At 40.8% G+C, this 532,542-nt stretch overlaps 5 protein-coding genes across 8 annotated transcripts; 3 read left to right on the top strand and 2 right to left on the bottom strand.

Moving 5' to 3' along the window:
* Window positions 1-49,483: 49,483 nt before the first annotated feature.
* Window positions 49,484-106,376, bottom strand: rab11fip2 (RAB11 family interacting protein 2 (class I)). Its single transcript, XM_078413436.1, has 5 exons — window positions 105,463-106,376; window positions 79,637-80,076; window positions 75,573-76,023; window positions 66,564-66,699; window positions 49,484-53,939 (listed from the first exon to the last, which is right to left on the bottom strand). Exons 1-5 carry the CDS (start codon window positions 105,813-105,815, stop codon window positions 53,715-53,717), a joined length of 1,605 nt encoding a protein of 534 aa, XP_078269562.1. The 5' UTR covers window positions 105,816-106,376; the 3' UTR covers window positions 49,484-53,714.
* Window positions 105,566-124,923, top strand: LOC144601366 (uncharacterized). Its single transcript, XM_078413437.1, has 6 exons — window positions 105,566-105,704; window positions 112,484-112,704; window positions 115,603-115,722; window positions 116,730-116,891; window positions 119,049-119,160; window positions 122,417-124,923. Exons 3-6 carry the CDS (start codon window positions 115,650-115,652, stop codon window positions 122,553-122,555), a joined length of 486 nt encoding a protein of 161 aa, XP_078269563.1. The 5' UTR covers window positions 105,566-105,704; window positions 112,484-112,704; window positions 115,603-115,649; the 3' UTR covers window positions 122,556-124,923.
* Window positions 106,048-246,867, top strand: LOC144600831 (uncharacterized). Its single transcript, XM_078412720.1, has 10 exons — window positions 106,048-106,326; window positions 139,596-139,646; window positions 150,466-150,600; window positions 154,051-154,208; window positions 157,484-157,581; window positions 179,063-179,141; window positions 180,522-180,640; window positions 181,178-181,300; window positions 235,910-236,006; window positions 246,659-246,867. Exons 1-10 carry the CDS (start codon window positions 106,058-106,060, stop codon window positions 246,865-246,867), a joined length of 1,338 nt encoding a protein of 445 aa, XP_078268846.1. The 5' UTR covers window positions 106,048-106,057.
* Window positions 246,868-251,741: 4,874 nt separating this feature from the next.
* Window positions 251,742-316,234, top strand: LOC144600934 (uncharacterized). The gene is made up of 11 exons (XM_078412829.1): window positions 251,742-251,822; window positions 257,519-257,750; window positions 276,934-277,014; window positions 284,824-284,916; window positions 292,335-292,442; window positions 293,391-293,540; window positions 305,730-305,855; window positions 310,453-310,630; window positions 312,042-312,110; window positions 315,282-315,375; window positions 316,142-316,234. Exons 1-11 carry the CDS (start codon window positions 251,809-251,811, stop codon window positions 316,173-316,175), a joined length of 1,179 nt encoding a protein of 392 aa, XP_078268955.1. The 5' UTR covers window positions 251,742-251,808; the 3' UTR covers window positions 316,176-316,234.
* Window positions 316,235-357,948: 41,714 nt separating this feature from the next.
* Window positions 357,949-416,095, bottom strand: fam204a (family with sequence similarity 204 member A). Of its 4 annotated transcripts, none has more exons than XM_078412827.1 (10): window positions 416,000-416,017; window positions 411,267-411,310; window positions 405,645-405,740; window positions 404,746-404,872; window positions 403,530-403,620; window positions 401,871-401,958; window positions 401,377-401,479; window positions 391,792-391,881; window positions 367,979-368,085; window positions 357,949-358,786 (listed from the first exon to the last, which is right to left on the bottom strand). In XM_078412827.1, exons 3-10 carry the CDS (start codon window positions 405,695-405,697, stop codon window positions 358,735-358,737), a joined length of 711 nt encoding a protein of 236 aa, XP_078268953.1. In that variant the 5' UTR covers window positions 405,698-405,740; window positions 411,267-411,310; window positions 416,000-416,017; the 3' UTR covers window positions 357,949-358,734. The 4 variants fall into 4 exon arrangements, with proteins under 4 accessions (XP_078268953.1, XP_078268952.1, XP_078268951.1 ...); XM_078412826.1 differs by having other exon boundaries at window positions 411,267-411,313; window positions 416,000-416,014; XM_078412825.1 differs by lacking the exon at window positions 411,267-411,310 and having other exon boundaries at window positions 416,000-416,095.
* Between the last annotated feature and the right edge of the window lie 116,447 nt (window positions 416,096-532,542).

Raw genomic sequence — 532,542 nt, 5'->3', positions numbered from 1 at the left:
CTCCCCCTCTCTCTCCCCCCTCTCTCTCCCCCCCCTCTCTCCCCCTCTCTCTCTCTCCCTCCCTCTCTCTCTCCCCCTCTCTCCTCCCCCCTCCCCCTCTCCCCATCTCCAATTCCCCCCCATCTCTCCCCCCTCCACCCCCTACCCCTCTCTCTCACCCCCCTCCCACCTCTCTCTCTCTCTCTCTCTCTCTCTCTCTCTCTCTCTCTCTCTCTCTCTCTCTCTCTCTCTCTCTTCTCTCTCTCTCTCTCTCTCTCTCTCTCTCTCTCTCTCTCTCTCTCTCTCTCTCTCTCTCTCTCTCTCGCCCCCTCCCCTTCCCCTCCCCTCCCCCCTCTCTCTCCCCTCCACCCTCTCTCCCCTCTCTCTCCCCCTCTCTCTCTCCCTCCCCTCTCTCTCTCCCCTCTCTCTCTCACCCCTCCCTCTCCCCTCTCTCTCCCCTTCTCTCTCTCCCCCTCTCCCTCCAACCCCTCTCTCCCTCTCCCTCTTTACCCCTGTCTCTCCCCACGCCCCTCTCTCTCCTCCCTCTCTCTCTCCCCACGCCCCTCTCTACCCCTCTCTCTCCCCATTCCTCCACTCTCACTCCCCCTCACCCCTCTCTCCCCTTCCCCTCTCTCTCCCCCTCTCTCTCCACCCCCTCTCTCCCTTTCCCCCTCTATCTCCCCCTTCCCCCCCCCTCTCTCCCCTCCCTTCTAGCTCCCCCCCTCCCTCTCACTTTCCCCCCTTCCCACTCTCTCTGACTCTCTCTCCCTTCCCCCCATCTCCCCCCTCTTTCCCCCTCTCTCCACCCCCCTCTCTTCCCACCCCTCTCTCTCCCCCTCTTTCCCCCCTCCCCCTCTTTCCCTCTCCCCCTCTCTCCCCCTCTTTCCCCCTCTTTCCCCCTCTCTCTCCCATTCCTCCACTCTCACTCCCCCTCACCCCTCTCTCCCCTTCCTCCCTCTCTCTCCCCCTCCCCCTCTCTCCTCCCCCTCTCTCTCCACCCCCTCTCACCCTTTCCCCCCCTTTCTCCCCCTTCCCCTCTCTCTCCCCTCCCTTCTAGCTCCCCGCTCCCTCTCACTTTCCCCCTTCCCACTCTCTCAGACTCTCTCTCCCTTCCCCCCATCACCCCCCCCTCTTTCCTCCTCTCTCCACCCCTCCTCTCTTCCCCCCTCTCTCTCCCCCTTCGCTGTCTCCCCTCCCCCTCTTCCACCCACCTCACCCCTCCCCTCTCCGCCTCCTCTCCCCCCTCCCCTCTTCCCCTCCCCCTTCACCCCCTCCGCTCCCCTTCTCCCATCCCCTCTCCGTCCCCCTCCTCCTCTCCCCTCTCCACTCCCCCTTCCCCCCTCCCCCCTCCCCACCACCCTCCCCCCTCCCCCCCCCTCCCCTCCCCTCCCCACCCCCTCCCCTTCCCTCTCCATCCCCCTTCCCTCCCCTTCCCCCTCCCCTCACCGCCCTCCTCTCCCCCTCCCCTCCCCCTTCACCCCCTACTCTCCCCTTCCCCTCTCCATCCCCCTCCTCCACTCGCCCCTTCCCCTCCCCTCCCCTTCACCCTCCTCTCCCTCCCTTCTCTTCCCCCTCTTTTCCCATTTCCTCCCCCTCCTCTTCCCCCTCAAATGCCCTCCCCTCTCTCCCCTCTTCTCCCCCTTTCCCTCCCCCCTTCCTTCCCCACCCCTTCCCCCTTCCCCTCCCTTCCCTTCCCTCCCCTCCCCCTCCTCCTTCCCTCTACCCTCTCCGCCCTCCTCCTCCTCCTCCTCTCCCCTCCCCTCTTCCCCTCCTCCCTCCCCTCCCTCTTCCTCCCCTCCCCTCTTCCCTCTTCCCCCCCTCCCCTCTTCCCCCTCCCTCTTCCCCCTCCTCCCCTCCCCTCTTCCCCCTCCCCTCTTCCCCCTCCCCTCTTCCCCCTCCCCTCTTCCCCCTCCCCTCTTCCCCCTCCCCTCTTTCCTCCCTACGTCTTCCCCCTCCCCCCTCTTCCCCCCTCTTCCCCTCCCCCCTCTCCCCTCTTCCCTCTCCCCTCTTTCCTCCCTACGTTTCCCCCCCCCCTCTTCCCCCTCCCCCCTCTTCCCCCTCCCCCCCTCTTCCCCCCTCCCCCCTCTTCCCCCTCCCCCCTCTTCCCCTCCCCTCTTCCCCCTCCCCTCCTTCCGCCTCCCCCTCTTCCCCCTCTCCCCTCTTCCCCCTCTCCCCTCTTCCACCTCTCCCTCTTCTCCCTCCCCCTCTTCCCCCTCCCCCTCCTCCCCTCCCCCTCTTCCCCCTCCCCCCTCTTCCCCCTCCTCCCCTCCTCCCCCCCTCTTCCCCTCCCCCTCCTCCCCCCCTCCTCCCCCCCCTCCCCCTCTTCCCCCCTCCCCTCTTCCCCTCCCCTCTTCCCCCTCCCCTCTTCCCCTCTTCCCCCTCCCCCTCTTCCCCCTCCCCCTCTTCCCCCCTCCCCCTCTTCCCCCTCCCCCTCTTCCCCCTCCCCCTCTTCCCCCTCCCCCTCCTCCCCCTCCTCCCCCTCTTCCCCCTCCCCTCTCCCCTTCCCCCTCCCCTCTTCCTCCCCCCTCCCCTCTTCCCTCCCCCCTCCCCTCCCCTCTTCCCTCCCCTCTTCCCTCTCCCCCTTCCCATCCCCCCTTCCCATCCCCCCTTCCCATCCCCCCTTCCCCATCCCCTCTTCCCATCCCCTCTTCCCATCCCTCTTCCCATCCCTCTTCCCATCCCTCTTCCCATCCCCCCTTCCCATCCCCCCTTCACATCCCCTCTTCCCATCCCCCCTTCCCTCTTCCATCCCCCCTTCCCTCTTCCCATCCCCCCCTTCCCTCTTCCCATCCCCTCTTCCCATCCCCCCTTCCCTCTTCCATCCCCTCTTCCCATCCCCCCTTTCCTCTTCCCTTCCCCTCTTCCTCTTCCCATCCCCTCTTCCTCTCCCCTCTTCCCTCCCCTCTTCCCATCCCCCTTCCCATCCCCTCTTCCCATCCCCCCTTCCCTCTTCCCATCCCCTCTTCCTCTCCCCTCTTCCCCTTCCCCCGTTTTTCCGGAAAGCCGCGTCCTGGTGAATGCTGGTGCGCGACCATTTCAGGCTTAATCTCATCTGGTTAATAGAAGTATAATTATCGTGCTCCAGGAAGCCAGGTCAGATGGAGTCCTTACAGAGCGATAACACGCGGAGCTCAGCCCAGTTTCGAGACCATCTGCCCCGTGCAGATAAAATAACAGCTCCTCATTCCGCCAAAAAATCAGATTTTCTTTCCCCTCCGCACTGTGCAATAAACTTTAGACTCCCTGGAACGCAAAATCGCAATTCCAGTTGACAACAGCGCACACTTCAGCAGTCTTGATTACTCGGCCCAAACTAAGTACTCGCGTTTACCCAAGACCTTGGCTCGTCACTGCTTGCAAGCCCGGCTTTTATAAACGTCTTAAGGTTTGTTTTTTTAACTTGTCAAAAGATGATTCACATAGACACAATGAACTTCCAGGTGTTGATTTACCAAGAAAAAGAGACAGAGTGTTGGAATAATTCAGTGGGTCAGGCAGCATCTGAGGAAAACATGGATAGGCGACAGTGGAAAGGTGAAGGGTGGAACTGCAGACGCTGGTTGAAAACGAAGATAGATATGAAAAGGTGGAGTAACTCAGCAGCTCAGACTGACCCCTGGATGAAGATGGGTCTCGATGCGACCCGAAACGTCACCTACTCCCTTTCTCCAGAGATGCTGCCTGTCCTGCTGAGTTACTCCAGCACTTTGTGCCTTTCTTCAAAATGTGAATTATACTCCCCGAACACCAAGCGATTGACTGTTTTGCTCGTTGTTGTGCTACCCATGCATACTTTATTTCAAAAAGTAAACGCGAACGACACACAATAAACTTGCAGCAAATACACAGCACTCTGGAATACTGGAAGGCCAGGCAGCAAGCAACTGTGGAAAGGGGAAAATAAGTTAACATTTCAGTTGCAAGACACTTCCTCAGAACTAAGAGCGATAGAACTGAGAACTTCAGATTTCTAGCATCTTAAACCTTTAGTTCTTTACGTGGATGGCTACATTTTCCTCATAGAACATCATTCACTTTCAATAGGCAATAAACACAGGAGGAGGCCATTCGGCCCTTCGAGCCACCACCGCCAATGTGATCATGGCTGATCATTCACAATCAGTACCCCGTTCCTGCCTTCTCCCCATATATTCATAGAGCGACCATTGAGCTCTATCTAGCTCTCTCTTGAAAGCATCCAAAGAATTGGCCTTCACTGCCTTCTGAGGCAGAGAATTCCACAGATTTACAACTGAGTGAAAAAGTTTTTCTTCATCTCCATTCTAAATGGCCTACCCCTTATTCTTAAACTGTGGCCCCTGGTTATGGACAGGACAGGGAAGTTCCCTACTCGGAATGGGTCGTTAATAATAGATGTTACATTCGGCGGTAATTCGTTTATGTGTTACGGTTACTTTCAACGGTGGAGATGGAAATTGGACTGTAAATAGGTTATGGTTAAATTGACACGTAAATTAGTTCGTGTCTAAAAACCAACCATCGAGCGCATTCCCATGAGGGTCATCGTTTAAAATCTTTAACTTAACTTTAAAGATGTTAACCATCCCAACATCTTTCTTGAAAAGCCTTTCGCAAAAAAGCGTCACATGCTAATACCAATCCTTATTGTATTATTTAAATGTTAATCAGTTGGCAAACTCGTCACAGTGAAGGATGCTTGTTTTCACGGTCCGGTTCGCTTTTTCGCCACAATCTGCTGCCAAATCTGTTGGGGCGACAATGGCAGAGTTGCTGATTGACTTACGTCGATGGAGACCCGGGTTCGATCCTGACGACGGGTGGTATTTGTACGGAGTTTGTACATTCTCACTGTGATCGCGTGGGTTTTCTCCGGGTACTCCGGTTTCACCCCACACTCAAAATGACGTAAATTGCAAAGTGTCCCGAGTGTGCAGGATAGTACTAGTGGTCGCTGGTCGACGAGAACTCTGTGGGCCGAAAGGCCAGTTTCCATGTTGTCACGTTCTAACGTTTAAAGTAAAATCTAAAGTCGGCCGGAATAGTAGCAATTCTCTTAAAAAAACATACCAGAGATCGGTACCCCGGCTGATTTTTAATATGACGCTGCATTTAAAAAGTCAAATTTCATTCAAATAACCCTGCTCGTGTAATAGAATGGCATATGGATTTGATCCACATTTTTATGTTGGCCTGTGCACGTTTTATAAAAGTATTAGACACAAGATAAATGAATCCATGGGAAAAAAAATTACAAGCATCAGCTCTCACTGCAAGATGGTGGAAAGTAGCGATGTGTCGACCCTCCCACGTAATGAAACTTGTTTTAATTCTAAACTCACTGAATTTGAACACACATTTCTGCAGATATTAAAGGTCGCTTTATCAACTGCTGTGCGATGTTCTGTAACTGCCACAGTCTACTTTGCCTCTGACGCTTTGCATTTGAGATACGAATACGTCATTTTGAGAAAGGAGAGAAAAAAACGAGAGTGCCTCCAGAACAGAGAAGATATGCATGTTATAAAGCTCGCATTCAAAAGCCCTCACCCCCCACTCATGTCGATAAAAACCGATATTGGAAGAAAGTTTAAATGAAGCAACCTTTCTGCGGTAGAATTGTGCAGGACAGGGGTCGCAAGTAACCCGATCGCCGAGCTAGAACCATAGCCGTGTCCCAAACTGATGCTAATGAAATAAAGTACTTAAAGGGACACAAAAGTGTATTTGTTTGGCGATTAATGCAAGCTGAACGCTGACTTTCCAGCCTTCCTTTCCGAGTGAAGTAAAACCTGCACGTTTCTGTTGGAAAAGATTGGAGTGATGTTCTCTCACTCAGGCCCTGTTGTTGCACAGAAAACTTGCATCTCCAATAGGACTGGGTGGAGATAAAGACTTGTAACAGCAGTTCATCTTTACTCTGAGAAGTCGGCTCCAAATCGTTATAAACTTGTGAAGTGTCCAACTCTGGAATAGCACTCTCAGCATTGTACGTCGAAACCACTCTCCATCTCAGAACTGGCAAAATATTCAGCACACCCTATTAGACGAACTCGTTTCCCCCCCTTTAGTTCAGCATAAGACAATCAAAGCACAGTTAGAATGTGCAACCCAATTCTCACAATCTACTAGACAACACTTGCAAATGACACGTGCACGTAGCAATCCTGGTTTAATTTACTTTGGAAAATAATGAACATTTTAAACTTCGACTTCGCCTCTTCAACTTGTGCGGTTTGCAATGTCAAAGTGCCTGGCGTAGAATGCACTGAACGGTGTGGCATTGAAGGCTCACTGAACTTGCACGGATTTGCATTTTAAACTTTCTACAGACGCGAGCCTCCAGATCACCCTCAGAAACCTTTGATATTCAGAGAACGGAGGGGAGCAGAAATTTGTCAACTGCTCGCTACCTTTCGAGTGTAATTTTAAAGAGCTGATGTGATGATAGATAGTTGCTGCTGATTTCGTTGAGATGGGCGCACGCCCAAAGCACGTCAAGCTGTGAGAAAAATCAGAATTACAAAAGAAAACGTGTATCAAATAATAGGAACTTTATACAGTATTAAACGTCAGGGAAGCCCACACGCTGCCTTTTGAGGTAATGGATGGGTTGTCAAGACATCTTCAAAAGACCCAGGATCTACCACGACATAAGCTTAAATGATTTTAATCTCTTCATTTTCTTGCATTTGGTTCAGATGGCGGTCAAGTTAGTGTGATAATGTTATTTAGTGTAAAACAATTTAATGCTGAACAATACAATAATGCGGTGATATTTTTTTTTTTTGCTGTTTCATTGACAGATAAAGGGTTACAAGTTCAAAGTAATTTCTAGGAGCCCGTGAAACAAGTCCCATCACAGACTTGGGTTTTTGGATCAGGTGTACTGGGATTGCTGCTTCACGCTTCACGGCGGAGCAGTGTAGGATCACAATTACCGGATAATTAGAAGTATCACTGCGGTAATCATTCTTTTCATCTGTGCAAAGTTCCTCAATAAAGAGTCTCTTTCAGGCAGTTTCACCTGCCTCCTGATCAGTCTGGTCATTGGTGAGCATCGATGCTGTTAAGTACATAGGTAATGTCTGGAAAGTTTGAACTCATCAGATTAATGACAGAATACACAATTTCTTAAGCAATCGGAGGTAAATCATTTGAAAGCAGTGAAGGCCCACATTCATCTGGTAGAGGATTGAGCTGCCTCGCTGATTTTTATTAATACAGCGAACAATCGACCTCTTGTCTCGGCCGCAAACAATCACTTTGTTCCAGTTCAGTAGGTTGGGCGAGAGGATAGATGCTTTGAATTAAGTTTTCCTAGTACCTGCCATTTAGAATTGGACCCTTACTTTTGATCTTATCAGTGCAGTCATAATTTAAAGGCGTGATGGTGAAAAGAGAATTATCCAGATCCACTGCTTGATGCCACGTTCTTTGTATATTTGAACAAATTCAACGAATGACCACACAGTGCAACTTCATCAGTGGAGATGAATCGGTCACATAAGATTTTAGACGTGCCATTGGCGATGAGGAAGAGAGGGGGATTCCATTTATAATCCCGAATCGTAAATTAAGCATCCAATATTAATTCCAAACAACGCTTCTTATTGGCGATAAAGCTTTAGAGGTGTTCCCTTGTTTTTAGAAGTGATGAGATGGACATTTAATATGGGGTTGAGCGCGGAGCAGGGGGAAATTGGTTTTTAAAAAAAACACTTAATGGGAAGAGGAAAACTTCGGGGCAGCTAACACATTTCTCGGTGCCTGCGTCTCTGGAAACCATACGTTGTCGATAATCCTTCCCGCGCGTTACTGTTCTCTTGCGCCGAGATAAGCTGGGGCATTGGTTTTCTTAGAAGCTAATATTACCACAAAGCTGACAAACAAACCATCTGGCTAAATTTGATAATCAACAGAAGAATGCGGAGGACAGGAGTAATCCAGTTCAGGGCCAGTCACCTGGATCAAAACGAGGTTTAATTAAATGAGAAAACAACTGGTTTACCAAGGTTCAAGATTTGAATAGCCCATCAGTTTTAATTAAAGTGACCCTCAAAATCTGAAACTGTAGTTCATTCAGCGAAGTGGATGTACAGTTAGCATCACTTTAACAACAGTCCCAATGATTCTGTTGGAAAACCTTTGTCTGATGACAGCCCATGTTTATTAGGAGAACGATTTAAGATTTCTTTCAAGTGCCTGCTTTTGTTTAACGCCTACCAAAACCGTTTCGTCTAATCCCCCTGCGAAGAGCCTTGACTAACAGGGGAATATTCATATCATTATCTGGAGGGAAATAATTTGTCCTTGAATAGTGCTTCGATTAGTTTAAAAGGAGAGAATTTGTGGCTTGTAATTTTCAAAGGTGAGGTCATGATGAATTGGTGCGTGTACGTACCAATTTGGAACCCTACAATTACCCACTGAATAAGATATCAACGTCAAGTTTCTCGTAATGATATGTCCGTGGAATGGAGGCGGCGTTATTAATTGCCTGGTACAACTCGAAGACAGAGCTAGGACGTTGTCTGGCCATTTCTCCAATTATTTTGGATGACTAATGGTTCGGCCGGACCAGCTGCATAACTTTCTACCTAACAAACCGGCAATCATTCCCCTGGGCAGGACATTTACCTGATATTAAAATTTAAAGAGGATGTTAGAAAATAATAGTCAAGGACGTGCCAGAATGGTGGTGTTCGACCTACAAATTAATCCTGGCAGATTAACGACAATAGAGAGGCAACCCTGGTGCCGCTAGAGTGCTCAGTGAAGAGAGGTTCTGGAGGAGGATGGAGGTAGAGGGAAGGGCAATATGAAATAATCAAGTAACATACCACTGTCTTTCATTCTTCATTTGACCACAATATGTAAAGCTCGCAGCCTGAAGAAGGGTCTCGACCCGAAACGTCACCCCTTCCTTCTCTCCAGAGATGCTGCCTGCCCCCACTGAGTAGTTACTCCAACTTTTTGTGTCATCTTAAGTAAAGCTCGCAGGACTATTTCGAAGAATTTCTGTATTACTACTACTTGTCTGAAGGGTCTCGACCCGAAAACAGGGCCGGGCCGGATTAAGCTAGTGCTAATCTAAGCTAGTAGCATATGTTATAAAGGGGCCTCAATTTTTTAAAAAACCCACAAATATTAACACATTAATTATTTACTTTTTCAATTTCAAATGTCAAAATTAACAAAACTACAATTTAAAAGCCACATTTTTTAGATTTAACATGAACAAATTTGTTGATATTGGAAATGTCTATTTCACGCAGAAGTTCATGTTCTGAAGGATATATTTTCCGTAGGTCCATTCATACATGGAGGTACTGTTAACTGAAATGTATTTTTTAACTCTAGAGGATTACCATCGTCCAGTAGAGAATGCGGGCCACGGACGTAGCGACAATGAGAGGGTCTCACAGTAATGATCGGAGTCGTATTTACAGAAGAAGACATTCCTCTTGCCAGTCTGAAGAAGGGTTTCGGGCCGAAACGTCACCCATTCCTTCTCTCCAGAGATGCTGCCTGTCCCGTTGAGTTACTCCAGCAATTTATGTTTATCTTCGTTTTGAACCTTCCTTCCTTCCTGCCCATTTTATACTATATTTGCTTTCTGTTGTTTGCGTTCCACTCATTTATGGACATTATTATTGGAATGCACCGTTTTCTTAACCGCCCTTAGTGCAAGTGATTTCTCACAAACCAGAGGTTGGGTGGGGGTGGTATTAATTATCTTCACCTAATTAGATTTTAAACAGGAGAAAATCAACTCTTGCACGGGCCCACTGAGCCTGGTTTAAGCACATTTGCTGCTTTGTGTCAGTGAGAAATGATAATGATGCCGTGAATACCCTATTGACAGTAGATTACAGGATTGCAACTAATTGGTCAATTGTTCTTTGTTAATTAGCCGGTAGAGGGAAACAGATGGAGCCAATGAATGACCGCTCGGATTTCCTAGAACTCAATCCTCTTTTAATCTGTTAAAGCCAGTATGATCAAGCTAGTGGCGGTCCTTCTGTGCCTTGCAACGGTTAAGAGGAGACAAAATGTTTGTTTTCCTACTACATTGCAATCTTCTCAAATAGCGTTACTGTCGCTAGCTCTTTTGACTACTCTCGCATTGTCAATGTTCCCTTTAATCAGTCTGAGGAAGGGGCCCGACCCGAAACGTCACCCATCATTTTTCTCCAGATATGCTGCCTGACCCGCTGAGTTACTCCAGCTCTTTGTGTTTAATTTCCCTTTACTCATCAACCCACGGAATCATGTCGAGAGGAGGCCATTCACCCGATCGACGTTGTACCGGTTCTTTCCCCGCATCCCTGTGTTTCCCTCCTTGAAATCACCATCCGAAGAAGGGGCTCGACCCGAAACGTCGCCCATTCCTTCTCTCCTGAGATGCTGCCTGACCTGCTGAGTTACTCCAGTATTTTGTGAATAAATACCTTCGATCCGTATTTGATATCACTTTATTATTGATAGGTGTACCGAGATACAGTGAAAATCTTTGTCCCATGAAAGATGTCCCTGTATTTCTTTAGATAACCCCCATCGGATCATTCAATTCCAATTCCCAAACAGTGGATCTTCCGTTTAACGTCGCCTCCTTTAAGAAATAAAATTACAGTCCACCGGATTCAAACATGAGATTGGTTTGGAGGAAAAGGTTGTAATCACCAGCTTAGTCAGAACGTGATGCCCAACAATTTAATTTTATTTAGAAGAAGAAATGGAAAATTGGAAGAAGAGGCTCTTTGATTGGCAGTCAAGAATCATTCAAATGGTAAGAAATCTATTTGTTTTCCATTTGACCTTGTATGGTCCATCGTGGCCCGACTGGTATGGCCCTTGTATGGTCCATCGTGGCCTGACTGTTGCCACATTGGTGGTTGGGATGGAAGCATAGAGGGCAGAGAACATAAGGTCATGTGGTAAAATAAAATTTGTAAGTGAGATCTTCTGGGTGAATATATAGTATGATTGTTCGTTTACAAGGTAGGTCAGTGTCCTTGCAGCCGCTCAAAGAATACCATACTAATTCTGACGATAGACACAAAGTGCTGGAGTAACTCAGCAGGTCAGGCAGCATCTCTGAAGGAGGGTCCCAACTCAAAATGTCACCCATCCTCTCCAGGGATACTGCCTGACCAACTGAGTTACTCCGGCAGTTTGTGTTTATCTTCGGTATGTACCAGCATCTGTAGTTTCTTTCTACCTATACTAATTCCGACAGATTCATATAAAATGGCCCTGGATGCATCATGGATTCATGAAAATAAGTAAGCATATAAGTCCAGATCAGGCAAAGTTTTACCTGCTTACTGCAGCGCGCATCCTTTAACAGGCATCCATGCAAACTTCCTGTCTGCATTACAGCTGCGTTCATAGGGGACAGGAAAGTAAAGCAATCCCTCACTCGCGGTAATGTATGCGTTTCCTTACTCTTCCCACAGTATCCCATTCATCACTCTGTACATGTTATTTCATATTTACTCCCCTGCAGACTAAGCCAAATGGACAGTGAGCGAGGTTTCTGTTGAAAGCAATTTTAAATATGGACCCTGTCATTAATTCTGGCAGGAAGTTGTTGCCTGTGGATTTTCCATTCACAAATCTTCCCTCATTGCACTCTTCCTGCCCTTGAATGAATATCAGAATTCACTGTTGAGGGCGGTCTGATGCAAAGTCGTCAGCCTGAAACAATAGAACTGTCACTCAATGGACCATGGACTATGTTGTGGTAGAGCGAACCGAGATACTCCCAAGACTGTTTCTGTCGGAGCATTCTAGTTTTGGCTCATCCAATGCAAACAAAGCTGAGCTGAGATCTCAAAAGAGATTGGGTTAGTTCACTAACTTCCCCAACGCCAAACTATGGAAAAGATAATACTGGGATCCCATCTGCTGATAAAAGCAACAAAAGGCGAGAATCAGTATTTGTCTTGAAAAATTGCTGTCACTGAGCCCCACAAGATCAGATTGTTTTAATTCCCAATGCCGGAGGTAGGTAGGTCAGATACAAAATGTATAGGAGCACTTGCCCACGAGGTTGAAGAATTACGTGACTGAAACATAATTTTGGCTATGTCCTCTCTTGCCAGTCAACACACTTCCCCAAACACCACAAAATCAGAATGTTACCCTTTAGTTCTTGTAGTCGTGTAAAGTTGGAGTATTTTACAGAGAGACACATTTTTTTTAAAAAATCATAGCATGTGGACGAAGCAAATGTTTCTCCCCTTCCCTCCAGGCCCAGAAGTAAGTGGCTTGCGAAGATATTTCGGAAGACAGTTAAGTGAAGCCTATTACATGACACTAGATCCCCGGTATAGGCTAGCCTGGGTATAAGGATAGCAGATATCCCCAGAGGGATATTGGTGAGCTGTTTTGTCTTTACGTGGGATGACTGACACTAGATTGTTGTTGTGGATTTATTTAATTAATTAACTTTAAAATTTTCCAGCTGCCATGATGGAATTTGAAATACTTCCAGTTCATTAGTCCAGATCTCTGGATTCTTGTCCAATATAGAGTCATAGAGTTGTACTGGCAGAAATGAGCCCTTTGCACTGCCACATCCATGCTGACCTCCTTGTCAATCTGCACTAATCCCATTTGCCTGTATTAGGTTTGCATCATTTCCCATTTAAGTGCCTGTCTGAACACTTCTGAATGACCATGATTGTATCTGATTCCACCATCTCCTCTGGCAGTGAGTTCCAGATACCAACTACTTTTAGTGCAAAAAAAATCTCCTGAAATCCCTTAAAATTCCTTCCTTTCTGATGAAACCCAATGCATTCTTATTTTTGATATTCCTACCACCAGAAAATAATTCTAACCATCTATCTCTGCCCCTTATAATATTATGCACTTCCATTTGATCACCCCTCAGCTTCCTTTGCTCCAGAAACAACAAACACCATCTATCCAGTCTCTCCCCATACTAAAGTATTCCAATTCCGGCAACATCCTAGTGAATCACCTCTGCATTTTTTTCAGGGCAACCATATCTTTCTTGTGTAGTGACCAGAACTGCAAGTAATACTCCATGTGTGGTCTAACCAGTGTGATGTAAAGTTGTAACATAACGTTCTGACTTTTATGTTCTATGCCCTGTCCCATGAAGATAAGTGTTCTATTTGCCTTCTTCATCATTCTAACAAACTGTAGCCATTTTCAGGGAATGCTAGACTTGAACTTCTCTCTGATCATCGACATTGCCTCGTGCCCTACAATTTACTGTGTGTGTTCTACCCTGGACCTGCCTTGGGCCCAGCACATTGATGCAACAAAGAAGCCTCATCAACACCTCTACTTCTTCAGAGGTTTGAGGAGATCTGGCATGTTGCTGAATATTCTATCCAACCTCTTTGTGTACATGGCATAGAGCATATTGACTGATTGCATCACGACCTGGCTCGGTAACTCAAATGCTCAAGAATGGAGGAGGCTTCAGAAAACTGTGGGCATTGCATGGTCCATCATGGATATTGACCTCCTCACCATTGAAGGGATTTATGTGAAGTGCTGCCTCAAGAAAAGACTAATGTCATCAAAGACCCACAACACCCTGGCATGTTCTCATCTCGTTACTACTAACAGGAAGAAGGTACAAGAGCCTGAGAACCATTACTTCCAGATTCAAGTACAGTTTCTTCCCATCCACCATCAGGCACTTGAACCACCCCAAACAACCCTAACCACAACCCCTAACTCAGCACTGAACTACAATATACATTGTATAAGGTGGCACTATATATTTTGGCTTGCACTATAATGATCTGGTTACCAAGTGCAACTGATAATTTATTGTGTTATTACTTATTATATATTTATTTGTTGTGATATGTGTTAATCCATCTGCAAAGATGCAGCAAATAAGAATTTCATTGTTCTGCCCCAGTGCATGTGACAATCAGTCTTGACTTAATCACTGTTTGACTTCCCAAAATCGTCACCTCGCACTTGTCAGAATTAAAATTCCATTTGCCATTGTTCTCCCCAATTTTCCATCTGACCTGCATCTTGCTGCGGTCTTAGATGACCTTCCATGTTATCCGCAACACAGGCCTGATACAGGTTCTCAGCCCAAAATACCGATGACCCCTTTGCCCCTAGAGATGCTGCTTAACCTGCTGACTACCACCAGCAGTTTGCTTTTTTGCCACCAATTCTTGTGCCATCCACAAATTAAAGGGCCTGTCCCAGTTAGGCGACTGCCGGCGACTGTCAAAGTCGTAGCAGATCACCAAAATTTTCTTTTACCCTACGACAATGACCACGACAATGCCGAGTCAGGTCGAGACAAGTTACTTTTTTTGGCAAACTAGCACCTGGCTAAGGGATTACACCGTCTTCGGAAACATCGTAAAATTCCCACGCTTACCTGACTGTCAAACTGTCGCCTCCAATCTACCTGTCAAATGTCCTGACGGTAAATAAATTGGTTAAACAAAACTATCTTCTGGTATCTTCATTTCTTAATTTAATATTAGGTGCTTCTAAATGCATCTGCGACAACCTAGCAAACCTGGGGACAGCATGCGACAGCGCCCACAATAAGCTACGATACCTGGCGACAAGCCAGCTGTCGCTGAGAAATTTAAATTCGGAAAATGTTTCCGTAACGCGCCGAGATCCACTACAATTCATCGAAGACTCCTCACGATTATGCCCACGACACCCCGGCGAATGTTCGGCAACAGCCTAGTCGCCGGCAGTCGCCTTAAAATTGCCTAAGTGGGACAGGCTCTTTACTAATCGCACCTCTTGCATTCACATGATTGTCTTTAATATGCATCACAAACAATAAAAGTCCCAGCATAGATCCCTGTGATGTACCACTGGGCACAGACGTCCAATCAGAAAAGCATCTTTTCTTCACCACCACCTTCTGTGTTGTAAAAATCCCACTATATTTTACTGCAATTCAATTGTAATTGAAGTAATCTCATCTTTGATGCAACAGAACATTTACAATGCAGCATAAAATGGAGTTGTAGCACAATAAACTTCAGAGACTAGGGAAAGTAATTTGAATGAATGAATAAGTTTATTGGCCAAGTATGCATATACAAGGAATGTGCCTTGGTGCTCCGCTCACAAATGACAACACAAACATACAGTTAACAATTAAGAATAAAGCATAAACACATCAAAACAATAAACACAACAAAAAAATAAGGATTCACCATTACGGTCTAAACATAAAACGGTGAAAATAAACCAGAGCAAAAAAGAGACTGCAGACTTTGGTTATTGAGTAGAACTATCACTCGTGGAAAAAAGCTGTTTTTATGTCTGGCTGAGGCTGCTTTGACAGTCCGGAGTCGTCTTCCAGAAGGAAGTGCTTCAACGAGTTTGTGGCCAGGGTGAGAGGGGTCAGAGATGATCTTGCCCGCTCGCTTCCTGGCCCTTGCAGTGTACAGTTCGTCAATGGGGGAAGGTTGCAGCCAACAACCTTCTCAGCTGTGTGAACGATCCGTTTCAGCCTCCGGATGTCGTGCTTGGTGGCTGAGCCAAACCAGACCATGATGGAGAAGGTGAGGACGGACTCAATGATAGCAGTATAGAATTGGACCATCATTGCCTGTGGCAGATTGTGTTTCCTCAGTTGCCACAGGCAGTACATCCTCTGTTGGGCCTTTTTGACGCCAATTTCACGCCAATTGAGGTGGATATCACAATGCATAATTTCTCCCTGACAAACAACTTTGAAGGTCTAATTAATATGTGCTTTTACATGAAGTTCACTTAAATATACAGAGAGTGTGGATGACGCTACCTATGTTTGCGAAGCATTTCAAGTCAAATCTGTAGCGTTGACCTTCTGCAGATTATGAAGATGCATAAATTGCATTTGCAACCTTGATACACTGGAAATCACATGGATCGCACATCTGCTTCAGAATAAATTCTGAAAATGCCAACTCTCTTGCCATAACTCCAACATTAATCTTTTATTATAAAATAATATCCCCAGCCGATGCCTCGTCTGTGTCCGCTGACGACAACACAAGGAACTGCAGATGCTGTAATCTTGCATAAACCACAAAGTGCTGGAGTAACTCAGCTGGTCAGGGAGCATCTCTGGAGGACATGCATAGGGTCAGGACCCTTCTTCAGACTCTCAGTCTGAAGCAGGGTCCCAACGCAAAACGTCGCCGATCCATGTCCTCAGAGGTGCTGCCTACAGCGCTGAGTGACTCCAGCACTTTGTGTTGTGCCTTAGCCGATCTAAGACAATAAACCTACGGTAATTGGTCTCAGTTATCCGAGGAAATGAAAGTAAAAATCTGTGAATGATCTGTTCTCAATTCCTATTCAGCAGCATGTCCTGGAAGTACACGGCTCGGTTACTGGGTGATGGCAGGAGTGGATTCAGCTGCAGAGTCCCAAGACCGTGAATACTCTTGGACATATGGTTATGGTCCACAGAGAGAAATTGTGCAAAATAACAGAGGGAAACAGGCATTTGTTTGAACTGTACTCGGAAGAAGTACAATTATGTTCAGGAGAGGCCTAAGAAGAAAGAAAAGTCCTGAGTGACCATCTGGGCAAATGACATCGGGGAGATTCTGATAACACTTACTTTAATATGAAGTTGCTGCTTTTCAATGAAATCAATGAAAAGTGATTTCACATCTTCAACTCCCAAATTGACTAAAGCTGTGGAATGACACAATAACTCTGCATTTAATATAAACCCAGTCCTTTGCAAAGGCACATTTTGAAAGTGTCTTATTGAAACTTCTAAGCATATCATACGCTCATTATGCAACCCCCATTTGTCATCAGAAAACTCCTGCTGCTACCTGCATTCTCATAACACTGGAGCTGTAGATCTGTAGCTTGCACAATAATGCACGCATTACCAGCTTTATTCACGAGCTGAAAAGGAAGTGCAGTTCGCAGTGTAACCCAAGCCTGATGGGGAGATTTTGCTCTTTAATTTCTATACATATGTGCAGATTTACTATTATCCCAAGATGTTCAGGGTCTTTAGATAATGTCATTATAACTCACATTGCCTTTTGTAATTTGAAATGATCATTTAAGGTAGTGTATACATTTCCATCTTTATTTTTCTTTATGTCTGTGGCTTTAATGCACCTGCATAATTTTTTCAAGTTATTTTGAGGTTCAATGTGGTACTTATGTTTTGGTCATCTGTGAGAAGCCAACATATTGCCTGCTGTGTGGTGTGATGCTTTGAGGTTTCTGTATGCTGGCAATGATGACCAGTTGACTCTTTAACTTAATGTAATGAATGAATCAAAACGTTCTGGTGCTGTACATTAGCAACATCAAAGCTATTATGTTCAGCCTGTGTCAGAATCTCTGCACCTAGATCCTGTTCTAACCAACATCCCAGATGCCAAGTCCAATGACACACAACATGGTATCTGGTTAGTTCCTGTACTTAATTACATATCTCATTTCCAGTCAATTATCTTGCAATCCTCACCTGCTGCCCACTTTATCCTATTTGAAAGTTAGAGGTGATCTCTTGGTCACACATTCTTCTGTCATCCGAATTGCCATCAATTTGCAAACAATAAGGTACTGTATTTACAAAGGAATAATACTTGCATTTATCCAGGCTAGCTGCCAGGGTACATTGAGTGAAAAACATTTTCAGTGGCATAAATTTTAAATGCAGGAATGTGTAATGATATCCACTCAGAATGCGGCACTTGATGAGTTTAATGGTCCTAAAATTGCAGCCTTGAGTGCTGTGATTTTTTTTGTTTCTCTGCGAATGTCACCAACGTAGGACTCATTGATGATGTCTATTGTTTTAGACAGATGCGTCTAAGGCAAATGCTACTGCATGTTTCAGTAATTACAAGAAGATGGCTTGAAATACATACCAGCGTGTTCCCTTTTAATTTCAAAATAGCAACATTGACAAAGTTCATTATTTCACCTCAGCATTAGCTGTTTGCTTTATTTTTGTTACTTATTTAAAAAATGCAGCCAATTACGACTGGACACTGCATTCTGGATCATTTGACTTGTTAAAAGAAATGTTCATACAAGTACGAATTAGATGATGAGGAAGCAAAATTTTAATAAGACAATTTTCGCTTCTGCCATCTTTTAAGATCTTTATTGACTCCAAATACATTGTAAAACATTAAAATGATTAGTCAAACACTTAGAACCTATCATTAAGCAGCCTTTACATGAAATGGAGGCAGATGTACTTTTGATTCAATGTGTCCATGGAAGTCATAAATCTGTTTTCACATTTTATATTTAAACGGTGATGATTTACTATCCTTTGGATATGGAGTAAGAAAGGGGGCGTGGAAACATGATAAAACACAGCAGAAGATCACAGATATGCAATAATTCTACTACACCACCATAAAAGTACATTTCGTATATTTGTGGCAAGGCCAAACTCGTTTAGTGCTTACTGTTTAATTTAACATTTGATGTTTGTTCAACCCCGGTAGTGTAATTTGCTAAGGGTGAGGTCAGAATGAAAATATGGGTAATGCATGATTAAAATTTGGAATTACACAACAATTATATTCATCTAAAATCTGTATGAGTTTGATATATGTTAAATAGTTTGAATATGTATAAACCTTTGAACACTCTCTCAGACAGATATTCTCATAGTGTCATAAGTATAAAAATTGACAAGAGGCACAGATAGAGAGACAATCAGAATAATTTTTTCCAGGGTGCAAATATCAAATACCAGAAGGCATAGCTTTGAGGTAAGAGGGAGAAAGTTTAAAGGAGATCTGCGAGGACATTTTTCTTTTACACAAAGAGTGGTAGGTGGTAGAAGCAGATACAATAGTAATGTTTAAGAGGCGTTTAGACAGAAACATAAACAGGCAGGGAATAGAGGGATACAGTGTGTATAAAATCATGAGAGGAAACGATCGGGTAGATGCACAAAGTCTCATAGGTTTAAGGTGAAAGGGGAAAGATTAAATAGAAATCTGAGGGGTAAAGGGCCTGTCCAACTTAGGCGATTTTTCAGGCGACTGCCGGCGACTGTCATAGTCGTAGCAGGTCGCCGAAAAACCGGCGACTGGACCTCCGTACGACAATGTCTACGACAAGCTACAACAACCTACCACCTAGTTGATGTCAAGCTACGGCAAGCTACCGGCAACCGGCGACCCAATCATCGCGACTTAGGACATCCACATAGAAACGCGCCTACGGCAACCTACGACAACACCTACAACAACCAAAGTCAACCTATGTCCACCCACGACAGCTACGACAAGCTACGACCCTGTCGGCCACAACTGAAGACAATTCATGTCATTTTGGCCTCCAAAACAATGGAATAACCCAGTTTCTCTATAAAAGGGGGTGTAGGGTAGGGTTTCCAATCATTCTGCATCGTGACTACCATGGAGCAACATCAGAGGGCAATGCTCTCACAAGAAGAAGAAGCCCTGCTGCTTGCAGCGGCCCTCATGCTTAAAGATCAGCAAGACAGAAGGACAAGAAGAATGGGGAAGAAGGAGCCCAAGAAGAGGTCTGTGTGGTTGAAGCCCTTGTCCATGAAGAGACCCAGGTTGGGCCAGTGTGACAACCTGATGACTGAGCTCCAGCAAGAAGATGAGGCATCCTCTCCAGCAGATTCAGATGCTTGCAGGAGCCCAAGAATGTGGAGACCATTGTCTACGCAGCATATGTCCTCCACAACCTGATCTGTACCAGAGGTGCAGCAGTCATGGTGGAGGGTGACCGAGTGGACAACCAGACAGGCAACATCACACCAGGCTCATGGAGAACTGGAGGACAGGCTGCACCGATGGTGGGACTGGAGATATTGCCAGGAAACACCTCCAACAAGAGAGCCAAGGACCAGAGAGACCATCTCTGCACTTACTACAACTCTGAACTAGGCAGTGTTCAGAACGACATGATCTGAAGACCAGCAGCAAACAGCTCACACTACAAAGAGAAGTCCACCACTCCAGGAAGAGAGCCCACAACAGACCACAAGAAAAGCCCCTTTTCAGGGCCACCCACATCCTCCCAAAAGAGTTTAATTTTCAATGCCGTGCAATGCTTGTGTTTTGTGTTTGTTTTATTGATCAAAATATATGAACTTAATATATTTGAAAGTGATGCCATGAGCTACTACTCTGAAATACAATATCTTCATACATTAATGGAATCCACCAAAGTCAGCACCGGCGACGACCTACGACAACACCTACATCAGGAGACGTTAAGCTACGCTTATTGGCGTCAAACCCACTGTCACTGAGACATGGCTACAAGAGGACCAGGGCTGGGAACTGAATATTCAGGGGTACACAACATATAGAAAAGACAGACAGGTGGGCAGAGGGGGTGGTTGGTGAGGAATGATATTCACTCCCTTGCAAGGGGTGACATAGAATCAGGAGATGTAGAATCAGTATGGATAGAAATGAGGAATTGTAAGGGTAAAAAGACCCTAATGGGAGTTATCTACAGGCCCCAAACAGTAGCCTCGACATAGGGTGCAAGTTGAATCAGGAGCTAAAATTGGCATGTCGCAAATGTAATGCTACGGTGGATATGGGAGATTCCAACATGCAGGTAGACTGGGAAAATCAGGTTGGTAATGGACCCCAGGAAAGAGAGTTTGTGGAGTGTCTCTGAGATGGATTCTTAGAACAGCTTGTACTGGAGCCTACTAGGGAGAAGGCAATTCTGGATTTAGTGTTGTGTAATGAACCTGATCTGATAAGGGGACTCGAGGTAAAAGAGCCATTAGGATGCAGTGATCACAATATGATAAGTTTTACTCTACAAATTGAGAGGGAGAAGGGAAAATCGGAAGTGTCAGTATTACAGTATAGCAAAGGGGATTACAGAGACATGAGGCAGGAGCTGGCCAGAATTGACTGGAAGGAGGCCCTAGCAGGGAAGACGGTGGAACAGCAATGGCAGGTATTCCTGGGAATAATGCAGAAGTTGCAGGATCAATTTATCCCAAAGAGGAGGAAAGATTCCAAGGGGAGTAAGAGGCACCCGTGGCTGACAAGGGAAGTCAAGGACAGCATAAAAATAAAAGAGCAGAAGTACAACAAAGCAAAGAAGAGTGGGAAGCCAGAGGATTGGGGCTCTTTTAAAGAGCAACAGAAGATGACTAAGAAGGCAATATGGGGAGAAAAGATGAGGTACGAGGGTAAACTAGCCAATAATATAAAGGAGGATAGTAAAAGCTTTTTTAGGTATGTAAAGAGGAAAAAAATAGTCAAGGCAAATGTGGGTCCCTTGAAGACAGAAGCGGGGGAATTTATTATGGGGAACAAGGAAATGGCAGACGAGTTGAACCGGTACTTTGGATCTGTCTTCACTAAGGAAGATACAAGCAATCGTCCAGATGTTCTAGTGGCCAGAGATCCTAGGGTGATGGAGGAACTGAAGGAAATCCACATTAGGCAGGAAATGGTGTTGGGTAGACTGATGGGACTGAAGGCTGATAAATCCCCAGGGCCTGATGGTCTGCATCCCAGAGTACTTAAGGAGGTGGCGCTAGAAATTGTGGACGCATTGGTGATCATTTTCCAATGTTCTATAGATTCAGGATCAGTTCCTGTGGATTGGAGGGTAGCTAATGTTGTCCCACTTTTTAAGAAAGGAGGGAGAGAGAAAACGGGAAATTATAGACCAGTTAGTCTGACATCAGTGGTGGGGAAGATGCTGGAGTCCATTATAAAAGATGAAATTGCGGAGCATTTGGATCGCAGTAACAGGATCGTTCAGAGTCAGCATGGATTTCCGAAGGGGAAATCATGCTTGACTAATCGTCTGGAATTCTTTGAGGATGTAATTAGGAAAATTGACAGGGGAGAGCCGGTGGATGTGGTGTACCTTGACTTTCAGAAAGCCTTTGACAAGGTTCCACATAGGAGATTAGTGGGCAAAATTAGAGCACATGGTATTGGAGGTAGGGTACTGACATGGATAGAAAATTGGTTGACAGACAGAAAGCAAAGAGTGAGGATAAACGGGTCCCTTTCAGAATGGCAGGCAGTAACTAGTGGGGTACGGCAAGGCTCGGTGCTGGGACCGTAGCTATTTACAATATACATTAATGACTTGGATGAAGGGATTAAAAGTATCATTAGCAAATTTGCAGATGATACAAAGCTGGGTGGTAGTGTGAACTGTGAGGAAGATGCTATAAGGTTGCAGGGTGACTTGGACAGGTTGTGTGAGTGGGCGGATGCATGGCAGATGCAGTTTAATGTGGATAAGTGTGAGGTTATCCACTTTGGTGGTAAGAATAGGAAGGCAGAGTATTATCTGAATGGTGTCAAGTTAGGAACAGGGGACGTACAATGAGATCTAGGTGTCCTAGTGCATCAGTCACTGAAAGGAAGCATGCAGGTACAGCAGGCAGTGAAGAAAGCCAATTGAATGTTGGCCTTCATAACAAGAGGAGTTGAGTATAGGAGCAAAGAGGTCCTTCTGCAGTTGTACAGGGCCCTAGTGAGACCGCACCTGGAGTACTGTGTGCAGTTTTGGTCTCCAAATTTGAGGAATTTGCAGCGTAGGTTTACTAGGTTAATTCCCGGAATGGCGGGACTGTCATATGTTGAAAGACTGGAGTGACTAGGCTTGTATACATTGGAATTTAGAAGGATGAGAGGAGATCTTATCGAAATGTATAAGATTATTAAGGGGTTGGACACGTTAGAGGCAGGGAACATGTTCCCAATGTTGGGGGAGTCCAGAACAAGGGGCCACCATTTAAGAATAAGGGGTAGGCCATTTAGAACTGAGATGAGGAAAACCCTTTTCAGTCAGAGTTGTGAATCTGTGGAATTCTCTGCCTCAGAAGGCAGTGGAGGCCAATTCTCTGAATGCATTCAAGAGAGAGCTAGATAGAGCTCTTAAGGATAGCGGAGTCAGGGGGTATGGGGAGAAGGCAGAAACGGGGTACTGATTGAGAATGATCAGCCATGATCACATTGAATGGCGGTGCTGGCTCGAAGGGCCGAATGGCCTCCTCCTGCACCTATTGTCTATTGTCTATGGTCACAAATACTTTTCAACATTCTGAAAATCCAGCGGCGACCCGAAAGACGCTACGACTCTTTGGGTGACTGAGGAGACTACTCACGACCATACAGGCGGCACCCCGGCGATCATGTGGCGACAGCCTAGTCGCCTGTAGTTGCCTATAAAATCTCCTAAGTGGGACAGGGGTTTAATTTTTCCACACAAAGGGTGGTGGGTGTATGGAACGAGCTGCTAGTGGAGGTAGTTGAGGCAAAGACTATTGTAACGTTTTAGAAATAATTAGACAAGTACATGGATAAGACGGGTTTGGATGGACACTGGCCAAATGCAGTCAGGTGGGACTATAGGTGGGACATGTTGGTTGGTGTGAGCAAGTTGGGAAAAAGGGCCTATTTCCACATTGTATGACTATAAGATCATATGCAGGCTGTTAACATCATGGTTGGCACTGGCACGCCGTGCCAAAGACCAGAGAATTCTACTTTACAACTCTTGCTGAAGTGTTCCCTGCCTACAGTGAGGCGTAAGATTTAGAGGGAATCTGAGGAAGAAAGCTTTTACCAAGAGGCTACTTGGCTCTGAAACACACTGCCTTGGAGAGGCAAGTACACTTGTCACATTTAGAAACCATCTTTATGAGCACTTGATCCACCAAGGCTCTGCCTGTGTGAATTTTCTCCAGGTGCTCTGGTTTCCTCCCACACTCCAAAGACGTGCGGATTTGTAGGTTAATTGGCTTCGATAAGTTGTAAAATAACCTGTTTCCATGCTGCATTCCTGAGCTTAAACTAAGCTAAACTATAGAAGTGGCTAGTGGAATGCAGTGTAGCTAAGTGTACGGTCATGCACCCCGGTAGAAGGAATAAAGGCATAGACTACTTTCTAAATGGGGAGAGGATTCAGAAATTGGAGGTGCAAAGTGACTTGGTGCAGGATGCCTAAAAGGTTCATTTGTAGGTCAAGTTGTCGGTAAGGAATAGAAATGCAATGCTAACATTTATTTCAATGGGACTAGAATATAAAAGGAAGAATGTGATGCTGACGAGTTGAAAAGTTCACATGAACTTATGAGTATCCCATCCATGTTTTTATATTATAATTAGACTGGAATATAAAAGCAAGGATGTAGTGCTGAGGCTTTATCAGGTGCTGGTGAGGTCACATTTGGAATATTGTGAGTAGGTTTGGGCCTCTTATCTAAGGAAGGATGTGGTGGCTTTGGAGAGGGTCCAGAGGAGGTTTACGAGAATGATACCGTGATTGATTGGGTTAACGTACGAAGGGCGTTTAAAGACTCTGGGCCTGTTCTTGATAAAGTTTGGGGATCTCATTGAAGCCTACGGCATTATGAATGGCCTAGATAGAGTGGACGTGGGAAGAATGTTTCTAGTAATGGGAGTCCAGACCCAGAGGGCACAGTCTTCAGAATAAAATAGTGGTGCTGGCTCAAAGGGCCAAATGGCCTCCTACTGCACCTGTTTTCTATGATGTAGCTTTAGAATGGAGATGAGAAGGAATTTCTTAAGCCAGTGGGTGGTGAATCTGTGGAATTCATTGCCACAGTTCACTGTGGAGGCCAAGATGTTATGTATTTTGAAGTTGGACATTGATAGGTTCTTGTGTAGGAAAAAACTGCAGATGCTGGTTAAAATCGAACGTAGTCACAAAATGCTAGAGTAACTCAGTGGGTCAGGCAGCTTTCTCTGGAGAGAAGGAATAGGTGACGTTTTGGGTTGAGACCCTTCTTCAGATTCTACTGATAGGTTCTTGATTAGTAAGGGGCTTCAAAGGTTATGATGAGAAGGCAGGAGAATGGGGTTGAGAAGGAAAAATAGATTGAATGGTGGAGCAGACACCATTCACCATTAGGCTGAATGGCCTAATTCTGTTCCTATGTCTTATAGTCTAATGGACACTTTTTTCTATTGTGTTAAAGTGGATTCTGTTTATCAGTCGTCCTGGCCTTTGTGTCTGTCAACTATAGGAAACTGGGAAATGTTCATTCTATAGACATTGCACTGCACATTCCAGTCACTTTAACCACTAACAATGGAAGAAAGAAGGATGCATGGCGTTATCAGAGAACATGGATGAGTAAGATGGAACTGCACAAGCTGGTTTATACCCAAGATAGACACAAAGTGCCTGCGTAACTCAGCGGGTCAGACAGCATCTCTGGAGAAAAAGGATGGGTGACGTTTTTGGTCAGAACCCTTCTTTGTGAGTAAGTCACTGTTATGCTTTGGTGTACTTTGCTCAGTCTCATAAGTCTGTTTTAAAAATAAGTTCAGGGTTTAGTATTTTTAAAAGCAATACTTGTTACTCCTAATTCCCACACCTACTGGCAAATGTTGTACTTATCAAGATGACGAATGAGTTATTTTAATATGTTTGGCTGGGCATAAAAAGAAATCATACCCAAAATATGCAAACTAACATAGCTCAGATTTTCCACAGTAATTTTGCAGTTTTTTTTGGTGCTAATTCTATCATAGGGTCAGTATAATTGACTATTCACATTTACAGACACAAAATCCTCTATGCTTTGGAGGGTGCCTTAACCTAACCATATCGGTAAATAATAATGAGATCCAGAGAAGTAATCCTTACCATCGGATTCCAGTTTCCCAGAGTATACCATGTGCTGCCAAGTGAATCTTGTCATTTTGAGTTGGATAATTGAATACACACTCTGCCTGAAGCTCAGTCTACAAACCGATTTGGTCTAAACTTGGAGGAGGTGAATAAATTATATTTAATGCAACAAAATGCAATTGCAGTTATTTGCATTTATTTTTGGAATTGTCAGCACTATTTCAAACCCAATAAAGGTTCTTCTTCCCAAATTATCCTTCAACATCGATGAGCTTTGAAAACAGCTGTTCACAAGCTAGGTGGTTAAACACAGCCTAACAGCCATCACTTAATCCAGTCTCTTCTGGTTTCAAATGGACTGTTTGCTGATGTAAATTTAGCTGCAATTGTGTCATTCCAAATCTATTCAAGATGTACTGAAACAAAGCCAATGTAAAACAGAAATCCCCTTACCTGTACTCAATGGTCAGTTATTCTTCTGTTACATATACAGTATATACCAGCTGGAATCTGATACTTCAGCTATCAGGAAAAAATAGACTGGGATTTCCACTGTACCTTTGATAATCACAGGACATCCCAAAACACTTAACAACAGTTAAGTTTTTTAAAAAAATGTTTATTCACTAACGCAATGTTAAAAAGTGCAGCTATCAACTTCTTCAAAGCAATCATATGTCTTCAACACTAAATGATAATTCCATTTCTCTTCCCGCAGAGGCTGCCGAACCGGCTGAGTATTTCCAGCTTTTTCATGTTTTATGATTAATGATCAAATTATCTGTTTTTTGTAATATTGTTTGTAGAATAAATATAGGCAGGGCACATCTGACAGTAATGCAGTGAAATGTCACCCCATATTTTACATTCAGGTCCCTGCTTTGAGATTTGAACCCATTAACTACTGATTCAAAATAAAGTATGCTACTATATTTCAGATATACAATAAATCCGATAAAAACTAATGTATGTGTATTCAAATAATAATGTTTATATTGAAATCATCTTATTGGCAGATTTATTAACACATAACGTGTTCATTGATACCCTGTTTGAAATCTATTTTGAACCACAGCAAGTGATGCTTATTCAATTGTTAACATAAATTCCGAGATTGCTAAAATTATGTTAACCAGATACAAACCCGACAGGCAACTTTTGCCCTCAGAGGGTGATGGATATGCAGAACGAGCTGCCAGAGGAGGTAGTTGAGGCAGATATTATAATCACATTTAAAAGACACTTGGACAGGTACATGGATAGGAATGGTTTAGAGGGATTTGGACCAAACGTGAGCAAATGTGACTAGCTAAGATGGAAAACGCAAGAGCTGGTGGGTCACGGCCTATGGGCGGGTGGACTGATGAGCCTGCCCCTGCTCGTCCTCCCCTTCGAAGACCACAGACTGGGAAGATATAGCCGGAGATGACGACGGACATGATGGTCGAGGAGCAAGGCCGGTAGGAGAGGGACCGGGGCCTGGTCTATCGCGCCCTCAGTTGGCTGTGGGATGTTGGGGAGAAGAGGGATCACTGGTCGATCCACATATCCAAGGAAGACGATGGTTGGAGGCCCGCAGCAGCCTGGGGCTTGCCTACACTGCTCATAAGATCTGCCCTTGCATACATTGCTCATTGCCTACCGCAAAGCTGATAAGATCTAGAGCGTGGACTGGACCTTGAAAATGGCACCAAATCAGGACACTTTTTGCGTGCCGGCTCAGTGGACTATTTCAATACACTTTGTTAATCGGGGATTGCACTTAAGTATGGTAATATGTTACCGTACTCTATGTAAGAAAATGATTTCACTATGTGTTTGCAGAAGATATAGTTAAAGCATTATTGAACCATTGAACCATTTTGTTCAGCATGGACAATTTGGGCTGAAGGGCCTATTTCCATGCTTTATGACTGACTCAATGAATATGATGCTATATACAGTAAAGGATATGAGGCAAAGGCAGATATGAGAATTTAGATCACCGATCAACAATGATTTCACTGAAATGACAGAAACTGCTCATGGAGTGTAAATGATTTAGTTCGTCTATTTCTAATGTATTCATGGGTTGTCCTTTGCTGCAGGAACTTAACTGAGAAAACCCGCCTTGCTGCTACTGTTAATGCAAATCAAAATGAAACAGGAAAACAAATTTTATCGTATGTAGAACAAGCCAAAATAAACACATCTGAATTTGATCAAGACACATTTGCTGGAGGAACTCAGTGGGCCAGGCAGCATCTGTGAAGGGTTGGGACTCTTCTTCAGATCCATTGTGCTGCCTAACCCGCTAAGTTATTCCACTTTGTGTTTTGTTCAAGATTCCAGCAACTGTAATTCCTTGCAGTTTGGTTTTGGTTAACATAGATGCATCAAACCACAGTCATTTCAACGTGATTTTCTTGATGTCGTCCTGAAATAATAACACAATTCTCCTCTATTTTCACTCTTATTATTAATAAAGTAAAATCACATTTTGGATTGGAATATATATATGGACTTAAGGGGTAGCACAGTGGCAGCAGCTGACAGAGTTGCTGCCTCATTGCACCAGAGACCCAGTTTCGAAACCGACCTCGAGTGCTGTCTGTGTGGAGTTTGCACATTGTTCCTCTGACCGTGAGGGTTTTTTTCCAGGGTGCTCCTGTTTCCTCCCACATCCCAAGGATGTGCAGGATTGTGGGTTAATTGGCCTCTGTAAAACTGTCTTTAATGTGTAGGAGTGGATGAGAAAGTGGAAAAACATAGAAATAGTGTGTACGGGTGATGGATGGTCGGCATGGACTTGGTGGGCAGAAGGGCCTGTTTCCATGCTGTATAATTCAATCAATCATGATGTAAAGGGTAAGTCAATAATCAGATGCAGCAATGGAATTCATGTTTACATGAGCATTGGTCAGAGAGAGGGCTAGAGTGTAATCGCTTTTTCTCTAACCATGTTTCTGGCAAATGTGGCTTTGTACTGGCCATCATGGTATTATCCTTGTGGCAATGATCTAAATTGAAAGATACAATGTAGAAACAGGCCCTTTGGCCCACCAAGTCCATGCTGACCATCTATGACCTGTTCACACGAGTTTTATGTTATCCGACTTACTCACCCACTCCTTACTCACTCGGGGTAATTTACAGAGACCAATCAACCTACAAACTACACCTCTTTGGGATGTGAGAGGAAACTGAAGCAGCCGGAGGAAACCCACGTGGTCACAGGAGGATCGTGCAAACTCCACACAGACAGTACCCTTGGTTCGGATCGAACCCGGGTCTCTGGCGCTGTGATGCAGCAGCTGCAGTACCACTGTACTGTCCCTGTGCGTCATTGTGTCTCCCCAAAGTGGCACAGAGCTGTCGTTTGCATTTAGCAAAAATAAGTGAGAGCAGGTTGTTGTAAAAATTAAACATGGCAATTGGGAATCACCCAAGAAAAATAGTTATTTGGTATCAATTTTAGTGTGTTTCAACATCCTTTCCCTGCTATGAAAAGGTCTGTCATACATACTCAGAGCAGTAAGGACTCCCAGATTACATGTGGCTCGAGTTAGATGCAGTGTGAATGTCAAATCTTCATAAAGTCAGTGTATAATGAGAGGGATAGCTTCATTGGCAGCAAGCCATAAATTATCAGATGTTCATGTTTTTAATAGATTGTGTGCAAGAGTCCAGGAGAGTTTTTTAAAAAACCCGAGTATGCGGACCCTAGTATGCCGAATCAAGCCTTCAAGTGAAGATTTTAACTGCAGCTAAATGGGTTTTTTAAATGGTTTTGATTGATTGAAAGATACAGCATGGAAACAGGCCTTTCCACGTCCAAGTTCATGCCGACCATCGGTCACACTAGATCTGTGTTATCCTACTTTCCTACCTGCTCCCTACATGTTACGGGCAATTTACAGAGGCCAATTATCGTACTAACCCGCATGTTTTTGGGTTGTGGGAACATACAAAAAGTTTGTAATTTATGTAAAAAAAGCACCTATAAAAAACGTACTGTGGCCAAGGAAGTGCTTCCGTATTATCCAATGAACTGATGTTATGTTTGACATTTGTTTGCGATTTTTTAATAAATATCTGCTTTATCTAGAGATGGATTTAAATATGCTTAAAAACAAACTTATTTTCAAAGTGGTGCCGAACCTGCTGAGTTCTTTTGCAGTTTGTTTTTTGCTCAAGATATCTAGCATCTGCAGTCTCATGAGTGTCCATGGAATTTCACATTATTGCTTTGGTCAGCAGCAGTACCGACCTACAGCATAACATGTTAGACATTTAGTTTTAACTTCTAAAGTTTGTTACTGTACAAATGTTATATGTTTTGTTGTTAAAAGTTGACAATAAACATATTTCCTTTCAAATTTTAACTTCCCTTGCCAGAGAAGAAAATATTAATTAGTATTAAAAACAGAAAATATTGGAACTACTCAGCAAGTCAGGCAGTATCTGTGAGAAAGTCACAAAATGTTGGTGTAACGCAACGGGACAGGCAGCATCTCTGGAGAGAAGGAATGGATGATGTTTGAACGGGTATGAATATTGTTTTCTCTAACTTCAAGTAATCCCTGCTTTCAATAGACAATAGACAATAGGTGCAGGAGGAGGCCATTCGGCCCGTCGAGCCAGCACCGCCATTCAATGTGATCATGGCTGATCATTCTCAATCAGTAGTTCCCTCTCACTCCACCCATCCCCCACCCATGTATTTCGTTCTCACCTAGCTACAGCTAACAATAACACGTTTCCTTTATCATTGTTACTTTTTTGCACATCTTTCACTCATTTGTTCTTTATCTCTCTACATCATCATCTATATCTCTCGTTCCCCTTTCCCGCCACTTTCAGTCTGAAGGAGGGTCTTGACCCGAAACACCATCCATTCCTTCTCACCAGAGATGCCGCTTGTTCCGCTGTGTTACTCCAGCATTTTGTGTCTATCTTCGGTTTAAACCAGCATCTGCAGTTCCATCCTACACAGTATCTGTGGGAAACCGGTTTGGAAAGGAAGGTGAAGAATGGAAATCAATGAGGATGGTGGTGGATGGGAACAAGAAGGAGAGGAGACGGTTAAGCAGGAATCGGGAGCTTAAGGGGGTCCAATGGGAGGGAGGAAACAATTTGAGAGGTAAGGGGGTGGGGAGTAAGAGGGGAAGATGCAGGTGGGAGAGTTGACCAGACAGGTGGAGAATGAAAGGGATAAAGGGGGAGCAGATCACTTGAAAAGGGAGAATTCAATTTTCATGCCATTTGGTTGTAGAATTTTCAGGCAGAATACGAGATGCTGTTCCCTTAGTTCAAGGACCTCATAGTTATCTCTTCTACGCCCTACTGGTCACCCCTTCCTTCTGTCTGTGGGTCCCATCTGCCACCAGTTCTCATTTAGTTTCATTTCTCACTTTCATTTCATAACAGATTCCAGAATCTGCAACTATCTGTTCTCCATTTATCAACTACCAGCCTATGTTACTATCCCAACCCATATCTGCCAGTCAACTGCTCCTCATCTGGATTCCGTTATCATAGAACATAGAATAGAACAGCGCAGGAACAGGCCTTTTGACCCTCAATGTCTGTGCCGAACATGATGCCAAGATAAACTAATCTCATCTTCCTGCACATCTCTCTCCATTCCCTACATGTCTCTCTGAAAAGCTTCCTAAATGCCAGCTCTTGCTCCCTCCTCCCCCACCCCTCTTTATACTGGCTACTTCCATTCTTTGTGATCTAGATGAAGGGTCTGGACCTAAAATGTTGACTTGTCCATTTCCCTCTGGGGATGAATAAAGTTTTATCGTATCGTATCGTATCGTATCGTATCGTATCATATCGTATGTTCCTCCAGTTGCTCTTTTTTTCTTGCCTTAGACAGTGAAACAATTGCTTAAGATTTTAGGAACATCTGAAAGGTTATACGATTTAGGAACAAAACACTAAAGTATAGACCTATGCACCAGTGTGGAATGATTAAATTTAGTAATGTGCAAAAAGTTACAATCTACAAATGTCTTAGGTTTAGTATCTGTTAATTTTGAAAGTAATATTAAAAAGTTAGTAATTTTTAAACAATATTAGCTCAAGTGATCACTATTAATTGGACATTAAATCCCAGCCAAACAATTAGGGGGGGTCTTAAAAAATTGTGCAATTGTTTGGGAAAAGTAAGGAAGCCAGCCATTTGCAGCTGGCTCTTTCTAACCCTGATAATCTGGACTTTGACCTCAGGGGAAGAGGATTACACACAGCTGCCAATCTGAAGACAAACTTCTCAGCAACAACAATTAGCCTGCAATTGATCACAGGATGTACTGATTTTACAGTAATTAGATTGCGGTCCAGAAGGAACAATTTCACTTTAGCACCAGACATCTTTCCTGAAGGCAGAAGTTGTACAGCAATTGGGAAAAGGTTACCAGGCTATAATCTCTCCCACTATCACTAGAACATGTTGGCCAACTGGTGTGCAATGCTTAATGTAGCAATTTTGAAAGTTTTGTTTTCATCCATTCAGCCACCATCTGAAGCATCAGAATAATAGTCGTACAGAAACAGCTGATGCTATTCTCAAACATTAATGGCGATGGAAATCCCAAAACTTCGGCTTTCTGATGAATGAATGATACTTTATTGTCACACGTACCGAGGTACAGAGAAATGCTTTGTTTTACACACAACCATATGATCCATAATGGTGATTGTATGCTCAATGCATTAATTTCCTTTTATCATTCTCCCCGTATTCATCTTGGATCAAGCAGATATATATATGTATATATCTACAAAACAACCTGTGCTGGTGAATTTCATAGATTTAGCTGATTAAAGTAAAGTATTCTGAAACAATTCAAGGCAGACCGAGATCTTGGCTGTTAGCAACCTGTACTTAGTTCCCTGGAGGTGGGACAGAATATGCTTTGGGGACAGTGACAAAGAGGATTACCAGAATTCTGCCTGCATTAGAGGATATTAGCCATAAGGAGAGGTTGGACAAACTTGGATTGTTTTCTCTGGAGCATCAGAAGGTGAGGGGAGACTTGACAGAAGTGCATACATTTATGAGGAGCATCGATAGGGCAGACAGTCATATCCCTTTTCCCAAGTTGGAATGTCATTGACTAGAGGGCATACGATGGAGGTAAGAGCAGCAAAATTTAATGGAGATGTATGAGCAAAGTTTCTTTGCACAGAGGATGGTAGGTGCCTGGAATGTGCTGCCATGGGTGGTGGTGTAAGCAGATACGAGAGTGACATTTGTGCCTTTTAGATAGGCACATGGATATGCAGGGAATAGAGAGATAAGCATCATGTGCAGACGGAAGGGATTAGTTTCATTTGGCATTATGTTTGGTACAGACATTACAGGCCAAAGGGACTATTCCTGTTCTGTACTGTTCTATGATCTGTGTTCAATAACAGATTTGAACATTTTTCCAAATCAGTAATTGGACTAACTGGCCTATAGGTATCTCCTTTCCCAAATAATAGCATTACATTTGTGATTTTCCAATTCTCTAAGACCTGTTTAGAATCCACGGGATTTGTCACAACCAATGTGTCCCTTTAAAGGTAGACACAAAATGCTGGAGTAACTCAGCAGGTCAGGCAGCATCTCAGGAGAGAAGGAATGGGTGACTTTCCGGGTCGAGACCCTTCTTCAGACAATGAATCCCTTTAGCCACCTCTTTTAAGATCCATTCAGATGGAGGGAACCCATGGCCTTTGATGGTTAGGTTTGCCCAGTAATTTGCTTTTAAGTTCCTCCTTCTTCATAGTGCCTTCATTATTTATTATTAGTCAGATGTTTTTAACGTTTCTTCCAATTCAATCACCTCTCTGTTCATCATTATTAATCCTGCAAGCTTATCTGCATAGGGCAAAAATGTTTTCTTTAGCTACTCTCTTTTGGAATAGCTTTTGAATCTCTTGCTGCCTTTTTTTATTACTTGTTAATTTATTCTCATATTTTATCTGTGAATGAAGTCTTTCAGTACCAGACCAAAGGAGAACTAATTGCTGGGTTAAACAAGTGAAGAGGCTTAAGAACCCCAAGGGATCTAAAGAAAGGTTAAAATGGTTATATTTGTGTTAAACTGTTCACTCAGGTTCAATGCCTCTTATGATCGAAGAAGAGCAAATCAGCAAAAATACTTGGGTAAGGCACCCTTTGTGTTAATTGCTTAACATTGGTCGGGAGCACATATTCAGTGGTATGCTACTGTTGTTCAAGAAAATTCTAGACCATAATAGATTTAGTGAATGCAGTGATGGCAGGATGTAATGGTCAAATTTATAATCGTAAAATCCATCACTGCTATGGTGGAATTTAAATTCCGGTAATAATGTGGAATTTTATTTAACGAGTCCAATCATTAACAACAATGACCACAAATGGCCAGACTGTTTTAAATAAAGATCCAGTTCATTAACATCCCTTGGCAAGAAATCTGCAATCGAGGGCTAGAATGGTCTATATGTGACTTAAGACCCACCAATGTTTTTGACCTGGTAATGGCCAAGCAAGGCTTTGATTCAAGGACAACTAGGGATGGGCAGATTAGTGCCGGGGTGGGGGACATGGTGGCACAGCGGTAGAGTTACTGCCTTACGCTGGAAACCCGGGCTCAATCACGACTACGGGTGCTGTTTGTATGGAGATTTTACGTTCTCCCCGTGACCTGCATAGGGTTTCTCCGAAATCTTCAGTTTCCTCCCACACTCCAAAGTCATACAGGTTTGTAGGTTAATTGGCTTGGTAAATATAAAAATTGCCGCCTAGTGTGTGTAGGATGGTGTTAATGTGTGGGGATCGCTGGTCAGCGCGGACCCGGTTGGTTGAAGGGCCTATTTCCACACTGTATCTAAACTAAACTAAACAAATAAACTCTTAAATGTTCCAATAGTCAATGGACAGGAAGAAGACATCTATATCACAGGGTATGGATTGAAAAAAGACATGCTCTTGACAAAAGTGTAGATAGGTTATAGTTTTATTACCGAGGCACCTATTTCCATTGAGGCACAACAATGTTATATGAAAATCTGAAAAAATACAGGAAATGATAGAAATACTCATCAAGTCAGGCAGCATCAGTGGAGAGAGATAAAGCAGACTTAAGGTTACAGAAACAGATTGGTGACCTTTCATCAATTTTGCCCGTTCTGGTAAGGTTGAATTCAACAATTTCAGATAACCGATGTTATATTCACGTCCAGAGTGAATAATGAGCTCAAAGAAATTAGCATTAGCAAAAAAAGTGGGGAAAGTAACGGATTGAAAGCTGATAAAACCCTACAACCTCATGGATATGTTCGCACTATAATAATATTTTTTATGTCAATGAATTATCAACCAGTGCACATGCATTTTTGCTCCCAAATGTTTTTCTCACTTTAACTCACTGGACTAAGATGTGATGAATAAAACATTGATTGGGCACCTCACTTGAAATTCAGCTTTGATGCTTCATGCAGCATTTTCCATAATTTGTTTAGAAATTTGCACAATTAAGTATATAAATGAGTTGATCTACAGTACATATAAAATAATTATTGAATAAAGTAGTTATATTTTGTTTTTCAGAACGATGTAATGAGACAGTTGCTTAATGGTGTGGTGATCACAGATCCTCATTACTGTGGGATAAAAAGGAAGAAACCGGTAAAGGCTTCATCCAATTAATTTTTGTTGCCTTTTCTTCTGAGTAATGTTTCCAATGAATACTTATCAGATGAGAAATTGTAGTAATGCAGAATAGAATATTTTCATGTTCATTTTCATTGACAAAGTGTTTTCCTCAAGCAGTCAAGCCATTGGGAACAACTAAATAGCAAGCTAAGAAATTCAGCGTTACCAACATATTTCAACATTAATTCTATGAGAAGCAGTAGCTAATGTATTGTAAAATTTGTTTCTTGGGCAAAGAACATGAAAATATTACAGGGATCATTGCACAGCCCTGTGTGTGTGTCTGGCAAAATTCCACAATGACAATGTTGTCTGTCAAAATGGCTCACTATTTCACAAAGTACAACGCTTGCAAAGTTTATCTCCATTCTGCCCTTTGTTTGGCTTTCAATGGGTGTGCATACATATTGCTCCTGCATTTTGTATAGAAATTGGGTAACATTGACTTAAAGTTAGTGGTGTCAAGTTGGAGTTTTACAACACAATTAACACAGCATTCTGTATTTACTGTAATAAAGGAATCGGAAAAAAAAAAAATGCAGATGTTGGAAAGAACAGAAAATGCAAGAAAAAAATCATCATTGGAGAGAGAACCAGAGTTAATGTTTCAGTCCTGACCTTTTATCAGAGTAGGAAAAGTTAGAAATGGTGGGCTTATGAGAACTGGAAGTTCAGGATCATTCTTGAGGACAGATTGGAGTATTCTGCAAAGTGGTCAAACAATCTCAATTTGGTTTCTATAAGAGTAAACCAGACCACAAAATAGGCACAGAATGCAATAGACCGAGTTTTGATGGAAGGTTTTTGACATGAAATATTGATTTATTTCTCTTTCCACAGATGTCACTTGAATGGCTGAGATCTTCCAACATTTTTGTTTGTGTTTCAGATTCCAGAATCTGCAGTTTCATTTTTTGTGAGGTACACTAAGTCGTAACAAGTATGAACAATAGGGTCATCTTCCCTTAGATGGTGGGCAGGGAAGATGTGTAAAGACAGTTGTTACAGCTTCTGCATCGCACACAAAGATGCTGTGCGAAGGTAGGTGGATATATATAGTTTGTTGCCTCACCCTGTGCAGATTCAGGCTTGAAGTTGACCTCTGTGTAATGCAGTGTCTGCAATTGAGCTGGAGTCAAATCACATGAAGCTGCACTGAAGATCGACACAAAATGCTGGAATAATTCATGGGGTCACTCAGGCAGCATCTCTGGAGAAAAGGAACAGGTGGCGTTTTGGGACATTTCGGTTCTGACCCAAAACCTCACCTGTTCCTTTTCTCCAGAGATGCTGCCTGACCCGCTGAGTTACTCTTGCATTTTGTGTCTATCTTCGGTGTAAACCAGCATCTGCAGATTCTTCCCACACACGATGTTGCATTCTCTTCCTGCTCCCACCTGCTAATCATTTGGAAGGAGAAAGGGTTTACGTATGAAAAGTTAATTAGGTATAAAAGCAATTGTGAGCACTCTTGGGCACTATATCTGAGGAAGGTTGTGCTGGCTCTGGAGAGGATCCAGAGGAGGTTTACAAGAATGATCCCAGGAATGAGTAGGTTAACCTATGATGAACATTTGACAGCACTGGGCCTGTACTCGCTGGAGTTTAGAAGAATGAGGGGGGAGCCTCATTGAAACATACAGAATAGTGAAAGACTTGGATAGAGTGGATGTGGAGAGGATGTTTCCACTAATGGGAGAGTGTAGGACTAGAGGTCATAGCCTCAGAATTAAAGGACATTCTTTTAGGAAGGAGATGAGGAGAAATTTCTTTAGTCAGAGAGTGGTGAATCTGTGGAATTCTTTGCTATGGAAGGCTGTGGCAAAGTGGACATCAGTGGATATTTTTAAGGCAAAGATAGATAGATTCTTGATTAGTGCAGGTGTCAGTTATGGGGAGAAGGCAGGAGGATTGGGGTTAGGAGGGAGAGATAGATCAGCCATGATTGAATGGTGGAGTAGACCTGATGGGCTAATTGGCCTAGTTGTACTCCTTTCACATGGCCTTAAAAACATGAGATACAGGCTTACGCTATATGCAGTTTGTAAATCAGAACAATGGGTTTGAAAGGGAAGTGTGTTGCAAGGAGGAGAGTTGACAGCCCTTTGCTAGTTAGCTGTTGATGACACTGGTTGATGACAAGTGTTGCCTTTTCCAACGTGTGAGAAAAGTACTAGAGATAGTCAAACAAAGGTGCCTCTCGTGGTTAAGTAGCAACGTGTTCATGTGGATGTGAAGCCTGAAATAGAGTCCATGTGAGGTGGAGATTGAACAAACTATATACTAGTCTGGATTGGCGATGTTTCATGTCAGAACCCTTCTTCAGACTCAAGACGTCCTCTTCTGTGTGACACAATGTCTTCTAGAACACCAAGTTCTAGTCAACACCAATATGATTCTCACCACCTTCTGGGGGCATGACACTTTTTTTTTTTCGTTTAAGCCATTCAAACTGGCTTCAACTGACAATAAACACGTTCAGATTTCAGGATTTTTTATTCAGATTGTTGAAACTTGAAAAATTAGGAAATCCTACCCTCCATCTCAGATGTATACAATTAAAAGAGTGCCACAGCTGTGTTTGATCAGCTTTTCACTGGAAATGTAGGTGCTTCCTTATGGTTAGTGCATTCCCTTTGCCTCCCCAGTTGTGATTTATCACATTTTTTCATATGTATGAAATCCGAGCCAAATCAGTTGCACACTTCACTTATCAAATACAATACCAGAGGTGTGACAGACACGGAAACACACCCAACAAAGACTCTTATATGTTAAAACATTTCTTTCTGCTAATATTTAGTGCATCGATTCCTATCCTGTGTGAGATTAAAGCCTTGGCAATTTACTTTCCAAATACCATGGGAAAATTTTAACTAGTTCAAAGTATTACAGAAATTCCATTGGTTTGATACTTTGAATATCTTTTATAATGCAGTGTCTAGAGAAAATGATTGTCATATGATTTTCCATACTTAGCTTTCAGGACGTTACCAGATGTTAATTTAATTTTAGGCTTAATATCGCTTCAAAGTCAATTACAAAAATACTTGTGACCTTTTAATTTCTGAGATATGAAGATTACATTTTACAAAAGTGTGTTAAACATTTCTTCTGGGTATTGTGATTGCAGTCTCTTGGTTGAATAGTGGAACTGACCCAAGGGCGACAGACTGCAAAGTAGAGCCAACATCATCTGAAGTATGTTGCAGTCTAGCTTCAGATGCAGTCTTGTGACAGAGCAGAAATTGCTTTTGTGCCTTGGACCTTTACTTGTCTTACACCAAGACAGATCTTCTGGTCATTCCCGGAATGGCGGGACTGTCATATGTTGAAAGACTGGAGCGACTAAGCTTGTATACACTGGAATTTAGAAGGATGAGAGGAGATCTTATCGAAACGTATAAGATTATTAAGGGGTTGGACACGTTAGAGGCAGGAAACATGTTCCCAATGTTGGGGGAGTCCAGAACAAGGGGCCACAGTTTAAGAATAAGGGGTAGGCCATATGGAACTGAGATGAGGAAAAACTTTTTCAGTCAGAGTTGTGAATCTGTGGAATTCTCTGCCTCAGAAGGCAGTGGAGGCCAATTCTCTGAATGCATTCAAGAGAGAGCTAGATAGAGCTCTTAAGGATAGCGGAGTCAGGGGGTATGGGGAGAAGGCAGGAACGGGATACTGATTGAGAATGATCAGCCATGATCACATTGAATGGCGGTGCTGGCTCGAAGGGCCAAATGGCCTCCTCCTGCACCTATTGTTTATTGTCTATTGTCTATTGTCATTACCACATTGCATGATCATTGATTCATTAAATCTCTGGCTCATCACTGCTCAAAGTTCAGAGGGAGCATTTGGGGTGGAACTGAAAACATCAAGGCCATATCAGATGCACAACGACCATCTCACAAACTTCCCACACCTATGCTGCCCAACACAGCTGCTCATCTTTGGAAGTGTCTGGAGGTTCCCACATTAGACCCGTTAATAAATGTAGCACCTACAAGGTCATAGTAATGTCACCTTCAATCCAAAGGGGCAGTCTTAGTAGAAATGGAACATTGTTCTTTATATTTGAAGATATTGTGAAATGCTTCAGGACAATATTAAAAAACACTATACAAATGAAAATCTTTCATTCTCTATGGACATGCAGGCGTTTCATACCTTGCTTGGGACTAGACTGTCCCTGGCCACCCCAAATGCTCCCTCTAAACTTTGAGCAGTGATGAGCCAGAGATTTAATGAATCAATAATGCACAATACTGAAAGGGACACAATAAATTATTTGGGAACACATTTCACAAAATATACACCGATGAGCCAAAACATTATGACCACTGACAAGTGAAGTGAATAACATTGATTATCTTGTTACAATGGCACCTGTCAAGGGGTGGGATATATTAGGCAGCAAATGAACAGTCAGTTCTTGAAGTTGATGTGTTGGATGCAGGAGAAATGGGCAGGAGTAAAGACCTGAATGTCAACTACATAAACATTGTTGCAGACCAGGTACACCCCTTCATGGCAATAGTATTCCCTGATGGCAGTGGCCTCTTTCAGCAGGATAATGCATCCTGCCACACTGCACACATTGTTCTGGAATGGTTTGAGGAACATGATGAAGTGTTCATGGTGTTGCCCTGGCCTCCAAATTCTCCAAATTCTCCAATTGAGCATCTGTGGGATGTGCTGAATCAACAATTCCGATTCATGGTGGCTCCACCTCGCAACTTGCAGGACTTGCAGGATCTGCTGCTAATGTTTTGGCGCCAGATACCACACGACACCATCAGGGGTCTTGTGGAGTCCATGCCTCGGCTGGTCGCCGCTGTTTTGGCGGCACACGGAGGACCAACAGCATATTAGGCAGGTGGTCATAATGTTTTGGCTCATCAATGTATAATGCACAGGACTTATACTTCATGCACTGTCTCGGAGAGTTTGTCCGTTGTGTCCACCAAGGCCTGTAATGGGAAGACACTGAGACGGACCCTGCTCATCCCCTGAGGACTGGAGAACCGGTGAGGAGGATGGAGCGTGCTGGCAATGGCGGATGCAAAAGCAAGGGTCAGTAAGAGAGGGAACCCTGGTCTTACCTACTGCGTGGTCAAGGTTGGCTGCAGGAGGTGGCCCCAGGGCACAAAGGCTGAAGGTAGCCAGGCGAGGAGAGGGACAACAGTTCACTGGTCGATACGGACGGAGGCTGGAGGCCCGGGAGCAGCCTGGGGCTCGCCTGGATAGGGAGCTGCTTCAGAAGATCGAGTACGCTGGACTTTGAAAATGGTGCCAAAATCTGGCAACTCTTGCAGTCTCAGTGGTCTATTTTTATGCACTTTGTACTAATCAGGGATTGCACCTAGGTATGGCAATACTTAGCCGATCTGTGTGCAAAATAAGTATTTCACTGTACATATGATAATAATCGTTGAACCATTGAGTTTACCATCAAGAGTCATGTGTGTGTTAGACTATAATTTACTATCACTTCCTATGTGTTGAAATAATTACAGATGAGGAAGGCCTTTTGGCTCACCCTCCTTCTTTGACAGATATTCTAATATCACCATTCCCAGCTCTTGATATAACATTCAATTGTTTGTGAAATGGTTTCAGAGGTTTTTACCCTCATCACTCTATCCACACATTGATACTGTTCCTTTGAAGCACATCTGAAACCACTTCACATCAAAACAAAAATGACAGTATAAATACACTGAAACTATTTTAAAAGTCAGCTGCTGGAACCAAAGCAGTGCCAAAAATTACAAAGAACTGCCAACTGCTTAATAAAAGGGGAAAATGGGAGTTCAGGGAATGTTACGAACTGCATTGTGGGTGAATAATAAGTAGTGAAATATAATGTAACTTTTTTGCAATTTCCGTACATGTTTATGATTACAGGAACAAATAAAAAGCAGGCAGATTGGAGGATATAAAAGCAAGGCTCACTCTAACACCCATTCTAAATTGAGCGCAGTGGTGCAGCTGGTAGAGCTGCTACCTCCCAGGCCGGAGATACTGATTTGATATTGACTTTGCATATTATTGGTTTGGAGTTTGCATGTTCTCCCTGTTGCATGGGTTTCCTCCGGGCGCTCTGGTTTTCGTAGAAACATAGAAAATAGGTGCAGGAGTAGGCCATTCGGCCCTTCGAGCCTGCACCGCCATTCAATATGATCATGGCTGATCATCCAACTCAGTATCCCGTACCTGCCTTCTCTCCATACCCCCTGATCCCTTTAGCCACAAGGGCCACATCTAACTCCCTCTTAAATATAGCCAATGAACTGGCCTCAGCTACCTTCTGTGGCAGAGAATTCCACAGATTCACCACTCTCTGTGTGAAAAAAAACGTTCTCATCTCGGTCCTAAAAGACTTCCCCCTTATCCTTAAGCTGTGACCCCTTGTTCTGGACTTCCCCAACATCGGGAACAATCTTCCTGCATCTAGCCTGTCCAACCCCTTAAGAATTTTGTAAGTTTCTATAAGATCCCCCCTCAATCTTCTAAATTCCAGCGAGTACAAGCCGAGTCTATCCAGTCTTTCTTCATATGAAAGTCCTGCCATCCCAGGAATCAATCTGGTGAACCTTCTCTGTACTCCCTCTATGGCAAGAATGTCTTTCCTCAGATTAGGAGACCAAAACTGTACGCAATACTCCAAGTGTGGTCTCACCCATGCCCTGTACAACTGCAGCAGAACCTCCCTGCTCCTATACTCAAATCCCCTCGCTATGAATGCCAACATACCATTCGCTTTCTTCACTGCCTGCTGCATCTGCATGCCTACTTTCAATGACTGGTGTACCACGACACCCAGGTCTCGTTGCATTTCCCCTTCTCCTAATCGGCCACCATTCAGGTAATAGTCTGCTTTCCTGTTCTTGCCACCAAAGTGGATCACCTCACATTTATCCACATTTTACTGCATCTGCCATGCATTTGCCCACTCACCTAACCTATCCAAGTCATGTTGCAGCCTCCTAGCATCCTCCTCACAGCTAACACTGCCCCCCAGCTTCGTGTCATCCGCAAACTTGGAGATGTTGCATTCAATTCCCTCGTCCAAATTATTAATATATATTTTAAATAGCTGGGGTCCCAGCACTGAGCCTTGCGGTACCCCACTAGTCACTGCCTGGCATTCTGAAAAGGACCCGTTTATTCCTACTCTTTGCTTCCTGTCTGCCAGCCAGTTCTCTATCCATATCAATACTGAACCCACAATACCGTGTGCTTTAAGTTTGCATACTAATCTCTTATGTGGGCCTTGTCGAAAGCCTTCTGGAAGTCCACTGGTTCTCCCTTATCCACTCTACTAGTTACATCCTCGAAAAATTCGATAAGATTCGTCAATATGAAACATTCGCCCAAATCCCAAGGACGACGTGCGGATTTGTAGGTTAATTGGCTCTCTGTAAATTGTCCCAAGAAATGGACACGAAAGTAGTGTAACGTAGAACTAGTGTTCGATGGTCAGCATGGGCTGAAGAACCTATTTCCCTGTTGTATCTTTCAATCAATCAAAAAGCTATCGCATCACACTGAAGGTGGAATGTTTCAGGATGTGAGAGGGAAGAGAAGGGATTTACTGAAAATGCATTGGAAAAAAAGTGTTTTCTCCTTCGCGCTAAGGTTAAGGTAAAAGTTGATAGAGGTGCTCAGCGTCACGAACAGTTTTGATCGTGCAAGGAGAAAATACTTCCTGTGCAGAAGGGTCTTTAGTTGGAGGAGCCAGAAAATTATTAACAAAAGAGAGAGAAAGAACACGGGGACTTAAGACAATTATGATACCGGAGGCACATCATGACCATGCCAGAGAAACACAATTTTTCATAGCGAGTTGTGATCTGGAATTCATTTTTGTCGGGAATAAGGAGTGAGGCAGGAAAGTGGAACAATTGGATAGCCCCACTAAAAAATCACCAGAGGCACCAGTGGCCAACAGGCCTTTCTGAACAGTATCATCCAATGAGGAAACAATTGTCTCAGCTTCAACATTACAATATGAAACATTATTGTACTCAGATCAAATGACCAATTAAAACAATATGCAGAGCTGGAGAGAGACACAAAATGCTGGAGTGAGTCAGCGGGTTTGGCAGCATCTCTGGAGAAAAGGAATAGGTGACATTTTGGGACATTTCGATATTGACCCTAAACGTCACCTATGCCTTTTCTCCAGAGATGCTGCCTGATCCATTGAGTTACTCCAGTATTTTGTGTCTATCTTTGGTGTAAACCAGCATCTGCATTTCCTTCCTATACACAATATTCAGGGTTATTCAGATGATCTTATAGTTCTTAGAGTCCTAGAGTGGTACAGTGTGGAAACAGGCCCTACGGCCCAACCTGCCCACACCGGCCAACATGTCCCAGCTACACTCGTCCCACCTGCCTGAGCTTGGCCCATATCCCTCCAAACCTCTCCTATCCGTGTACTTGTCCAACTGCTTCTTAAACGTTGGGATAGTCCCAGCCTCAACTACCATCTTTGGCAGCTTGTTCCATTCACCCACCACCCTTGTGGCAATATTCTCCCCTGGCCTGATTATTATTGTTTGAACACGTTGCATCTCTGGTGGTGATTTTGCAGTTTGGGTCAGAGAAGCTCTTTCATTTCAGGACGGTGCCGACACCAGTCCTCGCCCGTGTCACCACCCGTCACTTTAAAATATATCGAGTTCAACCTGCTGTTGTATCCAGCAGACAAAAGACGAGCAAGAACAAGCACGCTTCCAGTGAAAAGAGATCACTTTTTTTTTGTTATGCCCCCAGAGTGGGTTTACATTAAAATGGGCGCATCTGTTGCAACCAGACACTAGCCGCTGTTTAAGAGGGATACAGAGAACCATTAGCCACTTCGGAGCCTCCGGCTAATCCCAACAACCGCCGCCAGTTCGCTGCACTGATTGTTCAGGCAAGCATCAGAGAAACCAATATCTGTTCTTTTTTTCTAAATCTTGCGGCAGGTGAATAACTCTTTCTAAAAGTGGTTCGTTCAGCTTCTGCTTAGGGGAGGGACGAAGAACGGGACCCTGATGTTATACGAATAAAGTAACCTAACACATGGGCGATTTAATGTATTTTAGTTCAGGTGGGAACATTCTATTGAGCAAGAGATTATTTCATAATAGTGGGTTGGGAAAACTGAAGATGTGGCATCCTATAAAAGTTAGAGGCTGTAACACGCTGGAGAGATTAAAGACAATACATTTGAAGGCAGCACACTCCTGAGCAAAGCTAGAAGACAAGCGGCGAGAGCGGTCGCTGAAGCAAACATTTGGTGAGCCAAGGTTTGCCGCCTCTGTTGTTGCCTTGTCACCTGCTCTTTGTCGGATCCTTTTCAGACGCGTGTCAGGTAAGAAGGGAGACAATGGGAGAGACACGAGCCTCACGCGTGCCACGCCTGACATCTGATTTCTTTGGGCATTTTCAATTTCCACGGCAATCAAGATTAGTTTACTTTTTTTTTAAACAAAGTGCTTTTTTGCAAAAGAGGGAAACCTGTGTCCAACGGGAGGACTCGAATAGAGGGAGCAGCTGGCTGCTGCTCGGGACTCCTGGGCATCTGCTTCTGCTCGCTTTCCTACATTAAACACCTTTATTCCATCTGCTAAACTTCCTCCCCTTCAGGAGTTACAAATGATCCCGCACCTGCAAGTGGCCGCGGATATCGATCCGCTTTTATTAGCTTCCAGATTAGCCTAATTTCATTTGATTACAGACTGCACGCTTCTGTTTAAACTGACACGCGTTTGCCACCCGACCATTAAACAAGTGCATGTTTATAGAAATTTCAGGTGTCGCTGTGCGAAGATCCTCTTTGTTGAGACTGGGATTAAGTTGCACTATTTTTCTTTCAATGACACCACTTTGATGATGATGTTACAAATTGCATGCAGTATTTTGTTTTTGTCTCCAAGGGGCCATATGTTCTAGCAGTAGGTAAATGGATAGATAAAGAAGAATGCAAGAATATCCCCCTAAAGGTGAGTGGATTATCATTAATTTATTAAACATTTTCCTATTCATAGAATTTTGTTTATAAAACTAATTCGACTCGGCGCAACCAGTAAGTCGGTGCAGGTGAACTGCTGCAGGTGAGAAATGCTGTGGAAATGTAGGGAGTGTTAACCGACTTAAAATGGGATTTGTGTGTGTGTATATATATATATTTTTTTTTAAACCACGTAAACTGGTTGGGAAGTTAGCAATTTGTTTATGAAGTAACACCCATGATTACTTTTAAATCGCCACAACACACCAGTATAATCAGTGTATTATTTAAAGTCTGGTGGATGCGTGTATGACAGAAAAATATATACATTTCCATCCACTTGCACTGGGTGAGATAGGGTTTTCCAGCGTTGAAGATTAATAGGCACTTTTGAATACCAATAGGAAAACGCCCGTTGTTGTCTGAAGAAGGGTATCGACCCGAAACATCACCTCTCCCTGTCTCTCCAGAGATGCTGCTCCGACCCGCTGACTACTCAAGCACTCTGTGTCCATTCGTATAAACTAGTGACTGCCATTCATTGTTTCTATGACAGGAAAAGGCCGTTATCCAAGCTTTGTCCGCTGTTTATGAGAAAGCCTACAAATAATGAGATCACACTCCGTAATTCCACGGAACACTTATCAGGAAATTAAGTTACGACTGAAAAAAACCCTGAAAATGTGGTTCCTTTGCCAAATTTGCGTTAAATTTTCTTTGGGAGAAGCTATGCATACCTGCTTCAAACTTTCCTTTCTGTAATGAAGCGACATAACTATTAACTAGATCACATACTCAAAGACCCGCGCACAGAACAAACTGCTCAGCATCAATTCGAGGTGATTTCCTGAAATTGTTTTGCAAAACAAGTGTTTCATTATCATTGCGTTTTTGAGCCTTCTGATTTAAATTGAACATTAAATAATGAATGCAAATTAAAATTAGACCCTAAAGTAGCAATGCAGTTTATTTCCTGCAGACATACCTTAGGGTTAGTGAAGCGTGACCAAATTCAGAGTTCGTCAATTTCCAGCTGAGAAGTGTAGGGCCATTGAAAAATTATTTATTCTTTCAAAACACCATTTGCAATAACTAATCTGCAGTAACAGATCCAGCAGCCAACCTTGGCAGAATGGGAATAATAAAGATCTCAGTACGGGAAGAGCAGAGTGTGCTAGTTAGAGCAGAGTGTGCTAGTTGGAGCAGAGTATCCCGGTTACCTGAATACTGGTTAGGGCAGGGGGAATAGGTGGCATCAGGGAGCAAAAGAGACCAAACAGTAGGCAACAAAATAAATTTTATTCACTTAATTGGCAAGAAAACACACAATGCCTCTCCATCCTCTGCAGGACAAAGGAAATTCAACAGGTCTCTAAATACTTATCAATTTCTACAGATGCACCACAGAAAGCATTTTATATGGCTGCATCAGTTTGCTCTGGAGACTGTTTGTGCCCAAGACCTCTCAAAACTGCAGAGATTTATGAATACAATAGTCTATCACACAAACCAGACCCCAACAACCCTCCCCCCCCAAAAAAAAATGACTGAGGATGCATTGTGAAAGCAACCAGCATAATCAAGGATGAGTTAGCTTGCTTAAAGCAGACAGATTTAATGGAAAACAGTTAAAAGTGAAAAAAGGACAAAGTGCTGGAGTAACTCAGCAGGTCAGTGAGCATCCCTACAGGACACAGAACACAGTGGTGTTTTGAGTCAAGACCCTCCTTCAGACTGTCAGATATATAAACTCTGCAAGTTCAGAGTTTGAGAAAGGCGAAACATAGTCTGAAGGTTTCAACCCAAAATGTCACCTATCCGTGTTCTCCAGGGATGCTGTCTGACCTGCTTATTTACTCCAGCATTTTGTGCATTAACCAGCATCTGCAGTTCTTTGTTTCTCTAATTAAAGGTATATATATATATATATATTTTGCTACAGGCACGTTATTGTTTTTGGATGTTCACAAAGCACGTTTTTATATCAAATACTACATGTAAAATAAAATCACTTCATACCCGAGCAAACCTGAGAGCTACAATAAAAATAGGGAACACTGTAAACACTCAGAACATTTCAATTGAGTGATCCCTTGTCTGATCTGTGAAGATAAAAATAATTTCCGATTTCAGAGAAAGGTCCTTTCCAACAACCAAGATTACATCACACCCCTTTATTCACAAAATGCTGGAGTAACTCAGCAGGTCAGGCAGCATCTCGGGAGAGAAGGAATGGGTGACATCACATCACACCCCACTCATATGGACAATGGACTGCCTTTGGTTGCATGAAGGACTCCTTTATTGCACTGGTATTGGGATTGTCAATTTATTGACTTTTTGTTTATATTATTGATGTATCTCTACAGGTCTGTTATGCTGATGCAAGAAAACATTTAATTGTTGGTACATATGACAATTAACTACTTGGGTAGAACAAAGGGGAATATCTGTAAATATCTGCAATAGGGCGAGAGCTAGTCAAAGTGGGGAATTGGGTAGTTGGAGAGCAATTATGTTTCAGATTTATAGCAATGTGCACTTTGTCATTCATTTATTGCCATGTAATATTGGTCTGGCCAATTTACAAACAATTTTCTCAAGCAGAATATTAAACCACAGATAATCGATGTACAGAGTTTCTTGCCCAGAGTATGTGAATCGAGGACATGAGGAAAAGGGGAAACGATTTAATAGGAATGAGGGTTAACTTTTCACACAAAGGGTGGTGGGTGTATGGAACAAGCTGCCAGAGGAGGTAGTTGAAGCAGGGACTGTCCCAACATTTAAGAAAGAGTTAGACAGGTACCTGGATAGGAGAGGTTTGGAGGGATATGGACCAAATGTGGGTCGGTGGGACTAGTGTAGCTGGGACATGTTGGCCGGTGTGGGCAAGTTGGGATGAAGTGCCCGTTCCACACAGTATCACTGACTCTTTCTGTGACTATAATATTGAAACAGGGCAATAGATTTAATAACATACACCTAAAGTGGTGAATCTTCAGTATGGAGGTGAATCTTCAGTTCAATCACAACCAATCCATTATATGGCCTTTAATTTTAAATTGGATGGACACTACCTTCACTCTAAATTAATCTTACTACTGTTGCAAAAGATGAATCGTAATCAACTAATATAAAAAGATGCTGGAAAATTACAAGTGGTGATGTATCCAATAATATAGAAATATTGTACATTACTTACTGAACTCTCTAGTAAACCGAAATAGACTAAGTTTTGTCAGTACTGGCACTGAATGGCATGTAAATAAATGGGCATTTTGCATATGGGTCAAATAATTGGACTTTGTGAATGAAGATAAATTGTTTATCAAAATTGAGTACTTTCATATTTACATGGTCAATTCTTGATTTCTTGTAGGCGATCTTAATTGATGGACTTAAATTTTACCTAAAATGGAAAATATCTGCTCTAGCAAGACTTTATGATTATCAAAATGATCTCCAGGGTGCTCACAACAGAACTGTGTGCTAAAGAGAAGTGATCCAGGTTTGTTAAACCTTTCTTAGGTGTACCTAGGAGATATCTATTTAAAAAAAACATCAATTAGTGATTCCTTAAATCATGAAAGTTAACACTAACATAACATATTCTAACACCATCAGTTAAATGTACAGGGTTATCAAAGAGCATGCTTGCAGATTTTTAAATTCTACATTTTTATTGCATTTATTATGAATTTACCAGAATCTTTGCAAAGTTTGGGGACTATAAATTTAGTCTTCTTGTGCTTTATTCTAAACTTTAAATCCAATAACAGTGCTTAATAACATTTCAAAACTATATTCAAATCCATTTCATAAGCTGAAGACAAACTCAAAGCTATCTGAAGTCATTGCACACAGTGCTACACAGATTTTAAAAGAAACAATCATACATATTTCTTGTATCTTTAATTGTTCTAGAATATAATAATGCTCCTAGAAATGCGTTAGAAATGGTTAAAGTTGCAATTAATGCAAATGTAGATCATTTTGATGCACTGTTAAAAATCTGCAATCCCTTTCTATGTTTGAAATGCATCAACCAAAAATAACACTCAATGTTGTGCATTACAGCATCTTATTGATATGCTACATTTCTTAGAAGGCCTCAAGGGATTCTTAATGCAAAGATCAAATAAATGTAATCAATACTTTCCAGATTTTACTCTCATGATAAAACAGGGAAAACAGTCCACGTTATATTTAATAAACTTTATTAAACATATGAAACATGCAGCATTTGGTTTCTAGCAATGATAATTTACAAGTAGGTACAGAAATTTGATGTTATGAAAGATATGCTTTGTCACAACTCGCAGTGCATTATACTTGATTTTTCATTAAACCCTTAATACATTAATACAATCAGTACTTTTTTCAACCCACTGATATTTCTAAACATACAATCAATTTGAAAACCATTTATAAACATCTTTTTAATAAAACACATGCTACACCAAGCTACATGCAGCCATTTATCTTATTTACAATACCAAATATGGAATATTTAATGGAAAATACAAACATGCTGATTGGCTTCTCCATTTTGTTGGCCATAGATACATGAGGTACATTGACTACCAACCTTTTTTCACTTAAAATGGATTCATACAATTTATAACTTGAAGTCCTGTATATTTTCACCAAAAAAAACTCTTGGATGTCATGCCTAAGAGCATGTGAAAGCATTAAAAAGAATACCTAGTATAATACATTGTGTCATGTGTATAAACCTTGCATCAATGTTCAAAATTTAATTGTCACTTCAGAAATTGTTCATATTATATTTTATATTACTGTGTAGCATTGCAATTTAAAGCTGCATAGATGCCCATATTTTACATGCAGTATATATTATAGTTGTGTCAAATGGATTAGAATGAATCTTTTAAAAAATTGGAATTGAAAAATTGGAAGCCACCTGGAAACATTTGTATGATGTTTTACCGTTTTTGCATCAACCAAGCATTAAAAACCCAGCCCAGATTCACGAATAAGCAAAAAATTACAAAAACATGCACATGATATATGCACTAATCTGTACCATGACTTGGAAATGAATATGCGGAGAAAAAAATCTGAATAATACGAGCTCATTGGGCAAAGTCAGTACCCAAATAGATATATTTTTTAAAAACAAACAAGAGAAAAGTTTTAGAATCTTACAGGTAAGTTGGTTTTGCTGGTTTTCCTCTGTAGTAGGCTGATACTTCAGCTGTACCAATTTACATCCTTTAAAAGAAACTGTCTCACCAAAGAAAGAAATTGTAATGAATGTTCATTGGAGAGTGTGTTTAAAAAAAAGAAATAACTAGAAAAAAATAGAAATGGAAACTTCGGAAGTTTACAATGAATGATCTCATCTCCAGTCACTAAGGCAGTTGCATCATTTTCAATTCACAGTACCAAGCACAATACTGGAGTATATGGTTAGATGCTAACGATTTAGAAGAATCAACAGAAAGACAGAAGGAAACCCAGTGATACCCAGCATAAGTATTGCTGCAGTTTGAGTACTAACTTAAAATGAAACTGAAAGATTTGGCAACATTTCGTAATCCTCTCACAGGAGAATTTTTAATCTGGTGATTTTTGTCAAATTGTATAATTTATTGCTAATGATAAGTTCTTGGATGAGTCTGTAATTTTAGTTATCGAGCCCTTAACCCTACAGTAGACAAAATGTAGGCTGTACTATTAAAAACTTGGTAACCTACAATGCTTAATTTCATCCAAATCCTCACCTGTATGTTTAAGTGCTAGGCTATTAAAAAAAGTTCAAATCTCCCACAACAGTTAATCAATGAGACAAATAAATTGCCTTGGGGTTTGATTACAATATTGAAGTGGTAAAGCTTATATTTATTCATTGCAAAGCATAAATATGCAAAACATTCTAGCACCAGTGCATAAACCTCTTCCAGTCACACAATACAATTATTTTGCTACTATTTCCCAAACTAATAAAAAAGAGAAATAGGCAGTGATAAGGGCAAGAATACTTTCCATCATAAAATGATTCGACTGGAATGCAAAATGGCATTTGAAGTAGTTAATAAATTGGTTGCGAGAGTAAAAATGTGCAAAGTGAAATATAATGGCACACCAGAAGATTACAAAACAATATAATATTGAGTATATTAGCTTTACAATTGTAAAAACTGCATGGTGACATGTCTACTAGTCAGAATGTAATATACATAATGTGGTCAAGATTCAGTAAGTGTATAATTGACATTTTTCATATAAATGTAGATAATTCAGTGCTTGTGAATGTTACACTATCCAAAAGATTCGGCATTATTAAAGACTAAGCAAACAATTGCACCACTGAGGGGCTCTTTTCTGTGCAAAGTTTCAAATATCATTGTGTAAAATGAAGTTATTTCAGGCTGGGATTGTACTACACTGGAAACTCCTACTGCAAATGGCATGCCGATTACTTCAACTCCCCAATTGGCAGGTATCCTAGAGTTCACGCAAGCATTCTCCTCAAATGTGCATCTTATGCAGTGCTTTCTGTACCTTTTGCGACTTTTGTTAATTTTCACTGTATTTTGTATTTATAAACAGTTAATAAAAAAGGTTTCTGTGCTAAATATTTGTACTGGTTTGCATCTAAATTATTACAGTTATCTTTTAAGAGTTAATGAACAAAGTAAAACATATAGGTGATATTTTTGTGAAATATTAAAAAATAGCAGGTGCACCATTTCGTCTTTTTTGCAAAATTTCCATTTACAAAAGTGCAAAAGCAATATTGGCACACAGCTTTTACAGATATATATATATATAAATAACGGTAGATGTAATTATCCAAAGCAAGCAGCTTTACCCAACTTTCTAAAGTAGCTGAACAAATAATCTGGCTATGTTAGATTGCACCATTACCAAAAAACCTTTAGATGTTGTTTCCAATGAATGATTATGGAGAAACACTCAAATTGGTCTTTTTCATATGTAACAGACCATGCATCTGAAGATGTTCATTGGGCCACATGACAGTAATTCCTATGCAAAACTCCAAAATACATAGCTTTCTATAGTCTTTTGAATAACTCGGGATTTCAACAGAGTATGTAGACAAATAATTACTTTTTGGATTATGGCTTATGGTTCTACTTAAAATGCACCTGAAAACCATGTATAATTTGGTATGAACTGCACAACTTTTGTTCCATACCATCAAGCCTAAAATTTGGCATTCTTTATTAAAGACAAAGTAATCAATTGCACCATTGAAGGACCTGCTTTCCGTGCAACATCTCAGGTACTGTCATATAAAAATGAAGCAATAAGTCAGAATAAAATTGACTGAACTATGAACTCAATTCAATGCAAGATGGCAGTAAAATGTTTGAGTATGGGGATGGAAGGGCAACTTGGTGGTTTATCGTTTTCTTTCTTCAACGTTGTACTGTTATTTTTATATTGATATATGCCGAAACCTTTCACCAATAAACAGATGGCATTTTAACTGGAATCTTGTCACAGAAACCAATATTTTAATTAAGTTCCATTTATATTAATGTGTTTTGGAAAATTAATGTCATTGTATTTCTACAATGCATTTTTCAGGGCAAAATAGAGTTCAAAATGAGAGTAAAAAATACTGGATTTGCAATGCAGTATTAAGCAAATATAGGTGGACATGCAAGTGAAAATGAGCTCGAAAAAAAGAGCCCAGTTTTTCTCTGGAAGAACTGGAAGATTTTAATACAATCAATAATCAACTATTAAAAAGTGATTGGTTTAGCTTAAATACATTCAAACTTAACTTCATTTTAAAGGCAATATAATGCACACCACTAAATGCATCAGACCCTTCTCCTAAACACGTACACACAACAGATAATCAATAGGGAGATATAAAGGGACAGCTTTTGGCATCAAATGATGTATTGACATTTTGCTTCAAAAGATTCAAGTAAGTGAATGGCTTTCATAATGCAATAGAATTTGTTGTGCAAATACTAACATTCCCCAAAATGAATGCAAGACCCTTCTCAGAGTTATGCAAACAGCACTGTAACTATTTAATTACCTGACAATTTACAATGAGACTAATTTCATTTTAGATTACTAGTTCATTCCATTGTCCCTACATTCTAGTTGGATAATAAAAAAATAAATCTGAGATCAGCATGAGAGATAGGCAAACAAGGACTCCCATGATCGATCTGAGCAAATTCATATAATGTCCTATTAGTATCTCCTCCCCAATACATGAAGTGAACTAATTTTAAAACAAAGAAAGTTAATATTTAGTTTAGCCTAATTCCTAAGTGATTCTATTCTGCTTGGCAGCAAACATTCAACACTCACGATAGAACATTTCACAGCATTGCCGCTCTACAAATTCTTCACCAGTTTACAGATTATACAAGTCTTCAGAGTTGATTTGGCAGACACCGAATATATTTTGTGAATTCCAAAATATTAATTGGTTCAATTGTTTTTTGAAAGCTTTCCAGCTTTTCTAGATGGTTCATATGGTACTCGAAGAATGCTGGGAGTTTCCTCCATTACTCGTACAAGGAGGTTATCGATGTAGTCCTCAAGTTCTCGGATCTGTCCGTCCTTCCTTTTGACAAGTTCTTTGTGTTTCATCAATTCATAGATCAGTTCATCGTAGGATAAGTTACGATATGTTGTGGTAAGGAGTCTGGGATCCTGAAACCAAAAACTGACATTAGGTTGCATACATTTTCACTTTCCTGATTAAGGCTTTTGGTTTAAACCTAAAAATTAAATTAATTTATGCATCATTTAAAACATTTGGTGGAGTCACCATCTTGAAACGCGTAAAAAGGTAGTTTAGTTTGTTGTAAGCATGTGCTACAACAGAAACGTGCTTTACTTCCTTTATATTTAAAGTGCCTTCAGGTGCCCAAATGTGACCTTGTTGTTGATGTGCCTTGTTTTGTTATGTTATGTTAAGTATTTTTGTATGCTATTCAGAAAAAGCAATAAAAATATATTTTTTAAAAAGGTAGTTTACCCAAATGTTGCTGCAACAGAAGAGAGGCCTGCTTTCTCAGCAGCCAAAAACCTGTTTCATTTCTTTCCTTTCCATTATCATGAAAAGATCATTAATCTGTAATGTTAATTATTTCTATCACTGCAGCTTCTGCCTGACCCAAGTGTTTACAGCATTGTTTTAATTTTAAAATTTCAGCATCTGTAGTAATGAATGCCAGTATCTTATTTGGATATGCAGATTGAACATAGGGTATAATTCAACATTTTAAAAACTGAAATGATCTTATACATTCTGTTTTGCAAAAGTACATTTAATGGGCAGGAACAATAAAGATTGATTTTTTTCCCTTAATTGAACTAGAAATATCAAAATGAAAATAGGCAAAGTATACTTGCAAAATGATTACATTTGGGCAGTTTTGGAATCCAAAAATATATTTGCTTCACCCTTATTAGCTATATTTTGCATGAATGACTTGTTCATGAATCCTTGATTAATACTTGCTTGTTTTCACTCTGAGGTGAGGGGAAGTAATGATAATGGAATTAAATGATTAATGAGTGAATTATTATTGAAAAATAACATTGTGATTTTGCATTTCAGCATCAAGGATTTCTGGATCAGGAATGTAATGGAGCTGATTCTGGCCAAAATTAAATCTTGCCAAACATCTTCAATATTTTCATTAAAGGACAAGCTCAAGTGCACTTGTGCGATCTGTTTATTTTTTCCATACATACCAAAATATCAGCAGCAGAGTATGAATCTTAAAAGGCACATGAAAACGCAAGTGTTCTTAGCACACTAGAATTTGTAGGGACAGGCCAGCATCAGGGCTAGTTCAGGATTTTCATGCATGAGTAAGGAGATTTTGAAGGTGCGGGCTATAGTCTGCAAACAATTTCTTGACTGTATAATGCTAGAATCTTGAGCTCAGCAGCAATTTTAGATCGAAATGTTTCAACACCGATAGTTTTAAAAAAAAGTGTTCTAGTTTAATTTAAAAATAAATGTTGGATTTTTTTGGTACAGTCTTTACCATCAAATCACTAACTCTGGACCATCATGTTTGAACAGTATTAAAACTGCAGAATGAGAAGATGTCGCTCCACCAGGTCCACTTGACCACTGCTTTCAATTATGCTATTCAATAAGCAAAAAATGAAATGCCACCCATTATATTTTTACTGAATAATCTCCAATAGGTTTAAATCTTTTCACAAAGAAATATAGCTAACTCAATTATCAAAGGGAAAACAATATTTAAAAAAAAATTAAATGTGAGAGTAGCAAGTTCAACTCAAGGTATATATTTAATTAAATTTATCAGCATCCTAAATAGATTATCCTTGCTCAAAGCATTTATTGTTCCTTTAACCTAATTTATATTGATCTTTGGCCACCAGCTGTCATAACTGGCCTCCCACAGTTAGTAGCCAGATCAATCCAAAATGTTACTGACTGCTGGTTAAGATAAATTAGTTAAATAAAAAGTTAAAAGGAAATGAACTTTATTTAAAAACATTGCACAATGCCTCCCAATGACTTAATGCCCACATTATTACCTGGGTTGTGTTCTGAAAGAGTTATCCTGCCTTATATTATGTTATGCCATATCCTAATACTTTAAAACCACCCTGGCCTCAACTCCTCCCATCTTTGTAACCTCCCACCCCCATCCTCCCAGCTCTATAAATCCCCTCAGTCTCATATTTCTCCTGTTTTAGCTGATTTTGCATCCCCAACTTTCTTTGACATGATTCTGATGCATTGATCTGTTCCAAATTTGGAATATAATTCGCTCATTATGAACATTATACGCCTCTACAAAGTATCAGGCTACAATCTTAATGTTTCGAATGGGACTCAGATTACAAAACAATAACATAATATATCTTAGATTAGGACCACAAAGGCAAAGAGTGTGTCAGGAAGTAAAATGGTCTGTGCTGATCTGAATCATGGCCTGATGAAATTATTCAACGGTTCATCCCTGGCACTCAAATGGGTTGGATGCAGATGTCCTATCTGGCTGGCCTTTTGCCCAGTGGAGTCTTGCAATATCATCTCGGTGGCAAAGTTGAGACTTGGCTTTGTCCTAAAGTTATGCAGCAAAGAAACAGGCCCTTTAACTCACCAGGTCCATGCTGATCTTTTTGACCATCTAACAAATTCCATTTGCTTGCATAAGGACCATATCCTTCTATGCCTTACCCATTCAACTGGCTGGATCTTTTTTGCCTCTTAACAGTAGTAATTTTATTCATTCCACCACCTCTTTTGGCAGCAAGATCCAGATATCAACAAATCTGTGCAAAAACAATCTAGCCTCAATATCTTCTACATACCTCCTTCCTGTCACTATACGCCAATGCCTTCTTGTTTCCCACGATGGGAACACAATTTTACTGTATGCACCATTATTTTATATACCTCTCTCAGATTACCCTGCAGCTTCCTGTGCTCCAGGAAAAATCAGCCCTGTCTCCCTAATCTTTTCCTATAATTCATATTCTCAACCCAGGGAATATCCATGAGCAGTTGAAATAGTTGCCATTTACATTAAATGTATCTGACACTGATATATTTAAGAACAAAACTTTAGATGCTTTAACCAAGTTTCCCAAAACCATAATTAAAACAAATTAAATCTATGTCAAAAGATTAGGAATCCAACAGGAAAGTTATAGAATTGCCTTTCAAGTTAATGGGGTTTTATACATATCACCAGGTCTGGCCAGATGTGGAATTCAAGTGACGCTCCCAGGTGTTACTGGGGATTTCCAGCACACCAGATTTATTACCAGATTCAATGCGGAATCCAGTGACGGAGTAAACTGTGTAATAAAATTAAAGAGCTGAAAGCATATCTGGGAAATAAGCAAATGTAGACAATTTCAAGAAGTATTTTAATTTCAATGGCCCGAATGCTAGTAATTTCAATTGCAACAGTCTGTAAAGTCAACCAGCTTCAGCCTAATGAAACTGTTCATTTAATATAAATTAAGTTGAAATTGATTGTGTAGTTTCATAAAGAACCAGGAATGGGTAAAATTGTTGTCCAATTGTTTAACTTCAGTATTTAGATTATTCTGTCAGCCACATATGAACAACCTATAGCACAGTGTTGCCCAAGAGAAGAGTTACAGTGAGGTGACCATGCTATGGTATAGGCAGGAAGTAAATGGGTGAGCACCAGGAAAGGGAGCAAGCAGAAAGTGCAGGAATCCCCTGGGTCCTTTCCTTTTGACAACGGGTATGCGCCTTTGAATGCTATTGCTGCAAAGGACCAGTCAGGGGGAGCAGCAGCAGTGGTCCAGCCTGAGATATCGGGACTGGCTCCAAGGCGCAGTGGAAAAGGGAAAAGTCAGACTATATAGTGATAAGAGACTCATTAGTTAGGGGCACATACAGAAGATTCTATGGCAGCAACAAGACTCCAGGATGGTGTTGCCTCCCTGGTACCAGGGTTCAGGATGTCTTGGAGCAGTTGCAGAACATTCTCAAGGAAGGCAATCTCATCTCATCTCTTATTGTCATGTACAAGAGGAACAGGTTGTATCTGAACTGGAGGAGGACCAGTATCCCGACAGGGAGGTTCACTACTGCTAATCAGGAGGGTTTTAACTAGAGAGGCAGAGGGGTGGGAACCAAAGTAGTAGGCCAGAAATTGGAAGGGATGATGGGAAAGCAGAGGTTAGGACCAGTAAATCTCAAAGGAAAGCCAGGCATGGAGAGATGAAGGAATATGGTGACACTGATGGGCTGAAGTGTGTTTCTTTCAATGCAAGGAGTATTGTGGAAAAAGCAGATAAACTTAAAATCTGTGTATCTGGACTTTCAGAAAGCCTTTGATAAGGTCCCACATAGGAGATTAGTGGGCAAAATTAGAGCACATGGTATTGGGGGTAGGGTATTGACATGGATAGAGAATTGGTTGGCAGACAGGAAACAAAGAGTAGGAATAAACAGGTCTCTGTCAGAATGCAGGCAGTGGCGAGTGGAGTGCCACAAGGCTCAGTGCTGGGACCACAACTATTTACAATATATATTAATGATATTAATGATTTAGATGATGGAATTAAAAGTAACACTAGCAAATTTGCAGAAGACACAAAGCTGGTTGGCAGAGTGAACTGCGAAGAGGATGTTAGGAGGTTGCAAGGTGACTTGGACAGGTTGAGTGAATGGGCAGATGCAGTATAATGTAGATAAATGTGAGGTTATCCACTTTGGTGGCAAGAACAAGGAGGCGGATTATTATCTCAATGGTGTCAGATTAGGAGAAAGGGAAGTGCAATGAGACCTGGGTGTCCTTGTACACCAGTCACTGAAAGTAAACATGCAGATGCAGCAGGCAGTGAAGAAAGCATGTTGGCCTTCATAATGAGAGGATTTGAGTATAGGAGTAAAGAAGTCCGTCTGCTGTTGTACAGGGCCATGGTGAGATCACATCTAGAGTATTGTGCAGTTTTGGTCTACTTTTGAAGGAAGGACATTCTTGCTATTGAGGCAGTGCAGGGTAAGTTCATGAGGTTAATCCCCGGGATGGCGGGACTGTCATATGAGGAAAGATTGGAAAGACTGGGCTGGAATTTAGAAGGATGAGAGGGGATCTTGTAGAAACATATAACATTATAAAAGGACTGGACAAGCTAGAAGCAGGAAAAATGTTCCTAATGTTGGGGGAGTCCAGAATCAGGGGCCACAGTCTAAGAATAAAGGGGAGGTCATTTAAAACCAAGATGAGAAAAAACTTTTTCACCCAGAGAGTTGTGAATTTGTGGAATTCTCTACCACAGAAGGCAGTAGAGGCCAATTCACAGGATGAATTTAAAAGAGAGTTAGATAGAGCTCTAGGGGCTAGTGGAATCAAGAGATATGGGGAGAAGGCAGGCACGTGTTACTGATTGTGGATGATCAGCCATGATCACAATGAATGGCAGTGCTGGCTCGAAGGGCCAAATGGCCTCCTCCTGCACCTATTTTCCATGTTCTACGTTCTAAGTCACAACACAAGTAGATAGTGTGGTAATAAAGGTATTCGGTATGCTTGCTTTCATGGGTTGGGGTAGCGAGTATACGAGTGAGGAAGTCATGATGCAGCTTTCTCGGACTTTGGTTGGGCAGCAATGGGAGTGTTATGTGCAATTCTGGTCACCCATTATAGGAAGGATGTGGAAGTTTTGAAAAGGGTAGGGTGGAGGTTTACCAGAATGATTCCTGGATTAGGGGGTATTAGCTACAGGGAGAGGCTGGACAGACTTGGATTGCTTTCTGTGGATCGCCAGAGGTTGCAGGGAGACGTGATAGAAATATAGAAAATTATGAGAGGTATATATAGGTTAGACAGTCAGAATCTTTTTCCCAGGATAGAAAATAAATCAAATACTAGAGGGCTCAGCATATGCAGCTGGAACTTTCTAGAAGGTTGAGATAAATTGATGCAAAAGAACCCTATTTACAACCAAAATGTTATTCTTTCAATACATCTCAACATGATAATGGATGTCATTTAATAATTACAAGTGTATTGTGATTATTAAAAATAAATAAAATTAGAAAATACGGCACTGCTTGCAAATGTTACAAGCTAATTTATATGGAAAAACCAAAAATAAAATTTATCAATTATGAGAAAACCTTTTCACAAAAATTTAAATTATTTCATTTTTAAGGTATGTCAAACAACAGAACATGGTATCTGAAGGAGTTTGAACCAGTCAGATAAGGAAGATATGGCATCCAGTGATCTTCTCATTATCGTTCTAATGAGCAACTTTGCTCTGGGAATATTCGTATAGTCACTTTCACATCTTTCTTTTTACTCCCTCGTCTGACTTTTCATATTTAATTAAGTATTAAGGAGTTCTCACTGCTCTCAACTGGCTGTCCCTCCTGTTTAAAGACTGTATTTTGGAGACAGATACTGAAGCTTGTGATACTGAAGCTACAGAGATGGCAGCTGATCCAATTATTATTCACACACCTAGCACAAAGCCTCTTCAGTACCTAATGATGGGGAACAGAAGACAAATCTATCCTGAAACCTGTATGGAGACCACATAAATTATGTACAGAGTGAATCAATGAAGATTCTTAAATGAAAGAATGGTGTGGAGCCAACTTGGCACACTTCCGTGCACACACAATTTTCTAGTATCCTCTTGCCTTTAAAATAACATCTTCATTAAAATTTAATTAAAGACACTATATTTGAACAACTAATCAAACAGTCAAATAATTTTATATTTAATAACAAAAATAGAACTTAAAAGTCATTCAATAAACTTGAAACAGTTCAAATCTGGAAAACCAAAGTCAGAACATTTGCAGTCATTACCTATGAGGAAATTGCATTTACTGTGACTAGATTATAGTTTAGAACTACATTTCTAATTAATTAATGCCTGTGTGTTTGGTGAGCAGCTTCTTTGAGATCCTCAAAATAGCTATGTGACAGATCCTTTGAAAGGCAGTTCATTCATTTGAATCTCTTATTACCAAATACAATTTAAAATTGACTTTCATTTCTACCAGCCCTTTCCCAGGCAATAACTTGATTCTTCCAAAAAAATTAATACCCATTGCCATTTCTTTATAGTTGGCAGCACTCATTCAAAATTACTCTTTAATTGTCAATGGTTTATTCCCCACATGTTCAAAAAATATATATTGCCCATGCCGAACAAGATGACTTATTACATTAGTCCCACCTATGGCCCGTATCCCTCTAAACCTTTCCTATCCATGTACCTAACCAAATATCTATTTTTCGCGGCAAATATCGCGACACGGTGGCACAGCGGTAGAGTTGCTGCCTTACAGCGAATGCAGCGCCAGAGACTCAGGTTCGATCCTGACTACGGGCGCCGTCTGTTCGGAGTTTGTACGTTCTCCCAGTGACCTGCGTGAGTTTTCTCCGAGATCTTCGGTTTCCTCCAGCACTCCAAAGACGGCATGGACAATATATATTCTTTGAACATGTGTGGAATAAACCATTGACAATTGGTAGGTATGTAGGTTAATTGGCTGGGCAAATGTAAAAAAAAATTGTCCCTAGTGTGTGTAGGATAGTGTTAATGTGCGTGGATCGCTGGGCGGCGCGGACCCGGTGGGCCGAAGGGCCTGTTTCCGCGCTGTATCTCTAAATCTAAAATATCTAAAACAATGTTGTTATAGTACCTGCCTCATCTATCTCCTCTGGAAGTTCGTTCTATACATCCACCACCCTCAGGTTCCTATTAAATTTCCCACCTCTCATCTTAAACCTATGCCCTCTGGTTCTTGATTTTCCTATTCTGGGTAAAATACTCTGGGCATTCACCTTATCTACTCTCATGATCTTAGACACTTCTGTGAGATCATCCTTCATCCTCCTGCACTCCAAGGTATGTAGTCCTCCCTATAGCTCATACCGTCAAGTGCTGGCAACATCCTTGTAAATCTTTTCTGCACTCTTCCAGCTTAATTTTTCTACTAACATGACTAAAATACAGTATTACAATAAATTCAAGATACAAAAATACAGTACAATCTAAATGAATTTACCAATGCTATTTTTTTTTAATTGATCACATTATAAAGAATTAAGATTTTTTTTGTGACCTTAAATGTCAATCAAGGAACTACTTTGTGAATGCTGCCTGTGGTATAAACATACTGGCAGCAGGGCAATCATTAATGCAAGATGTTTGATTTAGAATTTTGATTTAAGTGTAATTAGATTGCAAAGATTGCCAAAAAAAACATAGTGCTGGATTAACTCAAAAGGGCAGGTAGCATCCCTGGAGGACATGGAGAGGAGAGGTTTCAGGTTGGGATCTTTAAGATACAATCTGAAGAATGGTTTTGATCCAAAATGTCACCCTTCTACACCCTCCAGAGATGCTGCTTGACCCAGAGATGCTGCCGGGCCCGATGAGTTGTACCAACAGCTTTTTTTGTAAAGAAATTATGCTTGGATCATGGATTCCCAAATATCTTTTAAATCACAGAAAAATTGCGATCTTACAAGAACTCCAGTTTTCATCTTTTACCGAAAATTTAATCAGTTGCAAATTCAATGCATAAACAAAATTTCCAATGACTATAATATGATTGTGGACTACCATCTGTGCCCTCCATTGCTTGTTGACATATTCATACATACTTCACTGAGCACATCATGCTTGACCCAGCCCATGCCTCATGCCGTCTGTCACCCCATCAGCTGTACAATCCTCACCAACTATAGTCTTGCAAGCCTAATCAATCCAGAGGCCTCACAGCCATGGCCATCCTGCAAAGTGGACTGCACTATAAAGGATAACTAGATGATGAAGCCTGTTAGTGGTGGTACTGCTACTATTATTATTTACTAGGCGACCCCTGGACCCGTTGGATTCCCGTCGTTACTAATGGTCTTTAGTAACTTGTCAGTTTCTTTGTTGAACTAAATCAAGGTGCATCTAAAGCGCTTGACAAATTAGTTGATTAGAAAGCAGCCAAAACGGTACACGATAGTGCAACAAATTGAACGAAACACGACTCGTGGACCCGTTGGTTCCCGTTGTGATAGCCCCGGGGCCGGGGATGGGTGAGGGGGGAGAGGAAAGGGGAGAGGGAGCAATTCACCCAGGCCCCGGGTGCCCATCGCAGTGGCCAGCAGCAGGAGAGCGTCCGTAAGGCGCTGCTCCATGTTCGTCCTGCCGGTGGCCATCTTCTTTGACCTTCACTCTTTTGCAGCGCTGCACCACGGAAGGAAGGTCAGGCGTGGGGCATGTCGGCACAGGCGCTGGTTTTCCCGGCGCTGCTGCGCAGGCGCGCCGCCGCCGGGCACGGCAGCCCTCTCCCAACTGTGCACACGCGGATACCCGTTGGGTTCCCATTGTGACGCAAGATGAACACGGAAGCATTAGATGAAAATGGTGATGTTTATTTTGTGGGGGATGTGCCCGAAATGCAGTGAAATCGGTACACGAGAGCGCAACAATTTGAAGGAAAGTTGATACTGCACACCGCAGGCGAATGATGAGTTATGTGTCCCTAAAATTGGTGGACACACACAGGCACTCGCGCACGATGAGACTTTGAGTAATATATAGATTATAGATAACAAATTATTAAAGCCTGACAGCCTTTGTTTCTTATAACTGGATATTTAAAAGTAGCTGGAATAGATAAAAGTAGTAATTCTCAGAGTAATTAAATGTTTTTAAAAAATGACAAGCACACATTTAACTGTAGTCTAGAAAGTATCCTGACTGATTGCATCATGTCTGGTCTGGCAATTTGAATGCAGAGGTAAGCAAGAGGCTGCCGAGACTCAGCCCAGTCCATCATGGGCACCGCCATCACAGTGTCAACATGAAGCACTGGTTCAAGACGGCATCCATCAAGGATCCCGACCATTTGGGCCAATGCCCACTTGTCACGGTTACCATCAGGCAGGAGGTACACAAGTCCAAAGTCGCACAGTTAAACTCTTTTAACGATTTGGAAGGAGGCCATTCAGGTGACTACCCATCTATGGTAACAACTATATTGTGTTTTCAAACTGTGTGCGGGGAAATTCTCTCAATGCCAGAGAAAAGTATAAATCAAGAAAAATAAAATTAATGTACGTTTACTGGCTTTGTTGGTCAGAGATGCGATTCAAGAGTGTGGGGCTTCAAAAAGTACAGAAAGACAGAGGACAGCAGGGAATTCTAGATTGTGGACTCTTGGTTGTCTAAAGGATAAGTAAAAGTAGAATAAAATGAATACAATCCCAGCAAGCTGGATGATGGAAGCAGGGCTTTAGATGGGAATAACATGGTTCGTCGAGTCAAAGATAGTAACGAATGAAGACTAATAATGCAGAGGCGCGACATACTGATGTATGTAGTATGTAGTAGCACTGCTACTACACAGGTCTGGCCACCTGGGTTCACACCAGTCCTCACTTGCCATCTCTGGAGATTGTGCATTTCCCATGACCGTGTAAGCTTCATCCTCTTGACTGCATTCTTCTCTATCCCAAAGTAGTATTGGCAAGTTAAATGATTGCAATAGATTGGTCCCAATATAGATGTTTGGCAGGAGAATCATGGAGAGTAGCTGGAACAATAGTTTTATTTCCATATTTCCTTGTAATTTATATAAACAGTGAGATAAAGTGTTATCTGAATTTTAATTTTTTTTAAAGATGGGAATAGATGAATAATGCAACAATACATTAACAATGAACTTTTCATGATGAGATTAATGGGATATGGGGCTGTAGTTTGTAAATACAGTAGGCAAACAAAGGATGGGCTAGATTTTGTGGTGGCATTTGCAACATATGAAAAGTCTTGGACAAGATGAGGGAATAAGACAGGAGATGGAGAAAGACACGTCCTCTAGAGCAGGGAAAAGACAAGCTGTGGGACTATTTTGAACGGATCAGCAAAATAAGATTGGAGTAAGCCGCTAATACACTAGAATGGGTGCTCCAAATTCATGCGATATCCAATAACTCTATGCACTGCTTGATTGCAGGGGGCGAGGAGAATTTAAAGAAATGGAAGCAGAGAAGGAATGCCAGAGACATCTTTCCTCTCCAATCTGATACAAAATTTGCTTGCAATTTGTTTTTTTAATATATTGACGCAGAGAAGAACCTGTGCTCATTACATAATAAACGCATTTTACTCCCCCTTTCGTGGAAGAAATATGAAGTGGTGGATGACAGTTTTCCATCATTATTGTTTGAAATATGTGCAACTACAGGTTCGGCTTGATTATAGCCTTATCCAACTACTGCATAAATCTTATGCTTGTATAATCAATTGAGTGCCAATGACCCAAATTATCAAACGTCGGCAGATTTAAAAGGAGCCAGGCATTAATTTTAAACAAATTGACTACTTTAATGAAATACCAAAGGGAATCATTGTAATTCTGCTGAATAATTCAAAGTGAAAAACTTTCAATAATAAAAAAAACTGACATGCCCACTGCGTAAAAATTCAGTAAATTCACCCAAATACCTACATTTGAATGTATTCCAGATGATTAATGTATCGTATTAAATACTTATATAGACAGCTAACAAATAAAGTAATTTTGGCAAGTTTCAATTGTTGCTTTAGTGCATAATTACTTCAGTAGGACAGATGATGAACCAGAATGAGAAATATTAATTTGTGGCTAGGTGTATTCTTCAGAGCTTCACCTCGAGGCATCTTATTGAAAGAAAAACAGAAGGCGCATTCTTCAGAAATAATCCAAGTAACGAACAAGGGACTCCTGGGATTTAAATAGATCCTAATTGTAAATTAAGAATCAGTTTTCAGTATATTCTAGAACAATTTTTTTTTTAAAGCATCCTAGAAAATGAAAAATTAGTACAAATTATTGAAGAAAAAGGAATTTGAGAAATAAATAGCAATTTTTTGGGGGAAAAAAGAAAATAATGCATTAATTTTAGTTTCAGACTTGTTCTCGTGCTCTTATTTTGTTGGTTATGGATAGGAGTCACGATCAATTCGCAAGAGAAGTTTAATTCATTCTTGGGTCTCTTCTGGAGCATCGGTTAACCTTTGAAGGAACATTCAATTTGCAATAGCTGGTGTTTGTGATACACCATTTTATTACCTAGACATTTTCTATTTATTTGGGATGACATAATGCAAGCTTATTAAATATAATTCAACCACTAACTTAAAACAAAATTAAGCAAGGAACTAAGACGAGAGTCAGATATAATCTAATAGATTAAAAAAAGGCGAGTCAAATGGTGGTCCCAGCATAACATCTAAAATTTCTAACTGGAATGCATTTGGTATACCCCTAATAAGATAAAAAAATATTAAATGGATGATGATTTAAAATCATACAATTAAATTCAAACAATCATCGTATGATTGTGCAGTGTGGAAATGATTACTGCAGAACTATGTATTTACTTTTAGCCTTCAGAGGGGGAAAAAAGGTCTGGAATTCACCTCCTGAACTTCCATAATTTTCTTTCCCGAGGTGCTTCCTCAGACTTTTCTTTTTGAAAAGACTTTCATTATCTGTTCTTTAAATCTCCTTCTGTAGTTACATTTTTATATGATAGCTAGACAGTGAAGTGTAGTGGAGCTTTAAAAAAATATTATATATCATCATGCAGTGTGCAATTTAAATACAATTATGGCTGTTTAATAGGAATTGAAATACTGCTTACAACAGGGTAGTCAGTCTAAACATCATCTTAAAAAAATGTACTAAAAATAGTGAAGCTTCACTACAGCGAATTTTGTTGACATGGGATGCACTGCACATTTTGCTTTCTCAGGCATAAAGTCACATTTCCTTATACTCACTGTGATTTTGTCTTCATAGTATCCAGAATGATGCTGCTTGAAGGTTTTTCTAGCATGTTGACCGTTACTTAGACAATTGTTTTGGTCAGTGGATGCTTTGCTCTTCACATTTTCATAATTTGAAGGCTTTGTTACACTAGAAAAGTACAGACATTTTCAATGTCAATTCATTAGTAAGCACAACGTTGTTTATTGCAAAGTTCACTGGCACCTCATGTAGTCAAATCCATTCTTTGTATGACAATCTTGCTATATATTGCCATATTTGAAATTTTCAATATTCAGCCCCTTATATTACAAATCAAGCAGGAATCTATTCCAATTAAAGCAGATTTTTTTTCTCTCCACAGATGTTGACTGATCTGCTAAGTATTTTCTGAATTTTGTGTTTTTATATCAGATTTCTAGCACCTGTGGCATTTTTTTGTGTTCAAAGATTACAGTATTGTATACAAATCAAAGCCAATGGAAACAAATTTTGATAAGTGTCAAGTGATAGTCATTACAAAACTCCTCCCTGCCCCAACGATCACATCACAGTATAAGCGTCCTTTCCAAAAGGGTAGGCAAGCTATGTACTCCAACATGGAAACTGGTTTAAAATTTGTCAAGTGTAATTTTGTACAATGTACCAATCTAGTTTCTATGATTACATTTCCCTTGCATCCCATTAAGGGAAATAAGGCCAGCTCCAGTCTTCTTACAATGGAGATAATTTACTTTAGCCTGGTAACCTACCATTTCCCCTCATTTCTTTTCACCAGCTATCTCCCCTCCACCCCACATTCCCAAAATGTTGCCTGTTCACTTTCTTCCATAGATGTTGTCTGACCCGCTAAGTTCCTCCAGCATTTCTTTGCTCTTAATATCAATCAGCATGTCTTGGGAGATAATCTAAACACCAGAGAGCAACACAGGTTTTTGGAGCCAAAGCAGCAGCACTAACTGCTGCACAAGGTGGTGGAAACACAAGTCTTTGACTACTTTTAAGGCAGAGGTGGATTATATTCTCAATAAGCAAATTGGTGAAAGGCTACAAGTGGGTATGCAGAGCCAAGGATAGTCATATCAGCTTATTGATCTTATTGAATGATGGAGTAGGGTCAAGGACATATGAATCACAACAAAAAGAGGCACATATGTTCATATGAATTGGTTGCTGATGTGGCACATTGTTTCCATCAGCTCCCACACTGTTCCTGCAATAGATTATCTGCCCCGTCATGCAGATTTTGCTTTAAATCTAGCACTACACCATTGCTCTTGTTTTTCTGAAGTCCCTTAAAGTCTACAGTACATACACTGCACTCAGCTGGCACTGCACACTGTCTTAGTAGGGCTCAGATTTATATCCCCAAATGGAACAGATTCAAACTCAGCTGGCTTCAATCTCTCCTTTCAACATTGTCATACTTATTAATTGCAATGAAGCCATGTACTATATCAATAATGTATGCTTTCAAAAATTTCAGTTATTTCATACTAATCACCTCAGTGCATTCTATTAGTCCATTTAATTACAAAAATTCTTTTTGAACATCACTAATTAAATGGTTTGCAGAGTATGGCAAATTAACCTACAGCTCAACATTCGATCAACATTACCCCTAAAGAGGATTGCTAAGAATCTCAATACCATTTTCTTTGCCTGTCAACTATTTTGCTTTCCACATTCTTCGATCTTTCTTCTAATTCATTTCTAGGTATCGTATTTCTTAAATTCATTTTGCCTCCAAAAATATGATATGTATTATATGCTAATATTTTGCAGGTGAAAAGAAAGATTTGGGGATTTGCTTTACCAAAATATAATTCCAATCTCCTATTGCAAGTGTTAATACATAAAGTTTAAATCTGGATTCAATTATTACATGCTTTAATTGTTACAGTTCAGTTAAAAAACAAAACTGCTTTAGCTATAAATTAAATACAACAATTTGCTCTGACCTAAAATTGTGTTTTTATTAAAATAGCATCTTGCTGTGAACAAGATATTTCCTGGGAAGCAGAGTTTATCTCGGTATAAAATGTCAAACATTACTTGAAGTCCTGATATGTTGATACAGTTTTGAAAATGATAACCAGATTGCTTAGATCAATTTTAGGACACTACCTTGCCAACACTCTTGGAGTCCCTGACCAGAATTAAAACAGTCAGAACATAAAATAGCCTTTAGCTATAGTGAGGGTTTGGGTAAGGAAGAGCAAGAAAGGCCACGTTACAACAAAAGGTCACATCTGTAAGGAAAAAAAGTGACTGGTGAATAAGTCTCTGCTAATTCCTATTGTAGTGGTTTGTAATAGTGATCTGAGGCAATCTGCCCTGCTCACTATACGATTGATCTAAATGAGGCACTCCTTCATCAGGTATTGTTTGAGCTCGAAAGACATGAAGCTTCCTTCATAGCCTGCTTTTCATTCTCACATCAAGGACATGATGGACTTGTTCATTCATGGCTCTGTTTTTGATCTCACTCAGAAAAATGAATGAAGTGAACTGGATCGAATTAGTTGTGGTGAAAACTAGGAACAGCTCCATTTATAGAAGTGTAGCTGTAATTTGTAGTGCCCTTTATTCATGTAATGTCATTCTCACGTCAAACAAGCTGGAGGATATCGTGGTCAATTGTTCAGATGATCTGTGGCCAAAGGTTAAAGACGCAGGTCCTAATTACCACACATGACAAACTGAAGCCGGTTTATTTGTAGAGGAAACTGATTGTAAACCACTTAAAGGCAATACAACCAAAATATACATCTGCAAATTTCCAAGCAGATGAGCATTCTTTAAGAATGAAAGTTAAAGTTAGTGGTTAGAGATAAAAACAACAATTTAAAAAATAAGTTCTTCAGTAAAATAAACTCTGAGCATTAAACTGTGCTTCCTCTGTGTCTGTGTACTATGATTAAAATTAGAATGGTATTCAAAAGTCTAAATATCTTGCAAGAAGAATAAATAGCATGAACATTTTTAATCAATTCCGTCTCTGGTTTTGTTGATGTTCGTAAACTGCAAGAGATATCCAGCTGAAGCCAGCTGAGTTTGAGAGATCAAAACTAAATTCTTGTACACTGACGTAGAAGAAACAAATTCCCAATCACTCACCTCACTGTAAACAAAGTTGGAGGAGTTACATTGTGAACTGTGATGTAAATGTTCTCTCAGTGCATTGAGGAAAGAACATTTCTTGCTACAGTAGTCATTTCTATATATAAATGATACAGCTTGGAAACGGACCCTTTGGCCAACCGAGTCCACGTCGATCACCGATCACCCGTTCACACTAGTTTCCACTTTCACATCCACTCGCTGCATGCTCAAGGCAATTTTCAGAGATCAATTAACCTACACGCCGCATGTCTTTGGGATATGGGAGGAAACCAGAGCACTCGGCGAAAACCCATGGAGTCACAGGGAGAACATACAACTCTATATAGAGAGCACATGGGGGTCAGGATCGAACCACATGTCTCTGGCGCTACGAGGCAGCAGGTCTATCAGTTTCCCAGAGCTAAAGATTACCTTTGCTCCAATTTTCCTATATTATACGAGCTCTGTCCAACAATTTGAACAATCACGAGTTTATCTCACACAAGAAATTGTTTGGATAGCAAAAATGAAACACTGTATTTTGCAGAGTTTTTGTGCCCTGACAATAATACTCCAAACCTGTGACAAGGATGGGTACTATTCAATTTTATTCAGTAACTTAGTAACATGGGTATCGGCCAAATGACTGAAAATGACATTGCTGGCTTGTAGGACAGGAAGAGTTGCTCAATGAGTCAATGACTACTGAAGGTGGTGGTCTCATCTTTCGGGTGGACACTTTTTTATAACTCCAGGATATACACAATTCTACAATCAATTTGTTTTAATTTTTCTACCTGGAGTTACATACTGATAGGGAAGTCAATAATACAGGATATTACAGACTAATATCCCGAGCCACTGGTAGGTGATAGATCATGAGTGAAATCCTTTAATTTATTTTCACTTGCTTCGTTTGATACAGATGTTTTCTTCATCACCACTGCTGCCACAGTAGAGTTCAGTTAGCTCAAAACACACCCAATAACCCATTGTTCAGTAACCTTTATACATTTAGTTTTTCTAGATGATCACGTGTTTTCAACCAACATTCATAAAAGGTTTTTAAGTAGTTCAGAAATTATCTACAGGTTATCTCCAAGGATCTGCTGAAAAGAATTGGTAATAATCTGTCCAGTTAAACTGTTGGGCTTACCGTCAGACTGTCCAGTTACTCCCAAGAGCTTGTTAATTACCTGTTGTTTCTCTACAGAGCAAGTTAATTAACTGTCGTACCGCAATGATGCTTGTTAATAACATGTCCAGTATCTCGGAGTCTTTTATAACACATTATAAGCTTATATTAAGCTTATTTTTACCACGTCAAGAACTGCAAATTGAGATTCTTTCACAATTTGTATTATTTTTAGTTAATTCTATCTCAAAGTCTTTTCACATTAATAAAGGTTAATAGATTGTCAGAAGAACTTACACTACTATCATTATGCAGCCAATTGTACAGCCAAAACATTTTCTCCTGCAATATATCTCTTCACAATTTAGCAATTAGCAATCACAAAAAAAAATCATCAATTGCAAAAATAGCAGGAGTGGAATTGAATGGACAATTCTAGTTTGCAGTTTCAATGACACATAATTCTGGTCTTAGTCGTGAAGAAAGGTTAACAAAATTTATCAAAATTATTGAAAAAGTGTACAATAACTAAGTTACTGAAACTGAACAATTTAAAAGTAAAAAAAAAAAAAATAAAAAAAAAATAAAAAAATTGTCCCTAGTGGGTGTAGGATAGTGTTAATGTACGGGGATCACTGGGCGGCACGGACTTGGTGGGCCGAAAAGGCCTGTTTCCGGCTGTATATATATGATATGATATGAAAAGGTAGTTTAACTTGAATGCAACCATTTGATCCTTTATTTCACAATACAAGTTAAAGTATCCTTCCATAAATCTGATCAGCAATAAGTGTATTTTATGGTAACAATTTTATACTTAGTCCCAGCTGCCACTCACAACAGGAATTTGTATATTAAAAACGGATCTCAGATTTTGCTGTGTTTGTTTTCTTTGATTTGATGTGCAAAGAAAACCATTAAAGAACTCACAGCCTCAATATTGCAGTAAATTATTTATTTGTTACAAACTAAATATCGAAAAAGAAAATTTGACACTAACTGACAAGCAATGTGATGGAAAACAAATCTTTCAGAGATTTGCAAGGCAATACCCAAGGCTATCTAGCTTTTTGATCACAGCGATAGACCAGAGACTTAAGTAAGTAAACTCTGAGCTCCGAGATAGAACAATCCAAGGCAGGGTTAAAGCATTCCCAATTTTGGTGTTCTATCCAAGGTGAGCTCAGTCAGTCATCAAGATTACAATTGAGTATAAGAGTTGGGAAATTATGTTGCAGCTGTACGAAACACAGGTTAGACAGACTATTGTGCACAGTTCTGGCTTCCACACTACGGTATTTATGGTAGCGTTAGAAAGAGTGCAGAAGAGATTCAAGAGGATGTTGTGTGGAATTGAGGGCTGTGGTTGTAAGGAGAGAGTGGATGGGCTCGATTTATTCTCACTGGAAGGTAGAAAAGTGAAGGATGACTGTATCAAATTAGGAAGGATCATGGATAGAACAGATAAAGAATTATTTACAGTGCAGGAATGTCCTTCTTGAATAGTTAGGGCATCAAAGGTTACAGGAAGAATGGGCCTGAGAGGGAAAAATTAGCTTTAATAGGAATTACAGTCAGCTTGGATGATCTGGGCTAAAATAGCCTGTACCTATGATTTTAGTCGAGAGTCAAGAGTGTTTGTCTGACAATATATAAATAACAATAAAACACTCTTGACTAGAATTATAGGTACATTACATAAATGTGTATATATATATATATATATATATATATACAGACACACACACACACACACACAAAGACACAAATAATGCCCCCAAATCCATGTAGTTGGGAACTTATTTAGAGGTTGCAGTGTTTAATAGCCTGATGTAGGGAAGAAGCTGCTCCTGAACATGGACATTACAGTTTTCAGGCTTCTTCCCCATGGAGGGAGTGAAGAGTGTGGCAAGGGTGGTGTGGGTCTCTGATGACGCTAGCTGCCTTTTTGAGGCAGTGAATCTTGTAGATCCCTTCGATGGTGGGATGGTCAGTACCTGTGATGGACTGGGCAATGTTCACCACTCTTCTTCATACCTGGGTATTAGAGTTCTACATCCACAGCATTGTCCATGTGTCTTCTCATTTGTTGCCAAAACCTTTTGGATTTGGATACTTTGCTAGCCATCTTACACGCTCCATCTTCAATTAATTTGCATCATCTTTCGATTTTCTTTCAAACTATTCATTCGTTGGATGTGCAAATCACTGGAAAGTCTAGAATTTATAGCCAATCTCCAATTGCCCTAGAAAGTGGAGGTGAATCAATTCCTCAAAATGCTTTTGGCAAAGTTACCTGCTTTGTTAGGTCAGGAATTCTAGAATTTGACAAAAAGTATCAAACTGTAGCCTGCAGAAATTATTCTTCCCACAAAATGTACCTCTCCTGCAGAGTGACTGGTCAGTTCAGAGATGAATTGTACAAATGTTAAATGGAAATATAATATCTAAACAAAACATTAACGATAAAAAAGAAATTCCAATGGGACTAGCTTTGGTATGCGAAGAATTATTTCGTTAGGAAAATAAGGAAGACCCCCATGTGATAAGAGATCTTACTTCCTCTGCATTCAGCAATCTTCTCATACCAGAGTTCTAACCTAGCACAGATTAAGAGGAAAACTGTTTCATCTAAACTGGAAGGAACGCGCTTGTAGTCAAAACAAACTTGAAAATTACAAACTATCTTGGTTGAAAATTGAAAGGGTTACGCCAGAAAAAGAAAAATTATGTTTGTTACGATATTTCTTAAAATTAGGTCAAGATGTGATCTCCTTGCAATGGTTCTTGAACTTTGCTGGGGAGTCTGCTGTACGTCAAATATCAATGTCTAGCACCACTTAATCATATGTTATGGGGTAATAGTATGTGAGTTATCTAGACCTTTGAATGAACAACTCAATCACCACAACATCGCTTTCAATTTACCACCTAATGTTTTTGAAATCAGTCAAGTGATTTTCTATAAATAAAGTTCAATAATTTATAGATTTAAAATAAAAATATGCCTGCACATTCCATAACTTAGATCATTTGGAAAAAAATGAATTGATCAAAGACAACTGGGCCTTCTGCACAAATGAAAAGAAGAAAGGTAATGTTGAGAGTGCTAACATGACTCCTCTTGTTACCCAATCAAAATTCTGGCCAACACACCTCAGAGTTACTAAGTAGATAGTAAACTCTCAAGGATTCCTACATAAAAACAAATCTTTCTGGGTCACCAGAAGAATAAGATATTGAAAGCAGAAGCTGATTGCTCTTTGCTCAAGTCGATTAGAATCGATTGGCTGAATTCACACACTGTGTGATTCGACCATTAGGGATGCCGAGATTGAAAATACATACCACCTTTTGGCAAACAAAGGAAAAAAAATGCATGTACGAGTACAAATGGAGGAGTCCATCCTAATTTTAGTTCATCCTATTATTTAACTTCAACCAGATTGATTACATGCAATAGATGAAAACTTTATTTTTACAGGTTCTATATTTATCCCAATGTTACATCCCAACAAAGTTCATCCCAATGGTATGAACACTGAATTCTCAATTTTAAGTTGGTATATTTAGATAGTTAGATAAAACTTTGGCTTTGGGCTTTGCTTTCTTAGTTGTGCACTTATCCTGGCGTTATCGCACAAGTACTTTGTGTTTTAATTGTAATTTATAACTACATAACCCTCTCCCTCTTTCCCCCATATAACCTACTCTGCCCTACCTGGACTATCCCCCATTTCTCCCCACTGAATTTTAAAAAGTTTTTTACAGTTTGTAAATGGACTGAACTGGGATTTGAACTTAGTCACAGAGTGATACAGTGTGGAAACGGGCCCTTTGGCCCAACTTGCCCATACAGGCCAAAATTTCCCAGCTACACTAGTCACAACTACCCGTGTTTCGTCCATATCCCTCCAAACCTGTCCTATCCATTTACCTGTCTAACAGTTTCCTTAAATATTGGCATAGTCCCTGCCTCAATTACCCCCACTGGCAGCTTGATCCATACACCCACCACCCATTGTGTGAAAAAGGTATTCCTCAGATTCCTATTAAATCTTTTCCCCTTCACCTTAAACCTATGTCCTCTGGTCCTCAATTCACCTACTCTGGGCAAGAGACTGCGAGTCTACCCAATCTATTCCTCGCATGGATTTATACACCTCAATAAGATCACCTCTTTGTTCACAAGTAGCAACTGCAATTTGAATCAAATATTTAGCATTTATTCTACAGCCTACAGCACAAAGCTATCTGTAAAATGGTTGATTTGAGAGAAATTAACACTGTAAATTAGATTTTAAATGAGCAGTTTTGCAAATTATAAAATTAGCATTTTCTAGCCTAGTTAGCTAGTAGGCAATGTTGATGTCATCATTGGTAGAGAAGATAGCATATTATTCTTCTTCAAAAATAACAAATAATTATTAAGACAATTCTTTTCCAACCATGTTATCAGAGTGTCTATATTGATCAAAACCACAAAAAGCTTTAAAAGGACAGAACATCTTAAAACTTGTCCTATTCCATCCAGTTCAAAATTGAATACATACAACCACAGACCTCTGACATTACTGGCCAAAAAAATACAAATCTTTAAATTTAATTTGTTCTGTTACTTAACTCCAATCTAGCAGGAAGCTAAATGGGTCTTGATTACTGAATTTTATAGTATTAGAACTGCCACAAATTGAAGTATTGTAGCAACATAGTTATAATTATATATATAAATAAATGTATAACTCTGGAAAGATATATATTTTTTAAAAGATAGATTACTTACCCGGACATACCGTCTGTTTTCAAGTCTGTGAAAAATGGGTTTCTGGAATCAATTTCAAAACCGCTGTGAAAATTTCCAAAAAAGGGATTTAGCAGTTTTGCATCACTAAAACTTTCCGACTTCATGTTGCTAATCTTTTCAGACTTTTTGACATCTTTCTTGCCAGTCACCCGAGCAAAAAGACTAATTTTCTCTTTCTTGGGCTCTTTTTTAACATCCAATGGTTTGTCTTTTGCTGCATGTTTGATATCTAAACTTTTGTCTCTGATCTCCCACGAATCACTGGTATTATCAAAAGGATTTCTACTTCTTGGCAATGTTGCAGCCTTTTGTGAGGACTTTGTTGGATCATCCCCATCCTTTGAGGCTGAAATTAGGTCAAATTGATCAATCTTGGAGGTGTCCATGCTTTGTGATCGTCTGTGGGGTGATTTTGGAAGGCAGTCACACCCTGCAATGATTCAAATTTAAAGAAAAATAAATAATTTAATATATATTTGATTAAAAATGCATACCAAGTAAAACAAGAGTAATTTGAAGAGCAGCTTGAAAAATGAGGAAACCCAAAAAACAACACAAATAAATTTAACTGAGCAGGTTTTTTAATACAGTGACTGACTTTAAACATTAAAACAAAAATTTAAAATTTGATTTATTCTCATTCCATCAGATGAGAACAATGTTAATTTCAACAGTTTCAAGTAAAGAAGTTGTTTTTATTTCTGGTACGTATTTATAAACCAGCTCCTACGAGCAACAAAGAATACAAGGCAAACTCAAAGCAAATCCTTGTGCACAAATGTATTGGAGGTTTAATACCTGCATGACCCCGATCCGTGACCATATCACCCCCGTCCTTTACAAACTCCACTGGCTCCCCATCCCCCAGAGAATCCAGTACAAAATCCTCCTCATGACCTACAAAGCCCTCCATAACCTGGCCCCATCCTACCTGACCGACCTCCTCCACAGGCACACTCCCACCTGCACCCTCCGCTCTGCTGCTGCCAATCTCCTATCCCCACCCCATCCGGACCAAACTCAGATCCTGGGGGGACAGGGCTTTCTCCATCGCTGCTCCCACCCTATGGAACTCACTACCCCAAACCGTCAGAGACTCCTCCTCACTCACCACATTCAAAACATCACTGAAGTCTCACCTGTTCAGTACTGCCTTCAACCACTGAAGGTCACCTCACCTTCTGTCTCCTTTCTCTGTTCGTTTACTTATTTATCTATTTATTCACTTCCCTATGTTCTTTAAATCCCTGTAAAGCGTCTTTGAGTATATGAAAAGCGCTATATAAATGTAATGCATTATTATTATTATTATTATTATGACAAGGTGCAATGCTGCAGTTGCTCTGCTCACCGAGTTGATGCAGATATTGTTAAAAACATGCAGTTGACTGTGAAATAAAGATTACTGGTTCCTCTGCATAATGGAGGCAGCATGCATATATTTGAGCATAGATGGATGATCATCTCAGTACTCCCTCGTGGATGCTATGTAGACACAAGAAACTGCAGATGCTGGAATCTTGCACAAGAAACAAAGTGCTGGAGGAACTCAGCGGGTCAGGTAGCACCTGTGGAGGGAATGGACAGACAACATTTATGTTTGGAACCTTTTTTCAGACTGATGGAAAAGGGTGGAGAGAACTGGAAAAGAGACATGGGATGGGGCAAAGCCTCTATCCAGGTGCTCCAGAGATGCTGCCTGATCTGCTGAGTAACGACAGCACTTTGGGTCTCTTTTTTTTGTAAACCAGCATCTGCAGTTCCTCATTGCTACCTGGCAAGTGATAAGTGGATACAAGCAAGAGAGAGGGGGTTGGGACGATGATCAGATGGGCGAAGGAACAGACGAGAGATGAAAAGGAAACTACAGGGTATCAGATAAGTTAAGAGGTGGAGTGAAATGAAAGCCGGAGGGAGGAATATAGGTGGAAGACGACAGACCAGGAGCAATAAAAGGAAAATGGGGAACTCTGGGATGAGAGGAGTGGCAGATGAGTGTACGGTGGGAATAAGAGCAGAATGACTGAGATGGTGAGAGAAATTTGTGTGAACCAGTGCAGTGGATACTATGGAGGGTACTGCTTAAAATTGGAGAATTCAATGTTAATACAGTTGGGTTGTAGGTTACTCAGGCAGAATATATAGGTGCTGTTCTTTCAGTTTGCATGTGGCCTCACTCTGGCAAAGGTCACCTAGGACAGAAAAGTCAGTATGGGAATGGGAAGGGGAGTTAAAACAGTTAGCTGAAACGGTTAGCAACTGGGAGCTCCAACAGGACTTGGTGGACAGAGCACTATGCAGGTTTGGTAGCCAATCTCCACAAGGCTATCATGGCATTTGGAAAGCTCATAAGATTAAAAGTTAGGAAGAATGAACATTTATTTTTAAATATTTCAAGAAATTGTGCCTCAAAACATGAAAAATTGCCAATATAGTGCACCTACATGTTACTATTTACAGTATATATGTAAATCCTACAAGCAAATGGAATGACTAGCATGACATTTTTTTCTTTCACCAACAATTCATGAACTTCAAGTCTGAGAGGCATTTGTAAAGGTTTCAGGCCCTCTGTCCAATGGCAAGATGCTCTTAAAATTGTGGCCTTTCAATACTGAGGCTTTGCAGCAGCTGCTCACATCGTCAGTGTATTTCTCAAGTAAATTTGCACATTGGGTGCCAGTCTGAAACAGTCAATTATGGACAGCTCCTTGAAATGGAAGATCAGCAAGTTTCCATACATTCTCTTTTGAATTTCTTTGTAACAGTACCAGGTAGTTTTGGAATGCAAAACTACATCCTACCCTTCAAAAACAGCCAGTCCTATTTCTGCAAAATCCTCATTGAAACAATTTTGGCCATGTTTCAGTCCCTTCCTTATTGAAACTGCATCCAAGTCCACAATATCATTGTGTAAAAAAGGAAGCTTCCATTTTGACACTCAAGTCTGTGCTGGGGCTTTCAGAACAAAACATAATACAATTAGTCCAAGATAGCATTGAACAATCCTCTAATCTTGATTCTGTTTCATTACCAATTACCGCTATCTGCACCTATTTATTATCTACTTCAACCACTGGAAAGAGTAAGAAAGGAAAACAACCACTACCCAACATGAATTGTGAACACATAAAATCCTCTTAGCCTTCTCTGCTACATTCGCAAATATCAGTCAAACTGATGAGTGGGTGACCATCCAGAGATCTCCAACGTAATCGAAGCCAGTCTTCTATCAATTCAATTCACTTAATGTTAAATCAAGAAACTACAGAGCACCAGATCTATCAAAGGCCATGAGACCGGAAAACATCTCTGACGTAGCACTGAAGTTCCTTGCATCACAAATAGGCATACTTCCAGCCAAGCTGTTCCAATAGTGTAAAAACACTGGTAAATACTCAACAAGATGGAAAACTATCCAGGTCTGGCCTGTTCACAAAAAAACAATGCAATACAGATTAATTAGCACTTAATCAGATGTTGGAAGGGATATTGGTAGGGTATCAAATGGCAGTTACTTACCTATGTCTTATTTAGACCATTTACTTCCAGATCTCATTACAACTTGGTCCAAACATGCTTTAAAAACAACAAACCCAAAGATGAGATGAGAGAGACTGACTGCCCATAAAAATCAAAGAAACATTTGATCAGGTTTCTTGATCAAGAAGCCATGGTAAAACTGAAGGTTGTGGGCATCAAGGGGAATGCACTCCAATATATGGAGTTGTATCTCACATAAAGAAAGATGGTTGTGGTTGCTGAATTTCAACCATTTCAGACCTTTGGAACATTGCCAGCTGAGCGTCTGACCAACCAGACTACATATAATAACATCCAATTGAAAATAATCTTCAGAATACTTTTAGGACCCATTTGCTTTATAAAGTAAATGTATTTTACTTATTGTTGCACAGTATATGTTAATAAAGGTTAAGTATGTAACAAAACCTGACTATTTCAGGAAGCAATAGTTTAAATATTTTTGTAAAAAGATTTGTTTATTCTTAAACAAAATCTTAGCATTTTGTGACCAAACTTACCCTTTTTTTCTCCTGAATGAGTGGAATCCGAAGGAGGCTTATAAACCACATGGCCTATGGTATTGGATTTAAGTTTTTCCAGTGGCGGATGGGGATCAGGTAAATCTGACATCGACTGGGCAGAGGATAGTTTCTGAGGTCCCAATAGGAGATTTTTTTTTGGCTTTGACTTTCGCTGTTTATCACTTTCCACGGCATCTTGATCAGGATTGGCAGAAGTTGTACTTGGAATGATTGCAGATGAATGATCAGAGAACGTGCCATCATTTTTTCTTCCTTTCATTTTGTCCTTTAGTTTGGCAAAAGGGGATCTTGTTTTGTCTTTCATGGAAAGATCAAACATACTCGCAGTCATGTTGTTTCGTATAAACTGGATGCAAACTTGGATTGCTCCTCTTTCTTTTGATTTCTTTCCTGGTTTGGATTCTAACTTGAACCATCTAAATATAGAACACAAGTCTGTTACCATGGATAAGATATGATACAAATGGAAAATATCAATTCAACCTTGCAATGCAATGAAAAAATATTTTATTGGTGTAATTTTAAAGCAGCAAACAATCTCTATAAGTGCAATGACTGTGGGCAGATCAACATGATGCATCAAGTAGTATATTCATCAAAGCAGTTAATTAAAATTCCTCTAGTTTGCAATATAGCATGCACTTTCAGATACACTATGTAATGTCACAGGCTGTTCCTTTTGAGGAACTGCTGAGGTCCCGGGGACTGGGGACAGCACTACATTCTCATAGCTCTCATGTTAAATATGTGCTACTTTTTATGTAAGCTTGCTAACTAATTTACCAAAATATTATTAAACAGCCTCATAACACCCTACAAACCTTTGCCATATCCCACCTATCAAGATAGTTACAAATCCCAAGGTACATGTTCATTCAATGAATCATTGAGAAGCCTTACCAGAACCCTAGATTGTATATTTTACAGAACAAAAAGATTGTAGATATTTTTTCAGATGAAGGACCTGTTAAGATATTTCCAATTTCATAAAATAATATTGTCAGCGAGAGCAATGAATGAAAGAATGAAAACCACTTATGCAGGTTATCAGATTATAGTTGGTACAGTTTATCACATATCCACATCTTATTATAAAATACAAAGCTTAAATTTTTTAAACTGACTAGGTTAAGAATGTGTCTTGTTGATTTTGTCATTTAATTTTTAGTTTTCTACTTTAAAAACAAATAGATTTACTGTGTCAAATTTCCAAGCTGCCTCATTTATTATCCAAAAACTGCAGATCCACGAAAATTAAATTCAGAACAGAAAATTGTGGAAGCACTCAGCAGGTCAAGCAGCATCTGTGAAGAGCAAAATAGATGTGATGTTCCAGGTCAGCTCCATTTCAATAGAACTAAGTTTTATCTTCTATTAAGATACCCTGGTCCTTCACGTAACTACATTTTTTAACATTGACATAATACAATCAGATCCACATACGCCCATATCTGAATTTCCTTTGCAACAATGTTATTTTCAGTTCCGCAATGTCTATTTGAAGATGGATAACTTCAAAATAATGGGATGCAAGCCAAATTCATGAGCTCGAGGAAATTTTCATGGACTTTGAACACCATAATAAACATCTTTTCAAATTTGAGTCCAGGGGTGGATCTCGGTAGTGTAGAGATAAGGGGCTGGATGCAAAACAATCCCATTCATTTCAATAGGTTACTGACTTGGATTGAGTGTAAGTGCACAAAAGTGATTTTTCTTCATTGGACTCAATCTTAAATTACAAAATATCAAACAAATTTAGAAAATAAAATCCCCGAACCTTTACCTGAAATTTCAAGGTTTCAAGGTCAGTTTATTGTCACATGTACCAATTAAGGTAAAGTGAAATTTGAGTTACCATACAGCCATACTAAGTGAAAAGCAACAAGACACACAACCACAAAAAAGTTAACATAAACATCCATCACAGTGGATTCCACATTCCTCACTGTGATAGAAGGCAATAAAGTTCAATCTTCTTCCTCTGTCCTCCCGCAGTCGGGGCAGTCAAACCATCCGTAGTCGGGGCGATCAAAGCCCCCGCAGCCGACGATCAAAGCCATCGGGGTGATCGAAACTCCTGCGTCGGAGCGGTTGAAACTCTCTCCGCGGCATGGAGCTCCCGTGTCGGCCTCTTCTTACGAGATGTTAGTAAACGTTTCATTATTGGAGATATTTACAAATTGTTCAGAAGAACCAAGTCCTTTGATCTGCTGTCCAAGACTTAGTCGCTACTTGGAGACAACTGATTCATAGAATAGCCAAAGCAGTGAGATCCAGAGGGCATTTTGCCCGCATTCTTTGCAACCTTATGGGAAAAGGCAATTCAATGAGTTCTAGTTTCTCCAATTATTCCAGATTCTCTGAAGATTAATAAATTTACACCTACTAACATGCACATTAATTTAAATTCCTGTTAGTTAATTTAATTTTTCCCCAATTTGCAACCATTTCCAGCCCAGCAAGCGGTTTTGAAATGGGCAAAGTTGTAAAAACTGTACTGTACCTTGTTGGCAAATGTATGATTTGCAAGAACATTGAGCAAAAAATAATGAACCACAGGGTTATTACTTAGAAATTAGGTACAATTTAGCTGTACATCAGAGCAGAAATTAGGTTTATATACCTGGAAAATTTTGCCTTGGAAACATCAAGAATTATTATACCAGAAGCAAATCAGTTTGGTAGTTTTTGAGCACAATTCTGGTTATATTTGGCTGATGTTAATTTGAAATTAAAAAATGCTTGAAGTGCTCAGTCAATAGACAATAGACAATAGGTGCAGGAGTAGGCCATTCAGCCCTTCGAGCCAGCACCGCCATTCAATGCGATCATGGCTCATCACTCTCAATCAGTACCCCGTTCCTGCCTTCTCCCCATACCCCCTCACTCCGCTATCCTTAAGTCAGAAAGCATCCATGGTCATAGAAAAAGCATTAAACTTGTCACACTCAGAAAATATTACACGCAATAAGTTTTTGCTCAAATACAGACAATTAGAAAAGGGGTGGTGAAAGAATGAGGAGAAATCAGAGGGAAGGGGTGCAATGGATGGAAAAGCAATTAAATGAGAGGGTATGCTGATGTAGAGCAATAAACAAATTCTAAAAGAGCTTCAAATGGCAACAATAGCATTTGTTCAAAAAAATGGTTATGATCTGAAATTGCTAAACTAGATGTGCTACCCTGAAGGACACAAAGAGTCTAAAAATGACCAGCACCTTTTAGAGCTCTTTCAGAATATCAAGAGGGAACCTTTAAAAGAGTTATCATTGACACAAAGTAGAAAACAGCAACCAATATATGCACAGAAAGTTGAAATGCAGATGCTAGTTGTCCAATAATCCTTTCCAGAAACATCGATTTGGGGATGAACATTAGCCTGGAGACTGGCGATAAAATCTCTGCCTTTTGATATGGTGCCAGGGATCCTTTAGGTCTTCCTGAGAGAGGGGCGAGACTTTGGTTTCCTTTCTCAAGAAAATATGGTTTCCCAGACGGTGTTCATCTACTTGCATGAGGTCCTATGGCAGGCAGAATATTGAGTATTGGAAGGATGGTATCGTCAACTACAGGCATTTCCTACACAATGCTGAAATGGGAGTTTGTATGTTCACAGGTCATAGGAGTAGAATCAGGACATTCGGCCCATCAAGTCCACTCTACCATTCCATTGTGACAAATCCATTTTCCCTTTCAAGTCCATTCTCCTGCATTCTCCCCATAACCTTTGACACGCTTACTAATCATGAACCTTTCAATCTTCGCTTTATAAAAACACAAAGACTGCCTCCACAGCCGTCTCTGGCTAAAGAAATTCCTCCTCAAAGGTCAGTTTATTGTCACGTGTTCCCATTAAGGTACAGTGAAACTCGAATTACCATTCCAAAGATATGTCCTTTTATTCTCAAGCTGTGGCCTCTGGTCCTAGACTCTCCCACTACTAGATACATGCGAGGAGTGGCTGACGTGCTCCACTGAATCATTATCACAAAGCTACGCAGCAAGTAAGTTAGGCCCAATTTGTCCTTGCTGACCAAGTTTCCTAAATGTCACATTGGACTGCGCCTGGCCCATAGGCCTCCAAACCTTTCCTATCCATACACCTGTCTTCATGTCTTTTAAATGACATAAATATACTGACCATGAATGAATATAGAATCCACCCAGATGTTGCCTAACCCACTGAGTTCCTCCAGCAGTTTGTTTTCTGCTAAAACTACATCTGTAGAAGAAACTGGGTAGACACTGTTTTCCACAGATGCTGCTTAACCTACTGAGTTCCCTCAACTGCATTCTTCCAGCCATTTGCTTCAATGCTCAAATTATTGGCTAATATGCAAATCAAACTATCAAGCAATCATTAGGTTACCCAATTGAAAACAATATTTTAAATTCTGCATTAAAATCAAGTATGAGCAAAAATGCAAGAGAGTTTTACATTATACTAAATGTCATATTAATGAACATTCTGATCTTTTGATTATTAATAAAGTTTTATCAAAACTTCTAGCTGAGTGGCTAAACATTTGCTCATGTATCAGCCAACTTGCTGGCAATGGGGCTATTAAACATTTAAAATTCAAAATGTTACAATATTCTGCAAATAAAGTGGTCTGAATAATTGACATTCCTGAAAATTTCAAAATGAAACATCTTAAATTCAAATGACCATTTGACGTACATTTAAGATATAGTATTGAAAAGTCCTATTCCCTTTTAAACTTGACCCAATAAAATCCTACTAAATTACAGTTAATCCTGTGAAGAAAGTTAGACATCATCAATGATGTCATTTTCTGGTGAAAGAACAGCCTTCAATTAGACAATTTTCAACTAACTGATGGAACATCAGCAGCTCAATAGGATAAACCATTTGAATTAATAAATTGCAAAACTCAATAAACTTGAATAAAAATCTTAAAATAGAAGCTGTCATAGAGTCATAGTGATAGTGTGGAAAAAGCCCCTTTGGCCCAACTTGCCCACAACGGTTAACATGTCCCAGCTACACTAGTCCCACTTGCCTGCGCTTGGTCCAGATCCCTCCAAACCTGTCCTATCCATGTACCTGTCTAACTGTTTCTTAAACGTTGGGATAGTCCAAGCCTCAACTATCTCATCGGGCAACTTGTTCCATACATCCACCACCCTTTGCGTGAAAAAGTTACCCCTCAGATTCCTATTAAATCTTTTCCCCTTCACCTTGAACCTATGTCCACTGGTCCGCAATTCCCTACTTTGGGCAAGAGACTGTGGATCTACATTTTGTACAGTCATTTTCATTATGTTTACAGAACATGAAGCATATCGTCATGGAGAAACTTTTATGGGGTAATTTATGATCATTTAATTCATAATTCCATGAAATAATCATGATATTAAACTTAACTAATTTGAAGTTTATTTTATAACCTGCACAGCTACTCCCAGTCTCATACTACAATGAGCAATGAACCTTTCCCTGTAGTTGAAACAACGTTTGTGTTGGTGATGCCATAGTAATTTATATAATAATAATCGCACCAGGTTAACTCGTCTGCCTCCTACCTACAAACTGTACTGTATGGAGGGACAAAACTTGGACAAGCAAATATTTAGCAGTACACTAACGACACGTTGAGACTTAATTTGCTGTAGATTATCCAATAATAGTTTCTCAGCCATTTGGGATGTAAGATATCACTATTCCTGTTCTTCAGATGCAGTGGCAATAAACTTCATCATATCTTGCCAATTAGTGGTGCTTATTCTCTGTAATGGCAACAGTCTGAAGAAAGTACCTGACATGTGAGGCTAAGTCTTTACTCATTTCCATTGCAAATAGATGAGTTGTAGCTTTGCTCTGTGTTTTTCTGTTTTTCATAACTATAACAATTCCTTCATCTATCATTTCTAGTACCATTTCCCTCAGGAGAACAACTGACCCTCTGAAATGCATGCTGAAAAGCCTAAATCCTTGCTGATTTGACATTTGCCTCCAATTCCAGTTCAGTTTGGAGTCAATGAGCTGAGAAATTGAATCTTTGTAATAAATTCTTCCCACAAAACTGTAAATGAAAGTTAAATCTGCCCAAGAGCTTTTGAGTTCTTTAAAATCTGTCCCGATTTGTCATTTGACCCCATGTGTATTGGCGTTTTAACATGAATGTTAAATCTGCTTAAATTGCAATGTAACTATCCTTTCTCTGCTCTACATTCTACTTTGCAAAACAAAATTAATTTACTTTTCTCCATAGTATTCTATTTCATGTTAATTGATCTTTGTAATATTTGTGAATATATCTTCATTTTATTGTTAAATATTTATGGTTGGAGCAACAATGTTCTTCCAGACAAAATGGTTTGGCACATTTCAATGAATCATCATTCACTAATACTCTTATTTTTAAAAAAGCCAAACTTTGCTGCCAAGTAAGAAATCCAAATAAGCAATCAATGAATGCGACAAGAAACTCTACACTCAAGTCCCATTAATTTCAATGATCCAAAACTGGTATTGGCATTTCAATATATCAACAAGACAATTCATTTACTAGATATTCATATTATGGAATTGAGTAGATGGAGCCAAGATTGCATGCAAACCTAGAGACTTGCAATAACGTTGTTGTGAAAAGATATCACACTTCCTAAATACTACAATTTTTACAAATACATCTCAAATCACTACGATGAGAGGTCTTGTATTAACCAATATCCTTAAATTAACTAAAATCAACATTTTGTCGAAAGAAATACAAGGAACTGCAGATGCTGGTTTACAAAAAAAGACAGTGCTGGAGTAACTCAGCAGGTCAGGCAGCATCTCTGGAGAACATGAATAAGTGATGTTTTGGAAGTTGTGCACATTTGGCATGACTCTCTGCAAGATTTTGACATTCAACCGGGAAAACTGATGAGCTACGATAATGTGTATAAGAAAATAACTGCAGATGTTGGTACAAATCGATTTATTCACAAAATGCTGGAGTAACTCAGCAGGTCAGGCAGCATCTCGGGAGAGAAGGAATGGGTGACGTTTCGGGTCGAGACTCTTCTTCAGACTGAAGAAGGGTCTCGACCCGAAACGTCACCCATTCCTTCTCTCCCGAGATGCTGCCTGACCTGCTGAGTTACTCCAGCATTTTGTGAATAAATCGAGCTACGATAATGCATTGGAAAGATGTTACACTGCTGAATCTATTCCGAATTCAATTTTTTTTTAAACTAGTTTCAATATTGCTGGTCTGCTTCACCTAATGAAGTAGATCAGCAATGAAGGACCAAAATCTTGCTACAAGTGGAGCAAACATGTACTACGGGGAACTTCATACAGCAAGTCCACCTATAAACTTTTGTTTCATTTGTTCATTGACCATATTATAGATTTACTGAAATTCAAGCCTCCAGTTCAAAAACATAGTAGACCAAAAGGGAATCATCTCCTTACAAAACAATGGGAAAGATGGAGAACAAAATTCTAGATCCACCAAAAAGTAGGCGAGAAGCATTTAGAAAAGTCATCAGTAGCTGCATTGTTACTAGTGGCAATATGGATAGATTGCTCTTTTTGAAAATAATGCTTAAAAATAATTATATTAAAAGGCTTTTACCACAGAAATTGTAAAGCAATTCACACCATTTTATTCAAGCAAATTAAAAAAATACTATGCAGATTACAATCCATAAATAAACCAAAGTCGTGTGCCATATGACTTACAGAATCTTATGCTGCTTAGAATTTGGATACACATCTTGTGCATATCAAGTTACAAATGCGGACTTGACTTTGTTACAGTTAACAACTACCAGATTGTGCAGAATAATGTATTCACATTGTACCTTTTGAATTGTATAGTGCAAGCAGGTTTAAAACAACACATGCTCAAAATTTGCTATATATCCAACAATTTCCTCATCATTTAAAACCCGAACACAGGAAGTAATTCCACCTTAACTAAACAAAGCATGCTGGAAACACTCAACAAGTCAGGAGGAATGGTGGAAAGAGAAACACAGTCAACATTTCACATTGAATACCTTTCTCTTTCCACACATGCTGCTTGACTCGCTAGGCATTTCCCATTATTATTTCAGGCAGGGTGACTTGGATAGGTTGGGTGAGTGGGCAGATGCAGTATAATGTGGATAAATGTGAGGTTATCCACTTTGGAGGCAAGAACAAGGTAGATTATGATCTGAATGGTGTCAGATTAGGAAAAGGGGAGGTGCAACGAGATCTGGATGTCCTTGTACAATGGTGTCAGATTAGGAAAAGGGGAGGTGCAACGAGACCTGGGTGTCCTTGTACATCAGTCACTGAATGTAAGCATGCAGGTACAGCAGGTAGTGAAGAAAGCAAATGGCATGTTGGCCTTTATCGCGAGAGGATTTGAGTATAGGAACAAGGAGGTCCTACTGCAGTTGTGCAGGGCCCTGGTGAGACTGCGCCTGGAGTATTGTGTGCAGTTTTGGTTTCCTAGTTTGAGGAAGGACATTCTTGCCATTGAGGGAGTGCAGCGTAGGTTCACCAGGTTAATTCACGGGATGGCGGGACTGACATATGATAAAAGAATGAATCGGCTCGGCTTATATTCCACTGGAATTTAGAAGGATGAGAGGGGATCTTATAGAAACATAAAATTATTAAGGGATTGGACAGGCTAGATGCAGGAAAAATGTTCCCGATGTTAGGGGAGTCCAGAACCAGGGGTCACAATTTAACAATAAAGGGCTAGGCCATTTAAGACTGAATGAGGAAAAACCTTTTCACCTATTTTCTACGTTTCTATCCAGCATCTGCAGCTTTCTGAATTTCAAACCTTCTATCCAAATTATATAGTAGCTGATAACATTGATACGCCAATATAGATTGAGGCAGATAATTTAAGTGGATCAAATTAAAGCAGAAATACAAATTATCTGAATAGCTATGGGTTGGGAAAGGCAGAAAATGCAGAAGATCCGGGCAACCACATCATTGTATAAAATGGAAACAAGCCTTTGGCCCACGCCCTCGTTTGTAGACAAGTGGAAGAATCTGGAGGGTTGTTGGAGTATGTCAAGAATAAATTGCGATAGGTGGAAATGCTTGATGGTTGGCATGGACTACATGGGTCAAAGGCTGGAAGTATTAAATAAAAGTTCAATATCCCAAATATTATTAAAAAGGATAAAGATTGTCCTTACAGTAGGTTTCTTTTAGAAATTAATCAGTTACACAATTAAAGACACTCAAATTTTGTATAAGTAATGCAAAAGGAGATTTGTTTCGTGACTTGTTGTCACATTTACAGTGATACACAGGAATTTATGGCAATGACAATCGTGCTGAGATTAAGTGAAATTACAGTCTGGATTTTTAGGACAATACAAAATATCTATTTTGGAGTTCAAAAAGCCAATTAACTTTTTGCTAAAATGCAACATACAATCATGCAGCAATGCCTTTAGGCATACATATTTGTGTATCATCAGACCACTCACTGCCAACTAAACATCCATTATTCTTGTGGTTTTATCGTATGAACCCTGCTCTCAAAGTTAAACCATATGCACTTCACTCATTTTAAAACTACATATACACTAATTGCTCAGTTAATATGGATAATAAGGAATCCAAGAAAAACACAACAATAATTAATTCAATACAGTAGGATGATGAATCGCTCAACATTTTTAAAAAATATGAAAAGTTGGCCCCATATTATAGAGATGTAATCATAAGCTTATACTCTGACCACATTTATAAAATACACAAATTTCCATTGCAATACAAGGTGCAAATGTGATTAAAAACACGAGTTTACAGCTGTTCCTATCTTTGAAGCCTTCAGTGTTGATTATGGGAGTTTAAAAAAAACTTTCATTTGTACAGTGATTTAAAAATTCTTAATTTCTAATGAAGCAAGGAAAATGTCAAGTTGGGGGGGGGGGGGGAGAGGAGAAAGAATAATGTTTGTAAGCTTTTATCAGTACTCTTGAGAGTAATTAGGAGCAGCAACCATTGCCGATTCTTCACTTTTCTAGACAGGAGCAAGGAACCTCTCTCTTGCTTTAGTTGAGATCTGTTAAATCATAAACCATATGTCAAACCTGGAACTCCTGGCTTGTATGACCTTGTGATGTTTCACCTGGTGAGTTAACTATTCGGCTATTATCTCATAATTACCTCACAGAGTTTAGTATGACATATGATGTGACAGAGTAAAGATAAGTGCATTGGATTCCACAAGCTTTTCATTCTAAATCATGAAGCTACAGGAAATGCGCAAGAGAAATAAAGTGTTTTCTTGGGGGGAAGGGACAAAGAGAACACAAGCAATGGTAATAAATTAATTTGCAAGGTACTGACCAGTCTGAAAGACAATGCTCAAAATGTGAAATAAATTTGGGTTTTCCTGGCTGCATGAAAAGAGTTGAGAAGAATTGTAGAGAACATCTTATATAAAGCTAAATAGTAACTGAGCTTTCTGTTGCCTGCTACTTTAATTTTTATCACTCTGCCTGTTACTTCCTTCACTGTTACAATGAGGCCCAAGGCAAGCTAGAGATACATATCCTATGTTTTAGAATGTTGCAGGCTTTTGGACTTCATGTCGAATTCTCCCATATTAGGTTACTTGTTTTTCCTGTCTATATTAGAACAGGCCAATTCTGGCATGTCATCCAATGATTATGGCACTGTCTCCCTTGCTTTCTCCCTCCCTATTAGTACAAACCAACTATCGTAGTTCTGCTATTAATCACACATGAAACACCCACAGCTGCATAATCACCCTCTACCATCCTAATTAACTCAGTTGACCTGGTCTCAAAAGGAGACACAAAGCACTGGAATAATTCAGTAGGTCATGCAGGGTCTCTGGAGACCATGGAGAGATGGCGTTTCTGGTCATCTGACTCTTCTTCAGACCTGGCCACATCCTTCCACTGATATTCTCTTTGCCCTATCCACCCCCCACCATGTGCATTGCTATTTAAAAATTACCCCTTTTTTTTAGCAAATCTCTGAGTTTGGATGAAGGCTCTTCAAACTGAAAGTGAACGATTTATCCTCTGACAGATGCTTTGTAACGTACCGAGCTTTTCCAGCATTTTCTGTTTATATTCCAAAGTTGAAGCACCTGCAGTTTAAATTTTTATTTTGCTTGCAATAATCAATAGCTACTGAAGGATTTGGTAGCTTTTTAACTTTTAGATATACAAGAGATTGTTCATGAAAATTAATGCGGCAAGTAAGCATTGCAGGGAAATAAAAACAATGAATATTAAATATCATTGCCATTAGGCAGTATTAATTTTAAAACTCGCATACATATTTATAATTTGCTATCAACCATATGGGTTTGCTGTTCTAATCTACTCCCTCATCATTTTGGTCAACAGTTCATTGTGAAACATCAAGCATTTTTTGCTAATATGCAAAGAATGGGTTTGCATTCGGCATGGGTTGCAAGCTTAAATTAAATTTCTGGGCAATTGAATTTGGAATTAATACCATTTTATGTCTATCGAGGTCCACATTACATAACAATCTTTCTCTCAATGTCAGCAAGACAAAGGAGATAGTGAACGACTTCAGGAAGCTTCTCCTATCCCAGTATATATTAATGGTGCCAAAGCAGAGATGGTTGAAAGTTTCAAGTTCCTAGGAGTAAAAGTCACTCGCAACTTGTCCTGGACTATCCATATCGAAGCAATGGCCAAGAAAACATACCCACGTCTTTACTCCCTTAGAAGGCTTAGGAAGTTTGGTTTGTCCCCAACCACTCTCACCACCTTCTACAGATGTGCCATAGAAAGCATTTTATTGGAAGCATCACTGCATGGCTTGGGAACAGCTGCATCCAAGGCCGCAAGACGTGGCAGAGAATTGTGGACGCAGCCCAGACCATCACACAAACCAATCTCCTTTCCATTGACTCCATCTATTCTACACACTTCCTCAGCAAGGCTACCAGCATAATCAAGGACGGGTCCTCTCCCTCTTCTCCCTTCTCCCATCAGGCAACAGGTACAGAAGTGTGAAAATGCATACCTCCAGATTCAGAGACAGTTTCTTCCCAACTGTTATCAGGCAAATGAACCATCCAACCACCAACTAGAGTGCAGCCTTGAGCTGCGGTCTACCTCATTGAAGACCCTTGGCCTATCTATAAAAGGACTTTACTGGAATATATTGGACTAAATGTTGGATAGGCACAAAAAGCTGGAGTAACTCAGCGGGACAGGCAGCATCTGTGCAGAGAAGGAATGGATGATGTTTCAGGTCGCGACACTTCGTCAGACTCTAAATGTTATACCATTTATCCTGTATCTGTACACTGTGGATAGCCCAGTTGTAATCATAATTAGTCTTTCTGCTGACTGGTTAGCATGCAACAAAAAGCTTTTCACTGTACCTCTATACATGTAACAATAAACTATCTAATGCAAAAAAGTAACACTTCCAGCAAATAAGATTAAATGAGGGATGGAGTTTAAAAGTCTTAATTGCATAATTTTGCTTTTTTTTTAAGCAATAAAATAAAATGTATCACACCACTCTATTATGTTAATATACTTAGAAGTTAAACTTATATAATTGATTCCTCTACTAATAGGCAATATTTCCTTTTTACTGCTCCAACAGTGGGTGCAGTGAATGTCACAAGCATCAGCACAACAAAAAATTATCTTAAGTCAACAGCTCTTAAGCTCTTAATGAAATTTATTTTCTCCCACCCAAATGTAATATTAAAGGGAATTCATTTAAAAACTAATAGCAATGTCAAATCTACATTGAGATCATGAAAGTACATTACCCCCTCCCACCCCGAGCAACACCAACAGAGAGAGCCCAGCTAAACGTACAATGCTCCAGGAAAGGAACTCAGATAAATTCCAGGCACACAGGGTAGGGTAGGCTTACAGAAATGTACTGGGCACATTTCCATCGGGACATTTTAGTTGTGGTGTAACAAAATCTTGGCTAGATCATACGGGGGTTGGGGGGGAGAGGAGGAAGAAGTAGAACACAAATCAACTGCTTGCAGAAAGCAGTTAAGAAACAAAACAGAAAACTTTGCAACAAGGCTGCCTAGATAATGATCTAATATTAACAATGCGACTGTTACTTTTAGAAATTCATTTGAGATCAGCATCACATCCAAAATAAATAGTGAATTATACTTTTAATGAACTTATATTATCTTTTCTCCAAAAACAGAGCATGGGTGTTTAAAAAAAGGCAAAAAGACAAGACAATCCCAATGGATCTGATAGCATTATTCAAAGCAGACAGCTCTGGCCCAAACTTGCCAAGCAATCGATTAGCATTCAATTGTCTTTTCAATATATCAGGGAAATTGCTGTACATAGCAGGCTGACTAAACTACTATATTAAACTACTACAAAACTATCAAGTATACTCTGATAGCTGAATATTTTCCAAATAGGTAGACTATCTCTAAAAATAATGCCCCAAATTTCATTTAGAGCAAGCTTCTTTATTGTGCAGCAGTCATATTTCTAAATTTAAGTTTTTACAGTTCCTGACCATTTCAGCATTCCAATTTGTTTAGAGTGATTTTTAACCAGCCTGAAGTAAATGCAATCACATACTCAAGGGTTACTTCAGGTTCAACATGTTAATTTTATGATGAGGTTATCTGGCAAGTAGCCAAATAGAAAGAGGCCCCATAATCTTAGCCTACCGTATTCCCCTGTTTTTCATTAATGGTGTAGTTCAAAATGTTTTGGGAGAAATACAATTTTAAAAAAGGGTACAGTTACAGGCAGCCAATACCTTGGAAACCTCTGAACTTCAATCCAAAAGTGTAACAGCAGATCATTTAAAACTATATTTTGGTGCACTGTTTGTGGTTCCTTAAGAGAACTTGTATAAAAGATTTGTTTTTGGTCTGATCTTCCCAACTACAGTTGCTGAAGAATATAACAGATTTAAAAGAAATGTTCAATGTTTAAAATCACTGCATTTACTTAAATTAGTGTAGTATCCTTGCATAGAATTTGCCAAGTATTAGCCAAAATCTCTGCCTGGCATATAACACCACTTTTAAAATCCCATCAAGATGCTTTCATTAATTTCTCCCTCAGAAAAAGGGCCAGTACTTGTAATTTGTAATCAAACAGAATTAAGGTACAATAGTACAATTAGCAACTTTAAGAAATGTGCAACAGATTCAATTAGGATTTTACTTGAGTGAACATTTTTAAACCGAGATAATCCAAATTCATGTAAAGTGCATAAGAGGTGCCAAATGAAAAAAGGTTGAGGAGGAAATACAATGTAGGGGGAAATTATGCAAAATTATGCAGAAATTTCTGACCAACTATAGAACAAGCAATGTGACACTTAGTATTGTAAACAATCCCGTGATCTAGGGTAGGAGTGGTAACAGAGGAGGGAAGGAGGAGGATAGGAACTGAAGATTTCCATGGAAATAGTTTCTATGTTTGTTAATTGTTCCAAATGTTTTTTTAGTGATCTCTTCACCAATGTGTAATGTTTGTGCACATTATTGTAATTAAGAGGTCAATCTGATCCTATTATCTGCTAATTTAATTCAGGCCAAAACTCAATTTGAAATTAATTCCCATCTCTGGGACGTTTACAAGTTCTATTCTTCTGTCCAATATCACCTCAAAAAATCCCCTTCATTGGGTTCTCTACAACATCCTGCATGCTGCCTAGAGTTTACCCTTTTCTCATCCATGTGCTCCTCTCTTAGTGAAACACAGCATCAGTTTCCAACTGTACACTGACAATACCATTCTTTCTCGAAGGTATTTATTCACAAAATGCTGGAGTAACTCAGCAGGTCAGGCAGCATCTCAGGAGAGAAGGAATGGGTAACATTTCGGGTCGAGACCCTTCTTCAGACTTTCTGGTCACCAATTCTGAATTTCTCCACTATCAGCAGTTTTTTTTCTCATTTATTATATTGTTTCCAGTGTACTATGTTTACATATTCTGTTGTGCTGCTGCAAGTAAGAATTTCATTGTTCTATCTGGGACATATGACAATAAAACACTCTTGACTTCCCTGGCATTGGTACAAACCTAAACCAGATTATGCACAACCTTAATGTTGTATTTCACCAGAGATTAAATCAAAACCACATGTGCAATGACTGCTTATTTCCAATCCATAATATCAACCAATTCCACATCAACATAATTCAATTGCCTAATCCATGCTTTTGACACTACCAGTTTGATTCATTTCAACTCACTTTAATTTAGGCTCCCCTTTTCATTCACTCAAGATTCTGTTGTCATTTCCTAACTTGAACCAAGATCTATTCATTCAACGTCTCTGTATTCACTAGACTATATCGGCTATATCCGCTTCCAATTAAGCAATGGCTTCAATTTAAAAAAAATCCCAGGCTGATTTTCAAATAACAAAGCCTTTACCTCTACATATATGTTGCTTTGAGAAAAAAAAGTGAACTTTTAAAATAAATGTACTTTTAAAATAAATGAAAAGTTTTTTCTGGCTAGAAATTCCCTTCCTCCACATTTTTTTTTGGCTTTCCTCAATACATTATTTTGACCATAATTCTGGTTATTTCTGCCAATATTTGCTTATGCGGCTGTGTCAAGTTATGTTTGACATTAATTTGAATGCATAATTCAGGATTTTTTGGAATAAACCACATTAAAGATGCTACACAAATATAAATTCTTCTTGTAATGACTATTAGAAGAAGAAAGCACTTTTTGTTTCTGCTATACATTTCAAACCAAACAGCTCTGCCAACTTGATCACTGGTACAATTGTGTTTTTGAAAACATAATTTTTTGTATTTTTGGCATCATATTCAGCACACTGTGGGCCAAAGGGCCTGTTCCTGTGCTGTACCTTTTCTATGTTCTATCTCTCATCTGCTTTCAGTATCCTTATTTTAAGCACATGCTACCTGCAGCTGGCACACCAGGCAGAATTGCAAACTGCTCCATGCAGCAGTGAAATTAACTAAAGATGATCAGAAGAGAAACATCCATCTGGTTAAAACAGATTTTATTTAAAAACCATCATGAATGTCTGGCTGGAGGAATGCCGAAGAAAAGGAAGAACACCCAAAGTAGTACTCAAATGGGAACGCAACATGCAAGTATCAATCAACCATAGAAGGACCATGCCTTTTTAGTTTTTCATTCATTTTTCTTAAGAAATAATCTGGGCAACCATCACGCTCCATCGCCAGTATAAAAAAAAGGCACCTGCTGTACTCTCAATTTTTAAGTTAACTTGCACTAGTATAAATGACCACCCATTTAATCTTATCCATGATTCGGCAAGACAAGCAGTTTATATAAGTAGCTAATTCTAATCCTTGCACAATAACTATACAAGATAGAATACCAATCCAATCAATATTTTTGATTAGTTTCTTTGCACAACATGGCGAGACCATGATGACACAAGGGACTACAGATTCTGGAATCTTGGGAGAAAAATAAAGTGCTTGAAGAACTCAACAGGTCAGGCAGTAACTGTGGAGGAACATGGACAGCTATCATTTCAATGAGGACCCTTCTTCAGACAGATTTTAAAATGGAGACTGAAGGGCTCTGACCCAATACGTCATCTGCTCATTTTCTTCTGCAAATGCTGCCTGACTTGTAGAGCTCCTCCGATTCAAATAATTTTATAATGCAAATGGGATCATATTCTGCCAAACTTTCCTGGAATAAGTGAAGACTTCATGCTTTATTTCCATTTTTAGATCTAATTATGACAGCCAAATCAAAATTTTATATTTTATTTACTGACTGAAAGTATTAAGTCAGTATATTGAACAAGCCAATTTCCCTCTATCAATACTCTCCTCCACCTAGCTGAGCTGGTCCTTACTTTTAACAGCTTCTCCTTCGACTCCTCCCACTTCCTCCAAATCCAAGGCAAAGCTATGGGCACTCGTACGGGCCCCTGCTATGCCTGCCTCTTTGTAGATATGTCAACCAATCCTGTTCCAGGCTTATATTGACCCTATCCCCAAACTCTACCTCCGCTACATTGACGACTGCACCGGTGCTACCTTCTGCCCCCATGCAGAACTCACTGACTTCATTAACTTTACCAGTAATTTCCATCCTGCACTCAAGTTCACGGACCATCTCCGACATCTCCCTACCATTTCTTGATCTCACCATCTCCATCACAGGAGACAGACTATCGACTGACATCTATTATAAACCCACTGACTCCCATAGCTATCTAGACTACACTTCTTCCCACCCTGCTTCCTGTAAAGATTCCATCTCCTACTCCCAATTCCTCCGTCTATGCCGCATCTGCGCCCAAGATGAGGTGTTCCATACCAGGACATTGGAGATGTCCTCATTCTTTAGGGAACGGGGGTTCCTGTCTTCCATCATAGATGAGGCCCTGATTGGGTTTCCTTGATATCCCACAGCTCTGGTCTTGCTCCCCCCAGTCGCAACATGGACAGAGTCCCCCAATCCTCACCTTCCACCCCATCAGCCGTCGCATACAGCACATAATCCTCCGACGTTTTCGCCAGCTCAAATGGGATACCACCACTAGCCGCATCTTCCCTTTCCGCTGAGACCGTTCCTTCCACGACTCCCTGGTTAACTCTCTCCTTCCCACCCAAACCAGCCCCTACCCAGGTACTTTCCCCTGCAACCGCTGGAGATGCAACACCAGTTTATTACCACATCATTCTTGAAATAATAACCCACTCCATTACCTACAAAGTACAATCCAACTTATAATGCAATTTCATGGAAACTTTGCTGTTTTTCCAGATGTTTCCATTTATACCTCTACAATCTTAATAAAAAAATGTTTCTAAACAGATTGATACTAAATTATGCAGTGAACCAAATGAAGGGGCATGGGTGTGGTAAATGGAGCCCACCGCCAGTGACAACAGAGCTGTGGAACTGGGGCAAGTAAAAAGTGCCTGGGAATCCACGTTTTGGTCACAGAGGGAGCATGGCAACATTACCTAGTGAGCCAAATGATTCCGCAGGATTTTCGAATTGTTCAACAGCAGGTTATCCGAGTTTAATTATAATTCACACCCAACTTCTTATCTGTGCCAAATGAGGCCAATTGGTAGCACTAAACAACCCCTTCCCCCCAAAGTCTGGAGATAATGGATTCAATTTCCACTACAAAGGCTTCAACGCCACGCCGTGCAGAGCCAGTGATGTTGGGAGATATAATCTTGTTGTTGATGTATTAATCATTTAGTCTCTCATGTAAAATATAATTATTTTATTGAACAAGAGTTCTTCCTGGTTCTAGCCAGACTTACATTTAATGCTGTGGTAGCAAGTTATCACCTTGCTGTGCAGAAATTAGTCATTGTTTTTTCTGCCTTACATCAGAGATTAAACTTTAAAATACTTCAAGTTGTAAAACACTGAGACATGCTAAACAAAAGACGATAAAAATGGTACATTTTTCCCTCTGCACCTCCCTTCGACCTCTTAATAGCAGCATCCTCTTCCAACAATTCACTGCATGTCTGCCAATGTGGCTGCACAAACTTAATTGACCACAGCCAAAATATGTTTACCAAAATGTTCACTTTGACTCTTAATATTAACTTGAAACCCTCAAATATTCATACTTAACTACTTCTGCTGTGGGAAAGCACATCTCGGACCCGCAGACCCTCAGCATAGGAGCTCCGCAAGGCTGCGTACTCTCCCCTCTCCTTTACTCTCTCTACACCAACGACAGCACCTCCACAGACTCCTCTGTCAAGCTCCTCAAGTTTGCGGATGACACTACCCTGATTGGACTGATCCAGGATGGGGAAGAATCTGCCTACAGAGGGGATGTGACACAGCTGGCGTCCTGGTGCCATCGCAACAACCTGGAGCTCAATGCTCTCAAGACAGTGGAACTAATTGTAGACTTTTGAAGAGATCCCCCTCCCCTCACTCACCATCAACAACACCACAGTCACATCTGTGGAGTCATTTAAGTTCCTTGGAACCATCATCTCCATGAACCTTAAATGGGGGGCCACCATCGACTCCACAGTCAAAAAGGCCCAACAGAGGATGTACTTCCTGCGGCAACTGAAGAAACACAATCTGCCACAGGCAATGATGATCCAATTCTATACTGCTATCAATGAGTCCGTCCTCACTTCTCTATCATGGTCTGGTTTGGCTCAGCCACCCAGCACGACATCCGGAGGCTGCAACGGATCGTTCGCACAGCCAAGAAGGTTGTTGGCTGCAACCTTCCCCCCATTGACAAACTGTACACTGCAAGGGCCAGGAAGCAAGCGGGCAAGATCTCTGACCCCTCTCACCCTGGCCACAAACTCTCCGAAGCACTTCCCTCTGGAAGGCGACTTTGGACTGTCAAAGCAGCCACAGCCAGACATAAAAACAGCTTTTTTTCCACGAGTGATAGTTCTACTCAATAACCAAAATCTGTAGTCTCTTTTTTGCTCTGGTTTATTGTCACCCACATGTTTAGACCGTAATGTTGTATCCTTATTGTTTTGATGTGGTTATGCTTTATTCTTAATTGTTAACTGTATGTTTGTGTTGTCATTTGTGAGCGGAGCACCAAGGCACATTCCTTGTACATGCATACTTGGCCAATAAACTTATTCATTCATTCATTCATTCCTGTACATCACCTTCACGATGCCTTTTGATAATCTTTCACAAACATCAGAAGCTCTTTTACTGGTTCAATGCTGACAGACTGTATAACATCCTGTGATGGATGAGCGTCAATTTCCCCAGAGTAAAACACTGAGAAAACTAAAGAGATCATTTTCAGCTCCTGCCAAAAATAAAATACCCTTCTCAGAGTCTCAAATTGAACAAGACTGTTCTCAAACTCAGCATTTTATTTGAACTTGCACGAAGATGTGACCTCCACCTCCAGACCCAGTCATGCCAATGTTCTCTGGTCCATGGTCTGTGAATTTCAGCCTATTCAAAATTCTGTTGCTCATTTTTCCCTTGCAACCTGATCTATGTCACCCATAACTTAGTCACTCCTCTTGAACATCAAATCTCTCATCGCTACTGAAAGTTTTTGTTATCTCATTCCTTCCTACAACTTTAAATGCCTTCAATCCTCCCTCAAAAACCCTGTACCTCCTAAACAGCCATTTGCCTCCTCAATCCCATGGGATCAAAAACGACTCTGCTTTATTAATTCCGAGGCAAACCAGGGAGATACACTCTTCCAAAAAAATGAAGATGGAGTTTCTAATGAAAACAGTGGTTTGCAGATGTGATTTTCCACCATAGGTGTGGCCAAGGACTGTATATATTGAAATACCATTCCAAATACCATTCCTCCACTTTAAGTGATCCTGGACCATGAAATTTCAAGGTCTGTGTTTTTTTAAAAATCTTCTGGATTAGCCTACCGTGGGGGACTTGAGCAAATTTCCAAATTTGACGAAGGATATTCTTGCTATTGAGGGAGTGCAGCATAGGTTTACTAGATTAATTCCCAGAATGGCAGGACTGTCCTATGTTGAAAGACTGGAGCGGCTAGACTTGTATACACTGGAATTTAGAAGGATGAGAGGGGATCTTCTCGAAACATATAAGATTATTAAGGGGTTGGACACGTTAGAGGCAGGAAACATGTTCTCAATGTTGGGGGAGTCTAGAATCAGGGGCCACAGTTTAAGAGTAAGGGGTAGGCCATTTAGAACAGAGATAAGGAAAAACTTTTTCAGTCAAAGAGTTGTAAATATGTGGAATTCTCTGCCTCAGGAGACAGTGGAGGCCAATTCTCTGAATGCATTCAAGAGAGAGCTAGATAGAGCTCTTAAGGATAGCGGAGTCAGGGGGTATGGGGAGAAGGCAGGAACGGAGTACTGATTGAGAATGAAGAGCCATGATCACATTGAATGGTGGTGTTGGCTCGAAGGGCCGAATGTCCTACTCCTTCACCTATTGTCTATTGTCTAAATGCCATATTAAAATTCATGTAGACAATGTCCGCCACCCTACCCTCATCAATCATCTTCGTCACCTCCCCAGAAAACATAATCAAGTTTCACCACTAATTTCCATCCTGCACATAAATGTACTTGGACCATCTCCGACATCTCCCTACCGTTTCTGGATCTCACCATCTCCATCACGGGAGACCGACTAGTGACCGACATCTACTACAAACCCCCTGACTCCCACAGCTATCTGGACTACACTTCTTCCCACCGTCTCCTGCAAAAAGTCTATCCCCTACTCCCAATTCCTCCGTCTCCGCCGCATCTGCGTCCAGGATGGGGTGTTTCACACTGGGGCATCAGAGATGTCCTCATTCTTTAGGAAATGGGGCTTCCCTTCTTCCAATATAGACGAGGCTCTCACTAGGCCTCCTCTATATCCCGCAGCTCCACTCTTGCTTCCCCTCCCCCCATTCGTAACAAGGATAGAGTCCCCCTTGTCCTCACCTTCCGCCCCATCAGCCAGCGTATACAACAAATTATCCTCCACCATTTCCGTCACCTCCAACAGGATCCCACTACTGGCCACATCTTCCCATCTCCTCTCCTTTCCGCAGAGACAGTTCCCTCCGTAACGCCCTGGTCCACTTGTCCCTTCCCACCCAAACCACCCCCTCCTCAGGCACTTTCCCCTGCAACCACAGGAGATGCAACACCAGTCCCTTTACCGCCCCCCTCGACTCCATCCAAGGACCCAGTCTTTTCAGGTGAGGCAGAGGTTCACCTGCACCTCCTCCAACCTCATCTATTGTATCCGCTGTTCCAGATGTCAACTTCTCTACATCGGCGAGACCAAACGCAGGCTCGGCGATCATTTCACTCAACACCTTCGCTCAGTCCACCTTAACCAACCTGATCTCCTGGTGGCTCAGCACTTCAACTCCCCCTCACACTCCCAGTCTGACCTTTCTGTCATGGGACTCCTCCAGTATCATAGTGAGGCCCACCGCAAATTGGAGGAACAGCATCTCATATTTCGTTTGGGCAGCTTACACCCCAGTGGTATGAACATTGACTTCTCTAACTTTAGATAGCTCCTCTGTCCCTCTCTTCCCCTCCCCCTTCTCAGTTCTCCCACTGTCTTCCTGTCTCCAACTTCCTCTTTTTTTGTCCCGCCCCCCTGGCATCAGTCTGAAGAAGGGTCTTGACCAGAAACGTCACCCATTCCTTCTCTCCAGAGATGCTGCCTGACCCACTGAGTTACTCCAGCCTTTTGTGGTACCTTCGATTTGTACCAGCATCTGCAGTTACTTTCCTAATCAAGTTAGTAAGACATGACCTGCTGTGTACAAAACCATACTGAGAGAGTGCAATTAACACAATCTCTTCCAAATGGAAGTAAACCCTATACCAAAGAATCCTCTCCCATAGTTTCCTTATGCTGATACGAGGTTTATAATTCCCTGGATTGTCTTCCCTTCCCTTCTTAAATAAAGAAGCAACATTAGTTACTCTCCATTACCCCAGGACCTCGCCTATGGCTGGAGAAGATGTAAAGATCTTTGTCAAGGAACCCGCAATGTCTTCTCTTTCCACTCTCAATACCCAAGGATAAATCCCATCAGACCCCAGGGATTTATCCACATTAATGCTCTTCAAGAGCCCCAACACCACCTCCTTTGAAATCTCACACCACCCTTGCATACAACCATTCTAAACACACTGATCTCACTGTTCTGCTTGCTCTCCTTCTTGGTGAAACCAGATGTAAAACACTCATTTAAAACCTCACCAACATCCCCAGACCCCAAGCATAAATTCCCTCCTTTATTCTTGAGCGGCCCTACCTTCGCCCTCGTATCTTCTTGTTTTTAAAAAAAATGTAGGTACAAAAAGATTTGGGATTTTTTTAAATCCAACTTAGCACAGACCCTTGCCATGGCCCCCTTTGGCCCTTTTAATTGCCTGCTTAAGTCCTTTACTCCTTTTTTTGTATTCCTCAAAGGCCCTGTCCGATTGCATCCTCTTAAACCTTGCATGTGCTTCCTTTTTCTTTTTGACCAAATTTACAACCTTGGTGGAGAAATTTACAAATGGGCAGAGAAATGGCAGATGGAGTTTAATTCGAGCAAGTGAGGTGTTGCACTTTGGAAGATTAAATGCAATGGGAAAGAAAACAATTAATAGTTGACCCTTAACAGCATTGATGTACAAATGAATCTTGGGGTCAAAATTCATATTTCCCTGAAAGTGGCACCAAATCTAAATAAAGTGGTAAAGAAGGCATGTGGTTTCCTTGAATTCATAGGTTGGGGCATTGAGGAAAGAGTCAGGAAGTCACAATGTAGCTTTATAAGACTTTGGTTAGGTTGCATTTGGAGAATTGCGTGCAGTTCTGCTCGCCCATTACAGGATCGCCATGTTAGCTTTGGAAAGGGTGCAGAGGTGGTTTACCAGAATGATGCCTGGATTAGGGAGCATTAGCTGCTGGGAGTGGTTGGACACACTTGGATTGATTTCTCTGGAATGCGGATGTTGCAGGAGGCTTGATATAAAATTACGGGAGGCATAAGGTAGACGGTCAAAACCTTTTTCCCAGGATAGAAAAATCAAATACTAGAAGACATAGTTTTAAGGTGAGAGGGGCAACTTTTTTTTTTTACACACCAAGGCTGTTAAGTGCCAGGAATGCACTGCTGGGGTTGGTGGTTGAGTAATATCAACCGTGACATTTAAGTGTCTTTTGGATAGGCATACTGATATGCAGGGAATGGAGGGATATGGATCATGTGCAAGTAGATAAGGGATGGTCTTGGCATCATGTTCGACACAGACATTGTGGGCTGAAGAGCCTGTTCTTGTGCTGTACTGTTCCATGTTCTATCCACAGAAATGAGTCCTCAGTGATAGTATTCAAGCCATGATTCCAATAAAAATGTTGAGAACAGTCATAAATGTCACCCCTCGAGCATTTAAGTCCATTTTTTAAAAAAAGCTACAATAAATGAAAATCGTAATTACAGATGCCAAGAATCAAGTATAAATAACATGCTGAAAATATTTGGCAGCTCATGCAGCAGCCATGGAAAGAGATGTTAACTGTTTCATTTGCAAAGGCTACCTGATTGAGCAATTTCAGTATTTTCTGGCTTTACGAAAACTGTTCAAGCCAACCAAAATAATTACAAACTCTTTGCATCATTTTTGCAGTAGTTAATTCCATTGATGTTAATTCAGACTTTTCAGCAATGTGAAGCTTGACAAATGCCATGCATATCTTCTAAAGTTAAGTTTCTTCCCACAAATTATGATAGGCATTGCATTCTTAGATTCTGATATTTTATCACAAGTAATCACAATTTTATTCAAGTAACTGAGACAAATTACTAGAAGGTAAATCAAATAGTAAATATTTTTTCTTTCTATAAAGGTAAAAATTATGTATTGTGCTTACAAGTAGATGCAATTTTCATAAATATTCTTTTTACAGTTAATCTGATTTCTCAGTCTTTACTTATGGTGAATATTCTTTATATATAAAGGCATGTGTTGCTTTACTATCAGTAGTAGTGACACTAATTTATTGAGATTTTGTTAAACTGTAGGATCAGCCAATATTGAAATGTGTCCCATATTCTTTTCACATTTTGAGAAAGAGCTTCTCAAAATATACAAGTTAAGGAAAATGGGATGGAGGAGGGAATGGAATGAAAATGGTGATGAAATAATCCTAAGGGAATGGATATAAAATGGGTTGGCTCCTTTTCATGCAAAATCTTCATAACCCTTCCCTCAAACATTCTCATCCAGTCCATCAGCCTTCTTCCTAACTACAATCACTTTTGTATTCTTGGATAATTTTTTTCAGATCATGAAAACAGAGGACTTAGACTTTTGAAACTTCTTTAGGAACAACCACTTCAGAAAGGTTCAGCTTCAAATCCTAGAAATGGCATAGAAGGGATTGGAATGCTTTTTTTAAGCAAAAATTGTGACACAAATGAACATAACTGTGGGAATTAGGTTCCATCTTCTTTTCGGCTGACAATGAAACAGATTTTGTACTAATTATATTTGTTATCTGATTCATTCAGAATCAAAGGCGACACCAATATAAATGTAATGTTAAATTCACTCTTCGTTTACCATCTTTTCACAAAGGACAATGAAAAAGAAACTTTCAAATTCTCAGTCCAATAGGAATGAGAATCCCTGTGCAAGTAAATATGCTATAAAACTAGAGTGCTGTGCCAGACTGTGATTTCAGAACTAGTTTGTTTTCCTTTTCATACCTGCCCAATGGTATGTCAGTTTCTTCCATCCCAAACATCTTGTCAAACTGATTTAGGCCAAACCAGTCACTATCTTTCCACAAATACCATGGAATAGAAGTAATTAATTAGTGTGGATAACATGAAAGTTACATTTATCACTGCCAAAGATACTCAAATTTTTCAGAATTAGTTCAACATTAAAAAATATTGATCTAAATAATACAATAAAACTTTGCATATTCTCGTGATGCAGACAAAAAAAACCAATTACTTCCTACAGGATACCATCCTATATCTATGTCCAGTGCCCTTTTATTATAATCTTTTCTGTATTGTACAGAATTGCCAGTTTACAAAATGTACTGTGAAGCAATTGACAAATGAAATCCAAGATTTAGATTACCACCTTACTAACCTAATCCAATCTTTTATTAAGAGTGGAATGTTTTAATTATGTGCACTATATACGTTATTCAAAATACACACCATAAACCATGTATAGATAGTAAATAACTTTTCATTTGTTTAAATTTTGGCTGGTGTACAGTTCGTCTTAAATAACTATTTATAAAAGCCATGCGTCCTGCCACCACACAAAAAAAGGAAAACACTTACTCTTTTTGCCTCCTCGATTTATTTTCAAAAAGTTCATTGAGGCAAATGGCCACTTGTCCGAGGAATTTATCCAGCCCGACCAGTGAACGGTGCATGACAAACAGGTGTAGGGTGTATTTCTCCGGCGTTCCTTGCAGCAATAGACCAGGGAACTCAAAGGACACTTCCTCCTTCCATACAGGGGACACGGTTTTCTCCGCCACCGAGGTCGAATATTTCTCTTTACCCAGCTGGATAATAGTGTAGGTATCATTGGTGCCGTTTTTACCTTTGGAGTTCAAATCTCGGGCTTGTAGGACAGTAACTTGGACGTGGGTGGGAAACCACGTCTGCGACTGCTCGGCCAGCATCATCTCGTTCACTTCGCTCAACGCAACCTCTCTTTTCTTACGGGGGGATAAAAATGCACAGGCCCGGCGAATGTTTAGCCTCTACCACGTCCTGACCGACCCGGCATCGTAATCTCTGACTGCCACCGGTCACGGCAGGCCGAAACCCAAGGAGAAAGCCCTGGGCCCGTCCCAATCTCCCATCTTCTCCGCGTCCTGCCGGGCGGAAGGGCCACAGGTCAGAGTTGAGACTCGTCCCGTTTCCAATGGCAACGCGCTCGGCTTTAGCAACGCGCTCGGCCTTGGATACGCGCTCGGCCTGGGCAACGCGCTGGGCGTTGGCAACGCGCTCAGCCTTGGATACGCGCTCGGCCTGGGCAACGCGCTGGGCCTGGGATACGCGCTGGACGTTGGCAACGCGCTCGGCCTTGGATACGCGCTGGGCCTTGGATACGCGCTGGGCGTTGGCAACGCGCTGGACCCGCTCCGTGTGTCGCTGCCTCCGAGGCCCGCGTTTCCATCACCGTTCGCGGAGGTGAGCAAGATATTCTTCCACCACCGAGTGATTATCGGCTATGCGTGCAGAAAATAACTGAGACTGTTAGAAAGATTTATACTTCGGCCAAAAAATCTCAGGGCTGCCGCAGAGTTTTACTTTAAAATCATTTAGGTGAAAAGACGACGTGTAGGAAGGAACTGCAGATGCTAGATAGATACAAACTACCGAAGATAGATACAAAATGCTGGAGTAACTCAGCGGGACAGGCAGCATCTCTCTGGAGAGAAGGGATGGGTGACGTTTCGGGTCCAGACCCTTCAGACTCAGACAGCTGCTCTTTCCTGTCAAATGTATTCATATACTGTACAATCGGGATTCCAAATTAACATGATTTCATTCTCTGCGTGCTTTTCCAATTCTTATTTATTGCAAACTTTTGATTCTCCAGATGAAAATCGGCCATTAACTACCCTTTTACATGTTTTCTTTAATTGCCGTATTTCATTCAAGTTTTCTGTTGCTATAATTTCCTAATTGTTCTTCCCTTCGAAGATTTACCTTGAGGACCTTAAGAGATTTACAGATTTTCTTAATTTAATTTGTATTGCTTCCTGCCTGCTGAAATCTATTGGTATTTATTTTCAGTGTAATACTGAATTCTTTTCTGGTGTTGCGTTGACTTGCACTTTAGCACCCATGTCCATTTCACTGTCAAACTTTTCATATTTTAAGATAGTGCTGAAGTAACTCAGCAAACCAGGCAGCAATTCGGGAGTCCATGAATAGGTTGGAGGACAACTTCTTCAAAGTCGGCGTACCATGAGGAGATTTTGCAGCGGCGCAATCTATATACTAAAACTCTCGTTTGTTTGTTTGTTTGTTTGTTCCTGAACTACAGCCAAAACGGTACACGATAGCGCGACAATTTTAGGTCCACCCTATTTACCGTCATCCCTTTGGTGCTAATGGAAGAAGTTTCATTGAAATTTGTGTTATATTTTTAGTTATTCACATTTTAAAGTTTAAATCTATCTCCTAGGGAGGGGGTAGGGGGGTGGGGAGGGGGAGGAGGGTGGATAAGGGGGGTTGAGTGAGAGGGAGGGGGAAGGGAGGGTGGGGGAGAGGAGAGAGGAGAGGGTGCTGCTCCAATACAGTGGAGATTTTGGGCCCAACGGGTCCACTTGGTCTGGTATAAGATATAAATCTATAAAATATAAATATATAATATAAAATAAAAGTCTATAAAATCTAAAAAATAAAATATAGAACCATGGAACTGCAGATGCAGGTTTACAAAAAAAGATACAAAATTCTGGAGTAACTCAGCAGATCAGGCAGCATCTCTGGAGAAGGAGGAGAACTTCCCCAAGGTAGGCACACCTTGAGGAATTTTCTAAATTCTTCAAAGCACACATACCTTAAGGAAATTTCTAACTTATTTAAAGTAGGCATATCGTGAGGAGACTGCCTGACCTGCTGAGTTACTCCAGCACTTTGTGTCTTTTTGTAAACCAGCATCTGCAGTTCCTTGTTTCTACATTTTACTACTTCACTGTAAAATCTCCTCAAAGTATACCTACTTTGAAGACGTTTTCCTCCTCTCCAGCGATGGTGCATGACCCATTGAGTTACTCCAGCACTTTGTGCCTTTTTTTGTAAACGAGCATCTGCAAGTACAATAATTTTACGTGGCACATTTATCGCTGAAGCTATCTTGTGCAAATAATCGGCTGTGAAGAACAGTTTTAATATAGGAGACAGGTAGAAAAGTGGAGGAATTTAAGGAGAAAATTGCAGAATCTAGGATCCTGGACAAATGACCAGATATTAAACATCATTATTTCGTTGGAAACTCTGGGACAAGTTTGTGACTCAGAATGGAGTTTCAGGCCTCCTACTTCCACTTCTGCTAGCATCTACTCTGTCTGAAGTCAATTGCAGCTGAAACCATCAGCCACATTTTTATTCCCTTTTGACTTGATTATTTCCAAGCATTCTTGGATAAATTGCCTCAATCTTGATTACAGTCTTGATTATTTGAGTACAAATGTGGTCATCCAAAATCCGCATCTTTATTAAATTCTTTCACCCATCAATACTGTACTTGCCGGCCCATATTGATGATCAATTAATCAAAATCACAACTTTAAAATCCTCCCCCTTGTTTTCCTATATTATTGTTGCAGTCTCCTCTGCCACAACCCTTCGAGATACCTCATCTTACATGGGACCTTCTCAATTGTATTAAAATTGGGGGTTTAATGGGTCTTCCACAGCCCCATAACTCTTCGGATGCATTTGGATTATGTTATTGTGTATTAAGTAAGCAAGGGGTAATTTTGTCCACATAATCTGATGGAGTCTAATGTGCAATATGACATGATCGTTGAAGATAATGTAATCTGTCTCACACAGCGCCTTTTGAAATTTCTCAGAAAGGACCCAAGGAACCTCATTGGCAAAGCATTAATTTGAAGTGCAATATTTTGCTTTGGCAAACATAAACGTTTGGCAAGCTAGTGCAGCAGAAAATGTGCACCTCAATGTTTTTACCCATACTTTACTTTAGACGATGCTGGCTGAGAATCATGGTGCACCCTGGGGGCATATTTGGCATTTAACTAACAACCATGTGGCATGTGGGCCTCTTACTGCTAACCACCTTTGCTCATTTTTATGAATAAAAGGGGGCTGAGGAGAACTCAGTGGGTCAGGCAGCATCTGTAGAGGAGATGGACAGGCAGCATCTGTAGAGGAGATGGACAGGCAACATTGTGGGTTGAGACTTTTCCACACCCATGTGGCAATCAACCCCCTCACCTGAAGATGGACATAAAAAGTTGGAGTAATTCAGTGGGTTGAGACCCTTCTTCAGACTGAAAAGTCACGACCCGAAACGTCATCCATTCCTTCTCTCCAGAGATGCTGCCTGAACCGCTGAGTTACTCCAGCTTTTTGTGTCTATCTTCAGTTTAAACCAGCATCTGCAATTCCTTCTCACACAATCCCCTCGCCTGTATCACTTGCCAGGCTTTGCCCCCCCCCCACCACCTCTCTTTTGCAGTTTTTTTCCCCTCCTACTCCTTAAATCTGAAGAAGGGTCTCCAACCCAAAACATCATCTGTCCATTCCCTCCACAGATGCTGCCTGACCCACTAGGTTCCTCTTGCACTATGTTTTTTTTGCTCAAGATTCCAGCATCTGCAGTTTCTTGTGATTCCAAAAGTCAGTACTAAGGCTGGGTTTAGGAGTAGGATGGGTAGTTTTGGGCTGACTGGTTAGCATTGGATCAGTGGGAGCTTCTACTATATTTCAGGTGATGGAGGTGGGAGAAAAGGATGAGATTGAACATTGGACCATGGAGAGAGAAGTAGGAGCAGGATGATGCTGTGGATGGCACAGTGGTGCTTTGCACAGAGCAGCTATCTCACAGCTCCAGCCACCTGATTGTGACACCCAAACTGTCTGTGTAGAGTTTTTACATTCTCCCCATGTGCGGGTTTTCCCAGGATGTTCTGATTTCCTCACGTATTCTCATGTTGTGCTGGTTGTCAGATCAATGGTAACTTGGTGAAATCAGGGAAGTGTTAATGAGAATATATTAGAGTAAAGGTTACGGGGAAATAAGTGGGAGAATGGGATTGATTGGGTTATTCTGTCCAGGACTTGATGGGCCAAACGGTTTCTTCCTATGTCACAAGAAATGTGAGGATGTGAGAAAAAAAGATTATAGATGTTGGGGGAAGAAGAATTGTGATTTATGTTGTGGTCAGAATGGGGGAAAAGCAGCTGACTTCTGCTCCATCCAGAATGTTGTTGCTGAATGAGTGCTTGCTGTAGTGATGGGAGGGGGGGGGGGGGGGCTCCTGCAAGCTCAGAGAGACCTGGACATTGAGGATCAGCTTCTACAGAAGGAATAATGTGGGGCCCTGGAGACCCTTCAGGGTATTGCAGTCAAGTACTGGCAGAATGTTGTCACGGAGGTCTGCAAGATTGAGTACAATCTCTGAATGCCTCAATTTTGGGAAAGATTGTAATGAGGGCAAATGCCCATATCCACTTTGCCTGCTTTTGTGTGGTGTATGAAAAGGATATGAGATCCCTCTATTAGAATGGAATTTGGGGGGGGCCTTCTAAATAAAGCACTGAGCGTCAAGCAATGAAATGTAGCTAGTATCAGAGGCAGCAGCCTGGAATGGTCTCAAGCTAGGAAACTGTGAATGAGTGAATGAGTGTGACTCTGACCTCCATGGACAGAGCAGTCAAGGTATACATGTGAGGTATACATAGAAATCTCAACAAGAAGAAGAAATGCAGTTTTCCTGTTGGTACTGTTTCAGGGGAAAATGGGTTAGTAAAGCATAGTTGTTTTGTGAGTAAATAATAACCGTCATTTATCAGAGCAGTGAATTCTCCATGTGTAACTGTCCTACTGGTATCATTTGGGGAGAGTCTTATGCCAAGAAAAAAATGCTGTGAAATTAATGAAATTGATGGCTGCAAATATTTACAAAATTATTATATTCCAGGTTGACTTAATTGTTGATAGCATGGCACCATTTGTTTTGGGATCTCCCACCCACAGTGTATTCAAATGGTAATAAAAGATGCCTTGGCACAATTCAAGGGTCCTTTGCAGTATTCATCCCATATCCAAAAATACTGGCCCGATGTTTCTACAAAACTATTTGCTACATAGGATCACCAGGATGAAGCTGCCTGTAATCCTATTGACAAAGCTCTGCACAACACAGGGCATTGATGATGTAAACCCACAAAAATGCTTTCACAGCCAGTAAAGTCACACACAGGCGGAAACATTTTTGACATTCACACTTATATACTTTCAAGAACCATTTGTAATTAAGTATGCTTTTTTAAAGTTTATTAAAATATTTAAGAGCATTTAAAGAAACAAATGTAAAGAATAGAGCAAATAGAATCAAAATATGAATCTTTGATTTATCTTTATTTAAATCAAAAGATGTAAATTTGTTATAACTTGCCGATCTTCCTCACAGCTGTTTCTCTCTGACAAATGCAGTTGCTGAATCTGCACCAGGTCAGCAAATATGTCCAAAATTGCAGAGGTTCATGCTCCATTGATATGTAAGCAGAATGTGAGTAGATTAGCAATGGTGATCAATTGTGCAGAATGTCGGGACTTGTTTGTTCTACAGAGCAATCCTGAAACTTTGCGCAAAGTGGTAAATGTTGGCAGTTCCATGCAGGAATTTGTATAATAATATGGCAATGATTCTTATAACTTTCCCTTCCCACAGTTAGCAAGTCAGGTGAAACAAGTACAGCACAAGAACAGGCCCTTCAGCCCACAATGTCTATGCTGAGCATGATACCAAGGCCATCTCTTATCTGCCCACACGCCATTCATATCCTTCCATTTCCCTGCATATCCATGTGCCTATCTAAAAGTCTTTTAAATTCCACTCTTCCCAACCACCACCCCAGGCAGCGTGTTCCAGGCACTCACCATCCTCCCCTGTGTAAAAAAAACTTGCTGCGCAAGTTTAAACCTTTCCTTTAAACCTTTCCTCTCTCATCTTAAAGCTATGCTTTTTATATTTAACCTAAAGTTTTCCCTTTGTCTCTGAAAAATTTCTATACTTCTATCAGGTCTCCCTGCAACACCCAGCATTCCAGAGAAAACAATCCAAGTCTATCCATCTCTCCTTGTAGCTAATACCTCCCCAATCCAGGCATCATTCTGGTAAACCTCCTCTGCATTATTTCACAATCTAATGAAGTTGTATGTAACATTGGGAAAGGCCTGCCACAGTACATAATAAAACCAGACCCAAACTCATCTCTGCCTTAGTTAATTGGAACCTACCAGAGACACGATATTTTTTTATAACCAGCCTGATTCAAATGTGGTGCACATAGTTGTATTATTTTCCATGCTACTTATATTCTCCTGCCTATTTCACCCCGCATGACTGGTGTATTTTCTGAAAGGTTCCATCCAACCCTAACCTGAGGACATTTCATTCTTTTAATACCTGACCCATGCTGAATCTGACACATATATTCAAGTCCCTTTCGGTTCAGATCTGGTAGCCCAGCTCGCAACAGCAGTAGTTTCTTTGTTATTACTGCCACAAAAGTCTGAGCCATTGTGTGTGAATGAAAGTAATAATAAAATCATTTTAAGACCATTTTATCTTTACTGCAGGTGCCATCAGCTTCATACTGAGCATTAACTGCAGGCAGGAACAATATCGACTGCAATGGCAGCTCAGCAGCAACATACTTTGAAATGACCACGGATCTTGAAAAGCATAATATAATTGCAACTATTTCAGCAATAAGTCAGATAGAGTAGAATGCATCAATTTTTTCACTTTTTTTAAAGGCTTTATCTGAAAACCATAGTGAGTCGCTCAACTATAACAGGCAAGTATCAATAATAAGTATTTCTGAATAATTGGGAGTCGAGCATTCAGTGTTTGAATGATAAGGATAGCCTGCACTTTAAACAGAACACAGACATAAAAGGCAAAAACAAGTAAAATGGAATGGTGCTTTAAATAACATCAGGTAGATTCAAACAAAATTTGTGCTACTGTAAAGCTGGAGAATAATAGTCAGATCTTTGCTGAAGTGGCTGAATTGGGAGATAAAGAGTCGCATAAAGAAATAGGCAAATGCGCTTTCAACAATGCAAGTACCAGGAAGTGGAAAAAAAGGCTGGAACATAAACAGCACCTAAGGATTACTGAAAGAGAAATAAGGAAGGAAAATAAGAAATTAGAAAGGAAAATTGCAGTGGTTTATAAAGGGGAATAAGAAGTTTTCAGTTATATTCACAGAAGGCTGAGGATTAGAGAACACTTCGGGACTAAGGGATAAGACTGGCAGATTAGTTGTAGAGGATCAGGGCATGGATGCATTTTTAAATGGGTTCTTCACTTCAGTTTTCGCAAGAGAGGTTTCCTGATCCCATAAATAAGATGACTGGGAGAGCAGGGAGTGTTTAGTGAAGATAGATATTTGTAGAGGAAGTGTTATTAAGGAACTGGAGGCCTGACTGCGTACATTTGGGAATTCTTCAACAACACAGAAAGCGGGAGCTTTGGCAGATATCTTTTTTTAGCTCCTTGAAAGCAAGGACAGTACCTAAGGAAGATAGGTGATGTGGTTTTGACTTTTGAGATTTTGTTCAGTAATATTCTTTTTAATGAAAGCTGGTATGGGTTTAGGAGGGACAACTAAGCTGAGGGTGGTGGAGAGGCAGTAGATGTAACAATTTAATCTAGGTGACCATAAAGTATTTGAAAAAGTATATATCAGAAGAAACTAGATACTATGATCACAGTTTGAGGATTTAGGAGAGAAATTAAGCAAGCAATATTAGAGGATCACTATAAATAATTATTGTAGTTGAAACTGTTTAACCTGGAGAGTTTGATTTAAATGACTTCCTTTTAGTGGGAACATTGATGAAAATAATTCATGCATAATCTCTAGTTTTGTTCAAAGGAACAAAAGTCAGAAACGATGATTGGCTTCATGTAGTGGTCGTATGAGGAGTTGTGCTCAAAATGATGTAGAAATATTTAGAAGCATTGCACTGATTTAAAAGAGAATTTGCAGTGTCAAATTTACTTCAGTAATTAGCATATTATCACAGCTTTGGACGTATATTTGCAGCTGGACTTAAGGGGATGTGGAAACTCTGTCCGGTAACTAGAATATTAAAATGTATGGCATAGAAAGGGGAAATAAGTTGTTTAAGTCTTCATGGGTATTTAAAATATTTTTCAGCTTTTGATACAACATGAAGCAAGTACAGTGGAAAAGGAACTGCAAACAAAAATAAAGTAAAATAAATCCCAGTAAAGCATTTGTGCAAAAGTGGTAGCATGATGTACTTTGATTTTGTAAGCAAAATCCAGGATGCAGTTACCAGAAGCAGAAGTTTGCTTCAGACTACCTTTGTTGCTCTATGTTTTGTGGCTTCAAATAAATCCAGTACTTTGTCAAACTGATGTATGCTTTCTATAGGAAAGATGATGAAATGTTCTCCTTTGCAAACAATAGATTGACAACAAACTGACATTTAGTATTCATGACAGATATCAGCTTGGAAGGATGCAGCGAGATGAACATTTTTTTTAAAGTGCCGTTAGATTCGTAAGGTTAACCGCGCCTCTGGAAAAAGCTGTGGAAAGATCAATTTTTTTAAATTGTGATTACATTCAAACCTTCTATGTGATGACAAATGTTATTGCTAGCATGCAGAGAAGAGTAAAGTGACCTAATAAATATTGATCCAGCTATAAATAGATATACAATGATCATATCTAAGATGTGGTCGTGCCTACCTTTTTGTCTCCACAAAATGTTCCCTATCACATGTAAATGTGGAACTATCATTTAATGTTCAAATTAATTCTTACTTGCTCTCTATTATTTCATCCAATAGAATAGCTCAATTTTGCAAGGTTATTGTAAAAAATAATAGATTTATGAATAGATGGTTTTAATTTTAATGACACATGACAGACATGACACATTTTTATAGTTGTACCAATTTTATTTAAATATTTGGTATGAAAAAAGATAGAAAATTCCTCTTTATTGGAGCATCTTTCACACAGTGAAATGTCCCAAAGTGTTTTATAGGTGAAGACATACTTTTCATGGTGGTACACCTATTATCTTAGAAGAATGACATATTATTTGTATTTAGTAAGATGATGAAAGTAAGATTTCTACAGTGAGGGTAACCGGAGGGGGGTTGAGGGGGGGGGGGTAGATATTTGTTAGAGCTCTTAAGCTGGCTGCTTTTATATTCACCTAGGGGAACAGGATCGTTCAAAATAGTCCATTCTAAAATAAAGTTGTATGACTCCTATGAACTTTGTTATGTCTACATGACATGTGACTTTTAGACATAATTTGTGCAAACTTGAAGTTGTCTGTTATTTGTAATCTTGGCATTTTAAACTTTGATATTTAGACTAAATTTCTAAATTTGCAGATAATACTAAAATGTGGGCTGGTGACAGAAATAACCAATATTGAAGAAGACCACAACAAATTAAAGAACATTTAATCAGATTGCAGAATGGGCATTGGCTATTTAGGATCAAAGATATTTTTTTTCAGGTGGTTTCACAATGGGCAGTATTATTTTTTATCATTAAATAATAGTTGAGGTAGAAAATATGCAATTGTCTCTAGTTCTGCCCTTGTCTGTTGCTAACATTAATATGGAAACAATTTCTTGTGCCTTAAAATCATCGAGAAGTTGCACTATAACTTGTCTTTTTTTGTGTGTGTTTCAAGCTTATAGTTAACTCCCTCACAATCAAGTGACTGCTCCTTTACTCACTATGGCATTAAGGACAAAACCTCAGAAACATAAATCATCAGATTCTAGTGATATACTTGGGGCAATCTCACCAGGTAAGGAAAATTTATAAAATGATCATAGGCAACCTTCAAAATACAGACATTAGTGATGATCAGTTAAACTGATGGCATACTGAACATAATACTATTATGTTTGTTAGAAGGAAAAGTGTCCAATTCAGTCAACCATTCAAACATGAGAATAGAAATGAATGTTGATTTCTCGAAATCTAATTATTTTAAAGAAGTTTAAAGCTTTTATTTTTTGTGATTGAAAATCAATTTATGTTATGAAACACAAGACTTGTATATTGCTTTACATCAACAGGAAATTTGACAACATCTTTGCAGATATGACTCACCCCTGTGCCCCTAAATTGATTTCCATGTCAGGAACACAAAATGATGCCATTTTCCCATGCATTGTCCCACCTGTGACCATTGTTGTTCGCTCCAAATAGGGTTTCCCAATTCAATACTGGATTGGGAGCATGTTAGATAAATCTTCCATTTAGTCTTCATGCTTTGGCTGCCCTTCTTCTCGGACCTCCACCTGAACCAGCTGAGAACTCTCACTTTTTAACCATGAAATTACTTCAGGACTAGAAATTACAGCTGAATGTGACAAGAGAAAAGTAAAAACATGGCATCCCGTGTTTTTAATTACCACCCAGAAAGTGTGATAGGATTAAGAAAAGGAAGTCAGAAATCGGTAACACATCACAAAGTGCATTTAAATTACCATGCCCTATAAATCATTAATTAGTATCGTTTATGGTTACAGACATTATTAGCCCACACTGTTACATTGGATGTAGTGTCAGGATATATATTTGCATAATTTGCAGCTCCAGTTTGCACACAGTATTGTTATTTATGCTGTGAAATGAGCCATGGCTGATTGATGTAGCTTATAAATTAGTTACTATAATATTACCATCTAGTGGACATCATCTTGGCATCATTCTATCAAGCCCTTAGGGACAGTGTCTTTCTGTGGATCAATTAAACAAAATTTCAAACCTGGGTTATTCATTACTTTTAAAATATTATTTGTGTAGCGAATCAGTATCTTGTCCGTCTGATTGAAGACAAAAAGGAACTGTCCTTCAAAAAGCCAACAGAGGATAGAATGAATATGGTTTTCCAAGTATTAGAAGATCTCTTGCCAGAATTGGGGATCTACGCCAGTGTATTGAAACTCATCAGGGATGAATTGTACGGTAAGAGGAAACAGAATTTAAAATTCCATATCTAATGCTACGTATATATTGATTTATTTTTATCTTTATTAATTTGAACAGAGCACAGCTATAGGATGAAATAGGTGTGAGTAAGATAAACTTAAATAAACCTAAGTAGAGATCGAGAGCTTCAGCATTCAGTTTGGTTGGACCGTACTTGAAGTACTGTGTACCGATCTAGTTGCCAGATTACAGGAGCATGTGGTAACAATAGAAAGAAAAATGAAGAGATTCACCAGGATATTGCTTGGAAAGGAAGGCTGTTGTTGTAAAGATAGATTTGAACGATGTGTATTGGAGAAGGTCCAGGTTTACGAGAGTGATCGCAGGGAAGATTGGGTGAACATATGATGAGCATTTAACGGCTCTGCGCCTACACTCACTGGAGTTTAGAAGGATGAGGGGAATCTCATTGAAACCTCACAAATAAAGAAAGGCCTGGATAGAGTGGATGCAGAGAGGATGTTTCCACTAATGGGAGAGTGTAGGACCAGAGGGCACAGCCTCAGAATAAAAGGACGTGGCTTTAGAAAGGAGATGAGGAGGAATTTCTTTAGTCAGAGGGTGGTGAATCTGCATAATTCATTGCTTTAGATGGCTATAGAGGCCAAATCTTTGGGTATTTTTAAAGCAGAGATTGACAGGTCATGATCAGTAAGGGTGTCAAAGGTTACAAGGATAAACCAGGAGAAAGGGGTTGAGAGGGAAAAGTAAGATCATCCATGATTGAATGGTGTAGTAGACTTGATGGGCCAAATGACCTAATTCTGCACCTATGACTTATGAACATGATAGGCTAGATTTATTCTCATTGGAATGTAGGAGGCTGAGGGATGACCATATACTGTGAAGGTTTATAAAATTATGAGGGGCATAGATAGGACACTCAGATTGGGTTTTTTTCCGAGGATGTTGAGTCTGATACTAGAGGATCAAAGTTTAAGGGGAGAAGGGAGAAACAAAAGAGATATGAGGAGTAATCAAGGAGTGGGGGATATTTGGAACAAGGCAGAGAAGGTAGATACTAGCATTTAAGTAAGTGCTTGCATAGCAGGAGTAGAGGTATTCAGGTATAATGCAGGCAAATTGGATTAGTGTAGATCGGCATCATAGTTGCCATGGATGAGGTAGACATAAGGTTACTGTGCTGTATAGTCCAATGATTCTAAATGTTAATTAAACATAATTTTCTTGGCATAGAATATATGGACTCCAGACAAGGTTTGTAGTGAACTGGCAGAGAACTAGCGTCTTTCAAGAAGGCTTAGGATCCAATGGAGGTGGCACTGAGATTCTTGTGTGTGGCACTGCAGATCCTGGGAGAGGAGGTCCAGAGGAAAATTAATTTCCTTTATCCTTAGTGCGACAAAGTGCTCTCCCATCACAGCTGCTGCTGTTCTGTTTGTCCTTATTTCCTCCTTGTATTCCTCTTGCAGACCCTTAGTATGATGCCATAATTTTGTTGCTGTGACTTCAACAAATATTTCCATTGAGCTAGGGCTAGTACTTGTTCTTTGAAGACCTCAATGGATTTTCACAATAAACATTGATAGTGTTGATGATGTTCCAGAAAAGCTCCCAAAATATTTCAAAAGCTCCCTATAAACTTCCAGTGCCAAGTGAAAAAGAATGAATGGTAAAGTTAATGTCACTTTATACCCTCTGTCGTTGTTTATTTCTTGTCAGTTGGACTTTGTTTGGAAAGACACAAAATGCAGGAGTAACTCAGGTCTTTGGTAGTATAAATAATATGTATTCATCTGTTTGACACCAAAATGATTTACTGTGCTTCTTTAATGTGTGACTGGGCCACTTATATGGTATTCAGACCCCAACTGATTTTGCATGTGGTTGTTCCTTGACCATTCTTCAACTTTTTTAAAATGGCATTTAGCACAGAATGCGTTATATTTGTATTTTAGCTTAAAGGGGCCACCTTAACCATCATAATGGCCTATTGTACTGTGAAACATTGGAACATTTTGATATCAGTATATTCTATATTAGTTGTCAGTGAAATCATATTCTATTTCAGCCGAGTATCCTAGTTATGTTTTACTTAAAAATGGATAGGGCTCCCTTGGTAAAGCAGTTAGCAGTTTTTCAAAAAATATATCATACAGTGGTGTCTTGCAGATGGAGTTTACAGTTCCCAACTTACGGTGAATTCAGGATCAGAGTCTGGAATAACTGATGTAGCCACAAGAGCACCTTACTTCAGCTTACTTCAATGCTTGCAGGAAAAGCGGTTAGTGAAAATAGAGTATCTATCACTTCACATAGATATATTACTGGTAACAATATCAAGAGAATTATTTCAGAAACAAAAATGTTAACTCTTTAGACAAAAATGTCAAAGTCCATTTCTGATAGGATTCTCGCTTATGGATTTGCTGTAGGGTACAAAAATCTGGCTGGTACTGAGTACTTCATTCACAGAAATGCAATCTTTTAAATTGGACACTAAACTCTGACCCATCTGTTCCCCTATAACCTATACTTTTGATGAGCAGGAAAGCTATTCCTTTTTGTTCTGCCAAATATTTGTTCTCAATACCACTAAAACAGTTTATCTGTTGTTGTCACTTTGCTGCTTATGCAAACTTTGCTGTGTGCAAACTAACTTCTGTGTTTCATACATTACAATAGTGACTACATATCAAAATATTATTACTAGCTATAAAGGCATCACAAAACGTTCTGTTCAAATGTTCTGTTACTTCTTTATTGTGCAATATTACTTCAAAGTGCTAAAAGTTTTTGTTTAAAAAACAAGACTTGGTTACGTCTAAAACAATAATTTTAAAATATTTTCTTGAGCTGCAGAAGTGCACAGTTTTACATAATCTAATCTGATATTTATGTTACATATTTAAAAAAAATATTCAAACAAATTGATGAAACTAATTTCTATTGGCTATATTGGCCCACCAGTTACAGCAAATTCAAAATTTTACGGAACTTAGACAATGTTAATAAACTGAAGAAATTTGCAATCTGTACTGGGTACTCAGATTGACCAGAACACTTAAACTTTCAATTCAAATCTATTATTTGAAGATCAATTAACTCTTGTGTTAGTTCATCTTCTCAATCTTATATTCAACTTTGCATCAATATTTTGTCAAATTCTCAATGTCTTTTTCCATAACTCTCTAATTAACAAGATCAACATGGAAGTGTCCATTACTTTTTCCAGTTATAATAATCATGGTTACATTCTGTTTTGCAGGCATTATTTAATTAGTGATTATGTCACTGTGGACATCCTTCCTTCCATATGTTTGATTTCAATTACACTGCATGTTGTAGATAGGAAAGAATTACACATGAACTCATTATGTTTATGTTATTCACTTACTGAGCATCTGTAAAATGTATGGTTTACAGCTATGTTCTAACTTGCACACAGTCCCATTTGCCTATCACTGCTCTCCTCAATTATCTCTATATCTTCATATTAAACAACATCTTTAATTTAAAAGGCTTATTGTTGTCAAATTCTTCCGTAGCCTTGCCCTTTCAATCTCTTTAATCTCTCCTATCTCTATGAAATTCCATACCATCTGTGCTCCTCCACTTTTTGTCTCTTGATCATCTGTTCTTTTAATTGCTTTGCCTTCAGCTGGCCCTAAATTCTGGAGTGTTTTTCTTAAAGGGCACTCCTTCTGAACCTCTTTTTCCTACTTTAAAATGCTCTTTAAACTTACCCAAACTCTCCTGGCAGCACTGTGTTTCAAACTTTGATTATAAAGATTTTTGTGAAGGGTCTTTGATTAAGTCATTACTTTTAAGATACATACTTTGTTTACTGTGCTATCAGTGGTAAAGATATTACTTCTGGAATATGATTACAATTTGTGGATTTAGATGCTAACACATCTAATTACGTTTTGGTGAACATTCTTTTGATGCATTAACTAACTTTGCTATTTTAAAGTAAAATTTAATGAACCTGAGCCTTATTTTGATGAGACTGTTATGCAAACATTTTGAAAGAGGGTTGATGAATATAAAACAAAATGAGATAAAAGTTGATACTGTTTAACAGAAAATGTTATTGTTATAACTGGTGAAGCTTATTAGTGTGCTGCTCTGAAGATACTTAAGTTCTTTGGAGGGAGTGCACTTTTTTTTAGTGTATTTGCACACCAGCACCTTGGATTTATATTGTTACTTTAGAGTTGGAAACTCTCAAAAGGATTTTGCAGGAATCTAATCAGCCAGAAGTTAACAGTGAGACTAAGGAGCAGTATTAGGAAAGGGTGATTAAAAGCTTGGTTAAAGAATCAGTTTTAATGAAATCTGGCAAACGAAAGATTTAGGGAGCCTTTATAAATTGGACCCAATGCAAAATTTCAGAATTTGTAAATAAGATAAGACAAAGGTTTTATTGGACAAAGGCAGTTTATTTTGGCTTTCGTCCAGAAATATATCTACGTTTGTTAGCCAAATCATCCATGCACTATCATCAGCTGTTTTTTCAAGCTCCTTTTCTTTTTGCTTGGCTGCTTTCTTGCTGCTATTTAAGTAAGCATTTCTTCTTAATATGTATGAGCTTCTAATATTAAATCATTGGTTCCTGTAACCGCCTATTGAGTTGAAAGATTGAGTTGAAATAATTTGTATACCAGGGGTAGCTGCTCGAAGCATTGAGGTACTTCTTTTGTGTTGACCAGATAGCACTAAAAATACCTGGACAATGATTTTGTGTCCGATATGCCAGGGCCCTTACCGAATAAAACAAAATACATTATTGATTTATTATTGTCCCATCTACTGAGATATAGTGAAAAACGGTGTGTGCTATCTAGTTAAATCATTATATACATGTACAATCACACCGCATGCAAGTACAAAAGGTAGTGCAAAAAGAAAAATGCCAGAGTGTAGAATGTGGAGGCACAAGAAACTGCAGATGCTGGAATCCTGAGCAAATGACAAACCATTGGAGTAACTCAGTGGGTCAGGCAGCATCTGTGGAAGGAAAAAGGATAGACAATATCTCTAATCAAGACCCTTCCTCAGATTGATCAAGGAGGGGTAGAAAAAAAACTGGAAAAGAAAGATTGGATGAGGCAAAGCTTGATAAGTGATACGTAGATACAGGTGAGGGGGGTAAATCGGACCGTTCTTGGCCTCGTGCTTTGCCTGAGTGAGGTCACACGCTAACTAGAAGAACATCAGCTCATATTCTGTTTGGGTAGCTTATAGCCCTGCTGTACGAACATCGAATTCTCCAATTTAATGTAATACTTTCCCAAACCTCCCTTTACCCATCCTCCCATTCCGGTGCACATCATTTTCTCCCACCACCCTAGTCACTGTGCTCCTTTCCCCTCCTCCGAACGCTCATCTCCCATCCCCAAATCCCACATCTCCCTTCTATCACTCCCCTTTCCCTTCCTTCCTGATTCCTTCCACCTATTTCCCTCTGAGTTTACATTTCACACCTCCTCTAGTTTCCTTTTCTGACATCCTTTTGTCTCCTTTCCACCTTCCAGGGCGGTCACGGTGGCGCAGCGGGAGAGTTGCTACCTTACAGCAAATGCAGCGCTGGAAATGCAGGGTTCGATCCTGACCACGGTGCTCTCTGTGTGGAGTTTGTACATTCTCCCCGTGATCTGCGTGGGTTTTCTCTGAGATCTTCAGTTTCCTCCCACACTCCAAAGACGTACAGGTTTGTAGGTTAATTGGCTTGGTAAATGTAAAAAATTGTCCCTAGTTGGTGTAGGATAGTGTTAAAAATTATCCCTAGTGGGTGTAGGATACTTCCAGTATAGTCCCTGGTGGACTTCGGAAGTGATGACCTCAAAATACAAGACACCTCTAACTTTTGACATTTATTCCACTTATCTGTCAATAACCTCCCCCCCCCTCACCTGTTTCCACCTATCCTTTGGCAGGAATTTCCCTACCTGCACCTCTCTTTTCCAGCTTTCACCTCCCTGTTACATCAATCTGAAGAAGGGTCCTGACTCAAAATGTTGTCTGTCCATTTCCCTCCACAGATGCTGTCTGACCCACTGATTTTCTCCAACAGTTTCTTTTTTCTGCTCAGAGTCCACCATATGGTGTCACAGCAATACAGTATTAAAGTTACAGAGAAAGAGTAGATAAAAAAAGACCTAGGGCTGCATTGAGGTAGGTTGTGAAATTGGATCTTTTCCCTCAGATTATGAGAGGATTGTTCAGTAGTCTGATAATGGGGGGGGAAGAAGCTGATTCTGAATATGGTAGTATGTGGTTTCAAGCTTTTGTATTTTCTGCCTGATGGGAGAGGGGAGGAGGGAGTGTAAATGGTGTGTAAATAGTCCTTAATCATTTCAGAGGCAGCATGGTGTAGATGGAGTCGATGGAGGGGAGGTTGGTTTGTGTGAAGGACTGGGCTGTTTCACAACTTTCTGCAATTTCTTGCAGTTTTGGGCAGAGCGAAAATAGTGATGCATAGGACACTTTCTACAATGCAATTATAGACATTGGTCGAGTCGTTACTTGCAAGCCAAACGTCCTTATTCTTTCGAAGAAGTGTACGTGTGGTGTGCTTTCTTGGCTCCAGCTTCAAAGTTGTTGGCCTAGGCAAATCTTAAATACTTATGCTTGGAACTTGAAGTTCTTGATCTCTATTTCAGCACCACTGATGCTGACTGGGGCATGTTTACCACCTCATTTCTTGAAGTCACTAACTATCTCCTTTGTCTTGCTGACATTGGGGGAGAGATTGTTATTGTGACACCATATTACTAAGCTCTATATTTCCTTCCTGTACTCCATCTTGTCATTGTTTGAAATTCAGGCCACAATGGTAGTACCATCTGCAAACTTGTAAATATAGTTGGAGCAGAATTTGGATGGGCAGTCGTGAGTGTACAGGGAGTATACCACGAAGCTGAGAATACATCCTTGTGGGGCACCTGCGTTGAGAATTATCATGGATAACGTTTTGTCTGTTATATTTTCTGGAGCAAAAATTAATCTGCTAGAGGACCTCAGTGCGTTAAGCAGCATCATTTGGGAGAAAGACTCTGCATCAGTCTCTATCCAAAGCATTGACAATTTCTTTCCCTCCCACAGATGGTGCTTGGCCTACTGAATTCTCCAAAAGTTAGTTTTTTCTCCAGATTCCAGCATCTGCAGTCCCTCTGTCTCTCGTTTCTCTTTCAGTTTTATAAAACGACTGCAGATTTGCATCTACCTTTTTGCAAACAATTTAAGGTGAGGCCAATGCTGACTATATGATTTTATTTTCAATCTGGAGCATGGGGAATTTCCACTTGTCTGACCTTTCAGCATTTTGATAGGAGTTTGGCTTTTGTTGACCAAAGTTGTTCCACGGGTTTTTCTGCATTGCTGAGACGTTGTTCAAATCTTTTTAAAACTCGTAACACGTTATATGAGGATAAATATGTTTAAGTGTCAGATGAGACTGAAATGTTTTTGGCTTGTGATTCTTTGAAATTGGAAGGGGGTGGTGGGAGAATGGGGGGTTGAGCTCTAAATTAATAGCACATTGCCCCAAGGCCCAAATGATTTCTGAAAGCTTTTTTGAGAGGTAAATGACTTATAGGTGATTAACTAAAGTTAATCTCCAATTTAAACTTCTGATGGCGTCTTTTAAATTCTGACAGATATTAGCTTCATCATATGAGAGGAATTCACTTCAATAACTTGAAAAGAAAAGAGGTCATAAGAAGCATGTAACTCCCAACCTATCAAATTCAGACACATATACTGGCAACTATTGCCATACATCGTGCAAATCTGGGATTGGACTATTCAGTCATAAGAGACACTGCAAGCTATTTATGCTTTTGACTGCAATAACCACTGTCCACAAAGATGGAATGATGTAACTAAAAATTAAATTAACTTTCATCAAAATTTGGAAGGTTTAAAATTCCAAATTCTTAAAATTAATTTCTATAATTATATTCTATAAATATATATTCACCTGAACTTGAGTTAAAACTCAACCATGAACTAAGTTATCAATACATCATGTGAAATTGTTCATGTGGAAATACAATAAACATATTTTAGCAAAAATAGTGTCGATGTAAAATTTTTGAATGATCAAATACAGACACCCCCTGGGTTATGGCTTTTCTAGAAAATATGCTCATACAGAATTTACAAATCACCACCAGAATTTTGAGATACATAATAACATGCACTCTCATGGTACTTGTATGAATATAAAGTAAATAAATAAACATGTTTTTTAAAAACACAATGCTTGATTTATGTACAGACGACGCAGTTATACTTAGTTTAGTTGAGAGATACAGCGCGGAAATAGGCCCTTCGGCCCACCGAGTCCGCACAGACCAGCCATCCCTGCACACTTACACTATCCTATACACTAGGGACAATTTACAATTATACCAAGCCAATTAACCTACAAACCTGTACGTCTTTGGAGTGTGGGAAGAAACCGGAGATCCAGGAGCAAACCCCCCACAGTTCACAGGGAGAATGTACAATCTGAATACAGACAGCACTCGTAGTCAGGATCAAACCTGGATCTCTGGTGCTGTAAGGCAGCCACTCAACCGCTATGCCACGGAAAATTGCGATACGGACTGTTCCCCGAGAACTCAACTCTCCACCCATATCATGGGAGTCGTCTGTGTTGCCCATTAAGCCTTAAATAGTAACCAATTCATATTTTTAACTTGCCCCATAACTTGGACATATCACAGTCATTGTGCAACTGTGATGGAATGAATAAATACTGTGCAACCAAAGAACCACCGATCAAATGAAAACATTCCACTGAAGCATGTTACAATTGTGCGTTCTGCGGCTATATCCATTCTCGATAATGCTGATCCCAATCAGTTTCTGTTTAATGGAGACCACAGGCATGTTCTTGTTGGGAAATTCAATAACAGTGATGCCACTGAAGGATGGCAGGAGACAGGACTGTTTCTTGTTAGCGGCAAAATACATAGTGTGAATGTTATCTGCACTAAGGTGGATTTTGTCCAAGTCCACTGAAAGCTGGCATGGTCTGCTACATTAACGGAGAACATATGGGAAGATATTGTAGAATCACCTGCAAATGGTTATGCTCTTGATTTCATGATAGAAGATCATTAATAATGCAACTAATGGAGTTGAGCTAGGAAAGCTCAGAAATAATAGAGCTTATTACAAGTATTCACTTTCCCTATTTGATGTCTACTTTTTTTCCTCTTTCAAGTATTTGCCTAATTACCTTTACATTTTGCATTAATCCTACACTAATCCAATTTTATTCGCCCCACATTTCCATCAACTCCTCCCTGACAATTATGCCCCCCCATCAAGAACATCTATTGTTCCATTCCTTGCTTGCACTTTGGAAAATCTGACCACCTGACTGTAGTTCTTCCTGCATACAGATAAAGACTGAAGAGCGCAGCACTGGCAAAGAAGACTATGAAGAGCTGGTTAGGGGAGGCGGAGGTTATGGGACTACTTTGAATCTGTGGATTGGGGCATGTCCAAGTAATTTGTTAGTGGACATGAATAAATATCCCACAGCCGTCAATGATGTCAGAAAGAAATATGTGGACAAGTGTGTACTTACAAAACCTTTATGTCTTCCCTGACCAAAGCCTTGGAAGAACCAGGAGATTTGTAATCTGCTGAAGGCTAGATCTGTGGTATTTTGCACTGGAAATCCAGAGTCAAAGTCGAGATACAACCTCCTGAAGGCCATTGTGAGCGCGAGAGACATTTCCAGACTAAGCTGGAGTCACAGGTGGACATTCCACAGCTGTGGCAGGGCTTACACACTACCACTTCCTGAAAGGCAATACTGGATAACATAAATGGCAATGATGTATCATTTCTGGAGGAGCTGAATGTCATTTATGCCAGCTTTGAAAAGGAGAGCAATTACTCACCGAGACAACCTCTCCACAGCTCCGATGATTTTTGTCTGTGAGCCCGATGTCAGACTTTTTTCATTTCATTTCATTTTATTTTATTTCGTACATGTTAAAAGACATCAATTAAAAAACAAAATAAACAAAAAAACAGAAGAAATACAAAGAATTTCATCCATTACTTAACGTCTTTACATGTGCGAAAAGGAGTAGGAAGAAGTGTGAACTTATTTAATCCTACCCCCATTCCCTAATCAATATTTATCAAGTATTATCTATAATAACTAATACCTAAAATACATATATAACTACATATATACTCACTCACCCCTACAATCATATGAATATACTTATCTACACAATAATGTCTATATTAACTACATCTGATATATATACATACATTAGGCCAATCATATATATATACATTGTAGCGACCATAGAGATTAGTCCTGGGAGTCGAACCCTCAGATTGGCCAGCAAGGTCACGTGTGGGCGCGACCGTAGGGATTGCTCCAGGGAGTTGAGCCCGCTGATTGGACAGCGACGTCACATGTGGTTTTGGCGCCCAAAACCAGTCAGTTAGGAGAGTTCTTCGAAGTGAACAGTTTGAATTAATGGTTGTCTGTAATCTCGTTCGTTATACTTTGTAATCGAATGTTGCTGTCGCAATAAACTTCTTTAACAAAGAACGAGCCTCCAGACTCGCCATATTGGTGACCCCAACGTGATCCAGCCGATCACCTACCATGGGTGAACAAGACGCCTCATCTTCAGTTCCTACGCCCGGCGCACCGCAGCTAAACGCGGTCAGCGTTCACCTTCCGCCGTTTTGGGCACATCAACCACAATCTTGGTTTGCCCATGCCGAAGCTCAGTTTCACCTAAGAAACATCTCGACCGACGAGACAAAGTACTATTACCTAGTCAGTGCTCTACCGCCGGAGACGTCCGCGCGGGTGATGCGTCTCCCGCCATTTCTCCAAAAGCCCGCCAAAAGGATCCGCACAAGCGTGGCTGGTGACATTACCATCTACGATGGGGTGGAGAAGCCCGCAACTGCCGCTCACCTTGCACCTTCACGGGAAATGCCTCGGCCGATCATACATAGAGGCGGTCGCGATTGGCCAGAACCGACGCCTCTACGTCCGAGATCGATTCACGGACACGGAATTTTTGGTTGACACGGGAGCCATAGCATCGTGCCGCCGACCGACCTCGAAACCCGATCGGGTAAGAAAGGGCCTACCCTCATCGCGGTTAACGGCAGCCCCATCCGCACGTACGGTACACGGACAATGTCTCTGGCTTTCGGCACCCACACGTACGAATGGCCATTCATCATCGCGGAAACCGGTCAGGCGATCCTGGGCGCAGATTTCCTCTGGGCCTTTTCACTAGTCCCCGATGTCCGCGGTAACGGCCTTCGGCCCTCCGCCAGCAGCGATGAGCCCGCCGCTCCACCGGCCGCCACCCTGCCCAGCCCGACTGTCCAGGCCGTCGTTGCGGCCCCCGACCTGTATCCTGCGGTCCTGGCGGAGTTTCGGGGTTGAAGTTGGCTCAGGTGGCCTGCAGGCCTGCAGGTACAAAAGTCTGGTGTGAGGTTTCCCTTCCTCGCCCCAGGCCGGTGGTGCCGGCCTCCCTCCAGCGCCGGGTGTTTGATGCCATTCACGGGCTGGCGCACCCGTCCATCCACTCCACCTCTGCCTTAGTGGCCGCTCGGTTTGTGTGGCATGGCCTGCGAAAGCAGGTAGCCGCTTGGGCCCGTTCCTGCGTTCCCTGCCAGACCGCTAAAGTTCACTGCCATGTTCAACCCCCGGTGCAAGAGTTCGCGGTTCCTGCGGTCCGTTTTTTCCATATTCATGTTGATTTAGTTGGGCCTTTACCTTCCTCCCGGGGCTACACTCATCTGCTCACGGTGGTTGACCGATTCACCCGGTGGCCGGAGGCTTTCCCATTGTCCGATACCTCCGCTACCTCTTGTGCCCGGGCCCTTGCCCACCATTGGGTGGCCCGTTTCGGTGTTCCGTCCGTCATTACCACAGACAGGGGATCCCAGTTCACCTCTGCCCTTTGGGCCACGCTGGCGGAGCTGTACGGCTCCCGGTTGCAGCAGACCACGGCGTACCACCCACAAGCTAATGGGCTCGTGGAGAGGTTTCACCGGCAACTTATGGCGGCCCTCAGTGCGCGGCTGGAAGGCCCGGACTGGGTAGACCAACTTCCCTGGGTCCTTTTGGGCATCCAGACTGCTCCTAAGCAGGATCTCGGTGCTTCGTTCGCGGAACTGGTATATGGCTCGCCACTTCGAGTGCCCGGGGATTTCCTGCCGGAGTCTTCTGGTCAGCAGCCCTTGGTTCCGTCGGTTTTGGCATCACTCCGGGCGCGAGTGGGTTCCCTGGCTCCGGTTCCTACTTCGCGTCATGGGTGTTTCATGTTGCATGAACCGCCTGCCTTGAAGGACTGTGAGTTTGTGTTTCTGCGTAGGGATGCCCATCGTTCCCCGTTGCAGAGGGTCTATGAAGGCCCGTTCCGCGTGTTGCGTAAAGGGACGGTCACCTTCACCTTGGATGTGGGCGGCAAGAGTGAGCTCGTCTCTGTGTCCAGGCTCAAACCTGCGCACTTGGATCCGGACAGCCCTGTCCTGGTCGGCCAACCGCCTCGGCGGGGCCGTCTTCCTGCAGTTCCACCCGAGCTGGGACCCCCTGCTCCTGTGGTTCCGGCAGCCCCTCTCCTTACTCGTTCTGGTCGTGAAATCCGGCTCCCTGCTAGGTTCCGTACCTCGGGTTCTGGGGGGGGGGGGTCATGTAGCGACCATAGAGATTAGTCCTGGGAGTCGAACCCTCAGATTGGCCAGCAAGGTCACGTGTGGGCGCGACCGTAGGGATTGCTCCAGGGAGTTGAGCCCGCTGATTGGACAGCGACGTCACGTGTGGTTTTGGCGCCCAAAACCAGTCAGTTAGGAGAGTTCTTCGAAGTGAACAGTTTGAATTAATGGTTGTCTGTAATCTCATTCGTTATACTTTGTAATCGAATGTTGCTGTCGCAATAAACTTCTTTAACAAAGAACGAGCCTCCAGACTCGCCATAACATATTTACATACAAAATATAAATACAAATATAGTCACCCACCCGTATAATAAGTCAGATATTAATACAAAAATACTCATACACCCTTATATGTTCATATAGATATAGTTATTTAAATAATGATGTGTTATTATATGTAGACCCCTGGTGACTGTTAATCCCCCTCCTCACTGTACCTAGAAAAAATCATGTGTTTATATTTGTTTTTAAACTGGATGATGTTTGAACATTGTTTTAATTCCGCATTCATTCTGTTCCATAGCTTTACTCCACTGATTGATATAGAAAATCTTTTCATTGTTGTTCGAGTATTGCGAATCTTGAAATTTAATGTTCCCCTTAAATTATACCCCCCCTCTCTTTCATAAAACATTTCCTGTAAGTTACTTGGTAGCAAATTGTTTCTCACTTTCTCAACTTTGCAAAAAGGTGGCATCTATCATAAAGGATCCCCACCATCTTGATCATGCCCTATTGTCACTTCTACCATCGGGCTGGAGGTACAGAAGCTTAAATTTCCACATCACCAGGTTTAGGAACAGCTCCTTTCTTGAACCAACCTGCACAACTCTAATGAGCAATGAAACATAACTGACTACCTGTTGCACTACCATGAACTTGCTTTCTAATTGTATTTTTGCACTAATATCTTATTTATGAACAGCCATTTTCTTTTCACTGTGTTGTATAATTTCTGTCTAAGTTATGTTTATGTGCTGTCTCAGTCTATGTGCCCGTGATGCTGCTGCATGCAACATTGTCTTTGCATATGTTCTTTCACAAAATTTGCACATATGACAATAAACTCATCTTGACTTGACTCAACCATGCAACTACACACTGATGGCAATTTACAGTTGCCAATTAATATACTAGCCTTCATGTGCTTGGGGATGGGAAGACATTGAAGCACCTGCAGGAAACCAATGTGATCTCAGGCAAACTGCACACTGAAAGTCAGGTTTTGATCCCAAATCAATGGAGATGTGAGCCAATTCTACTAACTGTGCTACTAACTGGTCACGTGTGGCTGCGCCTAACGGCTGCGGCTCTCTGGCAGTCTGTGTATTTTTTCCTTTTTTTTTGTTTGTGTGTCGGTGTTGGGATGGTTTTTGCTTCTGTTTTTGGCTGTGTATGTGTGTGGGGGGGGGGGGGGGGGGGGTGGGGGGGGGGGGGGGGGTGGGGCGGGGGGTGGTGGGGGGGGGAAACCTTTCTTTTATTAGGTCTCTTCCCCAGGGCGCAGCTCGGCCGCGGGGCCTTCCATCGCCCGTGGGGCCTTCCATCGCCCGGCGTGGCTCAGCCGCTGGACTTAGCATCGCCGGCGCCGCTCGGCCACGGGAGCTAACAGTGCCCGGCGCGGCTCGGCCGCGGGGCCTTCCATCGCCCGGTACGGCTGCGGGACGTCTCAGCGCTCGGTGCGGCTCGGCCGCGGGGCCTTCCATCGCCCGGCTCGGCCGCGGAATGGTTCAGCGCCCGGCACGGCCGCGGGGCCTTCCATCGCCCGGCGCGGCTCGGCCGCTGGACTTAACATCGCCGGCGCGGCTCGGCCGCGGGACTTGGCAGCGCCCAGTGCAGCTCGGCCGCGGGGCCTTCCATCGCCCGGCGCGGCTCGGCCGCTGGACTTAACATTGCCGGGGGCTCGGCCGCGGGACTTTTCAGTGCCCGGTGCGGCTCAGTCGCGGGGCCTTCCATCCCCTTGCGGGGGCTGTGCGTGTCGGTCGCCTCGGTAGGGGTCGAGCTGCCTGTCCGTGGGCGTGGGGGGAAGAGAGTGGAAGTTTTGTTGCCTTCCATCACAGTGAGGGGGTGTTTGGACTCACTGTGATGGATGTTTGTCTTGGGGTCTTGTGTCCTGTGTACTTTTTTCTTTTTTTTGTTGTGTTTTGTGACTGCTGTAATTTCGTTCCGTATTTGTACCGAATGACAATAAAGTTCTGTACCTTCTGTACCTACTAGCTTAACCCATTCTTAGCAAAAAAGATTATATCTGTGTAGGAACAATTGCTGGATAATAACTAAGATGCTGGTTTATCACAAAGATAGACACAAATTTCTAGAGTAATTCAGCGGGTCTGGAGAAAAAGGATGGGTGATATTTCGGGTCGGGACCCTTCTTCAGACTGAAAGTTGGGGGCGAGTGGGGGAGCAAGAAGAGCTGAAGGCAAGAAAAACCAGAATCAACCAGGGCTGGCCCATGTGGAAGTGATGGAAATGTTGGAGGATACTGTGTTGGATGTGAAGGCAGGTGGGGTGAAATGTGAGGACCAGGGGAACCCTGCCCATGTTGCGTCTGGGGGGAGGGGGTGTGTGAGCAGAATTACCAGACGCAGAAGAGATGTGAGGACCTCATCTATGACAGAAGGGGGGAAGCCATGTTTTTTTGAAGAATGAGAACTTTCCGGATGTCCTAGTATGGAAGATCTCCTCTTGGGAGCAGAGGTGTTTTGCTCACTTTCCAATGAAAACTCTGTCTCCCTATTTATTTTCTCAAAACCCTTCATGCTTGAATACCTCCATTTGATCATCAGCCGCCTTAACTGGTTTAAGAATCATTCCAACAATATTCTGACAAAACTGTCCGAATGCCTAGAAAAGGATACAATTCTCCAACTTTAGTCCAAATGGGAAAGGTTTAGCCTAACTTTCAGACTTTTACAATTTATCCCTCCATTTATAACCCTCAGGGTTATGTATGCTTAACAACTAATTTTATCAACTTGCAATGCCAGCTTCATATTTTCATGTATGAAATTCTAGGTCACTTTGTTTTTTTAATTTAAAATTCATCATAATTAGAATTCAGCTACTTTGCTTATATTGTACTTTTCATGTTTTTTTTTCAGTACTTCACACTTTGCATTAAATTTTGTCTTCAAGTATCTGCCCATTTCAACTATGTCTTCCTGTATCCTACTAATAGCCCATTTGCTGTTTACTACTTTTGAGTTTTGTCTCATCTGCCAATTTTGAATTAATATCCTGTAAGCTCAAGTCCTAGTCATTAACATATAATCAACAGCAACAGCAGTCCTAACACTGACCCCTAAGGACATCATTGAATATTTACTTTTATTCTGAAAAGCAGAGGTTCACCATGAGCTAGTTTTGTTCCACTCCATTACTATCCTTTGTTCCCTGGGGCTTCTGTTTTGCTAACAAATTTATTAATAGATCATTAATAAAGTGCATTTAAATCAATATGCACACCAACTGCATTAACCTCATCAATTGTCTCTGTTACTTCATTAAAGAATTCAAATCAAATTTGGATGTGTTCCAGCTATATTTCAACCACGCTCGGATATTGAGTGGATTCGTGGGTTCATTTATCTTGTAATATTTCCAATTAAATGGTGGGCTTAGTATGGCCATTCACTTGGAACCTTTGGCTAGCAAAGTCTGTGGTTGCTTCGATTATGTTTCTATCACAATCAGTACAAATTGGCAACAACTTCTTCCTCAATAACCATTAATACAAGAGCAGCTCAGGGCTGCATGTTCACTGACAACTCTACTTTCTTTATACCCATCACTATGTAGCTAGAGCCAACTCTAATACCATCTTTAAATTGGCCGATGACACCACTATTGTTGGACGCATAATGGGTAAAGAGGAATCATAGCACAGGAGGGAGATTGATAATCTAATTGAATGGTGCCAGAACAACAAGCATGCTCAAAATTAGCAAGACCAAAGAGCTGATTGTTGACTTCTAAAAGGGAAAGTTGGGAAAGTTGAGGATCAATGAACCTGTCTTCATCAACAGGACGGCGTTTTGCTGTGATCGATTGCCTCCAGGAGCATTTAGCACTATTTTTGCCTTCGGTGTTTATCATGAAGTTAGTACTATGCTTTAGCTTTGTTCATTTTGTACTCCATAGGTTCATTTTACTTTTAACATAGTTAAAGCAGGAAAATAAGCCAATCAGTATATCAAGACGAGACTGTGCTTCCAAGAATCATCCAGCCTCCTTGCTTGGCATTTAATAAATTATCCTTAACAATTTCTGCCAACTCCAACAAGATTCAAATAATAAACATCTATTCCCCCTTCCTTTTAAAGGGATTGCTTCCTTTGTAAACCACTGCTACTATCCTCGCCAACCATTTGCTGGCTAGGAATTCATATTCCTGAATAGGAAAGGACCATAAGACAGAGAATTTGCAAAATCTTTTCTTTCACTCCTTCCTACTAATCAAATACCTACATAGTCTTTCCAGGTGAGACAGTAAATTAATTGCATTTCTTCCAATCTAGATTGCTACGTTAAAAATAGACACAAAGATGGAGTAACTCAGCAGGTCAGGCAGCATCTCTGGAGAACATGAATAGGTAATGTTTTGAGTGGGATCCTTCTTCAGACTAATGGTGCTGTTGGTGGGGGTGGGGGGGTGTAGAAAGCTGGTAAGGAGGAGGGGCAGTAGAAAGCCTGGTGAGTGATAGATGGATACAGATGAGGGAGTGTTTTGATTGACAGACGGTTGGACAAAGACCAAACATGAAAAGATAAAAGGTGAGAGATAAGGATAGAAAAAATGCGAATTGTGAAGCCAATGGAAAGAATATAGGTGGAAGGAGTGGCGGGGTGGGGGGGGGGGAGAAATAGGTGCACGTTCAGGTGAGATACAAGGAAGCCGGGCGGGGGTGGGGTGGGGGCAGTGGGGATAATGTTAGTTATTTAAAATTGGAGAATTTAGTCTGCATACCATTAGGTTGTAAGCCACCAAAGCGGAATATGAATTGCTGTTCCTCCAGTTTGCATGCAGCATTATTGGCATCGGAGGAGGCCCAGGACAGAAAGGTCAATGCAGGAATGGGAAGGGAAGTTAATATAGTTAGCAACTGGATGATCCAGTATGCGTTGGTGGACTGAGCACAAGTGTTCGGCGAAACAATCACCGTGTCTACATTTGGTCTTGCTGATGTAAAGGATGCCACTATGGGATACTGGATACAGTAGATGAGGTAAGAAGAGATGCATGTGAACTTCTATCTCACCTGGAAGGACTGCTGAGGTCCCTGGATGGATGTGAGAGGAAGTATAGGAACATGTATTACATCTCCTATGATTGCAGGAGTATGTAACTGGGGGAGGGGGTGGGTTGGGTGGGAAGGGGTGAGTGAACCAAAGAATTGTAGAGGGAGTGGTCTTTGTGGCAGGCGGAAAGGGGTGGGATGGAAAAATGTGATTGGTGGTGGGATCACTTTAAAGGTGACAGAAACGTTGGTGAATAACGTGTTGGATGCAGAGACTGGTGGGGTGAAAGATGAGGATCTGGGGAACTCTATCCTTGTTCCATCTGGGGAGAGGGGGAGTGAGAGCAGAATTACAGGACACGGAGACGTGGGTGAGGGATCCATCTATGAGAGCAGGGTGGAAACCACGTTTACTAAAGCTAGGGGACGTGTCGGCTGTCCTAAATTGGAAAGCCTCATCTTAGTAGCAGATGCGGCAAAGATGGAGAATTTGAGAGTAGGGGATAGCGTCTTTCCAAGAGGCAGGGTGGGAGGACGTGTAGTCCAGATAACCGTGAATGTCCTTTGGTTTGCAGTAGATGTCAGTTCATAGTCTGTCCCCTATAACAGTATAACAGAGCTTTATTTGTCGTTCGGTACCGAAGTACCGAACGAAACTACATAGCAGTCATAGAAAAAAAAAGAACACAAGACACATAACCCCAACACAAACGTCCATCACAGTGACTCCAAACACCCCCTCACTGTGATGGAGGCAACAAAACTTCCACTCTCTTCCCCACGCCCACGGACAGACAGCTCGTCCCCGACCGACCCGCACAGTCCCCGCACCGGGCGCTGAAACGTCCCGCGGCCGAACCGGGTGATGAAAGGCCCGCGACCAAGCCTTGCGCAGCTAAGTCCCGTGGTCGAGCCGCACCGGGCGATGTCAAGTCCGCAGTCGAGCCGCACCAGCGATGAAAAGCCCCGCAGTCGAGCTGCACCGGGCGATGTTAAGCCCCGCAGCCGAGCTGCACCGGGCGATGTTAAGCCCCGCGGCCGAGCTGCACCGGGCACTGTTAAGTCCAGCGGCCAAGCCGCACCGGGATGTAAAGTCCAGCGGCCAAGCCGCACCGGGATGTAAAGTCCAGCGGCCAAGCCGCACCGGGATGTAAAGTCCAGCGGCCAAGCCGCACCGTGTGATGTAAAGTCCAGCGGCCAAGCCGCACCGGGTGATGTAAAGTCCAGTGGCCAAGCCGCACCGGGATGTAAAGTCCAGCGGCCGAGCCGCAGCGGGCGATGTTAGGCCCCGCAGCCGAGCCGCACCCCGCGCCGTGAGGAAGAGAAAAGTCCCCCCCCCCCCCCCACACCCACCCCCACCCACCCACACCACCACCCCCTCCCACACATACACAACCAAAAAAATATATATAAAAACCATCCCAACACCGACACACAACAAAAAAAAGACGGACAGACTGCTAGTCAGCCGCTGCCGTTAGGCGCCGCCACGTGATACAATGATGGAGACAGAGAGATCAAGAAAGCGGAGAGAGGTGTGAGAAATAGTCCAAGTGAATTTGTGGGCAAGGTGGAAGATAGTGGTAAAGTTAATGAAATCAACGAGTTCTGCTTGGGTGCAGGAGGCAGCCTCGATACAGTCGCTGATGTAATGAAGAAAGAATTGGGGGATGGTGGCAGTGTGCATTTGAAACATGGTTTGTTCAATGTAACCAACAAAAAATGCAGGCATTGCTGGGGCCCATGCGAGTGCCCATGGCTACACCTTTAAATAGAAGAAAGTGAGAGGAGTGTATTCAATGTTCACAATGTGATCTTCACTACATTGGAAAAGCCAAATGCAGATTGGCTGGTTACTTTTCAGAGCACCTGCAAACGGTCTGCAGGAGTGATCCTGGGCTTCAGCTCTCCCACGATGACCCAATGCAAATTTGAGGAACATCTTCTCACCTTTTCTCTGAAAATGATACAGACTTCTGGACTCAATGTAGAATTTTCCTCCTTTAGGTAGCTTTATCTTTTTTGCTGCTAATTGTCATTCTGTGATTGTGGCTTATTTTTCTTTGTCTGTTTGTATCCTAGGCAGGCATACACCTTGCTATCAGCAATACATAACACAGGCAAAGAAGCATAATGTGCTTCTGATTTCCACATTAATACATTTCTCTTTCTCTGCTTCTCTTTCTACAGATGCTGCTTGAGCTGCTTAATGTCTCCAGTATTTTTCCGTTTTTATTTCCAGTTTCCAGAATCTGCATCATCCAAAAATTATTTTTGACTTTCATCGAGTCAGTCTCTTCCCCAGCTCGTTCTCTGCAGCACTATAATATCTTCTCTTTCAAATTTCATTCTAATTCCCTTCTGTAAGCAAAAATTCTACTTTAGTACCTTTTAGACCAGGATTTCCAGGCTACATGATAGTTTTCCCTCATGCCATGCCCAGTTCTTTTGTGTTAAATGGCCCCTAATCTGTGTCCTTTGATTCTTGACCATTCCAGCAACAGCATGTAAATGTTTTATTGATTTCTGGTAAAAGTAAAATGATTAAAGGTTAACAAACGCAAATACTTTCTTTTATATTTCTCTTGTATTTCCCCCCCCCTCCCCCCCAAGGAGGCTTGTATGCAACTTCTCTCGGCTGGGCAAGGTTAGGTGATTAAAGTCTGTGATCAACCAATCAAGTGAAATGAGTTATAGCAAAGCATTGCAGATTATATCAGCATTTTCCCTCATTCTGAGGCGGAACACCCTGTTATTATGAAATACTCCACTTAATATGCAGCTACAAAGTTTAAAAGTATACATGCCAACTAAATCAGGGGTTTTGATGAGTTATTGGTCTTACGAGTACACTGTAACCTTTCACTCTCTAAACCCTAATTACAAGTCAGCCATTACTTGAAACTTAGGGTTTTTCAAGAAACTAGCAAATTTATCTACACTTCATTGGTTAAGAGTGCCTTTTCTTTTAACCAAGCAGAAGCTCTTTTTAGTGACTTTTTTTAGGGGGGTGGGATTGAACTGCGAGGTGTCCTGAGTTAGAATGCAGTTCTGTTAACATTGTCACTATTAATCTAATGTTTCTCAGATAATAGCAGGACATTTTCTTTCAGTATATTTGGAGGTGTCTTTATATATTAGATTAGAGATTCTTATTACAAGCTCAATAGGTATGGGTCTACAGTGCACAAATGTCCTAGAAGGATTTGCATTTTCATGATCTTCCAGAGTAACCTGCTTAACCCGCTGCATACTCCACCATTCTGAGCCTTTTTTTGTCAACCAGCATCTGCAGTTCCTTGTGTTTTCATTACAATTTGTTGGTAATGTGACTTCAGACTGTAGACTTTATACTTTAGGGATATAGCATGGAAACAGGCCCTTTGTCCACGCCAATCAGCGATCACTGCATACACTAACACTATCCTACACACTAAGGACAATTTACAATTTTACCAAAGCCAATTAACCTACAAAGCTGTATGTTTTTTTTGAGTGTGGGAGGAAACCGGAACACCCGGAGAAAACCCACGCGCTCAAAAGGAAAATGTACAAATTCCATACGGACAGCACTGGTAGTCAGGATTGAACCCGGGTTTCTGGCGCTGTAAGGCAGCAATTTTATCGCTCTGCCATCCCAAACCTTGGAAAAACCTCAGGATATCCATCCATGAAATAGAGCTGTCTCATACAGTAAATTATGAAATGTGGCTAATTGTGTTGTTGAGACGAAAATGGGATGCAGATAACCTCTGCTAAATGGCAGAAATTTGTGTGAAATGCCCTTTTCTCCTGTTGACCTTGGAAGCAAGTAATTGGGAAGTGAGGAAGAAATTGGCAGATTTTCATGTCTTTGATTTTTAGGAAATTGCTTCTGATTTCAAGGGAATCAATGCATAATGTTAAGTAACTAATGAGTTCGCCGCTTCTCCGTCAGGATAGTTTGTCTGTTTGTTTTTATGTCTTGACTGTTTTTGTAAAGCGTCTTTGAGCATTTGGAAAAGCGCTATAAAAAATAAATGTTTATTATTATTATTATTATATAGTTCAATGTGAGGATTAAATACAATTGACATACAATTAATGCCTCTGTAAACTCCGAGTTGGTCGGTTCTTGGTTATGACTCACTTCTAGAGACTTGACTACAAATATCTATGTTGAAATTCCTGCAGTACTGAGGTAACTTCTGCTTAAGACATTACATTTTGGAGTTATCTTCGCTCTAAGATGAACTTAAACAATTCCACGGCACCTTTCCTAAAAGGTAAATTGCTGTCTTGTATTCAGTTTAATCAATATCACAAAGACAGATTTTTTTTAACCTTGTCATATTGCTGTCTGTGGGAGCTAACAATACAAAAATTGGGGTGCCATGTTACAGTGACTATATTTCTAATGTAAAAACAGGAAATGTTGAAAAAAAACCAGATCAGGCTGCATCTACGGAAGGAGAAACAGTCAACATTTTGGGTCTGAAATGTTGACTGTTGTTTCTTTCAAGTAGCTGCCTTTGCATGCGGATTTTTCCAACATTTTCTGTTCTTATTTCAGTTATCGTTAAAGCACTTTGTTGGTTATCAAATGCTGTAGACCATTCTCTTGAAAGGGACTACATAAATAATGTTCTTCTTTTAAGAATTAACAAAGGAAATACTCATTATGAACCTTAAATTGAGGTGATAAAGTTAATTGTAAATGTTAAAGTAACTCTTAATGCAAAATAATCTCTTCTATTATTTGCAGAAATGAAGAAGCGGAAGCTGTCAGTATTAAATTGAATGATTTAAGAGAGACGTAAGTGCATAATGTGTATTTAACAATTTAATCATCTAGCCCTGTTCAGGAATAAAATATAGGAAATAAGTTTCTTTCATCCCAAAGGACATAATTTGAACATTTTACTTCACTAAAAATATGTGGCTTGATATATAGTTATATTGATATAGTTTTTCCATTTTTTTGGGATGACATTTTAGATAGTGTAATTTTTTTATGTCTTTGATTTTCTTTACCTTATGAGTTGTTCTGCACGTTTTATTCTCAGCTAATATAAGCTCCTCTAAATAACCCTAATTCAAATTCTAGAAGTAGGTTAGAAAGCTGATACTATGCAGATCAGAGATAGCTTCAGTATGTACCTTTATTCCGAACTGGTCTATTTAGGCAATAACAGCATGGTAATGCATTCTTCTTAGCTTCCTCATTTTCTTTTCTTTGACTTACGTTGTCTAAAGGATGCAGTTATGGTAAAATTATAAACTGGTACAGAACCATCTGATATGATACATCTATGCTAAATACTTTTCTGGGGTTATTGTTCTAAGCAGTTGATTAACTGCAGATAGGTTTATTATTATGTTCCAAATATGTTTGCTAATCATGAAAAAATTAAAAAAAATTAAGTGGAATTTTAATAACTGTAATAATTTTAGTAACTCTTTGTGCTAAATCAATGTTAATAATTATCATAATTTCTAATTCCTAGTTTAATTATATCAGGATGATTCATTTCATTAAACACAGTATGCACAGTTTAAAAAAAGAGCTGTTTCATGAAGTATTTCCATGTATTAATGTTTTTCACAACTCGATATATGTGCATTGTGCTTTGTGAGTTTGATACATATGTCTGCAAAATTAAAGGTTTCAATTCTATTGTCACATAATTGTTGCATATTTTTTCTTTTGCAACTAGAAACAGTTAAATCAGTTCCAATCCATTGAAAAGCATTTTGTGACTGACTTCAGAAAACCGTAAAGGAAACGACGAGACAGAAATATACAGAAATGAATATATTCGAGTCACTATTTATACAAGATATTCTTATCTCTTCAGGAAATTTATGTAATTTCCCATTGAAGGCAATTTAATTGACATTTAAAAAAACCTCCAAAGCGGTAATGATACATGGGCAGGTTTGGGAGGGGAGGTGGTGGGTGGTCGGTGGTTGAGGGCAGTTATGTTTGTGTGTGTGAGTGTGGGGGGTGAGGAATAGTATTAAAAAGTATGTGTTTCACTATGTCAGTTCTCAAAAGTAACAATTTGTTTGTGTGTTGGATGTCAGAGTGTACCACTGATTTATAATTATAGTGCTTTTCAAATACACAACATTTCTTGGGGATGATTTTACGAGCCTTATTTTTGAAGTACCAGTTTTAGTAGTGTGCTTTACAGTATAAAGCAGACATGCTGGAATTAGGATAGCAACCCAACTCTCTTTGCTTTGCCTGAAACAAGATAAAACCTGGAACATCATAGTCAATTGAAGGAAATGCATATAGAGACGATATGGCATCACCATTACCAATAATCAATTTACTGCCTCTCGACCAATCATGGAACAAAAACAATATCAGATAGCAGGAAAGGGATAGGTCTGTAGAATTAATATGCAATTTTGTTTTTTTTTTAAGCTAAGACTGTTTCTTGGTAAGAAATGTTGTGGTGAGAAGAAAGCTGTTGAAAAATCTAAAAACTGGGAACCTCTGGAACTGCGGTCCCATTGATGATATCTTTTTGACAAACTAATATATTCTCAAAAGAAGAAAGAATGTTAGTGAGATTAATCAGCATCTAAGGAGGGAGTTGCCTGTTTGATTTTATCTACATCCAAATGTTTACTGGATCCAAAAAGTAACTTTGACCTGAGTTTGTCTTTGAAAGCTTCAGTTAAAAAGGGGAACGTTTACTTCTGGTGGAGGACACTAAACCGGGACCGACAGCAAAAAATTCCTTTCAGTCGCAATAAAGCAGCCATTGTATTTAACTTTAAATTCGCAATAGCCCATTCTGTACTGAGCCACTGGGAGTTTTGAAGGTGCGTAATTATTAGCAAAGTGGCACATACAGATGATGGTATAAGTCTTTCTCCATGGTCAACCCCTCCTCACGTCCCCCTGCCGCCCCCCCCTCCCCCTCCCACCCATCGCCACATTCCTGTAGAGGCTGAAATTAACCATCTTGGACTCATTTATTCCACCACTCACCGGTACTCCACATGAGATCTTTTACTAAATCTTGCATCGTCTCTTGGTCCTCTAAGTGGAGTTCTTGTGTAGTAATCGCAATGGGAATTATTCGATAATTATGTACTTAGTGTACTACTGAGCATACTTTAACACAGTGGTTATTTCATTGGAGTAGCGATCGTGTCTGGCTGTATGATCCAGAGATACATTCAAGTTGTAACTGGACAGCTGCGGAATCTTAATAAATCTAAAATTAAGAGCAAAAGGAACAGTAGAAATACTAAATTATCATAATGGGCCACCTTGTATCGTATTGTCCCTTAATGGTCAAGCTTATGTGCATCTGGAGTGAATGGCGCATTTTTAAAGTATTGCAGACTAGCTCAGAAAAATCTTTGGCCTATTGCACTGTTCTAGTGAAGCCCAATTTAAGCTTAACAAACAGCATCTAATTTTTTCATCCATTCTGTTGCAACAAACCACCAAACAGAACAGTACACGGGGACAGCAGTTCAAGAAGATACGCAACCTTTTTTAAGATTGATTAAAGATGGTTTATCTATACATAATGCCATCCATTTATGAACTCCCAAATCTAGTAAAGAATGCAAAATTGCAATCAATGTCATGGTGAAGTTATCACATCACTTCTTATGCTCCCAATTACAGATGGAGGACATTAGAAGTATTTCTCTATAGATATCAAGGGCATGTTTTTACTGGCTCGGATCAGTCGAGCAATCCCATCGAAGAGATAAGACCTATTGTCTTTAAAGCATCCAACATTGAAAACACAGGCAGCATTAAAGCAGATTGCAGATATATTGCAAACCAGCCTATAGGAGTCTTTGGCCTATTGCATTGTTTCGGTGAAGCCCAACTTAAACTTGACAACAACATCTCATCTTCCCTCTCTGGATGTTGCAGACAACAGGACTCAGCATTGAATTTAACCGTCAGCTTACCAGGCTTTTCAGTTTTTGTTAGAATGATTCAATATCCACTTAGAACATTAACTAGATTCATTAATCCCACAAATTCTCTTTTATTTCAAATCTCCAGCAACTGCAGAAAGGTGAGTAATGTGCTTTCAAGAACCTTTAGTAAAAGAGAGAATCACGAGGAAATGGAGGTGAAGCAGTAGATAGATGACAAAGGAACGATCAACATTAATAGCGTTCACAGTGGTTGCAAACTGATGGCAGGCAGCACAGAAGTGAGGCACTAACTTGGAAACGCTGTCAGGGCTCATCTAACAGACCACAAATTTTCGGGATGTAAAAAATACCATTGTTTCCAATTCACTCACAGGCTTTTTTTAAAGGGTTTTTCAATGGTTACTTGAAATTTGAGGAATCAATGTTCACTGCTGGGTTGCAACTGGTCTGAGTCTGTTCCAATATTGCTTTTTTATTTCTTTCACCTCTGTCTTTATTTCTCTTGCTTTATGTACAACTCTTCCAGATAAATGAACTGTGATCAACAAGCCTTCGCCACTTTATGTTAGCCAGCACACCACAATGTTTCCATCCCACTTGGTCTCCACCAGTTAATGTCTATGGCCGCTCCACCTCTACCCCCTTCTCCACAACTTAAAACATATTTCTTTTACAGACTTTCTTAGGTCCAGTAAAAGGTCACTGACCTGAAATGATAACTGTCTCTCTTCCTCAAAGCAGTTGGCTGACCAGCTGGATATTTCCAGCATTTTCTGGCACATTTTAGATTTCCACCATTTGTCTTTTTTGGTTTTTCTGTCATTTGTTAGTTGCATTTTTCAAAATTTCGTAGTGCATTAACAATCAGATACATCCTGGTCATTTGGCTTTTGGCTAATAAAGAAATATATCTGATCTTTTAAGATATAATCATTTCCATTGTATTGAAGCGGATTCACAACGGTCTCAGGTAAAACATTGGAAGGTTCTGTAACATATTTAACTTCTATTATTGTGGATTTAGCTAGTTCGAACACTTCAAAGTTGTTTTTACTTCAAAGTCTTTGCAGTGCCTCCAGATATTTCTGGTCTTTTAAAGTACTCTGACACTATTCATTTTTCATTACGTGGGTTCTTCAGGCAAGGAACACACTCAGAAGAAATGAGCTCACCCTATTACAGCTGCAGGGAGAGCAAACAGAAAGGGCATGCTTTGCGGAATTCTATCCTTCCCAACAGAGGATGGCAGGATAGGAAAAAGTGCCTGCCGTTTTCTGATGTGCTGCACATAAGTGGACTGTGCTTATCCAGGGAGTTTCAATGCAACAAGCCCCACAATTAACTACCCCAATGGAGCATTAAGACAACTTTGCAAAAACGTCTGTGAGTGAGTTGGAAACAATAGTATTTTTTATATCCTGAAAACCTGTGGTCTGTTAGTTGAGCTCTGACAGCATTTTCAGTTAGTGCCTCACGTCTGTGCTGCCTGCCATCAGTTTCTTCCATTTACACCCACTGTGAATGCTACTGGTGTTGATCTTTCCTTTGTCAGTTATCTCCTGCTTCACCTCCATTTCCTCATGATTCTCTTTTTGCTGAAAGTTCTTGGGCAAGCACACTGCTCACCTTTCTGCTAGGTTGTGTAGAAAGCAACAACTGGGCTGTGAAGCAGGAGACATCCTATCTCCTGAATGCTGAAGTTTTCTCTTGGAGTGGTGCACTTAGCAAAATTTCATTTTCAAGAGCTGATTGTTACACTCCTATACCTCTTTTATGGCTTTTCTTCCTACTCCATCACTCAGAAGAAGGGTCCTGCCCTGAGTCAACATCTGTACATTCCTGCACAGATGCTGCCCAACCCATCAGTCTGAAGAAGGGTCTCGACCCGAAACGTCACCCATTCCTTCTCTCCCGAGATGCTGCCTGACCTGCTGAGTTACTCCAGCATTTTGTGAATAAATCGATTTGTACCAGCATCTGCAGTTATTTTCTTATGCTGCCCAACCCACTGAGTTCCTCCAGCACTTTGTTTTTTTGTTTAAGATTGCAGCATCTGCAGTTTCTTGTGTCTCCTTGTACTGTTGTCAAACCGAGTACAATCAAGTTTATTGTCACATACACAAGTATGGTGAGCTTCAAGTACATTAAAAATCTCGCTTGTACAGCATTATAGGCGCATAGACTCAGACAACATGCAGAAGCATAAATAATACACAAATTATATGTGCATTATGCAAGACTGCAAAGAAACAGACTGTGCAATACCAAAATGGAGGAACAAGAGACTGTAGCTGAGCAAAGAACAAAGTGTTGGAGGAAGACTGACCCCTTCTGCACTTTGCTTTTTGTGCAATAACAAAACATCAGTACAAATCACAATTAGAAAATCAAGTCCAAGGTAGGGCAAGAGCTAGTCCTCGGTGTCTGTTGCTGAGGTAGGATTAGGGTTGAGCATGTCAGATCTAGAACTTGATGGTTGTAGGAAAGTAGTTGTTCTTGAACCTGGGGTGTGAGACTTCAGGCTTTTCGTACCTCCTTCCTGATGAAAGCAGCGAGAAAAGAGCGGATAGGGCAGCATAGTGGGGCAGCAGTAGTTTTGCTGCCTTACAGAGCGAGAGACCTGGGTTCCATCTTGACTAGCTGTCCGTAGAGAGTTTGTACGTTCTCCCTGTGACTCCTTGAATTTTCTCCGGGTGCTCCAGTTTCCTCCCACGTTTCAAAGACGTGCACGTTTGTAAGTTAATTGGCTTCTGTAAATTGTACAGAATTTACAACTGCATCATGGCACGGTGGCGCAGTGATAGAACCGCTGCCTTACAGTGAATGCAGTGCCAGAGATCTGGGTTCAATCCTGACTATGGATGCTGTCAGTAAGGGGTTTGTACATTCTCCCCGTGACCTGCGTGGGTTTTCTCCGAGATCTTCGGTTTCCTCCCACACTCCAAAGACGTACAGGTATGTAGGTTCATTGGCTTGGAAAATGTAAAAATTGTCCCTAGTGGGTGTTGGATAGTGTTAATATGCGGAGGTCGTGGGTCGGCGTGGACCCGGTGGGTCGAAGGGCCTGTTGCCGCGCGGTACCTCTAAACTAAACTAAACTAATGTACGAGTGATTGCAGGTCAGCGTGGGTTCAGTGGGCTAAAGAGCCTGTTACCACACAGTTTCTCTAAAGTCTAAAGTAAAAAGGCATGACCTGGATGGAAGCAATAATGATGATAGATATTGGCCTTCTTGGCTGAGTCCACCACACTCTGTAGCGCCTCGCATTCCTGAGCATTAGACTAGGCCATGATGCAGTTGGTCAAGATGCTTTCTACAGTGCCTCTGTTGAAGTTTGTTAGAATATTCAGAGACATGTTGACTCTCTATAAACCGAAGTAAGGAGAAGCGCTGGCACGCCTTCATGATTAAATCAATGTGTGGGCCTAGGACAGGCCATCTGAGATGTTAACAGCTGGTACATGGTCTCCTGACTGCCCCATTGTGATGTCAACAATTAGTTCCCTGGTGTCATTGCTGTAGAGCAAATTCAGCTGCATGTGTTGGAAAATGTACAGGAATGAGAAACTAGGTAAGCAAGAAGTAGCTCTCATCCTCCTAAGAACATCTTTAGGCAGTGTTGCCGCAGAGAAAAAAAAATAGACAGACATAATAAAGTAAAAAACTGTTGTCAGCTCCAGGATTGATCATTAAGAGGCTCCTCGTATGGTTAGCCATGTGGTCACTAGGTTCTTTGAGTCATCTTATGGGTGAGAGACTGAGTACACAGTGAAACTGAAGTACTCACACAGTGTGACTTTTTTTTAAATTCCAAGGGCCGCTGTAGACTGTTCAGCAAAAGTCAATAGACATATGCTGAACTGAGAGACAGTCAATCACAAACACTGGCTAGGTGGCAGCCTTAAAAGCCACAGCACAAACTTTTACACACAGTACTAAAGTACTAAATACCAGTACTAAATACACCATAAAACACAGTTTGAACATTGAAAGCCTTCACAATCTGCAGAAAACCTCTAGGTCTTGCTGCAGTAGATATGAACTGCTTCATTTTCTAAGGAGTTGCCAAATTGAGTTGAACAATGTGCAGACATCAACAAAAATGCCCACATGATGAGCAGAAAACCTTTGAAGAAGCAGCTGAAAGTGTTTGAGCATTGGATATTTCCCTAATGTGATATCCTGGGGTAGGATGATTGATCGCCAACAGCCACAGCCTTCTTTTTTTATGTGAGGTACGACTCCATATTGGAGTATTTTCCTCTTGATACCCATTGATTTTAGTTTTACCAGAATTCCTTTCTGCCAAATGCTACTTTGATGCCAAGGACTATCATTTTCATGACATCTATCCAACTTTGTTCTTCAGCTCATGTTTGGATTAAGGCAGTGGTGAGGTCTGGAGTTGGTTGGTTCTGGCAAAACCCAAACTTGGGCATTATTGAATATCAAGTGGCATCATTGAACATCAAGTACCAGCAATTTAGACTATCCATAACATTGTCTGTTCAATGCTTACTTGCCCATCTTACTCATAGTAAATCCCAAATGTGTAACCTCTACCAACAGAACACCATCACCTGCAGGTTCTCTTTCACCATCATGACTTGGAAAATATATTCATGAAAGCAGCTCAATATCACCTTCTCAATGGAAATTAGGGATGGGCACCGAATTCTTGAACTACTGGAATCATCTAAACCAAAACAGCCTCTGTCTCTGGCCTTATTCCTAATATTCATACAGCTTCTGTCTTCAATGCTGTCTAATGATTTATGTTTCGAGGTACTTTATTTATTTCCCAAGGGCAATACAGAAGAACACATCAAAAGATGTTGAATCGGTGACATAAGGATTATGCAATTAATCAATCATTTTTTGTGCTTTGAGGATACAAAAAACCACAATAGTTATCACATCAAATCAATGCAGTCATTACAATGAATACATTAAAATGACTGTGCCAATAATAAATCACCACCCTTCAAAATGGAAGTGAATATCTCTGTGTTTACGGTTTGTCCCAGCATATAAATAGGAATTACTACTTATTTTCTGGCAGGAAAATAGAGTACTGGCCACTTTGGTAGAACTCAGTTGGTAGAACCTTTGCTAACAATAAGGTGGTAGTTGCAATTACCCCTTCAAGAGTATGAGTGGAGCTTGAACATCAAAATCTAAACTGAGACCTCAATGCAGGATGTGGGAATGCTATTATAGGTACATACCTAGAAACTGAGCTTTGGGTTACATTTATTCTGGCATGCTAAAACATTGGCCAAATCAGCCAAGTCAGGTCCCTGCAGAATGTCATGAAAATGGCCAAAATCCAGTATGAAACAGTAGTAAAGCCGTATACGTACTGAAACAAAAGTACTAAAATGGGACCTATGTAATTCCCAACTGAATTTCATTCAGTTCAGTTGAGCTCCAAACACTTCACTGTGCAATGATCATAAAGGTGTCAGCTCTTAAAGGCGCAGTTGCCATGGCAGTCTGAAGCAACAGGGCTACTACAGGGAAGAGGGATTCAGCTCTCATATTCATTCAAAGGGACATGTAGGACTTGGTCAACGTGAAGCTCGCCAGGGTAATTAGGAGAGCCAGACAGGAAATGGTTACAAGCGTTTGTTGCTGGAGCGAATTCATGTACAATGTGGCAATTCTGTGTTCATATGAAATAAGTTTGAGTAGTCTACCATGACTAGATACGTGCCAAACAGGAAATGAAAGATGTTTATGTTTTACCTGGTCTTCCGGCTTGGTGTCATTGTATTATGTTGTTGATAATGCTTAGATTGTGGAGACTTGCATTGAGGACAATGATTTTGATGTTTTTTTACGAGAACCATCTCTCTCTCAAGGAACCCCATATGCCAACAATGCTTCCTTGGGAGATGCTGAGCAGTGACATCAAGGGGAGATCTCTGTCTTTCTTTGCTCTTCTTGTTTCAGTTATTTTGCAAGCTCCAGTGCCTCAGGCCCCAATTGTCTTGCTGTATTTTATCAGGCAACGGCTGATGTCTTCAGTTTGCAAGATTGTAGGCTGCATGTTGCACAACAGTGAAGGCTCCAAATCTGCTTAATGGCAAAAAAAAATCAGCTTGAGGAGACTGATGTCACTTTCCATCATGTTGTGCTAACTGCTTTTGCATCTGCATTAGTATTTTGTGATTGGCGACACCAAAGAGGTGGATAATTCCTATCTCCCAGATTCTATCCCTCTCTGTTAAAAATGGCGGACAAAGTAGACTCTCTCAGATTGAAGGTGTCATGGAGCTTCTCAGGAATATAGCATTCACCATGATCCATAACAAATTGAACATTAAGGAACTGGATCCTTTGCCTGTTGATGAAAAAGTTTCACAGAGTCATAAAGTCATACAGCACAGAAGCAGGCTGATTGGCCGACCACGCCCCTGCCAACCACTTTGTTCATCTATATCAATCCCAGTTGCCTGCATTAGATCCATATCCTTCTGCGCTTTTACTCTTCAAGTGCCTTTCTAAATGTCTCTTAAGTGTACTGATTGGATCTCATTCCAATACCTATTCTAGCAGTATAATTCAGATATCAAACATTCTCTGTTTAAAAAAAATACTCCCCAGATCCCCTTTGAAACCCCTTCCTCTCACCTTCAGCCTATGCCCTCTTGCTTTTCAGATCTACCATGAGGAGAAAAAAATGACCATATCTTTGCCTTTCGTAATCTTATATTTCAGATGAATGGAGCCCATGGGTCCATGTGTCGTCAATGGCTTCCCGTATTTGAGAGAAGCCAACAGACCCCAGTGCATGAAATGCCACCTATCCTACTGAAACAAGATTGATGAAATCACTCCTTCAGAAGCAGTGACTCTGGATGATCTCGCCAGTGCAGAAGTGAGCTGTAAATTGGGAAATATGGCGATATGTAGAACAACTTTCTTGCAACACTATCAATAGAAAGGAAAACTGAATGCGCTATAAAATAGTATAATGATAAATAAAAGCATATTTAAAAAATATGCAGGGAATACTGTGACAGCGCCTCTTCCCTCAGATGTCGCTATCAGTGGCTGACAGGCCCAAAGAGGCCAATTCCCAGCATTATTGGTAATAGCTGGGTCCAATTCTCTGATATTGGTTGGCTACTTGAACCTTGCAAACTTTTCCATCTTTCATGATATGCAGACATTACCTTTTCATTGGTTGTCAAGCACAGTGCTTGATGTGTATAAGACGTCCACAGTATTATGTCACTTCTAGTTATTCTGGTAGAAAAGAAATTAGAATAAAAAAGTAGGAGGAGTGAACTGAGTAATTTGGAAGAGCCAATGTGAGAGCTGGTGGAGTCCCCATCTCTTAAACTGTTTGGGAGGGTAAAATGTTTCTTAAACTGTTTGGGAGCCTCATTATCCAAAATGCAAAGCATATTGTATAAAATCAGTTACTCCAATATTACTTCAAGAAAGGGAAGCGCATGCATAAACAGGTAATTGAGGTTAAACAAAATACAAATAAGATGTCCATTGTACAAGCAGGCTTGGTCACATTGATATCTCCATTCAAGAAGGTGATATTGCTTTTTTACTTCCTGGCAGGTGTGTCCAGGAATAATCACACTTCCAATTGCATAAGTTCAGTTTTCATGAGTGATTAAAAGTCTGTTCAGTAAGGTATGTTATGTCCTTCCCCAATAATATGTGCATAAATACATTACAGTTTGTTGCAGAAAGAACAAGAAGAAATTCACTTGCACCATTCACTGGCTGAATTGAAAGAAAACAACAGATTACTGGAAGATCACAGATTTTTCCTCAATAAAACTGTGCATGACAAAAATGAGGAGAACAAAAGGTAAATAGGAGAGGTGACCTAAGGAACTGCAGATGCCTGAATCTTGCATAGAACACAAAATGCTGGACTAACTCAACGGGTCAGGCAGCATGATCCATTGAGTTACTCCGGTACTTTGTGTTCTACAAATAGAAGAGGTCTTTGTATTTTAATACTTTGACCATTGGCATATTCCTGGTAACAGTAAAGTTTATTCTGTTATGGCCAACTAATTGCAATTGATTGATTTGTAATTTTGTTTTCTTTTGCAATGACCATATCTAGGAAATAATTGCTTTATGACAGAGTTTCTTTCTTTGCAATAACGCTGAGTTTACATTAATAATTTCAGCAGCAAATGCCTTTGCAAACTACGAAATAAATATGATAACATCTTTTAATTATCATTCAATGCTGATTGATTAACTGTGGTACAATTAAAGTATTTTAACATTAATTATGTGTTATCAGTGCAGGCGGTAGGAGAGAGGAGGATGATGGCAAAGCTATCATCACTGCTGGACAACGACTCCCACCCCATGCAGGACACTGTCACTGCACTGAGCAGCTCCTTCAGTGACAGACCTCTTCACCCCAAGTGTGTGAAGGAGAGATTTTGAAGGTCCTTCCTTCCTGCTGCCGTCAGACTGCACAACCAGCACTGTTCCAAGTAGAATATTATAATAAAGATAATTACCGTTATTTTAAATATAAAGAATATTTATCTATTTTTGCTATCCACTTTGCTGCTGCAACCCTGCAAATTTCCCCCTTGTGGGACGAATAAAGGATTATTATTATTATTATTATTATTAAAGATATGCTAGTTAATTTGGCATTTCCAGATGTACAAACCCAAGATATTATTTTATGCCTGTTATACCAGCAGTCCACAATTTAAGTTCAGAATCCAAATATATATTTAATAAATATGATCAGCTTCCATGTTTGTTTAGCTGGTTAGTTAGCAGTCTTTTTGCAAGATGATTGCAACAAAAATGAAATTACAATGACAATAGCATCTTTTCTTTTTGTATCATTTATGGAGTCAAAGAGTGGCACAGATGGAAACAGGCCCTTCGGCCCAACTTACCCACACCGGCCAACCTATCCTAGCTAAACTAGCCCCACCTACCTGTGCTTGGTCCATATCCCTCCAAACCTGTCCTATCCACTTATTTAGGTGTATGACTTTTGATCACTGATTCACTGTGCAAATTATCATTCACAAATTTTTAAATTATAACCAATCACTCATGAAACCATTTTTCCATTTATATATTTTCTTTATGCGCATTCTTTTTGAGGCTACTGAAAAAGATAGTGAGTAACTAACTAGTGATTGTACCCAATTTTTGGGTTAAAAGTTTAACAAATATTAAACAAACATATTTATAACCAATGCTTTATTTGTGGTGGTGAGCATCAAAGCACCATATGGGTACCTCTAAAAGGTTAAAAAATAGATTTTCAACTTTTTAGAAATTTAAATACTTTTATATTTTTTGGTTATTAATTTATTAAATTCGAAGTTGAATGGTCACAAATTCAAAACAGAAGAGGGAAGTATATTGATGGAAAATAATTGATAAAGTTTAATTGTTGTTAATAGCTTAATTTTTAATCGATATAGCTCCTGGCATATTTTTGTTCGCAAAAAAAGCACTGTTTTCTGTAACCTATGTCAGCAGTAAAGAAGATATTAATGCAAAACTAAGGGAACACAATAGTTGTAACTACAATAGGCCAGAACCTGCTGCCAGTTACAAGCTTCCTATGAATGTCACTATTCTGTGTGATAAGTCTGACTTGCTATTCACAAAATTATGTTGGCAACATGCTGGTAATCCTGATACAAAATGGTGAGGAGTTGTATGGAAGGAGGATGTTGTGCATGCGATGCCATCATCTGGGCTTATGGATAGGGGAGCTGATTCACGACATGTGCCACCCGTGAAACAATTGCAAATGTAATATTGACAGCTGGCTAAACTGACTTTCAAACTTGCCAAATGGGGAATGTTTCTGATTTTCAAAAACATTCGAATACTATTTTAAATTAATTAAACAATGAAATTTTAAAATTAAAAAAGTAAATTAAATAACATGAAAACATTTAATAAAACTTAATTCAAAAAATGTGAATGAACTTATACTTGTCCCTTGTATTTTTTGCTCTTCCTTGAGATGAACTATGCCTATGCTAAGTTTAACCCAGGGTCTAACCAGATTTGGCAGGTGCGTAGGAATTGTAACAAGTTCTGTTTCAGCTGCTGAACTCCACAAGGGTTCCAGAAACAGGCATTATGGAGAAATTGCTAATAAGTAGCAGCCTGCAAGTTTGTAATCCATGCATTTATGCAAGGGCACCAAATTTTGAGGTGACTATGTCAAGAAATCCTGAATGTTAAATGGAAATGCTACCATTTCTCAGCATGTCTGACTCATTCATTTTGATGTTAGCTCAGATTTTAATTTTAGACGTAATGGGAAAGGTGGTGTTATTGAAGGAGAAACCAGAAACAGTAAACAAGAGAAGCAAATGTCAAAGAGCCAATGACGTACAGATATGTAGGTTAATTGGCTGGGTAAATGTAAAAATTGTCCCTAGGGTGTGTAAGATAGTGTTAATGTACGGGGATCGCTGGGCGGCACGGACTTGGAGGGCCGAAAAGGCCTGTTTCCGGCTGTATATATATGATATGATATGATATGATATGATATGATAGATTTACCACAGAAGGACATAACAGAAGTTAACAAATGCTCAACTGAGTAGAACAATAAGGAATAATTAAATAAACTGAGATTTGGTGAGCATAATTTGATCCCAGTACTGGTGCTTTCAGAAATATGTTGCTATGATATGACAACACACATCTTTCTCCACAATCAGCATTCTTCGGAAACCATGACATTTCATCGAGTCAAAATGAACATTGGAGATTATAGACACGTACATGATGCAAAACATATAGTAAAATAAATAGGCTTGTATTCACTGGAGTTTAGTAGGATGAGAGGGGATCTTATAGAAACATATAAAATTATAAAAGGACTGGACAAGCTAGATGCAGGAAAAATGTTCCCAATGTTGGGCGAGTCCAGAACCAGGGGCCACAATCTCAGAATAAAGGGGAGGCCATTTAAAACTGAGGTGAGGAAAAACTTTTTCACCCAGAGAGTTGTGAATTTGTGGAATTCTCTGCCACAGAGTGCAGTGGAAGCCAAATCATTGGGTGGATTTAAGAGAGAGTTAGATAGAGCTCTAGGGGCTAGTGGAATCAAGGGATACGGGGAGAAGGCAGGCACGGGGTATTGATTGGGGACGATCAGCCATGATCACAATGAATGGCAGTGCTGGCTCGAAGGGCCGAATGGCCTCCTCCTGCACCTATTTTCTATGTTTCTATGTAAATGAAATGGGAGATTTTCTGGTTAATTGTCCATTTATTTTCTAATATTTACCAGGCTTCTTCACAAATATCATAACCTAAAGGAGGAGGCTGCAAAGCAAGACAGATCCTCTGAAATGAACATCACAGACCTAAGGACAAAGCTGCAGGATGCAAGAGAACAAGTGGCCACACTCAGCCAGTATAAGAAGATTTATGAAGAGCTTCAAGAGGGTAAAACATGCATCCTCTATATTGCAACACCATTTTCTTTTATGAAAGGGAAATTCTTAACCTTCCTTTTATAATGGATGAGAAATTTAAGGCAATAAATAAAACTTAAATGGAGTGATTGATATAAAATGATGAAATCTATGGCCATGGTGGAGTGTCGGATTACTTTTTTTGCTGTGTTAGCTTTGCTGGCTTCCAGGTGTTCACCTTTGATCTGGCTTCAGGCAACATTTTCTGAACAGGTTTTTGATGATTTTTGCCATAATCTATGGCAGATCAGAAACATTCAGACACTCCAAAGTGTGACTGAAGATATCAGTTATATTTAACTTTCACAAAATGATTAGTTTGTTGAAAAAAATTAAATTATTTATTTAATTTGCTGAAGCTTTCAGGACCACACCAATGTTTTGAAACAGAAATCAAAAGTCAAAGCACTTAAAGCCCCGAAGGTCTCAGGAACATGCATTCAATAATGTTACTTCAAAATGACTTTCCTGCTTGAACATTTATATAATTTGTGCTCTCTATCTTGAACACCCTCTGATATTTAAAATGTTATACAATTTTAAAATTTCAGGCAATTTTAACAAGCATCCCATGACATTTCCAACAAATACATATTTTTAATGGAAATATAGAGAAAAGTTATTGTTAGAAAAAAAATCTGTAATGACTCGACTCAGAGTCATAGAGTGATACAGTGTGGAAACAGGCCCTTCAGCCCAACTCGCCCACACCAGCCAACAATGTCCCAGCTACACACAAAATGCTGGAGTAACTCAGCGGGACAGGCAGCATCTCTGGAGAGAAGGAATGGGTGATATTTCCGGTGGAGACCCTTCTTCAGAATGTCCCATCTACACTAGTCCCACTTGCCTGCACTTGGTCCATATCCCTCCAAACCTGTCCTATCCATGTACCTGTCTAACTGTTTCTTAAATTCTTTAGCATTTCTAAAGCAATTGATGAGCAACTGAACGGAAATAAATGTTGATCCATTTGCAGAATGGGAGCATTTGACTGAGGTGGTCCTGCACATGTTAGCAACCGTTGTAATAAAACATCGCATTTTTACATTTTTAATAGGATGGGATCAACTGGGGTGATATGACACTGATGAAGGCAATGTAATGTTAAATACGTTTGACCAAATTAATTTAAAGACTTAGTAAACACAGCATAATGTCAGAACATTACCAAGCAAAAAAAGATATAAATATGAAGGAAAAGGCTACCAAGGATTTCTAACTTATTGTTAATTTCCCACTCCTTTTCACTTTTGTGCTCAAATATGTCTCTTAAATGTTAAAAGAATACTCAGAAAATGCTGCATTGATACCAAGTAAGTTTTTATGAGTGAAATGCAAATATCACTGCGAATGGTAAAATGGGATAGAGAATATAAAGTATTCTGTGGAAGGACTGGTGCTCACAATTGGGTGACTTTCTGGTTTATGCTAAAGGTTTAGCTTCATATGGGAAGCTCAAAGTAAGTTGGATCTTGGGTCTCAGACCACATCACAGTGCAGGTGGTTGTGCTGCAGGAATCTAGGCAGGTAAAGGTCTGGCTTCCATTTCATTAATTAGTTTGAATGATAACATTTTGATGAGGAATAGAGGGGAGCTTTCATTGCCTTCAACCGTTTATGGAAATCGTTGCATAGTTTTGAGAGGGTTGGAGCAAGCCATAACAGAGCATAAAGCACAAAAGTTTATTGGGCATTGGGTAGGAAGGTAGCAGTCATTGGGTGTGTTATTGGTGGTGGAGGGGTTGGATATGAAGATGGGAGACCAAGGTGTGCTGTTGGAAGATCAGGAGTTTTGTTTGGGTTGATTTGGCTGCTTGGGCTTTATGCTCTGTCATGGCTTGCACCAATCGTCTCAAACCTTTGGAGAGATTTCCATTAATGGTTGAAGGCAATGAAAAGTCCCCTCCAAAAGCTAAAGGTATAGTGTCAATCAGCACCAGCTGTCCTTGATCGATGATGCCATTCATGATATTGGAGCTTGTCGATAGGCATATAAATAAATATATAGCACCTCGTGCACTCTGAACATTGAAACAAAAGTAATGAAATGAAAGCATAAATGGTTATATACTTTCTGCTTAGCAAAATTGGCAAGTATTAAGCATGCCTCATGATCACAGTGCATGTTTTCAAGTATTATCACATTCAGACTGTATTATGAAGTTATCATGTATTGTGAGATTATCATCACATTGCTCATTATTGTGCATCAATGGGCTGCTTTTCCTGTATAAAATTACTGACTGCATTTCAAAGGTACTTCCCTGAGTGGAATATAACTAGGATATTCAAAAAAGTGGTGAAAGTACTATTTTATGCAGGTTCTTTCTCCTTTCTTCATACAAGAGTAGAAGTACACAAGGCAACATGAAGCATAGGAGGTGGTGGGACATTAAATGTAGCAAGAAGATTGCAGAGTACAACGTGTTCCCTCAAGTGATCATCTCATAGAACGTTATTGCACAGACAGCTGCAGGAGAAAACACAACCTCATATATATTAACTGAGAGGGTTGATTTGAGTTGCAGGAGTGAGCACAACGTGCCATACTGAGAAAAGGGCAATACATGGAATTGGACAAGATATAACCTAGGACTCAACATAGTGGTGCAGCCAGTAGAGCTGCTGCCTCACAGCACCAGAGACCCGGATTCGATCCCATCTTTGGGTACTGTGGAGTTTGCACGTTCTCCCTGTGGCTGCGTGAATTTCTTCCGGGTGGAAATCCTTTCCTCCCACATACCAAAGATGTGTGGCGTTGGTAGGTAACCTGGCCACCATAGATTTCCCTCAGTGTGTCGGGAGTGGATGCAAAAGTGGGATAACGTGGAAGTGGTGTGAACAGCTGATCGATGGTCAGCGTAGTCATGGCGGGCCGAGGACCTTTTTTCCATGCTGTATCTCTAAACTAAACCAAACTAAAATCTGTTGGATAGAATAGGGGTTTCAGCAGCTGCTGAGTACTAAGACTCGTGAGTTAGCATCCAGTTATTGGTTCACTGCTGCACAGCGCTTTTGTGCTACATAACAGTGATAACTTTTTTTATGTTTGTTTCCTTTATCAAAACAAAACAAACTACTACAATGCTTCATGCTCATTGTTGCGCTTGACAGTAGAATTGACTCAAAACTATAAATGTAGGAATGTTGGAAATGTCACAGTACATTGAACACAATCTGCAAATGAAAAATAGGTTAATATTTCAGGGTGTGACCATTCATAACCTTGTTTGTTTTACAAAGGTTTCCAGTACCCTATGGAAATGAAGAGAAAGAGCCCATTGTCGACAATTTTAACAAAAACTCCTGAGAACCAAAAAGCAGCTAGAGCAGCAAGCAAGGTGAGTATACACGTGTAAATAATATAGCAACATTTTTAAATTAATCTTTTATCTTCCGATAACGGTTTATGGTTTGGGTACATTTAAGCTGTTGCAGAAATAATTGGTGAACATCAAAACGTTTTCGAAAAATGAATAATTAATTTTGAAGAATGCTACATGATTGATACTGTATATTATCCTATTCTAGCAACAACACAATCTGTAATGCATCTCTGTATCTCATTAGTGTGAAAGCATTGCTGCATTGCAATGAACATTTATCAACAAGATTTATAAAGATGTCTGATAGCAGTTCTTTGAATGTGCAATCTATCCCACATGTTGGAAGACAAAATAGCCTTGGCGATGATCTCTAACACCAGTTCATAAGCAATATAAATTCTAAGTGTCCCATTTGCGTCAGAGTAAACTTCCCAGGAATTAATCTCTGGCGGTTAACACAAAGTGCATTGTGTGGTCATGTTAGCACATTGTTCTTTGTCTTAAAAATTCATTCCTTTGACTAAAATGTCTTGAATTTGAGAGGCAGACTGCACCTCTGTGATGCAATTTCATAACATGTTTAGTGCTATCGACTGGAGATGAATGTGTGTGCAAGTGTTGATAGGGAGCATTGTCTAAGTGAATGCACTGTTTTGCTTTCGGAGATGTGCTTGGCACAGTAGGTTACCATGCTATCTCTTTGCTCTGAAATATATTGAAGCACAGTCAAAACTGATAAGAACAACATTTCCATTCTACTCATTTGTATGGATTGTACATGAAAAAAAAAGCCATTTGCTGTTCACTTCCTTGCAATTAAAAGCCCACAGCACCAAACTGTTGGTGAAATTTAAACAAAAAACTCTGAAAATCTGAAATCAAATTACAAAATGTTTGGAAATGAGGTTCACATAGGTGAGGCCTCATTTGGAGTATTATGTTCACGTTTTGGTCACCCTGTAAAAGGAAAGATGTTAAGCTGGATAGAGTGTAGAGAAGATTTACAAGGATGTTACCAGGAATCGAGGGTCTAAGCTATCAGGCTAGGACTTTACTCCTTGGAGTTCTGGTGGATGAAGTGTACAAAATCATGAGAGGAATAGAAACATAGAGACATAGAAAAAAAGGTGCAGAAATAGGCCATTCGGCCCTTCGAGCCAGCACCACCATTCAATATGATCATGGCTGATCATCTAAAATCAGTACCCTGTTTCTGCCTTTTCCCAATATCCCTTGATTCCTTTAGTCCTAAGAGCTAAATCTAACTCTCTCTTGAAATCATCCAGTGAATTGGCCTCCACTGCCTTCTGTGCAGAGGATTCCACAGATTCATAACTCTCTGGGTGAAAAGGTTTTTTCCTCATCTCAGTCCTAAATGGCCTACTCCTTATTCTTAAACTGTGACCCCTGGTTCTGGACTTCCCCAACATCGGGAACATTTTCCCTGCATTTAGCCTGTCCAATCCTTTAAGAATTTTATATATTTCTATAAGATCCTCTGTCATCCTAAATTCCAGTGAATACAAGCCCAGTCGACCCGTTCTTTCATCAATAGATAGGGTAAATGTTCAGTCTTTTATCCACAGTAGGGGAATCAAGAACCAGAGAGCATAGGTTTAAGGTGAGGGGGGGGAAGATTTAATAGGAAGCTGAGGGGCACCTTTTTTTCACAAAGGGTGGTGGGTATATGGAACGAGCTGCCAGAGGAGGTAATTGAGGCAGGTACTATCACAATATTTTAAAAACATTTGGACAAGTACATGGATAGGATAGGTTTAGAAGGATATGGGCCAAATGCAGGCAGGTGAGACAAGTGTAGATGGATCATGTTGGATGGTGTGGGCAAGTTGGGCCAAAGGGCCTGCTTCCACAATATATGACACCGTGACTCTGACATGGCATTTGTGAAACTGTGCCAGGATTACCAATTTAGGTTAAAGACCCTTCATCAGACTGGGAAAGTGAGAAAATAAGTTTGAAGTTTCAGAGAACTTGGGGAGAAGGGTGGGATGCAGTTCTTGGAGATCTGTGATAAATTGAAACTAAATTGGTAGTTTCACTGAGGGCTTTTGTTTGCAAATTGACAAGCAAACGCTCATCATTAAGCACATTTTTTGAAGGCTTGATAAATAAAGCCTTGATCATTCTTTTTCTATCTGATCTGATAGTAACACTGGAGAACTAAGTTTCACTTCATGCTACGTGCTACTAGCATTCTATACTAGAAAATGTGCAAAGTGACATTCTGATCATATGGTCGCTAAACCCATGATCCTGGACGGCAACACAGTGCACCAGCAGCATAAAATTGGAGACGAATGTCTTTATTTCCATGATTACTACAAAAGGATGCCCTATTTTTGTCACGGATGATGAAAGGACTTAGTTTAAATGTCGACACAAAGTGCTGGAGTAACTTAATAAGTCATTTCTGGAGAAAAAGGATGGGTGATGTTTCAGGTCGGGAGCCTTCTTTAGGCTGAAAGTAGGTAGTGGTGGACGGGGACATGGATGGGAGTGGTGGTGAAGAGAGTATTGCAGCTTTTGTTAAAGCTGCAAGCTGTCTATCATATCTTGAAATTTTGAAAGCAAGATTTGTTCAAATACTTGTTGTACTCTTTCCCCATGCTTCTGGATGCCAGTTTATGTTTTAATTTAGAATAAGAACTAAAGGATTGTTTCACTTTCTGTGTTAAACTGAATAACAGATTAATTCTGATAGCAAATTAGCTGTCCTTCATAAAGATCTGTCATTCTGAGGCTTAGAAATAATCAGAATCCAGTTCCGAAATGCCATTTAAACTGTGGTAAAATACAGAATATTGTATATAATTGTCTTGTATAGTATATATGTATTACCAACTACACTGGAGCTTTCACAATAGAACAAAGAGCAGGTGCACAGCTGTTTTTTATTTACATCTTATAAAATGCATGCTTTGTTTTGAAGCCAATGAGCAGAACCCCATTTTATAACCTATTTCATTCAAGAAGGCAGGACAATCTGGAGTTTGGATTACTTTGCAACCAAACCTGGTTCTACATCGTGATTACCTGTAGAAAGCGTTGGTCAAACTAATTGTTGGAGTTCTCTATTTTAAGCTGAAGTGTAGTGTAAGCAGTCCAAATATTCACTATTGAGGCTCAGCCAGGTGCAGATCTCTTTGACGAACGTTACGAAATTATGTTAAATACATGTGAGGAAAGGCATACATCTCACCTTAGTTCAGTCTTCTAGAAAGCCCCTCTTCATTACTTTTTTTGTTCAAATTACTTACTATCATACATACTTGAAAAGGTTTATGTTTAAATTGCATCATTTGAGAAATGACAGTTCAGATTTCAATCTTTTCATATTACCCAGTTCTTTAAATTTCAGGTTCAATGTCTTGGCTCCTGTTTGAACTGTGCACAGGGTCCTTGTGTCTCAATGGCCAGACTGGATCACTGGGGTACTGAGTAATAAAAACAGAAAATGCTAGAAGATTCCTGCAAGCCAGGCTGCACCTATGGGAAAAGAACGAGTTTATAGTTTTAAGCCCATGCACTTTCAATACAATCAAAAAATTCTGGTACCTTTGAATACTCATATCTTTAATCAGAGCACAGTACAATTTCATTGATTGTTTCTGATATCCACTTCATTGGTCAATGTCCTTCTTGGACATTTGCCATTGTTATTATCGATCAACAGTGGTGGTATGAATGTTGAATCTACAAATACGCCCACATCTATTCCAGCTTCAATGGACGAGTTCAATGCACAGCACAGTGAAATTCTTTTGCACAACCCACACATGCACAGCCGGCATATTTTGGCGCTGTTTACAAAGAAAAAGTCCAAACTCCAAAGTCTGGTCCACATGCTGGAAATACTGGAGTGCCCCCCGATCCAGGTAAGCCCAGGCAAGTCTTAGGCTGTTGCAGGCCCGCGACCCAAAGTCCCTCTCCTTGCCTGAACGATTTGAGGCCCGGGGGGGGGGGGGGGGGGGGTCCCTATCTTCACCATTGTGCATTTTAATAATGTGAGTGTACTACTGTTTTTCTCTTCACCAGCTTTGATTTTATGTTCAACATTTCACAGGAGTCCATTTTTCTGTCCACTTACATATTTTGATGGATCTGTTTGCTCTGTGTTCCCGATTTGTCTCCTACAACAGTCTTGGAGTCATAGAGTTGTACAGCACAGACAGGTACTCATCACCCCACCATGTCCGTGCCAACATTTCAGGCCATCTGCACTAATCTCATTGGACAGTATTTGGTCCGCATTCTTCTATGACCTGTCCATTGAAGTGCCTGTTTAAATGTCTTTAAAATGTTGTGATTGTATGTGATTCCACCATCTCTTCTGGCATCAAGTTCTGATATCAACCACATTTTGTTTAAAAAACCTCTCCTCTCAAATCCCCTTTAAAACTCCTTCCTCTAACCTTAAACCCATGCCGTTTTGTTATTCATAGCCTACCATGTGGGAAAGATTCTAATTATCTAATTATCTATCCTATCTGCCTCTTATGATTTTACATATCTCTATCAGATCCCCACTCAGCCTCCTTTGCTCCAGGAAAAACAAACCCAGAGTATCACAGTGGTGCAAGGGCAGCAAAGTGGCACAGCGATAGAATTGCTGCCTTACAGCGCCAGAGACCAGGGTTCGATCCTGTCTATGGGTGTTGTCTGTACGGAGTTTGTACATTCTCCCCGTGACGGTGTAGGTTTTTGAGCCATCAGCCAAATTTCGTATCCATTCCCAAATTTTACACTTTACCCACTGTACTTTGAGTTTAACTAGTTAGCTTTTTTGAAAAACGTTTATCAAATGCTTGTTGGAAGCACGGATACACTGTGTCTTTGGACATTTCTTTGTCTTTTTGTGGTATTGTTTCTTTCAAAAAGCTAAGATGGTTGGTTAGGTCCAGATGTGGCCACACTTGCTCACCATTTGTCAACTTGTTGTGGCTGCAACATGCACCACTCGATAATGATTGACAAGGCTGCCAAGGATCAGTGAGTTGAGCAGGTCGACTCCATGATTAGCTTATTAACCTATTGATGGATGGGGGAGGTCACTTGGCTCATCCTAGCAGTGGCTGACAATGTTTAAACAGAATTTGGCTCGAAGGGCCGAATGGCCTACTCCTGCACCTATTTTTTCTGTTTCTATGTTGGCAGGAAAGCCAGCACTCCCCTGCCTTTTATTAAACTTAACAAGCAGGACTGGATACCTGAATTCACCATATTCAGGTTAGTGAGATAAACTCTCCCAGAGTTAATCAAGCAAGAATTATTTGGGGTCTTAGAAATTGAAGACCAACACAACATGGAGGAAGCCAAGCAATTGACCAATAAAAACATGTATCCTCAAAGTTAATAATAAAAAATAAAACCTTTACAATTCATATTTTTAACCAGAAAACATTTTAAATCCTTTTTTTGTTTAACTTATTCTGATGGATTAAGTTTTCGTATATTTTGACAAATTCTCAGATTTTGGAACTATCAGAAATGACTACAGAACTAGGTGAAAATGCAGTGTTAATCTAGTATTCTGAATTAGCAAACACAAGGAACTGCAGATGCTGTATTACAAAAAGCACAGAAAGCACTGGAGTAACTCAACGGGCAGCATCTCTGGGGAATATGGACAGTGGACGTCTCGGGTTGGGACCCTTCTTCAGACTGATTGTAGTGGAGGGTGGAAGGGGAAAGCTGGTACAGAGTTGGGGATGGGACATAGCCTGGCAAGTGACAGGTGAAGGGGAGGGGGGTTGATTGGACGATGGTTGAACAAAGGCCAGAGATGAAAAGAGAGAAAGTGTGAGATAGAGAGATAAGGATAGAGGAGGCAAGAAATGTGAAGCAGAGGAGGTGGAAGCAATTTAATATTAACCAAGCAGCAGACTGGATTTAAATTCCTGTTTGTCTTTTTGCACCATTTGGGTAAAATAATCAGTTAAATTAATTGATTTGGTGCCTTTTAATTGATAACTAGAGATTTTGCCTATGTTTGTGCCTCGGATTCCCAAATGTCAAACTCTCACAGTAGCAGGTAAGATCAAGATTGAAGTGCTGAGATACCATGTAGTTTGGAGACACAAAGGGAAGATGAGCATATCCTTTTAATCAAACAAAAGTGAAAAATCAAATGAAACAAATATTTTAAGTCATTTCCATTAGTTCTAGCTGAGTTGTTTAGCCATTGTTTAAAAATGGGAATATTACATAATGCTGGCTGACCTTGATAAATAATTTACAGATTGGCATGATAGCAACATCTAACTGTACTAAAATAATCTTAAACCATATGAATTAATTTGAATGTCTTTGCCAAGATATAGAGTATTATAGAGTAAAGGGTAGTGTTGAAGAAAATATTATCTCAACCACTGGTAATGTTCGTCATTGCATAATTGACCTATACCCGTCAACTAATATTTATGCCCCCACCAAAGCCTCCTCTCCTCCACGCCTATCTTCCACACCCTAACAATCCTTCACTGGTGAATGACACAAAAGCCAATAAAACAGTCCTGAAATACAAGCTTCCCTGACAAAGAATTTTAAATACAGATAGAATGCCGTGACTAAGCAATTTCAATGGAATTTCCTTTTGTTTCATTTATGCTTTATTGTTTACAATGTTCAGAAATATTTAACCTAGTTTCATCACACAAATTAATACATACAGAAGGACTATATAAGATTTAGATATGAAAACATATAATTACAATCTAACTACAATAATGTCAAATTTTATTAAGTATTTCACATAGGTTAATAAATACTGAGTGAGCTGGCAAGTGTTATCTAACACAAAGGTGTGAAAATTAGCTCACAAGGTATACCAATTATACCACACCCTCCAAATAGTTCTCTCCCCCATCCTTCTACACTCCTCTAACACCTCTTCTTCCCTATGAATACATTCTTCCCAAAAAGAGTGTTGTGGTTTTCAAATGCTGAGGTAGGCTATCAATTGCTATTTTAAAAAAATATTTGGAAAAAACCCCCCATCAATGCAAAACCCACGCAGTCACGGGGAGAACGTACAAACTCCGTATAGACAGCATCCATAGTTGGGATCCAACGCGGGTCTCTGGCGCTGTAAGAACTGTAAGGCAGCAACTCTACCACTGCGCCACCTTGCCCCATGCTCCAGTTAATTCCCCTACCACAAAAAAGTGCCATTTGGTAGATTAATTGCGACTGCAAATTACTCAGTATAGGTATATGGTAGGAGAATATGAGGGGAATTCAATATGAGAGAGAATAGGTTATCAAGGAAGAAATAAGGATTGGAATTGATGGGACTGCAAATGCTGGTTGTTCAAGATGTGGCTCTTGTACATCGGCAAGACCAAAATATAGACTGGCCGATCGTTTTACTGAACACCTACGCTCAGTCCGTCTGGGCCTACCTGATCTCCCAGTTGCCAAACACTTTAATTCCCCTCCCCATTCCCACACGAACCTTTCTATCCTGGGCCTCCTCTATTGTCAGAGTGAGGCCATACATAAATTGGAGGAACAGCACTTCATATTTTGCTTTGGCAGCTTACAACCCAGTGGTATGAATATTGATTTCTCTTACTTCAAGTAACCCTTGCATCCCCGCTCTCTCCATCCCTCCCCCACCCAAGACGTATAGCTTCAACATTGACTTGTTGAGTCTCATTGTCTGTTACTCGTTTTCACATAGTCCACAGCTAGCAATGGCCTGTTTCCTTTATCATCGTTACTTTTTTGCATATCTTTCATTCATTTGTTATATATCTCTCTTTATCACCGTCTATATCTTTAGTTTCCCTGACTCTCAGTCTGAAGAAGGGTCTCGACCCAAAACGTCACCTGTTCCTTTTCTCCAGAAATGCAGTCTGACCCGCTGAGTTGCTCCAGCTTTTTGTATCTATCTATGGAATTGATGGGATTGCTTTGAGAGCCAGCATGGACCTGATGGACAGAATGACATCCTTTTATATTATAAAGAAATATGAAGCCAGAATCTGATTGAAGCATTTTGCTTTTCAGCAATCCAAGTAGCAAAATGTTTTGATTGAGCCTGGATCACCGTAAGAAGATACTTGCCACCAATGCAGGTTATTCAACCCCAAGCAGCATACCTTTTCCTCTGGTATGTTGGAGGATGAGGGGAGATTTGATAGAAGTATATAAATATATGAGAGGCATAGATAGGGTAAACAGTCAGAACCTTTTTTTCTCAGGGAGGAAATGTCCAACACTAGAGGGCATAGCGAAAGGGTGAGAGGGGACACATTTCCTGAAGATGTGTGGGGCAATTTTTTTTTGCAGACAGTGGTGTTTGCCCTGAATGCACTACCAGGAGTGGAGGTGAGGCAGATACGATAATGCCTTTTAAGAGGCTTTTAGATAGGTACATGGATGTGCAGGAAATAGAGGGATATAGATTATGCACAGGCAGATGAGATCAATTTAACTTGGCATCATGTTCGACACAAACATTGTGGACTGAAGGGACGTACTGTTCTATGCCCTATGTTTAGCTGGCAGGTGCACAGAGAACTGTTGGTGATCCTTCATTCACTCTCCCACCTCCGCATTGGTGCACTGGATATTAACTGGTGATTGCCACTGAGCCCAATTCTGAAGCACTGCTGTATTGTAGAGAGGGACTGGAAACACTTTGAATACCAGAAATGCCAGCCCCCTTTAATTCAATTGGAGATACTGATCCATAGTAAAATGGTAAATGCACATAAGTGGTGTAATTAATTTATATCATTTGAAATGTTTCCAGTACTTACATTTAGTATTTGCAGTTATTCTATTTTAAACACTAATAGGCCGTGACTGGTGAATTGTAAAAAGGCTATTGGACATTGTGGGGGAAGGTCTTCAGGTGTCACCAGCTGAGGTCTAGTTACTGAATGGGTACCCAGAGAACATTCTGCTGGCCATTGTGCAGAGTAGTTTAGAAAGGGCAGTCAGCTTGCAGGTGAGAAATGTGGACAGCAGGTAGACCTAGGATCCGTCAACTCTTTTTTTGCCATATTGTATCTTGCTAACCGGATTATGAGACAATTAGTTTGGTTTCACAGAAATATTTTTGTTATAATTTGTATGAACAGTATTCTACCTACCCTTCTTCCACCATTTTGCAAGAAACAAGCAAATTTCAATAGACAATAGGTGCAGGAGTAGGCCATTCGGCCCTTCGTGCCAGCACCACCATTCAAGGTGGTCATGGCTGATCATTCTCAATCAGTACTCCGTTCCTGCCTTCTCCCCATACCCCCTGACTCCGCTATCCTTAAGAGCTCTATCTAGCTCTCTCTTGAATGCATTCAGTGAATTGGCCTCCTCTGCCTTCTGAGGAACATGGAATTTCCTGATTTTGTTTGAAATATCATTCTTTGGTATACTCTGAAGATCAGGAAATTATTTTTTTAAATTATGTTCTATTGTTCAAAATTCAGAGCAAGAATCCCACACGAGTCACTTAAATGATTTGATGCACTCCCCCAACATCAAACAAAATATGGCTGTGAGAATAGCTTTTTTGACAATTGTCTTGTTCAGAACATTTAAAAAATGTGTTTATCTAATGTTATAATGTGATCTGAATATTTGAGCAATACACTAAATCTCAGTGTATAGGTATTTTTGAACAATTAAAGTTAAAATGGCTTTCGGTAACCAACAATACTTACAGTAGGACTGAACAAAAGAGTAATCCATCAGGGAGTAGTCCACTGGAATGTTTTTGGCCATCTCAAATAAGAATGTTCTTTTTAATTCCAGCCAAAGGGCAAGGCAACACAACTACCAATCTTCACGACTGAAGTAGTGATAAAACAGCAGCCCTCCTGGGAAAACATAGGGAAACAGCCCCTGTAAATTTGAAATCAAGGTTACTGTATTTAACATGCTTCAAGCCAAATTTATCTTTTCAAGAAGGTTGTTTGAGTGAATATTGTTTGTACAGCAAAGGATTCCCTTCAATCCAGCAAATGACATTTTAAATTAAGTTGTCATTTTAAGGGTGTCATTTCCATTGTAAAACAATGGGACATTTGAAAAGGATTCAGCTACTAAGAATAAAATGTTACAGACATGTAACTGATATTTTTTCCCTGTGAAATAGAAATGTATCTTGTCAAGAATAATTTAAAAGGTATAAAGAAAGATAATCCCCCATGTCTTATTTTGACACATCATTGTCTGGGGAATGAACTTGAAACCTATTCTGTGGTGCATCTGCTTTGATGTATTTTTTCTCGTTCTGTGTAAGAAAGTTACTATTATATTTGTTCTGTAAACACTGAGAATTCAACAAATATAAAGCATATGAAATTAACATTGCTTTTGTGCCAACAAAGCATTACTAATGTAACTTAAGCTATTAAAGTCACAAATCCAAGATAGTTCTTTAGCTTCATCATTTGTTGCAATTTAAAGCAAAAAGAAAATCAAAGTAGTAGTTTAGAAACAGTCAGTAAGTCACCAGTAGAAAATAAAAGCTGTGCAGGTTAAGCATACTGGAAGGATGAGAATTAAAATAAAGTCAGATTTTGTGTTATATAACCTTTTGTACTATTCTGGCTGTGCACATAAAATTTTGATAGTGTATAAATACTGGCCAAACATTGTAAAGGTAACTGGAATCTGTTGAGTTCTGCATATTGAAATGCATTAAAATTGTTTCTTATTGATGCTTTTCTAAAAATAATAAAAGTAAATAATTGTAGGCTGAATTTACGCCAGATATTTTATGACTTTTAGTAAATTAACTTCAGTAGATGGAATATTGCATTGATGCCTGACCATGCTTTTCCAGTGCATGCTGACTGCATGGAAGGCTGTACGAGGAGTTTAGGGTTATTAAAAGTCATCGTGTAGCTATGGTTTTAATTTTAGTGGAAATAGGTGACAGTCTTAGAAATACAGAAACATAGAAAAATAGGTGCAGGAGTAGGCCATTCGGCCCTTCGAGCAAGCACCGCCATTCAATATGGTCATGGCTGCTCATCTAAAATCAGTATCCCATTCCTGCTTCCCCCCCCCCCCCCCCCATATCCCTTGATTCCTTTAGCCTGAAGAGCTAAATCTAACATCCAGTGAATTGGCCTCCGCTGTCTTCTGTGGCAGAGAATTCCACAGATTCACAATTCTCTGGGTGAAAATGTTTTTTCCTCATCTCAGTTCTAAATGGCCTATCCTTTATTCTTAAACTGTGACCCCCTAGTTCTGGACTCCCCCAACATTGGGAACATTTTTCCTGCATCTAGCCTGTCCAATCCTTCAAGATTTTTTAATGTTTCTATAAGATCCCCTCTCATCCTTCTAAATTCCAGTGAATACAAGCCCAGTCAACCCATTCTATCATCATATGTCAGTCCCGCCATCTTGGGAATTAACCTGGTGAACCTATGCTGCACTCCCTCAATAGCAATAATGTCCTTCCTTAAATTAGGAGACCAAAATTGCACACAATACTCCAGGTGCGGTCTCACCGGGGCCCTGTACAACTGCAGTAGGACCTCCTTACTCCTAAACTCAAATCCTCTCACAATGAAGGCCAACATGCCATTAGCTTTCTTCACTGCCTGCTGTACCTACATGCTTACTTTCAGTGACTGATGTACAAGCACACCCAGGTCTTATTGCACCTCCTCTTTTCCTAATCCTAATTCCTAATAGTCTTTTAGCAATGTTTTATCCTATGTAGCAAATGTATGAACAAGGAGAGATATTTTCAGATTATTCCAAAAGAATTACTCCATTTAATTTCTATTCTAAATTTAACAATTCCAAAATGTTCAAAATCATTGCATTTCAGCTTGTATATATCTGCCAAATATAGAATATTTCTACAGCGTAATCATTTGTTGCAATCTAAAGTTACTATCTATCACTGTTGTAGCATGGAAACAGTCAGTGAACTTTCATCATTAGGAAAAAGATTGTTTTAGCTGTTTGGAATGGTGAGAACCAAATTAAAATCCGATTCTGTGCACGGCATACATCTGCTTATCCCTAAGGGTAATCAGCATATTAATCTGTTTTGTTATGCAACAAGGATCAGTGATTTAATTGCTTTAACATAAATGCATTAAATACAGGTAGATCTCTAAAGCAGGATGAGATATTATATTTCTCAAATTGAAGGAATCCTGGCTGTTTAGATTCACAGCTCAATTTGAGCCATATGGAATGTACTAAAATGATCGATAGTAAACAAAATGCGGGAATACATATTAAGCATCTGAAAGGCAGAATAATGTTTCAAATAGTCTAATGAAAAGCAGATACCATTGTAAGAAGAATCTGGTGAGGGAAGAGACAGCTATAGGTGAGGATTGGATGTATAGATATGCCAACTACTTCTCAGCATAGGAGAATAGGTTTATGTAGTTAAATCTGAAGCTGTTAATATAGATTCAGAGTGAGACAGATGAACACCAATGTCATTATGGCACAATATAAGAAACAAAAATCAATTCAGCAATAAAATAGTAGTGGTTATTGTTATGCTATTGGTATTTTTGGAAAGTTTTTTTGAGAAAATATCATTAGACTGAATTGTTCTAACAATAAAATATTTCCCAATAAAGCTAACCACATGATCCTCAGGCCTTTTAACACTCAGTATAATAGAAAAGCCCAGGACTGCCAGTTTAAATCATGTCTAAAATGCCAGTAGATGGCATACTTAATATAAATCAACTGATAGCTGTACCACCTGGTAAAGGTTTTCTGAGAACCAGGATATGTAGAACATTTAGAAACAACTGCAAAAAATGTTGAAAAAATGTATAATATTAATATAATAAATGCCACAAATAAATAAAATTTAATAGATTCATATTCATACCTCACAGCATGCAGCAATAACAGCCTTGTATTCAATGCATCCTGACATGAACAGCAGACAATAAAGAACACTAAGGGCGGCATGGTGGTATAGCGGTAAAACTACTGCCTTACAGCGCCAGAGACCTGTGTTCGATCCGGACTACGGGTGCTGTCTGGACGGAGTTTGTACGTTCTCCCTGTGACCTGCATGGGTTTTCTCCGAGATCTTCAATTTCCTCCCACACTCCAAGGCTTACAGGTTTGTAGGTTAATTGGCTTGGTATGATATTAACAATAGGATAGTTGTTAATGTGCAGGGATTGCTGGTCGGTGTGCACTCGGTGGGCCGAATGGCCTGTTTCCGTGCTGTATCTCCAAGCCTAAACCTAAAACACTCACATTTTTGTTCAAACTCAAATTTCTGTAGATGCTGAGAATGTAATGCTTTCAGCATCTATGTGTGTCATTAATCTATGTCTACAGGTTGGCAAAGTACTTTCAGTTACATGAGTGGCTACCAGCTCCATATCTTCTACTCCTTTTGTGTTGAAGTGCATCTCATCATTTTTATTGATCTCTTTAAGTACGTTACATTGCAAATCTATAAGTTTGCCTTTGTTCATGGTTGGTTAACCATTTATCACACAAGCATTGCTGAACATGACAATACCTTGGAGTTTTGACATAAAGCTTTAAGTGACAGTACAATGATTACTAAAAAAAAACCTAGCTATTGAGTTGATCTTCACTACAGTGTCACTAGTGTTGATATGTTGTCAAAGGGAACAGCTTTTTCATGTCCGATCTGAATAGAACACGGCTTTGTACAGTTCTGTCAAATCTCATTTCAACCTTTCTGCTCTGAGGAGAGCACCACCAGTTTTTCTTGTATAACCTCATAACTGACATACCTCAAACCTTGAACCATTCTCGTAAATCTTTTCCGAAACTTCTCCAGACTGTTTATAATCTTCTCAAATTGCAATAATCAGGATTGGGCGCAGTATTCTATCTGTGGCCAAAACAACAATCTTCAAAATTAATCTTGCTTTTATACTCTTTTCCTCCATTGTTCTTGTGGAATTGATAATATTGCTTATACATCACACTTGTCTTTTCTTATAGTTATGCCTTGCAGGGTAATAGGTCTGGGTGAATATCACCTTTAGGTCTTTCAAAAGGTCAAAGCCTAAAATACAACTTTATGGGCAAAGTTTCAAAGTATAGCAACTTTATAGCAAAGTTACTGAATTTACTATAAGTTCACAAAGTTTACAAAGTTACTATACTGTTATGAACTTCATTTAATGTATTAGATATTAATTATTAGGTATTTCAGTTATTAGGGCATTTTTCCTCAAAGTATTTGTCCATCTTATAAGCATTATCTCCCACCTGCATTCCATTAGACAATAGGAGTAGGCCATTCGGCCCTTCGAGCCAGCATCGTCATTCAATGTGATCATGGCTGATCATTCACAATCAGTACCCCGTTCCTGCCTTCTCCCCATACCCCCTGGCTCCGCTATCATTAAGAGCTCTATCTAACTCTCTCTTGAAAGCATCCAGAGAATTGGCCTCCACTGCCTTCTGAGGCAGAGAATTCCACAGATTTCCAACTCTGAGTGAAAAAGGTTTTTCCTCATCACCATTCCTGTAGGCAAATCAAGTTTTCAGTAAATGGGTGTGTTCATTCCACTGTTAGGGGATTTCATCTATATCCTAATGAAAGTGCTCAATCTTCACAAATAACTTCGTGAAATCCGATAGATTTGATGGGAATTTTTGCTTTCTCTTTTAGAAATTCTTATTGTGTTGTTGAGATACTCTGAGGTACGTAGTCACATAATTTATGACATTTTATTTGGATACCAAAGCTGATAAAATTGCATTAGTCTCAGCCCCAGGACATAATTTGTGACATACTAAATCTGTTTAATGGTGAAAATGTAATCAAAATGATGGCAACGAATGTATTCTTCAGTAGAATGATAAAAAGCCACTGTACAGAGTAGGAAATACATTTGACTTGAAAATTATATGACTGTTGAATAAATATAGTCTACGAAATATATAAATAAAGAAAAATGTATTAAAATATACAGAAATGTATGAGTGTCAGTCATGCATATGAAATATCACATAGGTAGATACATAGACAATAGGAGCAGGAGTAGGCCATTCGGGCCTACGAGCCAGCACAGCCATTCAATGTGATCATGGCTGATCATCCACAATCAGTACCCCGTTCCTGCCTTCTCCCCATACCCTGTGGTTCCACTAGCCCTAAGAGCTCTATCTAACTCTTTTGAACGCATCCAGCAAAGATAATAGAGCAGAGCAAGATAGACCACTCGACCATAAAAACCGTTGTATGTCATGGCGCCATTTTAGTAGGCAGAAACATTTAAAAAGAAAGATAATAAAAATCTGTGAATTGATAGATGAGATATATTCTGCATTTTTATGGTATCATCACACATACTGTTCCCCCAAAACACTGATTACACTGTGAGAGGCATAGCGAATGTTGGGTTTTGCCTACTAAAATGGCGGACGTTCCGCTCCGTTGCGTACTACACTTCTGTATAGGCGATTTCAACGGAGTGGTCCATCTTGCTCTTCTAGTATCTTTGGCATCCAGTGAATCGGCCACCACTGCTTTCTGAGCAGAGAATTCCACAAATTCACAACTCTGTTTGAAAAAGTTTTTTCTGCATCTCAGTTCTAAATGGCCTACCCCTTATTCTTAACCTGTGGCCCCTGGTTCTGGACTCCCCCAACATCGGGAACATGTTTCCTGCATCTAGCATGTCTAATCCCTTAATACATTTATAGGTTTCTATAAGATCCCCTCTGATCTTTCTAAATTATAATGAATACAAACCCAGTTGCTCCATTCTTTCATCATATGACAGTCCCGCCATCCCGGGAATTAACCTCGTGAACCTACGCTGCACTCCCTCAATAGCAAGAATGTCCTTGAGGGAGTGCAGTGTAGGTTCACGAGGGAAGGTTTTTGTTTTGAACACCTTCTGCAACAATGAAACATTGGATATACAAGTTGTTTACCCCAATTCAATATATGATAGTAAATCAATAGCCATAGTGTGCCTACGTTTGTAAACTGAAGATTACACCAACATTGTACTAGATTTAACGACTGCACAAAATGTTACCTGCAACTATGTAAAAGCCTTAATTATAAACATAAATGCTATCAATGGTATCAAAGGAGCCTGCTGATGTCCTTGAGAGCCAGTTGTGGCCAATGCATCAAAGCTGACATGAAAACTTTTATTTTACTCTCCAGAAATTTGACACCTGAGCAGGGAATATAGAGATAAACTAATTGGCATCCATGAAGAAAACGAGGGACTGCAGAGTCATCAATCTAACCCTTCCCTTGGAAAAAAATAACTCACAAATTAGACCTAATTATAGCAAGCAGAAATCACTATGCTACAAAATGAAAGTAAGAACATGTTTTACTTGCTATCTTCCCAGCATAGTTGTACAAAATATAATGCAACACTATTCAAGGGGAGAAGGGGCTGAGCAACAATGTATGTGCATTGAAACCCTTGCAATTAAGATATTTAATAGTTTCATCACTAGTTCTACGAAAAAAGAATTACCATGCTGAAGGACATGTTTTAAAATACTATCTGGCTGCATTATGTCCCAACTCACTGGATGAGATGTTTCCATAATGTGGTTAATACATGGTCATTTTCTGGGCATTAGTGAAATTTATGGAGTTTATGACCTCTATTGTCTGAGAGTGAATATTGTGAGGGTGGTCAGGAAACTAGCAATGTATGGTTTGCATGTGTTTTGTGTAGAATCCCAATACAGACCGTAATGCTATGCTCTGCCTGGAGACTACTGGATGTGCAAAATGCAATTATCTGGTGATAAAGTCGAGAAATCATCATTGGAATGGCACACATATCTTCACAAACTCTTTACAAAGATTTTCCAAATGTTTATTTTCCATGGAATATCTAGAAAAAAAAAGTAGGCTTGCCATTTTTCAACCTGCACAAAGTCAATGGGTCAATGCTCATTTTGGTGCTGTAAATTTTTCTTGACTAGATTGTTTCACATTTTCACCAACATCTATTCGTACAGTGTCAATGCATAATGGCTGTACGTTTTGATAGATCAGTCTGTAGTTGTAGCCATAATAAATCTCAAATGTGGTTGTTCTTAAATCGAGGGTTGCAACCCAAAGTGAATGGTGAATGTGTGTTGAATGGGTTGTTGATTTGGGGGCCATTTCAACAAGAGGGCATTATTTGCCACATTTTGCCATTGTACTAAAAAAAATCCCCCTTTCCTCTCCACCCCTCACAGCAGATCAGGCGACTAGGGCCTGCTAAATTCAGGCAGATTAGAGGACAAATGGAACCTCCCAAGAGCTCTTCCTTTAGGAATGGCTGGAGGATAAGTAATGGTGATGAACAGAAACGCAAATGCAGGCAGCAGTTGGAGAGTCAGTGGTCAGGGAACTATGGTCATAGAATCGGTGTGGCAGAGAGGAAGACTGGAAGTGAGCGGAAAGAGTGCAGAAGAAGCAAACATAGGATTAGTGGAGAGAGCAGAGAATCGGAATGTGTGGGAAAGGAATGGAGAGGGGATATTGGGAGCGCAGAGCGGAGAGGCCAGAGGGACATAGCTAGTAGTTTGGAGTAGAGAGAGCGTGAGATACAGAGAGTTCGGGAAGGAGGCGCTGAAAAAGAAATTGTGAGCAATTTCTCACAATACAGTCCAATAGAGAATGTTTCAGCTCAAATAAATTTAAATAATTTAAACTAGAAATTCTTAGCTAGTGTACATCCATGATGAGAACTCTGCAGTTGGAGGCTTATTCTCTCAGTTCACTGGTCATTATTCATGTTTCATGAAAAATGTTCCCAATGTTGGGGGGGTCCAGAACCAGGGGTCACAGTTTAAGAATAAGGGGTAGGCCATTTTGGACTGAGATGAGGAAAAACATTTTCACCCAGAGAGTTGTGAATCTGTGGAATTCTCTGCCACAGAAGGCAGTGGAGACCAATTCACTGGATGTTTTCAAGAGAGAGTTAGATTTAGCTCTTAAGGCTAAAGGAATAAAGGGATTTGGGGGGAAAGCAGGGACTGGGTACTGATTTAGATGATCAGCTATGATCATATTGAATGGCGGTGCTGGATTGAAGGGCCGAATGGCCTATTCACACACCTATTTTTCTATGTTTCTATTGTATTTGAACTGCTTATTAAATGTGCATAAGCTCTATATAAGGTTACTCAAAGCACTATTTTTAATTGTATAAACAAGTAAAACAAAAAAATGTTATTAAATTACTGAAATATGCTTTAGATTAACTTTAAATATTTGTTAATATCTATTGACATAATCTTTACAGGTTCATGTAGACCGCAGACTGTTGATGAATGTAGTTCCATCCAGAGCAATTGATTTCCCTCTCTTACAAATTAGCCCAGAGGCTTGTCAATCAATTCCAGAACAATTAGTTAAATGAGTTGCTCAACTCCCAACAAGGTATCAAATAGGTTGCAGATATATAACATGATTAATATTGGTCAGTGAGATCGTGGAAAAATAAAATATCATTTAATAAATCATGTGAATTACATTGGTCAATGAGGCACATACACCAACTTGTTTTCTTATTATAGATTCTTCATTATTTATACACTAACCTGCTGTGCTATGTTGTTTTGCCTTTTACTGTATCAGTTGAAAGGAAACTCTGTAAAATGAATTTGCAAACATTCATGCATTATTGAAAAGGTCAATCACAATGTTTATTTTTAATGTGTAGATGTAGTCCATATCAATGTTGAAAACGACTTAGCATGAAACATGACAGTAATAACCTGTGGAAACATGCTGTTTGTTACAGCTTGCTGTTGACTTTGGTATGGTTTGTCGAGATTTTTCTTGGAATCTGGCATGAGGCCTCATTGGGATTGGCAAGGAAGCAAAACAATGATAATCAGGAAGAAGAACTGAACTTTCTGTTAAAGCATACTTTCCTTTTGATGAGAAATTATGATTCTTTTATTCACATAACTGTTCCCCCCAAAAAACACTCTCATGACATAGGCAGTTTCACAGAGCAAACCGACTCTATTTATACTGAAATATTGAAATCACTGCACAAATGAAAGATTTTGTATTCATTTTAATAAAGTGATTCACAGTGCGTAACCCTGTGATGATATATTATTTTGCCTCTTTTTATATGGATCAGTTGAAGGAAAGTCTTTATTAAAGCAATGCTGAACTACATTGCTAGGCTGTATGGGCAGCCAAAATATTTGATCCACAACCAGAATAAAATGCCATACCAGAGCCAACAGTCACCAGAAACAGCTGTTTCCATTTGCTGCAAATGGCATTTTAAACAAAGATTCAAACAGCAGTGCCCTATAGAGAATAGGATATCAATTTATGTTTTACATCATCTGTAATACTATATGGCTACAATATGTTCAATTAATTTGCATAGTATCTTTATAGAAAACAACGGAAAATAAGTAATATCTTTGATGCAATGCCACCAATAGAATCAAATAGTTTTTACCAACAAAAGTGATCTCATCGTGAATTTTTGATCTATTAGCCAGTCTGACTATCCTGCTGAGAGCACAGATATCTCAATAATTGCAATCATATTAGTTATTTGAAGCACACGTAAACTTGATTGAAAATGTTTTAATTTGCCAATTGACATCATAGATTTCTGATCACATTTTTATATGCTTCAATAGTACCACTTTATATATGATGTATGCACTATTGATGGTATCACTGCACCTATCATGTAGGCATTAATTGAGCATAACATGGCCTGGTTTCAATGATCAGTATCCCTGTGTCGCAAGGAGACCTCATAGATGACCAGATGGAAATTGGATGTGGCCATTTTTCAGGCATCTCTAGCAACTGTTTAAAATGTGTATTGTTGCTCTTCATATGCGAAATCTACTTCAGCTCCGCATAAAATATAACAACAGGCGTGTGCCTGCTTCACTCAATAATGTTCAGAATTGGCTGGCAACTTAATGCACATTTATTAAAGAACAATAATTCTCAAACATTTCATTAAAGCGACGAGAGCAGGAATACTCTGTGGATTTTAAAGTCCTGGTGATTGGTCTTCTCTTGCTGTACCTTTGACCATCATCAGTGAATTCTAATTTGCTTGAAGTTTGGCAAGATATTGTTTATTTCTCTCCATCAAGTAGTGTGATGTACTATTTAATAGTCTATTGTTTAGTTGTACACTTATTGTCAAATAACTATTATTTGACTAGTTGCTGCATGCTTCCAATTGTTCTGTTCAGTTCCATTGAAGATTTGTGTTATATATATATATATATGTTGGCCAACTGTTGCTGTAATAAATCTGTCTGTGATAAATCTCGTGTTATTTATTATTTTTGCTCTCTGTTAGGATTTCTTGAACTTCATATATTGAGATATTTGATTCAAATCTTTATTTACTGGCTCATTATTTTGCTGTGAAAAAAAATCAGGAAATAATAGGTGTTATTGTTTACATAATAACTCCTTTTTGGTTAATACTATACAATATATGTGTTTTTTTTTACCATGTTCACTTAATATTCCATATTACATTCTGATTGGTTTATTATGTGGTTGCTCTGGAAACAGCAGCAGGAAGCCATTGAAATGTGATAGGCAAGGGCCTACATTACTGCTATTCTCAGGTGGTGTTTAACATCTTTGAAAATTTAATGAAGGTTATATGATGGGATTGTTGTGCTTTCTGTTTGTGGGGAATAAATCTACATTTTTGTTTAAAGAAGATTCCAATACTATATCTCCAGTAAAATTTATTGTTATGCTTATTATTCAGTAATCAAAAGTAGTTCCATGAAAAGGAACATTTTACCCTGTACCACTTTTGCTGCATTGTAGAAAAACCACAGTAAAATAATTACAAGTGAGGAAGGTAAAAACATAATTTTTCGTGATTATAATATCTTGTGAACATCAGCCATTTATTGATAAAATTTATGCAAGGCATGGAAGGTTTAAGCCCAAGAGAGCCAAAAGATAGGAAGAAAATAGAAAATAATCAAAGTAGTGATATATCTTTACAATAAGATCCATTTTGTCTATAATTTAGGTTGTTACCATTAAAATGTAGATCATTTATTGTCTTCCTCACTTTGTCAGATTTCATTTTCTCTACTGGGCTAGTTTATCTGGGGGAATTTTTGTCCATTGTATATTACCAGAAACACATTATAACAATTTATGACGCATTCTTACATTTAATTGAAAAAATAATTTACATTTAAAGAAATCACATTGATCATCTCCAACCAACAGAATGGGGAATATAGAGACCCTAGATCAAATATAGTGAGGAAATTTAACAGTTCATCATAAAACCTCAGTTTCTAGAAGTTACTGGTTTCAAAGTTAATTTGAAGTCACAAACACAGTTTTACTTGTAAGGATTATAAATCGCTGCCTGCAATAGTGACCGTGTTTGTGATACAATGTCACTGGTGGAATGTTTCCTATTTATCAAATAATTGAGTTCCAGGTGGTCACTTGACACTTCTTCCAACACTTTAAGCATTTGTATTATATTTTGTCGTTCTCTTCCAGGCCCATTTGGTCTCATGTATTGACGCTACAGAACTACTTGAGCATCAGGTTTTGAAAGTGCAGAACAGTGTCTTTGAAGGTCAGTCAGCCTGCATGTTGAACGTTTCTCATTCTAATGAGTTTTCTACTTCAAACATTTTAAAATCATGTTTTTCTGAGGAACCAAATTGTTATTATGTTCCATTTAGCACCATCAGTGCATTTTCTGAATTTGACAAAAAAATGATGGAGTAACTTGGCAGGTCAAGCAGCATCTCTGGAAGACATGGATAGGCAATATTTCAGGTTGGAACCGTATTTCAGGCTAATCCTGACCTAAAGCATCACTATCCATGTCTTCCAGAGATGTTGCCTGACCTGCTGAGTTAATCCAGCACTTTTTCTTTTTTTTTGTAAACCAGCATCTGCAGTTCCTCATGTCAACATGTTCTCAATTTAGTCACAAAGTGTTGGAGTAACTCAGCGAGTCAGGCAGCATCTCTGGAGAAAGAGGATGGGTAACCTTTCGATTGGGACCCTTCTTCAGTCCATCTTCTACACATATTCTGAATTTGGTTTGATATTCCAGTGCTCTCTGGGATTGCTCCTAATAGGGGCTCCTCAGCTTTCACCCAACAAGAACTTGCAGACAACATTTCTTTTTTAGAAGAATGTGATAACTAGAAATAAAATCTTTGGCATGCGTCCATCATTCCTCTATCCATTTGGTATATGTCGAAGGTCAATGTCACTTTCTCTGGAACCGCCACCAATACAATGGTTCAATCAACTTTCAAAAAATAGGGAACATCTGTCTAATATTGATTTTTAAAAAGTTTTTTTGATTCAGGTTGGCACAATTGTGCAATGAAGTCTACGTCCATGCCTGTAACAGTCGGTGAGACTCATCTCATCAGAAATGTCAGTTTCCATTGCAATTAGAGCAGTAGAAAAGCTTGTGTTCAATCCAGTTCCAGTTTAGGGAATCCCTCAATCCTATTTATCATTGAGCATTCTTCTGTAGGAGTTATAGTAGAAAACTAGCATAATTTTCAGTTCAGTCTTCCTGGCCTGTAGTAAAGGAACCAACTTGCTTATTTGCTGATTTTTATCATATTTTCCATTTGACAATTTCTGGAGCCTTGATTATCATCTTCACAATTTTACAATTAAGTTTGGCAATTTATAATGTAATTATAAAGTCTCACCTTTTAAGTCCATGAAAAAATGCATTCCTACAGTGAAACTGTTCTTGTTACAATTTCTCAATTATCTCCATCCTTCATTGGAGTCACTGCCCATTAATCAATGCCTCTTTCCTTGTGGGACTAGAATTATGCTGAACTCTGAACTGGACCTGGACGCTTTCCAAAAAATGGCCTTCCCTTTCACCAATTACATTGACATTGTTCCAAGTTATTTTGAGTTTGTTCATCATACCAATGATAATCTGATATTTTTAATTGGTGTTTTTCCACAGATTTTGATTTACACTTAGAAAGTCATAAGACTTGGCTGGCTTCCAAAATGTTACAGAATAACAGAACTGATCCAACTTATTGTGATGAGGAACTCGAAATGCAAACTATAAACAAAGAAGTAAGCAGTTTGATATTTTTATGTTTAACCTTGACGGGTACTTTTCTTAGAAATTTGATATGTATCCCTTTGCAATGTTGTGCTAATTTGGCAGTACCAGTTTGTGCAGGTTCTTACCAGGTATAGTGCTCTATAAGAGGAGGAGGATGTAATCGTTTTAGTTTCCTTTCAGCAATGTTTTAATATGTTGTGCTCTCACTACATAAATCTGTGCCTTGTTAAGATTAATCTCCAGAGTGTAGTTCTAACTTTCTGAAACCAGAATTTGTGGATTCGGAGGTCTACACCTAATGAAGCCAGTGAAGTGTTTACAAATTCAGGACAGATGTGTTAATTTAAGGGAGTATAGCATGGTGGGTGTACCTTTTTATCCTCTCAGAGAAAGTAAAAGCTAATTAGAAATGCTTATGTTTAATCTTTTTATGAAAGGACATCTGTGCTTGTAAATTAAGCAGAAAAGTTACAAGAGCATAATACCTGTAGTATTTCAAACAGCATTCTTCGAACCTTGTTTGTTGATGTTGACCACTATATTAGTTTGCAGAAAAACAGGACATGTTTCAGCAGTCAATGGCAGAAATTGCAATAGAGTTAGCCCTCGGAAACCAACATAAAGAAAGCTTGCAACAACAGCTGAATGAACAGAAGACTCTGAATCAGGTAGAGTGACAAGAAACAATGGTGTGCGGTTTAATAAATATGACAGTTATTTGCCCAGACTTGCCGCTTCGAATTATGAGAGCAGATTAATGTACTGTTCAAAAAACAGACAGGAATATGCATTTGTCTTATTTTGGGTTTCAAATTCTACTTGAAAGCCAAGTTCACTGAAGCTGAACTGCAAACTCAAAATTGTGGTATGCAAAATAAATTGGCACTGACTCTGTTTGAGGCTCCTGAGCATAGTTGAAATTATTTAGATCGGATTTATTAATCAACTGTGCAAAGCTGTCTTTTCCTCCACCAGTGATCAAGTGAAAATATCACAAGCTCAAGATTGTCAACTCCTACTACCCATCCAGGGCATTGCACATCCCTCAACACTAGGCAGACAGAAAAGTAATGTTGCAAGTTCTAAACCAATTCCAACCTCTTTCCAACGTTGTTACCTTCTTACATATCTTTCCATGGTTGACTATCAAGCATTAGGCAAGCAAATCATCAATGGGAAGATGTTTGTACTCTCCCCCAGGCATGATAGAGAAAAGCTTTCTATCAGTGACTTTGAACCCATATGTGAATCTTAGATTAGTAGTAATCATATTGAGCATACAAATATATTCCTCAAAAGAAAGCAGAGACCTTTCGCTCAAACAATTTGCATAGAGCTAATTGCTGTTACAACTTTATTTTTAGTTATTCAGTATTGGTCATTGAGACTCCATTGTTTACCAAAATGTTTCTGAATATTTTGTGATTTTTCTGTTGACTCACATCAGAAGCTATAGGGTAATTAATGGTGGTGTTAGGTTGTTACTTAAAAAATGATTTATGCCTCTTTGGTAAATGAGATATTAATTGTTGATATAAACTGGAAGTTTGACATTTTTCAGAACACAAAGTCTGTTTCTTCCAAGCCGACAAGGACTGGTCCAATCACAAATAAAGTTGTTATCTTGCCGAGAAACTTTTAATTGCATTGTCCTTTTGGACTTTTTCAATTATTTCAGATATTCATTTTAAGAATTCATTTAAGAAAATGAACATCATTCCGAGTTTTGTATGTTTTATAATTTGCATTTACTTTCAGAATTGTCTAAAAAGTCTGTGAAATATTTGCTGCCATACTTTGAGATTTCAGCATGATCTTGCCAATCTTGTAAAAATGAATCTTTCAAAAATTTGAATAACATGAAGTAAGGTTGAAATAGATCTAGGTAACAAACTAACCGTGGCAACAATTGTACAAAAAATTGCAAAGGACCAACCCCATTATGTTGTAAAATAAGACACTTTCTTTAATAGATTTCAAAATGTACATTGGGTTATCCAAATAACTGCCGTCTATTTTTGTACTTTTATTAGTTTCAACATGGGAACATTTCTGAAATAAGAGATTTTTTTAAAAAGTTGGAAATAGTTTAATTTAGTCTGGTTGAGAATCGGTTTGCTGGGCGATATAGCATGTTTCAGATTTTGAGATGAATGCCAAGAAAAACACTTTCCCAAGAGAGAGGAATGGGTATTATTTAAGTTAACCTAATCTCCACCTTATGCCTTCAAGTAGTCACTTACCAAGTTTCATTGTAGGAAGGCTGGAAGCATAATAATTGGTAAACCACGTATGTCTTTGTGTTGAATTTAAAGACTGTGGTAGGAGTATACTTAAAGGTTACAAAACCGGAATGAATACATCTTTTATCTATATTAGTTTTGAACTGCAACATTTCTCATTTACCTCCTTTGTTATTCAAGTTGATTTATTTTCCTTTCCACTCCTTTTCTTTCAGTTTGCTCAGAGGTGGCAATCTTGTCTATGAACCAGAGAACATGTAGATTATGTACAGAGGGATTGCTACATTGCTCAAAACCTTACTTTTTGGATTAGATGGTAAACCAAGCCCTGATTACCTGTTAAAGTACAAAGCAGTTTGTAGCATAATTCTAAAAAAAAAAATCAGGCGTAGGGAGCAAATCAATTTGGAATCATGTATACAATTATTTGAAGCTGCCAGAATATATATTTTCAAACACAGAGAGGATCCTTACCTGTTAAGAGAGAGATAGAGGACAAAAGTAGGTAAGTTATTCTAACTCCTTTTACAAGCACTAGTTAGGCCTCATCTGGGATTATATGTTCAATACTTTATAACACCTGCGTAAAAAAATCAAATTCTAAGTGCTGCGGATTCTGGATATTTGAAATAAGACAGAATAGCCTGGAGATACTCAAATAGTCAAGCTGCATCTGTGGAGAAGCTGTCCACAGTGCACATATAAAGGATAAAGAGTGCAGCATTTAATGCAAGATGCAACATTGAAGTCCAATTAAAGGTAATTTGAAGGTCTCCAATGAGGTTGATGGGAGATCAGGACCATACTCTAGCTAATGAGAGGACCGTTCAGTGGCCTGATAACAGATGGGAAGAAAATGATCCTGCATCTGGAGCCATGAAGTCATATGACAGCACCATGTGATATCTTGCTGTCTCACTTTACCTGTCTCAATCAATTCCCCATAGTCATGCTGCTTTATGCTCAGTTTATCTGATACTAGCATATATCTTACAATAAAACCTCAGATGAAAGAAAATGAAAACAAATATTGAAATATTTGTTGAAATGATCTTGAATTGTGTTATGATGCATTGTATTTATCTGGAAACCTTAAGATACAAGTAGAGCAAGTTTTGCATGTCGACAACAGCTGCTATTTTGTTGGCGTCCTTAATTCTATACAGCAGATCACACCTTACTGTGTGAAAATGTAATATGGTCCACTGGGAACATCACCACAAAGAAGTTAGTTGTTTATGGGCAAGCAATGACTTGTGCTTTCAGCTGTTTCTTGGCTAAGTCCTCGTAATTTATTCAAAACGTCCTTGTATGTAACTGAGTTAGTGAAGATTTCAGAATTGGGAAGGAGACCGTAAAAGAGGCCCCTGCTGGGTTGAGGGAAACCTGGTTTAACATGGAGTGGAAAATGAGGCAACCTTTTGATGAGAGTAGGCCTCCTGCTATCATAACAAAACTAAGTGTGGTTTTGGTAGGTGCAATTCTTCAAGCTGCTTATTTAAATGCTTTTTATTCAAAATATGCCATATCAGTCCATCATCTGTTTAAAAAAGTGTTATATCTGCTTTAATATTTGAGATATGATTGATTAGTGTGACTGAAATAATTGACACTTAGAATTGACTCTCCAGGGACATGGCAATATTGAGGAAATTACATCAGAGAGCAATAATGCAAAATAACATCAAGTCATTCTGCAGCTCTGAAGACAATGCTGTTATAGTGCAGACTCAAAAACAGGATTGTGCACAAAGGAGAATGCAATTCATCTGATTTGTCATTAAGTTAAAAGATAATGATTTATCAAATATAGTTTCCACAATTCAGTAAAAAGTATATAAAGGAAGATTTTAATTAATCTAATTGAATTTAATTAATATTTGGAAGTGTAAGTTGCCCGGTGATTCTGTTTTGCGCTTAGGCTATTGGCTTTGTTGATGACACTATTTTCTCTAAGTTCAACAGTTGTGGTATAAATCCAAGGTTTCAAAGTTTCAAGGTCAGTTTATTGTCACATATACCAATTAAGGTACATTTAAATTCGAATTACCATACAGCCATGCGAAAAAAAAGCAACAAGACAAACAACTACATAAAAGTTAGCATAAACATCCACCACAGCGGATTCTCCATGTTCCTCACTGTGATGGAAGGCAATAAGGTCCAATCTCCTTCCTCTTTATTCTCCCGTGGTCGGGGCAGCCGGACCATCTGCAGTCGGGGCGATCGAAGCCCCCCGCAACTGGCAATCGAATCTCACGCATCGGGGCGGTCGAAACCCCTGCGGCTTGGAGTCCCCGATGTCAGTCTATAACCAGAGACCAAGAGCTTCGCGATGTTAAAGTCCCGCAGGCTCCCACGGTTGGAGCCCCAAAGACGACCCCCGACAGGGATCGCGACCTCCATGATGGTAAGTCCGCAGGCTCCCGCGATGGAGCTCCCGGTCGATCTCCAGCAAATGCCGCCAACTCCGTGATGTTAGGCCGCAGTACGGACGGAGATACGATACGGAAAAAATCGCATCTCCGTGGAGGTAAGAGATTAGAAAAAGTTTCCCCCAACTCCCCACTTAAAACAAGCTAAAGAACACTAAAAAACATACATTTAACACATACAAAACAGACACAAAGAAAAGCCATTGCTGGTGCCACCCGGTGAATCAAGGAAAAGTTACAGGCTGGGAGTTGGGTGGAAGTGTTATATTGTTGGAGGGTAGCCTTTTGGATGGACATTACACAATAGTTCCAAATTCCTCCTCAATGGATTGATGTGATTCTCAGAGATGATTTTGAAGCAGAGTTAGAAGTCCATCTTATTAATCTGACCAATATTTGATCTCCAGGACCGGACAATGATTTCCCCTCCAGCTTCAAGCTCTGTGCCGAGCAACAGGCACCAGTCTACACAGACATTTTCAACCAGTCCCTGCAAACCTGCCCTGTCCCTGCCTGCTTCAAAGTCTCCACTATTGTTCCTGTACCCAAAAAGCCAGGGATCACTGGTCTTAATGACTACAGGCCTGTCACATTGACCTCTGTAATCATGAATACCCTTGAAAGACGTGCTGGCCCATCTGAAAAATATCGCAAACCCCCTGCTGGACACTCTGCAGTTTGCATACCAGGCCAATAGATCAGTGGATGATCCAGCCAACCTAGGCCTGCACTTCATCCTCCAGCACCTAGACCGCCAGGGGACCTATGCAAGGATTTTATTTGTGGATTTTAGCTCTGCATTCAACACCGTTGTGCCAGAGCTACTACAAACTCTCCCAGTTGACTTCAAGGGCCAGGAAGAGAGCGGGTAAGATCATCTCTGACCCTGCTCACCCTGGCCACAAACTCTTTGAAGTACTTCCCACTGGAAGGCGACTCCGGACTGTCAAAGCTGCCACAGCCAGACATAAAAACAACTTTTTTCCCCACAAGCAGTAGCTCTACTCGACAACCAAAAGTCTGTAGCCTTCCTTTGCTGTGGTATTTTATTTCATTCTTCACATGTTTCATTCTTAATTGTTTACTGTATATGATGTTGTTCCATGCAAGCAAAGCACCAAGGCAAATTCCTTGTATGTATACATACTTGGCTAATAAAATGTATTCAATTCAACTCAATTCAATATTTATCCTTTAGTTAAACAACAAATGGCCATCAGATAATGGCAGCAGAGGCAGGCATTGAATAAAGGCTAGATCATGTAGAGATGGGTAGAAAATTAGTTGGCATTACTTTCATGGATTGGGGCTGAGATGTCCATTATGTTTAGAAATTGTGGGCCAAGTCCAGACAGTGTCTTGGGTGATTGAGCCAATAGCCCAATCGCAAGGTCATAGGTTTTCTGTGCAACAAGAGGCCAGCAGATTATTGGGGTTGGCAATAGATGGCGTGCAGAGGTACAGATATCACAGTGCAACATGTTGTTAGAGACAATGGGGTTTTGTAAGATATGCAGAAGATTGGAGTCAATGAGGGACCGTTGTTGCAAGTTTGGGGGGGGGGGGGGGGGGGGGGATCCTAAGCATATGATAAGTACCTACATGGCTCCCAATTTAGCATTGTGTGGTCAAGATCATGTTATTCATGAATGTCCAATCACAGGTACTCCCAAGAAAATATATTGCAAGTTCCTCTGTAATACACCTATTGAATGACTTTATTATAGGTATCCAGTGGGCTTGTGAAGATGACTGATAACAGGAAGTGTCTGATCATTTATTTGACTGAATGAAGTAGCGTTATAGGCTTTCAGCTTTGCAGTATAAGACCCACAGATGCTTGAGCTAATATGGAGTCTGAAATGGAATGTGTTCCATTCCCCATTATTGATATGCCCCAAAACCTTTGTGAATTATTCCAGGGAGCACCACCCTCCACAATAATTTTTTTTTAAATCCTCAAAATGATTTAAGACATTTTTTAATTGCATTTCCAGGGATGTATGAACTAGATGAGATAAATTATCTCCGTCACCTGAAAGTATCTCTTTCTCTTAGATGCTAATAATCATCTTGTATCTTTCAGTTAATTTTAGATAATGAATTGGGCATTGTCACAGACCCATTACCCATCATGCAAACTGGGGATATGATGACATTAGTGCTGAGGCGAACAGTGTCTTTCAATGCCCCTCGAACAAAGAAAATTCTTTCTTTCAATTCTTAAATAGTCAGGAACATTCCATTCCTTTTGATGGAGAAAGGATTATTCTCCACATTTGTATTATGTGCTCTGTGATTATAATCTATGAGCCCTTGGTGGCAGGACAAATTGTCCTTGACTCTTTTCCACGTAGCCGACAGTGTCCTGTATTCATACATGTTTGTGTTCTAAGTCTCACTCATAGTGGAATTACCAAAACATTGCAGCTTTAAGAATAAGGTTCCTATGCAGAAATTGTGGATTCCATAGTATCAGGCTTTTACAGCAATGGGCTGGATTATCCGACTGGCTCTAATTTTCAGAGTCTTTTGCCTTCATCGTGACTGTCCTCCCTCTTGGCCTCCTTCAAGCTTGTCATCTCCCCATCCATTCTCAGACCTTAGACTTGTCAACTTGTACCGCACACCCCGCAAACCAAATTCCTGGATCAGTGCAGTGAACCGCAGTCCATGAGATCTATGGGATCTGCATTGAAATAAAGTGATAGTAAGATTAAACACTCCACAGACATGATTTCATTACATGACTTTGATTTAAAAAAATATGTTTTTATAGTTTCAGCTTTCAATCCTTTCTCACCCCAGAAGCACACAAGCTTGCATCTTCTTGCAAATTATCATAAGTAATAGTAGTTCCACCAGGTTGTCTGTTGAGTCTACAACTCAGGTGCAATTTATTTTAGCTTTATTCTACAAATATTTATGAATGCTTATAACAATTTGTTCCTATCATTTGTTGCACTTATATATTGAATTTTTATTAACAAGCTGAATTTTAGGATATCTATAGTAGACTCTGGGCCAAATAGAATACATTTTCCAATTGATATCAAAAACTGCTTCACTGAACTTTTGCCTAATTAATGTGAATTCTCATAAGTCTTACTAATTCTTTTCGAAGTCTCCTGTTAATTTTTTCTACAATGTAAAAAAAGCTATTATTTTGTTTCTGTTACCATATTATCATTGCTCTCGAGGATTTATTGACATAACGTTGGGTTACATAAATACTCTTGATCAATGAATTAAGGAATATTAGATAATTGCAGCACATTTTATACATAGTTTTACTAATTAAACCTCTGGGACATTTTTGATCTATGACAGTTTTAAAGTATAGTCCAAGGTATCCCCAAGAGATTGGAATTATACAAGAATATATTTTGCATTTCTTCTGTGACCCACTTGCCTCGTATCAGAGCAATACATATTTTACAATATACATATGGGTTGAAAATGGATGTAAAATACTTCTTGTGCCATAGCATAGTTCAGTAGAAAAAATCTAGAGTTAGTTTCCAATCTTGTCTGCATCGTTACAGGTTATAAGAGAAAGCACAATAATGGGTGATGGTGTGGAAGTTGATGGGAGAATTAACTCAGCGCACTGCCTAGTGGCTGATTATATAATAGTACTGGAAACAGGCCACTTCATCGCCAGCACAAGGAAAAATGCTGAGTGAAGAAAAAAAGTTTTATAAAATGGTATAAATTGTTCAGAAATGGTTCCCATGTGATCTCGCAGCTTTTCTGTTTTTAACACCAATTCGTTTATTGTTACATCTGCTCCCCAAAGGGATTAATCAGTGCAGAAATATTTATATTGATACTAAAGTGGAACTAGAGCAAGAGCAAGCTATTTGCAAAAATATGTAGTAAACAAATGTGCTTTCAGTCAGTCTTGTTGTCATGCAATTTACTAAATAGCCCATCAACTGTCATACTTCATCACTTCCTGTGTCAACAAGATTAAGTCTCAATTAATTTAGTATTCTCTCAGTAAATAGGCAAGAATCTGGAGAGATCGAAATGAGTGAGAACGGGAAGACATTCATTCCACCAATTGAATCAAATGAAAAGCCGGTGAACATGATTGTTCAATAATAAGACAACAGGAAGTAGGGAGAAGTAGATTATTTGGCCCCTTGAGCAAGCTCCACTGTGCCATATATTCACGGCTGATTCAACATCCCTCAAGTTCACATTTTGGACATCTGCTTAATGCTTGGTTCCACTACTGATCAGAAATTTATAATATCTGTTTCATCTGTAAATATATACAAGGACTCAATCCACATGGCTGATAATGGCAAGGAGTTCCAAACTTAAACTCTCTGAGAGGCAGAATTTTTCCTTGGCTAAGCCGTATATGGGTGCTTTCTTATTTTGAGCCTATATACTCAATTCAGACTCTCCCATGAGATATCCCTATGTTTATGCTCTTACCCACTGAAATAAGGGGTAACGTTCCATAAGCATTCCCCATTACTTGCAGCATGTCTGAAAAATGTATGTGCATGTTGTTAGATGTTATTGCTTATGCATCTACAAAATGTCCTTCTCCTTTCATGTGAAACTCCAGTAGAACTGGTTCATGGTAACAGTTACACATATTTGACTTATAATATTAACTTTATAGCCTTGGCAGATCATAATTAACTAATTAATTAACATTAATCACAGATTAGTGTATGATATTTTAACCTTATTCCAAATAGATTCTATCTTAAGGAAGGGCCACATCCTGAAAGTTGGGAAGTATAGGGTACTATCTACCATGCATCTTTATGGTAGATAAAGAGTATCTACCAAACTGGGACTGACACTATTTTGGTTATTTATGTTGTATGTCTCTGAAAGACTGTTAAAAAGCACCAAAAGCTCAAAGAATCATGGAATCATAAGGTGCAGAAAGTGACAATTCAACTTATCATGTGCGAGTCTCTGCTTTGAAACTACCCAATTAATCCCATTCCCTTCTTTGAAAACTAAAATGGACTCTTCCATTTTCAAGTGTTCTGCTTGAATTAACAGCTCAAAGAGATCATGTTTTTACCGTTTTCTAAATCCCATGATGATTAATTGAAGAGATGAATATGAAAATAACTGCAGATGCTGGTACAAATCGAAGGTATCAGAAAATGCTGGAGTAACTCAGCGGGTCATGCAACATCTCAGGAGAGAAGGAATGGGCGACGTTTTGGGTCGAGACCCTTCTTCAGACAGAGAGATGATATCGCAAAATCGAAAGTTTTCACCAGGGGTGAGATTTTGGAAGTTTAGTGGTTAATATGCAATAACCGTTTCACAAACATCCCTGGTATTTTATTTTGAGCATTTTTTTCAAACGGAACATAAATAGTGTAGGAGCATTCAGTACTTGTACTTTCAGAACTCATAATATTTTGCCGTCATGTAAGTTTGCCGAGTGTGCCCTTTGTAAAATGGAATAGCATGCAATAATTTTTTTAGATTAAAATATTTTATGCTCTTTGTAAGGGTATCTTTCAAAATAATTGCAATGATGCAGTGCCATTCCCATTGTCTTCTATTCCATATCAAAGGTCAATTACATTGATGAATACATTAGCAAGCCAATCACATCAGTCCCAACTGGACACACAGCCTGGGAAATAGGGTCAAACTGCAGGTGGGCAGAAAAGTGAAACCATAGCCTTCTCAGTTACTGATGCATCAAGAAAATGGATATGACAGCAGTTCAGTACAATCTCTATTTTTAATAGAAATTTATTTTCTAGGCTTAACTTTTTTATATTAGTAACAGTAAAAGCAATTTGATCTACCAGCACAAAAACTAAAATGATGGAACTCCTTTTATGATCATCAATTTTCAGAATGGTGTTGAATTGCCTTGTGATTGGGCTCTTCAAATATTAGTGTACAAATATTTAATGCGTTCACATGAAATTCCTTCATTTGCTATTTAACAAGGTGTTAACCTATTTTAACCTGTTTTAAATAGGTTAATAGCTCCATTAAAATATTGAACAAAGGAATTTCTTATGAGTGCAGTAAGCATTTGTATGTTCAAATTCTAAGAGCCTAATTTAATTGAAAATCTTTTCAGATAAGATGGTTATAGTTATCAGACATGGTTGCTGCAAAGAAAATCTGAATACAAAAATTATCATAAAACTAAAACAGAAACTGATCTGCTGAACAAAAATATAGCATTGCCTTCCACATTGGAAGATAGTAAACTTTAAGAAATTTGATGACAATTTCTTTGTATTTTTCTCTCAGCATTTAACTTTTGAAAGCAGTTTCATAGTCAAGTCCATTGAATTTAAATTACCAGTCCTGAAGTTGAATCTAGAATTCCACATTACTCTATATTAAGCAGTTGTACAGATGTACATTCTTCTGTAATTGTTTTCCATCCTTATTTGTTGAAATTTCTGACCTGCTCATGATTTAGCATGCAAATTCGGCTAGCCCTTTGGGGGATAGAAAACGCTCAGAATTTTGGATCGATTTGCAGAACACGAGGATTGCTTTGTTCACCTTGTGCAGAAGCCATTTATGGCTTTTGGCGCGTTTGAAGTTTGCACATGGAAATCACATTTGCATTTAATGTCCTCCAGATTACTTCCTTTTACTTGTGTTAAACACCTCTCTCAGTAGGGGCTAATTTGATGAGGTCATGCTGTGCCCTTTGACTCTCAGATACTTTAAATGAAACCAGCTGACAGAAAAGTGAAGTTTTTCTTGGTTGTTCACAGAAATTGGATATTTGCAGATGTCTAGACAACTTCACTAAAAAATCTCTAAGGCAATTGTTCCTGCTGGTTGTGTATGTAACACATGAAAATCCCAGTGGAAGTTCAAAAAGTACAAAATCGTCATCCTAAATTAATCAGTTTTCACCACCTAGTCAAAATAAAATTAGCAGATCAAAAGGAAAATAACAAACAGTGAGAAATCAACAACTTTATGTAGTGTCACATAAATCACTTCACCAAGACCCTTTGTTGGGTTTCACACTTAAGCATTCCTAAATTTAATCTCGATAGGTTCTAGAAATGTTGAGTCCTAATTTCCTGGAAATTTCAGGTAAAGCTGCAGCTTAAGAATGGTGTTTTCCCATTATATATATTTTTAAACGTGCATGGAAATGATGTGTTTTGATTTTGATCGCCTTTATAAATTTCCACCATGATATGTTCCACTTCCAGGATCTTCCACTCACTGAAGCTGCATGCAATTTATTTTCACACTATTATCACCATTCAAAAGACTTGCTTACACTACTTTCTTAAGTTAACATGCCAAAGGTTACACAACCTGGCCCAGAGTCATTGCCATGAGTGAGATTCTCCTACTTTGAAAATTATTTTCTGGCATAATCCAAATTAATACTTTTATGGGATGATGCGCATTATTTTCTCAAGTCATTTTATGGATGGCTAGCAATATAAATAATAATAGTAATTTGGGCTGTGCACAGATGTAGACTTTCCAAGTGTCCTATTATTATGGAAGTAGTAACAGGATACTTGGAATATAATAATAGGACTGGGCAGAGCTTACATACATTTATGAAAGGGAAATCATGTTTGACAAATCTTGAATTTTTTGAGGCTATAGCAAGTAGAATAGATGAAGACAGGTGATCTGATGTTTTTGACTTTCAAAGGTATTTTGGTACAATGCCACACAAGGGGTTATTGAGGGAGATTTGAGCAGCTGGTACTGAAAGTAATACACTGGCATGGATTGTGGATTGCTTAATAGGCAAAAACAGAGTAGGAATAAATGGGTTATTTTTATATGGCAAGGCTATGACCAGAAAGGTGCTGCAGGGTTTATGCCAAAGCCCCAACCGTTCAGTTTTTATCATTTGGATACAGAGATCTAGATGACAGAAAGCTAGGTAGCAGTAGGGAAGTTGTAAGCACCTCGCGGAAGTTCAAGGAGATAAACTGAATGGGAAGGGAATAGAAGATGGAATATAACATGGAATAATGTGACGTTCCCCAGTCTGGTTAAAAATGTGTCGATAGGTGGAGTATTATTAGATGGAGAATTGAAGATGTTGATGTTCAGATGGATCTTGATATCTTTGTAGGTTGACCTTCATTACAAGAGTAATAGAGTACAATAGTAGAGACATCTTGGTCCAATTTTGTAGTATCTGGTGAGGCCACATTTGGAATATTAAGTGCAGGTCTGGTTTCTGTATCAAATGAAGGATATCCTGGCAATGGAGAGAACAGAGGAAGTTCACCAGATTGCCTCTAACATCTAGAATTTAGAAAAGTGACAATACCATTGTAGCATTTTCTGACAGGCCTTGACAGTGTAGATGTAAGGATAATATGTTTCCTGGGCAGGGTGCCCTGAAGCATGGGGCAGAATCCCATAGACAGGTGTTTCTCACTCACAACAGGATTGAATATTTTCATCCAGAAGCTACTGAATATTTGAAATTTACTACCCTGGCAGGCTGTGTAGATAGAGAGATTTTTGGACACCAAGAGATATAGGGTTAAAATAGTGGTGCTCAAGAGAAAGATCAGCCAAGATCTCTTTGAATGGTGGTGTAAGCATTAACGGCTAAATAACCTTCTCCTGCTTCTCTTTTTAAGCATGTACATACTATTGTTACAATGCACAACATACTAGCTATTGAGCAAAATTAAATCTTGTGTAATTAAAGGGCAATGGTGCATATATGACAAAGGAACAAAAGCTGAGTATAATGACAATCCATTATTTTTTCAGAGTGAAAGGAAGTACACAGAGATGTTCTCGAGTTAGCAATATCGACCAATTTTTTTTGGGAATTATATATATCATCTCGACTTTGATATCCAAAACATTTTTAATTCTGCACATAAAACATAGAAGGGCATACATTGCAAAATATACTGGTAAATTACATAAACACATGCCAGATTAAATTTAATGCAGAAAGATGGTGAAGTGTTGATTTTAGCAGGATAGATGAGGAGTGGATCTAAACTAAATGGTGCCTCTTCAAAAGGAAACACAGGGAACTGCAGATGCTGAAAACTTGAGGAGAAACACAAAGTGCTGGTGTAACTCAATTGGTCAATCAAACACCATCATTTTTGTGGGTTTTTTGTGCTTTAAAAGGAAGGCAGAAAGAGATATAGATGTGCAATTCATCCCACTCTGGATTCCATTCCATTTGCACCTTTCCTCTGTCTTTGTCGCTTGTTCAGACAATGTCACCTTCTGTATCTATGCTTCCAATATATAGAGTCATAAAACATAGAAACAGGTCTTTCAGTTCAACTTACCCGTGCCGTGCAAGGCCCCATCTACACTAGTCCACCTCCTCATGTTTGGCCAATAGCCCTCTAAACATTTTCTATCCATGAACCAGTCCAAATGTCTTTTAAATGTTGTCACTGTATCTTCCCCAACTACTACTTCTGGCAGCTCCTTACATATATCCACCTTCCTCCATGTGAAAAAGTTGCCCCTCAAGTTTTGATTAAATCTTTCCCCTCTCACATTCAACCTATGTCTCCTGGTTATGATTACCCTACTATGGGTAAAAGACTCTACATTTATCCTATTTATTCCTCTCAAGATTTTATACACCTCCATAAGATCACCCCTCATCCTCCTGCACTCTAAGGAATAAAGTCCCAGCCTGCACAACCTCTTCCTATAGCTCGGGCTCTCAGGTCCTTGCAACATCCTTGTAAATCTTCTCTCAACTCTTTTCAGCTTAACAACCTACGTCCTCTCGCAGAGTGACCAAAACGGAACACAATACTCCTGTAACTACACTTCTTCTCACCCTGTTTTCTATAAAAGCTCTATCATGTACTCCCAATTCCTCCGTCTACGCTGCATCTGCGCCCAGGATGAGGTGTTCCATACAAGGGCATCGGAGATGTCCTCATTCTTTAGGGAACAGGAATTTCCCTCTTCCGTTATAGATGAGGCTCTCACTGCAGTCTCCTCAATATCCGGCAGCTCTGCCCTTGCTCCCTCTCCCCCAATTCATAACAAGGATAGAGTCCCCCTTGTCCTCACCTTCAACCCCATCAGTACAACATATTATCCTCCAACATTTCCGCCACCTCCAACGGTGGGCACATTTTCCCATCACCACCCCTTTCTGCTTTCCGCAGAGACCGATCCCCCCCGAAACTTCCTAATCGACTCATCCCTTCCCTCCCAAACCACCCCATCCCCAGGTACTTTCCCCAGCAACTGCAGGAGATGCAACACCTGTCCCTTTACCTCCCCCCCTCGACTCCATCCAAGGACCCAAACCGTCTTTCCAGGTGAGGCAGAGGTTCACTTGCACCTCCTCCAAGCTCATCTACTGTACCCGCTGTTCCAGGTGTCAACTTCTCTACATCAGTGAGACCAAGCGCAGGCTCGGCGATTGTTTTGCTGAACACCTCTGCTCAGTCCGTCTTAACCAACCTGATTTTCCAGTGGCTCAGCACTTTAACTCCCTCTCCCATTCCCAATCTGACTTTGTCCTGGGCCTCCTCCATTGCCAGAGTGAGGCCCAGCTCATATTTCTCTTGGGTAGTTTCCACCCCAGCGGTATCAACATTGACATCTCTAACTTCAGATAGTCCCTGCTTTCTCTCTCTATCCCCTCCCCCTTCCCACTTCTCCCACCAGTCTTCCTGTTTCCTACTACATCCTATCTTTGTCCCGCCCCATCCTGACATCAGTCTGAAGAAGGCTCACGACCCGAAACGTCACCCATTCCCTTCTCTCCAGAGATGCTCCCTGACCCGCTGAGTTACTCCAGCATTTTGTGTCTACCTACAATACTCCAAATGCAGCCTCACCTACGTCTTGTACAATCTTCCACATCTATCTTCCACAATGAATCTTACCCTCAGTGTTCCTCTTCTCCCCGCCACTCTGACACCAAAAACCATGGTTGACAGACTCTCAAACTTGTTAATACCATTTCCCACACTTCTGCTAGAAGTATGTAAAATTATGAAACGCGTGATAAGTTAGATTGTCAGAGTCTTTTTTTATTCTCGGTGTGGAAATGTCGTATATTAAAGGGCATAGGTTTAGGGTAAAAGGTGGGAGGTTTAAGGGAGATTTACTCAACAAATATTTAGCACGGAATGTGGTAGATGTCTGGAATGCGCTGTTAAGCAAAGTTGCTTAAAGCAGATATAATAGCAATGTTTAGGAGGCATTTAGACAGTCACATGAATAGGCAGGGAATAGAAGCCTAGAGATAGCGCAGGAAGATGGGATTAGTTTAAAAGTAGTATCTTGGTTTGCACAGAGGCGGGCAAACGTCCTGTGGTGTACTGCATTTTCAATGTTTCATCAGGTCAGAAGTGCGTTTCTCTACTTATTGCACCATAATCAATATCATTCACAGTGCTTCAACAGATGAGGCAGGATGTGCCTGAGTACAGCTACATTCCGGCTGGAAAAGTAGCAAGTAATCTTCATGGCCAAGCAATGAAACTCCAACTCTTCACGTTCATTTGCTGAGTTCCCAACTTCAATATATTGCTGTTATCATTGGCCAGAAACTCAACCAGACTATTCACATTTATCTACCTGAACAGATGAATGGCTAGGTATCCTGTGCCAAGTGATTTAATTCCTGATATCCAAAGACTTTTCACCAGCTGCTGAACATAAATCTGGAATTTGATAAAATACTCTACATTTGTCGGGGTGAGTGCAGCTCCAAGAATACCCGGGAAGTTGGACACCATCCAGAACAATGCACTTCACTTGACTCATCAAAGCATTCATTACCTCCATCACTAGCACACAATGGCAGCCATGTACTCCATCTGAAAGTTACATCGCAGTTATTCACTTAGGCTACTCGAATATCACTTCCCAAATCCACGACCTCCACCATCTTGTAGGACAAGTGCTTAAGGTACATGGGAACACAAACATCAGCATTGACCTCGCCAAGCTTTACGCTATTCTGACTTAGATATATAATAGTATAGGATTTGTGTAGAATTGCTGTAGATGGGTGCATACTGATCAATGTAGAGTCAGTGGCCAAAAGACCACGGTTCCATGGTTTATGCCTCTATCTGTTGCTCTTTCATTGTTGCTGGATCTAAATCCTGGAACTCCCTCCCCAACAGCATTGTGGAAATACTGTCATCGGGGGGGATGCAGCACTTCAAAGCATCTCAAATTCTCACCATAGCTTCTAAAGTGCAAATAAGATGGACAATAAATGCTAGTCTTCCTTGAAGATTGCCCAGATCCAAAAAAAAAAGATTTGTTTGGCACATTGGCACATTGACCATCAGTCAGAGTATTAAGTGTAGAAGTTGGGAGGTTATGTTTCAGTAATATAAGATGTTGGTGAGGCTGTATTTAAAGTATTGTGTTCAGCTCTGGGCACCATGTTATAGCAAAGATGTTGTCAAGTTGGATAGGGTACAGAAAAGATTTATGAGGATGTTGCCATGACTCGAGGGTCTGAGCTTTAGGGAGAGATTGAGCAGGCTGGGATTCTATTCCTTGGAGCGCAGGAGGATGAGGGGTGATCTTATAGAGGTGTATTAAATCATGAGAGGAATAGATCTGTTAGACGTAGAGTCTCTTGCCCAGAGTAGGGGAATCGGGAACCAAAGGCATAGGTTTAAGGTGAAGGGGAAAAGATTTAATAGGAATCTGAGGGGTAATTTTTTTCACACAAAGGATGGTGGCTCTGTGGAACAAGCTGCCAGAGGAGGTAGTTGAGGCAGGCACTATTGCAACATTTAAGAAACAATTAGACAAGTGCATGGATAGGCAAGGCTTAGCGAGATATGGGCCAAATGCAGGCAAGTGTAGATGGGACATGTTGGTCGGTGTGAGCAAGTTGGGCTGAAGGGCCTGTTTCCACTCTGTATGACTCTGACTATCTGACTCTAATTTTAACAATTTAGCATGTTTATTTCAGACTTCCAGCAGTGAATCAATCCTTCCCTAGTAATTTCAGTTTCTTCCAGGACGCATCTTTTTCAGAATTTTTTGGTGAACCACGGCTATCCATTTGTCACCACTTTATACCTTGGACTAACCCTTTATTCATTCAATCTCTCCTGTCTTTCACCCTATCATCACTTATGGTCTCATCTTGAACCACTATCCCAGCCACTTTCTCTGCGTCGTAAAACCTGTCTTTATTTCTAACAGTTTGAATCCTGAAATGCTATTTCTGTCATAACTGATGCTGTCTCACCTGCTGCATAGTCCCAGCATTTTTCCGATTTCCAACAATTCTGCATTTGCACCTTTTCATAATTTGTTTATTCAACAAAGATGCAACAAAGAATTATTGAACCCGACACCGTTTTTAACCAAAATGTTATCAATCTTGTGTAACGAAAAGGTTTTGATGCATTGTTCTTCCTACACTTTATGGAGGCCTGATCCATCCTTTCATTCTTGAGCTCCTGATATATTATGCTCATTTTGTTTATTTATTGAGAAAGAGCGCTTTCGAAGTTGGGTGTGTCATTTTGATTGTACCATTGTATACAGTGGAAACATATTATCCAGGTACCAAAGACTCTCTCCTGTGCTGTTCAGAATATAACAGAAATATACATGTTTGAAGAAAATCGAGTGAACCTTCTAGCGGCACTTCAACAAGTAGTTAATTTTTCCACAAGGACTTAATGGACACTTTAAGTGTTTGCATGCTTGATAATCTTGTACAGAATCACTGAACAAATACAATGAACCTTTTTTACCTTGTGTGCTTTGTCACTTTTTGTAAAGACAGGAGGCTTCCAAGTGGATGTTTATTTAAGCTTTTGATGAAAGAAGAGCTGTTTGAATTATGAATTATGAGGTTGTTTCTTTTCACATTGGGCTGGTGTTTTTGCATGCTGCTTACCCAGCTATCAGATTATTCTGCACAGAATCAAATGGAAAAGTACAAAATAAATCAGAATTATGTACAGGAGCGAGTTATGGCCATCACCACTTTACATTTGTTGAGTGGTGGACATTTATGGCGCACCATCTACAGGCCTGTTCACACAGAGTTAATCGGACCGATGCAATGTTCCGCAGCTTCCTAGATTTTTTTTCTTCACGTGTTCAATTAACTACATCTTAGGTAGGAGGATTTTCAGGGAATGTATCCAGTACCTTGCCACTCTTTAGTAAAAAATAAACACTTAATTCTAATCCTTCTATCTCCTCCCAACTATTGACATCCCTGCTAAGGCAAGTAGGCCTCTCATAATTTTATAGCACTAGGTTAGACACTTCCGGTCTTTCCCCACAACGAAACCTCCACAGATCTGACAACACCCTCATAAATCTCCTCTTTAACTTCTCCAGTGCACCTAATGTGGTTGCAGAGTGCATAAATTGCAGGACTAATTTCCAAAGGATGGTGATTGATTTATTGATCTAGGCAAGTTGTTAAATTTAAATTCACATGAGGTTTGAGTATGCCAGTGAAGGTGCAGCAAAACCATGTATACTCATCATTAAGTGTAGGAAGGAATTGCAGAAGCTGGTTTAAACTGAAGATGGACACAGAAAGCTGGAGTAACGCAATGGGTCAGGCAGCATCTCTTGAGAAAAGGAATAGGTAACTTTTGGGGTCAAGACCCTTCTTCAGAGAGTCAGAGGAAAGGGAAATGAGAGTTATTGACGGTGATTTTGAGAGATATCATTTCATTGTTATGTTTCAGGACATATGACAGAAAAGCACTCTTGACTCCTAACTCTTGATATGCCATCTGAAGATTCATTCACTTATGTTTGACTGGGAGACAATGCAGCTCTGCATCAAGGTTATTAGGTCTTCTCTGTCACAGCTATCTGTTCCTAATATGCTTACAGAGATTTTCTAATGAGTCTTCTGGTCCTATCCGAATGGATCACATCTCTCCTGTGCTCCTTTTCTCCACTGAGGCCTTGGTTGCACATCCATTGTCTCTCCCTGACATCCCTGTCATCCGACTGGACTATGGAACATGTTCTACTGCCACAATGCTCATTGCTGCAGGCTGGATGTAAGTAGTGAAGAATACCTTTAAATGGTGTGAGCTGCTCTTGATATTGTGACCCCCACAGAGGGTTATACTGTGGTACTGAAGAATGCTATGGTTAGTGCAATAATCGTGCAAACTAGTAAACATCCTGCAGTTGGTGTGTGAGCTAATTGTGCCACAGCATGTCTATATTTGTCATTGTGAGTAATCAACTTCAAACTTCACCCTCTCTCTGTCTTATCTGCCCAACTATGACTTAGACGAAGGGATTAAAAGTACCATTAGCAAATTTGCAGATGATACTAAGCTGGGGGGTAGTGTGAATTGTGAGGAAGATGCAATAAGGCTGCAGGGTGACTTGGACAGGTTGTGTGAATGGGTGGATACATGGCAGATGCAGTTTAATGTAGATAAGTGTGAGGTTATTCACTTTGGAAGTAAGAATAGAAAGGCAGATTATTATCTGAATGGTGTCAAGTTAGGAGGAGGGGGAGTTCAACGAGATCTGGGTGTCCTAGTGCATCAGTCAATGAAAGGAAGCATGCAGGTACAGCAGGCAGTGAAGAAAGCCAATGGAATGTTGGCCTTCGTAACAAGAGGAGTTGAGTATAGGAGCAAAGAGGTCCTTCTACAGTTGTACCGGGCCCTGGTGAGACCGCACCTGGAGTACTGTGTGCAGTTTTGGTCTCCAAATTTGAGGAAGGATATTCTTGCTATGGAGGGCGTGCAGCGTAGGTTCACTAGGTTAATTTCCGGAATGGCGGGACTGTCGTATGTTGAAAGGCTGGAGCGATTGGGCTTGTATACACTGGAATTTAGAAGGATGAGGGGGGATCTTATTGAAACATATAAGATAATTAGGGGATTGGACACATTAGAGGCAGGAAACATGTTCCCAATGTTGGGGGAGTCCAGAACAAGGGGCCACAGTTTAAGAATAAGGGGTAGGCCATTTAGAACGGAGATGAGGAAGAACTTTTTCAGTCAGAGAGTGGTGAAGGTGTGGAATTCTCTGCCTCAGAAGGCAGTGGAGGCCAGTTTGTCGGATGCTTTCAAGAGAGAGCTGGATAGAGCTCTTAAGGATAGCGGAGTGAGGGGGTATGGGGAGAAGGCAGGAACGGGGTACTGATTGAGAGTGATCAGCCATGATCGCATTGAATGGCGGTGCTGGCTCGAAGGGCTGAATGGCCTACTCCTGCGTCTATTGTCTATTGTCTATAAGTGCTCTCAGAGACCACTCTTCAGCCTTGTCTTTTCAATAGACAATAGGTGCAGGAGTAGGCCATTCGGCCCTTCGAACCAGCACCACCATTCAACGTGATCATGGCTGATCATTCTCAATCAGTACCCCGTTCCTGCCTTCTCCCCATACCCCCTGACTCCGCTATCCTTAAGAGCTCTATCTAGCTCTCCCTTGAACAGAAAAGAGGTTGATTATATTCATAGAATCATAGTGATAGTGATGCAGCGTGGAAACAGGCCCTTCAGCACAACTTGCCCACATGTCCCAGCTACACTAGGCCCACCTGCCCACATTTGGCCCGTATCCCTCCAAACCTATCCTATTCCATGTACCTGTCATCTTTCTGCTAAATGTCTGTGTTTCTCTTACCTTTCTTGTAATTATTTCCCACATTTTCTCCATTGCTTCTGTATATTTAAAGCTATCACCAGAATAGTACAAGGTTTTTAATTTTAATTATTTTGTTATTTTTAAACTTTTAATTCTTCATGCTTTTTTGTTTTGTTTCTGAGGTAATAAATTATCCATCTTAGCTAGATTTTGATTTGGTCGTAATAACCTACAAAATTATTTTTAGCTAAATATACGCCAAGATTCCTTTGTTCCTCCGCACCATTTTGATTCATTTCAGTATTTGAATATACAAACTGTGGCATCGGGGATGATGTTGGATTCGGCAGTGACTGCACTGACACTCGCAGTCGGGTGAACTCGTGATATATTTTATTTATAGCCTTAATAAAGTACAGGACCGCATCAGGACACTGTCCCTTGTCTTCAGAGCACATGTGCGATGATGCTGGCAATCTCGGGCTTCTCCCAGCAGCTTAGTCCTGGGTCTTCGTCCTGCAGCTCACCCTTGTCTCGAGAGGAGATGCTGGTGGTCTCAGCTTTCTTCCTGGTGACTCAGCTTTGGACTTGAAGTGGCATTGCTGGCAGTCTCTGGATTGCCCTGGTGGGGAGGGTGTCTATGTATACACACCCTCCCCACCAGGGTGATCCAAAGGAGAGGACACTGTCACAAAACATACACATTTGAAACAGAAATAGGTCCCTTCAGCCCATCGGTAAGATTATGGCTGATTTGACTGTAACCTTAACTTTGCATTCCAATTGCATTCCATCGATTTTTCCTCCTTGATTAATTTTATAGATCTTCTTTGGCTTGTTGTTTTGACCTCTCTTCATCTCTCATTATATACCTCTACCAACCAATCAGTTGGTTTCAGTCATTGATGATACCTCAATAATGTTTGTTGTCTTTCAGCAAGAGATATTATAGCTGAATTCTGTAACATGCTACTTTTAAAGGGTGTTACGGGGCCTCTGAGGCACAACTTGCAATGCCGCTATCTTGCAGCGCCTGAGACCTGGTTTCAATCCTGACCTTGGATGCTCTCTGTGTGGAGTTTGCACCTTCTTCATGTGACCATGTGGGTTTTCTCTGGGTACTCTGATTTTTACCCAAATCCCAAAGGTAGGTTTATTGGCTGCTACAAATTACCCCTTGTGTGTGGGTGAATGGTAGAATAAGGGTGAATGTATAAGAATATGGAGGGAATAAAGTTGAATTAAATTAATGTAGAATTAGTATAAATGGAAGACTGATGGTCAGCATGATCTAGGTGGCCAAAAGGTCTGTTTCTATTCTGTGTCTCTCTAAATAAAGTTTCCAATTTGTCACTCAGAATTGTGGATTCAAGCCCATTTCAGAAACGTGAGCATAAAATCTGTGATACCATTTAAAAATAATATTTAGGGAACTGCTGATGTGAGATGAGATGCTAAGACAGAGCCTTGCCCATTCTCTCAGACGGATGCAAAAGGTCCCAGTACACGAATCAGTTAAGAATGAGAGGGTTCTCTTTATGTCTTAACTACTATTTGAAAACCAATGTCATCAAATTAGACGGTCTGATATTTGTTTCATTACTACTGGTTGTGGTTCTTTCTTTGTATAAGTTGACTGCTGATGTTCCTTATATTACGGCAGTTACTACATTACAAGTTAGCTATGAAGACTTTGTGTAGAATGTAGAGTGCTAAGAGAAACGCATTGGTGTTTTCTGTCGTTATAGTTTGAATCCAATCAAGCGGTTTGATGAAGTCCAGATTGATCAGAAAAATCTGTAAAGATTCATGTTGCTAATTCCAGGTATTCTTAGCTTAAGTGGTCATTTAACCTATAGGCTAGGAACTATGAAGGTAACGATTTCAGAAATCTTGATTTTTAAGTGCTCATGCATAACAATGCAAAATATCCCATTACCACAACTAGAATAAAACTGGTTTAATTCATAATCTGTTCATGTCCAGTTGTATTCTAAGTGGACTAGTAGGCTTTGCTGTCTAAAAAAATGTATAGAACCTGGACAGTAATTATAACATATAACATATAACAACTACAGCATGGAAACAGGCCTGTCCGGCCCTACCAGTCCACGCCGACCATTCTCCCTGACCTAGTCTCATCTACCTGCACTCAGACCATAACCCTCCAATCCCCTCCTATCCATATACCTATCCAATTTACTCTTAAATAATAAAATCGAGCCAGCCTCCACCACTTCCACCGGAAGCCCATTCCATACAGCCACAACCCTCTGAGTAAAGAAGTTCCCCCTCATGTTACCCCTAAACCTTTGTCCCTCAATTCTGAAGCTATGTCCCCTTGTTGGAATCTTCCCCACTCTCAAAGGGAAAAGCCTACCCACGTCAACTCTGTCCGTCCCTCTCATAATTTAAAAAACCTCTATCAAGTCCCCCCTCAACCTTCTACGCTCCAAAGAATAAAGACCCAACCTGTTCAACCTCTCTCTGTAGCCTAAGTGCTGAAACCCAGGCAACATTCTAGTAAATCTCCTCTGTACCCTCTCCATTTTGTCGACATCCTTCCTATAATTTGGCGACCAGAACTGCACACCATACTCCAGATTCGGCCTCACCAATGCCCTGTACAATTTCAACATTACATCCCAACTTCTATACTCGATGCTCTGATTTATAAAGGCAAGCATACCAAACGCCTTCTTCACCACCCTAACCACATGAGATTCCACCTTCAGGGAACAATGCACAGTTATTCCCAGATCCCTCTGTTCCACTGCATTCCTCAATTCCCTACCATTTACCCTGTACGTCCTATTTTGATTTGTCCTACCAAAATGCAGCACCTCACACTTATCAGCATTAAACTCCATCTGCCATCTTTCAGCCCACCCTTCCAAAAGGCCCAAGTCTCTCTGTAGACTTTGAAAATCTACCTCACTATCAACTACTCCACCTATCTTAGTATCATCTGCATATTTACTAATCCAATTTGCCACACCATCATCCAGATCATTAATGTAAATGACAAACAACAGTGGACCCAACACAGATCCTTGGGGCACTCCACTAGACACTGGCCTCCAACCTGACATACAATTGTCAACCGTTACCCTCTGGTATCTCCCATTCAGCCATTGTTGAATCCATCTTGCAACCTCACTATTAATACCCAACGATTTAACCTTCTTAATCAACCTTCCATGTGGAACCTTGTCAAATGCCTTACTGAAGTCCATATAGACAACATCCACAGCCTTGCCCTTATCAATTTCCCTGGTAACCTCTTCAAAAAATTCAAGAAGATTAGTCAAACATGACCATCCAGGCACAAATCCATGTTGACTGTTTCTAATCAGGCCTTGATTATCCAAATAATTATATATATTGTCCCTAAGTATCTTTTCCATTAATTTTCCCACCACGGACGTCAAACTAATAGGTCTATAATTGCTAGGTTTACTTTTAGAACCTATTTTAAACAAAGGCACAACATGCGCAATGCGCCAATCTTCCGGCACCATCCCTGTTTCTAATGACGTTTGAAATATTTCTGTCATAGCCCCTGCTATTTCTGCACTAACTTCCCTCAATGTCCTAGGGAATATCCTATCAGGACCTGGAGACTTACCCACTTTTATATTCTTCAAAAGTGTCCGTACCTCCTCTTCTTTAATCCTCCTAATTTCCATCACTACTCTACTTGTTTCGCTTACCTCACATAATTCAATATCCTTCTCCTCGGTAAATACCGAAGAAAAGAAATTGTTTAATATCTCCCCCATTTCTTCCGGCTCAGCACATAGCTGTCCACTCTGACTCTCTAATGGACCAATTTTATCCCTCACTATCCTTTTGCTATTGACATATCTGTAGAACCCCTTGGGGTTTACTTTTACATTACTTGCCAAAGCAGCCTCATATCTTTTTTTCGCTTTTCTAATTTCCTTTTTAAGATTCCTTTTACATTCTTTATATTCCTCAAGAACCTCATTTACTCCCTGCCGCTTATATTTATTGTATATCTCCCTCTTTTTCAGAACCAAGTGTCCAATTTCCCTGGAAAACCACGGCTCTTTCAAATTATTATTCTTTCCTTTCCACCGAACAGGGACATAAAGACTCTGTACTCTCAAAATTTCACCTTTAAATATCCTCCATTTCTCTATTATATCCTTTTCATAAAACAACAATTTCCATTTCACTCCTTTTAAATCCTTTCTCATCTCCTCAAAATTAGCCTTTCTCCAATCCAAAATCTCAACCCTTGGTCCAGATTTGACCTTCTCCATAATGATATTGAAACTAATGGCATTATGATCACTAGACCCAAAGTGCTCCTCAACACATACCTCCGTCACCTGACCCATCTCATTTCCTAACAGGCGGTCCAACACTGCCCCTTCTCTGGTAGGCACCTCTACGTATTGCTGCAAAAAACTATCCTGCACACATTTTACAAACTCCAAACCATCTAGCCCTTTAACAGAATGTGATTCCCAGTCTATATACGGAAAATTGAAATCACCCACAATCACCACTCTGTGCTTACTACTAATATCTGCTATCTCCTTACATATTTGCTCTTCCAATTCTCGTTCCCTATTTGGCGGTCTATAATACACCCCTATAAGTGTTGCTAAACCTTTCTCATTTCTGAGTTCCACCCAAACAGCCTCCTTAATCGAGCCTTCTAGTCTGTCCTGCCAAAGCACTGCTGTGATATCCTCCCTGACAAGCAATGCAACACCCCCACCTCTTGCCCCTCCGATTCTATCACATCTGAAACAATGAAATCCTGGAATATTTAATTGCCAATCGCAACCCTCCTGCAACCATGTTTCACTGATCGCCACAACATCATACTTCCAGATGTCAATCCAGGCTCTAAGCTCATCCACCTTTCTTACAATGCTCCTAGCATTAAAATATACACATTTAAGGGACCCATCATTTCTTATTCTCAGTTTATTTCTTTTCCCTTCTTTCTCTCCTACATATTGGGTCTGAGTGTTTCCCTTTTCTGCCTCCTGCCTCACACACTGCCTATTAGCTATCTGTGTTTGAGTCCCTCCCCCCAACCGTACTAGTTTAAAGTCTCCGCAGTTATTTTAGCAAATCTCCCCGCAGAAAGTTACTACATGTGTAGCTAAGTGTAGCACAGAATTTCACTAGACAGAAACGAGGAATCTCACCCGATGCAAGCGGAGAATTGGAGCTATAAATTTTATAACATTATCCCCAATTTGTTCTTACATTTCGCCAGACATTAAAATAGAGCCTTGTAATTATTGTCTTTGAATCTCATGCCAAGCCTAATGGGAGCACTATAATGGACAGCAAGTGAACATATTGAGGTTGGATAAAACATCTTATCTGTAAAAAGCAGGACACTGTTCTAAATAAAGGAAAGGAAAGCTTTATGAGCTGGATGAAGTGGTCCAATTGGTTATGTTCATCTGAAGCTTTTTAAGACCATAAGAAATGGTGAAACAAGAAATTTCATTCAGCTCATCGTCTAATCCCTACAATTTATGCACAACTTGCATTATGTTGCTTCCCCGCCATTTCTGCTGTCATCTGGGGGAGGGTGGTGGGGTTGAATGGCTACAAGTAAAACTTCAAAAAGATAAAACTTCAAAATTGTTTTCTAATCCCCAAAAATAATTGAGCAAAATCTTCAGAGTATTAATCTACCATAACAGCCTACATTCAGCTTGAACATCTGCTTTCCACAGATGACAATTCAATGGCTTTGACTGCACTAAAACAGTCACACAGAGATCAAGAACCTTTGCCTATACTTATTATTTTACCATCTAATCCTATTCTTAAGCAGATATCTGTCCTAATGCTTTCCAGGAGTTAATTGGCACAGTGTTCACTGGCAATCTATTCAATTTAGCTGGGCTCAGCATGGGAATATTTTTTCCAATGTCTGGTTCTTCTTGAGGCTTGCAAATTTTGTACTCATGCCATCTAGTTAAGCTGCTAACATTCAATTTATCTGTGCCATCCAGTGTTATAAAAACTTGAATCATATTACCCACCTTCATCCACATTTCTCCAGCATAAACAAATTTTATTCTTTAAATATCTCCCTTATGTCTTCAAATCTGTTTTTCCTCTTGCTAGTGCAGTATTCTTTGTCAATATGTTTCACCAAAATCTGCATGTTTTATTCTAATAAAGGCCTTATTAATCAAGCATACAAAATAAAATTAATTACCCGGTAAGAAAATCTTTAAAATTAACAACAGTACTAGTTTTATTAACACGGGCTTCCCATTTTGTCTAATACTAAACAGACAATATTTATTGTGTATTTTTCCTTTTCAATTTTGAAATTAATGACCTTGCTTCAAAGAAACATAAACATAGAAACATAGAAAATAGATGCAGGAGCAGGCCATTCGGCCCTTTGAGCCAGGACCGCCATTCAATATGATCATGGCTGATCATCCAAAATCAGTGCCCCTTTCCTGCTTTCTCCCCATATCCCTTGATTCTGTTAGCCCTAAGAGCTATATCAAACTCTCTCTTGAATATATAAGGAATCACAAACATGTGTAATCTATAGGAATACACAATGTCTTTACGTATGCCTCTATGGATCTGCTAGTTTTGTAGAACCCGTTGTAATACTTATATGGTCACTTGAATTGCCCGTGCAAATTTGATATTAAATGAAGAATCTTCCACAACTTTTCTTTTGATTAAATTAATAGCAGATGACCAGAACATAGCTCTGCAGAATTCCAATTATCATTATCTCTATATGATGATCACCTTGTACATTTATCAACATCTTTTGTTTCCTATTATCATGCCACTTTTTAAAGAATACTTAATTTACTATTATTCCTTTTCCGTCTTTAAAGTTCTATGCCAAAATATTATAAAATGACTGCTGAGAATCCAAGTAATTTAAACCTAAATAGCAAACTCATTTGAAAATGATATAAATGGTATGACATTTATTGTCAGCAACAGCATGTTTTATTAATATCACATCTTTAAGGTAATAAAATGATCCATGGAGCATTGATCTGATTTTAGTCAGAAGATATATTATAGTGAAGACATGCAAAGGTTTGGTCACCCAAGGTTTTAACAGTCGGCTTGAAGGATAAGAGAGAGGTAGAAATATAGAGAAATGTAGTTACTTTCTTAGGATCAAATGATGAATTGATTTAACTAATGTAGAATGAAATAAATTAATTTCAAAATATTTGCATAAAAAGGCAAAAGGTCAATGTTAGCTCATTTTGTTTTATTTTATTGCAATCAGAAACCCATATCATCCAATGACTTATATGGCAGTTGAATTAGTCTGTGCCTTCCTTATTTCATTACTTTTCTCTGGCTGATTGTTGGTCAAATAAAGTCAACACTTTATATTGTTTTATCAATCCCTCGCAGCCGAGTTTATATTCCTTGTGATGCTTGCATACTACCTAAATCAACATTTCTATAGGTTCGAAGACATTTCTCCAGAAATCAGACACAATGCTCTTGATTTATATATACTTTGCCTCATAGAATGCCAACATTAACTTCCCTAACTTGTATATTTTGGAGAACAATGGCAATATTTAACATTGCCCTATAAATAATTATGAAAATATTAAGAATGCATCATTGTTTTATGCTATTTTAGCTATAGTGCAATGATGAATAATGTAAGGTACATTAGAATCACCGAGTCATACAGCATGGAAAAAGGCTCCGGCCCAACTTGCCCATGCCAACCAGGATGCCTATCTACATTAGTCCCACCAGGTCCATATCCCTCCAAACCTTTCCTAGCCATGGACCTGTCCAAATGTCTTAGAAACGTTCACATTTTAACATGATTGTTACATTCTCACATTTTTTCGAATGAAGAACATGTTATTAAGAATATCTTAGTATTTCCAAACCTTTTAGTAAAATATATGTTCATAGAATTTAAATCCAAATATGAAATAGGAATGAAAGTTCATATTGATACCAGCCGTTTATAGGCATTAATCACTTTATATTACTTAACAGAAATTGAAAAAGCAGCTCATGAAAATATTAAGTTTTATACTAGACCAAGTGGATCCGAGGACCCATTCCTCGTAGAGTTTCCATTGTGACTTGGGAAAATCGTGTTTCTTCTTTAAAATAAATTACTTCAAAAAAAAAATCTCAATGAAATAAATATGCTATGTAAAATAAAGAGGCCGAGATGGATCCGAGGTCTTTTCCAAAATTGGGCGGCCGGGCAGGGAGTGCCTTCTGGGGCCGTGGATGTGCGAGGGGGGACAGGGAAGGGGAGAGGGTGCCACTCAACTCGGCTGAAGCCAGAGCAGCCATGGACCCAAAGCCTCTCCTGTATTGGTCTAGCACCCTCACCCCCCCCACTCAATCCTCCTTATCCCCTCTCCTCCCTCCCACCCACCCACCCACTCCATCCCCCCAACCTCACCCCCACACCCCTCGATTCCCTCCCCCACTCCCCTCCCCCACCCCTACTCCCCATCCCTCCCCCACTCCCACTCCCCACCTCCACCCCACCTCTCCCCTCCCCCCACCCCCACTGGCCCCCCACTCCCCCCAACCCTACTCCCACCTCCCCCTCCAGATCTCCCCCCTACCACTCCCCCCCCCCTCCACTGCCCTCCTCCACAGCCCCCCAGCCCAACCCTCCCCCACTCACCCACCCCATCCCATCTCACCATAAACGGGCCTCAACTGCCGAGGCGCGGAGCAACAATCACATGCACAGCAACCCTAATGATTCGTGGACCCGTTGGCGGCGAAAGCAATCGGGCGTCGAGTGTGAGGTCGGAGCTGAAGACAAAATGGCAACCCTCCCCCAACTGCGCATGTGCCGGAGCTGAACACAAAATCGCGACCCTCCCCCAACCGCACACGCGCAAATGCGGCAGCCATCCGTTGCGCCCAAGACTCTCCTGCATTGGTATAGCACCCTCCCCTTCTCCACTCCCCCCTTCCACTACCCACCCCCCACTAAATCCCCCCATCACTCCATCTCCCTCCTCCCCTCACCCATTCCATCCCCCCTCCTTCCCCCCACAAACCCACTCCAACCCCCCTGCCTCCCCCACTCAAGCACTCTATCCCCTCCCTCCCACCCTCACTCCCGCCCACCCCACACCCCTCCCCCACCCCCCACTCCCACTCACCCCACCCCCACTCCACCCTCCCCCCATCCCCCCACTCCCCTCCCCCCATCGCCACCCCCTCCCCTCCACTCCCCCATCCCCCCCAGAAGTGATGACCACAAGATATAAGATACTACTCCTTCTCTCTGACGCCACGCTGCACCACGGGAGGAAGGCACGAAGCATGCGAGGAAGGGCGGCGGTCCTCCCGCTGGTCCTCCCGGGGGGGGGGGGGGGGGGGGGGGAGAAGGGCGATTGTTAAAGTCAGCCCCCCCCATTGACCGTGATTCCCTGGGCCCGCCCCCTCCCTCATTGGCCGGCACTCGTGCAGGTCCCATGGTGACGTCACACGCTGAACTTTGCAAGAGACGAAATCGATTTAAAAGGTAATTTTTAAACTTTAAAATCTGTCTAACTTAAAAAATATAACACCAATTTGAATGAAACTTGTTGTAAACCGTGGCCAGGACAATGGTGATTAAGGTGGTGCTAAAATTGTGGCGCTGTCGTTTACTGTTTTGGCTGTATTTCTAAAACCAAATCTCAGATACATAAATATATATATATATATTGTATATAAAAATATATACAAGATCAGAGTTTCAGTAATACATAGATATAAACTTACTCATTTGCCACCTCTCCATGATACTGTTGGTTTGCTTTCCCCTGTCCCTCATTACCCTTTCCCATCCTGCCAGCTGAGTGCTTTGACTATTTTATCAAACTTTCCGTCTTCCACTTCCATTGGACATCTGTTTCCACCTTTATGATATAATTATATATGAAATGCCAAATCAAAAAAATAATTACTAGTATTGATGAACAAAAGTCCAATATGGGGGGTATAATTGTATAATGGGATAAGTAAATGTAATATAGAACTGCAATTTTAACTGAGGATTTAGGTCGTAATTTACTGAACATTTCTGGATTGGGATTGGCACTACAATATATAGAAATGATTATAATCTATTGCAAATTAACCCACATAATTTCCCATTCTCGCTGGGAATGTCGAGTGAGTTTTAAAAGAAATGCTATTTTGCGCTTCACCAGCTTGCATTCGAGTGGAAGATTTTAACATAAGAATTATAACTTGAGTGCATATAAATTGCCCTTATTAGTCTGCATGGTAGAATGTCCCTATATTTTTGTTATTTGAAAAAGACATGGATCGTGAGATGAGTGAAAGCCCACAGCTAGTGTTAACCACTGATTAACTAAAGCAAATCCAATTGTCCATGGAAATCTATCTCTGCAATCACTGCCTCACCTGAGAGTCCAAAAGGTTAATGAAAGCCAGTGTCCATACAACGTCCATCACAAGAACGTCAGGTATCAAGATTACCTTGGCACTGAACTTTCATCTTTCTGACTCCTTCCAAATTGACAGAGGCAATATCAGCAACGCCTCTTTAAAAAATATCGAGGATTTGTATTCAATTAACAAATTGCAGCAAGATGAGGAACTACTTTTTTCCCCAATGGTTTCTAAGACATTGTTGACAGATGGTGCTGCAACTTTTTTAACTCGTACAACTCAACTCTGCATGTTGTAAAAGGATAAGCGGAGTGAATTAAAAGTGAAAACTGCTGGAAATACTCAAAAGGTTGGGTAGTATCTGTGGATAGAGAAAACCTGCTCTTGCACTGTTTGAGCTGTGGCTCATGATAATTTAGAAACTGTCAGCATTAATTAACTATCAGAGGTCAGTGTATTTGGTAGGCTCATCATTGTTTACATGGTAGGCCTACTGATTTGGCGGTTCAGAAACAGGAATAGGAATTGTCTGAATTACAGATGGCCTAGGTTTCCAGTGTCAATGCTGTGTGCTGTAAACTGCATCATTATTCAATCAGAGGAAGCAAACCCATAGGAGTAAGGTAAAAAGAGAGAAATCCATAATTCAAAGTGTGAATTAGTGAGATGAACCACGTGTGATTGAATCTGAATGTGACTGAGCAGTTCTATATAAATGAGTGGGGTAAGTTGTGGCTTCTTGTATATGTACATTGCGTCATTTTGACTTTTACCATTTAATATAATGTCATTTATTTTACCATTAAATGGCAATTATGCAACGTTGGGAACCAAAACACTGGTAGGATATGGCATTGTGTTTATACTTAACAGCAGTGCAAATGTTTATTTTTGATAGAGGGGATTAAACTTGCATTGCAGATTGCCTTATTTCCCTTGGTAAAACCTGTCCAAAATGGCCGTCTTTTGCAGTCAATAATAGTAAATTTTCACATATGTTTCTAAGGCTATGGAGAAATGTTAGCAGAGCCTGCCAATAATTCTCCTGACATTTCTATGCTTCATACAGCCCCACCATGCAAAAACAAATCGATCTCACTGAATGAATGAATGCAAATTCTAGGCCACTGAGCAGTGCCAGAAGGAAGTTATGATGGATGAGACGACAAATATGCAATCACAATAAAGTTCCTGCAGTGCCCCTGAGGGCTACACCTGTGGGAGGTGTGCCCAGCTGCAGCTCCTGACTGACCACGTTGAGGGCTTCATGGATAGGAGTTATGGTGAAGTGAATCTGGCAATCAGTCCAAAGAATACTAGAGCAATTTTCTCTCTAATGGATCCAAATGGTTTGTTGTGGACTAAATGTAACCTTAATGTTTTTGCGGTTTAGTCACTCTCATGGACTGCTCTCTGTCCCTATCACTCTCCGCTGATAGTGGTTTACAAAAATTGAGCAGTTTTGGAATGCTGTTAATCTTTCGGGGTCAAGAATCTTCTGGGACAAATCTGTGATTAAACATATAGGTTGAAGAACAAAGGAAGACCCGGCGTGGGGGGACCACCTGGGGGGGGGACAAAGGAAAACCCGGTGTAGGGGATGGGGAGGGGGGGTGGAATAAAGGAGGACCAGGCTTGGGATACTTTGTAACGTTGTCAGCACCATTTATGTGGTAACTCTTTGCAGACCTTGCGTTCAGCCATTACAATACTAATTAATACTTTCAGTGCTGATCCTTTGCCCATTGAGCACAGAATTTTAATGCTTATGATGAAACCTTGTTATTTTTGCTTGGTGCCAATTACATCAATGTTGGTCACTGGCTTGCTTTGCTGCATACCTTTTTATCACACATCGTACAATGTTAAGGTGTGGCTTTTGAGGTCCTGGGATAGAGCGCAGGTGTTTGTAAGTTTGTTGCAGTGCTATAAAAATGAAAATATGATTGTGACTACTACCAAGTTGAATCACAGCACTCCAGCAATATGACTGGGGTGCTCTGCTTAGGAATTACACTTATGTTATTAATAAGTATTTCCATTGGGCATGCATAGGATACTGTCAGTCCTTATGAAATGCAGTTTTAGAGTCTTGCCAGTACAAGTTGTGTCACGTTGTTCCAGATCATGCCCATCCCTTGTCAGTCACAACTCTGCCAGGTTTTATAGTGCTGTTTTGTTTATAGATTTATTTTGCATTGTCACATATACCTACATACAGTGAAAAACCTTGTTTACGTGCAATCCAGCCAATTCATACTGCACATGAATATAATCGAGCCACACACAAGTACAACAGGTAGTGGAAAGAGAAAAATACCATAGTGCAGGATATGGCGTTACAGTTTTATAGTGTTGCAGTTACAGAGAAAGTGCAGAAAAAAAGCAATGGCTGCAATGAAATAGGTTTAGGAGATCAGAACAACATCTTTAGCTTATGAGAGGTTTGTTCAATAGTCTGATGACAGCAGGGAGGAAGCTGTTCTTGAATCTGATGGTCCGTGGTTTCAAGCTTTTGAATGTTGTGTCTGATGGGACAGGAGAGATGGGATGACCAGGATGTAAATCCTGGTTAGCTGCTACTTTCCCGAGGCTGCATGATATAGATGGAGTCTGCAGAGGGACGGGAGAGGCTGGCTAATGTGATGGACTGGGCAACATGCTCAAATCTGCAATTTCTTGTAGTCTTGGGCAGAGCTGGTGCCAAACTAAGCTGTAATGCATCTTGATAGGATGCTTTCTATAGTGCATATGTAGAAGTTGGTAAGAGTTAATAGAGACATTGCAAACTTCCTAAGTCTTCTGAGGAACAGGTGTTTTGTGTGCTTTCTTGGCTGTAGCCTCAATGTGGTTGGTTCAGGACATGTTGTTGGTGATATTTACACCTTAGAACATGACGATCTTGACTATCTTCTGCACAATGATGCTGACTGGGGCATGTACACCATCCCGAAATCAACAACTAATTCCTTTGTGTAGGAAGGAACTGCAGATGCTGATTTAAACCAAAAATGGACACAAAATACTGGAGTAACTCAGTGGGACAGGCAGCATCTCTAGAGAGAAGGAATGGGTGACATTTCGGGTAAGACCCTTCTTCAGACTTTGTTTTGTTTTGTTCCTTTGTTTTGCTGACATTGAAGGAGAGGTCATTGTCTTGATACTATGTTACTAAGCTCTCCTTCCTCTCTTCTGCCTCATCATTCTTTGAGAACTGGTCCACTTCAGTGGTGTCATCTCAAAGTAGAATTTGGCCACATAGTCATGTGGAATATGGTAAGGAGTTTGATCTGCAGCAATGCCATTTACTGGGTTATTTACACAAAACGATTTAACATCTTGCATTAATGATAACTCTGGAGGCTGACAGCTTAATTTGAAAGCTGCTTATATTGTGCAGAGAAGCTTTGACTTGCTTTTCAGCACTTGGATACTACTTAGGTGTTTCTGTGATGGTCCCACAGGCTGTATGTTTTGATGGAAGCTGCAGACCAAGTGTCAGAGACATGAAGAGGCAGAGAAATGCCCGAGATCAAAGACACTCCCCGACAGAGTCTATCCTAACCCCCTCCAAAGAGCAATGCCCCTCAGGTTATTTTCAAGTTAGAAATACAGAGTCGTTGAGCAAGAGAGATTCAGCATGGAAATAGGCCCGTAAGCCCACCAAACCTGTACCAAACATTAGCCATTCATTTAAACGAATACTAAAATCCAGATCTTCTTGTACTCTTCCCACATCCCCACCCCCCCCCCCCCCCCCAACCCCTCCAAATTTACCATTCATCTGCACACACAATGGCAATTTACAAATGACAATTAATCTACCCACCTGCATGGTTTTGAGATACGGGAGGAAACCAGAGCACTTGGAGAAAAGTCATGCACCAAGAACATGCAAACAAACAATGCCAAGGTAAGGTTTGAGCCCAGGGCTCTGGTGCTATGAAGTATGGGGTCGAGTAACTGTGCCTCTGTGGCACTCTCTGAGGTTCTGCAAAAAGTCCTTGCAGCCTTGCACACATGCCTGGATTGCCCTTGTCCTGGAGGCCGTGATGTGTGTCACATTCAAGTTCCCATCCTCAGAGTCATTCAATGTAGTGCTATTTATCTCAATTTTCTAAGTACTGCCACTGTGGACTTGCCTTAAAGTTCAGTCCAACAGTGTTTTGAGATTCGAGGACTTTCATCAATTACAACTGCTCCCGTAAGTTTCAAATCATATCAATAAAAAACTTATTCATAGTCAGTGCCAACTATCCAGGAAGCTCACGTGCTTTTTTTCAGTCTGAAAGAATCCACTTTTCCTACCATGCTTGAAGGTGGCACTGCAGTCTTGGGGATAAGGGTGAACCTTTCCATCCCTGCCTTTGAATTCCTGGCTGTGCTCTTGTCAACTCTAGCTGAGCATCATTACAATCACAGCAACACCAGAACCTGACTAGAGAATGCCAATGGCCGACTCAAAATGAGATATTGCTGTCTTCACTATAGAGAAACATGTTTTTTGTTCTCCTTTTCCAGGGACAATTTTCCATATTTTTTTTACATTTCAGATTGTCAGTTCATAATTTCCACTTTAATTTTTCCCAATTTCTTATCTTTGTTAATTGCTCCAATTCCCTGCTAAATTAGTTACCTTGCAGATAATATAATTAACGTCCTAGAAAAGTCTTACTCTCTACATTATTTTCTAATGTCACAATGAATGAATTTAATCATCTCACATTTCATAAATTCCTCAAGTGCCGCAAAGACTTTTCTTCCATTTCAACTTTGACTTACTTTGTACATATGGTCAATCTTCTTAATTGATTCTGGCCCTATGGGCTTGGCAGCTCAGTTGAGGTGTTGTGTGAGAAATGGCCTAAGGAGAAGTGCAATATGTGCATCACCGGGATTTGCACCTCATTATTTTGTCAACTTGGCAGCAGAAAGGAGTTTAGTGGCATTCCAAAACTGACAAAAATTAGGTCACAAAAAACTCTCCATTTAGATAGCCAAGCACATTGCACTAGTTCAGACTTTATCAGTTGACCTTATTGAAAGTTACAACAATCCAGCAACTCCTGTGATGTAGACTTCTACCGTTACGATGTGGGTTCTTGTTCAGCGTCAGTTAAGAGGTATCCCAGAGATAGAGCAACAGTTATTGATGAAACTAGCAAAAAGGCAATCATATTGAAGGATTTTTCTTTTACAGGAGATTTGTCAGTACAAAGTGTAATTTCTGCAAAATATTATAAACATTTTACAGAGTGAGAAATAAAGATTGCAATACACATATACAATTAAGTTGTGAGCTGAGATGTCATAAGCAATTGATTATTTGTTGTAATCCATTGAGTGATTGAATTACAAGCCCTATATATTAAATTGTTTAATTTTTAATTTTAAGAGATCTGGCTGAGTTATCATTTTGGATTACTGTTAACATAATCATGCCTCATGTAACGAGTGTAACATTTTTAGAGTGAATACCCAAGGTTTTCATCAATCAACTAATATCCTATGATTGAAGTGATGAAATGTCCAAAGCATTCTTTAGAGAAACATTGAATCATTGTCAATATCTTCGGGATATTTACATTAAACTAAGTATACACATTTCACACTGTAATGATGATGAATTATGATAGTTGCACTACCACTGCAGCTGCAAAATCCAGGCTAAATAACTCATGTCGTATCTGAAGACAATCTAGAGATTTTCAGGTATCTTCACTTTTCTTTTACTTAGTTCTCTGGATAAGAATAATATTTTTTGCAACATAAAGTATCTCAGGTGTAGGTATTTCCCACCAATGTGAATCCCCAGCTCTGTGCCTCCCCTTACAAATCAAAGCTGCACACAACTGTCAAAAGCCAACTCATAAGGACAACAAAATACAAAGACCATTTCTTTAGTCCCTTAGAACAGATAGTCTTTGAACTAATCCCTCTGCCCACTCAAAACAAGGTTTTGTACTATTTTAATTATGTTCTATATACACCAGCACAATTTGACACACTAAAGAATGCCATATGCTTACAGTACATGGATATTAATATTTTGGTGAATGAGCAGACTTTTGTCAAAGAAAATCAACATTTGATCCACTTTCGACCAGAAAAAAAGGACAGATGAGCATTCTTCCTAAATGGTGATTAGCTGGAATCTGCAGGGATAGAATAAAACCTGTGCCAACCGATTCATGGGAGTTAGTATCAGTCACTGCTACCAGTACACACTCCACAGAAACACATACACTCCTGGGGTCTCATTATAGTGACAATGATGACTGGAATTAAGGTCAAGGAACAACACGAATCTCCCTTTCAAAATATTATCATTGCTCTTCTTTGGATAAGCGGCTTACAGGCTCAGCCTTAAATAACCTGAAAGCTCAGTCATTAGTGAACATTGTCATCATCACCTCAAAGCTGACTTGCTATATGGAGAAGCTCATAGATTCCACCTGCACTGGAATGATGGACATATCCTGGGGTGTGTGGCAACTACAAGGTTATCTACAGAAACAAGCAGAGGCATTGGTCAGCAGTGTAGAGCCAGCTGTCTCCTTTAGTTTCCAGATGTTGGCAGATTGGTTTGAGGTGTAAGTCCCCAGAGTCTTCATAGGTTATATCACTCTAATTGCAAACCAGCATCGAATAACCAATACAAAGCAACAGAAAATATTTAACATGAACATTCTAGAGGTTCTAGATACACTTTTATGCTTAAGTATGTTTAATGAATTCTAAGTTGAGAAAGCAAAAATAAAGGATTAGAAAGAAACTTTCTGAAGTTAAACCCAGAAGGTAGTTAAAGAAACCAGGAAAAATAAATAAATGATAAAAGGATTATTTGCAAGTAATATCGAAGCCACAAGAGAAATGCAATGTAGTCTAAACCGTGTCACGTGGCTACTGACAATGGACCATACCTATGACCACCCACTGTACAGGAACTTCACACATAAAAGGCCTGAGGGACATTTGCACAGCCTAAATGCAAACCGATCTACTTAAGTGTGGAGTGATGCATCCATTTCTCCAGCCTTGTTGATATTGGTGGGATTTTCACTTTGTGGTACCAGGGAATATAGGATTAAAACAGTTTTTGAAATGAAAACTGGGTTCTAAATATATTAGTCATGTAGAGTGTTGTTGGTAAATGATTTCCAGTTCATAGACATACAATAGTCCATTGCATAGTGAAGTATTTTGGCACTGTTATTGATAATTGAATATAAAACAAACAACAGAGGATGGAAATTTTAATTGTTTCTTTCAAAATAATGAAAATTAATTAAAAGGCAAGTCAATTTTACAGCACTATAACTATCTATTCTGATTCCACTACTACTTCAGAGACTCTAAATAAAGGCTTTTGTGCCCAGTCATTATTAGTAATTTGCATATATAAATTAGACCAAATTAGTATAATTAATTTCTAAATTGTCCTTAACATTTTCATGATTACAATCTTCAAGTTTTATAAATATGGGACTTGCAATTCTGATTTGTTGAAGAATGTCTATTTTCAAATTATCTTGTATTGGCTAATTAGATGTAATTTGCATTTTTAATTAATACAGTAACTCTTTTAACTTAATTATATTCTCCAAGTTTCACATTTTGATTTAATGAGCACATGACAGCTTCTCAAGATGATATTCCTTCTTTTGCCTTTTGTGTTCTCAATCCTGTTAAATAAAGTTTATGAACCAAACCTTTGTGAATTAAAATGATCATCGTGAAGATTTTTCCCAGATAATTTCATGCGTTTAAAGCCTGATGGTTTATCTCCCCTGATACTTTTGGTAGTGTGTGCACAGACAGCCTCAAAGGAAGACCAGAACTCCATAAAGGGTATCCAAACTCAAGCACAGAATTCTCTGCCATTTGATGATTTTTCTGTTCATAATCAAGCTATTTCATGTATTTTCTGATGTTTGTAAGTTAAAACCTCAAGAGTTTTTTTCCCCTGAAACTTAGATTTTAAAGATTAATACTATTTGGCGTGTAAATCCAATGGAATCTAATGTCTAACATTGAATTCGGGTTTAACTGTAGTTTATATTCTGGTTGCACTGCTTGGGATTTTACACCTCTTAAAGACACATGCATCCATGGTTCTTGGAATAAATTGTCATTAGAAGATGAAAGGTCAGGTTCTTTTCTGCAGGACAAGAACAAGGTAAAGTAGCGGAAGTCAAGGAAATACACTAAAGGAAATAATAAAGGGCTGTGTTGTCAAAATTTACAGATGATTTCAAAATTCAGTAGAGTGAGGAATATGGAGTTTTGCTCCAAATAACACAGAAAGAAAACCCCCTAAAATAACTATGCCCATTTATAGTTTAAAAATTTAAAAATATTTTAATATTACAGAAGTTCACAAAAACAGCCCAAAATTTTTTTTAAAAATTGCACCTGAAGGAGGTCAACTCCTCTTGGACTGTAGTGGGTGGAGGAACAGCCCATTCTTTTGTTAGGCTAAAAACTGTTTATCTAGCAAATGGAGGGTGGGCTTAAGACTGAGATTGGGAGCAAGTTGGCAACAGAGAAAAGGTATGGGTGATGATTCTTCTGTTGGTCAAACTCATGTACAATAGATGCTGCAAAGGAGAACATACAGAGTACATTGTAGCACATAAGTTCCATAGGCAAAGTCCAATGTCCAGAATGGGTAGAGGTGAATTGGACAGTACCCTAGCTTATTGAATCTGTTGTGGAAATAGTGGATCTGTTTTGTACCTAGAAATTGCCCTATTACCATGTGGCTATCTCCATGTGCACAGAAAGCATTGAATTTTTAGTCAAGTTTAATAAATTGAGGGGAAACCTCACGGCGTATATAGTTCTCCCTGATGTTCTTATTGAGCCTCGTTTCTCAGTTCATGACACATTTTCAGAGGCTCCCTCTTTTCCAAGATATGGTATTTGTACATTATTAATGTCAGTGTAGATGTAACTGATAACCCAGTATATTTGAATACTTTTGTAATTTCATTTGTTTTAGAATTATGTAGACATACAGTATGGAAACAGACCCTTCTGCCCAACTCGTCCATGTTGACCAAGATGCTCCATCTGAGGATGTCTCATTTGCCCACTTTTGATCCATATCTCTCTAAGCCTTTCCTATCCCTGTACCTATCCATTTAAAAGTGTTTTTTAAAATGCTAATATAGCATATGCCTCAACTTCCACCTTGATAGCTTGTTCCATATATCCACCACCCTCTGAGTGAAAAGTGCCCCTAAGGTTCATACTAAATCTTGCCTCTCTCACATTCATCCTTTGTTCTTGATTCCTATACCATGGGAGAAAGACTCTGTGAATTTGTCATATGTATTCCCCTCATGATTTTATACAACCCTACAATATCACCCCTCATCTGCGCTCGAAGGAATAAAGTCCTATCATGCCCAACCGCGGGCCTTCATGTCCTGGCAATACCCTTGTAAATCTTCTCTGCATTCTTTCCTGCCTAATGACATCTTTCATATAGCAGGATGACGAAAACGGAACCCCAAACTCCAAATACAGTCACTCTAGCATCTAGTACAACTGTAACATGACATCCCAACTTCTATATTCAATTCCCTGAATCTCAGGTGCTCTTGTTTTTTTTATTTTGTCAAAGTATGTACAAGGCATGTACATGTCTCCTTTTAAATGAAATGTATTTAAATTGATTAGTATTGAAATATCAACAAATTGGAACTGCCACAGAGCTTGAGTTTTGAAGAGTGGAATTGGGAATCAGCATCGGTGTATTGAGGAGTGTGCTGCAGCACCACCATTGCCAAGACTATGTATTGCAAGCATTACTCATTGGTGAACTGCAGCTGGTAATCTGCCGGTATTCCATACATCCATGACCCCCTCCAAATACATTCAAACGCTGTTGTTTGAGAATCTTTACAATGCTGACAAATCCTTTATATGTGAGATGCCGCATTAATTCTTCGTCCTTTCCTCCCAGGATACCACTCACACACCCTGGTCTTCTCCTATCTCCTGTCAGAAAGATATAAAAGCTGATAAGCAGAGGCCACCAAATTCAAGAAAAGCCTCCTCCCCTAATTTTATCAGACTTTTGAATAAACCTTACAAAACCTTACAAACCTTACAAAAGGATGCATTTTTGATCTTCCAATCACTCTGGTTGTGGCCCTTGTACATTTTTAATCTGCACTTTCTCTGTAGCTGCAACATTATATTGTGCATTCTGGTTATTTTCTCTTTTGCACTAACTGTTGCACTCATGCATAGTATGATTGCACTCACGTGTGGCATCATCTGCCTGGATAGCATTCAAAACAATGTTTAGAAGGATGGGAGGGGATCTTATAGAGACATGTAAAGTTAGAAAAGGACAGGGCAAGCTAGATGCAGGAAAAATGTTCCCAATGTTGGGCGAGTCGAGAACCAGGGGCCACAGTCTTAGAATAAAGGGGAGGCCATTTAAAACTGAGGTGAGATGGAACTTTTCACCCAGAGAGTTGTGAATTGTGGAATTCTCTGCCGCAGAGGGCAGTGGAGGCCAAGTCACTGAATGAATTTAAGAGAGAGTTAGATAGAGCTCTGGGGGCTAGTGGAATCAAGGGATGTGGGGAGAAATTGGGGCACAGGTTACTGATTGTGGATGATCAGCCATGATCACAATGAATGGTGATGCTGGCTCGAAGGGCCGCCTCCTGCACCTATTTTCTATGTTTCTGGAGAACATGGTTGGTTGACGTTTTGGGCCGAGACCCTTCTTCCGACTGATGCATGGCGTGTCAGATATTAGAAGGTTGAATCTACCATTTATCACAAGGGAGAATTTTTGAGGGTTGCTCGTGATCTTTTTCTATAATATTAACCAAAGATCTCCAAATGTTTTAGCTTTTACACTTTCTTTATGATTTCTGCTGGAATTTAGCTTTATTGAAAGGAACATGTTTTGAGTACCAAGCTTGAAGGTAATCAAAGCAGAAACACTGACTCATTTTCTGTCAGTTGCTTTAATTTACTTTTTCACCTTCATGCCGTGCATTTCTTATCGTGTAGAAATAATTACTAACGAGATAAAACCTAAAAACTCGAATGTTGCTGGGAGAGGACACACCACATGTGCTGACCCAAACCAGGAGAACAAAAGGCCACTTTGTTGGTTACAAGAAGAAAAGCTAGTGATGGAAGAGAGATTTTAGGTCATTGGTGACAAGTTTAACCTCTGGATATATGATGGAGTGAACTTTTGATAAGAGAACATTTAGCTTGTAATCGAATTAAAGTTCATATTTGAAAGGATACAAGCACCTGAAAAGCTTTGTATAGTGCATTAAGACAGGTGCCAAAAGAGAATTCCCTAGGGCTGTGCTGTAAGCAGAGGCTATAATAAGACAGCTTCCTCTTCATACATAGGTGTAGTTTGCCAATGAAAACAAAACAATGTATTTTGTGAAATATGGTGCTTTTACCAGTATAGACAAGTTTAGTTACATAAGATGGGGAAAGGAAAGAAATAGTGGTGAAGAGGGAGGTTATTTTCATCTGAGAAATAGGAAGGCAGCAATTAATAATTAGGAGACACTTTGTCAAGCCCACTGATGCCAGAGCCAAGGTTATTGGCGAAAATGTAAACTGCCAAGTGGTCTATTTGAATGTAGCAAGGGGATGGCACTGGTTGTAGTCATTTTCATGTGCAGGTTTACAAAGGCAACTAGGGATGTGATGTGATTATAAGCATGAGTATTCCTTTCAAACAACCAGCACACATGTGATGTGTTTGAATGGCCTGCTTCATTGCTGTAAGGTCCTTTAACTCTCTCTGAATAGAGGGGGAGTTTTTAAGGCTTTAGTTATTTGTACTATGTGTCAGATAGTCTCATCACTGTGGGGTTCATGGTGAAGCTTATACCACCTCTAAAATAATTTCAGGCTAGAGAGTAAGATTATTAATAAAAGCAGAAAATGCTGGAATCACTCAACATGTGGAAAGATAAAGTTAACTTTTTAAAAGAAATTTTGAATAAAATGTTCACTTATTTAATAGTTAACCTATTTATCACTTTTTTTCAGGCAAAATAATGTTGTTCTATGTTCTGTGTAATGTTATTTATTGAACTTTTTTTTTGTTTGTTAATTATATTATCCATTGAGGACTGTATTTATAAACCTGTTATGCTGCTGTAAGAATTTCATGTAATTCATTGTTCCATGTTGGTACATTTGATAAACTACTCTTGACTCTCTTGACTTTTGATGTCGCAAACAGATAACATGATTCAGCCTTAATTTAACATATTTTTCTAGTTTATGAACAGAGGTTTCCGAATATTGTTTACTCCAACATTTTTTGTCAAAGATTCAGAATTTAACTTTAAGTTTCACAGACAAAAGTTATTGAAATTGTTTCCTCATTCTATGGATCATAGAAAGAGTTTTAGCATCAAAACCAAAAGTGAAATAGTGCTTTATTTGCCAGAATTGTGAACCCAGGTTTAGAAATGTTTTTCTATTGCCTATGCCAAATCTTTCTGATAATAAAGGTCAAATATATGGACAAATATGAAAAAATTATCTTACAAATTTCTTATTTTCCAGCCATTGTCATTTTCATTGTAAGGACAGTTTCTATCATTACCAAGAGTGCTCTCAGAATCTGATCAATGGGAGCATCCCCGGCAACCTTCTGCCACTCTGTTCAGGGGGGTGCTCTCTAGTTGGTGAATTGTCAGGCTTTGATCCCACTCCTTGAGTGAGGTGGAAAAATTATCTCCTTGGAATATAACTTTTTTCTATATCAATTCTGATTTAGTAACTTTGTAAGGCCCCTGGTGGCCTTTTGTAGAAGCCACTCAACTGACATTTATAAAAAAATAAATGTACAGTAATGGGGTAATTTGGGAAGGTTTTTGTGAGTCCCAACATTTTAATCAACCTTTCTTCCCACCCAACCCCCCTCCCCTCCCCCCCTCCCTCCATCCCCTCCTGTTCTCCTCACCCACGCTCTGCAGCCTGGTGAGAAGTGTAAGATTAGCCAGCAGTCTCACCTACGCTTAGCTGACAAATGTTACTGCAGGGAGTCTGCTGTTGTTTTGCACATTTTGAGGCAACATGGCATTGTTAAATGTTATCAGTCTGAAGAAGAATTCCAACCCAATATGTCACCTGTCATGTTCTCCTGAGATGCTGCCTGACTTGACGAGTTACTCCTTTGTGTACCTTTTGTCTTTTTTATGGCGATTTAAAATAATTTAAAATAATATGAATCCATATTTCCAAGAAACTGAACAATGTTATATCCTTGGGATAAATTCTTTAAATGCATAACTTTTCTGTAGTTTATTTGATTGTATTTATTTTGTGCCACATAAAATAATAGCAAACAGGTATAATGAATTGTGTACTTCATGTTTTTTCACTGCAAGTACCTTGCCCACTAGGACCAGTGCCTTTTGAAAGGCATCAGTGGGTTTGCAATAAATGCTGGGCTTATCAATGATACCAATATCCCAAGAGCATATCGGGTAAATCATTGACCCATTTTTGTTCTGTGTCTAATGCCTGGGTGGCAGAGAAACAGATGGTTCACCACAAGTGATCACAATGCCTCTGCGCCAAAGAAAGGATAATCATCAACATTTTCTGTATTAGATGATGCCTGAGCTTGGATTTTGATTGGTTATAATGTCCAATGGCAAAAAAGCTTGAAAATACTCCTTATGTAAGTCTGTATTTGAAGAAAAGTCAGTTCACTTGGATGAAAAAGGATTGGTGATACCAATAGAACCAAACACAAGAACAAACCATTATGTTCAGGAATGGAAGAGAGCATGAGGGATATACAATCTGATGAGCGACAGGTGTTACAATATACATATTTTTCTTTAGGCTTCTTGAATTTTTGGAATGACCTGACATGTAGCCTTTTATGCTGTACTTCCAAGCTTAATCAAAACAAAATGGTCCAATGGTTCATTATTATCACATTATTATTATTTCCACCGGGTGGCGCTTCGATGGCAGCCTCACCTACAGTCTGTCTGTCCTTTTCATCTTTGTTTGTTATTTTTAGTGAGTTTTAAAAGTATGTGTTAGTGTTCTCTGGTTTGTTTTATGTGGACAGTGGGTGGGGGGTCGGGGGAAACTTTTTTCCAACCTTGCCGGAGATGCGATTGTTTTCCGGATTGTATCTCCGGTCGCTTTGCAGCCTAACATCATGGAGCTGGAGGCCTTGCCCGGGACTGACTTTGAGCCGCCGTGGGGCGTGCGATTCCTTGCCTGGGATCGGCGCTCCAACCATGGCCTGCGGACTTTAACATCAAGGAGCTTGCAGTCTCGGGTTGAGACCGAGGTCGGGAAGCTCCAAAGCTGCATGAAGTTCGACAAGCCCTGACCCGGGGTCCGATTGCCCCAGGATTCCCCCCTGATGCAGGAGCTTGATCGCCCCAGAGGAAGGCCCGATCACCGGGAGTAAGATCGTCCCGTCAACGGAAGGTTAGAGACCCCCGACTGCTGGAGGACAAAGAAGGGAAGAGATTTAACTTTTTTCGCCTTCCATCACAGTGAGGAATGCAGAGGAGTCACTGTGGTGGATGTTCATGTTAAAATGTATTTTGTGTGTTCTGTTGCTTTTTATTGTTATGACTGTATGGCAAATGAAATTCCTCGTATGTTGCAAAACATACTTGGCTAATAAAGTATGATTATGATTATGAAGATTATGATAATGATGATGTACCAAGGTACAACAAAATTCTTTTTTTGCACACAGACCAGTAAGATTATTGCCATACATAAATACAAACACCGAATGTACAGAAAAAGCTCACTAAATCAATTTGCAAGAGACCCCAGATTTTGGCGCCATTTTCAAAGTTCCAGCTGCAGGTGGCCATTAAAGGCCCATTGCAGCCATCGCCTCCATCCAGATCGTCCTGTGAATTATCATTCCTCTCCTCGTCCGGCCACCTTCAACCTTTATGTCCCTGGGGCACCTCCCTCAGTCAACCTGAAGGCTTGGATGGTTTGGATATTTTGGTTATTTGGATTGTACAATCTTCCCCCTATTTATTTGCTACACCATTAAATATCGACAATCATGTCATTCAGAAAAAAATAATTCATATTATTGTTGATAGAATAATTATGCTGAAAAATGTGTGCAACAACATTTTAAAACTCAAAATATAAAAATCATTGGGTCAGCATTATATTTATAAATAGTGGTGAAATAATATTGCAAATACATTATATTATCAAAATTCTATTGTATTTTGAAATGATTTAAGTTTCTTTCTTTAGAATTTAAACTTCATTTGATTTGATTCCATTTTTATTCACCATCTGGCCAAAGTCTGCAGGCAATTTTTGAAAACTGCGTCATGTCTGCATTTAATTCAGTACAGTCCCAATAAGTGGCTAAACTAGTGGTTTTCGACATGGTGCTGGTAACATTTTCTGCCAAAGTAAAGAATGAAAACATTGGAGTGGCAGGATAATCATCCAAAAAAGTGAACATGATTTTTTTATTTTTAATCAGCAATTTATCTGGTCCTGCCAGAGTTCACGTATGCTGGCTGAGCTATTTCTCTTTTTTTGAGGAAAGCACCTTGTGCATGACAATGTAGCCTGGGTGCTGCTATTAGTTCAACATGTAACAGTGGTAGCCCACAAGAACCTACCCTTGGAATCAAAGAAGTATCAGGAAAATGTGTAAATAGAACAGAGATCAGGACAGCAGAGATACAGGCCCTCCAGCCCACAATGGCTGCACCGAACATGATGCCAATATAAACTACTCTCATCTACCTGCACTTGATGCAGATATCTCCATTCCCTGCACATCGATTTGCCTATCAAAAAGCATCCGCCACTCCTGCAGCGCATTACAGGCATCCTTCACACTCTTTGTAACAAAAACCCACCCCGCTAAGTGCAGGATAGAAGTTTTAACAGAAGCTCCTTTGAAAATTGGCGTAAAAAGTTTTACTGTCTAAAAATGAAATGTGCGAAGTTTAGGATAACCTACATGTTATTCAGAACAGGTTTCCTTCTTGTTATTCCTTTTCCAGACCTATCCTTTGTCATTCCCTAATCCCTTTACAATTCTGTCACACCCCCCCCTTGTGACATTTAATTTCTTTGACTGCCCTGTCTCAGTCATTCCCTTCCTACTTTCTCTGCTTCTTACAACCTGTTTATCAGTAACTGTTAACTGTTTTGATGAAACATCATTGGCTTGAAACGTTCACTATTTCTCTGTCCACAGACCTGCAACTTTTCATCCTGTTGCATATTTAGATGAGATGTATACAGGAGGACATACAAATAACATATTGGGTGTTACTAATTTATGGTAGTATTTTGGCATTTCCTTCATGCTGTTTTTTTAAGTAACTATTGGGGAGAAATTGGAAAGACATACAAAACAGTCTTTAATGCAACACTAGTTTACTTTGAGAGCTGCCTTGGCCTTCCAAATATTGATTGAACTACTCCCGGACAGAGGTAGCCAGTGCATACAAATCTTGGATTAAGTTTGTTTTGCAATTGTTGAGCCATTCTACAGAAACACTGTACCCTGTGCAGCTGCATTTATAAAGTTCCTTACATTTTTTTCCAGTTAAATGACTCAAGTTTTTTAAACTGTTAAAATGTTTTTGAATGCACGCTGATAGACTGCTGGTTTGTCATTATTGCCAAGACCATCAGTTTTTCAGGAAGTGTGCATTTCCAGACCACAGATTAATGCAGGCTTCAAACTAGGATGAAAAGGAACATTTTTCTTTATTTTGGCAAATTGCACAATGTAGCCTTGCATGCTTGAAAACATTTTTCAGATGAATCTGTAATTGTAAAATAATTTGCTCTGAAGTTTTAGTGAACCAGACTTTAATTTCAAATATTTACCTGAGAAATGCATTCCTTTTCAGCTTCAATAAAAATGGGGAATGGAAGCCACAATTTCTGTTGTAGTTTAAAAAAAAAAGCTGATTGACACTTATAATGTTATCGATGAGACTGGCCTTTTTGGTGCAGTGAGCATGCATTAGCCCAATCGGCTTCGTATGGATAGCAACATAGGAACTAAACATTTATTACAGGGCAAATTGAATTGTAAGCTCCACCAACGTTTGACGCAGTGGGTTGGATTATCTTTCTATTGGGGTGTAATTTCAGTAGAGTTTGTGTTTTGGCCATTCCTCTGACTCTGCTCTTGACTTCCATACATTGTTTTGGCTGGGTGTTATTGATCTACACAAAGGGTTCTCTCCTGGATCTTCACTCTCATAGGGAAGCAGCCAATGACTAGTACGGAGGCATTGATCAGGTCAGTATTTGATCCACAGGTCGCCCCACAAAAATCTGGCGATCTGCAGTGAAAAGGTTGAATGTGAAGAAGATTAATAAACTTGCGGCGAACAAGATCTGTACTGGAGGTAAATGAAAATCATTTTGGAGCTAGTTGAACCTACATTGGATAGTGGTTCCTAAACCCATTGCTGGCAATTACTGAGAACAACTGCCAACTTTCACAGCAAGTACAGGAAATGAAGAAGTTCAAGTTAAGTCTTACAGGAGACTAAACATTGTGTCTTTTCAAATGCATGCACCAGTCAGAAAATGATGTGATGCCTGATACCCTAAGAGGGAACTAAAGTCATATGATGACTTTAAATATACCAAACTCTATCCGGTAGTAGCATCTTAATCAGAAGGTCTTGGATATAAACATCATTTTAGAGACCTAAGCATGCTGACACAAAAGAAGTTCCATCCTTCTTCTTAGGTAGTCTCTCGGGATGAAGGAACACTTGCTTCCACTCCAGTACTCTAGGTTTAAACGTATTGATCAGGTCAGTATTTGATCCACAAGTCCCTCCACAAAATAGGCATGGCTGCCACAGTTGCCCCAGAAAAATCCTTCAAATCCATGAGAGGATTGATTGACCAAAATCAATATCCTCTCTCAGTCCAAAAGCCTCTTCCTGACCCCATAGGAGCATTAAGACAGCTTCACATGACAAACCACATAATTTACATGCCTGACACTAGTGTCCTGATTTACATCAAGGCAAGAGATTACCAGGCTGACAGGGGAAAAATTCAACAATGTTTAAAAGCTTCCTAGAAAAAAAAAGCAACATTTTTACTATTCAGGATGCTATTGAGAACCTCAAGTTCATGTGCATAGCACAGCAGACTCCAGCAAAAAACAGCAAAAGAAGTGCACTAACAAATTATTCACCTGCTTGGCTCATCAAGTATGTCCTGCCTCAAATAAGACATTAAGCAGAAACTATGTCTCTGGGTGGAAATTAGAGGTGATATTTGGAAGACCAGGGACTTCTGGCAATTAATTTCCATCCATGAACAATACCATCATTAAAATATATATTACTTAGTCATGTATGTAGTGAGACCTGGCTCTGTCCAAATTGGCTCTCATCTTTTTTTCTACATTACAGTGATTACAATGTAAAATTCACTTTATTGATTGTAAAACAGTTCAAAGCATCCTAATATCGTGAAGAGCTGTTTATAAATGTGAACCCTTTTCTTCCCATTCAGAGTAGGATTATGCTGGTGAATGTAGCCCAGTAGGTCTGAAATCTGGAAACTGCCTTAGTTTCCAGATTCCAGAACTGCCTTCAATCGTGACAAAAAAAGGAAAAAATATTTCAATCTATAATGGATTAGAAATTCTATTGCATAGCACAACACCTTTACAGCATGTAAGAATTATTACACCATACAAATGCCTTAAATATTTGTATTTTTGCATTTCTAATCTTTTTCTCAATAGTGACTATTCGTCAATGAAATTTGGCAATCCAATATTGATTTTGGATATGACAGGTAGGATTCCCTCATGGTAAGGATAACATCCCACTGAGTTTAAACAGAATTACTATTTGTACAGTACTGGTGAATCTGAAATTTAAAGAATGTACCTTAGGCATGTATAAGCCATGTGAATCTTATTTCTTTATTTTATTCTGTGTATTATTATAATAGAATCTTTGGTCAAACCCATTCTGATTGAATTCTAAGATGTATTTACTTAAATAGTTACACTAAAGCTCATGTTGTTATTTTGATACATAGCCCAGTACAAGGATCATGAGAATCATCTTAAAGTTTCCAACATCAAAGCATCATTGTCATCTGCAGTGTTAGAGTCAGAGAACAAGCTTGTAGCACAGGCAATGAATTATATCAAAGATTAAAGAGGAAAACTTTCTTTATTGTTCAGCAAATAAAGTTTAAATGGCAAATGGGTGGTGAGGGGGAGGAAGATAAAATTAATATCTCAAGTACATCCACAGGTGTAAGTATGAAGCAAAATATGCTGGTGCTTATATATTAATGATATTGCCATGAATCTGCACTGCAAGGAATTGGTAAATAGATTCAATTGAACCTGGTCCCGTGGGGAACCAAAATAGAAAACAGAAACAAATTCAGGCAGCACCTGTAGAAAGAGAAACTGACTTAATGTTTCACATTGAAGCCCCTTTGTCAGAACTTGGTGTGCATTTAATTTCCAGCTTCTGCAGTGTTCTGTGGGTGCTATTTCAGTGCTTCAGGTGCAAGCTCCCTAAAATCATTTTGGCCAAGCTTGCAGGCTTATTTTGCTGTTAGAATCGTTGTCTGAATGGCAAGAGTCTGACATCTGTAGCTTTGATATTGAAATCAATAAGTATGAATGCATCATACGAGAGCATCCTTCAATCATTCTTTTTAATTAATATTTCAAAGAAATATTAATTTAGATTGATAATCTGTTCATTTTCATTCCCAGTATCATTCTTTATGTTTCTCCCTTTTCCATGTTGCTCCAAAAAATGTTTCATCAAATATTAAGAGGCATTCACTACTTGGCTTGCTGTTTTCTCAGCTAAACACATTAGAATGTATGCCTCCAATTTATTCATCAAGGAAATTCAACATTTCTCTTCAAATTTGTTTTATTTGTCCATATAAATTAGTGGTCAAGCAATGTATGGTTCCTTAAAAGACCAAGAAATGTGGCTGATATAATTATTGCTATCTCCCAATTCTTCCATTACCTTCAGGAATGTTCTCAGCTCCCTTGAGGCTAGCAACCCCAATAATTTATTATTGCTTTACTATCTCCAATTCTGTTTAAATTCATGTAGATTATTTTAAATGGATGTAACCATTAATTGTATATCTCACTAAATGTCATTTTAGTTTGTTGCTCTTCTCAGTAATATTAGTTTTTTTGCATATCTTTGCACTGTGACACTTATTCTCAAATTGTTTTCCTCTCCAACACTCAACAGAGGCTTCCTCTGCATCCAAAGGCTTTCATGTAGCTGCTACAAATTATCAAATCAAAATACTCATTCTCAGCTGCTCCTGTAGCGGTACAATGCATTCTGTTCTATAATCTTCAGTGAATTGACATTTGGAAAAACAACAAAATTCATTTATTTCGTCAAGTGACTATATGAAATTACTTTCCCTAAAGTCGTGGGGAACATAATTGTACTTTTTAAGCATCTTTGTTGAAATCAGGCAACAAGTAGCTGAATGGTTCATGATATGAACAAAGGAGATTTTGAGTGACTGCCCAGTGAAACAGGCAATAAGTATGTATTTTGGGGAAGTCCAAACCAGCCATACTGCTTTGAAGAATTAGTTTTTGTGGTTTTGCTTTTTATCCTTTAACATTTCCACAAGAAAGGTAAATTGACAGAAAAAGGCTATTAACATTTCATAAATGTAAAGTCATGTCACCAAATGATTATTTATGCATATCAAATGTTGGAGATAGTCAGCGGTTTCAAATTCGAGGATGTCAGTAGTGTTGTTAAAAGCTACAAAACTTGAGGTTGATTATAATGTTGTGGCTGTTGAATTTTATCAATTCAATGCTAAATGGTATTTTTGGTGCTGCCTCAATGTCTTCAAACTCCATTCTCACAGAATAGTTTGAAGTTGTGGAAAGATTCACAGGCTATTGGGGGAACTATTCTCCCATAACCCTAGTCATCTTTCTGTTAACCAAGAGGATGATAGGTACCATGCACCAGGAGGGGCTTACATATCAAACACACAAAATAATCTAGAGAGGTAGCATCCATAGTGGAGTGAATATACTGTTACTCTATTCTCTCTTCCTTTCAAATGCTGTTTAAATGCTACGTTTGCGATCATCTATCCTAGCATTTCTTAGCACATTTTGGTGTCAACATTTGTCTAGTAACACCATTGTGGCTTATTTTACAGTGTTAAAGATCTAATATAAATGATTCCCACTGCTGCTTTGTTGGGCTTTACCATTGCAGCTCTGGAACAAACCCCAAAATGAACTATATAGCTTAATTCACAAAATGTTGGAGTAACTCAGCAGGTCAGGCAGCATCTCGGGAGAGAAGGAATGGGTGACGTTTCGGGTCGAGACCCTTCTTTGAACTATATAGCTTTCTCCACACTCTAACATATTTCTCCTGTAAGCACACTCTGACTAGCTGATATTGATACATTTATTTGGGCAAATTATGGCTATAAATTGCTAAACCAACTCATTCTATCTTAGTTTTTTTCTTACATCCTCGGTTGAAGTTATAAAAAGGCTACTTATGCCACTGTTTGTCCGTGCAGCTCACTCGCTCACCTCCACGTTTACTTGAATTTCATATTCTGACTTCACCTCCTTATCAAAAAAACTGATTGACTTTAAAGATGAATTTTAAATATATCTTATCTTAATCTATTTGATAAAAACACAGAAAGATACCAATTGGCCCATTGGATATGTGCCATTTAAAATCATGTTTTCTCATCAAATTTGCACTGAAATAATATACTTTTTCACTTGCTATACCATTTAATGTTTTAACAGCCGCGCACCGAGACGCTCCTAGCTGCTCTGTGGCTTACATTTTTGGCATGCTAGATGTGAGATATTTAGGTTGCTTTGAGAATTACTAATACACATAAGCGATTAAACCATTAAAAAGCGAACTTTACCCTCTTGTAATATATGAGTAGGACTATAAAGTACAAAACAGTATAGTCTGAACACTGCCTATGGCTGCATATTTGCTGTTATGTAAAATTAAAAAGGAAGTAAAAACTTTTTTTAAATATTGTCACTCGGACTACCACATTAGTAATTTATTAGAAATACATATTGACTTTTTTAAATCTTTAAAATTACAGACAATACGTAGCCCAATATCTTATTAGCTACCAGTGATTCTCTAAATAGTGGCTGGTGATAAATTATGAAACAATAATTTGCAAAATCTTGAGACTTTTATTAATTCATGAAAGGAAATTGGTCTAAAACTGATGTTTAAATTGAGTTAAATCTTAATAAAGACTACAAGGGTTTCTGCAGTGTGCTTTGATATTGTAATCCTGAGCACAGATGCTAAATTTTGCCTACCTGAAACTCATTATTAATTAATTCATTTTTAATATAGATTGGATTTAATCATTTGCAAAAAGTGGAAGTATCCCTATTGATGTTAATCTATAATGCAGGTGGCTTGAATTTCACCAACCAGAGTTTAATCTGGCACTTTGTGCATAGCTAATCAAATCTTCAGTAACAGATGTGAAGAAGCTCAGTGTCAGTATGCACGTTGGAATCTTTAGTTTAATCAAATTACTCAGACGCAAGATAGGTCAACACTGATCATCGTGCTGGTGGAAATTTATATTTCTCTGGCCCGCCCATTCTCTTTGTCTCAATAACAACTGTGCTCTATGCTTTCGCACGTTAAAGCAGAAATTGTGATGGTACCTGAATAATTTAAGAGTAGTCTATGATGTTGTGTGAATCTGATCAATGTCACCAAGCGGGAAACGTGACCACAGCTGTGCTTGAAAAGTGTGTTCCCTACTCTGTTTTTTTGCTGTGTGTTGAAAAAACAATACTTATCCTGTTCACTTCAGTCCTTCCTGACCTTGCTGCAGGCAGTAGTGTCACCAGCTGCACCAGTTAACATGGTCATCTTTTTTTAAATTTTAAATGGTTTGACAAGGATGAAGCACATTTCATATAAACTAACATTTCCCACAGGTGTAGCAGTCCCTGTTTGTGTGCCTTGTACTATTTGTTTATTTAGCTTTTGAAGCAATTTGACTCATTCAATCTGGCACCCAATACCTATCTATTTGATTCATCGCCTTAACAGCTCTGTCTATTTTCCTTCATTTCATTGACTTTTCAGGCAGTCAATTAAAGAAATAGATGAGAGGATTTTACTTCTCAATTTCTTCCTGTCTATCATGACCTTGTTTCTTTTTTTTTCAAACTTCCTTAGTCCAGTTTCAGTAAATAGTTACTGAGTGCTATGCCACCTGCTAAAGGTAGTTGAGAAATTAGCTTTTCCTGAAATTACCCTGACCAATGACCTTTACCAACCCACCCTGGGTTTTGGAAGTCTGTTCCAGCTTTCTGTGTGGCCATTTTCACTGCTCAATTTCAATGCCGGTGCGTAGCCTTTTAATTATTTCATGCAAGTTTAATTCAATAAAGCTTCAACTGAGTCGAGAAACAGTTTATTTCTTTCACTGGCTTGTATAGGACACTCTGTTCTTTACTGAACAAGACTGTTAGCTACTTTCACCACCAATCTTCTGAATTTCTTTGTTCTGAAAGGAAAGACAAGATGAAGAAAAATCTGTGAAATCTGCACCACATACCACACAAGCTCCTATGTCAAAGGTCACTTCTGGAAGCTCCGGATTAGGAAGAGGTAAAATTATATTTTTATCCTTAAGCTTTGATTTGTTGAGTTAATTAAGATTTTTTTTTCATTGGGTTTGTGCAGCTAACAGGTGTTAGCCCTCAAGCATGGTCTCCCGGGCATGCAGTCTATACAGCAACTTGAGGGCGATATAATTCATTGTAGCCTTGAACGCATACAAATTGGTCGGGAAGACAACTCTTGAAGTTTTTTTTTCCAAGGCCAGATGACATGGGAACTTGAAATCCATGTCAAAAATCAAAGGAAAAATTTGAACTGTCAAAACGCAAACTTATCAACAACCACTTGACTTTTTTTTAAAGAAAAGAAGCTTTCTGTATCAGATTTCAATTCAGTCAGGTGGGAGGAACTGTGTCAGAAATTTGCAATACAAAGCAGAAATTGAGAGTGCATCAAAAATATCAGATGTAACACAAACCACCCTTCATCTTACTTGTCACATCTGCTCTGTCTAATTTAATTTTGAAACCAGAGAGGAGAAAAGGATCACAAACAATGTGTAGATGATAATATTTCAATTTTTTTAATCCTGTCAAGAAAATTAACAGCTGCATGTTGGGTTAAGTGCTCACACTAAAGCTGATTTGTATGAAACATGATGTATGATACAATGAAAAGAATATTTCAAAACCCGGATCGGTAGAACCCAATATAATAATATGCTTCCAACCTTCTCACCTGATTCCATTGTTGGGATTAGTACAGTGGATATTTCTGTGAAGGGATAGCTCTTAAGCTGGGGTGAAGATGTGAAGTACAACAATAATGGTAGCAAAGAAAGGGTACTATGACATTAACTGTCTCATTATTTACAGACATTAAGCCACCCTATTACTTTGACATGAGGTTAGCAAGCATTGCCTCAGTGAGTCTGACTCTATTGCTTTCTGTTTACTTTTCAATCCAAAGGTATGATTGATGGTTTTTGAAGTGTTGTTCTTTATTATAGTCTTTATTTGTGTCATGTGCGATATGATTAAAAAATTGAGAGTGGAGAAATGAAAGTGGATATCTGTTGCTTGCACGACAGGTTAAAATGTAATTTGTATTTTATTCATGAGAAATAAAGAAAGAAAACCATGCTTTAGAAATGAGTAGATGCCCTGAAAGGTAAAGAAGCTTTGCTTCATCCCAGAAAATAAGGAAATAATGCCACAGTGTAACTTGGGATCATTTTAATTCCCCCAAGTCTCAGAGTTTTCAAGCGGAATGCAATGTTTTAATGATAGCACACTTTCATAACAATATGAATAAACTAAAAATATTGGGACAATGGCAGTGCTGATGAATGAAGTTATTGGATATTGTATATTATCCTGGTGAAAATGCTTCAGGCCTTGTATTTCACTTCTGACTCCTTTTTCATAAAAAAAGCATTGTAGTGGATCCTGAAGCAATCATTTTATTAGCGCAAGTGAGTTCAGCATGGTCACAACACAAGCACAAAGGATTTTTATTAATTTAAAAAAAATAGATAATTCAGCTTTATCTTTATAAAAAACCCTACCTTTTTGACGGATGTGATCTACTCTGCACAGCACATTCCTGACCGCTCTCTAGCCAGTTCTAAATCGCCTCCCGAACCATTACTTAGGTTTCCTGTGCAAGTAGTTTTTAATCTAGATTAATACATTCATTTTATATCTCAAGTGGCATAAACTATAGGGACTTTTTAGACTCTCTTGCGGATTCATGCATGTGTAGAGTAATGGTATTTGTAATGTACTGCTTAAAAAATAAAGATCACATTGATGAGATGTACTCCACTCTGTGCCATGCCTATAAAACAAGGGAAATTGAATCATCAAGCATTTATTACATTTATTGCAAACTTATTTCAAATCATATCAAAATATGTTGAAGGCTATTTCAGTTGCAAGGAAACCATTGTTACAATGGAGGTACTTTTACTGCTTGGTAAATAGACAATCCCATATGTTTCAGAATGGAGGTGGAAAAATGTCTGTGGCTAAATGACCTCACAGCTCAAGTTACAGGTTCTGCAGGTTATTAACTCCATAAATCTTTTCCATATCCCACTCTGAAACAATTGGCACTCTGTTTTTACTCTTTATAATATTTATTGTATGCCCCCTTAAAAAATATAATAAGCCATATGTTGGGAATATTTGAATAAACCCCATTATAGATAATAAAAGATGTGTGTTGTGCAGCACAAGCTGAGATCTTGCTGGAAATGATAGACTTATTCAACATGCCGTTGACTCTTAGGAATGGGATCGCTTCATATTTGTCTTTCATTTAAAAAAAAAATTGGGTAAAAGGCCACTGACTATACAGCCGGACACCACTGTGGTCAAATTGAGATGAAAAGAAGATTAAATATAATGATGGATACTTTCCTGAGCTGGGACTACATTTTTTAGTCATCTGTTTTTGACTTGCATTAGCATAAGTCGTTGATATACACGTGAGTGCTTGTGGTATTGTTGAGGGGATTGTTTTGTGGCATGGAGCAGGTGCAGCTCTAACTGACATACCATGTCACTCGAGGAGGAACAGGATTAAGTGAGATATTATGGAACCTGCTAATTTAACCCAGTAGTTTTAGAATTTGTTTTGCTGTTTTCAGTATTACCTCATTCGTTTCCCACTTATGATGTGGCACTAGCAACATGGCACAGGAAAATGTTAGGTAGCATATCCGGTTCAACTTCCACGCAATTAAACAAAAAACACGTTGCTCTGCGACATGGGTTGTGTCAGCACACCTGTGACGATAATTAACCCGTACAAATTTGGACTATCATTCTGGAAGTCTGATCAAACTAAGTTTAGTTGAAATAATGTTTCATAAAAGATTGTTATGTCGCATTCAAGATTGCTTGTGTTCTGAAATTTGTTGTAATCATTTTGTGGCATGGATATAAAAGCACTTTTAAGCAATCCTAACAGAAATGCACACACAGAGAAGAATGCATTATGCCCAAACACATTCATAACTTTGTTCATCTGCAGCTTAATGTTGCAGCACCCATGGGCTGTATGAAGCAGAAAATTATGAATGTTGTAGAAGAGTGTTACATGAGGTAGAGAGCAGTGGATACAGCAAAGGCTATGGGACCAAGCAACATCCCAGGGTCTCAAACCAAGTTGTTCCAGTACAGTCACAAGACTACCATTTACCCCCAAAATACGGAAGGTTACCTTGAGGTGCTGCATTCACAAGGAGCAGAGCACACTCTGCTAAATCATTCTACTCCCAATGATCAGTCACTTCAGGAAAGCCTCATCATCAACAGTGCTGCCAATTACCACTTACCAGTAATTTCCTCACTGATGCACAGTTTGGGTTTTGCCAGGACAATTCAGCTTCACACCATATCACAGTGTTTGCCTAAACGTAGGCCAAAGAGCAGAATTCAAGAACTGCAATAATAGTGATTTCCCTGAACATCAAGGCACCCTGCCAAAACTAAAGTCAAGGGGTATCAAAAGGGGAACATTCCAATGGCTGGGGTCATAACATGCATGAAGGAAGGTGGTTGTGGATGTTAGAGGTTAATAATCCAGGCCTGAATAATCGTGGATATCACTGTAGGAGTTCATTGAGTCATTGTCCAAGGTCCAACTGTCTTCAGCTATTTCATCAATGACCTTCCTTCAAAGGAAGGGTGTGTATTGATGGACCTTGCCTTACCACTGAATGTGTCTGGCAAACATCCTGCATACAGAATGTCCTCAAGACTCATTCAGCCCCAGGCTATCATCTTAAATCAGATATTTAAAGGCAAATGTAAAAATGTTTTTGGTGAAACTCTAATGAGGGGCACCATTATTTAGTACTATTGTTCGACCTTTTGCTCTTCTGTCCTTAATTATTCAATATGATCTCAGTCGCTGAAATTGAGGAAAAGTGGTAGTACGACATTGAACACAAAAAAAGTACAACACTGGCATAGCCCCTTTGCCCCAAATGTCTGCCCTGATCATAATGCCAAATTAAACTCAATAATTTGCCTGCATGTGGTTTGTATCCTGCAGTCTTATCCAGACAGTAACTAGTCTTCCCTTTGCCATTATACACAACACCATGGCCTCGTCACATAGAGTAATGGAGTCAAAGAGTCATACAGCAGGGAAACAGGCCGCTCAAGCTCACCACATCCATGTTGACCAGTGAGCACCCACCTGTAATAATCCCATCTTCCAACACTTGTCTGATGGCTATCTATGTCCAGGCAATTCAAGTGCTCTTTCAATTCAACAAAATAGGAGATGCAACAACTACCCTTTTACCTTTTTCCACCATTCAGGGCCCAAATAAACCTTCTGGATGTGGCAGTTTCATTTGCACTTCTTCTGTGTACTCTTTTCATTGTCCACAGTGTGGTCTCCTCCCCATCAGAGAAAACAAATGCAGTATAAGAAAATAACTGCAGATGCTGGTACAAATCGATTTATTCACAAAATGCTGGAGTAACTCAGCAGGTCAGGCAGCATCTCGGGAGAGAAGGAATGGGTGACGTTTCGGTTCGAGACCCTTCTTCAGACTGATGTCGGGGGTGGGACAAAGGAAGGATATAGGTGGAGACAGGAAGATAGAGGGAGATCTGGGAAGGAGGAGGGGAAGGGAGGGACAGAGGAGCTATCTGAAGTTGGAGAAGTCGACGTTCATACCACCGGGCCGCAAACTGCCCAGGCGAAATATGAGGTGCTGCTCCTCCAATTTCCGGCGGGCCTCACTATGGCACTGGAGGAGGCCCATGACAGAGAGGTCAGACTGGGAATGGGAGGGGGAGTTAAAGTGCTGGGCCACCGGGAGATCAGTTGCGTTAATGCGGACCGAGCGCAGGTGTTCAGCGAAGCGATCGCCGAGCCTGCGCTTGGTTTCGCCGATATAAATAAGTTGACATCTAGAGCAGCGGATGCAATAGATGAGGTTGGAGGAGGTGCAGGTGAACCTCTGTCTCACCTGGAAAGACTGTTTGGGTCCTTTGATGGAGTTGAGGGGGGAGGTAAAGGGACAGGTGTTGCATCTCGTGCGGTTGCAAGGGAAAGTGCCCGGGGTTAGGGTGGTTTGGGTAGGAAGGGACGAGTGGACTAGGGAATTGCAGAGGGAACGGTCTCTGCGGAACGCAGAGAGGGGAGGGGATGGGAAGATATGGCCAGTGGTGGGGTCCTGTTGTAGGTGACGGAAATGTTGGTGGATGATATGTTGGATCCGCTGGCTGGTGGGGTGGAAGGTGAGAACGAGGGGGATCCTGTCCTTGTTGCGAGTGGGGGGAGGGGGAGCAAGAGTGGAGCTGCGGGATGTAGAAGAGACCCTAGTGAGAGCCTCATCTATAATGGAGGAGGGGAAGCCCCGTTTTCTGAAAAACGAGGACATCTCGGAAGCCCTAGTCTGAAACACCTCATCCCGGGCTCAGATGCGGCGTAGACGGAGGAATTGGGAGTAGGGGATAGACTTTTTGCAGGGGACCGGGTGGGAAGAAGTGTAGTCCAGATAGCTGTGCGAGTCGGTGGGCTTGTAGTAAATGTCCGTCACTAGTTTTTCTCCTGTGATGGAGATGGTGAGGTCCAGAAACGGGAGGGAGATGTCAGAAATAGTCCAGGTATATTTAACAAACGCAGATTGGATGGTCGCTTTGTGGCGCACCCGCCTTCGAGCTACAGGAACAACCTGAGCCGCCTGTTGCTTGCCACTTTAATACTACCCCCACCTTTTCCCACTCTGACTTATCTGTGCTCTTCCAAACTGTTCAAAAGAGGTCCAATGAAAGACTAAAAAGTAGCATCTCATATTCCACGAAGCCACATTGCAACCGTATGAATTTAACATTGAATTGTACAACATCATGTAATCTATGTCAGAATGGACCATGTCAACTATCTATGCTATTGGGTAAGTTTTTCACTTTCCTTCAACATAACATGACGTGCTGTAAATGTTCTGTATTAAATTTTTCATTCGTCAATATAACTACGATTGAGCCAAATATTGCCGGGGGTGACCTTGAGGTACATGTCACCTAAAACACAGAAGACTGAATATGTCCTTAATACATTAGAACATAGAACAGTACAGCACAAGAACAGACCCTTCAGCCAGAACTGGATGGCGCCACCAGCATGTGGGGGGTGGAGGAGGGGGTTAGGGGAAACCTTTTTCAATCTCTTACCTCGACGGAGATGTGATTTTTTCCCGTATCGTATCTCCGTTCCCACTGCGGCCTAACATCGTGGAGTTGGCAGCCTTTCCTGGAGACCGACCCGGTGTTCCAAGCCGCGGGAATCTGCGGGACTTTAACATCGCAAAGCTTGTGATCCCTTTGCCGGGGATTGAAGCTCCAACCATGGGGCCTGTGGACTTTAACATCGTGAAGCCCGCGGTTTCTGGTAAGAAGAGGCTAACTCAGGAGCTCCATGCCACGGGGAGAGTTTTGATCACTCCAACAGATGCTCCAATCGTTGGCTGCGAGGGCTTTGATCGCCCCAACTCTGGATGGTTTGACTGCCATGACCGCGGGAAAACACGAGAAAGAAGATTGAACTTTATTGCCTTCCATCACAGTGAGGAATGTGGAGTCCACTGTGGTGGATGTTTATGTTGACTTTTATGTGGTTATGTGCCTTGTTGCTTTTCACTTAGTATGGCTGTATGGTAACTCAAATTTCACTGTACCTTAATTGGGACATGTGACAATAAACTAACCTTGAAACCTTGATGCCAGGACCATCATTCATCTACCTGCACATTCTACCATTAATTTAAGGAACATTTATTTTCTTTGTGGATTTCATGATTTCTAACCTTAGCCTTAAATTTTACCTGATCTTGTTGGAGGGGTCCACTGTTCTCAATTGCCAGCACATGCCAAACTTACCTGGTCCACGTGCAGAGATAGTATCTTGCTGACCAACAGTGACAATGCTGCTGCAGAACTCCAATCATTTACTGAGGCAACCCTGCCTGCCCCAACCTCCCAATATTAGATTTAATTGCCTGCAAAGCTATATTCTGGCTTTGCCAGCTATCAAAACTGTGAAGTCTATAGACTTTAGAGATAAAGTGCAGAAACAGGCCCTTCGGCCCACCGAGTCCGCGCTAACTAGCGATCACTAGCGTACACCAACATTATCCTACACACATTAGGGATAATTTTTACCAAAGCCAATGAATCTACACTCCTGCACGTCTTTGGAATGTCATAGGGAGAATGTACAAACTCCATACAGACAACACCCATAGTCAGGATTGAACCCATGTCTCTGGCACTGTGAGGCAGCAACTCAACTATTACACCGCTATGCAGCCCCCTTTACTTTAAAAGTCTTTTAAATGAAATAATAAATGAGAAAAATGCAGACTAAATTTAACAAACTTAAATTAAATGCACCGTTTAAAAACATGGAACAGATCTTGACCTTGCTTTATTGCTCCAAACACTGTAATCCACTTTGAAATTAATGGGGTCAAGGATTTTGTGCAAGATCTGATCGGGGACAGGATCCAAGCATGAATTTTCCTTCCACAAATGTTGAGGTTTTCAACAAGGCTGAGCCTTATTGTTTGGCTTCACGAAAAGAACAGCAACATCGTCTATTTTCTTTATTCAGTTTTCCAAGGCCACCAGCTCAAGATTTTCTTACATCACGACTAAATTCAGTTTGAGAGATTTCACGCCCAAATTGATCTGGGCAGTTCGCATCCATACCAAATGATTTTTTTTTCGCTTCAGTGGAAATGGTGCAGCATATTTGGTTGTAGGATACTTAATGAAAAGCATTTCTGTGACAATGTCAATGCATTAGCCTATGCCTTGTGACATGACCAGATAATGGCCTTTGCTTAGTTGCTCACTGACTTCAATTAGCAGGAAATAGTAACAAGCAGTTTCTCACACACCACACGTCTGCAGCCAATCGTAATTTTCTTCTCGGTCCAAGGGGATAATAGAAATAGACACTAACAGATGTACCATATGCTTTAAATCATCATTTAATTAGGCAATAATAATGGAACGACAAACCGTACACAGATTGGGGTTTTACCACCCCAGGGATTGTTTTGGCATGACACAGCTGAGAGCTGAAGCAATTGCTGACGTGGCAGAAGCTCAGCTACACCTACTCCTGGTTGTTTATTATTGTCATTTGTTCACCAGGTTTCTTCATCATATCCTGTCACCCTTTTAATGGAGTAAATTAATCAGAAGTGAAGCTGCAAAATACAGCAGCAGTATCAAAGACTTAAAATAGGAATTTGTCACATCCTCGATGTACATATAGTGTGCATTTAGTAATTACTAGACCAAGTGGACCCGTTAGGCCCAAACCTCTCCTGCATTGGTGCAGCACCCTGTCCTCCCCCCCTCCCCTCTCTTCTCAACCCCCCCTCCCCTCTCCCTTCTCCCCCATTCCCCCCTTCCTCCCTCCCTCCCCCCCTCCTTCCTCCCCTCCCCTCCTTTTAAACTTAAAAATGTGAATAACTTAAAAAATATAACACCGATTTCAATGAAACTACTTGCATTATCACTAAAGTGACAATGGTGAGTAAGGTGGGCCTAAAATTATGGCGCTATCGTGTACCGTTTTGGCTGAAGTTCAGTCACAAACAAGATAACAAAGAAGAGTTTTAGTATATAGATAAGGGTAGGCTCAGTGTCGCTACATTTTCTAACACTGAACCAACCAACAGGGTTCATTTTAATGGCCACTATGGTTGAAATTTACCTACAAATATTGACTCTTTTTTGATGTCATCCCTGGACAATAGTTTTCCTTGGCATTTATGCTTCATCAGGAAGAATCAACCAGTGTACCTACACCAATTTACTAGTCAGTGACCTCCAATGAATCATGCAGCTGGGTGGAATTGGTGAAAGTAAGGTCACATTAGCTGTAGATACAGCCCCTTCCCTACCCTGCCCATTGCCACCGTCTAAAATTATTCACAAAGACAACAGGTAGGGGCTCAGGTTGATATCTAACGTGGACAGTCCCACCACAAATGTTGGAGCACTCCCTCTGTCCACCTTTCCTGCAGTGACTTGGAGATGAGAGTGATAGCAATTGAGGCAATGATCACATCTGTGGACTAATCATTCCCATAGTAAGCCACCCCAGCAAGAGTCGGAAGGTAAGATATATATCTCAGAGATAGGAATTCCAGCCTAAGATGGCTGGTCGGATGTAGAGCCTTTCAATTGTACCACTTGGAAGCTTGCCATCCTGTGGAGTTGCAGTTGGTCTACACAATTTACAGCAAAGGAAACATTTTTCTTTAAAATTTCACAGTTTTTTCTTTTGGTACTGGCACACTCAGTTTTACTGGAGACACAAAGTATTGCAGATTCTGAAATCTTGGATGGAAGATAAAATGCTGGAGTAAGTCAGCAGGTCAGGAAGCATTTCTGGAGTACATGGAAAGGTGACGTTTCTGTTCTGGACACTTCTTCAGAATCGGCCTTTGGGCCTGAACCCTACCTCACTCTATTCTTCTGATTCTGAAGAAGGGTCCTAATGCGAAATGTCACCTGTCCATGTCCTCCAGGGATGCTGCCTGACCTACACGATTTAACTGTCTGGAGACCCATAGTCTTCCTGCTCAGTGACTATAAAATGCCACAACCCCTCACATTCAGCATTTAAAAGAAGAATGTCAGTTTTCCATGTGCACAGTTTATAAGTTCATAAGTTATAGGAGCAGTATCAAGCCTTTTGGTCCATCAATTCTACTCCACCATTCAATCATGGCTGATCTATCTTTCCCTTTCAACACCTTGCACCATTGCAAAATTGTTGCAACAATGGCTCTCTTCTAACACTCAGCTCTAGGTCAAATAATTCTGGGTTCATTACTGTGCATTAACCTCAATCTTAGATGCAGTCTAATGCAGTATTGAGAGAATGCTACATTGTTGGAGGTACAGTTGTTTGAATCAGATGGTAAACAGAGATATGTCTGCTCCCTCAGGTTAACCTGTAAAGGATCCCGTGGTCTAATTACAAAGGATGGCCATGTTATTCCTCAATCAGTGTTACCAAATTGTACTATTGCTGTTTGTAAGATATTGCAGCATAGAAACTGGCTGCTTTGTGTTCAACATTACAACTACAGCTGTATTCCAAATAGTACTTCAACCGCACTTTGGAATATCCTGATGGTATAATAAGAGGTGAATGAATTATATCAGTATTATATAGAAGAGGGCTGGTGCAGAAAATCATGCAGGAAACAAAATGGGACCAAGGGTAGGGTCCCTCAAAGCATTATTTGGAATAAAATAAGTTCAAGCAAACCACTCTTAGGTATAAAAGTAATTGTTAAAGTGTTTGTTTCTTTGTAATATTCATTGCTGTTGTCATAAACAAAGGACTACATTAAGCAGACTGAAATAATGGTGTATAGGTGTAATTCAATTAAAAAAATAACATAACTGGCTATCATTTTAGTTTCTTATAATTCATAAATGCTTTGTGCAAAAATGTTAGTGATTTGTTGGGAATAAAAGTGGGCAACTGGTTACCAGATACCACCTAGTGGACACAAAGGAATATATTCACCTGCTGCCTGTCGCAGGGGTAGGATGTGAGCACTTGCGAACTACATCACACTGAAGAATACTAACCTTCACAGAATTGCTCTGAACAGCCCATGTTTCATTTATGCACAGGTGCAAATCCTTCGTCACTAACTGAGGCAGAAAGCCAAGAGGATGAAACCCTGCAGGAAGCTTTCTTCGATGGTTTGCCTGCAAATGAAGTTGTATTGAACAAGTATTCGGCTATGCTTTACATCTCCAGCAATGGCGGGGTCACTTACGAAGAAGTGAACGAAGGCACAGTGTGTTTGAACTGTGCAGTAAAGGCAAGCACAAAATGAGGCAATTGTTATGTGTGGCAATGGAATTATATGTTGTGTTGAAGCAAAGAATATATGAATTGGTATAAAGTTTGTCAACAGGTCAGAAACATGGAGTGAGGTAAGAGGAGCTCTGGCATTTCTTTAAGACCCAGTTTTTTTATACACCCTGTTGGCCCATCAAGCTCCACTGGCATGAATTGACAACATAAGGCTGTGAAGCATTAGCTCTCGAAACTGCATCAATGAAGAAAGCAAGAATATTCAGGATTATATATCCTATAGAAAGGACAGGCAGGTAGGTGGCCAGAGGAGGTGGGGTAGCTCTGTTGGTGAGGGATAAAATTCAGTTATTTGCGAAGAGTGACATAGGGACTGGTGTAGAGTCACGGCGGATAGAGTTGAGGAACTGTAAAGGTAAGAAGACACTAATGGGAGTTACCTACAGGCCCCCAAACAGCAGCCCGGATACAGGGTGTAATTTACAGCAGGTATTAAAATTGGCATGTAACAAAGGTAATGCCACTGTGGTTATGGGGGATTTCAATATGCAAGTAGACTAGGAAAATCAGGTTGGTTCTGGACCCCAAGAAAGGGAGTTTGTAGAGTGCCTCCGAGATGGATTCTTAGGGCAGCTTGTACTGGAGCCTACCAGAAAGAAGGCAATTCTGGATTTAATGTTGTCCAATGAACCAGATTTAATAAGGGAACTCAAGGTAAAGGAACCACTAGGAGGTAGTGACCATAATATGATTAGTGTTAATCTGCAATTTGAGAGAGAGAAGGTTAAATCAGAAGTGTCAGTGTTGCAGTTGAACAAAGGGGACTATGAAGGCATGAGAGAGGAGCTGGCCAAGGTCGACTAGAAAAGGATCCTAGCAGGAATAACGGTGGAACAGCAGTGGCAGGAATTTCTGAACATAACCCAGAAGATGTAGGATCATTTTATTCCAAAGAGGGAGAAAGATTTTAAGAGGCAACCGTGGCTGATAAGGGAAATTAGAGATGGAATAAAACTAAACGAAAAGATGTATAACATAGCAAAGAGTAGCGGGAAGCCAGAGGATTGGGTAACTTTCAAAAGACAACAGAAGGTACCAAAACGGGCGATAGAAGCTGAAAAGATGAAGTGCGAGGGGAAGCTGGCCAAGAATATAAAGGACAGTAAATGCTTCTTTAAGTATGTTAAGAGAAAAAGATCAGTAAAAGACAAATGTGGGTCCCTTGAAGGCAGAAACAGGTGAAGTTATTATGGGTAACAAGGAAATGGCAGAAGAGTTGAACAGGTACTCTGGATCTGTCTTCACTAAGGAAGACACAAACAATCTCCCAGATGTACTAGAGGACGGAGGATCTAGGGAGGTAGAGGAACTGAAAGAAATTTGCATTAGGCGAGAGATAGTATTGGGTAGACTGATGGGACTGAAGGCTGATAAATCCCCAGGGCCTGATGGTCTGCATCCCAGGGTAATCAAGGAGGTGGCTCTAGAAATCGTGGACGCATTGGTGATCATTTTCCAATGTTCAATTGATTCAGGATCAGATCCTGTGGATTGGAGGGTAGCTAATGTTATCCCACTTTTCAAGAAAGGAGCGAGAGAGAAAACGGGGAATTATAGACCAGTTAGCCTGACATCGGTGGTGGGGAAGATGCTGGAGTCAATTATTAAAGAGACAATAAAGGGCATTTGGATAGCAGTAAAAGGATTGGTCCAAGTCAGCGTGGATTTATGAAGGGGAAATCCTGCCTGACTAATCTTCTGGAATTTTTTGAGGATGTGACAAGTAAAATGGATGAAGGAGAGCCAGTGGATGTAGTGTATCTAGACTTTCAGAAAGCCTTTGATAATGTCCCACATGGGAGATTGGTGAGCAAAATTAGAGCACATGGTAGTGGGGGTAGGGTATTGACATGGATAGTGAATTGGTTGGCAGACAGGAAGCAAAGAGTAGGAATAAACGGGTCCTTTTAAGAAGGGCAGGCAGTGGCGAGTGGAGTGCTGCAAGGCTCGGTGCAGGGGCCGCAACTATTTACAATATATATTAATGATTTGGATGATGGAATTAAAAATAACACTAGCAAATTTGCAGATGACGCAAAGCTGGGTGGCAATGTGAACTGCGATGAGGATGTTAGGAGGTTGCAGGGTGACTTGGATAGGTTGAGTGAGTGGGCAGATGCATGGCAGATGCAGTATAATGTACATAAATGTGAGGTTATCCACTTTGGCAGCAAAAGCACAGAGGCAGATTATTATCTCAATGGTGTACGAGGACACCCAGGTCTGCATACTGGGTGTCCTTGTACACCAGTCACTGAAAGTAAGTGTGCAGGTACAGCAGGCAGTGAAGAAAGCTAATGGCATGTAGGCCTTCATAACGAGAGGATTTGAGTATAGGAGCAAAGAGGTCCTTCTGCAGTTGTATAGGGTCCTGGTGAGACCACGTCTGGAGTATTGTGTGGAATTTTGGTCTCCTAATTTGAGGAAGGACGTCTTGCTATTGAGGCAGTGCAGCATAGGTTCATGAGGTTAATCCTTGGGATGGCGGGACTGTCATTTTTGTGTCTATCTTAAACCAGCATCTGTAGTTCCTTCCTGCACAGCAAAGGAACAGGTGATCAGAACTGTACACAGTATTCTAAATTCAGCCTAATCAAAGTTCCATGGAGTTGTAGCATGAAAAAACCCATCTATATATTAGATGAGGGTATGTTAGGAATCCATCTTGACTAAGATTTTACAGTTAAGTTGTCTGCTCAAGACAGTGTTTCAGCACACATCTGGAGGATGACTGCTTGGTTACAATACCAGAGAGCTGCTGATACAAATCAAACAATAGGCATTATTAAACATGACTTAATGGTTTCTTTTGGAAATAGGAAAGGCTAAGGTGAGAAACTTGCAAGGGAAAGTCACGGCAAACCAAATCTACATCTCTTGTTTCCCTTTCCCATGACATTCGGTCTGAAGAAGGGTCTCGACCCGAAACGTCACCCATTCCTTCTCTCCAGAGATGCCGCCTGTCCCACTGAGTTGCTCCAGCATTTCGTGTCTATCTTTAATTTGATGACTGGTCTCTACAAGTGTTATTGTTGACTAATGCTTGGTGCAGGCTGTTATTGGGCATCATTTGCTCTGTGTGGAAGTATGTTGTTTACAGGGAGCAAGAAGTGTATTTTTCCTCACTGGAATATAATATGGATAAAAGTCATAAGATAACACATGGTGCAGCTTACATCACAGTTCCATTGAGCTATGCCACCCTGTGGCAGAATGTGGTAGGCTGAGATAATGTTATTGCCACGTTAAAGCTCAAATAATTACAAATGGTCAGATTTACAATAAGCAGAAGTGACCATCTAGTCCTTGGTGGGATATATTTTCCTTTGTTTTTAGCTTAGAGATACTGCATGGAAGCAGGCCCTTCGGCCCACCGGGTTCGCACTGACCAGCGATCCCCGCCCATTAACACTATCCTACACACACTGGGGTCAATTTTTACATTTACCAAGCCAATTCACCTACAAACCTGTATGTCTTTGGAGTGCAGATAGATCTGCTTGGATGGGAAATATGCTGTTTGAGATGGGCACGAATCCTGCACATCCTCATGGATCCTACCTTCTCAGAGAACACTATCAGAAAAGTAAAGGACAGAAGTATATTTTTAATGCTTAATTGTTTTCTGAATCTAAAGATGACATGGAATTCTATCTCCTGTGGGAAAAAGAGGGATAGGTATTTTATCAAGTGGTATTGAGTTTGGGCATCTTCAGTGTTGTAGAGTTATTCTTAATCTGATATAAAGTGCAGCGGCTGGCAAAAGAAGGGAAGATGAAGAAAATCTGGCAATTAGGTGTGGCACCCACAGAATACTGCCTTTGGAGGGTTGAACCTAAAGATGACAATTAAAGACAGTGAAATTATAAAGCTTTAAAAAAAAATCATGAAATTTGCATTGCCTCTGGGTTTTATTTTTAAAAATAGATATACTATCCAATATATGTTTTGATACTGGCCCTGTACCGCATTTACCACTGTGCAATAAGGGTTATTGTTTTATGTTGTGTTGTGGTTTTTTGAAAGGTTCATTAGACTATTTCAAATAGGTTGAAAAGCAAGCACTAATCAATGACAGTTTACTGCATTACTCTTAATGACTTAAAGAAGAGATTTCCGATCTAAATAAATCTTGTGTTATTTAGATTATAATGATAAATGTTTAAGCTAATCACAACCCAATATTTTCCATTATTAGAAGGGTATCAGGAAGATCATTGTTTGTGCTTATGGGTCAGACAGTATGTTAATGTTTGTTAGATTTGACGTGGGGCAATTAAGACATAGCCTCGCTTGAGTACTTTTTTCAGCACATTACATTTGATTTCATGCAACATGGTCGCAAATTCTGCCTCAAGTACGCTATGTTATCGCTTCATCGTATGGAGGAAGTGGTTAACTGAAAATACCAGGTTTAGTAGAATTGGAAAAGAAACTTTGCCAGAGCGGACATGTATTAATCAGTGTCACAGGTGCTTATAATAGTCCAGCTAATTACTTCATTACTTCCCTCCACTCTACAGACCAGCTTGTTCATACTGAACAGTGTAAAGTTCCATTACCAGTGCTTACTGTGATGATTTTAACCAATCTGAGAAATCTCTGCAGGCCAGAACAAGTAGTTGCTTGTTTCTCAATATCACAGGGGACTTCTATTTGTGCATTCAATTGCATTTAGTAAAATCATATCACATACTAAATTGTTGATAGAGGGCACATTTTTAACATCATATTGTCTTTTAAATAACATTAGCTTGTGTTTTGCCATTGATTCTTTAATATGCTTTATTTTTTACAGACGTTGCTCTGCCCACACAAAATTGGTAACAACTGTGTGATTGCACTGCCCAGGAATTGCACCCACATTAAAATCAGCAGACCCAAAGCTCACATCATTACCATGGAGGCTAAGCTGTAAGTAGTCCCCTGGGGCTTGTTGTCCTAATGAATGCCAGACCACAAATTAATGAAGTTGCTTTGGAAAAACATTGTGATTTTTAGTCACCGAAGCATCAGTAAATCCGTCAAAACCGGGACAGCTGTTTATAGCTTGTTATGATGTCAATTTGTTTACAAATTAGATTTTCCTTTTTAAAAACTTGGTGCCTAGCTGCCAGTTTGTGTCAGTCATTATAAGCTTAGGATGCTTTCTGATGTATAGAAAGCTCAGAAGGAGTTCACTGCCTGGTGTCACCTGAATTCTTAGACCCCTACCATGGAATCGCATGTAATTTGTTTTCACTGACCCATGCTTCTCAGTGGCAAGAATCTGTGGTTATCCTAATTGGTTCATGTCAGCCATGAAAAGCATAAGCTCCATCTGTCTTCCTTCTCAATGATATCTTTTTGTTCTTTGAAAAGATCCTGGTATCTGTTCTTTAGCAGAACGGAGTCTCTAAGACCTCGGCTCAGGAGGGGTGAAAGCATATTGTTCCTTTGGAGTAAACAGCTAAGAGATACAGAAATAAATCAGGCATAATAAAGAGATAATATGCCCTGGGCAATCCAACAGCTATATTAGCTCAGTGGACCTAATTAGGAGCTTTGCATTTGATTCCCCGGTTCAACTTGCAACTCTGTCCCCAGTCCAGGTAACACCCAGGGAAGTACTGGATACTTGTTTTTGGAATTCCTCCCCGACTGCCTAACCAACTTCCTAATGTAATACCATTTTCTTCTATATGCAGCCTGGAACATCTTTATATCACTGAAAACATTAGTAGAGATAAGAGACTGACTAAGGTGGAAAAGAGTTACGTCTAGTGTTAAAATGATAAAAAAATGTGAATTGTCAAATTAATTGTAACCGTTAATGCTGATTCAATTTAATGCAAATTATTCACGTGATTAACTTTGTGTTAATTAAAATAAAAACATGTCTTCTGAACTTAAAAATAAATATTGAAAGAGCTTTTCCTTTTTAAGATTGAGATTGATATACTAAGATATATATCTATATTTCTCAGTATATGTGGAACATATTGCAATTTTGTATAGTAATACTACACTATACTAGCAAGTTTGCTTGTCTTCTGTTTACTAAGCTAGAGTAGATGAAGTTCATTCCTTCTATGGAGGCAGGATCAATTTTAGCTATGATATCAACTAATTTTTGCAGCCTCCTGGCATTAATTGACCAGATTGATAAATGACAAATGCCACCAACCATCAGAGACCTCAATTATCTATAGAGTGATATTTCAGAAAATAAGAAAGATTAAGGAGATAAATTGAGAGAAAATGTTGGAGGAAGGGGGGAACTGTAGAGTTGAAGAGAAAAGTGAAAGCATTTGCTGTAGTAAGTAAATAAAATGGATTATCATGGTGTGATAAGATGGAAGAAATGCTTTTGAAGATGCTCAGAAATGTAAGCCAGTGGGCAGAAATCAAAGAAAACGATTATTTCAAATTCTGATCAGAAATACATAAATACACCCTTTGAAAAAGTGAAAAATAGTAATTTAAGAGTACATAATAACTAGAACACAGTAGCTGCTGAGGTTTTTTAAAATTTGAAAGCTGAAAGTTCCATTGTCATTTCTATTGAAAATTCTGACGCTGCAGGTTCAGTCCAGTAACACCATGTCTGTCAAAGGAGAAAATTTAAATATATATTTTGGAAGAACAATCAGAAATAATGGAAAATCACTTGTTTGTTTAATAACTAATTCTTGCCATTTGCAATAGAATCTGTATTTGCATTGACATTTTTAATAACAATGAATTCTTTGTAGGGTTGGTGGAATTTTCCAGTTCCAAATACCTTGGGGTTAATCAAGAACAATTTTGTAGGCACTTCATCTTTCTACTGTTACTTTGCCCAATTTTAAAAATCATTCCATCGGTTTTCATTCTTGGGTTTTTGACACCACATAATTCAGCACCAACACTATAATGAGACCTGCAAGAAGGCACCAAGCAACCGCCTTCTCCCTTTTCCATCCACCCTGTGTTAAGCTAGGATCAACTATTTGAAATGTCCTAGGGCTTCTTCATGAGTCTGTGGTGCTATCCCAGTCACTTGCAAGGCAATATGTGTGGTAAATCCTGGTAATAGACAATAGGTGCAGGAGTAGGCCATTCGGCCCTTCGAACCAGCACCACCATTCAATGTGATCATGGCTGATCATTCTCAATCAGTACCCCGTTCCTGCCTTCTCCCCATACCCCCTGACTCCGCTATCCTTAAGAGCTCTATCAAGCTCTCTCTTGAATGCATTCAGCGAATTGGCCTCCACTGCCTTCTGAGGCAGAGAATTCCACAGATTTACAACTCTCTGACTGAAAAAGTTTTTCCTCATCTCCGTTCTAAATGGCCTACCCCTTACTCTTAAACTGTGGCCCCTGGTTCTGGACTCCCCCAACATTGGGAACATGTTTCCTGCCTCTAACGTGTCCAACCCCTTAATAATCTTATATGTTTCGATAAGATCCTCTCTCATCCTTCTAAATTCCAGTGTATACAAGCCTAGCTGCTCCAGTCTTTCAACATAGGACAGTCCCGCCATTCCGGGAATTAACCTAGTAAACCTACGCTGCACCCCTCAATGAATTCTAGTTGAACCACTTTGTGACACAGTGCAGCGAAACACAAATGCATTGTCCGCTGATAGTTAAGTATCTAAAATGCCGAGGCACCACAATGAATTTATGAATCATGGAAAAATTATGATACCTCAGCGCACATCAATGGATTATTTTTGTTTTCTATCATCAGAGATTTTTTTAGAATAAAGAATAGTGTAATGCTAACTGCAAGCTTTCAGATAAGTGTTGATAGATCTGCTGAAATCATTGATGTAAACATTGCAGGAAATTAAAGGAGGAACAAGGAGCCTAGAGGCATAAGTTTAAATGAGGTACACTAAATATAAATTCATTTAATTGGGCCTGAAATTTCCATGCAAACTACAACAAACTTATTCTGATCTATTTCATTAAGCGTCTGGAGCAAGTACATTTCATACATAACCATTGCATATCCAAGTCCCAGTAAAAGATTTGTTGCATACTTCAGGGAAGGAGACTGATGTTGAATATCCACCCTGCCCTATCTGGCACCTCATTAGTCCTCTTATAACACCTTGGTACATCGTTCTGCACCTCTTCTTTATCATTCCTGTAGAATGACTTTTAATGGAATGATGCTCTTTTTATCTTTTTATTGTTTATCACTAGGCCTTTCTCCCTGGAGAAATCAAATTGAATGAATATCTATAAAATGTCCTGGTTGCTTATTTTAAACTTTGGTGGTAATTTCTTTAAAAAATAAATAAATAGCAATTTTAGTCATTTTAAATCTTCTCCAAGATTCTATTAGTTTGCGAGCTTGATGTTGGGAGAATTTAAGTGAAAATCTAGGGACGTTATCATAGCTGTGTACTTACTCAATTCAGGTGTGGTATATTATTGCTATGATTTGATCTTATGCATTGTCACTGTGTTCAATGGTCTCTCTCACACACATATAAAACACAAAAGTTATTCTGTACATCTCTTCTATTTTCCACTTTTATAATACCTTCCCAACCCACTGTCTCTTAAGCATTAATTTTTTATTTATTAGCATGATATGCTTCCTGCAATCTCACATGTAATCTATGAAAACCATACTGCTTTTCTATTTTCTACACAAAACATCTGGCTATTTGCTTCACATGGTTCTGTGTCTCTGAACTACGTCATTTCACATCAGTAATGGAAGTTGACAGATCATCATTTGACTATCAGACCATTATGACAATCCCTAACCATGTCTTTACCTATTGTCCTCGTATGCTCTTTCACCAGATGTTGCTGCTTAATAATCAAGTGTGGTAACCAGACTGACTATCTCCTCCATCCTTAAATTTTGGCCTATCTAAAGTATCACCACACTTGCACAACTCATGAATTTACCAGATAAACACTCTGTGCATTGGAGATAATTTATTTTAATTTGCTATCTCCCTATTTACATGCCTTTATGTTTGCATAAATCTCCAGCAAACATTACAATTACATTCATACTATATCTTTTAAATTGCCTTCTGGATCTTCAGGGAAATCTACTTCTCTGAAAGTGAAAATTTTTAGAGATGTAAATTTTCCCATTTATTTTAACAGGCAAATATTGCAATGAGAAAGTAGCACTTCTCCCTTTTTACTAATAAGAAAGCAAGTCTAATCCAAAGCATGCGAGCAGGGTTGACATATCCTTGAATAAAGGAAAAGAGAATGTCATTTTGCTTATGGCCTTTGCGGCACTGATGAGAATGTATAAAACAATGATGAGAATATTTTGCAGCATCTAAGCATGACAGAATCAGCCTTTACATTTTAAGATAATTTGTTTGCCTTTGACCTTGTTGACCAATCAAGAATTTTGGAATATCAGAAACTCCATCACATAAAACTGATATTTGCATAATGGGAATGCAAGGTTGCTGCAAAATATATCCTGGAGACCATCTGAGTAATTAGTAATGTGTGTTGGAAAGTTTTGAAGCATTCTCGGCTTATTTGAAAATCTTATTGATCAATTGATCCAGGATAATTAGTTGAAGTTTCATTTTACTTGAAGTAACATTTTAAACAGTCATGTAGACCTTCTGAGTGTCGAGCAGCCAACAGGCAGGCAGGCAGGAACATGCCATTCTGAGTTAACTGGCTAATGCCCCCTTCCCCCATTTTACAGCAAATGTTGCTCTTCACAAATTGCTGGATGATTTTCACATGATGGAGGTTGTTAGAATGGTTTATTACTTCCAGTTTAAAAACAGTAATTAGAGTCACCATTGTTCTGTGAAAGCTAAAATTTCCAGCTGTAAGTTTGACTGAAATGTCAAAATTGCTATTTGTTCTTCGTGAAATTGCACTTAAAACCTTTTGGCTACTGATCTACTAGCTGGTGCTTTTAGCTGCCAGTGAATATATTTTTTATTGTCAGTTTTAGCCATACAAGTCAAAATAAAACTTTTGCATACAATAGAGAATTAATCTTCTGATTGCAAAGCAGGTCAAGTGTGAGACTGGCTTGTATATAGTAGGTGAACAGTTTTTATCCAATGTTCACGCAATAAGTCACAGGCAAGGTGTGCAGTAGAGCAGGAAACAGTTTCATCATGTTTGATATTTAGCCTCAAGGCAAACAACATGTTCAGAAGTGCCTTGTGGGAAAGAAGGAGTTAATTAAATTACCATATGTTTAGTTTGAATCCTGTCCTAGGCCTGTCAGGTAAAAGACAACAAGCCTGAACTTGAGGCAGGAAATCAACTGTGCATTAGCTGTGTTTTGTGGGGAGGCACATTACAATGTGCAATTGAGTTGGCAACTCTTTAGAGAATACAGAGATGGTTCCTATAGGTTTTGAAGCATAATTTGAGAGTGTGTTGCCTTGATAGGTGAGATATTCTGGTGTTGTGTAATAAGTGAAAAATTATTGTACGATGTTAGCTTGACATTAATTCATTGATTGTTTGATTGATACAAACACACATGGATTTTGATTATGTGAGTAGTATCATTAAAAAAAAAAGTAGCTTTATCAGGATTTTCAATTATTTAAATTCTAAAAGTCAACATTATTGATTGATTCATCATTTTGGGTTTTTTTTTCTCACTTTTAAAGGCCAAAGGCAAAATTGCAGGCACATGTCCCAAACTGTGACACAGGAACTGTCAATTTGCTTGAATCATCGTACCACGGTCAAATTATGGAGGATTCTGCAAGCGCCGTCTCTGCAGATCAGGCAGGAAAATCAAAAAACAACACCACACAACCACTTGCAGCCCCTGGAGCTTGTAGACTCCAGCCACCACAGGCAGAGAGCAGCTGGCAGAGGGAGGGGAAAATTGCTCTGGTGAGTAAATCATTGTTAAATAGTGACAACGGATGTTTCAGCAATCAAATCTACCAATAAGTAAATAATTATGGGTGAACACCTGGTTTCTGCACTGAAGAACTCGCCTGCCACAGGCATAGTTGACACAAATCATAGCCTAGGAAGTTTACACACTTCCAGAGCAAGCCTGTGACTCTTCTAAATGGATGAGTAAGGAATGTCTGGAACAAACAGCTCAACATTGTCATTTCTTTTATATGAATCAGTTTTAAAGCAGTCCCACATCTTCACAGTTCGCAGACCATCTTTACTGATGAAATGATAAAGTATATTTTCTCATCAAATGGCCATCCATGGAGACCAAAAGAGCCATATTGAGGGCGTTGTACAAGAGTCATAACTATATTTTTTTAGCAGCCTGTGCAAGGGCATCATAGCCAATCCAAATGCAGTGCTCTGCACACACCCAGATATGTTCCAATTACTAGATAATGATCAGAAGTAGAAATTTAGGTTAACTTTTTGCCTTTCTTGCTTTGGGACATTGACCACTGCTGTAATATAGCATGTGCTCCTGTGACAGATTAGTCAACCTAGTACCGACCAGAGAACAATCTGCTATCCTCTGTTCTGTGCGGCTTAGCACTGCATAGATACTGCCATTCTTAACTGAGCAGTTGAGGGAACATCTTCACACACTTTTGTATGAGCATGCTCTTCAAAGATGATGCACAGGTTTCAGGCCAACGATTGTGCATTATCTTGATTCACAGAAGTTTAATTTGATTTATGACCCTGCAGTGGTCCTTTATATCTTTTTTAAAAAGTGATTTATATTGTGTTTGAATTGGCACTAAAGGAAAGATCTTTCAAGTATAGTTATGTTCTGAGCACTTTTACAGGTATCTCAATGTGAAGGTCATTTAAGTTTTCCTGTTACTTTCTGCACTAATTATTCAAATTAATGTTCTTTAAACTGTCTTCATGGCTGAATAGACTTTCTTGTGCATTGCCTGAATATTTACAATTGATTATTCCTGCTCTTTAAAATTCGGTCTCCCATTAAACTGGCATTTTTTATTAACAGAACTCGAAGTTAAAGTGGTTTTGATATTGTTGTATCGCTCATTCAGAAGCATAAATATATAAAGTTTATTATAGATTAATAAGGCTCACCATATAATGTACGTATTCGTTGAAAAGCAACTGCGTATGATATGCTTCTGCAAATGTCTTGATGCCTTTGATATTCATTGCTACCAGTTTTATTTTGCTCTACTAGATTAAGTTCATGGTCAAGATGGATCTTATTTGCCTCAGAAAAGAAAAAAATCTGAGATGATCTAATTGAAATATTCAATATTCTAATGAGGTTCACAGAATTAATCTTAGAAGGTTGTTCAAAGGCATGAAGAATGCAAGTGTCAGGAGCAAAATTTAAAATAAATACAATAGGATTAATTCAGGCTGAACTTTTCTTCAAGACAATTATTTTTAGTATGAAATAGTTACCAGTGATGCCATTGAAGCAGACAATGAAAATTGATTTAATGGTCAATTAGATCTGTTTCTAGAGTTGAAATGGATTGAGGGATTTGGAAGGCAATTAGGTGAAGCCTGGGTTAATCAAACAGGGACAGGCTTGTTCGAACCAAATAGTCCTTTCCTGTTCTTTATAATGTCGACATCTATCATTGGTAGCTATTACAGTATTGGTGGGGGTTCTTGGAATAGGTGGAATCCATAAACAATTTCACATCTGCTAACAGGCATTGATAAAAAAGGATGGGTAATTACTATCACCCACATTTATAAACAGAAGTGAATCTGTCTGCCATGCTGAACAGAGTGGCTTTACACATTTAAAAGAAATAAGAGCAACTATTATCAAGGGTATTGAGAAAAGGTGGAAAATAATTGAAAAGACAGATATATAAAAGTTGATATGAAAGATAATTTTTTTTTAATCATAAGGGAGCAAAGACAAGCATATATAGTATTCAAGTAAAATGTCCATACAAGTTCTATTCCTGAGCTTCTTATCTTGAGCCAGTCATTTTGAGGTCAGAACGGGCAATGTAAATTGGAGTGTAACTGGATAATGAAGGATTATAGCGAAAGATATTGAAGTTGATTTAACTGGGATTAATTCTTCTTTAAAGTTTTAATGAGTTCTCCTTTAAATCTTATGTCAAATGCATTGACTGTATATGCCCAGTAATAAATCAGGACCAGGTATGATTCATTTGCAATACAAATCCTAGCTTGCATTAGAGGATTCTTTTCTAATTGGTTTTCTTATTGCTGTTGGTTTTCGAGAGCCTCTGATGATATGGGGGATACTGTTAAATTTTTCATTACTCCTTCAAATTGTAAATTATTACCTAGGTCAGTGCAATGATCTCCCAATTCCAGCACAAGGCTGTACTGAAAGCAAATTCAAACTATTGCCCAATTTTTGAAATGATCTTTTTGAGTGTCATCATTTGATATCTCATAATTACATTACTAAGTGGAGTTGTCAGTTTAGGTATGTTATAGGCATATCGTTCTTTTCAAGTCTTGCCTGTGCACATAAAGGGATGGACAAAGAGCAAGATAAAAGCATAGAAATTGAATCGTGTAGCACATGTTTTAGTACACCACACATTTAGTACACCATCCATACAACCCAGACTGAAATGTTGAATTAGGAGATGAAATCCTTTGTGGACAGTCATTTTATGAGGTTCCACAATGACAGGAGATTGCGTTTCTAGGTTCACACTGCTTATGGCTCTTTAAGTTACATGCGGTTTCCATGTGCAATTGCATTCTAGTTCCAGCTGGGGACTGTATCCTTTGCATGCACAATTCCTTGAACATTGGAAGGGAAGGAAAATCCTGCAAATCACCACTTGCAAGTTGTTGCTGTGGATCCAGCAGACAGCAATATTTTAGTCTCGCTTTTCATGTGCAATACAGCTTCTAGCCCATTCTGTGTAGATTTTTCAAACATTTTAACAGTTGGAATCTTTTCCCAGGGTGAAAATGTCAAATGCTTTAAGATGAGAGGAACAAAGTTTCTAAGAGATGCGCAGGGCAGGTTTATTACACAGAGAGTGGCGAGTACTTGGAATGTGCAGCCAAGAGTGGTAGTGGTGGCAGATACTGTAAAGAATGGTATTTAAGAGGCATTTACATAGGCATATGGATATCCAGGGAATGGTGGGACATGGATCATGTGCAGGCATAGGAGATTAGTTTAACTTGGCATCATGTTCAGCCAGACATGTTGGGCTGAAGGACCTGTTCCTGCACTGTACTGTTCTATGTTCTAACTTTAGTTTGATTTCCTTTATCAATGTGCTGGGAAATAAGGTGCTTTGTACATGGTTAGATCTTCAACCACTTGTCCAGAAGCTCAATTAAATACTCTGGCTACAAGACCATCTTGACAAGTGACTCACCTTTTGATACCTCAAACATTTTCCACCATCTACAAGGAACAAGAAACTTGACGGTATCCAGGATAAACAAGTGCATTTTGTTATCATGCCATTCAGTACCCTACTATTCACCCCTTCCACCAAAAGTGCACAGTGTACCATCTACAAAATGCAACTAGTTACTCATCTGACTTAATTTGGCTGCATTTTTCAAACCTACACCTTCTACCAATAAAAAAGGCCAGCTGTGCATGGGAAAGCAATGCCCACCCTGCCCAAGGCACACTCTATGGCATCTCTCCTTTCACTGGGTCCTAGAACTCCCTACTGAACAGAACTGTGATATTTTCACCAGAAGGGCAGCAACAGTTCACAAGTGTGGCTCACCACCACCCTCTCAGCGGAAGCTACAGGTGGCTTTTCCTGTGATGCCCACAACCAATAAAATAAATTGTAAAAAACCTTCAGCCAAAGTGAAATACGTGTCACCATGGTGCTTCCCGCCTCAGCAGCAAATCAGCTTTCTCCTCCCCCACACCTCCTCTACACTTCAATCTGACTCGGGAAAGCAACATTAAAGGATCACTCTCATCCGTCATTTCCACTTCTCCCCTCTCCCGTCAGGCAGAAGATACAAAAGCTTGAAACCATTAGATTTAAGAACAGTTTCTTCCTCCACTCCCCCCCCCCCCCCCCCCCCTTATAAGATTTTGCCTTGTTGCAGCCTTTGCATTCTTTTTATCTGCACTTTCACTGTAGCTAATCACTTCTGGAAATAAGAGGGGTTTTAAGAGAAGGGGGTGCCAATGTTCACTGCTTGTCCCAATTGTAAAGAAAAATCAGTGAAGCAATGGTCGGAAATCCCAGACATGCAGTATATTTTGAACAGAAAGAAAATATTTTATCTTGTTCAACTTTCAATGAATTATTTGTTCAGGATTAATTTCTCTTTATTTAATTACTGGAGATTTTTTGCATTTACTTTCAATTCACCTGTTTAATGCAACTTTTCTATTCAATCATTTTTTTAAACTGTAAATCTGATTATGATATCAGCTTTTGTTTGGTGCATCTTTCTAATAATGTAAATTATCTTTAATGTAAAAATGCAGATAAAATTACAAAGTTCAGATTGAGAATGAATGATTCTCAGATGATAGTAACAGCATATATTGTATAGTCCAATCCTGACCATAGCTGGGCATCAACATTGACTGGAGAAAGCCTATGCTGTCCTTGACATATTTAGTATTTTTATGGGCAGATAGCTAATTCTAATTGAAATATAAAAATAATTATCCATAATGGTATAAACAGAAAGCCCAATGGAGAAATGTCGAATACTGAATTTATTCCACTTGTGAGGAAGTTCTTAATAACTCATCTGTGAATTTTACACTGGGGAATTATCAATTCTAACAGGTCCCCATTGAGTATCTTATATTTATAATACAGCTGCACATTTACATCTGTTTTGAATTTGCAGCTATTTTCAGTAAATGTTTCAAAACGATGTATGGGGTGGGTAGTGGTTTTAGTGTAAACCATTACATCAAGCTTGACTTTTTTTGAAGAATGAGTGTGTATATGGTACTTGGTCCCAAAGGGTACTATCCAGGATATGAAAGAACACACTATAGCTTGAACCCTTCTTGAATCCTCTTTGTCAGAGTCTGTCTATGACCCCAGTTGTACAGCTGTCGAGACATTTTGGAGAATTGGGTCTTAATTTAAGGAAATTGTGTTAAATTATAAATATCAGTTGTGTCAGTTAGCAAGCTATTTTTAACTTAACCAGTCAACTGGTGAAAGATCATACGAGAAGAATCTTTTCATACTTTCACTTTAGATTTAAATAGTTTAGTTGACTTGATTCAAGAAACTAGAGAAAGAAAACATTCTGGATGATGAAACTCATTTGCCTTAAAATACATGGAATGAAATTTGGTGTGATAAAGAGAGTATCATGGGTAAATTTCCAAATTTATTTCATGTTTGATAGCGTACACCTCTACCTAATTCAGTCTGCTCACACAAGAGCATAATCACTAATAATGATTCAGTCATCTGCATCAGCTCCTAAAGCAACGGCAAAAGGAACGATGGAGGCAGCATGGTGATGCAGCTGGTAGAGCTGCTGCCTCACAGCGGTGGAAAGCTGAGTTCAATCCTGACCTCGAGTGCTGTCTGTGTGAAGTTCGCTCATTCTCCCTGTGACCATGTGGGTTTCCTACAAGTGCTGGTTTGTAGGTTAGTTGGTATCTGTAAAATTGCCCTTAATATGCAAGGAGATGATGAGGAAATGGGATAGCACTGAACGAGTGAGAATAGGTGATCAATAGTCAGAGTGGATTCGGTGGGCCGAAGAGCCTATTTCCATGCTGTATCTCTAATCTAAGCTAAAAGCTGATCCACAATTTATTTAGCGATAGACAGTTCCTTTCAATTGTTTTCAGGTTTCGGAGAAAATGTTTGTATGTATGTGACACATTTCTTGGCATTGAATTGCCCAAAAACAGTTGAATAATTCGAAGTCCAACAGGAACTCCATCAGCCAAAATGTACTCAGCAAGCTCCTGCAAGGACTGTTAATCTGACTTGATGATATTGATTGAAGCATGGCTATTAGTCAGGCCATCTTCCCATTCTTTTTTAAAGTGGTGCCATGGGATTTAGTACCCACATGAAAAGGGCACACAAAACCATAGTTTAACATCTCCTCTTAAAAATAATGGGCATCTCTAACAGTGCAATCTCCGTCATTCTTACACTATTCACCTAGGATTTTCAAGTCTCAGGAGTAGGATACACACAAACCCTCTGACTCAGATTGCCATTGACTGGCATGATTTAACAATCTGTGTTCGAAGCAAATGATGATACATTTATGGCTCATATATGGAAACATACCTTCTCAGAAAATGGTGCAATATGTCCATACTTGATGCACAAAATGAACTCAAGGTGAATCAAAACACCACATTACACTGCATCCAACAAAATAAAATGAAGATTGAGCACAAGGTGAAATGAGCTACTGCCTCTCGAGCTCCTGGCAAAAATAAATCTTCTCACCAAAGACTAAACAACATATGGAATCAACTATGTTAGAAGGGTGAAATAATAGAGGCAAATTTCCCCTCTCACCTTAAATCTATGTCCCCTGGTTCTGATTTCCCCTAATCTGGGCAAAAGACATGATCATATACACCTCCATAAGATCACCCCTCATCCTCCTGCGCTCGAAGAAATAAAGTCCTAGCCTGCCCAACCTCTCCCTTTAATTCAGGCCCTCAAGTCCTAGCAACATCCCTGTTAAGGAAGGAAAACCTTACTTATCTGCATTTGTTGTGTCTGAAGATACAAATGTAGCATGTTGATTTGGTTTGTGAAATATACACGTTAAAATTACAAGAAGTGAATATTCGTATATGAATATGTAAAACAAATCTATGCAATTCATATTTCTGCTTTAGAATCACTGTTAAATTAGTAGATTTGGTTTATTATTTGCACATGAATATTGAGAGGCATAAATTCAAGATCTATGAACTTATTCTTATATGTGTATTTTCAGCTTACTGCTAAATGATTACCATAATTCATTGTTAGGTCTGGACATCAGCATATGCCACACATTGACAAGATTGCAGATGTATTTTCATTTGTTTGCGATGAAGCCTCTCAACTTGGATCAATCCACCCCATATGTTTCATACCTTCATTAAGTAAATTGCTATTGTAAAAAAAGCAGTGGAACAACTGAACCCAAATATTAAAAGTCTCATTTTTTTTTAACAATAACAGAATATACAATGTGAAATCAGTTAATTTTCTCATTCATCATTAGATTCATTAATGGGGGAAAAAAATCCCTCCCTCCATTTGAGCTACATGAATTATTTATATTCTTACATTCCTTTTAAGATATACTTCTCTACCCAATCCAGCAGTACTAGCAGATGCAGGCTACGCGATTGGATTGCAGAAAGGACAGGTTGAAGCATCGGCAAAGTTAAGCAACTTAATGGAAACAATTTTATTGCAGCCATCAAATTAGAGGGAAACTGGGAAGATTTTTTTTAACCGAGAACTAGAGCAGTATTATTTGACAGCTGAATCTTGGAAACTCAACTCCCTTTTATTGAACAGTTTTTTTAGTTCCTCGACTTTCTTTTTATATTTCATATTTTTGGCTCAGCAAATATCCTCCCAATAATAACATGGACTTTGGGCAGAAGCCTATAGTGCTACAGTATATCTATGCTGAAACTACCCATAGCATAAAATAGCCTGGGTTTTAAAATGCTACAGCAAAGTACTGTGGCTCAGTGGTGCACTGGCAGAGCCACTGCTTCACAGTGCCAGACACCCAGGTTCGATCCAGACCTTCCTTGGGTGCAGCCTGTGTATTAAGTTATTTAATGAAGAAAATGATTACTTAATGCAACATGCACAATGACATTAAATTTGATCATTAAGCCAGCATCAGGCACTTAATTTTTCAATCAGTACACACGGTCTTTTACATTATTGATTCAAACTGTCCAAAGAAGGCTCCCAACCCGAAACGTCACCTATCCATGTTCTCCAGAGATGTGACCTGACCTGCTGAATTCCTCCGGCATTTTTTATTCTTTTTCTCAATCCAGTAACTGCAGTTCTTTGTTTCTACATTATTTGACACCACTTTTCATTTCGGTTTTATAATACTTCTTGTTAAAATATTTTGTTTGGGTCTGTGAACACAGGGCATGAAGATTTAAAAAAAATATGTCAACCATACAATGGGGTTTGGAAGGTATTTATTTAGTGTATGTTTATACTGCAACCCTAACATTACCATGAATGTGCTGTTACTTCATGTGCCTGTCCCATTGCATAGAGCATAATTCCAGCGCAGAATGAAACCCGGCTTCGTAAGTGTTAATATTTTCTCTGGCGTACTTTTAGGACTTAGTGTGGAGATTTTAAGCATTCCTTCCAGAGCTCTAGAAACATTTTTGAACAGAGCTATACATACTTAAACGTTAAGGCATATATGGGCAGAACTCTTCCGTTGCTGGGAATTCTTATCAGATAGGCTGAAGCTTAGGGATTCCTGGAGCCTGTAACTATCACTCAAAGCAGCATTAGCAATATAACCACATCTTATACTCTGCTTATTATTGATTTGGAAGGAAGTGCCAATAAAATGCCATGATTTTCATAATAGCATTCACTGACATGATAACATTAGTGTTGCTGATCAGGTGTGCAATGGAATCTATAATTTTCCCGATCAGTATTATGAAGGGTCTGGTATGATGCTCAATGACGTCTTGATGATAGCACAGTAGTAAAACCCCAGCTCATCATTGCAAAATAAGATTTTCTATCAGTGCAAGCCCACAAGAATGGCTGTGCAAGGAGCCTGAATGAGTTGGTGCTATTTGGAAATGTTTGCAAGCATTTGAGATGTCTTACAATACTGAACGGAAATGCAAACGAGGAGTAATAGAGACTAGCCCTTTTGCATACCTTACCTTTCCACTACTCATGTACAGCAATAGAGACTCGACTATTGTGCAACAAGTTCAAATAAAGTTTCAGTTGCAAATTTTTAACCTTTTCTAAAGATCACAGTCCGCCCTAAGGTTCAAGGAGCAGGACAGATTGATTACCTAACAAAGAAATGTCAGTTACTGTTGTTATTGGGTTTGTCGCGTGGAGCGAGGTTGTGAAAACTAGATCCATTATCTCTAGTGTGTAAACGACCTCATTGAAACTTGCAACATTTTTACATTTTGACAGGTTGGATGCAGGAAAGATGTTTAACCGGTTAAGGAGTCTACAGTACAGATTGTAGAAAGAAAGATCTGCAGATGCTGGTTTATACCAAAGATAGACACAAAGTGCTGGAGTAACTCAGCAGGTCAGGTAGTATCCCTGGAGATAAAAGATGGGAGATGTTTCGACTGAAGAGTCTGAAGAAGGGTACCGACCCCAAATGTCACCCATCTTTCTTTTCCAGAGATGCTGCCTGACCCGCTGAGTTACTCCAGCACTTTGTCTGTCTACAATATAAATTTCTAGATATTTCGGAAATCAGAAAATAGAGATAGTGTAGGAAATGGTGTTGAGATAGAAAATAAGCCATGTCTTATTTAATTGTTCCAATCTATTTTATTTAACATTTTCTAACAGAATTTACTTTTTTAAATGTTTAATGGTTTTCAAATATTTTTGCATGATTGTGAATGTTAACATGCAACCATATATTGATACTCAAAAACCGTGTGTGCGGTTTTAATAAAAGAATATAAAACAGAGGAGCAGCAGGAAGCCATCTTGCCCTGTGTGTCCATTCCACCATTCAATAAGATAATAGTTGATCATTTACTTCAGTGCTGCTTTCAACACTAATCCTATATTCCTTGATTCTCTTAATATATAAAATCCTATATCACACTCTGCCTTGAATATACTCAACAAAAGGATCTCTACAACCCACTTGGGTAGATAATTCCAACATATTCTGCCTAGTGACTGCTCACTTTGACATGCTGACTGATGGTTCTGGACTCTCCAACCAAAAGAAACACCAACTCCCCATCGACCCAGTTGTGCACCTTGTGAATTTTAAATCACCTCTCATCCTTCTAAGCTCTAGAGAGGACAGGCACAGATTGCTTAATCATTCATATGATAAACTCTTCATCCCAGGAATCAACCTGATAAATGGAAATACAAGGAACTTCAAATGCTGGAACCTTGTGTAAAACATAAGGTGCTGCAGTAATTTAGCAGGTCAGGCAGTATCTCGAGGGCATGGATAGGTGGTGGCTTGGGTCGGAACCCTTCTTCAGTACCGATAAATCTATGGTACACTCTGTCCATCACAAGTATTTCCTTTCTTAGGAAGCCCAGATCTATCCTAATTGAGGTCTCAACCAGGTTCCTGTGTAAATAACTGGAGCAAGATGTCTCATTTACTCAAATTATCTTCCAATAAAGGCCAGTGTACTGTTTGTCTTTCTAATTGCTTGCTGAACCCGTATAGTAACCTTCAGTGATTCATGTGCAAGGACTCCTAGGTTTCTCTGAATACCAAATAAACTTTGGTGGCTGGCAATTATTTCAGCTGTTTTAGGATCGTGCTTGTTCTGGCCCACCCAATACAATGGCATATTATGTGATGTGAGACATTGCCTCCATGTATAGCCACATCACCATATCTCAATGAGGGTGGGACTTAACAGCAACCAAACATCCCAGTATTTGCAATTGGTTCGTCAGTATTTTTTACTTATAGCAATAGCAAGTATAGTTAACTCATAGCTGAAGGCAACGTTTGGTCTAATACCTTCATAGTTTATAAATTAGTATATTTTAGAAACAAACTGGTGGAGGAACTCACCTGGTCAGGATGCATCTCTGGAGGGAAACGGATAGGTGACATTTTGGGTTGGGACCCTTCTTCATACTGATGGAATAGAGGAGAGATAGCTGGTTGGGAGAGATGAGAGGGGAAGGGGTCGAGCAAGAACTAGCAAGTGACAGGTGGATTCAGGTGCAGACCGATTGATTGGCAAATGGTCCAAGCGGGAAGCAGGATGGGTGGAGACAGTAACCAAGGCTAGAGGTGATAAGTGGAGAAAAAAAAGGTGCAGATTGTGGCATCTCATGAGGAAGGAAGATGGGAATGAAATGTAGAACCAGAGAGAGGAAATGTATGTGGAAGGGATAGGAGGAAGGGGGTTGGAAATGGGGGACCTGGAATAGAGATAGGAGGGCAATAAGTAGATGGAGCTGGGGAAATGAACTGGGTGACATTGACAGTGGGGGGGAGGGAGGGAGGGAGGTGGTTGGGGCTGGGATAGTGGAAAGAAAGGTGGGGGGGGGAGGTGGAGGAGGAGGAAAATAGAGGGAAAATGTTGTGAAGAGGGGAGGGTTTAACCTGAAACTGGAGAATTCAGGTTGTAGACTACTGATGTGGATTATGAGGTTCTGTTCTTCCAGTTTGCATGTGGCCTCAGACTGGCAGTGAAGGAGACTGAGGACAGACAGGTCGGAAAGGGGAAAGGGAAAGGTGGTATTAAAATGGTTAGCAATAGGGAGCTCCAGCAGGCCCGAGTAGACATTGTGCACTTGTTCAGCGGGTGAAGCCAAGTGTAGCCCTGTCTACACTTGGCTTCACCTGTATTTATCAGTGTCAGTATGAAGATGATTCAGAGTACGTTGACTAGGTAGTAATTAAGCAAATTGAATTTGTTTTGCCTTTTGTAAACAGGGCAAAACCTAGACACTCTTCCACATTGTCAGTCAGAAGTCTGGATGAGAGGTAGAAAAAGCCACTTGGGTACTTGGCCATTTAAACCCAATCAACAAGAACTAAATTAACAATTATGCCTCTGCTGACAAAAGTAAGGCTATATTCAACACCCAATTGTTTTCAGTGTGGAAAGTGCAAAACAACTTCATAAGTTATTTTGCAAGTTACATTGGTACCATACATCGGTGAAGCCACACTTGGAGTATTGTGTTCAGTGTCGGTCACCCTGTTATAGGAAAGATGTTGTTAAGCTGCAAAGTATGCAGAGAAGATTTACAAGGATACTGCCAGGATTCGAGGCACTGAGCTATAGGGAGAGGTTGAGCAGTCTAAGACTTTATTCTTTGGAGCGCAGGAGGATGAGGGGTGATCTTAATTTGGTGCATAAGATTATAAGGGGAATAGATAGGGTAAATACACAGAATCTTTTACCTAGAGTAGGGATCAAGAACCAGAAAACATAGGTTTAAGGTGAGAGGCGAAAGATTTAATAGGAACTTGAAGGGCAATTTCTTCACATAAATGGTGGTGGGTATATGGCACAAGATGCCAGAGAAGGTAGTTGAGGCGGGTACCATCACAACATTTAAAAGGCATTTGGACAGGTATATGGGCCAAACATAGGCAGATGGGACTAGTGTTGATGGGGCATCTTGGTCAGCATGAACAAGTTGGGCCGAATGGTCCGTTTACATGAGTCCACGATTCGTCTCTATGATTCTATAACAATGATAATTACTTGTTGATGGGAAATGTTTTAAGATGTTAAATTGGTTGTGAGAAATAGATCTGCAAGGAACTCTGAGACATGTCCTAACGCTATATATTGTATCCTGAGCCGATAAAGCTGTGTAAAAATGGAGTCTCAATATACTGAATACAATTGGTTCATGAACTCAGCAAAAAGTCTGTCAGCACTTACAACACCACCCCCTACAGATTTCTGCAAACTGAATCAACGTTAGAAGCACCAAACTCTTGTAGAATCACACAGAAAGAAAGAAAACCAGGTTGGCGCTCTAAGAATCAGACCACGTTTTCCTTGCAACGCTAAAAATTGCACGTGACTCTGACAAAGAAATTACATGTGGATTGCAAAGATAACACATGGCAGGAAGTGTCCATTTTTTGAGTGATGCAAAATGATCGAAAATGGTCTTTATAATGTTTATATAAAATTTACTTCTTAATTATATAAAACTGGTTAAAAAAAAACGATGTGATCGATTTTCCTGCAAACATAATTTATGTTCTCGAACTGCCAAAAGAGACAGGCTGAAAATTATGTTTCAGTTACACAATGCCATGTAGCTTGAAGGCATGTCATAATGTATTTTATTACCCTTCATGTTGTTGCAAATAGTTTCCTTTTAAAAAAAAGACATGGCATTCCTATCGTTTTTTAAAATAGAATAACACAGTTAACAAAGATATTAAGGTAATAATTCTATCTTGAAGCTCGACTGACATTCAGAAGTTGCTTGAGCTCCCTTGGTAACTATGACTTATTTATATAGTTTGTATAATGTTCAGAAACATTCCAATGTGCTCAGAAGTGATATTAAATGAAATCTGACATTAAGTCACAGAAGAAGGCATGAAAGTAGAAAAGTAGGTCTAAAGGAAAAAAGGTGTTCAATTAAGGAGCAATTAGAATGAGAGAATCATTATTACATATTAGGCAACCGTTTAACCTTTGGAGTTTGTGGCAACTCTTGTAGGAGCAAGATGTTCAGTCCCATTGCCAGCTCTTTCCACATACCTCTACACATTATATTCTTTCAAGTGCACATCTAATTTTCTTTTGAAAATCTTGATTGACTCTGTTGCCATCACATTGACAGATCAAAGCTATTTCCTCTCCATGTTCTGCCCACGTTGAAATTGATATTGCAAATGTATAAGGCACCAGAGTACGAGAAGTGCAGGTTGGAAAATTTGTAATATTGATAATTTTAAAATTGCTCAAGCAGCCACCAGTGTGAATCAAAGACCAGGAGCAATGGGTGAATAGAGCATATGCAACAGTGTTTCTGGATGAGCTGAGTTGTTGGAGAGAGAGGAAGTGAGAGGCTGACTGGGGCAACATTGGGATGGTCAGTTCGATGGTTCAATAGTAACTTATTGTCACATGTACCGAGATACAGTGAAGTTCCTTTTTTGCACACAGTTCACTAAAAGTATTACGAAACGTAAGGACATTCTTAGTTAAGTACAAGTTATAGGAATAGTACAGAGATACTATACAAGAGTCACCATATTTTGGCACCTTTTTTCATGATTCAAATCCAAGTTGTTATAAATGAAGGGTTATTAACTTGGCCAAGATGTCTCGTTGTCCTGGTGGTGTTACAGAGTCGGCCTGGCCAAGCGAAGTTGTTTTGTCCTGCACTGCTGCTCCACTGTTCTCTGCCACTGCAGGACACATCTGATCCGTGCACTCGGCCACTTGGAGCGGTGCCCGATCCAATCGAGCCCCAGGCTGCTGCAAGGCCTCCAGGGGGCCCACTCCACCGATGCCTCGATCCGGACACATCAGCCCATCAATCATCCCTCTCTTGCCTCATCCAGTCACCTTTCAGTCCCGGGGGCGCCAAAAGCACACGATAGGGAGTCTGCAACAGATGATCAGAGACAGGAGAATAAATGGGCATCAAGGATGGTGCTATGTTGGAAATTGTTCAAGATCTCTAATTAAATTAGCACCTGCTGTCCCCTTTTCTGTTGATCAGATTTTTTGTTTCTCAACGGATAGATATGGTGGTGAAGAAGGTGTATGGCGTTTTTGCTTTTGTAGGGTATTCAATGTACAAGCTGGGATGCTATGTTGAAACTTTACAAAACACTGTTTAGACAACACATGAAGTATTGTGTGCAGTTCTTTCTGGTCATCACACTGTCCCTGGGAGGGTTCAGAGGAGACTCACCAACAAGTAGCCTGGATTGGAGGACTTCATTTATTATGAGTGATTGGATAGACTGGGTTTATTTTATCTGGAGTAAAGGCGGCTGTGAGTGAGTGACTAAATTAGATTTTAGAATTAGATACAACGTGGAAACAGTCCCTTTGGCCCACTGACCAGTGGTCACCCCGTACACTAATTCTATCCTACACAGTAGGGACAATTTACTGCGGCCAATTAACCTATAAACCTGCATGTCTTTGGCATGTGGGAGGAAACAGGAGCACACAGAGAAAACCCACGCGGTCACAGGGAGAACGTACGAAGTACGTACAGACAGCACCCAAGGTCAGGATTGAACCTGGGTCTCTGGCGCTGAAAAGCAGCAGGTCTACCACTGCACCATTGTGCTGCCCTAATATGCTGACTAAATGGAGTTGTATAAAATTATCAGAGGTAGAGAAAGAATGGATAGAATATTTTGTTTTTCCATGGGAGAGGTATCAGTAGCAAGAGGGTATGAGAGTTACATTGAGAGGAAAGTTGACATATGGAACTCACTGCCAGAGGAGATGATGGAATCCAATGCAATCACTACAATTCAGAGGCATTTGGACAGGCATTGAAATAAACAAGACTTGGAAAGATACGGTCCTAATGCAAAGCAAACGGGGTTAGTGTAGATGGGAAAGAAAGGTTGGCATTGTCACAGAAGAGCCCACTTCTGTGCTGTACAACTCTTTGACTCTGACTGCCGAGTATTTCTTGCATTTTCTGCTTCTGATAACTACTGATTGAAAATAAATGAATCATTGGTTGACAAGATCCACTTCCACGTAGCTCACTCATTTGGTACCAAACCTCAACAAGGAGCTGATACCCTTCTATTGGGAAAAGAAATAAGAGTAATCGCAGTACACAGAAAATAATGGTATTTGTGGCACTTTGAAAATTCAATAATGAACTATGAAATGTATGTAGTGGGTGTAGGGATGGTAAATCAGCACAAAAAGAGTTGTGCCCAACATACTCAAGATGATGCGGCCAAGAGTACAAAACTGACCAATTCTTGAGCTACATTTGATAGGGTTGCTGAACTGCTAATGCTGTTATTTTTTGACAACTTGCCAAGTGGTAGGTTTGGGGAAGATATTGAGAAATTAGACAATAAAATCACCTTGGCTATACTTGGGAGTTTCTGCATGGAATTGTTCCTGATGCTCCTTGTAATTGATCTTCGAGCTACAGGTAGTAGATGGGTGCAATGTACCATCACAATATTTGATGCATATTTAGGCTTCTTGGATCGTTGTGACTTATGGATAATGGTTGGAACCCCAGTCCCACACACATAAGCACAAGGACTTATAGCTTTCATTATAGCTGTCAATATCGATACTCATTGAATGTTAATAAATCACATCTACTTTGAGGCCTCACTCTTCTAAGGTGAATATTTATTTGTACATTTTCCGAGAATTGGCCCAAGATAAGGTATGGGTATGACTACAGTTCCCAAATTTAGAAAGACACCTTATCAAATGGATTAGAAATTGCAAGCTCCAATCTCCCACCTCCATCTAAATTATAATATTAACAGCAGCAAAATGCTAGTGGTAAAAATAATTTTAATGATTCTTTTGCATCTGCCCTTACAACAAGAAATCTTCAGTAATCAAGTGGGGATCTGGCTTCTCTATAAAACTACACAAGCAACAAACATTAAGTAAAAATGCATCTGAGTTTTTAAAAAAACTAACTCCCCCATAACCCACTCAGCTGATAAAATGCAAAACACAAACTTAGAACTGCAGAAAAAAACGTATTTCCAATTTTAAAGTCTCTTGTTTCTTTGGATGTTGGATCACTGTGGCTTTTCTAACACATTCGCACATTAGCCAGAGATAGACGCAGAATGTTGGGATAACTCAGCGGATCTGGCAGCATCTCTGGAGAAATGGAATAGCAGACGTTTCAGGTCAGAACCTTTCTTCAGACTAGAGGTTGCCTGAGCTAACCCTGACCAGAGCATATGGGAGTCTGGCAATAGGCTCTAAACGAGAGCACTCGCCTCCTTTCCCTCCAAGACTGTGCCAATTGTTTAACCACCTCCTCATCCACTAATAAAAACAATTCAACCTAATTCCATTTTCTCAACTATTGGCTTCACCTCCACCCTTAGCCACACAGCCATTGATCACTGTCCTGGATCACGAACTTAGCTTCTCAATTGCCTACCCTGACCTTAAATGCATGTCCAGCAGCCGATGTTTGTCCTAACTCATCTACCCAGCTCTACTTTCCTGGCTTCTCTCTTTCACGACTCTCTGTCCTGGACTTACCTGACATCTTTTGCATGCCCCGAAAAGCATTGGAAAGGTCACAAGCTTGTTCCGCAGACAATACGGCACTGGTCAGTGAACTCTAATCAATGCATCTATGTAATGTGAGGATATAATCAATTTTAAATGTGGTGTTCCCATGTTCAGCAGCCAACTACACTGCCTTCATCTGAAAAGAGGACGGTTCAGCAAAATACCAGAGGTTAGTGGTCCCCAAGAAACCATATTGTAGGATGAGCAAGCACACTCATTAGAGAATTGGGAGATTGAATGAGCAAAGAAATCGTACTCAACTGCAGCAGTTATACTGACAGATAGAGTGACAGGCTTTATCTGTTAAGTGGATTTTGCAGAATTATCAGGAATTTAAAAAATGGCTTTAAATTGCCTTCATTCTAATTATTAGTTTTCTAATTAATCTTACTTGCTGCTTTCTCTGAAAGTGCCAAAAGCATTTTGTATTAAATTGCTGGACAAACCCCTGACTACATTGTAGCGTGTGTTATGAAAGTGGAAGATATTCTGCAGAGATTTTCAAGACTTGGCAAAAAAAAGTTGTGGTCCAGACTCGTATTAATAATCTTCATAACAATGCTAATTGTGGCCAGCAAATTCTGAACCCCACAGGTGAGTATCCCAGATGGCTGGTCACAATGATATGCCGATGTCTTTATAATAGAGCAAATATCAGTAATTTACAATCCGCAATTGCAAAAGAAGGGGCTTTGTATATTTACTTTGTTGAACTAAGCCTCCCAGCTTCTGACGCTGGAAAAGAAATGATGCCAATCGCGGACCAAGCTACACGGTGCAGAGTTGGGTAAAAAGTCCTGGGAGGATGGAGGTTAATGATATGCATTTGGGGGGAGTGGGGAGGAATAATGGTAGGAGGAATAGGTGAGTCTGGAGGCATTATCAAAGTCAGACAGAAGGGATCTCTAAGTGAGATCTGGATGGGGAATACTGCTGGGAAGTGGAGAGAGAGAGAGATCTACAAGCTGGAGACCTATGAGCTGGAGATCTATGAGCTGGAGACCTATAAGCTGGAGATCTATGAGCTGGGGTAGTTGGATGTAGACATGAGGGCTTGGGGTGTGGAGTGGATGGTCAGAGAACCAAACAGTGGAGTTCTTGGCCAGGGTGGGTCAGGAGTGAGGTCAAAGGGTGAGATCATGAGAAAAATCAATAGGGGGGGGGGAGAAAGGAAACAAAGGGATCTTTGCAAGGATCCCAATGCGATAAGGAAATACGAAGAGCTGCTTGTTTCAGGAGTGGCAGTTTGCTCTAATGTTCCCGGCCGTGCTCCAGAAGTGGCATTGCATGGGGAAGATCAAAATGGAAATTTTGTCAGTGAGCAAGGGTGAGTAACACCGAGAATGTCCACTTAAATTTTCAGCGTGATGCATAATGATCTACGAAATAAAACACCATTTCCAATTTAGTAACACCAGCAAAAGTTATACACAATCCATTTTTTGGTCATATATGTAGTATTTTTTTCAATTTTAGAGAAAACTGTGGGGCTTTGAAGAACAATTGAAAATGTACGCTGTTAAAATAAGTTTGTTATTCTATTTCAATGTTCTTATTTATCTTGCCGGTTTACAGGTGAAAGCAATAATATGTCTGAAGCCTTCATGCTGGCCACATGTTACAATCTGCCTACTAATTCCCCGAATAGGAATGGTTTAAAACAATCCAACACTTCTGCGTTCCCCACCCACTTATGTCAGTGTGAAATAACTCATAAGAAACTCCCACACCATACTAATCCCTGACCCTCAGCAGGGGAGGAGTGTTAAATATTCTATCCGAACTTCACACCCCCAGATTGCATTAGAATGGCTCTGATTCCTTGATTCGTATTTTTCTTGTTTTTAAAGCTTCCATGATGACATATTGCATTGTATAGCAGTGACATTAAACCGCACCACGATCAAATTTGTTCCAATACCGAAGTTCAGAAAGGCAATTTATACTGATTACTGGTATTCCAGCCTTATGCTCGTTAAGCAGAGTGATAAGTCCAATAACTTTCTTTGTAGGTTATTGGACTTGTAAAATGTGAATGCATTAATGATGCTTGCACTGCAGGGGAATTAATTGAGGAACAATAAATAAATTCATAATTTTCAGGTTCAAAACTTTGATGATAATCTTGAAATAATTTGCCCTTTCTAAGGAATATTTTATTTAATATCTCTTGTGTTATAGGGAAATGATTTTGCATCGATGTGGAATAATTTCAGAAAATGTACACAATTCAAACGAGTGATGCCCAGAATAATCTCTCTGGTAATTCAATTTTTTTTATTTGATGTTGACAAAACATGCATTGCATATTGTTTCCTAACATTGATGTTCATATAATATTTTATCTTGACCACAAGCCACACACTATTCAAACTGATTGCCATGCAATTGGATGGCAGGGTGAATAGGGGTGAGCAAGAAAAAATTATAAGCTGTGGGGTTAATGTCAGTATTTTAGATTTCTTTGAAACCCATTCATCTGCATGATATTAGTGATTCATCGCAATGCAAACAGATGTCTTCCTCATTAGATTGTCTTGCTGAGTACTCCACCCACATGGTAGTATGTATAGTTAGAGATGTGCAGAGCACTGAAGTTAATTAAAAGGCCAATGCATGAGCTACAGTCTGTCCCACACAAGTACTGAGGTTCAAAGACTGTGCGGGTAATGATGTGGTGAACAGTAACATTTCCTGAGAAATAAGTGCATCAAGAAAACAAAATATCTTTGAATAGTATTATTGTTCAGCGGGAAGAAAAACACACTTGACTTACAACACATTGTGGTCCAATGCTTGCTGATCACTCCCAGAACCCAATGCATCTCGCGGAGTAGAATAAGCACTGGACATGTGTGGATAAAAGGTATTGTGGAACCAGTGGAGAAGCTCAAATAAATGCCAGTTGGTGGGTCATGGTTTGTATGGATCAGGGACATGGCAGAAGCCCAGGAGAAAGGGGATAGAAGGGTCAGAGCTTCAGTTAAATGGTGAGGGATTTAGGTTTAGGTTTATTATTGTTACATGTACTGAAGTACAGTGAAAATCTTTGTTTTGCATGATATCCAATCAAATCTGAAAATACTATACATAAATACAATCAAGCAAAAATCAAGTACCATAGGTAGAGCGAAGGGAAAGATACACAGTGCAGGTGGGGAGGGAAGTAGCAGAGATGAATTTGTTGAGCCCCCCCGAAAGATGTTTCAATGAGATGGTCAGTGCTACATTCAGACCAGGGAAGTAGGGACTCGTATAAGACCTGGACCAAGGGGAATTGATTGTAGCAATTGGCAAGTAAATAACCTTTGGAGGATCTATCTTTTGATGGGCCACCAGTTTGGCCTGACTTCTGCTAATATCAGGGAATCCTATGAATGGTAGGTAGCAAAAATGTCCCCTTTGTTGTAGAACTACTATATTTTTTATTATGCAGGGGATATCACATTTAAAAGAGAGTCGAACTCTGAGACCAACTATGCACATGTAGATATAGAGAATATGGTCTCCCAGATTCAAACAGTATGAGAGCACAGAACGCCTCTCTGCATCAGAGAATTTCAGTACAAGCTTGCCTCGAATGTGCCATTGATAATGTGCCCTCAGCAAGGTACAGAGTCAATGAAATGTAAATGACAGATTATATCAAGCCTTTGATGTTGTGATACTTTATTATCATAATTCACATTTGCTGAATTGATGTGTTTCATAAAAATAACTGCTTCCTGTAAGGCCATTTTTTAGAGATGCAATGGAAACAGGCCCTTAGGCTCATCCAGTCCATGCCGATCACTCGTTCACATTAGTTCTATGTTATTCCACTTTCTTATCCATTCCTTACACATTAGGCACAATTTTACAGAGGACTATGTGGGAAGGAACTGGAACACCCGGAGGAAACACACGCAGTTACGGGTAAAACTCGCAAACTCTACACAGACTGCACCCAAGGTCGGAATTGCACCCTGGTCACTGGTGCTGTGAGGCAGCAGCTTTACTAGCTTGCTCTCTTTAATGGCACACTCCCCAATGATTGGAAGAGTGTTTTTAATACAGTATCTTCCTTTGAGGGTAGACATTTGCTAGTTTAAATGGCAGCAGTTGCGAGATCTATGGAGTTGTGCTGCATTGGAAATGAGCAGTGTTACATAGGGAAACACAACATACCTCTCTGGGGACATCACCATTGAAGATTGTGTTCTTTATGGTACTTTTTAAAATGGTGTTAAGATACTAGATCATGCTCTTTTAACACTATTAAAATTGCCCACTCTGTGTCTGAACATAGATAATATTCTGGAAGATAACCAATATCCATCTACTAGTGTTTAATTCCTTTATGAGCTTAATATATTAAAGCTTAATCCGCCATAAAAAAGGGTTTGATTCTATGATTTTAAGCTAAGTAACACTTGTTTCTCCCTGAGAGCAGTTATGCTAAAGGTTCTAGTTTAGCTCCATGAAATCAAAATTTTGTGGACTAGGGCATGAAAAGTGTGCTCAATAAAAGTGTTTAATTCCTTTATAGTCAGACGTAATTCTGCCTAACTGATTTCTTTCTGTGTGTAGATACATTTTATCCTGAATGAGACATTGTCTTTCTGGATAAATCAATTGTCGCAATGTCTTTGCTGCCAATTTACACTAAAAACTTTTCACTCTTTATGGAAAAATTGGCTAGCTGTTGAGATTGAATAAATCATCAATAACTCCTGAAAGTGTTCCATTAATTTATTTCTCTCACTCTCACTCTTAAACACACACACACACACACAATGTCATAGAATATAAAACAGAACAATACAATGCAGGATTAGGCCCTTCTGCCCACAATGTCTATGTCAAACAGGTTGCTCAGTGCCAATAGATATTGCAGTCTACAATTTTCATTCACTAATTCATGTACTGTATGTCTGAATTCTATACCCATTTCCAAATGGATATGGCTGACCAATTTCCCTCCAGGGATGAATAAAGTTCTATTGCATTGTATCGTATCATATCATAAAATGCATTAGGACCCTGACAATAGTGACCAGATCATAATTACCATCTAAAAATCTCTTAATGGGCAGATGTGAACATTTCTGACAATTCTAGTACAAATAATAGAATAACATAACTTGAGAATCCAAATCAACTTTTCTCTTTTGAAGAAAAAAGTTTTAAAATTAAATTAATATCATTTTCAATGTCAAGGTTAGCTCTGCAATGCCTTGATCCCAGCACCAATCAGAGTACAGGATCTGGAGAAATAGTATGAAAATGTTCTTATGGCTCCATTCCAACCTGTGTTACGATCATGTGAGACTCTAATGAGCAAATGAGAGAAAAGGAGAAAACACATTTCCTTTCTTTATTTGAATGTGCCCAACACATACATGTAATCACGAAGAAGGCAAACCATGCCTCTACTTTCTTTGAAGTTTAAAGAGATTTGACACACTCGAAAATGCTAACAAACTTGTAAATGGATTGTAGAAAGTATCCTGTGCTTGCATCTTGGCCTGGTACGGCAATTCCAAGAGGATGTAGAGAGTGGTGGACTCAGCTCCATCCATCATGGGCACAACCCTCTCCACAATTGAAAGCTGTCTCAAGAAGGTGGCATCCATCATCAAGGTTCCCCATCATCTGAGCCCATGTCCTTTTCTCGCTGGTAACAATGTGTAGGAGGTAAAGAAGTCTGAGTCCCAACCGCTAAGTTCAGAAACAGCTAGTTTCCTAGAACCATCATGTTCTTCAAACAATCTGCACAACTCTGATCCTTCCTCAGTAACGGATCACCATGGAGCACCTCTTGTACTACCGTGAACATGTTTTTCTAATCGTCTTGTTTCTGCACGGTCTTTCTTTGCACTGTTTGGTATAATTTATTTATAATGTATGTTTTGTGTGTTGTCTGTCTATATATGCCTGTGATGCTGCTGCAAGCAAGATTTTCCATGTACCTGTACCTCACTACACGTGCATATGACACTAAACTTGACTTTACGCATTGAATTATTGAAGAACTCATGGTTCTTTGATTAATTTGAAACTGACACTTCCATTTTACATTTATCATTAACTTTGTATGACGACTATAATTATAAAGGTATCAAATGCTGCCAGTTATTAAAATGGACAAAGGCTTAATTCATTCACATAATGTTCTCCAAACTTCTTCAATACTGATGCTATATAACTTAATTCAAGTCAGCTCACTCTCTGTTAAGCCACTGACAGAGAAATGTCAAACAAATGCATTGAGCGTCCAACATTACTGCCGTCCATAATTTGTGGCATTTAAAATTGGATGAGTGGATAATGGCAAAGGCCAGGCTAAAGATTCCTGGCTAAAGGTTCCAGGCTAAAGATTCCATCAGTCTGAAGAAGGGTTTGACCCGTAAAGTCACCCATTCCCTCTCTCCAGAGATGCTGCCTGTCCCACTGAGTTACTGCAGCATTTTGTGTCTACCTAAAGATTCCTGGTCTGTATTGAGGGCATGGGCCTCAGGGAAGGCAGTGGTTTTCTCAATATCTATTGACTAAAGAGAAAAAATTAACACCATCTCTGATAACAATCCCATTGACTGCTTGGGTGACAATGTACTACAAAGATGAATTCAGGAAATGCTCCAAGAATACAAAATCATAACTGTTGATTTTACAAATATGCACTCATGTCTGAGAGTGATAGAGCCTCACATACCAAACTGGATCATTGAAAATCATGGTAACCCATTTTCAAATCTCTGAGTTCTCCCAGTCAATGAGAATCTTGGTCCATTCAATATGTGTGAAAAAACAAGACAGGTACAATATTAATGCTCGTGCTTCTTTCATACATTTTAAAACAATCATCCACATATAAGGCTCTGGTATGCAAATATTAAAGGCGGAAAATGAGCTAGGACTCCAGATAAACAAAAAACAAACTGTTGGAGGAAAATAGACATAAAGTGCTAGAGTAACTCAGCAGGTCAACCAGCATATCTGGAGAACATGGATCGGCCACATTTTGGGTTAGGACCTTTCTCGGATTCAGTAAAAATTCAGATAATACCATAAATATCAAGTCAAACTCAAGTCCAATGGGTGGAGTGAAGGGAAAGATACAGAGTGCAGGACATAGTTCTTGGCATTGTAGTACAGCAGTTGCAAAGACATGGTCCAATGTCCAGAATGAGGTGGAGGAGAATCAGACTGTACACTAGCTTATAGAAGGACCGTGCAGAAGCCTGATAACAGAGGGGAAGAAGCTGATCCTGTCTGATGGTGCACATTATCAAAAAGGGTTAAGTGATGAAGACAGCTTCCACAAGCTTGTTTTTTATTCCCTTGATCTTTGAGAGATAAAATGATTATAGTTGGGGGCTAAAAGAATGAGAGAAAGAGAAAGACTTTCATTTCGTTAGCGCACCTCTTATGACTTCAGCAATGTGAAGAAGGGTCTCGACCCGAAAAGTCATCTATCCATGTTCTCCAGAGATGTTGCTGACCCGCTGAGTAACTCCAACATTGTGTCATTTTTTGTAGTTCATTGTTTCTAAACTGTTGGAGGAACTGCAGTTTGTTTAATGCTCCAGACTCCAGCAATAAGAATATTGAGTTAAGGTTTTAGGGGATCTATTGCAGAAGCTCTTTTACACCTATTACAGCAACAATTACATTGATATCATGACCAACAGGAAAATGAAGAAATGCAAGCTCATTGCCCACAGTTTCATGCTGTTTAGAGCAACATGGAAAGACGCAGTGAAATCAAATTCACACGGTTGACTTTGCATTGGGAGACCAAAAAACAATCATCTATTCTCCCACTTTCTCTACACACAGCCCTGGTCAAGCATTTCAATGGCAAAGGTCTAATATGCACTTTTTTAAAAGGAAGACAAAAAAAAACTGTGCGTGTGTTTTTCATAGCCCAGGTCAAGTCACCGGAGCTATTTAACATTTCCAGTTTAGTTTAGTCTATTTTAAAGATAAAGCGTGGAAACAGGCCCTTCAGCCCACTGAGTCCACATTAGTTCTCCCTTCTTTCACTTTCTCATCCACTCCCTACTCATTGAAGGCAATTTACAGAGGCCAATTAACCTCCAAACCCGCATGTTTTTTGGGATGTGGGAGAAAACTGGAGCACACAGAGGAAACCCACACAGTCACAAGGAGAACATGGAAGCTCGTTACAGACAGCACCCGAGGTAAGGATCGAACCCAGATCTCTGGTGCTGTGAGGCAGCAGCTCTACCAGCTGCGTCACCGTTGTATATTCCAAACTAGGTAGTCGTACAGTGTAGGCTTTAGAAAAATAATAAACGTAATGTGAGCACATCCAATGATTATGATGGAAATCGCTGACAAATTTGATTAAAAAGAGAGGAAATTAATTTGATAACTGAGTACTGGAAATAAAAGCCCTGGAATATTATATTCAGACAGTGGTAGTTTCTCAGTCATTGCACGTTAAAGATTTATTACTGCCAGATATCTTTCAATTGATTCGAAGTATACTAACTACTTGAAGCAAACTGTACAAAAAAAAGAATTTGTCAACCATTATCGGCTGGCAGTAAATCAGCAAAAGATTATGACTAGTATATAGCCAGTCTGAGATCAAACTGTCATTCATCTTCACAGTCTTATTAAGATTTCAATGCAATTATTTTTTATGTTACTATTATAACCTCTTCTTTGCACCAAAACACATGATGTAAAGTGATTGGATTTGCCTGAGTGTAGCCAATTGTGGGAATTCAGATTTATTGCTCTTTATTGCATTGCCCTTTAAATATCTTGCTGCAGGCTCTTTTGTTACGACTTGTCCACAATAATAAAAAGGGCAATTTTCAGCCTTCAAGGACCAAATTTCCATCCAGGAAATGTGTAGTTAGCAACTGGAAATCGGAAAATCTTACCTCAGGCAATTTTCAGATGTCTATCAATGGATAAACAAGTCCAAAAAGCATAAACCAGAAATAAATATATTCCTTTATTCGTCCCACACCGGGGAAATTTACAAGCTACTGGGCATAAAATATAAGAGATGAAAGGTTATGATGCAACTTTATAAAGCATTGGTTAGGCCACAGGAGGATTTTGTGTAGAGTCATAGGGATATACATTGTGGAAGCAGGTCCTTCGGCCCAACATGCTCATACCGACCAACATGTCCCATCGACACAACTCCCACCTGCTTGCAATTGGCCAATATCCCTCTAATCCTATCCCATCCATGTACCTGTTTAAATGTTTCTTAAACATTGCAATAGTGCCTGCCTCAACTACCTCCTCTGGCAGCTTGTTTCCTACACCCGCCATGCTTTGTGTAAGGCTCACCTTAAACGTATGTCCTCTGGTTCTCGATTCACCTACTCTGGGCAAGAGACTGAGCGTTTACCTGATCTATTCCTCTCATGATTTTGTACACCTCTGTAAGAATACCCCTCATCCTCCTGTGCTCCAAGGAATAAAGTCCTAGGCTGCTCAAACTCTTCCTGTAACTTAGGCCCTCGAGTCCTGACAACATCCTCGTAAATCTCTCTGCACCCATTCTAGCTAGACAACATCCTTCCTATAACATAGTGCCAAAAACTGAACACAATACTATAAATGTGGCCTCACATACTTTGTATATATCTACAACATGACTTCCCAACTTCTATACTCCATACTCTGACTGATGAAGACCAATGTGCCAAAAGCCTTTTTGATCACCCTATGTACTTGTGCCTGCAAACTGATCCCGATACAGATCTGACTATAGTAGCCTGCTGCATCAGCGGAGAATCCACCAAATTCTGCCTTTGGTGAGGTGAAGTATTGAGCTCACTCAGCACCACAGCTTTCTCAGAGTCATGATAAAAATAATCCAAACCTCAACACCTCTTTTGGGTCTTGGGCCAGAACCATTGGGTGATAGTGCAGTTGCTCCTGCCTGTATGCTCCTATTTCTAAAAGAAGTTTAAGATCACCTGCAAAAATGCTCCATTAATTTTCTTTTACTCAACCATGATATGCACGTATATTATTCTCCTTCTAACTGATATTACCTGTGATTTTCATTGTTTTCATTGTTCCTTATTTCAGAATCGTTGCCTGTCCATTATTGAACACTTCACAGCCAATCTCATATGGAAAGATGAAACCAAACTGATCAGTGAGCCAACTCTTTCTGTTCAGGTACCTGATCCGCGGGAAAATACATCTTCATGTGAAAGTCCATTTGTGTTCCAATTGTGTAGGCATGCATAATCCTAATATTGCCCACAGTTGGAAAGCATACCCATAAGTGTTAGCCAGAATCACATTGGGTGGTGAAAATATAGGGCTTGATTGTGAAGTTATTCTAAAGTTGTAGTCTACCTGAACTCATAAATTCATAAGTCATAGGCTATTTGGCCCATCGAGTCTACTCCATCATTCAATCATGGCTCATCTCTCTTTCCCTCTCAACCCCATTCTCCTGCCTTTTCCCCATAACCCCTGACACTCTCAAGATGCAGATTTTGATAAAGGTATTGAAGAATGCACAGGGGAGGGACTGAATAAATTGAAGGCAGTTTAACTTTAAAACAACTTAACTGAGGACTTTGATTAAATTTAATGGAGGCATGGACACTGAAGTGAACATTGCTGAGCTGCTTGCCTGTTTTTACTTTAGTTTATTATTTAGTTTAGTTTATTATTTTACCAAGGTACAACAAAAAGCATTTTGCTGCATGCTATCCAGTCAATGAAAAGACTATACATGATTACAATCAAGTGTACACAGTGTACAGATACAGGATGAAGGGCCTATAATTTAGTGAAAGAGAACATCCAATAAAGTCCAATTAAAGATAGTCCAAGGGTCTCCGATGAGGTAGATGGGAGGTCAGAACTGCTGTCTGGCTGGGGAGAAGACGATTCAATTGCCTGACAACAGCTGGGTTGAAAACATCCCTGAATCTGGAGGTATGTGTTTTCAAACTTCTGTACCTCTTGCATGATGGGAGAAGGGAGAAGAGGGAGTGTCCAGGGTGAGACTAGTCATTGATTATGCTTGTGGCCTTGCTGAGGCAACGTGAAGTATAGATAGAGTCAATGGAAGGGAGGTTGGTTTGCTTGATGGTCTGGGCTACGTCCACAACTCTCTGTAATTTCTTGCAGTCTTATATGGAGCTGTTCCAAACCATGCTGCTTTCAACCATCTCTACTTCAGCGCCATCAATGTATGTATATGTTTGTGTGTGTATTGCTTCTCTTCCTACAGTCAATTACAACCTCCTTTTGTCTTGCTGACATTCCTGTACTCCGTCTCATCATTATTTGATATCCGGCTCACTACAGTGGTGTCGTCTGCGAACTTATAAATTGAATTGGATTGGTATTTAGCTGCACAGTCCTGAGTGTAGGTAGAGAACACACCTATTTGTCACCTGTACTTACTGATTGTGGTCTGTTGTTCGGGAAGTCGAGAATCCAACATGGCTTAATAAATGCAATTCACCGGGATTTGATGGCAAGTATCTACTTCTTATCTGACTCCCTTTTATGTCCTTTTCACCTCTAGTCTTTGTTACTTACTCCACAATTTGCTAATCAAAACCCCTGTATCCACCCATCGCTTGCCAGGATTTGTTCTGCCTCCACCTCTTCTTTCCAGTTTTCGCTCCCCAGCCGCTATTAGTCCAAAGAAGGGTCCCCCTCTGAAACGCCACTTGTCGATTCTCTCTGCAGATGTTGCCTGACCTGCTGTTCCTGCAACACTTTCTATTTTGCACACCATACGTCCTCCTTGTAGAGAATGACACATGTTTTGTTAAATGTGTTGAAGATTAAATAGATGTGTTTCTTGCAAGGGAGAAACATTTGCTCTTCAAGATTAGACAATTATATGTTTGGTTTTAATAATAAATTAATAACATTTATAAATTTTAGAAAATGTATATTGTTGCTAATAGGAAATACTTGGTTTCTGAGTTTAGTTTTGAGATACAGCGTGGAAACAGGCTCTATGGTTGATCTCCCATTCACAGTAGTTCTGTGTTATCCCACTTTCTCATCCATTCCGTACACATTAAGGGAAATTTCCAGCGGCCAATTAACCTACAAACCCACATGTCTTTGGGATATGGGAGGAAACCAGAACACCTGGAGGAAACCCATGTGGTCACAGGGAGAACAAGCAAAGGCTACACGTTCAGCAGCCAAGGTCAGGATCAAACCCGGGTCTCTGGTGCTGTGAGGCAGCTGCTCTGCCAGCAGTGCTACTATGCTGGCCTGTGAAGTTATTTCTGCAAAATACCTTACTAATTAAGCAATAAATTGCACATTACAAAATTTTGAAAAAGAAAGAATTTTGCATGATATGATCCCAGCACATTCAATGTAATTTCAATTATTTCTACTCAAAATCAATAATATACTTCCTGCACTGCATTTATTCTTCATGCTTGTGCATAATCAAGAGCACTGTCTGCACTACACCTTGTTTGAGACAAGTCATCACCTTCTCCCTTGCGGAAAAAACTCAGATTTTAGCAAGCTTGATGATAAGGCAGTCAGCAATTTCTGAGTGGTGGTGTACAAAAAAATTATAATCATTACACAATGTCATGTTTCATTTTTAATGAAAAATATATGAATCTCACTCGTCAGAAGGAAACTCTAATAATAAGTCATTGTGCATTAGTTACAAGTTAAATCATTTGCTTCTCTCAATCTATTAAATGCTACCTATGATATGAAGAATAGAGATCGGTAGGATTCCGCGAGTTCAGGTTTATTCAGTCTGCCCGTTGCACTTTCAAAATGGGAATCCTGGTGTGTTAACATTTGTGTTTGAATCCAGGATTAGATTGTTTTCGATTTGTTTTATGGCAAGGTTCAGCTTCAAACATTGCAAAGCTAATATTAAAGCTACTTACATGTGGTTTTATCACTGCAATCCTCTATCACGTTGACCCTCTTGACCTCTCTATCTCCAGCCTCAAAAACAGTTCCTGTGAAGTTTAATGTAAGCACAAGGTACAACATCTCATTTCAGTGAGTCACGTTTACAGTCTTGTGGACTCAGCATTGCGTTAAGCGATTTTATATCTGAACATCAGAATTATTTTTGTTTCTTTATTTGTCATATTGCCTTCTACATTGATGTTTGGCCAATTTCTCCCGAGTGCAAGTTAAATATTAGGAAGCCAGACACTTTGAAATATTTGACGGTTCTTTTATAACTCTCACCTGTCATCACTGGTAACTTCTTCATGAATCTAAGCAGTACATCTTTCATTCCCTTGATATCATTTCCATGTTGTAGACTAAAGATAGTGCCTGTTCAGTCCTGTCCTTTTTATTGTATTTGGCTGATGTCGCCGTCCAGTGAAGGCTCAACTTCAATGCAGATTATTTGGATTGATTGGCCTGCTTTATAAATTATCAATTTTAATATTTTCAATTGTGACCCATCACCACCACTCAAAATCTATTTATTTTACCCTGCTCTCTTGTATGATCCTTACTCCCTTTGATTAACCTTTATCGGCCACCTCTGCCCTGGTTCTGGAATGTTCTCCTTTACCTCGACTGCCTCCCTCTCCTCTCTAAACTACACATCCCCCCTCCACTCCTCCCCCCACCCCCATTAAAATGCACTCTTTCAATCAAACCATTGCTGGTTTTTTTCACTCAAAGTCTATTTCTGGATCATTTTTAGGATTAAAGAGCAATATTATTTCACTCACTACCTCTCGATACATAACCAAAGATCTCACTTTTCTTTTTATGGTTATATCAACTTGAGCAACCACCCTTTACATGTCTCATTTCATTTGCATTTCTTTTCCCAGGTTCTACTTCCTAAATATAATATTTCACATATTCCTTTGAAATTCCTTTGATATACGCTGCAAACACTTCACAACAGGTTGAAGGGTGCAGAGGTTATAGGTCATGTAAGACATGTAAGACATTGCAATAGAACAGAGGAGGCAGCGGAGTGTGGTATATTAATAAATCACATTGGTAAATTATTAGTCAATTGGTATTCATATGTTTTACACTTATAAACATGCAGAACCCGTACACTCAAAGCAATTTTTCGCCGCGTTATTTTCATTTTGCTAGGCCGTTCCTCTTATCATTGCGAGCAGATCAGTCAACTGCCAATTTCAGACTAACTTTCTTGTTTGTTTAATGTAATTAATCCATGTCCTCCTTTCCTGATGGCCAAGATGAAGTGGAAAATAGCATCCCTTTTATTGAATCAGAGCGAGGACAAAATCCTCTACTCTGGACCTGAGATATAACAGTCTCCCTACTTTGCAGAAAAGGTTAGGTTCTGTTTAATTGGTTGTAGTTGATAATCAGCGAAATAAACTCTGAAGTTTCTTGTAAGCGATCCCGTTGTCTCATCTTGCTAAGCTGATGGGGCATTTAAGCTCTTTATTTCCTTGTCAGTAAACAACTGCCTGTAATCTACACAAACAGTTATTTGTTTTCTTGTGTCTTTCACTGTTCATTGCAAGGATCACATTGTTGCTTAATTGGTTGCGTGCTTTTTTGAAACAAGGGGAGGAGAAATTCATGAATTGTTAAAGAGATTTAACTCTAATTAAATCTCTTCTATCTGATCGGATGTGAGCTTAAAGCTCAAGTGCTAGTTTCCAACAAAAGGGATTAATGTGCTCTCCATTGTTCAGATCACAACATCAGAAACCAAAAATAACAGGGAGGGAATGTGATACGCAGATTGTTATAATTTATCATGATTATCATATTCGATAATGTTATAACTTTTTCTCCAGGTTGAAATGATAATCAGGTGTTAATGTGCAGGCTGGAAATTATTGTTTGAGATAGTATCAGACAGATGTTGAAAGCATTTATGTCAAATTACTTTGTCAACTACTTCAGCATTGATGCTAATTTGTTTCAATTACCTGACAACACCTCTGTTAAAATAGAACTATACGACATTTAATATTGAAGGTATAAGCCAAAATAATATCACGCAATGGATATTCCAGTTTCATATTCTTACTGGTTAGGGACATGCTAGCAGTGTAAATCAACTGAGAAAATGATCCATTTCCATAGAAATGTAGCATTCATGTTCCCTGAATCCCCAAGAATCTCTTTAATGAAAGTTAAAATCACTGCAACCAATGGGAACATAATATGAACTAAAGATTTAATTCATTAAAATCAACTTATCAAGGAATTTGCAGGGTGATTAGCAGAGGCACAATGCAAGGCACATCTTTGGTAGGAAACCTCTCTCTCTCTCCCTCATGTCAACCATCAATCACCTTTTCACACACATATTTTATCCCATTTTCTCATCCATTCCTTATTTATTTTAGTTTAGTTTATTGTCACTTGTACTGAGGTACAGTGAAAAGCATTTTGTTACGTGCTCTGCAGTCAGTGTATACATGATTACAATCGAGCCGTCCACAGTGTACAGATACAAGGTAAAGGGAATAACGTCTAATGTAAGATAAAGTTCAGTAAAGTCCGATTAAATATAGTCTGAGGGTCTCCAATGAGGTAGATGGTAGCTCAGAACTGCACCTCTAGTTATTGTTAGGATGGTTCAGTTGCCTGACAATAGCTGGGAATAAACTGTCTCTGAATCTGGAGGTATGCGCTTTCACACTTCTGTATGATGGGAGAGGGGAGAAGAGGGAGCGGCCAGGGTGTGACTGGTCCTTGATTATGCTGGTGGCCTTGCTGAGACAGCGTGAAATGTGGATGGAGTCAATGGAAGGGAGGTTGGTTTGTATGATGATCTGCAATTTCTTGCGGTCTTGGTTGTAACTGTTCCCAAACAATAATGCATCCCAATAACATGCACTGGGAGGCAATTTACAGAGGCCAATTAACCTACGACCCCACACTTCCTCGGGATGTGGGAGGGAACCGGAGCACCCGAATGAAACCCACAGGGTCACAGGGAGAACATGCAAATTCCACACAGTTTCTGGGTCAGGATTGAACCCGGGTCTCTGGTGCTGTGAGGCAGCAACTTTACCAGCTGTGCCACTGTGCCACTTAGCTCCAACCTTGCACGGGTTGTTAATCAAGATTCTGACTAACACCCCATATTAATAGTGGGGAATTGTTCATTTTTACTTCGTTAGTAGTTGGGATTGAGGTTGTTCCCATTCTGATAGATGCAGAGGTGGCTAATGAGGCTGATGAGGCCAAAGAAGAAACCACAATCACTTCCACAGATGGAGCAGGAGGTGCCAAACAGGATGGGCAGGCAGCGTGACCATTCAGGCGACCCTGGCTCTGTTGTACGGTCACTGGAGAATGAACCGTTTCCCATTAGTTCTGAAGATTAGATTTGCTCCCACATGAGTACCCCCAGTTCACCCCATGGCGAGTCCAGTGTTAGAGCATAGCAGACCACTAACCACATTTTAAGGGCATCTACAGAAATCCCAGAGTTGCTCAGGATTTGTGGTGCCGTGCTCCTTATTCTGTTTACACGCTGTGGTTTACAATGCAGAGTCTCAAGGCTCTGACTACCATCCCAGGTTTGCAGGGTAATTTGCTTCAGTAAATTGTAAAATTGGCCCTGGTATGTAGGATAGTGTTAGTGTATGGGATGATCACTGGTCGGCACGTACTTGGTGGGCCGAAGGGCCTGTATCTCTAAAGTCTAAAGACTAAAGTCTAAATGCATCTTCTCCAACATGAGTGACGTTGGCCTGGATATTCCGAGGAGTGGAAGAGAAAATTTCATATTTCAAGGACATTTTGAATCTTTTTGTTCCATGACTTGGTGATCACTTTCTGTGACAGAGCTCAGCATAGTGTGACTGTACTCAGATACTCAAATACTCGGCATTGTGAGACACCCCTGCAGGCCGGCCAGATCTCAGAGATACAGCATATAGGGCAGGGGTCATTGCTGCCTGGTGGACCATGACTTTTGTGCCAGATCTGAGATCTTGATCCTTTTCTTCAGTTGACCTACAAGGGTTGTTTGGGTGCATTGAGGGCAACGGTGAACTCCAACATCAATGTGTACCTTTGTTGAGAAGTGGTTCCCAGAATATGGGAAATGATCCAGTTTTACACCACCATGGCATGAACCTTTAATGTGGTGCAGCGGGGGCAGATTGGTAGAGGACCCGGTCTTGTCAGTAATGTGTAAGGTGCTCGTGCAAGCTTCATTAAAAGATGGGTTGAAGCTCAGCCTTGAAAGGTGCACAAATGCAAGTGCTGTCTGTTTACACAATTCGACAACTGAGCCTCAAGTGACCTTGGTTCTAGCGAGTGATCACCATGGATTGAACAAATTAATCCCATTCCCACTCAATCTCCCTCAGTCAACTCCATGAGAAGTCCAGTGTCAGACCACAGTCAGACCACTCACTACAACTTTAGGACCTTTTGTAATTACATTCACAGAAATCCCAGAATTACTCAGAATGATATTGGGAAATATTTTAATGGGAAATGCAAACAAATCTGGGTTTATTAAAAACTCCCACATCAATATGGGTTAGACATTCTATGTTGTTTTGAATTACTATGTTCAATTTCTTTTTATTAATGAGAATTTTCTTAGCATAGTTCATAACTCTTAGGTTTCACTGTTACAGGATGTTCTCACTGCACTCTTCACTGAATACTACATTACGGAAAGCATCAGCAACTTGGCACTGTATGATTTTCTGACTGCTGTAGAGAAATATGCATCAATGAACAGGGTAAGCCTCCAAAATGATGCTCGTTATAAATACTTACCTTTCAAATGGGCAAAGATAATATTCTTTGAAGTAGTTTAAGTTTAGCATCCATCAAATTGTTCCTGTAACCACTCTGTTTTTGGAAGCATATAAAAGGATCTATCGACTGATAAACTATCATCAGTCAATTTGCTTGTGTAGTCGATGTAAAAATACATTTTTGGCTCAGCTGGTGATAGGGGCATAAAAATATTTGATACTTAAAATGGACTGGCCAAAATAGTTACATTTTGCCAATAGATATTTTAATGTTCAATTCTCAACTGGATAGGTTCCAACGTATCTCCCTGTACATCTATAATATTTTTCTCATCTAGCAGGTATCCATCATACTGTGGTCAACACATCTGTTACATATACAAGGCAATCTGAAATATATATTTAAAAAAGAATGAAAGCTTTTAATTTCCTGCATTTTTTTTTTAACATGTCTTTGTGTGGGGGTGGGGCAGGATGGAGAGCTAGGGACTTGCAAACAGTGATCAATCTAAGGAGAACCAATATCCTCCAACTGACCAGAAAGTTTCTAATAGGAATTAGCCTCTCATTGACCTCAGGACGTGGCTATTTACTGCAGCATTAAATGTAAAGGCAATGTGGTACACTCTTCTGCCTTATTAAGCCAATACATTATGCATTACATGTTACAATTCTTTAGTCATTATTAGATGATTTTTCACACTTCCTGCTTTCCATAAGCCATTGGACCAGGATACATTGAGTGATGTGGAGAAGACTTTTACATTACCCTTGAAAGTAACAGTAAAGTTCCCTATTGAAAGGAAGCATTGTTGAAAGCCCGCAGTTCAATTCAATGTTCCCATATTAATTATTTTTGATGTGCCTTTTCCCCACTGTCCTTCAGTATTCTCAATATATTACTCTCTCCAATTTCTGTTGTGTTCACAGCTGATTGCTGTATTTGGCCACATTTTGTGTGGGAAGTTAGATGCTGTGGTGTTGCGTTACATTGCTTTGATGGCCGAGTTGGTGAACTGTGTCTCCTGGCAGTTTGCTGCAGATTTCCAGATGTTTGGGTCTGTTGTTTACTCTCTGCAGGTAAGCTATCAATATTTTATTTCTAAAATTCTGCATATCTAAAGACAGACAAAAGAACATATATTCAGGAGTGCATTATTTATGGTAGTTCTGGAGTCAGGGGATATATTACTGATAAGTTAGCCTATTAAGCAGCTACATCAACTTCATTAGAGGTCAACAAGCTAAAGCTCTCATTAAAAGCTATCAGCTGGATAGAAGCTGTTTGCTTAGTAATAGATTAATTTCTCTGGGGTTTAAAACAAAACCAGGACATAGATGAGTGATAAATTTTGTGCTTAGCATTTACCAGCTCAGCCAGATCTGGGAGAATTTCCCAAGATTGATCCCGATTAAGTCTGCAGATCCCATCACTGCATATTCTGGTAAAATGATTTCCAAATCACTTCAAGCTCAAGCAGAGAACTTTCTCCCTTGCTTTTTTTTAGGTACAACTTCAATCATGAAAGGTTGCCAGTTTATTGCACAGGTATCAACCTCCACCACAAAGTTAAATATGGGCTCTGGGGAACTGGAAAGTTAGATGTTGAGAATATTAAAGAAGCAAAGTCACTTGAAGTGGAAATACTTTTATTTAAATTTATATTGAATATACAACAAATGGTTCAACCCAACATATTCATGCTGGGGTTTGAAGGGCCTGTCCCACTTTGGCGATTTTTTTAGGCGACTGCCGGCGACTGTCAAAGTCGTAGCAGATCGCCAAAACGTTTTTTTACCCTACGACAATGACCACGACAATGCCGAGTCAGGTCGAGATTACACCGTCTTCGGAAACATCGCGAAATTCCCATGCTTATCAATGCTTCTCCGGCGTCCTAATTTTCGCTGAAATCATTGACAAGTCTGTAATTACTTGAGAGTTTTGAAATATAACATCTTGCCCGGGTTACTTGAAAACCAAGCTTCACGGTAACAAGGCATAAACTGGATTGACTTCCAGTTTACTAATAGCAGTATTAAGAAATTTAATTTGAAATGTGGTTAAATCGATTTTTGTGCGGAGTGTGGGCATTCTTTGAAAATGTACGGGAGATGCATATCTGATTTCTGGGTTGCATATCTGGGTTGGGAGCCTACTTTAAATGTAATCGCTGATGGCCATAAACATTGCGAAAATTCCCACACTTACCTGACCGTCAAACTGTCGCCTCCAATCTACCTGTCAAATGTCCTGACGGTAAATAAATTGGTTAAACACAAGCATTTTATGGTGTCTTCTAATGACTTTACTTAATTTAATATTAATTGCTTCTAAATGCATCTAAGACAACCTAGCAAACCTGGGGACAGTATGCGACAGTGCCCGCAATAAGCAACGATACCTGACGACAAGCCAGCTGTCGTCGAGAAATTTCAAACCGGTTGATTTCTCAGCGACGCGCCGAGATCCACTACGATTCTTTGAAGACTCCTCACGATCGTGCCCGCGACACCCCGGCAAACTGTCAGCGACAGCCTAGTCGCCGGCAGTCGCCTTAAAATCGCCTAAGTGGGACAGGCCCTTAAGATCCACTTGAATACTTCTCATCCATCTTCAGCAGACTTTATGACTTACTAATCAAAATGCAAAAAATGTATTTCACTAATCCTTTGATACAAATGACAATAAAAGAACAATTGAAACACTCTCTCCAGGTAGAGGGGTACTTTTTTGAGATGTTTAATTTTGTGGCCACCGTCTTACGTAGAAAATAGGTGCAGGAGGAGGCCATTTGGCCCTTCGAGCCAGCACCGCCATTCATTGTGATCATGGCTGATCATCTACAATCAGTAACCTATAGAAACATAGAAAATGTAATGCCTTTACTTTTGTTTTGTCTCACAAGTGAAAACACGCTCTCTGTGTCTATTCTGTCAAAACCTCCAACAATTTGTAAGAATTTAATTTGTTCTCCCTCTGCCTCAATTCTTATGGGCCCAATCTTGTGAATGACTGAAGGATATGTGATTGGCAACGACATCCACTGGTGGAAGTCTTTCCCTTGGAAGTCAAAGCTGAATGTTGGTGATCTTGGAAGAGGAGGAGAAGAGGTGTCCTCTGCCCACAGCACGTCAGGAAGTACTATAGGCTGACCTCAGAGAACAGTGGGGGGAGATAGCTGCTAATTTCAATACCTGGAGCACAGTCCCAATTGCCTGGATGTGATGTCACAATGCATAAGGTCACTTGGCTCTTCAAATCCCATTGCAGCTCCATCCCTCACCTACCCAACAAACCCAACCAAGATGTGCTCAGGCCCTAACAAGGTGCTCATGACCCCGCCACTCCCTCACATCCACCTGCCCTACTGTCATTCCAAATCAAAGCTTGCACACATTGCCTGCTACACAACTATGAAAGTCACATCACCCTCAAAAGCATTTTGTTCTCTTTTACAGGGTAAAGCAGGGCACAATCAAACTCTGCAACCATGCTTTAGCTGCTGTTATGACTCAACTCATTCAGTTTTCTGAGTCCAATTACCGAAAGTCACTAACATGAACATGCTTCACAATATTTCTGTAAAAGGATTGAATGTGTCTACTTTTATTGAGGTTAAGGAACCAAATAGTTATATAACCATGTGGAAAGGAACAGCAGATGCTAGTATATACCGCAGGTAGACACATAGTGTTGGAGTAACTCAGCGAGTCAGGCTGCATCTCTGGAGAAAAAGGATGGGTGACATTTCACTTCGGGACTCCTCTTTAGATGGTCCCAACCCGAAATATCACCCATTCTTTAATCGAGGAGATGCTGCCGGACCCGCTGTTTCCGCAGCACTTTGTGTCTATCTTAGTTATATAACCATATTTGTTTTGTTACTATGATTATATAATAGCAATTATAACGATGAAGTAAATTAACATTCCGCCATGTGGCATGAAAGTGATGAAGTTAGAGGTATCACTGTTGGAGAATACGACAGGTTATTTTTGTTGTAGGGTGGTCTCATCCAGAAACATTTGCGAATAGGGGAGGGGTCTAATGTAGGACAGGACGTGAAAGCATTTTGGCAAATAGGGGATGGCCCATAGTTGCAACTATAACTTCTCTTAAAAATCAAAAAGGATATCATGTTTGAGGTACCCCTCATGACGTGAAGTTGTTTCAAAGTGCTCGAGAGGCAATCAAATAGTTTGATAACGTACTCACTGTTACAGCAGCATGAATAACTTGCATGCATAATATTTGCCTGTATAATATTTATTTTTGTGCCATTGATTGGGAGGGTTATATTAGTCGAGATCCCTACTGATAACTCCCCTGTTCTTTGAATTATGCCATGGGATCACCTGAGTGAAGGGATTATCTGAAAGACAACACCTTTGACCATACAACGCTTCCTCGGTACTGCACTGTAGTGGCAGCTTCGATTTTTACATTGTACTTCTGTGACTTGAACTCTCTTTCTATCAAGGAAACAAGAGTGCTCCTAACCGATGCAGCTAATTACTGTAACAAGATGCCAATGTCAAGTTTGAAACCATGAAGTACAGAGTACAAAGCACAGCCAGCAGCAGCTGTTATATTATGAGCTGCAGCTCACAGGAATTGACAATTGTGCCCTGAAGTGTGGTTTGCTATATTGGTGCTATTGCTAACATCAGGAGTTGCAATAGAAGCATCTGATCCTACCACCCACCCCAAGCATGCCTGAGTTATTTTAATAAGACCCCAGCAGGAATCAACATGCAGCCTGGGATAATTAAACAGGTCCATGCAGTTCACCACCCTCCGCTTAATGGATGCTATTAAATCTGTAGGACAAAATGTGCATTTGAACTGGTCCAGAAGGTTTTAGTTGCCAAAAAGTACCTTTTGGATTGGAGATTTTGAGTAAATTGTAATGACAAAACATGATGAATTTAAGTTCAAAGCATCTTGATATTCTGGGTATGGTTAGTAATTTTCAATGTGATGATTATGCATGATATACTATCATTGGCAGATTTCTTGTGTATGACGTGGAGATTATTGAAAATGCAGCGTTTAACAGTCTTCACATTTGCTGCCATTTTGTGTTTCTTCCTGATTAACTTCTGGAATAACTTGCACCAGAGTAGAAATGAAGAGGGTTGCTGGAAAATTAATTAAAATAGGTTACTTCATTACTTCAGCTGAAATTTAAACTCACACTTCAAACAGACTCATCAATAACACATGTTATACCTCGAAGCCACAATTTTTTACATTCCCCTGTACTGATCTTTTTAACCTGTCAATTACACAGAGAGCTTACTGCATGGGGTGAATATTATGAACATTTTCACCAGGTTCATTATGTACAAACCAGAAAATAACTTTAGATGATTACTCAGTGAACTATTTGGGGACAAAATTGGATAATGTTGAAAACGTGACTGCTCCACACACATCTGGTCGAGATATAAACTGCGCGGGAAGTTTGTGCTTAATATTCTGATTTCAGCCACCAGCTGGTGCTAACTGCTGTGATTCCCATTGCAAACCATACAGTGCCCAATTTCGTGAAGGTCGAGACAATTTCAGATCAACTGGTACATATTCTTAAAGCAAAAAAACCCCACAAAGTGCTGGAATAACTCAGCAGGTCAGGCCGCATCTGTGGAGGGTATGGATAGGTGACATTTTGGGTTGGGGCCCTACTTTAGACTTAAAGCAGAAGATAGACACAAAAAGCTGCAGTAACTCAGCGGGACAGGCATCATCTCTGGAGAGAAGGAATGGGCGACGTTTCGGGTCGAGACCCTTCACGGTTGTAGCTGAGTGAATTTATCCAAAGGTCTCTGCAGCTAGATAAATGACAGAAAATGGACAAATACATTTCCTTATTTTCCAAGGCAACTTTGCAGGACTAGGCTGATTAGTTGGAGAAGAGATGCACTCTATCTACAGGTGGTCAGAAGGCTCGACAGTTCACCTGCTGAAACAGCAGTGGGAAGAAAGGCCTTGGAGGTAAATTCCAGGATTCCAAAGACCTACATGGAGTACCACAAAACATTACAGTCACCTCATAGTAACAAACAAAACTGCTGGAAGAACCCAGCAGGTCAATAGTCAATAGTCAATAGTCGTTTATTTGTTACATACACATAAATGTGTAGTAAAATGAAACATTACCCGCAGTTGAACAATAAGACCAATAAGATTAATCAATAAAAATGCAATAACACATACAATCACAACTAACACCAAACAAAAAGAAACATCCATCACAGTGAGTCTCCTCCAGTCCCTCCTCACTGTGATGGAAGGCCAGAATGTCTTTTTCTCTTCCCTGCCGTCTTGTCCCGCGGTCAGGCTGTTGGAGTTGCCACGTCGGGGCGGTCGGGGCTCCCGATATTGAAGCCCCCGCTGGGCGATGAAAAAAAATCCCGCGGCCTATTTCAGGCCGCGCCGGATGGTGAAAGGTCCGTGGCGGGCCGACCCAAGCCCCGCGATTCGGGGCGGGCGGACACGTTGCCTCTGCCGCTGCCGGAGCTCCCGATGTCGGCCCCCATCCAGGGGCCTGTGGGCTTCCGACGTCCACGCGGCCCGCGCAGGAGCCTCCGGAGACGAGTCGCAGCCGTTCCCGCAGCATTCGCAGGCAGCCAGCGCCGCAGGTGGTGAGTCCGGACCGCGGGCTCTGCGAACCAGAGCCCCAGGTGGTCCCAGGTGCATGGCCGGTGGTAGGCCGCAACGGGAACGGAGACACGATACAGAACAAAGGTCGCGTCTCCGTTCTGGAGAGAGAATGTTACAGTTACAGTTCCCGTTCCCTCCCACCCCCCCCCCCCCAAAACATAACATACAACACTACATCATATTAACACTACAATTGAGACAAAAACAACAAAAAACACAAAAGACAGACGGACTGCAGGCAAGCCGCAGGCAAATGGACAGATGATGCTTCAGGTCAGGACCTTTTCCTTAAGCTTGAAGAAGAGTCCCAACCTGAAACATCAGACATCCAATTCCCTTCACTGATGCTGTCTGACCCATTGACTTTCTCCATCAGAATGTTTGGTTTCACTGAAGTTCGCAACAGCCGTAGTCTCTTCTGTCTACAATAACCTCACATTTGTGCTGATGCCTTATAAATGGATCGTCAAACATCATGTTCCACCAATGCCCGAGTCCTTCATGGATCACACCTCCAAAACTCGAGTACTAACATCTCTATCATGTAAGACTGGGACCTAACATTCATGGTTCCACCACACCCTCACTCACTTAATACTCCTTCAAACCCACACATCACAGCTTGCAAACACTGCCAGCTTCTCCACCATAGTGGGACACACAGCACATACACATTGTACATGCTCACTAACACCTAGCCCTTTCACTTAAAGAAGAAGGTGGTAAGAAACTGGTACCAGCACTAGAAAAGCACATTGAGGCTCCTACGATAAAACCCTCTGGGGGTTACAAGCATGAACCCACCCTAGGCCAGCCCACATATCAGAGAGCAAACTGACACATTTGTTTTTTTGCAAACGATCAAGGTGATGCCCTTGCCTGAAGGGTGTCCTATAGACAAAAGCTGATGCACAACAAAATGTTTCATGTCCTATCATACCTAATACTAACCTTGTCCAGTTTGTTTTGCATCACTCCTGAAATTCATTTGGCACCTGCGCGTTGTACTTGTAGTTCTGGCATGGAAATCGCCTGGAAGCATGTGGATTGTGTAAAGCCTCAGGAAAGAGTACAGAACTATCCGAACCCAAGGCTTCACCTTGACTTGAATTCCATCTGCTCTGGCACAAAAGTAATTAACTGCAGTTCAGCACTTGTGAGTCCAATCATAAACATATGGACACAAAGTGCTGGAGTAACTCAGCATGACAGGCAGCATCTCTGGAGAATGTGGATAGGTGACGTTTCAGGTCAGGACCCTTCTTCAATTTGAAGAAGGATCTCATCCAAAATGTCATCTCTCCATGTTCTCCAGAGATGTTGCCTGACCCGCTGAGTTACTCTAGCATTTTGTGTCTTTTTGTGTAAACCAGCATCTGTAGTACCTTGTGTGTCCATAAACATATGGCAGCAGCTACACTCTCTAACACCAGCGTCACTTCAACTGGACACACAGATTGACTGCTCTTAATACTTCCAGTGTGCAAATATGTACACACACACAATACACGCATCCAAACCAGGGGCGGTGTGCAGCTGAATTTTGCGGTGTTTAAATTTAACTGGGACTAATTTTGAACCTTGACGCTGAAAAGACTGGATGAACTATGGCAAACTTTATACTCACTATTTAATGTCACGAGCCTGACCTCACCAGATTTCACAAGGTCAGCCTTAGTCTGTGTGTGGAGTGAGTAATGTGCCCTGACTAGCTTGTGAATTGTTTGGGTTGGAAGCAAAACACAGTTCCTTGTTTATATTTTTGTATGTCTCCCAGTATAGTCATTGTCATTGTTCAAGTAGACGAGCAAATTACCACAGTGTTTAGAGTTTTAGAGTTTAGAGTTTAGAGATACAACGCAGAAACAGGCCCTTCGGCCCTCCGAGTTCGCACCGACCAGCAATCTCCGTACACTAGCGCTATCTCTACACTACCGACAATTTACAATTGTTATCGAAGCTAATTAACCTATTATTATTTTGTGTCATCATACTGCTGTTTGCCAATAGCGAGCAAAGTTTAGTGCCACATCGTTGGTCTCTGCAAGATCCTATATAGTGCATGTGTCATGCAGCATGTCACAGCTCAGATGTTCCATAGTCTGGAGGCCCCAGCCGCATTCACAGTCTGCCGCATCTTCAGTATATCCCCACTTCAGCATATCCCCACTTCAGCATGTTCAATTTGCTCCTCCCCATGCCTGTCCTCTGTCTGTTGAGTGCGCCAGGTTATCCACGGTTGGTCGGAACCTGGTGGGAGTTTCTCAGAGGGATCGATTGCCAGGTGAATGTCTTCCAGAGATTTCTCTAGTCTCTCTTCCCAGAGTTTGAGCCTTCTGGACGATGCACTGCAGTCCAGGGGATGGACAGAAAAGAGGAAACTTCTGCGTGATTTCAAACGCTGAGGTAGCAAAGGGTGGTCATGTAGGGGGTGTCTTTCATCCTCGGATTGTCTGAGGCGTTCTTTTTGACTGGCTACAACTCTTCTGATTCCAGGAGGTGCAATGCCAGAGAGTAGGTAGCAGGTTAACCTATAAACCTGTATGTCTCTGGATTGTGGGAGGAAACTGGAGCACCCGGAGAAAACCCACACGGTCACGGGGAGAATGTACAAACTCCGTACAGGCAGCACCCACAGTCAGGATCGAATCCGGGTGTCTGGTACAGTGGGGGAGAAACTCCACCACTGCATCACCATGCTGCCCAGTGGCTTACAGTCTGTTTATTTCAGGGCTACTAAATTGAAAATAGACTTTTTTTCAGAGTGAAACACAGTGATAATCCATTTCCAAGTATTTTCACGTTACGCCTCAAATTCAAGAGGCGTTCTCTGTTGTGAGCTGCAGAAATCACGCTTGAAGAATATCAAATGCTATTGTTCCCCATGTAATGCACTTTGTGGAAATTAGACCATATTGTTCCAATGATTAACCGCCATCCTAAACCTTCCTAAAATAATCCCAACCTAAAAGGTCACCTGTCCATTCTCGCCACAGATGCTGCCTGACTTGCTGAGTTATTCCAGCACTTTTGCGCAAGATTCCAGCATCTGCAGTTGCTTGAGTCTCAGGAAATAATTATGCTATCTTTGTGCAAAATTTATTCTGGGACACCGCTAATGTACATCTGTATACATGTCTTCCATCATTTATACCTACCCATCCTCTCCAATTTCCCTATTTGCCCACTCTCTGTTTTCCACTGATTGCCAATGCCCCGACCTTTCTAATGGGGGTTGCACTTGCGACCACTTCCCAAGAAAGGCTATTCACAGGCAATAAACTATCCCTCAACCAGCAGAGACCCCAGTAAGCCTCCAATGAATCATCCCCACTTGCTATGTTCATCACGGGAGTTTATAGTGGCAGGTAGAACCGCTGCCTCACAATGCCTAGAGACCCAATCCTGACCTCAGTTGCTGTCTGTGTGGAGTTTGCACATTCTCCCTGTGACCGGGTGGGTTTACCCACTGTGTCCGTGCCCAGCAGCGATCCCCATACTTTAGCACTATCCTACACAATAGGGGCAATATACCAAAGCTAATTAATCTACAAACCTGTACGTCTTTAGTGAATTAATCGAAGGGTGTCTGCAAAGGAGGAAACCGGAGCACCCTGAGGAAGTCCACGTGGTCACAGGGAGAATATACAAACTCCGTATAGACAGCACCCGTAGTTAGAATCGAACCCAGACCTCTGACACTGAAAGGCAGCAACTCTACCGCTGCACCACCATGCTGAGTTAGTGGGTGCAGTTTATCCAAGTTATTAGTGGAATGGCATGCTGGTATACTAATTCAGTTTACTAATATAATCACAAAACCCTCCTTTCTAAAAAAACCTTGTATTTTGTTTTAAGTAACCTTTAAGTAACCTATTTGTACAAACCCATAATATTCCTGTAAGCTCAGAACAGTTCTTCTATGTACTAAGATCAAGCATACTTCAGGTCTTTCATTTCATATAAATAGAAAGATCACTTTTCTGGATTAATAAAGAAGAATATTAGTATACTTTGCTGCACTGGGCCTGTCAATAAGCTGTGCACTAATTAGCAGGGACAACTGGCTCCTATGAATAGGCACTGATGCAGGGATTCAGTAGTTCATTTGACCTCAATTTTATGGGAGGAGATCTGAAAGACAGCCATTCTTGTCATCCTTGCATACAAAACTGAACCGCTACAGTGGTCAGGAGAGACTTCTTTTCCAAAACATGCCTGCTTGATCATTCCTCAAGCATATATTTGTCTTTGAATTAACTTCCTCGTTGTCAATATAACATTAATATCTTCCTGTTATATTGCTGTTGGGGCCATTTTCTTCTCACAGATTGATTTGTTTTTTGGAAATGGTTTAGATTTTTGGGAATCACCTTTATTTAAAGTCCCTTTACTCCTTGAGTAAGAGTGGGAGTCAGATTGTTAATCAGAACAGATAATTAATGATTCACATTTCCTTTTGCACAGCCAAAGGTTACTCAGCACATTAAGTCTATGCAGGCTCTCAGAGCAAGTCCATCATTCCTCCGTGTATTTTTCCTCTAACATTTTCTATCTCACATGTTGTAATGTAAGAGTTCAACTTTACTGTGATTCTCCCACCACCCACCGACACCAGGGATAATTTGTAGTACCAAATCAACCTGGAACCAGTGTGTATTTGGGATGTGAAAGAAAACCAGACAACCAGGTGAAACCCATGTAGTCACAGAGAGAACATGCAAACTCCACACAGGCAGGAATGTCTGTCAAAATTGAACCTGAGTCACCAGAGGTGTGAGGCAGCAGTTCTATACACTGCACCACCATCCTAACAATATGTAGTGAGGAAATAAATTACAGCTCCTTTCCCAATAGTGCCCCATTGAATCTCTCCAAATACTGGCCATCTGGTCTTTGCCTGAAATTTGTAGTCATTTGTAGTCCAATTTGTAACATTGGAAAAGGTTACCACACTGATTGGACATTTGAAGCAAACTTACTGATGCTAATTTCTTTTCTGGAACTTTGCATGAATACACTAGATCACACTTCTGAGGCCCATACAACTGGGAGGGTTGTTTGAGAGGGTGTAGATGAGCTCTCCTTCTCTGCCACTGTCCCCTCTCCCACTCAGACAATGATCGCAAGAGGTCACACCAAAGCACTGGCCTCCAAACCATTGTTGATTCCTTCACTGATGCTTACAGGAGGGAAGGCTTCATAATGAACACCCACGAGACAAAGGTCCTTCATCAACTTGTTCCTGCCACACTCGGTACCTCGACAAGATCCACAACTAGAGCACTTCCTTTGTCTCATTAGCAACCTTCAGTGAGGGCAGACATTCTGATGAGGTCCATGCGCCAGCACAGCCTGAGGAAAAGGTGTTGAAAGAACAAAGCCCAAAACCCAGTACCAAGTCCATGGTCTACTGAGCAACATGATCCCTTCTGTGTGCTTCAGAGATCTGAACTTCTTGCACTTGGCACCTCAAAGCTCTGGAGTTGTTTCTGCGATATTGCCTCCTTAAATTCCTCCAAGTCCACTGGCAGGATAGGCAAATGAATTGACTGTGTCCTTACCCAGGCTAACAACCCCAGTACTGAGGCTCGGATCATGCTCAGACTACTTTTAGAGTTACCCATTTTGCATGCCCAATAAGATAACTATTCGACTACTCCAAGCACCATTACTGCAAGATATTTCCAGGACTTAGAAAAGACTTCAATGATTTTCTCCAAAGCATCTTTGAAAAAGTGTAAGATCCTCATCAATACATGGGAATCCCTGACCCAAGACTGCTCAATCAGCTGGAGAAACGACCAGGAAAGTAGCGTGCACTGAGTGTTCCAGTGAGCCTGTGTAGAACTACAAAAGTTCTGTATTCACATATGAATAAAATGGAAGAAGCATACAATGTTGAGGTAATCGATCCACCCTCCCCATCAAGCACTACCTGCCCCACCCTGTGGCATTCGGCAGATCATGTACACATCTCATCAGTCATTTCAAAATACATGGAGCTTTGGAATAATATCTTCTTTGACCATGAAGATGTAGCTAAGAAGGATGAGTGGAGATTTATGTGGCCTTTAGTATTTTAGTTATAATGAGAAACAGACTAGGCTGGGCTTGTTTCTCTTCAGACAAGGAGACTTTGGGGTGATTTAATTGGTTTACAAAATGATGAACGACATTGACACGACCGATTTCCTTCAGTAGAGAGAGACTGAGCAGGAAATATAAATGTGTTAATTGAAGGAGAGTTCAAAGGAGCCTGAGGAGAAAAAATAGTTTGGGTATTGGTGGTCTAGAGGCTGGTGGAGGCAGTGACCCTCACCAAATTCAAAAGGTACCTGAATGACCACTTGAAGAGACCACTCAAGGACCAAGATCTAGGAAACAGGATGGACCTGAATAGGCCATTTTGGGCAACATGAGCACAAAGGGGTAATTGACCGACTTGTAGATTGCTGTGAATCTACGACGTAGTTACAACATGGAGAATACACGGGAAAACAAGAAATCTGCCAACTTGCTTTTACTTTTGCTTCTGCTTTTGTGTTCAGTCATTGCCCAACATTGACAATTGATTTTCCCTCTTCTAACATTTATAGGAAGATGAAGTGGAGACAATGATGATGGGATATCTAGGCTTCAATGAGAGGCACATTTCAAAAACACTGGTGATGGAATATATTCTGAATCTGATCCTAACTAATTCTGAGCCATTGTTTAAGAAGGTAAGGACAAATAGGCATGTCTAAACCCTGCATATCTATGAACCATCTTATAATGACTGCCTCCAGTAATGTAACAAAACATATTCATAAAATCATTGCATACAAAATACTCAATTAATTGTATTTCACACTTCTGTAAATCTGGTGTACATATTGTGTGTAGAAGAGTAGACCATTTAATGTTTTCTTTACATAATGCAGCACATTCCAAATGTGTTTACATCTTGACAGAATTAGGGCAGCACAGTGGTGCAGCTGGTAGTACTGCTGCCTCACAGCGCCAGAGAACCGAGCTCGAACCTGATCTCTTAGGTCTGTGTGGAGTTTGCACGTTCTTCCTGTGTGGATTTCCCCCGGGTGCACTGATTTCCTCCCACACCCCAAAGATGTGAGGGTTTGTAGGTTAATTGGCTTCTGCAAAATTGCCTTTAATAAAAATGGGATAACACAGAGCTATTGTGAACAGGTGATCGATGATCAGCGTGGACTCAGTGGGCTGAAGGGACTGTTTCCATGCTGTATTTCAAAGCGAAACTAAAATTATCCTTATAACTAAAATCTTCATCATTGATTTATGTTGTTCAGTCGTCGGGCTTGCTCTTTTATTACAATTCAAATTAAGACACAGAAATGTATTGTTTTTGTTATTACCACACTTGATTAAATAAAAATAAAGCTCTCCCTTATTATATAATCTCATTTCCCCACCACCACAATTTCCCCATTCCATGAAAACATTTAATTCAAGAGAACAGGAGATTGGATTGCAGATTTTGCCATGTTGTTTCAAAGGAAATGTTAGGAGAAACTACTTTTAAAGTGGATGGAAATGGAATCAATCAGTGGTTTCAAAGACCTCTTAGACAGGCATTGGAGAAAGAATAATTCACTGGGCTTAGAATAGAGAATGTGTCTGACGAGATTGTTTCACTTTGTGTTACCGTGGATTCGATGGGATGAATGGTCTTTTGTCCAAAACAATTCTTTGAATGTGATTATCAAAGAGCTTGAAATTCTAGATGTAGAATGTCTTCACTTAAGAGTGGAAATCAGAAAAAGGGGCCATTAATATAAAATAGTCACTACCTGAAAGAGTATAATGTTCAGGAAAAATATTTTTACTCATAGCATGGAACTTGCTACCATGAAGATGACAGAGACAAATTGAATGAATTAAAGATGCCAGACATAAATGCAGACATAAAAGATAAAGCAGGATTTGCCAAATGTGGGTGAAAAGAATACAAGGAATATTAAAAGGTTTAGGTGTAAAGGAGACTTGAGTAGAATACAAGTGCTGACCCAAAGCTCTTGGACAAATTGCATGTTTCATTACAATAAACAGTACAGCAATCCATGTAGTGTAGGAAAATAACTGCAGATGCTGGTACCAATCGAAGGTATACACAAAATGCTGGAGTAACTCAGCGGGTCAGGCAGCATCTCTGGAGAGAAAGAATGGGTGACGTTTCGGGTCGAGACCCTTCTTCAGACTGATCACAAAATGCTGGAAATGCTGACATCAGTCTGAAGAAGGGTCTCGACCCGAAACGTCACCCATTCTTTCTCTCCAGAGATGCTGCCTGACCCATTGAGTTACTCCAGCATTTTGTGTACACCTGGCAATACCATGTAAGCGCTTTTCATTTTGAGTATGTAATTGGCTGTTACTGAGGTACAGTTCAACTCCATTTCCACTGTGAAATCCCAACAAGTTTTGATGAGATTAAGGAGGAGTAAAGTGATGTCTGGGAAATATTTTGCTTCAATTACACTTTGTACCAGTCCATGTATTATTTCCACTTTGCATCTGCTGTTGGAATTCCTCGTCCAGTTATCCCACATGGATATGCGGGGAACAGAGGGATATGGATCATGTGCAGGCAGAGAAGATTAGTTTATCTTGGTGGCATGTTTTGGGCGGACACTGTGGGCAGAAGGGCCTGTTCCTGTGTTCTGCTGCTCTATGGTCTATGTTCTATGCATGTTGTCCGAGCTGCATTATATGGTGATCCCTATATTGTCTGCACAATCCCTCCCTCAGTGTGGGGACTCATGCTTCTTCTGTCTCTCTGCTGAGATCAGTTACATACTTCCGTCACCCTGACTCAATGTTCTGATTCTCTCTTCATTGGCTGGCAATTAGATCTTCATTTTACTGGTGTCAATCGTTTACAGAGAAACACCATGCTTCACAATGCATATTTACCTCCTGATTGTCAGTTGCTCATAAGAAAAGTTACTTTTCAAAAACAGGTGGATCGACAACTCAATCTAGAAATATAATTTATAAAGAAACCAGTAAGAGACGAAGACCCTGGATTGTAATGGTTCTAACAATTCTCCTAACACACCTTCCTATGCTTCCAATCCTCCTTTGCACCAAACACTGTTACACTATTACATCATGGGTTCCTGATAATATATGGCTCAGCATCTGCTGACTTTATTGCACGCCCTATTAAAATTGACAATTATTAACAACTTAGTACACCTATGTTTCTTGTGCTGGATGCATGGATGAGGTGAGCAGATGCAGAAGATGTGCATCTTATGTGAATGTTGTAGTTGGGGTTACTTCACATTTTGCTCTACCGATTTCCTTAGTTCCTTTCCTCCTACTTCAAATCGAGTGATAAAGTCATAGGGTCATAGAGTACGGAGACAAGCCCATCGGCTCAACTTGTCCATGCCAACCAAGTTATTCCCATTTGCAAATGTGTGGCCCATATCCCTCAAATCCTTTCCTATCCATGTATATGTCCATATACATATGTCCACATTTATTTTAAATGCTGCTATTGTTCCTGCTTCAACCACTTCTCGTTCAATGTACATACCACACTTTCTGTGAAAATGTTGCCCCTTAGGTCCCTATTAAATGTTGTCCTTCTCATCTATTTAACCCATTTAACTTATTTAGGGCAATATGGTGGCAAAGCAGTAGAGTTGCTAGAGACAGCGCCAGAGACCCGAGTACGATCCTGAATAACGGTGCTATTTGTACGGAGTTTGTACATTCTCTCCGTGACCACATGGGTTTTCCCCGGGTATTCCGGTTTCCTCCCACACTCTAAAGATGTACAGGTTTGTAGATTAATTGACTTTGGTAAATGCCCCTAGTTTGTAGGATAGTGCTAGAGTACAGGGATCGTTGGTTGGCACGGACCCAGTGGGCCGAAGGTCCTGTTTCCCTGCTGTATCTTTAAACTAAACTGAACTAAATTAAAACTCATGTACTTCAGTTCTTGACTCTCCTAACCAGGGCTTTGGGCAAAAATGATCAGAGTTCAGAAGAGAATTTGGGTGGGAAAAAGGGTGAGAGGAGGGAGGCCTTGGAGAATGAAGGTAAGCAATTCTGGCAAGCATCATATTCTGGCACCGCACTGGGATTATCATGTTGTCCCATGAATAGCTAATGATAGATGTTACCAGAACAACGTGGTCCAAGTTCCCCTTTAGTGTTCCAAATAAAAAGAAAAGTGTAAGTGAATAATTTTATCCCTTGTGCTCCTGGTGCAGAAATCACATCAAGGAGTAAGTGTGATTTGCGCTCAGTTGAATTACTGAAGTAATGTGAAACGTGGCCATTTCCTGTCATTATTTTCAATTGCATTACACTGAAAAATACCGCATTGTGCAATTGAATTTTTTGGAAGAATTACTTAAATGTCTTGAGTGCGGCTGGAGCCCATGCCTTTCACGTTCAATTAAAAGTGAACCCTCAACCAAGGCCAACACTTATATCAGTTGCATCTTTGCTAACATTAAATTCAAGCAGCATTTGGTTACTTGTCAATAAAGATCTTCGCAAATGGTTGTGTGCACATTTAAAGCACTGTTTTGCTTGACTGGAGAGTTAGAGCCAACGGCAGAATCTGAGTTTAGGTTAGTTTAATTTATTATTGTCATGTGTACTGAGGTAAGGTGGAAAGCCTTTGTTCGTATTCTATCCAGTCAAAGAAAAGACTATACATGATTACGATCAAGTCATCCACAGTGCACAGATAAAGGATAAAGGGTACAACATTTAGTGCAAGATAAAGTCCGATAAAATCCAATCCAGTTCAAGTCTCCTATGAGTTAGATCGTAGGTCTGGACGAGACTGTCAGATTAACATCGCTATGATCAGGTGTAGATCTCCAACAACCATATCCATCATTTTTTAAAAATGGGAAAATAGAATTAACAAGATCAGGGGAAGTGTTAATTTTTAGAATGAAAAATAAATTGTGTTTATAAATAAATTAGCAAAGCATTATCAGAAATAGGACTGTCAGATTCCATAGGTCAGGCAGGGCAAAGGATTATGAAGAGCCTCTCTTAACTGCTAAGCTACCAGAACACCCCAGATTGTTTTGTTCAGCCTCATTTAATAATTAGCCCAGGCATTATCAAAGAATTTCAGAACATTCTGAAAGAGCATGGATTCCAAAGCCAAGATAATTTGAATTGAAACAAAGTAAGTGGAGATTAAATGCCATTTAAGCATTTTAACACCTTAAATGAATAGAGTAATTTTTGTTTTAATTTGCACTTTAAAGCACGATTAATGAGATTTCATTATTTTATGAATACTACCTGGGCATTCCTCAGTTTGAAGCCAATCTTCTGCAGCATTCTGGAAGTGAGCCTCGTTATCTAACAAGTGCAGAATTTGCACTGGCTATTGAAAAAATAGCACCACTCTGCAATTCAAAAGTGAGCCAAGTCTTGGCTGAACAATCCATTGCCAACAAGCAAAGTGCTTCAATTTCACTATCGAATGCAGCACGTATCCTGCAAAATCAATTTGCTGTTATCCTGCTATCGCTAACTTGTAAAATAATCACCGATGTTGGTTGTTAACTTTATGGATCTTTCATCTTTACACATGTCCTTCAGAATTACAATAAAGCAGTTCAGGAGAAATATTAATTGGTCTCAATTCTCAGTGCAAAGATGTTTGACTGCCAGCTTCCTAAGCATTGTCTTGTAAATGGGTTTTGGTATTCGGATTAATTAATGTACAACTGTCTGACTACTGGGAAATATTTCTTAAGTACAATAATAATTATAGCTCCCAGAAGCCCTTGTGGATTTTCTTAAATGATTCTACTTGGAAATGCCTGTATATTTTGAGAAATATGTTAATGTTCTTTTACAACAACAGTTAGAAACAAAATGAAAACACTAAATTTCAGAGAAAGTCAATCTGAGTGCTGATTTGTTATTTAATAGCAGATTGCAGAAGCCTGGTGAAGCCCTGGTTTCTATTTATTTCTGGTGGTAAACTCAGATCTACCTTAAGAAGGGTCTCGACCCGAAATGTCACCCATTTCTTCTCTCCTGAGATGCTGCCTGACCCGCTGAGATACTCCAGCATTTTGTGTCTACCTTACAATAAGAGTTGCTAGCTATTGGTCAAAATCATCTCTGTAGACCAATGCTGTGAATGCTGTGAATAATTGTAGACACAGGGAACTGTAGATGCTGGTTTACAACAACAAAAAAAGACACAATGTGCTGGTGTAACTCAGCGGGTCAGACAGCATCTCTGGAGACAAGGGTGGGTGACGTTTTGTTTGGGACCCTTCTTTAGACTTCACACAGGATGGTTTAGTTAGAAATCCAGCTTGAGTGACCTGATCATGGATCAAGATGGTTCATGTGAGTTTGAATCCCACCATAGTGGTTGGAGAATTTAAATTAAGGTGACTAGACAGACAATTAGAATTTAAAATATCAGTAATAGTAAGCACTAAACGACCAGATTATTGGAAAAGCTCATTTGGTTCACTAAATATTCATTCACAACCTAAATAATCTTGCATTGTCAACTTGACCTGCACGAGTAATGTTATAATTTGAAAAACAGCACATGTGCATTAGGATTGGAAAGTTGGATTTTAAAAATGGAATTATTAAAATTTCACAGCATTTAGATCTGGACCTAGACCTGGACTACAATAGTAAGGCTACAGGAGCAATGAAGAAAGATCAAGCACAACAATCCTTCAGATATGGTCATTACTTATACAGAGAACGTTTGGAATTCCTTTGTACTCCACTTTGATAACCACAGATAAAAGAGGAACAATATTTTGCTTTAGTCCAGTGGCTTCCTGTATATATTTAACATAGAAGTATGCTAATATTACTTTTTTATTGGTGCACATTTAATTTTCTTAACAATGATCCACCAGAGATTACAGCATACTTGATTCTGTCACAACAAATAGATCTGCATGAAGAACAGTTACAGACTAAACCAGGTAAGGGAAACAGTGATTTATTGTGGGAGGTAAAAGACATGATTGTACTGTGCACATTTCTATCCTCTCCCCTCTGCTGTGGAAAAAAAAAGACTTTGGGTAGTAGATCATTTGAAGCAGATGATATTAGTTTGGCCACCATTCCAGAATAGAAATCTGGAGAGACAACACTAGTTCTTATTGGGGCACAGATTCCGATGGATCTGCAATACCCCAAAGTTCCTTGCATGACTCTCGTGGTAACAGCAAAGGGTGCTGCCAGCAATTGCCAGATCACTTTTACACTTACTCACCAGAGTCACTAGGTAACCAGGAATGAGAACACCCATGGTATATTATGATGAGCAAAGAGAACAGCAGTCTGAAGAAGGGTCTTGACCCGAAACGTCACCCATTCCTTCTCTCCTGAGATGCTGCCTGACCTGCTGAGTTACTCCAGCATTTTGTGGAAAAAAAGAGAACAGCACATTAGTCACTTTAAGAAACAATAAATTAAATTATTAAATAAAAAGATTAAGAATAAATAATAGAATACACACAATAAGGAGCTATATTTCATTTTAATGGTAAAGAGAAATTTGACTGCATGAAAAGAATACTTCTATACACCAAAATGAAGTAATATCAAAAAGAACAGTACAAGATAACTACAAGGTAATGACTAACAGTTGATCATTATTGGCCTAAGACATGTATGCTATTAAGGGTCATGCCATTAACTGTATACTTTCCCATAACATTTAACTTCTTAGAGCATATGAATAGAATTGAATTGAATATCTTTATTTGTCATTCAAAACAAGTTTGAACAAAATTTAGTTACCATGCAGTCACAACACTGAAAAAGCAACAAAACACACAACTACACAATTCAACACAAACATCCATCACAGTGACTCTCCTCCAGGTACCTCCACACTGTGATGGAAGGTAAAAAAGAAAGTCTTATCTCCTTCTTGCTTCTTCACCCATGGTCGGGCAGTCAAAACTGCTGCGTCGAGGTGATCGAGGCTCCCGACTCTGATACCCCCGCCGGGCAATATCACCTCATACTTAAACTCCATTTGCCATTTCTCTGCCCATACTCTAATGACTTATATGTTACTGTATCCTTTGACATCCTTCTTCACTGTATGTAACTGATTTTTGTGTCATCTGCAAACTTACCAACCAACATATCTACATTTCCACACAGTACTGTGATTTTGTGGATTAACTCGCTTTAACATCCTTAGGTTTTTTTTGTAAACTTACAATCAACCCAGTTAGAAATGCTTGCATCTAATTGGCTAATAAGTAATTTGTTGCTGTTCTTAAATGTTTTTTGGTGTCACATCTAATTCCTATTTATATAAACTGGAGGTCAGAGAAAATTCTTTAAATTGATAGCAGACCTCCAGTGCAGAATCTGTGGGGTTTACATGTTCTCCCGGTGACTCTAAGGATTTGTCCCGAGTTCTCCAGTTTCCTTTCACATCTGAAAGGTGTGCGGGTTAGTAAATTAATTGCCCATAGTATAAATGGATGGTAGGAGAATTGGGCCGTTGATAACGAGCGTGTGTGACAGAAAAGATTATAGGGAAATAAATGGGAAGAGAGATTGATGGGATTGTTCTGGGGGCCAGCATAGACTCAGTAGGCCAAATGGCTTCTTTCTGTGTCATAAGAAAATATTAAATATGACACACTGCCTTCCCTCTCTCCAGCCGTTGAAAATGGATTTTCAAGCAATACAAACAAAATGGTTCATCTCATAAATATTTCATTAAGAAGGCTTAAATACTTAGGCAGCAATTAATACCAACAGTTCTTGTTGTAAGTTATTTACCATGCATTGTGGCACTACTGCAGCAGCTTCTCAGGATAGGATCCTAGCTCCCACCAACCATCATCTTCCCTGTGTCGTAGGTTCAGAAACAGGAATTTTCATTGATGATTGTGTTGTGTTCAGCCCCATTCACAACTTTTGCACATCTTTCATTCATTGTTCTTTATCTCTCTACATCATTGTCTATATCTCTCGTTTCCCTTTCCCCTGACTAGTCTGAAGAAGGGTCTTGACCCAAAACATTACCCATTCCTTCTCTCCAGAGATGCTACATGTCCCGCTGAGTTACTCCAGCTTTTTGTGTCTATCTTCCTTATATCATTAAGTCGTTTAGTTTGGGTGCAATAAGACCTAAACAGGTGCTGAGCCGATTGTGTTACACAAGTGCCATGCAATGCCATTTCAAACCAGAGAAAGATGTTCAATCACATTGTTGAATTTACCATACCTAAATCCTGGAGGATTGAGAAGGATGGGCATGACCAGAAACTTAACTGAGTCAGCCCGATTATTTAGCTTTGATTATTTGGCTTATTTAGGTTTCAAATCCAATTCTCCCCTTTACAATCAGTCTGAAGGATAGTCCTGACCTGAAACGTTTGCTATTCCTGTTACTCCAGAGATGTTGCCTGACCCGCTGAGTTACTCCAACACTTTGTGTTCGCAGCATTATAAATACTGTGGCCACAGGAGTAGTCTAGAGATATTTGGTAGTCTTTGGTGAGCACCTCACTCCCTCACAGCCACATTTTTCATCAACTACAAAGTGCATTTCAGCAGTTTGATGGAATTCTCTGCATTTTCTCAAATAAATACAGCTCCACATACAAGAAATACAACACCACACAGGTCATGCAATCCATTGGAATGTCTATCCATCTCATCTTTAACCATTTAATCCCTTGCTATAATAGTAGCAAGCAGTTGCATTGTGTCCCACCAGTCTATAGAAGAACCAGGTTGGGAAACACTGCCACACAAGCATCACACTGAGTCACACACCATCCTGATTTGGGAATATATTATTTTCTTTACTTTTTGCAGAGACAAAATCCTGGAACTCAGCTTTGCACAGAACAGTGCACTTGATGTAAAGTGGTTCGAAAGCAGATGCTCATCACCACTTTTTCAAGGCCCCTCACAATGGGCAATATCTACGTCTAGGTTGGCTAGAGGAGTCTTTCTAGTGATGTCCAGATGCCGTTAATGACTGAGAAACAATTGACGGACTGTTTTCAAGGGCAATTACAATGGGCAATAACTATCTCTAGGTTGCTGGAAGAGTCTTCCCAGTGATATCCAGATGTCGTGAATGACTAAAACACATATTATCCTCCCTGCAGAACGGTCTTTGGAATCGACCAGAGAAGTTGTGCCAGAAGATGGACATCTCATGACCATGTCCAGCTTAAAACTACTGGCCAATAACATAGCCAGGTAGACTATTTTAAACTGTATGACACAACAGCAAATATTATGTTGGAAATCTGATATGATTCTATACATATTAATAAGTTTAGTTATTATTTACCTATATGTTATTAATAATAGGATGGAAACAGTCCCTCACAGGGCCGCCATCAACTCAGACACCATCCCAGTGGAGGTCATAATAGGTCATAACCTATCCTGCATGTGACTGTCCTACCAGGTCGCTGGTCGGTGCTGACTCGGTGGGCCGAAGGGCTTGTTTCCATGCTGTATCTCGAAAGCCTAAAGTGTAGTCTGGTCAGCCCAGGCAGCAACTCTGTACTCCCACACCCACTGATCTTCCTTCTCCTAATACCCTGACCTTCCATCAGCCCAGCAGCTGTACGATCTAACCCCAGGCCAGTACCCACCATATTCCAATCATTTAATGTGGCTACTAGAATCACCATAACACAGCCTGTCACCTGATGGCCAGCTCTACTTCGACCCCAGTTCCAATTGGGAGTAACTATTACCTTTCCTTCCTGATCCTCAATTACACACTTACACCAGAAGATGTTACAAAACTACTCAGTAGGGCCTTAATGGCTTGGCGCTAGAATTTTGAGACCAATGGCAGTGTCTTCAAAGATCCACACATTGCAAGTGTCTCATTGGATCAAACAAAGAACTTTGATCAATTGACCAATGGACGCAATCATTCTACAATTTGAATCTAAAATACAAATGAACACATCTTGAAGCACACTTTAAGATATCACTTTTATTTTAGGATGAAGAAGATAAAATTGGCAAAAGTACACTGAAATCTAACAGAAAGAGGACTCTGCCCTTGTCCAATGGTTCAACCTACTAACTTCAAGAAGGATTTGATTTTTTTTAAATCAGCACTTTTCGACTCCACTTGTGAAAAACTGAACGTAAATTTAAATTTATATTTTAATTTAGTACTTTGTCCTTTTATTCCATGTGGTTTAAATGAAGATAATTGCTTTGTAGTCATGTTTATGTTTTAAAATTCATAAGTTGATAAGTTGTAGGAGTAGAATTAGGCCATTCAGCCCATTGAGTCCACTCTGCTATTCAATCATGGCTGAGCTATCTTTCCCTCTCAACCCCATTCTTCTGCTTTCTTCCCACATCCTTTGACACCATTACTAATCAAGAACCTGTCAATCTCTGTACTTCTAATTATTTGTTATTATTCAGGAACATATCAAGTGTAAATTGATTGATTGAATTGATTGAAAGATCATAAGATGATAAGGTCATAAGGGATAGGAATAGAATTAGGCCATTCGGCCCATCAAGTCTATTACGCCATTCAATTTCTATTTCTCCCTCCTAACTCCATTCTCCTGCCTTCTCCCCATAACCTCTGACACCTGTACTAATCAAGAATCTATCTATCTCCACCTTGAAAATATCCACTGACTTGGCCTCCACAGCCTTCTGTGGCAAAGAATTCCACAGATTCACCACCCGCTAACTAAAGACATTTCTCCTCATTTTCTTCCTAAAAGAACGTCCTTTAATTCCGAGGCTATGACCCCTAGTTCTAGACTCTCCCACTATATACAGCATGGAAACAGTACCTTCAGCCCACCGAGTCCACACTGACAATCAATCACCTGTTCATACTCGCTCCATGTTATCCCACTTTTGCACTCACTCTCGGGGTAATTTACAGAGGGCAATTAACCTGCAAACTCAAACATCTTTGGGATGTGGGAGGAAACTGGAGCACCCAGATGAAATACATGTGGTCACAGGAAGAACGTGCAAACTCCAAACAGACGGCACCCGTGGTCAAGATCGAACCTAATGTCTCTGGGGCTGAGAGGTAGTGGCCCTGCCAGCTGTGTCACTGTGCTTTCCATGTCTTTAGTTTCACCCGAATGAAGATTCCAGAAGTTATAATGCTAAAATCCACTGGCAGGTTGGAGTTTCAGTTAAAGTTTATCAAGGCCAGGACAGGACCAGTGTTGTAGGGTAAACAACAGTAAAGGCTAACAATTAGTAAACAGAGATGTGGATTGTGCTAATGTGGTGACAGGAAACCGCATTCAAAGCCTAACAGGGAATTTCATTGATTGTGCGTGCACAGATCTACTGTTCACAAATTTAGACTTGTGGATAATCATCTCATTCTGTTTGTCACCTAATTAGGTCTTTCTGAGTTCCATTCTGAAATTAAGACCTCGAGTTACTATTTATTAATTTTCTGAGTAGTCTTGTCATCTGAGGATATAAAAAATGTACCAAAGTCACACGAGACAGGTCAGCTTTGGCTGGCCTCCTTGTGCACAAGCGCCAATTTAATAAATCACCCGTTACTGCAAACACCAAATCCGTGTGGCCACACCATTACACTCTAATAGGTCAATAGTAACCAGACCAATAATGCCCCTTGTCATGGAATATCATGATGCATAACAGTGGAGAATGGTTCCATTTAAAATTGGTTGGTTGTGTTGGAACTGATCTATTGCCAAAAACCAGTGAAGTCTGTGCAAAGGGGTGTAATGCTGAGGCTTTATAAGGCACTGGTCAGATCCTGTTTGGAGTATTGTGAGCAGTTTGAGGCCCTGTAACTGAGGAAGGATGTGTTGGCATTGGAGTGGGCCCAGAGGAGGTTTACAAGAATAATCCCAGGAATGTTGGGGTTGACATATGATGAGCATTTGATAGCACTGGGCATATACTCACTGAAGTTTAGAAGGATGAGTGGGGACCTCATTGAAACTTATGGAATAGCGAAAGGCCTGGATAGAGTGAATGTGGAGAGGATGTTTCCACTAGTGGGAGAGTCTAGAACCAGAGGTCATCGCCTCAGAATAAAAGGACGTATCTTTAGAAAGGAGATGAGGAGGAATATTTTCAGGCAGAGGGTGGTGAATCTGTGGAATTCATTGCCACAGATGGCTGTAGAGGCCAAGTAATTGGGTGTTTTTAAGATGGAAATTGACAGATTCTTGATTAGTAAGGGTGTAAGGGGTTATGGGGAGAAGGCAGGAGTATGGGGTTGAGAGGGAAAGATAGATCAGTCATGATTGATTGGCGGAATAGACTTGATAGGCCGAATGGCCTAATTCCACTCCAATAACTTATAAACTTATGAACAAGAGTGTAAACCCAGATAGTCCATCCTCTGCTGATATTAGTAAACCCTGTTGTCATGGGGGGGGGTTCAATGGCATATGTTATTTAATAGGACAGCATGTTGCCACTGTCACTAGTAAACAGCCACACATAAATATATAACTGATTATATTCTGAATGTTTTGTGTAATGGGCAAATTTTCCACGATTATTGCGACTATTGTTTTTAATTATATTTTAATTACAGTGATTTAATTAGATGTTAAAACAAATGGAGTTTTAGTACAAAGAAATCCTATATATTTTTCTTCAACAAAAAATCTTTGATTTATGAGGCATTAGCTGTATATATCTTTCCTATGAAGAACGACTGATGTAATTGACTCTTAATTAATAATTAAGAAATCACTATACCTCAGAAAACTAAAGCAATTCAAGTCTTCCATTCTTAATCATTTCTGTATTAACACTGATTTATAAGAATCGCTAAATAAATATCTGCATCCACTGAATGTCTTACCAGTTATAATATTTAGTATTCAGTGTGAATAAGGCAAACTGACATGATTAACATTTTTCATTCTAATGAAAATTAAATATACTCTTTCTGATAAATGAAATGTCATTTCGAAAGGTCACTTAAACCAAATTAGACTGAAGATCAAACCTATCTGCCAATGTATAACATTATTTTGAGATCCATTCACTCACCTTTATATTGAAAGCTCTGATAATTATAGGTTATCCCAATGTTCCAGCAGGGTTTTACTTTAAATGTTATATCAGACTGAGAGGGAGATGAGATGATGCCCAGACATTTGGATGAAGTATGTAAAAGCAACCATTTCCAAAAGCTGCTTTGAGCATTTTGTATTTTATTTGATCTCGGTGGGGAATGGACTGTCGAAGAAGGTGGGGATGAACTGTGGGAGACGGTGGGGATGAATTGTGGGAGATGATGGGGATGAACTGTGGGAGATGGTGGGATTGAACTGGGAGCCAGTGGGATTGAACTTTGGGAGATGGTGGGATTGAGCTGTGGGAGATGGTGGGACTGAACTGTGGGAGATGGTGGGGATGAACTGTGGGAGACGGTGGGGATGAACTGTGGGAGGCGGTGGGATTGAACGGTGATTGGAATGTTTCCTCATTTGCCAGTCCAGAATGTTGGAGATCTTTGCCTATGTTATAGAAGGCGCGGGAACAATAACCTGGCAGTTCTTGTCACTGCCTTTAAACGTTTCCGACAATTACTTGCTCTTGCTTCCTGAACTAACCTGGATTCCTCCCGTCACCTCATAACTTGTAACGTGCTATGAAACAAAAGATGGAACTGAAAAGTTACATCTTATCCCATTTTACTTGCTTAAGAGCAGCCAACAAAAATTTTCAATCATCCCTCTACAATCAGTCTGAAGAAGGGTCTTGACATGAAATGTCACCTATCCATGCTCTCAGAGACACTTCCTGACCCACTGCGTTACTCCAGCAATTTGTGTCTTTTTGTGCATTAACCAGCATCTGCAGCTCCTTGTTTCCACATTTCATGCACAGTGATGAACCCAATGATGAGCACAGAAGGAACACAATGGGATGACTACATTTGAAAGTTGACAGCTAGTTTATATCTGGATCTGTTATTGCCAGTCGTATCTTAGAAAACTGATTCACAAAATTGCTTTTATGCTCAAGTAATAACTCTAACCTTATGCTCAAGTAATAACTCTAACCTTAACTCTAACTCTTCCGTTTGGATTATCAATCTCCAGAATCTCTTTGAGATGATATGAATGTTGTCTTTTGTATTCTCTTCACTATCTATGTATAAGCTCTCACACATTCACTTACACAAGTTCAGCATCAAGTTATCAAATAACCTTCTTGTTATTTTTGGTTACAAACAGCAGTTTTAAGGTTAAGAAACAACCCTTAATTGTAACCAAGGGCTCAGGGAAGTTGACCTTTCACAGAGTGCAGTTGTTCAAAGGGTTGCATTGTTGGACTGAACACATTTATCCCATACTGGCAATATAGATCTATGATTACCTGTCTTCTTATCTACAGTGTGTATGCATTTCCACATTTATAAATCATCATTCTTTAATAGTTCAATCTATCTGTCAAGCTACATTATTTTATTTGTCATTTATCTCAGGATGTGCATCGTATGCAAATTACAATATTTTCTAACCATTTAATTTCCAAATATTAATCTATTCCAGTTCTTAATACAGTTTGACAAGAAAGGCTGTGTAACACAGAGAAATTTGGACCCTCTGGCTCACTTTGGAAATGTTTAACTCTTCCACTATTTTGCAACCTCTTTTTTGTTTGACATTTCACAAGAGTCACAGAGCCATGGGGGTTATTCAGCATGGAAACAGGCCATTCTACCTTCCATGTTCATGATCATCCCCCTACAATCTACCACCATAATTTCATGGTTCATGTATCTTGTGTTTTATGATTGTTGGCAGATCAATTTCCCTCCTGGGATAAATAAAGTTCTATCGTATCATATTGTATCGTATGTTCATGCCAACCACTGTACTTAAAGCTATTAGTTTGGTTTCCACCACTTGATGATTTGCCTTGTAGAAACAAGGAACTGCAGATGCTGGTTTACAAAAAAAGACACAAAATGCTGGAGTAACTCAGCAGGTCAGGGGGTCGCTGGTTGGCGCAGATTCGGTGGGCTGAAGGAGCTATTTCACTGTATCTCTAAACTAAACTAAATATTAGAGTACATAAAATCCATTCCAAAGACTCCCTATTATGTAAGTACCACTGAAAATGTGCTCATAATGTTGCTTGACGGGTAGTTCCACAAATTCTGAAATTTCAAGGATAATGTTCTCACAAGAGCTAATTATCTTTGATAATACCATTTAAAAATGTATGAGTTTTTAAAACTGCTGGCTTTTAATTAATGATCCATTCTTGTATATTTTTCATTTGGAGGCTGCTTAGAATCGATATGAATTAGCCTGTGAACAACCTAGCTTGTTTATTAACCTGTGATTAAAAGAAACCGCATCTTTGTGAGTCACAAACAGGTTAAAATAGTTCTTTGTCACTTTAATTACTTTTGCTGTTAATTTCCATCCAGCCTTCACTTTCATGTGATTTCATCTGATTTTTAACAAACCTTTCTTGACTCTTCTACCTCCATCTGAGACAATAGGCTCCCAGTTAATAATAATTTCATCCCCACAGTCCCCTGTTTCTTTTGTGAATGCAAGTGCTACCACCACCCTTCCCTAATACTCCCCATTATCATCGATCTTCTCCTGCAACTGCAGGAGATGCAACACCTACCATCTTATTTCGTCCCTGCCCATCATCCATGGACCAAACTGTAGATCAGTGCATGTTCCTTTAACATAATGACCTCACCACTACTAACCACTCCCCATTGTCTCTGGTATAATTGTAGCTTCCCCACCTCCAGCTCGCTCTCTAGTGCCAGTGATGACCACGGACAGCTAGGGCATAACTTGTGTAGTGAAATTAATAAACAATATCCAGTAAAAGACTCTGTGTGCAAAGGACGTCTCTTTACATGGTGTCAGAGCGGTAGACTTGCGTCTCCTGTTTATCGGGTTTTTATTTTTAGCATTTGTTCGTCCCAGTTGTGTCCCATCCTTCCACTTTGCCATGGCTCCCTCGTGTCGTCGTCCGGACACGCTTGTTTTTGATGAGGACATAGTGCACCGCTGGACTGTCTTCCAGCGGGACTACGAGCACTATATAGCGATTGCCCATCCTGATGCAACTGCTGCGATAAAAGCTCACCTGCTCCTCAACCTGGCTGGTCCGGAGGCAATGGAACGCTATGCGTCGTTCGAATTCGTCCCTCCGGAGGACCGCAACGACCCGGTATGTCTCATGGCTAAGTTCACTGCCCTCTGCGATATACCCACCAATAACATTATCGAACGTTTCAACTTTTTCTCGCGGCGTCAGACTCCAGGGGAGCACGTTGACGCCTTCATTGCATCTTTAAGACATATGGCTCGGCGGTGCCGCCTTCAAACGATTACACCCGACGAGATGATCAGGGACGTCCTGGTCAACGGTCTCCTAAACTCTAAGCTGCGGGATGAGCTCCTGATGAAGCCTGACCTGTCGCTAACGGACGCCATACATGCCGCACGCATGGCCTCTGCTGTTGGCTCAGTATCTCGGCCGGCGCCCCAGGACATAAATTTCACCGGCCGCCGGCGATTGAATGACCCGCAGACCAGGGTCACCCCCTCCGCGCCCACTATGGTCACCCCTCGCAGATGCCCAAACTGCAACTTCTCGTCACACAGGTATAACGTTTGCCCAGCGCAGGGCAAAACTTGTAATTCCTGCGGGAGGCAGAACCATTTTTCTGCAGCTTGTCGTTCTCGTGGGAGACCTGTCCCTGCTCCTAGAGGGAGTCTAAACAACCTTGCGACCGATGATAGCGCAACCGGTTCCCGGTACCAACATGAGGAACTCCATGGCTCAGATACGACTTCCTCCCATGGAGACTCTATGCTGTTTTCGCTTTTGGGTGCACCTGCATTGATAACGGATCCATCCGTGCATGTTACAGTCAATGGACACTCCTTCCCTGCCAAGGTCGATACTGGGGCGTTTGCAAATGTTATGTCTGTGGGCCTCTTCGAGCAGATAAGCTCGGGGGAGAGGGTTACTCCTGACAACTCCCGCCTCCATGCCTATGGGGGAGGCGTTCTGATTGCCGTGGGAAAGGCAACGGTTATCTGTACTGTTCTGGAGACCTCTCGGCCCCTCACGTTCCTCCTGCTAGCATCTGACAACGTCACCCTGCTGGGCGCCCGTGCATGCCAGGACTTTGGTTTGGTCTCATTCCACCGCGACATCCACCTGGTGCAGGCCCCCATGGACCCCCTGATCGAGTACCCTGACCGATTTGATGACGTCCTGGGGAAGCTGCCCTGTGCCTACAAGATCGTTGTGGACCCGGGGGTCGACCCAGTGGTCAGACCGGCCCACCGTGTGTCTTTTGCCATGAAGGGCCGCGTGGAGTCCACACTACGTGGCATGGTGGACATGGGCATCCTCAAGGAGGTGAGTGCCCCCACCCAGTGGGTCTCCACCATGGTGGTCGCTGCCAAGAAGGACGCGAGCGAGATCAGGATCTGCATCAACCCCAAGGACCTGAACCTGGCTATTAAACGCCCGCACTACCCCATGCGGACGGTGGAGGACGTCGCGGCACAGGTCGGTCCAGCCACAGTTTTCTCGGTCCTGGATGCCAAGAGCTCCTTTTGGCAGATCCCGCTGGATGCACGTTCCTCCTTCCTGACCACCTTCAGCACACCGTTCGGCAGGTTCCGTTTCCTCCGCATGCCGTTTGGGATCAACTCGGCAAGCGAGGTTTTTCAGCGTACGATGGAGCAGCTGTTTGCTGGGCTGCCGTGCGCCATCATTGTGGATGACATCCTGGTGTACGGGAGGGACGTCGCTGAGCATGACCGACACCTCCGCCAAGTCCTGGACAAGGCTCGTGAGATCAATCTCAAGCTTAATCGAAGGAAGTGTCGGTTCCGCGTTGAGGAAGTCACCTACGTCGGCCACGTTTTCACGGCGGGGGGCCTGAAGCCAGACCCCGAGAAGACGGCGGCGATCACCGAAATGCCCGCTCCCACTGACGTGCCCGGCCTGCAGCGCTTCCTGGGCATGGTCAACTACTTGGGTAAGTTCATACCCGACCTCAGCGAACTGAGTGCCCCCCTGAGGGAGCTGACCAAGAAGGACAATGCCTGGGTCTGGCTCCCGCACCACCAATCGGCCTTCGTGGCCCTGAGGTCCAGACTCGCACGGACCCCCACTTTGCAGTTCTTCGACCTGAACAGGCCAATCGTCCTCACCTGCGATGCATCTCGGTTCGGCCTTGGTGCTGCCTGCCTGCAGCTCTACGACGACCGACAGCTGCCCGTCTCCTATGCCTCTCGCACAATGACCCCTGCTGAACAGCGCTACGCACAGATTGAAAAGGAGCTCCTTGCCGTGGTGTTCGCGTGCTCCAAATTCAGAGACTACTTTCTGGGAAAAACTTTCACCATCGAAACTGACCACCAGCCGCTGGTCTCTATTTTAAACAAGCCCATCCACGCAGCCTCGTCCCGCTTGCAGCGAATGATGCTGCAGCTGCAGCGTTTTACATTCGAAATCGTGTACCGCAAAGGCAAGGAGATGTTCGTGGCAGACACTTTGTCCCGTGCCCCACTACCTTCCATTTCCCGCCATCCGTACGAATCGGCTGACCTGATGGTGTTGAACGTCAACATCGTTCCATCTTGGCAGATGCAGTCCCTGGTCACACACACTGCCGCTGATCCGAACCTTCAACAGCTTGCGGGCGTCATCCGCCGTGGCTGGCCTGAACGACGGTCTTCCCTGCCGGCTGGTGCCGTGCCCTACTTCCTGGTTCGGGATGAACTGGTGCTGCACGCGGGCGTGGTGGTGAAGGGTCACAAGGTTGTGGTGCCGGCTGCGCTGCGAGATCACTACTTCCAGACTGCCCACAACGGACACCCAGGGGTGGAGGCCACGTTATCCCAGGCCCAAGCACAGTTTTACTGGCCTGGCATGGTCAAGGACATCCGGGACAGGGTCTCCGCCTGCGCTGCCTGCAACAGCCTATTACCTCATCAGCAGCGCCAGCCTCTCCTGCAGCAGCCGGCTCCCGAGTTGCCGTGGATGGCTGTTGCCGCCGATATTTTCGAGTGGCGTGGCAAACACTACCTGGCCCTGGTGGACTCCTACTCCAGCTGGTTCGAGGTGGACCTGCTGCCGTCCCTCACGTCTGCTGCCGTCATCGGGAAGCTTCGCCGCCACTTCTCTACCTTTGGTTCCCCGGCATCCCTCCAGTCCGACAACGGCAGCCAGTTTACCAGCGCGGAGTTTGCTGCTTTCGCCACCCGGTGGAACTTTCGCCACATCACCAGCAGCCCCGAGTACCCGCAAAGCAATGGACTTGCAGAGCGCGCTGTCCGCAGCGCTAAGGAACTGATGGAACGTTGCCGGCTTGACAGTTCGGACTTGTACCTTGCCCTCCTCAACCTCCGCAACATCTCCCGGGACCCCGCGCTCGGTTCCCCTGCCCAGCGCCTCATGTCCCGCACCACTAGACCCCCTATCCCCGTCTCCCAGCAATCCCTGCAACCCACGGCTCGGAGCCCTGCCGCTGTCAGGGAGCGCTTCACTGAAAAGCAGCTCATTCAGAAGCGCTCCTTTGACAAATCGTCCCGTCCCCTTCCACCTCTGTTCGCTGGCCAGGTTGTCCGGATGGAGTCCACCTCCGGTCACCACCGGCTGGCCGTGGTCGTCGGCAATGCTGACTCTCCACGGTCGTACCTGGTCAACTACGAGGGCACCGTGTACCGCCGTACCCGCCAGCACCTGATGCTGGTAAACGAGCCTGCACCGCCTCCCGCGGTCCCGTATTCACCTCCCGTCCAGTCCCCGGTGCCTGATGTGCCTCCTGCTCCGGTACATCCGCAGTCGCCCCAGCCCCCTTCCCCTCCCTCGCCTGCGCGTGTATCGCTTCCCAGTCCTCCTCCTTCCCCTGGTTCCCCAGCCTCTGTACCCGCACCCATCCATGCTGTTCCTTCGACCGGAGGGGATGGTGGGTTGCGCACCCGCTCTGGGAGAGTGGTCAGGCCGCCTGTCCGGTACGGTGTGTACGAGTAGTCTGTGTTGTGCTGCATTCTATCTGCTCCCTGCTTGTAGTTTGAGCCTAGCGCATGAGCCGTGGTCACTTTTGTTTCCAAGAGGAAGGATGTAGATCAGTGCATGTTCCTTTAACATAATGACCTCACCACTACTAACCACTCCCCATTGTCTCTGGTATAATTGTAGCTTCCCCACCTCCAGCTCGCTCTCTAGTGCCAGTGATGACCACGGACAGCTAGGGCATAACTTGTGTAGTGAAATTAATAAACAATATCCAGTAAAAGACTCTGTGTGCAAAGGACGTCTCTTTACACAAACGTCCTTCCAGGTTTATGGCATAAATTGATGACAATGATTGTAATAAAAACCTCCCAAACGCATATGGATTAGGACCAGTAAAACAATGCACAGCTTCCAGTCTAGTGTAGAGCATTCATTGGAGAAAGTAAGTGGATGGAGTAACAGCTTTGCTGTCTCTTGCCTGCCACTTTATTCTCCATCCCACTCCCTCTCTGATTTCTCAGACTACACTCCTACACTCCTATCAGAGGGTATTAGCTCTAAATGCCAAACTTGGATTGCTTTCCCTGGACTCCAGAGGCTGATGGAAGACCTGATAGAAGTATACAAAATTATGAGAGGCATATAGGGTAGACAGTCATAACCTTTGTCCCAGTGTGGAAATGTCAAAGACTAGGGAGCATAGCTTTAAGGTGAGAGAGGCAACATTTTAAAGAGATTTGCCGGGTATATTTTTGCAAGTATTGGAGCCATGTAGCCAATAGGCTTTTTGATAGATCAGGGATTGAGGGATAAGGATCATGCACAGAAGATTAGTTTAACGGCGTCATGGCTGGGGCGGGGTGGGGAAGAGGCCCTGGCCAGAACAACGGGAAAAGGAGGGGGTAGCGGTGGTTGAGCGGGCATAGTGAAGGAAGAAGTGGCAGCTGGTGAGAGGGAAGGAGCCCTACGAGCGCGTCTGGCGTTGGCGGCAGCCTGAAGAAAGCTGTGTCCCCAGGGGCTACAACAACATGAGCCACAACAACAACTGCCTCAACTGGACGATGCCCTGGGTGAAGGGGGGGTCACCTGTGCACCTTGCGAGTCGGCGTGTGCCCTCGGAGGCCTGCGCTCCAATGGCCGGGAGGTGGACGAGTCGGGGGTCCATTTGCTATAACCCAAATCCGTTATAAAGGGGTCTGTTAAAACGAGGATTTACAGCAATGTATTCAACAGAAAGCCTCTCCAGATGTGTCGGAGCTTACCATCTGTGAACAAGACAGCGGAAGAGTTGCTGCCTTACAGCGCTTGCAGCATCGGAGACTCAGGTTCAATCCCGACTACGGGTGCTGTCTGTTCGGAGTTTGTACGTATGTCCTCCCCGTGACCGCGTGGATTTTCTCAGAAATCTTCGGTTTCCTCCCACACACTAAAGACATACTGGATTGTAGGTTAATTAGCTTGGGAGGGAGGGAGGAGGGAGTGGGGAGGGAGTGGGTGGAGGACAGGGAGGGAGGAGGGTAGTTTGGGAGGGAGGGGTGGTGTAGGGGAGGGGGAGGGGAGGGAGGGAGAGGAGAGGGGGAGGGTGAGAGGGGAGTGAGAAGGGAGGGGGGAGTGTGGGAGCGAGGGGAGGGGAGGGGGTAGGAGGGAGTGGGGGAGGAGACGGTGCTGCACCAATGCAGGAGAGGCAACCCTGGGGGAAGGGGGAGAGAGGGAGGGGGGAGGGGGGGAGGGGAAGGGAGGGGGAGGGGGAAGGGGGTGATGGGGGAGGGAAGGCGAGGGGAGGGGAGGGAGGGAGGGGAGGAGGGTGGAGTGGGGGAGGAGAGGGTGCTGCACCATTGCAGGAGAGGCAACCCTGGGGGGGAGGGGGAAGGGGGAGAGAGGGAGGGGGAGGGGAAGCGAGGGAGAGGGAGGGGGAGGGGGAAGGGGGTGATGGGGGAGGGAAGGCGAGGGGAGGGGAGGGAGGGAGGGGAGGAGGGCGGAGTGGGGGAGGAGAGGGTGCTGCACCATTGCAGGCGAGGCAACCCTAGGGGGAGGGGGAAGGGGAGAGAGGGGGAGGGGAGGGGAAGCGAGGGAGAGGGAGAGGGAGGGGGAAGGGGGTGATGGGGGAGGGAGGGCGAGGGGTGGGGAGGGGAGGGAGGGAGGGGAGGAGGGTGGAGTGGGGGAGGAGAGGGTGCTGCACCAATGCAGGAGTGGTTTGGGCCCAAAGGATCCAGTTGGTCTAGTCTCTAAACAAAGCTAAACTAAAGACACAAGAGACTGCAGGTGATGGAATCTGCAGGTGATGGAATACAAACTTCTGGAGGAGCTCATATCCAGCACTCACTCCCCCTGCAGTTTGCTTGTTGATTACTATTCCTGATGTCAGACCATTCACCTTGCCTTCGTGTATTTTATACATACAAGAAGAAATATCTCTTTATCGGCATTGCCTGATCTGCTGATTATTTCTAATATTCTCTTTTGCTTCACATTTTCAGAAACTGCTATTTGGCCTCCCACACTTCCAGTACGTTCCTTTGATTTTTAAAAAATTCTTTAAAAACCCTTCATTCATCCAGTAGCAAGATGATATTGTGTAGCCTGGACTAATCTTAGTCTCCACCTGATCACATATGTGCCCTTTCGTTTCTCCACCCTTCCTTGTCTTCATATTAAAATAAGCCTGTACTCCCAATTCTTCAATTCTGATAAGAGGTTATTGACCTAAAATGGAGTCACTGAGCGAGACTGCAGAGAAACAGGCCCTTCGAGTCCACACCAATCATCAAACATCTACATATACTAATCCTGCCCTAATCCGATTTTATTCCACCCACATTCCTATCAACGTTTCCCAGGTTCTACCACTTACTACAGTCTTGGGGTAATTTACAGTTTCCAATTAACCTATAAAAACAGCATGACTTTGGAATGTGGGAGGAAACCAGAGAACCCAGAGGAAACCCACGCAGTCACAGAGAAAACCTTCACACACCACGCAGAAAGCACCGAAGTGTAGGATTGAATTTGAGTCGTTGGATGTTTGAGACAACAGTTCAACTAGCTGTGCCACTTGGCCGTCCATAATCTGATTATATAAAATGTTAGCCTTGATTCTCTGCACCCGTCCCGAAGAGGATTTTCAGCACTTCCGGCCTTTGTTTTAGATTACCAGCGTCTGCAGTTCTTGATTTTTTTAAATTATCTTTGCTTTTTATATCACAGAAACTATTGTGCTAAAGATCATACATGGTCTTGAGAGCAAAACTAAAATTGTGTGTTTTCTTTAATCATTTCTTGCTGTGCGAATTTGGAAACTGATTGCAATCATTTTGAGTCCTACTGCTGCATACTTAATTAATGGTGTCATTTAATAATGCAATTATTCATTAACCCATTTATCCCCATACATAATGCTGATATAATATTTATAAAGCATTCTGTGAAATGGATACATACAAGAAGAAATATTGTTGCGAGCATAACTTGTTTGAGACTATTTTGAGTGAGGAATCATTTCATGCTGTCTTTGGGTACAGGATGATTCTTGGTTATCAGACTAAAGGCTACATACACAGCACTAACCTTGAATCAGAAGATTAACCAGCATTTCATAAAAGGAAGTCAGCCACTAAAATTCTAGTTGTGAATGTTTAAAAATTGCACGCTGCTTCCACCATTAAAGGCAGTTGATGATTATGGGATTGCATTCTCCTGGGACCTTTGATGGATGTGCTCCATAATCTGCTTACATAAAATGTACTCCAACCATGGTAAATGCTTATGACTTTTATCCCAAAATCCACCCCTCCCCATTGCAGACATGTTCTTCATTTCCCATCTGGTCACAAACTGACAAAATACATTAAAGATATGGCTGGCTGATTTGAGTGAATGATGGGCCAGGGATAGAAAATAGCGACTCATTGAGCAAGATACAGAGCTCAGTTTAATGCAGTTTTACCTAATTGTGACTTTATTTCATTTTCATTTACCTGTGTTTTATCAAGAGTCAACGGTAGTTTATTACCGTTTATGTAGTTCCAAAACATACATTATTCCTGCAAAAGGAACATGATGTATAATACACACACACACACACAAATATGTGTATATGTATGTATGTATATATATATGTATGTGTGTGTGTATCTGTGTGTGCGTGTGTGTATTATATATTATGTTCAAATAATATGTATTATTATCCAAATTATATGTATATAGAGTAAAATAGTTTGGAGCTTATTTGGAGGATGTAGTGTTTAAAAGCCTAGTGGTTATGGAGAAAATATATTTGCGAAAAGAATCTTAAATAATCAGATAAATTATTTATGAAATTAGACCATTTGGTGTAGAGTGACCTACTCTGGACTGGTATGCCTTATGCTATTAACATACTAACTAGCAATTGTAATAACTTTAAAGAAAAATTAAGCCTCCTTTGAAGCCTGTTTGAACTGGTAGTTTAATATGCCCGAAAACATAGCCATAAGTTGACAGTTCTGAATAGTAATGTTGGAAAATGCATCATCATGAACTTGGCAGCACAATTTAGAAAGAGGTGGAATCGTAATATTAATTAGGGCAGTCTACAGAACAGAAACGGTGGAGAACCTGATTTTTTTATAGTGCATCCAAGGGAAAAGGTTCATGATATTACTGATTGTAGTACTTATATATTTTGGAGATTTTATTAAAATAATGTCCAGCAATTTTTGTCATTTATCCCATCCCAGCTCTGTACGAGCTGGAAAAGACAAGGTTGTTTCTATGATTGATGATTAATTTACCCAGATGGGACAATTTTATGTTGGAATAAATATCTGGGACTTTGTATATAATCTGGGAATGCTGATCACTGGATACCAGGAATGTTTCTACAAGCTGTTCATCAGCAGCAAGAAATTATTAGGTCTATGCAGGCATTTATAATTAAATCTCACTATGCAAAAAGACAAACTGAACGTCTTTGAATTGAAAAGTGAGACTAATTAAACACCTTGCTTGATTACTGTTTATTGTTTCTTTTGCAGGAATAGTGTAAGTCAAGTTCAAATATTGTTTGCCAGCACACACCCAGTCGTAAATGTGTTGTATCTAGTTGACGATGAATTCCTCTGTTTCCACCCTCAGGCAATGGTAGCTTCTGCACGCAAAGGTCTAAGACTTTGTGAGTGGTAATTAGTTTAATGACATGACAGCTATTTCAGCTTTTTGGGGGTTTGTATCTTCTGTTCCAAATGTCAATCCATTTAAAGTTATAATAACAAAAAGAGCGCCGTGCAAGATGTTTGTTAGCATTTTACGGATGTAAGCTGTTTTATGTTTAAGACTATTCAGCGAAAAGCAAAAAAAAAGAAATACGGACAATTAGGGAAGTGCAGATAACATTAACTTGGGTGTAATCAATGTCAGCCCTTGCTGCTTGTAGCCTGCTATCTTTGTTCAAGATATTTCAAAGTGTGCCTGATTCATCAGCAAGGACATTGAGTGTAGAAGTTGGGATGTTAGGTTGCATTTTTACAAGATATCGGTGCACTTCAAGTATTGTCTTCAGCCAGGATCACACCTACTATAGGAAAGATGCCACTAAGCTGCAAAGAATGCAGAAAGGATTTATGATAATGCTACCAGTACTCAAGGTACAGAGTTATAGGGGAAAACCCGGTGGGGGGGTGGGATCTGGTAGTGGGCGGGGGGTGCCGAGAATGAACTTTTGTAACTTTTGTAGCTTTGTCGGCACCAAAAGTGGCGACACATGTGCTGTCTAGGTGAGGTCTGCTGTATGATTTTACTGTGTTGTCTGCAAAACAAAGTGTGCAGTGAAATTCATTTTTGTATACATTTCAGTACAAGTATCACTATGCATAAGCACTTAGGTACATCTTACATAAGCCCCTCAGATACAGTACATGTATAGTAGTAATACACTGAGTCAGTATATAGAGTTGCCAGATTTGGTGCCATTGTCAAGTCTCTGGTGTTATGAGTTTAGAGTTCTTAACATGGCCATGAAAGCCCGTTGTCCTGGCAACATTGCAGGGTCAACCTGACCAAGCGTGGCTGTTGGTGTCCTCCACTGCTCCGTGCTGCTGCAGTCCACACGTCAGGCTTCATGGAGCAGTGGCCAGTCCAGCCAAGCTCCAGGCTGCTGCAGGGCCTCCAATGGCTCAGTCCACCATTGAGGCACCTTCACTGCCTCTCGTATCCAATCTGTTTTGCACCAATACTTTTGTTTTCTACCAATACTGTTTTTTTCATTTATTGAACCTTCTTTTGTTTATTGTGTTTCCCATGAGTATTATGTTTACAGACCGGTCGTGCTGCTGCAAGACAGAATCTGATTGTTCAGTTTTCGGTTTTCTATGACCATTAAACTCTTCTGACTCCCTCAACAGTGCTCTGCGCTCTCTGTGTAAATCCTGTCCCAGGGACAAGGGAATGAATATCTCCACAGAGTGCCTGCGACCAGTGGCCTTACCTTGACAGCAGGTCTGGCTCTCCCTCTGCGGAACCGGGAACTCACCTGGGGATGTCCGCGACTCGCCTCCTGCACGACCCCGTAGACCGGGAACCGGTGAGGAGGGCCTTGATGGCAGTGGCCGCTTTCAAGATGGCGGTGGACGGAGGAGACGATCAGTGCCGACAGGACAACAGGCCTTTAAGGCTACTTTTAGATTGCATTCTTGAGTACTTTAAAAGTTTATTGGTGTCAGAAACTTATCTACGGTTGTGCTTATCTATTGTATGATTTTACTGGATTGTATGCATAACAAAGATTTTCACTGTGTCCATGTACATCGGTGCATGTGACAGTAATGTATCATTATCATCACATGAATGGTAAGAGTGATTTCTTTAAGGATAGGTGCGAATACTACTGCGTATGACACTATTAAATCTCTAGGCACTGAGGATGTACAAAGAGATTCTGCAGAGTCTTTGTTTCGTTTCTATTTTTTATTCTAATAAAGTTGACTCTTTAAAATAAAAAAAAGAAAGGCTCTCAGCTGTGAGATGTGAGTATGTGAGATGTTTGGGATGTGGGAGGAAACCGGAGCACCCAGAGGAAACCCACATAGTAACAGGGAGAATGTGCAAACTCATAAGTTATACGAGCAGAATTAGGCCATACGGCCCATCAAATCTATTCTGCCATTCAATCATCTTTCCCTCTCAACCCCCTTCTCCTGCCTTCTCCCCATGGGCGGCACGGTAGCGCAGCGGTAGAGTTGTTGCTTTACAGCGAATGCAGTGCCGGAGACCCAGGTTCGATCCTGACTACGGGTGCTGCACTGTAAGGAGTTTGTACGTTCTCCCCGTGACCTGCGTGGGTTTTCTCCGAGATCTTCGGTTTCCTCCCACACTCCAAAGACGTACAGGTATGTAGGTTAATTGGCTGGGTAAATGTAAAAATTGTCCCTAGTGGGTGTAGGATAGTGTTAATGTACGGGGATCACTGGGAGGCACGGACTTGGAGGGCCGAAAAGGCCTGTTTCCGGCTGTATATATATGATATGATATGATATGATAACCCCTGACACCCGTATTAATTAAGAATCAGTCAGTCTACACCTTAAAATTATCCATTGCCTTGGCCTCCACTGCCTTCGGTGGCAATGAATTCCACAGATTCACCACCCTCTGACTAATGAAATTCCTTTCTAAAAGTATGTCCTTTTCTTCTGAGGCTGTGGCCTCTGATCCTTGAGTCTCTCATTAGTGGAACCATCCTCTCCATATCCACTCTGCCCAGGATGCCTGTGCTTTGCTGAAGACATCCTTTTTTGATATGTGTCACTTCCTGCAATAACAAATTGCAGCTTTAGGGCAGGGAAAAGACCACAATATAAAGTTATGGGGAGAAGGCAGGAGAATGGGGTTAGGAAGGATAGATCAGCCATGATCGAATGGCAGAGTAGACTTGATGAGCGGAATGGCCTAATTAGCTTCTATTACTTATTACATTGCCACAGTGGCTTTGAATGCCACTGTGGCAATGAGCTTTTGTTGTTTTATATTCCTTTCAAAGTTGTTTGCAGCCCCCTGCCGTTTGTGACTCACCACCACACGACCTTCCTGTGACCCACAGCGCATCTCCACTATTCCCACCCCTCCCCCACTCAGGCATCCTGTACAGCCGTTCTGTACTGTTATGCCATTCATCATAATTACCAGTCAGTGCCAGTTGAGGTGTGGCAGCAACCCTTCTTCTGCAGCCGCAGTGTACTGCTCCTTCAAGCGCTGCAGGGTCATTTAACCGGCTCACCAACAACGCCCAGACACTTCAATGAAAGAGCAGATGAATTTGCTATCTGCATCCATTCCCTAAAAAGGTCCAAAGTAATTGTCTGTCACCGGGAAGTTGCACCATTATGTGAGGGAACACTTTTACCTGACCCCGGGTCATGCAATCATGACACGGCTTTAAGGTGAGAGGGGAAAGACTTAATAGGAACTTGAGGGACAACCTTTTCACACATTGCAGGTGGTGGGTATATGGAACGAACTGCCAGTGAAAGTAGTTGAGGCAGGTACAGAAACAAAAATTGAAAAGACATTTAGACAGGTGCATGGGTGGGAAAGATTTAGAGGGATATGGATCAAATGTGGGCAAATGGACCAGTTGAGGTGCGGCTTCTTGATCGGCATGGACGAATTGGGCCAAATGGCTTGTTTCGGTGAGGTATGACTCTTGAATGAAAATAAAAATGCTGATGAAAATATTAAGCTGAGCCTATGAAATGGAATTGGGTGGGAGGGGGTTAGCTGAGAGAGAATCTGCAGAGTTATGGGAGAAGAGTAAGGGAATGTGGCTGATTGAATACTCAAAAATGCAGGCATAACTACGATGGGCCAAAGTGCTTCCTTCTGCCAAAAAACATTTCTCTGAAGATGGGTATTGGCTCAGAGGCACCTGATGCTCAGTGGCAATTGAATAATTTTACACAAAGCTGACCTTCAAGGCTGCCTGCACAGAAAATAGCAGACTTCAACTTACTCCATGCCTATCTGTGCCTATGAACCTAAAGCCAGTTTCCATCAAAGAAATCGTATCTTTTGATATAATTCTGCTAGTTCCAAAATGTCAGGTTTAAAAAAAAAATTAGATTTTACTTTAGACCTTAGAGATTCAGCACAGAAACAGGCCCTTCGACCCACCAAGTCCACACCCACCAGTGATCCTCACTATCCTACTAGGGATCATTTACAATTTTACCGAAATCAACCAACCAACAAACCTGTATCTCTTTGGAGTGAGGGAGGAACCCAAAGCACCCGGAGAAAACTTACGAGGTCACAGGGAGAACTTACAGACTCCATATAGACAGCATGTGTTGTCAGGATCGAACCTGGATCTCTGGCGCTGTAAGGCACAACTCTACAGCCACACCATTGTGCTGCCCTCGTACAGGAACTGGTTAACATACGAACTCTGCATTCCCTTCACTGGAGGCAACTTAAGGAAAATCAGAATGATACGGCAGCCATTATGGCATCGTCAGCAGTAGTCATTTGGGTTGGAGGCTAATGTGACTCTTCTATCTTGAAATGTGTCAGTCTCAAACTTGCAATTGGTTAATCTCTAAATATAGTTTTAACTTCACTTGGGTCACAAGTTGTCAGATAACGACGGGGTCAAAACCAAAAGCATGCAAATACTTAAACTATGAACAATAAAAATGAAGGAAGCATCAGTTTACAAAAGATATAGAGTTAATGTTTCAGGGCATCGAACGTCTATCCAATGAAACTCAGAAAGTTAACTTTGTTTCTCTCTCCACGGATGCATCCTGTATTTCTGCTTTCAATGCTAATATTCATGTTTCAGTATCTGACCCCAATGGCAAAAGCCAGGATTGCATTTCCTCATTGCCCTTGAGCTAGGTGGCTTGTCAGAGTCAAGCTTTCAGAGAGCTTGTCATAGTCAACTACATTGTTCGTCTGGAGTAAGGAAGATTTCCTCTCCTGATGAATGTCAGTGAACCAAATGGAATTTTATGACAATCCATCGTTCTGAGGTCAACATTATGAATGAGTGGTTTCTTATTGAATTCCAGATTATTAATTGAAATCTGTCGTTGTAGTTGTCACGGTGGTTTTTGAACTCGGGTTTATGATTTTATTTTAGTCTCGGATATGGATTACTTGTAACCTAACTGGGGTCGCTCCATTGTACCCCAGAAGAGGTGAAAGGCAAAGAGACCGAACTCTTTCACCGCAAGCAAATCCATTCTCAACTCAATAACTGGAAACAAATTATTCTCAATAAATGTAGAAAGAAATATAAAGAGATATTCACGAAAGTAAGATTCATTTTTGATGTGGAAAGCATTTTGATGAATGGCAACTCATTGCGTATTATTTCTGTGATAACTTATTTCTTTCCTGGATCTTTGAGACGACGCCAGGTTTATGGTTAGGGCTTCTTGCCAGCATTTTTGCCTTTTGTTCATGGCTAAAGTGATTTCCAAAAGTCGATGTAATGCCCTGCATACTGAGACCTGCATTCTTGTAAGGATGTATTAAATGGATTGCATGGATTAACCCCCAAATTCAACAATCACATTCTGTCTGGCGAAGGATCAGATACCAGGGCTACATCATGACAGAATGAGGGTGCACATATGGCTTCATTTACTCACCCGGAACAATATAAACGCTATGCACTTTCTCCCTGTGCCTGCGTGGGTTTCCTTCGGTTGCTCCAGTTTTCTCCCACATTCCAAAGATGTGCGAGTTTGTAGGTAATTGGCCTCTGTAAATTGCCCCTAGTGTGCAGGGAGTGGACGAGAAAGCGGAATAACACAGAATTAGTGCGAATGGTGATTGATGGTCATCATGGACTCAGTCGGCTAAAAGGCCTGTTTTGCATTCTGTACCACGAAACTAAACTAAACTAAACTCAACTAAACTCAACTAAACTCAACTAAACTAAACTAAACTAAACTAAACTAAACTAAACTAATAGTAGCATCAATGTATCCTGCTACCTCTGAAATTACATGGAAGTCATTGAGAAAGACTTTCAGGGTATTCAGAAGGTGTTGATACTATTATGCAGGGTGACTAGCACTAAGAAGTGGGATAAATGTGTAAACAACTCTTTCAATGGTGATATAAATGAAATGGGTTTTTTTAACTTTTACAAACTAAGATATATTTTATATTATTCCTATAGTTTTACATAGGTTGATGTATGGGAAACACTTCCTTTTTACCCATTTTGCCCATCAGGTCAATGCTAGCTTACAAAGCAGTCTCATCAATCTCATTCCCCCACTTATTTCATGAGCCCATTGACAATGCCCTGATTCTCCTACCAGCTCCACACACTGGTAGGAAACTGAATCCCAGGAAGAGTATACTGCACTGAATGTCAGAATCAAAGCCAGGTTGCTGCATTTCCCACTACTGTACTGTTCTGTTTAATTTAGGTTAAACACTGATCTTGATGGGTATCCTTGAAAAATCACAGGCAATGTTTTGTTAGTTAATTTAAACATTGCATTTGGCATTTGGTAGGAGAATTGCCCCAAATTAAACAAACCCAAGGACAGATTCCATTACAACTGCTAAAGCCTCCAAATGTTCCTTGACTATCTCAAGGTTCTTTATACCTTCTCATTTGTAACATTGTCAGGAACAATACATCAAGCAATTATCTGGGCTGTACTTCATAATATATTAATGTGGGTCAAATTTTCTGTAGATTACATCAGCATGTTCTATTTCTAATTAGTTCATATAATAAGGCATAATTGACTGAAAGGAACAAACCCAAGAATCTACCACAAGCTAATGTCACGTTATCATCTCGGTGATCCTTGTTGCTGGGCCACACCCTGCTAATCCCTTCATATAAACCTGACAGATGTACAGTTTGTAAAATAACAAGGGATTGGGTAGACATTCAGAACCTTTTTCCCAGGGTGGAAAGATCAAAGCTTTATGGTGAGAGGGACAACGTCATAGAGTTATGCAGCGTGGAAACAGACCCTTCGGCCTAACTTGCCCACTTCAACCAATATGCCCCATCTACCCTAGTGCCACCTGCTTGTTTGTGGCCCAAATCCCTCTAAACCCGTCTTATCCATGTGCACTTTACACTGAGAGTGGTGAGTATCTGGAACACCATGCCAAAGTAAAGGGTAGAGGCAGGTGCGATGGTGTCTTTTAGGAGGCTTTTAGATAGGGACATGGATATGCAGGGAATGGAAGGATATGGATCATGTGCAGGCTATAGAGATTGGTTTAACTTGGCATTAAGTTCAGCACATACACTGTGGGCTGGGGTCTGTTCTTGTGCTGCTTTTATAGCATTTAAGGATGCTTGATGTACATTTATTATTTTCTTTAACAAACACACAAGAAATAGCTTTCAATATCTCTAATCATCACAAACTTCTTAAACATTATTTTTATTTAACCAAAATAAACCTTATTCAGAATAAAAATATATTCAAATCAAGAAATGTGCAAAACTCCTCCGACATTAAAGTAATATTTGGCAGTGTTTCACAGAAATATCATTATACCCAGCACCCTTACCACTCATGTGGCCCCCTGATCATGGGGTGATATCCCTTCCCTCGTTTGAGGGGCATCTCCACCACACCCTTCAACTCAATGTGCAGCATGGAAGGACCCTAGACTGTGGTCCTCCCCCACAGAGCCTTGGCGTTGGCTGCACCAAGCTTCAGGGTGTCCCTCAACACGTACTCCTGCAGTCTGGAGCGGACCAATTGGCAACATTCCCTGATGGGCATCTCGCTCTGCTGGGAGGTCAATATGTTTCGGGCAGACCAAAGAGCGTCTTTCACCATTGATGACCTTCCTGCAGCATTTGACGTCCGTCTCTGAATGGGACCAGTCCTCTGTTACGAAGCTGTTCGGGATAAACCGTGAAAAGGACCTTTGCATCCTTCTCCAGACCCTCTTTGCAAATTAAAACTATGCGAAGAGGTGGGCAACCGTCTAGAACTGTCAAAAGGCGATGAGGGTGTTCAGTGTAGGGACTTTAGGATCTGTCACCTGATGTCCACTGCTGCTTGTTCCACCAGTAAACAATGGTGACAGCAAGTCAAATAGTCCCACGGAGTTGCAAAAAAGTAGCACAACTTTAGTTCATAAGTTCTAGGAACAGAATTAGGCCATTCGGCCCATCAAGTCTACTCCACCATTCAATCATGGTTGATCTATCTTTCCCTCTCAACCCCATTCTCCCGTCTTCTCCCCATAACCCCTGAAACCCGTACTAATCAAGAAACTTTCAAAATCAAAGTTTAGTATAGCTTACTATCACTGCACCTTCAAGGTACAGTGAAAAGCTTTTGTTTGCATGCTATCCAGTCAAAGAAAAGACCAAATGTGAATACAGACAAACCCATCGGCAGAGCTCGGTTAAAGGATAAAGGGTACAGCATACAGTGCAAGATGTAACATTGATGTCCGATGAATCACAACGTTTCCCTGTATATTGAATAACAAGTTCTCCATTTTGTTCAGATCACCTTTTTCCCAGAATATGGCACAGCAGTCAACTTTTATAATTATTAAATGTGACATTTCAGGCTGCCTAAGAAGGCACCCAGTCCAGCAAATGTTTAATATGAGTGTGGTTACATTTCTGATTAATTGCTGAAATGAAACCACTCCATCCAGGCAACACCAAAAAAATGTATTTCGTAAACTCTGACTCGCCAGATAAAGATTACAGGAAGTGTGCGATCCAGGACGTACCCATAAAGATGATGGACTCATTAAGTTTTTCTTTGATTTGCAATGGTTAAATCTGAGGCTGACGTAAGGCAGAACAAATGTAAAACTAATGTTAGGGTTTTATAAATACATGACAATGTGAAACAGTTAGACACAAAATGCTGGAGCAAGTCAGCGGGACAGGCAGCATCTCTGAAGATCAGTATGAAGAAGGGTCGTGACCCGAAACGTCACCCATTCCTTCTCTCCAGAGATGCTCCCTGTCCCGCTGAGTTATTCCAGCATTTTGTGTCTATCTTCGATTTAAACCAGCATCTGAAGTTCTTTCCTAAACAATGTGAAACAGTACATGTGAGGTGTTTAGGGGTAGTGACTCTGGCGCCCCGTTGCTGACAGATGTTGATACAAATCCTGTGTTAATCCAAGGTTAAAGCATTGGCCCTGGCAGCAGTGACTTCTGTCATCTGCAATAGATTTCTCAATAAACATCTATTGAGATTGTTACTCGAGTGATTAACAGCACAATTTTGCAATCGTCACAGAATGGTTGCAAAACTATAAGCAAAAGAAGAATGTTTTTGGAATACTTTCTTAATCATCATTTACATTTTAATCTTTCCTTTTGCAGTAACTGCATTTTAATGTTGGCATATATCAGGCAGAACTGTAATTTTTTTCTCAGTTGATACCTAGCCAGTTCTAATTTTGTGGTATTTTAGCTGTAGGCCGTATCAGCAGTTGCAGCTGCATAAGTGGGTTCCACTAGTATTTAACACTGTGTGGTATAAACAGCAAAGCAGTATCTGCTTAACTAACTTTAAAAAACCCCACAGGAGTTCTCTCAGAGCTTCCTAATACCCCGACAGGCAGTTGATAATCTGACAGAATTTTACAAGGATAATCAACAAGATTTCTGGTGCTATGTCAAGAAACTCTTGCCCGAATGCCCAGATCAGGGGTTTGCCTGTGTTTGAACTGAACAATAAATTGTTTGGTTCTAAAGAAAGTACCAAACACAAAAAAAACTGGGGACGGAATGGGATAAATTGAAGAAAGGTCCCGACCCGAAACGTCACCCATCTTTATTTCCCCCGAGATGCTGCCTGACCCGCTGAGTTACTCCAGCACTTTGTGTTTATCTTCGGGATAAATTACAAAGTTCAGTGGATAATAATTTTCAGGTCATCTATAGTAATTCGCAATCTACAGAAAGGTTTGTACCCCTCCCCCCCCCCCCCCGCCTACACCCCTAGCCTCCCTTCTCCATCCCCCCACCCACTCCACCAACTATAATCCAGGCATTGCGAGACCAGACATTTAAGATTAAACAGGTACAAACAAAGAAAGTGGAGGCGATCCAGCAAAGGGCAAACAATAAAGGTGAAATTGAATCCCCAATAGCATTAATAAAGCATAGCCTCCACAGTCTGGCAACAAGGCGTGAAGGTCTGTGCAAATTTTTGTCCAAGAAAATAGTAAATCTTGACCATAGGCTACACCATTTATTAGTGAAATGAACAAACCATGGTTATAATCACAGAAAATCTAGGAAATGAGAAACCCCTTTAGCAACTACTTAAAGGCTCCAAAGAAGCTTAATTCCATGGTGTCTAAGAACATTTCAATCATACTGATTCATTATTAACCCATTCACATACTTATAAAACTAAACCCATTAAAATGAACATAAATTTAGTCATAGATTTGATCCACGATTTTCACAATATTACCTGCCCTGTGCATTCCTGTAAAATATCAATCAATAGCAATTATAAGCACATCTTAAATTATTAGATATGATGGATATATTTGTTGCAAACTGCCACTTTTTAATCAGTATCATTTTAGTTCAATATTGTGTTTTGGATTTGTTGTGAGATAGGACATTTATAAGGGTTGCTACGTGTGCCTTGGAGTGTAAGGGAGAGGCAAGATTTAAAGCAGTTATATAAAAATGTTCAATTTTAGATACAAAACACCCCACCCCTTCCCTCCCCTCTTCCGTGTGACTCCCACAGATACACACCCATTTCTCCCACTATCCCGCACACCCTTTCCCTTCACTTCCTCCCCGCCCCTTTCCCCTTCTCGAGCTTCACATTTCACCTCCCTCCTTATTGATACCCATTTGTCTCCTTTTTATCTCTACCCTTTGTCCACCTATCTGGAAATCGCACAAACCCTCCCAATCTCCATCTACTTATCACTTGCCGGACTTTGGCCCCATTCCCATATTTCCAGCTTTCTCCTCCCTCCTACCATCAGTCTGAAGTAGAGTCTCCACCTTAAACGGCACCTTAAACAGAGCAGCTGCCTGGCCTGTTGATTTTGTGCCTTTTCTCTAAAACAGTCAATCCAAATCCTTCTAGCATAATTTCAAAGGAATGTTGCAAACGAAGATCTGAAACAGGCTCCTTGTTCAACTTTAGAGCAAAGAGTTACCAAAATGGACAGAGAAATTGAATACGGAATAATTTCAAAAATGGTCTTCATTGCTGTTCAGAATTTGAACGAGATAAAATGCTGCATTCTAGAAAGTACAACATTTGCTCATATTTATCTACTACATTAAATTTATGTTGAATAGCTTTTCATTTGGTACAACAATCTCTGCGATTTCCTCAGTAAATGGAAAGCCAACGAGATACAGATTGGAATATTATTATTCTCTATCATGTTGCTTCAATTAATGCAAATTAATTATTTATTTTATGACAGCATTTACTTAGATCCAACAACAACAACAACAACTATTTGCACCTATGTGAAATCTTTAAAGTAATAAAACACTGAAAGTATTTTGCAGGAAGAGGAAGAGGCTCTTTAATGAACTACAGACAAAACTACTTTCATCCGATCTTACCTCCCTCTGGTCCCTTAACTTTTTCAGTCAGAGAGTTGTAAATCTGTGGAATTCTCTGCCTCAGAAGGCGGTGGAGGCCAATTCTCTGGATGCTTTCAAGAGAGAGCTAGATAGAGCTCTTAAAGATAGCGGAGTCAGGGGGTATGGGGAGAAGGCAGGAATGGGGTACTGATTGTGAATGACCAGCCATGATCACATTGAATGGCGGTGCTGGCTCGAAGGGCTGAATGGCCTACTCCTGCACCTATTGTCTATTGTCTGTCTTATCAGAAATATTTATAAAAATATTTATATCGTTGTAGCCAGTAACAGAACAGTACAGCACAGGAACATGCCCTCCAGCCCATAATCTGCCTCTTAAATGCCACCCTCGTATCTGCCTCCACCATTACCACTGGCAGCATGGAAGTTCGAGTAGAAAATTTGGAAGAAGCTTTAATATGTAGATTCTCTATGGTCAGGTGCTGTCTGACCCGCTGAGTTACTCCAGCGTTTTGTGATACCAGCTTTTTGTGTCTATCTGTGGATTTGACAGGTTGTTGTTTATTACCTTCCTTTTGCCAACTCTGCTTTACAATAAGCAAGAGACAACAGATTTGCTCAAGCTTATGTGATAAAGTTCATAGATGTACATGGGTCTAAATCATAACTGAAATCATTTTGATGGAACATGTTTAGACGGAAGAGTAAAACTTAAAAATATAAAAAGGACCAGATAAGTATTATGAGTGAAAATCTTTCCGTCGGCTGTAATAACAGTCTCTTTCTTTATGATGGATGTAATTCTCATCACCGAACAGAGAACAGTTTAGTTTAGTTCAGGTTTGTTTAATGTCACGTGTACCCAGATACAGTGAAAAGGGTTTTGGTTGCGTGTTGTCCAATCAGTGGAAAGACTATACATGATTACAATCGGGCCGTCCACAGTGTAGAGATACAGGATAAAGTGAATAACATTTAATGCTAGATAAAGTCCAGTAAAGTCCGATTTAAGATAGTCCGAGGGTCTCTAATGAGGTCGGTGGTGGCTCAGGACTGCTCTCTACACAGTGGAAAGATTATACATGATAAAATCAAGATGTTCACAGTGTACGGGAACAGGCTCTTCAGCCCACACTGGATGTGCTGGACATGATGTTCGAATCCTCTCTGCCTGCACCTGATACATGTTCCTTCATCCTCTTTATATCTGTATCCCTATCTAAAAGCCTCTTAAAGGGCACTATTGTACCTGTCTCCACCACCATACCTGGCAACGTATTCCAGGCACCCTCCGCAATCTTGTTTAAACTTTGCCCCTCTCAACTTAAAGCTATGCCCTCTCAATAGACAATAGACAATAGACAATAGGTGCAGGAGTAGGCCATTCAGCCCTTCGAGCCAGCACCGCCATTCAATGCGATCATGGCTGATCACTCTCAATCAGTACCCCGTTCCTGCCTTCTCCCCATACCCCCTCACTCCGCTATCCTTAAGAGCTCTATCCAGCTCTCTCTTGAAAGCATCCAACGAACTGGCCTCCACTGCCTTCTGAGGCAGAGAATTCCACACCTTCACCACCCTCTGACTGAAAAAGTTCTTCCTCATCTCCGTTCTAAATGGCCTACCCCTTATTCTTAAACTGTGGCCCCTTGTTCTGGACTCCCCCAACATTGGGAACATGTTATCTGCCTCTAATGTGTCCAATCCCCTAATTATCTTATATGTTTCAATAAGATCCCCCCTCATCCTTCTAAATTCCAGTGTATACAAGCCCAATCGTCTTTGCAATTTTTATCGTGGGAAGAGGGCTCTGTCATCTACTACATCTATGCCTCTCATATTATATACTTCTATCAAGAAATATAAAGTAAGCTGACACACCTGTCTGATACCTGATTTGTGACTTTAGATCATGTTAGAAAGTTACCGTGCTGCAAGACAAACGGAGATTCCAATTTCAAATTATTTAGACAATCTCAAACATAGAAGGCAGGCATCTCAGTGGTTTATTGTTTGTTTACATAACAACATGCTCCGACAGATGATTCCGTTTATTGATAGTCGATCCAGTCAGGTATGGATGTAACACAAAATAAATAGAATAATTTAGCATTGACTTCAAAGATTCAGAATTCCTATTGCTAAACAGTATTTGAATTATTGGATGTTGTAGCTTCCTGTCTGAATCTTCAATGCTGGTCATGATTACACATAGAACATAGAACAGCACAGGAACAGCCCCTTCAGCCCACTATGTTTGGGGCGAACATAATGCTAAATTAAACTGATCTCATCTGCCTGCACATGATCTTTATCCTTCTATTCCCTGCTCATCCATGTGCCTGTCTAAAAGCCACTTAAACACCACTATCGTTTCTGCCTCCACCACCACCACTGGCAATGCAACCCAGGGCCCCACCACTCGCTGTGTAAGAAACTTGCCCTGAACACCTCCGTTAAACGTTCCCCCCGCTTACCTAATAGCCATGCCCTCTAGAGTTGGACATTTCCACCCTGTCTACCCTATCTATGCCTCCCATAATTTTATATACAGTAAACTCTCGTAATAAAAGACCATGGGGGGTGGGGGGGTGTCTGTTATTGCCGATTGTCCGTTATAACCGAGTGTACTATACGGCATTTCATGTGTAGACACGCAACAATAAAATTTAGGCTGAGCAAGAAATGCACTGACAAAGGTGCCTTTTTTCGGCTGAAATATTAGACCAAGAAATTACCTCCTCCAAGCTACAAAGCCCCAAGGTCTCACTACAGCAACACAGGCGGTGAGGCAGGGGCGGCTGAGGAAGCTGTGTGGGCCAGTGGTGGCGTCACCAGCCGTGGCCAAAGAAGCAGCCGGGGGTGTCGTCGCTGGTGGTGAAGATTGTCCACTATAAACAAAATCTGTTATAGATCTGTAACAACGAGGGTTTACTGTACTTCTATCAAGTCTCCCCTCAATCTCTGACATTTCAAAGACAACAATCCAAGGCTATCCAACCGGTGAAAGGTCAGGATGGAGGTCAGGATGGAGTGGATGTGCAGAGGATGTTTCCACTAGTGGGAGAATCTAGGGCCAGAGGCCATAACCTCAGAACAAAAGGATGTACCTTTAGAAAGGAGATGAGGAGGAATGTCTTTAGTCAGAGGGTGGTGAATCTGTGGAATTCATTGCTACAGAAGGCTGTGAAGGTCAAGTCAATTAATATTTTGAAGGCGGAGATTGATAGATTCTTGATTTGTACGGGTGTTAAGGGTTTTGGGGAAAAGGCAGGAGAGTGGGGTTGAGAGGGACAGATAGGTGGAGTAGACTTGATGGGGCCCAATGACCAAATTCGGCTTCTATAACTTATGAACTAATGAACTCTTTCTGTAGCTGAAGCCTTCTAATCCAGGCATCATTCTGGTAAACCATCTCGGCACCCTCTCCAATGCCTCCACATCTATCCTGGGGGACCAGAGCTGCACGCAATACTCCGATTTCGAACATAGAATTACCCCATCATTTAGCATTGGCTAAACAAGTGTGTTCCTTGGTATATACTGACCTGTAATTATGCCACGCTATGTCAATATGAAAATATGTTTTCATTGTATTCAAATCTAGAAATTGCGTCACTTAGAGACACACTGAAATAACACGTAACAAAACCATAAATCATAAAAGGCCACCATTTAGTCTCATCGAAAGCTGTAATACACAATTCATTGATGTTCTCAGTGGCATGGGATTGTCATTAAATATTTGTTACAATTGGTACCTGAATAATAATTCCCAACATTTCTGCACGTATCAGTACAGGAAGAAACATTTTGTTCTAATGTTTTACATTTTTAATAGCTTCTCTATGAGATATTGCCTAACGGCCCTCCGAGTTTTTTTGCAAGAGGGAGTGCTTGTGACATTCCACAGGGCCTTGGTGAGACCACACCTGGAACATTGCATAGAGTTTCGAGTCTCCTCACCGAAGAAAGAATGTACTCGCCCCAGAGGGAGTGCAGTGAAGATTCAACAATGGTTACAGGGGTGATGGGTTGCTGCATAAGGAGAGGATGAGTAGACTGACTTTAGACTTTACTTTAGTGAAACAGCATGGAAACAGACCCTTCGGTCCACTTAGTCCAAGCCGACCAGTGAACACCCTGTACACTAGCGCTATCCTATACACTAGGGACAATTTACAATTTACAGAAGCCAATTCACCTATAAACCTGCACGTCTTTGGGAGCACTCAAAGAAAACCAACGTGGTCACAGGGAGAATGAACAAACTCCGTGCAGACAGCACCCATGGTTAAGGATCGGTCTCTGGCACTGTAAGGCAACAACTCTACCACTGTGACACAGAGTCCTTATTTTCTGGAGTTTTGGAGAATGAGAGATCTCATTGAAACAATCAATTTTCATAAAGGGCTTGACAAGCTGAATTCAGGGAAGACATTTCCCCACTTGAGAACCACGCATTACCAGCGTAGAATAATTGGCAGCCTTTTCGGATGGAGACGGGAAGAAATTTCTTCACTCGAAGAATGGCAAACATTTGGAATGTGCTATCCCGGAGCTGTGAGCTTTGATGACTCGGTCAATGTGTTTATTCAAAACAGAGATCAATAGATTTAGAGTATTAAGGGAATTAAGGGATATTGGGAATAGTGCTGGAAAATAGCACTGATATAGGTGAGTATGAAAAGACGTTCCTGAAGGTGGTGCAGGTTCAAAGGATGGATAACCTACCCTTTCTTCTATTATCTTATATTCTTTACCAAGAGAAAGGCTATTTGGCCCATCAAGTTTAATTTAGTTTAGTTTAGAGATACAGCATGGAAACAGGCCCGTTGACCCACCTAGTCCGCACCAACCAGCGATCACCCCAAACGCTAGTTCTATCCTACACTCTAGGGACAATTTACAGAAGCCAATTAACCTACAAACCTGCATCATGTGGGAGGAAACTGGAGCACTCGGAGAAAACCCCATGCAGTCACAGGGAGAACGTACAAATCGCGTACAGACAGCACTGTAGTGACGATCGAACCCGGGTCTCTGGCGCTGTAAGGTAGCGACTCTACCACTGTGCTATAGGTCCTTCCCTGCTCCCAGTGCAATCCCTTCAATCCCATTCCACCACTTATTTCCATGTTATTTAATTCCCCTCGCATGCCGTCAACTCCACTGATTCATCTATTTACACGAGGGCCGCTTTACAGTAGCCCTTTGATCTTTAGAAATACCCTGGCTGACCCTACTGAAGGCTATACCATTGCGTGTCTCACCATCCTTGTAATTCAGAAATGTAGCATCAGCCTCTGTTAATGCTTATAATCCTTCCATTAAATAGTATTTTCAGCGTGATTATGACAATACATATCTTAGTAAAAGTATCCAAGTATAATTGTACTCGAACGTTCTTCGACAGATGAAAATGGATACATTTAAGCTCTAAGTAGTCCAGGGCACAGTACATCTCGTGTCAAATTCTTCTGTTTTGTCCCTTCCTATTGCTATAATCAAGTGTCACGTTTCACTTCAAAATACTTAGCAGTCACACATAATTTTTTGCATGATGAAAGCATGAAAAATTGCATCGCCATGGAAACAGAATTCAAAACATGTCACAGCAAATGTTTTGTTTAATTTCTTTGCACTCTCCTTAAGACCGTGAAGAAATTCATGCCACAGATGTGGAACTGTACGCTCACAAAGGCAAAATAGAACTCATTGTCATACTTATATGGGAAAAGGGCCCCAATAATGAGCTGAAGCAAGAAAATGTTCAGTGAAAATATAACAAAAAATTATTGACTAGAAATGACTCTCTGTGATATTATTGCACGGTTTGCCTTTGAACTCTCTGTCGTCCTGGCTGTTGAAATTAATTGCTATGTTCTGCTTCCCCCTCTGTTTGTATGGCTTGGCTCCACAACTGAACAGAAGGACAAGTATTTTTTTAAATCTTTCTTGAGGGCCGGCATCCTCCTCTGTTCAGAAGCATTGTACATTGGTTGTTAAGCAATTGCCCATACACCTTATAAATGATTAATTCACCTTGTAAATGCAACAGACAGAGAAAAATGATTTAACTATAGTAATTATGTAATTGAAGTTGAATAATGCTCTTTTGGCAAACAAAACATAATGATGCGTCATTTTAAGCACTGGGTTTAAATCAAGAGACTAAAACTCATTGTGTGCTTCTTTTGTTTCCAAAGGACAATTATGTCTTCAAAATCGTCCCATTATTGGGATAAAAATTCCCATATTATTTTACTATGGAAATCAGAAAGCACAGACAAGAACACATTTGGTTTGTAAAAAGCATTCATCTTGAATCAGTTGTTCTTGTTTACAAATCTTCTCTGTACTAATTGTACCCCCCCGCCACCCACCAACTCCCTGAGTAAAGTGCGGCTTAGCTTTTATCCGCAAAAGCAGTAGTCAGCTGTACCGGCCGATCTCCTGTGTCGTTGTCAGTAGAAAATGGGGACAAAATCAATTTTCCTTAAGAGACGATCAGGAAAGTACTGGGAACGTTGTAGGGACATGTGGCTTCTGGAACTAAAAGGTTTTATTCAGTGTCAGAAATGAATGACATTCATGACTGTCAGACAGGTGACTTTGTAATGGGATAATCTGATTAAGATATCTATAATTATGACTAAGTCATGATGCCTTAAGGAAGGACTGACACACCTAGCAATATCATGACAGTTGGAATAATATTTGAAATAAATGTGAGCTAATTCACTTTGGTAAACAAAGTACGAAGGAAGAGTAAATTGTAAATGGTGAGAGACTGAAAGACTCAGAAGGACCTGGTTGCCCTTCAAATACAAATTACTGAAAGTAACCAGATAGGTTCAGCAAGCAATTAGGAAGGCAAATGGTATGTTGGCTTTTAGACATAAAACGCTGGAGCAACTCAGGCAACATCTCTGGAGAAAATGAATAGGTGATGTTTCGGTTTGGAACCCTTCTTCAGACTGAATGTAGAGGGGGAATAAACTGGAAGCAAGAAAAAGCCAGAACAAATCAGGGCCAGCAATAGATGACCTCAGGAAGGGTGGGAAGGTGTGATAACAAAAGCGATACCAGGATGCGACCAGTGGAACACTTTCCCTAGCTAGCAATGGGCCATTATGGGTTCCACCCAGGTCTCTGTCTCTCGAACCTCCATTAAAATTGCTTGATTCTGCCAAAATAAATCCTAGCATCTCTGCATTAAATTGAATGTGTTATTTCACATGTCCATGTCCTCATGAGGCTTGTTGTATCATCTTTGATCTTTACTGCATTTGCAAACTTTGAAATTGTGTCCTGTACACACATGTTCAACTCATTACATCAAAAGGATCAGTTGTCTGCATGCCAAGCCCAGGGAACATCCATCTGTACTTACCCAATCTAAAAATGATGGTTTACCGATAGCCTTCATCCATGAACCAGTTTTGTATACACATTACTACTGCCAGTCCCATGGGCTTTAATCGTGCTAATCTTATTGTGATGGTGGCACAGTTGGGTGACTAGTGGAGTGGCTGCCTCACAGCTCCAGTGACCTAGGTTCGATCCTGACCTTGGACACTCAAACTTATTTATTAATAAGTAAATGCTTTAGTATTTACTTTGATAAGAAATCTCAATAGAAGTGTCAGCAATCCGATCTGGTAATCTTACCTTGTTCATGTAATAATGAAACAGTTTGAATCTGGTTGATTCAGTTGCTTAGACGTGGTGTGGGTGAAGATCCAGACTAAGTTAGTGTTCCATTTTCAAACGTCATCTTTTTTTTGGATGAGATTTTAAATGAAACCAGGCTGCTTCTGTGATATTTTTTGGAACAACCTATGTCCAAAAGAAATACAGTAATTCCAGAAAGCAACATGGTCCATGGTGATATTAACCTTAGAATGAAGCAGCTGGTAAGTTCCATGTACAACTTAACTTATTTTTCTTAATTTCTTAACTACTAGTTTAGAAATTACTTTAAAATGTCATTAATGTCCCATCTATTCTTAAATCTACATATATTGTAATTGACTTAACTACAGAACTATTCTTATTTAATTAATTGATAGATTAACAAAATGCCCCAAGTTGGTTAACAGAACACTATGTTGTCCTTTGAGGAACATATTTTATAATTTCATGTATGTCTGCTCCTGTACTTAGAATGTGGCTGAGAAGCAGAATTAACATGTATAGTATAATCTATGTCTTATATCGATGGTCACCTCCGTTCTAAATTGTGGTGAATTAAATGTCACAAATATGTGTCAGATTCTCTGTACTTCCAGCGACTTCAATTGAACGGTTTATCAATTCCTCGGATCTTTTATAAGTATATAGTAATGATATTTTTCATAGACACAATTAACTCTTTGCTGTTATAAATATTTTGAAATTGATCCCTGATGTTAACTACTAATAAAATTCCTTCCCTTGTGGACCTACACTGGATTAATTTATATACATGGCGCAGAAATAATTTATCTGTCTCAATTCGTTCCACTGAAGACTGTTCTCAGTTTCACTCACCTAAATCTATTAGTATAATTCTTCCTTCATTTTTTCCTCAGCTGAATGCTCGGCCCCTTTTAAATGTATCCATTCTATTCATTTTAATCATAGCCTATGGTAGAATCACAGTCACACATCTCTTTGGATAAATAAGTTCCTATTGATATCCCTTTTGGAATTCTCTCTGTGTTCACTTTGTCATTATTTTAAACAATATTATTGGCCATTCCACAATCTTCTTGAGAGAAAACAAATTCAGCCTGGCTGTGCTGTATTCTGTTCCTAGGATAACCCTGGACTTCCAGTTGCCTGTCATCCTGATCTCTAGATCGTTGGCCTCCTACACTGTTCCAACAAAGCTTGAGATACATTCCAGGAACAGTATCTGAACCTGTGGCTTGAAATATTGTAGCCTCCATGGCTCAAAATGCAGTTCAACAATTTCAGATAATCATCTACTGTACTCCAGCATCTCATTGTTCCAGCTGTTCTTTTCTCTCTCCTCTTCCAGCACATCAATTTTTAATTTGTTTCCTCCTCTTCACACCTCTTTCAGACATGCCTCACTTGGTTCTTTCAGCCAGACTGTCATCATCGGTGTCTTTTATCTCTCCTTGTCACCAGCCTTTCAGATCGTTCCTTTCCTTCTCTCCACCCCATCCATTTCTATAACTTAAAAAACTATTTATTTCTAACTTTTGATGGAAGGCCATCAAGTACAAAACGTTAACTTTATCTCGATGCTATCTGATCTGTTTAGTATTTCTCACATCGGCAGTAATTTGTTTTTCAATCACAAATTGATTTGTTTCCTTGGCTTCTTAGCTCCCTGCAGTGGGAAGAGAACAGGCACTCTATTGACAGCCACCCGCATGGTGCTTGATAGGGTGAGGAGTGACAACATTGCAAAAATACACTGCAGCAACACGAGACTTTCCTAATGGTTAAACCCGATGCACAATATGTGGACATTAAAAATCTATCCTCACATTACCGGCCTCAATAACATGCAATTCTAACACTGTTCATACCTGATTCAGAAGGCTCCATCGGAAACTGTATGAACATGTCTTCTTTTTTCCAGAATTGTATAAGATGGATTGCACTTTCCTTGTGAAAATAAATTATTATCCATTTCTATTGCAATTTAGCAAGCTGTCAGCATTGTCAGAGAAATACAGCAATGCGTTGAGAAACTGGAAATAGCCTGGGGTATGTAGAAGAATATGTAATTCCACCATGTAATTCACATCAGACTGCACTCTAAACTGCAGTTGTCAAAAGTTATGGTATAACATCTAACGTTATTTTCACTAGCAAGTTGTTTTACCCTGTACAACTTGAAGCAGTAAATCAATGGAGTAAAATTTGCTCCAAAATAAATCAATCAACCCACATGCCATTCATGATATTATTCTGGGATCTCATCTATCAACAGGACTGCAATTTTACCAGTAATATCATTTAAAATTATCTTTAAAGCCTGTTGTGAATCCCACATTTAAAAGAAACCAGGAATCACACTAATTAGAATTGGTTTTGTTTACTTAGTTTTCTTTAGTTTAGGGAAACAACACAGAAACAGGCCCTTTGCCCCATCGAGTCCATGCTATCCCTTTCACTAGCACTATCCTACACACTAGGGACAATTTACAATTTTACCAAAGCCAATTGACCTACAAACCTGTACGTCTTTGGAATGTCGGAGGAAACGAGCGCACCTGCAGAAAACTCCACGTGGTCACGCACTACGTACAGACAACACCCGAAGCCAGGATCAAACCCGTGCTGCCCTACTTGCATGGTGTTCCATGCATGCAAGTAGTCAAAGTTCTCTCCTTACTTAAATTGCAAATGTAATACAGTTAATGGGACAGGTATTGATCCACCTTATGTGGTTGGGTCAGTGAGGACAGGTTTTTCTCCCGGTCCTCTCTTGGGCCAACATTCCCAGTATCAAGGCCCAATGTGCACAACCAGCTTCAACCATGGGGCCATATTGTCTTCATGCCTAGCACCAGATGCCTGAAGTGGGCACTCTGAACTTTGTGTGACTAGTAATTTTGGAAGAACAGAGAAAATGCTTCAACAATATCCTTAAACCACAATCAAAAAATATAATGTCCACTACATCTCATCGGAACTGCTGGCTGCACAGCATTGAAACTGGCAAGGCAAACTGTGGCATGTGGAGCCCATGCAAAAGCAGTGGTAAGAGCCCACATTAAGCGTGCGAGACAAGCTCTGTACACAGAGTGTGGTGGGTGCCTGGAACGCGCTATCTGGGGTGGTGGTGGAGGCAGATATGATAGTAAAGGATTTAAGAGGCTTTTAGATAGTCACATGGACATGCTGGGCATAGAGGGGTATGGATCTTGTATAGGCAGATGAAATTAGTTTATTGGCATAGACATGATGGCCAAAGGGTCAGCTCCTATGCTGTACTTTTCCATATGCTTTGTTCAATGTAAACCAGATTACCCAAATCCGATAGTCCTGGATAGAGTGGATGTTGAGAGAATGTTTCCACTAGTGGGGGAGTCTATGACTAGAGGTCATAGCCTCAGAATTAAAGGACATTCTTTTAGGAAGGAGATGAGGAGAAATTTCTTTAGTCAGAGGATGGTGAATCTGTGAAATTGTTTGCCACAGAAGGTTGTGGAGGTCAAGTCAGTGGATAGATTCTTGATTAGTATGGGTGTCAGAGGTTAAGGGGAGAAGGCAGGAGAATGGAATGAGGAGGGATAGATCAGCTGTGATTGAATGGCGGAGTAGACTTGATGGGTCGAATGGCCTAATTCTGCTACCATTTATGATCTTATATACCAATAAACTCCATCTGTTCCAGTTATGGTGTTAATATAACTTGAACATTGAATTCTCCAATTTTAGGTGACTAATCTATGAAGAACCCCCTCCCTCCTTTTTTTAATCCCACTCTCCTCCCTGTGCCTCACCTGGATTCACACCTATTTCTCCCCCCCCCCCCCCCCCCCCCCCCGTTCCCTTTCACCTATATTCCTTCCTCTGGCTTCACCTCCTCTATTCATATCTCACACCTATTGTCTCTTCATCTCTGGCTTTTGTCTGACCATCTCCTTATCACCCCCGCCCCCCTCTCACCTGTATTTGCCTATCACTCCTTCCCACTACCTCTCTCTGCAGCTTCCCTCGCCCCTCCCCCCCCCCCCCCCCCCCCACCACCACGATCAGTCTTAAGAAGGATCTAAACCCGACTTCACCTATTCATGTTATCCAGAGATGCTGCCTGGCACACTTACTCCATCAATTTGTGGCTTTTTTTTTCCGACTTTATGTCCCCTTTATACTAAGGACATTCTAAATAGTACCTGAATCTGAAATATTAATTATTGATGTGATTTAAAGTCCCCTTTTTTTTGATAATTATTTCATCAACATAATTATAAAAGACAATCTTAACTAAGTGACTGATCTTGCAAAATATCTGAGATTATTTTGTAAATTTGAAAAGGCAACTGTGATAGAACTAGTTATTATTCTGGATTCGACATACAAACATTACACTGTACATGACTGATAATTATGCACTGGCATTGCAAATCTCTCTCTCTAACTATTTTACTATCCAGAGAGTCAAGAATCAAGAGTGTTTTACTGTTATATGTCCCGAAATGGAGCAATGAAATTCCTACTTGTAGCAGCACAACAGATATGTAAACATTGTACTCGGTAATATCCATAACAACAGCAAAAAAAATTCAGTGTTGATATATATGTATGTATCTGTATGTCTGTGTGTGCATGTGTGTGAGGGAACTGCAGATTCAGATTTAAATATTTACATTATGAAAAACAGACAAATAAATCAGTTTATCAACAAAACAAAAAGCCAAATTCCAAATACACAGTGTGATTTCCCCTGGAATGGAATACAGCACGAGAAGAAGACATCAAGTGACGAGCATTGCTAACATTAAGATTACGAGGTCTTTGGTTATCTGGAAAAAAAATGAAATGTGTAATCCTTTCAACCAGATCCTTCCAGTAAAGGGCATTTATCAAAAACTTCTTCATCCCATTTTCTCTCATTCTAAACTGCCCTGCAGGTGGTGCAAAAGCAAGGCCATAAAACCCTGTTCTCAGCTGTCACCAATGCTGATATGTGATAACTAACAAGGCCGTATAATGTAAAGTAAAAGCTAGGCAAGTGCAATTCTTTCCGTTCCCAGATAGAACACTTCTCCGGCACAGGATCCGATGGTCTGATCAAGAATGAAAACAATTCTCTACCTCCACACTCAATATAGAAATTTAACACGCATTGACAATTATAAATATGAAAAAAAAGTCACCTGCTTAGTTGAGTCAAAGTGATTACAAGTCACCGAGGGTTTTAGAGCATTAAAGTGAATGAAAAATTAGATATCAAAGCAAGTGGTAACAAACTATTCCATCACCATCTTTAAATCTTCGTGAGCAGGTGTATATATGCACACTACGGAGCTTTGAGTTAGTGTCCATAACATCTTTTAAATTCTGTAAACTGAAGAGCAAGCCTGCACCACGTTCTACTGTTTCTTTGTTCTGGAGAGGAGGGGTGTTCTGTAGAAGGATGCGTTGTACAGATCTTGTTCAGATCAAGAAATTGTTTTGTCCTGGATGGTACCAAGCTTGGAATTTTGTTGAAACTGCATTCATCCCGGCAAGTGGACAGTATTTCATTGCACTCCTGAACTTGCCCCGAAGGCAATAAAAAGGATTTCTGCAATTAGAAGGTAAATTAGTTGTTGCAGACTGCCCAGGTTCTGGCAATTTTCAATGTTGGATGAAGCATGGGAGGTTGATGTTCTGCCTTAAAATAAAATGGAAAATACCAGCTCCTTATCAGGGCCCCAGTTTCATCTGGTTCACAATATCCACAACTTTGTACCACAATGATGCAGCTTGATAGGCATTGGTTAGGCCGCATTTGAAGTATTGTAGGCAGTTCTGATTGCCCCATTGCAAGAAGGATGTGGATGCTTTGAAGATGGTGCAGAGGAGGTTCACCAGAATTATGCCAGAATTAGGGGGTATTAGCTACTGGGAGATGTTGGACAGACTTGGGACTGTTTTCTCTGGAACACCAGAGGTTAAGTGGGGATCTTACATAGTATATAAAATTATGAGGGACATATTTAGGGTAGACAGTCAGAACCTTTGTTCCAGGATGGAAATATCAAATACAAGAGGGCTTTAAGGTGACGGGAAAAGTTTAAAGCAGATGTGCAGGACAAGTTTACACAGAGAGTGGTGAGTACCTGGACTGTGCTGCTGGTGGAGGCAGATACAATTGTGGTGTTTAAGAGACTTTTAGATTGGCACATGGAGGAAATGGAGGGATATGGATTATGTGGACACAGATATAGGTTGGTCTTGCTATCATGTTCGGCATAGACATTGTGGGACGAAGGCCTGTTCCTGTGTTGTACTTTCCAATAATCAACAATAATCTTACAGTACATAGAATATGCTAGTAACAAGGTGAAAACATAATTGGTGTGCATGTCAACATCCTTGTTGCATTTGGAAATAGAGAGCACAGGTTAACATTATTGTGCATAACATTTCCTTTTCACTTCCGAATGCTGGATTCAAACTCAGTTTGTGATAGAAATGAAGTCTTTCCTCTCTGATATGTAAAGTGGAGTAAAAATAGCATATATATTGGAAATATCTAGTTGATTATACATTATTTTCTAGAGACAGGAACAACAGGTCTCAGTAGCCAACCAGCAAATCTTTGGGAAGTTAGTACAAGAATAAATTTTCCTCAGGATCTCAATCCTGTTCTTCATTGCTATGAAACTGAACAGATGCACATGAACAGCTCCTTTATTACAGAGAGATGATACTTTTGATGACAAAATCCCAGTGAAGCATCAGTCAAGTTTATATGCTCAAGTGTTGAAGCGTACCCATTATAAAACCTGAGAATATTTACAAATGTAGACATGCTTGTCATGTTTTTCTGAAGATGGAGCTCGGATTAGGTTTCTGCAACACAAGAAGGTGGGTGGCACAGTATGACAGCAGATAGTATTGCTACCTCCCAGCTTCAATGACCTGGGTTCGATTCTGACCTCTGGTGCTGCCTGTTTGGAGTTTGCATGCTCCCCGTGTAAATATGTGGATTTTCCCCCAGCTGCCCCAGATTTCCTTCTCCATTCCAAGGATGTGCTGCTTGGTCAGTTAATTGGCCACTGCAAATTACCCCTTGTGCAGGTAAATAGTAAGAGAAACAGAGAGAAGTTGATGGGCATCTGAGTGTGAATAAGTTACAAGAAGCAAGTAGGAGAATGGGAGCTGGCATAGGGCCACAGGGCCTCCTTCAATGGTCTGTAAAGAATGAGAAATCCACTTTAAAAACGTTATTTATGCCAAACTGAATACAAGAGTGGGAAAAAAATCATTTCATCTTGTAATATTTTCCCAGCTTAATGAATTAAAAAAATGATGTCAAACATTTTCTGCGACTGTAACAGACTATCTTGTAATAAACTTACCTGTAAGTTTGGAAATTAATTTTGATATAAATGTTAAATTCTTTCCTGTCATGATGTTAACCAAGTAAACTTGATAAATGAAATCACTATCAATTATTTTCACATAAGTATTATGTTGTATTTATGTTCAATTTATTCATTTATTAACATAAATACATGGTATAATTCTACCAATCACCCCCCCCCCCCCCCCCAGCCATCCAAACACACAAAATATTATTTCCAACATATGCAGAAAAGGTTAGGTTGCAAAAAATACATCAAACCAACAAAATATGCTTGTTATAGAAGTATAAACATTTGATCATTCTATATCTTGCTGAAATAGTGCATATAATATGTATAAACAGGTTATCTGGAACAATGAAGCAATTATTTAATGAGAAAAAAAGTTCTCCATGCTTAATATTCCAGTCAGATGATTGAATATTCTTCTCCACAGCGATCTTCTAACGCTTTTAATTTCAGTGACTGAGTGGTAGAGATAGGAGTTTACGAAGGCAGCGCAGTTTCTTCAGTGGAATGCCCATGACATGGCAATACAGGGACAGATAAAGTTCACCTCACATAGGCAATGATTCTATCTCACAGCGGATCTCGAGGCCTGAAAATACAGCCTTCCGGTTGTAAGTAGAGCTCACAGTGGCTGAGCTTGTGAGCAGGCAGAAACAATTATCATTTTACTGTTCATGTTATGAAATTATGTCACCAAAAGATACACAGGGCCTGCTTAAGATTATTTATAGAATGGCAAAATCTTCTTTCAAGCTCCTTGACCATGTTCAAATTTTAAGCACTTGAAGGCTAAATCATTCTCAATCGGTTAATGTGCAGCTATGGAAGCAGCAGGGCACAATCATTGTTATATTCTTGTAAAGTGCTTCCAGATGACTCCCTTGAGATTGGATTGAGAGTGCAAGTGCAGGTCAAGTGTTTCACATCTCAATGCTCACTTAATTTTCATCCTGTGTCATGACTTCACATATAGCCCATGTTACTTTTTGTTTCCCATCTTTTCTTTGCTTCAAATCTGGATTGTATTAAAACAAAAAGGTACAATGTTAGTTTATCTGAGTTCAGAGTGATCTATTTGACTCAAACACTTTTTAAAGTAGGGTGAATCTAGAATCACCACAGAGGAAATGGACAAATTCTCCCCAATCTCTGCCTACCAACATCTGACAGATAAGAGCAGGCATGAAGGTACATGAAACTAGTTTAGGGATACTTCCGACGCTTCCCTTCTATCTTGCTGTCATTTGTTTGTTTCTAACATTTATTTGCCAAAGCAATAAGGGCAGTGATTTTGGGTGAGAATTATCGCCTATGAACACACATGGTACCTCATGGGTACTCTAATGTTCTGCACTATTACGCTATCTAAAACTAATGTATTGTACTATTGACAAATGACCAAAGAAAACATTTTTTTAAGCTGTGGCATCCTATGAATTTTTAACAGCTTTATCTTGCTAGAAATATACTGAAGATCAGATTCAGATGCTGTTCCCACCGTAACTAGTCCAATTACTCATGTTATGTCTTGCTGCCACACAATATATATGCTCACAGAGCATTGTTCACATTGAATCTATAATCATGATATGGACAGCTGGTGAATAAACTGTTATTGTGTCAAATTTTGCTGTTTCGGCATCTAGGTCCTGTTATTTAGTTTGTGCATCACCAGAATCATGAAAGCAAGAGCAAGATGCTTCCAACTTGAAACATTGATTGTGGATGCAAGGAGCTGCAGATGCCGGTTTACAAAAGATGACACAAAGTACTGGAGTAACTCAGCAGGTCAGGCAGCATTTCTGGTGAACATGGATAGTCGACGTTTCAGGTCGGGACCCTTCTTCAGGCATCGTGATTAGCTGGTGTCCACAGGTCATAGAAACAGGAAAAGGAAAGGGATTGAGTTGGCGCTGAATCGACATAGGGGCAGAGTTATGCAACCCTCCCTTGATATTAAGATACTAAATGGCCTACATTGTTATATGCCATATTGATTTTCGCAGATACATTTGCACCAAGTAGTATCTTAATTCACTCTTGCAGCTGTCTACTGCATTTTTAGGATGCCACTTAGATTATGCAGGGTAATTGTAGGTCCCAACATTTAATATCCAGAAGCTGCTTTTTTGGATAAGAAGATAGACACAAAGCGTTGGAGTAGGTCAGGCAGCATCTCTGGAGAAAAGGAATAGATGACGTTTCAGGTTGGAACTCTTCAAACATTTTAGGATAAGGCTGATGCTAAGTGTTTAGTGCATGGGCTGGATATAAGCAGAGACACAATGAAGCGCGCAGTGTTAGTCGTAGTTTTCAACAAGCAATTTGGTCTGTTCACAAGTCTCAAAATAAAATTGCCCAGCAACTCCATTTTCTTCAAATGTTTTTCCGCTGTCTGCTGGTAAATTTTCCCACATGTTGGGTTGCTCTAGCTAACTGCCTGGCTAACAACTAACTAAACTCATAACATGTTGTTAAGCAAATGATTACATTAACTTCCACTGTGATTTGAACCCGTGACAAGAGACATGTGAAGCCAACATCTTAAGGGCCTGCCTGGAATTTGTTAAAACAAAAAGGAACTATAAATCTTAACACGCTTTAACATAACATGGAAAATTTCAGATAACTTTCCCCCCCCCCTAATTTTAAAACAAGTCATAACATATTGTGCACATTATCAGGTTTATGATAAATGACCCAGATTTTCCTGTCAAAGTACTAATCTGCTGGCCGAGATTTATGTGCAAATGGTACGGCAACTTCAGAGCTAGAGAAACAAATGGCTTAAGTCAAGTATTCAAAAGTTGCTGTTTGGCTTTGCCATTAGCTTCATGGAGATGGGTTCTTGATCTTCAAGGCACCATTCACATGGAGAAAGAGGGTTGAATTTGATGTATGTGCAAGGCAGGTATAAACCGATATCACCAGTTGGTTGCTTATCTATTTCTATTCAAACCTCTTTTTATGAGAATAGAGAACAATTATTGCCAAACTTTCTATGAAATTGAAAATGTAACCATTTCAGCTACAGAATCTCAGTCTTTTTTGTTGGAATTATGTGAGATTTAGATAATCCATATTGTGTCTCTTTGATATTTGCCCCTCTTTTCGTCAAATCTCCCCTTCCCTCTATTTATTTCCCATTTTGCATCTAATTGAACTTTAAACTTCCTCCTGGTGCTTGCACATCTTGTTTCAGAACCCTTCAATCTGGACCGTCCCAGAAAGAATGGAGTTGCTTATCCTCAGGCTCAAGATGCTGGACTTCTCTTTGCAGTGAAAAGACTGGAGTAACTCAGCAGCAGGTCAGGCAGCATCTCAGAATATAGAAAGGTGATGTTTCGGATCAGGACCCTTCTTCAGACTGGGATTCTGACCCGCTGAGTTACTCCAGGAATTTGTGTCTTTTTTTGTAAACCAGCATCTGCAGTTCCTTGATTCTACTTCTCTTTATAGAGACATTGTTATGTTTAATTCTTACTTCCAGCATCTATCTGTAAAAGAACATTTAATACCTGAATTTGCAGGGCCAGGTCTAACTAACTTTCATTGTAAACAATAACTTAAAATAATCTCCTTGGATCTTTCTCTACACAAATTTGTAATCACAGCATCCTATAGATTTCAAACAGTGCTTCAACCCTATATTTTGTTCATCTTATGGAGAAGGAACCATTAGAACGTCAAGGATGCAAGGGAAGTTTGCAGATCAACCAGTTGAGAAAACAGAGAAACACTCATTGAGGAATTCTCCTCTGTATTTTACCATGGAGTGAAACATGAAGGCTAGGGAACTTGGGATAGTTAATGGAGATGTCTTGAGGCCAGTCCGTATTATGGTCAAGGTACTGTACGTCCTAGAGCAGCTGAAGGTAGGTATATCTCCTGGGCCTGATCAGATATCCGAGGATACTGTGGGAAGCTGGAGCATAAACTGTGGCAGCCCTTGCTGAGATATAAGAATCACCATTACACATGAGTGAGGTGCCTGATGACTGAACAGTGGCTAAGGTTGTGGCTCTATTTAAAAGGGCTGCAAGGAAAAGCCTGGGAACTATAGACCAGTGAGGCTAACATCTGTGGTAGGTAAGTGACTGAAGAGAATTCTGGGGGATAAAGTATATATGCATTTGGATAGTCAGGGGCTGATTAGGAATAATTAAGCACAATTGTGTACACAGGAGATTGTGTCTTATGAATTTATTTGAGTTTTTGAAGAAGTAACCAAAAAGGTTGAAGAAGGCAAGACCTTAGATGTTTATATGGACACTATATGGACTCCAGCAAGGCCTTTTTCAAAGTTCCACATGGAAGACTGATCTGGGAGGGTTGATCACTTGGGATTCAGGGAAAGCTAGCTAACTGGATACAGAATTGGCTTATTGGAAGGAAGCAGAAGGTGAGTTCGTGTATTTTTCAGACTGGAGGCCTGTGCAAATGGTGTGCCTCAGGGATCTGTACTGGGCCCATTGCCATTTATGCTTTATATCAACGATTTGAATAAGAATGTACAAGGCATGATTAATAAGTTTGCAGATGACACCAAAGGTGACAGTGAAGATGGTCATCAAAAATTACAGGATGATTTTAATCAGCTGGGCAAGTGGGCTGACAACAGTTAATGGAGATAAGTGCGAAGTGTTGCATTTTGGAACGTCAAACCAGGGCAGGATCTTCACAGTGAATGGTAAGGCCCAGAGGAATGATGTGGAACAGAGGGATGTAGGAGTACAGATACATAGTCCCCTGAAAGTGTCAACACAGGGAGGATGGTAAAGAAGGCTTTTGGCACATTGGCCTTCATCAGTCACGATATTGTGTACAAAAGTTGGGACGCTATGTTACAGTTGTTGGTGAGGACACATATGGAATACTGTGTTCAGTTTTGGTCATGCTACAAAAGGAAGGATACCATTAAGTTAGAAAGTGTGCAGAGAAGATTTTCCAGGATGTTGCCAGGACATGAGGGGCTGAGCTATAGGGAGAGGTTGGGCAGACTAGGACTTTATTCCTTGGAACACAGGAGGCAAAAGGGTGATCTTATAGATGAATATAAAATCATGACGGTAGTGGAGAGGGGGAATGCAGTCTTTTACCCAGGATAGGGGAATCAAAAGGCAGAGGACACAGGTTTACGATGAGAGGGGCTGGATTTAATAGGAATCTGAGTGGCACAGTTTTCACTCCCAGGGTGGTGGGCATATGGAACAAACTTCCAGAGGAGTAGTTGAGGCAACTTCTATAACAGCATTTAGAAGACACTTGGACAGGTACATGGATAGGAAAGGTTTTATAAGCCAAACGTGGGTAAATGGGACCTGCTTAGATGTGGCATCTAGGTCGGCATGGATGAGTTGGGCCGAAGGGCCTATTTCCGTGTTGGATGACTCTATTAACATGTTATTTGGGAGAGAGGTTTTTGGAAACAGTTGGGTGTCAGGAAAACAGGAAGTCACTTTACAAACTATATCGGTACAATAATATAATCGGTACAAAACTATAATCGGTACAAAACTTTACTATATGGTTGTCCATGTATACTTGGAAATCTTCCTCAACTTTAATCACAAATAGTAATTCCATTTAATTAAAGTATTTTAAACAGTAAATATGCATTTTTGTTTAGTTTAGTTTAGAGATACAGTGCAGAAACAGGCCCTACGGTCCATCGGACCACGCCAACCAGCGATCCCCGCACACTAACACTATTCTATTTGCATTAGGGACAATTTTGCAATTATACCAAGTTAATTAACCTGCAAACCAGCACATCTTTTAAACCGGTGATCCTGGAGAAAACCCACGCAGGTCACGGGGAGAACGTACAAACTCTGAACAGACAAGCATCCATGGTCACGATTGAATCCAGGTCTCTGGTACTATTAGGCACTGTGCCACCCTGCTGCCCCAATATTAAAAATTTAGATTATTAAAAATAAGATATTCATTATATGCGTCGAGGTAGCAATGTATCTGAGTGACACAAATACAATGAGGCTAGACATTTACAACATCATATGTTAAAGCTTGTATCGCATACTCTGATCTCTATTATATATTGAGCAATAATAATTCTTAGCATATTAACCCTTAGAGAACTGATATCACCAGAAGGTTCTGAATCTCCAAAACATTGCTTCACAGCGCAAGAGCCCTGGGTCCAATTTTGAGATCAGGTGTTGTCAATGTTCTATGTTCAAGGGAGCGAGGCAGAAGAGTGGAAACTATCGGCCAGTTAGCCTAACTTCAGTGGTTGGTAAGATTTTAGAGTCCATTATAAAAGACGAGGTTTCTGAGTACTTGGAAGCACACGATAAAATAGGCCAAAGCCAACATGGTTTTGGGAAAGTGCGATTTTGCCTGGTGAACCTATTGGAATTCTTTGAAGAAGTTAATAGCAGGATAGACAAAGGAGAGTCAGTGGATGTGGTTTACCTGGATTTTGGAGAAAGTGAGGGTGGGGGGAGAGTGGGGCTGGGGAGAAGGGCAGGCTGGGGTGGGGAGGAGGGAAAAGTGGGGATGGGGAGGGTGGGGGGAAGGGGGGCAGTGGTGGCCGGGGTGGGGGTAAGAGAGAGTGGGGGGGAAGGGGGACAGTGGGGGTGGAGAAGAGGGGAGAGTGGGAAGATGGGGGAGGAGAAAGGGGGGTGGGGGGAAAGGGGGGTTGGGGGAGAGTGAGAGGGGGTGGGGAAGGGAGGAGAGAGTGGGGGGGTGGGGGAAGAGAGAGTGGGGGGGTGGGGGAGGAGGGGGAGGGTGGGGGAGCAGTTGGTGGGAGTGAGAGGGAGAGTAGGGCTGGGTAGGAGGGTGGGGTGGGGAGGTGGCAATAGTGGGGGTGGGGAGGAGGGAAGATTGGGGTGGAGGGGAGGAGGGTGCGGGCAGGGAGAGTGGGGGTGGGGGGAGGGGAGGGAGGTGGCGTGAGGGGAGGGGGGAATAGGGGTGAGGAGGGAGAAGGGGGTGGAGGCAGGGCTTGGGGGAATGGGGGTGGGACCAGGGGAGGTGCAAGTGGGGGTGCTTAGGGGGGATGGAGTTGGTCTGTGGGGGGAGGAGAAGAGGGATAAGGGGGATTGAGTGGGGGTGGAGGGTGCTACACCAATACAAAAGAGGCTGTGGCCACCACAATGTTTGCACAACGTTACTCACCATTATCCTGGGCATATTATGTAACAACTCTCATTCAAATTGAAGCTACATTTTTAAAGCTACAGACATTTTAAAGTTTAAAAATTCACTTTCTAACCCATTTCCTGAAACACCTCTGCGTCTGACGTCACAATGCTCCACGTTCGACTTCATTTGCTCCTCACTCGCCAAAACAAGATGGCCGCCGGCAGCGCCGCCACCCGCCCGCGCTCAGTCGTTCCCTCTCCCCTTGCATCTCCCCCCTCTCAACTTGCCTCTCCCCTCGCCTCTCGCCCAGCCCCGCCCCGGCAGAGACTCGCACGTCGGCAGTCAGCGTTGAACGCACGGGCACTGGTAAGTGCCTTTCGCAGCCAACGGCTCCACGGAGGGGAGTGGGCGTGGCAGCCGACTGGATGGGGGGGAGGGTGGGGGTTGGGGGAGGGTGGCGGTAGGGGGGGAGTGAGGGTGGGGGGAGGAGGGGGAGAGTGGGGGTGGGGGGAGATGGGGAGAGTGGGGGTGGAGGGAGGGAGGGAGGTGGGGGTCAGGAGAGGGGGAGGGGGGAATAGGGGTGGGGAGGGGGGAATGGGGGTGGAGGCACGGCTCGGGAAGTGGGGGTGGGGGCAGGGGAGGACAAGTGGGGGTGGGGTAGGGGGGATGGGGTGGGTCAGTGGGGGGAGGAGGGGGGATAAGGGGGATTGAGTGGGGGAGGTTGAGGGTGCTACACCAATACAGGAGAGGCTTTGAGTCCAGGGCTTACTCAGTGACGACACCCTCTCCCCTTCCCTGTTCCCCCTCTACGAGGAATGGGCCCAACTGGTCCACTTGGTCTAGTGTGTACTAAAAACAGAACAATGAAATTCTTACTCGCAGCGGCATAACAGATCTGTAAACACGGTATGCATAGATGACAAAATAAACAGAAAAATATTAAATAATTATTTTTAAAAACCCAATATTAGTGCAATAGAAGCCCGAAGTCCCTAGCTCAACCATGATAGGTCATAGCTGGCATGTGAGACATAATCCTTTTCTATTTCTTAAGCTCAGCTTCCTACTGATTAAATTACTATGTAGTCAGGGAATACTTCAAATCATTATTTCTATTATTTCTAGCTCCTGTCCCAATCCAACTTCTTTATCCATTATCCTGATCATCTTGTATTACACATTTAGTTCAATGTCTATAAAATCGCTTTTTTTGTAAAGTTGTCCAAAATGTATCCAGTTCTCTTGACTTCATAATTCAAATTCAAATATCAAACTACTGATATAATCTTCGGACAATCACAATTTTAATAGAACATGCAGGCAGACATTGTAATCAGTGATCCATCATGATATCAGTCAAATCATGATGTGTCAAAATAAGTGATGCTCAAAGCTTAAACTATATTTAAAACTTAATTGTGCAAGACAGTCTATTGCTGAAATTCAAATAGAACAAATGTTTATTCTATTATATTGCAGTTAAATGGAGAATGAATATTTTAAATGGAGTAAAAGACTTGCATTCAAACCTTTCACAAAGTTGGGAAATCCCAAAGCACTATATAGCCATTAAAGTACTTTTTGAAATATTGTCCGTTATAATGCAGGAAATTTGGAAGCCAATTTGTGCATAGGCTTCACAAAAATCATTATGATAATGACCTAATAAGGTGCGTGCATTTTTAAAAATCATTGATTGAATGATTGATTGATTGAAAGATACAACAAGCAAACTGACCATTCAGCCCATTGAGTCCATGTCGACCACTGATTACTTGTTCACACTAGTTCTATGATAATCCATTTTCACATCCACCACCTATATACACTGCGGGTAATTTACAGAGACCAATTAACCTACAAACCTGCACATCTTTGGGATGTGGGAGAAAAGCGGGTATGTCGATTAGAGATGTTGATTGCTAATATAAATCACGGGATAAATCACGGGATAAAGCTTGTGCTTCCTTTTCCTTCTGTGAAACAGTGGCAGCAATTATTTTCTTTTCTATCCATCTGAGAGAGCAGAAGACTCTCTATTTAATATACCAACCAAATCTCAACACTTATGACAGAGTAGCACTCAATAGTCAATAGTGGTCAATTGTACATTATTGTGACTTGTACCTAGATGCAGTGAAATTGTTGAAACAAAGATGGCTCCTGACCCAAAACGTCACCCTCTGTTTTTCTCCAGAGATGCAGAGTTACTCCACTACTTTATTTCTAATAGTGAAATTGTTTGCTGGTGAGAGAATAGTTTTTCTGTTTAGGTTTTTGTAATGAGACTTGAAGAACAAAAGCTTCTTGTCTATTAAAGTTTTACCTTGTTGCCTGCCTCAACAGATTGACGTGTCAAACTCATGACACGATCGTTGATCCGCACAGCAATTGAATGGATAAACATTATAATAGTTAAGATACAGATTATAAAAGGCAATGCTTCAAGCGTAAACTGTGCTTAAACTGTTAATCATACAATGCTGTCATGGCTGAAAATCACTCAAACTAAAATAGTTACCATATTACAAACCCAGCACTGCAAAGTACAATTTTATTGAACACTCCATAACTAATCGCATAGGAAGGAACTGCAGATGCTGGTTTATACCGAAGATAGACATAAAGTGCAGGAGTAACTCAGCGGGTCAGGCAGCATTTCTGGAGAAAAATAATGGATCGGATCCCTTCTACAGACTCCACGCTACATAACGAATTGATCCTTATAAAAATATCATCTAAACTTTCACTGAGAGATTGATTAATTATTAGGTCCCTGACAGATAGCAGCATGGAACAGAGTTGATTGAAGTTCCCAGTGACCAACAACCCGAAGAATCCAATGGACATTTCTATGAGTTCTGGAAAAGCTACCCACTAATGTCTGAAGAAGGATCTCGACCCGAAACGTCACCCATTCCTTCTCTCCTGAGATGCTGCCTGACCTGCTGAGTTACTCCAGCATTTTGTGATACCACTAATACCGACACCAGTTTGTAAATAAATTACCTCCAAACATCCTACTTTACCCGTTAACCTAAACTAAGTCACTCAAATTCAACAGGAAGTGTTTGAAACTAATTTGTAAAGCACCACTCACCCCCATGCAAGTTGCTTCTTCTTTGGGGCCTGCTGAGAAGCTTCAGCCTCTTGCTTGGCTTTTGCAAAATCACGACAATCAACAGCCTTTGCAATTTGCACACCCAGCTATTAAAAGATCAAAGACCAAGATAAGAGTTAGTCACAAAAATCGATGCAAAATTAATTCCGGTATTGCACATCTGCTTTCTCCATTCCTCGCATTTAAATTAGAATCTCGGGACTGTTTTGTTTATCATAAATTTGATGATCGAGCACATTTATCATAAAACAGCCCAAATATTCTCTTATTGAAACAAAGAACTGCAAATGCTGGTTAATACACAAAAGGACACAAAGTGCTGGAGTAACTCAACAGGTCAAGCAGCATCTCTGGTGAACATGGGTCGAGACCCAAAACGTCACTTATCCATGTTGACCAGAGATGCTGCTTAACCCACTGAGTTACTACAGCACTCTATTGTGTCCTTTAAGAATATATACTTGACTTTGTTCACATCTACCCACGGTGAAATTCATTCAGTGGTTGCAATTAAATGAATTAAAAATGGATGAATATTTTCAGTTCTAAAGTTTAAAAAATCCTTGTTAAAATATAAAAGAATACAGCGAAATGTAACTGAATTAAATTACTGTCAAAACCACAGCCTGCCAAACTATTAAACTGAAGTGTCAGCATTCCTCTATTTCAAAAAATATTTTGCTTCTCTTGAAATTTAGGAGAGGGGATAGGGGAGGGGGGGGGGGGGGGGGGTGGGGGGTGGTGGGGAGAAGAAGGAAACCACAATAACTTTATTGCTCTGAATGGAACAGTGAAACAATTTTTCAAAACCACATGATTTGTCCCAGGCTGATCAAGTGAATGGTCTACAGTCTTACATTTTCAGTAGATTATGTTCCAACCCACGTTGGGTTCATGTTCTAATATTTCAAGCTACTCATGCCTCCTAACTACTTTCCACATCACTGTTTTTAGTTTAATTTAATTTAGAGAAACAGCGCAGAAAAGGCCCTTTGGCTCACCGAGTCCACGCCGACCAGTACATTACATTATCCAACACACTAGGAACAAATTTACAATTTTACTGAAGCCAATTAACCTACAATCCTGTACATCTTTGGAATGTGGGAGGAAAGCGAAGCACCTGGAGAAAACCCACACGGTCACAGGAAGAATGTACAAAATCGATACAGGCAGCATCCATAGTCAGGATCGTAGCCGGGTCTCTGGCGCTGTCTCATTACTAACATATTTAACGTGTCAACAAGGCATCTAGAATAAACATGGTGCTTGGAGTCATATAGGCCTGTTTGGCCCATACACCTCTAAACCTTTCCTATCCATGTACCTGTATAAATGTCTTTTAAATATTGTTATTGTACCTGCCTCAACTACTTCTCTGGCAGCTAGTTTCATATACCCACCACCATCTGTGTGAAAATATTGTTCCTCAGGTTCCTATTAAATCTTTCCCCTCTCACTTTAAACTTAATGTCCTCTGGTTCTTGATTCACCTACTCTGGGTACTTCTTTGCTGTTCTCCCAAAGACTGGCTCAGATAACTTGTGCACTTTGTATCTTGCAGTAGCACATTTAAAGGGTCACGCTTCATATAAGCCTGGGCCACATCAAACAGCTTACGAAACCAGCTGTAAAAAAACCTCCATATTCAACAAACATGCACTGACACACTCTTAGACGGAACCAGCCAGGGTCAAAAACCCTTCTGGAGTTCTCCCTGCCTCAGCCAGAAGGACTGGAGCCAGTTGAGTCGCTCCAAGCGTTCTTTGCTTAAGCCAGAAAAAAAATCAGTGTTTAAACTTGGCCTGTGCATTTTACAAATAAGCTATTAAAAAGACATCATCTTTTTTTTCCTGGCAATGAGTTTTTCCAGCTCCCTGGATTGTTTCTCAGCAGACTTTGCTTTGTTATTTCATCAAATAATATTTAGATTTTCACTACTTTCCTCTCTTCCAGGATAGTCTGGCCGTGCACCATTGTCCACTGGCATGCGGCAGATTACTTGGTTCCTCTCTTCCGCATTCTCTAGCCGGCTGCAAGATGCACAGGACTAACCTGGGATAACTCTCGATCCTCTGTGGAGAATCATCAGGCATCAGTCAGGGTATTGAGTACAGAAGTTGTGAGGTCATGTTGCATTTAAGACATTGGTGAGGCCCCATTTATAGCATTGTGTTCAATTCTGGGCACCATGTTATAGGAAAGATGTTTGTCAAGCTGGAAAGGTTACAGAGAAGATTTATGAGGATGTTGCCAGGACTCGAGGGCCTGAACTACAGGGAGAGGTTGAGCAGGTTAGGACTCTATTCCTTGCAGCACAGGAAGATGAGGGGTGAACTTATAGAGGTGTACAAAATCATTAGAGGAATAGATTGGGTAGACGCACTGAGTCTCTTGCCCAGAGTGCGGGAATCGAGAACCAGAGGACATAGGTTTCAGGTGAGGGGGTAAAGATTTAATCAGAACCTGAGGAGTACTTTGTCACACAAAGGTGGTGGGTGTATGGAACGACTTGCTAGAGGAGGTAGTTGAGGCAGGTACTATCGCGACGTTTAAGAAACATTTGGACAGGTACATGGAAAGGACTGATTTAGAGGGATGATTTTATTAGCAACTGGCATCTTTGTGCCTGACTTTGAATACTTAGTGTGATTTAATTGCATGCACAAGCCTGTTTACAAAACATAAAACGATTAATGATTCTGTCACCAAATTGCCCCTCCCTATCTCTGTAATCTGCACTAGCCACATAACTCCTCCAAATATGTAATTCCTTTATTGTTTCGGTTTAGGATTTTCTTTCATCAATCTCCCTCACTTACCTGAAAATCTTCCTTGATACCTACCAAGATCAAGCTTTTGGCTACTCTACACGAGATATCCGCTTTTTCTGCTTAGCTGTTTGATTAATTCTCTGTGAAGTACCCTCAGATGTTTGACTTCAATAAAGGCATAGTGCAAGTCCAAACTGTTTATAATTGGAACATATCTTCTTGCTGTCAGCCCATGGTTCACTTTGTAGAACTCCCATATCTGAATCAGATGATAGGTTTAGAGCTGTGCGCAAGACTCAAGGCTGAGATGTCAGTCATTTATCGGGTGAGTTACTAAACTGAATCCTCATTTCCACTGTCAAGCATAAATAAAGGACCTCGTGGCTCATGTTCAAAGAAGAGCAGGGAGCTATCCCTGTTATCTTCATGCACCAACATCTATCTTGCAACCAACATGATATTGCTGTTTATGAACATTTAAGTCCACAAATCAGTAGCATTAACAAGGTGTCAGCTGAAACAACCGAAGTTGCTGCTAGAAGCAATCTATTGAATAATGTGAAAGATGAAGATTTTCTGTGAAACCCTGCTGGACCTGATCAGAACCGCCGTATTTCACAACAGATTTTGTGCGATATAATTGTGTGGGTGGGATAAGACAAGCCAAATCTCACAATACTGCTGGGAAAATATTTGACAAAACATCAAGAGTCATGCCTTCAGTTTTGCTCTCTGACAAATATGGATATTTTTATAATACTCCTGATATTAAAAAACAATCAACAGTGAAATAAAATTTGTAATGTTAAAAATTATTTAAAACAATAGTGATAAAAATTCACCTAAAAGTATTATAAATAATAATGGCCAGAACTAACAATTATAAATGTAACTTACCTTATTCATACTGTTCTTCCTTATGATCTAAAATCTCCATTCAAACAAATAAGCTTGTGGTCCTGCGTCATACAAAATCTAGCGCAGGATTTCCAACCAGATGTCACTGCTCAATTACGAAGTCAAGTAGAAGATTCAAGTACAGGAATCTGTCAGGAAGCCTGTAACGTCCGCCTATTGATGCAGTGTCCTGACTTTACAGGTTTTTATGTCAATAGACACTACTACATTACCATGGAACTGCCAACAAAACGCATCTTGCCCGTCTCAATGTCCCTTACAGTGACGAACTTGAAGATGATGTAAAATATTGAATATGTTTCCAATTAGGGAATCAGCAAATCAGTGCTTTTACGTTTGCCTCTGTTGACGCTTAATTCTGATATTGTGGGGCTTTTAAGATACATTCAACATTTCATGCCAAGATAAGCTGAATCAGTCAGTGATTATAATTAAATGTTCTCAATCAAGATTTAACAGGATTTTTTGAATCATGTCAATAATATTTAGAGATGAGCGAGGGCAATATAGAACAGACCGGTCCAGGTCTATCTGTACAAGCTGAACTAACAGAAATAATTGCAAATGGCATAGCATGATTTGTTACTAGAGATTATTAGAGACACCTATATTTCAGTATATTATAATTTTGCCTCTGACGGCACAAATTGCATTTAAGATTTAGCAAAATACACTCATCAAGGAAACAATTTTTTTTTAGGAAAAGCTGACCATATTCATCCATCACACCAATGGTTTCTGATTACTTCTAAATACAAACAGTTATAACTTTAGTCACTCATGGTAAATACATTCACTGATCAAAGTGCACGTGGAAATGCTTTCTGTTTCCTTTAAATGTCAGTTATAACATTAATCACTCATGGTAAATGTTCACTGAATTTTTATCTTCACTGTTCAAACAGCGAAATGTTTGAATCAGATGTAGCTAATGCTTGCTACAAATTTATATTGCTTTCCATTTCAATACACTGCATTGGGTAGGGCTTTTAAGCCATTTGTAGATTCATTAATAAATAACTAGTATTTTAAATAACAGAGATATATTTTATGTATGATTCTAGCATCTATATTCAGTATGTCTCAAATATGCCACAGTGAATACATATTTCCCCCATTGGAGGCACTACAGCGCCACCACTGGTGACAGGGTATGGTTTCATCAATTTACTAAAACAGCTTTCCATATAAATTTGTGTATAGGAATGAATGAGTTACACCCATACATCCCAGTTTAATTGCTAGAGTTCCCCAGGGAATGGACAACCAGTCAAGCAGGATACTGGACGTAGAGGCCAGCAAATTTGTTAGATCGACTGCTGAATTTCCAGAGCTACTTTACAAGTGTAATGAAAACCTCACTTCCCTCAGAGTTCCAGCAAGATAACACTGTAAAAACAGAAGCACATCTGAATTCCAAAGATTTGGTTGGACTTCATATTAAAACCAACATAAGAAGAGAATAGAATTCAAACAGTTAATATGAAAGGACCCTGATGTATTTTGGATTACTAAGTATATCTACACTAACAGTATGGTATTTTAGAAATACAGACCACATAGAGGACGTTGGGCATTGGAGTGCAAATTAAGTGCTGAAAGTTTTGGTTTTAAATGTTACCTTATTCTTTTCAACTACATATAGAAACATAGAAAATAGGTGCAGGAGTAGGCCATTTGGCCCTTCGAGCCTGCACCATTCAATATGATCATGGCTGATCATCCAGCTCAGTAACCTGTACCTGCCTTCTCTCCATACCCCCTGATCCCTTTAACCACAAGGGCCACATCTAACTCCCTCTTAAATATAGCCAATGAACTGGCCTCAACTACCTTCTGTGGCAGACAATTCCACAGACTCACCACTCTCTGTGTGAAGAAAATTATTCCCGCATTATTCTTGGATACGTTTGGTGTTCTTTAAATTCAGTACGTGAATTAAGGAATACCGTTGAAGATCTTTTTCTTTAATTTCAGAGCAAAACAACTAAAAACATAAACTAAGGGCAGAGAACAAGATGTCCCTTTCCAAATCCTAATATGAACACCATTTAAAATCGCACATATATAATTTTATACAGATTGTTAATCAATAGGTGTCTGAAGAAGGGTCTCGACCCGAAACGTTGCCCATCAGTCTGAAGAAGGGTCTCGACCCGAAACGTCGCCCATTCCTTCTCTCCTGAGATGCTGCCTGACCTGCTGAGTTACTGCAGCATTTTGTGAATAAATAGGTGTGACCTATTGTTATCCATGTTTTTAAGAGACAGACCACTCAACTATTTTTTTTTTCTGCACTTTATTATATTTTGAAATTAAGGAATATCTTTCAATTTACCCCACAAGATGGCTTTTGTGGGATCAAGGTATAGATTAACTATTACCTACATTTCTCTGACTGACATCTGTCCCGTGTATTAATGTGGACTTGAACATCTCTTTGGAACTGTGCTGATTTATATATGAAAGTTAGTGCCTTTAACCTGAGCTGGAATCAGTGCATAACATTTCTTACATTAGTCAGTTGTTTAGAATGGGTGGATACGATCAAATTAATAATTATATAAAATGCCCACTCAGAATTTTAAAAGAGTAAAACTCAAGATTTGTATATCTTTTTACTAATTAGTCACAAAACTAAAATATAAGATCTTTTCAATTCCAATACTACCTCCAAAATACTTGGCAGGCATTAGGATTTTAATACCTTATGATGCAATTTAGGTAATATTTTTTTTTCCAGCACTCAATATAACACACATTTTTCATAATCTTTACACTGCATTATGGAAATTTTGGTAAACAGGGGAAATTGCAATGTTGGCTGAGTGAAGCTGATGGTCAAGGTAATATAATGCCACATCATTGTGCGGATCTAAAAGCTGGTGCAGCTTAGATGCGAATGGAGGGTGGGGAGGACAGATTCAGAGCAAGCAGTAAAAGAACTGAACTCCAAAGGCTTTTTATCACTGTATTTCAGGAACCAAGGGTGTAAAATGTTCTAATTTGGGTTATATTAAAAGCCATAAAAGGTCTTTCAAAAAGATTAATGGTACTTTCTTGGATTGAAGATAAGGGTTTTAGCTGGCTGGAAATACAAGGTTTTTGCTGGGCCCTTGAGGCATTCATCTATACAGCCACTTGGAAGATTTGTAAAAGCGTCTGCATAACCTCCAGCTAATGAACAGTAAAGATTTTTTCCCAAAATTCCTCATAATTTAATAAAAAAATTACTATTAAATCCAATGGGAATGGGGGAATAACACAAAAAAAATCTATTAATAATTCAGGTTGTATCAGTGGCTGTTTTAAAAGAAACATTTTTGAAGTGGAAACTCTACTGTGATTTGTGTGTTAAATTATGTTATCAGTTCAGTCTGTGGTTTCCTTGATTGTCTTTACTGGAACTCTGCATTAATGTCTATGCAAGTTACCTAGGAGACCAAACAGATCAAAGAGACAAAACTCCAATGTCTGATTAATCAGCCTACAAACGGCTTATTTTTTTTTGCCTTCATGCAAGTATGAAAATTAGATTCTGGGAACCGTACATTGTGCAGATTTGTTCATTCTTATCAGAACAAAGCATGCAGCAGCTTATTTCATGGATCACTGGCACAGTTGTCAATGCAACACTGAGCAGGTGACAGCTCTTCATTTCATAGGTTGAACAAAATTTGTGAAATTCAGTGTAAATTAGCCTTTCATCTTGTAGGTAATACGGCAGATTTTCAATTTCCAGTGTCTATATGCTAAAAAGTCTAAAGTATTCTTATTCCCCCTCCCTCCAACAAACACATAGCCAGTCCCCCAGTTTTCACTTGTTCTTTATCTCAGCTCTTCCAAGTGAGAAAAAGCTTATTAGTTTGCTTTGAACTTCAATCGCATTTACAACAACAGTTTTATAAGCTAATTAGAAAAACAGATTAATTAATGACTAACTTGTAATAAAATGGCAATCAGGAAGAAAGAAACAGAGGGTGCTAAGCTTCAACTACCATCAATTAATACCTAATTACAAACAAATTATATATGTATTTTGCTGTGGGCTCCAATTTACTCAAAAAAATGACTGCAATTAAAAAGAGAAAACATGTCGCTTAATTAAACTGCAAAAAATCAATAGCACAAAAAAAGGCTTTGCCTACCTCGGCAATTAGTAGAATACAATAAAACTTATTCTGTTGCTTGACTTTCTTAGCCTGTTAATTGAAGCTCAATAACATGCTCCACCAATTTAAAACTTTTTTAAAAACCCACAAGAAGAAGTGTTCCTCAGGTACAAAAAATATTCCAGGAAAATTATCGTTAACATTTTTTATCTTAGAGTTCATAACTTAACAAAGAGTAATAACATCTTTAATGAATGATCACCTTTATAAACTTGACCAAACACTTTGAGGAGAATGCATTGTTATGTATTCCTGATATTTCAAAATTCCATGATCTAAGTTTAACCCTAACATCAATGTTTAAAGGAGGTTTGCGAAGTGTTAAATTCAATTACTATGTGAGTGACGTCATCGTCTTAAACCATTAAATCAGTAAATAAGTATTGGCCTATTGATAAATAAGTATCATATGGTATCATAAAATCTTTTACCATAATAAAACAATGTATTACAGCAAATCCTTTCAATGAACCATATAAAGTTTTCACAGAAAACATCTATTCAGTATGCCAGTACAGTGTTAAAAGTTAATTGCATATCTACAGAAGCAACAATCATAACATTCAAAATTCATAAACTGGCTTCTCCAAGTCAATTCATATGATATTTTTAATTTGCGGTTACCTTTAGTCAAATGTATCGGTTGATTAAAAAATACAATTCAGTTATTTGTTGATTGTTGATCTTAATAGGCAAGGCACTCCTTTATAATTGCAAGAACTAAAACTAACCTATTGTCCTATAATATACTAGATATTTTTTCCTTAATATTCAATGGAGAATTGAGACAGAAAGCATCTATGTTATGGTTATAGCACAGAATTTACATTATTATAAACTAGATACATGAAACGATGGTTGCCTCGTGTGGAAAGACTATGACGAGCGTACTGTGGGAACAGAAAATTTTACCTAACTCACAACTCCACCCAATTTTTTAAGAGAAGGGTGTCAATGGATACAGTTAGCAGAAATTCATAATGGCATTTCATATGACCCACATGCATTGTTTGGCTTGGCCACAAACACAATGTGATAATAATCAGCTCAAAATGATGTAAATGTGGTTTGCGCTCAATGCAACACCGTGCTATATTTTCAAATTCCTTGATATTACACTATATTGGCTATTTGCTACACTGACTGCCTTTAGGCCAATAGATTTCAGGTGTTCTCATCACAGGGTATCAGTGCTGCAGTGTATAAATAGTTTGTACATACTCATACAGGTAATAAATGTGCACAAAGGCTTCACAATTTAACTTCCTGGTGTGACCATAATCAAAATAATAAAGGAGAATGTAAATGCAGCCCCATCAACCATTGTAACATAATTTTTAGAAGGATATTATTAGACAATTTGATGGAACTATATAATCATCAACTATCAAAGTTAACATTATGTGGCATGCATCCTCATTACATTTTCCAATAGTTTCTGCAAAATGAATTTATTTAAGCTTTGGAAGAGTATCATGATGGGAAGCACCACAATAGATACAGGAACTTGGAGATCAATATCAAGGTATGCTCCAAAAAAAGGAACCTTGCACAAAGAAAGTACCAAACATTTGAATTGATCTTAAAATTTCCATGAAATTAATATGAAAGCAAATATTACTTTCCATCACACTGAGTAAGAGTTTACAGAGGAGCAGTCTGAAAGATCAGTGGGGGTTGCTGAAATGGAGAGAATTCTGTCAAGCCAAGATAAGAGGTGAATTTGCCTCTTAATTTAAACTTTTTTTTTGTACTATTGAGCTTCTCATATTATTTGAAATATTATTTCTCACAAAAAAACTAGCAAACATATTAGGTCTAAAATGTGAATCAAAACAAACAGGAAAAGACTGATATCTTTTAAAATAAGTATTCCTTATACAATTAACATTATCAAAACAACTGTAAACAAGAAATATGGAATGTTTTAGTCTATGACTAACATGATTTAAAAATAGATATAGAAAGATAGTCACAAAGACATAGAGAGATCTATACCGGAAATAGATGATTGGCCCAGCATCAATCGTTCATTTACATTAATTCTACAATCATTTAATTTTTACTATTCTCTTCACATCCTCACTAACTCATCCCAGATTCTACCCCTCACCTACACCTTAGGGGAAGCTTACAGTGGCCATTTAACCTACCAATGTACGGTGTGTGAGGAAACCAAACCCACAAAGCCAAGTTATAGACAGACCCCATCGGGGGCGGCGGGGCCTCGCAACCGACCAACCATCATCAGTCGATGAGCATGAGGGGGGGAGGGGAAGACAATGGGGACCCGGCATGGGGGGCCGCCGTGAAGGTGTGGGGGCACTGCCGCGAAGAACAATGGAGGACCTGGTGTGGGGGAGGGGCACTCTAGTTTTAAAGTCCTCTGCCCAGGGGATAAGCCTGCGTTTGTTTGTTTGTTTGTTCCGGCGAAGGAGCTGTGCACACGGCAGCCAGCCAACAGTTGCTTGTCTTTTTCTTTTTGTTTTCACTTTTAATTTCAAGTTTTCGTGTACCTTGTTCTGTGCTGTGACTGTTGGCAGACTAATTTCCCCCCTGGGGTTCAATAAAGTTTTATCATATCGCATCGTATCGTAGGTTAGAATTGATCTCTGGCGCTATGAAGCACTGTGCCTCCTATGATATCATCATATATATACAGCCGGAAACAGGCCTTTTCGGCCCTCCAAGTCCATGCCGCCCAACGATCCCCGTACATTAACACTATCCTACACCCACTAGGGACAATTTTTACATTTACATTTACCCAGCCAATTAACCTACATACCTGGTAGCTATGGTATGGTAGCTATCATGCAATAGGCATTTTTCTTCAAAGTAAAAATAAATGTTGAACTGCTTTCAAAACATATAAGACCTTAAGTACCGTAAGAGAATGCTTAAAGAGCATCCTTTAAGACCCCCATTTTTTCCAATGGTAATTATGTCAAAACAGTGGTGCAGTTAGTTTTGTGAGAACCATCAGTTTCCAGTGTGATATTGTTTAAACAGTACTAAACCTTACATCAGCTCATGCTAGATGTAATTTGTGCTTCCAATTTTGAGGCAAATTGTCATTAGATGAAATGGTAATAAATATAATTGGAAATTATGCACAAAGAGTTATAATCTTGCTTTTGCTAATCATATGTTGGTGTGACCTGTGTTAGCCTTCAGCTGATGATGTCAGCCACAGGGCATTATCAGTGTTGCACCCATGTCATTAAACTGCTGTCCTTGCACCAGGGTCAGGCAGGAATGAATTTCAATACAAAAGGAAAACACTGCAGATAAATCAGATAATTTTGAAAATGTTCAGCTATTTAGGCAATATTTAAGGAAGGAGTAATGAGATAATGTTTAGGTCATACGTTATTGTTGCAACAACCTGACAAAAAACAGTGAAAACTGAAAGTGCACCCTGAAAGTTTGTAATTTTAATGGAGGTTAAGATGAAATCAAGGCTAAGTTTATTTCAAGGTTAGCTAAGACAAAGATTTACATTAAATTGTCAACCACAACTTTCTGAAAGTATGAATTTACCGAGGATGGATGGATAGTGCTCTCGGCTTACTATGCATTGGAATCACAAGTGAAAATAAAAAGCTGAAACAGGAAAGACTAAAAACAGTAAAGTCTAAGCCTAATTAATATGCAGCTGAATCATCCCTTTGCTACAATCAGGTTTAAAATCCATTCCTTTGATATATATTGTGACAAATTGATTTATTTTGACCAGGAGGTTACAAAGTATGATCTTGAGATTCGTTGTTATAGGTAAAAGCAGAAAATAGTGGACAAACAGTTCATTCAGTTCCTGCGTTAACTTAATTACATGTGTGCACTTCCACACTCGCCTCCGTCCAGAATGACGAAAGTGTTGCTTTTGTCTTAACCCTCCACCCTAAAAGCTGTCACATTGAAGAGATTATACGTTGTAATTTACAGCACTTTTAACATCAGTCACCAGCAGTGAACAAGTAACTTCCCTTTTTATCATTATGAAGGGTTTGTTAATATGACACAGGGACTGTTCACTCTGGGGCACCCTTCCATATGCACCTGCTCCTCTTCTTAAGCCACTTTCCCACACAACCACAGGAAAGTTAGCAATTGCTTTTTTACCTCTGGCATTCCCACCATCTAGTGACCCCCAAAATTCCTTCTGGGTGATATGGCAATTTGCCTGTACATCTAATTTATTGCATTATATTCAGTGTTCATGACGTGGACCTTCCATATCACTTTGCAAAACAGCACAGTTTAGCCCAAAGGTCTGCCCCTGAACTTACAGTTTCTTGTCATTTTAATTCTCCATCCCACTCTGCCTTCTACCTTTCCTCTGATATGCTGTTCCAGTGAAGTCCAGTATGAGGATTAGCATCTCACTTTCTGACCCAGCACACTGAGTTAAAAATTGTGTGCAAAGACCTTTCAAAAGAAATCTAAAAAGTAAATGTGATTATCAAATGATCCAAAGATCAAAAACTGCAGAAAAAGTAGCCTATTAGCAAAATGAGGAAAGTTGAACATATTCAAGTTTTATGTCCTTTTACTTGAAGCATAGCTATTCCTAAATAAAGGTTGATATAGATTCATAAAGTATATAAAGTTCCTGATAAAGTTAATACAATTATATTGCACAACCAATTTATAACTGAGTGCAAGAAGAAAAAAAGATGCAGCTTATATCTAATTACTACTTTGTGTGAGAAGAATTCATCATTATCCAATAATAATTCCTCTAAATTACACAAAATCTGTAAATATATTTTGGCAGGTTCTTAAATGAGGTCAATATGTTTTATTGTAATTAAATTGTTGCCTTGGGCTAGAGTACTCACAGACAGTACGGCACCTTTGCAAAAACAAGAGTTATCTAAAGCTACAAATCAAATTTGAAGTTTGAGTTTTAGCCAAACAAGAAATTTCAGATGAAGAGATTGCTTCAGGCCAATAGCAAACACTTTCAGGTCTTAAAACACAGGCATGCAGGTAAGCTGCAGATTTCTCCGACAGGTTATCAACTCCCTAGCAGTTACCTTAGAAGACCCCAGTATATATCTTTTCCATCAGATATAAACTTTATTACTGTTCTAGTAATCTATTTTAACAATTACTTTCCAACGGTGTTTAAACAATCCAATATTTTATTCAATTTAATCACTATTAATCAATGCATGTCGTTCTCTCAGATACTTAATAATATTCCCAGAGAAAGCATTGGGCATCAGGAAAATGTTCAGTTAGGTGAATGGGGTAAGTATGAGAGTTGCTACACCCCATTTCAACATGAATAGTCTCTGAATTATGTGATGCAGCCAGAAATGACCATCAAGGAAATACTCCTATTCATAACTTCTGTTGATGGCAGTTTCTTTAGATACTTAGTTACCTGATTAATTCAAATAATACATTTATACCTAAAGATTTAGTTAAGTGTAAAGTCAATTACAGGACAGCTGCCTAAAATATTTAACATTAAACAAAATGGTACTATGAACCCCATACAGAAAACATACACCTTTTCCCCATTGTTCTTTCACAACAATATATTAATATGGGTTACATTCCAACTACAGTACAATCTTAATTCATGGCATACATATGGCAATAGAGAAGTCTCAGTGAATGTTACAAACATCTCTGAAGATTTTTTGCAAGTACAACAGTGCAGTCAGAAAACCTTTATATAACATCTCTCAGAAATCTCAGATGCCCTAAGTGCTTTACAGTCAATTAGATATTTTTTGAAGGATAATCACTCATGGAATGTAAGAAACACGACAGCCAATTTTCACAAGGCAAGCTTGCCTAAGCAGTAACATGATAATGACCATATTTCATCTAATTTCTTTAGTTCAGGCCCAGCAAGTACATACATTTCCTAGATCAGACTATGTTTTAACGTTTGGGAAAGTGGTACTGTTACCACCAGCACTTACAGGCTGATGTCAGGTCAGAAGGTATTCTGACCACACTGGGGAAGGGGAGAATACAAGAGTTTGTCACGTTGGCTTCTTTTAGGCAGAGAACATTCTTAACTAGTAGGTCACCTACCAATCCTAGGCATCGGTCTGCTTCCCATTAATTTCAAGCCCAATAATCCAAAAAAAGATTTTAAAAAGCGCTGGAGTAACTCAGTGGGTCAGGCAGCATCTCTGGAGAATATGGATAGGTGATGTTTCAGGTCGGGATCCTTCTTCAGACTGATTATAGAAATGGAGAAAAAAACTGGAAGTGGGGGTGGAACAAAGCCTGGTAAGTGATAGGTGGATACTATTGAGGGGGAGTATAATGGTTAGACAAAGGTCAGAGAAGAAAGGACAAATGGCAGTAAGATAAGAAGATATGGAGAAAAGAGGTATGGATAGCGGAGTGAGGGGGTATGGGGAGAAGGCAGGAACGGGGTACTGATTGAGAGTGATCAGCCATGATCGCATTGAATGGCGGTGCTGGCTCGAAGGGCTGAATGGCCTACTCCTGCACCTATTGTCTATTGTCTATTGTCTATTGGAATGTGAAGCCCAATAAAGGGATGTATGTGGAAGGGGATGGGGGAAGGGGAAAGTGGGGCTGGATTGTGGGAGAAATAGGTGCGCATCCAGGGGGAAGCAAAGGGAAGGGAGGGGGGTGTTATTTGTTGATTAGTTACCTCAAATTGGCGAATTCAATGTTCATACCATTGGGTTGTAAGCTACCCAAGTAGAATATGAGGTGCTGTTCCTACAATGTGTGTGTGGTCACACTCTGGCAATGGAGGAGATGCAGGACAGAAAGGCCAGTATGGGAATGAGAAGTGGAGTTAAAATGGTTAGCAACTGAAGTCCACTTCTTGATATAGTGTGCTCCTGCAAGAAATATTTCTGGATATTAGAATTAAGGAAGATGTGGCAAGGGTAGGAAAATGAGTTGGATCAGTCATGTTCTTGTTGAGTGCTGGCATAGGCTCAAACATCCAAATGGCAAGTCCTGCTCTTATTTCTTGTTTATGTTATTAGTTAGGTGTTCTGTGATAGGTAATTAACATATTGCTACAATAATGAAAGTAAAGCACTGTCACCCTATTGATAGGGACTTTACTCTTTGAAAGCATGAAATGATTATCAAAAGTGAATTCTATCTAATACAGGAAGCATTGCTTTACATATTCTATTTTTCATTCAACAGAAAAACACATTGATGCATTAGGCAAGGCCAACACATCAGTTGTTTGTGCAGCTGTCTTTATTACCCAGCTTGTCATCTTTAGGATTAGAAGCGTTCACATGGTCATAAGTCATAAGATCATAAGGAATAGGAGTAGAATTCGGACCATCAAAGTCTACTCCGCCATTCAATCATGGCTGTTCTATCTCACCCTCCTAATCCCATTCTCCTGCCTTCTCCCCGTAACCTCTAACACCTGTACTAATCAAGAATCTATCTATTTCTGCCTTAAAAATATCCATTGACTTGGCCTCCACAGCCTTCTGTGGCAAAGAATTCCACAGATTCATCACCCTCTAACTAAAGAGATTTCTCCTCATCTCCTTCCCAAAAGCCCTTTAATTCTGAGGCTATGACCTCTAGTCCTAGACTCTCCCACTAGTGGAAACATCCTCTCCACATCCACTCTATCCAAGCCATTCACTATTCTGTATGTTTCAATGAGGTCCCCCCCCTCATTCTTCTAAACTCTAGCGAGTACAGGCCCAGTGCCGACAAACGCTCATTATAGGTTAACCTATTAATTCCTGAGATCATTGGTGTAAACCTCCTCTGGACCCTATCTTTCCTCAGATATGTTGCCCAAAATTGCTCACAATATTCCAAATGTGGCTTAACCAGCACCTTATAGAGCCTCAGCATTACATCCCTGTTTTTGTATACAAGCCCTCTCAAAATAAATGCTAGCATTACGTTTGATTTCTTTACTACTGATTTGACTTGTAGACTAACCTTTTAGGAATCCTGCACCAGTACTCCCAAGTCCATTTGTACCTCCGATTTCCAGATTCTCTCCCCATTTAGAAAATAATCTACACCTTTATTCCTACTACCAAAATGCATGACTCCACATTTCGCTACACTATATTCCATCTGCCTTTCCAGTTCTCAACTTCCAAAGGACTCAGAAGGGTAAGAAAGATTTTGCTTTTGGAAAAATAACAAAAATAGAAAAGCCAATTAAAGCTAATAAATAAATGGCAAGAGTCTTGGCAGAAACAATTACCAAATTCAGCAGATGGAAGTGATTGGTCAAAAATGGAAATTATTATAAGGTCAAATTTTCGAGGCTTGAAGAATAATTTAAACCAGATCATTACAGTTTAGGGTGGAGAGAGGTGGACATATAAAGGTGGGGAAGTGGCATGCACTCCAAGCAAAGCTTACTCCCACATCCTTGCTTTCTCCCCGCAACCTTGCAAATACATGTAAATTATTTCAGCAATTTTCTACCAAATCTGATTCTATTACCTTTTTAGGCAGGTAAAAAAACCTCACATATATGAAGAATTTTTCAAATTCAGTTTTACCTCTTGGGCAAATCATTAAAAATTTTGCACCATGATAATCAACCAACTTGCAAGAAACAGCGTCTCTCTTCTTGTTCTGTCAAAATTGGGCTTACTGCAAAGAGATCACCTTCTGTTGAAGCAGAACAAGCACAATCTCTCAACACTGTTTAGGTCCATTTAGTTTAGTTTAGTTTAGAGATACAACGCGGAAACAGGCCCTTCGGCCCTCCGAGTCCGCACCGACTAGCGATCCCTGCACATTAACAATATCCTACACGCACGAGGGACAATTTACACTTATACCAAGCCAATTAACCTACAACCTGCACGTCTTTGGAGTGTGGGAGGAAACAGAAGATCTTGGAGGAAACCCACGTATGTCATGGGGAGAACGGACAGACAGAACCCGTAGTCAGGATCGAATCCACTGGTGCAGGATTCCCAAAGAGATCATCTGCAAGTCGAATCGGTAGCAAAGAAAGCAAACGCAATGTCAGCATTTATTTCAAGAGGGCTAGAATACAAAAACAGGGATGTAATGCTGAGGCACTATAAGGCACTGGCCAAGCCGCATTTGGAGTATTGTGAGCAATGTTGGGCACCATAACTGAGGAAGTATGCAAGCAAAGAATTTAATTGTGACTTGTCACATGCGATAATAAAGAATTCAATTAAATTCAGAGGCTGGGAAAGCACATCTCGGACCCGCAGACCCTCAGCATAGGAGCACCGCAAGGCTGCGTACTCTCTCCTCTCCTTTACTCTCTCTACACCAACGACTGCACCTCCACAGACTCCTCTGTCAAGCTTCTCAAGTTTGCGGATGACACAACCCTGATTGGACTGATCCAGGATGGGGAGGAATCTGCCTACAGAGGGGAATAGACACAGCTGGCGTCCTGGTGCCATCGCAACAACCTGGAGCTCAATGCTCTTAAGACAGTGAAACTGATTATAGACTTTTGAAGAGCTCCCCCTCCCCTCCCCCCACTCACCATCAACAACACCACAGTCACAACTGTGGAGTCATTTAAGTTCCTTGGAACCATCATCTCCAGGGACCTTAAATGGGAGGCCACCATCGACTCCACAGTCAAAAGGCCCAACAGAGGATGTACTTCCTGTGGCAACTGAGTAAACACAATCTGCCACAGGCAATGATGGTCCACGTCTATACTGCTATCATTGAGTCAGTCCTCACCTTCTCCATCATGGTCTGGTTTGGCTCAGCCACCAAGTACGACATCCGGAGGCTGCAACGGATCATTCGCTCAGCTGAGAAGGTTGTTGGCTGCAATCTTCTCCCCCCATTGACGAACTGTACACTGCAAGGGCCAGGAAGTGAGCGGGCAAGATCATCTTAAGGATAGCGGAGTCAGGGGGTATGGGGAGAAGGCAGGAACGGGGTACTGATTGAGAATGATCAGCCATGATCACATTGAATGGCGGTGCTGGCTCGAAGGGCCGAATGGCCTCTTCCTGCACCTATTGTCTATTGTTTATCTCTGACCCCTCTCACCCTGGCCACAAAATCTTTGAAGCACTTCCCTCTGGAAGGTGACTCCAGACTGTCAAAGCAGCCACAGCCAGGCATAAAAACAGCTTTTCCCACGAGTAGTAGTTCTACTCAATAACCAAAGTTCGTAGTCTCCTTTTTGCTCTGGTTTATTTTCACCCACATATTTAGACCATAATGTTGTATCCTCATTGTTTTGATGTGTTTATGCTTTATTCTTAATTGTTAACTGTATGTTTGTGTTGTCATTTGTGAGCGGAGCACCAAAGCACATTCCTTGTATATGCACACACTTGGCCAATAAACTTATTCATTCATTCATTCATTCAATTCAAGCCAAAATAAAAAATACAATTATTACCTTATAGTATGCATACTGCATGAAGAAACTTGCTATTGCTGATGAAAGACCCTGCAGAGGTGATGCTAATCCTTGTGAAATACATAAATGATGTATTTCTTGCAAAACTGATTGATGCATATGATATTAACACTTATTGCGGATAAGGCACAGGAAATTAGGTCCAAACCATTATCATTCTGTTGCAAATTTGTTAGAGAGTCAGTTTGTGCAGAGCTCAATGGGTTCAGGCAGGTGAAGGTTTGAAGTTTAATTTAGTTTAAGTTAGTTATGTTTACAGATACAGCGTGGAAACAGGTCCTTTGGCCGACTGATTCTGCGCCGAATAGCGATCCCCACATATTAATACTATCCTACATGCACTAGGGACAATTTTTACATTTACCAAGCCAATTTACCTACATATCTATACATCTTTGGAGTGTGGGAGGAAACCGAAGATCTCGGAGAAAACCCACACAGGTCACAGGGAGAACGCTCAAACTCCGTACGGACAGCACCTGCAGTCGGGAACTCGGGTCTCTGGTGCTGCAAGCGCTGTAAGGCAGCAACCCTACCGCTGCGCCACTGTGCTGCCCCAAAGATGTAGTGTCTATGCCGAAGTGCAATCCAGAGATGATGATTATTTTTGTTAGTGCAGTGGTGTCTAGAAATTCGATTGAGTGGTAACTTTTCAGCATTACTTAATTGCAAATGTATTTACCATGGACTGGATGTAAAAAGGACTATTTTCCAGGTTGTCTAACTTCACTATGGAAATTCAACCAGCCATGTGTATCAAAATATTTCATCCTCTATGCAATACTGCTTTGAAGCACTGCAAGAAAATTTAAATCAAATTGACTGGAATTGAACAACGAAGAGCAGTATAGCACAGAAACAGGCCCTTCGGCCCACAATGTCTGTGCCAAACATGATGCCGACCAACTCTTACCTGCCTGCACATTGAAAATAGATGCAGGAGGAGGCCATTTGGCCCGTCGAGCCAGCACATAATCCATAACCTTTCATTTCCGGCAATTCGAGATACCCATCCAAAGGTTTCTTAAATGCCACTGTTGTATCAGTCTCCACTACCACCTCTGGCAGCGCGAAACAAAGCCAGTATTTCCACAATGTTAGTTTTGCAGTGCATTAGGTAGGCAGCTCGAAGGCAATTAGAGATAAGCAATAAACATTAACTTCCCAGTAATTTCCAATTTCCATAATGCGATTATGACAAAAAGTGAAACGCAAATTCCACAGTGACACAATTCTGATTCTGGCATTCCTGTTTCTATTCATCCCACACAGGAGTCAAATGACCCAGCAACCTCCGGAAGGAATGTTAGCTGGAGTGCCATTGCATCAACATTCTGCTAACATTCAAAGCCAATAGCAAGAAAGTTGCATAGTCATGCAGCATGGAAATAGGCCCTTCGCCCAACTTGCCCACACTGACAAAACAAGCCCTATCCACACTAGTCCCACCTGCCCAAGCTTAGGCCATATCCATGTCAACGTATCCTATCCGTATACCTGTCCAACTGTCTCTTAAACATATTGATAGTACCTGCCCCAACTACCTCCCCTGGCAGCTCGTTCCATATGCCTACCACCCTTTGTGTAATAAAGTTAGCAGTCAAAAAGGTTGGAAGAAAAAAAGCAGTGACGGGGCAGCAGGAGTTAGATATTCCATTGTGGAACTTCAAGTTTGGATGGCCTCAGCTCATACTGCAAAGGGTTTCTGGCTTCTGTTGGCCACCACTCTAATGTTGAAAAAAATGGGACTGAAGCTCTACACAGAATCATGTACATAGATGGAGCTGGATTCATTTAAAGATTCATGGAGATGCAAAGGGTTATGAAGTAAAGAAACAACTCATCCATGCTGACCAAAATGTTTACCTGAGCGAGTACCACTTGCAGTTTGGCCCATATCACTCTATACCTTTACTATCCATGTACTTTCCGAATAACCTTTAAACATAATTGTAGCACTGCCTCTGGCAGGTCGTTCTATATACCCACCACCCTCTATGTGAAAAAGTTGCCCCTCGGTTCTCTTTTAACTCTTTCAACTCTTATCTTAAATCCATGCCCTCAGGTTTTTGACTCCGCTACCCTGGCAAAAGGAGTATTTGTCTTATTATTGCCTCACGATTTTGTATACCTCTCAGTCTCTTAAACTCCAGAGGATAAAGGTAAAATCAAGTATGGAAAACCAAACATAAAAAGGAAAAGAAAGATAAGTTTAGATTAGAAATAAGATAGAAGAAAAACATTAAATAATGTCCAATTTAATTTAGAGACATAATTTAAATCATTTAAGAGGCATCAGTAATTAAAATCTGAAGAAATAAGACTCGTAAAAGTACATTTTCAGTTCCAGAGAAACAGCATGGAAGCAATTAATATATTATGTCTGTAAAGAATCATTTACATTTGAATATATTAGACCCAAATGATGTCAAAATATAGAGTGAATGATTATTGAATAAAAGTGCTGCATCTCCATCAGTGTTTTAATGCTATGAACTTTACCTGTTGATTTCATTGTCGTACTGTGCAGGTACCCAATTTCTCCCTCCAAATAAGCTAGAAGAGTGGAGGGGCATCCATAGGTGCCTACTTTAGACTTTAGTAGAATGACATTTTGATTTAATTGATTTCGTGTTATAAGAATACAATTAAAAAGGTAGCGGAACTGGGTTCCTGATCTCTTAAGCCTGCCCCACTGTTCAATCTGATTATGGCTGATATGCCCTTGGCCTCAACTCCTCTTCTGTGCCAGTTTGTCATAACCCCCAATTCCCAGCTATTAAAAATTTATCTACTCCCTCTTTAAATACTTTCATACAAGCCTTCACAATGCCTCAGGGTCGATGATTCTAGATCAATGGAGGTATTCACTGCCTTTTGTGACAGGAAAATTCCAATACATCTTGAGTTTAAATGATACCCCCTTATTTTGTTACTATACCCCTTTGTTCAAGACTTTCCCTCGTGTGGAAACATCCCAACATCTGCCCTGTCATGCCTCCTTAGAATTTTATATATTTCAATAAGGTGGCCTCACATTCCTCTGTTGATGTACTACATATTATTTCCACCTTCATTCAAAATAAAAAGGAATGTTTCTCCCACATGACTGAGCATTTCTTCTGCATTTCTTAATGCCTGGATCACAAATTCTTGTCAGTGATCCAGAAAAAATTTCCAATGGCCCCACTTTGCAAATAAATTAAAAAAACATTAAATTGTGCCAGAATAATTCACGCTTGTGCACTGTGAATGCTGCCAAATTATCTCAAATACTCCCAATAGTTATCATCACCGCATCAAAATAACACTCTTTGATGTCCTTTGGATAATATAATGGACAATGAAACAGCGCTTTCTGGCACTCTCAAAATATCAATATACATGAAGCATATGTGATATAACAGGCAACTTTGATCACAAAAGCTTTTCACTGTGCCTCAGTGCACGTGACAATAAAATAAAATAAACCAAGACACAGCCACCAGGTTTGATTCAATCACAGTAATTATAAAACTTCACTTGCACATAATATTATTGATTTCAGTGAATTTTTACAGTGAGGACGATAGAATAGTGTTATTGTTATATCACTTCCAGATTACTCATACAGGTAAAACAAGAGTGTGGTTCACAAGGCTCCATTCTATCAATGCATCAACAGGTGACTGCTGTTCAATATTTCACTACCACCACTGTCTATTCCCTATATAATACACCCCAATAATTATGCAGTGGAGCTGAAGGTGGAAAATCACTTAATATTGGATAAAATTATTGTTGTGAACCACAACGTAGTACCAAACGTAATCTAGTGTATGTATAGAATTTTGCAAAATTAACACACCACTCTTTTTGTTCTAATTGCTGTTGCAGCAGCTAAAATTTGGTGTTTCGGCAATATTGTCAATACCCAGAGCATTGAAATACTGAGTGAAGTAACTCTGACTTTTAAGAGGAATCCAAAGCTACTGCCATTGTAGTTTATACATCACCCTATCGTTCATTTCCACTGCTTCAGCTGCTGCAAACAACTTTAAAATTTTACCCAACTCCCAAATTACTCAGTGTCCAGTTTCAAAATAATCCCACGAGTGTAATGTTATAATTTCCTTTTTAAAAGAGATTTATATAACCAAGTTACACATTTCCTAATCCCATAGATTCTTCAGATTAACAACATAAAAGTAGAATGTAAAAATATAGAGCATATTTAAAGTCCTTTTAGAATGCAAGGTAATTATGGGGAAAAGTTTCCAAAGGTTGATTTTGGAAAACCGCCTGCACAAATGTCAGCATGAGGATGGAACTCCTAAAATTCAAGTGTTCTACTTAATATCTATCTCACACGAGAAAAAGGGTACAGGTAAAGTATCGGTATCAAGGTGGCACAGCAATAGAGTTGCTACCTTACAGTGCCAGAGAGCCCAGTTTGATCCTGACTATACGGAGTTTGTATGTTCTCCCTGTGATGCGTGGGTTTTCTTCGGGTGCTCCGGTTTTCTCCACAATCCAGACGTATAGGTTTGTAGATTAATTGGCTTCTGTAAATTGTAAAATGCCCCTAGTGTGTAGTAGTGCTAGTTAGTGTATGAGGCGATCACTGATTGACATGAACTCAGTGGGTCGAAGGGCCTGTTTCCATGCTGTATCTTTAAAGTCTAAATCAGAAGGGCAGACAGCAACTGTGGTGTCCAAATAAGGATTCAATGGCTTCGATTTTGCAGCTGGTATGCTCTGAGCTTCTCACAGATTTTTTATGCATCTCTGCTTGACAATTGACAATAAATGAAGAGGCATTTTTTTTCACTACTCTCCAGTGAATCTGGTGTGTGTAGTAGGGCAAGGGGTAGAATGATCTTCAAGTGAATCGTTTGAAGTTCTCTCATGCACTTGGCCTAAACCAAGAAATTAGTATATTTAATTCAATTTAAAAACATGTACAGTAAACAAAATAGAGATGGAAAGAAAAAAGGATCAAGAGAGTGATAACAACCTAAAAAGAAAATTAAAAATAATGTTCAATTTGACAGAAAGAAACTAAACACTTGCTGAAGTAAATCTCTGGTGCCAAAAAGGTTGCCAATGCCAATTTAGATGTAAACCATTGAAAATCCAATTACACTCTTCAGCCCTAACATTTACTGTAATGTTTACTAGGTAAGCACTGAAACTCATGTACTTCATATGTCAAGGCACTAGAGTAATAAAATATGTGAAGGAGAAGGAAAGAAATGTATGACATTTATTTATCGATGCTTACAGATACTGAAAGCAATAATTTGATTTATTCCAGAAGTGTATGGAGTTGCTTTTGCCACAAATTCTGAGCTAATGTCATGAGCAAGAAATAAAACTATTCCTTTTTATAGAAGTTTACCAATGAGGAAATATAAAAAGAAATAAACATAGATTCCATGAATACTTTAAACAATTCTAGCATTTGTTTTTACCGTGGAAAGGCCTAAGAAATATTAATGTACTGTAATTTATCAAGATGAAGGCACAGCTTGTGGCTTAACAGCTTACCTTACGAACAGCAAGATTGTCACTCAACCGTTCTGCTTCATCTATATCCCCTGTGGCAATGGCCTTGTCAAGGTTTTTTTCCAGATTTGTCTGAAAGAACAGTTTAATAAGTGAATTGCAAATAACAGAATGTAAAACTTCAACCACCTGAGGCTACATTTGATGGGGAAAAAAAATGGTTATAATAAAAAAAATGGTATCAATTGTTGCTGAGTACTTTCAACACTTTCTGTCTTTATTTCAGTTATTATCAACTAGTCCTATACTTGTAAGTACAATATTAGTAATTTCTTTGGTACTGAATCCCAAATAATACCTTTCAATATTATAGCATACTTTAACATCCCAAAGTTGACTTCTTTCGCCCTGGATTTCTAAGTCGGGCAGTATCTCTGGAAATAACCCATCCCTCCCTGACGAGCTCAATGTATTCTTTGCTCATTTTGAACTGGTCAAAAGAATGACGTCACCCACTCCGGCAGTCTCAGGCACATCTGAACCTGATCCCACGGTTACTGTCGCAGCTTCAGATCGTCCTTCCAAAGAGTGAATCCACTGGAAAGCGACTGGCATGGGTGTAGTCCCCGGCCATGTCCTCAGAACCTGCATGGACTAGCTGGCCGAACTATTTGTGGTCATCTTTAACCTCTTTGTACTCCAATCTGATGTTCCCACCTACTTTTATAAGACCACTATCATTATGGTTCCAAAGAAAAACAAAAGGTAGTGTGCCTCAGTGAACATCAACCCGGCAGCGCTCAACCCACCATCAAGTGCTTTAAGAGGCTGGTCATGGCATACATTAACTCCAGCCTCCCAGTCTTGATCTTTGATTTCCATATAACATATAACCATATAACAATTACAGCACGGAAACAGGCCAGTTTGGCCCTTCTAGTCCATGCCGAACACTTTCTCCGACCTAGTCCCATCTAGTCCTAGTCCCATCTAGTCCCTCCGACCTAGTCCCTCCCGGGGACTGCTCTCGGACCATAACCCTCCAATCCCTTCCGATCCATATACCTATCTAATTTACTCTTAAATAATAAAATCGAGCCTGCCTCCACCACTTCCACCGGAAGCTCACTCCACCCTCTGAGTAAAAAAGTTACCCCTCATGATACCCCTAAACTTTTGTCCCTTAATTCTGAAGTTATGCCCCCTTGTTTGAATCTTCCCCACTCTCAAAGGGAAAAGCTTACCCACGTCAACTCTGTCCGTCCCTCTTAAAATTTTAAAAACATCTATCAAGTCCCCCCATAACCTTCTGCGCTCCAAAGAATAAAGACCCAACCTGTTCAATCTCTCTCTGTAGCTTAAGTGCTGAAACCCAGGCAACATTCTAGTAAATCTCCTCTGTACTCTCTCTATTTTGTTGACATCCTTCCTATAATTTGGCGACCAGAACTGCACACCCATATTCCAGATTCGGCCTCACCAATGCCTTGTACAATTTTAACATTACGTCCCAACTTCTATATTCGATGCTCTGATTTATAAAGGCAAGCATACCAAACGCCTTCTTCACCACCCTATCCACATGAGATTCCACCTTCAGGGAACAATGCACAGTTATTCCCAGATACCTCTGTTCCACTGCATTCCTCAATTCCCTACCATTTACCCTGTACGTCCTATTTTGATTTGTCCTACCAAAATGCAGCACCTCACACTTATCAGCATTAAACTCCATCTGCCATCTTTCAGCCCACCCTTCCAAAAGGCCCAAGTCTCTCTGTAGACTTTGAAAATCTACTTCATTATTAACTACACCACCTATCTTCGTATTATCTGCATACTTACTAATCCAATTTGCCACACCATCATCCAGATCATTGATGTAAATGACAAACAACAGCGGACCCAACACAGATCCTTGGGGTACCCCACTAGACACTGGCCTCCAACCTGACATACAGTTGTCAACCATTACCCTCTGGTATCTCCCATTCAGCCATTGTTGAATCCATCTTGCAACTTCACTATTAATACCCAACGATTTAACCTTCTTAATCAACCTTCCATGTGGAACTTTGTCAAATGCCTTACTGAAGTCCATATAGACAACATCCACAGCCTTGCCCTCATCAATTTCCCTGGTAACCCCTTCCTTACCCAAAGACTGCAATCATTGAGAATAGGCCGCAAAACTTCTTCCCCGATTATTTTCAACACTGGCGCTCCACAAGACTGCATTCTCAACACCCACACACTCACGATTGTGCAGCCAAATTCTGCTCTTAATCCATTTACATGCTTATAGATGACACCACTATAGCAGGCCGGTTCTCGAACAATGATGAGACAAAGTACAAGAAGGAGAACGAGAGTTTAGTAACATGGTGTCAAAACAATAACTTTTCTCTTAAAGTCAGCAAAACGAAGGAGCTTGTCACAGATTTTGGAAAGTGGGGTGGACAACATTTCCGAGACGACATCAACAATGCTGAAGTGGTGATGGTTGAGAACTTTAAGTATCACCAACCATTTGTCCTAGTCTAATCACATTGGCACTATGGCCAAAAAGGCACACTTCCTCAGAAGGCAAAGGAAATTCTGCATGTCTCCAAAGACACTTACCAATTACTGTAGCTGCACCAGCAAAAACATGCTATCAGAATGCATCACACCTTGGTTTGGCAAGTGCTCTGCCTAAGACCGTAAGAAATTGCAGAGTTTTGGACGCAGCCCTGTACATCATGGAATACATCATGGAAACCATCCTTCCCCCACCCCCATTGAGTCTATTTACACTTCATGATGCCCAGGGAAATCAGCCAACATAATCAAGGAGAAATCACTCCCACCACTACCCTCTTCACCCCTCTCCCTTTGATCAAAAGATACAAAACCGTGAAAGCACTATTCAATAACAGCTTAGAAACATTGAAACATGTCAAAATAGGTGCAGGAGGAGGCCATTTGGCCCTTCGAGCCAGCACCGCCATTCATTGTGGTCATGGCTGATCATCTACAATCAGTAACCTGTGCCTGCTTTCTCCCCATATCCCTTGATTCCACTAGCCCCTCGAGCTCTATCTAACTCTCTTTTAAATTCATCCAGTGAATTGGCCTCTACTGCCTTCTGTGGCAGAGAATTCCACAAATTCACAACTCTCTGGGTGAAAAAGTTTCTTCTCACCTCAGTTTTAAATGGCCTCCCCTTTATTCTTAGACTGTGTCCCCTGGTTCTGGACTCCCCCAACATTGGGAACATCTTTCCTGCATCTAGCTTATCTAGTCCTTTTATAATTTTATACGCTCTTCCCCGCTCTTATCAGACTCTTGAACAGATCTCCTATGAGCTAAGGATGTATTCTCATTCTCCCAATCTGCCTCTTTGCTACCCTTGTTCTCTTTCTTTTGGAGGGTCGTGGCAGATGTGTATTATTCTGGCTGGAGATCTGTGACCAGTAAGGATAGGCATCAAATTATCATCCACAATAAATCTTCACACCAGTGCCCATAAGGCTGCATTCTCAGTCCTTAACTAAACTCCCTAGACATCTACAGCTGTGCAGCCAAATTCTGTTCTAACTCCATTTACAAATTTGAAGATGACACCATTGTAGTTGGATGGATTTTGAACAATGACATGACAGAGCACAGGAAGGAGATAGCAGGCATCGTAGCACAGTGCCATGTCAACAATCTCTTCCACAATGTCAACAAAATGAAGGAGCTGGTCATCTACTTCAGGATGTGGGGTGGAGTCCATGCCCCATTCTGTATCAATGCTGAAGTGGAGATAGTTGAAAGCTTCAAGTTCCTAGATGTTAAATAGCACCAGTAATTTGTCATGGACTAACCAGATCATGCCACAGCCTTACTGACCCAACTCTATTTCCTCAAAGGGCTGAGGAAATACAGCATGTCGTCCACACTGCTGCCTCCAGATCTGTCTCCAATTATCATACCAAATTCAACTGATACATAGAAGCAAAGAAAGCATCGTGTTTGGATATATCACTCAATATCACAATTGCTGTGCCCAAGACCACAAGAAACTGCAGTGTTGTGAACACAGCTCAGTTCATCACCCAAACTAGCCTCACCCCATTGACTCCCTCTATATTCCATGCTTCCTCAGGAAAGCAGCTAACATAATCAAAGACCACTCACACCCAGGTCATCCTCTCTTTTCTCCTCTCCCGTCGGTCAGATTATGCAAAAGCTTGAAAGCACTTATCACCAGATTCAAGAAAAGCTTCTTCTCCGCTGTCACCAGACTCTTGAACAGCGCTCTCATAAAGATAAATTCCCAAGCTTCCAATCTAGCTCATTACAGCCCTTGCACTTTTTTTTTGCACTGTACTTTCTCTATATTTATAACACTATATTCCACAAATTGTTTACTTTCTCTTTTTTTATTATCCGATATACTCATGAATGGTATGATTTGCCGGATAGAAGGGGAAAACAAAGTTTTTCCAGTGTATCTTGGTAGACGTGACAATAACAAATCAATACCAATATCACCTTTCCACCTGGTAACCAGCACCATTTTAATCAGTATAATGCTCATTTGGCAAATGCCAGCACTGTTTTTTCCTCACAGCATTGTCACACATAAAAATGAACAAAACAGCAAAAGATCTGCAGTAATTATATCATGCTGGCAAAAAAAAGCCGTAACAAGAAATAGAAACATAGAAAATAGGTGCAGGAGTAGGCCATTCGGCCCTTCGAGCCTGCACCGCCATTCAATATGATCATGGCTGATCATTCAGCTCAGTAGCCTGTACCTGCCTTCTCTCCATACCCCCTGATCCCTTTAGCAAAAATGCTTAATTGTATCACAAGTCATAATGTTTCTGTATTTCATTTTCCAGGGTATTAAACTGGAATGACTGCAATATATTCATTTGGTATCCAGGAACTAAATACTGAGAGCTGTCAACTTAATGTACAATGTTTAGACAATTTTATGATATAATCATTCTGCTACTGGCACAATTTTTCTTCACACACAAAATTCTTACCTCAAGACATTAGAGATTTAAATCATCAGATGATAGCTGACATACAATAGAGTTTAAATGATGGTGTGATAGATTAATTTCTGCAATCTGCACTTTACTGAACTGGTTTTAACCTGTTCTACATCAATTATATCTTTAACACTAGTCCATCAATACAGTCCCTGAAGCAGAAACAATTTTTCCTTTCTTTTTTACAACACCATTAAGGTGATATAGAGCATGCTGATTAACATTGTCAATCTGTATCAGGCCTCAGAATGTCTAAATATTTAACATTGGCATGCAGGCATTTGTTATTAAAGTATTCTGCATAGAAAAAAAACTGCAAGTGGCTACAAGATGAAGCTAGATGACTGACGTTTGAGTGAGCATGAATATGTTACAGTAAAAGAAAACACGCTGCATGGCTTTGTCTCCAAAACAGAAAACTAAACTCTGCATAAGTCTTTTTAAATTCCATGTTAATAATATTTTTTTTTCGAATGGCCTCAGCCCATCACATAGATTCACGATTCTCAATATTTTATAAAATGATCCTTCTCCATTTTAAGCTGTCCCAGGTGACCTACAAGCAACACCTTGAAGCTCTCCGTGCTAAAGTCTCGGCACGGAACAACCTCCTGCGATGCTTGGCTGGATCGTCATGGGGCGCCAAGACATCTACTCTTCGAACCAGTGCTCTTGCACTCATGTACAGCGCCGCTGAGTACGCCGCCCCAGCATGGTGCCGCAGCGCTCATACCAGCAAGCTAGACGCCACCCTCAACGACACCATGCGGATCATCACTGGCTGCCTACGCCCTACTGCGATGGATCTCCTGCCGGTGCTCGCAAGTATCGCACCCGCCAAGCTTCACAGAGAGTTCTTCACTCATAGGCTGGTGTGCAAGGCCCCATCGGACGCCAAACATCCTTTGCACCACCTCGCCTAGGATTCACAGCAACTGGGACCTCAACGCCTGTCATCTCGTCACCCTTTCTCCCGTCATGCAGCAACCCTCTGTTGCTCCGGTTTCAACATACTAGGAGCATGGAGAACCAGCTGGGAACAGACATCGCGACTTCCTCAATTCACTGTCGCACCGAACATCACAGCCCCACCCGGCTCGGACATGCCCCGCAAAGAGTGGGTCGCCCTGAACCGGCTCCGCACAGGGGTCGGCCGGTTCAACGCCAACATGCATCGTTGGGGGTTGCGTCCATCAGCAGCCTGCGTGTGTGGAGCAGACCAGCAAACAGCGCAGCACGTCACTTTCGACTGCACTGTCCTCCGTCCCCCTTGTGGAGGGGTAGACCTCACGGCCCTCGACAACAGCACATTACACTGGCTACAGCGCCTGGAGGGCGTTGCACATTTTCTGCTGCCTCAAATGCAAGAAGTAGAAGCTGTCCCAGGTCATTGATGCCCATGTGTCAGTAAGGATACAAGGTTGAACATCAATTTTCCAGCAACTGATGGTCCACCTACCACTATAATCCGGTCAAATTACGACGGCTGAGTTGAACAATTCCTTGAGCGGCTACAGATGGCACTGCAAGTGGCGAACGCTCTTTCCGGCCGTGTACCCCATCGTGAAAGAGATATCTGCTTGCATTTAAACAATGAAATCCCTCCTTGGCCTTGTCTAATTCCATCTCTGCTGGCTCAATGTTTAGGTTTTTCTTGTTTCAACTCTGCCTGGCCGCATCGCACCACTCCACAACCCCTCCTCCCACCATTCTGTTCAATTTTCCTCTTACCCTCTGGAACTGAACATCCTGTCAAGCCTTCTCTACTTCACAGCGCGCCTCTAAAAGGCTGCTTCCCAAAATCCCTTTTTAACTATGCTCTTCATCTTCTCTCCTCAGTTTTTCGCAAAGAAAAACAGTAAACCCTCATTTCAACGACCCCCCTTGTAACAGATTTCAGATATAGCAGACGGACCTGCCGACCCATCCCCAGGTCCCACCATCTCCCTGGATGTTTAAAGCCCCGACTTCCAAGCCCACTCCCGACTTGAAATGTGCATCAGCAAGCCTTTCTTCACCGGTTAACACAGCTGTTATTGTGGCTCGTGTTGTAGCCCCCGACACGACTCGCTTTCTTCAAGCCACTGCCAACGACTGTGTCACCGTGGGGCTCCCTCCCCTCTCACCTGCTGTCGCTTCCAAGGTGGAGCATGTTGGTGACTCCGCGGGAGGAGGGGAAAGAGATGGTCCAAGTATTTCTACATCCCTGTCCCCGTTACCCAATTCTTCACCTTCTCACCCAAAACCACCTACGACTTGCCAACTCCTGCCTCACCCCATCCTCTCATCTCTTCCCAGCTTTCTTCCCCTACTCCATCAATCTAAAGGGTCCCAAACTGAAACATCATTTGTCTCCTCCGCAGATGCTGCCTGACCTGCTGAGTTCCTCCAACATTTTGTTTATTGCATCTGCAGTCTCTTGTGTCTCCATTAAAAAAGCTGTACTGAGTTACTTTGTTAAGAAACCATAATGTTGATATGAACAACTTTAACATGGGAGATTCTGTAAAATAATGTTTGATTGTAACACATCTCGTAATAACACTTAATACATATTCAGCTAACTGGGAAATGCAGGTATTTGCACACTTAGTTTTACAAATGCCAGAACATTTCTGTGCAAATTCATTTTTGTTAGTTTTTGAATGATTTTATTCATGTTTAATAGCATTCGAGAAAGCTGACAGTTTTGTAGATACAAAGCACGAGAGCACGACATGGTCAACTGCACATATTTTTTAGTCACCTTGTGGAAGGGCCTTTTCTCTGGTTCACCCGTGTGATAGGTTACGTGCACAAAGCCCTGCTGTCACGTAGCACTTCACCAATTTGGATTTTGACCTACACTTCATATTAGAAAAGCTAACCTTGATGAATCAGCTAAATGTATGGTTAACATGCACCTTGGCAGTGAGAACAGGTGGTGAGCAACCTCAGCAAATTCAGGACAACCACAGTAATAGTCAAATTTTAAGGCTGAAAAGGATTGTAACCGTGCCAACTGCTCAACCTTTAAATAAGGCATTTGAATCATCATCAAGACAGTTAAATGTTTGGGATAACAGGGTGACAAAATCTTTATATATGCCTCTTCCACTTCCTTTTTTTAAACTATTCTGATGCTCTTTTTCTTGAGCATCCATACATTTTCTAACCACCAATAACAGCAAGTTGCACTTGTGTGCGATGTAACATATTCTGTGACATTTCACATGAAATTATCAAACAGAATTTTGGCAAATCACAGAAGAGGATATTAGGAAACATACATTAAGAAACAGGTAGATCTCGCGGTTCGCCTCAAGGGAGAAAACAGAAATGGTAAGACAAACAGGTTTCGGAAAAGAATTTCAGAGCAGGTAAGATAAATCCAACAACAGTAAAAACAGGGATGCACAAAAGGCTGGATCATCAGGGCAGCAAAGTGGCACAATGGTAGAGTTGCTCCTTCGCGCGCCAGAGACCTGGGTTCGATCCTGACTACGAGTGCTGTCTGTACGGAGTTTGTACGTTCTCCCTATGACCACGTGAGTCTTCTACAGGTGCTCCGGTTTCCTCCCACACTTCAAAGCCAATTAATCAAAGGTTTGTTGGTTAATTGGCTTTAGTAAGTTGTAGTATTGTCCCTAGTGTGTGTAGGTGTGTGTATGGGGCGATCGCTGGTCAGCGCTGCCTTGGTGGGCTGAAGGGGCTGTTTCCACACCATATGTCTAAAATCTACTCAGAGAGTTGTAGGTTGGAGACAATTACAATCAAACATAGAGCAAGCAGTACAGCGCACGAACAGGCCTTATGCTCATGATGTCTGTGCCAACCATGATCCAATTTAACTGGAAAAAATCCAAAGATATTACCTGACCTGTTGAGTTACTCCTGCATTTTGTGTCTATCTCGTTTGTAAAAAACAGCATCTGCAGTTCCTTTTAATGATACCATTCTTTGGCACTGCTTTCCATATCATGTTTTAAATTAAGCCATTTGCCAAGCAAACTTTATCAGGAGTCCCATTTTCTACTGATTCTCAAAATCCTTAACTTACCATCCTAGAATTAGTACCCAGGTTTTACTTCACCCCAGATAGACACAAAAAGCTGGAGTAACTCAGCAGGTCAGTCAATTGAGGAAGCCTAGGGCAGAAAGTCTGAAGAAGGGTCTTGACCCAAAACATCTCCTATTCCTTTTCTCCAGAGATGCTGTCAGACCCGCTGAGTTACTCCAGCTTTTTGTGTCTATCTTTGGATTAAACCAGCATCTGCAGTTCCTTCCTACACCTTACTTTTCCCCATCTCTACAATCTGTTTCCTCTGTGCGGTGACACTGTTCTTTTACATATTCCTCCTTGCTTAGCCTCATCATTGAGTCACCTCAGTTCTACTTATTGACACTTTCTTCCTAAATGTTTATAACTCAAGACCATTTATTTGACCAAGTATTCAGTCACCCCCTTAAATGCTTTCTTGCTTGTTCTGTTAATAATGCTGCATTGGATTATTTATGGGACACTTCAGACTTCCTTTCCTGCATACCAAGCAGATTTTTTGCAGAGCCACATTAAGTTACACACAATAAAATTAGATAATTAAAATATGAATACCTTTGAAAGCGATGCGTTGCAAGCAGGAGACTTAAATCTATCATCTGCTCCAAAATATTGCCTTAGTTCATTCCAGTGGGCCTCTCTCGTGGCTAGCTGGCTGCTAAAATGAAACACAACATCAACATTACCAGCATAAAATTCATTCCAATTTTAAAAAGGTTTCAATTGATTAGTTTTGCTATCTTATATCATTATGATTAACATTTTTTTTGACATCAGCATTATTTTCAACATAAGTGTAACATAAATCATGATAAGAGAATTATTGAGAGTTTTTGGCATTAACTAAGATTTTTCACAAGTGAATTGAGGATTTCATTGATTAAATTGTGTTCAGGAAAATCTAAACATAAGTATATTTAAAAGATTTCTTTGGATTTATTCTAGTAAAATTGAATTGAAGGTTTAAAATTAAAAATATTAAACAATCGCACAACTGTCTAAACTGCCAGAGGACCGATAAACTATGTACATGAATTCCAGTTAAATACCTTTCAGTCTCAGATTCCTGCTCTTGCTTAGATTTCTGCGATTTGATGGAAGGGTCCTCACTATTCCCTCCCATGTTTGTCAGGCCTTCTGCACACATATAATTTTAATTAGATACAAATCTATTAAATATGATGATCCAAAAAAAATTGTGATACTGACCATTTTTTTCATTCACCTGTAGAGGGTTAAATGTAAACAATGACCAAAATAATATAGATTACTATATATTTTGAATGATTGATTCTTGAAATTATTCTCAATTATTATTGTCTTCAGATAAAGGAAAGAAGGGCTTTTTGCTCCTTACTAATGGAGACACAAGGAACTGCAGATGCTGGAATTTAGAGTAAAATACAAAGTGCTGGAATAACTGCAAGTCAGGCAGCATCTCTGGAGGACCTGGATTGGCTACATTTTCTGTTGGGATCCTTCTGAAGAATAAGAACTTCGACCCAAAACGTTGTATATCCATGTCCTCCAGAGATGCTGCCTAACCTGCTGTGTATTCCTGCACTTTGTGTTTTTCTCCATACAATTTCTTTTTACAGTTCTAAGTATTTTATCAATATATGTTTCTCATTGGAATTTTTTTTTAAATTCCTAAATTCTTACCTGTGCAGGGTTTTGGTGAAGCCATTATCTGTCGGTTTGGTTTCTGCACTTTAGAAAAGTATCTACATTATATAGTTTTACCAGGCTATTCTGTAACATTACCTGAAAGACGGAGATAGATTGGCCTTTACTCACTGGAAATTAGTATAATAAGTAATCTTTCCGAGATGTACAAGATTCTGAACCCTTCTGAGGTTCGAGAATAAAAACTAAGGAAGCATTACAGAACCAGGAGTCAGTATCAGACTGAGATGAAAAGAAGTTTTTCATGCAGGGTTGAAATTTTTTGGCATTCCCTACAGAGAAGGTCATGACTGCTCAGTCAAATGAAGATATTCAAGGCTGAAATCAACATTATTTTGAGCACTGAGGGAATCAAGAGAAATAGAAATTGGGATGGGAAACAGAACACAGTCAGTGGACCGATAAACTATGTGTATTAATCCTAGTTAAATACCTTTCAGTCTTTAAATGGTTCAGCCGTTATCTTACTAAATGACAGAGTAGCTCAAACGGATGTAGAGTCCATTCATTCTTCTATTTCCTGTTTTTATTCATTTTATAATTTTGAACATCTGTTTGAAACCACCTCTATATATTAATCAGTGGGAATGACAGGTATTAATGTCAAAATGAATCATTCATAAAAAATGTACAATTAAAAATGAGTCATTTCTTAGAATAATAGTGCTCCGTTCAGCTTCATTGCAGCAAATGTTGACTGCTTAAAGCTCTATAGTTTCACCCAAATGCACCTCAGGCCTGTTTCCTAAGTAGCTCACATGTGTTTACGTGTCATGCCAAATGAGAAATAGTGGTCCAGTTCAAAGCAGGGATAGATAATAGCAACTTCATCCAAAACTATAACATAACAATTTTAGATGCATTAATCAAACAAGGAAAATCAATAAAAGCAGAGAATCTCAGCCCAAATTGTCATTTCATTAATGTTATTTCATAAACTAAAAAAATTCATATAACATTAGTATCTAATTTGATGGCAATCTTCATTAATAATTCTGAATAATTTCTAAAACAAGTCATACCTGCACCAGCAATTTTTCGTTTCCGTCTCCCCCTCTTTTTAAATGACAATTTGTTTATGGCATTCCTTTGTTCTTTCAACTCCTGAAATTTCTAAGAAAAATAAATCAGGATTAACATAACAAAAACATGCTTAAATTATCATTATTGTGCATGATTCAATTCAATTCAGTGTGTCTGAATGCTTATTTCACAAATCAATCACTAATTCATAATTGAGGCAATAATTGCTATTGAGGGCGTGCAGCGTAGGTTTACTAGGTTAATTCCCGGAATGGTGGGACTGTCATATGTTGAAAGACTGGAGCGGCTAGGCTTGTATACACTGGAATTTAGAAGGATGAGAGGGGATCTTATCGAAACATATAAGATTATTAAGGGGTTGGACATGTTAGAGTCAGGAAACATGTTCCCAATGTTGGGGGAAGTCCAGAACCAGGAGCCACAGTTTAAGAATAAGGGGTAGGCCATTTAGAACGGATATGAGGAAAAACTTTTTCCGTCAGAGAGTTGTAAATCTGTGGAATTTACTGCCTCAGAAGGCAGTGGAGGCCAATTCTCTGATTGCATTCAAGAGAGAGGTAGATAGAGCTCATAAGGATAGCAGAGCCAGGGGGTATGGGGAGAAGGCAGGATCGGGGCACTGATTGAGAATGATCAGCCATGATCACATTGAATGGTGGTGCTGGCTCGAAGAGCCGAATGGCCTACTCCTGCACCTATTGTCTAATAATACTTAATAACATGGGAAGATGCTGGAAACACTCAGCAATCAGGCAACATCTATGGAAAGAGAAAGGAAGTTATGGAGTAAGTTCTAAGTTGCAGACAAGGTAGATGATGGGTTTGAATGGACAAAAAAAAACCCCCACCTCAGATGGGCCAAGACTTGAATTGCTGTGAATCTACTGCAAATCTGCCTAGTTTAACGGAATTTCCTTTCTCAAGACACCTCGCAGACAGCTAACAAGAATAAAATTGTTGTGGCAACACTGCCAGTTCTTATCATCATTATGCTGTTTAGATATGTTCCTTGATTACCGCAGGCTGTATTCTGGAACTCCTTATCAATCATTTTCCATATTTTCAATAGCTAATTACTTACCTTCCCACAGAGGGCAATTCGTCTACTGTACACCTCCTGGTCTGAATAGTTTGCAATCAAAAACAAAATTGAATAGGCACTAGAAAATATAATCAAATAAAAGAAAAACATACTTTCCATAATTGCAGAGAAACTCCAGATGGGCATTCTTCATCTATATCTTTCACATTGTTGGAAGATTTCTTTTCCTTTGAACAACTATCCAATTTGTTTACATTGCCACTTTCTTCTGGTAGTACACTAAGAGAAATTACACAAAAAAGAAAAGCAGTGGGAAGCGAGACAGGCATGAGAACTCCCAACAAGATTCTACAAGGCAAAGATTCTTAGTCTGAAGTGGGACTCGACCAGAAATGTCACCTATTCCTTCTATCCGGAGATGCTGCCTGTCCCACTGACTCACTCCAGCATTTTGTGTCTATCTTCAGTGATTCTTAGGAAACTCTACTTTACAATCTTCTTTTTGAAAACTATTACAAATGGTGAATAAGTGTCCCTAATAATCACAATTGCAATGCAGTTTTCAATAGTTCACCTGATGTATTGCCATGATCATATTGAATGGCGGTGCAGGCTCGAAGGGCCGAATGGCCTACTCCTGCACCTATTTTCTATGTTTCTATTAGGTAGCCTTTTCAGTAATCACAGATTATTACTTTTAGCAGAATGCTGAGCAGATTTCATGACGTGAACGATAAAGTCTAGTAAAACTTTGGTGGTGTTAATTTAAGATCCACTTATAATGGAAGATCTTTGGGTATAAAACAGAGGGGGAAAAAAGGTTTGAATTGAATTAAAAATAGGTTACTGTTACTGAAATGTTTAATTCATGACCCTTTGCGATTTATTTTGTTCTCTTTTTAAAAATCTCATTCCCCTTTGAGACAAACCAAACTAGATCTGTACAGAGAATATTGATCCAAAATGTATATTGCTTTTGTTGACAGCACACATTCACATAAAACTTTTATAATTTTTTGTGCAAATGTATTTACTGCTGAAGTATTCTTACCAGATAGGTTTTTGGTCTGTGGAATCCATCATTACAGTTTCTGGAGGTGACATCTTGAAAGAAGGGAAAATTCATTGCATATGCATTCTCACTGGTCTATTTGGAATGAAGGGCAATATATCAAAAAGCATTCAAGTCAATAGTACTGAATTTCATAAATGGAGAATTGTGCCAACACATTTATATTCTACCTTCAGCTCATATGACCAGAAAGGAATTTCTAACCTTTACTCTGTAATTGTATTCTGCTCCCAGTGAGAGTGCTGATAGGTGCTCTACAACTGATTTTAATGTTTGTGAGATATAGGAGAGGGAAAACAATCATTTTAACAGTGTAAGAAAGAGCGGCAGATGCTGGTTTAAATCGAAGGTAGACACAAAAAGCTGGAGTAACTCAGTGGGACAGGCAGCATCTCTGGAGAGAAGGAATGGGTGACATTTCGGGTTGAGACCCTTCTTCAGACTGATGTCAGGGGAGGGGGCGGGACAAAAATGGAATGTATTCGGAGACAGTAAGACTGGTGGGAGAACTGGGAAAGGGGAGGGGATAGAATGGGAAAGCAAGGGCTATTTGAAGTCAGAGAAGTCAACGTTCATACCGCTGGGGTGTAAATTACCCAAGTGAAATATTAGGTGCTGTTCCTCCAATTTGTGCTGGGCCTCACTCTGACAATGGAGGAGGCCCAGGACAGAAAGGTCAGATTAGGAATGGGAGGGGGAGTTGAAGTGCTGAGCAACCGGGGGATCAGGTAAGTTAAGATGGACTGAGCGGCGCTTGGTCTCGCTGATGTAGAGAGGTTGACACCTGGAACAGGGGATAGAGTAGATGAGGTTGGAGGAGGTGCAAGTGAACCTCTGCCTCATCTGGAAAGACTGTTTGAGTCCTTGGTTGAGTCAAGGGGGGAGGTAAAGGAACAGGTGTTGCATCTGCGGTTGCAGGGGAAAGTACCTGGGTAGGGGGTGGTTTGGGTGGGAAGGGACGAGTTGACCAGGGAGCTTCGGAGGGAACAGTCTCTGCAGAAAGCAGAAAGGGCTGGGGCAGGGAAGATGTGGCCAGTAGTGGGATCTCATTGGAGGTGACGAAAATGTTGGAGGATTATATGCTGTTATCATTATCCGTATCATTTTAAGGGTGTTCTCCTGACTGTCCGTTTGCTAACATATAACATATAACATATAACAACTACAGCATGGAAACAGGCCTGTCCGGCCCTACCAGTCCACGCCGACCATTCTCCCTGACCTAGTCTCATCTACCTGCACTCAGACCATAACCCTCTAATCCCCTCTTATCCATATACCTATCCAATTTACTCTTAAATAATAAAATCGAGCCAGCCTCCACCACTTCCACCGGAAGCCCATTCCATACAGCCACAACCCTCTGAGTAAAGAAGTTCCCCCTCATGTTACCCCTAAACCTTTGTCCCTCAATTCTGAAGCTATGTCCCCTTGTTGGAATCTTCCCCACTCTCAAAGGGAAAAGCCTACCCACGTCAACTCTGTCCGTCCCTCTCAAAATTTAAAAAACCTCTATCAAGTCCCCCCTCAACCTTCTACGCTCCAAAGAATAAAGACCCAACCTGTTCAACCTCTCTCTGTAGCCTAAGTGCTGAAACCCAGGCAACATTCTAGTAAATCTCCTCTGTACCCTCTCCATTTTGTCGACATCCTTCCTATAATTTGGCGACCAGAACTGCACACCATACTCCAGATTTGGCCTCACCAATGCCATGTACAATTTCAACATTACATCCCAACTTCTATACTCGAAGCTCTGATTTATAAAGGCAAGCATACCAAACGCCTTCTTCACCACCCTATCCACATGAGATTCCACCTTCAGGGAACAATGCACAGTTATTCCCAGATCCCTCTGTTCCACTGCATTCCTCAATTCCCTACCATTTACCCTGTACGTCCTATTTTGATTTGTCCTACCAAAATGCAGCACCTCACACTTATCAGCATTAAACTCCATCTGCCATCTTTCAGCCCACCCTTCCAAAAGGCCCAAGTCTCTCTGTAGACTTTGAAAATCTACCTCACTATCAACTACTCCACCTATCTTAGTATCATCTGCATATTTACTAATCCAATTTGCCACACCATCATCCAGATCATTAATGTAAATGACAAACAACAGTGGACCCAACACAGATCCTTGGGGCACTCCACTAGACACTGGCCTCCAACCTGACATACAATTGTCAACCGTTACCCTCTGGTATCTCCCATTCAGCCATTGTTGAATCCATCTTGCAACCTCACTATTAATACCCAACGATTTAACCTTCTTAATCAACCTTCCATGTGGAACCTTGTCAAATGCCTTACTGAAGTCCATATAGACAACATCCACAGCCTTGCCCTTATCAATTTCCCTGGTAACCTCTTCAAAAAATTCAAGAAGATTAGTCAAACATGACCTTCCAGGCACAAATCCATGTTGACTGTTTCTAATCAGGCCTTGATTATCCAAATAATTATATATATTGTCCCTAAGTATCTTTTCCATTAATTTTCCCACCACAGACGTCAAACTAATAGGTCTATAATTGCTAGGTTTACTTTTAGAACCTTTTTTAAACAAAGGCACAACATGCGCAATGCGCCAATCTTCCGGCACCATCCCTGTTTCTAATGACGTTTGAAATATTTCCGTCATAGCCCCTGCTATTTCTGCACTAACTTCCCTCAATGTCCTAGGGAATATCCTATCAGGACCTGGAGACTTATCCACTTTTATATTCTTCAAAAGTGTCCGTACCTCCTCTTCTTTAATCCTCCTAATTTCCATCACTACTCTACTTGTTTCGCTTACCTCACATAATTCAATATCCTTCTCCTCGGTAAATACCGAAGAAAAGAAATTGTTTAATATCTCCCCCATTTCTTCCGGCTCAGCACATAGCTGTCCACTCTGACTCTCTAATGGACCAATTTTATCCCTCACTATCCTTTTGCTATTGACATATCTGTAGAACCCCTTGGGGTTTACTTTTACATTACTTGCCAAAGCAGCCTCATATCTTTTTTTCGCTTTTCTAATTTCCTTTTTAAGATTCCTTTTACATTCTTTATATTCCTCAAGAACCTCATTTACTCCCTGCCGCTTATATTTATTGTATATCTCCCTCTTTTTCCGAACCAAGTGTCCAATTTCCCTGGAAAACCATGGCTCTTTCAAATTATTATTCTTTCCTTTCCACCGAACAGGGACATAAAGACTCTGTACTCTCAAAATTTCACCTTTAAATATCCTCCATTTCTCTATTATATCCTTTTCATAAAACAACAATTTCCATTTCACTCCTTTTAAATCCTTTCTCATCTCCTCAAAATTAGCCTTTCTCCAATCCAAAATCTCAACCCTTGGTCCAGATTTGACCTTCTCCATAATGATATTGAAACTAATGGCATTATGATCACGAGACCCAAAGTGCTCCTCAACACATACCTCCGTCACCTGACCCATCTCATTTCCTAACAGGAGATCCAACACTGCCCCTTCTCTGGTAGGCACCTCTACGTATTGCTGCAAAAAACTATCCTGCACACATTTTACAAACTCCAAACCATCCAGCCCTTTAACAGAATGTGATTCCCAGTCTATATACGGAAAATTGAAATCACCCACAATCACCACTCTATGCTTACTACTAATATCTGCTATCTCCTTACATATTTGCTTTTTTTTGTGAATTGTGCTGGTAATTCTGTTGGTGCAGTTGTTGTACATTTTATGAATTAAATTGAGGTAGATGTCACTCAGCACCTCCAGCCTATTCTGTAGTTTAATAGGATTGTTGCTGATCGGATTGTAACTTCAACACATTCTCATCAATCCATGGTAGCCTTTCAACACTTGTTTACTAAGAATCTGTATACTTCTAATTTAAGGATACTTTGCTTTCACTGCCTTTTGAGAAAGAAAATTCTAAAGGCTTGTGGTTCTCTGACAAAAAAATAACATCTCATCTCCCTCTTAAAAATGACAATGAAGGTTTCATCAAGATTTTCCAATATGTGGAAACATCTTAAATATCCCACCAGGTGCCAAGGTACTGGAAATATGTGCAAAATTGCTCTAATCCCAGGTTAACCCCATTTTCAGGTTATATACTGGACTGGAAATGTTATAGCTCAACTGCCTTTCCCAAATGGCATAAACAAAAATACTGCAAGGAAAACAAACATGCTGCTTTATTAATTTTAATGCACTCAACACCGTGTACATTGAAGCTGTGATGCGTGAGGTGCCTCCACCATTTTTGTTCAAGGCATTATATTTGGTAGAAAAGCCCTTACTTGACCAAACTTGCAAGTCTCAAATAGTGGAGATGGGAGAGGAAATGTGTCCAGATATAGGTTTGTGGCGGAAGTGGTTAAGGAAGATGATCAATGTGGTGGACTGCGGTGGGAGTGGCTGAAGGAATGCAGAAGAGATGTTAAAGGAATCCGTGGAGAGAGGATCTAGCTGGGAACCATCAACCTCTGATGATTGATCAGAAAGATAAATGAGACAGATCAGGAAGATGGCATGTGTCGGTGTTGGGAGCTGGGTGGGCAGGGGGAAGAACACAGGAGCTTGCGATCAATAATGGGTCGGTGTGAGATAGTATCAGGGATAATCAGTAACAAGCAGGATTTTCAAGTTCTGCCTCAGACTCCTCAGTAATGCGTCATGTAAAATCAGGCCCTTTAAATAACTTCAAAGTAGCCTAGTGACCCATGTTATTCATGCCTTCATGCTCTGTGGAACCCAGACTGAAAATTTCAAAATATGATGCCATCCTTCAGTGATGAATTACAAAGTATTTTTTAAATAATTCCAAGATATGGCACACAAAGGTGCTACATTAAAAAATCTTATATCCCCTTTGATTTTAACTAAGACAAAATAAATAATTCATGTCACTGTTACACTATAAAAACATCCTTACATGATAAAAGTTAGGTTTTTAGCACAGAATGTTTTTCTAACTTTGCAATATGTTATTGATATTCTCTATGCATTGCTAAATTTTATTCCCTTCAAACACGACAATGATTTAACATCCTTCGTTAACTGAAATATCAAGTATAGGGGGAATGAATTACTGATAGATAGATATATAAAATGAAACGTAATCAGCATTGTAGAGATACCGGCTAATAATCAAAAGATATAATAATTTGACATACTCTTGAAAACACCAGAATCATTTTGGCACTAGCAAAAGTAACTTTGACCATTGCAAAAAATACTTAATCTCCGATGATCACAGATCTTTCCAACCCAGTGATATTAGCACTTGGACTATAATGCTCTTGCAAAACTGTATTTTGTCATCACTCATCAACGTTGATGATTCTTAAATCTACATCTCAGTTTATTCCACCCATTATATACCTTCACGGGAGGTTAGATAGTTAAAGCAGTACACTGTTGTATTATCACTACTGATCTGAATGAGCACATATAAGCCATATCAAAGACTGTCTTTAGCCTACAACAGACTGATTTCTTCAAAGAATTCCATTAAACTTATCAGACAAAATTTGCCTTTTACAAACATACGTGTTCTTAATTAACCCACTCCTTCCTGGGGAGCATTCCATTTTATGTTGTTAGCTTACCCAGCACAGGTGGTAACAGTCTGATTTATAGTTGTCTCTTTCTCCTGCTTTGAACAGTAGTGCACAAAGGGAACAAGAACCACAATTTGTACGTGTACTGTTCATTTCACTTCAAAAAACATCCCAATGCATTTGTCTTCTGGCACAAGTTACATATCTAAATGTTTGAAATATTGCAGTCATAACTTCCAGATCTAAATAATGTTTGAAATATTGTAGTCATAGCCTCTGATATTTTAGATATGAGTTCCTTCAGTATTCTTGGGTGTATGCCATCAGGCCCCCAAGCATTTTCCACTAGATTATGCAATTTTTTTGCCAAAATTGCTTCTGTGTAGAATAAACGACCAACTATTCTACCTCCCCTTAACTTGAGTTTAAGGTTGGATGTACAACTATACTCATCATCTCCCGGATCTATCCCCATAACCTTTATATTTGTAATTCTTTTTCTTCCTTGCTAATAAAAATTAAAATAAAATATATAAAACTATTCTACCTCCCCTTACAGCTTTGCAATCATACTACCACATGCTGAAAACTGAAGAGAAATCCTCAATTTATGCTACTCCGTCATCTATAATTTTGATTTATTTTTCATTTTTATGTGACATATGGTATATTTATTATTACTTTAATCTGTTCACTAAATTCAACCTACTCATTATTTTGTACCATTCTTTCTGTAATTTAAATTGTTTTTCATTATGTATATATTACTCTGGACTTGTTATGTATCTAATGAACATTTTCTCACCTACAATATAGTTAGCAATTTTAAATACATAGCTGCCAAATTTTATGCTAAATTGTCAGATATTACCTATATAATTGTGCATAACTTCAGCTCCCTGCACAAATACAGAAATTCAGAATTTCCGTTCAGGTTTCTCTCCAAAGATTGTCCCATTTCAAACCAAATTCACTCTTAATTTTTATTGTGCACCATTTAATCTCTTCTGCCTCATCCCATTTTAATAAATGTTATCACTTGTCCGAAAGGACCCACCCAAATTTTCCCTCTGCACTTGTTCAAATTCCAAATACATCTCTAACATTTTTGCAATTCAGATGATGTCCTGAAATATTAACACTATCTTTTTTCACAAATCCATTCGGTACTTACAGCACCTTTCTTAATTTCCAATTTCTAGCATCTGCGGTGTTCTGCTTTTTTTTCTGGGTTTTCAGAGTGACTTCCCTTTGAATCTTATTTAAACTGCCTTTTATTCCATCACAATCAAGTGGCTCTGATCATGATAGCTTCTTTTCATTCTTGTACCCAAATATAGTTGCTTGCCTTCCCTAATATTATCTTTTTCCTCCACTTCATATTTCAGAATATGAACTAGGAATGGCTCTTTGAACCAGAAAATGTGTTGATCTGGAAAGCCATCTCAAAAGCTTTGCTCAAATTCCTTTCCTTTCCATTTGTATTATTCTTCTTACATTAGTATGACTGTTATACAGTTAAATTATATACAATATGGTCCCAAATTACTACATTTCCTTCCCATTTATTGTTGATAACCAAACTAACTAATCAGAATGCATAAGTTTGCATAGTGGTCTATATCTCTTATAATAGTGCTGAACGAGAAAATATTGAACATAACTTATCAGTCTAACTGAGCTTACCACTTTGAAATTACTTTAGGTGTTTAATGCAGCATTATTAGATAACATGGGATTTAAAAGCTACACACTTGATTTCCTTGATAATTTTGAATAATATATTAAATGTTTATACTTTGACCATTAATTATTGTTATCTGTCAGTTTCCTGTTTCAACTCCAATCCGTATCTAGTCTGCCTTGCAATGTAGACACGTTTATAAAAATTAGAACTGATATGCAAATAAAAACCTGCCAATCTAAATTAAAGTGTCTGTAGCTTTTAAATGTTAAAAAAAAATCTCTGTAAAAAGTAATGAACGCCTGGGAGATATTATAATGAAAATGATCTTATCGTTGCATTCAGATTATGATGACTGCTTGAATTTTGCTCTTTCACTCAAAGATGCCAGCCGAACCCCTTAATGCAATTGGTTTCCATAATTACTCCCACCAAGTAAAAACTCAATTGCTAACCTTGAGCATCAGTTAGAAAGGGCTTGCTGTCAAACACGGCATGCCACATTCAAATGCAGCAAATGCTAACAGTGAACCAAAGGCTGTTATCTCTTTGTATCTTCTCCTGAATTAACTGTTCTGTTACCTAAATTCTGATTTCAATTTTAAATTGCGATTTCCAGGAAAATTTTAAATTACGTTGGCTTTGTGTAATCTTGTTCATTTTATTTTTGCCATTTATTATTTTTGTCTGAAGATTTGCACTAAAAGTTTGTGGGAGGAGAGCGTAGACGTTACTTAAAATTAGAGAATTCGACATTCGGTGGGAATAGGAAGGGGTGTTAAAATGGTTAGTACCCATGCACCTCCTCTAATATCTACTGCATCTGGTGTTTACAATGTGGGCTCCTGTGCATGAGTGAGTCAAAGTTTAGACTAAGCGACCGTTTCACTGAACCCTTACTCTTGGTCCGCCAAGGACTATAGGATCTCCCGGTTGCCAACCATTTTAACTCCCCTTCCCATTCCCATTCCAATATAGACCTTTCTTTCCTGGACCTCCTCCATTACCAGAGTGAGACAAATTGGGGAAACAGCACCTAATTTTTCGCTTGGATATCTTACAGTCCTGCGGTATGGTATGAACGTTGAATTCTCTAATTTTAATTAGCTTCTTCCACACACCCCTCCCTTCCTTGCCCCTCCTCCATTGCCAGAGTGAGGCAATTGGGGGAACAGCACCGCATATTTCGCTTGGGTATCTTATAGCCTGGCAGTGTGGTATGATTGTCGAATTCTCTAATTTTAAGTAACTTATTAGAGAGTCAAAAACTTCAAATTCCTGGGCGTGCATATTTCCGAGGGGAGGGGAGGAGGGGTGGGAGGAGGGTGGAGGGGTGGGAGGAGGGAGTGGGGGGGAGAAGGGAGGGTGGGGGGAGAGTGGAGGGGGGGGGGGGGGGAGAGGGTGCTACATCAATGCAGGAGAGGTTTGTGCCCAACAGGTCCACTTGGTCTAGTTATAAATAAAGCACATCAACACCTCTACTTCCTGAGAAGATTACGGAGCTTCGGTATGTCAGAGAGGATTCTCTTGAACCTCTACAGGTGTACAGTAGAGAGCACATTGACTGGTTGCATCATGGCCTGGTTCAGCAACTTGAACGTCCAGGAGCGGAAAAGACTGCAAAAAGTTGTGAACACTGCCCAGTCCATCATCGGCTCTGACCTCCCCACTATCGAAGGGATTTATCAGGATCGCTGCCTCAAAAAGGCAGCCAGCATTATCAGAGACCCACACCATCCTGGCCACACACTCAACTCACTCCTGCCATCGGGAAGAAGGTACAGGAGCCTGAAAACTGTAACGTCCAGGTTCAGGAACAGCTTCTTCCCCACAGCCATCAGGCTATTAAACATTACAACCTCAAATAAGCTCTGAACTTCAATTGACTATTATTATTATTATTCTATTGTTGTTTGTTTTTTGAGTGTGTGTGTATATGGATATATATATATATATGTGTGTGTGTGCGCACTTGTATGTGTACATATGTATCCACTGAACTTTTTTTTCTCTCTTGTTTATCATATTGTTTACAGTGTACTATGTTTACATATTCTGTTGTGCTGCAGCAAGTAAGAATGTCATTGTTCTATCTGGGACACATGACAATAAAACACTTGACTTCTACACCCCCCTCACCCTGCCCCCCCTCCCCCTCTCTCTCCCTCCCCCTGAGTCGTTTAACCAGCTCCAACGTACATGACAATGAATCCCTCTTAATCACACCTTCCCGAGCCAACAATTGTCTTATCAGGGAACCACCCTGTCTGAGGTCATCTTTTGCCGGCTCTGATTTATCCTGGTCTTTTCTTGCCTTCAGTTATTCCCCCTTCCGATCTAAAACATCACCTATGTATTTTCTCCAGAGATACTGCCTGACCCGCTGAGTTACTCCAGCACTTTGTGTCTAGCTTCGAAAATGGCTTCGAAAGATGTATTTAAAGTGGGTAAATGTGTTTAGATGGGCAAAAAGGTTGACATGAACCTGATGAGACAAAAGGCCTGTTTCTATGCAGTATAATGCTGTAACTCTAGAGCAGTTTAGCTCTTAGTTATCAGTAAGAAGTAGAGAATAAACACTTTATCAGTGGAGGAATAGACAGAGTACAAAACCGTTCCCACTGGAGGGCAAAGCATGGGGTTGCTCCCAACAGATAAATGCAGGGCGGAACTGAGGATCGTCCTCAATGGATGAGTGGAGGGCATAACAGGGGGTTTGCTCCCAGTGAAGGAATGGAAGGCAGAGCACAGGTTTGTTTTAATGGAGGGGGGAGGAGACTGGAGGGCAAAGTGCATGGGAGTTGAATGAATGGTGGACCAAGTACATTGGGAAGTACATTGACACCTCTGAGTGAAAAGCAGAGCACAGAATGATTTCCAATGAAGGGCAGACCACGAATTGGGCGAGTGGGAGTCAGAAGGAGAAACAAGGAACTGCAGCTGCTGGTTTACAAAAAAAGACACAAAGTGCTGGAGTAACTCAGAAGGTGCCCACTACCCGGCGCCTTTGTGTTTTTTTATCCCGCATGTACCTATAATCTCCGTATCTGATGGACAACGAATTGACTACATTTATCCCAGATGCTATTGACATTACCTCGCCCGCACGGCGCCACAAGTCAAGGCTCCCTCCTCCCGAGAATTAAGATGGCGCCTGCAGCCGCCGGAACGAAGGGGCAGAGTCAGCGGCGTCTGCGGAAGGGTTAGAGAGCGGTACGCACCCGGGCAGCTTATCGGAGCGTACCCGGTTGCCACGGAGATTGGCGTGGTCCCGTCTCACTGCGCCAATGGTGCTCTGTGTCACCCACAGAGACAATGCCTTGGCGCTTCAGAGTCCCAGTGTTTACTTTGTTGCTGATCCATTCCGTAAATCTCTCCACTAAATGCCCTTCGACTCCACGTTGGAGGTTTTATTCTAAGCGTGGGGCTTAGTGGAGTGTTTTGTTTGGGAACTGCAGGCAGGGAGGGAGGTGGGTGAGTGAATGGGACTATTGACGGGGACGTTGTGGGGGTGAACCTGAGGGCAGAGAGTTATACAGAAAGGAAACAGACCATTAATGGGGGTGAACTAAGGTACCATGGTCATAGGCATGGGACCATGAGGTCTCATGACCTCAGATCTTGAGGTCTCAACATCATCTGTTTCCATACAACATGATACAAGGAGCTGCAGATGTTGGTTTGCCAAATGAAACAAACTGCTAGATTAATTTGCAGAAACAGGAAGTGCAGATGTTGATTTACAAAAAAAGACACAAAGTGCTGGAGTAACTCAATGGGTCAGGCAGCATCAGACAATCAGTCTGAAGAAGGGTCCCAACCCACTACTTCACCTATCCATGTTCTCCAGAGATGCTGCCTGACAAACTGAATTACTCCAGCACTTTGTGTTGTTTTATTTTAATGCAGCATGGAAGTAGGATTTTCACGTGGATGAACCAAAGTACGGTGTAAGAAGATGTACGTCTGCGGTCATAGAGCTATGAGGCATGACAACAGGCCCTTTGGCCCAATTTGGTTATGTCGACCAAGATGGCATTCTGGGTTAATACCATTTGGCTCATATCCCAGAGTGGGGGAATTGAGAACTAGGTTTAAGGTGAAGGGGGAAAGATTTTATAGGAATCTGAGGGGTAACCTTTTCACGCAAAGGGTGGTGTGTGAATGGAATGAGCTCCTGGTGGAGATAGTTGTGGCAGAGACTATCGCAACATTTAAGAAACAATTAGATGGGTGAATGGATAGGACAGGTTTAGAGGGATATGGGCCAAACGCAGGGAAGTGGGACTAGTGTCCCCAATTTGAATCCAACAATGTCAATCTGGCAAACCCTTCCATCTGAGCATTGGTATCTAAATTAGATAAGTTGCCCCAGAGTTAGCAGCCTGCCATTATCAAAATGCAAAATAAAATTCAGATGCAAATTCTGAACCAGAAAATGCTCATTGGGTCCAATCTGCAAAGGAAAAAAAGTTAACATCAGAACTGGAAAGGTGAGGAAACAAGCATGTTTCAACTTTGAAATGAGGAGGGGATGGAGAGAACAAAAGGAAGATGTGTAATAGAGTGGAAACCAATGCTGTCAGGTGACACAATTGCTTTCGGTGCTTTGTAAGAGGGAAATAAATGCATTCAGTTAAAGCTATTCTGTCTGGTGCAGTACAAATAGGGGAAAATAAATGAGTCTACATGGCGAATAGCCTCTCACTCCTGCCCTCCCAGAATCATACCTAGCTTACCAGACCTGCTTCACAATCTCTGGGTACAGTGGCAGTTGAGAAGCAGGAGGGAATGTCCTCAACATTGACTCCAGAGCCCATGAAGTCTTATGGCATAGGGTCAAACATGGACGTGAAATCATCCTCTTGATTACCACTTATTGTCCCTCATATATCTGATGAATCTGTGCTCCTCCATGATTTTTGACTCTAGGAGCCACACTGGAAGTAGTAGGGGTACACAAAGTACTCTGGATGGGCGGCTTCAAATGTAACCATTGTGGCGGCAGCACCATTGACACAGCTATCTTTGTCAGTCTGAAGAAGGATCTGGACCCGAAACGTCACCCATTCCTTCTTTCTAGAGTTGCTGCCTGTCCCGTTGAGTTACTCCAGCATTTTGTGTCTATTAGCTATCTGACTCCAGACTGACGGAGATGCCATACTGGAATGTGCAAATAACAAACAAACTGAACAAGGGTTTAACCCCCTTCTCATTAATCTATCCTTGACAGATGCAACTCATCACAACATTAGTATAAGTGCCATCCACCCGATAATGTCGAAAGTCACCCAATATATGTCCAGTTTACAGAAAGTAGGGCAATTCCGGTCAGGTTAATTTCCATAAACTTGCTCATTGGCAAAATAGTGATAGTTATCCTGAAAGTGTTGCCAGCTGTCACTTGGCTATAAATACCTACTTGCTGATGCCCATTTCAAGTCTCCCAGGACAGCTCAGTTCCACAGTTATTCAATGCAACGATCTATACAGCTGAATTCCAAAGGTGAGATGAAAGTAATTTCTTTCCCAAGGCAGTATTTGACTGGTGTCAAGGAGCCCTCGTAGCACTGAGGTCAGTGGGCATATAGGGGAAAACGCTCAGCGTAGGAAGATAGTTGTGTTGTTGGAGGTGAATCATTGCAGGCCAGGATATCGCCATAGTTCATCGGGGCAGTATTTTCAGCTCACCGTCTTCACTTGCTTAATCAATGGCACTCCTTCCATAATATGGCTGGAAGTAGGCAAGCTTGCTGACGATTGCACAAAGTTCAATTCCATTTCAACAACTCTGCAGATCAAGCAATTTAGAGTGGCATGCATTAAGATCTGGTCATCATTCAATTATGGGTTGATATATATCGGGTAACATTTGTGCTGTGAAAGTACCAGGCAATGACCAATGTCAATAATTAACAGTTGAAGCACAGCCTTGATAGTCAAAGCCATTACCAACATTGATTTCCATACCATTGCGTTCCTGGGGAACACCATTAACTGGAAACTCAATTGGAGCAGCTGCATAAATACTGAGACGACAAGAGCAGATCAGAGGCTGGTATTAGTGAATTACATCCCAAGACAGTATTCTACCATTTTCTAGATGACGGCACCTTCAACTAGGTTACTAGGTTACTAGGTTAATTCCCGGAATGGCGGGACTGTCGTATGTTGAAAGGCTGGAGCAATTAGGCTTGTATACACTGGAATTTAGAAGGATGAGGGGGGATCTTATTGAAACATATAAGATAATTAGGGGATTGGACACATTAGAGGCAGGAAACATGTTCCCAATGTTGGGGGAGTCCAGAACAAGGGGCCACAGTTTAAGAATAAGGGGTAGGCCATTTAGAACGGAGATGAGGAAGAACTTTTTCAGTCAGAGAGTGGTGAAGGTGTGGAATTCTCTGCCTCAGAAGGCATTGGAGGCCAGTTCGTTGGATGCTTTCAAGAGAGAGCTGGATAGAGCTCTTTAGGATAGCGGAGTGAGGGGGTATGGGGAGAAGGCAGGAACGGGGTACTGATTGAGAGTGATCAGCCATGATCGCATTGAATGGCGGTGCTGGCTCGAAGGGCTGAATGGCTTACTCCTGCACCTATTGTCTATTGTCTATTGAATCTCCTTCCCCAATTGCTGTGTGGGAGCCTCTTTACCAAAAGGACTGCAGTGATTCAAGATGACTAGTCTCCTCAAGGGATTTGAATCAGTTTTCTCGATCAGCAGTCCAGAACTCTATACAACAAGTACACTAAGTTAACCACCTTGATACCATACCCCATTTAGAACTTGATACATTGTTTAAAAATACTGATCCAAATTTAAATAAACTTCTGAAAATTTTTCTTATTTATTTTCTTTAAAAATTAACTTGCTGAAAATAAGTGTGCAGAAGCAGGTAAATACTCAGTACTCCCTTCAGCTCATTAGTTTACGAACCTCACATTTTGAACTTTATGTGGAACTTCCTCCTGACGCAATTCCTGACAAAACTTGATCCGTGTTATAAACATTGACTTGAGACCTCAATAAGTTCAAGATTTGATTAGATTTTAACCAGGCTCGTGTGTGTGATGTTCACTCATCACACAATAGAAAGTTAAAAATTAACGTGGTTGAAACTATCTGATAGATTGTCATCATTTTACGAAAAACTCCAGGAAGAGCAAAAAATATTGCAAGTTCTATAAAGATAAACTAGAAAGGAGCACAATAGTTAATTTCCAACTGTATATTTTTCCAGTTGGTCTATCCATTATAAATTAAATGTTCACCATCTTTTCTTCAATTTAAAAGCCTAGTAAATGTCAATCCATTTAATTCAGGATACAATAAAGATTGAATAGGGTAGCTTTTGATTTACAATTTTTGTACGGAAAAGAAAATAACTTTCAGAGGTCTTTACACCTTAGCCAAAACTGAAAGAGAGTACTATTTTCCTAGGAAAATAACTGCAGATGCTAGTACAAATCAAAGGTATCACAAAATGCTGGAGTAACTCAGTAGGTCAGGCAGCATCTTGGAGAGAAGGAATGGGTGACGTTTCGGGTCGACCCTTCTTCAGACTGTCAATGTATCCACACCTTTTGTATTTGATAATTCGATTGACTAGTATGGTCAACAAAGTTGTTTAAATTATTAATAATAATCCTGCATTTCAAGATTTAGATTTTAAGTATTGATACTGAGCCTGGTTGTATACACTTTCATTATCATTTGTGATCTTTTTAATAACTTAAAATACATTTCTTCACCGCACATTGACATTGAATTTACATTCACATTTTAATACCGTTTCATGTAATTCAATGTTTTAAGGCACAGTATGAAGGGAAGGAATGGAGACCACAAGCAAGAGGTTAAGATACATTAGAAAGATAACTTTGTATGTTATATTTGTAGAGGCGGCATGGTGAAGAGCTAAAGAGAAAAATTATGTTGAACAAGTAATTGATGTGAGCAAAAATAGTAGAGTAAGAGATGTCCATTAGCCCAGAATTGAAGGAACGGATAGTGAAATTTTAATTTACGGATGGAGAAATCAACTGTGACGGACTTGGCAACCTTCCCCACCCTACTTTGGGTTCTCTCAGGGTGTGTCCCGATACGCACTGTTAAGGGCTTTAATAAACTGACGTTTGATAGACTCACCACTGTTCTTCAAACTGCTTTATTTTGTGTTTCTGCCTCTCTGAGTAAAGGCAGATACAGGGTATGAGTATAGACAAGCCTGGCTTTCCCACCGTGGACTCTGAACTTCATCCCAAGCCACCAGCGTCGACGGGACCCGCACCGCTGAGAGTGAGGAGGGCCGCTGCGAGCAACCACCGAGAGGATAGGTGGATGGTCAAAAGCGAGGTGGACCGCCGAAAGCGAGGGGACTGTCAAGAGCGAGGTGGACCATCAGTGGTGCCGTGGACAGACGGCAGCGAGGAGGACCCTCGAAAATGGAGGGGGGCTGTCGAGAGTGGAGGGGGACCAGTGCCATCAAGAGCATAGGTGGACCGTTGTGAGCGAGGGGACCATCGAGAGCGAGGAGCACCCCAAAGAGCTACCCAGTGGGTGGCCGCCACGACCGAAGGGGAGAGCCGCCGGAGTTCGCCAAGAACAATTGGGGGAGACCCGGTGGGGTGCCGTCAAGAACAAAGGGGGACCTGGTGCGGGGGGTAGGGGGGGGCATCGTAAACAAAGGGGGACCCGGCGGGGAGGGGGGAGGGGGGAGGGCGCCAGGAAGAAGGACTGTTCAGTGAACTTTTGTAATTTTGTCGGCGCTGAAAACATGGTGACACTTGTGTACTGCCTTGGTGAGGTCTGCTATATGATTTTACTGGGTTGTATGCAAAAAAAAGCATTTTCACTCTACCTAGGTATATGTGACAATAAAGTATCATTGAATCATGAATCTATCCTCTTATTGCTTCTATGGGTCAAAAGCAGGCGAATCTGACTAGCTTAGATAGGCATCTAAATTGGGTGGAAAGGCCTGTTTCTGTGCTGTATGATGCTATCTACCATTAGGCAGGGAAGTCTGAAGTTGTGCACCACCAGATTCAGTTACAGCTACTTTCCTAGAGCCAACAGGTTCTTCAAATGAATTGCACAACCCTAATACTACTCCACCAATGGAGCATTGCAGACCATGCACTACCATAGACTTGTATTCTAATTGTGTTTTGCACAATCTTTTCACTGTCTTCTAAAGTTGCGTACGGTTTGTGTGTTGTGCCTGTGATTCTGCTAGAAGCAATATTTTCAATGTACCTGCACCTCACTCTACTTGTGCTTATGACAATAGATTTAATTTGACTTGATAATGCAGGAAATTCTTAGCAAGTCAGGCAACATCTGTGGGGAAAGAAAAACAAAGATCAATTAATAGGGTGTTGACCTTTCTGAAGTGGCCATTCTAACAGAAATTGGAATGGCTGGTTATCTGAAATTATTGAATTCAGTGTGGAACAATATGAAAGGCCAAATGAAAAGAGAGGAAAAAAAAGTGCAATGGAAAATTAAACTGACAGGACTTCTGTCATGGACAGGAGTGTCCATTTGATTTTTACATTGCAAAGATCATATTGTGATCATAGTTCACTAAATTGAAAAAAGGACGTTAATCATTGTTTCACCTAAAAGGAGTGTTCGGGTCTTGTACGGTTTAAAGGAAGAAATAAAAGGGCTTATGGCGAGTCTGGAGGCTCGTTCTTTGTTGAAGAAGTTTATTGCGACAGGAATATTCGATCACAAAGTATAACGAATGAGATTACAGACAACCATTAATTCTAACTGCTCACTTTGAAGAAGTCTCCTAACTGACTAGTTTTGGGCGCCAAAACCACACGTGACGACGCTGTCTCACTCCCTGAACCAATCCCTACGGTCGCACCCACACATGACCTTGCTGGCCAATCTGCGGGTTCGACTCCCAGGACCAGTCTCTATGGTCGCTACAGGCTGTTACATCTCCTGGGTTTTGTGGGGAAGTACTGAGACAGGAGTGGGTGTTGCTGGAGATGGAAGAATGAACCATGTGATCACTGAGGGAATAATCTCTTGGGAATGCTGAAATGTGTAAGATTTGAGAAGTTTTCCCTCATTCTGAAATCAACACAAAACCAAAGAGCTGCAGTTTGGACATTTTAAACGGGAGACTGGGGCTGATAGCGGAGAAAGGCTGCAGTCAGTTTACCAAAGGATGTCACAATCTGTGGGTCCTAAAATGGCTGCAGGACCTCGTGACCAGCCACAAAAGGTAAAAAAACCTTACAACCCAGTCTCTAGGTTTCTGCAAAGCCACGGCCAGAACAAAGGATGGGTATTGGCCATGCAGAAACCTACGAAACCAGGTCGGAGTCCAGACACTGGGGCGCTGACATCAGCATACTCACAATGCCCCAAGCCGACCTAAACAGTTCATCTCAGTGAGGGGGCACAATAGCCCATAGAAAACTACCTGGTAGGTGATGGGAAACCAGTTAACACCCATCACCTCACAATGAAATCCCAATTTACACCGTCTGGCCATCCCTGGTATCCCCGAACATAAGCGCAGATCAGAAGAAAACCTCATACATATCTTTTTGAACAAAGAGATTCCAAGATCTGGCGGGAGATAGGACGGGTCAGAAACAGTATAACTGGCCACTACTTTTGGGTGAAAAAGTTAAGTTAAGTGAAGTCAAGAGGCAAGAAGAAAACCTGCAAGGAACGCAAGCGTGCGCAGTGTGAAGAGCACTGTGCGATGTGTATCCGCCTTGCAGTACCTGGCCAAGGTAAAGGCGGATGTGACTTTTTTACAGGAGTGCGGGCTGCCACACCTTCGCTGCTATCGGAGGTGGTCGCGATGGTGGCCCCACGGACTGTCGGTATGGTCGGGGGGAAATGATTGTCGTGCGTCCGGTCTGGGGATCTTGCTGCGGGGAGGGGGCTTCACCATCACTGAGGTAAGGGAGGTGGTGGGGGGTCGTCTCTTGGTGGTGGATGTAATGTACCGTGGTTCTCCGCTCCGGCTGATAAATGTGTATGCCTCACCCAGGTGGAGCGAGCGGGTGGCCGTCCTCCAGCAGCTCCCACCGCTGCTGGCCACGTCTAGACCGCTCGTTCTGGCCGGTGACTTCAACTGCATCATCGATGCGGCTGGACGATCCGGCAGTGCCAACCACAGACTGGACGGCACCTCCAAACTCCTGGTGGAAACGGTCAAAGATGCAAAGCTGCGCGACGCCTTCAGTGACCCTGCAGGCGGAGTCCAGCCACGGTTCACCTGGTCAGGACCAAACGGTTCAGCCCAGTCCCGGATAGACTTCCTCTTCACATCGAGGGCCGTCACGGTCAGACACACCGACCTCGCCCCGGTGTTCTTCTCTGACCACTGCCTCCTTCAGGCCACCTGTCACCTACAGGAGGACCGGAAGGCGGGCAGAGGGACGTGGAAGCTAAACATGGAGCTGTTGACCCCGGAGAACGTTAAGGAGCTAAAGAGGGACTACGCATGTTGGAGAACTGTGAGGCCCCTCTTTGACTCCCAGACACTCTGGTGGGAGGCAACAAAGGAGAACATCAAGAAGTTCTTCGTCTCCAAAGGTGTTCAGAGAGCAAGACAGGGTAAGAGGGAACTGTGTCAACTCCAGACAGATTTGCAGCAGCTACTCCTTCTGCAGAGGAGAGGGGTGGATGTGAGGGAGGAACTGAGAGAGTTGAAGGGCCGGCAAGCTCGGCTCTTTACCTCTGAATCCTCCAAGATCATCTTCCGGTCCAGGGTCCGCCATGTTGAGCAGGATGAGACGTGCTCACGTTACTTCTTCCATAAGGTTCACAGGGGGAGCTCTGTGATCAAAAGCCTTAGGGAGGAGGACGGCTCGGTAACATCCTCGCAGACAGACATGCTCAAGATCTGCAGATCCTTTTATAAGGATCTGTACGATGTAAAGACCACAGACAGCACCGCCTCCCAGAACTTCCTGTCCTCCATCACGGAAGTCTTGGACGACAGCAAGCGGGAGAGTCTGGACCAACCACTGACCCTGGAGGAGCTGACTGGCTCCATCCGTTCCTTTGACTCGAGTAAAACTCCCGGAGGCGATGGCTTACCGGCAGAGTTGTACTCGGCTCTGTGTGACTGGGTGGGCCCGGACCTGCTGGAAGTGTACAACGATATACTCCTAGCAGGCAGCATGTCAGACTCTATGAGGAAGGGCAACATCACCCTGATCTACAAGCAGAAGGGGGAGATGAATGACTTAAGGAATTGGAGACCCATCACATTGTTGAATGTAGACTACAAGATCCTGTCTAAGGCCATCGCCAACCGGGTCAAGTCTGCTCTGGGACAGGTGATCCACCCGGACCAAACCTGTGCTGTACCTGGCAGGAAAATCTCAGACAGCCTGGTGCTGCTGAGAGATACCATTGCCTACGTGCAGGACAGACGGGTGGATGCCTGCCTGGTCAGCTTGGACCAGGAGAAGGCCTTCGACAGGATATCGCACACGTACATGAGGGACGTGCTCTCCAAAATGGGCTTTGGGGAGGAAATCAGGAAGTGGATACAACTGCTCTACTCTGATATCTGTAGTGCAGTACAAATTAATGGGTGGGAATCAGACAGCTTCCCCGTCAGGTCTGGAGTCAGGCAGGGTTGCCCTCTTTCCCCTGTCTTGTTCGTCTGTTGCATTGAACCCTTTGCCGAATCCATCAGGAAGGATGCGAGCATAAGAGGAGTGACACTGCCAGGCAGTGGGGGCACTCAGGTCAAGGCCTCCCTGTACATGGACGATGTCGCCGTCTTCTGCTCGGATCCAGGGTCGGTCCGCAGACTGATCAGCGTCTGCGACCAGTTTGAGTTGGCCACGGGGGCCAGGGTAAACCGCAGGAAGAGCGAGGCCATGCTCTTTGGCAACTGGCCCGACCGATCTTCCATCCCCTTCACCATCAAGCCTGACTTCCTGAAGGTGCTGGGGATCTGGTTCGGGAAGGCTGGGGCATGTAACAAAAATTGGCTGGAGTGGATAGCCAAGGTGGGGAAGAAGCTGGAGCTGTGGAAGCAGCGCTCCCTCTCCATCACGGGGAAAAACCTGGTCATCAGGTGTGAGGTGCTCTCGGGGCTGCTGTACTTGGCGCAAGTGTGGCCCGTCCCTCCCTCCTACGCCACGGGGATCACCCGGGCCGTCTTCCGTTTCATCTGGGGGTCGGCGATGGACCGGGTGCGACGAGCCACAATGCACAAGTCAGCTGACAACGGGGGTAAAGACGTGCCCAACGTCGCCCTCATTCTGATGGCCACCTTCGTGTGTGGCTGCATCAGGCGGAGCATAGAGCCAAGGCACGTGGGCACCAAATGCCACTACCTGCTGAGGTTCTACCTGTCCCCGGTGTTGCGAAGGATGGGCCTGGCGCAGATGCCACGCAATGTGCCAGTCAGCTGGACATTGCCGAACCATCTGTCGTTTGTGGACAGGTTCTTCCGGACCAACACCTTTGACCACAAGTCCATCGGGCAGTGGTCAGCACGGAACGTCCTGCAGGCACTGCAGGGAAATGACTCCATGGATCCTGTGGCGTGGTTCCCAGAACAGACTGCCCAGCTTGTCTGGCAAAATGCCTCATCGCCAGTACTCACCAACAAGCACCAAGACCTGGCTTGGCTGGCGGTGAGGGGAGCCCTCCCAGTCAGATCCTTCCTGCACCGCCGGAACCTCACTACCAGCGCACGCTGCCCTCGGGACGGCTGCTACGGGGAGGAAACGGTGGCCCACCTCTTCAAAGAGTGTGGATTTGCCAGGAGAGTCTGGAGAGGTCTGCAGGGGTCCCTGTCACGATTCATTCCGAGCAGCTCCGTCACAGAGGACTCTGTGCTCTACGGACTGTTCCCAGGGACGCATTCCGAGACTGACATCGAGTGCTGCTGGAAGGTCATCAACTCGGTGAAAGACGCTCTTTGGTCTGCCCGATCCTTGTTGACCTCCCAGCGGAGCGAGCTGTCCGTCAAGGAATGTTGCCGACTGGCCCACTGCAGACTGCAGGAGTACGTGCTGAGGGACGCTCTGAAGCTCGGTGCAGCCAACGCCAAGGCCCTGTGGGGGAGGACCACAGTCTAGGGCCCTTCCGCTGCTGGACATGGGGGGCAGGGTGTGGTGGAGAGAGACGCCCCTCCAAATAAGGGATATGTATGTAAATGTATGTAAATGTCTAAGTAAATGCCTGTATTGAATATGTAACCTCCGGAAATGTCGGATGGGTTTGTTTAAAAATGATGTTTTGTAAATGATATTTATTACTAGAATAAAGTATTTTTTGATAAAAAAAAAAAAAAAAAAAAAAAAGGAACGCAAGCAGGCAAGAAAACGAATGCAGGAGGAAGAAAAGACAGGCAAGAAGAACGGATGCAAGAGAGAGGAACAGGCACGCAACTCGAGGAGAAATACAGCAAAACGAACAGCCAGTAACCCCAGTAATAGCCCCATGGTGAGCATGCACTCCAAATTCTACATATCCTGGACATAGTTTAGTGTAGAGGGGAGGGTGGTTTGAATAAACGTTGGGTGTGTAAAGGAATATGTGTTGGTCAATTTTGCGATGTGTCGTACGTTCCCCATCTTACAGTCGTGTATATGTCTTATAGAACTGTGTGTGTTTTATGATTCATAGTTATAAGTTTCCATGTGATTCGGTATGTGTTTTATAGACATGTCTTATAGAACTGTATAAGTATTCATGGACAATAGTCCCAAGCGCTGAATAAAAGCCTTTTTCATTTAAACCCTGGTTTTGAAATCTGGTCTGGTTGAATTTTTTCTGCACTATAAGAGCTCCTGCATCTAAGCCCAGTGTCTAGAACCGTAAGGGGTGAGTGGGTCGAACCACTCACGGGGAACCAGTGTGCACGGCCTGGTCAAGGGATCAGAGCAAGGCACGGGGACCTTAGGTCGGGCGAAAGCTCGGCGCAGAAACCCCTTACAAATGGGAGGAGTGAGTAAGGTAATTAACTGGGCTTAGTGATGGCATTATGTTGAAAGTGGCAAATTGTGGAGAAAAGTCTGTTTTAACTATGGTGATTCAACAAAGGAAAAACAATCTCTTGCATTTATCCGACACTATTAATGACCCCAGGACTTTGCAAGGCTCTTGAGAGTTAAGTAAATAATTTAAATATATAGTTTTGGTTATAATGGAGTAAATCTATACACTTTGCTCCTCAAACTCCACAAACAGAAATGTGTTATTAGACAGGTAATCGACACCAGTGATATTGACTGAGTAAAAATATTAGCCAGGATAGCAGGGGTGCACTTCAGAATAGTACCATGGAATTTTATATCCACCTCGAAAAGCAAATGGATCCCCAGATTGTTGTCTGATCTGGGGAAAGCACCATTGACAGTGCAATACTCTTTTAAAAGCGAAAGTTGTGTTAAATTTATACATATATGGCACTTCGCTGAATTGCTGGGGCTATAACATTAATTAGGTTTATCTTTCATTATTGCTCTCTGATCTTTATCTTCACTGAGCATAAAATGACTTCAAATTTTAAGGCTCTGGCGCTCCATGGAAACAAACCCACACGATAGCATTCATTGTTTAATACCACATTAAGTGCCAGACTGCACATTCAAATCACTAAACAGATTTTCATAGTGATTTTTTGCTTGATGATCATGATCCTATGTGATACTTAATCTGAAAAATGTATTTTATGCAGCAGCTTTAAATTTTCCTCAGCCCTAACATGGTCTTTACAATCGCCATGTTGGAGAAACTTTGATGTATTTTGTAAAATTTTCTTCACCAAGCACGATCGCAGATATCAGGACTCTGGTGCCTGAGAGTCGAGAAGAACTCACTATTCCTCCTCATCTTGCAAACCAAAGAACTGCAATTTTTAATATAAAATGTAACTGCATTGCTTTTTACAATGTAGAAGTAGGTACATGTATAAGGACTTCTTCACATTGCTCACATCCTCTTTTTTTTATGGGAGTTCTTAACTTGGAGACTACTTTCACATTTGCCCTACAACACTGGTTGTCCAGGAGTTAGAAGACATAAATTAGTATTTATATAATTTATTATATACTAATATAATAAATACTAATTATTTATTATATAAATAAATCAGTATTTATTTTCCCCAAAATTATTTTTCTCATGCCCTCCATAATGTTTGGGACAAAGACCCATCATTTATTTATTTGCCTCTGCACTCCACAATTTGATAATGTTTGGGACACGTGGCTTCACATTATGATGCCCTGAAATGGGAGGACTATGTATAAACACTGCAGTAATTTCTACATGGTGAAACCAAAATGTAGAAAAAAAGGCCTTTATTAAAATCTGACAATGTGCACTTTAACCAAATGTGATTTTTTTCTATTACAAATCTCAAATTGTGGAGTACAGAGGCAAAAAAATAAATGGTCTTTGTCCCAAATATTATGGAGGTCACTGTAAGTGCCACTTTACGTATGGTGCAGGCTTCTTGAGATATGTCTGCCACAGATTTAAAGCTGAAACTTTGAAAACCGGGCAGCGGACCTCCAAACTGCCTTTCCTTTTTGTTCCTCTTCAAATGCAGCTCCCATTACTGAATCCATTTGCATAAATTACCAGAATGAAATTTGAAGAACATAAACCATCTAAATGCTCAGAATTTGTTTGTCATGATGTTTGTGTCTTCCCAATAACCCAATTTAAAAAAAAGAGAATATGATTCTTTTTGATGCCTTGTTTCTGATCAGACCACATCTGCACTTGTTAATCTTCATAAGATCAATATCTTGCCGTGATCAACCTATTATTGTAAATTAGACGTGATCTTATCACTTTGCTCTTTGTGTACATTTTTTACTGACATTTCTCTTCTAAGTAAAGCGCATTTGCATCATTGAAATGCAGAGTGTGTCACATCTGTCAATTATATTCAGGTCAATTCTAATTTCGGTTCTGATGTTAGAGAGGAATTAAGTTCAAAACTCCAAGCCTGCAGTTAAGTTCGGACTCTGGAGGATAAGAGGAAATAAGCGCTGCAAGATAAACTAATCATCTAAAAACCGTAATTATATGAGGTATCTTTGTACAGCAGGCTGTTTATACGAAGCATTTGAATTGAGTTTGAAATGAAAAAAGCATATCTATGAAAGTGGTAATAATTTTTTTGTCATCTCACCCTGGTCAGGGGTTGCAGAATTCATTAGCACAGATTAATACATAATGTACAAAGTAGTTGAGATATCTAATGGCGAATGCAGCGGTCCAGGGATTGCTAATTCTGTGCTGAATGCCATGCGTGGATAATATTTGGTCTATGAATTTTTTTTTAATTTGCAGAGGAGTCCAAGGATACAGGGAATAAAGCAAAACCCAAAACAGATCATAGAGCTTTGGCCTTCCTGGCCAGCAAACTGAATTGTTTTTAGACTAGTGAAGAAGGCTAATTATCCTGGGCACAAGGAGACAGACGGAAAATAATAAGATTATGGAGAATAATTTACTGATATAATTACAACAAAATTGGGTACACACAATTGTCAAATACATGTATTGCTTGACCCGGGCGAGTCAGTGAAACAAATCCTCCTTCTATAGCCATCATTAATATGTTTTTATCATCTCCAAGTGGTATTTGCACAGGCGGAGCAATTTGCATGTGTAATGTGGCTATACAAATTTTCAACAAGTTGATAATTCATGAAATGAGCTGCTTTCCTGGACTGGCTCACATGCCTACATCTTATAAGGTATTAGAGAGGAACAAGGATCATAAATTAACATTTTCTCTGACAATTCTTTACCTAATTGTCTTCAGGTTGCCATTACACCTATTATTTATTAAAGTATAATTCATTTGCTTATATCCACTTTTATGGGTTGGATTAATAACATGCTTTATAGTATATTAATATAAAATCATTCTGGGATGACACACTTGTAAGCAGTAAAGCTGTATTTATAACACCATCATCAATTTATATGTGGGCTTATTGTTAACTGGGACAACTGGGAGTATAGTCTTTTTCAACAATCTTAACAAATTTACAGTTATGTTGACTACTACTGCTATTTTTTTCTCTTTGGTTAAAAATACTTCCTATTTTATTCTGATTTTGGGGACAAGCGCTTTTGTTGCTTTGCTATCTGAGGACATAGGGAATCCCAAAATGGTTGTAAAATGAAGTGAGCAGTGTTATGAAGGAGAAAACAGTTTAAAAAAAAAAGTTACATGTGAGGAAGACAAAGGATTGGGGTATAGTGGAATGCACCCAATAATCCAGAGGGAGATGGGGAAAAATGTGTTGAGGTGGTTAAGATTTGATTTTGAAATCCTGTTAAAAGTTTATTGCATTTCTTTCCTCAGGCAGACTACCTTGTTTCTACAAGCGTAAGCAAAGTGGTAAATATGACAAAAGTTAAATTTTCTGTATTTCAGCTTTTCAATCCCAGATGCAACTACATAGCAAATGATTTTAACCAGTGTTCAAATAGGTTATATTTTATGACTGCCACCGTAACTACATGGATCAGTAAACAAAATTAAATAAGTATAATAAAGGCATCAAAACATAACAAACGCTTTTGTTCTTGTTTAGATGTGCTCCTGTTGGAGGATAAATAGATACAGGGCACAGAACAAAGGTCCAAACTTGTATACACATAAATATATATATTTTAAACAGATACCACATATGCTGAAGATGTGATGAGAAGTCAGCAAATCGGGCTGCTGCCTGGCCTGTTGGGTGTTTTCAGCACTTAAATGTTTATAATAGTTCTCATAAATATTGGAGAGCACAGAGATATAAAAATCAGAGGAAAACAAGAGCCATTAAATTTTAAATTGCCAATAATTTTCGATCTTGATATTAGAGAGATTATTAGCTGCAAACTATGATTTGGAAAGTGAGAAGGGAAGCTCAAAGAAATTAATTATTATTTTGGCCGTGAAATAATTCTTGTAGATGAGGCAGGGATTACTTCATTGTAAATGTTTGAAGCAATAAAAGATATAAGGCTATGGGGAATAGGGTAATTTGTTACTGTACTAATGAAAGCTAGCACAGGCATGATGGGGTAAATGGCCCATGATATAAACTTGCAGCCATAGAAATTAGGAGCATGAGTAGACCAATTGGCCCCTCGGGCTGCTCTGTTATTTAATCAGATCTTAGCTGATTTGATTGTAATCTCATTCACATCTGCCTGTGGTAACCTTTCACTCTCTTGCTTATCAAGTATCTACCCACCTCTGGCTTAAAAATATTTAAAACATTTTGCTTCCACCAGCTTTTTATGTAGAAAGGTCTGATGATTCTCAGACGATTTTTTAGAAATCCACCTTAGTTCTGTTTTTAATGCGCGACTCCTAATTTTTAAACAGTAATCCTTTAATTGTTGCTTCATTGTCAAGAGGAGGCATCATCTCCATATCCAACCCGCAAGACCATTTACGATCTGTTTCAATAATTATTCAAGTCTCTCACGCTCCTTTGCATTCCAACAGGTACGACGAGCCTGACCAGTTCAATTTTTGCTCATATATCTTATATGAGCAGGATATCTTGGTTTAATGTAGGTGACCCCTGCATTAAGCTGTTCAGGTAACAGAAATTTGTTCTTACAGAATTCACAAATCATTGCCCCTAAAATTTAAGATACAATGTAAAATTTTCTCTCATGGAATTTATGTGGGTAAACTTTAAAAATAAAAATTCATTTCTTGATAGGTCAGTTACAGGTGTACAGTAGAGAGCATATAGATAGATTGCATCACGGCCTGGTTCAGCAACTCAAATGCACAGGAACGAAGGACATTACAAAACGTGGACACTGCCTGGTCCATCACGTGGACACTGACCTCACCACCATCAAAGGGATCAATAGGAGACGCCACCTCAAAAAGGCAGCCAGCATCATCAAGGACCCACACCACCCTGGCCCTGCTCTAATTTTGCCCCTGCCTGCGGGAAGATGTTATAGAACTCTGAAAACCGTGACCAGTTTCAGGAACAGCTTATTCCCAACAACCACCACGCTCTTGAACACCTCAAATACCAACTAAACTTTGAGCTACGAACTGTGTTGGTTTGCACTAAGAACATCAGGCTTTTGTTTTGTTCTGCACTAATATTGTTTTTTTAAATTAAACTTTTATTTGTTTGTTTTATAATTATGTTTCCTATTGAGTACTGGATTACATACCTGTTATGCTGCCGCAGATACGAGTTGCATTGTTCCGTTTCGGCACATATGATTAAACACTTGATTCTTGATGCATGCACAGATGACGTGGCTTCTCAGTATGGAAAATTGCTACATGGATCTTTCTCGGAACACAACCCCACCCCTCCAATGTAACACAGGGATTGCCTGTAATCCTCTGAAATGCCTGCAACATATTAACATCCTCTCTTAAATAAAGAGATATGTACAGTGCACTGAACTCAAAATGTGCTGTCAACAATGCCCTATGTAACTGAAGTAAACCTCCATATTATTGTATTCCCCAACAATAGTTTAGTTTATTATTGTCATGTGTACCACGATACAGTGAAAAGCTTTTGTTTGCATGTTATCCAGTCTATACTATACATGAATACAATCAAGCTGTCCACAGTGCACAAATAAAGTATAAAGGGCTCAGAAAATTGTGGAAGATTTTACATTGAAATCCAATAAAGCCCAAGCAAAGATAGTTCAAAGATCTCCCAGGAAGTGGAAGGGAGGTCAGGACCTCAATCAGTCAATATGCACATGTACATCTGTCAAGAATTGCGTTGAGGAAAAAAATGTTTTGTGATTAGTTTTTACTTTTTATTTCATCTACATAAATTCTATGACTAATATTTTACTTTATGTTTTAAATTTTGTGAGTAATAATTTGTGAATTCTGCAAGAGCACATTTCTGTCACAGTAGCTGATGAGAACACCGTTCAGTTGCCTGTTTTCAAACATCTGTACCTCTTGCCTTAGGGGAGAGCGGAAAAGAAGGACCGGGATATACTGGTCCTTGAACATGCCAGCGGCCTTGTCGGAACAGATTGATGTGTAGATGGAATCGTTGGGAGATTGATGGTCTGGGCTACGTCCACAAATAGACGTCCACTACGTCTGTTCGCTTTCCAAATTACCCACTGTTCCTGGGCATTAGCCTTTCACAAATCATGCACTTGGTCACATAGATTCCTCTGCATCTCACAGCTCTGCAAACTCTCACCATTTGGATAATATGCTGTTTTTATTTTTTCTTGCCAAAATTGGCAATTTAAAATTTTGTCGCACACTCAATTTTCTGAGTTTTTTTCTCACTCGCTTAATTTATTGCTACTTCCTTGCATTCTCTTTATGTCCTCTTCACGGCTTCATTTTTTTTCCATCCCCTTTCAACAAATTTATCACCATACCTCATGTGCTTTCATCCAATATAAATTGTAAAATGTAGATGCAACAGCACAGATCCCTGTGGCATTCCAGGTGTTACATCTGGTCAACTAGAAAAGACTTACTAATCTATATATTTGCTATTAGCTGTCCAGTTTTCTATCTGAACAATATGTGCTGTAGACATATATGGTTTTAATATCTGTGGCCAGTGAGTGCTATTTTTCATTGATTCATCTTTGGAGACCTGCTCTCCATGGAGCTAAAAATTTCAATGTTTTAACCAATGAAGAATCCTATATCTCTTTGAAATCATGGCCCTTATATTTATGCCGTGACAGTCCACTGCATTGTTGTGGACGCTGTACGGATTGCTGCAGCTTTCTGTACTGCTATATTTTAAACAAACTATAAGAAAGTAGATAATTTGTGCAGTCAGAGTTTTGCAAGAAAATTGAGCAATTTATACACAGCAAGAATTCACAGCTGTCAAAATAATTAGTTGATCTGTTCTTTTGGTGAAATATGAACATTGCCTTATGAACTGACAAATTTCCATGTTAAAGTACTGTTACAAGATTTACTGTCAGCTGAACTGATGTTATGGAGAAGGGCGTAGGCCTCGTAAAGGCTGACATAAAGGTCAGAATGCTAACAGTGAACTAGAAGCAGTGAACTGTGCATCAGTTAGTTATATCATCACACCCTATGTGCAGATTAACAGTTTCACATCTGTACTATATGTGCTCATTATAGCAATTACATTGGCTTAGGTTCATGAAATGTGTAATTATTTTTCTTCATGTAAATTTCGCTAAGAAAACATAAACAAGAGACTGCATTGATACAGCACCTTTCAGAAGCTCAGGATGCATCGGTGCCAATGAATGAAATGTAATCACTATTAACCTGTGGCTAATGTGGCAGCCAGGTGAAGGTCTGTATCAAGGTAAACAGCCAGTTAATAACAATGGTTGATGGATAATGAAAGAAGATTTCTTTGCATGTACAATATCTGCATGCAGGGTTCTCAGTACCTCAGTTGCAAGTACTAAGAATGAATTTTCAATATGTTCTATGCTTTGCATGCAGAATTTAAGACCAAATATATATTAGTAAATATCCTGTAGCTTTACTCCTGGTAGGGCAGAAAATCTGCTAAATGATGGACATTTAATGGTAAATGTTGTACTTGCATACATGCTGATCAAAATTTTTAATGTGTTATACTTGTCATCTTCCAGTGGTGTGGTTAGAAGTTAAAGGATAATTGTGCAGATGTAATTCTGTCCCATTTTAAAGCTCTCTCTTCACATTTTGTCCTTAGTTACAGTTTATTTGGGGGAACAAACTTGTCAGGAGCTTAATATGTTTGCCTTCAGCCTTATTTAGAGATACAGCATGGAAATAGGCCCTTTGGCCCACCGAGTCCACACTTACCCACTTACTCATTCAATCACCCACTTATTCAATCCCTACACACCAATTTACAGAGTGCAATTAACCTGTAAACCTGCACCTCTGTGGGATGTAGGTGAAAACTGGAGCACCCAGTGGAAATCTACACGGTCACAGGTGGAAGATGCAAACTCCACGCAAACAGCACTTGAGGACAGAATCAAAGCCAGATCTTTAGTGCTGTGAGGCAGCAGCTCTACCAGCTGCGCTACTGTGTCGCCCCATATTTCTTGGAGGTATTGTCAAAGAAGCTTTGGAAAATTACTGGAATGCACCTTGAATATTGTATTCAAGGATGAATATTTAAGATGGCGATGCACAGGATGCCAATCAAGTTGGCTTCTTTGTCTAGGATTGTGTTAAACTCATTAAATGTTGTCAGAGCTGCACTTTGCCGGGCAAGTGGAGAGTATCTCATACCTTTGGTAGAAAAACTTAGGGAGTCAAGGGGGGGATTATCCAACTGCACATTCAATGTCTACCTGCTCTTTTGGCCATGTGCTTATTTGGCTAGTCGAAGAATGTGGTGTAAGATGTTATCTGATATCTTATTACTTTGAGTCAGTCACATAGCAGAGGCTAAATTAAAAACACTTCTGAAAGTGAGAGGAAATTGTTCTAATCCATTGATTCACCTGATTACGAAGAAAGATTGCAAATGAGCAGCAGATGTACTTTGTCATCAACTGCATCCGATGGTGATTTTATTGAAGGGAGCAAAACATTATTTCCTTTTCCAGTGGCACCAAAGATCGATCTAATTTCTTGATGAAGTGTTTGTTGTTGACGAATCTTTATCACAGGTGTCGTCAAGTTATTCAGCTGAGAGGCATTATAGCTAAACTCACACATCTAATATGTACAGTGAGACCATGGGCAACTTTGGCTGTTTTTTCCTCCTCCCTAATCAAGAATTTCCATGCTAAGTTGCAGCATGCTTACAGTCAATCTGAGGCAATTCAGCACACCAGAAATCAATGCCAAGACCGTTCTAGTCTCTTTTGACTCAGCTATCGACTGAACGTTTGGGGAAATGGAAACAGGTTGCTGTTTAATTAGTAATTTTACACTGCCACTTCAACAGCTATTATTCCAACAACAAGATGGTAAATAAATGATGATTGCAATGATTAAAAAAACTTGGACCAATCATAAAATGTCACATATACTATAGAGCTGAGTGGTTACTGAAAAATTAAGCAAGTTGCTTCAGGCTAACAACTCGTGAGGTTGCAGGTGGCAATGAGACAAGAAGTATGTATCAAGGGAGGTTTATTTTTATCTAATTGATTCTCCATCATATAATCTATCCTGCATTGAAATACACAATTATATGGAGATGAAAGTCGTTTTACATTAATTTTAAGAAAACATGAGGTTAGGTTAATGATGCGATATTAATGGTGCTACATTAGTTTATGTAGTCAGTCACTATCTGTAGAGAAAGATTAGCATTTTAGATGTAGGGTCCTTCACATGCTCTCTTCAAGAGGACGATAAACATGAATATTTCCAGCATTTTCATTTCTTTTATTACTATAACGATACAGCATGGAAACAGGCCCTTCGGCCCACCAAATCTGCGCTGACCAGCGCTAGCACTATCCTGCACACCAGGGACAATTTACAATTTTACTGAAGCCAATTAACCTACAAACTTGTGCATCTTTGGAGTGTGGGAGGAAGCCGAGAACCTGGAGAAAACCCACGAGATCACAGGAAGAATGTACAAACTCTGTACAGACAGTACGCATAGTCAGGATCGAACCCAGGTCTTTGGCGTCATAGGGCAGCAACTCTACCGCTGTGCTACTGTTCTACCCTAATTCCTAATTTCCAGCATTTCTGACTTTCATTTTTTCTTTGCAATTCAGTTATATGTTGTTCAATCCCACGTCTTTAAGTTTGAAAACTGAAAGTGCAATAACAGGTTTTAGAGTCGGTAGCCTGTATTGATTGCAAAGGACCAACAAGAACTCTTTCCTGAGCGCTGTGTTAAATACCAATATGACCACATAATTACAACAATTATTTACCTTTGTAGATTTAACAAGAGTGATCATACTCACTTGAATTGCCTACTTTTTTGGGTTCCCTAAATTGCTATCAAAGGAAAGTGAATGTCTCCCGATGGGTACATTTGACATGGCCTGGCAATGCCGTTGATGTCCTCCACCACTGCTCTTCTGCTCTTTGCTGCTGCAGGCCACTTCTGATCTGTGCACTTGCCCAATTTCAGTGGGCCTTCAGTGGTGCTTGATTCATGTAATCCCCTGGCTGTTCTAGGGCCTCCAGTAGCCCGCTCCATGGATATATCAACCTGCAATCCAGGTTGGTCCATCACCTCCTGCAGACACTGCTTCACCTCTGTGAGTCAGGGCACCACCTGCAGCTGCCCTCAGAACCCCCAGGGTGCCTCCAACGGCGTGGGATATGGAAATAATTAGCAGCCTAGCCAATTTTTTGACTTTCTTAACTGATTTCTTAATTGAGAAACCAACTACTACAATCCGACTAATCAAGGTATCTCAAAGTTTTGACGTAACTGAATGATGTATAATGTAATTTCTCATGCCAGTTAAGAGATAATCATCTCTAATGACAAATAGCCCAAACAGTTGAGGTCAGATGATCTGCCCTAAAAGACATTGGAAAATCCACCATATGTTTATGAAAGGAGTGGACTGATTTTTGACAACCAAGTTTACCGGAGGTAGATGGAAATGCAGCATTGAGGTTACAGGCAAATCAGGCATAATCTTACTTAATGGTGAAGCAGGTTTGAGGAGCCAAGTGATCTACTGTGGCATCTAGTGAATATTAAAGCTACCCGACCTTCCTCCTCTCCTTGCCCTTTGCATATTACCACTGCCTGGATGTGCTCGCATCATTCTTTCTCTGTTGGGATATTTCAAATGTTTGAGCTGGCAACATTATCCATTGCGTGAACTAATGGTTCCTGTGATGTCAATATGACCTTGATTGTATGTTAAACCATAAGAAAGCAGGATATTACTCTGGGAGCATTTACATCAAGTTGGCTGGGAGCATTGACTTCATGCTGACAGCAAGGGATGTTTAAAAATTAATTTGTGGGAGCAGGATGAGCTTTTTCATACCTTAACCGGGAAGTGAAGACCTCCCTAATCAATTATCTGAATGACATGTATAACATAATTCCCAGAAGAGACATGTTTACCTGTTGCAGCTGGAGTAAGTGTATTGTTCATTTGGTCTATAGCACCACTTAATGGCCTAAGACAACAACAAAATTACATTATGAGACAAATAAATATTAACATTAGGTAACCCACAACACATTCAGACAGATTTTGTTTTCAGGTATAGGTACATTGAAAGTTTTGATTTGAGAATAAGTGGCTGACTACTGAGAAAATGAATCTCCATAGGAGTCCAATCGCTGATAATGAGTAAATCCTACACAATGGCTTTTGGCACAAATTTGATAAGGGTAATAATAGTGAATTTGTTGGTATTCATCATCAACACTTCTTGAAACTGGCATTAATTTGGGTATTTTTGTACACAAACATGTTTAAGTTGAAAACCTTAAATTGCTGTCAGTAATTCAACACATCTGAACAAGCTATGGAATATCATCATAATAATGTGAATTTTAGATATTTTTAAATTAGTCTCGCTTAAAATACTCAAAGTCCTAGACTTAGTCGCATAAGATTTTAATGGCATATTAACAAAAATAAATACTTTAAATAAATTATTTGTGATTTTTCAGTTTCCCATTTAACTGAATATATGTTTTAATATTAAACATTCTGCATATTGTGTAAATAGTTAATTCAAAATTGCTTTCTGGTCTGCTGCATGTATGATTTTTTTAAGCAATTGGCTACTCAGCCAGTTCAATGGCTTTGCAGGGGCTCACGTTGTCGACCTCCCCGTGGTGAGCCCTGTCAACTGACCTCAGTCAGGCGAACGACAACAAACAGAGACACCAGAAGCAGAAGCAGCTTCATAACTTCTGCCGCCTCAAACGCAAGAAGGAGATGGCTTTGCAGCAGTGGAGTATCTAGGAATCCTTCCTTGGAACTAATGTCTGACAGCAACTCATATTAGAAAAAAAGGTTTGCAAAATAAAATATCTCTGAGTAACTATCTTTGAAGTCAATGGGGAGTAGTATCAGTTTGCCACCGATGCAAATACTGGGCCATTGATCTTCATGTGAATAATGGCATGTGTTTTGAACAGCTGGGAATTGCTTTCATTAAAACTTAGTAACATTTTCCTGTTATTATCACCAAGTAAATAAGACCAATCTTACATAGAATATAGTACAGGAACAGGCCCTTCAGCCCACACTTCGTGCCGAACATGATGGAATGTTAAACTAATGTCCTCTGCCTGCACATGATCCTTCCAATCCCTGCAATTCTTCTGCCGTTTGTCCTCCAAAACCAATAAGGTGTAATCTAGACGGTTTATTTCCGACCATTATAATGTTTACTTAAGGTGTCTTGTGTTTTAATAATAAGAATACCATGAATTTGTCTTGAGAATTAACAGATCATGACCCTGATAAGTATGATGTGATTTTGTTGCTATTTAGTTTAGTTCAAAGTTACAGCGTGGAAACAGTCCTTTCAGCCCACTGAGTTCGCACTGACCCGTTCACACTAGTTCTATGTTATGCTACTTTCGCATTCACTCCCTGCACACTCGGGGGCGAATTACAGAGGCCAATTAACCTACTAATCCACATGTATTCGGGATGTGTGAGGAAACCAGAGTGCCCCGAGGACACCCACTTGGTCACAGGAAGAATGTGCAAACTCCACACAGACAGCACCCAAGGTCAGGGTAAAACCTAGGTCTCTGGTGCTATGAGGCAGCAACTCTACCGCTGCACCACCGTGCCGTTCCATTTGTCACGCAGTAATGCTGTAAAATTAGAAAGAACATTATCTGATGGATTTGTTTGTGTAATGCAGCTGATAACAGAAAAACATAAATTACCTGGAGCTTTGGCAAGCATTCAAGTGAACTTCAATTTATCTTCATTAAACGTTGCTCTTTGGATGTAACTTGCATTGCCTTATTCTTAGGCTTATTAGGTTTTAATATGAACCAGACATGGAAGTTGTACAATGTGTAGCATCTTGGGCATCTGGAAGGAATTTAAAAACATTTCAGGTAAATCCAGATTCTGGTTTACAGAAGGACATTGCAGGTCTCTGCAAAATTAGTTGGAGCAACACACAGACACCAGTAAAGTCTAATGTACAGTAGGAAATCATTTCAATAAATATCTAACAGCACTTACCACCAATGCAATCATCAATCAGGAATGATTACAGCTCCACTTAAGACAGCAATTTTTGAGTTTTTGAACTTGTTTGGTTTTAGGAGAGCCTGTAATCCATAAAAAGCGATTCCTTTTTGCACCTTGGAGTATAGATATTAGCAACCTGGGCTAAACACTTATTACCGAGATGGTAACAATAATGTTATATTTTATCTTTCTTCACTGTAGCTAAAGCCACATCTTTATAACACTATTTCTCTTTTTTTCCCTGAAGGATGTGGATAAAAGGTATAAAATAATTGTCAATAGAGAAAAGGGATCATGAGTATATAGAGACATTGATAAGGTCATACTTTGCATGTTGCTGTTGCCATCCGTCTGTGGTTTCAACTTCTTTTGGGGATGGAGGCTTTTACAAATACTATTCATCAACTGACATATGTTTGTAGGCAGCTGTGCATTTATGGTCTAATGGAAAGTGGCTGCAAGATGTATAAGAGACAAAATCTGCATTGCATCGTGTTCTGTCCAGAACCACCCCCCTTCCTATCCATTGCAAAATCTATTAATGGTAACCACAGATATTTTTGTGGCTTTAGCAATGTCATTCATTCCATTAAACTTTATGATTTCCTTTAGCACAAAAGTTAACTTCCACTGCCTCGTATCCAATGGTGCAAGTCCCAGGAGTGCAGCACCCTTCAAAAACAAGTGATCGATGCTAAGATCTACCTTTGATTTCCATAGTTTCAATGATGGTGTTGCAACTTCTGTCTTATTTGCATCTCTCTTGCTTCTATTCCAATAAGAGTCGTGTTTTATTGCCATATGTCCAAGATAGAACAATGAAGTTCTTATTTGCAGCAGCACGACAATAATAATGCAAAACAAAAAAACAATACTATTCCAAATGCCTTTACGGGTTCTCATAACCTCTCACTACATCTAAAGGCAAAATTATCCTATGAGTATTACTGTCCTAAAGGCAAGTGGAAAATTATAAGGAGTTAGCACGGGCATAAAGGCTTGGATAAGCCCATTTTCTAGTTGGATTCTGTCACCTACAAATTCATTCTCACTTTAGGGTTCACTGTGTGATATGATAGTGTATGCACTTCAGTGAAACCTGATTTCAGAAGTGGAATACCAAGTGCAGATGTTACTATCTCGGATGTTTACTATAACAGGTTCATGGTTCCCACCATTTCCATATTTTTGAAAGAATGCTTCAAAAAGTTTACTCTTGTCTTGTAATCCACGGACGTTCAACATTCTGCAGAATTTTTATATTCTAAAGGTCTGCCCGTTTCAGCTAATCCTGGTGCCTGGTCACTTAAAAATGTTTGTGCCAAGTTACCATGAGAGATAATTTGGGCTGGGAGGGGCACCTCAATCATATGCTGGTTGACCTGCAGGCAGCCTGTTGTGGTCAAAATGAAGGAAGGAATGACATAAACTCAATGCTCAACATGCCTCTTAATTTTTCTGAGATGAATGGCTTTAACATTTAGCTGACAATGCCACTTTCCTTCATTCCACTAGAAGTCTGAATTTACCTGGGGAAGAAAAATTAGATTTCAGAGGAACTGAAAAACAAAAAGTGCCCAGACTTGCTTAAACAAGTGTTTATTCAGCAGTTGCGCTTCTATTGAGGCGTGGGCAGACTTGCTGTCTGATCCAACACCAAAATTCTGAGTTACTCCAGCACTTTTGTAAACCAGCATTTGCAATTCACCAGTTATGCTTCATGACCCACTGAGTTATTCCAGCACAGTTTTTTTTGTAAACCAGCATCAGCATTTAGTTTCATGAAAATTAATAGAAAGAGAGAGAGAGGGGGACAACTCAGATTTTCCCACAGCTGGAAGAGGAATATGCAGCTTGATTTACTGTTGGCTTCCTGATCTGTGCCAGTGCTGTGGGGAGGGATGGGTCACAAACCTCTAAGATTTGTGTGGATTTAAAAAAAATTTGTAATGCTGATTTGTGCTTTTCTAATTGGTCACCGTGAACACCTACTGTGATTGGTTCTTGAATGTGTCTCTCCTCTTGTTCTCTCTCTCCAATCTTTCTTCGTGCACCGCTCTCTCTCTCCAACTATCGATATAAATTGATTTGGAGATGCTGTAAATCTAAAGATTACCAACAAAACACAAATTGTAATTAGTTTATTTTCGATTAACATATTAAACTGTAAAACAGGAAAATACCATCTGATCTGTTCCACTGCGTTGCCTTATTCAATCTTACATGCTTGCTCGTTATACATTTGGAGCCTTACAATCTCCTGGGAACGATCAAACATTAGATAACAACTGAGACCAATTAAGAAAAAAAAAGATCTGGAAATTTCCTCTCTGCCCTGTTGGCTTGCGAAAAAAGAACAATGGAACAATGGAACTAAAATGTGTATTGGGGTTGGGGGTGAAGTGGGTGGATGGGAATTCCCCAGGATGGTATTGGCTGTCAGACGCAAGCTCTGAAGTAGAAACTGAATAATGTTATAGATCAATGACAAATCCAGCAAAAATTTGCTTTTGTACAGCTCACATAATACGACCATGATCAAATGGAATGACAGAAAAGGTTTGAATGCCCACTGGATCTCCCCATTGCTAACCATTTTAACTCCCCTTTATCTACCTCATTGGAGACCCTCGAACTATCTTTGATCGGACTTTATTGGATTTAATCTTGCACTAAATGTTATTCACATTATTTCCTACATCATTTATCTGTACACTGTGGATGGCTCAATTGTAATCATGTATTGTCTTTCCGCTGACTGGTGAGCATGCAAAGAAAGCTTTTTACTGTACCTCGGTACACATAACAATATACTAAACTCCTCTCAACTCAACTCATTCCCACACTGACCTTTCTGGCCTGGGCCGCCTCCATTGCTAGAATGAGGCCACATGCAAACTGAAGGAATACTACCTCATAATCCACTTGAGTAGCTTACAACCAATGGTACGAATATTGAATTCTCAAATTTTAGATGACCTTTAACCCTCCCCCACCCCCTCCCCCTTCTCAACAACACCCCTGGAAAGATAAGGAAAACCGTTTGAAAGAGCTAAAAAATCTGCTTTTACCACAATGTTTTGCCGGATGAGTTGCATATAAAACTATTAATGAGGATGAATTCCACAGACAGAGCTCGTACCTCACTAATAAATATGACCCATTGTTCCAGTCAATTCTTTACCCTTCTCTCTGCAAATGAAAGCAACCAAATAAATATGTCTCCTTCTTATTTATACATGAGATGAATCCAGAAATGGTGACCATCTTTGAAATTTTCACAAAACCCCACAATTTTCTTTTGGTTTTCCTTCAGGAATTACGCATGCATTTGAACACAGTTATAATCTGTTGCTTATAATATAAAACAAGTGGGAATAAAAGGCCCAGAATTTCTGGTAATGTGTTGTGACATTTGTACGTTCCATGGCCTTTTCACATTTTCTCATCACTGTTTATTCAGCGAGATTGTACATAATATTGGTGTGTGTGTGAATATTTTTATATATGTAAGTGTCATTCTGATGTTAATTAAAGCCTGTGCTGAGATTATATCACATCCACTATTTTTGTTTGTTTTTATAATGCATCACCAGATGCCCAAAAGGATTTAATTAATTCCTGTCTTCTTGTATTAAGCTCTGCAGTGATGTTCAGATATAGGAGACTGAAGACAAGAATGTGCTGACTGTACTTTACACAAAAGACCAAAGTGATTTCCCTAATGACTTTGTTAAATAGGATAAAGCTCTCTCCTTTAGCTACTTGTATACATTACTGTTTATCTGTCATTTATTTAGTGACATTGACATTGTAATGTAAATCATATGTGCAAATAAGGGCATTCATTTTGAAATAAGAGTTACATTTATATACTCCCTTTCACATAATGTCCATAAGCACCTCAGAGGGGCATGAGGAGGAGTGCAATGGACAGTAAGCACAAACCTGGGGGTAGGACCCTAGATCTGACTGAAGGTGTGATCAAAGCAGTAAGTTTTGAGGATGTCTTTGAAGTCGGGCAGGTAAGATTAGAGGATATTTTGGAGCATCCGAGACCTTGGGGGCATTGTTAGTTGCGGGTTGTGTTACGAAACCAAAGCTGAAACATAAAATGAACCAGAATGAAAATATGCTGTGTGGTACAATTGGAATAGACTGAAGAACTAACATGAAACAAGACCATGCTAGGATTTGGTGACGGGGATAAGTACCTTGGAGTTGCTATGCCAGAGGGCAAGGGATCAATTATGAAATAATAGATTTTCCTTGAATTTTAACATCAAGCAGATCCAAGGAAGTTGGAAACAAGGTTCATCTTAACACCGCATCTTTTTTAAGTGTATCCCAAATTCACAGCTTTCCTTATTGTGCTGAAACATCAGACCATTGAAGTACACTTGTTTGGAACTCAACCTCATTCCCACAGTAGCAGGAAGTTTGTTATAATGCTCAAGATAACACTGGTTCTGTTCTGTACACAGTTGAATATTGAATTGGAAAGACCCATATAATTTCAGCTGGAGGCCTCGGAAAGGTAGAATGGAAGAATTTTGTTGATATTATCCCCCAACAATGACATTTTCTTCTTTGTTCACTATCTTTTTAAATAATGTCTACTGAACACATCCTTAATAACATCCTCCAAATACTGTGAAGTAAAATGGTATAAAAATAAAAAAGTGTAATAATATCTTGTGCAGTATTATAAATCTTCAAATATTGTTTAGCCTGTCCAATTCAACAATTAAATGCTCTTCTCGGTCACAGCAAGAATATTCCACAGTTAAAATGAAAAGTAGTCTGATGTCTGGTGCATTGGCAGAACAGTGAACATATGAGCATGACTTTAGCAAGTAGACAGACAATCACAATTGCATGTGATTCTGGTCACCCCATTACAGGGCGGATGTCGAGGCTTTAGAGAGAGAAAAAAAGATTTCGTAAATCAATATGCAGTAATAATTGCTTGCAGTTCTAGCCACCCTGTTGCAGGAGGGATGTCACGTTTTTGAACAGAAAATAAGATGCACTACAGCGATTTAGTTTCTAACTTCATTTGTGTTGTGACACAGACCACAGTATGTGTTGTAATGCTGGCTCAGTCTCAGTGTTGCAAGTCAGGAGATCGATGATACTTTTATGAGATTGCCTCCCAGTTTGTGTAGTTTATGTTTTTCATTGAGATCCTTGGACTAGTGTAAAGCACGCGAGCACCAACGGTGTAAAAATGTCACTTCAATAATTAAATGCATTTTAATAGCTTTTAATAAAGCACAGCATGATTTGCTGTTTGTTTAGAATGAGATGCTGCAATCTGTTCTGTTTGCCTATCTAGAGTAGATGTAAAGGGAAATTCCTCGTGATAAAATTCTTAAGAGGCTGACACGGTTCTGAATTTGTCTTTCACTTTGTCTCCTTAGAGCTGATTTTGTTTTATCTGATGTCTTTATTCTTTTGTTTCCCATTCTACTGAGCTTCTTTGATATCAACATTAATATTGACAGCGAATATTTAAGTTTAAACAAAAATAGCTGAATATACTGCCTGAAAACCTATTGGAAAACAGCCTGTAATTGGTGTTTACTGGAATTTATCTGTGCTGTGAGAACATCAAAATAGGAGGAGATATGAAAAGCAGATTTTACGCTAACTTCCGTGGAAATTCATGCACGTTTGCAAGTATCAGTTGCAAAGTCATTCGATGTTCAGAAATCAAAGAATTGAGGGCGTTATTTATCTTTCCACCACCATGACCTTTGCCTTTAGCTGCTTGGGCCACACCCTCGCAGACTGATTACAAATGTGATTAGACGAGAGAGAGAGAGAGAGAGAGTTCAGAAAATATTCACAGGAATTTTGCCCAGACGAGAGGCCTTGAGTTATAAAGAGGGATTTGAAAAGGCTGCGATGATTTGGGTATGCTTCTTTAAGGAGACCTAAGCTACACACAATTGACAGTGGATGAGTGTCCCAGAATATACTCGAGGTAATGGGTCAACCTTGCTTAATAATAATAATAATATTCATTTATTGTCATTGCAACGAGTACAACGAAATTAAAAAAAATAGCCAATCCTGACGGTGCGTACAAACATATATGCAATAAATGCAAAAACAAATAAATACATAAATACAATTAAATACAATTATATTAAGTACAAGATTTTTTAACGGTGTTGCCTAGTGCAAAGGTAGTGTTCAGTTCTCGTATGGCCCTGGGGTAAAAACTGTTCTTAATTCTGTTTGTTCGGGATTTGATCGACCTGAAACGTCGACCAGAGGGCAGATGAACAAACAGACGGTGGCCGGGGTGGGATGGATCTTTTATTATTTTGCCTGCTCTACTGAGGCAGCGTAGGCTGAACAGGTGCTCCAGGGAGGGCAGTGAGCAGCCGATGATCTTCTGGGCCGTCGTGATGACCCTCTGAAGGGCCTTCCTGTCGTTTTCTGAGCAGCTGGCATACCATGTGGTTATACAGTATGCCAGCACACTCTCAATGGAGCAGCGATAGAAGGACAACATGAGCTTCTCCTGCAGGTTGGTTTTCCTGAGGATCCTCAGGAAGTGGAGTCTCTGCTGTGCCTTCTTTACTGTGGTGATGGTGTTGGTAGACCAGGTAAGATCCTCTGCGATGTGCGTACCCAGGAACCTGAAAGCTGGTACCCTTTCCACACAGACCCCATTGATGTAGAGTGGGTCGTAATCTCCACTGGTTTTTCTAAAGTCAATTATAAGTTCCTTTGTTTTGGAGGAGTTCAGGACCAGATTGTTCACTGAACACCATGCTGCCAGCCTTTGGATTTCATCCCTATAGGCTGTCTCATCTCCTTCTGAGATGAGTCCAACCACAGTCGTGTCATCCGCGAACTTGATGATGGTGTTGGTGGGATGGGTGGGGGCGCAGTCGTAAGTGTAGAGGGAGTAAAGGATGGGGCTCAACACACAGCCCTGTGGTGAGCCGGTGCTCAGTGTAATGGTGGAGGAGAGGTGAGGGCCTATTTTGACGGTCTGGGGGCGGTTGGTCAGGAAGTCCTTGATCCATTGGCAGATGGTTTGGGAAAATCCAAGGTCGGAAAGTTTGGTGACCAGTCTGCTCGGGATGACCGTGTTAAAGGCAGAGCTGAAGTCGAGGAAGAGCATCCTCACACAGCTCCCCTGGTGTTCAAGGTGGGTCAGTGCAGTGTGAAGAGCAGTGTCGATGGCATCCCCTGTAGACCTATTTGCTCTGTAGGCAAACTGGTGTGGGTCGAAGGTGGGTGGGAGGCTGGCTTTGATGTGCTGCAGGACCAGTCTCTCGAAGCACTTTGTGATGACCGGTGTGAGTGCTACCGGACGGTAGTCGTTAAGACCGCTGATGACAGACTTTTTCGGCAGTGGGATGATTATGGCGGACTTCTGGCAGGGAGGGATGGTGGATTTTAAAAGGGACAGGTTGAAGATTTTTGTGAAGACCTCAGATAATTGGTCTGCACATTCCCTCAGCACTCTGCCCGTCACACCATCGGGGCCTGCAGCTTTCCTGGGATTCACTGCTCTGAGCACGCGCTTAACATCATACTCCTGCACAGTGAAGGTGTTGCTGTCAGGTGCTGGAGAGGGTGTAATGTCTGCCACTGTAGCTTTCACCTCGAAACGAGCAAAGAAACAGTTAAGTTCCTCAGCCAGCGAGGCGTCGCCGTCGGCAGTCGTGCGGTTGCTGGTCTTGTAGTTGGTGATGTGCTGGATGCCTTGCCATACCCGCCGTGGGTCATTGTTGGAAAAGTGGTCCTCAATCTTCCTCTTGTAGGACGCTTTGGCATCCTTGATGCCTCTCTTCAGGTTGGTTCTAGCAGCACTGTATAGAGCTCTATCACTAGACCTGAAGGCGGTGTTACGGTCCTTGAGGAGAGACCTGACATCCTTTGTCATCCAGGGTTTTTGATTGGGATACAACCGGATGCGTTTGTCGACGGTGACATTGTCAACACAGTTTTGGATGTAGCAAAGTACAGTTGATGTGTACTCCTCCAAGTCCTGATCCTCAAAAATATCCCAGATGGTCCTTTCGAAGCAATCCTGCAGCTGCGAGGAAGCTCCTTCAGGCCATGTCTTAACAGTCTTTATGGTGACTGGAGCTTTCCTCCTGAGTGGGGTGTATGCTGGAGTTAGGAATATGGACAGGTGATCTGACTGCCCCAGGTGTGGTAGTGGTGCTGACCTGAAACCCTTCTTAATATTTGAGTAAACCTTGTCTAGTGTGTTTTTCCCCCTGGTAGCACATCTTATGTGTTGTTCAAGTTTCGGGAGAACTGACTTTAGGTCTGCATGGTTGAAGTCCCCGGCTATGATGTGGGCTGCTTCTGGATATGTGCTCTGTTGTGAGTTTATTGCACCGAGCAGGTAGCCTAAAGCTGTGCTAGCGTTAGCATTCGGTGGGATGTAGACTGCTGTTACTATAACCCCTGTAAATTCGCGAGGAAGGTAAAAAGGCCTGCATTTAACTGTTAGGGACTCCAGATCAGGAGAACAGTGGCTATCTATGATTTGGATGTTAGTGCACCATCTGTGGCACTATAATAAATGGTCCTGCAGAACCTTGCAGTTTCAATGTATTCTGTAGAAGGTATACAGGATATTTAAGGGTATTTTCAGCCCATCGTGTGTTTCCATTGAATCTTTGATTGGGAAAGTGATGCACATCATGAATTAATTGGCATGCGTGCCAAGATTGGAACACAAGAGGCTAATTATGATTTGGGTACAGATCACATTCAGTTGAAAAGTTCCCATATGAGATGCAACTCCGCGATGTGGAAGTGTGGGTAGAATGATCTCTTTTAGCTAATGATTTTCCAAGTACAGGTTTTGCTTGCCTGATTTTAGTTCGGAGGATTTTAGTCATACAGTGTGGAAACAGGCCCTTAGGCCCAATTTGACCACACCAACCAACATGACCCATTTACATTAGTCCCACCTGCCTGTGTTTGACCCATTTCCCTCTAAACCTATTCTATCTGCGTACCTGTCTAAATGCTTTTTAAACGTTGCAATAGTACCTGCCTCAACTACCTCTTCTAGCAACTCATTCCATTAACCCACCTTCCTTTGTGTAAAATAGTTACCCCTCAGGTTCCTATCAAATCTTTCCCCCACTCACCTTAAACCTGTCCTCTGGTTTTCGATTCCCCTACTCTGCGCAAAAGACTCTGTACATTGACCCTATCAATTCCTCTCATGATTTTGTGCGCCTCTATAAGATAACCCCTCATTCCCCTGCTCTTCAAGGAATAGAGTCCTAGCCTGCTCAACCTTTCTTTATAGCTCAGGCCCTCGAATCCCGACAACATCCTTATAAATCTTCCTAGCACCCTTTCAAGCTTGATGACATCTTTCCCAATACGGTGACCAAAACTGAAGACAATACTCTAAATGTGGCCTCACCTATGTCTTATATAACTGTAACATGACATCCCAACTTCTATACTCAAGTAATACAGACCACAGCATAGAAACAGGTCCTTCGGTCCGAGTCAACGCTGACCATATTCACACTAGTTTTATGTTACCCCACTTTATCATCCATTCCCTATACACTAGGGGCAATTTTGTAGAGGCCAACTAGCCTACAGGCCTGCACATCTTTGGGATGTGGGAGGAAACCAGAGCACTCGAAGGAAACCCATGCTGTCACATGGAGAATATGCAAACTCCACGCAGACTGCACCTGAAGTCAGGGTCAAACTCGGGTCTCTGGCATTGTGAGGCAGCAGCTCTACCAACTCTGCTGCTCTTCCTTGACTTCAATCCCTCATTCAGAAAAAAAGCAGTATTATGGAGAAAACAGTAATTACATGAGTGTCCCTGGCTGATCCTGTAGTGCTCTCTCAGATAAGTCATGGCTTTTGATCCCAATGCGTATTAAGGCAGGAAAGCATCGCTGCACCAGTGCTCAGTGGGGGCAGTAGGAAAGGGAATGGAAGTCATGTGCCACTGTCAACCATTTTTTCAAAAAACTAGCCAAATGATTGAATGTCTTCAAGTCTCCACATTACATTAAATGCAGATTGCAGCCCTTTAAGGGCATACAATCTTCTGAGCCATCTGTGATTTTTGCCGGTTTTAAATGTCCAGACTTGCACCTATGTCTCCCTCCATCTACATTCCTTCCTCTGACTTCACAATCCTATTATTGCACTACTATTGTTTGTTTTTTGTGTGTATGTATGTATGTGTGCGGGTGTGTGTGTATAAATATATATATGTGTGCATATATATATATGTATGTATTGTGTGCGTATATATATATATATATATATGTGTGTGTAGGGGCACAGGGATTGGTCCAGACCATCGAACCCTCTGATTGGTCGAAGAGGTCAGGTGGTGCGCAGGAGAGGGAACAATCAGTCTGGTTTTGAACTCCAAGAAAGACAGTTGAATTTATGGTTGTTTGTCGTTTACAGCGTTGGTTTTGTCACGGTTGTTAGCCTTCTAATATACGTCTACCTCAACGCACATCGCCTTACGACTCGCCATAGTGGTGACCCCGACGTGATCACAGATCACCAAGATGTCCCATCAGGAGGCATCGACACCGAACGCAGTCGGCGTTCATCTGCCCCCGTTCTGGGCCCACCAACCACGCCTGTGGTTCGCCCAAGCGGAGGCCCAGTTCCACCTCCGGGGCGTAAAGGAGGACGAAACCAGGTTCTACCACCCATTGAGCGTACTGCCGTCGGAGACGCCCGCACGGGTAGCGCAGTACGTCACCGACCCGCCAGAAACCGGCAAGTATGCGGGCCTCAAGTCACTGCTGCTGAAAACCTTCGGCCGCAGCCAACAACAGCGGGCCAGCACACTCCTGCACTTACCTGAGCTAGGGGACCGACCGCCGTCGGTCCTCATGACGGAGATGATGACTCTAGCGGGAGAGCACACCAAATGCCTCATGTTCGAGGAGGCATTCCGCGAGAAGCTGCCAGAGGACGTCCGCGTAGTTCTAGCAGACGTCCCGTTCGGTGACCCGATGGATTTTGCAGAGAAGGCGAATGCGCTGGTCGCGGCAAAGACGAAGCGCCCTGGCTCGGTAAATCGGGTTTCCACACCGGTGAGCGACCGACCGCGTGGCCAAAATGGCGCCCATCCGCCCGCCACTTTTCAAAAAAACTGCCAAACTGCCACATCGACGGCGGCCATTTTGAAAGAGGCTCGCGACATAGAAACACCCCAGCGCGGCTGGTGTTTCTTTCATAAACGGTGGGGAGCAGCGGCACGCAACTGTAGAAGCCCCTGCACGTTCTCGGGCAATGCCTCGGCCGATCAAATGTAGAGGCAATCTCGATCGGCCAGAACCATCGCCTCTACCTTGCTGAGCAACATACCGGTACCGTTTTCCTCGTGGATACCGGGGCGATCGTTAGCATTGTGCCTCCATCCTGCCAGGAAGCGCGATCAGGTAGGACTGGTCCCCCACTCATTGCGGTGAACGGCAGCCCTGTCCGTACCTACGGAACACGGGACATGTCCCTGTCCTTTGGTTCCAGGACCTACGACTGGACTTTCATCATCGCGGATGTAGGCCAGGCAATCCTGGGAGCAGATTTCCTTTGGGCTTTCTCACTGATCCCTGACGTCCGCGGGAAGAGCCTGCAACCGTCGGCCAGTAACGTTGACCCTCCCGCTCCTTCGGTTTCCGTGTCGCCCAGCCCGACCGTCCAGGCCGTCACCACGACCTCCGACCCGTTTGCTGCGATACTCGCTGATTTCCCGGAGCTCCTAGTCCAGCGTTTCGACGCACCTGCCGCCAAGCACGGAGTCATGCACTTCATCCCTACGGAGGGACCGCCTGTTTTCACCCGAGCCCGATGCCTACCCCCTGATAAGCTGGCAGTCGCTCGCGAAGAGTTCCTCACTTTGGAACGGCTGGGGATCGTGCGCCCGTCGGACAGCCCATGGGCCTCACCGTTGCACATGGTCCCAAAAGCATCTGGGGGGTGGAGACCGTGTGGCGATTACCGGCGTCTGAACGCCATCACCACGGCTGACTGATACCCGATCCCGCATATTCAGGATTTTTCCGCCAGCCTGGAGGGTGCCACGGTATTCTCAAAACTGGACTTAGTCCGAGGGTATCACCAGATCCCGGTTCGCCCTGCAGACATCCCTAAGACCGCCACGATCACCCCGTTCGGGCTTTTCGAGTGGCTGCGGATGCCTTTCGGCCTCAAAAACGCCGCCCAGGCGCTTGTTCCAACGCCTCATGGATCATGTGGGTCGGGGTATGCCTTTTGTGTTCATCTATCTGGACGATATTCTCGTAGCAAGTCGGTCGGCTCACGAACATCGGTCCCACCTGCGCTCCATATTCCAAAGGTTGCAGGACCACGGTCTGATCCTATACCCGTCCAAATGCCAGTTCGGGCTATCCTCGGTCGATTTCCTGGGTCATCGGATCACACCGGCCGGTGCCGTTCCCTTGCCCGAGAAGGTGGCTGCTATCCGCTCTTTTTCCCGCCCCGACACCATCAAAGGGTTACAAGAGTTTGTAGGTATGGTGAATTTTTACCACCGATTCGTCCCGGCGGCAGCTCGGATCATGCGTCCCCTTTTCCAATGCCTCGCGGGTAACCCCACCGAGCTCGTGTGGTCCCCTGCTGCCGATGCGGCTTTCGCGGCGGCCAAGCTGGCCCTCGCGAACGCCACCATGCTCGTCCACCCGCAGTGGGGGCAGAGGAGCGCGGGTGGACGAGCATGGTGGCGTTCGCGAGGGCCAGCTTGGCATTTTTCAGCTGCCAACTCACTCGCCCCGAAATGGCTTACAGTGCCTTTGATCGGGAACTCCTGGCCCTCTACCTGGCGATCCGTCATTTTCGCTATTTTTTGGAGGGTCGCTTTTTCGTTGCCTTCACTGACCACAAGCCACTGACGTTTGCTTTTTTGAAGGTTTCCGATCCGTGGTCGGCCCGCCAGCAGAGACACCTCACTTTCGTTTCGGAATTCACCACCGACGTTCGGCACATTGCGGGTAAACTAAACGCCGTGGCGGATGCCCTGTCCAGACCAGCGGTTACCCCTGTTGCCGAGGTAAGTTCCGGGGTGGATTTCCAGGAGCTCGCGGAGGCACAGTGCCTGGAAGACACCCCCTCCCTGTACCCCCACACCACCTCGGGGTTGCGGTTGGCACAGGTAGCCTGTGGTCTCACTCGTACCAAACTCTGGTGCGATGTTTCTCTGCCCCGCCCCCGCCCGGTAGTGCCCACTTCCATGCGGCGCCAGGTTTTTGATACCATTCACGTCCTGGCACATCCGTTCATCCGGGCCACTTCGGCTCTGGTTGCGGCTCGCTTTGTCTGGCATGGGCTGCGGAGGAAGGTGGCCGCCTGGTCCCGCTCCTGCATTCCTTGTCAAACCTCCAAGGTTCACCGGCACACTCGGCCCCCCGTGCAGCAGTTCAAGGTCCCCGCAGTCCGATTCCTCCACATCCACGTGGATCTCGTCGGCCCGTTACCTCACTCCAGGGGCTCCACCCACCTCCTCACGGTAGTCGAGCGGTTCACCCGGTGGCCGGAGGTGCTCCCGTTGTCCGACATCTCAGCAGCCTCCTGCGCTCGGGCTCTGGCACTAAATTGGGTTGCCCGTTTCGGCGTCCCGGACGTCATCACTACCGACCGGGGCGCCCAATTCACCTCGTCCCTGTGGGTGGCTCTGACTCAGCTGTGCGGGTCCCGATTACAGCAAACCACCGCCTATCACCCCCAGGCCAACGGGATGGTGGAGCGGTTCCACAGGCAGCTTAAAACCTCACTCACTGCCCGCCTGTCCGGCCCCGACTGGGCCGACCAGCTCCCATGGGTTCTCCTGGGTATCCGCACGGCTCCGAAGCCCGATCTCGGAGCTTCCTCGGCAGACCTCGTCTATGGCTCGCCCCTGTGGTCCCGCTCCTGCGACGTTCTCCCTCCATGTTCTACCCTCCCTCCCTCCGTGCCAGCACTCCTGGCTTCACTCTGAGCGCGGGTGGGGTCCCTGGCCCCGGTCCCTGCTTCTCGTCACGGGGATCCCCCTTCACATGTCCCGGCGGCCTTGGGCGACTGCGAGTTTGTGTTCCTACGAATCGATGCCCACCGTCCCCCATTCCGGCCGGTTTACCAGGGTCCGTTCAGGGTAGTGAAGAAAGGCACAGTCACCTTCACGTTGGAAGTGGGCACCCGACAGGAGGTCGTCTCGGTGTCCCGCCTTAAGCCTGCCTATTTGGACCCAGACCAGCCCGTTACAGCGGCTCAACCTCCTCGCCGGGGCCGACCTCCGGCCGCGGCTCCCGTACAGCAGTTTCCCCCCTTGCTGCCCCCGTTCGGGACTCCTCTTCACCCGGTCGCCTTGCCACTACCGCCTCCGGCTCCCAGCTTCCCCTCCTCCCCTTTCGCCTCCGGCAACCCCTCCTGCGGTGCCTGCTTCCCCGTCCCCACCCCCGGTGGGGCCTCCCTCTCCTCTCCGCACCCGCTCCGGTCGGGTGGTCCGGGCACCTGCCCGGTATCGCGCCGAGGGTTCTGGGGGGGGGTCATGTAGGGGCACAGGGATTGGTCCAGACCATCGAACCCTCTGATTGGTCGGAGGTCGGGTGGTGCACAGGAGAGGGAACAATCAGTCTGGTTTTGAACTCCAAGAAAGACAGTTGAATTTATGGTTGTTTGTCGTTTACAGCGTTGGTTTTGTCACGGTTGTTAGCCTTCTAATAAACGTCTACCTCAACGCACATCGCCTTACGACTCGCCATATGTGTATATATATATATATATACACACACACACGCATACACGCACACAATACATACACATTCAGCCCAGCATGTTCCAGGAGATAGAAAAATAAGGCCAGCTGGGAGTAATCTCAGAGAGTTCTCAGTGTCAAGTATTTGTGTTGCTCAAATTCTGCTCCGAGCATGTCGCCCAGAAAATCAGATCTAATGACTGTATCTTCTGCCCAATACCCAGCTGCCTTAATATCTTCTAGAAATCAATAGAAACATAGAAGTTTTTAACACAAGTTTGGAAAGAATTAAAAGGAACAAATTTCCCAGGATTAGTCCAATTGTTTTAAGATGTATGACAGCACTACAATGAGTGGGAACATCAGAGGTGAACAAGAAACCGCAGGAATTGGAAATCTGTTCAAACAAATTTCTACCCACAAAATACTGGCAATAGACAGCCAGAGAGCACATAAGGAAATACCCAGAGTCCTATTCAGATGCACCATCAGACCTCAGATGCACTAACATGACATCTTATCAAAAGCGAACAGCTTGAAATACATTTGCAGTTTAGTTTAAAGATACAGCATAGAAAGAGGCCCTTCAGCCCAACTAGTCCATGCCAACCATCGATCACCCGTTCACGCTAGTTATAATAATAATAATAATAATAATATTCATTTATTGTCATTGCAACGAGTACAACGAAATTTAAAAAATAGCCAATCCTGACGGTGCGTACAAACATATATGCAATAAATGCAAAAACAAATAAATACATAAATACAATTATATTAAGTACAAGATTTTTTAACGGTGTTGCCTAGTGCAAAGGTAGTGTTCAGTTCTCGTACGGCCCTGGGGTAAAAACTGTTCTTAAGTCTGTTTGTTCGGGATTTGATCGACCTGAAACGTCGACCAGAGGGCAGATGAACAAACAGACGGTGGCCGGGGTGGGATGGATCTTTTATTATTTTGCCTGCTCTACTGAGGCAGCGTAGGCTGAACAGGTGCTCCAGGGAGGGCAGTGAGCAGCCGATGATCTTCTGGGCCGTCCACTCCCTACACATTAGGGGCAATTAGCCTACAAACACATGTCTTTGAAATGTAGGAAGAAACCGGAGAATCCGGAGGAAACCCAGGCCGTCACAGGGTGAACGTACAAACTGCACACAGACAGTAGCCGAGGTCAAGATCTAACCTAGGTCTCTAGCACTCCGCTAGCTGCGCCACAGCTAGTCTGTTTTTCTCTGAAAGTAATGGACCCGGAGAATATGTTAGACAAATGTTTGTGTTATGAATACTAATTGCATGCTTGCGTTATTTTAACTGACGTTTTAATTCTATTTATATTTTTAAACCATGTTTCTCCTTTTATGATGTAATTTGATTTATGCTTTGAAAGTGAGAATAGTGCAAAAGCACATTTTTAGCATGGCTTTGGACTGTCATAAAAGCGTTAGTCAGTTAAGTTAGTACCGGCTCAGGTAGGCTCTCAATATTAGCTCACAGACCATTGTGCAAATCAGCATCCATTAAAGGGAAGGAGAAAAAAAGCTGTCCTCATTACACTGCTGTCATTTACTCTTCATCCCCTGTCCTCTTTAGCAGCATTAAGACTGGATGTAAATTTGCCAGTTAATGCTGTGAGAAAATGGATAGTTCAAGAAGGGCAGGAATTAGAGATCAGTATTAGGTGCTGATAAGCTGCTTTCCCTCTGCAGTGCCAGCTGTTTAACATTCATGGGAAAGTAATCATCAAACAACGTTATCGCAGCTCTGTTGACAGCTGAGGAACATCATATCAGTATGATAATTTTTTATTGCTTCCAGCAAAGAACCATATTTTTTCTCATGTCCATTATTGTGATCCCAGCTTCTTAGTACGGGCACTGCAAACCTTTGGTTCTCAAACAATGTTGAGAATTCTGTAATAGCGATTTTGAACATCTTTGCTGATAAAACATAAGTGTATGAATAGCCCAGTTATGTCACAAACCAAGCATCGTCTCTCCAACGGAGTGTCATAGAAGTTGATTTGAGAACCTTAGATTGTGACACCAAATATCATGCGTAAACACCTTGGCACAACAGTAACTCTCAAAGGTTTTACACCATATCACAATCAAGCCCTGTTAGAGACACCAAGATCACACCATATCACAATCAAGCTATGTTAGAGACCCCAAAAATTTCACAATAGCACAATCAAGCCATGTTAGAGACACCAAGATCTCACCATATCACAAACATAGTCATACAACGTGAAAAGCAGGCCATTTGGCCCAACTTGCCCACACCGACCAACATGTCTCATCTTCACTAGTTAGTCCCACCTATCTGCATTTGTCCCATATCCCTCCAAACCTATTCCATCCATGTACCTGTCTAAATGTTTATTAAACGCTGCAATAGTACCTGGCTCAACTACCTCCTCCGGCAGCTTGTTCCAAACACCCACCACTCTTTGTGTAAAAAAAAGTTACCCTTCAAGTTCCTATTAAATCTTCTCCCCGCTCCTCCTAAACCGATGTTCTCTGACTAAATACCCACTCTTTGTTTTGCACAGAGTTCTTCCTCAGATCTTTAAGGCATTCCCTCCAATCTAGAATTTGCTATTTCTATCTACCAATGCCCAAAGTGTTGATCATTCAGTACTGGCCAAGACAGGGGCACATCATGCCAATGAATAATTAAAAGACCAGATGTGTATCCAGGGTTGGGTTAATCAGGATTGTTTTGCTTATCATTTGAGGTTTATTTTCTTTGTAATTATTGAGCACTCCTTTCTGCTGGAGGTATTAAAATTCTGCCAAAATTTAAAATGCGATGGAGGAATCTGTGAAGATCCAACAAGATGTGATGACATGATATAGTTTGACTCCATTATCCACTCCCTCCTCTTCACAACCCAGACAGTTGGGTTGTCTATAGATACGTATAGATAGATACGTTCATCCACGAACTGTACACATTTGCAACAGGAGTTGTTCTCCCTCCTGTTACCAATTGGCAGTAGAAGGCACCAGTGCTGAGTTCTGGGACACTCACTCTTGGAATGAATGACTCACGTGAAAAGACAAAGTGTAACATAGTCACATTTATTGCTGAGTAAATGAGCTTTAAGGAATATGCAAATAATTATCAACGGGTAATAGACAAATCAACGGAGAGGACAAAGAGATGTCAATAGAATTATAACTTAGGAAGAATGGAGGTGTTAACATTGTTGGGGAAAATAGAAATGCTATCTATCTTATATTACTAAAACTCTCATCTTGTTTGTTCTGTTTGTTTGTTAGGGTTGTTTGTTCCCCGTATGTTTGTGCTTTATTTTTGTGCCCTGTCGCACAATAGCACGACAATTTTAGGCCCACCTTACTCACCATTGTCCTGGGGTCTGTAGTACCCAAGTTTCATTCAAATTGGTCTTATATTTTTTAAGTTAAAGACATTTAAAAGTTAAAAAATCACCTTTTCAACTTATCCAGGAGAGGAGGGGAGGATAAGGGGGGTTGAGGAGGGCTGGATTGGATGAGTGGGGGGGGGGGGGGGGGGTGGGGGGGGGAGAGGGAGGGGGGAGGGAGGAGGGGAGGTGCTAGACCAATGCAAGAGAGGTTTGGGGGTTGAGGGGGATGGAATGGGTGAGTGGCTGAGGGGGAAAGGGAGGATGGGGAGATAAGGGGGATTGAGGGGGGATGGAGTGGAGGAGTTGGTGAGTAGGGGGGAGGGGGAATTTTTTAGATTTAGATTTAGAGATACAGCACGGAAACAGGCCCTTCGGCCCACCAAGTCGGCGCCGCCCAGCGATCCCCGCACATTAACACTATCCTACACTAGGGACAATTTTTATATTTACCCAGTCAATTAACCTACATACCTGTACGTCTTTGGAGTGTGGGAGGAAACCGAAGATCTTGGAGAAAACCCACGCAGGTCACGGGGAGAACGTACAAACTCAGTACAGACAGCACCCGTAGTCAGGATCGAACCTGAGTTTCCGGCGCTGCATTCGCTGTAAGGCAGCAACTCTACCGCTGCGCCACCGTGTCGCCCTGAATGGGGGAGGAGAGGGTGCTGGACCAATGCAGGAGAGGTTTGGGCCCAATGGATCCACTGGGTCTAGTATATAACTAAAACTCTCATCTTGTATGTTTGTTTGTTTGTATGTGTCTTCATTTGTTCCCGAATTACAGCCAAAATGGTACAATAATGCAACAATTTTAGCCCCACGTTACTCACCATTGGCCTGCGTTGTGCAGTAGCAAGTTTCATTCAAATTGTTGTTATATTTTAAAAGTTATTCGCATTTTAAACTTTAATAAATCGCTCCCAAGTGCCGTGCCCATCAGCCGAGCCTGCGCAGTAATCCCTCCGTGTTTGACATCACAATGGGAACCCAACGGGTCCGCGCCTGTGCAGTTGGGGCCTGTTGATTTAATACTTACGCGTTCATCTTGCATCACAACGGTAAGATGGCCGCCAGATCTGCGTGTGCGCATCTGCGGGAGGTTTGCGGGGGAGGACTGCCGCCCATCCTGCCGTGCCCTGCATCTGATCTTCATCCCGTGGTACAGCGTGGATCTTCCTCCCATGGTGCCGCGCGGCGTCAGAGAGAAGGCCAAAGAAAATGGCCACCGACAGGATGGATACGCGGCTGTGCCTTGCGGCCGCTCTCCTGCTACTGGCTGCCACGATGGCCACCCGGGGCTGGGGTGAGTGGCTCCCTCTCCCCTTTCCTCTCCCCCCTTGCCCGCCCCCGGCCCCGGGGGCAACTCCCCAGCCAGCAACGGGTCCATGGGTCGTCAGTTGGGGGTGGGTTGCCTGGCCCCGCAGCAGAGGTTTGATCCCAACGGGTCCACGAGTCAACTAGTATTTTTTAAATGGTCAGAAACGACTAAATATTGATATACGGAAGGATTTTTGTGCACTAATTTATTGAATGCAAAATGTGTATTAAATTACAAACAAACACCAAGTCACGTATTATATATGTCTTTAATGCAAGGCGATGGAGAACAAGACTATGGTGTTCTTCCTTCACTGTTCTTACACAAAAGTTCTTAGTACAGTCTTATCTTCTCGCAGCGGCAAACCAGGCCTACTGCCGCAAGTGGCCGCAGGAATTAATGTTCAGGTAATGTCTGTCCCTTGGTTCATGGTGCCCCCCCATCCCCCCCCACCCCCCTTCCCCTGCCGTGTCTCTCTCTGAGGAGAAATTGTAAATCCTTAGAATTTTACACATGAGTGGTATAATTCATGAAGAAGCTCAGGAATGAGATATACTTTTGGACACTAAGGAAATCAAGTGATCATGGAAATTGGATGGAAAAGTGAATGAAATAATATCTGTCATGATTATAGACAATAGACAATAGACAATAGGTGCAGGAGTAGGCCATTCAGCCCTTCGAGCCAGCACCGCCATTCAATGCGATCATGGCTGATCCCTCTCAATCAGTACCCCGTTCCTGCCTTCTCCCCATACCCCCTCACTCCGCTATCCTTAAGAGCTCTATCCAGCTCTCTCTTGAAAGCATCCAACGAACTGGCCTCCACTGCCTTCTGAGGCAGAGAATTCCACACCTTCACCACTCTCTGACTGAAAAAGTTCTTCCTCATCTCCGTTCTAAATGGCCTACCCCTTATTCTTAAACTGTGGCCCCTTGTTCTGGACTCCCCCAACATTGGGAACATGTTTCCTGCCTCTAATGTGTCCAATCCCCTAATTATCTTATATGTTTCAATACAGTAGAGTGATGGGCCGTACCACTTACCTCTCTGTCCATTTCATCATCTCTTATTTCAATTGCATGTCTCAACTGTACATGATCTTTTCAAGTCATACAAGGAGATATTGGGGATAGAAAGCAAATGAGGTCTTGCCAGTAATGCTTAAATCCAGAATGAAATTGCAAAAATCTGGTAGATTAAAGAGCATACATGTAGTGGACACATCTGCCCAACAAATGGCAATGCACTTTTCGCAAGGCACAATGTTCTCATATTATTTTTCTCTGCAAAGGAAGCAGAAACCAGAAAGAGTACAGAGTCTTTAAGCCTTGAATTCACACAGTTGTAGACAGCATCAACTCTCCCGTGCACCAAACAGTAAATCTGAAAGAGTTTACACTGAATTAATGTCCAGGGAATGTCTATCCACTGAAATTGGCTAATTCGTTTCAGAGGTTGGTAATAGAGGAAAGCAAAAGTGAAGGCACAAGGAACTGTAGATGCTGGTTTACAATTTTAAAAAGGGACAAAGTGCTGGAGTAACTCCACGGATCATGCAGCATCTTTGGAGGACGTGAATAGGTGATGTTTCAATGTCACAAAGCTTCTTCAGACTCGTTATGGTAGGGGGGAGGAAGCTGGAAGAGAGTAGGGTGGCAGGACAAAGCCAGGCAAGGGATGTGGATTTAAAAAAGGGGGGTCGGGGGTTTATTGGCAGATATTTGGACAAAGGCTAGAGATGAGAAGACAAAAAGCTGTGGGATAATGAGATGGCTTTATGGTGAACCATTTCCCAATGCCAGCATTGCTTGAAGGGGAATCAACACCAGGTTATGATAAAAAGGCTAAGCTCCTCAACATAGCAGCTGACACTACCGCAAAACCCTTCGAAAGCTGAAGATGCTGATGGTAGCAATGGGACTGTAGCTTGAATAAGTGCGGCTGAAATGCTAAATTAATATCAGTGGAGATAATCACAGTCCTGAGGGTGCTTAAACATTAATTGTATATTTTAATTTTGCTCCCTCACACTTTTAGGCTTGATTACTTTAACAGAAATTCACCCTAATAATATCACCAACACTCAAGGATTTAATTTTTCCTGATAATATATAGTTAACACATTAACCTCAAAAGTATTTATGCAATATTTTAATGCAAGTGCTAATCAGGTGGAAATGAAATAAACCAGTTAAATAGTTTCATTAAATTAACGTAATAAATGATTTTTATATGAATTCGTGAATTTGTTCGTAACCAAAGAAATTAAACTCCATTATTTAAACAGTAATATTTAATCAATTTTCCAAATTTAAACAACATTTTGTAATTTAATCCTATTTATTTTTATGTTTCATCAGCTGAAGGGTCCTGATGGTCATACTCCTTTGTAAATAACTTTCTCATGAATCTGTAATTATGTTTTAAATATATTAATTTGAAATTTCCCAACATTAATTTAGCTTGTGCTCTCAAAAGTTTTGTATCTATCGGTCCCTGACAGAACTGTCATTTCCCCCGCGAATATATTTTCTTCTAGAGATGGAAATAATTTGGCATTGATGTTAGGTACTATTTCTGTCCAATATGTCCTCTCTCTCATCCCACCCCTGAGCAATAAATGGGTAAATATTCCTTGCTGAGCCAACTGGAGAAGCAAGCATTAAGCGACCCATTGAGACACAAGGAACCGTAAATGCTGGAATCTTGAGCAAAACACAAAGTACATAGGCAAGCTATGATTACTAGTCTCAGCTGTGTTAGGTTTGTACTACAATTGACCTCAATGTTGTGATTTAGCGAAGAGAAATATGATGTTCATCACTTTAATAGAAGAATCAGGCTGTACCACAAATCCAATGGCTTTTGGAGGTGGAAAATATTCATTCCTTGCATAATGAGTCCCTCATCTGGTTTGATATGGAAAAGCTAAAAATGAAAGCAGTAGAATTTGTAATTTGATTTATGCAATGATGATGCAGATTCGTACTAGTTTGTGAACTGTACTGAAGGTTGAGTGGTGAGTTCTGCAGTAAACGGTTGTGTCTTAGCTCCTAATTCATTAGCACAAAAACAAGAAGGAATCAAGCAAAGAGAATAAACATTTCAGCTTTTAAATTAAAGCTTCAACAGAAAACACTGGGAGTGCTTGGCAGATCATTCAGGCCCTGTGGGGAAACAAAGTGTTTGTGTTTCTGGGCTCAAGTTGGTATGTAACAACAAATAACATGCTTCCACCGGCTTTGTAGGCTTTGTAGGCTTTGTAGGCTTTGTAGGCTTTGATGAACTTACCACATGAGATCCATGCTTAGATATGCATGCCCTGCTGGAAGGCTTAGACATACTTTGTAGCGATGTGCTGTACTCTACTTTTGAAATTCAGTTGGATATATGGATTTAATTTTGTAGGCAGACTACGTCGTGGGAAGGGGACTATATAATGCGTTTCGTGCTACTGACCTGAGATTCACTCAGATTGACTGAGTATTTCCTTTTTTATTACAATTGTTTTCACGTATAATTTGAAATGATTCTGACTATTTTTGCACATGACAAGGGAAGCGCAGTCCGTTGAGCCTGACATCAATGGTGGAGGGAACTCTGAGCGACAGGATTTACCAGCATTTGGATAGGCAATAACTGGTGAAGTGTTGCCGGCATGGGAACTCTTGCTTCACAAATGTTTTGAAAAGGCCACCGAAAGGATTGATGAGGGCAAGGTAACATTTTCTATATGGACTTTAGCAACGTCCCACATGGTAGGCTAGTGCAGAAGTTTAGTCCGTATGGGATTGAGGGTGTGCTAGCCAACTGAATTCAAACTCGACTTGATTGAATGAGTTTGAGAGTGCTAATGGATGATTGTTTTTTGATAGGGGGCCTGTGCCACTACATTACACTGTTGTTTGTCATTTAAGTTAATGACCTGGATGACAATGTTGTTTATGTGGTGAGTAAATGTATGGCTGACACCAGAATTGTTTAAGTCATGGACAGCGAGGAAAGCTATCTAAGTTAAAAATGGATTGGGATTCACTATGGAAGATGCCCAAGGAATGGTGGATGAAATTTAATTTAGACAAGTATGAAGTGAGGTGTTTTGTAAGTCAAATCAGGTCAGGACTTACACAGTAAATGGTAGGGACCTGGAGTGTGTTGGAGCACAGAGAGGCTGAGGGGTACAGGTACACATTCTATGAAAGTGGTGACATCGGTAAACAGGGTGGTGAAGAAGGCATTTGGCATGCTAGTCTTCATCAATAAGAGTTGGGACATTGTGTTTCAGCTGGATGTTGGTGAGACCACTTTGAAGTATTGTGTGCAATTCTGGTTGTGGGAAGGATGTCATTAAGCTGGAAAGGGTGCAGAAATGATTCACCAGCTTGTTACCAGGACTTGAGGGATTGAGTTATAAGGAAAGGCTGGATAGGCTGGCACTTTCTCCCTGGAATGCAAGAGGCTGAGGGGTGACCTTGTAGAGGTGCACAAAATCATTAGAGGCACAGATAAGGTGAATGGTCACAGTTTTTTTTCCCCAGGCTGCAGTAGTAGTGCAGAGCTAGGGGACATGGGTGTAAGGTGAGGGGAAAGTTTTGAAAGAGACCTGAGGGGCAATTTCTTCATGCACAGCGTGGTACCCATATGAAATGAACTGCCAGATGAAGCAATGGAGGCAAGTACAATCGCGATGGTCAAAAGACCAGGCAGGTACGTGGATAAAAAACGTTCAGAGGGATTTAGGACATGCATGGGGAAACGGAACTGGCTCAGTTATAAAACTTGGTCAGCATGGATTATTTGGGCCAAAGAGCCCGTTTCAGTGCTATCTGACTATGACTCGAGGTTTATAAACAAAATACGTTGTAAATTCCGTGTTGTAATTATGTGAGTGTGAATTGCAATTGAAGTCATATTTGCAAACATCAAATACATTCTTTCTGATAGCAAATTATATATATCAAAATTGTTTCTGTGTCATGGCTTGCTTCACTGTTGTAATGTGGTCCACTTTAAAGTATTGCAAATCTGGTTTCATAATATATGGTATGTAATTATAGCTTAAAAGATTTTCCATACCTGCAGAAACCTGTCCATGTATGCTTAAATAAAAGCTCAGCTATTACTGACTATTCAGTTTACCATTTAGCCTCAAACACTGTGGTACACAATCGTTACATTGGGTTTTAAGGTTAGAGATTAAGGGATTATCTGTTGAGGTTGATTTGAATTCTTAAGGGTAAAGCTAATGATTGTCTTTGAGATACTTTAGATAGTTCTTGAAAGCAGCACAACATTTTTACCTGTCAGTCGTAATTTGGCATCAGATTTGATTTGAAATGGAAGGGGAAAAATTGCAATCTTGATACCCTGGGAGCAATCTATAGTCCATTAAAAAGTGTTGCATTACAGTTGCTCATTGTTGAAACATGACTCAGCTGGTATTTTGGTCAATTTACAGCAATTCAGCTGCCAATGCTGCTGATAAAGTTGAATGAAACCCTGATTACTAATCATGACTTATCTACTACGAGAATGCTTTCAGAAGAACCATTCTTTTTTAGTGCAGAGTATTATTACTCCAGCATTTGTTTGTGAAGGGCACAGCGTGCTGGAGTAACTCAATGGGACAGGCAGCATCTTTGGAGGACATGGATAAGGTGAAGTTTGTGAAGTACTGTTTAACTGAATTATTTTGGCCAATGTACAATGCAGGTGTACACAAAGTGCTGGAGTAACTCAGCGGGTCAGGCAGCATCTCTGGAGAAAAAGGAATGTTGATGTTTCGGGCCTTTTTCTTCAGAGATGCTGCCTGACCCTTCCAGCTGTGTTACTCCAGCACTTCGTGTCTATCTTCAGTATAAACCAGCATATGCAGTTCCTTTCTACACATAAACTGCAGGTATCTTCAGCTTCAACATCAGTTATAGAGTAAATGTGTAGGAAGGGACTGCAGATGCTGGTTTAAACTGAAGATAGACGCAAAAGGCTGGAATAACTCAGCGGGACAGGCAGCATCTCTGGAGAGAAGGAATGAGCGACGTTTCGGGTCGAGACCCTTCTTCAGACTGAAGAAGGGTCTCGACCGGAAACGTAGCCCATTCCTTCTCTCCAGTTATAGAGTAAATATGCGCAAATTTCAAAAATAACAAAAAGTGAATGAAGAATGATGGATCACAGGGGGACAGTATTCTCGGAAAAAAAGAGCCAGAATCTTCAGTGCATTTTGCACGTTTTGTGTTGGGACTTTTCTGACCATGGAATTACAATTTCAATGAAACTTTCCTTTTCTATTTGCTGGATGGATGGCATTTCCATTTAGCTCATTTTAGTTTCATTCTTGCTGCTCAGCAGTTGTTGCCTTTTCTTTTTACCATATTAATTCATTTCCTCCAGTGAATTTTATAGCAGTGATACACTGCTACATTCCCCATAAATCTTCATCTTGCAGCAGTAAACTCCTAAACACGATGCATCTTTTTTCAAATTCCTGAGAGGGCAATTATACCTTTCTCCATGCCCACCTTTATCAATCCCCTCATACGTAAAGCAGACAGGAGAAATTATATCCTCACCGTAGATTGTGCCAGGAACCTTCTTTTTTCACACCAGTGAAAATAATACAGATCCATTTCCTTGTCATGTGTTAATATATCAACGGAACTCCTATTACACGAATGTTCTTGACAAGTGAGTACAATATTGTGATAAACTACTTAACAATTTAGAAGTGATCGACTTCATTCTCATGTGTAAGAAGGAACTACAGATGCTGGTTTAAACCAAAGATGGACACAAAAAGCTGGAGAACTCAGCGGGACAGGCAGCATCTCTGGAGAGAAGGAATGGGTGACGTTTCGGGTCGAGGCCCTTCTTCAGACTGGTTAGGGACAAGGGAAACGAGAGATATAGACGGTGATGTGGAGAGATAAAGAACAATGAATGAAAGATAAGCAAAAATGTTACGATGATAAAGGAAACAGGCCATTGTAGGCTGTTTGTAGGGTGAAAATGAGAAGCTAGTGTGACTTGGGTGGGGGGGGGGGGGGGGGGATAGAGAAAGAGGGAATGTCGGGGCTGCCTGAAGTGAGAAATCAATATTCATACCACTGGGCTGTAAGCTGCCCAAGCGAAATATGAGATGCTGTACCTCCAATTTGCGTTTAGCTTCACTCTGACAATGGAGGAGTCCGATGACAGAAAGGTCTGTGTAGTAATGGGAAGGAGAATTAAAGTGTCCAGCAACCGGGAGATCAGGTTGGTTCACGTGGGCTGAGCGAAGGTGTTCCGCGAAACGATTGCCCAGTCTGCATTTGGTCTCGCTGATGTATAAGAGTCCACATCTTGAACAACGGATACAGTAGATGAGGTTGAAGGAGGTGCAAGTGAACCTTCATTCCCATCACCTTCCTGTTACCCACCTAGTTGTCATGTCCCCAAAATGTTAAATTCATCAACTATTAAAAGGGTATTTTTATGTGTTTATGACTGTACATAGACATAGTCATATAACTATACAGCACAGAAACAGGCATTTTGACTAAACTCATCCATGCCGACCAAAATGCCCCAATTCAGCGTGTTTGGCCAATATCCTACTCAATCTAATCTATCCATGTACCTGTCCAAGTGTCTTCTGGCCTGTGACGTGTCTCAACTACCTCCTCTGGCCACTTGTTCCATACACATACCATCCTCTGTGAAGTATATGCCATACTTTACAGTGATCAATAGCTAAATAATTGCACTTATGCTCCAATGCATGTGTCTTGTAAGGACATACAGCACAGTCATGGAGACAACCGTAATTTGCTACCGGAAGCCTGATTTTGATTCATAATTATTGGCAGGGACATAGGTTTCACACACAATAGTTTCTTGTTCATTTGCAGGTTACTCCAAGGGACAAAGGAGAATGTGTATCCTTACATGAATCTATAATTCATTATAATTGGGTGCTCCAACTCTTTATCCAGTTGCAGAACAAAGCTTTATTATGACTGCTACAATGATAAGTTTTAGTCTATGTACTAAAATGGTGTAGATTGCTTAAAATGCACAACTAAATGAATTTCCCTCACTAGCTCTCATTGTTACAGTCTCAAGTTGTCTTGATTGATTGATTGAATGAGACAGCATGGAAACAGGCCTTTAGACCTACCAAGTCCATGCTGACCATTGATCACCCGTTCACACTAGTTCCATGTTACCCCACTTCTGCATCCACTCACTACATTACCAGGGCCAATTTACAGAAGCCAATAGTGCACGTCTTTGGGATGTGGGAGGAAACCAGAGCTCCCAGGAAAAACGTAAACATATCCCACACAGCCAGCACCAAGGTCAGGATCAATTACCCCAAGTAGAAGGAGATGGCACAGGCATTGAGTGGTAAATTGCTCCCCCTCTATCTCTTGGACAGCACCAAAATACGACCCAACATCTTTCCCCAGAACATGCAAAATAACGCATTGTTCAATAAAATCAGAAAATAGACAATTTTCCTCCCCGACTTTGGCACTGTAAGACAGCAGCTGTATCATGTTGACATATTATCTATGAGTCTGAAGCAATATTACATGTGCCACCCCAGGGTTTCAGGTTAAATATTGGAAACACAAGGAACTACAGATGCTGGAATCTTGAGTAAAACACAAAGTGCTGGAGTAACTCAGCAGGTCAAGCAGCATTCATTCCCTCTATGGATGCTGCCTGACTCACAGAGTTAGACCAGCACATTGTTTTTGGCTCACATTATATATTACAAAAGTAATGGATACACAATGGCAAGATTTGTGGTGTTCATGTCATCTCTTGGTGGTTATAGGATCAAGAGTGTCATGTTGACATATTATCTATGAGTCTGAAGCAATATTACATGTAAATCGAAAGAAGGGTCTCGATCCGAAACATCACCCATTCCTGTCTCGCTGAGTTACTCCAGCTTTCTGTGTCTATGTTCGGTTTAAACCAGCATCTGCAGTTCCATCTTACATATTATCTATGAGTGCGGTGTTTACAAAAATGGAACCGAGTGTGTATAATTATTATATAATCTCTTACGACATCAAATTATGTATAATGAGGAAAAATCCCTTTAATGATTTGAAAGAAGTTGTGGGTGATTTATCTATCTTGAATCAGAAGTTAATCTTTGAAGAATGTGTCACTACTGCCACTCCTTGGCTTAGAGTGGAGACTAAATATAATGAAATAAAATGTTTTCTCTTAATCTAAACAGGTTTAACATAAGGTGGTTATATTAAACCCTCAATCATCGATACCAGTTAATTTCTGAGGTGTACTGATGCAAAAACAATGCATACATCAAGTGCCTGACATGGAACTTGTGAAAGCTTGAAATTTTCCTGGAATAAATTACCATTATTGCATCAACAACTTAATACTGGTGGCCTCAGGAAATACAATATGTACTCATGTTCCCTCACTAGATTTCACACGGGTGCAGATCTGGATAGAAGCTATGTGAGTTGGGAATTTCTTTGGATTTGCTCTGGCAACAACTTCAGGACATAGCTTTAAGTTGAGAGTGCCCAATTTTAAGGAGATGTGTGGGGCAGGTTTTATTACACAAAGAACGGTGGGTGCCTGGAATGCGCTGTCAGGAGTGGTGGTGGAGGCAGATACGAGAGAAGTGTTTAAGAGGCTTTTGGATAGGCACATGGATATGCAAGGAATGGAGTAATATGGAGCTCGAGCAGGCAGATGTGCTTGGTTTGTCATGTTCAGCATAGACATTGTGGACCAAAGGGCCTGTTCATGTGCTGTACTTTTCTATGTTCTATGTTCTAATGACGCTATGAGATTGCCACACTTACAACAAAGTTAAAATGGAAATCAACTATAAGGATATTTCTAACCTGGAAATCATCTGTGCAGCCTTCGTAACACAGTTCAGCTTCACAAGGGGACAAACAAATGGAGAACAGACTCCATTATGCCTTACTACATGTATTGGCAATCTATTTTATTAAGTGAGCAGAATTTTAATTATCCCAGCATTAGCAGGACACTACCTCGAGGCAGAGTGATTAATGCACTGCTTCATTCTTTCAGATCACCAAGTCCTTCAAGGCAGGAGCAAGTCATCAAATCAACAAGAATTATCTCCCTGCCCAAGTAGAAGGAGATGGCACAGGCATTAAGTGGCAAGTTGTTCCTCCTCTATCTCTTGGACAGCACCAAAATGCGATCCAACATCTTCCCCCAGAACATGCAAAATAACGCATTGTTCAATAAAATCAGAAAATAGACAATTTTGCTCCCTGGCTGTGCTGAGCTGACATTCATCAGAGGAGAAAAAAATCTCTCTCTCGCCCTTCCCCAGGGCCATGTCACATTCATCACCTTTTTAAAGCAAAGGTAGACACAAAATGCTGGAGTAACTCAGCGGGTCAGGCAGCATCTCGGGAGAGAAGGAATGGGTGACATTTCGGGTCGAGACCCTTCTTCAGACTGACGGAAGCAAAAGAAAACAAAAGACTCTTTAAAGCAAAAGTTGTTTAACAATGCCCTCTTGTTAAGAAGTATTCAAACAATGTCTTGCACTAAAGATGGTCAGATTACCACGCCCGCTTTCATTCACAGTTTTAAAATTGTTCATCTTTTTATAGTTTAGTTTATTGTCACATGTACCGAGGTACAGTGAAAAGCTTTTGTTTTTGCCTCACAAAAGGATTTACCTATGTCCTGGAAATGTTCTGAAAGTTTAACAGGAAAGATGCAGCTCTGAAGGACCTTGGTTAGGCTGCATTTGTAGTATTGCATGCAGGTCTGGTCGCACCATTACAGGAAAGATGTGGAGGCTTTGGAGAGGGTGCAAAGGAGGTTTGCAAGAATGCTGTCGGGATTCGAGGGTTTTAACCAGAGGGAGAGGTTGGATAGACCTAGATTGTTTTCTCAGCAATGTCAGAGGTTGAAGGGAGACTTGATAGAAGTATATATATAATTGTGAGAGGCATAGTTAGAACCTTTTTTCCCAGGGTGCAAGTGTCCAAGGGGATAGGTAAAAGGTGAGTTTATTGGAGCTGCGCGGAGCACATTTTTTACATTGAGTCTTCACAAATCGTTCAATATAATATATCAAAAAAGAACATGTTAAAATGTTACTCTTCTGGTCCAAATTCAGTGTTCGGTCATTATTACGCTGTTACAAGGCAGTCACCTGTCCCTTACTATACTCCCTATATGCTCATGACTGTGCAGCCAAATTCTGCTTTGAGCAAGACACAAAGTGCTGGAGTACTAAGCGGGTCAGGCAGTGTCTCTGGAGAACATGGATTGGTAACGTTTCAGATTGGGACCCTTCTTCAGGCTGAAAAAAGTTCCCAACCTGAAGCGTTGCCTATCTGTATAGTCCAGAGATGCTGCCTGACTTGATGAGTTACTCCAGCACTTTGTGTCTTTATTTGTAAACCAGCATCTGTGGTTCCTTGTTTCTACTTCTTATTTTGCAGCTGGCTTACTGGTTTCTGAAAGGATAACCCCATATGAAAGCAAAGGTCTGTGTGAATAATGTCAGCGACACAGTGGCGCAGCTGGTAGAGCCTGACAGTGCCAGAGACCCGGGTTCGATCCTGACCTCGGGTGCTGTCTGTGTGGAGTTTGCACTCACTCTGACCATGTGGGTTTCCTCCGGGTGCTCCAGTTTCCTCCCGCATTCCAAAGACGTGCAGGTTTATCGTTTAATTGGCCTCTGTTCTGCTCTAACTCCGTGTGTAAGTTTGCAGATGACTTCACTGTAGTGGGCCAGATCTCAAACAATGACAAGATGGAGTACTGGGAGGAATAGTGCACTTAGTTGCATGATGCCAAAACAACAGCCTCTCCCTCAGTGTCAGTAAAACAAAGGAGCCAGCATTGACTTCAGGAAACGGGATGGAGCACAAGCTGAATGGTGCTGAAGTGGTCAGGAGCTTCAAGTTCCTAGGTATAAATATCACCAGTCATGGTCCAACCATGGACAGTGCAGCTAAGGAAATACACCGATGTTTTTACTTCCTCAAAAGTTTAAGGAAATTTAGCATGTCTCCAATGACTCTTTCCAATTTTTTGCGGAATGTTGAACACTAGAGGGCATAGTGAGAGGGGGAAAGTTTAATGAAGATGCGTTTAATTAAGAACCACTAAGAAAGTGGTGAGTGCCTGGAACACATTGTGTAATGTCCCGTCAGATCTGTTAGTCTTGTGTCATGTTCTGTGTTTAGATTCTCATTTCAGGTCCCTTGACTTCCTGCCATTGTAATTGTCAGCCCTGCCTTGATTGTTTCCACCTGTGTGCCCTTACCTCATGTATATATAGTCCACGCCTCCCTTTGTCCTGTGCCAGTTCGTATTGTGATTCATGTGCTCTGATTCATGTGCTCTCGGTCGTAGTATAGCTAGTAAGTAATTTTTGTAACTAATGTTTTTGTAGCTGAGTAAGTTTAGAGTTTTTGGTTCGAATCGCAGTGTTCTTTAATGTGAAAATTAAAGAACGCCTTTATTTTCTCCAAATTGATTCTTGTGTGTGAGTCGTGCGTTTGAGTCCAGTTCCTGTGTGCCCCAGAGCATAACACATTGCCAGGGTTGGTGGTGGAGGCAGATACCACTGTGGCATTTAAGAGGGTTTTAGATAGGCACATGCAGGTGCCAGAAAGAGAGGGATATGGATCGTGTGCAGGCAGATGAGATCGGTTTAACTTGGCATCATGCTCAGCACAACATGGCGGGCTGAAGGGCCAGTTCGTGTGCTGTACTCTTCTATGTTCCATCGCGCAATCCCCACTATTGCCACCGTCTACACTTCATGCTGCTTCAGGAACTCAGCCAACATAATCAAGGACCACTTACACCCCAAACATTCATTTTTTCCTTCCCACATTGGATAGGAGATACAAAATCTTTAAAGCAGATGGCACCAGATTCAAGATCAGCTTGCTCCCTGCCATTATCAGACTATTGAAAGGATATCTCTTAAGCTAAGGTTTTTATTCACAAAATGCTGGAGTAACTCAGCAGGTCAGGCAGCATCTCGGGAGAAAAGGAATGGGTGACGTTTCGGGTCGAGACGTTTTGTCTGAAGAAGGGTCTCGACCCGAAACGTCACCCATTCCTGCTCTCCCGAGATGCTGCCTGACCTGCTGAGTTACTCCAGCATTTTGTGAATAAAAACGTTCGATTTGTACCAGCATCTGCAGTTATCTTCTTATATTTCTTAAGCTAAGGATACATTCCAAATCTCCCAAACTACCTTTTTGCAGTCCTTACACATTTTTAGAGGCACTTTCTATGCAGTTTTAACAATAATTGCAGTACCCTGTTTCTTTTTCTCTTTTGCATTACCTTAATGTAGTTATGTATAATATGATTTCCTCGACAGTATGCAAAACACCATTTTTTTTGCTGTAACTCAGTACACAAGACAATAATAACAATAGCAACAGGATTCCTATCATGTTGCCGTAAATAAAACATAAAAGAGTTTCCTGATTGACATAGGCAGACCACAAAATGTTGTAAAAGTTAATAAAGATCATTAAAATCCAGAAATGCAAAGAAGCTTGGTCAGAATCGCGATTGAATGACAGATTAGCAGTTTAGCTGTGAAGGATTTTTTTTCTATTGAGTTGCCAAATGACCTGTGCATTTTCATCGACTCCCGCCTCTTTATTCAATTGCGCATTTATGTTGGCATTTCAGTTTTTCCTGTGTAGTTTAGACAATCCTGGGAAAACAGAATTGTGAACCTGCACAATGGTTGAAGACTATTCTATAAACCCTTCTCCACCTCAAAAGGAAATAGCAGTCGCCAATAAAATCAAAACCTGAGGGTTCATGCATAAATTAGAGACATGCATTTTAATATCATTTCTTGCCTGCAGAAGTAGCTGCTTAAATATTACAGTGACACGGGAGCTCAAAATGCACCAAACAGTCCTCCAATTTATCAGCTTGGTGCATATATAACTCAGATTAGCAGGAATTATTCTGTGATGAGCAATGTTTCCCTCTAGAGGTATTTTCAGACAGCTCGTAGCAATCAACATGTGTCAAAGCAGGGTCAAAATGGAGCCAAAATGTATTCAAGGGATTATTTTTTCATCTGATTTATTTATCAGTTTAACGTGCGTTTAGTAAGCATGACAATGAAGAAAATGACAAAAATGTATGTGGTTTATTGAAAAACTTGACTTGGAAAATGTCACTGTATTCTGGCCACTGGTTATGCTCCTTTGCTCTCAATTTGTCTCAAGCATTTCCATATAGATGCTATCTGGCACAATACGAGGAAAAGGTTCAGTTGCTTTAGAAAAGAGACATAGGAACTCCCAACGTGCTTTGCAGCAAATTAAATACTTCTGAAGTATAAATACTGTTGTCATGAAGAAAAATTCAGCTAGCTAATTTCTACACAACAATAACCACTTTTCAAAAGTATTGCATCAGTTGTAAAGCACTCTGGGATGTCCTTAAAGGGATATTTAGAGATGCTTTAGAAAGACAGGTTTTGCATAGCAGCTTTTGACTCATATTGCATCTCTTGGGTAGCACAGTGGCACAACTGGTAGAGCTGCTGCCTCACAGCGCCAGAGATTCGGGTTCGATCCTGACCTCGGGTGCTGTCTGTGTGGAGTTTGCACATTTTCCCTTTGAGACCACGTGGCTTTCCTTGGGTGCTCCAGCTTCTTCCCACATTCCAATGACATGGAGGTTTGTAGGTTAATTGGCCTCAGTAAATTGCCACCTAGTTTGTTGGGAATGGGATAACATGGAACTAGTGTGTGAATGGGTGATCGATGGTCAGTGTGGACTTGGTGGGCCGCAGGGTCTATTTCAATGATGTATCTCTAGATCTTTGTCAGCATAAAATTGTTATCTGAATTTAATTTTGTATTTTAATGGAAACATTAACCAATAAACAGGTTAAATATCTTTTTAAGGAATGGTATATGTTAATAAACATATTAAGCTACCGCAGAGTGGTGTGTAACATTGTTCCTAAAGCACTAGATTCTAGTATTGCTGCTACACGCTGCTAATTTTCTCTTTGCACTGCCTGTTATACGTGCATGGCTTGATTGTACTCATGTATAGTATGTTCTGCTTTAATTTAATAGAGCATGAATAACAAAAGGGATTCACCTTGGTACACATGGCAATAATAAACCAATCCAATCCAATAGATCTGTAAAAGGTACGAATTATAATAAAAAATACTGGCAGCACTTCAGATCCTGTAAAACACATTCAGAGAATTTAGCACATCTCCAAAAGATTTAGAAGCCTAATTATTTTTCTGGAAGATGGAGACAGTGAGTGTTAGTTCCAGTGTTTAATGTCATCGGATTGAGGTTATAAGGTGGAGATCAGTGGAATAAGGTCAGAAAATCAAAGGCAATAGACAATAGACAATAGACAATAGGTGCAGGAGTAGGCCATTCAGCCCTTCGAGCCAGCACCACCATTCAATGCGATCATGGCTGATCACTCTCAATCAGTACCCCGTTGCTGCCTTCTCCCCATACCTCCTCACTCCGCTATCCTTAAGAGCTCTATCCAGCTCTCTCTTGAAAGCATCCAACGAACTGGCCTCCACTGCCTTCTGAGGCAGAGAATTCCACACCTTCACCACTCTCTGACTGAAAAAGTTCTTCCTCATCTCCGTTCTAAATGGCCTACCCCTTATTCTTAAACTGTGGAACCTTGTTCTGGACTCCCCCAACATTGGGAACATGTTTCCTGCTTCTAATGTGTCCAATCCCCTAATTATCTTATATGTTTCAATAAGATCCACCCTCATCCTTCTAAATTCCAGTGTATACAAGCCTAATTGCTCCAGCCTTTCAACATACGACAGTCCCGCCATTCCGGGAATTAACCTAGTGAACCTACGCTGCACGCCCTCAATAGCAAGAATATCCTTCCTCAAATTTGGAGACCAAAACTGCACACAGTACTCCAGGTGCGGTCTCACCAGGGCCCGGTACAACTGTAGAAGGACCTCTTTGCTCCTATACTCAACTCCTCTTGTTATGAAGGCCAACATTCCATTGGCTTTCTTCACTGCCTGCCGTACCTGCATGCTTCCTTTCAGTGACTGATGCACTAGGACACCCAGATCTCGTTGAACATCCCCTCTTCCTAACTTGACACCATTCAGATAATAATCTGCCTTTCTATTCTTACTTCCAAAGTGAATAACCTCACACTTATCTACATTAAACTGCATCTGCCATGTATCCGCCCATTCACACAACCTGTCCAAGTCATCCTGCAGCCTTATTGCATCTTCCTCACAATTCACACTACCCCCCAGCTTAGTATCATCTGCAAATTTGCTAATGGTACTTTTAATCCCTTCATCTAAGTCATTAATGTATATCGTAAATAGCTGGGGTCCCAGCACCGAACCTTGCGGTACCCCACTGGTCACTGCCTGCCATTCCGAAAGGGACCCATTTATCCCCACTCTTTGCTTTCTGTCTGTCAACCAATTTTCTATCCATGTCAGTACCCTACCCCCAATACCATGTGCAATGATAGATAGAGATGACCATCCATCTATTTCATGTCATCAATATTCCCTTCAGTTCCCCCATTAGAGCATACAATTATTACAATAGAAATTCCAAGGAATCGACAAATACTGGTTATCTTTTTAATCTCGTTACATTTAGAATCAGCTCCTGAATAAAATAAAATTGTTAAAATGTTATTTTGCTAAACTACCTCCGTACGAGTTGCAGTTGCACTTCTGCTGGTGTGTTGTGAGACTACCACCATCAAGAGCTTTCATGTCATGCAATCATTTCATATGCTGTCAGCTCCATGATCTATCTCCCACATTGTACTATGAGATCTGCAAGAACAATATCGCATCAGTATGTACTTTATGATATAACTTTGTCACTAAAGGCGCAGTGGTGCAGCGGTAGAGTAGCTGCTTTACGGTGCCAGAGAACTGGGTTTGATCCTGACTAAGGGTGTTGTCTGTATGGAGTTTGTATATTCTCCCTGTGACCGCGTGGGTTTTCTCCAAATGCTCCGGTTTCCTCCCACATTCCAAAGATGGGCGGGTTTGTAGGTTATTTGGCTTCTATAAATTGTCCCTCGAACGTAGGATAGAACGAGTGTACAGGTAATCACCAGTTGGCATGGACTTGGTGGCAGAAGGGCCTTTTTTCTACGCTGCATTTTTATCTCTCTAAACTAATCTCACTCCCATCTCTTCCTGGTAGATACAAGGTTGGGTTAGTCTGCCTGGGTCTGCACCTAGACACAACCCTAGAAGCAAGACACATAATAGGAAAATAGGCAGGAATTCATTTTGGTAAAAATCACAACCACTGTAGATACTGAAAGCCTGAAAGAAATTCTGAATTCACTCAGCAGGTCAGGGAGCATCAGTGGAAAAAGAAACAAGAAAGAAGATTTCATACCTCTAGTTTCCCTTCTCCCTAACTCTCAGTCAGAAGAAGGGTTTTGACCGGACACATCACATATTCCTTTTCTCCAGAGATGCCGCTTGTTCCTTCCTACACACGACAGACCTTTTCAGGTCTTTCACCTGAAAAGTTAACTCTTTTCTTTTTCCACAGACTCTCAGATGTGTGGAGAAATGTTCACGTTTTATTCATGATTACAGATTCAATGTGCCCCCTGCTCTTTCCATACCCCTGTGCTCCACCAGCAAAGAGTGGGTGAAGTATTTTGCTGGCTGGCTAGAAAATGGCTATCCATTGTTGTGGGAATGAAATGCCCACTGAAGTATTTTTATTTTAAAAATGTGTATTAAAAATATATGTACAAAACAAAATCTATGCTGAACTCATGCCATATTCCTGATGTGTCTACACGTTCAATATTGCTAGTGTTATACCCAGTAGCAGATAAGATAGAAGCATTTAGGAAACTTTTGGATGGGCGTATGGATATGCAGGAAATGAGAGATATGGCAGATAAGAGTTGATCTTGAGATCATGTTTGGCAGAGACATTGTGGAACAAAGGGCATGTTCTTGTGCGGTACTGTTCTACGTTCTCTTAATCTAACTTGGTCGAGTGAGGCACTTGGGTGTAGGATAGAACGAGTGTACGGGTGATTGCTGGTCAGAGCGGACTCGGTGGCTGATGGGCCAGTTACCGCGCTATATCTCTAGAATAAAATGAGCACCTCTCTTTTTCCTTACACATAATACCATTGCCACTTATGTGGCCTCCTGAGGTGATATCCCTTCCCTTGTTTGAGGGATGTCCCCACCAGACTCAGCCCCTCAATGTCCAACAGCAGAAGCACCCCAGCTATCTATACTACCCCAACAACGGAAGTACCCCAACTACTCTATAGTTGAAGTATAACCAGACACCTTATTGTGACTGCGAAGTTGTCTCTTTAGCAGGAGTCTGAATCAATCCTATCCACATTGTAAATGGAGAATTTGATTTGAGAACTAATGAATTACACCAGGCCGAATGTTTGATAAGCTCAACTCCAGGATCAGTATAAATGATCATCTGCATTTAACATTAGAGCTAAGTAATTTAGTTTAGTTTGGCGATACAGCATGCAAACAGACCTTTCAGCCCATCGGGTTCATGTCGACTATCGATCACTTGTGCACTACTTCTATGCCCTACACACTAGGGGCAATTTACAGAAGTCAATTAACCTACAGAGGTACACGTCTTTGGAATGTAGGAGGAAACTGGAGCACCCGGAGAAAACCCATGCGGTCACAAACTTAGCACAGGCAGCTCCCACAGTCAGGATCGAACCCGGGTCTCGGGAGCTATAAGGAGGCACCTCCATTACTGCACCACTGTGCCGGAGTGGAGGATGATTAAAGAACATCAATTCTGAACCGATGTAAAATGGAAGAAAAATAGGCTGACACCAAAGAGCTGGATAAATTGTACACACATTCTCCTGTTGGTTATTATATAGCTTATCAGCAAAGGTGTGTGTGATAGCAGAATGAGAAAAGTTCCTGCAAGAACTGGGTTGTGAAACAGAATTTGGGCATTTATGACTGATCAATGAAACGTTTCAGATTTTATGCTACAGCAGTGAACGAGACAATAAGCAACATACAGGGAACGGTAACATAATGGTCAGAGGCCTGAACTGGGGAAAAACTTTAAATCCCATCATGAATGCCGTGATTCAGGAAATTACATCAATCTGAAATAGAAAGTTCATATCACTAAGGACAACCTCACAATGGCCTCAATGTCATTAAGGCACATCTGCTTCACATGTGGATTCAAGGAGAAAATATTTGTCCTTAGATAGACACAAATTGCTGTCAGCGAGTCAGGCAGGTCTCTGGAGAAAAAATATAGGTGACGTTTCAGGTCAGAGGTCTGAAGAAGGATTCCTACCCGAAATGTCACCTAGAGATTCTCCAGAGATGCTGCCTGACTCGCTGAGTTACTCCAGCATTTTGTGTCTATCTTCACTATAAACCAGCCTCTGCAGTTCCTCACTACACAAATATATATCCTTACCTGGCTGAGCCCATGTGTGACTCTTCCCTGGCCCCTCAAATAGTCTCGAAACCTGTGTCATTGCAGATGAGCAAAAAATGTTGGTCTTGACAGAGAGACCCATTTTTTGTGAAGGAATTAAAAATAAGGAAGCTGTCATGACAAAACGAACATAATGGGAAATGTACAGCTTCAAATCAAAGCTTAATTTTTCATGATTTAATTGGAACACTTTAAGGTATATCTCAAATAATAATTACTCAGTAATTATATTACAGGGAGACATAATTGTGAATTATCAGCAGTGTGAATTTTCAATCAGTATGACTGAATAAATGAAAAATAGTAATAGTACAAAAAAAAGTGATTAAATATTCATAATAAATGTAGCTATATATTTGCTTCCAATAAAGGAGATGGAATGGGAGCTGGGGCAGTGTCTATGACTCTGTTAGCCAAGGTTAAGGCCTGTTTTTGACCGAAATCCAGCAGGCTTTGCTACAATTCATGAGGCCATACCCAAGTGACAGAATCTGACATAACATCTTTCACCGATGCACTGTTGTGTCTCAAAAGCAAAGAAACATTGCCAAACGTCAGATGTTCTCATTCCTCTCTCTCTGGTTGTTGACATTCTTTAGATTCTATATAGCATGCTATAAATCATGAAAATTTAATCAAAATGTGAAAAGTAAAGGCCGCAACAGTTTACCCTTACTTCCTTTCCCTACATAAGGCCAGTGAGATTCTTTTATTCCAATCTATTACAGTTCCAAGTCCCAAAAATGTGGTGATGTTCTGTGCTCTGGTAAAAATATAGGGTCATGTATTGTGGGCTGTTTTATAAAACTGATTAGGTTGTAAAGCAGCTAATACTCTCTGGAGCAGAAAAGGGAACATTCTGGATGTGTATAACAGGTCTGCTAACCTCAGTAATCAGAAAGGACAGATCGACTGAAAACACACACTGAGCAAAATGCAGGGAAACTGCTCTCTCAAATGGGTAGTTCATAGATCACAGTAATTTTTACATATAAAACAACCCAGATACAAAGATCTCCAAAGGCAGTGAAAGAGGACGATGCATTTGGATCAACAAGATAAGCCGCCCCATTAAAGGAAGGATGCGGACCCTGGAGGGCGGATGCACAAGAGGTTTACCACATTGTTGAAACAAGGAACTGCAGATGCTGGTATACCAAGGAAAGACACAAAATGCTGCAGCATCCCTGGAGAACATGGACAAGTGATGTCTCAGGCCAGGACCCTACCCCAGCTTGAAGAAGGTCCCGACCCGAAGCGTCACCAGCCCATGTTCTCAAGGGATGCTGCCTGACCTGCTGATTTACTCCAACAACTTTTTGTCTTAACCAGAATGCTGCCTGGATTTGAGGGCATGAGTTGTAAGGGGAGGTTGGACAATCTTGGATTGTGTTCCTTGTAACATCAGAGACTGATAGAAGTATATAAAATTATAAGGATCATGGCACAGGGTGGACAGTCAGAACCTTTATCCAAGGTGGAAATGTCAAGCACTAAGGGCATAGCTTTAAGATGAGGTGGGCATAGTTTAAATGAGTTGTGCAGGGCAAGTTTTTTTTAACACACAGAGTGGTGAGTTCCTGGAACATGCTGCCAGGGGTGCTGGAGGAGGCAATGCGAAAGGGGAATTTCAGATGCTTTTAGATAATCACAGCGATGTGCAGGGAATGGTGGGATATGGATCACGTGCAGGGAGAGGAGATTAGTTTAACTTGGCATCATTTCCGGCACGGACACAGTGAGCCAAATGGCCTGTTCTTGTGCTGTACTGAACTGTGCTTCTGTACATCGGCGAGACAAAGCGCAGGCTCGACGACTGTTTCGCTGAACACCTCGCTCAGTCTGCCTTAACCTACCTGAACTCCCGGTGGCTCAGCACTTTAGCTCCCCCTCCCATTCCCAATCTGACCTTTCTGTCCTGGGCCTCCTCCATTGTCAGAGTGAGGCCTAGCGCAAATTGAAGGAACAGCACCTTATATTTTGCTTGGGTAGTTTATACCCCAGTGGTATGAACATTGACTTCTCTAACTTCAAATAGCCCTTGCTTTCCATCTCCATCCCCTCCCCCTTCCCTGTTCTCCCACCAGTCTTACTGTCTCCGACTACATTCTATCTTTGTCCCGCCCACTCTTCTGACATCAGTCTGAAGAAGGGTCTTGGCCCGAAACGTCACCCATTCCTTCTCTCCAGAGATGCTGCCTGTCCCGCTGAGTTACTCCAGCATTTTGTGTCTACCTGTACTGTTCAATGTTCTATGTTCTAAAATACTAAACAATAATATAATAACATTTATCAGATCATGCTTTCCGTGGTTCCACCAGAAATTCCTGCAAATATTTAATATATGGTACGACATGGTTCCTGGATGTAAGCTGGAGGTTTTCTGTTAATGACAGTAAAGAATTGCTTGAAATATTGATTAAAAGCTGCATTTGTGGAAAATTGTAATCTCTATTCAATCTAACTAAATGTGGCACTGTGCTTGAAAAAATTAAGAATTACTGTTAATTAATCTTCATAATATTGAGTGAACATTTTTTTAATGGCCTATTAATTTTTTTAATAATTCATTCAGTAGCTAGGTTTCTTAGATTTTTATGAATGAAAGTTCCCACATACTGCAGTAAATTTCCACTGCAGACAGCAAGGGCTATTTTTGCTGCATTGATATTGTTTTTAAATTAACAACAGCTTCACTGAGAATTTTTATTAAAGGAATGATCAAATTTAAACTGGTCCATGTTAAAAATCTCTCTAGCTTTACATTTCACTCCTCCTTCACCCCTATTCTCTCCTTATCTAACATCCTTTGCCATAGAGTCATACAGCATGAAAACAGGCCCTTCGGCTCAACTTTGTCATCTTACCTCCATTTTGTCTCTCTTTCTTCCCTTTGTTACCCTCGATTGCTTTTCATCTATAGCTTGTGTAAACCTGTCTGCCAATGAAACCCCATCCTCACTTGTATCCACCTATCACTTGAAAGGGTTTATCCCATCCCCACCTTTTTTCTAGCATTCTCCTCTTTGAAGAAGGGTCCCAACCTGAAGCATCGCCTATCCATGTACTCCAGACCCGCTGAGTTATTTCAGCACACTGTGTTCTAGTCAGGCAGCCTTTTGGCCATTCTAAAGGCCATTCTAAAGGCCAAAAAAAAGACCATTGTAAAGAAATACAAATCATTCTTCTGTCTCTATTGGTACTGTCTGAATAGTTGAACATTTCTAACATTTCCTGGTGTAATTTAGCTTCGTAGCATACATTGCATTTTGTTTTGTAATTCTATGTTACTATTGGATTCAATCGAACTACTTAATGTAGGTGCACAATCTAAATTGATCATTCCGATGTTCTGTTCCTCTGTAGGAAGAAGTGCTTAATCTAGCTTAATCAGCAACTTTCCCTCACTTTCAACTTCTACACCTCAGTGAGAAACCAGTGGGTCGCCAGTTCACATCCTGACAACCTCACAGCTACAAAGTTTTCATCAGCAATAAATAAGTAGGATGGGTACATAGCTGGGAAAGGGATAGAGTATCTTGGGTTAAATGCAGGCCACTTGGAATAGCCCAAGTTATAAAACCTGGTTGGCATCATATAATTAATAATGCACAGTAGAACTGGCTTCTGCAATTGATATGCCACTCTTTGTACAATATGGTTACTTCTGCTGGAACTTAATCATAGTTTCAGATGGTATTATTAGTTTGTAAAGATTGAGCAAAAGCAATGAAATAATTTGTGTACTGTAAAGGTGTGGAAGCAATATTAAGATTCTTTAACCATGATAGCCTTTCCTTGGCTATAATCTGCTTTAACATTAGTCAGAGTTAGCAGCTTTAAATTCCTGGGCATTAACATCTTGGATAACCTGTCCTGGTCACGGCATTTTGATGTAATCATGAAGAAGCCGTGTCAATGTCTCTACTTTCTTAGTTTTAAGAAATTCGGTATGTCTCTGAATACTCTAACAGCCTTTTACAGATGTTCTGTAGAAAGTATCCTGACTGGTTGCATTATCAATTGGTATGGCAATTCCAATGCACAGGAACGCAAGAGAGTGGTGGACTCAACCCAGTCTATCACAGGCACAGGCAGCCCCTCCAGCAAAAGGATCTACCTGAGGTGCAGCCCTTAGAAGGCGGCATCTATTATCAAGGATCTCCACCATTCGGTTCATGCCCTCTTCTTGCTGCTGCCGTCGGGCAAGGGGTCCAGAAGCCTGAAGTCCCACACCACCAAGATCAGGAAGAGCTAGTTTCCTACAACTATCAGGTTCTTAAACCAACCTGCACAACCCTAATCCTACCTCAACTATGGAACACTTCTCAGGGGTGGCACAGTGGCGAGGCAGTATTGTTAAAGGTTTTACAGTGCCAGAGACCCATGCTGTCTGTACTGAGTTTGTACGTTCTTCCTCTGCCTGTTTAGGTTTTCTCTAGGTGCTCCAGTTTCCTCCAACACTCCAAAGACGTACAGGTTTGTAGGTTAATTGGCTTCTGTGAATTATAAATTGTCCCTCGTGTGTAGGATAGTGCTAGTGTACGGGGTGATCGTTGATTGGCGGGGACTCGGTGGGCCGAAGAGGTTGTTTCCATGCTGTGTCGCTAAAGTTCAAAGTCCTGCACTACTCGGGATCTGTTCCTATTTTACTAATTATGTTTTACAGTAATGTCTTGTTTTTTGCACAGTTTTTGCCCACAATTTACGGATTATATATGATTTGTTTTTAAGTATATAGCTGTCTATGCGCCTGAGATTCTACAGCAAGCATTTTTTTAATTGTACCTATACCTCACTGCTCTTGTGCATATGACAATAAAGTCGACTTGACTTGACTATATAGTGTGAAGAAATTTTATGAAGGAGACCATACACAGCAACCCTGAGAGCCAAACCTCGGGCAGGTGAAACGTTTTAAACAAGTTTCATTTAGCCATTTTTGGCCCAGTGACCAAAAGTAAACATTTGGCAGAAAGCATTAACGTAGCAAAGTGAGATCTAGTGAGCAGAATGTGAATTACTCAAGTAACAAAAAAATGGCATTGACATTTTCAAGTGACGTCCATTTTTAATGCACATTGGACATAAGGAACTATATTTTAAAAGCAACATTTTAGGAACCTAAAATTTACACAGAGAACCTATGCTCCATGGTGTAGTACCGAATGCTTTCACAGGCTGGCATTACGCCAACCTACATTTTTGTGCATGTTTAAAATGTATGTCATACCTGATCCTTGATATTCTTTTGCTCTGTTAGATAGAGCACCACTATTATTTTCAAGGTATTTCAAATTGATATCTACAAACAAAAGATTGTAATTTAACCGTCTCTCCTTGCTAAAATGAAGTAAAGAATTGCAGGTTCAGAACTAATGTGGCTGTTCGGTAATGAAGAGAAGGCTAAAGAGGTCCATTATTGAGTAATATAATATTCCCAATACCAGTTATCTGATGTAAAAAAAAAGTCATGTCTAAAGCAACCTTGAGTTAGAATGCTTAAATAGGTGCTCACGTTTATAGTCATTTATACTAAGACTTCCGCTGTTGAGCCAAACTGGCTTCTGATGATTAAAAGGTAGAACATCACAAACACTTTATCCTCTCATTTATACGCAGTGAGAATTTCTGTCATACTGGTACATGGAGCTTTCTTTAACTTTTTTAAATCAAATAGTATTTTACAACCTAAACATATTTTGAACACAAAGTTAATTGATAGGCTTGTTACATCAACACTACATAACTGTTTCTCCTTTTTTGACATTAATGCAATTTTTTAAAAACTGAATACAGTGAATTTCATTCCCCCAACGGACTATGTATAAACACTGCTGTAATTTCTACATGGTGAAACCAAAATGTATAAAAATGGCTTTTATTAAAATCTGACAATGTGCACTTTAACCACATGTGATTTTTTTTTTCTATTACAAATCTCAAATTGTGGAGTACAGAGGCAAATAAATAAATGATGGGTCTTTGTCAAAAACATTATGGAGGGTACTGTACCTTTTAATCATCAGAATACGTAATCGACTGAAAACCACGCTCCTGGCAAAACAATTTAGATTGTAGTCCATGTGGCAATATTATTCTTTTTGGTTAATTTGATGTAGTTTGTCCCTTGTGTATTATTTGAAAGGGATTTTTGAATATTGTAGGAAAGTAATTCCTTCTGCGAGATGGGAAATACAGACAGGAAGAATTTAATCTTGGTGTGCATAAATAACTTTACCATGTGTTTCAAAAGGTTCTGACGCTACCACACCACAGACCCAATTGACCAGGGATTTATGGGGAACAAGCCACTAACCCTCGGCCTGAGTTCACTGTCTCAAGGCCCCATGAAGAAATTGCTGATTCATAATGCCCACCCACTGTTTATTATGCCCTAAATTGTCACTTGAAGCTTAAACCTTGTTATTTCCAGTCTGAAGAAGGGTCCCAACCCGAAACATCACCGGTCCATGTTTCCCAGGGATGCTGCTTGACCCGCTGTGTTATTCCAGCACATTGTTTTTTTTTTGTAAACCAGCATCTGCGGTTCCTTGCTTCTACTTATTTTTCAGCTGGCTTACCAGTTTCTGAATGGATAACCAAATGAAAGCAAAGGTCTGTGTGAATAATGTCAGTGGCACAGTGGCACAGCTGGTAGAGCTGCTGCCTGACAGCGCCGGGTTCGATCCTGACCTTGGGTGCTGTCTGTTGGGAGTTTGTACTTGCTCTGGCCATGTGGGTTTCATCGGGGTGCTCCAGTTTCCTCCCACATTCCAAAGAAATGCAAATTCATAGGTTAATTGGCCTCTGTAAATTATCCTAAATGTGCAGATGGTAGACAGGAAAGTGGAATAACATAGAACTAGTGTGAATGGATGATCCATGGGTCGGCATGGACTCAGGGGCCGAAGATCTGTTTCCATGCTGTATCTCTAAAAGAGTTGCTCTCATTAAACAGTGTAGGAAAAAAATAAGGGCAATTTGAAGAGATTAATAGAAGAGGTCATTTTGCAGGTTAATATTTCACAATTTAGAAATGCAATGTCAAAGCTCAAATTCTGCATAAGCAATAATATCCTGTCTATAATGCCTTACAAATGTGTGAACATTACACTGTATGAAATTGTGCCAAATGTGTGTTTGATGAAACACTTTTGTTTGACAGAGGAAGCGGAAAACCTTTGCTTCAATGGCCTTTGGTTGTTGGCTCCAAAATCCCCAGTAAGACTTCAGAAAGCTGATACACTCTATTTGCATTGGTGCCTTAGATCAGAACTTTTTTCTCTGCATATGGCTGCCCCTGATTAATCTGGCACGAGACACGCCAGAGCAATTATGAAATAGCTTCAGAATGAGAAAAGTTAATAAATATCAATTTTTCTCTGAGGTTTATCTGATGTAATTATTGGCACAAATCATGATCTAATTTTTTCTTATGTTATTTCTGTGATAGCATCAGAGAAGCCTTAAAACAAACAATAACTGTTTTGTGTCATGTGCCTTGGTTTGTATTCACACAGTAATCTTCCAACTAGCCGCTGCTGGCAGCTTTAACAACTTCAAGCACTCCCCGGCTTGCCTGCTTGCTAGAATCCAATGCGATCTTGCGAAATGGTCCAATGGCGGTGAGGAGAAGGCTCCAAAATCCTGAAAACTGCAAACTAGTGAACTTGGGGCAACTCGAGGAAGTTTTTGATGGATTTGGAATAGCGAGTTAGGGTGATGAATTTACGCTCAAAAGTGATATTCAGAAAGAAATAGAAGTCCTTGAAGAAGGAAAAAGAAAATCAAGGCTATGAGAGGGTAAATGAGGCTAAGTATTTTGCTCTTTGAAAGTGCTGTCATAACATCATGGATAAAATGGTTCCCTCATGAGCACTGCCATTTTAGAGGCATCGAGTCACACAGAGTGAAAACATGTCCTTGCCGACCAAGATGCCCCATCTAAATTAGACCCATTTCACCCATATTCCTCTAAACCTTTCCTATCCATGTACATCCGAATGTTTTTTAAATGTTATATTACCTGTCTTAACCAGCTCCTCTGGCAGTTCGTTCCATATACAATCAGCCTCTGCGTGAAAAAGTTACCCCTCAGGTTCCTATTAAATCTTTTCCCTCTCACCTTAGACATAGGTCACCTGGTATTTGATTCTCCTACTCTGCATTTATCCTGTCTATTCCCCTCATGATCTTATACACCTCTCTGTAAGATCACCCCTCATCCTTCTGGACTACAAGGAATAAAGTACTAGCCTGCCCAATCTCTCCCTGTAGCTCAGTCCCTTGAATCCTGGCAACATCCTCATCAATCTTATCTGCATTCTTTCCAGCTATAACCAACTTTGCTTTCTCTCCAATTCAGGCTTAAAAACCTTCTTGTATAAATTGTTGTTTTTCTTTTCCATTTGCATTGAATGTATGACTATCAAACTAGCATAGTAGATTTACAGCAGAGGTAGAAAAACAAGCAAATGTCTCAACCATGGGCATTTTCATCCCAGTCATTCCCTCATCTCTCCCATCAGGGAGAAGATACAAAAACCTGAAAGCACGCAAAACCAGATACAGGAACAGATTCTTCCCTGCTGTTATCAGACTATTGAATGGTCTTTCCATAACTTAGGGTGTTGTCTTGATCTTCCAACCTATCTCCTTGCAGACCTTGCAATTTTTTTTGTTTGCGCTTTCTTTGTAACTGTAACCCGATAAGATGTAACCCTATATTCTGCACTCCGGTATTTTTCTCTTTGCTCCATCTGTTGATCTTCTGTATGGCTTCATTGTACTCATGTATAGTTTGATTTAACTGGGTAGCATGTAGCGGGTATACATGACAATAATACACCAATACTAATAACAATATCATTGTACGAGTGTAAGCTGAAGAATATTTAGCCTTTATTATCTACTGTCAATCTTACTTTTCTGCAATAAAAGTAAGACTTTAGAATTGAGGCATATTTCATAACATAATTCCTAAAAGCTTTGAATAATCCTGGTAATTCTACTGTTATAATGCAACTATATCCTTTTTGAAGCAAGAGAAACAAAATTGCATACCATTGTTCAGAATTGGTTGAGTTTTTTCCTACACAATATCAGAATATTTTTGTTGGAATTACCATTGTTTTCTGGATAGAGCCAGCATCTAATTTCCTAGGGTTTTTGTACTCTCTATATTTTTTAGAAAACAATTAGTCTAAATCCTGAGATATTTCCCCAAGTCCATCTCACGAATTACCCATGTAGATATTGGCCTATAGTGAAACAGTAGCTAAACGTTCTCACTTTTCAAATTCCTCCATGGTCTCGCCCCTCCAAGTTATTGTAATCTTGCCCAGCTCCCAAACACTCAGATACTTAGCTATTTCCAAACTGGCTTCCAAGCCATCTGTGAATCCAACAGATTCACCACTGCAGCCGTGTCATCAGGAGTCAACCAACTCATCTCTAGAAAGCCTTCTGTATACCTCTCCCATCCTTTCCTAGAAGACCATAACACATAGAATTAGGCCATTCTTATGATGAGCATTTAATGGAACTGGGCTTCAGGGGGGACCTCATTGAAAAGTACCGAATAGTGAAAGGCTCGGATAGAGTGGATGTGAAGAGGATGTTTCCACTAGTTGGAGACTCCAGGAATAGAGGTCATAACCTCAGAATTATAGGGCATTCCTTTAGGAAGGAGGTGAGAAGGAATTTCTTTAGTCAGAGGGTGGTGAATCTGTGGAATTCTTTGCCTCAGAAGGCTGTGGAGCCCGTCGATGGATATTTTTAAAGCAGAGGTACAGTAGATAGATTCTTGATGAATACAAGTGTCAGGGATTATGGGGAGAAGGCAGGACAATGGGGTTAGGAGGGAGAGATAGATCAACCATGATTGAATGGTGGAGGGAACTTGATGTACCAAATGGCCTAATTCTGCTCCTATCACTTATGGCCTTATGACCTTTTGAGTCTACTCCACCATTCAATCAGAGCAGATCTAGTTTTCCTGCTCAACCCCATTTTCCTACCTTCTCCCCACAACTTTTGGCACCCTTACTAACCCAGAACCTGTCAATCTCCGCTTTCAAAGTACCCAAACACTTGGCCTCTACAGCAGTCTGTGGCGATGAATTCCACAGATTCACTACCCTCTGGCTAGATAAACATCTATCATGGAAAGTCAGGACCCATTTTTCAGATTGATTGCAGGGTTGGGGTGGGGGGTGGGAGTGGTTGGAATAGGAAGAAACTTGGAAGAGAGGAGGAAGACAGAGCATGGCCAGTAATAGGTGAACACAGGTAAGGTTTTATTTGCAGGCAGATTGCTGGACAAATGCTAAAGATGAAAGGACACGTGTGAGCCCAAAAGGAGAAATAGTTGCAAATTGTGAAGCTCGAGAATAGAAAAGTTGTGCATTGTGAAACAGGGTAAAATGAATGCATTTGGAGGAGGGGGGTGGTGGGGGGTGGAGGTGAGGGTAGAAACCAGTGCAAGGTCTGCCAGGGGTCATGGGAGGGGAGTGGGTAGGGAGGGGTAGGTTCTTGGGGGAGAGAGGCAAAAGGGCTGTTTGTGGATTAGTTACCTAAAACTGGAGAATTCAATGTTCATATCGTTGGGTTGGAAGCTCCCCAAGTAAAATGTGAGGTTCCGTTCCTCCAGTTTGCATGTGACCTCATTCTGGCAATGGAGGAGGCCCAGGACAGAAAGGTCAGTATGGGAATGGGTAGGGGAGTTAATGGTATTTTTTGAGCAACCTGGATACAGGAACGCTTCCCTCCTGGTGACAGGGTACTGTTCAGTCCCACATTCCCACCGCCTCCATGACTTCCCTCAGCAACACCTGACTTTGGCCTGCAAGTTTTTGGCTTGCTAATCCTCGCCCATTTATTGCTGGCAGCCAGCACGTCATTGGGATTTAAGGAGCTCCAGCCCTATAACATTGACCAAAGCCTCCCACAGAGAGTTTGTATTTATCCTATCGAATAATACTTCAATTTGCAGATATTAGTGACAGCATCAAAGAGTCCCTGTAGGTCAAGTATGGTGGAGGTTATACACAGGATTATGTTCTCTGTCTACACTGCCAGCACAGCAATTTAATATGGTTTAATCTCAGCTTTAGAACATTTGCCAAGTTTCATAAAACATCACCATGTGTTTGCATATTTTCCACAAGTCTATTACAACTCTGACTGGAAAGATTTAAGCAATTAGACCTTCTTTACCACTGTGATATAAAACAGTAGAAGCATAGGCAAGGTTGAAAATTCTCTTATTCAGTAATATTTGCTGATTTACAATATAATTGTGAATATCAGCATGCAATTAAAAGCGCATTTTGAATATTTGAAGTGCTTAGGCAAATTAGACACTGTATTGCAATATAATCCACAGAGGGTCTGACATTTCTTTTTAACAATATGTTTTCTTCACAATGCTACTGCCCAATGTATGGTTGTGATAGACACTTCTGAGGAGGGAATTAATATTCATTTCTACCTAGCCTATATTTTCCCTTTTCTCAGACAAGTCTCACGCTACCGTCTGAAAAGCGTTACAGCTTCAGGAGTGACTGTAATGTGCTGGTCACTTGTGACCGAGGCAGAGCATAACTTCCTTATCATGACAACCAGCCTTGTCTGTCTAGTGCAGGCTCCAGCACTCTGACGATTTGAGTTTCAGGACATATCGGGGCAACCTTCTTCAAATCTCAGAAATTGCGGGGCAAATGCATTTCATTCATTGGACTTCATTAGTTCATAAGTTGAAGGAACAGAATTAGGCCATTCGGCCCTACTCTGCCATCCATCATGGCTGATCTATATGTCCCTTTCAACCCCATTCTCATGCCTCTCCTCATAATCCCTGACACCCGTACCAATCATGAATCTACCAATCTCCGCCTTAAAAATATCCATTGACCTGGCCTCCACAGCCAACTGTGGCAATGAATTCCATAGATTCACCACCATCTGACGAAATAAATACCTCCTTATCTTTCTAAAGGTATGTCCTTTTATTCTGAGGCTATGGCCTCTGGTCCTATACTCACCCACTAGTGGAAACACCCTCTCCAAATCCACTCCATCCAGACATACAAAATCTCGAACCTATGAAAACATAGAACAGTACAGCTCAGGAAAAGTCCCTTCGGCCCACAATATCCATGCCGAACATGATGCTAAGTTAAACTAAGCTCCTCTGCCTGAATGTGATCCATATTCCTCCATTCCCTGGTGGTAAGATTGGAGCATTAGTCTATTTTTGATAGAAATTAACTAGGGAAGTGTTGTTTTGTTCAACCAACTTCCTCTTTATCTTTCAAGATCATTGTACACGGCATGTGAAGTAGAACTGATACAATGTTACCTTATCTTGCAATATTATTCAAGCCTTAAACCAAAAAGAGTTAGTTGACGGGGTGGTAAGAACTTGGTGAAAGTTATACGTAGAGTGTTCAAAAAAACGTTGTGTTTTTAATATAGTGTAGGGTTTGGCATGAACCCAGGATATAATGATGAATTCTAGAGGGTGGTATCTAGACGGGTCATGATCAAAGTCAGAAGAACACACAGATTTCTTGAAAATGTTTACATAAGTTGGAGGAGGCTAAACATTTAAGAAGGGGATGCTGCTATAAAGAGATTTTAATTCAGGCACAACATATTTGTGAGATTGGAGATTTTTGGCATGTTTTTTTGAAAAGCCGCAACTAAATCATTTTAAACCTCAACCTTTAATATGTTATGATAGGTTTTCATAATTTTCCTGCACTTTTTATGACAAGTTTATGAACACTTCCCAATACTATTAAAAGGCTGCTCTCCGTGCTGCTTTCTTCTACATAATGGTTTCATTGCTTTGCCCACCTGATCTTATTTCCTTTGGAGTAAACACGACCATAATTACAAGGTGTACGAAACATCAAGGCAAGTTGGAGTAGATTGCTGGTAAGTTGTTTAACGTTTGATGCATTGTAAAAAGCAATCAGGCAATCCTTGACTGAATCAGCATAGCGGAACGCAAACTTGACAATGAAGTAGGAAAGGAAGGAAGATAGTCTACACAAGATGCTCCCACCTTAAAAAGACAATGATATTAATAGACATTCCCGAACAGCTAATACTTCCTAATATTTAATGATTGACATATAGAGCACAACAAAACACTTAAAGGCAACTTACAAACGTAGTAAGAATCTTTCACACAGTTTTGAAAGGTTTTATTTTTACAGTTTGCTCCTTGAACAAAATTTACTGGTCTTTGATGCATTTTCCTCTGTAAGATCTTATGAAACAAATACACTCTAAAGCACAATTTTAAAATTGGCCTCCAAAGCATTGCACCTAGGGCGGTGTATTAACAGCTTTAAAGTACATTGTGTATATGAGCCACTATTGTGTTATTTTACATGAGGTCTTCATCTATATGAAGCAGAATAAGGAGTGAAAATGAAATGAATTTTGTGCCAAACCACATTTCTGGCTTTCAACCAGCTGAGCTGGAGATCAAAGTGAAATCACTGTGATAAAGGACTACAATACCACTCATTAAATTACCTTCACGGACTTCATGAAAAGCTTTTGTGCAAAAAACACCCTACGCTACAAGATGGCATCCTCAAGAAAACAACAGGTTACTTTTAACCCACCTTCTACAACAGGGATAGCAGGTGTACTGTTACATACCTTGAAATACCTTGCTCTCTATTGACTTTTGGCACATAAAATGAGGAATGCAAATGAGTTCCACATGTGGATTTGAACATAGTCTATCAATTTGTGAACATATGAAAATATTTTATTGAAAAATGCTGGCCATTAAGACCTGGATCTTTGAAATTTCTCTTGCGTACATTTTTCAAACTGAAAGTTGGACTTCAGAAAATCTAATCTGAGTATCTTGACAAACTTTAGGGAAAATAATATTACAATTTAATATAATTACAATCAAAATGGATAATCCATGCAATCCTGTATATTTGAAGTCATTATAGCCATGAGGCAGCATAGAAACAACCTCTAGTCCATTTAATCTGCACCAGCCATTAACCAGATGTCAATGCTAATCCTACACAAAATCCGATGTTCCCTGTAGCAACCCATCAATTTCCCTTTCCCCAACCCCCCACCAATTCTCTCGTGACCTACCTACACCAGCGGCAATTTATAGCAACTTAAGGCACCACCCAGCATATCTTGGGCATGTGGAAAGAAACCAGAGCAGTTCGGAAAAACCCAAGAGCTAGGAGGGAGAATGTGCAGACTCCACACAGACAGCACCATAGGCCAGAATCATATATAGCTCTGGTTTTATGAAGCAGCAGCAGGAAGCGCTAAACCATTGTGTTGCTAATTTTACAAATTTATTTGGGGGCATTTCTTTCTTATCTTATTTGTATTCAGAAAAAATGGAATGTATTCAGCTATGGGTGGCGCCTGTAATGGCTGCCTCGCCAACAGTCTATATTGTCCTATTCCTTCGTTGTTGTTTTTTAGTATGTGTTAAATGTATGTTTTAGTGTTCTTTAGCTTTTTTTATGTGGGAGTGGGGGTGGGGTGGGGGGGGGGGGGGAATTGGGGGAAACTTTTAAAAATCTGTTCCCTCGATGGACATGCGATTTTTTTCCATATCGTATCTCCGTCCGCACTGTGGCCTAACACCATGGAGTTGGCAGCCTCTGCTGGAGACCAACTTCGGGAGCTCCAACCGCGAGAGCCTGCAGGACTTACCATTGTGGAGCTGGCGGTCCCTGTCAGGGATTGATCTCAGAAGCTGCAACCGCGGGAGCCTGCGGGCTTTAACATTATGGAGCTCGCGGTCCCTGGTTAGAGACCGACTTCGGGAGCTCCAAGCCGCTGGAGCTTCGACCGCCCTAACGCGGGAGCTTTGATCGTCCCAACGCGGGAGCTTCGATCGCCGGCTGCTGGAGCTTCGATCGCCCCGATTGTGGATGGTTCGACTGCTCCAACCGCGGGAGAATAAAGATGGAAGGAGATTAGAATTTATTGCCTTCCATCACAGTGAGGAATGTGGGGAATCCGCTCTGGCGGATGTTTATGTTAACTTTTATGTAGTTGTGTGTCTAGTTAGTTTTTCGTATGGTTGTATGGTAAATCGAATATCACTGTACCTTAATTGGTACAGGTGACAATAAACGACCTTTGAACTTTTGAACCTTTGGGAAAAAAAATCTTCATATAAGAGATGCAGTGTCTCACTTTCCAGCCTCTGGAAAGCACAACTAAATGATGTGTCTCCACAGCTAAATCAAAGTTAGTAATGATAACAATTGCAGGCCAGTTCCGGCGCTATCATAATTATTTTTGGGACAAAATATTCATTTCCTTCTAGGTAATCTTCAACACATCTTTTACTACCCCTCTTCAGTGCACACTTTTATTCTAACAACATTTTGCAACACAATTTCATACAATTTTACAAACCATACCAAAAACAAATGAAAAGCGATGAGTCTAGTTTAGTTTACTTTAAGAGATACAGCACAGAAACATGTCCTTCGGCCCACCGAGTGCATGCCGACAAGCCAGCAATCACTCCCACACTAGTTTGATCCGACACACGAGGGACAATTTACAGGAGCCAAATAACCTACAAACCTGCAAGTCTTTGGAATGTGGGAGGAATATGGAGCACCTGAAGGAAACCCATTCGGTCACAGGCAGAGCATACAATCTCCATACAGACAGCACCCATAGTCAGGAAAGAACCTGGGTCTCTGGCGCTGTGAGGCAGCAACTGCCTCTGTGCCACTATGCCCCCCCCCCTTGTGCATAGTAAGTCCATGAGTAATATGAGCATTCCGAAAACCAAATGATTTTGAAACAAAATGAATGAAGATGTAAATTCTGCATGGTTCACGTTTATGGTGGCACAGAGTTTTAGTGAATTTTCAGGTAAGCTTCAGGTTAAGACCTGGTTATTTAAAAAAATCACTGATTTTTTTTTGCATTGATAGTGTCAGTTTGAAAATGTGTAATCCACGCTACAGAACTGTATGTCAACATTTGACGTGGCGTTGCACCGAGAGCTTAAAATACCTTAAGGGCCTGTCCCACTTAGGCGATTTTAAGGCGACTGCCGGCGACTAGGCTGTCGCCAACAGTTCGCCAGGGTGTCGCGGGCATGATCGCGAGGAGTCTTCAAAGAATCGTATTGGATCTCGGCGCATCGCTGAGAAATCATCCGGAGTGAAATTTCTCAGCGACAGCTGGCTTGTCGCCAGGTATCGTTGCTTATTGCGGGCGCTGTCGCATGCGGTCCCCAGGTTTGATAGGTTCTCTTAGATGCATTTAGAAGCACATAATATTAAAATAAGTAAAGTCATTTCAAAATACCATAAAATGCTTGTGTTTAACCAATTTATTTACCGTCAGGACATTTCACAGGTAGATTTGAGACGACAGTTTGACGGTCAGGTAAGCGTGGGAATTTTTGCGATGTTTATGGCCATCAGCCATTACATTTAAAGTGGGCTCCAAACCCAGATATGCAACCCAGAAACCAGATATAGATCTCCCGTACATTTTCAAAGAATGCCCACACACTTTTCACAAAAATCCACTTAACCACTTAAAAAAAAAATTTTTTTAATACAGCTATTAGTAAACTGGAAGTAAATCCAGTTTATTCCTTGTTACAGTGAAGCTTGGTTTTCAAGTAACCCGGGCAAGTTTTTTTAATATAAAAACTATCAAGTACTTTCCGACTTGTCAGTGATTTCAGCGAAAATTAGGACACCGGAAGAAGCATTGACAGCGTGGGAATTTCCGCGATGTTTATGGCCATCAGCCATTACATTTAGAGTGGGCTCCAAACCTAGATATGCAACCCAGAAACCAGATATGCATCTCCCGTACATTTTCAAAGAATGCCCACAGACTTTTCACAAAAATCCACTTAACCACTTTTAAAATATATTTTTTAAATACAGCTATTAGTAAACTGGACGTAAATCCAGTTTATTCCTTGTTACAGTGAAGCTTGTTTTTTAAGTAACCCATTCAAGGTGTTATAGTTCAAAACTCTCAAGTACTTACCGACTTGTCAGTATGCTGTCAGTGATTTCAGCGAAAATCAGGATGCCGGAGAAGCATTGACAGCGTGGGAATTTCGCAATGTTTCCGAAGACGGTGTAAAGGTTATTCTGATTCTGATTCTGAATCTCGATCTGACTCGGCATTGTCGTGGTCATTGTCGTCGGGTAAAAGAAAATTTTGGCCATCTGCTACGATTTTGACAGTCGCCGGCAGTCGCCAAAAAAATCGCCTAAGTGGGACAGGCCCTTTAGGCTTTTGGTTGGACCAATTTTGCTTATAGGTGTTTGGATGCTTTGATTATTTGCCTACTTTCAATAAGCAATTAAAATCAAATGTCTGCCACATGAAAGTGCTCTAAGCATACACATGCAGCAGCGATGATCAAATTTGCATTATTTCCACTATAGGGCTCTGCTTTATTAAATAGTATAAGAGATAAGGCATTCTAATGAAAATTGCTGAATATATATTCTTGCAGCACAATAATGCTGGGGGAAAGGGCATTTCTTTCTGTACCAGCTCTGAACATTCTATTAAAAGATCATCAAAAAATAAATGTGCTCATCCCATTCTAGACAAAAAATTAAAAGCAAAGTGTGCTATTTTGTGACAGAGAATTACAATGCAAATTGTCTTAATGCATCCCACATCATGTGCTGAATACTCATATGCTGTCATTTTGTCACCCTGCACGTTACAAAACGTATTCCTTTCTATTGTTCCAAGATTTACAATCGTTCCTGTTAACCTTCAGTGCCCTGAGTAACGAGAGATGCATGATGAATAGTAACTAATTTGGATTATTAACCTGTGCAGTCCTACATTGTTGTAACATATAGGTTTAATGTTAACATATCCTTAATTCCTCACCCATCCTTACATTTATGGCAGCTTGATATTCACAATACTGACAAAGCTTATGATTAGGCTTTTTTTCTCCCTCAAATTCATTGTTTTAATACTTTATCTCTGCCATTATGAACTAACAGCAGTAATTTGTAATCTAGCTGTCCTGCCCTATTTTGTAATTACTGTATTTTTCCTTAATCATTTATTCTTGTTCATCTCTCTGATTTACTAAAGCTCCACATCAATGAGTCCATTTGTATGGTAACTATGGATAAACACCAGCACTAGATTGGGCAGGCTTCAATTGCAAAAAGATCTGAATTTGGACAATATTTTGAAAGGGAATGTCATCCTTATGTACTCATCTGCTTTCTTTTAAAGTCTGGATTTGGTCCTCACTACCTGTTTTAACCTGCTCTCCATTTCCAAGCAACAATGTTAGACAGATTGACAATGGGGTCAGAATCAGTGCCCAACCTATCCTGCCACCTTGCTTAATGTCTGTTTACATTGCTCTCAATCACAATGCTAGGGATATGATAATACAAAAAAATAGCATGTTCCCATTTCCTAGAATGGTGCATTAGGCTTCTTGTTTGAGGCACATATTGGCCGGCATCTGTGTTCACAATCAGCAGATTCCATATTGTGGCCACATTCCAGTTGGAGGTGGTGGTAGAAGACAACAAGGGCAGCACAGTGGCGCAGTGGTAGAGTTGCTGCTTTACAGCACTTGTACTGCCGGAGAACCAGGTTCCATCCCGACTACGAGTGCAGTCTGTAAGAAGTTTGTACGTTCTCCCCGTGACTGCATGGGTTTTCCCCGGGATCTTCGGTTTCTTCCCACACTTCAAATACGTAAAGGTATGTAGGTTAATTGACTCGGTGTATGTGTAAATTGTCCCTAGTGTGTGTAGGATAGTGTTAATGTGTGGCGATCGCTGGCTGGTGCGGACTCGGTGGGCCGAAGGAACTGTTTCCGTGCTGTATCTCTAAAACTAAAACTGAAACAACCTTTTCCCGAGTTGAGATTCATATTATCTCAGTGGCTTTGTGCATCTTTCCCCTTCTTTCAGATCCAGGTAAAAGTTTAGAGATGCAACATGGAAATAGGCCCTTGGACCCACCGAGTCTACGCTGACCATCGATCACCCGTTCACACTAGTTCTATGTTATCCCACTTTCTCATCCACTCCCTGTACATGAGGGGCGATATGCAGAGGACGATTAACCTAAAAACCCATATGTCTTTGGAATGTGGGTGTAATTGAAAGAACCTTGGGGAAAAACATGCAGTCACAGGGAGAATGTGCAAACTCCCCACAGAGAGTGGCTGGGTCTCTGGAGCCTTCAGGCAGCAGTTCTACCAGCTGCACCATTGTGCTGCCCTACCTGCTGTATCACTGTGCCACCTGGGTAAAATAGACATTTTAAAAGAAAGCAGATTTGTACTTAAAGATGACGCTCCCTTTCAAAATTGGGTCCAAATTCTGATCTTCACCATTCAAAACTTGAAACTCGTTCCAGTTAGGGTGACATCTGTTTTAACTAATGCAACTTGCAATCTGATTTATTCCAATCTTCATTCTATTTTGAGTATAGCTCGTTACCAAAAATCACTTGTTTACAATAAAAATTAATTGCTGGATCGCTGGTGGTACACAGATATCATTGAATAGCTAATAGCTGACTCCCACAATGGTTTTGTTGCTGTGTCAGTTTTCAATCCCAGCAAGGTTCCTGGCGGGGGGGGGGGGGGGGGAGCAGGTGGAGGGGCTGGAGGAGGGGGCTGAACAGCTTCCCTGGAGAATGGGTGGGCAGCAAAGCTGGGGTGCTAATTAATTCACAAACACCGACTGGCAATTGGCTTTGGAAGTACATTGGCAAGTACCCAGCAATAACCCGATTGGGTCACCTTGGCTTTCACAGGGAGGATGGCAAAAGGGGAAGATGTTGGATGGGAGTAACAAGCGTTGAATAAACAGATTTTTTTAAATGCTAAAATTAAACACAAGTGAAATGTTCAATTAGAAATTAATCTACAAGTACCAATGGTATTTACAACATTGCTGCACTACACCTGTGCATTATACACAATTTAAATAAAGTGATTATTCAGGGCGGAACAGTGGTGCAGTGGTAGAGTTGCTGTCTTAAAGTGCCCCGGGTTCGATCCTGACCTCGGGTGATGTTTGTGCGGATTTCATACATTCTCCCTGTGACCTGCGTGGGTTTCCTCCAGGTGCCCAGGTTTCCTCCCACATTCCAAAGACGTTCCAAATGTTATCCAACTTTTCAAGAAAGGAGCGAGAGAGAGAACAGGGAATTATAGACCAGTTAGCCTAACATCAGTGGTGGGGAAAATGCTGGAGTCAATTATTAAAGAGGTAATAATGGCGCATTTGGATAGCAGAAAAAGGATTGGTCTAAGTCAGCATGGATTAATGAAGGGGAAATCTTGCTTGACTAATCTTCTGGAATTTTTTGAGGATGTGACAAGTAAAATGGATGAAGGAGAGCCAGTGGATGTAGAGTATCTAGACTTTCAGAAAGCCTTTGATAAGGTCCCATACGGGAGGTTGGTGAGCAAAATTAGAGCACATGGTTTTGGGAGTAGGGTATTGACATGGATAGAGAATTGGTTGGCAGACAAGAAGCAAAGAGTAGGAATAAACGGGTCCTTTTCAGAATGGCAGGCAGTGGAGAGTGGAGTGCTGCAAGGCTCGGTGCTGGGGCTGCAACTATTTGCAATTTCTATTAATGATTTGTATGTTGGAATTAGAAGTAACACTAGCAAGTTTGCAGATGATACAAAGCTGAGTGGCAGTATGAACTACGAAGAGGATGTTAGGAGGTTGCAGGGTGACTTGGACAGGTTGAGTGAGTGGGCAGATGCATGGCAGATGCAGTATAATGTAGGTAAATGTGAGGTTATCCACTGGCGGCAAAAACAAGAAAGCAGATTATTATCTCAATGGTGTCAGATTAGGTAAAGGGAAAGTGCAACGAGACTTTGGTGTCCTTGTACACCAGTCACTGAAAGTAAGTGTGCAGGTACAGCAGGCAGTGAAGAAAGCTAATGGCATGTTGGCTTTCATAACGAGAAGATTTGAGTATAGGAGCAAGGAGGTCCTTCTGCAGTTGTTTAGGGCCCTGGTGAGACCACATCTGGAGTATTGTGTGCAGTTTTGGTCTCCTAATTTGAAGAAGGAAGTCCTTGCTATTGAGGCAGTGCAGTGTAGGTTCACGAGGTTAATCCCTGGGATGGAGGGACTGTTATATGAGGAAAGTTGTGAATTTATGGAATTCTCTGCCACGGAAAGCAGTAGAGGCCAATTCACTGGATGAATTTAAAAGGGAGTTAGATAGAGCTATAAGGGCTAGTGGAATCAAGGGATATGGGGAGAAGGCAGGCACAGGTCACTGATTGTGGATGATCAGCCATGATCACAATGAATGGCGGTGCTGGCTCAAAGGGCCAAATGGCCTCCTCCTGCACCTATTTTCTATGTTTCTATGTTTCTAAGTAGATGTTTGTAGGTTAACTGGCTCCTGTAAATTGCCCCTAGTGTGTAGGATGCAAAACTAGGATGACATAGAACTAGTGTATGGGTGGTCTTTAGTCATCGTGGACTCGGTGGGCCACAGGCCCGTTTCCACGCTGCATCTCAATTCTCGTTGAAAATATATATTTGCAATATCTCTACCTTCCTGAATCCATCTGGATCAATAGCCAATGTAAAGATCGTGGAAGAAGTTTGAACAACTTTAGTAACTTTAGAGAAACAGATACATACGATACAGTTCGGAAACAGACCCTTTGTTCCACCAAGTCCGCGCAAACCAGCAATCACCTCGTACACGAGCATCATCCTACACACTAGGGACAATTTACCGAAGCCAATTAACCGACAAACCTACATATCTTTGGAGGGTGGGCGGAAACCGGAGCACCCACAGAAAACCCACATTGTCACAGGGGAAAGTAAAAACTCCATTCATGCAGCACCCATAGTCAGGACCAAACTCAGGTCCCTGGTTCTGTAAGGCAGCAACTCTGCGCAGGGCTATTGTGCCGCCCCATTTTTTAACCTGGTCATTTTAAAGTTAGAGATATAGTTTAAAGATGAGAGATATGGACTAGTAATCCCACTATCTTATACACTAAGGACAATTTACGATTTTTACCAAGGCCAATTAACCTACAAACCTGTATGTCTTTGGAGTGTGGGAGGAAACTGGAGCACCTGAAGAAAACCCATGTGGTCACGGGGAGAACGTGCAAACTGGCGCTGCAAGGCAGCAACTCTACCGCTGTGCCACTTGTGGTGGATATGGGTAAAAACTTAGATTGTCATCATTACAAGGGAAACAGATAATGAGATGGGAAAACTACCAGCGAAAGGTCTCCCAAGACATTAGTTTCACAACAGATCACTGTTCAAATTGTTTTTTTTTGTGATAAATTGAAAATAGACAAAGTCCAGGAAATATTACTAAAATTGCACAATAATCACCAAAGCATCGTATTTTTTTCATTTGAATAAAAAATAGTTTATAAAAATGACTATGTTTAAAACATCCAATCTAGCTTTGACCAAACACCCCAAATGTGTTAATGGATAGTATTCTGAACTTTGTGATTTTTAAGCAGCTACTACCAGTATTTGGCATCTATTTGTAGGACCTGTCAGTATGGCAAAACTGGATGAAGTCAGAAATCCAGACATAATGATTTGCTTTTAATGGCCCATGGTATATGAATACAGTTTCCAAAGAAATAAACTGTATTTTGATGACAATTCTCCGAGACTAATACCATCCAGTGGATTGATAAATGCTGAGGTATTCGTAAAGACTATTATTAATAGTTTTTCAGGGGTTATCCAGAGGACATAAATTGCAAACAGCTTTTTGGTATATATTACACACATGCCCAGTAAGTGTATGTAATACACTTTAGTAAGGAAATATGGTTGCATTTGAGGTAACATGTTTCCATGATTTATAGAATTTTGCAGAGTTGGGAAATGGCTAAACTCTGAAGAGCATCAGGTCAGATTACAAACAGCTTAAAATACTTGTGTTTAGAACAGATTAAATGGAAGGTTTCTGAGCCACCTCTCCCACTGTTTGTGTGGTGATATGAAAATAAGCCAAAGAACTTTAATACAATGTTCTGCATTCGTAGTTTTAATAAATTCAGGACCACTTATTTGAACTAGGTCACCTCAACCTTAGTCTACTTGTTGGTGCGGTCATTTAGAATATTCTTTGACATGGCTGTTGTGAGTTCAGGTTGCCAATTTTCAAAAACTAAGGCTTCAAAGAAGAATAAAAGGATGATAATCTATTCGCTGGCACATCAATAAAAGACGATAAATCTTTGTCTTTTTTTAAGGAAGGAATATCCCAGTTGATCAGTACCGTGTTATCTCCAATTATTCATAAAGCCATAAAGTCTTCAATAAACTTGCTTATGAAAACTTGTGGCCAGTGTATATATTAGGCGAGTAACACTGGGGATTGGATAGATGGATAATGTCAGTGTGGGAGGAAAATACTGAGTAAAACAACCTAAGGGTTACAATTTGTTTAGTTTAGTTTACAGCATGGAAATACACCCCCCAAATCCGCGTGACCTGCGATCACCCCAACAATAGTTCCATCCTACACACTAGGGACAATTTCCAGTAGCCAAATAACGTATGAACCTGCATGTCTTTGGAATGTGGGATGAAACCAGAGTACTTGGAGAAAACCCACACGGTCACAGGAAGAACGTACAAACTCCGTGCAGACAGCATCCATAGTCAGGAGTGAACCTGGGTCTCTGGCGCTTAAGGCAGCAACTCTACTGCTGTGACACTGTGATGCCAGTGTGCCATTGGGTCCTGCTACCTCTGGTTTATACTAGTAATTTGGAGTCAGAAACTCAATGCAAGTGGGTAAAACTTCCACATGATTCCAGGCTCAGAGGGATAGCGGAATTGAAGCAAGCTTTTATTTCTTGATTTAAGTAGTAGGTTCTGCTACAGAAAGATCTGATCAGGTGGAGAGAGGAAAAGATGCAAAGATGTACTCAAAACCTCCTTGAATAATTGCTACACCCCCACTGTGCCCTGGGAATCTCTGCTCCGTAATAATTTAAAATAGAGTAAGAGCAGATGAAATGGTAGAAGGAACCACAAGTCCATGCACTGGAAACACATAGAAACCATGCAAAACGTGGAAGTAATGCACCATCTTCCTAAATACCCAGCCACCTTCTCTGTCAGACACCCCCTCACCCCTCTATGGAAGTGTATGTGTTTCCACCCCAGAACCCAGAAAACCTATGGAAACAGGTTTCTCTTAATCTCAGGGGGATGGTTATGAAGACAATTTTTGGGTGAGTTGAATGTTGACGGATGAATTTAATGAAAGTGTGAAAATTGTGTACAAAATCATGAAGGGAATAGATAGGAAGAATGCGCAGAATATTTTACCCACTATCCTACACACTAGGGACAATTTACAATTTTTTTACCGAAGACAAGAAACCCACAAACCTGCACGTCTTTGGAGTGGGGGAGGAAACCAGAGCACTCAGAGAAAACCCACATGGCCACAGGGGGGGACGTACAAACTCCGCACAGACAGCACCCATAGTCAGGATCGAACCTGAATCTCTGACGTTGTAAGGAGGCAACACCAATGCTGCGCCTCCCTGCCGCCCCAATTGATTAGGAAGCTCCACTTACGGATCCGTACTTCAACATAGTGGTTAGCTATTGAATAGCAGCTAAATGTATAACCCATTGATCTAGAGGTGTGAGTCTGAATACAATTTTGACAGCTGAGAAATTAAAAATAAAAAGCAAAACAACTAGATTGCCATCCGAACCCGTGTGGTTCACCAGAGAAGGAAATCTCCCACCCTCACCTCGTCCATGCGCGTCCGTACCTATCAATGTTATACACATCCTTAGCTCCAGTGGAAAATCCTTGTAGTGAACAATAAAAGCCCAGGGAAATGATCTCTGAGAATTGCAAGCTGATAGTAGTAGCGGGAGCTAAATCTCCAGAATCGGCTGGCCAAGGTTCAAAATTCAGTGTGTCAAAAACCACAGGCAAAATCTACATCTCAGCCCTCACTACACTTTTCTTTGGCATAGCATATCACCACACTGACTCACCAATCTATAATTTCATTTTAGTTTCATTGAATGGCAGCATATTTATTTGAACCATGCAATTCATTGTTGTAATGAATCAAAGATGTTCAAGTTAGTACATTTCAGTTTCACTTCTTTCTCAACTGTTTTTTTATTGAAAATATAAAATCCCTTGCTTCCAGCTTTCAAGAATGTCCCCATGAATTACAGCTGTGTAATTTCTACCTACGCCATTATTTGCCTTGCCACATCAGGAAGATGTCAACTTTCAACCTAAAGGGGAACAGTGGGCATACATCCCTCTGGGCCATTAGCAATGTCTTGAAAGCTCTCTGGTTATTCTCAGTCTCTGTTGTTTCTCCATAACCCTGCAAAATTATCCTTCACACATATATATTTCAACTCCCTTTGAATCTAGTTCCACCACTCTTTTCAGCAGCGTGATTCAGATTATATCTACTTGCTGTTCTAATCCTTGTCTTGACATATGGAGTTGCATCGAATATACAGCAATGAAACAGATCTACATGTCTACGCCACTGTTTATAATCCAACAAGGCTCCCCCTCCTCCCCATATCTTCTTACATGCTGCAAATCCTTCTGTAGCTTTCACCACGCACAGACCAACTCAAACACCCCTTCTTAAAGCCATTGATGCCTCAAAACTCCATGCCAGAGTGAGAAATTCCATATTTGAATTACTCACCATAATGAATGTTCCATTGAAGCCCCTATTGGATTTATCAGTAAGTATCTTATATTTATGATGTCTAATTTTGAACCTTTTCCCGCATGGGTATGATCCAAGATGGTGCCCAAACCAGGTGACGCTTTGTGTGCTGGTTACAAGAGTGGATCTGCAATCACACATTACAATCGTCCACTCTTTTAAAACTCTACTCCAACAGTTATTCCCTTTATCATGTAACTACACTGTGGACGGCTCGATTGGAATTATGTATTGTCTTTCCGCTGACTGGTTAGCACGCAAACTGTACCTCGGTACACATGCCAATAAACTAAACTCAAACGTCCATATCTAACCCTTTTGTGATGTTGACATAGTCTATTAGGTCACTCTTCAGCCCACTCTTCCCTTGCGCAGTCTTGATAACCAGATGAGTGATTTACATTGAAAAAGATGCAAACCTAGCCTAATGCTATTGTTTTGTTTCATCCATACATCGAGTGTTTAGTTTAGTTTAGTTTAGAGATACAGCGCAGAATCAGGGCCTTTGCCAATCGAGTCCACATCGACCAGCAAACCCCACACATTAGTAGTATCCTACACACAGTTGAGACAATTTTCATTTATACCAAGCCAATTAAGCTACAAACCTGTACGTCTTTGGAGTGTGGGAGGAAACCGAAGATCTTGGAGAAAACCCAACCAGGTCCCGGGGAGAACATCCAAACTCTGCACAGACAGTGCCCGTAGTCGGGATCGAACCCGGGACCCTGGTCTCTGGCGCTGAAATGCAGCAACTCCCTCGCTGTGCCACCGTGTAAATGAGATATTCCGACAACTTTCATCTTCTGCACCCAGATGGGGCAGTTGTAAGGATTACTGTGCACGGTTAACAACACATTTGCCATAGGTTGCAAAATTGTTGAGAAAAACACAGGGTGTCAACAAGTTCCCCTTTAAACACAATTAAAAATATGACAGCGTGGGTGAAGGAGAAAATAAATAACCTGCCTAAATGTATAAATCTCACAGCATAAAGCAAGGACTATCATATATATTTCTTGAAAGCATGAAAATGCATGTATAGCATGGTCACAGAATTATATCCATCAAAATCACAATAAATTAAATCTGAATTTGCCTTCAGTACATTTCAGGCTGACATTCTACATTCCCTTATTGCTTTGATAATATTTTTTTTTTAATGCAAAAATCCATCAGAAGAGTACAGAGAAGCATTTCGTGCAATCAAATCGTCTGAACATTATGGTGCTTAAGTTTCATCAGAACTGCCCTATGGCAGGTTAAGACTGAGTGCTACATTTATTCCATTTCCATTATCACCATTTGATTACTGATTTACTGCATTTAACTGATAATAAACTAGCTGCCCACCTCAAAAGAATTTGCTCGCAGGTTTCATTTCTTTCGGGATGAAATTCATTTGATGAACAAATGACAATTAGCCCACACTCCTTGTTCTGTGTCAGAGTTTTTCTGATTGAACTCAGACCAATTTACTGGTGCTAAATGAGCTTACATAATTTGAATTCAAATATCTTCAGGATATTAGCTCTGGCAGTGCTGTGCGTCCATGTACTTTTTTGAAGTTCCTTCTTTTCCCTCGATGTCGTACCTTATACCTGCACATTTTGCTTACTTCAAAGTTGTAGAATTAAAATGCTACAAATCCCCTGCAGCAAAATGGAAAACTTGAAAGGGGTTTTACTAATTCTGTTACAGCGCAGTCAATCTTCTCATATTGGTTTATAATGGTTGATTTGACTTATAATGGTAACAATGTGATTCTATTACTATGTTAGAAAATTTGCAAGTGTTGTCGTGATTATACTGTAATAGAAAATGTTAAAAACGTAACCTCCTGTCTCATAACCTCTCATTGAAAAAGTTGATGTGACAGTTTCAGACTTCGCTTCTCATCCTTACTGAAATCGTTTTCATTCTAATCTACTTATAGATTCACCACACAATACTTCCTACAAAGTAGACGCCGTCTAGTTTCAAATCAAGGCAATCATGTGTAGAAGAGAAAATAGAAAGCAAACTCCACGTACTAACTAAAAGGCATTAAGACTTCATTGTTCTTTTAGTTTCGTTTTTTAGTTTAGTTTAGAGATACAGCACGGAAACAGACCCTTTGGCCCATTGAGTCCTCACCGACCAGCAATCCCCCCCGCACGTTAAAACTATCCTACGCCCACTAGGGACAATTTACATTTATACCATGCCAATTAACCTGCAAACCTGTAGATCTCGGAGAAAACCCTTGTGGTCACGGGGAGAACATACAAACTCCGTACAGACCTTTCATTACCTTCAAACCACTCCAGAGGAATATATTGATAGAGATCGATGTTCACTTGCAAATATGTACAGAATCACATAGAGAAAGATTTATTGGCTTCTGTAAATTGCCCCTGGTATATAGGCAAATGATAGCATCTGGGGAGACCTGATGGGAATGTAGGGAGGATGGTGTGGGATTTGTGTAAAATGGGTGCTTGATGGTTGGCGTGAGGTCAGTGGGCCAAAGGGCCTGTTTCTGTGCTGTGTCATCCCATGAAAGCTTTTGCACATGAAGAGTCATAGTGTCATGTGCAGAAACAGACCCTATGGCTCAATTTATCCATGCCAACCAAGACACCCCATCTAAGATAGTCCCATTTGCCCACATTTGGCCCATATCTCTTTATATGACATATAGAAGCTTGCATGACATAGAATTGCAGGACTGGGATGATACAGCATGGAAACAGGCACTTTGGCCCAATGAGCTTACGCCAAGCACCAAGCACCCATTTTACGCTAATCCCATTCCACCCTCCCCACATTCCCGTCAACCCCTTAACCATCAAGGTGCACCATCTCACACATTAACAGCAATAATTATAGAAGTCGTGAACCTTGAACAGACTGCCATTGTGGCTCGACCTCTTTGTGTGCTGGTACTCAAGAGCAATCACAGCTGGAAGTTAGAGGATGGCTTGGAGTGAACCAGTGTGAAGAGTGCAGACTATCTGGCTTCTCTGACAATGTGCCTGAGATCACCGTGGTTGAGGTGGTCATCTGCAGAGATGTAACTTTAGACTAACCAAAAGACGAAGAGTAAAGAAGTAGAAACAAGGAACTGCAGATACTGAATCAAGGGATATGGGCAAAAAGCAGGAATGCGATACTGATCTGGATGATCAGCCATGATCATATTAAATGGTGGTGCTTGCTCAAAAGGGCCGAATATTTTCTATGTTTCTATGCTGGTTTACAAAAAAGCCACAAAGTGCTGGGGTAACTCAACGGGTCAGGCAGCATCTTTGGAGGACCCTTCTTCCGCATAAAGCTAAACCTAAATAATGATTAGATTTAAAAGGGCATTAATATCCATGGTGATGAAGTGCTTTGAGAAGTTGATTATGGTGCACATTAACACCTACCTCGACAAGAACCTGGACCCACTACAATTTGCCGACCATCACAACAGCTCAGTGGAGGATGCAATCTTACTGGCTCTCCACTTTGCACTGGACCAGTTGGACAATAAAAACATAAACGTCAGGCTGTTGTTCATAGACTACATACAGTTCAGGATTCAACACCATCATCCATTCCAAATCGGTTATCGTGCTCACAGAACTGGGTCTCCGCTCTCCTTCTACAACTGAATCCTCGACATTCTCATGAATAGACCACAATCTTTACGAATTGACAGCAACACTCCGTGATAATCATAAGAGTAAGAGCACCTCAAGGCTGTGTGCTCAGCCCCCCTGCTCTACTCACTCTATACTCATAACTGCGCAGCTGGACATCGTTCCAATTCTATCTTCAATTTCGCCAATGACTCCACCGATGGTTAAATTACAGACGACAATGAGTCATAGTATAGAAGGGAGAACAATTGATTGACCAAATGGTGCCAGAACAACAATCGTGCTCTCAACATCAGTAAATCCAAGGAACTGATTGTTGACTTTGGAAGAGGAAAGTCAAAGATCCACAAACCTATTTTCATCGATGGTGCAGTGGTGGAGAGAGTAAAAAACCTCAGATTCCTGGGCATCAATATTTCTGAACAACTATCCTGGACCCAGCACATTGGTGCAATCATAAAGAAAGTTCACCAACGCCTCTACTTCCTTAAATGATTGAGATGATTTGTTATATCAACAAATACTCTATTGAACTTCTACAGGAGTACAGTAGAGAGCATGGTGACTGGTTGCATCTCAGCCTGGTTCGGCAACTGAACTCTTAGGAAGAAGAAGATTGCAAAAAGTGGTGAACACTGCCCAGTCCATCATGGGTTCTGACCTCCCCACCATCAAAGACATCTACAAGAGCAGCATCATCAGAGACCCACGCCACCTTGGCCATGCTCTCATTTCACTCCTGCCATCGAGAAGTAGGTGACGTTTCAAGTCGGCATCCTTCTTCAGACTCACCTACATCACCTATCCATGTTCCCCAGGGATGCTGCCCGACCCGCTGAGTTACTCCAACATTTTGTATCTCTCCTTGGTGAACCAGTTTCTGCAGTTCCTTGCTCCTGCTCATTAATTTAGGAGCATGGCCACACTATTCCTTTGTGGCACGTGTGCAGTGCCGTGTGGCACAGTTGCATTGAGTGTACCTTGCTCAATGATTGATGTCACTGTAGCTAATGCTTGTTATGCACAAAGAGGCGTGGGATTCAGACCTTCCATCGCGTCTTTAAAGTCCCAATCTCATGCAGTAAGTGATTTGTACAACTCAATTCCGTCACATAAGACATGTGATGCTATTTAATTTATAGGTCATTATAATTTCAACCCATTTATATTATCAAACAAAAGCCCGTTAACCCTCTTTACAAGCCTAAAGTAGCCTGGATGCCAATAATGTCCTCTTGTTATGCACCTAATTTCTGACTGTTGGCATTTGAGTTTTGCACTAGCAAGGAATGATGAATTGGATCAACTTTCCAATCCTTTCCATAATCTCAAAAACATTTGATCAGGCCATCTCATGCAAGGACAATCTCAAATAAGTTTATTTTGGTGTGGGTGGCTGTCATGCCCAATTAGTTACAGCAATTTCTGATACTCAAACCAAAGATGGGGGGGACACAAAAAGTTTGCAAATAACAGGATACAATAAGAAATATGGCCCAATTATGATTTTTAATGATTTAGCTATTGAGAAACTGTTAGCACCAATCAAATATTCAAGTGAACTGTGTAAATTGTCTAAAAATGCTTCAGCTAAAATAATCACAAGATTTATTGGGTTGTTCTAAAATCATACTGTTGTCCTTCAGTATGAAAACATTAGTTAGTTTATTTGGTTGTCATTGCATTGCTATTTGTATGTGTTTGCTGACTGTACATTGGCTGCCATCTTTCCTAATTTTCTTCAGAGACTTTCGGCACATTAGCCTTCATCAGTCAGAGTATTGAGTATAGAAGTTGGTACAGTTTTACAAGCCATTGGGGAGGCCACATTTAGAGTATTGTGTCCAGTTTTGGTCACCCTGTTGTTGGAAAGATGTTGCAAGCTGGAAAGGGTGCAGGAAAGATTTATGAGGATGTTGCCAGGACTCGAGGGCCTGAGCTATAGGGAGAGGTTGAGCAGGCTAGGACTTTATTCCTTGATGCGTAAGAGGATGAGAGGTGATTTTATAGAGATGCACAAGATCGTGAGAGGAATAGACAGGGTAAATGTGCAGTCTTTTACTCAGAGTAGGGAAATCAAGAACCAGAGGACATAGATTATGGTGAGGGGGGAAAGATTTAATAGGAACCTGAGGGGCAACATTTTTACACAAAAGAGTGGTAGGTAGGATATTTTGAGAAGGAACCTTCTTCAGTCTAAAATGTTGTTGTTTGTTCATTTCCTCCCAGATGCTGCCTGACGCGCAGGGTTCCCCTGACTTTTGTGTTTGCTCAAGGCTCCAGCATCTGTAGTTCCTTGTTTCTCCAGAACCTTCATAACACTCAGCTCCTTGTTAAAAGCACTGGCATCTCAGGTCACTGCACTGGGCATATCACGATCAACAGATCAGAAATATCCTTTGCTTTTAAAGCTTTTATGGCAACCAAAGATGGAGCTAAATTTGATGGGTCTAGATTATCAAGTCTGGGTAGGAAAGTGGAAGCAGCATTGTAAAGCGCAAGTGTTCCAACGCTGAACAGATAAAGGTTTGTGACAGCACAACAGACTACATATCACACTGTGATCATGCTCAACATTGCACATAATTAAGGTGGTTTCTGCAGTCTTCCTTCCACTGAGATCAGCTGTCTGACTTAAATCCAATGAATCATTAAGTTTTCTGTGAGGTGGCATCTTAAGTTACAAGCAGAAGCATTATTTTGGCTCATCACAAAGAGACAGAGGAGAGATAAAGGTGGGCTGCATTCCAAGCTGCCAATCAAACTCGGTTAAGTAAACCCTTCAAAAGATATTTCATTTTCCTTTTCCCACCCTGGCCATTCCTTCTTCTCCCAACTCATGTAGGGCAGGAAATACAGAAGCATGAAAGCACGCATCACCAAACTCAGGAACAGCTTCTTCCGCTCTGTTATCAGGCTCTGAACATTCCTTCCATTCGAGGCGGCGCAGTGGTGCAGCGATAGAGTTGCTGCCTTGCAGCACCAGAGACACAGATTCAATCCTGACTATGGGTACTGTCTGTATGGAATTTGTAGGTTCTCTCTGTGACCACGTGGGTTTTCTCCAGGGGCTCCGATTTCCTCCCACGCTCTGAAAACAGACAGGATTGTAGGTTAATTGGCTTTGATAAAAGCCTGGATAGAGTGGATGTGGGGAGGATGTTTTCACTAGTGGGAGAGCCTAGGTCATAGCTTCAGAATTAAAGGGCGTTCCTTTAGAAAGGAGATGAGGAGGAATTTCTTTAATCAGAAGGTGGTAAATCTGTGGAATTCATTGCCACGAAGGGTGTGGATATTTTTAAGGCAGAGACAGTTAAATTATTGATTGGTATGGGTGTCAGGGAATATGGGGAGAAGGCAGGAAAATGGGGTTAGGAGGGAGAGATAGATCAGCCATGATTGAATGGTGGAGTAGACTTGATGGGCCGAATGGACTAATTCTACTTCTATAAATTGTAAATTGTCCCTAGTGTGTAAGATAGTGGTAGCGTATGGGGTGATCACAGGTCGGTGTGGACTCGGTGGGCCGAAGGGCCTGTTTCCACTCTGTATCTCTAAAGTCTAAAGCTAGGGTACTGTCCGTTTCACCTCTATCCCCATTGCAGATATTGGGCATTATCTCTGGAACTGTTGCGCTACAATGTTGAGAACTATATTCTGCACTCTGTATATTTCCCTTCGCTCTCCCCATGTCACCTGAGTTTGGCGGGATTATGTTTATGTTTAGCGTTATCTGATAAGATTGGATAGCATGCAAGACGATGCTTTTCACTATACCTTTGTACATGTGACAATAATAAACCTGAACCTAGTGCTGCACTTTCAGATTACAAGTATCGTTGGAGCAGCATGGTGAGTTTGAGATTGTACTCCTGATATGTTTTATCTGTGGGCTATCCCCTGGCAACATCTCGGGAAACCACAGTATGAACTTTCACATGTGCATTGAAGCCATCTAGTTCTGCCTCACCATCATTCCCATCAACTCCTTGAACATTTCACACTGTCTGTGCAGCATCCAGTACTGATTCAGCGGAAAATTATTGAAAACCCCAAACATATTGACTTCATCCACAGCACAAACTGTTTATCAAGCTACTGAGTCCATCCCTTTCTGGCAACTGATCAAGACTGAGCCACACCCAGTACTACTTTGGTGTTACATCAGACCCCAAGTGGACCATTCTTGCTTCGCAGTTAAGCAGGCCTTGATTTTAAAATTCTCCTCTGTTTTAAAATCCTTCGATGGTCTCATTCTTCCTTATCTCTGCAAGCTTCTTCAGCGCCTTCAGGGATTACCATTTATTGTTCCTCGAGCATCTCTGAATACTGTTGTTCCATCATTGCTGGCGATGCTTTCTGATGTCTGGACCCTAGGGTATGTGATTCTCTTCCTAAACCTCATAGCTTCTATACCATTCACTCTTTCTATAAGATGCTTCCTAAAACATACCTATTACATCTGTCCTCGCATCTCACTGTTTGAATAAATGTTAGTTCTTGTTTGATAACAGTTTTATTTTACTATATTAAAGTAGAAACATCAACAGCAATTTTTGCCATAATGAAATGTGAAAGGGTTCATCTTTAAGTAATTTAATCTGTTGCAAAACAGCACTGGAGAGCTGTTAGCAATGGCACTTCAGATATGCAAGTCCCATTTGAGCTGTGGGTCTAATAGAGTTAAGAATCATCAGTAACCACCTTGCAAGGAAGAACTTGAGGTGAAACATGTGAACATAATTATTTTTAAAAGAATAAATTTGAGACGTTGCTAAAGCCACTATAACTAAATGGAAGATCAAAATACCATAAATGATGATCAAAATATTATTTCCTTTTCTCTTCGGAGGTGGGCTACTGCTAGTTTAAAAAAAACTCTACAAGTCCCAATACGCCCAGTTAACAGGTTCTAGTTACACAGAGAGCAACTCTCCAGTTACCCTTGCCCAGGTGGCCAGCCTTCATACAGTAGCCTTGTCAATGGCTGTCAGCAAGTTATTCCACCATGGAGAGGCCTTGGTGGATTTCCTCTGCCTGGCTGAGAGCGTAAAGCCTATTGGGAATGGTAGCACGGGGGTTAATTTACTGAACTAGTAATCCAGAGGCCTGGGCTAATGATCTGGAGACATGAGTTCAAATCCCACCAGCTGTGAAATTTAAACTCGGATAATTAAATAAATCTGGAGTTAAAAAGCCTGTAATAGTTTTGGTGACCATGAAACTACCTGACTGTTGAAAAAACACACCTGCTTCACTGAGGAGACACAAGGAACTGCGGATGCTGGGCTACAAAAAAAAGACACAAAGTGCTGGAGTAACTCAGTGGATCAGGCAACATCTCTGGAGAACATAGATAGATGACGTTTCGGGTCGAGACCCTTCTTCAGACTGAAGGCAGGTCAGGCAACAACTTTGGAGGACATGCGTTTGTCCATTGTGAATACTTGACCTAGGAAAGCCTGTCAGGAAAGCAAGGACTCTCAAAGATAAGTAATGACGAGAAAACATTATGGGATTTTTTGTAAGAACAAGGGATATTGGTTTAGCAAAGAAAGACACAAAATACTCGACTAACTCAGCGGGTCAGGCAGCATCTTTGTAGAACATGGATAGGTGATGTTTCAGGTCAGGATTTGTCTTCAATCTGTAGAAGGGTCCTGACCTGAAACATCATCTAGCCATGTTCTCTAGAAATGCTGCCTGATCCATTGAGTTACTCAGGTACTTTGTGTCTTTTTTCATCTGGTTCACCTATGCTTACTAAAATATGGACAAGTGTCAGCCTCTATGTGACACCACGTCCTCAGTGAGGTGTAATGTGGATGTTTCTAAATCAGCCTCGGGAGATGAATAATCACTATCATTCTTTTAGTCACTTGGATATGGAGCTTCAAGTACAGATAAACTTTATTTAAGGGGGTTGGGTCTTCCTGATATTTTATGCTTGGTAGCAACCCGCCAATCTTAAGGCAGCGCTTCCCATGGCACCTAATTGATATGTGCCAGACCCAGTGTTGGTCAAAACCAAAATTGTATGGCAAGTTGTTCAATTCAAGGGCCATTAAAGATAATGTTGAATGATGTCCTATGATTGTGTAAGAAAATTAATCTGACTGAATTTTGTGAGGCTAATAATGAACATCCCTAGGTACTCCACAGCTACTATTGCAACATTTAGATACTATCACAACGTTATAGGTACTATCGTAATGTTTAAGAAACATTTATACAGGTACATACATAGATAGGATAGGTTTAGAGGGATATGGGCCAAATGCAGGCAGGTGGGGCTAGTGTAGATGGGGCATATTGGGCAGTGTAGGCAAGTTGCGCCAAAGGGCTTGTTTCCATGCTGTATGACTCTATGAATCTATCCTGAACCTGTTCTGTTTTCTGAATTAGTACTGTACCAGAACAGTGCAAGGTCTTTATAGGTTCTGATCATTGAAAAGGAGATCTAAATGTTTCAACAGAAAATCTCTTTCCCTGTGTAAACAAAAGGAACTGCAGATGCTGTTTTAACAAAAAAGCCGCATCTCTGCAGAACATGGAATAGGTGACATTTTGGATCAGGTCACTTCTTCAGATCTTTGTACCTGATTTTCAATGTATTCAGTCTGAAGAAGGGTCTCGACCCGAAACGGCACCCATTCTTTCTATCCAGAGATGCTGCCTGTCCCGCTGAGTTACTCCAACATTTTGTGTCTACACTTCAGTTTAATTCACCCTTCTACTCTGTCATTCCTCAATCTCTTAATCTCCATTTAACAGATATTGGAGAGCAGACGACACATAAAAATGGTTAAAAATCCTAATAAACATCATTACTCAAAGGAAGATAATCAGAAAATATATTAATTATGGAAGAAAAAAATAATTTAGTTTTGATATCTTTGCAATAGGTAAAAAAAATTAAATGAGTCCCATTTTGGATATAAGACCAGAAATATCACCCATTCCTTCTATCCGGAGATGCTGCCTGTCCCGTTGAGTTACTCCAACATTTTGTGTCCATCTTTGGTTTAAACTAGCATCTGTAGTTCCTTCCTGCAACAATTATTTTTTGGAAGTTGTGCTGGATGATTAATTAGATTTTTCCTTCAAGATCCTGAGAAACATCATCTACCCAGATAATATAAATCGTAAATTAGATTTCCTGTCCCACTTTACATGAAGCAGCATTTGATAAGATCCATTTCAAGAGACTTGTGGTCAAGATACCTCAGGATTGACCACAGACTGGATAACGTAACTGTGCAACATAAGAAAGGGAGGATGGTGAACAATATCTAAACTTGAGACCTTTGTGATTTATATTTGACTAGATTCTGATGGGAAGATAACATGCACACATTAACTTCCCTTTAAATTCTCCACATTAAGTCAGGTCTAGCCAATGCTTTTCTCATGACAGTATGTGTCGTAAAGGCGTACCATCAGCTCAAAAATGTTGCATGTCATTATTTCATTTTCTGGCCACATAATACGTATATTCACCAAAGGTGCATGCCAGCACCTTTTTCTCTGCAAAAAAATGTACTGGGTCTAGAAATCTTCTTTAGTGAACATCATAATTGCTAAGGATTCACAAGAAGCCACCAAAGCTGAAATTACTAAGAATTGTCAGCCCAGAATGGAAACAATTTGCCTTGGATTCCCAACCCTCGCCTTTTGAAAAACTGAGTTTTAAACGTCTTCTCTGCTTTAAGTTTTACTTTCTTCCAATCACCATTTTCAATCTTTAACTCTACAATTATTGGCTTTCTTTACTATTGTTTTAACACCAGGCTTAATTTACTCCTACATTCCAAAAGATGTTAGGGATAGTCTTTTAGTAGATTAGTAGGATAGTAGATTAGTTGACCTCAGTAAATCGCCCCCAATGTGTACGGAGTGGATAAGAAAGTGGGATTGACATAGAACTAGTGTGAATGGTTGGTGTGGACATAATGGGCATGTTTCCATGTTGTATCTCAAAGCTAAACTATTGTGCAGGAACAGTCACAGGAAGAGTCACCTTTAAGGCAGCTTTAAGGCAGCAACTCTACCGCTGTGCCACCGTGCCACCCAGATCAGTACAGAAGGGCAATTGTGGTTCTTAGCCATGTGAATAATCTATTCACCTTTATAGTTTTGGTAATGGAAGAGACTGCCACCTAGTGCGGTAAACAGTGACTCACTGACATTTTTACATAATAAAGGCATCAATTCCTTATTTAGCAAGGAATTCAAAAATGTACGGAAGAAAATGTTGAAAATGGTTTGAAAATGTTCTGAAATATTCTACAGAATGTGGAATAATGTTAGTAGTCTTGCCTAATTCATAGTCATGGAATCATAGGGATGTACAGTGCAAGGACAGGCCCTTCGTCCCAACTCGCCCATGCTGATCGTTATGCCTACCTATGCTGACCCCATTGCTCGTGTTATGCCCATATCCCTCTGCTCTGTTCGATCCAAGTACCTGTCCAAATGCCTTTTAAACATTACAATTATATCTGCCTCTGCCTCTTCCTCTGATAGCTCATTCCAAAAACGTATCACCCTCTGTATGAAAAATGTGTCCCTCAAATACCCTTAACATTTCTGTCCTCTCACCTTAAACCTAATAATTACTTCATATTCAGATTCCAATAATACAAGTGAGAGTTAGGTCGTTGGTCGTTGAATGTACAAGAAACATTAGCTTGAGACTCCTTATAGAAAGTGAGATGCTATAAAATGTTATGTCAAGAGTTCAACTGTGCTCTCATTTGCTTTTGTTGATATCTGATGTAAAATTGTGAAATGCAGCAGTCGGTTCAAAATAATGAAAAACATTCTTACCAATGTCTGCTTGATACTCTGGAAATATCAGCACTGAATTTAATCCTGCCCAGAAAATGGAAATACCATCTGTGGAATGCAAATGCTTAGGAATGTAATGCCTTGGAAAACTTCAATTTGGAGTTGGGCCATCTCCAACATAGGTTGGAAGAATCCTTCTCCACAGAAAATAGAACAGTCCATTTGTGAGATGATTCAGACCATGAATATTAAGTGGCAAGCAGCATTGACGTAACACATGTGGCTAGCAATGACAACTTGAACAAGGGAGTCTGAGTACTTCCCCATGGTATTCAATGTCACTAACATTGCTGAATCCTTAACCATCAAAATAACTAACCATTGGTCAGTAACATGATAACTACATAAATACTGACTATGAATGCAGGTCAGTGGCTGGGCATTCTGCAGTAGTGATTCACCTCCTGATTCCCCAAAGCCCTTCCATTTTTCTACAAGTAATATGGTGGCACAGTGGCGCAGCTGGTAGAGCTGCTGCCTCACACCACCAGAGACCTAGGTTCGAAACTGACCTGGGGTGCTGTCTGTGTGGATTTTGCACATTTTCCTTGTGAAGGTTAATTGTCCTCTGTAAATCACCCCTGGTGTGTAGGGAGTGCAAAAGTGAGATAACTTTGAACTAGTATGAATGGGTAATCAATGGTCAGTATGGACCGAAGGGCGTTGTTTTTCATGCTGTATCTCAAACTCAACTTAGGTAATATGTGTTTGAATACTTTCCACTTGCCTGCAAGAATCAATCGTTGCACTGCATAAGGAGCTCAATGTTATCCAGGGGCAGATAGCTTGCTTGATTCCCATCCAAAATGCTCCACGCATCCTCCATTGACAAACTATTGCTGCAGTCTGCACAAGATACCTACAGCATCTTTTCAAGATTTAATTTACTGCTTTTTGCTAAAGTAGCTGTATCCAGCACTTAGAGAGACAAGGGCAGCAAATATTCTGGAAGTTCTCTAAAAACACGCACATATCAAGCAGAATTTGGAAAATGCCATAGGTTCTTCATTATCACGGGAATTCACAAGCATCAAAGTTAAGGATACATGATGGAAGATTCAGTATGAAGATGCAGTCACTTTAAGGGGTTTCAGCTCTGCCATTGACTTTGTTTTCAGTAATACCTTTTTTTCATTCATGACCAGTACCATTTCCTTCATGGCAAAGTGCACAACAAAGACACACAGCGCTGGAGAAACTCAACGGGTCAGGCAGCATCACTGGAGGACATGAATAGGTGATGTTTCGGGTCGGGACCCTTCTTCATATTGATGGGAGTTGGGGGGAGAAAGCTGGAAGAGAGGTGGGAGGAGGACAAAGCCTGGCAAATGATAAGGGTGGATACAAACGAGGGGGATGGGGGAGGTTGAATAGCAGAGGCTAGAGATGAAAAGACAAAAGGCTGTGAGGTAAGGAGATAAGGAGAGAAGATGCGTGAAATAAGAAGCCAGAGGAAATGGATTTAAGTGGAAAGAAGACGGGATAAGGTGAATGGGGAGGGATTGCCGGAGAAATGGGTGCACATCCAGATGGGACACAGGAAGAGTTATAAAATTTATGTCTGTCTCCACACCAGTGAACTGCTATTCATTCCAGTTGTAAGCCGTCAGGCTTCTAAACGTGTCATAGAATCATAGACATAGAATACATAGAAAATAGGTGTAGGAGGAGGCCATTCGGCCTTTCGAGCCAGCACTGCCATTCATTGTGATCATGGCAGATCGTCCCCAATCAATAACCTGTGCCTGCTACCACGGAAATAGATTGTCAAAGGCATGTTGGAAAATGGACTGTTGGAGACATGTTGGACTCAGTGAAATAAGATGCCATGGAAGAATTTAATTTATGGCTATACATGTAAAGTTCCTGTACATATCTGTTTTGTAAATAAAGGGGGATGTTATGGGAATAGCGCACCCAGTGGTGCAGTACCGGGGATATATTACCCATGAGGCAGTAGCCAAGCAGATCCTGAATTAAAATGGCTGAACCCAAGACTTGAGTGTAAAGCCTCTGTTAATGAGTTGGGTAGCTGTAATGGAGCAGGTTACAGAAAGGAAACACACTAACAAAACACTTTGGTTGACCAAAACCTATGAAATATTTTAGATAATACAGCATTTTTCAGTTGAATTTAAACAAAACCAATTTATGATGAAGAAGGGTCTCGACCCGAAACGTCACCCATTCCTTCTCTCCAGTGATGCAGTCTGTCCCGCTGAGTTACTCCAGCATTTTGTGTCTTTTTTCATGTTTATCACAGTTGCACAGCCATAATAAAACATGGCTGCAAAAATTAATAAGTGGTTAAACTTTACTGAAGGTCGTCTTGGTTGTTTGCAGCAGCAAGACATATTCAGCTCGGCTCAAAATACTATAATTCAAATGAAGACATAAAGTTGGAAAAGATGTTGTGTCACATTTCAACAGCTTAGAATATATCTGAAAAGGTGTTTATGTATTGTTTCCTTGATGGTTTTCCAGGTAGATGCCCTGATTAAGCTAAGAGCCTAGACATTTCTTCAAAGAGCCTATTTTGAAAATCTTCCTAAGAATATGGAAAATATACATGTTATTTTGTTAGCATTATATTTAGTTTCAATTTGACATTCATTTGGCATTTGAATTCTTAAGTAACCTCATCTATGCATTAGTTTCAGTTTAATATTAATATGGAAAAGATAGTACAGGTATCTTTAAAATATGAAATTAATAATAATCAGTTCATATTCAGAATTTAATTTAAAAGTAAGTAAATTAATTTCAGCAAAGATATATCACTTTGATGTCCTTACACATGGTGCACCAGGAATAACCCACCAGGGTAAATCTATCTGTTTTCCACTTTGGCACCCTTGTTAACATGAATATAAATTTCTCAAACTGATTTCCTTTCAGACTTCTACAAGATGTGCAGAAAATATTCAATCACTGCTTTGAAATTCTTTCCCATTTGTTTTTTCAGAAGCTAAGGATAAAAATTATACACCATGAAAATGCAGAGAATTAATAATAAAGCATCTACAAAAAAAGCTAAAGGCTTGAAGTTCAAAACCTGATATTCAAGGAGAAATAAGCCAGAAAGCTTTTTCCCATTGTACCTTCAGCAATTAAAATTCTGTGTATGCTTTGTATTTCAGAAGCATTTTGTATTGCATTGTTTTTTTATTGTGATATAGTGAAGATATGGTGTAAAACTTTGTTCTGCTTGATATCGAGGCACATTATACCAGACTTGAGGACATCTGCAAATTTATGTTGGCATTTCAGGAATATTTGCTAATCATATGAATTGCCCATGTAATCTCTCCGTTCACATTTTCTGTGAAATCATACACAATAGACAATAGGTGCAGGAGGAGGCCATTCGGCCCTTCGAGCCAGCACCGCCATTCAATGTGATCATGGCTGATCATTCCCAATCAGTACCCCGTTCCTGCCTTCTCCCCATACCCCCTGACTCCGCTATCCTTAAGAGCTCTATCTAGCATTTTCCAGTGATTCCCCATCTTACACTCCTTTCTGAAAAAAACAACACAAAGCCCCAAACTTTTTGCGGAATCTATTCTTCAGACACATGAAGTCTGTTTCTTTGAATTCCCCATCATTCGGCTCCTCGCCATTATTACTCTGGCTCAATCTAATGTTCATCAGCATGAAAAATTACCATAATTAATATGCATCAACAAAAGATGTGGAAAACATCACCAATACTGATCTCATTCACATGTTGTCCTTCCCTATTCAAATCCTTCATTCTAAATTTCAGTATATGCAAAGTACTGAGATTATATTGTTTAAAGTCAATTCCTTTGTGACTATTGCACTATCAATCCTCACCCCATTTATGTTGCATTAGAATTGATTGCAATATTCTCCTTCAGTTTTCATTTTCCATCCTTCAATTGATTACATGTTTAACTGTCCCATTACAGACTGATGATTTGCTAGTTTTCCCAAAGTTTCATACATGACTACTACCGATTCATTATCTATAGTTGTTCATCAGTCACAACAAACCTGGAGGTGAGATTAGATTTATGTTTAGGTTTATTATTGTCACATGTACCGGACGTACAGTGAAACGCTTTGCTATCGGAGCAGATCAGATATACCGTACATAGATACAATCAGTTCAAACTCCAGTATAATAAATAGAGCAAAGTGATATGATACAGATTGCAGAATATGGTTCTTAGCATTGTAGCATATCAGTTTCTTAGACAAAGTCGAATGTTCTTAATGGGGTATAGGTGAATCAAACAGTACCCTAGCTTATGGAAGGACCATTCAGAAGCCTGATAATGGAGGGGAAGAAGCTGTTCCTGAGTCTGATGGTGTGCGCTTTCAAGCTTCTGTATCTTCTGCTGGATGGGAGCAGGAAGAAGAAGGAATGACTGGGGTGGGTCTTTGATGATGTTGGCCGCTTTTCCGAGGCAGCGTGAAGTGTAGATGGAGTAAATGGTGGGAAGTTTGGTCTGTGTGATGGACTGGGCTACATCTACAACTCTCTGCAATTTCTTGCAGTCTTGGGCCGAGCTGTTCCAAAACAAAGCTATGAGGCAACCCGAAGGTATGCCTGTATTATTAGTGTTTGTATGGCTACCTACGGCATTTAGAAAATTGATCATCTGCAGATGCTGGAAAGTATGCCTGTATTATTAGTGTTTGTATGGCTACCTACGGCATTTAGAAAATTGATAATCTGCAGATGCTGGAAATTGAAATGAAAAAAAAATGTCTGAAACATTCAACAGGTCAGATAACATCCATAGAGTCAACATTTCAGGTCAAAGAAAATGAATGTTTATGACAATCCTTACTTAGTTTTGCTACTCGTCTGCTATCTTTGATGCCAAAAACGTTTGGCACACTATTTTGTTATACTATCAAGTCATGAATGAGTCCAAAGCTTGTGAAACTCATCATGGGCCGGCAGAAGAGATGTTTGATATGGCATTATGGTTGGCACAGACATCATGGGGCAAAGAGCCGGTTCCTGTGCTGTGTATGTTCTATGTACAGCATGGAAACAAGCCTTTTGACAAATTGATCCCGCAATGATTATTAACCATCCAAGTGTGGATGCGCATCAATGTCCTCAGAAATCCAATCGAAATCAGATGCATAATTCCTCGTCAGCTAAACCACTTTACAGTTCAAAGCAGTCCATCCTTTAGTTCTAACATCACGTTCACGACACCTCATGGGCACTGCTCTTTAACCAAACTTGTTTGTGCCTTATTTAATGTTCTTAATATCCCAAACTGCCGATATTAAACCACTTTAATAAATAATACCGGTTAAAGAAATAGATTGGTAGAGCAAACCTAAACTACACAACACCAAAAACATGATGTGACTGTTAACTCTACAATTCTAAGGCATCGTAAAAAAAAATAGCAACACAACATTTACTGTATTGGTGCCATTAAAAGAAAATCAGTGAGTGAATATCATGCAATTTGAATCAATTGATGAACAAGTGACTCATTTTACCGCAGACTATTTCTGGTATCCAACATGGTTCCATTTATAGATATATTTCTTGAACCAGTATTGCTGTAGGGTTTACCTGGTGCCTTTGATCTGCTCATAACCAAGACAAGTCAGTACCTTCACCTTCGAGGTACATGCAGTGTGAAGCCAACAAAAATTCAGTGCTGAAATGTGTTGTTCCAAATCGCCAAGTTCAAACAGGCTTGGGTGAGTTGCTAGGTGCAGCTGTCAAACCACTTTGGTTTGGCACCGTTGCAAGTCATTGACAGATTCCCCAGTCTGAAGAGTGGAAAAGGTTTCATAGTGTGGCCCTGCCCATCAATGACAGGAGCGAAAGCAAACGCGGAAGCAAGCAGGACGATCCATTTTGGACCCAAATGGACTTGATCGACCCCCTGAATCCATTGCCAGTGATGAAAGTGCCTTGTCCTGATGCTAGGCAGCTGCCTGCAGTGATGTGGTTTGTCTTAACCACTACATTCTAGTTCAATTACTCAACAATTAAATCGGAGGCCTCAACAAGTAATCCAGAGATCCGAGTTCAAATTCCACTTTGGCAGCTGTGAAATTTAAATTCAATTAATGTGCTAGATTAAACAATTTTATTTTGTTATTAACATTGACCGTAGAGTACCAGATTGTCGTAGTTAATGGCAACAAATTCAAGGTGGGGGGGGGGTGCTTTGAGGGACATGTATTGCAGAGAATATGTTGTAGGGCTACAAGATACATGGTTTAATGGGATTAATGGGCGCTGGCAGGTAACCAATAGGCCGATAATAAATGTGAGGTTATCCACTTTGGCGGCAAGAACAGGAAAGCAGAGTATTACCTGAATGGTGACCGATTGGGAGAAGGGGAGATGCAACGTGACCTGGGTGTCATGGTGCACCAGTCATTGAAAGCAAGCATGCAGGTACAGCAGGCAGTGAAGAAAGCAAATGGTATGTTGGCATTCATAGCAAGAGGATTTTAGTTTAGGAGTAGGGAGGTTCTGCTGCAGTTGTACAGGGCCTTGGTGAGACCGCACCTGGAGTATTGTGTGCAGTTTTGGTCTCCTAACCTGAGGAAAGACGTTCTTGCCTTAGAGGGAGTACAGAGAAGGTTCACCAGATTAATCCCTGGGATGGCGGGACTTGCATATGAGGAAAGACTGGATAGACTGGGCTTGTACTCGCTGGAATTTAGAAGACTGAAGGGGGATCTTATAGAAACATATAAAATTCTTAAGGGGTTGGAGAGGCTAGATGTGGGAAGATTGTTCCCGATGTTGGGTGAGTCCAGAACCAGGGGTCACAGCTTAAGGATAAGGGGGAAGTCTTTTAGGACCGAGATGAGAAAACATTTCTTCACACAGAGAGTGGTGAGTCTGTGGAATTCTCTGCCACAGAAGGTAGTTGAGGCCAGTTCATCGGCTATATTTAAGAGGGAGTTAGATGTGGCCCTTTTTGCTAAAGGGATCAGGGGGTATGGAGAGAAGGCAGGTACAGGCTACTGAGCTGGATGATCAGCCATGATCATATTGAATGGCGGTGCAGGCTCGAAGGGCCGAATGGCCTACTCCTGCACCTATTTTTTATGTTTCTATGTTTCTATGAATGTCCATTCTGTGTCATTGTAAATATAAGATAAGAACTCCTGTTGGTTTTGGATGGAATGTTTTCTGACCTGATTGTGTTGATTATACTCTAGTTAAGATAACTTGTCCAAATAGTGCAATCAAAAGTTTAAAACTTGCACTATTTTAGATTATAATGTTCAGGTGATATGAAATATGATCGTAATGCAGATATTGAATTAAGTTCATCTTTCAAGAGATTAAATTGGCAGGACTTGGTCGTCGGCACTGAGCCTGTACTCGTTGGAGTTTAGAAGAATGAGAGGGGACCTCATTGAAACATACAGAATAGTGAAAGGCTTGGATGGAGTGGATGTGGAGAGCATGTTTCCACTAGGTCATAGCCTCAGAATTAAAGGACGTTCTTTTAGGAAGCAGACGAGGAGAAATTTAATTAGTCTGAGGGTGGTGAATCTGTGGAATTATTTGCCACAGAAGGCTATGGAGGCCAAGTCAGTGAATATTTTTAAGGCAGAGATAGATAGATTCTTGATTAGTACAGGTGTCAGAGGTTATGGGGAGAAGGCAGGAGAATGGGGTTAGGAGGGAGAGATAGATCAGCCATGATTGAATGGCGGAGTAGACTTGATGGGCTGAGTGGCCTAATTTTACTCCTATCACATCACTTTATGACCTAATGACTATTGAGTTGGGTGGGTATAAGTTGAGGCAGATAATGCTTTGAAATCGCTGAGGGACGAGCTGGTGTGCCAGTATCATCAACACTCACTGCTGTTGTAACAATCCTGCTTCATTGAACTCAGAAGGACTTGCTACCAAACGAGGATGTTGCCTGGACTCGAGAGTCTGAGCTATAGGGAGGTTGAGCAGGCTAGGATTCTATTCCTTGGAGCGTAGGAGGATGAGGGGTGATCTTATACAGCTGTAGAAAAATGAGAGGAATAGATTGGGTAGACTCACACAATCTCCTGCCCAGAGTTGAGGAATCAATAACTAGTGGACATAGGTTTAAGGTGAGGGTGGGGGAAAGATTTAATAGGAACCTGAGGCATAACTTTTTCACACAAAGGATGGTGGGTCTATGGAACAAACTGCCAGAGCAGGTAGTTGAGGCAGGTGCTATCGCAAAGTTTAAGAAGCATTTAGACAGGTCCAAGGATAATGCTTTGGACAGATTTAGAGGAATGTGGGCCAAACGCAGGCAGGTGATGAAAACAAAACGAGTTTGAGATGGGACTTGTTGGCCTGTGTGGGCAATTTGGGCCAAAGGATGTGTTTCCATGCTGTATGACTAAGATTCTATGACTCTATAACTGCTTGATGGATTCAGTTTGGAGGAAGGGTGACCAGCTTTGACAATGAGTCGACACAAATTCCAAGCTTTTAACCAGGCAGAAAAATTGGCTTGGATCTTTCAACTCGGCATGAGAGTCTGGCTATTGGTAGGAAAGCTGAGTGTAAATTAAGGCAGCTTTTGAGTAGAATTTCTTTCAAACCCAATAAGACAACCTCTTGAAGCAGGTAATTCTGAATTATTTCTTGCTTCCAGTCACTCCCCCCACCCCCCCCCCAACAATCAGTCTGATGAAGGGTCTCGACCCGAAACGTCACCTCTCCATTTTTTCCAGAAATGCTGCTGGACCTGCTGATTTACCCCAGGATTTTGTGCCTATCTTTGGCATAAACCAGCATCTGCCGTTCATTTTTATTACATTAAGTCTGAATTATTATTTACTTTGAATCATTACTGACAAATTGTTTGTTTAATTTAATTTTATCACATGTTATACTGACTAAATTAAATGAGATTCAATCGTTACCATTATTCACTGTACCATGTAACTATTTCACCACCTCATTTTAATCACCCACATTTGAAGTGACTGAAGAATTGCATGTGTGAAATCAGGTGAAGAATTAGACATAAACACAGTTGAACCATATATGTTGTCCTACAGTTACAGTAGATAAAGAGCAGTGCATGAGGCAAAGATTCTCAGAACACTTACTTGAACATTTGACAGCACTGAGCTTGAGGTGGTTTGTGTGTCAGATCCATATACTTAGATATACTGAAAGCACATTTTAAAGTTTAACCAGAAGCATTGAAACTGACCATTGAAACTGACAGTGAAACAGAAATTTTAATAGAATTTGCTGGAAACTCCTAGTAAATGGCCCGCATTTTACTGGATAGTACACAAAGCAAAGGTTTTCACTATCTTGGTACACCTAACAATAATGAATGAATGGTAGGACACAAAATGCTGGAGTAACTCAGCGGAATAGGCAGCATCTCTGGAGAGAAGGAATGGGTGACGTTTCGGGTCGAGACCCTTCTTCTCAACCCGAAACATCGCCTATTCCTTCTCTCCAGACAAGCTGCATGACCTGCTGAGTTACTACAGCATTTTGTGTCTGTCTTCAGTGTAGTTCAGACAGCTGTTGTTAGTCTGCAGATCTTTTGCATGAAACCTCAGAAGAGACAACACCTGCCCATTTCTCTTCTGATCATCCAAAGAGCCAAGACTTTTTCCAAGTGAAGCGGCAGTTTCAACATGTCTTTCAAAATCATGTATTGTATTCAATGCTCACATATATGGGCTTTTCTACATTGGAGAAACCAAGCTCTGATTGGGGGCAATTGCTTTGCAGAGCACCTGCATTAAGTCGTAAACACAAGGAACTGCAGATGCTGCAATCTTGAGTAGACACAAACTGTTAGAGGAACTTAGCGGGTCAGGCTGCATCTGTGGAAGGAACAAACACATATTGTTTCAAGTCATAAACTTTCTTCAGACTGATTATTTTCTGGTTGGACCCTTCTTCAGCATCTCTGGAGAGATCTGTCTGTCATCTGTCCATTCCCTCCAGAGATGCTGTCTGACCCATTGTGTTCCTCCAGCACTTTGTGTTTTGACCTGCTTTATGTACTCGGGAATGACCCTGAGCTTCCTGTTGACTGCCACTTTACTTCTCCATTATACTTTGACCTATTTTTTTTCTGTACTCCTGCACAGTTATAAATAAGTCCAATGTAAGCTTGAGGAACAGCACCTCAACTTCCAACTGGGATAGGTTGCAGTCTACTGGTCTCAATAGTTAATTCTACAACTTTAGCTGACTGTTTTCCTTGTATCTGTACCAGCCATTTCTGTAATGCCATCTGTCTCTTTGGTTCAGGTTTTCTATCTTCATTAACGTAGCCTGACTTTCTGGGGCCCACATTTCACATCTTTGGCACCCATTTGTTTGTATTCTGTATCTCGAACTGCCCTAATTTCACAGCCTTTTGTTCCTTGTATCTTTCTGTTAGTGCCCCCATCAACCCATTGACCAGGGCATTGAAATAATATATTGTGCCAAATGTGCAGTATTTCTTAAACATCGATTATACTACATTATAATGGCAACCCAGTATTCATCTTGCTGGGAACAATAATTGGGAAGCATATTATTGTCCTCTATAACTTATCCCCAAAACAACCCTTTTGTTTTACCCATTCCATCCCCTTCTCTGTAGTTTAAATCTAACATATTTTCTCTCTTTAGTTCTGATGAAATATCTTTGATCTGAAATGTTAACTCCGTTTCATTCTACAGATGCTGGTAATTTGCTGAGTGTTTCCAGCATCTCCTGTTTTTTTAAGATCCCAAGCATCTGTGGATCTTTGATATATATATAGTATATATCTATCATGCAAAGTGAAACAGATTTTGGAATTCCGGAGAACGAAGGATATATTTTTTTGAATAATGAAAACAATGGCAGTTTCTGAAATGTTCGCTCTGATTTAGCCTTCTCTTCTTCCATGGGAGCTGGCAGCATTAAAATCTTCAGGCACGCTAATTCGTGCATCCAAGCCTTGAATTCATGCAGCGGTGAAAGAATAAAGCATCTCATCCATGTAAATGGTACATGTGTGACTACTTAGCAAGAATTATTCGGAATAATGCACCACTGCCTCGATGCACAGTATAAGCACAATCCATAAGGCAATGACAAAAAAATGTGCTTGTCAATTCTCTTAATTGACGCATTATTCCTGCCCTTGTACCGGGATAGAAGGATTATATTACTTATTAACATAACAGTCAAAAACACATCCTCACACAGGCTGGGTTATTATTAACGCCTGGTTCAAACGTGACTAAAATTCCATCTGTCTGCCATATAACAAAATAGTGATTGGTGGCCAGGTAAAAATAATGAAATCTACTCACCAGCAATTAAGTTAATTGCTGTTAAACCAACGTAATTAACATTTTACTGTCATATCATAAAATATGAAACAACCTGGTAAGATTTTTATGTTTAGACCAGCACCATCAGCAATGTATTATGTTATAAATGCTACCAAATCATAGGCCTTGCTAAATCATTAACATTGTAGAGTCTGCACATTTGTAGCTGTGTTTGAGAAGTGTGGAGAATAAATAATGAGATGAAAGATGGAAAAATTGATTGCAGTAAAAATAATAACCAGCGTTTTAAACTTAATTAATAATTAAACGAGGCTTGCACAAGAACTATGTTTCTATTGCATTAAATGTTCTTTCTTTCCATAGCTAATGAGATCAAATTAACCATTCACAAGGTGGGTAGACTTAATCTAAACATCTCATAAGGCAACTACTATTTAAATATGTGATCAATTATCCAAACCAAAATGTTTTGAATTTTGGGATGTGGACCCAGTGCTTTTTGACAGTCTTTGATTAATGTGTTAAATATTGGAATTATTTTTTTTTGTTATCCATCAATTTATATTCTGATCTATAATTTGCATTTATCCGGATATTCAACTAATTTTGTGCACGTAAATCTTTATTTACGCTGTTTAAAATGTGTTATTTGAAAAAATGTTATTGCATTGAAAAGAAAATGCTGTGAAATCTGCAGGATTTCTTAAACATCGATTATATTAAATTATAATCGCAAGCCCAGTATTCACCTTGCTAGGAAAAGTCATCGGAAAGCATATTATTGCCAAGTTCAGAGCATCTTCACATTGTTTCAATTACTGATAAACAAACACTGAAGTAAATTTCACTGTAGTGCCAATACTTTTGGAGGATTGTATGACAGTGAGGTCAGGCAATCACACTGTTCCAGTGTGATAGTACTCTCCGTCAAGGGCCCTTATGCAATTATATCAAAACAGTGAGTAAATGGATGTCTTTGACCTACCACAGTTCTGTAGTTGTCAGATTTAGAGACTGACATACAAGTAAATCCCCAATTGCTTTGAGCAATACTATTACACCAGGCCCATTGCCTGGGAACAATTATTCTATCTCAACCTGCTGCTGCTGTCAGAGTTTGTGGTTTCTGCTCTGAATATTAAACCTAAGCACACAAAAGTCCCTATTGTGGAGAACAGTTTGAAATGGGAGTGCTAAATTGCCTCATATTTGCAGGATTTGATTGCTTCAGGTGATACAGGCCTAGGAGAAAGCCTATAGCCTCTTGTGTTTCAAGCTTATAAATCATCCCTTTGACAGACTGCCATAAGCAGTACCCACTTTCTGATGAACACTCGCTTTTTCAAGCGGACTGTCAACTTGCTGCGCTTGTACCAACATCTGAAGAGCAAACATACCCATTGTTTTATAAAACTTGTTCGTGTTAAGCAGGGCTCCATTTCAACGCCACCACCATACCTACATATCTTCACATAAAAGAAAAGGTCCTAATTCAAAAGCTAAAATTTTGAAAAATTCATAGGAAAAGTCTTCTTTAACCAACAAACCGGCAGCAAGCAATAGACCTGCGTTTAGAAATAAATATTATGTATTTTGTATATCTTCGTGTAGGAAAATAACTGCAGATGCTGGTTCAAATTGAAGGTAGACACAAAATACTGGAGTAACTCAACGGGTCAGGAAGCATCTCAGGAGAGAAGGAATGGGTGACGTTTCAGGTCGAGACCCTTCTTCAGACTCAATGGGTGACATTTCAGGTCAAGACCCTTCTTCAGACTGAAGAGTCTGAAGAAGGGTCTTGACCCGAAACGTCACCCATTCCTTCTCTCCTGAGATGCTGCCTGACCCACTGAGTTACTCCAGCATTTTGTATATCTTCAATGCTCATCCTGACCACAATGTTGAAAAAAATGGAAATAGTACTGCTCAAATATCAGGAAAGGAATTATTTGTTTAAAACTAACGACCAAAATCAACATGTAAGAATCCTTTTGAGGAAAGCTCGTTCTGGTTTACATTAGGTCTAGGTTTATTATTGGCACGTGTACCGAGGTACAGTGAAAAGCTTTGATTTACTTGCTATCCAGTCAGATCAGACAATGGTATACATAAATACAATCAGGTCTAACTCAGGTACAATAGGTAGAGCAAAGTGGAAGACACAGAGTGCAGAATATAGTTCTCAGCATTGTGGCGAATCAGTTCCATAGTTCGATAGTTGCAGAATTCCTAGTTGGGCTGGGAAGCAGAAAGTGCAGATTAGATGTTCCTCACAAATGATATCTAATTAAAATTTCCTTTGACACGATGGAGCCAAACACTCATCACTTTTTAACCTTTCACCCCTTCCCCCACATCTTACTAATTGCCACATTCTTTTTTTTTCTGTGGTCTCCTCTTCTTCGTTCTATGCTGTCTATCCTCCTCCATTTCAGTCCTTCCCAATTTCACAGCTGGATAGAGGACTATTAATCAAGCTTTGGATCCTGATCTTGAGTGGTCACCTAGTTCAATTGCAGGTATCTGCTACATTACAGCTCAAAGTCGTTATGGCACGGAAACAGATAATTCAGCCCAATGCCTATGCTTTTTATCCATACTTGCTAACCCATCCAGACTTTAGACTTTACTTTAGAGATACAGCATAGGATACAGGCCCTTCGGCCCATCGAGTCCATGTCAGCCGTCCCTTTTCCGCTTACACTAGATCTATGATATCCCACTTCACATACTCGGGTCAATTGATAGAGGACAATTAACCAATAAACCCGCACATCGTTGGGATGTGGGAGGAAACATACATGCCCAGAGAAGACTCACGCAGTCACAGAGAGAACATGCAAACTCCAGTCAGACAGCACCTGATGTTAGGTTTGAACCTGGATCTTTGGTGCTGTGAGGCAGCAACTCTAGCTCCAGTGTTGACATTAATGCCTGGATCTTAAAATGAATTGGAAA

The sequence above is a fragment of the Rhinoraja longicauda genome, chromosome 16 (assembly GCF_053455715.1).
Source record: "Rhinoraja longicauda isolate Sanriku21f chromosome 16, sRhiLon1.1, whole genome shotgun sequence".
Classification (NCBI taxonomy): Eukaryota; Metazoa; Chordata; class Chondrichthyes; order Rajiformes; family Arhynchobatidae; genus Rhinoraja; species Rhinoraja longicauda.
This window is presented reverse-complemented; position numbering and strand designations above follow the sequence as displayed.

Coding starts and splice junctions, on each gene's coding strand:
- rab11fip2 (XM_078413436.1), bottom strand. CDS start 105,815: ATGATGCTGGCCGAGCAGTCGCAGACGTGGTTTCCCACCCACGTCCAA. Junction 80,077..105,462: donor AAATCGAGGAGGCAAAAAGA/GTAAGTGTTTTC, acceptor TTCTATATTTAG/ATGGTTCAAGTTAGAATCCA. Junction 66,700..75,572: donor AAAACAGACGGTATGTCCGG/GTAAGTAATCTA, acceptor GTACTTTTCTAG/TGTAACAAAGCCTTCAAATT.
- LOC144600831 (XM_078412720.1), top strand. CDS start 106,058: ATGGCAACGCGCTCGGCTTTAGCAACGCGCTCGGCCTTGGATACGCGC. Junction 106,327..139,595: donor TTCCATCACCGTTCGCGGAG/GTGAGCAAGATA, acceptor TATTATTTGCAG/AAATGAAGAAGCGGAAGCTG. Junction 154,209..157,483: donor TTATGAAGAGCTTCAAGAGG/GTAAAACATGCA, acceptor TGTTTTACAAAG/GTTTCCAGTACCCTATGGAA.
- LOC144601366 (XM_078413437.1), top strand. CDS start 115,650: ATGGCATTAAGGACAAAACCTCAGAAACATAAATCATCAGATTCTAGT. Junction 116,892..119,048: donor CATCAGGGATGAATTGTACG/GTAAGAGGAAAC, acceptor GGTGTCTTGCAG/ATGGAGTTTACAGTTCCCAA. Junction 119,161..122,416: donor CAATGCTTGCAGGAAAAGCG/GTTAGTGAAAAT, acceptor TCCACCTTCCAG/GGCGGTCACGGTGGCGCAGC.
- LOC144600934 (XM_078412829.1), top strand. Junction 277,015..284,823: donor TGCCCAGAATAATCTCTCTG/GTAATTCAATTT, acceptor TCCTTATTTCAG/AATCGTTGCCTGTCCATTAT. Junction 310,631..312,041: donor TTCACTATCGAATGCAGCAC/GTATCCTGCAAA, acceptor ATGATCCACCAG/AGATTACAGCATACTTGATT.
- fam204a (XM_078412825.1), bottom strand. CDS start 405,697: ATGTCACCTCCAGAAACTGTAATGATGGATTCCACAGACCAAAAACCT. Junction 404,873..405,644: donor ACAGACCAAAAACCTATCTG/GTAAGAATACTT, acceptor AATTTCTCTTAG/TGTACTACCAGAAGAAAGTG. Junction 391,882..401,376: donor GCAACGCATCGCTTTCAAAG/GTATTCATATTT, acceptor CTGTTCTTTCAG/ACAAATCTGGAAAAAAACCT.